Genomic DNA, 576,716 nt, shown 5'->3' with positions numbered 1-576,716 from the left:
GTCCACACGATTGATTCTCCCGACTGAATACAGTGTTTAACAGTAATAATAAATGTAAAGATCTCTTACAGCAAGTCAGCCAACAAATGGGAGGCCCTTACTTTACTGTATAGATTTATGTGTGAAGGTGAAGGGATCTTAAAGGCAACAGATACACGTCTATACAGACAAGACATTACACAAAGTTAGCGGCTAGCAGCATTCATCATCTATTCATAGAGGAAGAGATGACAACTTATTATCTTGTTAAAAGGTGTAAATGGAGAATGGTAGGAGACAAACAGAGAGAGGAGGAGGTGGATATGGACAGAAGGAGGAGGGAGGAAGATAGGTTTCGATAAAGGGAACAGTGCAGATGGACAAAGAGAGGAGCAAAGAGATGGATTGAGAGTTGGATGCAGGAGAAGATAGGAGATGGACATGGAGAGAGGTGAAGAAGGAGGCTGACAGAGAGGGGGATGGGGACAAATGGATGTGTGTGTATAGAAAGAAACATTCCACATGGGAAAAATATATTAAAAACAGAGATTCTATGACTTACCAAACGGGAAAGCGCTGGTAGATAGGCACAATAAAAAACACACAAACACACACACAAAATTTCGAGCTGTCGCAACCCCCGGTTGCTTCGTCAGGAAAGATGGAAAGAGGGAAGGAGAGGGAAAGATGAAAGAATGTGGGTTTTAAGGAAGAGGGTAAGGAGTCATTCCAATATATGAATATAATAGAGGGAAACATTCCACGCAGGAAAAATATATCTAAAAACAAAGATGTTGTGACTTACCATACGAAAGCGCTGGCAGGTCGATAGACACACAAACAAACACAATCATACACACAAAATTCCAGCTTTCGCAACCAACGGTTGCTTCATCAGGAAAGAGGGAAGGAGAGGGAAAGACGAAAGGATGTGGGTTTTAAGGGAGAGGGTAAAGAGTCATTCCAATCCCGGGAGCGGAAAGACTTACCTTAGGGGGAAAAAAGGACAGGTATACACTCGCACACACACCCATATCCAACCACACAAGGCTTGTGTCTGTGTATGTGTGGTTGGATATGGATGTGTGTGCAAGTGTATACCTGTCCTTTTTCCCCCTAAGGGGGGATATATTTTTCCTGCATGGAATGTTTCCCTATATATATATATATATATATATATATATATATATATATATATATATATATATATATACTGTCCTACACCCGTACTCTCTGCTGGAAATATCACTTTGCCACGAAGAAAAATGATCCTAATCCTACTCCTAATGATCCAACTCTCCAAGACACTATCCAAATTGAACCCTGCCTGGAACAGTTCCATCCTCCGTCACAGCGGGACCCACCTCCGCTTCCTCAAAATCACCCTCTCCAAACTTTCCAGGAATTTCTGACTTCCAGCCTTGCCTCTCAATCCTTCTTAAAAAACCTTAATCCTACTCCCAACATCACCACTGCTGAAGCCAAGGCTATCCGTGATCTGAAGGCTGACCGATCCATCGTCATTCTTCCGGCGGACAAGGGTTCCACGACCGTGGTACTTGATCGTCGGGAGTATGTGGCTGAGGGACTGCGTCAGCTTTCAGACAACACTACATACAAAGTTTGCCAAGGTAATCCCATTCCTGATGTCCAGGCGGAGCTTCAAGGAATCCTCAGAACCTTAGGCCCCCTACAAAACCTTTCACCTGACTCCATCAACCTCCTGACCCCACCAACACCCCGCACCCCTACCTTCTACCTTCTTCCTAAAATTCACAAACCCAATCATCCCGGCCGTCCCATTGTAGCTGGTTACCAAGCCCCCACAGAACGTATCTCTGCCTACATAGATCAACACCTTCAACCCATTACATGCAGTCTCCCATCCTTCATCAAAGACACCAACCACTTTCTCGAACGTCTGGAATCCTTACCTAGTCTGTAACCCCCAGACACCATCCTTGTAACCATTGATGCCACATCCTTATACACAAATATTCCGCACGTCCAGGGCCTCGCTGCGATGGAGCACTTCCATTCACGCTGATCACCTGCCACCCTACCTAAAACCTCTTTCCTCATTACCTTAGCCAGCTTCATCCTGACCCACAACTTCTTCACTTTCGAAGGCCAGACATGCCAACAATTAAAGGGAACAGTCATGGGTACCAGGATGGCCCCCTCGTACGTTAACCTATTCATGGGTCACTTAGAGGAAGCCTCCTTGGTTACCCAGGCCTGCCAACCCAAAGTTTGGTACAGATTTATTGATGACATCTTCATGATCTGGACTCACAGTGAAGAAAAACTCCAGAATTTCCTCTCCAACCTCAACTCCTTTGGTTCCATCAGATTCACCTGGTCCTACTCCAAATCCCATGCCACTTTCCTTGTCGTTGACCTCCACCTGTCCAATGGCCAGCTTCACACGTCCGTCCACATCAAACCCACCAACAAGCAACAGTACCTCCATTATGACAGCTGCCACCCATTCCACATCAAATGGTCCCTTCCCTACAGCCTAGGTCTTTGTGGCAAACGAATCTGCTCCAGTCCAGAATCCCTGAACCATTACACCAACAACCTGAAAACAGCTTTTGCATCCTGCAACTACCCTCCCGACCTGGTACAGAAGCAAATAACCAGACCCACTTCCTCATCTCCTCAAACCCAGAACCTCCCACAGTAGAACCCCAAAAGTGCCCCACTTGTGACAGGAAACTTTCCGGGACGGGATCAGACTCTGAATGTGGCTCTCCAGCAGGGATACGACTTCCTCAAATCCTGCCCTGAAATGAGATCCATCCTTCATGAAATCCTCCCCACTCTACCAAGAGTGTCTTTCTGCCATCCACCTAACCTTCGTAACCTCTTAGTTCGTCCCTATGAAACCCCCAAACCACCTTCCCTACCCTCTGGCTCCTACCCTTGTAACCGCCGCCGGTGTAAAACCTGTCCCATGCACCCTCCCACCACCACCTACTCCAGTCCTGTAACCCGGAAGGTGTACACGATCAAAAGCAGAGCCACGTGTGAAAGCACCCACGTGATTTACCAATTGACCTGCCTACACTGTGAAGCTTTCTATGTGGGAATGACCAGCAACAAACTGTCCATTCGCATGAATGGACACAGGCAGACAGTGTTTGTTGGTAATGAGGATCACCCTGTGGCTAAACATGCCTTTGTGCACGGCCAGCACATCTTGGCACAGTGTTACACCGTCCGGGTTATCTGGATACTTCCCACTAACACCAACCTGTCAGAACTCCAGAGATGGGAACTTCCCCTTCAGTATATCCTCTCTTCTCGTTATCCGCCAGGCCTCAATCTCCGCTAATTTCAATTTGCCGCCGCTCATACCTCACCTGTCTTTCAACAACATCTTTGCCTCTGTACTTCCGCCTCGACTGACATCTCTGCCCAAACTCTTTGCCTTTACAAATGTCTGCTTGTGTCTGTGTATGTGCGGATGGATATGTGTGTGTGTGCGAGTGTATACCTGTCCTTTTTTCCCCCTAAGGTAAGTCTTTCCGCTCCCGGGATTGGAATGACTCCTTACCCTCTCCCTTAAAACCCACATCCTTTCATCTTTCCCTCTCCTTCCCTCTTTCCTGACGAAGCAACCGGGGTTTGCGAAAGCTCGAAATTTTGTGTGTGTGTTTGTGTGTTTTTTATTGTGCCTATCTACCAGTGCTTTCCCGTTTGATAAGTCATGGAATCTCTGTTTTTAATATATATATATATATATATATATATATATATATATATATATATATATATATATATTGACTTTCATTTTCACAAAGAGAAGCACACATCTTTTGGATGGCAACTGCTTCTTGCATCAGTATGAAACATCCACAGAGCAAGCTACATGTTACCTAGACACAGACAAAAACTTAGTGAAGAAACTGCACATTATAAGCGCATGAAATTTTTAAATAAAGTCTGGAAGAAGAAATGTGTCACACATATTTAAAAAAAAAAAAAGCTGAATGCGGCATAGAACATATCACAAAAGCAAGTGCTACTTCAGTTTAGAAGGTCTGTTGAGCTACAGTCTTGTAAAACTATACTGGTATCTGTCTAAAGAAGTAACATCATATGTATTATAGCCACAGATTTTTTTTAAAAAATTGATAATCTTATAAAGTAATACATGCATCGAGAAGAAACAAAATACGTATTATTAACTTAGATTAATTGTAGTAGTCTGTGTATGGTGTCAGAAATGACAAGTCACTTATGTCAGGATCCTCTACTGTATGAGGCATTTTATGAGTTAATAGAAATTTGATTTGATTTAACTGATACTGCCTGTTTTGCTCTGTTGGAATAAGATATGGACTTTCAGTGAAAAAACATTCATAAATTGAGGGTTACTCATTGAACAATAGAGAAGTGCATTGTGAATTACTATGAGAGACATCTTCACTTACATCTATACTGTACTCCACAAACCACTCTGAAGGACAGTGCTGAGGGTACAACCCATTGTACCAGTTATAAGACTTATTTCACAGTCTATTTATGTTTGGAACATTGAAAGAAGGATTGTTTAAATGCCTCTGTGGTAGCTGTAATTAATCTAATCTTGTCTACATAATCCCTCTGTGAGCAATATGTAGGAGGTTGTAATATATTCCTTCATCATTTAAAGCTCTTGAGACTTCTTATGTAGGCTTTTTCAGGATAGCTTGCATCTGTCTTCAAGAGTCTTCCAGTTCAGTTTCTTCAGAACCTCTGTGACACTCTCCTGTGGGTCAAACAAACCTGTGATCATCCATTCTGCCCTTCTCTCTAGACATTCAAATAGTCCTATTTGGTACAGGTACCACAGACTTGAGCAGTATTTTAGAACATGTCACCTAAGTGCTTTGTAAGCAATTTCTTTTGTAGACTGATTGCATTTCCCCAATATTCAGCCAGTAAACCAAAGTCAATCACCTACTTTACCCACAACTGAGCATGGTGATGACTCAGAAAGATAGTGTTACGACTCAAAAATGAAGATTTTACAGCAGAACCATTTATAGTTTTTAACTGCAGCTGGTAAATAAATGAGTCACGTGACAGCAATGAAAATAGGAACAAATATTCTTTATTGATCCAAAAATTTATCATTGTTTTAATGTTGTCAACATTTTGTTTTATATAACTTTAATGTGGAATTTTTTGAGTTGTAAAACATTTTCATTTACATACCTAAATGAAACTTATGAGACATAACTGCATTCATTAGTATTTTATTCTGTCTTCCTCAGTGGTTCTTAGTTTCGTTTGTTTTACAATAAGTTTATATAAAAGAAGAAAACGTTTATTTGTGTATGACATTATATTAGTAACATAAAAAACCTTAGTACATGTAATGAATAATGAATGCAACGAGGTAAAGAGCATTGTCTTCAAAGTAAACACCATAAAACGAAGTTATCTTCTCGAATACTATTAACTTTCAAATTCTCATAGAACTGGGCATGAACACTTGGAATTGCACCATTTTTACACAGAACAAACAAATATTTCTTCTTCTTGCATCTATTCATTGTGATAAACAAAATTCTGCATTAAGTATGGTTTTTGAAGGTTTGCCTCTCTCTCCTCATTGACTGTTAATCTTTGTGAAATCACCGTGTTCATAAGAGTGTTGTGTAAAGGATAGTACAATGATCCTCTTTTCTGATTCCATGATCTTGATGTCACACCAGTTTACATTTCACCATTTGTATACTTGGAAAAATTATTACCCACTTGTTGTGCTAAATCTTTCAGATATGTTACATCTGGAATACATATTCTATTGGCTCTGTAAGTACTGCCGTTTTTATTTTCCAGTTTTAGTACTGGTTCTCACTGGGTTTTCACTAATATATGTCCTCCTTTAAGAACTCTCTGTTTTTCTATTTCAATGGTGGAATGCATAGTCATTTTCATTCTGTGTGTGGCCTGTGATAAAAAAAAAATTATGAGCTATAACATTAATACATATTACTTAAACATATTACTTAAACAAATTAAAAGTAATGAAGCAATGAATCTGTTTTTGTTTTCCCAGCACAATTATCTGAAAACAAAAGAACTTGTTGCAATATTGAAGTGGACAAAGATTTTAGTAATTTACATAGGCTTGTATCAATCTCATTTGAACCTGTTTGGTCAAACTCTGATGCCAAAGTAACAGTATCACAAGCTGTTTAGAATATCATATACTGTAAAATTGTAACATGACAGCTTCTTTTCACAAGGTGAGGGGAGAAAAACCTGAAGATCAAAACAGCTCAGAGTTTTATTTGGATCCCATTCCACTAATTCAGTATCTGCAGTCCTTGCATCTCTTGATATTTGTTTTTTTCTAAGTACCTCTCATAACTTTCTTGAAGTTTTAGTTTTTGAAGGCTGGTGCTATTTTTATGTGCATTAGATATGCTACATTAGTTCCTTTTAGGACTACGAATTGCTAAATTAAGTGAATGAAATACTGATATGTATGAATGATTTTGGTAAGCTGTAAACATTTCTGCAAATAGTAATCATCATAAATGCAATACACTTCACTAATATTCAGGCTTCCATCTAAATACTACTTTTTGGAATCCCTTCTGCAGTAGTGAAACTCTATGTAACTAAAAGAGAGTATATGTTCTCTTGCATGCTTAAGAGCCAGCTCATCTACTTTATTATTATTTACACATTTCCCTGTTAGTTCTCCCTCTATTGAACCAATGTTTCAGATTTAACAGTTCTTTAGAAATTTGATACATATTATTATATTTTGGTGGTTCATTTAAATGAGTCCATTACACCATTACTGTATCAAACAACAATTTACTCCACTGACAATTACATTTCACACTCCTGGTAACTACAACATAGTTCAGTCACAATGTTCATTAACTTAGGCATCAATATCATTTATAAGTAATTAAGCGTCAAAACTCATGAGCTTTGTGGTGAACAGAGCACCTATTCTTACATACAGAAGATACATAATTATGGCTTAAGCTAAACAATGAGAGTGCTCTGATATAGTTGTGACCCACTCACATTCAGACAAAGGACTGCCCATTTTAGGTGATGTCCAACTACTTAAAAATTGGTGTAAGAACAAATAGTAGCTTGGAAAAGTACATTATGCTTTGAAATGTGGCTATATTGTAATTTACTGTTTTTAATAATCTATGAGAATCAGCAGAATTTTGGCTTACAAAAAATGTTTGTGGATGCAAATTTGTAAAAATACATCAACATTATTTTTCTTCTGCTTTGTGATTCCATTCATTTACATGAATAAGTGTCATATTACAAATCAAAGTGGATGTCATAAAATTACTGATTAGTAAGTTAATTAAGTAATGTTGTGTCTCAGATGATATAAAAAAATGAAGGTCCAAAAGAAAGTTGTCAAAGTCTGGAAACTAACAGCAGATTAAACAAACTCTGTGATGCAAAATAGTACTGACTCAGCTCTTTAAGTTTATTAATCAAGACAATCAGCTTTTGATAATGTACAGAAAACTGAGAATGCTTAACTTTTAAATGGTGTAGGCAACTTATCACAAATTTTGTGATCAGCTCACAAAGTTTTATATGTCTCAAAATAGAGTAACAACATCAGTTAGCTGAAATATATAATTAACAGTGTCCTAATGAAAACTAATTATACAAATGGAATTGGATCACTTGAAATGAGAAAGTGAATAATAAATCCTAGATAAATTAGGTCTAAACAAAAGCTTGAGATTTCCAAGTAAATGTCACATATGAACAGGTTAATGTATTGAAAATAAAATGAAATTTAATGATACAACAATTTAGCTATTTTTGGGAGTATAAAAGTGTAGCTGATGGAAAGAATCTGACCGCTTTGTCTCAAGTACGAATTTACCACATTTGTGTGTGAACACCTCTCTCCACTGAGTAATTTCCCAGGCTTTGCATTATTAGAGTTCTCAGAAAACTTTGTCAATGGTTGGTTCAGCTGCTTAATGAGTGACATTATTTATATATTAGAGTGAGGTACATTTACAATTATGTACCAGTGTCATCCACAACTGCAAACAAAGGTATAATCAAACAATACCCTCATGAAGTGTTTTACCAGGAGATTGAATATTGTTGACTCTCTGTCATTTATAAACAGCATGTTTGAAGATGACACAATGGCATTATTTAAACATGCAGTAACTTTTGTTTACTTTTATTTGATAACCAGTATTCTGAACAGACTGATGGTGTTGACATGAGCAGTCCTCTCTCACCCATGGTAGCTAATTTATTTATGGAGGTCTTGAAGAAAAAGCACTCAACTCTGAAGTTTTAAAACCTACAGTGTTCTGAAAATGTACTGATTATGCCTTCACAATTTGGCCCCATGGAAACAACAAATTGATCCAGTTTCTTAAAGATCTAAACTTCATTCATGAAAATATGAAAATGAGAATGCAATGGTAAATAAATGGCTGTCTACCATTTCCGGATGTATTAGTTTGCCAAAAGGAAGTTGGGCTTTTAGGGCATAAACATTTGCTGTAAGCCACCCATGCCAATTTACACTTGCAAGCATCTAGCTGCACCATCCTTCACCAACTAAGTGTTCTTAACACTTTAGAACAAGGGGCTCTGGCACTGTCAGCCTACAAAGTGAACTGGTACTTGGAAGAAATATTCCACTAGAACTGGTATACAAAACATCAAATTAAGAGAGGTCTTTAACCAAAAGCACCAGATCAATGAAAAGAATATGTAGAAGAAAGGAGTATAAAATCCAAAGTCTTACTGTCGTATGTGGGTACTGCTTCTTCAAAAACTACAAGAATAATGAAGAAGCATAAAGTGGATGTGGTCTTCCTTGCACCAACCAAGACAGCAGCTATTCTGGGATTTGTGAACTTCAGAACGATGGTTATATACAAAATTCCTTATGAGTGTGGTTAAAGGCTCATAGGAAAAACAATACATTCCATAAAAGAATGTTGTGTTGGGCAAAAGCGATGCACTCACCTACTACAACCCAGCAAATCTGCAGTGGCTGAACATTGCATTTCCACTGGCCATTCTATGGATTATGGGGAAATTAAGGTACTGGCCACTGCCTCTTCCTACTGGGATTCAGTGGTCAACTAAGCAATAGAAATACAATTAACAGACCACCTGATCAACTGAGACAAGGGTTTCTACCTTGACAAATCATGGAAATGTCTCAAATATTGTTCTAAGTGTTCATTGTCTAGCATTCCAACATAAGCCATCCATAATTAGCAACAAAATGCTTCATCACCACTGTGAATTTCTTGACTCTGAAGTTGCTTTGTTTTACTTTTAAACCCATAAAGCTTCATCTGTGACTGCTGCTCTTTTTACCAACAGTGTTGTCTCTTATGCACATACATTTACTCCACAGTGCAAAGTGTCTCAAAAATCTTACAAGCAACTCACCTTGAGAATGGCTGGAAGATTGTCAGCTGAAATATAAGTACAAGAGTTGATAATATCCTGGATATACACTCAAAAGTTGATGGAATATCTGTAGCTTTGTCTACAGCAGTAACTTATTTATCAGTTTACTCTACTGTCTGTTCAGTTTTCTCATGAATGTGTGGTTGTGAAACTCTCCCAAATGATTATTTAGGATGGTTTTATGAATCATAATTGCTCACAACACCTCTAAAAATGGAGGGGGTGGGAGGGACTGATTTTGAAAACTTCAGCTTAGGCTTCTATCAGACAGCCCACAGCATCAAATTACTCACCTATGTTTAATACCTGTGTACGTGTGTAAGTGTTGGATTTGCACATTGTAGAGCTTGCTCTGAAGCTTCCCTATCAGGAGCAAGATGTATTGCTGCATCTCAAACCATTTGATCTGCATAGGATTCCTTATAAAATTTGTCACAAATATTACAATAATGACTAAAAGTATTTCTGATGCCCATGCCCTGTATGACTGTTTTGGCTACATTTGGCAAAGGTAAAACTCCACATGAGCAGCAATAATGTGAGTATGTTTACGGTGATAGATAGAAGGTAATTCACATATCTGATCAAGAGGAAGACTGACACAGTAGCTGATTCACACCAGATGAAATTGACAACAAAAAAGGAGCCTTGCACAAGTTTACATGTGTTATCATAAATTCCCAGAAATGTTGTTGTGGGCATTTTTCGTAAGTGTCCCAGTCTTCTGCTGCATCACCATAGACAGGTAATCTGTTGCAACAGCCCAACAGGTGTCTCAGCCACACATAGGTAATCATCATATGTGACAACAACAGTCTGTGTCACATTAGCAACAGCCTCGTTTTCTGTAGCCTTCATGCCCATAATCATTCGTTCAACATGAATGGACTGCGTGCCCCAAGTACTGGGTAATGTGTAATAGGTGCCATAGAAAGGAATACATTGCTTTTGTGTGTAACTTTCTTCTGAAGCTGAGTGATGATGAAACAAACATGAATGTGAACAGTGTGTCAGGAGTGATGGTGTCTCCAAACAAATTATACAGTGAAGTGTGTGTGTGTGTTTAACATACCATTAAGACTGCAGGTGTTCATGAGTGCAGCAGCAGCACTGATGAATTCTCAGACTTTTGTGAATATGGATTCTCCCTCTCTGTCCCCAGTGTCATGGAGGCTGGTAAGTTATAACAAACAATAAATTACCATTCTTGAACAGTATTCTGCACCTGTGATGTACAAGGCTGTGGTTTGTTCAATGACACTCCTAGCAGAGGACAATTTTATACTGATAATCTATTTGGTTTGGATGCTTTTAACCTTTTTGGGTTCTTCATTGATGATGAAGTGCATCAGGTTTGTATCAAGTTCTTTATTGACAGCTGGATGCTCTCTATGCAAAATTTTCCTCTTTAGTTTCTCCAAGACTGGGTTTTACGTCACAATTTTGTGTTTATATTATGATGAAACAATTTGCCTGCCCATTTCTTCTGGGCCTGTCCAGTACCAGTAACTTTACGGGATCAGGGAAAAGCAGAAATTATCTTCAAACTTTTGATGTTGTTTGACCTATTTCTTCCAGTAATGGACAAAACACCATTGGTGACAGTAAAAAAAAACCTGTAGGTAAATTACACATCTGTGGTGATTGTTAAAAATCATGAATGCACAGTTGATCACTGATATTTGCCCTTCACCATTTTCTGAGGAGCTGTTAGCAAAATTATCGGGGGCCATTATTTTTCAAAGATTGACTTAGCAGATCCATATTTACAGCTGCTGCTGTATGAGGGATCTAAACAAATTCTAATTATCAGTACACCATTTGATCTAATCAATACCAGCATTTGCTTTTTGGTGTGGCAAGTGTAGCATCTATTTTTCAACAGTTTTTATAGGATTTATTGCATCACTTCCAGGCTGCATCTACTATTTAGATGACATGGTAATGTCTGGTGCCTCTGCAGAAGAACAATTGCAGAACTTTCATGCTCTATTTTCTGTTTTACAGTCTGCAGGGTTAAAGTGCAGTTTGGACAAGACAAAATTTTTTAACCGTCTATTATTTATTTGGGTATTGAAGTGTTGTGAGCTGGTATTAAAAACTATTACATCAGTATATTGATGCTATTGTACTTTGCCATGCCCCATATCCACCAAGAAATTACAGGCATTTTGGCATTCAAATTGTTGAAATCCGAATCCAGTCAGCCCTTTGTTTCCTCACTTTTCAGCCAGTTTTCTCCTTGTGTTAGTCATGCATATATCCCAGATCAGCTGTGCTGCCTTCCTTACTGGTAAGTATGCAGATGGATCAAAATTCCCTATTGTATATGCCTACAAACCATTAAATTCAATGTAACAGCATTATTCTCAGATGTAGAAATAAGTTTTAGCGATTTTCAATCGACTAAAAAAATCATGTTTTGTCTTTCTTTGTGATATAGAGTTTCACTGTTATGTTGACCGACTGATCGGTGTATACATGACACAATATTCCATTCATAACTGGAGGTACATCCAGCTCTACTGAACTGCACTAGGAATATAAGTTTATACTGACCTCTGTTCCACTGGTGTCTGCACTTAGTGATTTCCTGTGGTCAAAATAATATTAAAAATAGTGTGTCTGATTTTAAAAAAAGTGCAAGTCATCGAAGTGGTCCCAACCTTTAATTAAATGTTGTTAAATGTTGACTTTTTCTGATTCCTTATTCATTTTTATACTATTTTCATTTCTCAGGATGTGTACTGAAAATTATTTTAGGTGTGTACATGAAGACCATATTTCATACTATCTCTTAAAACACAGTTTTAACACTGCACTTCATTCTATCAATTTATTATATCTTCAGAGAATTATCCATTCATATTTGTTGATTCTTGATTTTCATGACTGCTTTGATCAATGAGAATGCCACATCACAACAGTATTTCAGTTTTGGAGAAGAAAAAAAAAATCTGCTTACACAACATGATACAAAAATGGAATATAATATCTATAATAATTTTCATTGCAGCATTGTTGCAATTGCTTTTAATAAGCACATTTTAGCACAAATATGAATACCTCATAAATTCCGAAACTTGTATCAATTACATCAGATTCGTGTTCATGTTGCTGTTTAACAAAAGTTATGTTTGAAAAATATGTTGAGGTTTGTGACCATAAAGCTAGATAGTAAAAAACCAATTTAAATCTACAATCAGTCAAAATTACCTTTAAAGGGAGCAGTGTTTTTTCATAGTTTTATATCTCTTTATCAGGTACACTTTTATTTATTTACTGAACCTAGTCAGATTAAGGTCTACAGGTACTCACTTAGAATTTACTTTTTTTACTAACTAAAGAACACTGCAACTTTAGAACATGAAAAAGCATAAACACATGCAAAACAAAACACATGCAGCAACTAACACACAAGTGACCAGCGGAGACTTGTTCCCCAGCCTATATAGTCATTAGTTCTAACAGGGGGCACAGCTGGCAGGCTGCAGAAGCAACTGCTGTTGTACTAGCATGCCAGGTGGCCTCTAGCAGCTGAATCAAGCACAAACTTCACACACAATTATGATGCAGTGCATCTGCACGAATTCATTCCCAAGGCTGCTACAGAGCTGGCCAGGCTGACAAAGATGTACAGAGGCTGCTTGATGGGTGGCACACTGTGAGTAGGCTGCAACAGCTTGTGCTATTTCTCCATCAATGCCTGGCCAAAAATCTTGTCTGTGTGCCAATGTTTTTGTACATTACACACCTTGGTCCACATGTAATAAACGCATAACTTCATGCTAAAGGGCAGACAGGAATACAACCCAGGGAGTGGTGTCCTCTATAGCTGAAAGCAAAACTCCATACCAAAAAGAAAGAATAATAACAGAGCAAAATAATGTCTTAAAGGATCAGAAGCATGGACTGGAGGTTTCTCCAGCCAGCTGTATTGCACAAAACAAACAACTTTATTTAGAACAGGATGAGCAGCTACAATTTTAGTGCTAGTAATGGGAAAACCATCGAGATCATTTTACACTCCCAGGTCTAAATTAAAACATAGCAATTCCTCTTTATCAAACTCTAAATCCAGACCAATCAGTAAGCATTATTTGCATGTTGCAGCATAGGTCAAAAATGTATCTCATAATGGTATCATGACAGGAGAAGTGCCCACAACTGTAACTTTGTCTGGCAAGGATACCAGAGGCTTGAAAAGAGACACCAGTGGTTTGTGATCTATGATCAGATGAAACTTAGAGCCTATAGAAAACATGATTTTTTTAGACCATTGAAAATTGCTAAAACTTATTTCTCTGTCTGAGAATAATGCTGTTACATTGAATTTAATGCTTAGAGTCATAGATAATATGGCATTCTGATCCACCTGCAGACTTACGAGTAAGGAAGGCAGCAGGGCTGATCTGGGATGCGTCCAAGGCTAACACAAGGAGAAAAGTGGCTGAAAAGTGACCAAACAAGGGGCTGACTGGAATATAGATTTCAACAATTTGAATGTCTGGTCATAGGCAAGTGACCATTGGAAAAGAACATCTTTATGTAATAATGCACAGAGTGATTGTGCCACAGTAGCAGTGTCTGGTATGAATTTCTGGTAGTATGCAATTTTGCCTAAAATGCCTGTAATTCCTTGGTGGATTTGGGGCATGACAAAGTAGCAGTAGTATCAATATGCTGATGTAACAGTTTAATACCAGCACACAACACTTCAATACCCAATTAAATAATAGGCAGTTGAAAAATTAATTATCTCTTGTCCAAACTGCACTTTACCCTGCAGACTGTAAAACAGAAAGTAGAGCATGTAGGTTCTGCAAGTGTTCCTCTGAAGAGGCACCAGACATTACTATGTCATCTAAATAGTGGATGCAGCCTGGAAATGATGCAATAAATTCTCTAAAAATTGTTGAAAAATAGATGGTACACTTTCTGCACCAAAAAGCAAATGCTGGTATTAATTAAGGCCAAATGGTGCACTGATAACTGGAAGGTATTTAGATTCCTCATATAGTAGCAGCAGCAGCTGTACATATACATGTGTTGAGTCAATCTTTGAAAAATAATGGCCCCCCCGATTTTTTTGCTAAAAGCTCCTCAGAAAACGGTGAAGGGCAGATATCAGTGATTGACTGTGCATTAATGATTTTTTTTTTTTTGCAGTCACCACTGACGTATGATTTACCTACAGGTTTTTTTACTGTCACCATTGGTGTTGACCGTTATTGGAAGAAATAGGTTGAACAACATCAAAGGATTGAAGATGATTTCTGCTTTTACTTGATCCAATAAAGTTACTGGTACTGGACAGGCCCAGAAGAAATGGGCAGACAGATTGTTTCATCATAATATAAATGCAAAATTGTGATGTAAAACTCAGTCTTGGAGAAACTAAAGAGGAATATAGAGCATCCAACTGTTAATATATAACTTGATCACAAACCTAATGCACGTCATCATCAATGAAGAACCCAAAAAGTTTAAAAGCATCCAAACGAAACAGATTATCAGTCTAAGCATTGCCCACTGCTAGGAGTGTCAATGAACAAACCACAGCCCTGTAAGTCACAGATGCAGAATACTGTCCAAGAATGGGAATTTATTGTTTGTTATAACTTACCAGCCTCCATGACACCGAGCGAGGTGGCGCAGTGGTTAGCACACTGGACTCGCATTCGGGAGGATGACGGTTCAATCCCGTCTCCGGCCATCCTGATTTAGGTTTTCCGTGATTTCCCTAAATTGCTTCAGGCAAATGCCGGGATGGATCCTTTGAAAGGGCACGGCCGATTTCCTTCCCCATCCTTCCCTAACCCGAGCTTGCGCTCCGTCTCTAATGACCTCGTTGTCGACGGGACAATAAACACTAAATCTCCTCCTCCTCCTCCATGACACTGGAGCCAGAGAGGGAGAATACATATTCACAAAAGTCTGAGAATTCACCAATGTTGATGCTGCATTCATGAACACTTGCAGTCTTAATGGTATGTTAAACACACACACACTTCACTGTATAATTTGTTTGGAGTCACCATCATTCCTGACACACTGTTCACATTCACGTTCGTTTCATCATCACTCAGCTTCGGAAGAAAGTTACACACAAAAACGATGTATTTCTTTTTGTGGCACCTATTACACATTAGCCAGCACTTGGGGCATGCCATAAATCCTTGCTGAAAGAAAAATTATGGGCATGAAGGGAACAGAGCACAAGGCTGTTGCTAATGTGACACAGACTGTTGTTGTCACATATGAAGATTACCTATGCGTGGCTGAGACACCTGTTGGGCTGTTGCAACAGATTCCCTGTTTCCTTGTGAACTGACTGATGGCTGGAAGTGGTGGGAGGAACTGATTTGAAAACTTATGACTCACCTATGTTTAATACTTCTGTAAGTCTGTAAGTGTAGGGTTTGTACACTGTAGAGCTTACTCTCAAGCTTCCCTGTCAGGAGCAAGATGTATGGCTTATGAAATTTGTCACAAAAATTACAATAATGACTAAGCCCATGTAGTTCTGCTGCCCATGTCCTGTATGGCTGTTTTGGCTACATTTGGCAAAGGTAAACCTTCACATGAGCTTTCAATAATGTATGTTTACAGTGATTGATAGATGGTAAGTCACACATCTGATGAAAAGAAAAACTGACACAACAGCTGATACACACAAGGTGAAATCCACAACAAAAAAAGAGCCTTGCACAAATATACATGTTTTGCCACAAATGCCCGGAAATGTTGTTGTGGGTCAATTTTGTAAATGTCTCAGTCTTTTGCTGCATCACCATAAACAGGATTCAGAGGCAGGTATGCTGGTGGTGGGAGTGCACCTGGGCCAATTTAGTCATTAAAAATAGCAAATGTCAGCTTCTGCTATTGCTCGATAAGAGAGTTAAGCATGCATCCATGGAGATTATTATCAAAGGACCAATGACTGAAGTAGAACACAGTGAGTTAAATACCTTATTTTTCATCAAAGTGTTTTAGCCCAAGAACACAGTAACTTCATTACATGAAAAAACAGAAACACATGAGAGACAAAGTATGTATAACAGACAACAGCTAAGTATCCGGCAGAGCCTTGCACTCTGACCTGTATAATCATTATGTCTAACAGGGAGCACAGCTGCCAGGCTGCACATGCAGCTACTGTTGTAGTAGGAGGCTGAGTGGCCTCTACTGGCTGAATCAAGCACAAATTTCATGCGTGAACTAGGAAGTGTCGCACACACAAATTTGTTAGTTACAGCACTTTTGGTCTACATTCTATCTCAAAAACAAATGTGTGAGTGTTGTATGAAAGCAGGAAACCATAGCACATCACAAGTAGAAAACTCTCATTGGATAAATATCCATGCTAAAGAAATGGCACATTTATGACCAAAGGGATACTTAACAAGGGGTATGGCTGTCCAGCTGCTAAGGTTTTTATACATTTTGCAGAAACGTTGTGACCAATTATGATTCATAAAACATAATAATTACTTTCATGTAAAAAAGTTGACATGTGTACAACAAAGCTCAAATCAAAAAAATCTGTGTAATACTACTTTCATATTAAAATTATCTCAATGTGGATACATAAGCCTGTGATTACTGACAACACTATGGGAAAAAATTATAGTGAAAACAATAAACTTCTAAAACTTATGATGAGTTAATTGGTGCTTGAGAAAGAGATATTTTCTTTTTTAATTTTGTGAATTTTCTGAAGTTGGCAGTGGTATAATATTGTGCCATAACAAATGAAAACCATACAGAAAATAAAATTTATTGTGAATTGACATTAATGAAATGAACATTTTATTTATGAAAGACATTAAAAACAAAAATCTGAACCTCTTCACAGGAAAAAAATCATACATTTGGACAACACAAGATAGCCCTGAGCAGAAGATAAGTCTGCTGATTTGTTTTATTATTTGGACTCATTTGTATCATTCTTCAGACTACTTGAAATGAATGCTGTGGAAAAGCAAATTTCACAGTTGTGTCATACAAGAGTGCATTGAAAAGTTGTCAGTCTTCCAGCCATTCTCAAGATGAGTTGCCTGTAAGATTTTTGAGGCACTTTGCACTGTGGAGTAAATGTATGTGCATAAGAGACCACACTGTTGGTAAAAAGAGCAGCAGTCACAGATGAAACTTTATGGGTTTAAAAGTAAAACAAAGCAAGTGCAGAGTCAAGAAATTCACAGTGGTTATGAAGCATTTTGTTGATAATTATGGATGGCTTATGTTGGAATGCTAGACAATGAACACTTAGAACAATATTTGAGACATTTCCATGATTTGTCAAGGTAGAAACCCTTGTCTCAGTTGATCAGGTGGTCTGTTAATTGTATTTCTATTGCTTGGTTGACCACTGAATCCCAGTAGGAAGAGGCAGTGGCCAGTACCTTAATTTCCCCATAATCCATAGAATGGCCAGTGGAAATGCAATGTTCAGCCACTGCAGATTTGCTGGGTTGTAGTAGGTGAGTGCATCGCTTTTGCCCAACACAACATTCTTTTATGGAATGTATTGTTTTTCCTATGAGCCTTTAACCACACTCATAAGGAATTTTGTATATACCCACCGTTCTGAAGTTCACAAATCCCAGAATAGCTGCTGTCTTGGTTGGTGCATGGAAGACCACATCCACTTTATGCTTCTTCATTATTCTTGTAGTTTTTGAAGAAGCAGTACCCACATACGATAGTAATACTTTGGATTTTATACTCCTTTCTTCTACATATTCTTTTCATTGATCTGGTGCTTTTGGTTAAAGACCTCTCTTAATTTGATGTTTTGTATACCAGTTCTAGTGGAATATTTCTTCCAAGTACCAGTTCACCTTGTAGGCTGACAGTGCCAGAGCCCCTTGTTCTAAAGTGTTAAGAACACTTAGTTGGTGAAGGATGGTGCAGTTAGATGCTTGCAAGTGTAAATTGGCATGGGTGGCTTACAGCAAATGTTTATGCCCTAAAAGCCCAACTTCCTTTTGGCAAACTAATACATCCGGAAATGGTAGACAGCCATTTATTTACCATTGCATTCTCAATTTGATATTTTCAGGAATGAAGTTTAGATCTTTAAGAAACTGGATCAATTTGTTGTTTCCATGGGGCCAAATTGTGAAGGCATAATCAGTACATTTTCAGAACACTGTAGGTTTTAAAACTTCAGAGTTGAGTGCTTTTTCTTCAAGACCTCCATAAATAAATTAGCTACCATGGGTGAGAGAGGACTGCTCATGTCAACACCATCAGTCTGTTCAGAATACTGGTTATCAAATAAAAGTAAACAAAAGTTACTGCATGTTTAAATAATGCCATTGTGTCATTTTCAGACTTGCTGGTAATAAATGACAGAGAGTCAACAATATTCAATCTGCTGGTAAAACACTTGGTGTGTGTGTATGTGTGTGTGTGTGTGTGTGTGTGTGTGTGTGTGTGTAGAAATCTCATAGAAAAATTCTTTCCTGTGTGGCCAATATACCTGTTCTGACACAACTGTATTTTATTGCACTCAATAGAATACAAGGATCCTCTTTGAAGATTTCATAGTTCCTTGACCTACTGCCCTAATTTTTTGTTATGAAAAATGCTGGAGCTAATGGTGACTGACATCAGTTTCTTTCCAATCCTTTCTGATATGTGGCCATGATATGGAATTTTATAAAACTTGTTCTTTTTCTTCTCTACTGGCTTCAGAGGGATTCCATTACATGATCCCTCACGCTTCACTAATATTTTTTATTCAGTTTCTCAATCATAGCCATTATGTGTGACAGTATACTTGATTATACTGATCTCTCTTTCATATGCCTCTGATGTGAGGGGAACATAATTTAATCTATTGAAGAGGGACTGCAAGGCAGCAGTTTTATATTTATTTGGTTGGATCAGTGCTACATTCAGAACTAAATCAGTAAGATACTTTTTTATATAGATGTCAATCTCTACCTTTCCACAATTTAAGGTGATCTTTAACACAAAATATGGCAATGTCCCATTAATCTGATGCTGAACTTAAAGATCACCTTAAATAGTGGCAAGATAAAGTTTGATATCTATAGGAAAAAGTCTGCTATTGATTTAGTTCTGAATGTATCGCTGGCCCACCCATTTAAATATAAAACTGCTGCCTTCTAGTCCCTCCAGTCTCTCCTAAACAGAGTAAATAATGTTTCCCTTACATCAGAGGCATATGAAAGGGAGCTCAGTATAATCAAGTATATTGCTACACATAATGGGTATACAGGTTCAATGACTGAGAAACTGAATAAAGAAGTACTAGTGAAGCATGGAATGGAATAACTCTGAAGCCAGTAAAGAAAAAGAGAGGAACAAGTGATTCCATATTCCATACCATGGATGCATGTCAGAGAGGACTAGAAAGAAACTGATGTCAACCAAAATAGTTCTTGCATTTTTCATACAAAAAAATTTGGGCAGTAAGTTAAGGAACCACGAAGTCTTCAAAAACGATCCTTTCTCCTATCCTAGATGATGATGTTTGGTTTGTGGAACGCTCTACTGCACAGTTATCAGTGCAAGTACAAATTCCCTGCGTTTTCTCAGTCCAGTCTCACCACTTTCATGAATGATGATGAAATCATGAGGACAACACAAACACCCAGTCATCTTGAGGCAGATGAAAATCGAACCCTGGACCCCATGCTTGGGAAGCGAGAACGCGATCGCGAGACCATGAGCTGTGGACTCCTATCCTGGAATGTACTGTATTGAGTGTGATAAAAGCCAGTCATGTAAGAGCAGAGATATTGGCCAGACAGGCAGGAATTTTTATATGAGATTTAAGTAAAGTAAAGATCTGGCCATCAGCTCTGACATTGCATTTGATTGACTACCAGAATCAACTGCAGCAGGTTAGTGATGACTTAACTGTCTTACACACTGCACATAAAGGTTAGATATGCAATCTTCTATAAGAAATTTAAATCTTAGGAAGTCCTCATTCTTAGCCCCTTGATACAATTAATGAATGCTCAACTGTGTCACAAAAATATTTTAGTTAATTATGGTATTATCCAAGCATGTTAAGGTGTCCACATAATGTAGTACTTTCCCTTGCTTTTTTTTTTTAATGTATGGGCCCTTTTCCTGTTACTTCCCTCTTTTCCAATTTTCGCAGTTGCAAAGCTCATGTCTGCTTAGTACCACAGCTATGCTTGGGTCATGTGTAGCTTCAGTACTCATGGCTAGTATTTACTATTACATAGTTTTTCTATCTGTGTTCCTGCTCATGCAGCACTGGGAAATGGTTTTTATGGAATTGATGTAAGTAATTCCATGCAATATGTGCTTCCTACCCCATTCTTTATTGCAGTTTACATGTTTCATTGGTTTGGTAACTTCCGTTCTTCAATCATTATGTCCAGTTTTTTGTTTTTTTAAGTCCCTTGTATCCATCTTTCATGAAACCTTTGGTTCCATGGCAGTGAGGATGACCTCAGATGTTAAGTGATTTTATTTGTAAGTAACAGCTTGTTATCTCTTTTATGGTAATTCATTTTAATTTGTAAATTTCAGCCACATAGTTCCTTAAGTGATGATTCAGACTTGAGGATCCCCTTCCATTCCCATGTAACAGAATATTTTCATTATTACTGTTTACACCACATGATGGGACTTCAAGTGTTCCAAAAATCATGTCTGCCATGTACATAATAAAAGAGTCTGTATTAAGGAATAGTTACGCAGCTTCTTCATTTTACAAAATTGTGACCACTGTTGTTGCTTCCCTTGTTGTAGCAGTGGAAAGCAGTGCTCCAAATGAGAGTTCTGTGCACAGGAAAAGCACCACATCATCTTTCCAAATGAGGCCTGGTTGTGCATACAGCATCATGATGGATGCGTCTTTGTGTGTGAGGAGGCTCCAAGGAGAGTGGCACCTGGAGAGATGGTACAGGCTGCTACTGCGTATACAGAACAATCACCTCTAGTTCACACAACTCAATGCATATGCCCTTCAACTATTCCTCTCAACAGAATATCTGTTGGATCTCTCACTCACTGAAAACACTTGGACATGGATTGCTTAGCGACTGGAATGGCACCAGTTGCCAGTCACTGCAATTGGTGAACTGTGGTATATAGTTGAAGCAGCATGAAATGACATACAGTAGAATACCAGTTATCTGGTAGACTGGGAACTGGATCCCTAAATTTTTCATCTTTTACCTGGGATGAAATACTTAATTTGAGTTATCTGCTTTATAGAGCTGATTTGTTGCTGTTGCTGATGCTGTAGAAAGGAAAAACTGGTACAACAAAAACTGACCCAGTGGGTAATAATGTCCACACATGGCAGACATGATTTTTGAGTTTCAACATAGTTTATTTCTCTGTTGAAGTCATCCAGCAATAAGGCAAAGCATCATACGCCTGTACAAGTAGGCACAGTGTGTGCCTTCAAGAAACAATAGCATATTTACAAATCAGATCGGCATAGAGGCCACCTTGAAACTTTGAGCAAAACTGAGTGCACCACAATGGTTCTACATGGGCTTTATATACATTTTGCTACAATGATGCGATTGTTAAAAAGAGGAAATAAAAGAAATACAATGAATTTTGACAGATATCACTACAGTAAATGACACTGTATGAATTGTTAAATGAAATGAGATTACATAGTATATGAATTTTGTTACAGATCAATCTTATTCACAATGAAAATAGTCAGACATATAGATATAACAATACACATTACATTTTAGTGAAATGTTCATAAAATATTGGATATAATTTCCCCCTAGCATGTTGCCTAGCTTTCATAAAAATTTACTTCATTTCAGTAATAACAGTCTTTCAAAAATGGGCCTGGAAAACAGGCTAATGAAGCCTGGTTTCAAACATTCCTCACAGTTACAGTATCTACTTGAAGATGCAGATTTATTTCATCACAACAGTTCCCAAAGTATAGTATTATTTATTTTGTCCATATTTGGTGATTCTTAGGATTGCTATTGACAAGTTATTACTTTTTCTATTAATTACTGTGAGAGAGAATGTATTGGAAGTGCAAAGGTCCTAGCTGTTATGTTTCAACCCAATCCACATAGTATGACGTCTGGATGATTGGATAAAACATGAAAACAGACGATTTCCTTTTTTTAAAAAAAAAAAAAGCTAAATTTATACATACATACATACTACTGAATTATTAATTTGGTGACTGCAAAACAATGTTTAGATTTTGTACAGTGCTGCACTTACAAACAGAGCCAGTTCCCGAATTACTGGTCAGAGCCAGTTGGTTTGCTGTCTTCAGTCATTTTCATGGAGCCAAGTCTTGCATCCACTTGATGGTGAGCAACTGCATATGGTCACACTCAAGCTGCCATTCAATCCATGTTAGCACAGTGTTAAGATGTGCAAATGACTTAGCAGCTGATGGTCTCAAACTGGTTCAGTGACAATATCATTCTCCTGGTCATCAGTTTCTTTTCTCACCTTTTGAATGATTTTATGTTCACTGAGAATCTGGAATCAAGGGTCCAAAAAATCCCAAGTAAACCACTCGTCTATATCCTCTGCACTGCAATCAGGACATTCAAGAATGTTCAGAAGTATCTTTCTTATGTCTTTAAATGATATTTTTTCTGTGTTGCTATTCTTTCTTCTTGTTCTTTTTTCACTTCTTCTTTTGATCTTCCTGTTTCTTGTTGAAATGCCTTTCAATTTATTCCAAAGTCTTTTTAATGAGGTTGTCTTCAGCAAATTCCTTGCATCCACAATGATCTCAGAGCAGTCTTTCAAATTCAGTTTTAGGTGATGAGCTACAATGCCCACTTCAGTTCCTTTCTGTCAAAATCCTCATCAACAGCTGTCTTCTGTACTGTCATTTCATAGTTTCAATAGCCAATTGGCCCAATGGCTGCAGCAAACATGTTATGTTTTTTGGAAGGAAGAGTGTTTTGAAACATCGATCTTCGGTATCAGAAAGGATTTCTGTAGGGTTGGTGACTGCATTGCCCACAATGAACATCACCTTACTACCTTCTTTTCCAATGTAATTATGGTATTTTTTTTATATCCAGGTAGGAAAATTGAATAATATCCTTCACAGACAAAGTAGCTGTCACCCAGGTCTTTGGTCAGTTCTGGTAAAAGATGAGAAGTTCAACATTTTTGAAACTCTGAGATTTTTTTTCTGTTTTCCTATCAAAAGAAGGGGTATTAAGTGGTTTCTTGTAGAGTTAGCACAGTTCAGCACTGTAATATGGTCTTTACTAACCTTATGGCCGGGAGCACTAGTTTCACTTTTAGAAGCTAAAGCTATTTCAGGTACAGACTTCCATCTCATCTGTGCCATATAAAAATTCAGGGTCATAAGATCCTGCTCCAATTTTGAATTTTCAATAAAATTTTCTGCTGCTTTTGGATCTGCTCACTGATTTTCACCGCATAAATCCAACTCTCAGATACTGAGCCTTGCCTTGAAATACTGTAGCCAGCCATTGCTCACTTTAAATGAGGACAAACATTTGATTATCTATGATAAAAGTTTTGCTTATTCACAGTCAGTCCTAAAAAAGGGTTTCCCAGTGTTTCCTGCTGAAAAAACCACTTGAATATGGCCTCTTAAAGCTCTTTATTTTCCACTGTTTCCATTGCTCTTTGACAAAATCCTGTCTTCATTGTCAAGGAAAGACAGAAAGTTCAAAACTGAGGACTTGTTTTTCTTTATATCTGAAATTTCTGATGTTTCCATGGTAAACATCTCAGAAAAATGCTTACCATTCATATCTTTGCTTATATGTTCAAGGACGTTTATTTTGTGTTCCAATGAAAGAAACAGTACCTTGCCTTTTAGAAGACTTGCTGCACAGTACATTAAAACACATGCGCAAAACAAAACAAATATGACTCAGATGTAGGGCACACTGAATGAAGGGCCACCATACACACAGAAATGCACATATTGTATTCATTGTTCACTAGAATATTTTCTTTTTGTTAATACATTTACTGCAGAATAATTATAGAATGATACAGAAGCATACAGTGTATTTATTGTATAATGTAACAACTATCAAACAAAACCAACCATTTTATTCATAAAGTACAAATTTCTCTTTCCTCTAAGTGATCTGGATATCTGGTGATCTGAATTGCTGGAATAACCATAACTGGAGATCTACTGTACTCATGTCTGGCATCCAAGCTCAGTCAAATCTGAAGCTGAGACAAAATGGTGCCATCATTGCTACCAGAGTCGACAACTCCGTCCACTAAATTTTGCACCCTGTATACCCACAAATCACATACAAAATTAATAATGTATTGTTCCTACTATTTTTGTACACACAATAAGTAAAATCGTGTAATATTCTGTTCTTCCTAATATTTCAGTTGTAATGACCAGCAGGGGTCAGCAACAACTATTAGCAGCAGCAGCAACAGGATCAGCCAAAGTACTTGATATTGATATGGCTAGATGGCTTGTGAACAAAACTAATGTAAATTTCTAAATGTATAAGCTCACAAGAAAGGTATGATGTAAGTGACTGTCAATCTCATAATTTTCTGGCCAGAAGGTGAGAGTGAAACTAACTGAAATATTGTGCCTTTTGAATGAGTTCATATGGCTAAAATGTTGAGAACATTGTACGAGAACCAGAAAAGGAATTGTTTGCATCAGCACTTGTAAATAGGAGCAGTATAAACAAATTCAGGGGAAATGTGCACGTCTCAGAATCTGGTGTCAGTTCCACTCTTAATCCAGCATCTAATAATAGCAGTAGCTCCAATAGAATCAGCAGTAGGAAATTCAGTATTCAAAGGTTCATCAAAAGTGTATTCTTTCACTTTCACATTTGGATGTAATAGGGCCCATTAGAGTAAGAAGACTCCCACATCGCATTCTAGATGGTGGCAGTCAGTTTAGTTTTATCAGTAGATCATAGACTGATAATTTAAAATTAGAAGTCATTGCAAATCATCCACTGCCTATCAATGCATTTGAGTCTTCATTTGCTACATCACACTTTTGCTGTCTTGTCTGACTGATACTGAGAAGAATGTGGAGCCATGCTCACAATGAGATTACTCCATTTGAGAGTTTTCATTCTTTTTTGTGGCATGTGCCGATGCCTCAACAATTCAAAATGAAACACATTGCTAATCATTAACCGGCCAACATGGCAGAAGGAAAAGGTGATTTTCCCACAAAGTTACTAATTGAAGCACATTGTTACTGGAGAAATGCAGACTGATACACATCTTTCAGTCTCTAGCTCTACTGTCTGCAAAATTTGGATGGATCTTTAGAGGAAGCTGCTTAAGGATTTCTGCAGACTGAACCATCGTTAACTTCATCAACCTGCCATGCAATCAAGCATTGGGCAACACAGTCAGAAACTACTAGGATTTAGAGGCAGTAGGGATATGTGACAATCCAAATAACATGATGAATGTGAAAGATGTAGAACTTTGAGGAATTTCACACTTCCTATTCTGTTTAGGGCCAATGAAGAGTAATCTGTCTTCCATAAAAAAAACTGAAGTCATTCTTCCAAATAACCTCAGTAATGCCAAGAAATGATTTCCTACATTGCAGAAATGTTTAGGGAAGAATGAAGCCTCTTTTTATTAAATGTGAGACTCACATGTCAAACTACATCCAAAATCAACACACCAATATGGTCTCACCACACAATTGAGCCACACTTTTTACTTACCTCTCCAAACAGTAAGGAGGGAGAAACATGGGAGCACCAAATAGCAAATCATATTCAATGCATCTTCACACATTTGCCTTTAGTTATTGATGTCTTAGAAACCAAAACTAACCTACTTCCTGAAGTAGTCACAGTACTTATGCATTTTTAAATGTGACATTTTGCCAATGTCGTAAATATTACCCAAGCATGTTTACAGTTGGTTCTCCATCTGACCAACAGAGACCTAGCTAGATTCTTCTGGTGTAATGATCAAGGGCACAAAGTAAATGAAGCATGTGGCAGTCAAAGTATGACTATGTACCACTATAAAAGACTTCCCTTTCGGTTAAACCATAGTCCATTGTTGCTTTCAGTGGTTCTAAGAGAATTGGAAAGCATGTACTCATCACAATTTCCTACCAAAGTTTCTTGTCAGACCACTACTTTGCAGCAGCACTGCAAATGAGAAAGAAGTGATAACTCTTTGTTATGAACTGGCTCCACTCATGAATCAAATAAAACTGCCTATATATGATGTGGGCAACAATCTCTCAGCAACTAATTGTAAATGGGAAATGGAAGGCTGAGATATCACAAGAATTTCAAACATGTTAAGGGTTCACTGAAACACAGTAGATCACATTTTTTGCATGGATCAACAACAGATTATTGACTAGATATCTGATGACAGGCAATCAGAAAGAACTTACTATAAGCAACCACTACTTTCTACAGCCCCTTGGGCTTCCAGCAGAAATAGAAGTTGAATGTATTTATAGTACTTGTGGTTACAACATCATAAATGAATCCAACTTTCATTTCTGCTGAAACTACTCCATTTAATCTTCCTTTACTGCTTCATGTGTGCTGTAGAAAAGATCAAAAACATTTATTTGTGGAACTCCAGAACATTTTGTCTGATCCTTATGAAACAGCTTTTGAATGGAAGTAACAATTGTAAAATTGCTACAAGTGAAATATCAGGTGCAGTTGTTGAACAGAAAACAGAAAAATTTTATTGTCTTCAGTTAAACGTGCACTCATTGTCCAATAAGGTGACTGCTGTTGAATCTCTCATAGGACCTTTAGCTATAACAGTTGGGTGTTTCATAGAAAACATCTTAACACAGAAGAAGATGGATTGATGCTGCCCTGAGCACTAGACCAAATTCAAGCATTTCAGAACAAGTAAAACCCAGGGTTGACATGTAGTCTGTTTATGAAAGAAAGTTGAAATCTTGGTATATTGCTTTTAACAATAGAAATGTTACAAGAAATTACAGGAATAAAATTTATATGTTAAAGTTGTAGCTCTCTGTTCAGTGAACACATGAGGCTACAATACAGAGGACTTCATTGTTAAGTTAATTTCCATATGTGAGGCTGTTTGTAAATATAGATGTAGGATAACTATTTGTGATGAATTTAATGTGTAGATATATTTCAAATGAAAGGATATGAAATGTCATAACAACCAAACAAGCTGAAATCTGCCAATCTGCCACTGGTGTAGCAGACATAACTGGCACCTGGGATGCAACACTTTATCGGTGCCCCCTCCTCACCATCAATGCCCATAATTCCCAGGGTACAACACTTTACTGCCACCCCCCCCCCCCAAAAAAAAAAATATATATATATACTGGGTGGCCCAAAAAGGATGGTCGGATTTGAACTGCGTAGTACCATTGAAAGGTGAGGAGGGGGGACCACTGCCAGCCGTCTGCAAGTCGGCCATTACACCCAGTTTGCCACGAGATGGCGCAGTGGACGGTCGAGCATCGTGTTTTTGCTGTGGAACAGTTTTTCAGAAATGATGAATCGTTTATTACTGTGCAACGATTGTTTCGACAACGTTTTGGTGTAGTGCGTGATGGACCCATTCCAGATCGCAGATCCATATCACGTTGGGTGACTGCATTCCGGACAACAGGGTCTGTCAAAATTGGTAAATCTACAGGGCGTACACGTACGGCAGTTACTCCACAGAACATTGATTATGTTAGAGCGTCAGTGCTGCAAAGCCCGCGTCGTTCCACTAGGCGTCGTGCTCAAACTTTAGGCCTCAGCCGTAGTTCGTTGCAGCGTATTTTAAGCCGTGAGTTACAGTTTCACCCATACAAAATTATGATCACGCAAAAGCTGTATGATCGTGATTTTGAGCAGCGAAGACGATTTTGTGAATCATTGCTTGACATTTTGTACTCTAATAATGATGTTGTGCTTCTTATGTCAGATGAAGCCCATTTCCATTTAGACGGCTATGTCAATAAACAAAACTGCAGGTATTGGGCAGCAGATAATCCCAGAGAATTGCACCAAAAGCCTCTTCATAGTGCTAAGGTAACAGTCTGGTGTGGAATTTCAAGATTGGGGATTGTTGGTCCTTATTTTTTTGAGGAGAACAACGCTACAGTCACAGTGAACTCGAAACGTTACGTTAACATGCTACGTAGCTTTTTGGTGCCGAAACTGCGAGAGTTACATGTAAATCGAGATCGAATTTGGTTTCAACAGGACGGGGCCACGGCCCACACAGCCAATGACTCCATGTGTGTTTTAAGGCGGATGTTCCCCCACCACATCATCTCGCGTTTTGGAGATGTCCACTGGCCCGCGAGATCACCTGACCTCTCAGCCTGTGATTTTTTTCTTTGGGGATACCTAAAGTCAAAAGTCTACGTACAGAAGCCCCGAAACTTAATTGATCTGAAGGAGGCAATCAGTGCGGAAATTATGGCAATTCAAGAAGAAACAGTAGTGAAAGTGATGGAAAATTTCGAGGAAAGACTTGTGGAATGCATCACCGAGGAAGGACACCATCTTCCGGAAGTCATTTTCCGTACATGATTTTTTGTGGTTAGTTCTTGTAATTGGGTGCCTGGGAGCATTTAGTTACGTAATTGAATAAAATTAATTTGTAAAACTGATGGAGTTATAGTTATTTAAAATGTGACCATCCTTTTTGGGCCACCCTGTATATATATATATATATATATATATATATATATATATATATATATATATATATATATATATATATATATATATATATATAAAGAAAGAAAGTGATGAGACTTACCAAACAAAAGCGCTGGAAGGTCGATAGACACACAAACAAACACAAACATACACACATCTTGTTTGTCTTCGAGACTTTCTGTTTGGTGCCCCTCACAAGCAGCACCCAGGGCATGATAACCCCCCCCCCCCTCCACACCCCACCCCACTGCATAGCAATGCCACTGAAATCTCCATATGCCACATGGGGTGACATATTGAGACATCTAAGGACATGAATGTAGTGTCCAGCTTGGTCATGTGTATGCATGACACCTAAAAAAATTCTAAGTTGTATCCTCAGCAGGCAAAGTAATCCATACAATCTTTTTCAATGTCTGATGTCTGATACTCATCAAATTCCTTGAGTATAGAAAAACCATTGACAGTGATGTGTACTGTGACATACATGATGCCAGCGGTCTTCGACTCCGGCTTGTTAGCCCTGAAGTGCTTCAGTTTTCGCCGCACAGCAGTACAAGTAACCACTACACACTGATACTGAACTTTAATGCAAGTACTGTAAATAGAGGGGAGCATAGTTTTCGTAATCTGCCACAACAGGATGCCTTTTTGAATGTGCAAGCTCCACGTGTGTATCACTCCGCGCTGGTTGCATACTATGTGAATGACATTCGCCAGCCTGTTACTCCAAGTGTTCATCAGTGTAGTAATTTGAGCACATCAGGTTCCACCAAGCTCATCAGTGACTCTGTGATGGACAATTTTGCTGCAGATGTGGAGGACCAACTGCATAGTAACCCGTCGAACAACCGCCGTGACCACTTTGACCTTCCGCCGCAACAACCGGTCCTGCTTCGCTTCCACGCCGGGCTTCCTGCTAACGGATTTCACTTCCCCTCCAGCTACTATGAACACAGCCAGCATGTCTGCTTCCTCTCTACCGCCCACATGACGCAGAGTTAACTTTCACTTGCCTACTCCTGCGTCCGCGAGTCGCTGCCCGCATTCTTCGACCGCCAGTTCGTTGAATCTACCGAAACTTCCGGCATTTAAACCTGCTCCCATCGAGTTTTCCCCTACCTCACCCACCGCTGAAGGGACCATCCTCTCTAGCCACCCTCGGCCTTCTTCCTCTGCTCATGATTCGAGTAAACTCACGGCCCCGTCAACGAGCCTACACTCATTCCGGGGTTTTCCGCCTCCCAGCTCCCACAGCACAGGCCCCAGCTCCCAGCAAACCGCGCCACTCTTCTAACCAGTGCAGCCCACAGGTTACTGCCACACCCACTCAGATCTCACCATCTGACACTCACCCCTCTACTCGCAGCACACCGCCCTCACCTTGCTACGGTTTCCCCACCCCACCGGCTCGGCATACCTCTCCATTAGCAGGCGACACTTACGAGCTGTCTACCCATGTTCATCTTAATGAAATTTGTGATTTATCTGTTGTCGCTAGTGGTGATACCGCATTAGTGCTGCTTGCGTGTGATGATTCGTGTGACTCGTTAGGTGGTGTGTCACAACGTGTAGTCAAGCGTTTCTAGATCTCTCTATGTGCTACATGTGGCAACCTTACATTAGGCCAAGTGGAAAGGTGATCATTAGGTTCCCTGCCGACGACACCCTTCCACACCAGTGCTCCCACACCGGCCGACGACTACGACCGCCGACGTCGCTTCAAGACTTCAGCATCAGCATTCCAGGATTTGCTCCACACTCTCCTCCTACACGGCCCGTGGCATTAGACACGGAGGAACTCACTGTAACCCACTTAAACTCACGCCAACCACGCCACCCCCCCCTCCCACCTTCGTACGTACTCCATACTGCAGGGGGGGGGGGGGGGGGGGTTAAGTGGCGTCGATCCATGGATCGATAGGCCAGAACATCATATGTGTATTATGTCTTTGAGTTGATCTTTGTTTTGTATACTTCTGGGACCTCAGTTCCGGCATAGTCTTCGACCTGTACGTTTGTCGTGTAATAAAATATTGATGATTGGAAGAGAGAACTGTGGTCATTACCTTACCACCATGCTATCTCCTTCAAGATTATAAGGTTAATATTGACAAACCTAGAACCAGAGCAATAGAGTTTAGCTGAAAATCATACAGTGCAGAGGGAATTAGGTTAGGAAATGAGAGTTTTGTTATTTAGTCAGTAAAGTAGCTGAAGTAGAGAGGATATAAAATGGAGACTGGTAATAGTAAGAAAAGTGTTTCTGAAATTTGTTGGCACTGAATATGTTTCAGCAGTAGGAAGTCTTTCCTGAATGTAACTGCCTGGCACATAGTCTTATACAGAAATGAAAAGTAGATGACAAACAGTACTGATAAGAAAAGACCTCAAGCTCCTGAAATGCGGTGCTAAAGAAGAACACAGACAATTAGAAGGGTAGATTGGATAACTGATGAAGACTCACTGAAATGAACTGGGGGACATGAAATTTATGGCACAACCAGACTAATAGGAAGGATTGGTTGATATAACAACAAAAATAATTAATTTTTGGCAATAATTTTAATAATAATTTTTTGACAATAATTTCTTTCTCATTCTGTCCAGTAAGTCTCCACTGACTGGGGTTCTGGGTGACTTTTCTGAACTCTACCCCTTTCCTAAACCTTCCACTTCCTTTCCTTTCACTCCTCATCCTTTCCCTTCAACCCTTCTGCTGGAAGAAGGAGCCACTGGCTCCAGTAGCTTGCATAAGTTATAACTTTTCTTGTATGCGTTTTCTTCTGCCACTGCATGGTGAGAAGTGATTGGTTGATAGAACACACTCTGAGGTATAAAGAAATTATGAATTTGTTGATGGAGGAAGGTGTGGGGGATAAAATTGTAGAGGGAGAACAAGGCTTAATTGGAGTAAGCAGGTTTAATTTGGATGCAGGTTGCAGTAGTTATGCAGAGATGATGAGTCTTTAATAGTAAGTCTAGGAAAGAGACCTGCACCACACCAGATTGAAAACATATCTCATTAGCTACATGTTCTCCAAATTCCCTGACTGTGAAGATTCAAGGATGGACCAGTTATTGTGTTGTCCTCATCGTCATTTCATCCTCACGCGTGTCGCCCAACGTGCTGTCAACTGAAATAAGACTCGCACCTGGTGGCCGAACTTCGCCGGATGGGGCCTCCTGGCCGGCAATGCCAAATGCTCATTTCATTTTTTTAGTTGATTTATTCCACATTATGGAAGTTTTTATTTCTTGGTGGGATATTTATATATACTTCTGCTGAACTCTCCTTTCTTTTAAAAATCTAAGATTGATCATGACAACTCAATTAATTCCCAATCAATTACTTCAGAAGGAAGGCACTGGGTTTATCATAACCTAAATTTTTACATGCTAAAAGTTGTTTATGGTATAACATAATGGAGACTTTTGACCAGTACATAAAATTGATTGAAACTATCCATAATTTTCTGTACTTATCACTTTATCAGCAATTACTTTTATCAGATTTCTTTGTGGGTTCAATTTATGTATTTGTTTCCTCTTTTGGACATAATCCCCACATTTACTAACATGTGTTGGACATCAGAACCACCTCTTATTCTCACTGACAAAGCTCAAACTTAAAATGGACCTGTGGAGCTGCAACCAATGAAAACCCACTTCCCCTATATAAGCATATGCACTGGAGTTGTGGATTTGAAAATCTGCTGACAAGGGCTTGCTTTTTATAAGCTAAACAGTGAAGTACACGAACAGTAGAAAATGTTGGATGGAATAACAACAATATGAAACCAATAGATCGCTACTCACCACACAGAGGAGTCTTTGAGTGGCAGACAGGTACATAGAGAAGAGACAGTTAGATATTATCAGCTGCTGGATTAAGTCATCTGTCAGACACAAATAAAAGACACACACACATTCGCACAGGCTTGGCTCACATACATATGGCCATTTGTCTCCAGGCACTTACCACTTAGCATGTGGGATGAGCAAGGCCATGTGTGTGTGTGTGTGTGTGTGTGTTTTGTATATATCTGACAAAGGAATTAGTCCTAGGTGGTAGTAACTAGCAGTATTTTTTTCAGTGTGCTTGTTTGTCAGTCATTGCTCCCTCTATGTGGTGAGCAGCAATTTGTCCATCTCATATTGTTGTTAAACAACTAAATATAGGCAGAGCTCAAATAATCACATTAATGAATGCCTCACTTCATGTATATGGTACAATTTTTGTGAGCAGCCATTCTATATTTTCTTCCTTACTCCATAAGCACCATCAAGTGCAAAATCAATTTACAGTGTTTGTGTATACTGATCATGTTTCAAATGTTAACATTTACAGAAACTTAATATTACATAGAATTCACAATGTGTGGCATTATATGAGTAAGTTGTTATGCCAACCAGTTCTACAAATGAATTCATCAGTAAAGTAAAGGGTGTTGACTACCAATAATTCATTCAGGCTCCTCTTAAACTGCACTTTATAACTAAATATACTGCACAAAGGAAAAATACCATACTTGGAGGGTGGCATGTGATTCCTAATCCAGCTTCAATACAAAATTTTATCTAGCAAAATCATATCTGGCGCATTTTTAAAATGTATGTATGAAAAGGAGGAGCTGGCAATACTGTTACATATGCAGCACATTGGAATCCACAAGGAATGTGTATTACCCCATACCACAGTATCAGCCATGGTAGCTCACTGAGTAGACTGCTGGGACATCAAACTCACATCCACCATGGAGCTACGGGTTGAATCCTTGTTATGTTCAATTTTTACTTTTAAGACATTCATTCCTTAGTTCTCATGTTTTTTCAACATACAAGGGTTGACTGAAAAGTAATGCCTCCACCTTCATAACTCTTCAACAGCTGGCACCATTGATGTGTGGCAGGTACTGGCTTGTTCTGTAACCTCTTCTCTATAGCTCCAGTTGGCGGGAAGCTTAGCATTTAATGGTTGTGATGTTACAGTGTAAAGTATGGAACCCTGCACAGATGATCGATCAATGCAATTTAAGCAATGTGCAGTCGTTGAATTTTTGACAGCAGAAGGTATTACCCCAAAAGAGATTCATCAGAGAATGAAAGCAGTTTTTGGTGATTGTGCTGATGTGAGTCTATGGAATATCAACACAAAGACTCACCACAGAAAAAGAAATTTAAGATGCAGCCCTGAGTTGGAAAAATCATGGCCACAGTGTTCTGGGACGCAGATAGTGTTATCCATGTTGATTTCCTTTATTGTAGAACAACAATAAATTCAGAGTGTTACATCTCAACATGGCAAACTCTGAAATGATGGTTAACAAGGATTCAAAAGGAAAAGGGAAATGTTTTCCTGCAGCATGACAATGCCAAACCACACACTTCACGCGCCACCACAGCAGCACTTCAGAGACTGAATCTCACCACCGTACGGCATCCTCCATGCAGTCCAGATTTAGCACCATCTGACTTTCATCTATTCCCAATAATGAAACACGAACTACCAGGACACCATTATGCTTCTGATAAATACGTTGAGAGATCTGTGAGGCTGTGGTTCTGGAAGCAGAGTGTCGACATCTTCTGTGACGACTTCAGAAAATTTGTTCATCATTGGCAGAAATGTATCCAAGTGGCTGGTGATTATGTGGAAAAGTGAATATTGGTAATTAAAGATCACAGTCTAAGGTTTATTTTTGCATTTGATTTATTAAAATATTCCCATCCAAACCCAATTAACGAAGGTGGAGGCACTAATTTTCATTCAACCCTCATATAAATATGTACTAAGGAAAGTTAGTCAGCAAAAATCTCGAAATTTCTTGACTGATTTACTTGACATTTTTATGCAGTAGTGTAATAAACATTCACACATAGGATTGCCGTACATCCTGATTTATAGGGAATGTCCTAGTTTTTCAGTCTTTGTCCTGGTGTCCCAAAAAGACTTCAGAATGTTAAATATCCTGATTTTCAAGCAAGATAGTTATTGTTTACTGGTTCAGTACATTAATATGTATTAATAGATAACTTATAACAAACTGACAGTGCCTTACTCTCATATCACATCTATTTTATTTGATAACAGTTGACAACTCTCTATAACAACCATTATTCACTTGTTCATATTGTGGAGTAACTTGAGTCTCTAAACTTATTTACCACTGTAGTGCCAGTGTGCATTATTACAGTATGTGAGTTGTCATTGCTTTGTGATGCAAAAAGTTAAATGTAAGTGTTCTTTCCATGATGAATATGCAGAAATAACACCTTTCATAAAAAGAGGCAACACAAATGGAGAAGCATTCTGCAAACTTTGCTCCTGTTATTTTTCAATTGAGCATACTGGGAAGTCCAACATAATTCATCATATTAAGACCCAAAAGCACAAAAGAAGTTTTCAGTGAGAGGCATCCAATTCAAAACTCACAACTTTTGTTATAAAATCAGATGCAAGAGAGGAAATACTCATTATTACAACTAAACTGACCACAACATATAAAGCTGTAAAACATTTAAGTCACTTGATTGCACACTATAATTGTGTTTAGTTATGTATACCAGTTCTGTGATTACTAGCAAGCAATGTCACAAGAACAATAGCCGAAGCAATAATCAAACATATTCTTGCTCCTCATTCTGTATATATTTGGCTTCAGACTTTAAGGGGGGGAAAAACCTTCCATTTTACAGAGTAGCTGTTGATGTTGGCAATCATAAGGCCTTGAAATTATTTCCTTCAGTTGTGTAGTATTTTCATGCAAATAAAGAGAAAAAAACTAAACTAATGAAGCTTAATCCTGCACAAAATGAAACATTCGGCACTATATCAGTGCTCACAGATATTAAAATTAATTTAAATAAATTGTTTAACAGTTTTCAGCAACAACTGCGATGTCAGTTTTGGGAGGCTGAATGATAGAGGTGAAGACAACATGTTCAGTTGCTTAAAACTGAAACTTGGGCAGAACTTTGCAGGAGTGAGCTGTTCAGCAAACATTTTGCATTGCATTGTTTCAACTGCTGCAGAGATTTTCTCTGTTGATAGCAAAGAATTTCCTGGTTTTGAAAAATTTCAAAGGATAATTGGAAGTCAGTAATACCTGGCCAGAACAAAAGACTGTGATTTTTCATAAATATAGAGTTCAGCATTCTGAAGTTACAATTGTTAAGGATATGACAATATATGTTCTAATGTTGAATGAATTTTTTCATTAATGGGAGGTCAATGGACTGAGGAACAGAATTGTTATGTATCAAAATTGAGAGCATATTCCAGTCTACTTATAACTTTGAAATGAGCTGTGAAGAGTTTTATAATTATGCAACTAACTACACCAATCCCCTAAAAGCACTCAGATCATTTGAGAAGTATAACTGATCCATTAAATAATCTGTGTAAAAGTTGTGTGTGTAAGTAACTTATGTAACTTACACTATACTTTGTTCTTTTCAAATATATTTATACAAGTATTATGATCAATAGTGATGGATAAGTTAGTTTTTCCAGGCATTTGAAGCCGTTCCTCACACTCATCTTATGATTCGATTTCTGTGGATTTTAGGGTACCAATGTTTATGGGACTCTATTCAGACAGCAGCTACTATATATTTTTTAACTAATTTATGGCTTTTCTGTCAAAACTGACTGCGAGAAAGAAAATGCTGTGAAAATGTGCAGGTCTTTTTTTTTTTTCAGAGTCAGTTTCAACCACAGTCTCTGTGGTTTTAATTACAATATCAGTGCATTTAAGCAATGGATAAATTGTTTCTCACATTTGTAATCTTTCTCCTTATATGTAAATATGAACAAAAATTTATATACACATACACATCTATGTACTGTTTTGTTTTCTTCCCCACAATCTGTTTTAGCAGAAAACAGGAAAGTTGTATTTGTGGCTTATTGGCTTATGATTAAAATAGTACTATGAAATCTGTATAATCCAAAACTTTTTAATCCAGTCTATTTGCAGGTTAACACTACCATAAGTAAAATACTGTCCTCAAATCTTACAGACACAGCAGTTAGGGAGGTCTCTCATATCCTGTGTACCAATGATCCCAATCAATTTACCTATTCATGTTAAGTGACTTAAATTCCCAATCAAGGTTTCATTGGCAATAACAACAGTCAAGTCTCAAGGCAACTTTGCAAACATTTCAACTTTAGTGGAGTACATAACTGCCTTGAAAGAATCATACATTTCTTTTGGTGGTTGTACATACACCACATAAAAATAGGCAAGTTTTGATTGTTTCACATTAACTTCTCCATGTTTTAATGCTATTGACTTGTAAATTTATTTGTTAGGAAATAACTTACAAAAATTTAACATGTATGGCTCATAAAATTAAATAAAAGTTACTTTTTATCAGCTTATATTGCACAAAGATTTAAAAATGGAATAAATCCTCATCATCATTTGGAAGGCCAGGAACAGAAAAAACTGCAAGTGAATGGCCTTGAATATAACTGCATTTTCTACATGCTTTCAAGCATATTTGCAGTAGGAACTAAACTTTAGCATGAGATGCTGCTCTTCACACAATAGGTGGTAAAAAGCAAATATCCATTCAATATGTAAGCAATGAGCCTATTCCAGTTTTTACATTATAAGATTCATCTTACTGAAAAGTTTTTTGCAGCCAGAATTTGAACACAGAATGGTTAAATATGAGAGCTCAAACTCTGGCAGGGCTGGGAATTATCTCTTACCAAATAAAATTTTTATGTTAAGTAGATCCCCCAAAGTATGTCCACTTCTGACCAGTCCTAAAAATTTTCATCTATTTTCGAAATAGGAAGGTTCCAGTAGTCATCACTAATTTGTTGTAGGAGATTATCATCATCAACAAAAGAGATTATTCTCGGCAATTTTTACATAACAGGTCTAAGAGGTTTTTCCCTTTCTTTGTTTGAAAGAGCCCTTTTAGTCATAAAAACTGCAAGCAATGGTAATAAATCATCATCGAAGTTATACTTATTCTTCATCTCTGATGATCCCATCAGCATAAAATCCCTACATCTGTGGTAAAAGACTTTCAAGACATTCCACTCATGATATATTTCTGGTTCCTGGAAGTGCCTTTGAAACTTAAATTTCTTAATACATTTAGGCTGTCAGAAAGAAAATTAGACCTTCTGTTTGGGTCAATGTCAATCAGTTTATTGATTGTTTTTAATTGGATGTTGTCAGCCCCCAGTAGCTGAATGGTCAGCGTGACAGATTGTCAATCCTCTGGGCCCAGGTTTGATTTCCGACTGGGTCAGGTAATTTTCTCCTCCCTGGGACTGGGTGTTGTGCTGTCCTCATCATCATCCTATCATCCTCATCGATTGCAGTTTGCCGAAATGGTGTCAAATTGAAAGACCAGCACCTGGTGAATGGCCTGCCCGGTGTGGGGGAGGGGGTGGGGGGTGTGTGGGGGGGGGCAGCCATACGATTAAAAATAAATTGGATGTTTTCATTGTTATAGTTTATTGATTATGATATACTGCAGGTCCATGTAACAAAGGAACATTTCCACATAACCATCCACCTTCTTTTAATGTAAATCAATGATTACAACTTTACCACTCTGGAAATACATATTTAAATATTTGAATTTCAGTAAAATATAAGAAAGCTTCTCTTTACTACAACCTCTGGGTAATCTACAACACTGAGAGGATGATAATATTCTGCCAAGGGTCCCGCCAATTTAATTTCTGCAATGCGTGCTTGATTATTTAAAGAGGTATCAGTGATAGCTGATTTTACAGATGTACTCAAAATTGTCTGCTGTTTAATTTGTTTTACATAAGTTCCACGGTTTTTAATGCAGTCCCCTTAAATGCAAAAGTCAGGTTACAGACTCTACAGCTTGCCCTTTCTTAGATTGATTGATTGGCACACAACCAACCTTTAAATTCATGATTAGTTTCCCAGAGTTTTCTTCATCTTTATTTTCACCTCTTATATTTAAGTATGCTCACTGTAGATTCCTTGGGAGTACTAGGACCACTGTCACTATCTTCTGTTTCCATTGACACTATTTTGTAATCCTTAACACCTTGTTAACCAATCACCGCCAGTCACTGTGCTGACATGAGGCAACGTGTTACTGTAATCCTTTTCACTTATGTTTGAGCACTACATGGTGCAACAAAATCAATATGATGAATACCTCAGGGGATTCATCTCTGGGAATAAACTGCTTTGTGTTATGCAACTGCTGTTTAATACAACTTAGGAATTCCACGACTGTACAGACTGGCATGTATGCTTTCAAAATCACATTTGTGAAAAAAACTGTCCAAAATTAAATAAACTATAAAAATAATAAGAAAGATGAAATCTTAATAACAGTAAGCCTTTCATAAGATCGTACAATACATGTATGCTCTGAAGGGTGGCTCATATGTTCATATACCATTTCCAATTATTGCACATGTACAACCCATACTGCACTATTGGCGGCACCGGCTCTAGGTCAGAGAGAAGCGCAAAAGGAGATGGACAAAAACAGTGGGGAGGAGGAGGTAGAGAATGATGGGGGCGGGGAGAGAAAATGAACAGATAGAGGAAGGAGAAGGAGATTAGAATGTATATCTGATTCCCATTCATATTTTTCAAATGTGAAGCATTGCCATGTTCACTAGCATCTTTATAACAGTGATCTACAGTTGAATGAAGCTAACTACTACTACTACTACCACTACTGCTACTACTACTAGTGCTACTACTACTACTACTACTACTACTATTACTATTATGATTATCTTGACAAACTGGATAAAGAGAAATCTCTCTCCCTTTTTTTTTCACTGCACAGCCAAACTGTCTTCTTCTGTTAGTTTGTCACCATAACCAGACCCTTTCATTTCATATTTGTTGGCTTCTCCAGTTGACAATAAAACTGTGAATATACACACAAAGAAATGTGAAGTCACTGCAGGTAACATGACATTCCTCTTGACCCAAGAAATTATATGTATGGCGCAAATGGGCCAAAATATGGAAATCTGAAGTGATGCCGATGAAACATAAAAATATAGTTTTTGACTACATCACTAAGTACCATAATGGTTAGCAGCTGATGTTATGTCACTTGCCACTACTGTGTTGCCACATTGGTTGCTGGCTGCCACTCAGTTATTGGTGACACACAAATACACAGCTGGTCACTTCACAAATGCTGTTAATGTGTAACGCAGAACAATGTTGGAATGATGTTCTGTCGATAGTTGATTTGAAGTGGCCAGTGGCTGAACTGGGGTAGATGGCGCATTTTGTAGTCCTGAATTTAAACTTATGTCCCAATCTAACCACAATCTCATGATGTTCAATGTATCTGAGAAAATGGTGGTCAGCAATCAGTGGTAAAAGTAAAAGCTAACCTCTATAAGCAAACCTCTATAAGCTAACCTCTATAAGCAAAATCGAGAAAGAATAATTTCAGCTTCAGTGCTAAAAAACAAACCTTAATTTCCTGCTGTCATTCATTGGTTACCAGAAACTAACCTCACACTGGCTACACAAACTGCTATTTACCAACTGAGGAACAGTACTGGTTGGCACTTGGTTGAAGATTATAGGTGCTACTAGCAGATTCCAAATGGAAAAAGAATGATAGGAAGAAAAGTAAGAACAAATAAAAAAACCAATATGAAATTAAAATGACATGGCAACATATTTGCAATGTTAAACAAATACATTTAAATCATTAATTGAATAAAATAATAATTAAGTTCTTTTGATTAGCTTTAGAAACTAAAAAAAATTGGCATGTTTCATAGTTTCTAAACTATGACTTCCTACATGACACTGAGTGCTCTGACTGGAGGAAACAAGCTCCACCCTGTGAAGTGTCAACTGACAAGTAATTTTAATCAGAGTATAGAGTTACTCATATCCGAAAACTATAGGGTGGAAATAATTGTAGAGCAGCTATTCACAGAGATCTAGAATGGGCTGTAATTATTGTATGGCAGCAAAACTTGGTAGGTGTGGTAATGTGTTAATATGGAACTGATTTATACTGGAAAAAATTAGTTCCAATTTTGGCTACCAGGTGCAAATCTGGGGCTGTGAATGCAGGAAAGACTTATAAAAATGTTACCATATCTAATGGGTTAGTAACGAGATGTGGGCAGATAAGGTCAAACAAGTGAGAAAAGCATAATTCTGATTTTATTATAAACCGCCACTTACACAATTTGTTCAAATGGTTCAAATGGCTCTGAGCATTAAGGTACTTCTAAGGTCATCAGTCCCCTACAACTTAGAACTACTTAAACCTAACTAACCTAAGGACATCACACACATCCATGCCCGAGGCAGGATTCGAACCTGCGAACGTAGCGGTCGCATGGTTCCAGACTGCAGCGCCTAGAACTGCTCGGCCACTCTGGCTGGCACAATATGTTCAATTTGTCAATCAGAGATGTCAGTGAGATGCTGCAGCTATAAAACAGCCTGATCAACAGTTTCTTGCCGCAGTTCCAGTGGAATCTGAGCAACATCTTCCTTTAAGGTAGAGACTGAATGTGTCACTGGTAAACACGTTCTTTTAGATATCCCAAGAGCCAAATGCCACATGGATTCAAATCAGGTGATCTGGAACACCTGTAGAAATTACACGGTTGTGAAACCTGAATTAAGCAGATCTCTCACTGGACGAGCAAAATGAGTTGCTATTTCATCTTGCATGAAAACTTTGGTATTCACACAGTTACGCTTTTGCTAGACTGTAGGACTTACCTAAGTGCAGATACAGGTTCAGATCACTATTTAGTATGATGAAGAGTAGGCTAAAGTTTAAGAGACTACTCAGGAAGAATCAATAAGAAAAAAGTGGGACACGGAAGTACTAAGGAATGAAGAGATATATTATACTTGAAGCTCTCTAGACCTATAGATACTGTGATAAGGAGTAGATCAATAGGTAATTCACTTGAAGAGGAACAGAGGTCTCTAAGAACGGCAATCACAGAAGTTCGAAAGAAAACCATAGGTACAAAGAAGGTAACTGCAAAGAAACCATGGGTAACAGAAGAAATACCTTAATTGATCGATGAAAGAAGCAAGTACAAAAATGTTAAGGGAAATTCAGGAATAGAGAAATACAAGTCACTCACAAATTAAACAAATAGGAGGTGCAGAGAAGCTAAGCCAAATGGCTGCACGAAGAATGTGAAGAAATCGAAAAAGAATTATTGTCGGAAGGTCTGAGTCAGCGTACAGGCAACTCAAAACAACTTTCGGTGAAACTGAAAGCAAGGGTGGTAACATTAAGAGCGCAATGGAATTCCACTGTTAAAAGGCAGAGGAGAGAGCGGATAGGCTAGGTGGAAAGAGAACATTGAAGGCTTCTATTAGGGGAACACTTGTCTGATGTGGTAGAAGAAGAAACAGCAGTCGATAGAAAATAGTTTTTGGATCCAGTACTAGAACCAGAATTTAAAAGAGGTCTGGAAGATTTAAGATCAAATAAAGCGGAAGGGATAGTTAACATTCCATTGGAATTTCTGAAATCGTTGGGGGTAAGTGACAACAGAACGACTATTCAAATTAGTGTGTAGAATGTATGAGTCTGGTGATATACCATCTGACTTTCGGAAAAAAAGCACCCACACGATTCGAAATACTGCAAGAGCTGACAAGTACGAGGATTATCGCATAAGCATTTAACAGCCCATGCATTCGAGTTGCTAACAAGAAAATATACAGAGGAATGGAAAAGAAAATTGAGGATGCATTACATGACGATAAGTTTGGTTTTGGGAAAGGTAAAAAAGACACTAGAGAGACTGTTCAGATGTTGTGACTGATAATGGTAGCAAGGCTACACAAAAATCAGGAATCGTTCATAGGATCTGTCGACCTGGAAAAAGCGTTCAACAATGTAAAATGTTCGAAATTCTAAGAAAAATGGGAGTAAGCGATAGGGACAGACGGGTAATATACAACGTACAAGAGGAAAGAGGGAATAATACGTGTGGAAGACCAAGAATGAAGTGCTCGGATTAAAAAGGATGTAAGACAGAAATGCAGTCTTTCGCCCCTACTATTTAATCTATACATAAAAGATGCAATGATGAAAATAAAAGAAAGGTTCAAGAGTGCAATTAAAAGTCAATGTGAGAGGATATCAACGATAATATTTTATGATGATATTGATATCCTGGGTGAAAGTGAAGAAGAATTATATGATCTGCTGAATGGAATGAACAGTCTAATGAGTACAGAATATGGAGAAGTAGCAGAAATGAGAACAGCGAGAAACTTAACATGAGGATTCATGGCCAGGATGTAGATTAAGTTAACGGCTTCTGCTACTTAGACGGCAAATTAACCAATGAGTGACGGAGAAAGGATGACATCAAAAGCAGACTAGCATTGGCAAAAAGGGTATTCCTGGCCAAGAGAAGTCCACTAGTGTTAAACATAGGCCTTAATTTGAGGAAGAAATTTCTGAGTATGTATGTTTGGCGCATCGCGTTGTATGGTAGTGGAACATGGACTGTGAGAAGACCGGAAAAAAAGAGAACCGAAGCTTTTGAGATGTGGTGCTACAGACGAATGTTGAAAATCAGGTGAACTGATAAGGTAAGGAATGGGAAGATTCTGCGGAGAATCGGAGAGACAGGATGATAGGGCACCTGTTAAAGATGTCAGGGAATAACTTCTGTGGTACTAGACGGAGCTGTAAAGGGTAAAAACTGTAGAGGAAGGCAGAGATTGAAATATAGCCAGCAAATAATTGAGGATGAGGATTGCAAGGGATCATTATAAAACAAAAGAGAGAGGGTGAGTGTTTGTGAGTGAGTGTGTGAGAGAGAGAGACTAGAGACGCTATTCCAAAGCAGGAATCACATGCTATAGTAAAAGGTATTGATAACATGGGGACGTCACGGTACACCTGGGAGGCCCTCAGCGTGTATCCTCTTCAAAGAAGAACAGACCAAGAATAAAGGTGCTGGTGAATCTATGCCACTCAGTCACATACGGCGAGTGCAACATGCGGTTTAACAGTATAGCAAATTCGGAAGTACTGTGTAGTTACACCCTGTAGCGTAAAACATCCCTCATTACTCCATAGCATATTGCCCAGTCATATGTTATCAACTTCGAGCAAATTCAGAATGTTGCTACGAATCATGCCCGTTGCGGCAACATCTGGATTTTGTACAGGTACTAGTGTAAAGTAGACCACAAAACTTTATGTACTGGTGACCATGGGATGGACAATTCTCGTGACTCTGCGTGAGTACTAACCCTATCCGGACCACATGCTGCAATATCAGTTGGAGGAAGAACAACCTCGTCAATAACTTCCGCCAGGACACGACGCTTACCTCTTCCAGACCCCACACCAAGCTCAGTCGCGTTTTCGAATTTTATTATCATCTTCTTTAAACCATTTAATGACATGGGGCCTCTTCTCAGACCTTTCAGTGGGCGATGTTCTCTCAATGCAGCACATAAAACAGTTTCACTAACAGTGCACAGTCTCTCTTCTCGACAGTCATACTATTCACTCACGTTGTCGCTTGTCAAATGACAGCATGGATGTCATACCGTCATACATACAGTATAGAGAAATTTTTGGCGGAACTCGAAGTAATTCTTTTCCCAGCAAAAATCCGTTCTACATCAGTCAATTACCATATCTACCAAGCTTCGCAGCCGACCGCTGTGGCCGAGCGGTTCTAGGCGCTTCAGTCATGCAAAATACTTTTGAATACGTTTTCTGAAAATTGTCTTGAGCAGCTAGCTCGGGAGCCCACACTCAATGGAAATATCTCGGACCTTGTAGCCACAAATAGGCCGGACCTTATCGACAATGTCAGTATAGAAACGGGCATTAGCGTTCCTGATGTCATTATATCAACTTTGATTACGAAAGTTAATAAATCAGTCAAAGAAGGCTAGGAGATTGAGTCTGCTAGATAGAGCAGATAAGCAGTTATTAACATCTTGCTTATACAGTGAATTTGTATCACTTAGTACCAGCAAGTGGGTGTAGAGGAATTAAGGGCAAAGTTTAAGCACACTGTAAATCGTGGTCTGGAGAGTTACGTGCCTGGTAAGAAGATAGATGATGGAAAAGACCTACCTTGGTTTAATAACGAAATTCGTTAAATACTGAGAAAGCAGAGGCTGTTGCACTGTAGGCTCAAAAGGAGACGCACAAACGACGACAACCGAAGGTTAGTAGAGATTCGTGCCTCTGTGGAAAGATCTATGCGCTAAGCATACAAAAACTACCACTGTCACACCTTAGCAAAAGATCTGGCAGAGAACCCGAGAAAATTCTGGTCGTACGTAAAATCAGACAGCAGGTTTAAGGCATCCATTCAGTCCCTTGTTGACCAATCTGGTGTGGCAGTTGAAGCTAGCAAAACGAAAGCAGAAGTTTTAAATTTCACGTTCAAGAAATTGTTCACGCGGGAGAACCGTGCAAACATACCGTCATTTGACCATCGGACAGACTCCCGTATGGACGACATAGAAATAAGCATACCTGGCGTGGAGAAGCAACTTAAAGACTTGAAAACAAATCAGTCACCAGGTCCGGATGAATCCCAATTCGATTTTACAAACCGTAATCTGCATTGGCTCCTTAACTAGCAACTAGCTCGCATTTATCGTGAATCTCTGGCCCAGCACAAAGTCCCAAGCAACTGAAATAAAAAAAAAAACCGCAGGTGACTGCAGTATATAAGAAATTTAAAAGAACGGACAAGCAAAACTACAGACCAATATCCATAACTTCTGTTTACTGCAAAAAATGTTCAAATGTGTGTGAAATCTTATGGGACTTAACTGCTAAGGTCATGAGTCCCTAAGCTTACACACTACTTAACCTAAATTATCCTAAGGACAAACACGCACACCCATGCCCGCGGGACGACTCGAACCTCCGCCGGGACCAGCCGCACAGTCTATTGTTTGCTGCAGAACACATTCTCAGTTAATATTAAAAACTTTCTTGAGGCTAAGCAGCTTATGTCCATGAATCAGCGTGGTTTTAGAAAGCATCGCTCGTGTGAAACTCAGTTTGCCCTTTTTTGACATGATATGTTGAGAACTGTGGATGAAGGGCAACAGGCAGATCCGGTATTTCTAGATTTCCGGAAAGCATTTGAGACGGTGCCCAATTAACGAATGTACGAGCATATGAAATAAGTTGGCAGATATGTCAGTGGCTCGAAGACTTCTTAATTAATAGAACCCAGTATGTTGTTCTCGATAGCGAGTGTTCATCAGACACAATGGTATCGTCAGAACTGCCCCAAGGAAGTGTGACAGGACTGCTGTTGTTCTCGGTATACACAAAAGATTTGGCGGACAGGGTGGGCAGCAGTCTGCAGTTGTTTGCTGATGATGATATGGTGTACGGTAAGCTGTCAAAGTTAACTGACTGTGGAAAGATACAAGACGACTTAGACAAAATTTCCAGTTGATGTGATGAATGGCAGCTAGCGCTAAACATGGAAAAATGTAAGTTAGATGAGTACAGAGAAGAAATCTGTAATGTTCGGATATAGTATTACTAGTGTTCAGCTTTACACAGTCAGGTCGTTTACATATCTGGGCGTAACGTTGCAAAGCGACATGAGGTGGAATGAGCGTGTGCAAACTGTGGCAGGGAAGGTAAATTGCCGACTTAGATTTTTTGGGAGAATTTTAGGAAAGAGTGGTTCACTTGTAAAGGAGACCACATATAGGACGCTTGGCTACTGCTCGAGTGTTTGGGATCCATACCAGGTCGGATTGAAGGAAGACATCGCAGCAATTCAGAGGAGGGCTGCTACATTTGTTATCGGTATGTCAGAACAAAACGCAAGTGTTACGGAGATGCTTCGGGAGCTCAGATGGGAATCCCTGTGGCTTGGGAGGGCGCGTCGCCTCGGAGGTGTGCGGCGCGAGTCGGCCGGCCGCTCTGCTCCGTGGACCGCGGCTGTGCGGCGAGGACCCGGAACGATGTCCACCTTGACAGGTCGCCATGTCTTGCCGTATCTCGAGGCTAACGACTCCCTCCTCTCGGCCTTTTTATTGGTGGACTAAACTTGCAGAACCGCCCAATGACTGATCGACGTTTTATGACCACGCCTCCCAGTGCACGGTGGAAATTTCCTCTCTTGTGTGGGCTGGTGTGTGACTCGAGAACCATTTCACCGTCAAGTCTGCTCCCAGCGTTGGTCGTACACTATATGTTTTCCTGCATTTCTAATTTGTTGTGAAAGCAGCCACACAACACATCCTTATAATGGCTCTCTCTGCATTAGGCCCGGACTGTCTCAAGTTCATGATTCATCGAAGAACCTACTGGCGTTCGTGTTTTACAAGGGGTGTCCATCCTGTCCAGAAAACATATTTTTAAGCAGGCTGACTTCTTTCGCAGTTATTTTAGCTCCACATGCCTATCTTTGCGAATTCTTGGCGCTTTTGTGTTTGATGGGTTCCTGAATTGTTGACACGTTATTGCTCTCTAAGGCGGGTGAAATGGCTGCTGCCAGACCAGAAGAATCCAGATGTCTTCACGTGTGCATTTTTGAAGCTCCATCTTCTTGAATACGGGGTCCATCAGTTTTCGGCAGCCTTCTCATTGTCCGCCAGCCATCACGAGGTGTCCATTCTTAAGCGAGGCGAGGGCATCCGCCCTGCTCCACCCTGAGCGTTTCTGATCTGCGCTGATGTCCACATCTTGGATGCTCACCGCGGAGGGTGCCCTCTCTCCTTGTCTTGGCCCACTGGCTCTTTCAGCGGGCGCAAGTGGTCCCCGGTGGAGGTAACGCAGTATGTTTCAAATTCAATTAATCATTTTATTAACACTATTTTCCTCGTGTTTAATTTAATAAAATCCTTGAAATGCCGCACATATGCCACTGCAGACGTCAGAAAATGATATATAGCAGCTAAAAAAATGCAAAACAATCACTAATGTAAATGTCTCTGGTTGCCAATAATCAGAATGTTACTGCTATCGTTTCTTCAAGTTATGTTGGACGTCAGTGATCACTGTTCTGCTTTTAAAATCCCTCCTCAGTTGTAATGAGAATTCTGCAAAAAGCGTCAATCTACATATGTGCAATCCTTTTGAGTAGTGCTAAGGAAAACTGGAGCTGCAATTCAGTCTGTAGTGTACTACCTCCAAGCATTTAACGTCACGCACATTTTCCGACACATTAGCACAGCAAACTTCTGGGGAGATCTTTGATACCGTGTATCTCTAAAACTGCGTATTTTCGCAATGCGCAAGCATAAATACGAAAACCACCAAATGTGGAATGTTAACTTTGAAAACACCGAAGTCAGTGTGTCGGTTGCACGGTTATGTCGTGTTTTCTTCCGTTCGCTCCTGTGTAAATGCCTGTGGCAACGCAACTAGTCACACATTATGAAAAAAATAATGAACTTCTTTGCTTTGACTTAGAGACCTTCTTTGGAATTCTTTCAGTTTTACCGCCTTGTGTCTGTGTAATCAGCTGGCGTAATGTATATATTTTTGTGTGTTATACGAGGTGCGGCTAGAAAAAAACCGGACTGATGCTGGAAAAAACATTTATTTACAATTATTTACAATTTCATGTTATCTCCTTCAATGTACTCTCCTCCTCGGTCTCTACACCGCTCCATACAAATTTTCCACTGTTCATAGCAATGCTGCAGATCATTTTCGTTAAGTCCATACATTACTTCCGTCGCTTTTTCTTTTACAGCTTCAACAGTCTCAAATCTAGTTCCTTTCAAAGCTGACTTGACTTTAGGGAAAAGAAAAAAGTCACAGGGGGCCAAATCAGGTGAGTAGGGTGGATTATCTAAGATGGGAATGTTGTGTTTTGCCAAAAACGTCTTCACTGACAACGCACTGTGAGCTGGGGCATTGTCTTGGTGAAGGATCCATGACTTTTTTCTCCACAAATCGTTCCGTTTTCTCCGTACTCGCTCACGTATGGTAGCCAGGACGCTAATGTAGTAATGCTGATTCACTGTTTGTCCCTCTGGTACCCAATCAATGTGCACAATCCCTTTGATGTCAAAAAAAACAATCATCATTGCCTTGAATTTCGATTTTGACATTCGTGCTTTTTTTTGTCGTGGAGAACCAGGAGTTTTCCAATGCATCGATTGGCGTTTAGTTTCGGGATCGTAAGTAAAAAACCACGATTCATCGCAAGTAATAACATTTTGTAAGAAGGTGGGATCACTTTCAATGTTTTCCAGGATGTCAGAACAAATCATTCTTCGGCGTTCCTTCTGTTCAATTGTGAGACACTTTGGAACCATTTTTGAACACACTTTGTTCATGTTGAAACTTTCATGAAGAATCTGCCTAACACTTTCCTTGTCAACTCCTGTTAACTCAGACACTGCTCTGATTGTTAAACGGCGATCTTGTCGAACAAGTTTACCGATTTTTTCAATGTTTGCATCAGTTTTTGCTGACAATGGTCTGCCAGTGCGAGTGTCCTCACTGGTGTCTTCGCGGCCATCTTTAAATCGTTTAAACCACTCAAACACTTGTGTTCGCGATAAACAATTATCGCCGTACACTTGTTGTAACATTACAAACGTTTCACTTGCAGATTTTCCTAGTTTGAAACAAAATTTGATGTTAACACGCTGTTCTTTCTGTACACTCAACATTTTCCGACGCACAGACAAAACGTCAACTACTTAAAACAGACGCCACGGGCAGACTGAGTGCAGGAGGCAGATGAAACTCGAGCAGTAGGCGGAGCGAGAGTCACGTGACAGGCCACGCGACTTTCAGCCTTATTGCATTCGTTTTATTGTTTCACCAGTACTAGTCCGGTTTTTTTCTAGCCACACCTCGTATGCATGTTTTTCATAATTTAAAGAAGTTCGTGGTACTAACACTGCTCGTATTTAGCAGAGGATTGTCATTCCCACAAGTAGTGACCCAGACGAGCACCACGGCAGATGACAAACACATCGAAAGTGAGTTTACTTCACCGGCTACTATGCATGCTGCCTCTTCATGACAGTATCAGAGGAAGCCACTATCTTGCACAGACGATGTTAAATTTCAGGTAAGAGCCGAGCACATTGCGTAACATACAACTTACGGACAATTCGCTAGCAAGCTACAGCTCGTCTTCCGCGTTCCGTGGAGAGTTCTTCGCCCCGACGTGCATGCCAGATAACCAGATCGATAGTTCCGGATCCTAAAACGTTGTTTTGAAGCCTACACTATCACGGATGACAAACTGCAACTCATCCTGACAATCAGAGCCTTTGATTCTCAGACCTTGTTCCCACATGACTATTCACTGATACAGGGATGGATGCTACATAGTAGCGAACCCTTGTGCGTAGTTTGCGCAAACGCGCATTCGCTCATGTTCGCTTGTGATTTCTTCGGTACAAAGGGCTTCATAAGTGCCATGATGTAAGTGCAGAGCGCACCACTAGGAGCCAGGCGTCTCAAAACACGTCGTGTAATAGAGCGATGGGTGGTGTTTTTGTGTCATTGACTTCGTTAAATGTGAGTTAATTATGATAGTTTGCTAACGATTTCGTACCAATTCCCGTGACACTGGCTGCTTATGTGATGCGAAGAAAACAGGGTGCCAGGACCATAAGCAGGGAATATGGAGCCTGTGCAGGAATCATTCGCTGGAAGACCGAAGAAATCGACGACACATCGAAGCAGAGATCTTCAGATACCATTGTCAGATAACTGGTGCATTCTACGCAAGTATTCGCATGTAAAATAGTACCGCTTGCAGCTGATGCACGCGTAGACTCCTCGGAACAATGAGCTTCTGACTACCGCAATAATTTGCAGGAGCGTCTGGAGGAAGACTGTTTTCCACAGAAGTTTGTTCTCAGTGAAGAAACTTCGTGTCATCTGTCTGGAAAGGTGAATCGTCATAAAGTGCATGTTTGGGGCACTGAACATCCACACGCGATTGTGGAACACATTGGTGATTCACCTAAAGTTAACGTGTTTTTATGCCATATCTTCTTCACAAGTTTATGGACCATTTTTGTGTGTGGAGAGAGCAGTAACTCATTTAGTGAACCTGGACCTGCTGCAGCGATGGCTTACGCCACAATTACAGTAAGACGCTGGCATCTTCCTTCCCCAACAAGATGGTACTTCACCACGTTTTCTATCAAGCGTTCATGATTACCTCAATGCCAGACTGCCTCGGCGTTGGATTGGATGTGCCTTCTTTCATCATGGCTCTCCTCTTCTTCAGTGATCCCATGGTCGCCTACGTTAACTCCATGTCATTTGTTCTTATGGGGTTATGTCAAATATGGTGGGTTCCTGCCTCCAGTGTCACTTAATTCCGAAGAGTTGCAAGAACAGATAACTAAGGCGATTGCTGATATCAACCATGACTTGTTGGAACGTGTATAGCAAGAGTTAGGCTACCGGTATCGTATTCACGTTTGTCGCATTGGAAACAATGCCCATAATGAGAGGCTGTGAACTGAGTTTAGGATAGATGTTATATTCACTTATATGTGTGTATTTCGTGTCGGTATTCTTGCAGCTTCCTTTGAAACACTGAAGGTACATTTAATAAGCTTGTATAAGTCTGCGAATGGTAATAGACGTGAGATGGCACAGCTGTATCAAAACGTGTTTACGTATAGAAGAGAGCCTAGTTATTTAACCTTTTCTGGTGTGTATCGTCGCATTACTGCTACAAGATCCTTAAAACCACGAGTGGTGGAACGAGAGAGAGTAAGATTCGTGGGTACACCTGATAAGGAAGAACATCCTAGCATGTTATGCTTCTCATAGTGCCGCATGTAGCGTATTTCATGAACATTTCATGTATCTGCACCATTTCCAACATGTGTAACAGCTTCCTTCTGTCGATTACCAAATTAAGAAATGCTTTCGTCCGTTGGTTTGTTGAACATACAACCAGTCAGCCGTTTTTAGCTTCAGTTTTGCATGCAGATAAAGCAAACATACGGACGAGATGGAATAGCTATTTTCCCAACCTCAATACTCAAGGAACAATGCGGTCTACACACGACCACAAGTTCCAAATTAACCTGAGAGAAAATTGTAGGCCACTGGCAGATTGTATGCTGTTCCAGAACGTCCTACAGGTGCTTTCTGCACGGATGCTATGCAGTACACGCTTCTAGACTTCGCTGTAATACGTGTACCCGTGAATAGGGGGAAGCGTGTGATTTATGTGTGGGACGATTCCAACATTGTTCGAGGGCGTGAATGGTACCTTCCAAGACAGATGGATACATGCAGAGGAGCACTTGCCCCGTTTGCACGTCTTCTAGACGCAAGCGCTTTGGATTGTTATCTGTGGGGCCACTTAAAACTGTTGGGCTATGCAACTGACGTTACAAAACAGAGATTCTTCAATAACGTGTCTTGGAAGTTTCTGAAACCATTTCACGCTGTCCTGAGATGTTTCGAAGGACGGGATATTTCTTGATAATATTATGTAAACTGAAGGTGGTGGAATTGGGGGAGGGGGGGGGGGGGGGTGAGTAAGAAATAAAGGGAAGGAACTAATGATATCACCTTCCTCGGGACTTTATGTGGAATTAGGGGCGACAAGTGAAAATGTGTGCTAGACTGGGACTCGAACCTGGGGGACAGGGCTGCAGATAGGTGGCGCTAGGCGAGAATGTGAGTCGGCCGGGGAGCGTGCTGAGATAGTCCGCGAATTTGCTATAGCACTGTGTTCGGATGGAGCAATGTTTGACTCAACTGCCTAGCAAGCAGGAGATCGTGGGTTCGATTACTGCTCCGGCACAGATTTTTACTCGTCACTTCTCATTCCGCTTAGAGTCCGGATGCAGCTGATATCCTCAGCGCTCTCCTTTTCTTCAGGATCGCCCTCCTGTACCTTCAATTTAAATAATATGTATGACAGCTGCGGAATCTGAGTCGTTTCCGTTCTTTCGGACATGTCCGAAAGAACAGACATGACATTCACAGTAACAGGTAACATAGGTAAAGTGTTATCATTCTGTAAAGTAGATAGCTTAAAAATACTCGTGCAGCCGTACTAGAGTATTGCTCAAGTAAGTAGTATCTGTACGAAACAGGACAAACGAGAGATATTGAACGCATAGGAAGAGGCGCAGTACGACTGGTCACAGTTTTGTTTCATCCACAAAAGTTCGTCACGGATATGAGAAACTTGAACTGGCAGACGTTTGAAGATAGCAACCATCGCTCGAAAGCCTACTTACATGGTTTTAAGAATCAGTTCAATCTAGGAATGTATGGCAATCCCCTACGTATCCCTTCCATTGGGACAGTAGAAACAGGATTAGACTAATTACAACACACATAGAAGCACTTAAACAGTCGTGCTTCCTGCGCTCCCCGCGAGAGTGTAACGGAAAGAAACTTTAATTTTTCCGTAGCTCCGAAACATAGTAACGTATATGGCGTTAAACGATTTAAATATTGTGAATTTGTGTATGATGAATATTAAAAGATATAACTTACACAGGCGATGGCACCAAAGAGCAGGCACTGAAACTGTACTGTGAGACAACCGTTGTTCGTTTCGTAGTTTTAATCTCTCTAGACTAATTAAACGCACTGGTTTCAGTGCTTAAAATTAACGCTTCCCACGTGCGTACGAGGAGAATTTTAAAGAAGTAAGACAGAAGCAACCACTGCTAAATATCTGGTCCCGATAAAAATCGGTCACCAGTGACAGAGAACGGTAAACAGTAATATCGATGCAAAGACTCGTAAATAATTAATGTCTCATGTGACGGTGTGTGTGCAATGCGTCACACGATAGCTATGACAGACCTCTCTTTGTGGGGTATGTAAACCATGGCTACAACTGGCGGTTTGCTCTGACGCACGTTACGAGTGAGCGCTGACACGTGGCAATGTAATAACACAAAAGCACAAAGAGATCATGAGTTTCGGAGAGATTGTTATCATTGGAAAATCAGTAGTAAGGTGACTTGCGTGCAACATTATCATTATTCAGCCACTCGACATTATTATTCGAACGTTTTTTAATGCAGAAGTACGTTAAGCTGTCCGTCACAAAAGTGTCAGCACCTGGAGGAGCATCTTTAAAACCAGGAAGGTAAGATGAAACTGATAGTGACAGACAGTTAACTGGAGTGACTTAGAAATTAGTGAAGTGACATTGTGAAGACCGTGTTTTCGTTTCTCCCAGCCGAAAAGTCTCTTGAAATGAAGTACAGAGTGCAGCCCAGTCCAAATGAGATATTAGTCCAGTACAAAAATTCAATTCCGATCTATTAACATATGCTGCAGTGTTGCCACGCACCTATGTATGGGCAGCTGACCTTGTAGATATTTGTTATCCACTGGAAATTTTTATCTGTACAACTCATTTCACGACCTGCTCAAGACAAGTTAAAATTTTACAAACTGTAATTCATTGAGAATAATTTTCTGTTCAGTTTTGTTCGTACTTTAGTTTTCCCGGCATACTCTGGCAAAAAGTAACTTCTTTGTGGGATGAGTGTGTGATATACTAATGTCTTTTAAAAGCAGTATACGAGGTATGTTCAAAAAGTTACGAAACATTCGTAATTTCGCGCTAATGGTGTGTCAGAGCGAAATGCAGTTAGCATCCCTGTACACGCCTGTGTTTATTGCATAATTGCCGGACGTTACGTTGTTGTGTGTCTATTAGTTATTCTTCAGTGCTAATTGAGTAGACCGTTGTGTTACACAGTTTGCGAATTTCGAGTTGGCCAAGTTAAAGCAGCAACGCGTCTGCATTAAATTTTGCGTGAAACTCAAGAAAACCTTTACAGAGACACACCGAATGACGCAGAAAGCCTACGGTGATGAGTGCTTAAGGCGTACTCGAGGTATCGAATGGTTCACACAATTTGGAAATAGCCAGACGGAAGTTAAAGATGACCCTCGTTCAGGACGCCCTTCGATGTCTACCGACGACGCTCAGGTCAGGAACGCCAAAGAAATTGTGCGTGCCAATCAAAGACTGACTGACCGAGAGATTGCAGAAGAATGTAATATTTCAGTTGGATCATGTTAAGAAATACCGACACAGCATCTTGGAATGCATCGTGTTGCCGCCAAGTTCGCCCCACGGCTCAGGAGTCAAGACCAGAAGGATCTTCACCTCGCAATCTGTGAAGAGCTTTTGGATCTCGCAAATGAGAACGGGATGTTCCTTTAGAGAATCATATGGCCTCTATTTTTATTTCCAAAGTTGAAAATCCCATTGAAAGGACGAAGATTTGCAACGATAGACGTGATGAAAGAAAATTCGCAGACGGCGCTCTGCGCGATGCAGCAAGAGTGGTACCAAGACTGCTTCCGGAAGTGGAAACGGCGTTAGGAGCGGTGTATCAATTCTGGGGAAGAGTATTTCGAAGGAGACCATACACTATATGTAAAAGGTAATCTTAGAAAAATTTTATGGACGAAGTTTCGGAATTTTTTTAAGAGACCTCGTATGTACCCAAATTTTTTACCAATTATTGGGGTTCTAGTTACCAATGGTAGTGGCGGTGTATCATTTCAAAGACAGTCCACACTGTTACCAGTTTTCCTACTCCCGTCCACTCTCTCCGTATGACATGAGGCGCTGTCCCCAGATTCCCCCTCCTCCAATTCTCCGACGTTGCCCTATGTATAACATAGCACGAAGTTCAAAATTTGTTGCGAAATTCAAACACTGAGGGGATATTCTGTATTCCTATTGTGTGTGTGCGTGTGGGGGGGGGGGGTAGCCAGATTTCTCCTCCCCCTTCCTCACATCTGTGGGCCAATTATGTGGCTTAGAAAATGGCAGGAAGACAAAACAGTTGGATGGGACATTGTCCTTTTTGTTGGGTATTAAGCTCGTTAAATACAGTGTCATAACTCAAAAAAAGTGGCGTTATTCAGGAGCAGAATTTTAAGTTTTTAAAGGACTACAGTTTCAAGACCAAAATATTTAAAAGCATCAAGTTTGACCATTCGACAAAATAAGTCACTTTAATAATTATGAGAGTATCAAACTTATTTTATTTGTTTCCAAAATTATATTATGAGACCCAAAGTGCCTCAGACGCACACTTATGTAATAGTTGCTAGAAACATTATCCTCAAAGCACCAAACAAATCAAAATCCGACATTTTTTACTCGAATTGGGATCATATTAGTTGTAGTTACGTCACTGGTGTCCATGACTCCCTACGCACTGAAATATTTCCATCATGTGCAACAAAATCTAGGCGTCAGCTGTGGACTGTCATCGGTAATATGAAGATAATTTCATTACTTACTAACATATCACTGAGTGTATGAAGGTATGTAATAGTGTAAGCCTTTGGGATAAAAGTCTGTGCCAATAAATCCTGAACGTCTTCTTTCTTCTTAGAAAGAAAGGCTGGTTTCGGAGCCACTTCTTACATTGTCTTTCTTTTCTTAGTTACGCTTACTTCTTGCAGATCTCCTCTCTGATGCAGAAATTATTAAAAACTAGCAAACCGTGCAATGCTTCGCAATTGCTATATATGTATGGAAATTGCATGTACGTCCTAAATTCCTTGTCCATCCCTCCCTCTCTCTCTCTTTGCCCATCTTCTAATCCCCCTCTCTCTCCATACATCACCTCCTCCCCCCCCCCCATCTCTATGTCCATAATCACCTCCCCTCTTTCTGTCCATCTCCTCTTCACCCCCGTCCCCCCTGTCTATGTCCATTTCCGTCTAAATGTTCATTAGAGTATCATGTAAAAATTTTAAGTAAATCGGTCGAAACATTTCGAGATTTATGGTAATCAGGCTTACTCTTTGTACGTTAGATGTATATGTATACATTATGTATATTACAAAAATATGCAGGTATAGCATTTGTCAATCCAGACGTCCGTTAGACTGTCATGTAAAAATTTGTAGTAAATAAGTGACTATCTTTTACTGAATTTTTTTATGAAAACATGTCACAGCAGAGCTGTCAAACTGAACGCAAGTTGTTTTTATTTTCTTTTTCGCACCAAAAATACAATTACCATCCACAATTACGGCATCAAAAAAGGTCAACCGAATCACTCGAGCCGTTCTCAAGCAATGATCTTCCACAACTGATTTTAATTCCGACTTTTCCGGTGGATTTTCCAAAAATTTTCTTTTATACAAACCTTGTCCTGACAATTACACACAAAACAAAGACAAAAATCAACCAAATCTGTCGATCCGTTCTTAACTGATGATATTTCGTACATACGGTGCAATTTATGTTAATTTCCGACTTTTACGCTGGAGTTTCCAAAAATTTTCTTTCATACAAGTCTTGTCCTGACGATAACTAACGCAATAAAAAAAAATCAACTAACGGTCAAGTCGTAGTCAGGTGATGATCTCTCATATATGCGACAACTGATTTTTATTTATATAGATAAGGAATAGGAAGAGTCACTGGTATTTTGACAACTTTTACATCTGTCAGTTTCAAAGGTTTCATATTAAGAGGACCGACCACTATGTATTTTAAATCATAAAAGTCCTCATGTCATAAAAGTCCTCATGTCATAATTCGTGCACATGGTAAGGTTCGCCCTGTATTTTTGCAGATCGTACAGTAGCAACAAACCCTTCAGAGATATAAATTGGTCCACCTCTAAACTGGCTCTTCGCTTGTCTCTTAATCAGAGAATGAGCTGAATCTCCTTCATTCTGAGTGCGCCCTTTTATAAGACATTTGTGGGAAATGGATATTATTCCAAGATAACGAACTGCATAAAAATACAGGCCCAACATAAATTTATTTCCTTGTTGGCTAGCAAAATTATCAGAATAGATGACTTCACCACTGGTTGTGTTAGCTGTCTATTTTGAATACATTATTACACATGAACATTACTGATTCACTCCACGATGACCATTTGACTCGTCCTAAGCAAAGTAATCACGCGCGTTTATCTTGAGGTCATAAATAAGTAAGTTTAAGACATTTATTTTGGATTTATAATTAAATGAGGAAACATCTGCCTTTGGCAACTGTACAGGGTGGTCATAAACAGTTTGATACGATGCGCCGTTTCCGAGTTAATTACCAATGAAGTTATCCAATCTAACCGTTGCGCGTGCAAATTCAAGCGGCCCGCCAGATTCAATTAGGGTCAGTAGTTCTCAAAGTATAAATGATAGCGGACGAGACAGCTCAGCCTTTGGCTCGGACTCTATCCTTACTACCATCCCATATTCAATTTTTGTATCGTTTTGTTGTTCGGTTTTAGGAAACGAAAAGAAGAACACGTTTGGCGACACCGTCTCAGGTGGGGCGCTAGAATTCGCACACGCAATGGCCTGATTGGCTAACTGAAGCGCTAATTAACTCAAAAACGGTGCAACGTATCACATTTATTTATTAACAATCATTACTCAGCATAACCTAACCTGTAACACTCTCACAAGCTTTTCAGAAAGTTTCTGACCACTCTGTAAAAAAAAAAGTTAGTACACCTGGAAAGACGACATTGATTTTGATCCGCTGCCGGCATATTTCTGGGAGATAGTAGCTGTACTGATAATGGTTTCAACGTCGTCCGCCAACAGATAGTGTAGTGACATAGCTACCAGAGCGCCATTTGTGTCAACCATACATAAGAAACTATCAGCCTCGATTGCTGTAATGAAACCAACCTTTACCTAGGTTTCAGCCCAGATAATTGAGCCTTCTTCAGAAGATATACCTGAATCTATAATTTGTCTAAGAGGGCATGGTCTAGAAATAAAAGTAAAACAGCCTAGACCGTATCCTCTTAGACAAATTATATATTCTGGTATATCTTCTGAAGAAGGCTCAATTATTTGGGCTGAAACCTAGGTAAAGGTTGGTTTCATTACCGCAATCGAGGCTGATAGTTTGTTATACATTAGATTATCACGATTGCTGACTGTGCTGCAATGTTGAAAGTACAAAAATTTGTGTCTACCCTCTAATAGAGAATGCTCACGACCAGAAGGCTCAGAGTGGCGCAAAACGCGTGAAACAAGCAGACAACCATGACACAGAGACGCATTCATGCTTCCTACCGCCAACTGAGCAAGTTTGAAAGGGTCAAATTTAGGTCTTCCGACTGACGGTACGGTCCTTTTAGAGAACTGGGCAACGAGTTGGAAGTGCTGCGTTAGTTGGGCAACGATGCTGCTATCAGCGGTCACTTGAACATTCTCACACCAGCAGGCCAAGCTTCTGGACATATTATAATAGCAGTTCATACAGCTACAACACTGCAGATAAGAGGGCTTGTGAGACTAGACGTGTCAACACGAACTGTTGTGAAGCGGTTATTAGTAGTGGGACTATAGGCATACACACTTCAAGCCCGTCTTCCACTCACACCACAGTATCGACACGCACAGCGCGATTGGTGCTGTCAGAGGACCACTTGGAGGATTGAATGGCTCGCCGTGGTGGTCAGCGATGAAAGCTGATTCTGGTTGCGCACAACTGATGGTCGTTTGCGTGTACGACGTAGACCTGGTGAGAGCTATCTCCTGGTGTGTATTCGTCCCACACTAGCCCCACCCCGGGTCTTATGGTCTGGTGAGCGACAGGCCACAACTCTCGTTTACCTATGGTGTTTCTGTAGGAGACGCTAGTCAGTGTTCGGTACGTGCAGAATGTTGTTAGACCCGTTATTTTGCCGTTCTTCCAACAGGAAGGTGACATGCTGTTCCAGCAGGACAGTACTTACCCACATGCTGCCTATGAAACTTAACGGTCTTTACAAGACGTGCAGCAACTTCCCTGGCTACCATGATCTCCGGACTTGTCTCCAATCAAGCACATGTGGGATATGATGGGACGAGACCCATGCAGTTCGTCAACCAACAACTCCTACAGAACTACGTGAACACGCCGAGGAGGCGTGGCATAACGTATCCCAGGACAGTATTCGTCTTCTGTAGGATCGACTGGGTGAGTCAGCGCCTGCATTGCCACACATGGAGGCTACACCACGTACCAGTATGGGTCGATACTTGGTACCTCAGAACCGCCTGTGCTGCTGATCTATAAATGAAATGATTTAATGTACTCCATATGCATTCTAGCAACAATAAATCTTGAGTAAATTAGAATCCTCTAAAAGAGTGTACAATTTTTTTTTTTCGAGCAGTGTAGTTGAAGATCACCTACTGCGTCTGTACTATCAAAGTTTTCTTTATCTGTGTTCTGCTATGGACAAATTCTTCTCAAAAAAATGTTAGTCATATTGCTCTTTTAGGTGATCCTTTCTTGATCATGAGAGTTCACGTAGGCAACGCATGTTGCACATAGAGCTTTCTTTGGCACAAAGAAAGCTAAATTGTGTTTTGCATGACATTCTGCATAGCTTTCATGTGGTTCCTTTTTTATTCCGCTGATGGCAATGTAATTCAGGTGAATATTAACAAGTGATTTGCTTCCACGTATAAAATGAAGTATTAGCCCGAGAGTAACGGCTTTCAGTTTTAGGTAGAGCTTCAGTATGCTACCGTATACCTGCACGTATACCTGGATCCAAAAGGTTTTTGTTTGCCATATTGTCCTCTTTGATCTAGCTCAAGAAAGGTTTATTACTTATCTCCGGAACTTTTCGGGTTGGCCAATCATTGATATCTAAAGCATTTTTTTTTTTTTTGGTTTCTTTTTAAGTTTTACAAACGCAAGCCCTTTCACCACTCAAGAAATAATAAAATGCAATCTTAAGTTGCTGTGGAGATCTGCTGCCTCCAGTACGACTATACCTAGGACCAATAGCCGGCCGGGGTGGCCGAGCGGTTCTAGGCGCTACAGTCTGGAACCGCGCGATAGCTACGGTCGCAGGTTCGAATCCTGCCTCAGACATGGATGTGTGTGATGTCCTTAGGTTAGTTAGGTTTAAGTAGTTCTAAGTTCCAGGGGACTGATAACCTCAGAAGTTAAGTCCCATAGTGCTCAGAGCCATTTGAACCATTTTTGAATAGGCAACACTGAATTCGCAATGAATTGTCTCTAGAGTTGTGTATCACGTACTGACCAGTATGCGGACAATAGTTGCAGTCAACGCACTTAACTGAACTCCGGTTAGCATCAAAGCTTGCAATTTTCTTTGCATCCTGCTTTCATGTCCCTCTTTGTGTGTGAGTTTCGTATGCCTGTCCAGTATTTCTTGCTTTACTCAAAGTGTTGCACTTGCACCTCGCAACATTTCTTTGCCGTTTCATATCTTTCTTTGAAGAGCTCTCCAACGTGCAGGTCGATGTATCCTGCGTGACAGTTATTGAACTATTGCTACTGACAGAGAACAATGAAGCACCATTTGTTAACTGGAGATAATTCAGTTGGCGTACTGATTCTATCCGGAGCTTCCGAAAGCTTCCAGCTCTGTCAGAATCAGCTATGTCGGAACTGTCGGCACTACCATTTCCAGCAGAATACGTTTTGTCGTAAAATAAGCAGTCGCAGTCTTTAGAAGACGCTGATGATGGTGATGAATAACTAGAAGATGAAGAACTGGTGGGAGACCACTTATGGCAGGAGAACTTGAACAACTTGCATAAGCTTCAGGAATACGAATTGGAAAACTCGAATTTCCTGAATCAAAATTGCGAAAAGAGCGACTGAGCTACTAATTACTTTCAAAAATTCACTAATTTATAGTTCTGACACTGTGAAAACTGCATTACAACTGTGATGACTATGCTTATTAAGAACAATGTATATCTGGTTCCTTAAAAGATGATGAAACTGCAGCCTCACTTTCCTTCAAACACTGCTTTGTCCTATGCGGTTCCTTCGCTACTGTCTCTTTTGCTTCATTCAGCATAATATCAAAAAGGTCTAGCTGAACCAGCACTTTACCACGAGAAGATATCGTGGTCTGCAGAGATCGGGGAATAATGAAGTGTTTCAGTGTAAAAAATAAATAACCTTGGTCTGTCTCAGTACTGATTCAACCGGTTCTAGCAAAAATAGCATAATTAAAAATAATCGAATGGTATCGTTGAGTTTCTTCCCAGAGGTGAAACGGCAAGGGCTGTGCGATACTGTGTAACACTGAGAAAATTTCGGTGCGCAGTTCAAAACAAAAGTTGTAGTATGCTCAGTCAGGGTATTTTATTGCTTCATGACAACGCACATCCCCTTTCTCCTGGTGTCACTGAAAACCGTATGCCCGCCGTAAAGCTCTGATCTCGAACCTTGTGGCTACCACTTGTTCTTCAACATGAAGTGTGATTTTGAAGGAAGATTCTTTGACAGCGATGACACAGAAAACGATGTTCAGCACTGGTTGTCCTTACTGGTGGCATACTTCTATGAAGAAGGCTTAAAAAAGTTTCTTTTCTACTGTGGCAAATATCTGAACAACATTGGCAACTATGTAGAAAATTAGTTTTAAAATGCTCTTTCGTATGAAAACAAATTTTGATATGAAAAAAATTATGAGCTTTTTTTTACAGAAGGGTACTTATCTTCCATACGTGCCTCATATATAAATATATAATAAAATAATATTTTCAGCAAAATTGTGTTACTTTCCCTACGCCATCCTGTCATTCAAACGTGAGTTAATCGGTTGATCAATAGGGTGTATTATGAAGCATCAACTGAGAACAGCCTCAGCCTCTGAGGCAAAATAAAAAGAAACTGCACAGTCGAATGTGAGTATTATTAAGCAATGAAAGCTTAACAAAATCCCAAATCTTTTCGAAGGTAAATAACATACTATTTACATAAGTCTTGCATTACAACCAGACGTACCGGATTGTTATAATTAAAGTACATCTATTCACGGAGGTTCATTGTGGGGCAGCGAAACTTGATAGACATGCTAATGCATTAATGCGAAACCGATTTACGCTATCAGAAACAATGGCTCGTAACAGGCTACATTTTGTTGCAATTTGCTTATATTGTAGTTGATTTGCTGTAAGTCCTTTCCTTGTTTCACTGTGTGATAGTTTCGAAGTGCGCCATGTTTGGCGGCATGAAATCTGACGTACTTTTACTCTTATATTTTATAATGTTGTATTAGTATAGACTGCTCAGGACTTGTTAGGATTGTATTTTACCAATGAATTTTCTAAACTGTATTTGTATTACATTACAGAACCCCAATCCCTAGATGCATGCCACCACTAGTGCCATCAGGACTATTTTACAAGGTGGCTGTAGGTACCCCTTAATATCCGTTTAACTTTTAACATACAATGATGTTCATGTGTGGATGCTATTTATATATTTCCAGGCTTATATATTTTGTGCCATGTAACTGACATGCAAAACTGGTTGTAATGCAAGACTAATGTACATGGTATCTTACCTACCTTCGAATAGATTGGGAGATGTTAATCTTTCATTGCTATGTAGCGTGACGTTCATTGTAGTTTGTTCTCCGTGATTATTTGATAATGTACAAGCAGTCCGAAACTTACTGCACAGCTTAAGACGCTTCCTCTATCAGTTGTTATAATAACAGAAAAGTTGCAGACGTATTAAAGTACCAGCTCGCTGGAGATGCAGACATAAATTGATATTAGATGTTGACAAATTACTCTTTTTCATAAATGTTTTTCTTGCTATTGCCTCTCTGCATTGTATGTCCTCACATTTCCAGCCATCATTAGTTATTTTTCTGACCCAATAACAAAAGTCATCTACTACTTTCAGTGTATGAGTCTCTAATTTTATTCCTTCTGAGTGTCCGGATTTAATTCGAATATATTTCATTACCTTTGTTTTATTTTTGTTGATTATAATCTTATGATCGCTAAGACTATCCATTCCGTTCAACACCTCTTCCCAGTCCGTTGCCGTCTCTGTGCTGTGATACACCGTAATTTACGAGACTTACATAGAATTAGATCGTTGTATTTCAATGCGATTTCACTTTGCATTCAAGTTGCTTTCAGGAATATATTATAGTTAATATCAATATAGATTTTTCTTTTAGACAATGTAAGGTAATAGCCACAGAACATTGTTTATTTGCTTGCTGTAGTATCAACGGGTAACACTTGTTTCACACTTCCTGCATACGTGACATCATTTTGACGTCACGCACAGTATGGACGACAGCACAATAGGTTATCGATCTTGTGACATGGGAGAATATCAATGTTATTGCTCTTCGTTTTATTAGACTGTGGTTTCACTGGTAGCAATTTAAGCTGTACTCTTAGGTTCCTGCCTAACCGCACACTCGGAAGTAGCCACAGATTTGGAAACAAATTGCAAAAATTTTATGAAGAGAAAGAATACGAATTTTGTTGCAGCATATAAAACTGCACTCTTAGGTTCCCGCTAACCACACCTACGGAAATCACCGTATATTCGTAAATAAATAGTTAAATATTTGTGACAGGGAAGAATATGAATGTTATTGCTCACCAATTCACTCGCAGCAATTTAAACTGTTGTCTTAGGTTCTTGCGCAACCACATACTCGGAAATCGGCACATATTCGTAAATAAAGAGCCAAATATTTATTAAAAGGCAACATATAACTATTATTGTTACTACTACAGTCGCAGCAATTAAAGCTGTCCTATAACGACACATTCGGGAATCGCCACATACTCGGAAATAAACAGCGAAATATTTGTGGCAAAGAGGAATATGAATGTTACTGCTCCTCATTACACTTACATCAATTTATAGTGTCCTCTTAGATTTCTGCATAATCATACACTCGGAAGTCACCACGTATTAGGAAATAAAGAAACAAATATTTGTAAGAGGGAAGAATATCAATTTCATTGCTGCTCGTTTAAGTTGTAGCAAATTAAGCTACCCTATTAAGTTCCTGATTAACAACAACACAGAAATCGCTATTTATTTCATCCTTCGCTTTCTACGCTGACCGAAATCTAAGTAACGCTGAATATTGCAGAATATATTTGCATTGCATTGATAAGAAAGTCCCAAAATGTGTTAACAACACTGGCAAAAACAAAAAGAAAAATATTTGCTTGTGATGAGATCCGAACTTACATCCAGCGACTGGTGTCTACCACGTTATCCTTTACACTAGCCCTTATTCGTGTGACATTTGAAACTTATCGATGTGTTATTAAGTGACATTAATGATAATGGTGACGTGTTTATGATACATAATATAAATGATACAGTACGCTTCGCCGTAGATAGAGTATGCCAATATGTCAATTAACTGCCAGACTTAAAAATTGTTCACGGACATGTTGGAATGTTTAATGCGACATGAACTTGATGTGGGCGTTGAAGTGGATGACTGTAGCTGCATGTCAGCATGGACAAATACATGCCGAATTTAATGCGCGGGAAAGACAAATATTGGATAAAACTTTCTGTATTTCGATCGGGTTTAATGACAAAAGAATAACTATGTATTAATACGTTTGTGTATATGAAACTAATAAAATTAATATTGTTTTGCAAAAGTTACAATGAATGTGTAATTTCCAATCATGCATATTCTTCATGTGTATTACTTTCATATATGAAACATAACTCCACATTATTTCAGTGTGGGAGGGTTGCATAAAACTGGTCTGACTTAAAGCATAAAACCCTGAGAATGGATGCATTTTATCACACAAGCTTTGTGAACTTTTAGTACACTCAAACTTCTGCTGCACCACTTCATTAGCAGTAAGAGAAATGCATAAGCGAGAACTCATATGTGTTATTGCGAAAAGTGTAGACAAAATGCATGTATCTGAAACGAAATAACGTTACCCATAAAGAAAAATTGTTTCCCTGCAGGTGTGCATTCTCAGTGCTTGTATAAAAGTGGAAAGGATTTATATGTACTGTTTAGACTTAATGCAGCATACACCGTGCAATGATTGTATTTTAAAATGAGCAAAGTGAGTGTAATGCACTAACATATTTTTCTTGTATATTGCTGTGTTTAGCGGTCTCATACACACACGATGAATGTGGGGGAAAATAAGAACAGAGACAGAATTATTTTAATAATATAAATAAATTTTGTTTCTTTTTCATTGTTCTGTCCATACATTTATTTTTTTACAAAAAAATTGTCTGCAATAAATATTCATTGTAATGTACAACAATACTTGCATTTTCAAATATCAGACTGAATTACTATTGAAAAATAAAATTATAATTTTAGAATGTTTTTGCAAACATTCAACTCATGTAGTGTTTATGTAACAACAAAAAAATCAGAAAATATGAAATGTCTATAGATGTATTCAGATTTGTGAATACACGTTTTATATGTAAAAATGTGAAAGCAAAGCGAGCACACGCAAAGTCTACACAGTAGATTTATCAAAATACTCACTCACATACCTTATATTTATCAATATATTTGTATACCTAATTAGCTACATATAACATTACACTTCGAAAAAATTGTAATGACACTATGTTTTCTATAACTGATATTTAGAAGATAGTTGATCTGTGTGAGCAGCAGCAGGAAACTGAATCTATGATCTATACAAAAAATGTCTGCTGCACACATTTATAGACGTTGTTAGTGAAAGCTTAAACAGCATGTGCTGTAAAATCAGAAAATTGCAGTTACTAAGTGTGAAAACTACGGCCATAGTCAGCTCACACAGTGTTTGTGCAAAAAAATTAGACAAATGCCTATTCCACGTGCAAAAATATATAAAATATCTGTACGGGATGTCCAAAAAATGTTGCGACAAACTTTGAGGGGCGGTAGAGGGTATCTTGAGGAATACGTCAAGAATAGAAACTCATGTCCGGAAACGTCATCCAATGACGCTATAGGGCATCGAAGTTATAGGAGGCAACACCTGCCACTAGGCCACTTTTGAGCAGCAAACGTGACCTGGTACGCTGACGGAACGTCTCATAACGTTGTTTGTTATTCGGTGACTGCGACTGCTTGTCATGATCGCCAGTTTAGAAGACGGAGCTAGCTAGCTGCTGTGTAGAAAGGTCTTGTTTGTCTCCTGTGAATGTGATGCTTTGTTGCCTCAGTGGCTGACGATTTCAGACACGGTTTCCAGTCATAATTTATTCTTAACCTGGAACCCTCTGAATTCTCCAATGTTTTTCGGTATACAGAAGAAAAATAAACTATGGCTGGAAACCCAAGAGCGAAACTGTCATCTACCAAGGCAACAGAGCGTCACATTCATAATACAAGAGACCTGTCTGCACAGCAGCCACCTCCATCTTCTCTTCTGGCGATTGTGGCAATCAGTCGTGAACACCGAGTAACAAGTAACATTGTGAGATGTGAGACATTGCGACTATGGTCCACAAGAGACCAAAGTCACGTTTGCTGATTAGTGGTAGGCGTTGACACCTATATCTCTGACGCTCTGTAGTCTCATTGGATAACGTTTTTGGACACGAATTGCTATCCTCGAACTTTGGTGGAACATTTCTAGGACACCCTGTAGATACATCCATATTTACATCCGTACACACTATGCTGGTTCATATTATTTTGCTAACACACACTCAAACATACACGAAGTACATTCAGCCTATCACTCACGCACTCATGTGAATAGTGTGAGTATGGAAGGGTTTCAGTTCCATCATCACAAATGAACCACTTATTGTCGTGTGCTGGACCGAGACTCGAACTCGGGACCTTTGCCTTTCGCGGGCAAGTGCTCTACCGACTGAGCTACCCAAGCACGACTCAGGCCCCGTCCTCACAGCTTTAATTCCGCCAGTACCTCGTCTCCGCAGTGAGATCGCGTCCGCATTGTTATTTTGTGCCAGGAAGGGCTCTCAACAAGGGAAGTGTCCAGGCGTCTCGGAGTGAACCAAAGCGATGTTGTTCGGACATAGAGGAGATACAGAGAGACAGGAACTGTCGATAAGATGCCTCGCTCAGGCCGCCCAAGAGCCACTACTGCAGTGGATGACCGCTACCTACGAATTATGGCTGGGCGGAACCCTGACAGCAACGCCACCATGTTGAATAATGCTTTTCGTGCTGCCACACGCCGTCGCGTAACGACTCAAACTGCGCGCAATAGGCTGCACGATGCGCAACTTTCTCCCTACGTCCATGGCGAGGTACATCTTTGCAACAACGACACCATGAAGCATGGTACAGATGGGCCTAACAACATGCCGAATGGACCGCTCAGGATTGGCATCACGTTCCCTTCCTCGATGAGTGACGCATATGCCTTCAACTAGACAATCGTCGGAGACGTGTTTGGAGTCAACCCAGTTAGGCTGAACGCCTTAGACACACTGTCCAGCGAGTGCAACAAGGTGGAGGTTCCCTGCTGTGTTGGGGTGGCATTATGTGGGGCCGACGTACGCCGCTGGTGGTCATGGAAGGTGCTGTTAATGGCTGTATGATACGCGAATGCCATCCTCCGACCGACAGTGCAACCATATCGGCAGCATACTGGCGAAACATTCGTCTTCATGGACGAACAGTTCACTTCCGCATCGTGCACATCTTGTTAATGACTTCCCTCAGGATAACGACATCGCCTGACTAGAGTGGTCAGCATGTTCTCCAAAAATGAACCCTATGGAACATGCGTGGGATAGATTGAAAAGGGCTGTTTATTGACGACGTGACCCACCAACCACTCCGACGGATCTACGCCGAATCGCTGTTGAGGAGTGGGACAATTGGACCAACATTGCCTTGATGAACTTGTGAATAGTATGCCATGACGAATACAGGCATGAGGAGGTGTTAGGGGGTATTAGAGGTACCGGTGTGTACAGAAATCTGGACCACCACCTCTGAAGGTCTCTCTGTATAGTGGTATAACATGCAGTGTGTGGTTGTCATGAACAATAAAAAGGGCGGAAATGATACTTATGTTGAACTCTGTTCCAATTTTCTGTACTGGTTCCGGAACTCTCGGGACCGAGGCGACGCAAAACTTTTTTTCATGTGTGTACAGTCATGTGTGGAATGTAACGTGAATAACCAGATGTTTCGTAGTACGAAACTGCCAGTTGCATATTATTTCAATCGGAATGCCTTTCTATACATTTTACACGTGCCCCTCGCTTGTAGAACAGCAACATGACAACAGTCAAAAGTTCGAGTTAAATATGTGGGTCCTTAAGCATGGTGTCCCACGAAAACACAGGTGCGGTGTAATAAAAAGCAGAGTCCATCGTACGTTGCTGGGCATTGTATGGGATTTCTATGGGAATACCATCTTTGTCATAACGAGCTGAAATCTTAAATAATCACGATATGTAACTCATTTGTGGTGTATGTCCTTCTAATATACAGATTCAGCAAGTTTCTGAAGTGTGGTCTGCATAAATATTAATGAATGCAGGAATCGCTACATAATATTTTCAGTAACTCTCTTAGAAAATAAAATGTAATTCTCCCTATTCACAGGTAGGCACTAACCTGATCATTACGTGGTACTAAACATATCAACTGCTCAGTGATAAAATGAGCATCATATTAACTCAAATTATCGAAGAAATTATGGAATTATGTAATGAGGTTATTGATAATTTAGATTGTATGAGTTGTGGACTGCCCACGAAACTTATCAGTCAGATAGCAGTGATCGCTGGAATTTGACAACAGCTGGTTACTCATAGGAGAGTTAACGGTGTTGTTATACTGATCCTAAGCTTCCTGCAATTTAATTAGAGAAACCTTGGTGTGACAAAACTCACCAATGTACTCTGCAAGTGCTTTAAGCTCAGAGATCAACCATTTCACAGTATTCTCCCCAATACATGATCGATAAAAATTGCGAATCAAATCTCTCACAAAATATGCTGCAGAGAAGGATACTTCTTGTTTTTCAAGAATTTCGCTAGAAGCGATGGGGTTATTGTTACAGTCCGCTACAGGAGCGAGAAGACATTGAAAATCTGCATAAGCTACATAAGGTTCTCACTCCGTATGCTGACCTTTAAGATCTAGGTATCTCCACACACTGACCAGCTCATGAGTAGACCAGTCTCTCAGATACTAAGTCAATTGATCATTATTGTAAAATGATTATGATGAAGCAGTAATGCTGTCAGGCAGCATTAGATGTTACTAGCAAATCAGCATATTTTCCACAATGACCTGCATGTGGGAGGTAATTAGATCAGACTGACAATTTTATGCTGTATTCCATTTGTAGACTCATCTTCTTTCGGGCTGTATATGAGTACATGAATTGAACATTGGGGTTTTGCTTCAAATTTTGAAATGTTCTGAAGATTTCCGGGAAAGCCAATACCAGCAAAATTGTTATGTTCATCAAACTGTGCATGTTTTGTATAGCTGAACACTCAGAGTTTTGCTGAATATTTCTCACGCACGCTAGAAGGGACCAAGGGAAACATTCAATCTCAGTAAGCTTCCAATTAATAACGGCCTTTTCATTGGCTACATCACCTGGAAGAGTAATCTGAAGAACCTCCACATAAAATATCTTAAACATGTGAGTGAACATCGAGCCACAGGATATGAACTAGTGCTTTTCTGAACATTCTTTTTTGGAATTCAGAAAATGGAACCTGGATCCTTGTTAGAACTGACTTCTCGAACCATTCAGCAAGCAGCACATCGCAGATCGAGCTACTTAATTGAATAATCAACATGGGCATCCAATATCTCCAAACGCCACCGTTATTACTGAAAATGGTAGTGCTATGACATCATGCTTGTGTAACAGAGCAACATCCCGGTTTCTAGCAGAGTAGGCTCAGGAGGTGCTGCTAGTTGACTGAATACAGTTACATATTAATATGCCTCGAGAGACAGTAGCAGGTGGCTGTGCTGGCCAGAACAGGCATCTGGGGTATTTGAAAACTGGAATAGGCTTCACTGTAATAGTACATTTATTAAAAACGGCAACCGATTTTAATCAAATAGCAACCATTTTGATACCATATGCATTGAAATGTAAGTACGATATCGTTTTAGAGGAGAATCTAATAATAACAGTTAATGTAAGACACATAAAATATGAACAGAGTCAAAATAAGTTACACCCATGATGGTAGGTGGTGGCGGTGAACACAGTAGGTATCGTGGACACATTAAAGTCACCTGCAGCTTTGGTTAGCGGCGCTGTCGGTTAAGTGCTGGATGCTCTGCCCATCGCCTACTGCACCACGTCAGTAACAGACAATCAGACATACAGTAAGTATTAAGCGTTATTACAAATAATGTACAGATAAAACAGCTGTACGAAGAGTAAGAAAAACGTTTCATGGCAACACATAAATATCTACTGCATAAAGCAGTTTGTCGAATTACATTCAAAGAGATACACATATTGCCCTCTATGTGCATTTGAAGGAAACTGATATATCATAGTCAAAGGGAAGACAGATATATGTGACGTCATTGGTTGCCATGGAAAAGGAGTTTAAGGTATCGACCGAGCAGTTCAGGGCTGAAGAAGATGACGAACATGCGACTGCAATTGGGAGCTGCAGAGGGTCAGTATGCCAGCAAGAAAAGCAGGTGATGTGCTTGAAAACCGCTGAAGAACGTTGTGAACTAACCATTATGATGAATGGCGACAGAAGCGCATATAATATTAAGTACAGAACAGTAAATTAGATAGAAATCAGCAGTGCTATCATGGCGGGCGACAGAAGCGTATGTAATTTTAGGTGTAATATAGTATTTTACGTAAAGTTTAGTAATGTCGATCAGTAGAGTACCGTAAAAGCACTAGGTAGACATAAACCCTAAAGTCAGGAGTTATAAAATATCCTATCAAACATTCCGAAAAGGACTGTGTCATTATAAATCATGAAACTAAATTTATATGCAGGATGAAAATAGCCGGAAAGCATTTGAAAAGTAGAATAAAAATATAACAAAATGAAAATAACAAGTATAACATTAAAAATAATATGTTGTCGAGATTTAAAATTTAGAAAGCAACAGCATTCTATGGTAAGACATGGAACTGATCGAAAAAATACCTTTCTCTGAAGTCTAGCTGCTCGTTCAATATGGGGAGGGACTTATTTTTATAATGAGCATAAATTTCTATCTCGTCGGAGGTTTTCAGTAAGTCCTTTTGGTGCATTGCGAAGGATTTCTTATTATTCGTAATGGATCCTTTGGAACGGTTATGATGTGTTAAATGTTGGCCAAACACTGATTTACCATGAGAAGTGCCTAGTGTACGTCCTTGAAGATGGATGTTAAAGTTTAGAGCTGTTTGTCCAATATATTGTGGATGACAGTCAACACATGATGTTTTGGGAACAGCAGAACCCAGATAATTGCTATTGCATTTATCAGTTGGGACCTTTCGCCTATTTGTTAAACATTGTTGATAATAAAGGCAATATTATATTCCATATTTTTAAACAATTAGTTTATTTTATCAAATACCACACATGTGTAGGTAATGTTAGTAAATTTACTTATATTGGACAAACAGGTCGAAACCTTAATATCCGTTTTAAGGGATATACGTAAGGAACTTCTCATAGTAAATCACTATTTGGCCTACATTTAACACATCACAACTATTCTGAAAGATCCATTATGAATTATTTGAAAATTCTCCACAATACACGAAAACGACTTAGTGAACACCTTGGAAAAAATAGAAATTTGTGCTAATTAATAAAATAAACCTTTGTCCTCATTGTATGAGCACTTAGACTTCAGGGAAAGATATTTTTTCGATCTCTCTGATGACTTACTATAGACGCTCTTGCTCTCTTGTTTTTAAATCCAAACAACCTATTATTTTATCCTTTATAGTTCTAGTTTTAGTTGTAGTATATTTTTATTCTGCCTGCTTGTCAAATGCTTTTCAGGTATTTTATCCTCTAGGTAATTTTAGTTTAATGAATGATAATGATACATTTCATGTTTTATATATTTGACCAGGCATTTTACAACGTCTGACATTTTTTATTTATTTAATAAAATTGCAGCCAAATAGCCATATACAGTTACTTTGCTTAATATTTTACATTTACATTTTACATTTTTGCATATTCATTTATCGATTTCACTCTTTTACTGCACAGTTCTATGTGATATCGTTCACAGGCTTCGTTACACAGTTCACATACACATGTTGCAGTTGGGTCATGATAAGTTTTGTTCTTGCAGATTAGATGATGAAAGCCGTGAATAGAAAGTCTAGTTACGACATGTCGCTGTTCGAAGTTTGGCGCTGTCCATGAGCGGTTCGTCATTGCTTCGGTGCCATAAAACTCCGGCCATATTTTTTCTCGTTTGTCCTCCATGATCTTCAGTTGCTTTCTGGAAGCCCTGGTGTGTGGCATCATATATCGAAGTCTGATGTCTTCAATTAGGAATGTCTCTCTCGTTAGCAGGTACACTAGTCTAGATCTTGTTGTCTTTGAGAGACCTAGTGCAGTAAAAGAGTGAAATCGATAAATGAATATGCAAAAATGTAAAATGTAAATGTAAAATATTAAGCAAAGTAACTGTATATGGCTATTTGGCTGATGTTGTTTAGAAGAAGCCTGACTGCCGTAAGTGTTGATCTTCCAGATCTGAAACCCATTTGTCGTTCTGGGAGATGACTGTCCACAGAGGCTTGGATTTTTTGTGTTATTATTTTTGAAAACATCTTGAATTGAGTATTTTCCAGGGCTATGCCTCTGTACTTGTTTGGGTCCATTGGGTCTCCTCTACCTTTGTAGAGAACTTTTATTGTCGAGTGTCTCCATTGTGTCGGAATTCTTCCAAGTTCCAGGCATTTGTTAAACAGTTTGGTCCATATGTGTTGGAGGGCCTCTTTTGTATCTTTTTAGATAGGTCGATTTTACCTTTTCTAGTGTTTCTAGATTTTTTTCTGTCAGGTGGTCCCATATAACCTCCATCCCATAGGCCAGGATTGGCAAGATTTTTGTGTTGAATAATTTCGTGGCTGTTTCTAGACTGAGTAGGCGGATGTTTTTGATGTCCTGTATTGCTATTATTGCTTGGGCTGCACGTTCTGTTGTATGTTTTGTGAAGCATTTGGCTGTTGGTTGCAATGTCACTCCTAGGTATTTAAAGTCTGATGAGATTTTTATTTTTTGTCCTCTGATACTGATTTCCGCATTCTTGGGTGTTTTGCCTCCTTTTCTGAAAATTACCATTTCTGTCTTTGTTATGTTTATGTGTAGTTTGTGTTCACTGCACCATCTGTCTATTTTCTCAATGATTCTCTGCAGCTTCTGTATATCTGTTGAACCTACGGCTATGTCGTCAGCGTATGCATATACATACACATCTTCTTCATTTTCTCCAATTCGGAGTACTTCTTCAGTGGCAAGAATGTACAGCAAAGGGCTCATTGGGTCACCCTGTAAGACTCCGTTCGATTGCAGAATGGGGTTCGAAAAAGAGAGGTTGTCTGATATTGTAATTAAGTTGTATTCGAGGATTGATTTGATTATTCTTGCCCATACACTATCTTCTCCCATTGTGTTTTCCAGTTTTCGGACTATGAGCTCTCTTTCCAATAGGTCAAAGGCTTTGGTAAAGTCTATGAACACTGTGTAGAACATTTGTTTCTTTTGTAGTGCATCATCGATGTTGTTTAGAAGAAGCCTGATACTGATTTCCGCATTCTTGGGTGTTTTGCCTCCTTTTCTGAAAATCAGGTCCTGCTGCTTTCTTATTCTTCAGTGCTTTTATTACTTCTTTCACATCATCTTCATTTAGGGGATCCCATGTATTGTCTTTTTCCTTAGTTTGATGTTGTTTCTCTTTCTTTGGGGGTGTTTTGAGTCCTCGTTTGTTCAGTATCTTACTGAAGTGGTCTTCCCATTCCTTCAGGTCTATATTTGGTGTATGAGCCATTTTTCTTGGTCTTGCTGCTATGTATGGGTCTTTCTCTGCTTCATCCGCTTCTCTCTTTGCCTCACTTTCTATGTATTCTTTTCTCTTCTCTTCTATTAGTTTTTTGTAGATTCTCCTCTCTTCTGCGTACAGTTTGTATGTTTCCTCGTCATGCTGGTTTCTTAGTCTGTGGAGGATTCTTAGAACAGTGTTCCTTTTGCTGTAGCATTCAGCATCGAACCATCTTTTGGCCACCCTTGTTTTGGGGGTTGTTTGTATCACTGAATTTTTTAGGACGTCTTCTATTTGGTCTGTTGCTTTTTCGAGGTCTCCTTCCTCTATGAAAGTTTCTATTTCTGTTAATTGTTCTTGCTCGTTCGTTAATTTTTCTATATCAATTTTTCTTTGTGTGATTTGGTGGGTCTTTCTTGCTGGCGGTGACGTGACGATATTTATTTTTATCTTCATTGGAATGTGCTTTCGTATAGGAGTAATGGAGTCATGCCATATTGGTTGAATACTTCCTTCTATGTCTCCTCTTGTTAATGCGATATCAATGGTGCTCTTCCCATTGTGGCATATGTATGTAGGTATCTGTCTATCGTTAAGTAGGGTGAAACCATCTTCTTCTAGGGTTTCAACGACTAGTTTTGTTTTATAGTTTTCTGTGTCTATTCTGCAGTTGAGATCGCCTGCAATAATGGTGGGTTTGCTGTCGCATTGTTTGATGAGTGTGACTATTTCGTCAATTATTTCTACAGCATTTGTGTGCGGTTTAAAATAGGCTGCAATTATATTTATGTTTGCCGCTTCTATTAGCATACTATTTTCTTGTTTTGTGATTTTTTTGGTGGGCGTCATCCAGGGTTTCAGTAGGATAGATATTCCTCCCATGGGTCGTCCTCTTTCTCCCTTCTTTGCCCTTAGGTGATAATTATAGAAATCTTTATGTTGCCAGCTGTCTATCAGGAAGGTTTCTGTTAGAATTGCAAGGTCCGAGTTTTGCAGAATGTCTGTTGGTGCTAGGTTAAGAGCACTTTTTACTCCCTCTGTATTCCACAAGACTGCTTTTATTTCTTGCTCTTCTGGTTTTCTTCTGAGTTTAGTTGAGCTCTGCTCCCTCTTCCATTGATCGTCTTGGGAAACGAAATCGACGTACTTTTATGTTTTCTGGCCAGAATTCTGGTTCTTGTGTGATTTGTAGCTTTTCGAACGGAATGCCCACTTTGAAAGCTTTTTTGTCGCCCAGTGTGCGCAGTTCTTCACATTCTAGTTGTCCCAGTATTCCGTTCTTGTTAAGGTATTTCACTACTGTAGCAGTTGTGGTGGTTCTCTTTAAGTTACCGATGTATAGCCACGCTGTCGTTTCTGCTGCTTGCATTTCTTCGTCTTTTTTGATACCCATTATGGTTTTATAATTACTCTTGTTTCTTCTGTACCAGCTCCTCCCTGCCACAGTTCTCCAAGTCGGTTCCTCTAGTTCATTAACCTGATTTCGGGTTTTATTTTGTTGCTCATGTGCATTGATTTGGACTTGTAACTGATTTTGTTGCTGGAGCAGAGGATTTCTGTATATTGTCGTTCCCTCTGGTTTAACTTTGTTGTTGTATTTAGTTTGTATGTTGTTTCCATCAGTTTTGGTATTCTCTGCGTCTAGGTGGCTTTCTTTTTCTAGAGTTTTCTTTATTTGCTCTTGTATTAATATCCCTAGTTGGTTTTTTAGGAAATCAGTTATCTCCTCCACTTTATGCCTCAGTTCTCCCATTTCCGTCTTATTTCCGTCTTTTTTTGCTTTTTCCAGAAAGCTACCCACACCGATGTCTCCGTTGAAGTTCTTCTCAGATCCCGTAGGTGTCTCTTCCGTCTGTCTCTGTCTGCTATGTGCTGTTTCCTGCGTTTCGCCAATAGATGTCGCTAGGTGACTAGCAGTCCACTGTCCGCTATGTGCTGTTTCCTGTGTTTCGCCAATAGATGTCGCTACGTGCCCAGTAGGCCACTGTACGGTATGTGCTGTTTCCTGAGTTTCTCCAATAGATGTAGCTAGTTGTCCACCAGTGCAGCTGTCTTCTCCCGCGCTTGTCTCTTGTTGGATGTTCCTAACCTCTCTTGTAGGATTCCTATTCTCCACCTTATTTGCGTTTCTTTCGTTTTTCAAAGATTCTAAACATTTTCTTATTTCACTGACCGCCTCTAGTAAGTTGTTCTTCATTTCCTTCTTCATATATCCTCCTTCTTCTGCCACTTTTCTGATCATCATAAGAGCGTTCTCAATACGATACACTGCACTGTCCGCCATCTTTCTCGTTTTCAATGGAACAGATTTAAGATGTGCCAATGTGAAACACGGGAAATCGGTGTACTGACAGCTGATTTCAGTTGGCCCTTGTCTCGATTCTCCTGTATATCTATTTAAATGTAATTTGAGAAATTGTTTTATATGGCAGATATTTATAGGATGTTATGTAACATTTTTCTTAATCTTTGTACAGTTGTTTTACCTGCACATAATTTGTGATATTACTTATTACGTACTATATGTCTGGTTGGCTGTTTCTGTTGTAATGCTATAAGCAGTGGGTATAACATCCATATCTTAACACGTAAGTCCTCTACCCTAAGCAGCAATTGGAGTTCACATATCCACGATGCCCCCTTCTGTCAGTATAGGTATAATTTATTTTAATCTTGGCCACGTTTTACATATATTACATTAACTCTTTTTATTAGATTCTCTTCTACATCTATATCGTACCTAGTTTTTGGTGCATATAGTCTTAAGTCTATCTGACCGAAAGCAGTTGTCGTATAATTCTTAATATTGCATAACCAACGTCGACAACAGTCATTATATGCTGCAGTAGAGTGTGTCACTCAATACTGGCAGATACGTCATCCCCGGTATTCCATTGCAGATGGTGGAAGTTGATGGATGCAATGGATAAGAAGCAACCTTATAAAACAAGTTAATGAAGAAAATACAAAGTATTTATTTTATATATTTAGTCTTCACATGTGAAACTGAAGTTTGAAACTGATAGTATTATTTATAACTGCAATATACGAAAAAGAATCCTTAGATTTGGAATGAAAAATACATAAGTTAAAAAAGTGCATTCAACTATTTACCACCTTTCACTATTCGTTACTGCCACTGTTCCAATCTCATTTTGGCTAGCATCCTGCTTACCGACATTCTGAAGTGCTTTAGTGTATGCTTAGGTCCCTCCTCACCCATAATTTTACACAGAAAAGCCTGTTTCGCTACGAAATGTTGCTTTAGTCAGCTGCTGCAGCATCTCCTGTGTTTAAACAACACAACCTGCAACATATAGAATTAATACTTTGGTATTATATGAACCATTTTAGGAGTGTATGTTGTAACATATGGAATGAATTATTAGAAAACGACCCCACACATACCTACATATAGTATACAAATACAAGAGTTTACAGGAAAGAAAAAAATATTACTGGTACTTATAAGGAACACTTTTCCTCTCAACATTATTCCCATCAGCAACTGCTTCCTGAGAAGAGGTAATCGCCACAGAAACCCCATCATTGTCGTTAAGCACATCAGCTATAACATATATGGAACTATAACATATATGGAATGGAATATTATACAATGAACACACACACACAAACACACACACACACAAACAAACAAACACACACATGAAATAGGGCAAAATGTTATCAGCACTTAGATGAAATAAAACCTTCCTAAACAGTCTGCGCACTCAAAATCACTTGTGGTAAAGAGACAAAAAGCTTGTTCTCATCCAGCATTGCCACTGTTGACACAACCTCACAGGGGGAAAGGACATATATTCTTATCGTCCTTATCATCATCATCAACAGCAAATACATTTGCTCCTGTAATATCCAAAATGTAATTCAAATACTTACAATTCAAGTCCTGCCATGATCTCTTTAATCTGCTATCTCTACAACTTGCTGACATTTGTCTTTTTACTATCGCAGGATGGATGTTTGACTGGCTGCCTGACAAATGAGACTGGAAACACCTCCAGCAGCTTGATTATACATGATCATGGGATGTCATACAATTTCCTTGATACCATCCCTGCTGACATAGCTTCCATGAGCCAAGGTATGTTTGTTTATTGAGGTGTATGACACTGAATAAAAGTTCACATATATTATTAAAATCTTGTATTCATTAATAATAGCTGTACATTTTTTCATTGACTTTCATAAATTACACATCTAATAACGACATGAATAATTTATTCACCATCCAACGTAATAATAACAATACGTTTTAGTATGAATTCCAAAAATTTATCTCTTTCTTCAAAGTGCATGCGGCTGAGTGGTTAGTCTTCAAAGTTTCTTACTTACGCATTTTTATAGATGACTCTCATCTTAGTCATTTTTAGTGATCTTTCTCATACACAATTGTGTTTGCATTATAAAAGGCCTAAAGCATTTTTAACATATCAGTTTAGTTTATACCCATATCATTTAAGTGTAAGCCATGACAGTTTTCAATCAGCTACATGGCAGTTCTATAAGTCTTGGTGTCTTTAGGGTCTCAGAACAACTTTGTTAGTGCAATAGTCATATTACAAGTTGCAATAATGTATTCAACACTTTTGGATGCTATGAAATCAACGGATTTAATCATGAATTCAAATTTTTTTGCTAAACCTGTGCATGTCTGCAATGATGTTAACGCCTCGAGCTTCGATTTTTAAATGGTTCTGAAGTCCTTTCTATGCAACTCTTTATACTATACTGATGATTGGCGAATGATTAACCATCCTGTTACGCAAAATTAGTGCAGATGTGGCTGTATTATCAGGAAAATTCTCTTTGGATTCACATTCAACATGTAGATCAACAGGACCCTGAAACCGAATAACATATTTGGAAGACACTCTGGGATGACTTCCTTTTTTTGCCACTAAAGTACAGCACTGGATGGTGGGCGTGCTCTACCGAGCAGAAGGTATCGACCACTGAGTGTGGAACCAGATCATTGAAAGGAGAAGCGACAGTCGAGTATAAAGAGTTATGTCACAGTCTAATAAATACAGTCATAACACTCTCTGGGGTGAAAGTCGTTACAGTTTCATAGCTGGAGCGACACTAGCACTCCAAGTGGTCAGCAAGCAGACGGTTATGCACAACATAAGGGCAATGTTTGTTTTTAATTATTTTATATTCAATTAACGAAATAGTTGTTATGTTTTTGTGTTCCATCCATCAGTAAGGTTCCAAGAGAAATGAATTATCATGAAATATACGTAAAAACAGTCGAACCACGCTGATTCAATGACATAAGCTACAACTCATTCATGAAGAAATACTTTCGGATATGTCAATATTTGCAGCTTATTCTGCTGACGGAGAGAGAATATAAACACATTCCATGCATGAGAAGCATATATTTCCGTTGTTGCTTATTGTTATTATCATAGGCACTTCCTTGACACTTAAAAATTTTTATCGAATCGAATGATTCGCCCTTTTTTACACTTCCCTCGAGTTTCTAATACATGAATATTTTTGTAAATGTATTCACGTTTGCTTCAAAAGCAAATGTGTTGAAGATTCTTGTCATTTGTGACTCAGATTTAGCAACAATTGTGGAACTGCTTTCTCCTGTGTTCGGAAACGGTTTTATTGCTTCTAAAGATTTATTGTCATGTCTGTGAGGGTTTTCCCTTAAGTTAAGTTGTGGTTGCTTATTTGATACGTTAAATTATGTAGATATTACAGCCCATACAAGTTTCCTACGTTCCATTTTCGCTGATTTCACTGAAAGTGCAGTGAGCAATATTGTGCTTTGTTAGGTATGTATATGACGCCTTTCTGTAAAAGGACAGGTCTTCTGGTGTTGACTAGCAACCTTTTGTTAGTAAAGGAAAGTGACATAATTAATTAAATGTCTGTGTTACAAGAGAATCGTAAATAAACTATCCTGTAATGCACCAATTTGTATCTATCAGGCTACTTAGGAAATTAAATAATCACAGATGTGACATAATTTCTTAGTTATTGTCGATTTTATGGCACTATGTACACTCTCTATTGTAAACACTATGTTAGAAATCAATATACACATTTTACGAAAGTTGAGTCATTCAATTTTTTTAAAGTGATGATAGCTACTTGTTACTGTAATCAGGTGTGTACCAGTTTTAATCAAACAAAGTTATTTCCATTCATGTGTTCCTTTCCCAGTTTAGACTTTTTACAATTTCTGATTACAGTGATTGCATCCATCATGGAACAAAGATGTTTTACATAAATTTGAACTTTCCAGATTATGAAGATCCTGGTTAAACTTCAATAATACTAATCTTGAATAATTAGTTTATAACAATGTTATCGGTGAACCTGACAAACAGCGACTGTGAATAGAAAATTATTTTTTTTTCTGTGTTCTGTCCTCAGTGATTTTAGACATTACAAGTTTTTATTTTCTCTTTACTATGTCAATTATCCATTTAAATATCTGTTTGACGTTGTTTCCAACAGGATTTATATTGAGATTATTGTAGCCTGCTTAGATAGAGACGTTAATGAACATTGGAGTAACAGAACTAGGAGTCTGAATTGTGCACCATACAGTTCAGTTGAGTTTCACTGCTACCAAACGCCAAGCAATTCCGTTACCTAATGACTGTTCTTGAGTATTATTGGTTGACAAATAGTTTAAAGCAATGTTAGAGTCAAATAACAATGGAAACCTTAGAAGTGGGCGGCTGTCTGCAAATAATGGCACACATAAGGCAAATGATGCAGCAGCTTATCGCAGGAAACAGGAGCCTAACTAAGAAGATAGAGATAGGAAGCTAAATCTCAACAAGAATGTGGACAATATAATGCAGAAAATTGAAAAGAAAAACTGATCAAATACTGGATAAAATGATAAAGGAAATAGATAATTAAATAAATGAAGACAGAGTGAACAATGAATTTGTAGTACAAAATGGTAATGCTTACCTATATGAACTAGAAGAAAGTAAAACACCAATTAATACAAACAGAGGGCATAAAACTGTTTCAGATATATGGAACAAGAAAAGTACAAAACTAGATGTATTAGAAGCCACTGTTTAAACTGAAGAAAAAGATGATATGGATCTTAAGGGACACACCAAAGCAGAGGAAACCATATGTATGGAGGACACTGATACAGTGATTTAGTTGTTGCAAATGGCAAAACTTTTTGTGACCATATGCGAAGCAAAGTTTCAAGTAATGATAGAAAATTAGAGACCTTTATGTCAATTGTTAACTACATTCCACTTAATGTAGATTGGCATCCTGTTCAAAGTACCAGAATTTTAAAGAAACTTAGCCAAACATTAGTAAAGAAAATGTATTTCAACAAATATGAGGAACTGGCACATTTATATATTAAAATTATGCATAGGGAAAATGGGAAAAGTGCCATGATGATGATTTTATCTTTTAATCACAACTGTGTGTTTAATTCTACTGATATTGAAAATTCTCAAATTATTTGTAATTATTTTTCCAAATATTTGAGAACATCAGAAACTTCAGACATAGTTTAAGATAATATGTTGACATGCAATTTTCTAAATAAATGTGAGAAGGAAAATTTTCTATTTTGTTTAAATTTATTTTTCTAGAGATAATAGATGTATCTTATGCAAACAGACTTATGTTGTTACCAGAAACAGATGATGGTGAAGGCAGTGATGATGTCAGTGAGTATTAGCATGTGAGAACTCATGAGCATTCATGTTATTTTGTGAATAGTTTGCTTGGGAAGCAAAGGACTCTGAGCCATGTAGCACCATTTTCCTGTTCTTCATTTTTTGTTGCTGGATCATTACTTTCCCTATTCTGCATATCTTTCCAAGTTATACTATTTTGTCAGTCGCTCCTCTCCCTTATCTGTAGTATGTTTACAGACTGTAAAAGGTTTTAAGTGTAATTCCATACTGTAATGTCTTACGTGTTATGGGAGTACTGTGAGAGTAGACTGGAGTCATGTTGAAAATGCTTGGGATGAAAGTTGAAGGGTTTGAATATGTGCTGGATGCTTATGAATTGAATATGAATATGCTGTGTTGAGAGTTTTTTAATAATGAGGAGCTGGTGAATTTATTTAGATGGTGCTAATGATGACAATGTAGGCTGATGTGAAGTATATGTTATATTAAAGTATTATTATGATAAAGATAATTATGTTGTTGATGACAATGTCAGTGTTAGAATTCTTAATTCTGAGTTGCGGTTGTTCATATCCATTTCTTGCAGTGAGAAAGATAACTTTATGATGTTCTAATAGTGGGTCTGATAATTGTGAAGTATGTATATAATACAAGAAAGAATTATGCAGGTGAGAACATGTTGTTGAGATAAGAAGGATTAATGAAAATGGTTAACTATGAAAATGTTTAGTAGACTAATATTGTTGCTGACTATAAGTAAGTCTTGATTTCTCAAAAGTGTTATGAATAATTTAAAGAGGAAAAGGTATGAGAAAGTATTTTCTAAGTTTATTTAATATTTCTTATGCAGTCAAATGCCAGTTCATTTTTTTTTTTAACTTTTCTTCCGTGTCTCATTGTGTATGACAACTTTTGATGAAATCTGCAGTGAGGTCGTCAAATTACAGTGACCCTTAAGTGACAAATAATTAATGTATTATTTCAGTTGGTAAGTCATTGCACAACTATTTTAAAATTAATTAAAGGATGGTAAGTGGTGTATATTTTCTTGAGACGATGTAAGAAGATAACTATATGAACATTCAGGTTAATGTAAATAATAACTTACGCAATTATCAGAGTACATTAACATGGCTCTGGTGAATAATGTTATTTTTTGCATTAATTTGTATGTATTTGTATTTAATAAGTCATAGAAACTTCCAACTCAACATTTTTATGTAATGGCAAATGTAATTTTCTTCTTGTCAAATACTCATTTGCATTTGTATTTCGTCTGTCTGGAAACCTGACAAATTATCATTTTTATGCAGCTATCAACGTAAGTTTCTTCTTGTAAAATTTGTATTATTGTTATTCTTTGGGGGCAACATTCTCAATTTCACTTGGACTTAATATACACCTGCCATCTTTACTGCCTTCATAATATGATTTGCAAAAACGTGCATATGTATCAAACTGCAGATAGCAAAGGTTCAGATCATAACCCTGTTGTAGATTATAACACAGATAAAATTCACAATTAAGGTACACTTTCAGTTTTGTTAATTTACTTTTGTCAAATACGATAGAATTAATTTTCAGGTTTGTGTTCTGTTAGTCTGCAAGTATGGTACTTTGGCTAAAATCCATGTTTTAATAACCTATTTCTGTAGCATGGTTGTAGGCAATAGAGGGTAGCCTATGAACAGAACATTAAAGGTAATTGGGTACCTAAAACAATTGTCATCAACAATTTTAAGTATTGCTCATCACTCACTGAAGTATGTGGCAGTTTCCAAACAGTTTTGTTAAACATGATTTTACAGAATTGCACATCGTTATTCACTTCTTGTTTGTATTCGTTTTTAATAGTATTCCTGCACTTAAACACTTGAACTCGGGTATAGCTAGCATTTATGTTTCATTAGAGATCCATCCAACATTTTCCATTTCATTTAGGTAGGGTTTTGACGCTGAAACATGAGCTGTTAAGTTTGATGTACTTACTACATCACGTGTGTGATCAATTTCTACCCAATTCAGCTCTTATCACATTTGTGGAAATGAGTATGCAAAGACACTACTTGTGGAATGAGATGCAGAACCCAATATGGAGAAACAACTGTAAATTGTATGAATGAATTTATCATTGAGGTAGGAATTAGTTGCAATATTACACTTAATATCAATAATGTTTTTTGGTAATACATCACTGTCTGATCTGACTTGTAAAATCTTTCAGCTGACATCAGCTGCTGATCCTTTGACAAGTCTAAAAGTTTTCCTATCGAGCCTTTCTTTCCAAAGTAAATAGTTTCATGTATTGTTCGTATTTCCATTTTAAGTGTATTGAGATTTGTATATAATGGTTATTTGGAATAGGTGTTTAAATCAACAGTTTTATATCCTCCATAAGGTATCTGTATCACCTCATGATATTTTTGATGTAGTTTACAGTTTGTCGATTTGATATTTAGAACTGAGTTGCACATATCAAGCCCTATTAACGAAAAAGACCACAATCCTTTGCTTGAGTCTGTCAGAGGAAAATAATTTGCATTAGGAACTGATGATCACCCTTTTAACATAAGAGTGTCTGACACTACACACACTTAATTTTCAACTTATTAATGGACGTATAGTGATTTCTATTTTATATTTAATCCATCACTGCAGTCATCATAAGAAACTTTAGGCATACATTATGTTTCCACACATGTATCAAAGTTTTGATAGCAATGAAATTTATAGAAAAAGCAGTTGTTGGCTAAGCAATACTGTAATTCTTCAGGTGGTTGTAAATCTCCAAATGCATCAAAGTAATATACATTAATTCATTTTTCTTAGCAACCCAGTGCATCCCAGAATCTCTTTCATCATCCACTAAATTCAGAATTCCACATTATTACGTATTCTGTTTAGTTATGGGCCATGTGCTGTATGTAAACACTCTGCAGAATCTTGATAATTGATTTTTTTGACTTTTTTAAGCAGATCTGTATTTGTGAGCGGTGTATCTGGCAGAATAGTCAGGAGCTTCTTCTTTAAAAAACTATGAACAATCCCAGTAAAGCCAGTGTGGTTTTAAACTTAGTCCTCTCATGATAGCTACAACTTCTGTGAGTGGATTATGTCTTTTGGCTTTGTAAAGCTGTTCTAGTGGAGCTTTAGCATTTTTAACTATCTGAGTGATTACTGAAGCTCACCTGAAACGGTCCCTATGGCTGAAAGTAACACTGGTGTTGTGAATAAAAGAAACTCTCGTGATGTTTTAGGTACTGGTTAGATCTCTGGGTGTTTTAACTAACTTTTTCCTTAGTTTCTGCTTTACAACTCAGCATCAAAGATGATTGACAATGAGTACGATGCATAACTCATCAAAAAATATTTCAGCACCGAATTTGACTTTGGCGCACTGCTAATGCTGCAGTATAGTGTCTAGAGCCAGTATCCCTTCTGCTGCATATCTCCTTGGCCTTTTTGGCTAAAATTTGATCTGCTACATGACACTCTTTTGTATCTTTAGTTTCAGCATATGCAATATAACATCTCTTCTGTCCGATAAGTTAATTCATTAATCACCTCATGCCAACTGATTTTGTAGCTATGTTCTCGAACCGCAACAGTTATATATTGGAATATGGAGTGCCACTGACACTTTGTCAATTAAATTATCGTTTCCATATATGATGTGCTTCGCTTCTGTGGATCACCGCAATTTGTTGTTTTACATGCCTCATCATGTGTAACACCCTTGATATCAATCCAGCTATTTTACTATGATGGAAACGGAAGCCACTTAACCAATAGCCTTTTACCTTGTCATTGAATGATACGCTCTATGAGAAACACATCCAGTTCACTAGTTTTCTGTAGTTTGTCTGGGTAGAAACTGCTAGCTATTTTACTTCCACTGCAGTCTTTCAAGCTACATGACTGTAGTTCTGTTAATTTCACCTCCCAAACGGTAAGTATCACTGTTGACCAGTTTGGCAAGTATGACTCCTCAAATACAGCCTAGTGTTTGCAAATGTGAAATGAAATCAGCAACATTAAATTTCAGTTTGCATTAATCTATCATATCAATATAACTACACACAGCATTTAAAAGCTTATTATCATTAAGTTCAGTAGGTTTCGTATTTAATTGTCCAACGTATTTACTCAATACTGTTGATATACCTTGCTTATCTTAAGTTACTTGTATTCACACATGTACCACAGCACTGGTTATGCCGCTACAATGACACTATCTCGTAACATCGCATCTTTTTGGTACTCTTAGCTGTATGTGCTTTTCCCTAATATCCTGGGAATTAGCAGATATGTACGTGTCGTATTATTTTTATTGCCTTGTTTTCATATTTGTTCGAGTTTGCACAACTTCTTAAACTTCATTGCTCTTTTCATTCACCAACGAAGACCCACAGTATTTCATTTCAACAATATTGTTGTTATTCCATCCTGGACTTTCCATTTTTTGAGTATTTCAGTTCAGTTTTATCCCAACTATATTCTACAGCATTGCGAATATTATGATTGCTACACCAGTATTTCTTTCCAATATGGTTCAGTTCATTGTAATAGTGGCCTGTCCTTTAATGCAGGAAGTGAAACCATCCAAATCCCCCCTCCCCCCTCCCCCCCCCAGAAAAAGAAAAGAAATAGAAAGTAGTTCAGAGGCATTATAGCGATAATTATTTATCTTACAGGTTTTTTTTTTATGTGGTGCTAAAACATTTCCAATCCCTGGGTGTGTTGTGTGTGGCGAAACAATCAGTATTGCTGCTATGTTTCCCAGTAAACTGAAAGACATTTGCCAACAGAACGTTCCTCTCTCTTTACTAAAGATGTGAATTATTTTCGTTGGTTTTTGGAACAAAATAAAAAAAACAAGTGAAGTTTATGGCTACGTTGATATGTGTTTCACGAAAAGTACAGGTCGCCAGCTATGGGGTAGTCGAAGTTATCGTGAAGGCCAAAAAACCATGCACAGCAGCAGAAACACAAGAGCAGATATTTTGTTAATGCCAGAGTATAAGGAAATTGTCAAAATAGTCTTTGGTTTGGAAAATGCTACCGAAATTTTTCTTCTCACTCAATTAGCCGCCGGGCTAGTGACATATCCAGCGACATCAAAGACATTTTGAAGGAGAAAGTAAAGAGTAGTCCTAAGTTCTCACCTCAGATCGACGAGTCCACCGATATTGGCTGTCACGGAGGACTTCTTTCCTATATAGATTATGTTGATGGGGATGCAATTCCAAGTGATTTCTTTTTTTGCAAGAAACTACCTAAACGAGCAGTTGGTGAAGATATATTTCATGCAACTCATTAATAGTTGGTAATGAGTCATGAATATTTGGTAATGAACTAACTTTGGAGGACTGCGTTTGTGTGTGTACTGATGGAGCTGCGTCTATAACAGACTGAGTTAATGAAGTTGTGAGTAAAGTACATGACGTAAATCCCAACCTACAAACAGATTATTGTCTCATTCACAGCGAAGCCATTGTTGCTAAGTCTTTACTATTTCCTGTGGAAATTGTGATGGGTGAAGTAGTAAAATCTGTGAATTGAATCGAATCGTGGCCACTAAATTTATGGCTTTTTAACGTTTTGTGTCAAAAAAGGGGTCATAGCACACTAAATTTCTGCTAAGTACAGAAGTACGATGGTTATGTCGAGGTAAAGTGTTAACGTGAATGTTTGAACTTGAAGATGAGGTACTTGCATTTTTAACTATTGAGTGACATGAGTATGTGGATTTATTTACGTATGATGAACGGGTGTCTAAGTTGGCATATCTTTCAGATATCTTCACTTAAATGAAGCAAATGTAAAAATGCAAGGTAAAGGAAAATATTTCGATTACTATGGATAATATTCAAGGATTTGTTATTAATACGTTAAATTTGTGGATGCATAAAATTTAAAACGGATTGTGTGAGATGTTTCCAAGTATATGATCCTTACTGACGGTAACAATTAAAGAACATGCAGCAGAATTTAAAAAAAAATATTCGAGACAGTACTGAAGATTTCGACTAGGTTCGTGATCCATTTGCGGATTCAAACATCTTCCGAGTAATTTAAATTTACCATTACGAGAAGAAGTGGCACATTTGAAAGCTGACAGAAAATTGAAATCAAAATTTTTCTAAGTGCTTGTGTATACATTGCAGTTGTCAATAAGCAGTGAATACCCGGCTGCCTTCGAGATGGCAGTTATTGTGTTATTACCATTTTAAACTACATATTTTTGTGAACTGTACTTCTCGACGTTGACTAAAATTTCAAAGAGAGAGAGAGAGAGTCAGATCCATCGATGAAGAAATGAGGGTTGCTTTAGCAACGATTCAGCCGCATGTGTGCAGCTAAGAAGGCTCAAGTACACATTGAAGATGCAAAATAGAGTTATTTACTTCAAAATTCATGTTAGAAATGTCTGTTTTCTACAGTGCTTAATTGTAATAAGTTGATAGTTAATGCTTGAGTCTGTTCCTGTTTTATAGTAATAATAATAATAACTGATTGCTTAATGACGTAATAATTAGTAATTATATTAAGAATCACTCGATTTTGGGGAAACAGATATTCTGGTGCGCAGTGCTGAGTCTAGGACCTTCTGCATGTACCATGAATAATAAAAGTTTACAGAGCACTGGTTTAGAGAGTAACTAAGGCTTCGTTCCGTCGAAAAGGTTAACTTTTGTTCGTGACCACAATAGCGGTTTTTCGTTGTACATTGAGTAGGACCTATCCGCAAAGCTTTCTTCTAGTGTCAGGACATTGTGGATGGGGCGATTTAAAACTACGTGACACAAGTCTTCGACTTCAGAAAGCTTTTATCGCACGTCCCTTACCGCCATTAATCATCTACATGGTGATGTGGCTGGTTACCAGCCCGGAAAATGTCACACACAGGCCAGAGCTCGTGGAACAGCGAACGACTGATCAGTCACACTAACTTGCACCAAGTGAGTTATAACAACCGCTTCAAATCATTTATGTTATGTATATCTACCAGTTAACAATTTAGTTGTAGAATCTTATTGTCTTGCAAATCTAATCAACTTTGCATCAGCGGAAATATAATTTTTTCGGATGGCTATCTAAAATAGATACATTATTAACAAAAATGATCGAGCACTTTGTCGTGTGACTAACAAAAGAACGACCTAACCCTACATGTCGAAACCGAACTTGAAATTTTTCACACAGGAAGGATACCGCGAAAGAAATGCACTATCAGACTTTTAGCTTCTAAGCAGCATTGCAAATATTTTTTACAAAATGGCGAAGTTACTCATATTACCTGCATAAAGAGCCGCTTATAACAACGGTTCGTACAGTCCTTTCAGCCTAGCGCGTGAATCGACGAGTAAGCAGATGCAGCAGTGACAATACGACGTGGTGCTGCGTAGTTCAAATTGCACAAACGCGAATTTTAAGCACGTAACCCATACCAAGAAGCCTCAAATGACAAATTTTTGATAACATAATTTCATATCGACAGCTATAGTGTTGCAGATGTAATCGTAACAGTAGGGACGGACAAAGGAAAGAAAATCGACTCAATGTATTATGTTTCATTACAGAAGACTTCTATCAATCGGGACTTTTATATGTTGACATGAAATATTTTGTGACAATTCCTGTAACACAGATCTTACGATAATTTCTAAATAATGTGTGTTTTATTAACAATGAAACAGTTCCTTGTTTATTCCCTGTAGCCATCACAAGAAAGTGGAGTGTCTATTGGATGAAGAAATCAAACATTATCCGTACATCAGGAATACCTGATAAAAGGACAGGTAATACATTCAGGAACTTCCCATTAATTACTAGTTTTGTTTAGACAAAACTGAGATGAAGCAAGGAATGTTTGTGGCCATTGTTCTGCATATTGTGCTGCGTACCAGCATACTTGGTCAAATGCGTAAAACGTGGAGATGCGGACTGACATTGCACAGATGTCTGAAGTTTAGCAATAATGTCCAGCTGTAAAAGTTGAAATGACAAAGTGCTGTCGAAAGTTATGTTGTCTGACAATTTTCTGAAAAAATGCTTTGCTCTATATGACAAGCTCTTTATCGAGAGGCTGTATCACGCTATTAGTTCCAGGTGGAATCCGAATTAATTAACAGTCTTTTGTCGTTTTCCTAAAGACAAAAGTATTGTCATATATGAAGATGGTATCTGTTCTTTCGTACATGTCCGAAAGAGCAGATACCGTTGGTGATCTTGCAGCTCTCGAAGAATGAAATCACAGTGAAATCAGACCTTTAGCTGCTTACAGACTTTGATAAATATGAATGAGGACAGCAGAAAATGTGTGTCCCGACCGGGACTCGAACACGGGATCCCCTGTTTAATGGCAGGTGCTGTATCCGCCTGAGCCACCGAAGACACAGAGGATAGTGCGACTGCAGGGACTTATCTCTGGAACGCTCCCCGTGCGACCCACGTTCCCAACTTACCCGTCCACAGACTACATCTGTAGTGCCCCTGCCCACTATACTCATTACTCGCGGCAGTCAGTCTACCGATTCCCGTAAGGGTTCGGGCAATGTGAGTGCAACCGCACTGAAGAAGATCATTGGCCGAAAGAACAGATACCACTGGTGATCGTGGAGTTCTCGAAGAATGAAAGTTGGAAATGTGGGTCACACGGGGAGCATGCCAGAGACGAGTCCCTGGAGTCGCACTATCCTCTGTGTCCTCGGTGCCTCGGACGGATGGAGTGTCTATCATGTAAGCAGGAGATCTCGGGTTCTAGTCCCAGTCCTTGCATACATTTTCAACTGTGCCCATTGATATTTATCAGCGCCTGCAAGATCATATAGATACGGCTTACTGGCCAATGATCTTCTTCAGTGCGGATGCACTCACATTGCCCGAACCCTTACGGGAATCGGTAGACTGACTGCTGCGAGCAATGAGTATAGTGGGCAGGGGTACTACAGATGTAGTGTGTGGACGGGTAAGTTGGGAACGTGGGTCGCACGGGGAGCGTGCCAGAGATAAGTCCCTGCAGTCGCACTATCCTCTGTGTCCTTGGTGGCTCAGACGGATAGACCTAAAGATAGTCATCTACATTACTGGAAGCCTTTGCGTTTTGTTTTCGCAAAGGCTTCCAGTAATTTAGAAGACTGTCTTTAGGGCTATGTCACTACAATAAGCAGTTTCATAATCTTGTTGTAACGACTTATTATTTATGACTAAAAAAAGATAGACCGTCTGCCATTCAAGCTGGAGATCCTGGATTCAAGACCCGGTCGGGGCACATATTTTCAACTGTCTCCGTTGATATTTAAAGATCTGAGTTCACTGTAAATCCAAGGTATTGTCATGTCCAGGCCAAGAGACCGACAAAAGCAACGAACTGTTTTGTGCAATTGATAAGAAGAAGTTTCGGATGTAATACTGGAACTTATTCTCTCCCATTTTCGCAGATTTTTCTATGTCGAATACAGGATTTTTGAGACTAAACAAACGTCTTTTTTTATTTTTGGTCCTAATTTGCCTTGAGGTTCTTTATCACAAGCATTGTTATATACGAATGTGGTGTAGCATTCATCAGCTGCAAAGCAACTCTGTCTTTCTTCACTAAAAATGATAAACTGCGGTCTATACACAGTTCTTGCCCAAAACCGGACTGAATGGCTTTACACACAAGATTTTAGGGGCTAGCAAGAAGCTTCTTTTTAACGTCAGCTGTGAATTTCTTTATAACATCACCTATCAATGACACCTCGTCTACAAGTTCACTTGAAGTAAACTTCGTAATTTTGCGACTATCTTTTCCGTATAATTTTCTGCATCTGTTTAACCAGTTCGAAGAAGTCAGGAAAGCAGTCATGTCATCTCATTTGCAAATCAGAGGGCTCAGTCTCATAGATCTGTCTTTAGAATAGCTTTCTTCCACACTTTTGAAAGCTCCATTTCGGCTTATATTTCGTAGTCCTTGTAACACTTCCTTCCGTTTATACAATTCACATACGAAATGTAACCGGCTTTGCACACTCCTTAACTATAAGCTATTTCAACTTCTGTCATTTAACCAAAAAATTTACAGCCTCTTTTTTCTCACTGAAAGCTATTACTGTAATGTTTTCTTTGGGCTAGGAATGTACTGCATTTTTGTTCAGAACTTAAATAGTACATCAATCATCGTTCCAACTACAGTTAAAGGCATCGACATAGTTATTTGCTGTTTCTTCTAATGTTTTCACAATGTTTAACGAAATGTCAGCATCATTCAAATGAATATCCAAGAAATTAAGTACTATGTAACGCAATGTAGGTCTTCATCACTTTCTTCAAATATCATCTTTGCAGGTTGGAAGCATTAACTGGATTCAACATTACTGTGAAAGTCTAGAACCTGCACAAAGGTAGATACTATTTGGAAGCAAATACGGAGAGAACACAATGAAAATTAATTCAGTTTTATCTCCATTGTCAACACTTAGCGATATCACAAAGGCCTCTGCTAATGTCATGTATTATGGATATTAAATGACTAGCAAATTTGAGCGAATGGTTACTGTGAACAGTTGTGTCAGAGAATCTATGAATGGTAACTGAAATTCTCTTTACAAATTACGAACGCATTATGCCTTGTTATCTGTTTACCGATACGTCGTCAACCAAAGCTATGAACCTGCCCTGTTACACGTGCTCTGTCCTTTACAGCTACGCTACGGGTGTACATGAAACAACAAATTTGGCAATTTTCAATTTTAAAAAAGAAAAATTCTTACAGTTTGTCTTAGAAGCAAAAATTTTGACATGGTGTTTCTTTCGGTGTATTCTCCATGTACAAAAAAATTCAGGGCAGGTTTCGACCACTCGAATTTGGACCATTCCCTTGTAGGAATGAACTTTTCTGCAAGTTATCATCACTTCAGTAAAATAATGGTATGCAGTTATTTCTCGGGAGACACCACCTAGGTTGATCGGCCACTTGGTGCTAGTCTTTATCTTTCACGCCTCTCTGGCGAGGTGCACGTCTTTGTGATGGAGATGAGTTGAAAGTATTTGGATAACACAAGCACTCAGTCCTTGAGAGAAGAATATTTCCGACCTGACCAGGAATCGAATCTGGGACCCGTTCGACGCAAACAAACAACCATTTTTTCGTCCCCCCCCCCCTCCTCCTCCTCTCAGAGCCCACTCTTGCTCTCACCAAATGTGGCTTCATTGGCTAGGCATCGGTGCCAATATTAGTATATTTATGTTTCCTCAAATTGATGTAATGATATGGAATCTCCACAAGAGACGGTTTCAATCTCTTGCCGTTAAAATTATGAAATAAGGAAAGCTGTCGTTTTTCCAGCTTCACAAAGTAATTAAACTTCTCTAATAGAGAATAATCAACTAAAAGTATGCAGAAACAAGACTATATAAAATAAAATGTGTTTTCCACACCTGAAAGGAAAATGAAGTACTTTCGCGGGACATGTAGAAGAATGTGGCTGTATTGGCACTAACGTAATTTATTTCTTCCTGTTACCTTCTGTAACTGATGATCAAGAAGTAGTATGAGACTCATCTTCTAAATGAATAAAAGTCATTTGTCTTGTTTTGGGAAATTTATGAAAATGAGAATCCATTTATTTCATTGGACTAAAATAAAGTTTTCCTTTGAGTAGATATAATATTTCAACAGAAATATACAATAACAAACTACAGAGGCATCAGAACTGGGAATTCACAAGTGCAGAGGTGTCGCTTTCTTTCGAATAATTACTTGATGTTTTCCTTGAATACTATTTCTTTACACTCAGTTATACCACTTACATGAAACAGCATTAACAATTTAAGATACATTTTTGTCTCTCTTTCGTTATCAATAGTGAAGCAACTTAAATCAATAAAAGGAAGTCTTCCGGTCCAGACTTTATACAAATTACGTTTCTTTCAGAGTATGCTGATACAATACTTCCAAGCTTAACGATCATATACAACTGCTGGCTTGACCAAAGACCCCTATCAAAAGACTGGAAAATTGTACAGGTGACACTAATATTTAAGAAAGGTAGTAGGAGTAATCCACTAAATTATAGGCCTATATCATTAACGTCGATATGCTGCAGTATTATGGAATATACAGGGTGTTACAAAAAAGTATGGCCAAACTTTCAGGAAACATTCCTCACACACAAAGATAGAAAATATGTTATGTGGACATTTGTCCGGAAACGCTTACTTTCCATGTTAGAGCTCATTTTATTACTTCTCTTCAAATCACATTAATTATGGAATGGAAACACACAGCAACAGAACGTACCAGCGTGACTTCAAACACTTTGCTGCAAGAAACGTTCAAAATGTCCTCCGTTAGCGAGGATACATGCAGCCACCCTCCGTCGCACGGAATCCCTGATGCGCTGATGCAGCCCTGGAGAATGACGTATTGTATCACAGCCGTCCACAATACGAGCACGAAGAGTCTCTACATATGGTACCGGGGTTGCGTAGAGAAGAGCTTTCAAATGCCCCCATAAATGAAAGTCAAGAGGGTTGAGGTCGGGAGAGCGTGGAGGCCATGGAATTGGTCCGCCTCTACCAATCCATCGGTCACCGAATCTGTTGTTGAGAAGCGTACGAACACTTCGACTGAAATGTGCAGGAGCTCCATCGTGCAAGAACCACATGTTGTGTCGTACTTGTAAAGGCACCCGTTCTAGTAGCACAGGTAGAGTATCCCTTATGAAATCATGGCGGTGAATTGAAGAAGTACAGTACATACTGACGAAACTAAAATGAGGGACATTAAGCCTTTCCGGACACATGTCCACATAACATCTTTTCTTTAGTTGTGTGTGAGGAATGTTTCCTGAAAGTTTGGCCGTACCTTTTTGTAACACCCTGTATAATGTGTTCATACATTATGAATTACCACGAAGGGAACGGTCTGTTTACACACAAACAGGGATTCAGTAGATATCGCTCTTATGAAACACAACTAGTTCTTTACTCACACGAAGTGTTAAATGTTATCGACAAGGGACTTCACATCGATTCCGTATTCCTAGATTTCCAGAAGGCTTTTGACACTGTGCCACAGAAGTGGCTTGTAGTCGTATTGCGTGCTTATGGAATATCGTCTTAGTTATGTAACTGGATTCGTTATTTACCGTCAGAGAGGTCACAGTTTGTAATAATTCGCGGAAAGTCATCGACTTAAACTGAAGTCGTTCCTGGCGTTCCCCAAGGTAGTGTTATAGGTCCTCGCATGTTCCTTATCTATATAAACGCTTTAGGAGACAACCTGAGCAGCCGTCTTAGGTTGTTTGCAGATGATGCTTGTCATGACATCACTGTATCAAAAATAGGCGATTTCTGTGACGTTTTTCTTTACAATCTAAAATAAAGAGCAATACTAATTCTGATGATGCAGTTTTATTCCCTGCACTTTTGTCTTTAAGAAATCATTTTTGTGTCACTCGCTGTAACCGATGCACCTGGTGGAAGGAACCCTTGCAGCCGGAACACTGGTCATCGACAAGAATTCCCGAAGTCCTCGTATCGGGCTTGTAACAAAATAATTTTGCGTGAGGCATTTTCAATATGTTTTCTATCAGCACACATAGGGTAATTGAAAAATATTAAGTTGTTACAAAATGGAAATGTGTAGAAATAAACGTCATTTTCGTCGCCCATAAAGTCGAGACAAAGCATGCATCGAAAATAAACATTTGAAGATATCCCAAAACAGTTACATATGCTGATTCAGAATTTAATTTAGGAATCTGGCATCAAATCCCAATCAAAATCGTATGTACTGTCCTCAAGTTACACTCAGGTGACAAAAGCCGAGAGATAGCGTCATGCACATATACAGATGACGGTAGTATCGCGTACGGTGTAGAAGGCCATTGGTAATGTCACCTTTGCTACAGGTACTATGTTTACCAACAATAAAGTGAAGCTGAAAGGAAGTGAAGCTGCTGTAGATGGACCTTACGTTTCGTAGGAGCAACACTTAATCTTAGTATTAACACAGTCGATACTTTTTTCACATGGTAGCGGTTGGTTGGCTGTTGCCATTTTTCGGTTAGGAAATATTTCTGTCATTTCTACTCAGGTGATTCATGTGAAAAGGTTTCCGACGGTATTATGTGCACACAGTGGGGATTAACAGGCATTGAACGCGGGATGTTAGTTTGGCAACGCAGATCGCTCGACTTGAATCCCATTCATCATTTACGGGGCATAATCGAGAGAAAATCCTGCACCGACAACACTTTCACAATTATGGAGACAGCATGGCTCAATATTTCTGAAGGGGAGTTCCAACGACTTATTCGGTCCATAACACGTCCAAGTTGTTGCACAGTGCTGGGCAGAAGAAGGTACGGCCCGGTATTAGGAAGTATGCCACGACTTCTGTCTACTCAGCGTCTGTTTGCCGCCAATTCAAAAAATATGTTTTCGAGAAAAAAGTTTAAAAGGTTTGGTTTCCTTTTTTTGTATTCAAGTTAAACTTACCTTTAGTCAGCCATGCCTGGCTGTATAGCAATTCGTCCAGATCCAAATGGACGTCCTTCACCACTCTTCTTCGTTGCCATGGTGGTCCTGGGGGCCTCTTTGATAGCCTCTGTCATCCGCTGCTCTGCTTGCTCGATACGCTTTTCGTCTGTTTTTGTGCAGATGTTGTAATCAGCTGGTCCGATCTCTAGTTTGAGAATGTTCAGAATTTCCGTAATAAGAGGGCTGTCCAGAAAGTAAGTTACGATCGGTCGCGAAACGGAAACCACAGTGAAAACCAGAAACATTTTATTTGCAACAGTTAGGTACACCTTCCACCTACTTCTCTACATAGTCGCCGCTCCAACTTCGAGTTTTGTCGTAGTGTTGTATCAACTTTCCAATATCCTCGTCATAGAAAGCAGCCGCCTGTGCTTTCGGCCAGGTCTGCAGCTCGTTGTCTGTCGAAAAATTTTGTCTTCATGGCCAGCGGTTTTTGTGAGCAGAAATGAGACTCAGGGGGAGCCAATTACGGACTGTATTGTGGGTGATCAAACACTTCTCATCGGAAACGCTGCAGGAGCGTCTTCATTGCCCCTACAGTGTGCGGCCGAGAATTGGCTTGAAGAAGGAACTGCTCGACAGTTGTGTTATGTGCGCTGCATGACACAGGCGAAATCTCTAACCGGGCCCTCATGCTTGGCGGGAGACGAGATTCCCTACGCGTCTTTACGTGCTCACTGTTCACTCAAAACTGAAAAGAGCGTCGCGACACGTTGGCGGGCATACTAGAGACACTGACCAACACATCTGTGCGAAGCTTTATCGGATTTTCCCAGTGGTTTCCATTTCGCGACCGATCGTAACTTACTTTCTGGACAGCCCTCGTACCTGTCAGATCGTTGTTAAAGTTATGTGCTGCGACATAGGTGGCGATGTCGACTTTTTTTTTTGCCGCTGTGAATGATTTTCGGAGACACTTTTTCATTAATCGCCTTGTAACTCGATAACGGAGTTACTGGCGAACTCGAGATGAGCATCACAATAAAGCAGACATCCTAGAGGACATTTTAAGCAAAAAACCAAAAATCGATTTTTTGAAATTTTCAAAGAGACCTTTTTCCTTAATCACACTAACAATAAGTGTAATTCCATAGGGACGTGTCTATCGTGAGATATCGTCACTCTAGCTTTCTAGGGGCATTATGAATCCCATAGCCAGTATAGTATGTACTATAAGTGTAATTCCATAGGGACGTGTCTATCGTGAGATATCGTCACTCTAGCTTTCTAGGGGCATTATGAATCCCATAGCCAGTATAGTATGTACAATAAGTGTAATTCCATAGGTACGTGTCTATCGTGAGATATCGTCACTCATGCTTTCTAGGGGCATTATGAATCCCATAGCCAGTATAGTATGTACAATAAGTGTAATTCCATAGGGACGTGTCTATCGTGAGATATCGTCATTCTAGCTTTCTAGGGGCATTATGAATCCCATAGCCAGTATAGTATGTACAATAAGTGTAATTCCATAGGGACGTGTCTATCGTGAGATATCGTCATTCTAGCTTTCTAGGGGCATTATGAATCCCATAGCCAGTATAGTATGTACGATTAGTTCGTCACCAATCTAGCCATCGTCATGTTTAAATTTTCGAATGCTACGTGCGGAAGTTATAATAATTCCAAGTCATTCCGAGTTCTTGAAGCTTATAAAAAGAGAGTTCAAAGCGATATCCAATTGAAAAGCGAAACACCATTATAGGCAATCTTAAGTTCCTCAGGCATCATTTGTAAATGTCTAAGCATTAGGAAGCGCAGAGTTCCGATCGAAAGCTCAATGCATTCGGTCTGTTCCATTTAAGTCCCACGTTTTAATTGCAGAACGCTGTCACAGCACACACGAAACGATGATTTTCAGCGATACGCAAACGCACAGCGACAGCACCCATGCGCGAGAGACAGATACCACACGACCGCTCACTGCCGAGCCTACCACGAGTTCGATCTGCAGTGCTGTAGGCCACCACAGAAGATGCGTGAATAAATCACATTGCGGCACACGCCGTAAACCTGAGACTTCCTTCTCGAAGAAGATTGCTCTGAAGACAGTTAAAGGTATTTTGCTTGTGTCCTTTGACACCATTCACATAAATTTCGAGGCGCACCTTATTGTAAAGCCATCCTCACATTCCGCGTAATCGCCTCGCGTTTCTATAAACTTGTCTACTTGACGTGAGTGGTCAAATAGGCAATAATCATATGAAAGCAGAGCAATCTATTGCTGCACCTGAAAGTAAGCTCAGGGCAAACGTCTGCTGCGAATTCTTATTCGCCCAGAATCACAATCCTACTGAAATCTTTGCTATTGTTATTAGTTAATACTAATTACAGTTTAGGATTATTGATAGTACCAGGACTTTACAAAACAACCAGTTAAATTTTCCTCCTCAATTGCACTAAAGTAGCTTCTCTGAACTGCTTTTCTCTAATTAATTCCAAAGGCAAATTGGACTATCGTGGCTGAAACTAAAAGATTCTGGTATCTGGTGTAGTACCGAGCGCGCCGACTACGAGGGTGCGAAGGGAATCGAGCACCCACATACATAAACTTGTGCGTGTGCCACACCTACAAAATTTTGATTTTGATAAATACAAAATAAAACAAATATTTCTCACTTGCCTTTATCAAAAATTAATTAATATCAACACACTGAGATGGAAGTTAAATCTTGTAACCTCTAAAATATATGTTTGTTTCAAAGGCAGCCAAGCGCTCCCCCCCCCCCCCCCCCCTCCCCCCGTTCCTTGCCTTTCTCTGGCCCAGTCGAAGACACTCGCCAGAATAACAGTCGCTCTGTGTTGTGAATGAAACCCCATATTTTCGGCTTGCGTTCAAGTTTCCTTACAAGTGACACGCTACAATACGCCCACTCCATTCGTCAGCAATTGTTTCAAAATAAATGCTTGCCATATTGGTCAGTGATATAGAATAATCCGAGATACAAGTAATACGATTGCTTCAGACTACCTAAATAGTTATTTTTTTAAAAAACATAACAGCGGTGTAGTCTAAGATTTCAGAGAAATTGCTTTCGCATAATCTGGATTGTTATCATTTCGTTTGTTGAGATAGTTGCTTTGAAGGACGCGAGAGCTTATAATGTAGACTTCAGCGGTGTTAATGGAATAATAGCTAGTACAAAGAAGAGGGTATACTGACGGGATGCGTGGAACACAAGCTTTTCGCCGGGCAAAAAGTTTCGCAGTTTTTAGACGTTGCGCGATTACTGAGCGCGTGTGGAAAGTTTCGAATTCATCCCAGTTTCCTAGTCGCTATGGATAAATTCGTCATACGTTTCTCGTCATCATCACAAGTGGATACTACTAACATCGACAATAGCGAAAAGCAATTCAGCCAAACAATAAAGAATCCTAAATATGTCTTCTGCCAGTTTCTGTAGTACATCAGCGGGAAATTCAAGAAACGTTAGGCGGGTCATACGATGAAGGATGGAAAAACACATTTCCTTGGATTTTTTACGACAGTTGGACAAAGTGTTCTGTAGTGCGCGTAAAAACGCTTTTGATTCCAGTATAACGCTTCCGTCTGCAACTGCTACTTCTGAGGACAGGGATTCGGGTAGTGCATTTGTTCTAAATGGATTTTCCCAGTGTCAAAAGGGAACTGAACGTGTCAGATTTCATGAAAAATGTACACTTCAACGTTCGTTACGTACAGCTTTGGCAGCTACGAAATAAAGTACCAATGTGATTCCTTATTTCAACCTATAAACTAGAAGATATGTAAAAATGCACACAAGGCGATTTGAAAGATAACAACGTTCCTCCATTTTTTAAGTCAGCAAGAAATAGCAATTCGTGGTCACACCGATGAAGCATCAAATATTCATCAGTTTCTGCTGCTTAGAGCTCCTGACTTGAAATCTTGGCTGCAGCGAACTTCATATAAGTGTTATTTTGTCTAAAACTGACATGGTGAGACCATGGCTGTGTACAATTAATGTAGGTTAATTCTTACAGATAATAAAACAGCAACCAGCCACTATTAACAGACAGACAACTGTACAATCTACACTTGCAACTTAGCAATAGCCTTTCCAGCATACAGTTATCCTACATATTGCAATACATTGACGACATCATTTCTAAAGAACATCAGAAAATAACTTGTAGGCATAACAAAAAACTTGATGGTATGAAAAGCAAAAAAGATAGCTTCAGTGCCAAAAATCCCCAGGCTAACCTACATCAGTTCCATTCATTAATAGTGGCTGGTTGCTGTTTACTTCTCTGTAAGAATTAACCTACATCATATAAGTGGGTTTCTCACGTTATAATGAATGAAATTGTTTCGTTAGTACCCAGCGATGCACAGCAAAACATTGTGAAATCTATTAAGGATGCACTGTATTTTTCTCTTATTGTGGATGAGACTTCCGACGTATCAGTGAAGGAGCAACTATCCATATGTTTCAGATATCTCGACAAAAATCTTCAAGTTGAAGAAGTTTTTATGGGATTCTATATAGTAGCTTCCGCAAGATCTAGGGCATTATTTGAAGTCATCCAGGATGTCATAAGAAGTTTATCCCTCGACATACTGTTGTGTTTATGCTATGATGTGCGAGCAATGTCAGTGGACATTTAACAGCATTACAAAGTAGGATAACTCGATTTGAGCCAAGAGCTATATTTGTTCATTATTCGGTGGATTATTTGAATTGGTAGTACGAGATGCGGTGCAAAGTATTAATTATGTGAAAGTCTTCCTGGTGATTCGTAGTGAAATAACATCATTTGTAAGACATTCGTCAAAGAGGCTAGCGGTGTTTCAGTCGCTACGGGAAGACGGAAGATAACGAGGATGGTGTTACAAGACACGTTCACAGACTGACTTTGTGACCATTCTGTCCTACGACGAGGTGTGTCAGGATACAATCACTAATATCGTTGGGAAGTAATTATGACGTTCTCTTGAAATTATTGGAAGATGTCAGAAGAAGAAAGTGAAGCCATTGGGAAAGCTAATGGATATCTATCAAACCTGCGTCAATTCAAATTTCTTATTTCCCTGAAATTGATGATTTTTAGTTTTGTGTAGGATTGAGACACTTCATTCTTCTTTTCAGGTGAAGTCGTTGTAATACTGAAAAATCAAAACATTGGTGGGAATTTCGCCTGCAAGTTTAGCTTCACAGAGGGATATATTTCTTGAGTGTGGAATGAAATGATTAGGAAAGTGGAGGAACTTAACACTTTTGAACCAGTTTTGTCTAGAAAAAGGAAGATGCCAAAATGCTACGACTAAGGTAGTGATTCTCGTACGTATCAAAAGCCGAAGGAAATGTGCAGACAAATATATTTTGAAATAATTGATCTGGCTATGGATTCACCAAATCGTAGATTTGTCTCAAATGTTTAGGAACTGTTGATCGAATCCTGCAGTTCTATGGGGCAGATCTTGATAAAGATAAACTAAAAATTGCGTAGGGACATGTATCTAGATCTGTGCACATCGAAGAAAGAGGAAGTGGCCAGTTTGTCAGACATTACAAATATTTTAAGCAGATAAAACTGTTCCCATGCGTCAAATGCTCATAGAATTTGTGAAGGTTGTTCGGATGATTTTAACTATATCTATTACTTCTTGTACCTCTGAGTGGTCGTTTTCAGCACTTAGACGATTGAAAACGTTTTTGCCGTCAACAGTGACACAAAAAAAACTGAATAATTTGGCAATTTTGCATGTTCATAGAAAATGACTAAAAATATTGATATTGCCTAAATTGCAAACAAATTCATATTTACAAATGACCTAAGAAGGTTCAAAATGGTTCAAATGGCTCTGAGCACTATGGAACCTAACACCTGAGGTCATCAGTCCCATAGAACTTAGAACTACATAAACCTAACTAACCTAAGGACATCACACACATCTATGCCCGAGGCAGGATTCGAACCTGCGACCGTAGCGGTCACGCGGTTCCAAACTGAAGCGCCTTGAACCGCATGGCCACTCCGGCCGGCACGCAGGCACCATCTAAGAAGGAAAGTGTTTTATACTGAAAGTTAATATGTCATGATTATTATTCAGCATGTCAAGTGAGTTATTTTGTAGTTTTGTTCACAAATAAATCTTTGCATAGTTTTTTCTCCAGTAAATTAAAACTTTCAATTTATGGAGATTTTTTCATTTTAATTTCTATGAACGTGTTATTTTTTTTAGTACGTGTCGATAACATTGTTGCCTCTTGCAATCACTGTGCATGTGAGTTGTTTACACTACCTGATGCTGATCTAACTGGCATTTTGTTAGTGAATTATAGGTTGAAAACAGACAGTTTAATACACAAAGTATCGACTACTGTTACGATTACAGATTTTGAGAATATTCGTTTCGTTAACTTATCCTTGTAAAACAAACTACTAGCGTGACAGCCCTTGTGGGTCAGTACCTGTCGGAGAGGCCTCTGTGTGGGCGAAAACGTGGTCAGTGAGTCGCTTTGGTCCCACGGTTGCTCCAGTACTCGTTTCAGACTGGGTATACCTCGGAAACGTACGGTCTGTGCAGGTGTGCAGGCGTGTAACTTCAGGGCCTATAATGTGGGCCGGCCTGATGCTTTTGCGGCCCGAAGAAAGTAAAAGATTGTTGTTATTTTATTCAGAACTAAAATTTAGATAAATAGTAAAGTCAAACGCATAGAAATGGTGAGGTCACGATGGTTCCGTAGAATTAGTCAACGCTAAAATGAGTTTATCATAGAGTATGTAAACAGTGCTTGTCGTTGCCGACTCTCGTACCACTTTAATTGCAGCATTTTCCTCGGACCGCACAGAAGTGCAGCACAGTTAGTTACTACAAAACAATTACATCAACGAAAACGTTTACCAAACCATCACATTTAGTTAGAAAATTATCCACTCTTCATGTTCAGAATACACGAGAGTGCATAATGAAGATTTTTCTGACCATTTAACTGTTGTCATATCTTTATTCGGCAACACTATCAATTATCCAATAAGAAGTAGTGGTGTAATAACGGGCAGTCAACTCTAGCACAACGGTTATAGAAGTATGCAGTGTCACAGGTGAGTGCTATTCTGAAGTGAAAAGTTATAACAGCAATTATCAAAGTGATAAAGAAAACGCAACAAATTCGCAGTAAATGTAATTAGGCCTGTTAATATCGCAGACTACTCAAATGATCGCTCAGATTATCAGTTGGATGTAAATGATGAAAGTAAAAAGTTCTTTATTCGACAAAATACTTCAGCTTGGAGGGAAGTGGTTCGAGATTGGAGGTGGCTCACCAAAAGTACAGTGTGACGTGAAACTATATGCACGTTTGAAGTCATGCGTTGTATTCAGTTCGTGATGTAAAAAAAAAAAAAAAAAAAAAAAAAAAAAAAAAAAAAAAAAAAAACTGGGACATAGGGAAAACATAGGAAAATCCAACAGGAGAAACCTTTTACCAACCATCAAACTTCTCGCAAAGTACAATCGGGTATTACGCGAGCTAATAAATAAACCAAAATAGGCCTATACGCAAAAATACCTTAGCCCTTCCATTCAAAATGTCCTATCCCGTGCAGCTGAAAAAGAAATTATTAATTACAATAACGCTGCCTCGTTATTTTCTGTTATTACACATGAAACATAGAACATTACAAAATAGATCCGTGCACTCAGATATTTAGATACGTTACAGTGGGAAGCCTTGTGAGGTGAAGATAAATGAAAGCTGTTTAATTTTTCGTGAAATAAAAGATCAAGGAAAGGAAATATTAAGTGCAGAAGATGAAAAGGGTTTTTCAACAAAATATTGTGGTCAAGGTTATGACGGTTGTGCCACTATATCAGTCATACACAGAGCTATTAGAACGAGACCCGGCAGGATAGCCGACAGTGCTAAAGCGCTGCTTCCTGGCCTCGGGTAGGCGCGCCGGCCCCGGATCGAATCCGCCCGTCGGATTTAACGACGACGGCCGGTGTGCCAGCCAGCCTGGATATTGTTTTCAGGCTGTTTTCCACATCCTACTAGGTGAATACCGGGCTGGCTCCCACGTCCCGCCTCAGTTACACGACTCGCAGACATTTGAAACACATCCACACTATTTCAGCATTTACACTAGACGCGGACAGCTGGGGTACAAACATTCCGTCCCAGGGGGATACGGGGTGGTGGCAGGAAGGGCACCCGGCCACACAAACACACACACACACACACACACACACACACACACACACAAAAAGAATTGAGATAAAGGCAATAGCAAACGAAAACGAAACACAGAGCTATTAGAACGAGAATTCAACAAAGACATAAGACTTCAAAATATGTGCAATGTGCAGTGCACGCTTTAAGTCTAGCACTTGACGATGTTACATGTGGAATTCAAGAAGCTAGGTCCTCTTCCAATGCAGTAGAACGTTGTATCTTTTCATCAGTCATAGAACTAAAAGATGGGAACTTTTGCTATCTTCTTGTATCTTAAAAAAAACTTCCAGATACCAGTCTGTAAAAGCCCTTCGTTATCCTCACGTCTATTAGACTACTTAAGGCTCTGTGAAAAAGAAAAATATTGACATCTGAGTAAAGGGAAGAAAGAGAACAAGCTGTTGTTTTGAAAAACCAACTAGAGAAATGTGAATTCATTTTTCTGATAGTGCTGCAATCAAAAGTTTGCTATTTGGCACCTCAAATTATGCAGTCGGAAAATGTAGAGCTTTATAAAGCGCATCCTTTCGTTCAGATGCCGCTGATAATTTATCTTGCTATCGACACAGTTTTTAAGAAGCAATGTCACTGTCTACATCTTCGGCAAATGAATGGGACATTGCAATGGCTGTTTGGACATCATTTTAGCCAACCAAACAGTCAAATTTGAGAGTATGAATAATCTTAACCATTGCTTCAAAATTATTTTCCCAAAATTTATAAATTCTGCTTCCGAAGAAGAGGTTAACAATGGAGTAGTAATTCTTCGAAATGAATATGAGGAGGATTTATACAGTAAATTCCCAGACCCAAAAAGCTTTGAAAGAAGGAATAGCCTCATTAACCTCGGCAGTTGATTAACAATACTATTAGTAACAGAGAATTCAGTTATCATCATAGTGTTCCAGAGTAATGCACAAAATTTTACTTGTTTTTAACTATTCCTGGTGCTGTTTCTTCGACAGAACGCTTATTTTTGAGGCTCATACTTACCTATGGAATTCTATGACCCAGGACAGAGTCAGTGAACTGAGCCCCCACAGTGTCCAAACTGATGTGTTGACGCCAGTGAAATAATCAGTACCTTCCATCACAGAAAGTACGCCGCATGACCCAGTTTCACTAGAGTTAAAGGTGAGTACAGTGAGCTTTACCGATTGAGCAAGGGCTGTCTCAACGTATGCGTATACTACCGGTATACTGTACTTTATCACAGCACATGTCTTTATGATACATGCAGTATTCATAAAAGATTACGAATGAAAGGTAATCATTTTAAAAAATATCGAGACTCCCCAGAAAACATGTAACACATTCCACCATTGATACGCACCTACAGAAATTTTTGGGAAGTCAGCGACCTTGTATAGTATTGTTTGTGTATATGCATTGAAGTGCAATGGTAGTACTGATACGTGTGAGTAATAAAAGTAATGAAAATCATTAGGCGTTTGATATAATTTTCTCGCATGTGAAGGAATTATGAGAGGCCTTTGTTTATTTTATTTCATTTTTTTTTACGGATTCTGATGAAGGAATTTACTTTGCGGGATATGACAATGTGTGAAATACAACGTTTAATTACAATATCAAGTGGATGGATTTTTCTGTTTACAGTTGGTTGTTATTACCCTTCCTGAAGTTCAGCCAGTAACATTGGCCAAAATTATCCTGCTTGCTGATCACTTAATTTTAGACCTTGAAACGTCCCCTTAGAAAAATTATACATGACTTTGTTTAAACTGACACACAGTATTTTTAGCGCAACGCAATCTGACTTTCAAAAATCCCTACAAAAGAATGGCCCTGACTAACATTAACCTATACCTTTCACAAATCACTTACCTCACAAAAATCTTCGTTACTCAAGCTACTGCAATACAGCGAGCGCCACTACTGCCAGCTAAATAAAAGATTCAAACTACTGAAGGCACTAACTACTGATAGGCATAGTTAGCAAATGAAAGATTTTGATAGAGAACAAACAATGTATTTACCTTACTAGTGTTCAAAAGTCATAATATATGTAGCAGTTTATGACATCCATTCTTACAAATGTACTGTTTCCGATGGACACACGTCCAGATCATCCGCTCTCAAAATTCCACCATCTCTCTCCCCACATCCACCACTGCTGGAGGCTCACCTCCAACTGCGCAACGTTACGCGCTGTTAACATCCAGCTGCCCAACACTACAATAGCCAACAACAATGAAAACCAGCCACAGACTGCACACAGCACAGCCAGTGATTTTCATACAGAGCGCTACGTGGCGTTACCAATATAAAAACCTAAACAGCCTACTTACAGAGCCTCCATGCTCCCCACAAAAAAATTTACAAATTGTTTTGGGCAGTGGCCAATACAGGTGTAAGTAGGCTGTTTAGGTTTTCTTATTGGTAACGCCACACAGCTCCATGTATGAAAATCACTGACTGTGCTGTGTGCAGTCTGTGGCTAGTTTGCATTGCTGTCTGCCATTGTGGTGTTGGGCACCTGGATGTTAACAGCGCGTAACGTTGCGCAGTTGGAGGTAAGCCGCCAGCAGTGGTGGATGTGGGGAAGTGAGATGGCGGATTTTTGAGAGCGGATGATCTGGACGTGTGTCCATCAGAAACAGTACATTTGTAAGAATGGATGTCATGAACTGCTATATATATATTATGACTTTTGAACACTAGTAAGGTAAATACATTGTTTGTTCTCTATCAAAATCTTTCATTTGCTAACTATGCCCATCAGTAGTTAGTGCCTTCAGTAGTTTGAATCTTTTATTTAGCTGGCAGTAGTGGCGCTCGCTGTATTGCAGTAGCTTGAGTAACGAAGATTTTTGTGAGGTAAGTGATTTGTGAAAGGTATAGGTTAATGTTAGTCAGGGCCATTCTTTTGTAGGGATTTTTGAAAGTCAGATTGCGTTGCGCTAAAAATACTGTGTGTCAGTTTAAACAAAGTCATGTATAATTTTTCTAAGGGGACGTTTCAACCTACATAGGGGATGGCTTAACAAAGTATCATGCCTCAGTCCTATTCCCATCGCATCCCCCGCAGATGTAGTTGTAAAATGGCACAGTGAATAGCCCGTCAAAAACTGAACATAGATCAAGCACAAAAACTGAGAAAAGGTATACTGAAATGTAAAAGATGAAGCAGAATATAAACAGTGAACGTTCGAACTTCAAGCTGTGCAACACTGAGAGGACAGCAAGAATAATGGCGTCGTGGTTGTGTGGCCATGGTGTGGTACTGCAAAGGGAAAGATCCATGTTCAAATCTCCCTCGTATCCAACATCTGTGAACTGTCTGTCCGGTCATTGATGTGTCTGTCCTCTTTGTGTAGCCTTGGCAATTGTCATACTGTACATTGGTTATAAAATATGAGTCATGTGGTTAAAATATGTCACCGTCGCGAGTAAATGTGTTGAATAGTAAGAGCAGGCGAGATGCTACAAACACTTCTCATAGAAATGAAAAGAACAAATAAACGGGTGTGAACTATTTTACAACAAAGGTATTCAAGAGCCAAAACCTCCAAAACGGGACGCAAAAGTCGTAACATGTGGTACTTTTGTGGAACAAATAGAAGGTACGCACAGTACGTTTGGAGGTTGCAAACGGACAGACACAAATTTGAATACAGTGAACAGAGACGTCGATGACAGCACGCACAACTCATAATTTAGAGAAAGAAATGAGGCACGAGGAAGATTTAATAGGGATCTCCTTCTTCGCCGTCCAACACCAGGCTTTCATTATCCATGGCGCCGTGGCTATTCATTCGCTCGATGTTGCATTATCTTGAGCTTGGACCGTTTACTGTTTATATTTTGCTTCTTTTTTCACAGTTTGGTAAATATTATTCCTGTTTTCACGCTTGATACGTGTTCAGTTTTTGACAGGCTATCCACTAGAACATCTTACCACTAAATCTGAGGGGGCTGCGATGGGGTGATTCCCTTGCCAGTTATGAGATAAAAAAACGCTAGTTACGAGGACACACCGAAGTCACTGCGAATGTACTTGTCAAAAGTAGACATTCTTGGCAATATCATCTCGTAAATACATACAAGTGTCATTTCTAAAGTTCTTCACACTATAAAATACAGTTGAAGAAAATAATTTATTTAAAAAAATACCTTTACAGACTTTCAATATAATTTCCACTTTTGATTATAACAGCTTTCCAACGTTTTGGCAACTGCTGTGTTCCGGTTAGGGCACCTCCATTGTTGAGCTGTCAAATTACTCAGGTCGCACCACTGGAAGCTTCATCAAGTGAATCAAAATGTTTTCACGGAAGGTGTTGCTTCCTTTTGGGAAACAAATGTACATCTACATGGATACTCTGCAAATCACATTTAAGTGCCTGGCAGAGGCTTCATCGAACCACCTTCACAATTCTCTATTATTCCAATTTCGTATTGGGCGCGGAAAGAGCTAACACCTATATCTTTCCGTACGACCTCTGATTCCCCTACTTACAGAGCCTCCATGCTCCCCACAAAAAAATTTACAAATTGTTTTGGGCAGTGGCCAATACAGGTGTAAGTAGGCTGTTTAGGTTTTCTTATTGGTAACGCCACACAGCTCCATGTATGAAAATCACTGACTGTGCTGTGTGCAGTCTGTGGCTAGTTTGCATTGCTGTCTGCCATTGTGGTGTTGGGCACCTGGATGTTAACAGCGCGTAACGTTGCGCAGTTGGAGGTAAGCCGCCAGCAGTGGTGGATGTGGGGAAGTGAGATGGCGGATTTTTGAGAGCGGATGATCTGGACGTGTGTCCATCAGAAACAGTACATTTGTAAGAATGGATGTCATGAACTGCTATATATATATTATGACTTTTGAACACTAGTAAGGTAAATACATTGTTTGTTCTCTATCAAAATCTTTCATTTGCTAACTATGCCCATCAGTAGTTAGTGCCTTCAGTAGTTTGAATCTTTTATTTAGCTGGCAGTAGTGGCGCTCGCTGTATTGCAGTAGCTTGAGTAACGAAGATTTTTGTGAGGTAAGTGATTTGTGAAAGGTATAGGTTAATGTTAGTCAGGGCCATTCTTTTGTAGGGATTTTTGAAAGTCAGATTGCGTTGCGCTAAAAATACTGTGTGTCAGTTTAAACAAAGTCATGTATAATTTTTCTAAGGGGACGTTTCAACCTACATAGGGGATGGCTTAACAAAGTATCATGCCTCAGTCCTATTCCCATCGCATCCCCCGCAGATGTAGTTGTAAAATGGCACAGTGAATAGCCCGTCAAAAACTGAACATAGATCAAGCACAAAAACTGAGAAAAGGTATACTGAAATGTAAAAGATGAAGCAGAATATAAACAGTGAACGTTCGAACTTCAAGCTGTGCAACACTGAGAGGACAGCAAGAATAATGGCGTCGTGGTTGTGTGGCCATGGTGTGGTACTGCAAAGGGAAAGATCCATGTTCAAATCTCCCTCGTATCCAACATCTGTGAACTGTCTGTCCGGTCATTGATGTGTCTGTCCTCTTTGTGTAGCCTTGGCAATTGTCATACTGTACATTGGTTATAAAATATGAGTCATGTGGTTAAAATATGTCACCGTCGCGAGTAAATGTGTTGAATAGTAAGAGCAGGCGAGATGCTACAAACACTTCTCATAGAAATGAAAAGAACAAATAAACGGGTGTGAACTATTTTACAACAAAGGTATTCAAGAGCCAAAACCTCCAAAACGGGACGCAAAAGTCGTAACATGTGGTACTTTTGTGGAACAAATAGAAGGTACGCACAGTACGTTTGGAGGTTGCAAACGGACAGACACAAATTTGAATACAGTGAACAGAGACGTCGATGACAGCACGCACAACTCATAATTTAGAGAAAGAAATGAGGCACGAGGAAGATTTAATAGGGATCTCCTTCTTCGCCGTCCAACACCAGGCTTTCATTATCCATGGCGCCGTGGCTATTCATTCGCTCGATGTTGCATTATCTTGAGCTTGGACCGTTTACTGTTTATATTTTGCTTCTTTTTTCACAGTTTGGTAAATATTATTCCTGTTTTCACGCTTGATACGTGTTCAGTTTTTGACAGGCTATCCACTAGAACATCTTACCACTAAATCTGAGGGGGCTGCGATGGGGTGATTCCCTTGCCAGTTATGAGATAAAAAAACGCTAGTTACGAGGACACACCGAAGTCACTGCGAATGTACTTGTCAAAAGTAGACATTCTTGGCAATATCATCTCGTAAATACATACAAGTGTCATTTCTAAAGTTCTTCACACTATAAAATACAGTTGAAGAAAATAATTTATTTAAAAAAATACCTTTACAGACTTTCAATATAATTTCCACTTTTGATTATAACAGCTTTCCAACGTTTTGGCAACTGCTGTGTTCCGGTTAGGGCACCTCCATTGTTGAGCTGTCAAATTACTCAGGTCGCACCACTGGAAGCTTCATCAAGTGAATCAAAATGTTTTCACGGAAGGTGTTGCTTCCTTTTGGGAAACAAATGTACATCTACATGGATACTCTGCAAATCACATTTAAGTGCCTGGCAGAGGCTTCATCGAACCACCTTCACAATTCTCTATTATTCCAATTTCGTATTGGGCGCGGAAAGAGCTAACACCTATATCTTTCCGTACGACCTCTGATTCCCCTAATTTTATCATGGTGATCGTTTCTCCCTATGTAGGTCGGTGTCAACAAAATATTTTCGAATTCGGAGGAGAAACTTGGTGACTGGATTTCGTGAGAAGATTGCGCCGCAACGAGAAACGTCTTTGTTTAAATGGTGTCCACCCCAAATCCTATATCATTTCAGTGACCCTCACTCCCTTATTTCGCGATGAAACGAAACGTCCTGCCCTTCTTTCAACTTTTTCGATAGACTCCGTCAATCCTATCTGGTAAGGATCCCACACCACGCAGCAGTATTCTAAAAGAGGACGGACAAGCGCAGTGTAGACAGTCTCCTTAGCAGATCTATTACATTTTCTAAGTGCCTTCCAATAAAGCGCAGTCTTTGGTTAGCCTTCCCCGCAATATGTTCCTTCCAACTAAAGTTGTTCTTAAGTGTAATTCAAAGGTATTTACTTGAATTTACGGCCTTTAGATTTGACTGATTTACTGTGCAAGCGAAGTTTGACGGATTCGTTTTAGCACTCGTGTAGATGACCTCACACTTGTCGTTATTTAGGGTCAATTGCCTATTTTCGCACCATACAGATATCTTTTGTTTTGATCTTCTTATGACTTTAAGAGTCGATAAACGGCAGAGTCATCTGCAAAAAACCTAAGACGGCTGCTCAGATTGTCTCCCAAATCGTTATATAGATAAGGAACAGCAAATGGCCTATAACACTACCTTGGGGAACGCCAGATATCACTTCTGTTTTACTTGATTACTTTCCGTCAATTACTACGAATTGTGATCTCTGACAGGAAATCACGAATCCAGTCACATAACTGAGACGATATTCCATAAGCAAGCAATTTCACTACAGGCCGCTTGTGTGGTACTGTGTCAAATGCCTTCCGGAATCCAGAAATACGGAATCTATATGAAAGCCCTTACCAATAACACTCAAAACGTCATGCGAGTAAAGAGCTATTTGGATCTGATGGGCTCTTGTAAGGACTGTATGGTAGGTGAGGAAGCACTTCCCACCTCTATTTGTCGAGCGTTTCTCTCAGTGCTAGGGCAACATACTTTCTTGCATTATCGTGCAAAACGAGGATACCAGTTGCAGGCATGTAAGGCCTTCTCGACGAATTTTCGGGTGTAAAACAATATGCAGAAACAGCTTGTAGTACGCGCTTGTTACAGATATCGCATGGGACATTATATCTGTAGCTATCACTCCATTCATGTGATACGGAAAAATCATCAATAACACCCTTGGCTGTTGGTGGCGGAGTTTTTTCGGGGGTGTGTAGAGTCGAAACGTTTCCATTGAGACGACTGAGACTTCAGTTCTAGCTCAAAATCTCGTGTCCACGTTTCAACAAATGCAACAATCCTTTTCGGAAACTGTTCACCTTATTTTCGATATCGTTGAAGCAATTCTTCTGCAATTCTTTTACGACCTGCTTTCTGCTGTTCACTCAGATCATGCGGAGCCCATCTGGTAGCCACTCTTCTGATCTTTAACTTCTCAGTAGATTCTGTAAACCGAAGTGATCGACATTCTGGCCTCGTATGCAGTTTCCTCACATGTTTTTTGTCGATCCCCTCTCAAAATGTCATTTGAGCTGCTGTGTGTTGCAGTTGATGGCCTTCCACTTCTTAGATATTTCTCAGTACTAACCCGACCTTCATAGAACCGAACAGACCACCATGACGCTGTGCTACGACCCACTACACTAATCCCACACACCTATGTCAAATGGTTGTAAATTCCGCTGGCGATTTTCCATTGAGGGATTCGATTTTATGTAGGAAGGCTGGTCACTACGTGTTACCCGACCGGACTTGGATTCGGCTGTCATTTTAAAACTGAATTACCGCACAGCCAGGCGAACCAGCAAACACATATTCGATCGTCGCACCTAAAGTCTCACTTACAAGTGACAGGAATTTCATTTCGATCATGCCACCATGTCTGTCATGCAAGAACAGTGTGCAGGACTTTTGGAATTATCGTCGTACATAGGAAAGTTGTTGTGTTAGTTACTGTATAAACTGTTGTTCATCACTGAGGAAAGTACATAAAAATAATTAATTGTGCGTAGGAAATTGAGGTATTTTAAGTAAAATTGTGGTCTTGTGTAACATCCTCGAGTCTTTGCTCTATGTAACTAATGTATTCTCGACTTACGATACGAACGTAGCACATGCCATTTAAGTCTGTGTGCGTCACCTCCTACTATCACACTCTTCTTAGATGTATTGCCTTCTTACCTCCAAAACTGCCATTGGTACATGCAGGTGCAGAAAAACAACATACAAGGCAATGGGCAGGATGCAGACGGGCACAACGCTCGTCGCACTAATGGTCGTCGGATGTTCTGCTCAAATCGTCTTCAAAGGCGGCGAGAACGACACTGAGGGACCTTCGGAGTGTGTGGCGGACATCGCAGCGCGGTACTTCCCCAGAGGGCGCAGCGTGGTCGTCAGCTGGCTGGGGGAATCCCCACTCGCAACAGCGCACACTTTTAAGGGCATCGTGCAGCGGCTCCAGGCACACGCTTCCTGGCCGCTAATAGTGCGTTCCGGACTTCATCCTATGGTCAGTGCTACGTTACAACAGCAGCCAGGTGCTTACGTGCTTGTAGGGCACCTCCAGGACTCCAGGTATCGTGTCCATGGCTCTATCGATGTCGTGCAATTGCTATGAGCACCTTTTTACTTCCAAGTGAAAATTTACTTTATTGAAAGTTACCTTAAATGGTATTTGACACCTCATGGTGTAATTGAACACAGAGAATTTTCGTACTCGTCTTAGTTTCCTTGTCACATGAATAAAAGCAGTACCTTCTGTCACCCTATGAAACAAATGCAAAAGAATTACCACAAAGTCAAACATTTTTGTTTTGTAATCTCGATCCCACCAGTGTTATATTATACTGACCTATGTTCAAATTCTGTCTTGTACTCACTGTATGCAGGTGTAGAAAAGCTACACAGCCAAAATCGGCAACGTGATAGCACAGGTCCAAACGTAACGAACATAGAAACATACAGCCGAAAAGCACATATGTTGTACGACGGTGTAGAAATTACACTGCTCGTCATTGAAACTGCAGTATCATGAAGGTGGAATGCAACAAACCTCAAATTGGCCTATACTGCAAACTCTTTGCTTTCCATATTTTCAGAGATGGTAGTATAGACCGAAACAAAAAAGTCCAATAAACATGGGCCCTATGGTGCATATCTTAAGAGCTATGAGCACTTGTTCGTCTTCGCTACTGTGCTCGTTGCTCTTAAGGTATGTAAGATATATATTTTACAGCCCATGTTTACTTAACCACTTTCTCTTTTATTTGATCAGTATTACATTCTCCCAAAATATGGAAAGCAAAGGGCTTGCAGTAGAAGTGGTCTGTTTCACAGTATCAAAGATAAAGCGCTCAGACTTCTTAAGGTATGAATTTTAGAGCCCATGGACTTATTTGCTTACAATGATCATTCCTGTCATATTCCCGAATATTGACCATTCTTCCCAGAAAATCCCGTGTAAGGAAAACGGATTTGTCATTCAGACACAGCGTTTGAAAGTCGATTTTTGTGAGAATGTCGTGCTATGGCTCACGTAAGATAGATATATATATCTCACCTCGTGTCAGGAATTGACAGAAGGAGAATTGTGGCTTATTGGCACTTCAACTTATCGTTTGTATTGGCCGGCATCCTTCGACTGTCATTCGAAGATGGAACTGGTTGGTTCAGGAAGACCATACTCAACGTAATGCAGGTTCTCGACAGCCATACACGCTTAGCGCCCGAGAGAACGGACACAGATTCACTTGCCGTGTAGGATCATACAGCCATTATGCACTGTGGGCCAAGAAACAGCCTTGTTTGCGACAAGACAGTGTGACGACGTCTGGACCACCGCGGACAGAGAGCGCAGTAATCGCCTCTCACCTCCCTTGACATGGCAACAGAGAAAGCTGCAGCGACAGCGGTGCACAAAACAATAACACTGGATCTAGAAGTGGCACCGTGTCGTCTCTTCAGGCGAGCCCCTGTTTATAAAGGAGGAGTTACATATGTAGTATATTAAGGCTGGTAGCTGTTCCCTATCTTCGAGATCTCTGTGAGTTAATCTTTCAACAAAAATGCGAAACTGCATGTTGCCAGTATGTCCTGCCCTACGTGGATGTCGTTTGTGCTCGACTGTTGCCCTGGAGAGCACATTCACCAGATATTTCATCCACTGAAAATAACTGACCACAGGTTGCCAAGAGACGGCCATTCTATCACTCACCAGCCAATGCGACAGATGAACGCTGTAATGGAATGACGTACCCGAATCTGTCATACGAGCTCTATGCTATTCGATGCCCATCCTGTTAGAGCTATTGTGCTGCCAGAGGTGGTAGTTTTGTGGCTACTCCCAAATCACCAACAAATTTTATCATGTATTTATTCTGCTATATACGGACAACAGATAAAGTTTGGTTTTTCCATTCTTCCTGGTGTTGAAGATTTAATGGCTAAAATGTGGTAAGTGTATATTGAGCAACTCCTCAAATACGGGGGCGGGGGGGGGAGGGGTTATAAGTGCAGCTACTCACTGAGGTCCAGTGAGGGCTGTAAGTGTCGTATGGCAGCGAGACTTGGCAGACATGCTAAGGCGTTAAGGTGGAAGCGATTTCTGCCAGAAAAAGAAATTAGTTTCAATTTTGGCTATCAGGTGCAAATCCGGTGCAGTACAGCAACTATTCGACGTTTCTGGTGCTCATATTTAACAAACTGCGGATAAAATAATAAAATCAATATTAGGCATTTCCCACTTGTTTCATTTTTCTGCCCGCATCCCGTTCTTAATCCACTACATATGGAAACATTTATGAATGTCTTTTTTGCATTCACAGCGCCAGATTTGTACCTGGCGCCAAATTTGGAACTAATTTTTTCCAGCGTAGATCGGTTCTGCATTAACACATTAGAATATCTACCGAGTTTTGCTGTCATACGATAATTACAGACCACAACAATCTCTGTGAGCAGTTACACTTTAGGCGTTGAGATCAAAAGAGGGACATGTCACACAACTGTAGTTTTGTGATATGTTGAAAAAACTGTGTAATCATGAATAGTATTATTCATAAACCTTATAGTTACTCCAATATGCTCATCAGGAAGAATACAATCTTGTACCAAAATCTGTAATCATAGAATAAACGCGAATAAAATAAAATGCCATAGAAAATTACTGATATATCCCCTTTTTGATTTAAACAAACGAATTTTATCATAAGTAATATGTATCTAAAAAAATAGCATAACATCAAGCAAAATATTCCTTCTAATCATTTCAACATGTTCATACAAATTTCTACTATTTGTAAAAAAATTCATAACTAAACCATACATATCAAAATAGATAATCCAGTGGGAGACAATATCATTTCTAGTGAGATGGCTTGTAACATGGGAGAGTGAGATCCACATTTTTTATTTATTAAACAACCCTATTTATTTTGACAGACACATATGTTCATAAACTTGTCACTCTTGATCACTGTCCCAAACTTCACTTCCAGATGCATTGTCTTCTGCTCCAGCAGTCACTCTATTAATGGCGCATTTCTTTAGAATATTATCAAAATATCCATGAATCTGCAAAGGGATAACTTCAATCATGCTTGAAATATCCTGTAGTTTCTGAGGTTCCAGAGAAGTAACATAAATATGCTTTAGGCACATTGGGAAAATGAAGGACTATTCCATTCTTAACCAGAGGAAATTCGTATTCCACTATTCGACTGCTGCTGGGTGAAAAAAGAGACGCAATATGACTGAACAGGTTTTGTTTATTGTATCCCGCTGCAGTGCTGCCATCATGCCTCAATTTCTTTCATGCAGTATAGCAACTTATCTCTATGGCAAGGACTCTTTCTTCAAGAAACGAAATTTCAACACTGGTTTAGACAGGGGAAAAATCACTGAACGTGTCCCATTTTAGAACCAACAGATGTGGAATTGTGCGAAAGTAACTACAGAAATAATTCATATAGCAGAAAAATGATGACAAGTCCCCTTTTCTACCTCAACACCTCATCTGTAAACCAAAAGGATGGCTCTCAGCACTATGGGACTTAACTTCTGGGGTCATCAGTCCACTAGAACTTAGAACTACTTAAACCTAACTGACCTAAGGACATCACACACATCCATGGCCGAGGCAGGATTCGAACCTGTGACCGTAGCGGTCGCGCGGTTCCAGACTGAAGCGCCTAGAACTGCTCGGCCACACCAGCCGGCCATCTGTAGCCACCTGGTACCTTTTTAAAAGCTAGGAAATATAAGAAGGGTCTGTTGCAGAACGTTAACTGCTTATTCACTTTGATGAGTGCTGCGGCGTAAACAGAGGGGCAATGGAGTATTTCTTTGGCGGGCAGTAACAGGAGAACAGCAGAAAGCCGAGTGGGGGAAGAAGTACGGGTCCTTGACGCGGGCGGGATGCTGGAGGTGCGGGCTCTGTTCGTGGTGGCGCTGCTGGGCTCCAGCGGCGACTTGTGGCTGGAGGAGACCGCGAGGACCGTGCTGGAGAGACTGCGGGCCAACGGCGCACTGCAGGTTGCCATGCTGGCGGGACGGCAACAGCAGCAGCAGCAGCAGCAGCAGCTGGCCGTATATATCTGGAGGCCGTACCAGGACGGCGCCTGCCACCGCAGCGTGCACGCCGCCACCCTCGTAGACAGGTAGGTCTTGCTGAGGGTCTGCTTGATAAAGATCACTTTTCTCTGGAGCGAGTGCAAGAGAACTAGTTCGATGCTCCTTAGATCAATTTTAATGCTGGAAGTAAGGGGTGGGGGTGAAGGGAAGAGGGGGGGAGGGTGTAAGTTCTTTCGTGCTTTCGTTGGTCATCAGTCCCCTAGAACTTAGAACTACTTAAACCTAACTAACCTAAGGACATCACACACATCCATGCCCGAGGCAGGATTCGAACCTGCGACCGTAGTAGTCCCGCGGTTCCGGACTGCAGCGCCTAGAACTGCACGGCCACCGTGGCCGGCGTTGCCTAAGGGACAAAATAAGCAATGTACTGCACCGTGCGCAGTGGTTAGACACTGGACTCGCATTCTGGAGGACGACGGTTCAATCCCGCGTCCGGCCATCCTGATTTAGGTTTTCCGTGATTTCCCTAAATCGCTCCAGGCAAATGCCGGGATGGTTCCTTTCAAAGGGCACGGCCGACTTCCTTCCCCGTCCTTCCCTAATCCGATGAGACCGATGACCTCGCTGTCTGGTCTCCTTCCCCGAAACAACCAACCAACCAACTGCACCGTGAAATTAAACATGAACGTTTATTAACATGCTGAGATTAATTGTCTGCACCACTAAATTACTATATCAATATAAATAAGAATCGCCAGCCTCGTTTTGAAACGGGAGTGTTAAACTTCACAGTTCCATACTTTTTTTTTTGCACGTTTCATTCCCTTCTCTGAGGGAGAAGGGCGGGCTGCTCTATGGCGTGCGTTATGCCCTTTTCAGCCATAGGGTATGGTTTTATTCTGTTTTGGCACAATTTATTTTGCTCGCTGGGGGTGCATGGGGGGGGGGGGGTATTCTCCCAATTGGGAATTTATTTGCAGGAGTATTTTGAGGACAGTTCCGGTATTCAGCTTAGCGGCCAAGGAAAATCTGCAAAACCCGGCCAGAACTGCTTGTGTTTGTCTACTCTTATTTGCCGTCCTGTCAGCGTTGACGCTGGCGTTCACGGCGGGCAGGAGCGGCTTCGGGCCTTCTGTTGCGGTCCACCTCTTTCCTTCTTTCTCGCTCTTCCCGTTCTCTTCTGAATTGCTCTTCACGGGCTTCCGCCTTCCTTCTTATGAGCTCCCGACCTTGCAGGAAGTTCCTTTGGTGCTCATCACGCTCAGCCACGTTCGGGATCGTGTCGTCCAGGATCTCGCTGTGTACCAGGCAGTCTGTGTAATTGACGAATTCCTTGGTTTGGAGCTTTGCGTCCTTACGCGTTGACTGCGCTGTGTTGTCTGCTGCCGCGGCCTGCGTGGCTCGGCTCGGCTTATTGTCATCTTTTTTGGCCAAGCCGTTTGGGTGGCTTGGTCACGACCCGGGTGGGCTTCTTCCGTGGCAGGCCCATCGTCCTTGCGCTGCTCGCAGGTCTGCATCGACTGCGTCTCCTTGTGTGGATTGCGGCGGAGGGATTCTCGGAGAGTGAGGCAGACGGTCTCCATCTCCGCATGGAGAACCATGCGGAATCTGGTTTCCGCCTCCCTGAGGGCTGAGTCGACGTCGGAACCAGCTGTCGCCGTCTGCCCCCACGTGGGCGGGGGCCGCCGTCCTCTCTCCTCCAGGTGTCGCAGTTGTTTCCGCGTTGTTGCCTCTCTCTTTCGTGGTCGCCTCTGCCCTCCCGTTGTTTGCAGCGGCAACGGAGTGTTGCCGTCTTCTTCTTCGTCTTCTTCTGCGGCGTCTCCTCTTGCCCTGGGGCGCCGTTTTCGGTGCTTTGGAGGGATTTTGGCCATTGAAGGCCTGGCATCCGCGCCAGTTGGCGACGTGCTCACCGCCGCAGCGGGCGCAGGTCGGTTGGTCGTCTCTGGTGCTGGTACATGTGCGGCTGTCGTGTTGGCCTCCGCACTTGACGCACCTCGCGGCTTTGAGGCAGTGCTTCGCCACGTGCCCTTCTTCCTGACACTGGAAGCACTGGGGCTTCGTGTCCAGGTGGGTGGGAGAGAGTTTCCGGCTCCACGTGAAAGCCCAGCAACTTTCGGACGCCGAATACGTCGCCGCCGTTGTCTGCCGCTGGTGTGGCGACGATAAACAGCAGCGGTTTCTTCCTGTTGCTCTTGTTATGCAACATGACGGTTGCGTTAACGAAGCCTTGGCGGCGCAGTCCTTCTCTGACTGCATACTCCGTCAGAATCCAAGGCAGTCCCCTTAGGAGCGCCTCGGTTACTTGCTTGCGACGAATCTTGGGGTCCATCGCTCTCCTCTGCGGGGCGTCCACTATATGGGCGGCCACAAGGTCCTTCAGGGCCCTGTAGTCGTTCCAGTTCGCGGACTGGAACTTGATAGTGGTGTCGGAGTCGACCGACTCACCAACAACCTCCTTCACGCAGCGCTGCCCCATCTCGTCAAAGATTTCCAACCACTCGACCTCCCTGCACTTGATGTACAGGGCAGGAGCCTCCGAGCTGCCGCCTCTCGCGACATCTCTTCCTACGCTGCTCATTTTACGACAACTTGCTTTCCTTGCTGTTAGAACAGCAGCACGACAATTTGCCACCCCGCTCGCAGTGCGATCTTCACAGCCAACTCTCCCACAGTAGCAGAGAACGCGTGCTACGCTGACCCGCACGCTACGGCTGCCACAACTCGACTGAATCTAAATCCCTAAACACGAGGGGTGATCAACAAAGACTGAGACAGATTTTTTTTTCATAGGTGTTTATTACACCATGTCAGTATTTACATGACCTTTTTCAAAGTACTCCCCTCCTACTTGAATGCACTTTTTGTAGCATCTCTGCCAGTCCTCGAACTCATAGTGCATGCCATTCTTTGTCGCTTGCTTGAGAATCACTTCACTTTTCTTGAGCACTTCTTCAGAGTTCTGAAATAGAATCCCCCAAAGCTTTGCCTTTAATGACGAAAATAAAAAAAAAAAAATACAGTGTTCAAGATGGGTTCTATAATGCTGCTGTAGCACAGGTAATGCTGAAATGAGCCAGAAAGTGCATGACTTGATTTGTCACGTGAGGCTGCACATTGTCTCAGAAAGTTCTGATCGTTTACTTGCAATGTACTTCCTCATTCTAGGAAATGTTGACCTATAATATGTTGCTGTTAACTGTAGTTTGAGGGGGAAAACATGCTGGTAAAACATACCATAACAGTTAAAAATTGTGGTGATTGTCACTTTCCCTGCAGATGGAGCAAGTTTTGCCCTTTCTGGAGTTGGAGAAACTCGCGTTACCGCACTATGCTGGCTCGCTTCCTTCAGAATCATAATGATGTAGCCATAACTCATCACCGGTGACAATCGATTTCAAAAACGCATCCCCTCAAACAGCAAACACGCAGTACCTCGCGGCTTGTCTCTATTTGCACAGCCTCTTGTTCGGGATTCAACAGTCGTGGCACCCAACTGGCACAAACGCGACTTGTATGGAGGTGATCATGCATAATTCCAAAGAGACTGCTGTATGAAATTCTGAACTCTTCGCTGAGACTGCGTAATGACATCCGTCCATCCTCATGGATAATCACAGCAACTGTGTTGGTATTGACTTCAGTTACAGCAGAAACCGAAGCACCAGGCCCATCTCGCTTAACACAGACAAGATGGCTTTCTTTGAACACCTTGAACCACCTAAACACCGTTTCACGAGGTAGTACACCTTCGCCGAACGCTTGCTGAAGCTTTTCGTAAGTTTCGGTGGCCGTCTGGTTTAAATAAGCACAGAATTTTATTGCACCGTACTGCTCCTCTCTGGCGTCTCCTCCATTGTTTGGTATGCGAAATTCAAAGAGTATTTATAAAAGAGAGCATTACTACCAACCTACCAAGACGGTAGATCTGCCACCTATCAACACTACACACAATAACCTGCTCTTTTTAAATATTAATTACACATATAGGAAACTATCTCAAAAACTACAGGAAAAAATTCAATCTCAGTCTTTGTTGATCAGCCGCCGTACCTTCTGGAAAGCTTCCGACTATTCGACTGGAATCTGTTCACCGCTAATAGGTCAGTACACCACCGTTAACTGGCTACTAGTAATTGGCGTTGATAATTGACATAACCATAAAAAGAAGGCCGGCCGAAGTGGCCGTGCGGTTAAAGGCGCTGCAGTCTGGAACCGCAAGACCGCTACGGTCGCAGGTTCGAATCCTGCCTCGGGCATGGATGTTTGTGATGTCCTTAGGTTAGTTAGGTTTAACTAGTTCTAAGTTCTAGGGGACTAATGACCTCAGCAGTTGAGTCCCATAGTGCTCAGAGCCATTTGAGCCATAAAAAGAAACACAGTTCAAAGTCGACAAGGAAAACTTCACTCAAAAACCCTGCGATTAAATATACATTAACCCTAGCCAAGACCGTATCTTTTATCCAACACCATCTCCACTGGCTGATGGCTCCACGCTCTGCTCTGAGGCTTCGTTTGACCGAATAAGTCCATGTTCACCTGTTTACAAGACTCGCTGAGAAAAACGAGATAGTACCTAAGCAGAATTCGACGCGCACACAAGAGAACGCACCTTCAAATAGTTTGTGAGCTTTCCGTACCAGAAAAGTAATCCCGTTGATCGCAGTGGATCAATAACTCTCGACTTTCAAAATGACCACTGTAAAACACAAACTCCGCGCCAGAGTGCACATGACTTGCCGCTTGAGCCCCACGAGGGCTGCTGGTCGATTCCCCGGTTTACGCGAGCTTCTCAAAACACCATGAAATTATTTAACATGTACATCTTTCAGCCAATCAGAATTAGGAGCCTAATGTAGGTTTTCTCATTGGCCGTTTCCTGCTTCTCCTTACAGACCTTCTGTAACGTGATATCCTTGGCAGCACTTACAGAATTTTTTCTGCAACGAGTTGGAAAAAACCGGCCGTTATTGGGGAAATTTCATCCCCTTATGGACAGCCTAGTTTGCTCCTTCCACTACTCATTTAGGTGGATTAGGAAATCCCGGCCTATCACCTTCAGCCAAACAAAAAGCCGTTTTCCACTGCAAGCAGAAATTGTCAGAGCGAAATAGTAAGGCCAGAGAACAATGCGTTAGGGGGGGTTACTTAGTTATTCTCATCTGTCAATGAGAAAGTTCAAACGAGGGCAATTTGGATTTCATTGTAGAATCAACAGAGGACCGTGCTGATACATTAAACTGCCAGGGAAAAAATAGTACACCATTTTAGAGGTTTCCAACTCACTTTAGATTTATTAAGTTTCCTTTAATTTACGTCTATGGTCACAAACGTTTTTGTTAACAGAGTACCGGTTTCGGTCTTTAATGACCATCATCAGATCTGCAGCAAAAATGGGGAAAACTTAAATACACTCGCAGATTGTCTACAGCTTAAAAACAATACATATACCATAATGAAAAGTAGTACTGACAAAATTTACATTTGTGCGCTTTAAATATGAAAAGGGATACCTGTTTCATAAAAACAAAGTCCTAATATACTGCAGCCATAGTGGCATCGTCAAATGTTAAATGCGGAATCAGCACCAGCATCGTCAAATACATATAAATAACATCATATGCACGAGTCATGTTGTCAGTAGCACTATTGTTTAAGACAAACTGCCGTACAGTAGCCACAAAATGTTTGTGTTGTAAGTTCACCAGATGTTGCTAATATCGGCATACACTAGTTTTCAATAATTAATTGAAATAGCGAAAATAAAGGGGGATACAATAGTTGACGTTTTTAATGAGCTTATAACGTATAAAAAGCATTACAGTAATAAAAAGCAATGAAATAAGAACACGACAAAAGTAAGATTGTTAAAAAGAGGAAGAGTTAAGAAACAGTGGTTGACATGTGCTATAGTGCCAATATGCTAGATGATGACATAAACATTAAACATAGTTGATGGTGCACCGGGTAGTATTAAACAACCGTAAAACAAATCGCTAAAGGAGCCATAAATAAAAGAAAACATAGTGCTGCACATTTGACGATGCAGTACATTAGGACTTTGTTTTTATGAAACAGATATGCCTTTTCATATTTAAAGCGCACAAATGTAAATTTTGTCAGTACTACTTTTCATTATGGTCTATTTATTGTTTTTAAGCTGTACACAATTTGCGAGTGTATTTATGTTTTTCCCATTTTTGCTGCAGATCTGATGATGGTCATTAAAGACCGAAACCGGTAATCTGATAACAAAAAAAAGTTTGTGACCATAGACGTAAATTAAAGGAAACTTATTACATATACGGGTCACTGTGTTTTCGCGACAATGTCGCAGCTTGTGATGTTTAGATTTATTGTTGCAACAATGTGTATGGAGTACATGAAATGATTACATTTAAGGATCAATAGCACAAGCGGTGCTGAACCAACCCGATCGACCCATGCCGAAACACCCATGTTAATACTTGGTGTAGCCTTGACTGGCGGCAAAGCAGGCGCTGACTATGGCATCCAGTTGATAGTACAGATGGCGAATACTGTTCTGGGATACGTAATGCCACGCAAGGTCCACCTCTTCGCGTAGGCTTGGAAGAGTTGTTGGTTGACGAGTGGCACGACTCTCCCCTCGTCACATCGTATCCCATATCTGCTCGATGTAGACAAGTCTCGACATCGTGCTTGCCAGGGTAGAAGTTGCATGTCTTGCAGAACACGTATTCACGGGAATTGTGTGGGGAAACACTATCCTGCTGGAACAACGCATCACCTTCCTGTTGCAAGAACGGCAGAAGAACGTGTCTAACAACGTTCTGCGCGTTTCGAGCGCTGGTTAGCTTTTCCTGCAGAAACACCAAAGGTGAACGAGAGTTGTAGCTTGTCGCACCCCAGACAATAAGGCCTGTGGTGGGGCCGTGCGTCTTGGACGAACGCACTCCACATGTCTACGTCGTACGTGAAAACGACCATCACTTGCGTGCAGGCAGAACCTGCTTTCATCGCTGAAGACCACGGGGCGCCATCCCATCTTCCAAGTGATCTTCCCACAGCACCAGTTGAGCCGTGCACGTCGATGCTGTGGTGTGAGTGGACGACGGGATAGAGGTGTGCGTGCTCGTAGTTCAGCTGCTAATAACCGGTTCGCAACACTTCGTGTTGACACGTCTGGGCCCTCGAGCCCTCTTATCCGTGCTGCGGTAGCTGTACGATCTGCCATTACTGCTCTTACAATACTACGATCTTGACGGACGTTTGTGCTGCGTGGACGTCTAGAACCTCGCCTACAGGTGTGAGAATGTCCACCTGACCACTAACACAAATCGTTGCACAAATGACGCAGCAGGTCCAACTTGTGTGGCATTTCTCCTAAAGGACCGTCCCGCTGGTTGGAAGATCACAATTTGAACCCTTTAAAACGCTCTCGGTTGGCTGTGGGAAGCTCTAGCGCGTCTCTGTGGCATGCCTGCCCATTTGCTTCACACTGAGCCTTCTTGCTGTGAGCATTCGCTGTTAAAGGGTAGACACAGATGGCACCCTGACATCTATCTATCTGTTAGCGGACGCCTTTGACACCATTGTCAGTACATCTGTTATCCACCAGGTGGCATATGCCACCATCTGATCAAAATCGACGTCGTCTTTCCACGTGTTATAATTTTTTCCAGCATTGTATTTGATTCCACAGAAACGACACTACATTTCAACAGAATAAAGACAAACGGGGGAAACCACTTTTCGAAATCAGAAAACAGCTCCTATCTGTCGGATGGTAGCACATGACTGTTTCACTGCTGGCTAGATGGAACGGATATTGTTTTTAAAAGTAGTTATAAGATGACATCAACTAGAGGAAAACAAGCGTAATGGAATCTAGTCGAACTAAATCAGTCGATGCTGAGAGGCTTAGTTTTGGAAATGAGACAATAAAACCAATATATGAGTTTTGCTACTTGAACAACAAAACAACTGATGATGCTCGAAATATAGATGATATAAAATGCAATCCGACATTATGAATGAGAGCATTTATGAAAGAGAATTTTGTTGACAAAGAACATAAATTTAATTCTTATCAAATCTTTTCTGAAAGTATTTGTGTGCAGTGTGTCCTTATATGGAACTGAAAAGTGGGTGATAAACAGATCAGACAAGAAGAGACTAGAAGGTTTTGAAGTGGAGTGTTACGGAAGAAACCTGAAGATTAGAGGGGTAGGTCGAATAACTAATGAGAAGATACTGAATCCAAAGGGGAAAAACTACGTTTATGGCACAACCTGACTAAAAGAAATGATTGGTTTGATAGGACACATCCTGAGGCATCATGGAATATTTAATTTGGCAATGGAGTGAAATGTAAGTGGTATAACTTGTAGACAAAGACTTGATGCAACAAGCAGGAACAGATGGATGCAGCTTGCAGTACGTACGCCGAGAAGAAACAGCTTGGGCAAGATAGACTAGCGTAGAGAGTAGCATGAAATCAGTCTTAAGATTGAAGACAACAACAACAGGTTATAATAGTTAGAAAAACACAAGTCAGTTTCTACCTCTAATACAGACATCATAGCGTACTTGGGAATTAATTGGATGATTGAACAATAACACAGAACACATAACACATCGTTGCTGAATGGGGATCAAGCTTGACAAGTAAAATAAGAGTCCGAAAAACAAAATGTATAGATATAAGGAGAAGAATATCCTCTTTGTCTAGAGGGTGCACAGAATAATTACGAGGGAAGGGGAGCATTACCGTCTGAAAATTTCGTTGGTAGGGTTTAGGACGTGGTGGGCAAACCCTGGCGTGCATTCCATGCAACAGAATTCAGCGGAGCACATGAGGGATGGATCTGAAAACATTTTGATTTAATGCCGATTCTCAGTATTTCGGAGTACTATGGGCGTGTGTCCAGTACTGTGTTGACACGAATTCACGTCTGCAGGACGTACGCCTGTGGCGCCACTAAAGACTAATGAAAAAAATGCACGCAACCTTAATGTTAGTCAAATCAGATTCGTCCCCTCGTTACCGCCGTCCTGGGGGAGTGGAGTAAGAGTCCTCCCCTCCACCAAGAGAACTGCCAGAACTGCCGAGTCGTATGAAATGGTACCCTTGACTCTTTCTGTAGGGACAGCAAGGCTGGACCTACTTCTTGAGGTTGTAAGATAACGAAAAAATAAAAGTAGACCAGACGGATACGGAGGCGTATTTTTTAGGGGACCTGACGTCACTCTATTTTAACACGTGTTCCAACATTCCAGGGGTATGTTTTAGGTAGGCGACTCACATGTGCTGCTTAAGTTCCACAATATTCGTCTGAAGGAGAGGGATAATCGCTTGTTCTTTTACGTCCGCACACACGAATAAATCTCACAGAGCCGGGTTTGACAAATGTGGTGCCCAAGATGAGAGTGTCTGGTCACCATTCGCCCGCGTCCAGTTCATCACTATAATAGTTGATGGTTCAAAAACGCTCTGACCACTCTGTGTATGTGAGGTGGCGCACTATCCTGCGGTATTGTTGGAAGGTCATTTTCATCATTCACCAGGGATAACAACACACCCAGATAGGAAAACGTGACAGTGTCAGTTAAGGGAAGTACAGACTGTAAACATTCGTCTTCACAACAGCACGTATCACATTGAGTTTGGGAGAGACGCGCTCATGCTCCATGTAACAATGGGGGTTCTCTGCTGCCAAACTGTGTATGTTTTCTTTATTCACCGTTCCACTCACGAGGAAGTTTGTTTTGTCGAGAAAACCATCTTCTTTAAGGTGTTCTTCAAGTGCGCTGCTAAGCTTCGAATGTAAGCTTTTGTAATTACCCGTCAGAGCTGGCCGCAGTTGTAGTCGATAAAGCTGCACCTTCTGACTCCTTTGTAGCACGCCAAAATGTGGTTTGTGGTATATTAAGTTCCCTGCTGCCTCTCGTAGTCTATTTCGTACTGCTGCAGGCATAAGTTTCCCTGATCCGATTCACTATCCATTCAGAGACAGCGGGTCGACCACTCCTTTGTCTTTTTCATGAGCAACCCGAGTCGTCAGATTTGGAGCACCATGAGCGAATACAGTTTTTAGAAGACGAGTCCTTCCGTGCATCATTCGAAAATGTAGATGGGAATGTTAACGGATGTTGATAATATTCATGAGCACAAAATGCTTTCTCCTTACCGCTGGTCGCCAGTTTGTAGACACCTCTATAACTGCCATCTGACGCTAAATGAGACCTTACTATTCATAATTGCCATTAGACCTTCTTAAGTCAAGATGTCTATGTTGGGGTGGTTGTATGTAAAGCTATTTGTCTGTGATACTTTAACAGGCAATTGACAGGTAACCACTACTAGGCAGCTTTTACCCAGGGGCAGCGCTTTCCTGCAGCAAGACATGAATGCCGCACAGAAAATGTCTTCGAACCGAAGACCACTTGGATTGTGGAAGACGTATTAATTTTCAAGAAACCCGAGTACTGCTCTGCAACCATGGATATAGCAGCGGAAAATAGGGAAAAACTGAAATAAACAAGCGCCCGAAAAACGAGAATGGCTAATACCTGCCGGCGCCGTGGCTACTACCTTTCTCAGTCCAGTGGGCTGCGTATGTTTGTCCGCCAGTGGCTTTTCAAGAAAAAAAGAAAAAGAAGATTATCTAACTGAAACTTTCCACTTGTAGAACAACGTCACTTAATACAGAGTAACAGAGCCCCTTGCAAAATTGCAAGCCTGCATATTACCCAGCACACTAATCAAGTACACCTGCTGGTCCAATGTGTCCCATTGTTCAGTAATAATCTCGTGTAACTCCTACAGATTTGGTGGCGAGTCGGGACATAGTCGCACAGCTCTTTTCAGTTGATCCCAGGCAGGAAGATTCATGTTGTGGGAATAAGCTGGCCAATCCAGATGCGTAATGAAATCTTTGACGATGCATCCACAATGAACTCTTGAGGTGTTATCCATAAACTTCAGTTCTTCTCATAAATACTAACGCTGCTGTTCAATTATGGTTGGACGATGTTATCCCTGTATTTTGGAGCGTTGATTGTGCCCTTGGTGGACAAAATGACATCCATGCCCCCATATGACAGCGCCTCTGAATATCACTAATTCACCATCTTGCTGTATTCGATTGATGGGATGTCTCTGGTCTGAAGCATTACAGGGTTCCCTCTGCACAGATTGACGACTGTCATATGGTGCCAGACACACGTGGCTCTCGTCTGTGAAGAGAAATTCGCACAAAATTTTCACAGTCCATTGTTGGTGATGATGTGCCCATCTGTACCGTTCACCATCGTGTCTAAATTTAAGCGTCAGGCGCTTCCATAGCTGTCTAGAATATAAAAAAAATGTGTGGAGTCTGTTTTGTACAGTTTTATTGGGCATCTATCTCCCAGTGACCCTCACAAAATCATTGTTTATTGTTGTGAAAGTCTGGTCGGGGTTCTGATGCGTTAGAGGTTACAGATACAACACATCTACTACAGCTGTTGCCCTAGAAGGACCAGTATGGGGCAGGTTACGAACACTACTTGTGTTTTGAAAGTGATTCTAAATCTGCCTCACATTTCTCTGCTTCACTTCTCTTGTTATCGGTACTCGCTGACATAAAGCTACGGTCACTGCGTAATCAAACGTTACAACGATTGGCTTGACACTGCAGAATGTCCATACACTGTTTCCAAAAGCCACACGCTGTTTTCAAAGGAAGATGCACATATTACTGCCTCACTGACATTCAGTGCAATAAGTATAGTTGAAATAGAATGGCCTACAGACACGGTTCCTTACATATTTAGAAAATTTGGAAGTTGTCTGTCACATTCACAACTTTGTGTATTGCATTTCTTTTGTATGTTCATAAATCGCAAACTGTCAAGAACAATCTGTACCGAGGGGTCTGTAGGATGTGACCCCTATGGATGCAGGATGACAATGCATGGAGTGCGGCGGTGAGGCCCCCCCAGCACAACTTGCACAATTATTGTTTCGTTCTACAACTGAATCATCTTCACCATGGCAGCAACAACTGGAGCATAAGTCACACACAGGATTGGAACATGCTGATCCCTCCATCATCACCATGCAGTGGTGTCCCAACTATTCGTTTCAAGCTTGCAGCTCGTTACTTCCTGCGGAGTTGGTGTGTTGAAAGTCGTTCTTGCATATCATTTACGTTTGTTACTCCACTGTGCGTGGTTGGCAGAATGATATTATGCTCAAATCACAATGAGGGCATACTGCTGAATTGGTGATTCAGACATCTCATTCGAGCTATGTGTAGCAATGGCCTTGTTTTGCTTCACACTATTTGCAGGATCGACTCCTCTGTCTGACATTCCAATGCAGACACTGTGCACACCCTGCTTTATCTTGGGTTGGCACTGGTAAGATAGATATTTCAAAGATTTCACTTTGACCCAGGATATCGTTCTGTGACAAAACACTCCCCTCTCCATTAGTAAATTTGCCTCGAATTTTTCTCAAGCCATTTCTGAATTAATCTCATGACACATTTTTGTACTAACAGGTGTACATTACTCAGGTTTCGTTATTTTAATACTCGTGAGAGTTGAACTACAAGGCTCTTGTTTCTGTCTTTATTCTGTAACATTATTATCTATGTTCATTTAATTGAATTCGTCTGGTTAATCCTACAGTGTCTCTGTTTATTCCTTATATGCCAGTAAAAATTCACAGTTTCATTATATTACACTTCTTTTCCTCAGTTGTACTATCAAGCCACTGCACTGGTAGCTGAGGTATCAGTAACTCAAGGGATGGACAAAAAATGGTTCAAATGGCTCTGAGCACTATGGGACTTAACATCTATGGTGATCAGTCCCCTAGAACTTAGAACTACTGAAGCCTAACTAACCTAAGGACATCACACAACAGCCAGTCATCACGAGGCAGAGAAAATCCCTAACCCCGCCGGGAATCGAACCTGGGAACCCGGGCGTGGGAAGCGAGAACGCTACCGCACGACCACGAGCTGCCGAGTGAAGGGATGGACAGTTTTACGTTTAAACCAAAGGTAGAGCACACCGCTGTTAGCAGTGGCAATACTGGTACTTGGAATACTTATAGCTGTGATGCTATAATATTGTTTATTTCGGTATTGCTCAATATTCTGGAACATTTGATCAGCTGAAATTCGTCCTTTCTCCAATGTAGATAATTGATTGGGGTTCAAGGTGTTGTTCACGTAAGTCTGGTTATTCGCTGCTAATATTTCCAATCATTTTCCCGGACACTAAAAAGTCGGGTGAGATAACTTGATTGTGGATGTACTGATGATATTACCTGGAAGGTGAAACTACACTCCTGCTAGATCACAGTTTGTAGCATTTATCAATATAAGACTGTTCTGCAAATCTACTTTTGTCACGCCTTTTGATTTTCCCTTTTTTTAACAGTTATGATTACGGGTTTCAGTGAGAAATCTGAATAAATCCATAGCTCTCTCATTCTTTGGAAATGAGGTTGTGGTTAAAGCACTTCCCTTTGGAACACTCCCGTTTCCATTTTTCCTAAGAACAGTAATGTTTCACATGTCCGTGCTTTAATTTGTACCACTCTGGCTGGACAAACTGTAATGCTTTCTCTCAGACATTCTCACAAGTCTTCTGGTGGCATGAGAACACAATCTTCCATCTACTCTAAGTTTATCGACACTCCCTGCATTCGTACTTGTATTCAATTGCCTATCCCACCTTACTTGCTATGAGTGAACAGTGAAACATTAGCATCGTGCGTTCTTGCCCACTATCGGAAATTTGATTGATAATTACAACTTTGCCTTATCAGTACTATCATCGACAGTTGCTGTGTGAAAGCACAGTGCCAATTCCTTCTTAGTTAATTCAATTGTAGTTCTGCTGGAAATTCGTTTCGTGCATGGCGTAATTCTGGTAAGAACTGTTGCGGAAGCACCACTACAGCAATCATTGGACTACGTATAGCGTGGTAGATTGTTTCTTGCATCGTTAGTACATCAATTCTTACGTCGCTTATGCTATCTGCCAATGCCTGCAGCAGCCTCGTCACTGTTATCCTTCTGTCTAGTGAACTCAACCAATTCTGTACTCTATCTTAGAGGTCACTCACTGTCTGCACAGTGTTCCTCGTGTATTGTACTAGTTCTGTGGTTAACTCATGAAACATTTTGGTATTGTTTAACACACTCTGTTGCAAGTTCAACAGCTGCACAGTATGCCATTACACTCTGGTTTTACCTGCGTCTGTCCTGCCTTGTTTCTCAAGTTTTGTACGTCTTCACTATCCACTGTACCAAACACTGTTTTCAGTAACATTTCTATTGCGTCTAACCAGCCTCTTCTCCTTCACGCAGGTGATTTTGTTTACACCTGTTACATCTGTGAGCTGTGCTCTTAATTTCCTATGTGAGATTCTCAAATCTTCGTACTCATCCTTCATTTCTGCTGAACTTTCTCTATCTGTTCATCCTTTTGTATTTCCAAGAATGCATCTTGTAATCTGCGAACCCAATTCCTCACTTCCCATACGTCGAAAGTTAACCTCAGTGCCCTCCGACGGATAGTTAGTAACACATCCAGCTGTATGGAGAATAATGATCCAGAATTTAGAGGCTAGATCTGAACTCTGTTAAGCACTCCTCCCCTGACAAAGTAGTAACATTAGTTCTCCGGGATGTGCCTGTCAGTACACCACCTAAGAGAAAGGAGAATTTATCAGTTCCCTTCCTCGTTCAAACACCCGTATACGCGAATAAACAACTGTAACAACTTCTTCTATGCAATTCCACAACGTCCAGAATAAATTAATAAATGTATTCATAGAAACACTTAACAAAATGAAAAGGCCAAATGTGTACATAACCCCAGAAACAACATAAAGACCTAATCACAAACTACTTATCACGTGATCTGAGTGCATAAGAATCACTGCGTGTGTCCTGATCATCATTAGTTAAACATTTCTTAGATGTTTTCTTGGGCACTGGTATGGCTGATGGAACTTTTGGCAATGCATACACAGATCCTTTGAGATGGATCGACACTACATGCATGAAAAATAGACGTTTTCGTTGATAATTGTACATTTACTGCTGAAACCATTTCAATAACTTGGTATGGACCATGGTGCTTGGTTAAAAGCTTCTTAATTCTACCTTTAGATGCATGCAGGTTTGTTACTAGCACCCAATGACCAATTCTGTACTGTGGCAGTTTCACTACATGTTGCCCTACCTGTTCCTCGTGTTCTAAGGCTTTCATCTTGCCTCGCTACACCCTTTGCCAAACTGCACGTAAACATTTTTCAAATTTCTTTACTGTCTCAGTACTAGCTCCAGGTATAGGCTTTATCGTGTTGAAAGTAGACGATATCTTTCTGCCATAGCCCATCTTTATAGCGAAAGACTGGTGTTTGTATGGACTTCGGAGTTGTATGCCGAGACTGTGAATTTAAGGTACGTGTCTGAATAATTGTACTGGCTGTTTACATAACGAATTAACATTTCAGAAATAGTTTATGCACACTTCTGTTCGCCCAATTGCTTGCACATGAAAAGGGATTGTTTGGAATTTTCGAGTGTGAAGCAGATGACAACTGTTCATTAAATTTGATACGAAATTTGCACCCTGATGAGTAAGTAAGATATCTGATTCACCAAACTTGAGTACCCAACTGTTCATAATCGCTTGTGCTATTGTATTGGCTTGTTGATCAGGAATTGCTATCGCAGATATGAATTGCGAGAAATGGTCTACACTCCTGGAAATTGAAATAAGAACACCGTGAATTCATTGTCCCAGGAAGGGGAAACTTTATTGACACATTCCTGGGGTCAGATACATCACATGATCACACTGACAGAACCACAGGCACATAGACACAGGCAACAGAGCATGCACAATGTCGGCACTAGTACAGTGTATATCCACCTTTCGCAGCAATGCAGGCTGCTATTCTCCCATGGAGACGATCGTAGAGATGCTGGATGTAGTCCTGTGGAACGGCTTGCCATGCCATTTCCACCTGGCGCCTCAGTTGGACCAGCGTTCGTGCTGGACGTGCAGACCGCGTGAGACGACGCTTCATCCAGTCCCAAACATGCTCAATGGGGGACAGATCCGGAGATCTTGCTGGCCAGGGTAGTTGACTTACACCTTCTAGAGCACGTTGGGTGGCACGGGATACATGCGGACGTGCAAGTTCCCTTACCGGTCTAGGAATGGTAGAACGATGGGTTCGATGACGGTTTGGATGTACCGTGCACTATTCAGTGTCCCCTCGACGATCACCAGTGGTGTACGGCCAGTGTAGGAGATCGCTCCCCACACCATGATGCCGGGTGTTGGCCCTGTGTGCCTCGGTCGTATGCAGTCCTGATTGTGGCGCTCACCTGCACGGCGCCAAACACGCATACGACCATCATTGGCACCAAGGCAGAAGCGACTCTCATCGCTGAAGACAACACGTCTCCATTCGTCCCTCCATTCACGCCTGTCGCGACACCATTGGAGGCGGGCTGCACGATGTTGGGGCGTGAGCGGAAGACGGCCTAACGGTGTGCGGGACCGTAGCCCAGCTTCATGGAGACGGTTGCGAATGGTCCTCGCCGATACCCCAGGAACAACAGTGTCCCTAATTTGCTGGGAAGTGGCGGTGCGGTCCCCTACGGCACTGCGTAGGATCCTACGGTCTTGGCGTGCATCCGTGCGTCGCTGCGGTCCGGTCCCAGGTCGACGGGCACGTGCACCTTCCGCCGACCACTGGCGACAACATCGATGTACTGTGGAGACCTCACGCCCCACGTGTTGAGCAATTCGGCGGTACGTCCACCCGGCCTCCCGCATGCCCACTATACGCCCTCGCTCAAAGTCCGTCAACTGCACATACGGTTCACGTCCACGCTGTCGCGGCATGCTACCAGTGTTAAAGACTGCGATGGAGCTCCGTATGCCACGGCAAACTGGCTGACACTGACGGCGGCGGTGCACAAATGCTGCGCAGCTAGCGCCATTCGACGGCCAACACCGCGGTTCCTGGTGTGTCCGCTGTGCCGTGCGTGTGATCATTGCTTGTACGGCCCTCTCGCAGTGTCCGGAGCAAGTATGGTGGGTCTGACACACCGGTGTCAATGTGTTCTTTTTTCCATTTCCAGGAGTGTATTATTGTCATTATGTACTTGTTCCCTGCTAATGGTCTATTAAACGGCCTTAAAATATGTAGACCATCCATTTTGATAGGGTTAGATGTCTCTGACAATCTTTGTACCGGAATTTTATGATGACTAAGGGCAGTCCTCTACACACAAGATACCCAGTTCTTCACTTACTGTTCAACATCGGGTCTCCCATTTTCCACCAGAATTTCTCAGCGACTCATCTATCTGTTGTTCTCCAACAGTCATGAGCTGCTAATATGTGGTCAACTGTTTGTCTTAAAGCTGTGTCCCAGAACGTTGCTGGAAACACATGTGCACTTTCTCGATTCTAACAAGGGAACCTCCCCATCGCACCCCCCTCAGATTTAGTTATACATTGACACAGTGGATAGGCCTTGAAAAACTGAACACAGATCAATCAAGAAAACAGGAAGAAGTTGTGTGGAACTATGAAAAAATAAACAAAATATACAAACTGAGTAGTCCAAGTGTAACATATCCAACATTTAGGACTATATAACACGAAGAGCGCTGTGGTCCCGTGGTTAGAGTGAGCAACTGCGAAACGAGAGGTCCTTGGTTCGAGTCCTCCCTCGAGCAAAAATATTACTTACTTTATTTTCGCAAAGTTACGACCTGACCGTTCATTCATTGACGTCTCTGTTCACTGTAATAAGTTTAGTGTCTGTGTTTTGCGACCGCACCACAAAACCGTGCGATTAGTAGACGAAAGGACGTGCCTCTCCAATAGCAACCGAAAACATTTGATCGCAAATTCATAGGTCAACCGATTCCTCCACAGGAAAACACGCCTGAAATATTCTATACGACACTGGTGACGGCATGTGCGTCACATTACAGGAATATGTTGTCGACCCACCTAACTTGCACACTTGGCGAATGGGTAAACAGATTCTTCTACCTTGCCCGACTTAGGTTTTCTTGTGGATGTGATAATCACTCCCAAAAAAGTGATGAAAACATTGAGTTTGTCGCATAAACGGCAACAAATGAATGCAACAGTTTCACAGTCGCACAGTTTTCCCTGTGCTCTGTCAAAACAAACGTTTTTAACGTTTTCAAGTTTTTCCGTGTGTAGACCGTCAAATCCTGCATGTGTCCAAGCAAATCTGAACATGTCCTGGAATTTTGGAGAGCAAAGTTGATCATGCCTGAGTGCATGAACTTTGATAATTGTCTGAAAATAAAAAATTAAAACTTTTCACTCGAGGGAGGGTTGAACCAGGGACCTTCCGTTCCGTAGCTGCTCACGGCAACCACGGGACCACAGTGAACAGGTACCTTAATGTGACATATCTTGCACACGGACTACTCAGTTTGTATATTTTGCTTATTTTTTTCATAGTTCCATACACTTCTTCCTGTTTTCTCGATTGATCTGTGTTCAGTTTTTCATGGCCTATCCCTGTGCCAACTTATAACTAAATCTGAGGGGGGTGGGATGGGGAGGTTCCCTTGTAAGAGTAAGCCAACATCTGTCACGAACTGTGGCTGCTGCCTGGATGCCTGACAGTCTACATCAGACACTTGTGGCTTTCACCACTCAGCCACACTTTTGCCTAGAGCTTGCAGCATTCCGGTTATGCTGCTTAAAGTATCCACATTCGTATGTTTCCTACCCAGATTATGAACAACCTCACAGTCGAATTCATTCAGTTTGAATGGCATCTTGCCAGTTTAATGGAAGGATCTTTTAACCCCAACAGCCATTTTAGCAACGTATGATCTGTCACTAACTCAAATTGAAGACATGCGATGAAAAACTGGCTAACCCTCAAATGTAAAACCTTAGAGTTAAGTATCGCCATCCGTTGCTGGGTACGTCAACTATCAAAATTGGCATTTATGTCACCCTAAATATCATACGTGATATTTAGCGGCGAGACGTCGATATTGATAGTTCCCATACCCAGCAACAGATGGCAACAGTTATCTCTAAGCTTCTATATTTGAGGGTTAGCCCGTTTTTCGGCACATATCTTCAATTTATGATCATATAAACAGCAGCAAAAGTACACTACTGGACGTTAAAATTGCTACACCACGAAGAAGACGTGCTACAGACGCGAAATTTAACCGACAGGAAGAAGATGCTGTGATATGAAAATGATAAGCTTTTCAGAGCGTTCACACAAGGATGGCGCCGGTGGCGACACCTGCAACGTGCTGACATGAGGAAAGTTTCCAACCGATTTCTCATACACAAACAGCAGTTGACCGGCGTTGCCTGGTGAAACGTTGTTGTGATGCCTCCTGTAAGGAGGAGAAATGCGAACCATCACGTTTCCGACTTTAATAAAGGTCGAATTGTAGCCTATCGCAATTGCGGTTTATCGTATCGCGATATTGCTGCTCGCATTGGTCGAGATCCAATGACTGTTAGCAGAATATGGACTCGGTGGATTCAAGAGGGTAATACGGAACGCAGTGCTAGATCCCAACGGCCTCGTATCGCTAACAGTCGAGATGACAGGCATCTTATCCGCATGGCTGTAACGGACCGTGCAGCCATGTCTCGATCCCTGAGTCAACAGATGGGGACGTTTACAAGACAACAACCATCTGCACGAACAGTTCGATGACGTTTGTAGCAGCATGGACTATCAGCTCGGAGACCATGGCTGCGGTTACCCTTGACGCTGCATCACAGACAGTAGCGCCTGCGATGGTGTACTCAACGACGAACCTGGGTGCACGAATGGCAAAACGTCATTTTTTCGGATGAATCCAGGTTCTGTTTACAGCATCATGATGGTCGCATCCACGTTTGGCGACATCGCGGTGAACGCACATTGGAAGCGTGTATTCGTCGTCGCCTTACTGGCGTATCACCTGGCGTGATGGTATGGGGTGCCATTGGTTACTCGTCTCGGTCACCTGTTGTTCGCATTGCCGGCACTTTGAACAGTGGACGTTACATTTCAGATGTGTTACGACCCGTGGCTCTATCCTTCATTCGATCCCTGCGAAACCCTACATTTCAGCAGGATAATGCACGACCGCATGTTGCAGGTCCTGTACGGGTCTTTCTGGATACAGAAAATGTTCGACTGCTGCCCTGGCCAGCACATTCTCCAGATCTCTCACCAGCTGAATACGTCTGGTCAATGGTGACCGAGCAACTGGCTCGTCACAATACGCCAGTCACTACTCTTGATGAACTGTGGTATCGTGTTGAAGCTGCATGGGCAGCTGTACCTGTACACGCCATCCAAGCTCTGTTTGACTCAATGCCCAGGCGTATCAAGGTCGCTATTACGGCCAGAGGTGGTTGTTCTGGGTACTGATTTCTCAGGATGTATGCACCCAAATTGCGTTAAAATGTAATCAAATGTCAGTTCTAGTATAATATATTTGTCCAATGAATACCAGTTTATCATCTTCATCTCTTCTTGGTGTAGCAATTTTAATGGCCAGTAGTGTAGATAATTCCATAAATAACCGCCAACATTTCCTTTTGTGTACTGGAGTAGTTCTTTTCTTCCCTGTTTAGTTTGCCTTGACATGTAAGGTACTGGATGGTCGTACCATACACGTTTTGACTGAAAATACAGCCTAGCACGCTGTTGCTAGCATCATATGACAAGAAGAACTCTTTCTCAAACTCAGGAAATAGCAGTACTAGATGTGGTAGCAGTACTGTTTCAGTGTTTGGTACTCTGTCGAACACACAGATTTTGCCCCTTTCCTTAATAAACAATAGAACAGTTTGCAATTTCTGCAAAATTACTGATGGATTTTCTATAATAGTTACGTAGGCTTACCAATCATTGGCGTTAATTCATTGTTTGTGATGTCAAGAAATCACAGACCAATGGCATGGGTATTGGTTTTTACACCCTTACACTAATAATATATCTGAGGTAATTCCCTTCTGTGTGTGCAAAATGATATTTATCTATGCTTAGTGTCTGATGCGCTTTTATAGCCTGTTGAACACTGCTTCTAAATGTTTCACGTGTTCTTCCATAATTTTTGATAATACTGTGATGTCATCCAAGTATCCCGTACACTTCTTAGATTTTAATCCATGAAGTACACCATCTAGCAGTTTCTGAAAAGTATCTGGTGGATTCCAGATGGCATTCTGAGAGCCTAATGATGACCTGATGATATTATGAAGAGAGGTTTTGGTCTAACTTCTGGGATTACTTCTAGCTTGTGCTATCTATTCCTCAGGTCTATCACTGAAAAATACTTGCTCTGGTTTAAGCTGTTCAATGTCAAAGTAATATTTGAGTAGGACATGCATCAGGGACAATTTTAGCAGCCAGATATTGGTATTCACAGCACAATCTGTACTTTTTGGTACCATCCAGTGATTTCTTCAAGACACTGATTACAGCCACACTCCATGGGCTATCACTATGTTGTGTCATTTCTACCACCAGTTGTTGATCAATGAATTCTTCCATTAATGGCTGCAGATGCTTTGACACACGGTATGGCTTCGTATAGACTGGAGTGTTATCACCCATAGGGTATATGACGTTGTGTTACAAGTGTTGCTGGTTAAAGATCAATTGTATTAACAAATCCTTGAATTGTAACGGGAAAGATTATATCACTATCTTGTAAGTCAGTGATTAAGCCCTTTGGCAGGCTAACCTTGTCAATGCCAAAATTACTTTGGTTAACAAGAACCAAACACTCATTGTCCACATTAGTAATGTCCACCACGCTTCTGCACACAAAAAAAATGACTTTTGCCCAATTTCTTATTATTCTCTAGTGGTTCTACAACAGACAATACTTTTTGCGATAAGTCAGTACCTGCAGTAACCCAAACTAACTATCTTGTACCCGATAGTGCGTTATAATGCGAATTAATGCTTAGCATACAGTTTAACTGGCAACACTTTGATGATTGGTGCGCCTTGTGACACTGCATTACTTTCGGTTGTTACTCCCAGCAGAAACAAAATTCCACCGATCTCAGCCGTATACTGTAAAATATCGATTTTAGCATGAGGTTTATCAAAAAAATAAAGTACAAGAATTGCAGAATATCCTTCACCAATGTGTGAAAACACTTGTATGTACTCACGAAACTCTTAGCTTGTGTCTACACATTTCTATTATTTCAGAGGTTAAGACCTGATGCTCACTACATCCCTTAGTAGCAATACTGATTTCCTCTACATGGTGAACCAAATCTGATTGTCCATCCTGGCTCTATGTGACATGTCAGTGAGAATACCGTATGGAGTGGCGTCCTCATGCAAGATGACTCCGTCGGCCTCTCCACTCTGCCTCATATATATGTTTGTGCATTAAGATTTCGGATTCTATCCGAGAAAGATTCCACTGATCCACTGTGTTTCTGTCCCAGACTACTAAGATTATTCCTGAAGAATCTCATACTATTCTGTTTCCAGTAGCAATGACATAGGCCAATAGCTGATTGCTCGAATGTCTTTGCCTTACTGTTTTGTGATAATGATGTATGTCTTAGCACTAGCCATTAACCATATATTGTCCACACGTAGACATGTCTCGTCTGCCCAACTACTCAATTTGGCAGTAGCTACAATATCGTCAATAAACACAGTTGCATCTTCTGTTGTTTTCCCAGAAAAGTTACTATCAGGTTGTCTGCTAACGAATCCACTGGAGGAGGGGTTACATTCATCAGTGATTTCGCTTCCCCAGATCTCGTTTGTATCTGCTGTCTAATAGCTTGCAATACTTACACATGTTTACTTAAGTCCTCATTGTATTCTTTTTGTTGAGAATATACTGCCAATAATCTTGTTACCCGTTCTGATAATGCGGTAACAGCTTGACTTGTAGGACTTGAATGTGTGTCTGGAATACTGTGTAATCTACAATTACGTTACAATAAAAGAAAAAATGGGAAGAATTGCACATACAGTACAAACAAAAAATAAATGAAATTAGTTGTTACGCCGTATCAAAATAGTCCCATGCCGAAGGACCAAATCGTCTACAAAAGTCACACACGGCCTTAGTGCATAGCAAATTGTACCCTAACAAATTACGAAATTTACACCTCAGTGGCGTTAATTACGTGTCCCTGCAATTTCCTCTAAATTGTGACACTTCTTCTGTCTCCTGTGGTTCAAGAAACGACACTTCCAAAGTGCTATGGCCGCAACCAAATAAACGCAAAAAGAAAGCAAACACAAAAAGTTCACTCACCCCACTGAATTGCGTTCGACTGCAAGTCTGGGCAGGTGACAGCTGCTGATGCTGCAGTTATAATTCCACTATCACTGAAGTCCTGAGGTGACAAACAATTCTGAAGGAGGGGGCGGTGGCATGAGATCCCTACAGATGCAGGATGGCGAAGCATGGTTTGCATGGTGAAGGCCTGTCGGTTGCCCAGGGGCGCTAATGAGACGGCATTAACGATTTATTGTTTCGTTCTACAAATGGATCGTCATCTCTGCAGCAGTGTCAATTGCAGCAGAAGTGACACGCGAAAGTGAAACACGCTCATGCATCAACCTCAGCAGTCTCAAGGCTGACAGCGAGGTCAGGATCGCCAGCACGGCAGAAGCGGCGCCATGGCGCCGGCCCGGCCGGTGGTGGGCGTTGTCCATTACGAGGTGCTAGCCAGCAGCTCAACAACAAAGTTGATTAGGACACACTCATGAACATCTAAAATGCTACCCCAGGAAGCTCCCACCAGCTCTCCAAAGTTTTGTTGTGGCCCTTCCAATAGAGAAAGGCGATGAACGCTGTTATCCACTCACAGATGCAAAGTGGAGACAGCAGCAACTAGCATGTCTCCCCAGAACAATGACAGTTCGACAGTGCGCCAGACACTAACAGTTTCCCACAAGTGAACAGGTGGCAGAACGCTCCAAGTCTTCACATCAGCAGAGGAGAAGCAGATGGCAGCTCACAACTGTGGGCCACTCTGGCCACTGTCCCACTGGTTCATTGGCTCACTGCAACTGATTGGAGGAAGGCTTCAGAAGCTGGAGTATTTGTAGATGTCTGTTGGGGGCAATGACGTTATCCATTGGTGAGGAGACCGAATGTGGCCTGATTTTCTGGGATCATCATCAATCCCACCATATCACAGTGCCTCAACCTTTCGTTTCAGGCTTTCAACTCGTTACTTCCTGCAGTGTCAGTGATCTGTGTCTCGTTGTTGCGTATGATGTATATGCTGTTACTCCACTGTGTGTGGTTGGCAGAATGGCATCATACTCCCTTCACGGTGAGTTCATACTGCTGAAATGGCAATTCAGACGTCTCACTCGAGCGATGTGTAGCACTGGCCTGATTTGTGTTCATGCTATTGTCAGTGTTGGCTCTCATCCCTGTTTCACATTCCAATGTAGGCGTGTGCATGATCCTTTCTTGGCTTGGCTCAGTGTTGACCAGGGAGAGATATCAAAAATTTTAGATTCCTTCAGGATATCTTCTTGCGACCTAACTATCGATATCTGAAAAGAGTACGGGCAAGCACTTTGCTGGGACGGATGCAGAGGCTAGTGGGTAGCAAGTATGCCATATGGTTCCTGGAGAATGTTGTGTCTGAAATGGCAAAGTAGAGGCTAGCTGGGGACTGAGGCGTAGCTCAGACACGTTTGGAAAGGCGAATTATATTTATGTAAAATTTGAGTACAGTTGAAGTTGAAGTCTGCTGTTCATCACAGACATTATGCTAGAAATATATGACTATTTTCTGGTTCTCATTGCACAGGTTGGCATGGCGATATTAACGTATTTTCAGAACTTTTGTGAGTATTTTCTGTATGGAGATGTTACGTTAGTGGCTTTGTAAGACGCGTGACTTTTAAAGTACGGTGCAGAATCTGTTTTCCATCAATCCATTCGAATATTAGGGCATTTGAACTCATATTCTCGTTTAATGAGTTTCTTTTTGCATTTTCAGATGCACGTAGATCGTATTTTGTTCAATTATTCCACGAGCTACTCTTTGTACCACACATTAGATGCACAACTGTTGTGTATTTCCCTGTGGCATTACCATTCTTTGAATATTTCTCTAGTCAAAGACTACTCAAATAATCATTTATGACCCATTGCCTTTATTTTCAAATTATGATGACTTTCTGGCCTATCTGGCATTGCAGGTTGCGTAAAACCCATTGGTAGAGGCAGTTGACTCATCCTGTATACGTATTTAAATAAGAACAGTGAGTAATATGCTTCGTCTGTTTTGTATTCATGACATTGCAGAACAGAAGGTAAATTCGCAGTTTGAGTTTACAGAAAGTACTGACAGCTCATCACTCTGTATACGAGGGGCGTTCAACAAGTAATACAATACATTATTTTTCTGAGAGCAGTTGGGTTTCATTCAGGATTCCAATACAGCATACTATTTCCCACTCTATTGGCTACAAAAGCTCACTTTTCAGAATAATCTCCATTCAATGCGACGGCCTTACCCCACCTTACTGGGAGGTCCTGTATGCCCACGTGGCACCACTCCACTGGTCGGCGTCGGAGCAGACGTCTTTCTGCATCAGTAACCTCACCATCGTCAACATACTGCTTCCCGCAGAGTGCGTCCTTCATTGAGCCAAACAGATGGGAGTTGCAAGGTGTGAGATGCGGGCTGTAGGACGGATGAGGAAGAACAGGCCAGTGAAGTTTGGTAAGGTTCTCTCAGGTACATGGACTTGTGTCAGGCCTTGCATTGTCATGGATATGGAGAAGTTCATTTGCATTTTTGTGGGGATGAAAAGGCTCAAGTCGTTGCTTCAATTTCCTAAGGATAGCACAATACGGTTCTGAGTTGATTGTTGCACCATGAAGAAGGACATGAAACAGAATAATCCTTTCAGTCCCAGAACACTGTTGCATGACTTTACCGGCTGAGGAAAGTGGTGTGTCGCCATTCCACGGATTGCTGTTTTGTTTCCAGTTCGAATGATGTACCCGCGTTTCATCGTTTGTGACGACATTCGAAAAAATATTGTCACGATCAGCATCGGAACGTGCATGCAATTCTGTACAGATGATCCTTTGTTGCTCTTTATGGTCTTCTGTTACGCAGCGAGGAACTCACCGGGCACACGCCTTTGAGTACCCCAATTGATGGACGAGTGTATCACCACTACCAACAGAGACGTCCATTTGTTCAGGGAGGTTTTTGATTGTGGTCCGTCGATCACCCCGAGTGAGAGTGTCGAGACTTTTCAACACTGCAGGAGTCACAGTCGTGTGCAGCCAACTGGCATGAATGCGATCGGACAGGTTTATGCGACGTTGTTGCGATGGCGATGACGACAGACACCTCGCACAATGCTCAACATGTTTTGATCACTGCCAAGTGTCCGTAGACATTCTGCAAGCGCCTATGACTATCTGCAATGCTCTTCGATGACACCTCTCCGCCTGCAACGCACCTCCATTACAGACACCATTTTGCATTTTGAAGGCTACTGATGGCGTTGCCATCTGTCGGAACTTTATGAAACTATGGGTCCTGAAGCGGGAATATTCCACGACGTCCCACAACAAATTCTACATTTGTTCGATCAGAACTGGCACGGAAAAATAAACGTGCTGCATAATTAGTGAACACCCTTGTAGGTTGAGGAGCGATGTGTGCATTGCATAGACAGGTGATGCAGTGATGTAAGACTTTTCTTGAGGAGATGCGAAACTTTTCGTTGACTTCACAAGCACTTCTGGGTCAGACAAAGAACTATTCGACTTTCTCTGCACTTGCCTTCCACGAATGCCAAATTTGTAAAAATCTGATTTTCTTCACTCAAGGAATAACCATTTGAGGAGAGCTGAATGTGAGCGTGAGCCGGCCTGGGTGGCCGAGCGGCTCTAGGCGCTACAATCTGGAACCGCGCGACTGCTACGGTCGCAGGTTCGAATTCTGCCTCGGGCTTGGATGTGTGTGATGTCCTTAGGTTAGTTAGGTTTAAGTAGTTCTAGGGAACTGATGAGCTGAGAAGTTAAGTCCCGTAGTGCTCAGAGTCATTTGAACTATTTTTTTGTGAACGTGAATTACTTCGTTAGTGCCGGCCGCTGTGGCCGAGCGGTTCTAGGCACTTCAGTCCGGAACCACGTGGCTACTACGGTTGCAGGTTCGAATCCTGCCTCGGGCTTGGATGTGTGTGATGTCCTTAGGTTAGTCAGGTTTAAGTAGTTCTAAGTCTACGGGACTGATGACCTCAGATGTTAAGTCCCATAGTGCTTAGAGCCATTTGAACCATTTACTTCGTTAGTGTAAAAAACTGCGGCATAAAGCAACACGAAAAGCAACAGGTGCCGACCAACTGTGCAGGTGGGTCCCTCCAGAAGGCTTTCAGTCGGGTGCAGATCTGTTCGCGGAGAAGCTGCCGCAGGACATGGGTGGCTGTCCGATCGTAGTGTCGACGTTCCTGTGGCCTCCGTTCCTCATGACGGAGTCGCCCGCGGACCCGTCGGACGACGGGCTGGAGGCGCGGCTTTTGCAGACGATGGCGTCGTGGCTGGGCGCGACCGTCCGCACGGTGGCGCCGCCCGCGGGCGAGGACGTGTGGGGCGACCTGCAGCCGGACGGCCGCTGGACGGGCTGCCTGGGCAACGTGCAGCGCGGCGGCGCCGACGTCCTGGCCGGCGGCTTCTGGCTGATGGCCGAGCGCGCGCACTACTTCGACTGGCTGCACCCGCACTTCCACGACGCCGCCTACTGGTACCTGCCGATGCCCGCGCGGGCGACCAGCTCGTGGCCGCCGATGGGCATTGCCTCCGTCGCCGTCGTGGTCGCCGCCCTGCTGCCGCTGGCCGCTGTGCTGTACAAGGTCAGGAAGCGTCTCTGCCTAACACTGACGTGAGCAACGTGTAAACTTCCCCCAGTTATCGACACAATGATTTTTTTTTCATCAGTTTCACTCCCTTACCTCGTCGGTGGTGACTGGCCACGGCATAAATTGTGGCTCTTTGAACGCAAAAGTTCAGTACAGTGCTGATTAACATCCACTCGAAGGCAGAAAAGGAATTATCCGAAGGGACGGAAATCGGTAGATGTAACGTACATGTACAGGAAAACAAATTACAGAAGAATTGGATGATTTCTTCAAGAGAAAGAGCATCACAAATTGAGTGAGTCAATAACGTGTTGATCTACCTCCTGATGGATATCATGCCACATACTGCCCAGCTGGCGCGTTAGATTGCCAAAAACCCGATATGGTTAGAGGACCCTGCCTATAATACTGCAAACGTTCCCACAGACTAAAGGCCGCAATACTAAATGTCTTTTTCCAAAGCTGTTTCACAGAGGAAGACTGCACTGTAGTTTCTTCTCTAGATTGTCGCACAGATGACAAAATGGTAGATATCGAAATAGACGACAGAGGGATAGAAAAACAATTAAAATCTCTCAAAAGATGAAAGGCCGCTGGACCTGATGCGATACCAGTTCGATTTTACACAGAGTGCGCGAAGGGACTTGCCCCCCTTCTTGCAGCGGTGTACCGTAGGTCTCTAGAAGAGCGTAGTGTTCCAAAAGATTGGAAAAGGGCACAGGTCATCCCCGTTTTCAAGAAGGGACGTCGAACAGATGTGCAGAACTGTCGACCTATATCTCCAACGTCCATCAGTTGTAGTATAATGACGTTTCTGGAGACTAGAAATCTACTCGGTAGGAATCAGCATGGGTTTCGAAAAAGACGATCGTGTGAAACCCAGCTCGCACTATTCGTCCACGAGACTCAGAGAGCCAAAGACACGGGTTCGCAGGTAGATGCCGTGTTTCTTGACTTCCTCAAGGCTTTCGATACAGTTCCCGACAGTCGTTTAATGAACAAAGTAAAAACATATGGACTATCAGACCACTTGTGTGATTGGATTGAAGAGTTCCTAGATAACAAAACGCAGCATATCATTCTCAATGGAGAGAAGTCTTCCGAAGTAAGAGTGATTTCAGGTGTGCCGCAGGGGAGTGTCGTAGGACCGTTGTTATTCACAATATATATATATATATATATATATATATATATATATATATATATATATATATATATATGACCTTGTGGATAACATTGGAAGTTCACTGAGGCCATTTCCGGATGATGCTGTAGTATATCGAGAGGTTGTAACAATGGAAAATTGTACTGAAATGCAGGAGGATCTGCAACGAATTGATGCATGGTGCAGGGAATGGCAATTGAATCTCAATGTAGACAAGTGCAATGTGCTGCAAATACATAGAAAGAAAGATCCTTTATCATTTGGCAACAATATAGCAGGTCAGCAACTGGAAGCAGTTAATTCCATAAATTATCTGGGAGTAGCATTAGGAGTGATTTAAAATCGAATGACCATATAAAATTAATCGTCGGGAAAGCAGATGCCAGACTGAGATTCATTGGAAGAATCCTAAGGAAATGCAATCCGAAAACAAAGGAAGTAGGTTACAGTACACTTGTTCGCCCACTGCTTGAATACTGCTCACTGTTGTGGGATCCGTACCAGATAAGGTTGATAGAAGAGATAGAGAAGATCCAATGGAGAGCAGCGCGGTTCGTTACAGGATCATTTAGTAATCGCGAAAGCGTTACGGAGATGATAGATAAACTCCAGTGGAAGACTCTGCAAGAGAGACGCTCAGTAGCTCGGTACGGGCTTTTGTTGTAGTTTCGATAACATACCTTCACCGAGTAGTCAAGGAGTATGTTGCTCCCTCCTGCGTATATCTCGCAAAGAGACTATGAGGATAAAATCAGAGCCGGCTGGAGTGGCCGTGTGGTTCTAGGCGCTACAGTCTGGAACCGAGCGACAGCTACGGTCGCAGGTTCGAATCCTGCCTCGGGCATGGATGTGTGTGATGTCCTTAGGTTAGTCAGGTTTAATTAGTTCTAAGTTCTAGGCGACTGATGACCTCAGAAGTTAAGTCGCATAGTGCTCAGAGCCATTTGAACCATAAAATCAGAGAGATTAGAGCTCACACAGAGGCATACCGACAATCTTTCTTTCCACGGACAATACGACACTGGAATAGAAGGGAGAACCGATAGAGGTACACACCATCAGGTGGCTTGCGGAGTATAGATGTAGATATAGATGTAGACTTGGGGAGAGATCCGGCGAGCCTCAAATGTAATCCCTGTATGGGTGCCACGAAGGGAAACAAAACGGGGCGTAGAATATCGTCGATGTACCAATATGCTGTAATGGTGTCGCGGATGACAACCAAAGGGGTCCTACTATGAAATGAAATGGCATTCCATATCGTCACTCTTGGCTGTCGGGCCAACAGTTAGTTTGCTGTCTAAGGAGTCTCCAGACACATCTTCGCCCTGGAATTACTTGAGACCCAGTGACCAGCGAAGACGTATCTGGAGACACTCTGGAGAGCGGTGGGACACCACCCTGACTCTCGATCGCCATTTCGTCCATCACCAAGGACTGTGGTCTGGGCTGCTGTTTCTTTTCATAGCAGGACCTTCTTGGTTGCCATCCACGGCACCACTGTAGCACAGCGGTACATGGACGATATTCTACGTCTCGTTTTGTTTCCCTTCTTCGCAAGCCAATTCAGCAAGATAATGTCCACCTGCACATGGTGAGAGTTTCTACTGCTTGTCTTCGTGCTTACCAAACCCTACGTTGGCCAGCAAGGTCGGCGGATACGTCCCCAATTGTGAACGTTTGGAGCATTATGGGCACGGTCCTCCAATCAGCTAAGATTTTTGACAATCTAACGAGCCAGTTGGACAGAATTTGCCACGATATCCCTCAGGAAGACATCCAACAACTCTATCAGTCAATACCAAGCCGGATAACTGGTTGCATTAGGACCAGAAGTGGACCAACATGTTCCTGATTTGCTCAATTTGTGACGGTCTTTCTCGTGAATAAATCATCCAATTTTTCTGAAACTGTCATCAATTATTTGCCTTTACATGTACATCATATCTACCGATTTACGTCCCGCTCGGATAATTACTACGTAGTGCGTCCCTTTTTGTCTTAGAGCGTATTTCTAAAATGCGAAATATATTTTCATTATTTTACCAAATACACTACCTGACCTAAAGTGAGGCTCCCAGAAGGAGACGATATAACAAAATTAAACTTTATAGGTGAAGAGGATGTAATTTCAATGATTTGAGAACTGAGTCAAATATACAAATAACTTGGCAGTATGTGCCCTCATATGTATTGACATTGCACGTCCCTACAGCCCAGTGAATGCACTGATTGTATTTCGAAGGCCGTCATAAAGTCATCGTATCCTCTCCTTAGACAAGCTGGCCCACATCTCTTTTATCTGGTCTTCGGATTCTAGAATGGAATTGACCACTGAGCTCATCCCACACTCTTTCTGTCGTACGTAGATTTGGGATCTTTCTGGCCACAGGAGGACTTCAGCGTAATGCAGACATTTCATAGAGACACGTGCAGGATGAGGACAAGCAACGGCCTGTTGAAAAATGGCACCATTATACTACCGCATGGGATGTGACATGTGAGGACACATTGTGGCCTGTACGTACGGTTATGCCATCTGGGTTCCTTCAATCACTGCTAGCCGTGACCTGAAGTCCTGCACGATGGTTCCCCACGCCATGACGCCACCGCTCTGCCTCTCCAAAACATTGGAAGAACAGTCACCGGCATAATCATTGACAGTTGCGTCCCGCATAGTGCAGGCCAGCGATTCATTGCTGAATACAATGCGGTACCACTCATCAGCAGTCCATGCTTCCCTGTCACGGCACCATTCGAAACGCAGCCATTTGTGTCGTGCTGCAGGAAACATAAAATTTTGCAAAGAGTCCATTATTTGTTTTAGGGTGGCGGAAGCGTATTTGAAGTCATTACTATGTGCTTGGTGCACAATACGGAAATTCTTCCTTGTGGTGGTTAGACGTTATCGACTGGAATCTTGACGACTAGTATTCCTGCACTCACGCTTCCCACGCAGTCCTGTATCGGGTCACTGACACATCTGATATACCACACAATTCTTGATATCGCACGATTCGACAAGCCAGTCTTACGATCTACCATGAGCCCTCTTTCAAGCTCTGTCAGGTGCTGTTATTGCTGCCTCACAAAAGTACACAGGGCTCTATGTCATTCGCAATGATAACACCTGACGCTGTCCACGCCGCTTATAAACCCCACCAGCCCACGTAATAATAATAAACGCGAACACCTGTAATGCACTCCGGTGGCAGTTCTACCTGTCACAGGGAAATGCAACTCTAATCGTTTACATACCTGCCGATGGTTTATATGTGTACGAAATTACATTGATATTTGCGCATGTCTTCTGGGTGCTTTACACTTTTTTGCCAAGCAATTTAACATGGCATTGAGAACTCTCTTAATGTGAATTTCAGTTCATATTGGCAATAAGGCATTGCCATCCAATAAATGCGTTCCTCTAGTGGTGCTAATTTCACATATCCCGTGAAAGAATCTCTGTTTCTGCTCTTGGAAAATCATAGATGGCAACATGAGTGACAATGAAAATTGGAGTCACGTTTGGAGACCCGCTCAAATATCACGATGCTTAAGGTGACTCCTCGCCAAAGGTAGGGAACCCCGGATCGAGCCCCAGCCTGGTGCAAACTTCCAGCTGTCTTTTCACAATCAAAACTCTACAAAATCTCTGCCGACAGGAAACTAGGTGATATAAAAGTGGCTTAACGGTGACATCATAAACGTCGTACAAAATCTCTGTCGAATGAAATATCAGTGTTTCTGATACAATAGAAATACTCAACCGAGTACCTTCTGAAATGGAAGAATCGACACCGGAAAAGTAGAATTTATGGGCGAAAAGTTGAACGATTCTTTGGTGGTGTAAGATGTGAGGTACTACAGTTAACTAGGCGAAAGGAAATACAAATGTCTAAAAAATGAGATTCACAAGAATTGCAAAATGAGAATAAGGAGTGCTAGAGGGCCAATGTAAGTTTATAGAAGTACATATGCATAACTAGGGGAAAATTAAAAGAGAAGCAGCAGTACGATTATTAAGTGCTTGGATGGAAAACCAGTACTAAGCAAAGGCGAAAAACTTGAAAGCTTGAAGGAATATATCGAGAGGCCATACAAGGGAAATTAATTTGAAAGTAAATATTATAGATAATGCCTAGGCCGTAGACGAAGATATGATGGGAGATATGATACTGCGAGAGGAATTTTTACATAGCACTGAAACACCTAAGCTGAAACAAGACGCTTGGAGTAGACAACATTTCCCCAAAACTGCTGATGTCCTTGGAGAGCCATCCAGGTTTAACCTATCCCATCTGGTGTGCAAGATATATGGGACAGCGGAAATAGCCTCAGACTGAAAGAAGAATCTAATAATTCCTATTCCAAAGGATGCTGGTGCTGACAAGCTTGAATATTGGGTTCAAATGGCTCTGAGCACTATGGGACTTAACAGCTATGGTCATCAGTCCCCTAGAACTTAGAACTACTTAAACCTAACTACCCTAAGGACAGCACACAACACTCAGCCATCACGAGGCAGAGAAAATCCCTGACCCCGCCGGGAATCGAACCCGGGAACCCGGGCGTGGGAAGCGAGAACGCTACCGCACGGCCACGAGATGCGGGCGCTTGAATATTACCGAACTATCGGTTTGATAAGTCATGGGTGGAAAACATTGACATGAATTATTTACAAATTAATGGGAAAACTGGCAGAAGACGACCGAGGGGAACATCCTTTTGATCTACGACTTCTCTCAGGATATATGTTAAGAAACTGTAGGCTACGTTTATAGCATTTGTAGACTTATAGAAAGATTTGGACAATGCTAACTGGAAGACATCCTTTAGATTTCTGAATGTACCAGGGATAGAAAAAAGGGAGCGAAAGATTATTTACAACTTCTACAAAAACCAGACAGCAGTTATAAGAGTCGAGGGAAGTGAAAGGGAAGCTGTGGTTGAGAAGAGAGAGAGAGAGAGACAGGGTTGTAGCTGAACCCTGATGTTATTCAATCTGTACAGTGAGCAAGCAATAAAAGAAGCCAAAGAAAAATTTCGAGCAGGATTTAAGCTCAGAGAGAAGAAATAAAAATTTTGAGGTTTACCGACGACATTGTAATTCCGTCAGAGACAGCAAAAGACTTGGATGTGTAGCTGAACGGAGCGGTCAGTGTCTTGAATGGACGTTGTACGATAAACATCAACAAAAGCAAAACAAAGGTAACGGAATCTAGTCGAATTAAATCAGGTGCTGCTGAGGGTATGAGATTAGGAAATGAGACACTTAAAGTAGATGATGGTTTTTGCTATTTGAGCAGCAGAATAACTGATGGTGGCCGAAGTAGAGAGGATATAAAATACAGCTTGTCAATGGTAAGCAAAGCATTTCTGAAGAAGAAAATTCGTTAACCTCGAATATAAATTTAAGCGTTAGGAAATCTTTTCGGAAGGCATTTGTCTAGAGTGAAGCCTTGTACGTAAGTGAAACATGGACGTTATGCAGTCCAGACAAGAAGAGAATAGAAGCTTTTGAAATGTTGCCCTACAGAAGAATTCTGAAGGTAAGATGAGTAAATCGCGTAATTAGTGAGGAGATAATTTACAGAATTGAGGAGAAAAGAAATTTTTAGCAAAACTTGACTAAAAGAAAGGATCGATTGATAGGACACTTTTTGAGACATCAATGAATCTTCACTTTAGAATGGGAGGGAAATGTAAGGGTGGGGGTGGAGACCAGTCTTGAAACTGAAGCGCACAACAACAATGAGAGATGCCTAACAGCTCTACAAGTTGGATAACGACAATAGCGTTTTCAGTTCTCTACTTCAGCTCCTCCAGTGTGTGGGGATTATCTGAATAGAAGTGACCGTCAAATTTGCCACACAGGTAAAAATCAGCAACTCATTACCTCCAGTGGCCTTTACTCTTGTAGCAGCCAAAAAATTCTGCAGCTCTTTGGCCTTATTGTGAGAAGTGATAGAGATAATGTAGATAAAATAATCAAGGAAGGAAAGATCGAGGGCACGAGATCAAAGGGGATACAGCGACCAGGTGGATAGATGAAATCAAGATCTTCAGCCTACTTCAGTAGGCTCTATGTGAAGGTGGTAACCACCGGAGATAGAGACGCTTGGCTCGTGGGGTCACGATGCTCAGCAGTGAGTACATCGACTTGTGATATTAACTTGTGCTTGGTAATGGTGGTCGAGCTCTGTAGCTGTGGATTAAATTACTTGAAGAAATATTGCAACCAGTCACAGTTTCTACAGCTGTATTGATGTAAAGAGCTGTTTCGAGTGTTCCTACGTCATCAGTTGACCCCACAGTTTCATACCTTCGTCAGTTCAACGTTTCTATCGAATGCATTTTCATCGCTGCAGCTGACCTGCACAAAAACAATTTCTGTCCGTTGCTGTATTTCCTAAAGTACTTAAAAGAATGTATTTAGACAACAGTCTGAATCGATAAGGCGTCGTAATCAACTACCACTATTTGATCGTGTGTCGCCCTCGAGTTTATGACCGCTTGAACTGTGCTGGTCACATTTTCAGTCGGGTGTCGAAACGTCTGTGCACGAATGGCAGCCCATTCTTACTGGAGAGCCGAAACCAGAAAAGGTGGTTATGATGGAGCCTGGGTCTGCAGTGAAGTCTACGTTCTAAGGGGTTCCATTGGGTCCAGGTCGGAACACTGGGCAGTCCAGTCCATTTCAGAAATGTTGTTGCACACATACTATTTACTCACAGACACTGTTTTATGACACGATGAATTGGTATTCTAATACGAATTATCATCGTATACACACTGTTTCTCTACCGAAGACAGTACAAAATATCGTAAAATGTGTTCATATATTTTCGCATTGGAGGGCAGCGTGGAGGGTAAAAATCGTAGAGGGAGACCAAGAGATCAATACACTAAGCAGATTCAGAAGGATGTAGGTTGCAGTAGGTACTGGGAGATGAAGAAGCTTGCACAGGATAGAGTAGCATGGAGAGCTGCATCAAACCAGTCTCAGGACTGAAGACCACAACAACAACAACATATTTTCGCAGCCCAACACCATACACGAGGTCCTCCTATTTTAATACATATGACGGCAGGTAACGGTCTCCAGGCATTGGTGAAACCCAGACACTTCCATCGGAATCCCACAGGGTATAGCGTGATTCATCACTCCAAATCGCTCGCTGCTACTCATCCACTAACTAATGGTGTCGCTCCTTATACCAACTGAAGTTTTGAGTAGCACTGACAACAGAAGTGTGTGGCTTGGAGCCGCTCGACCATTGCCCCGTATTCTCTTCAACTCCACATGCACATTCATTGTGCTAACTAGACTGCTGGTAGCGCTCTGGAACTCACGAGTGTCCTGTTCCTCTGATCCGTGCATTTTTATGTAACCACTCTCCGCAGTGCACGACAGCCCTGTAAATCAGTACATGAGATCTACCTGGATTTGGTTTAGATGTGGTTGTTCGTTTGCGTTGCCATTTCACAAGCATATAGGCAACATTCCAGTTGGTCAGCTTTAGAATGGCTGAAATGTCCCTGACGGACTGTTACCTGGGTGACATCCAATGAATAGTCCAAGTTCGATCCATCTTGCTATTAGTGCTCCTTTACTGACAGCAGAATCCTTTTCTTTTGTCTTAGATTGAAATACAACGTCACCGGTGGATCACGGTCGTACTGTATTGGTGGAAGGTAAAATTGTTCTATCCTACAATGATGTCATTCCAAGGACATCATTGGAGTGTACGTTGTAGGTGTGGTGGTGGGACCTGAAGTACCATACCATTCTCCGACAGTGGAAGTTCAAGTTGCAGGCAATAGGTAACACACCTGCATTACGTAGCGAAATTGGTGGTTTATAATAGTCGACATATATCGAGTGATCATTTCAAAACTGACATTTCATTAGTGGTCGTAGCAGGGCTATCGTTAGCCATGTTCAGAATCTGATTCGTCAAGGATGGTGAGAGGAACAGGGTGGCTTTGCTTGTGCTGGGAAGTCGTGTTGCCAATGTTTTGTAAGCTAGCGACCATGCCACACAGGATATTCACTTTGTCATAGAGGCACCTTGCGCCTTCTCTCGAATGGACGTCTTCAGAGTAACCATGTCCGTTTCCTCGTCGAGGGTAACTACCCTCATGATGGGAGGGGTACGCAGGCTCCACCGAAGACCTTATTCTTCAAGCGCTGGAGGGTCTGCATCCGAGACGCACTAATCGTGACCTACGCAGTGGAGCCATAAGTGAGGGAAGGGTGTACAACCACCTGGTACAGTCGGAGCTTGGTTTCTAGGTTCAGTTCCCTGCTGTTGAACGTTGGGTACTACGCTTTTATTATTTTCTGTCCTTTTTGATTGACGTATTCTGTATGTCGATGGAAGAGCAATTTTTTATCCTTCCAGACACCTAGATATTTGGTATAAGGGGACCATGGGACCTGGACGCTTGAAATAGAGATGTTGTGGTGAAGGATTGGATGCCGTTTTATAAAGTAGACTGCTGTAGTTTTGGTGGCGCCGAGGGCAATCTCGTGTGAACGACACCAGGTCACTATCGCGTCCATCTGCCTCTGGAGATGAGCAGTGAGCTGGTCCATGTTGCAGGAGATCGTATAGAGCGCCATACCCTCGGCATATTGCACCAGGTGGCAGTGTGGCGTGACTGGCATACCATTAAAATAAATATTTAAAGGGACGGGAGACTACACAGAGCCTTGAGAGGTACCCATCGGCATGTTACGTAAGTTTGAGCGTTTTCCTTGCAGATTGTCGTGCCAAATCTTGTCATACGCGTTTTGCAGGTCCAGGGAAACCGCTGGCGTCGACTTAGCGGATTTCAAGCCCTTGCAACATGTTCTGTGACCCTAAGAACTTGGAGTTCGGCCGACAGGTGGGAGGCGAATCCCAACTGTTCCAAACGGATTGGCCCAGCCACCACCAGACGCTGGAAAATGCAGTGGATGATCAAAGATTCTAGAACCTTTGCCATTTTATTCTGAAGGCTAATGGGCCTGTTGTTAGTAGGGACCATAGGATCCTTCGAGAGCTTGGGGATGGCAATAATTTGGATGCTTCTACTGTGGGGGAAAAAGGCCGGTTGTGAGACGTGGTTCATGATGCTGGTAAATAAGACCAACGGCTTGCGTGGAAGCCAGCAGAGGTGTTCGCTTAAGATGCCGTTCTAACCTGGAGCCGAATGCCAACACTTTTGCTGAAGGATACGTTGAATTTCCACTGGGGATGTAAGGTGAGGGGCAGTCAGAGGTGGTTTTTGTCTGAAAGCAGCAGTGGCTGCCAGAACATCGCATTCATCCTGGAGTTCATCAGGCATTAGGCCCTGGATGATCAATTCGGCCAGAGTTTCTACCACACAGAGAGCATAATAAGTTAAGCCATCCACTGTGTGGTTGGGATAGTTGGTCTTCACTGCAGAGCGCCATAGGGCTCGGACAACAGCCCATTCGGATTTATGTTGGAGTAGAAAGACGGACATATTGTCCGAACCGTGCGGCCACTACGGTTGCAGGTTTGAATCCTGCCTCGGGCATGGATGTGTGTGATGTCCTTAGGTTAGTTAGGTTTAAGTAGTTCTAAGTTCTAGGGGACTGATGACCTCAGAAGTTAAGTCCCATAGAGCTCAGAGCCATTTGAACCAATTTTTGTCCTCCCATTGTTCTGTTTTCCAGTCGACGAGGCGGTGGCAGAATTCACATTGAAGATGCTTCACATTATGCTTATCTCATGGATCACGAAATTGCTTCCACCGCCTGTGTTTGTGGTATTTCTGGATTTTGAGTTCTCGTAACAGGGGAGGCAAATCATCCATGGGGTTAACGCCCTTGGGACAGTAGAAGTAGAGGCGTTCATCGCCTTCTGGATTTTTGTGGTTAGGTAATCAACAGGACTAACCAGATCGGCAGGCATTGTCAGGTCGAGATGTTGCCGTGGTGTTGTTGATGATCCTTGAAAATTTGTCCCAATCTGTGATAGTCAAGGTAGAATGGATGTCTAAAGATAGAGCAACGTCGGTACGGTGCAGGAGCATGGGGTCGTGGTCAGAGGCCAGTTCATGGAGTGTTCCAACGAAAACTGTACTGCAACGTTCTTGAAAATGTCCACATACAGAACGTCTGGCTGGCAATCAGAATGGACTGGTATATTGGTGAGAGTGTGTGGGCCATAGACCAACAGCGCCGGAAGATCTTCCAAGTCAAGGAGGAGTCTGCCCTTAGGAGCAAAGCGAGAATGCCAAGCGGATGCTTGGCATTGAGATCGGCTCCAACAATGAGTTTGTCAAATGATGTCAAGGTATGGATGTCCACTTCACGAAGTGGTACGTTAGGGCTCAAATACGCCACAGCAAAAGTAATAGCACCAAGGTGGGTAGAAGCAGTGACCACTGTAGCCTGACCACTGTATCCTTTATATAGTCCTCATGGTGGTCGTAGAGGAAGGTGTTCAGTTCAGTATTCATACCTTTAATGCCATTAGCATTAAAAATACAGACACCTAGCTGAGCCCATCAACAAGGGCGATGGCCTTGGTGAACCTGTCCTCTGACTGATGGATGTTTTGAGCTGTTTCACAAATGACAGCCCTGATGTGGGACTGGTTGAACAGAGAGATGATCTGGAGAATCTCTCTCATGTCATCCCAGAAAGAAGCATCGGTCTCCACCAGTGAGACTATATCCCAGGTGGGGTGCTTGAACCTGTGGGAATCAGGAGCGTGTGCAGTGGCTGGTGAAGGTGCTGCAGTTGAGGGCAGTGGCACTTCAACATGTGGGCGTGAGGAGGCTGCAGACAGTCTTTCAGTTTGGTAGGCGTTGGCACTCATAACAGAAGACAGATGAGCAGGAGGAGACTGAGCTGCAGCGGCACATGTGGTCATAGGGGATGTAGCCAAAGGGACTTCCTGTGTTGCAGATGCATGAGGTGCCTGAGCGTCAGTGGTAGGATGGTCGTCGGGTTTACCCCTTAAGATGGGGAAAAGAGTGCGGCCCCAAGATGGCAGGGATAGCTGATTCGTCCTTGGTTTCCTTCTTGGAGGGTGGGAAGACCTCATAGCCTTCTGGTACATAGGGCATCCCTTACAGGAAGCCAGATGATGGGGATCGTGGGAGGTGCCCAAACAGCAGGCACATGTGGAGTTTGCAGTCCTCTGATGCATGTGAGCCTGAACACTTGACACACCGAAAAGGCGGTGAGCAGTAATTGCTGGTGTGTCGAAAAACGTTGACACCATGTAGGGGCCATTGTGGCCTTCATGTGTAGCAATACGCACCTTGGTGCACAGTAGATACCTGATTTGGTAAATGTCTTCAACGTCCTGTCTCCTTGTAAAGGAGACAACTTGGGTGGGCATAGGGATTAATTTCCGGTTCTCAGCGTCTCTCTTATTGTATTTGTGGACCAAAGGATCCAGGAATTTGAGACGGAGTAATTCATCCCTAAAGTCTGCTTCTATAACTTCGCAGGGAAGGTCTTTGATAACGATATTTGTTATTCTGTCTCCAGAAGCCTGATGAGTGTAGTAGTCCATAGCCCTTGACTTCACAAAGTTGTGGACATGGAGATAATCGTCCTTTGTGTCAAACAGATAGTTGATATAGTCTTCCTGGTAAAATGCCCGCAGTTGGCCCACAATAAGGCGCTGCAGTTCAGTATTTAGTTTAATGTACCTCATGGGATTTTGAAGCACGATACGTGAACTTCTCCTTCTTTGGTGGTGGTGGCGGTGGATTCCGAGAAGTGGGGTCGGGAGGGGGACCTATGTCCTGGTCCATGGCACCAACAGGTGCGGCTGCTCCAGCTTCGGAGGCATCTGAATCTCAATCATGGTCACTGCGATGGGCGCGAGTGGAAGACCATTTAGATTTTCGACCATGGGGAGACACAGGGTCGGAATCCCCAGAAGGCCCTTTTGGCTGACGGGGTGGTTTAGATGAGGCAGCACCTGTCGAGGCATCCACGTGGCGGTGAGTTGTATCAATGATGGCGGCCGACATGACCGTCACTGCATGAGAGGTCTATCAGCAGGCGGCCATGGGAATCGTCGGATGATGAAGAGGAAGATCGGTCCCTCAAGCAAGGCTGTGGACAGGGTTCATGTGAATCGGTATCACTGTGGGTGGTTATTAGTGACTTGTAGTGAGAGACACGATGAGCTCGGTCCTTAGCCCGTTGGGTGGTGTCGGTATCGGCGCTTGCAGCAGCTTGCCAGCACGGACGCCGAGCAGGTGGTGTCACATTGCCGCGCAAAGGGGCGGCGGAAGAATTTCCTAGCCGCGGATTCCTGTCCTTGGCCCTATTCATGCTTTGCCTCGGCCCGACTGATGTAGGCAGGGCGCTGGCAGGCAAACTACACTAACGCTGTCGCTCTATAATTGCCCAGTACAACGGGACGCATACGAAAAAACAAAATTGCCTTAGAAGGCGAACGAAAAATCAACGTTAACTCAGACACTACGACTAAATAACGCTAAGAAACACTAGTGACCTTAACGAACAATGTGCACGTGCTCGCAAGTAAACACTGTCAGGGTTCCAACTTGACTGGTTGGAAGAGAATCGTCCCCACCTCCTGATATACATGGTGAAAATTATTTAAACCGACAAACTCTGGGAGGTTGTAGGGGACATCAAAACAAATATTTTTCCCAAATGTCATTTTCTCCTATGAGGAGTATTTTCACCGGTAGAGGAAGATTTCTCTAGCGGCAAATTAATTAAACCAACAAACACTTTTCTATTTTTTTGTGACCAAGACATAACACATTAACACAACCCAATTTCAGTTACCGTAATTTTCAAAAATGCCTCCACTGACACGTAAACAAAGGTTATACCGTCGGATCATGTTCTGTCTAACACGAGCAAAAACTCCAGGAGTATCCTGAATTGTTCCTGCTGCTGCTACTATCCAGGCAACCAGATCCTCTTCTGATGCAACAGGAGTTACGTAAACAATGTTGCGCATCTCTCCCCACACAAAAAGTCCAGAGGGACATATCTGGGGATAGAGGAGGCCATAGTACAGGACCATCTCTGCCAATCCACTTTTCTGGGAACCGTCGGTCCAGGAATCGGCGCACACGACGACTGAAATGTGCCGGCACCCCGTCATGTTGGAACCACATGCGTTGTCTTGTAGGGAGCGTGACGTCTTCCAGCAGTTCTGGCAATGCTCCGGCGAGAAAATTGTAATAGTGCCTGCCATTTAATTGCCTAGGTAGCAAATACGGCCCAATTAAAGTCTTCAACAACACCGACCCATGCATTAACGAAGAACCGCACATGATGAGCGCTAGTAACTGTGGCATGTGGGTTATTCTCACTCCAAACATGCGAATTGTGCATGTTGAAGACTCCATCACGCCCGAACGTTGCTTCATCGGTAAACAACACAGAGGATGGAATGTAGGATGCATTTCACACTGTTCCAGGTACCACTGCGAATACTGTGCTCTGGGTGGATAGTCAACTGGTTCAAGGTTGTGGACACGCTGTAAGTGAAATGGATGTAACAATTGCTCTCGAAGGACTGTTCTTACATTCGTATGATTCGTCCCCATGTTACGTGCAATTGCACGAGTGCTGATTGAAGGATCCCGCTCCAGATGCTGCAAGACAGTTTCCTCAAATTGCAGCGTTCTTAACTCGCGACGGCGCCCCAGTCCAGGTAATTTGCTAAATGACCCGTTCTCACGCAGACGTTGGTACACAGCAGCAAAGGTCGTATGATGCGGGATACGGCGATTAGGATATTGTTGTTGATAAACCCGCTGTGCAGCTCGTCCGTTGTGGTGCGCTACGTAGTACGCACCAACCGTATCAGTGTACTCAACCCATGTGTATCGTTCCATTAGTAAACACAGACAATGCACTACTACACTGCTGGACAGCAGTTGCCTACAACTGAAGATCGTAATACGGCCTCTAACAACTGAAGAGCGTAATACGGCCTCCATCGGTTTAAATAATCCTCATAGGAAAAAATGACATTAGGGAAAAATATTTGTTTTGATGTCCCCTACAACCTCCCAGAGTTTGTCGGTTTAAATACTTTTCACCCTGTATATTGGCAAGTCCACATCTCGTGGCATCTAGTAGTCAATTACATACTACATATGGATGACTGGATACGTTTGATCAGATAGAGTATCGTACGTAGACTAAAACCGTCAAACTGCTTCGGTTACCTACAGTTGTTATTTTTTCCCATATCTGTGGTTGTGATGTAATGCGAGAGCAGCTGCTGATACGAGGTAAAGCTGCAGATTGGTGACGATGCCGGCGACCGCGACAGGTGGAGGTGTGGTTGCGGCGCGGCGGGCCCCGCTATGGCTGGAGGATGTGCGCCGCGCATGCGCTGCACCTGTTCAGTGGCATCGTGGTGAGACGGTGCTGGGCGCACACCGCCACCGAGCTGTCGCTGTCGCCGTGGCTGCTGGTGCCCGCGGTGCTCAGCCCCGCCTACACCTCCTCCCTGTTCGACATCATCTACAACCCGCCGCAAGAGCCCAAGATCACTTCCATCGACCAGCTGGCTTCATCGTCTCTCGCGATAGGTAAGTTTTCTCAAATTATACACCATTTTGTAGCAAATGCCGAGGTACAGTTCTAAGGTAGAGGTATTCTTACCGAGAAGGATGCATGCTGTGATGAATGTACGCAAGGGCACATTGTGTATCAGGACAACGATCACTGTGAATGTTTCATTCGTACAGTTTTTGGAGCTTCCGTGGAGTCACACGTGAAATCACACTCCGGCCGCATTCTAGATCCGCGAACTCTTGGCGGAGTGCACCGCTCAAACCAAATTAAGTTACGTACTGCTCCTTGAATTAATGGGAAAAGTTTACTTGCGGACCCGGATTAATTGTCTGCACTGACGAACTACCAAATCAATGTAAATAAGGTCCGCCAGCCTCGATTTTGCCCGTGAAAATGGCTACATTTACAGATCAAAGGTCAGTAACTAACAACCCCGTAGCTATCTAACTACACTACTGGCCATTAAAATTGCTACACCATGAAGAAATGCTGATGATAAACGGGTAATCATTCGACAAATATATTATACTAGAACTGAAATGTGATCACATTTTCACGCAATTTGGGTGCATACATCCTGAGAAATCAGTACCCAGAAAAACCACCTCTGGCCGTAATAACGGCCTTCATACGCCTGGGCATTACGTCAAACAGAGCTTGGATGGCGTGTACAGGTACAGCTGCCCACGCAGCTTCAACACGATACCACAGTTCATCGAGAATAGTGACTGGCGTATTGTGACGAGCCACCATTGATCAGACGTTTTCAATTGGTGAGAGATCTGGAGAATGTGCTGGCCAGGGCAGCAGCTGAACATTTTCTGTATCCAGAAATGCCCGTACAGGACTTGCAATATGCGGTCGTGCATTATCCTGCTGAAATGTAGGGTTTCGCAGGGATCGAATGAAGGGTAGAGTCACGGGTCGTAACACATCTGAAATGTAACGTCCAATGTTGAAAGTGCCGTCCATGCGAACAACACGTGACCGAGATGTGTAACCAGTGGCACCCCATACCATCACGCTGGGTGATACGCCAGTATGGCGATGACGAATACACGCTTCCAATGTGCGTTCACCGCGATGTGCCAAACACGGATGCGACCATCATGATGCTGTGAACGGAACCTGGATTCATCCGAAAAAAATGACGTTTTGCCATCGTGCATCCAGGTTCGTCGTTGAGTGCACCATCGCAGGCGCTCCTGGCTGTGATGCAGCGTCAAGGGAAACCGCAGTCGTGGTCTCCGAGTCCATGCTGCTGCAAACTTCGTCGAACTGTTCGTGCAGATGGTTGTTGTCTTGCAAACGTCCCCATCTCTTGACTCAGGGATCGAGACGTGGCTGCATGATCGGTTACAGCCATGCGGATAAGATGCCTGTCATCTCGACTGCTAGTGATACGGGGCCGTTGGGATCCAGCACGGCGTTCCTTATTACCCTCCAGAACCCACCGATTCCATATTCTGCTAACAGTCATTGGATCTCGACCAACGCGAGCAGCAATGTCGCGATACGATAAACCGCAATCGCGATAGGCTACAATCCGACCTTTATCAAAGTCCGAAACGTTACGGTACCCATTTCTCCTCCTTACACGAGGCATCACAACAACGTTTCGCCAGGCAACGCCGGTCAACTGCTGTTTCTGTGTGAGAAATCGGTTGGAAACTTTCCTCATGTCAGCACGTTGTGGGTGTCGCCACTGGCGCCAACCTTGTGTGAATGCTCTGAAAAACTAATCATTTGCATATCACAGCATCTTCTTCCTGTCTGTTAAATTTCGCGTCTGTAGCACGTCTTCTTCGTGGTGTAGCAATTTTAATTGCCAGTAGTGTACTTATATCAAATACGATAATTCGTCACCTGTAATGTTCAGCAGTATGATGTAAGGCAAGGAACATTGTATTATACTTCTGAGCAACACAGGCGCTGCAATATCGTATTTATCCTCAGACACCTACCATCCGACTTTCATTTAAAGTGTCTCCTCTGTACGGGAATATACATAATGGATGCACGAGTACAGGTTGTAGACACATGGTTGATAACATATGGAAGCTAGGGTCTGGCTGTGAAGCGGGCTCAGGTAGCCTAATGATAAGGCGACCGTTTGCGATAAGCCAGAAATCTGGATTCGAGTCCCTTTCCGGTGCAAATTTTCACTGTCGTAATTCCATATACACCTCATGGTTGTCCATATTCGCAACTGCGCACAGCTCATGACTTCAGGAAATGTTGCGCGATCCGACTGTTCTACTGGAATATGTTCATCACTAAGAGTTCAGTACACCGCGTTCAACTGGCTTTCAGTAACTGCCGTCGATAATCAACGTAACAAGAAAACAGGTGCACATTTTGAAGCCAGTAGGGAAACACCACACTCAGGTCTGCACAGCAACAAATGAAATTTATTGGCATGAGTGAACCCTCACCACGTTGGTCACCTTTATTTAACACGAGCTAGCTAATAGCTCCTAGCTCTACACTAAGGTCTCTTTCGACCGAAAGCTCTCTAATCCACAAAGCTGTTGCGCATGCTAACGCACTTTCGAGAGCTTCATAAGCTTTCCGTACCGGTAAAGTATGTCGTTGATCACGCCAGTACTCCGAAATGACCACTACTTTACAACACATAGTCTGCCCCAGATGGATCGCAACTTGAAGCTTCAACACCACGAGGACTGTCATTTAGGCCTTTAGGCAGTGAGAGTCAGGAGTAGAATGTTGGCATTCTCATTGGCCACTTCCGGCTCCTGTTACACCGCTTCTGTAAGGTGCTGCCACCTGCCAGGTCTCTTAGTAGTTTCCTGCAACGTTGGAAGCTACCAGCCGTCATACGGATATCACTCGCCCTGGAGACGGCCTCGTATGCTCCGATAGTTACCCATTTAGGAGAATTAGGGAAACACCCAGTCCATTACCTCCAGACTGGAGGAAACTTCATTCACTGCCATATGCAATAGCCACCGAAAAGAGCAAGCAGGTGCGGTCCAGAAATTATATGTTATAATTGTATATGTGCAATCCAGGCAGCAGGTCGCACCTCTATGTTCCTTCTTTGGCTTTAGTATACACCAGTAACGGTATCTAGATAAACCAATTTACGTAAACTATTTTTAAAAATTTTACAAAAGCTTTTAATTGTCTTGATCGCAAAAGATGCATTACAGTCTTTAGAACTTAAAAAGACAATCACAAACAGAAAATTCTTTCTTTCTTTCTTTCTTGGGCCTGTGTCCCGTTCCAGCGTGGGTTCTGCTTTGTTATGACGGATTTGGCAGTGTTAACTGCAGAGGGTGGCCGGATGCCCTTCCTGCCGCCGCCCTGAACCCCCGGGGCAGAAGTGATGTACCCCAGCTGTCTGCGTCTAGTGTAGGTCACGAAATAATGCGAACGTTTTCAAACGTCTGTGAGTCGTGTGGCTGAGGCGGAACTTGGGGACCAGCCTATTCACCTAGCGGGATGTGGAAAACCGCCTTAAAACCACATCCAGGCTGGCCGACATACCGGCCCTCGTCGTTAATCCGCCTGGCGGATACGATCCGGGGCCGGCGCGCCTACCCGAGTCCAGGAAGCAGCACATTAGCGCTCTCGGCCACCCTGGCGGGTCTAATCACAAACAGAAAATTGCCTCAGGTTAACCTAACTTAAACAGATTTCAAGGTCACGCATACTTTAAGGTGATGAACATTATTACTGATGACATCCCACTCATGGTGCGAACTTACAGACAACAGCAGCTACTATGAAGAAAATGACACGCTGCTTCTTATGCCTTAGACGTAACCACAACGCAAATAAGTGTTACGAATGGGGAAAGGCGTCCTGTGCGACGTGTAAGAACAGCACAACATTGCATCTGTAGTAGCCAGCTCAGGGCAGTGAACAAGATTGAAACGACTACTTTTAACTTCACATATCTAGATGCTGATCGTGTGAGTATCAGAAGACCAACCAGTAAGACTAAACTAATGCATGCCGTCTTAGACACAGGAAGTCAATCAAGTTTTCTGCACCATTTACTGATCTAATCTCTCCAACTCAATGTCACTGGAAACTAAAATCGGTAGTTGACGACATGTGAGTTATTCTACTCTTTAATCTCCTCATGGAGGAAGGTTCATTTTGATATGATGAGATGCTCCAGCACCCACATATCAGTTACAGCTTTCGAAAGCAGCAACAGATAATCACATCCACTGACAGTACCACGACATGTGGGAGGTAGGGACTTAAGGGAGGGTATATGGGTAGCATATCCGAGAGGAGACACTGAAGATCTAGAAGTCCTGACTGGAGCTGATTACTACTGAAAAACTGTGACCGTAGAGCAAGCAATTAAAGTATCAACGTCATTGATTCTTCTTCCCACAACTTCCGGGTACACTCTTTGTGAAAACAGAAATGGTACTACAGTTAACAAGACGACCGTCTACTTTATCAGAGTAGCTCCAATGAGATGACATATAAGTCAGTGTGCCGTTGTGGGACTTGAAGACAAGTTGAATAACAGAGGATCAAGAGCGAGCATTGACACCCACATACTACCCTGTCTCGCAAAAGTTCTGAGAGTTATACCACACGGAGAACAGTCGAAGGCTTTTACGCCTGCCTCGGTAGTAGGATATACTTTTCTCTAGCAACCCCACCACTGCTGAAGTACGTGTTCATTCCTCACAAAACAAGTTGCAACGGACTGAAGAACTGAAGCTCATTTATCATGAGGCCAATTCAAACAACAATGAGAGAGATCAGGTAGAAGTTGCACCTCAGAACTACGCAGTTGAAAACATATACCTGCACGCATCACAGTCAAGAAATGCATAAGTAGAAGCATTAAATACAGGATCGTGTTTAGTGCCTCATCACACAACTCTGCATCTTTGACTGACACCCTCTAAACAGAACCTGATTTACTGGCGGACATACTCGCAATATTGTGAGATTCCGCAAACTTCCGACAGGATTTGCGTGTGATGAGGCGAAGCCTTCTAACAGCTGACCTTGAACGAAGAGGACAGATCTCACTAGGTTCTTTTAGTATCGTTTTGAGCAAACTGAGAATGGTGCCTACACGACCATGGATAATGTGATAATGTCTTCATGTCTACCGACAATCATGCACACACACAAACACCTGGTGCAGAGGGCAGCACAGTCAACAGTTTTCTGTAAGACGCAAACAGATGGTGTGAAAGTCTCTTATTCCCCAACAAAGCCGGGTTCACACATGCAACTACAGTGACGCCACAGCTCGTTGCATGCTGTAGTTGCACAGTGAGTTACCGTTCACACAGAGTGCAACAAATACTACCTAGACCTTGTTTCACAGTTTTCAGTATCGCTTCAGCTTAAATCATATGGGCGGATATCAACGTTATATTGTATGTTATGGCTGTGAATAGAGTTATAACAAGGACAACGAAACGCAGATGTTGGATACGAAAATAGATTTGACATAGTAATAAAATGGTGGAAGAAAAGCGTTATAAATTAAATAATTCCAGGGGTCGAAAATGCTATCTGCAATGGCAAACCAACTAACAGCTGGGAAGTAACTAATTTTATTGTATCCGTTAATGTAGCCATTCGAACAGGATAGCTGCAATTTTTAGTTTCGGAGCAGCCACATCACACTTGGGGGCTATTTTCTGCATACAATCTACAATTTATACAATGCTTGGTTTCTCAGACTATGAGGTTTGCACAAATCGCTTGTTTGGGTATGGTACATATTAAGTTTACTTATTTATCCATCCAAAAACTTTCCAAGATTGAGGGATATGTCATTCATTTGCAAATACTGTCTACACACACACATGCACTTGCTGCTACAGAAAATTTAACAGTAATGACAGGTTGTTCTTGTAGTTCCAGAAGCTGCGAATGTGTGCCTGCAGACATGTTTTACTGAATGAAAACGAAAACGCTCTGAAAGTTAATGGAGTATAGCAGCAGTTATTTCACGATAACTGCTACAGAATGCTGGTATTTCGAAGTACAGCCACCATGGAGCAGCCAAATAATGTTATTCAGTAGTGGGGGAAGGCTAGTTACGTCACGAAGTACAACCGAGTTGAACTCTTTGTGGCGTGACAAAAATGGCGACTCTTGAGTAACGCTGCAGAAAGCTGGGTATTAACACATGCGACTGTAGTGCCGCTGGATTATGCCACTACCTGTGCCATTTTAGTTGCGTGTGTGAACGCAGCTTTACGTGGCTCGCTATTTAGCAACATGTTACAAACAGGAGGACCATCAGACCTGTTAATCACAGATTTTAATATGTTTTACATGTCCCGAGTACTTTGCTAGCGGCTTTTGATTCGACGGCACCTAGGTTCCTAGTTAATTTATGTTGAAGTTTTATGTCTACCTTCTATACCAATAACTTTAACCATTTCCCGAAAACCCAAGTGTAGTGCAACGACTAAATTTCATGGCTACAACGCTGGCGGTATTGTCCATGTCATTTTTTATTTTCCTTCAGTATACGTCACGCAAAATTATTCAAAAACAGTTATTTCCGCCCTACTAATTTCATCAATGAAACAATCATTGCAGCAAACTTTTTTGAATTGTTCAAGTGGTTCAAATGGCTCTGAGCACTATGGGACTTAATATCTGAGGTCATCAGTCCCCTAAAACTTAGAACTACTTAAACCTAACTAACCTAAGGACATCACACACATCCATGCCCGAGGCAGGATTCGAACCTGCGACCGTAGCGGTCGCGCGATTCCAGACTGAAGCGCCTATAACCGCTCGGTCACTGCGACCGGCTTTTGAAATGTGTATTCCGTTTGTTACGAAACAGATTATACAATCCCCTTACTCGCTATCGCTTGCATCGGCTACTGTGCTAGGACAGAATTCTGTATGGTATTCGCCCTAGAAGCAGCCGAACCACAAATTCGCAGTGCACCACGCACATTTAATTAAAGTTGCTGCCTTGCAGACACAAGGGTTTTTCAGAAGCGATACCAGAAAACACAATTCGTTTGGATTCAAAAAGATTCTTCTCTCTCTGGTCAACTTCGATGTGAACCACGAGTATTTGATCATCCCTGTGAAAGTAGATACACTAATTTGATACGAAACTAAAGAATGTATATTTTTATGGAATCTCTCCTCGAAGCGATTTCTCTGTTACTATTTAGCAAGTCAGGAACATTTCGAATTTTTTTCGTGAAAATTTAACCTGCCTGTAAAAATAAACATGACAATGTTGGCAAAATAGAGTACGCTTGACTGAGACAATATTTATGGTGTAGGCACATGCTTTCCTCTCATCTAAAAGTACTTGGTTGTAAAGTGTCTGATCAGTGCACCTTCTTCAAGAAGCAGTATTGAAAAGAAAATTTGCTTGCCACACGTATGGAGGAATGGCACATCCTAAAAGCTCTTTGTACAGGACTTTCTTGAACTTCCCTGATTTTATGAAAGTGACACTAATAATTTTTTTTTAATTTATGAGCTAGCTCGTCAATTTTTTTTGAACAATCCGACCAATTTTACCGGAAGTTTCTTGCGTACATAGAAAACCGTAAGAGAATATATTTCCTGACGCAGTTATAGTATATTGTGCTGTGAAGGTATGACTAATCTTGTTCAGATGCTTTTCTGCACAGGAGTGGTTTTCGCTTCTTGTCCCGCAAGGGTTCTATTGTACGTCGATTGGTATTAGAATCTGTTTTGATAGGTATTAATTTCATTAACGAGATAAAAATTGGGGATGACTACTTTCGTCCGGATCTGAAATGACACGTATTATTTAATGATATTCTGCACGATGAAACTGAAAAAGATTCACATGCAGAATGTTGACCTCTAACGCCAGCGTTGTGGCCATGAACCTAAGCAGCTGCACTACCCTTGCTTGTTCGGTATATGATTAACGCTAGAGTTATAAGAGATAAGCACAAAACGGTCAGGTCTTTCTATTAATTATCTAAGAAGGAGAGGTTTCCAGGGGTGGGATGGAATTTTTGAAACCATCTGCAGGTATATGGTGATGAACTTAAGGGTCCCACATATCACGCCCCGCAGCCACTCGCCCTGGCCAGCCCTCGTTTGCGAGCTACAGACGAAAAAATTTAATAATTTTTCGTGAAGTTCTAGACCATTAAATTTGAGGAGTTGCCTGCAGAGGTGATGTAGCGTGTTCGTTAGCATCTGAAGCTGTTGATCTGAAGACCTTACGCTCAGATGTTGTTGGGTGCTTTTAATTTTTGTATTTGTAATTAGCTGTCAAAATAACTTTGATCATTATTTTTATACAATCAATGGGTTTCTTTGTAAATTTCTTTACTTTTCTCATTTCTAATCCCTATCACGTTATTTTAATCATAGTATTAACTTTTTAATTTGCTCTAATCCTTTCTCCCTATCATTCTGTTTGGATTTGGAATCTTTGTGCATCTGATTTTAATTATTTTTACTTATCTACCGCGACATTTCATGTCTGAAAATTCCAGTCTATCAGTTAAAAATCAAAAGACGAAATAATCTATTTATATTGGCTCGGCAGTGGTGTCAAAAATATATTTTTTCATCACTTACAAGATGTACATTTTTCTGGATAGCAATCGTCACACAACTATTGGAACACAAATTTCTGTTGCTCTACCACCAAAATGACGCAGATGAAGATTTAAACGAAAGAAGGGATTACAAATAAATGCGCAAAGTGAAGAACAGAAATAATGAATTCAATAACATGGGAGAAAATATAAGATGATCAAATTGAAGAAATGAAATCGAAATTAATAGAAAGGTTTATTGAAAATCACAAACAGAAAGATTCCAAACAAAAAAGAAGAGGTGAGAAGTAAAAATAAAAGTAAATGTAAAAGCTGTATTGACATCTTCAACTTTTGTAGTCCTGTCTTCCTCAGTTGCGTGTAATATTACGGTATATTGATAATTTTTACTTATGCACCGTGTGACAGCAACTGAATAAAACAAAATTTTAGTGCCATACGCGTTTCGCCTTTATTTTCTGCAAGGCATCATCAGTGGCAGGTTGCGTGGACAATTTCTTACATATTACGCTCCTGTTGCATTTTTTGGTGTTGTTCTTCTTCTTATGAATGCCAGTTCGAGGTTTTTTCCCACATTCCACAGCACTATGCAACAGGAGCGTAATATGTAAGAAATTGTCCACGCAACCTGCCACTGATGATGCCTTGCAGAAAATAAAGGCGAAACACGTATGGCACTAAAATTGTGTTTTATTCAGTTGCTGTCAGACAGTCCATAAGTAAAAATTATTAATATACCGTAAATGTAAAAGGTTTACAATGATTAGAATTACGTGATAAAGGGTTAGAAATTTAAAAATACAAAATTTAAACCAATTACTTGAATAAAAATTTTTGAAACACGTAATGAGATTCGAACCGCTCTTGTGCACATCGGAGTCATACACTAAATATTATCCTACATCAACACTACGTGTAGAATTGTCAATTTTAAGGCTCTAGAATATTATACAAAATAATGAAATATTTTTTTCCTCCGTTAGTCGGTAGCGAAGGCCCACCAGGGTGAAAGGCTACAGGGTGAGATACCTGGGACCCTAACATACATCTCTTTATGCTCTAAATCTGTCCGAACAGGCCTCTGAATGCTCAACGGTACCGACTGACCGCCGTGTCATCCTCAGCCGATAGGCGTCACTGGATGCGGATACAGAGTAGCAGCTGGCCAGCACACCACTCTCCCGGCCGTTGTCAGTTTTCGAGACCGGAGCCGCTGCTTCTCAGACCTGTAACTCCTCAATTGGCCTCGCAAGGACTGAGTGCACCCCGGTTACCAACAGCTCTCGTCAGACCCGGACGGTCACCCATGAGAGTGCTAGCCAAGCCCGACAGCGCTTGACTTCGATGATCTGACGGGAACCGTTGTTATCGGTGCGGCAAGACCGTTGGCTTATATCACGGATGGTTTGAAAAACTCAGTCCCGTTGAGGCGTAGCGCCGTATAACGATCCTGCCTTGGAGTCAGTTAAGTGGGAGATGTGTCTCAGAGCTGGATAGTGACAAGTGGTGACACGAGACTGGACACGCACGTAGTTTATGTATCAGCCGATAGAGGACAATATTGGATAGGGGGACTGTGATTTTAGTTTCTATTGTGCCCACTAGAGTGCACTAAAGTAATAAAATGTTTTTCATAAACTGTGCTAGTATTTTCATAAAGTGTTATTAAGCCTTTTTCTGTATGTAGAATGTTATAAATGTGTTTTAGCACTATGAATGATGCGTGAGTGTGGTTTAAGGTTAATATGAAGATAATTGTTTAACGAGTTATGTATTAGGATTTAGTGTGGGAAGATTTCGAAGAAGTATGGATATGGACAAAGGTGATTTTTGTAGAACAGATTTGTAAAGTAAATGTATGGTAAAGGGAAAGTTAATTCAAGTACAAATAACAATAGTAAATAACTTCATGCATAAGCAAAACTTCAGTATATTAGATAATTACGTCGGTAAAAAGTGCAGTCATTAGGTTTACTATTTTGCGAATGGTTATTGATGAAAAGCGCGGACTGACGCGGGAGAATGTTGTTTTGCTATTGGCTGTTAAGTAAACTGACCAATGGTACAGCAATATACTTCGCGCGCCTTTCCCTGCTGGTAGAGAAGACTTGGAGTATTCTAGAGAAGAGTGGGAGCCTAGCCATGAAACAGTTCGGACGTGGGTAGTAGTAGTTCCGATGGAAATGAGAGGTTGCCAGATCTAGCAGTGTTTCATACATCAAAAGTTTTGTAAAGTGACGGCATAATTATTCCGATGTGTGTGTAGAAATTTCAGAATATTTAAGTGAATTTTGTGACGAGAAAAGACATATACTGCGCGTGGCGTATTGAGCAGGTCGGTGGCTAAAAACTGTGACTGCATTTGGTACAGACTTAATAGCATTCTCAATCAAAAACAATCAGTATTTTTGTAGCTATTACGTTTCCGGGGAATGCAACACCATAAACTTGCTAACTCGAGTGAAAGGGATTGTGAGTGACTGTGTTATGACTAGTACAGGCTTGGCAGTGATACTTGTTCACCTAAGTTTCAGAATATATTAATTGAGGACAAAATTTCCAAACTTCCATTTGTGTGAAAACTTTCTCTCGAAACGTAGATTAGTGACTTAAATTGCAGCCTGGTTCACGTCGAACTACAGTAGGTTTCACTCGGCTTTCCTACTGATGATCTGCTGAGACAATGTCCACAGGTAGATGCAGGTCCGTCGTAAAGGGACGGAACGAACCGAGCCGCCGCACCGTCCCTGGGGACCTCTCCTTGTAAGACTCATCAAAATCCGTGATTAACGGATCTGACGGTCCCCTCGTAGAGCGAAACCGATACTTTTTTTCTGGAGAGATGACAGCTGGGTGTTTTGTCGGCGGCAGGGTCCCGGCAGCGGCTGCTGGACCTGTACGACGTGGAGGGGGAGCCGCTGTGGCGCGGGTCGCGCGGCCGGCCGCCCGTGCTGTGCGCGGACCGGCTGACGCAGTGCGTGCGCCGGCTGACGGCGACGCGCGACCTGGCGCTGCTCTGCTCCGAGACCGTGGAGTACCAGGCACCGCGCGCGGCCGCCGCCGCCTACTACCGCCTGCAGCGGCCCGTCGCCACCTACCCCATCGTGTTGTACGTGGCCAGGGGCAGCGCGCTGCGCGACCGCCTCGCGCCTCTGGTGAGCCGCGTGCTGCAGGCGGGGCTGCAGCGGCACTGGGCCGCGGCCGTAGCCTACGGCGGGGCGGCGGCGCGCCAGGCCAGGCACGACGAGGTGGCCGTCTGGCACCTGCAGCACCTCGTGGGCATTTTCTGGATCTGCGGGCTGCTGCAAGCGACCGCCGCCGCCGTGCTGCTGGCCGAACTAGCGCTGCACCGGGCGCACAGCCACTGGCCCGAGACGACGGCCGGACCGTTCTGGTCTCTTCCGAGGTTTCTCCTTCCTATTCTGAAAAAAACTACCAAAAACTCTCAAGGAGATCTGTGAACCCTAAAATGAGCAACAAAACTATTAACATTTGATGCCACTAACTACTCTGTCTGACGAAAACGTGAAGCCCGTACAAAGTGAAGAGGAAATGAAATAAAATTTCTTTTTTTTTTCTTTATTGTTATTTAATTCCCCTGGCGTGCATGGGCAGGGGAGCGCTGTCAGCGGCACAATCCGCCGCTCTTCAGTCGAGCGATATGACAACTAAGACAAGAATAAAACGTTACATGTAACGCGATAAAAAAGGGGGACATGAAGCAGAGAAAGGGGAGATAATGGAGGTAAAAATACACAGACATGGAGACGTTCATGGGGGACAATTAAAAAAGGTGGACATAAAGTTAAAAAAAACACAGTTGGCGATTCTTAAAACACAAAGAAGACGCCGGCCGGGGTAGCTGAGCGGTTCTAGGCGCTACAGTCTAGAACCGAGCGACCGCTACGGTCGCAGGTTCCAATCCTGCCTCGGGCTTGGATGTGTGTGGTGTCCTTAGGTTAGTTAGGTTTAAGTAGTTCTAAGTTCTAGGGGACTCAGAAGTTTAGGCCTATAGTGCTCTGAGCCATTTTTGAAGAAAGAAGACACTGAAGGCACACACACATGTTAAAACTCGCCCACAGTATTAAAAACACTCCAGAACAGCACATTTGGCTGGCTCTGAGCACTATGGGACTTAACATCTGTGGTCATCAGTCCCCTAGAACTTAGAACTACTTAAACCTAACTAACCTAAGGACATCACACACATCCATGCCCGAGGCAGGATTCGAACCTGCGACCGTAGCAGTCGCGCGGTTCCGGACTGAGCGCCTAGAACCGCTAGACCACCGCGGCCAACAGCACATTTAAAACCCACTTGGAGCACACACCATGAATAATAAAACTGCCAGGTGGTACCTGCCGAGGGAGAGGCGGGAAAGGACGGAAAAGGAGGGGAGAGCAAGGGGTAGCAGGGGAGGTGGCGGGATGAACTGAGTAGGGGCGTCAGCAGGTACAATAAGAGGCAGGAGACTGGTGGGGCAGGAGATGAAGAGAGAAGACTAGGTAGGAGGGAGTGCAGAGACACTGAAGGGGAGCTCAGGAGAGGGGGCGGGTGTAGGAGGGGAAACCCACTCAGGAGAAGGGAGGGGGAGGAGAGGGAACCCTGAGGAGGAGGCAGGAGGAAGATGGAGTTAGAGTTGGTAGGAAGGGTAGATGTCAGGGCGAAGCTCATCATCCGGTAGGGGTAGATGGTGGAAGTTGCGTTGGGAAAGGAGGCGGAGGGTGTGGAGATGGAGAGAGGGTGGGACACAACGGTAAAGGCGCGGCAACGGGCTGGGAGTGGAGAGGAAGAGAGACACCAGGGGGTGAGGGGAATGAGTGCAGCGGACAATAGGCCTATATAGTATGCGGATGTGTTCAAGGATAAGGAGAAGGTGGGAGAAGGGGATGAGGTCGTAGAGGATGTGCATGGGGGACGGAAGGCGGATGTGGATAAAATCTCACAGGTTGAAAGAATATGTGATGTCAAATTTTCAAAGAACTTGCGAGTATGAGCCGATTTATCAGTATCATGTCATACCCCTTTGGCGTGGTTGCATGCTCGATTTCGGTTGTGAAGTGAGTCATATAGCCATTCTACCCTCTCCTGACGTAAGCTGGCCCACATCATTTGTATGTAACTGGTCCTTCATACCCTGGATTCTGGAAATGGGAGAGAGTTGACTCGCCATAAATGAAATGCATCTCAGGCGTTTCGCGGTACGTGTAGCTACCCATATTACTCCCAAAGTTTCCACGGCCTGAATGGCGGCGGTCTCTGTTCATTACGACCGTGTTTGTATAGCAACGCCCTCTCGTGACCATAGAGCCCTCTCGCCGCGTTTGATACCTCAGGTTCCGATATTATCACTGATTCTTGCTGTATGCCAGATGCACCATGTTATTTTGCAAACGTTTTCTGAATCACTCTCGCGCATTTATGACATATCTATGTTGTCCTTTCTTCTTCTCTTTCCCTGCAGTCGTCGATTTTGGTTTTAAGGTACTGTGCCTTCTTTATCACGCAAAAATTTACACACAAATATTCATCAGAGTATGTTCTTTATGTGATATCGTAACATGTTACGATTTCACGTACAGATAATTTGAGTGATGGTTTGTATGTGTTTTATGATTTCACGTAAAGAAATCTGAGTTATGGATTTCTTCCTAATGAAAGAGGCCTGCATGCGCGCACCCCCCCCCCCCCCCTCACCCCCTGCGCCCCCCCCCCCGCCCCCCGCCACGCACAGAAAGAGAGAGAGAGAGCTCAAACAACCACCCAAACCACTTGAAAATAGGAATAAATTCCTGAAAGTCGCCATGCTATGCTTGAAGAAATGCAGCTGGTGTAATATTTCCTTATGTAAAGATAAAAAGAAACACTTTCCTGGTGTTCAACAACTATTATTTACCTACGCTCAGACTAGTTTTCATCTTCTTAGGTCATCATCAAATGACAACCAAATGTCATAACCGTAGAAAAATAACGTGAACTTACTAATAATGCGCAAACAACGTAAGTTTCGAGCCCCGATTTAAAATTTTCTTGGCCTAATATGAGGGCTATTTGGAAAGTAAGGTTTGGTTGGGCAGAAAATGGAAACCATAGTGGAAATCCAATGAAGCATTGCAAGGATGTGTTGGGCAGGATTTATAGTATGCCTGTTGATTGCGTCACGTCGCTCATTTCAGTTATGAGCGCACAATAAGCACGTAAAGATGCCTAGCTGAACAGTCTCTCCCTTGAGGGATGAAGACGTATGAGAGATTTCTCTTATTTCACGCGCCATATACAACGTAGCTGTCATGCATTTCCTTCTCCATGACAATCCTCGGCTGCACTCTGCAGGGTCAGTGGAGATGCTTCCTCAATGCTTTCGATGGGAAGCGTTTGATCACCCACAATATAGCCCCTAATTGGCTGCCTCTGAGTTTTATCTCTATGGCTATGAAGACAACATTTGGGCACAGGCAACGAGCTTTAGACCAGCGTAAAGAATTGGCGGAAAGTTACGACAAATGTATAAGTCGTAGCGGTGACTATGTAGAGAATTAGCTGGAAGGTGTATATAACTGTTGCAAATAAAACATTTTTGATTTTCACAACTGATCGGACCTTACTTTCCGAATAGCACTGGTATGACATTGGATGTTGCCGGAGTTAGTTCTAACGTTTCATCCCGACATCTTGCTAGTATTATGAAAAAAGTGAACGTAATCCATGTTAGTGTAGAATTCCTCTTACCTGTAGACAGAAATAACGTGACTTCTGAATAAGAAGGTCGACTCCTCTACATCATATTTCCTTGTTTATTATAAGGGACGATCAAAAAGTTTCCGTTTGAGAGCGCTGATGCGGCGCATATACAACGTAGCGCGTCCCCCATTTATATAAATACCGATATGTAGGCAAGGGATTAGTTTGGCATTCGTGTCTTTCCGACGTGCGTGCGCTAAATGCGGAAACGCAAGCAATGGAGACATTATTACCAAATGCGTCCAAACAGGCCCATCGTGTTGCTTTTCTTTTCTTGGGTGCCGAAGGACAAACACCAGTAGACATCCAGCGAAGAATGAAGAATGTGTATGAGGCAGAATGCCTGTCGAAAACGACAAGGGATGCTGCTGCTTGTTGATAAGGCACGTCTCCTTATAAGCAGATGTCGTAACGCAGGAGTTACGCCAACTCAAGTGGGAGAAATTCGAGATCCCACCCTATAATCCTGATCTCTCCCATGCCAGTTCTCACGCCTTCGGTCCCTTAAAAAAGGCTCTGAAGGGTCGACGTTTCATGTCGGACGAGAATATGCAGCAGGCACAGCCGGCCGCGGTGGTCTCACTGTTCTAGGCGCTCAGTCCGGAACCGCGCGACTGCTACGGTCGCAGGTTCGAATCCTGCCTCGGGCATGGATGTGTGTGATGTCCTTGGGTTGGTTGGGTTTAAGTAGTTCTAAGTTCTAGGGGACTGATGACCACAGATGTTGAGTCCCATAGTTCTCAGAGCCATTTGAACCATTTGAGCAGCAGGCACTTACGGATTTCTCCACGCAGAAGGACACGGTGTTTCAGCAAACGTGTATCTTCAGCAAGGTGCGTTGTTGGGATGATTTCCTCAATGCTCACGGCGATTTGGCCAGATTGGCGAACAGATTCTGGACTGTACGGACTTCGAAATGAAACTTTTCATCGCTCCTTATAATTTAATTCTGATTGTTCTTCAAATGTGAGAGCTCTCGACTCACATGCGGTAAATAATGAAGAAGGTTATGAGGTCATGGGCGAATTTTTATTTTCGTTGTTGGAGCTGCAAGGAAAGCTTAATAAATGCTGGCTTAACGCAACACCACGAAGAGACTGTATTTTACGCAAGTGTCAAACAACTGACTGACAATTCAGGAATAAGCGACCATGCATTAACCAAGTACAGCCACAAGATGTGGACGGATTTATAAATGAGAAGGCTTAAATAAGAGTAACGTTGCGTGAAGTCTGCTGATCGATTTTCTGGCACTCAGCGGTAAATGTATGTGAGGGGGAGGGAGAAGGTGGGGGGGGGGGAGGGGGGAACTTCACTGAATCGATGAAAACTGAAGTTACTGCTACAGCGCAGACAACGGCACATTCGTAACTAAGTTTCACGTGGTATCTTTCCGGGAGCTGAGCTGAATATCATGGTAAATTAATGTGACAGCCAAGAATTACACTTTGCTATAGAAAGACACTTGAAAATCTGTAAATGTCTTCTATCATGATTTTTGACGAGATTTCGATGAGGAAGTGAGAAGTTCCCTATTCGTTTGACTCGATCGAGTTCTTGAACAAATCCTGTTTCGTAAACCCGATTTCTTGATGCTAACAGAGATCCCAACCTGGGAAAGACCGTGTCTCTCCTCACATTACCTTGAATTCTCTTTCTCGGTGTGAATCTCCTCGTTTGTCGCTCGTTGCTGAGCATAAAGTCGGTTGACTGCCAGGACGACTTTCATCTGGTAAGAACCACTAACTCAAGGCGCCAGCAACCATCTAAAGTTTTATTTCACCCAGCTCCTATGGGAACACCGTTTTAACGTCAACAGCTACACTCAAAGAAAAGAAAAAAAAAATAACACTCCTGGAAGGAATTATCAGAATGGGACGAGAATCGGTAGATATGATGTACATGTACAGACGGACTTATTATTACAATTTCAGAGAAACTGGATGATTTATTCAAGAGAAAGAACTTCACAATCTGAGCCCGTCAATTACGCGTTGGTCCGCCTCTGGCTCTTATGCAAGTAGTTCTTCGGCTTAGCATTGATTGATAGAATTGCTGGATGACGTCCTGAGGGATAGCTTGCCAACTGGCTGGCGCTTTAGATCGTCAAAATCCCGAGCTGGCTGCAGGACCGTGCCCGTGACGCTCCAAGAGATCCGATGACCTAGCTGGCCAAGGTAGGGTTTGGCAGGCACGAAGACAAGTAGTAGAAACTCCCATCGTGTGCGGGCGGATATTATCTATCTGAAATGTGGTCCCAGTATGATTTGCCACGAAGGCCAACAAACCGTGACGTAAAATATCGTTGGCGTATCATTATGCTGTAAGAGTGTCGCAGATGACAACCAAAGAGGTTCTGCTATGAAGTGAAATGGCACCACAGACCATCAGTCATGGCTGCCGGGCCGAGCGGTGGATGACAGTCAGATTCGTATCCCATCGGTGTCCGTGGTGTTGTTATCCCATCGCTGTCTGCGGTGTCTCGAGGCAGGTCATCGGAACTCAGTTTGAAGCGGGATTCATCACTGAAGACAAATCTACTCCAGTCAATGAGATTCCTGGCCGAAGACGTGTATGTATTTTTCCCAGATAGAGCTTATATCTTACATTGTGTCTTCCAACTCAGTAGAATAGGTGAAAGATAAGGCTGAGGCAGTTGCCCGCAAAAGGCAAAGGTTCCAGGTTCGAGTTCCAGTGTGGCACGTAGTTTTATTCTGAAGTTTCATTCCTTTAGCTGCAGAACAGGAATAAAAGGCAGACATTCCAAGTCGTCGGTGCTGACACTCGCTCAGAGTGGTAACGGTCCGTCCCCCGTCCTCACGTGATGCCATGGCACAGCGCCGAGTTGCAGTCCCATCCGAGATCAGAATCCACGAGCTACTGGCGATGTGGCAAGAGCGAGCCAAATCATTCTGCGAATCGCACTACTGATGGCACGGAAATGGTTAGCGGCAGCCCTGGTCATTTCCCGCCACTTCTAAGCTTGTACTCCTAATACGGCTTGTAGTCTTCTCACTCACGAGACAGGGCTAAAGTGAGCATTACTATATTACGAATAGAAAATGCCCTGCAAAACTGTAACTGTCCTGAGAAAGATTTCAACTAAATCCGAACTCTAAACTGGAAAACTTACATGTCTAGCAGTCAACGCACCACCTCCGACTGGCTCCTTGCAACGTCCGCACAAATTTAGATACAGGATCAATGCTCAAGATACATATCAAAACTAAAACATGTCGAATTCCTCGGAGACAAACACAGTTTGCCTACGGTTGTTACTCTGTTCCAAGTCTATCTCTTCGACGATTTTTTAAAAATCTGCTGCAAATAGTTACACTCGATAACTGATTTCGATTACATTCAGTGTTCATCTTCAGATCTAAAAATGAAATAAAATAAAGTAAAAAATTAATAAATATGAATTTCTGTAGATAACACTGAAAATTTAAAATTCAATTATTTTAAAATTGCAGCTGAATAACCATATAACATAGGTTAATAATATCTAAAATTTAAAATTCTTAAAATTTGAACTGGTTAATCACGAGCCGTGAAAAGCCAAAATTCTTTAAAAAGAACTTAGTCAAAGCTGTAAAATGAAGGGAACATCACGACAGTACACTCGTAACAACATTCCACGGCGTCTACCATTTCATAAACGCTATATGCATCATACAAATCTATGCTTTACAGGTAATGGGTAGGGAAAGGAGGAAAGTGGGATGGTGAAAGGAACACCAATGGTATTCTGCGGCACTAACCTGTAATAAAAACGGTCTAAAAGACGTAATACAGTTATTGTAAAACAAAGAAGCAGTTTATATTATGCATCTTGTTAAAATGTTGAATTAAAACTGGAGAGTTGCTGCTAACTTGGCTCCCAGAGATCGTCGTCAAAATTCTTGAAGTACACCGAAGTGTCGAAGCCACACTGGACATTAAGTATTTTACATGGTTCTTTCAGGTGATTTCCAGATATTACAAGTTCTTCGATAATGACCTCCTCTTAGTATCTAATAACGCCGCAATAAATTCCAGAGCTTCCGCCCAACGAATCATATACAATATTTTAAGGAAACGTTGTAACCAGTACACATGTTCGACTGCTAAATGGTAACATAACTCAGAACCTTCAGTGGACGATCAAAAATTTAATTGCACTTAAACACAGTTACTTTGCCAAAGTGAGAACTGTTACATACTGGTCGATTCCGAAGCTTGTTTATTCGTTTATTCATATTACGTTTTGAAGAAATGTGTTGCATCATTTCGCACGACGAGGCGCAAAGCAGGGCTGTCTCCTTCTGATGCGAAACTATGGCGTGGCTGCTTGTAGGACGGTCTTGCGGAGGAATGCTTCCGCCGAGACGAAGAAAGGAAACACTCCTCATAAAAGAACAGCCTCTACTAAATGAGGCAGTTTAGAATTAGGTAAGAAAATAGTGTGCGTCTTTAAAATGTATTTTAAGGCATGTTTTCATAAGAAACGGCGTTTTACTGTTGCCAGAGGCATATAATTAATGAGAAAGCAGTCATATAAAGAATACATAAGAAAAATTACGTTGCTAAACAAAGGACTGGGCGAGTTAAAAAGTGAGAGTGTCACACTGCCTTTTGAGGTTTTTGTGAGGCAGATGCCCACACAGTGCGTTTCAACGGCCGCTCGACGGTTCACTGGCGAACAGCAACCATAATACATACCTTCCCACGCACAGTATGTGAGTCTGAATCGCTGTGCAGACATTGTTGGTTTTATAGCTATCGGTCATGTATTTACGGAAACCTCAGCCGCGCGGATTGGCCGCGCAGTTTGAGAATCCGCCCTGTCACGGATTGCGCGACCCCTCCTGCCGGAGGTTCGAGTCCTCCCTAGGGCATGAGTGTGTGTGTTGTTCTTAGCATAAGTTAGTTTAAGTAGCGTGTAAATCTAGGGACCGATGACCTCAGCAGTTTGGCCCCTTAGGAATTCACACACATTTGAATACACATTTGGAAACTGCAACAACGCTAGATTTTCGTCTAGCAGCTCATGTTAACCACAAAAGATTACGATAGCCAACTGGCTATGATAAGTAATGGATCTCAGTAGCTGTAAATTGGAATTTGAAAAAGCGTTCGAGTAGTGTAGTAGTTACTGCTGTATCTAAGTTCCGATAAATTTAACAGGAGCGATTGTTTGACACCAAGCTTACCCTGGTCTGTTCTGTGGCAGCTCACGTTAACCACAAAAGATTACGAAAGCCAACTGGCTACGATCAGTAATGGATCTCAGTAGTTGTAAATTGGCATTTGAAAAAGCGTTCGAGTTGTGCAGTAGTTACTGCTGTATCTAAGTTCCGATAAATTTGACAAGAGCGATTGTTTGACACCAAGCTTACCCTGGTCTGTTCTGTGGCTGCAATGACGTCGTTTACGAGGAACCAGAAAGGGTACACCATTCTGTCGATGGCGATGGCTTCCTCGCTTTGGTTCTAGAAAAAATGTACAGGAAGAATTGTCAAAAGATTAAAGATAAAAACTTAAGATAACTAAGTTCTGCAAATAGTGTTAAAGTAATTTTAAGTCTGAAACTCCACCATCCCTTTCTTGTCCCCACGTAATTCTTCTGAATGATCTCTGATAGAAGGAAGTGTACTTCAAGGGCATTCTTGCATTTGCAGTGGATCAGACTGGCGAAACGTAGAGACTGTGTGTTGATGTTCAGAGCAGCGCAGCAGCTCAAGACAAGTGCTCGTATACGCATGGGTTTACCACCAGCGTTTGTTTGTCCCCTGAGGGAGCACAATATCTGAGTCGCAACACTCACCCTCAGAAAAAGGGGAAAAATTGTTGCCGCGGTAGCTCACCAGCAAATTCTTTTCAGTTTTCCATGTGGCAAGACTAACTTTGTCACTGTAGATCGTCAGCTTCCGACTTCAGTAACATGGAACAGTCTCGATCACGGCCATTCCACAGGCCCCCATGCACCTTCTAAATCCATGAGGGCTGCTCCCAGATTTCATGAATCCTAAACAACTCTAAACATCGTTTTGACATTCAGACATTTCACTCAGTCAGTCCTGTGGTTCCGAAGGTTTGGCTCGTGAGTAAAATGCATGTATTCACATTGACCATCCCCCTTCTACCTCCAGTGTCTGGTAACTATTCCCTCCTGCTAGGGAGTATCACATTATTAATTCTCGCTAAATGATAATGAACGAATACCTGATAGCACGAGAGCCCACGACCAAAACCATGTCTCATCCATTTAAGGCCAAAACCGTATTAAGGACCCTGAATCTGATTAGTTGCGCAGTAACAACCAAAAAATGTCACAGCTTCACGAAGGTCCACTGCTACGTCAAAAAAAAAAAAATTGGCTGATGGTATTATCACAATTCGTGTGATATTAAAAATTTACATAGATTTCGTCGTTTTATCACGAAAACATTTGTTCTCAGACATTTTGCGCGCAATATTTGATCTTAGTGAAGTTTCAAAAATGTTAACAAATTTTACCGAACAGTATTATAGCCACTCGGTTTAATTTACTTCCAAACATTTTAAATGGCTGTCAAGTTACCAAATTCTGCTTTCAGATATTTTTCATGTCGCTTAAACTTACAAAACGAGAACAACGTCCGGCGCTTCTTACACTCCAATGTTGGGAACTGATGTTTACTTGTTACGCTCTTGCCCATCTACTCATATATCACGACTGTAACAAGTTAGGTCTTCGGATTTCGAAAAATAATTGAAAAATATAAAATTGAAAGGCTTTCTGGCCAAATTTTTTATTAATAACTGGTCACAATATGACTTGGCGCAGATCATCAGCAACAAAGTGATCCATATTAATCATGAATATTGGGTTGAAGATGGTACTGTTAATCAAACAGTTAATGAAAATCTAATTTATCAAGAACAAAAGAAGGCTGGTGCCAAGTTTGTTTACAATCTTTGTCAAAGTAATCAGTGATGGCGAGTTCTACTCGATGTTTTGACACTAAAATTTTAATTATCATGCTTGGGAATTTGTAAAAATTTCCGTATAGATTTGGATGGATGCTGGCGTTGATAATTCCCGCCGTGGCATTGATGTCTCACGTCTGTATGAAACAATGGGTTCGTCTCTAGCAAAATCTTTACCTGCTTGTCATGCTGCGACCGACTCCGATTACAACCATCATTCTATTTCAACGGAAAAAGAAAAGCTACTGATTGTGCAGAAAAATTCTACACGCTATAAAAAATTTTTCACAGACTTGGGCAGACGTGCTTCTGATACTAGAAATTTATTGAACGTTTTAGAAGAAATCATGCGCAGAATACGCAAAGAAAAAAGAAATTAACGACGTCGATTTGGCCAGATTCAAGCGTTTTTACAAATACATGTAAAATATCAATATTCTTCTACAACTCTTAATTAGGATTTATCTAATTACGACGCGCGAAATCTACCGCCGCGTAAAACAGAACTGGAACAGCATTTGTTAAGAACAAAATATATTGCGCAAATACGGAACAACTCTCATACAAAAATCTGACAGATGTAAATCCCACAGATTCCGGATGGTATGACAATGAGGGACATTACGATTTTTCGTGGTTCTCCGACAACCAACTACCAGAAATAAGAAACGTGATTTTAGACAAAGAATCAACAGCCACAAAAGCTATAGTTGACACGAGTGTTACTATAACATTTTTTAAAAATAAATGAATGATTTTGGCTAACTAAATTGGTCTTCCAGAAGAAGTCCTTGAAGATCTTGGTAGCCGCCTGAAGGGTGATTTTGATTAAGATAATAATAGTGATGAGTCCAACAGTGATTAAAAACGTTAACATTTTTCACTTTAAATCAAGTACATTTTTCAAACTTTAACCCACTTTCATTTTGTACAATTTATTTTAAAAATCCTGCAACTTCATTTCGCTTAAGGCCTTTCTTATTCATTTCAGAATTTGAATGTTGCAGCACAGAATTTCAGCCATTTCCGTACAATTTTTAATGATTTATTTGATATCATTTTTTCTACACATATGTAAGTTATTTTATCATGTACAACAGTTAACTATCGGTAAAAATTTTTAACAGCGTTATAACGGTCTCAAAATGGAAGATTCTCAGATATTCTTCTGAAAAATAATTTTCAGCGTTATTTGACCCAAATCTACTAGTTGGACAGATTTTCAGACGGTTTGCAATGATTCTCTTTTTTAATTTCATTTTCTATTTTTTCGAATGGTTCTTCGGGTTTGCGCTACGCTACTGGCGTCTCAAAAATATATTTTCGTAATCAGAGAACTATCATTCTACTACATTCCTAAAATCAGACTTATTGCTATGATGCAGCTCGGTAGAATTTGCTGACATTCTTGGAAATGCAGTCATATCAGGTTTGACGCGAAAAATTTCTGCAATTGGTATTTTTTGATCAAGGGTGATCGAATCTTTCGATTTTATACGGTTTTGGTCGTACTGCTGTAAATCGAAAATTTTGGTAGAGGGCTCTCGTACTACGGTGTCACCAGAAAGTCTCTAACATCGAAGGGAGCCTAGCAGATTCTAACCACAACATTCAACATGCATCTCTGCCTGCATCTATAGTCCACAAAACATCTTACGGTATGTAGAAGAAAGTACTTGTAGCACCAACATCTTTTAACCCAATTCCCTGTCCGAATGACTATCGGTAAGCCTATAGGTTAGCTCTGATTTCTCTGATTCTCTCATTTTGTCGTTGTACGAGATGTATGTTGGTGGAACTAACATGTTGCTCGATTCTCGCTGGAACATTTCTGACGGAAATTCAGCAGTAAACCGCTCTGTGATGCACAACGGCTCTCCCCTAGCGTCTGCCACTATAATTTGTTGAGCATCTCCTTAACGCCCTTGCGAACGAAGGGATCCTGTGACAAAACGTGCCAGTCTTCATTGATTCTTCTCTATTTCTTCTATAATTCGAACCTCATGAAGGCCCCAGACTGATGAGGAACACTCGAGAAACATTCAAGAATCGGTCGAGCAAATGTTTCGTAAGCCACTTCTTTCGTTGATGAATTATATTTCCTTCGGTTTCATTCTGAAACTGCTAATTTCTACTTTTTTTTGCTGTCATCCCACTTTACGTCGTTCCGGATAGCAACTCACATAATACAGTTGGCGATAGAAGCTCTCTGACAGCTCTTGCACCTGTTGCGGGCTTTCAACTGCGGAGCACAATTGGCTGTAGGAAAAAAACTGTAGTCGCCTATGCTGCTGCGACAACATTGAGGCGTTGCCATAGAGACGTATACAAAATGGCGTTACGTGATTGGTTGCGGTAGATGCGCGAAGAAACCGCTCCAAGCCCACTGCAGCTGTTGGGGATTTTCTGTGGCCAATTCTGCTGTAGGTATTTTACAGTAGCTTGTCGCCAGTAGTGTACTAGACCAGTAGTGACTTTCTTCGTATATTTAAGCGCAGTGCGCCACATTGTAAATCGGCTCAACAGCCCACTATGGGCGAACGAAGTAATAACAGCCCAACAGCTCCCCGATGCAGACAAATGAGAACGAACCTGACCACACGTCTCGCCGAAACGCCGCCGGTCACTGGATCTCACGTGGTTGACATCGCGAGACTATAGGTCTAGACTCAACATCAGATCAGTGACCCTACTAAATTACTGGTCCCATAAAGGCTCCTCCGGACACTCGTTACTGACTGATACCAATAATCAAACAAGCCTAAACGTAAATGTGAGTCACCCCCGCCTCTCATAGTATGAGTTCAGAGCTACGTATCTGTTTAATTTTCAAACATCTAACATTATTAAGACACAAATTAAGTTTCCCAGAGAATACGTTTCAGTTTTTCTGGTCTTATACTCAGCAGGACGTCCATCATCTAAATGCATCCTAGTCAACTCGCATTTCGAATCACGAGGACTGTTTATCTCGAAAAGCTTTATTTTATGAAACTAACACTTATCTATTAACATCACCGTGAAGTTAAATGTGTATCAGGTCTACTGTTGGGGTACTGTACCATGACTGTCAAGCATGCCTTACGCAATATCCTAAAGTCTGTGCAACAAAAATTGCTAAGAACTAATTTTTTATTGTTTAACTTACCACAGACATCGAAAACTTACCCTGTATATTATAGGGTGACAATTATTGAACTATATGAAATAAAATCGTCATAACTTTTGAACGGTTCGCGTTAGGACGTTCAAACTGCGCGGTTGGCCGCGTGGCATGACGGGAATTAGTATGCTCTGTATGGTTTGGTTAGGTGACGAAGCCTACTTTCATTTGGACGGGTTCGTCAATAACCAAAATTGGCGCATTTGCGGGATTGAGAATTCGCATTTTGCGACCGAGAAGTCTTTTCATCTTCAACGGGTGACTGTGTGGTGTGCAATACCCAGTCACGGAATAACCGTCGCGATATTCCTTGATTTCTCGGTGACTACCGAAAGGTACGTGAAGGTTTTGGAAGACGATTTCTTCACCATTATCCCAAGTGACCCTGATTTCGACAAGATGTGGTTCATGCAAGATGGAGCTCGACCCCACGAAGCAGGAGAGTGTTTGATGTGCAGGAGGAGCACTTTGGGAACTGCATTCTGGTTCTGGGGTACCCAGGGGCCATTGGTATGGGTCTCTATTGGCCGCCATAGTCTCCGGATCTGAACACATGCGACTCCTTTTTATGGGGCTATATTAAAGACTTGGTGTACAGCAATAACCCCAAAACAATTGCTGAACTGAAGACAGCCATCCAGGAGGTCATCGATGTTCCGATACTTCAGCAGGTCACGTCCAATTTCGCTATTCGTCTGCGCCACATCATCGCCAATGGTGGAAGGCATATCCAACATGTCATAACCTAAATTCCAATATCTGTAGTGACGTTTACATGTTGATAAAGTGTGTGCTAGCCGTAGTTTGTTACTAATTTACTTCTTTTCATATGGTTCATTTATTGTTACCCCGTAAATACGGGGTAGATGAAATAAAACTGCCCTGTCAAATATTTCGTGCACCTCAAGATAGCAAATCCAACTTACATCATACCGCCCAGGCTGCCTGTCTTAAGGAGCATGAAATATTTTACAAGCCAGCTTTATTTTGCCCAACTTTAACAGGGTGTTCTGAAATTCCCCTTACAAATTTCTAGGACTTGCAAAGCGGACTGAATAGACAATACTTTAAACAAGAACCCATGACTATAGCCCTTTGAAAACGTGTCTGCTAGGAGGTATGCAACAGGGTAGTTATGGTGAGGGGTGATTACGACGGGTCGACTGATGTCATTTGACATCACTCTCTGACATGGTTCTATGTGCAGTCACGTGCCTGTGAGTGTCAGGGCAACATGATTGAGCACACGTTTGCAGAATACACTGACATGATCCTTCTGGCGAGGCTCACGGTAATGGGCCGCGCAGGGGCGCCACGCGGTCTCAGGCGCCTTGCCACGGTTCGCGCGGCTCCCCCCGTCGGAGGTTCGAGTCCTCCCTCGGGCATGGGTGTGTGTGCTACCCTTAGCGTAAGTTAGTTCAAGTTAAATTAAGCAGTAGGACGGATGACCTCAAGAGTTTGGTCCTATAAGAATTCACACACATTTCTATAATTTGACGGTAATGGAAGAGCTGCTAGTCGCCTTCGTCAAGATCGTAACCCACGACGTCGACTCGATCGCGTACCATTTCGCCATAATTACGCATCGAGAAAGGGTTACCTCACCGTCAGCAAGCGTGACTGTGGTGCTCCAAGGGCTTGCGGCACACCGAATTCTAAGAGACCATACTGTAAACAACAGAACAACAGTGTTTGTGAACACTTTTTAAGTTTCCTTTTAGTTTCTTTGGTTAAAAGTGAGTGGAACTGTAGAACAAATGATGTACTGGGTCACACCTAATAAATTATTTGTGAAAGCGGTCGCGTTACCAACGTATTTTCAAATGGTTGCAGCACGGTAACGGTACGTTTCCGGACATGGGTTCCAGTTCATAAAGTTATGCACCCAGTCCCCTCGACAAGTACTAGAAGATTATAATGGGGTTTTCCGAAGAACCTGTATATGATACCGTTCCCGTGCGTTTGCCAACCACGTCGGAAACCACATCTACCACCGTTCTTTCAAGATTCACGGACTGTGTGAATAGCACTCCATATTATGAAGAGACATAATTTTCTGCCACTAAACTTTCGTACCCTAGGCATACGTAGTATTAAGTTGATCTTATTTTCATTTCTGTGTCGTTGTACGAAACCTCAAGAGTATGGCTGTCTACAGCAGAGGGGGATGTTATGAACAAATGCTCAGTTTCTTTGTCATACTCATCCTTTTCACGATGACAGATCACCAACAGTCACAGACAGTTCTGTCCCATCTGTTTTATACACAGATGTAGTAATGAAAAAGAAAGATTCATTGGGTTCTACGGCCATAAGTGAGGTGTATCTGCTACCTCTCTTGCTACTGCCTCAACTAGGGAGAAGAGATTCTTTTCCTTGATAGCTAAACGTTTGTAAGCCGAGTAACTGAAACATTGAAATACATTTGGAAACATACATACATACATATATTAATCCGTATTCCATAGATCATGAATACGACATTTCGTAATGATGTGGAACGTGTCACTTTAACGTAAGTTTTCATTGCACAAAATAATTAATTAATTTTTTTACAGTTACTACTTCATAAGAATTCATCTATTGAGTAGAAGGAGTTGTCATTCAGAAATTCTTTTAATTTGGTTTTAAATGTTGGTTGGCTATCTGTCAGACTTTTAATACTATTTGGCAAATGACAGAAGATTTTTGTGGCAGGATAATTCACCCCTTTCTGTGCCAAAGTGAGATTTAATCCAAAATAGTGAATACCATCCTTTCTTCTAGTGTTGTAGCTATGCACATCGCTGTTGTTTTTGATTTGAGATGAGTTTAATGACAAATTTCATAAGTGAATATATGTATTGCGAAGGTACTGTGAATATCCCGACTTCCTTTAAAAAATGTTTGCAACGTGATCTGGGTGGGCTCCAGCTATTACTCTGATGACACACTTCTGTGCAATGAATATTTTCTCTCTTAATGACGAATTTCCCCAAAATAAGATGTCATATGAGAGCAGTGAATGAAAATAGGCATAGCAAGCTAATTTACTGATACGTTTATCATCAAAATTTGCAACAACCCTAATAGCATAAGTAGCTGAATCTAACCATTTCAGCAGATTATCGATGTGTTTCTTCCAGTTCAATTTCTCATCAATGCACACACCCAGAAATTTTGAATATTCTACCTTAGCAACAGACTTCCGTTCATAGTCTATATTTATCAATGGTGTTATGTCATTTACTGCACAGAATTGATAAACTGTGTTTTCTCAAGATTTAGTGAGAGTCCAATTGCAGAGAACCACCTAATAATTTTCTGAAAGACATTATTTGCTATTTCCTCAGCTGATTCTTGCTTCTTGGGTGTGATTACTATACTTGTATCATCAGCAAAAAGAACTACCTTCGCATATTCATGAATATAGAGTGGCAAGTCGTTAATATATATGATGAACAATAAGGGACCCAAGACTGAACCCTGTGGAACACCATTCTTGATACTTCCCCAGTTAAAGGACTCCGCTGGTTTTTTGTAGACTATCTGTACTGTTAATTTTAACCTCCTGCATTTAAGTATGACTCAAACCATTTGTGCACTGTTCCACTCATACCACAATACTTAAGCTTATCTAGAAGAATTTCATGATTCACACAATCAAAAGCCTTTGAGAGATCACAAAATATCCCAATGGGTAATGTTCAGTTATTCACTGCATTTAATATTTGATCAATGAAAGCATATATAGCATTTTCTGTTGAAAAGCCTTTCTGAAAACCAAACTGACATTTTGTTAGTACTTCATTTTTACAAGTATGTGATTCTACTCTTGAATATATTACTCTTTCAAGAATTTTTGATAAAGCTGTCAGAAGTGAGACTGGGCGGTAGTTGTTAGCATCAGATCTATACCCTTCTTTATGCAATGGTTTAACATTAGCATATTTCAGTCTATCTGGAAAAATTCACTGTTTCAGTGAGCTACTACATATGTGGCTGAGAATCCTCCTTATTTGTTGGGAGTAAGCTCTTAGTACTCTGTTGTAAATGCCATCAATTCGATGTGAACTTTTACTTTCGAGTGAATTTATTATTTTCCTAATTTCGGTAGGAGAGGTGGGTTGAATTTCAATTTTATCAAATTGCGTAGGTACTGCCTCTTCCATATACTGCCTTGAATTTTCTAATGAATAGCTTGAACCTATTTTCACTACAACACTTAAAAAATGATTATTAAAAATGTTTTCTACTTCTGACTTCTTGTTAACAAACTTTTCATTGTGTTTCATAGACATACAGTCTTCCTGTGCTCTCGGTTGCCCTGTTTCCCTTTTCACAATATTCCAAATTGTTTTAATTTTATTATCATATGTGCTAATCTCAGACATAATGCATATATTTCTGGACTTTTTAATTATTTTTCTTAATACAGTGCAGTAGTTTTTATACTGTTTCATTGTTTTGGGATCACAACTCCTCCTAGGTATAAGATACATTTCCCTTTCCTGTTTATAAGATATTTGTATCTCTTTAGTAAGCCATGGCTTTTTACATGGTTTCTTACAATTATATTTCACTGTTTTCTTAGGGAAACTGTTTTCAAAGGTACCATGAAATAGGTTAAATTTTTAATTAGCATCATGTTCCCTGTACACCTCATCCCAGTCCAACTGTTGCAAGCATTCCCTAATATTTTGAAGTGTTAAATCGTTAATGGAACGCACTGTTTTGGATGACTGTTTTGCATTCCTGCATGGAGCTATATCATACACTGTAACTAGCTGTGCATCATGATCAGACAGACCATTCTTATCAGGAAAAGTTTTTACTTGATTAAATTTATCTTGGTCTATGAAAACATTATCTATCAGTGTGTTGCTTTCCTGTACCACCCGAGTAGGAAGATCAATAACTGATGTCAAATTGAAAGAACCAAGTAATACTTCAGGACCAAGCTTTCTTTCTGATTCTTTCAGAAAATCTACGTTGAAATCCCCACCAACAATAATTTTCTTTCCTTTGTCTGACAGGTAGCACAACAAAGAACCCAAGTTTTTAAAAAATATTTGAAAATTTCCCAATGGGGAGCTATACACGGCAACAATTATAAAAGTGCCTTTATTTAGTTTTAAGCTCACGTTGTCATTTTTCTATGTGTTGCTCTACGCAAAAATTTTTAGTTTCCAAATTTTTCACACTATGACTGATTTTAACATCTTCTTCTCAACAAATCGATCGTTGTTTAGTATTTGAGGCACATAACGTACGCCATCTTCATTGTAGAGTATCTCAACACAAAGTCGTTACCCACTTCTCCTTAACGAATGTATCTTTCACAGAAAAAAATCTGGTTAAGAGGATGTACCACGTGAAAGGAATGTCGATAGTGCTTCGTCAGTTTAACGAAACGTCGAAGATGCAAAACAATATTTCATAAACAATCACTAAGATATGAAAAAAAGTACTACTCAACATGCTGATGTATTGAATAAATAGTACTTACTATTTAGCAGTGATTTTATTTTCTTACTAAGTTCCACAGTTACTTGTCGAAGGAGGAATGACCTAATGCAAACTGTCCTCTGGTTCTCCCGTTTAACGTCAATTCTTCTAAATTCTATTATCTTCTGAGCTCCAGGAGAATCGAAAGGAGAATATATATTTCTTTTAAATTTGATTGAATGTACAAGTTATTCCTTACTTTATTCACCATCTAGGAGTTTATTTCTGCAACTGCTTCTCTCTAAGTAAGTTCAGTGTACTGCATGTCTCTGCGCAATTATATCGAAACCCAACAAAGTAAAAAAGTAAATAAATCTGAAAATGTACCGTTGTTGCATAAAATTTTCAACAGAAATAATTCAGATCTGTCAAATAATTAAATGTTGGGGGAATCAGTACCGCTTTGTTAACAGAAAATTAATGACTGAATAAAACGTTCAGTGCAGGAAGTTCTATTAATGTGTTATTTTACCTATTCTGGAATTTGTGAACTTGGTGAGTAACGCAGCTACCCATAAATACTTTTAAAATGCATTTATTTCAGACCAAAAACCGGTTTGGGTTAGTCATGCCCATTTTCAGATGGCTAACGTTTCCATTTACATAAATGTTTTCAATAGCAGCATGTCGTCCGCTCCAGAATTGCACAAACGTTAGCGCCACTTTTATGTTGTTTCGATGGTAAAACATGCTACTATGTCTGCATTTATTTATATATATGGAGGAACAGTTGTACGCCCTTACATATTTTCCACTAGACATCGCTTCGTCTTGCCATGGTCCCTATGACTTTACAGGTCAATGTACAAGCAAAGGCACATATATTCAAAGCAAATCGCTGTGGTACGCAAAACATATTTCTAAATATTGTCCATGTCAGTTTGGGCTTCACACGCGGGCATTACACTCGATGTTTTTATTCAAAAAACAAAGAACATCCACCAAGGAAGCATATCATTGATTTCTTATTGAGCAGAGATCTAAACTAAAGGAAGAAATTATGATGAAGGTGCAACATGTTAAAAATAGGAAAAAAAATTTACTCCAAGAATAAATTTATTATTTAAGAAAGTAATTCAGTCTTCGAGTAAAAGCTTTTTTCCTTTTTAACACGTTGTACCTTCAACATATTCCCTTTACTTATTTTATATCTTTGCTCAGTAAGAAATCAATTATATCTTTTATCAGTGGATGCTCCTTACTTTGTAAATAAAAACATCGAGTGTAAAGCACATGTGTAAAGCTCAAACTGACGTGAAAGACATTTGGAAGTGTGTTTTACGTGCCACAGCTATGTGTTTAGAATACGTGTGCTGTTTACAGGCCACAGATTGTACATTGGCCTAGAAGGGCATAGGGACCATGAAGAGACGAAGCGCCGTCCACAGTAACGTGTGTAAGTATATACAACTATTCCACGTTATATCTAAATAAATACAGATATGTTAGCATGTTTTGCCTTTGAAACAACATGAAAGTGGCACTAAATATTAAAATATTTTTGGGCAGAGAACTGATGACATTCTTCTGATGAAAACATTTATGTAAATGGAAACGTCAGGCATATAAATGTGGGGAATGAATGCTCGAAACTACATATGGCTCTGAAATAAAAAGATCTTAAAAGTATTTGTGGCTGGTTGCGTCATTCACCAATAAGTTCTGTTACAACCACACATTTGATCCTAAATCAGTGATAAGTTTTGCCAGTAAGCTTTCGCCTTGTCTTCCAAAGTGTTACTTCAATTGTTAGTGAGTGACGAGGAGCAGAAAAAATTGATTAACGGAATGACATCGTTGCGATTTCGATGACGTCACAGCATAATGCGAGAGTTTCCGTCACGTATTTTTATCTCATATGAATATATGAGATGTGATAGCATAATCAAACTGATGCCTAAAATGAAGATAACAAAACATATCAAAAACATTTTCAAACTAACAACGCACAAAGAAACCATGTCCTGTTTTAGAACTAAACACTTAAACTAAAGAATGATTCCAACTTTTATAGTTTACGACTTAAAGCAATTTTGACGTCTAATGGCACTGACCGAGGTGACAGAAGGAGCGGACAGTCTCCTCAGGAAAGTAGTCGAAAATCAAACCGACAGCGATGGTGAATATTGTTTATCAGATACCGGAGGATGCCTAGATTGGTTATCGCAAGGATTGCATTTCATTTTATCATGCACTTTCTACGTTTTCTTAGGTCTGTTTTCAGTCAGTTTCCGTCATTTGGTAACTTTGAGCAGGTGTTACACTATCTTATAATATTATAAACTACAACATGAGGCAGTGTGTTTTCCACTGAGAGTAAAAAATGCAGCAGTAGCTACAGTGGTTACTTCCGAGGAATAGGGTGTGGTCAGTGAGGGTAACGCCACTGCCTGAAGCTAAAATGGGCTCATCGATTGCCCGTCCCTGGCGAAATATTTTGGGTGGGCCGGGAAGCCTGTTCAGATGCGTATTGATCCGACTTTGGAACGAACCACGGGATACCGTTACACGTAACCAAAGCTTGAGTACTATTGGAAACCGGTCCTGGAAGTCTCTTTAAGGGGCATCCGCTATTATGCGACGTGTGAGTGATGGAGGTATCCAGACGAAGAGCTTACCGCCCTGCATTGATTTGTTGTAACCTGTCCTTGGCAGTGAAAAAATACGGAAAACATACACTTGTACTGCATAAATACCTGATGCCATCTCTGACTATTAAAATTTGTACTGATATAAGATCTCCAATTTTAAAATAATTTAAAGTTAAGTAGTGAATACTCTTAACAGTTCCTAAACGTTTAAAATTGTAAGGTGGTGTTATTGCCCATTGCCATCCTTTTCAAACCGCCGAACATCCTTTTTTCAGCATATCAAGTGAAATTCGTAACAGTCACAAAAAAATTTTTTTAGGAAAATGTTGCCTCTCACTGTTTTTACGGTCTAATGGTCAATGGTTTCAACTACCAACCTAAAGTTCTCTGATTCAAGCTTTTGAAAAAAGGACTCGTTAAGGCTATAATTCAGGTTTAAGGCGTCTGACGCAATCTGTCAATGACCTTTTCAAGGGGAAAAAGGCGAAGTGGAGAAGAATACAGGGGTTCATGGCACAGGCTTGCTCTTAGGTTGCCAAACTATTCTTAAAGCAGGAATGATCAACGACATGCGTACACAGAAGACAATAGAAGCAACGAATTAAAGGTGGCAAAAATACAGTCACAGGATGTACTCTTCTAACATAAACTCATATTCATCACAAAATAAAAAAAAGTAAATTACAGCGGCAAATTAGTTCTCGGCTGCTCAGGAGTAGATTATCAGGAAGTGGATGAATACTATACGAATCCAAGTGTGGAACGTTGAAAGACTGAATATAGTAGTAACACTGGAAAATCTCAAATGATAAAAAGACTAGCGAAATTAAGATTTGGTAGGGTCAGTGAAGTGAAATGAAAGTAGGACAATAACTTCTAATGAAGAGGAAGTGAGAGTTGCTACGAACAACGTAATGACCACATTATTCTTCAAAGGTTTTAAACGAAGCCAACGTTACCAGCACGTTTAGAGATTTACAAATGCACATCGCAGACCATCTATCCTGAATCGGATATTTAGGAAACACATAGTCACATGGAATTGCAGGGATATACACTCCTGGAAATTGAAATAAGAACACCGTGAATTCATTGTCCCAGGAAGGGGAAACTTTATTGACACATTCCTGAGGTCAGATACATCACATGATCACACTGACAGAACCACAGGCACATAGACACAGGCAACAGAGCATGCACAATGTCGGCACTAGTACAGTGTATATCCACCTTTCGCAGCAATGCAGGCTGCTATTCTCCCATGGAGACGATCGTAGAGATGCTGGATGTAGTCCTGTGGAACGGCTTGCCATGCCATTTCCACCTGGCGCCTCAGTTGGACCAGCGTTCGTGCTGGACGTGCAGACCGCGTGAGACGACGCTTCATCCAGTCCCAAACATGCTCAATGGGGGACAGATCCGGAGATCTTGCTGGCCAGGGTAGTTGACTTACACCTTCTAGAGCACGTTGGGTGGCACGGGATACATGCGGACGTGCATTGTCCTGTTGGAACAGCAAGTTCCCTTGCCGGTCTAGGAATGGTAGAACGATTGGTTCGATGACGGTTTGGATGTACCGTGCACTATTCAGTGTCCCCTCGACGATCACCAGTGGTGTACGGCCAGTGTAAGAGATCGCTCCCCACACCATGATGCCGGGTGTTGGCCCTGTGTGCCTCGGTCGTATGCAGTCCTGATTGTGGCGCTCACCTGCACGGCGCCAAACACGCATACGACCATCATTGGCACCAAGGCAGAAGCGACTCTCATCGCTGAAGACGACACGTCTCCATTCGTCCCTCCATTCATGCCTGTCGCGACACCACTGGAGGCGGGCTGCACGATGTTGGGGCGTGAGCGGAAGACGGCCTAACGGTGTGCGGGACCGTAGCCCAGCTTCATGGAGACGGTTGCGAATGGTCCTCGCCGATACCCCAGGAGCAACAGTGTCCCTAATTTGCTGGGAAGTGGCGGTGCGGTCCCCTACGGCACTGCGTAGGATCCTACGGTCTTGGCGTGCATCCGTGCGTCGCTGCGGTCCGGTCCCAGGTCGACGGGCACGTGCACCTTCCGCCGACCACTGGCGACAACATCGATGTACTGTGGAGACCTCACGCCCCACGTGTTGAGCAATTCGGCGGTACGTCCACCCGGCCTCCCGCATGCCCACTATACGCCCTCGCTCAAAGTCCGTCAACTGCACATACGGTTCACGTCCACGCTGTCGCGGCATGCTACCAATGTTAAAGACTGCGATGGAGCTCCGTATGCCACGGCAAACTGGCTGACACTGACGGCGGCGGTGTACAAATGCTGCGCAGCTAGCGCCATTCGACGGCCAACACCGCGGTTCCTGGTGTGTCCGCTGTGCCGTGCGTGTGATCATTGCTTGTACAGCCCTCTCGCAGTGTCCGGAGCAAGTATGGTGGGTCTGACACACCGGTGTCAATGTGTTCTTTTTTCCATTTCCAGGAGTGTATGTAGCTTAGAAATGACATCAAAGCAAAGAACCAAATCGGAATTGAAGGGAAGTATGTGTAAGGAAATACAATAAGAAGGGCTAGTACAATGATTTGTCACTGGATATGGAGCAAGTAAATTCATTTTTTTCCGAAATAGGAGTGCTCATCTGCAGTGAGGGTAGCAAACCTATTTCGAGCGCAAAGGAAAGCGTAGGTTTACATCAAGTGAAGAAAGGAGCAATAAGTTTATGTGGAGGAAATAGACGATACAGTAACGAAATTGAATAAAGAACTGAATTATTTCATGTAAAAGAATCATTACGACTCATTGAATTACCAACGGACTTCCCATAACTTGTGTCATGTGTAGGAAATAGAAGGTCACTTTGAATTTGTGCGCAGCAGAACTTATGCAATAAAGGACTACCCTCCAAACAGATACGGCAGTATTGCGTAAATCTGTTTATCTGTATTGCTAGACGCCTAAACCGGTCACCTGATCAGTCGGTCCCAGCTGAAGGCTTGCTGTGTAACGTCTTGCACGAGCAACACCAATTTTTCAGGATTTCCTATAGTTTTTCAACGAATTTAAAATTTTAAAACACTCTCTTAATATAATAATCTTAATATAATAATTCCAATTCCAAAGAAAGCAGGTTTGACAGATGTGAAACTTACCGAACTATCAGTTTAATAAGTCACAGCTGCAAAATACTAACACGAATTCTTTACAGACGAATGGAAAAACTGGTAGAAGCCGACCTCGGGGAAGATCAGTTTGGATTCCGTAGAAATATTGGAACACGTGAGGCAATACTGACCTTACGACTTATCTTAGAAGAAAGATTAAGGAAAGGCAAACCTACGTTTCTAGCATTTGTAGACTTAGAGAAAGCTTTTGACAACGTTGACTGGAATACTCTCTTTCAAATTCTAAAGGTGGTAGGGGTAAAATACAGGGAGCGAAAGGCTATTTACAATTTGTACAGAAACCAGATGGCAGTTATAAGAGTCGAGGGACATAAAAGGGAAGCAGTGGTTGGGAAGGGGGTGAGACAGGGTTGTAGCCTCTCCCCGATGCTATTCAATCTGTATACTGAGCAAGCAATGAAGGAAATACAAGAAATATTCGGAGTAGGTATTAAAATCCATGCAGAAGAAATAAAAACTTTAAGGTTCGCCGATGACATGTAGTTCTGTCAGAGACAGCAAAGGACTTGGAAGAGCAGTTGAACGGAATGGAAAGTGTCTTGAAAGGAGGATATAAGACGAACGTCAACAAAAGCAAAACGAGGATAATGGAATGTAGTCGAATTAAGTCGGGTGATACTGAGGGAATTAAATTAGGAAATGAGACACTTAAACTAGTAAAGGAGTTTTGCTATTTGGGGAGCAAAATAACTGATTATGTTCTAAGCAGAGAAGATATAAAATGTAGACTGGCAATAGCAAGGAAAGCGTTTCTGAAGAAGAGAAATTTGTTAACGCCGAGTATAGATTTAAGTGTCAGGAAGTCGTTTCTGAAAGTATTTGTATGGAGTGTAGCCATGTATGGAAGTGAAACATGGACGATAAATAGTTTGGACAAGAAGAGAATAGAAGCTTTCGAAATGTGGTGCTACAGAAGAATGCTGAAGATTAGATGGGTAGATCACATAACTAATGAGGAGGTATTGAATAGAATTCTGGAGGAGTTTGTGGCACAACTTGACAAGAAGAAGGGCCGATTGGTAGGACATATTCTAAAGCATCAAGGGATCACCCATTTTCCATTGGAGGGCAGCGTGAAGGGTAAAAATCGTAGAGGGAGACCAAGTGACGAACACACTAAGCAGATTCAGAAGGATGTAGGTGCAGTAAGTACTGGGAGATGAAGAAGCTTGCACAGGATAGGGTAGCACAGAGAGCTACATCAAACCAGTCTCAGAACTGAAGACCACAACAACAACAACATCTTAATCTACGCATTAAGAAGTCCAATCTTACCTTAAAAGTTTAACGCAGTAATAAACTACAATGAAGAGCCAAAACATTATAACCATCGTCCACCGCGAGGCTTCATTCCTCCTGGTGGTGTTGCGGCCTCGTGACGCTCCAAGGAAGAGAGACGAATGGGCAGTCATTAGAGCGATACGGGCCGCAAATGCAGAAATTTACTGATATAATCGGTTTTGACAAAGGGCACATTGTTGTGGTGCTGCCTCTGGAAACGAGAATCTCTGAAACGGCCAAGCTGGTCACTTGTTGGCATACTACTGTCGCGAGAGTCTACGGAAAGTGGTCGAAGGATGGTGAAGTAACGAGTAGGTCGTGTTGTATTGGACGACAACGTCTCATCACAAAACACAGAAGTCGGAGGATCCCCCGTAGTGTAATCCAGGCTAGGCAGCGTTCTGTGGCAGATATGACAGGGTACAGTCTTTCGGAGCACTCCGTTCGAAGACCATAGTTGAGCATTGTTGAGCCCCTATGCGTTTCTGTATTGACACAACGACGTCGTCGGTTATGACTGCAACGGGCATGACATCACCGAGTTTTCACCGTGGATTCGCCTTTCGAATGAATCGCATTTCCTTTTGCGCCAGGTAGATGGTTGGGTCGTTATACGCCGTCATCCTGGCGAATGGCCGCACGAAAAATGCACAGCGTCACAGATCCACGCCGGTGAGGGCAGAATTATCCTGTGGAACACATTGAGTTGGGCTTCCATGGGATCTGTAGTGGTAATCGAAGGAATCATGACAGCAGTGAACTACTTGAACATTACTGCAGACCGACTACATCGCTTCATACTTGAAGTCTCCCAGTATGGTGATGAGCCGATGACATCTTCCAGCAGGTAAGTGTCTGTGTTGAAAGGTCAGAATCCTGTTACAGTGGTTTGAGGGGTATGACAGTGAACTCACATTGATGTCTTGGACAGCAAATGTGCTTGATCTGCACCCATTGGAACACATATCGGGCACCAGCTGCGTGCCGGGAATCACCATTCGGTAATTTGCGGGAATTGCTTGACCTGTGGGTAGAAAACTAGTGCAGCATACTTCTGGAATCCTGTCAAGGAATTCTACAATCCATGCTAAGCAGAATATCTGTTTACTGTGTTTGAAACGAGGAACAACAAGCTATTAAATAGGTGGTCACAATGTTTTCTTTCTTTCTTTTTTTATTTTTTCATCGGTGTATTAAGGTTACAATCTGTGTACCCTATGTGCCTCGAGGCAATGCAATTCACGTCGAGCAAAATATCATGTTATATTCATCCAGTATTTGAGAACGAGAACACTTAGCGCTTACCAAGAAGCTTTACAAATAATTTCAAACCTTTTAGAAACTTTTACTCGCTGACAGCACCACAAAATAATCAATGGAAAAAGTCTATGTCTGCCATGTTTTCGCTATTCATGGATGCGGCACGACGTTTTAATTTATTACTTGTTTACTACTAGCTCTAGTGTGTTTTTTGTGAAATCTTATGGGACTTAACTGCTAAGGTCATCAGTCCCTAAGCTTACACACTACTTAACCTAAATTATCCTAAGGACAAACACACGCGCTCATGTCCGATGGAGGACTCGAACCTCCGCCGAGACCAGGCGCACAGTCCATACTAGCTCTATTCGCATTAGATTTTTGCACACAATATCCACATGTACTACTGAATTTTCCTGCAAAATTGTATCATTTACGATACATAGTTCAGAAGATATACCGTCATAAAGAGTGAGATGAGTGAAAAACTAGATTTTTCTAAAACGGAAGTGGTTTATATGTGGAAGTTCGAGTTTTTAATGATCTGCGGTCGGGCTGGGAGTTACTGGTGCAGCCTAAGAGGGGATAAATAAGCTCGCTGGTCTAAGTTTCAGTCACTCCTTTCAAAGAGCACAGTGGTCGCCGTGTAACGCTACAGGCAGTGCAGAGCAGGAATCAGGCAGTCATTCGACCATCAACCACCGACGAAAGTCATAGCAGTGAAGTATGCGCCTCTGTTAGCTGCATGTAATAAATTCAGTAAGATGTGGAGACGTGACAGAATGGTAGAAATGAGCTGGAAGCGCCCATGACAACACCGGGAATGAAGTTGCCCAATTTGTTGCTGATTCAACGCGGACTCTCCAATGTGTCTAAGAAGAATGTTGTACCATTCACAGCCATGTAAAATGGAGTGAGATTAGCGCTCGTAAGGAGATCCTAAATGACTGGGACCAGAGACGACTTTTGTGCCATGTCAATGACAGTCGGTTGCACATGCGACAGGAATTGTTGCTGTCAGTGAATGTAAGTCCATCTCAACCAGTTTCCGAGTGCACATTGCAAAGGGAACTGCATACAAAGGTCATATGAGGAGGTTAACACGCAAAGTCGAACATGTACACAATTTACAAAAAATGAGATATGAAATCGAATGGTACACACAGGATAAGCAGAATCTACACACGTTGTGCAATTTAAGTGAAATCCAAAATGTGCTAAGATACAGGCCTGTGAAGAGACGCTGACTCCAGTCACGTGATTTCTGTTCCACTCAGGACAAGACGTTCCTGTACAGAGCAGCTGTTAGCATCAGTTTGTGCTTATGTGCTGTCTCATAATCAAATTGACTAACATCATTAATTATTATTACGAGCACACAGTTACTTTTCTGCTAATCACATTTTCGCTAAAGCTGAGAAATTTGTTCGAAAAAGGCCAACAGTTGTAACAAAATGGAAATATAATAAGGTCTACCAATCAGTGGGTAGAATAAGAAACCTTGGTGAAGATTGGAGATTGATAACGGGAAATCCCTGTGTAAAGGCCTACGAACTTTAGATGACGTAAGTGATTTGAAACGAATTTTTATTTGCAGAACGCAGATATGGGAAACACTCATAATGATATGAAGCCAACTGCACTCTACAGGTCTCACCTGAATGCATAAGAGCCGAAGTTTCTTTAGAAACGCGGATGGACCATTACGAAACTCTTTTCTTAACAACGAGCTGAAGCATTTCTCAGCCTCCCTACCTCAGATGACAAGAAGGAAGATGTTGACTGTATTCTATTTTCGTGGAGGACTAATAAAATTGAGAAGAGTTAAGTTGGTTTATACGGTTGACGATATGCGGTACGCATGTTGCTCAGTGCAGAAATGGAGAAGATTGTTCGTACTTGTTTAGAAGATGTTTCTGGTTTATACGTTTAAGTGTTAACAGTTACCTCAAAGAACCGTTCTAATAATTGGTAATCCCATTACTACATCACTGTATTCCCTTACGGTGATTTGAAGTATTTTAAATAATTCTGAAGTACCAATAAAATAAAAACTATCGGTAAAATGCTGAATATCAACATTACAGATGCCATTTATTACTTTTTCCTTGATGTCAGATACTGAATTGTTATAAGTACGTATATGATATAGCATAGCAAGCATTACACAATAATACACAAGTTATTTTCAAAAAACAACATATTTGCTTTTGAAAATCATTCAAAGCCGAACATGTCCAAATGGTTTAAGCAAATGAGAAAATGTTCATATTTAAATATACTTTTTAAAGCAGTATTTCCATTGTAGATTTGATTTACATACATCAAATGTTTTTGCGCAAAACTAAAGGCTTTTGCATTGCAACATATTACTTTCATCTACAACTGTGCCTGAAATAAATGTTATGTTGATTGTGAAAAACCGCATTTAATCGACAAGTCTGTATTTGCGTGTCGCCTCGTTTGTACTCAGGTACATTGCTCTCAGCGCCACAACAAGATGCATGTCTTCAGCGGCGCAAATAATACAGAAACTCGACGGCAGCTGGAGACGTGGTTTTGCTTTTTCAAATGGAGCAAGACGTCTAGTACGCAGACGACCCAATTTGAGGCGTTTTACGGCATTATGTAGAGGTTGTAGTCCAGACCGGAGGTGGTTCCGCGATGTTTCGGGGGAGCTTTTCGTGCAGTTAGTTGGCCACGCTAGTCAATCGTATTGTGAATTTGAACCTGGATGTTTATTCCATCATTCTCGTTGTTTCTCGTAGATTTTTCATGATCAATATGTAGCGGACACTCCCATCATTCAAGATGACAACAGGTGAGTTCACAGGGCTACATGCATAAGATTCAGGTTTAATGGACACTAAGGCATTCTATAGAAACTCGAGTGGCCCGCTAAAACACCGGACCTAAATCCCATAGAAAAGTCTTGGAATATTTGAAACAGCTGGTAAAATGTAGCAATTCGGCAGTTCTACGGTATCTAATCATCAGTTAATGGCTACAACTGGATATGGCATACTTGAAGAAACTTGTGTAGTCTCATCCACGCCCAACTGCACTGAACAACATGCACATGCACATGCACATATCGTTATTAAGTACTGACGCTTTCTTACACGGTATTAGCGTGATGACTGCTGGGGGTGACTAATTTCTTTTTTTTTTTCGGTGTGCTTGACATCTATTGAAACATTACTTTGCTATCTTGAATTGCTGACTAAAATATCTAAATGATAATTGGATCTTTTTGAAGCGTGAATGTAACAGATAAGCTTTCTGACCTAATGATGAAGGGAAGAATAAAGAATACTTCAGCTACCTCGGTCAGTAATTAAGAAATTCGTGTTTCAGCACTTTTGAAAGTTCGAGACATTCGGTGAAAGGGTTGTTTTAAATAAGTCATCATTAAAGTACTACTAGAGCATTTTAAAAAGCTGCATCTATGAAAATTGGCATTTTACTTCTCATTTAAGAACAAAAAATACGTGTTACATTGTTTCTGGACATTCAGTCCCTAAGGGGTTAAAAAGGGGATGAAAACCTTATGAAAATATTTCGTTATGAAAGCATTTTTAAAGTTAAATTTATGAAAATCTGGATGTGGTATTTTTGTCAGAAATGGAAAGCTCAACCACTAAATGAATAATTTACTATCAAAAATAGTCTTGATCACAGTTTATTTATCGGGGTGACCGGTTTCGACCACTGCTGTGGTCATCTTTATACCAATGAGTAAGAACCTCCCTCTGGTGGTAAATCAATTGATTTACCACCAGGAGGAGGTTCTTACTCATAGTAAATATTTGTAATAACATTGATCACTGTTCATTCCCACAATGTATTCAAAAGTAACTGAGGGAATAAAATACTGCACGAAATTTTTTTGTTTGAGATACAATTTTTTATTAAAAAACTACTAAAGTAAATTTAATGCTGTATCTATGAAAATTCGACTTGACTTTGCGGTTGGACATAAAAAAATACATCCTTCAATGTTTTTGAAAATATTTCGTTACATCAAAATATTTTTGAAGCTAAACCTATAAAAGTTAGTATTTGGCTTCAAAAGAAATGTGTGTTATAAGATGAAAGTTTCTATGGAAATATCACTATAGACACTCAAAACGCAGGATTAACAAGGATCTCCGACTCCGGCGACCAGTATTGCTTTTTGGTCAGAAGTACATTCGAGAAAAGAGTAATTTGTGAATAACATAAAAATTAAGTTAAAGAAATAAAAAACACGAAAAAATCTGTACACTCGATACATTCCACACGAGCGAAGTAGCGGGTACGGACCGGAATTTTTATGTGACTTTCAAACAATAAGCATACAATCTTTCATCTTTATAGAACATGACCTCCAATTCCGGTATACTCATCGATGTATTCAGATATCACAGTAATTTGCTCTTACGTAGGTTCTTATGTTCCATGAGTCGTTCACTTCCAAGTCGTGTTTCAGCTTTTCCACAGATTATTTTACATAAACCAAAAACCCCCCAACCAAGATCCTCTTCATGCTTGGTTTGTGAGGCTCCTATACTAAGTAACTTGTCATTCGTCATTAATGAGCAAGAAGTTGCCAAAATATGATATTTTCCGAATAAGTACACAACGTTCTTTTCGAACTTGCTTTAGAATACTCTTTCGCTATGTCGTTATGAAGTGCACGTTTATTGTTCACATCATTTCTTTCTAAATGTCAAATTATTGAAGGATTTTTGTCCTACCTAAGGTGGGAAACTACATGGCATTAACTGATAAAGTAAAAGAACAAAAATGTTTTTGAGCCTCTATCATTCCTGATTTGCAACAGAGAGTACTGTATTACGTTTTATGTTATAATTAATAACGTTAGACCGAGTTTCGAAACTCTGGTCAACAACTGATGGAGGTGCATAGATCTGTAACCTGTGAACAGAAACTAAAGTATCGTTGGTAGTTTCCCCATATGAGATCGTGGTCCCCCTGCATTACACATGATGCAATATAAGGTGAACAAACTACAAGGCAGAGATGGTTGACTCTGAAAACTAGACGATACATAGCACTGTATTTACAGTCAGGCAGTCTGCAGACTATGAAATTGTTAAATGACAATGTAACTATTAAATGAATGAAGAACGATGCACAGGAGACTATGCAATGAAGAGAAGGGGATGATGAAAAGAGTGCGGCTCAGACGGTGCTGAAAGCCGTAGTAAGGCAAGATTGATAAAAGTTTAATGTTCAAGGGATTATTTAAGACAATGTGCTCTTGCTTGTACAATTCATACCTATTAGTTAGAGGAGAATGTGCCTCTACGACGGTGATGAAGTCACAGATTCCAGCTGCAGTAATCAAAAACTTGTTCGCCTAATGAAGAATAAATGCTGCCCTCAGATGCAGCCTGCCTTAATTATAGGCCTATAATTATAATTTTTTGTTGCGACTGCCTTGGTGTTTCGTACTTTCCTGCTAAATCCCTATTTTCCTTGTGGTAACTGTGCTGCAAGAAAAAAAATTCTTGTGTGTAGCTCAGTAATATATCCAACAACAAATCATGAAAAAAATTCTGTTTTTAAACTGTTTGTTGTAAATGTTGTCAAGATGACAGTAAAGAAAATAATAAATAATTTTTAGTTTACCACTTTTATTTCCTACGTAATTAAGCTCTTTACATGTTTCTCGTCTTCCCTACCTCAAAAGAATCCTTCTTTGCAACCGTTAAAACTCGGTTACAGTAAAGTGCCGCCAGAAAATCCCTCCCAGCAGAGGAGGTATTTGTAACAAGCAGAATTTTGGTTTTCAAGTTACTGGTGGACATCCATTTATTTAAAAATTATTTCATTGTAATGGTGTTTGTGAATACTACATTGTATATTGTGAATAGTGGCGTGAAATTCTACTATATAAGTAATACAAAATGTGCTTTGTATCATTCTTGAGCCGACTTTTTCACGCTGTATAACATACACTATCCCACCGACTCTACCACTGTCAGTCCCTTAAACATCCATAGAGCATTAGTTTTGTATAACTGACTATCGAGCAGCTGCGTGCTGTAATCAAATTTTCTACATAAACATACGTGGATCATGGAGGGACTGGATATGTTACAGGAAAATATGTTTTGAGTGTCTGTCGTCTTTAGTGGTTTCTGAAGAGTGGTGACGAACATGTTACCGATCATTCCTGTTTCAGATACTCGTATGTTCAACAGGCGACGTGTCAGATGTGCAGGCCAGGGAATCATGGCACTCGACTTTCTGCGAACAAGGTTATAACTTTAGTTGCCACGTGTGTTTAGGTCTGCCCTGCTGCAATAAGGCAAGTGGAGCTGCCTGAGGGAAGAGAAATACCTCGTTATCTAAAACTGAAGTAGCGGTAGCATCCCAACAGACGGCGTTGAACTGTCTACGCAAGCACGTCTACACTCATTAAAGAACTCCAGTGTCCAAGCTGCAGTGTGGACAAAACTGTACAATCTGCTAGCGCGATTTGAACGATATGGTGTTATTTTGGTCTTATAGTCACGTTGTGTAAATCACCAATCACTCGTCGCTGTTTCCAGCACACTTATATGCAGTTCTTTGTAATATTCGATCCCCCTCACCCCATACAGGCAGGGGGAGGGGTGTTCAGTCAATGAGTTTAAAATACCCAACACCGAAAGACATATAAAAAAAAATTTACATACGTTATTAAAAACGTTAAAGAGATGAGTTCATGGTGATGTTAAAAGGGAAAATAAACTTCACTAACTGATTTTTGAATTACAAAGAAGAAGATAACAACAAATATCTAATTAAAAAGGGTGCCTAAATATGAATATCTTAATATGAAGCACTGCATTTGCACTTAAATTGGAGGGTTTGAACTGGTAAAGGATAGGAAAGGAAGGTTAAGGCGTAGCGTCGTAGGGTGTTGGATAAACAAATGGGTCCAGTTTGTGGTGATTCAGGTGGGTGCAAGGGTGGATGGTATATGCATAAACGGAGTAAGTGACTGCGGTATGGGCCAGACAATTGAATTAAGAGGAAAGATATAAATAGATAAAGGAGTGGGGAGCTCAGCTGTGGGGTGGACTTGGGAGGGAAGATCTAGAATTGGTAGGAAGAATAAGTGTCGGGTGAATTTCATTGTCTGGAAGAGGGAGTTGGTTCAACCTTCGTTGGGAGGGCATTTGAAGAGTGTGTGAGTTTAGTATATGTGGGATGCGTCAATAGGGGCAACAGCGTGCCAGACTAGGAAACTGGGGGCGAAACAATGGTATTGTAGGCATCAACTTGCGAATGGTGAAGAATTTTCCGATTTGCTCACCGTGGGTGAGGTGCGGTTTGAATTTTATCATGTGGAAAAAGATAATTGTGGTAGAAGGTAGACAGATACGGCTGTAAGACGTGTGCTTGCTTGGTGTTCAAGAATTCGGAAGAAATGACAAAAACTATTTAGACCATATTGGTACAGGAGAGGCTAGGACGAATCAAGATTTTTTTTTAGATATCCACTGGTCATGCACTATCCAATAATTGAATGCAAATATTCTGTTGTATCAGCACGCCATATACGAAAAGAAACGTCACGAAATTAAAAGCAGATATCCCGCAGACGGATCGTTTCGCCATTTCATCTCACTCATAGCAGTGTTCGGTGACAGTGATGAAAAATACTGGCACTTGCTTCAAGTTTGCTCTTCGACAGCTCTACAGAGACAACTCTTGGAATAACACTATTGTCGAAGGTCACTCAAGAGAGGACGAAGCCAGGTCTACTTTTACGCCATCTCTCAGCAGCAAACTGTTCCTAGGACTGCTCCAAGTTGGGACTCATCCTGACCATTTTTTCTGTGATATTGAATACATAAATTTATTTAATAATACGTAAGCCTATATTCTATTGATTTCGAAAAGGTTTTGCAATTAATAAAATAGGCTGAAGAACGAACGCGCCTAATCGATTAGTATACGAATCATCTCCATTTTATGTGTAGCGTTGTTTTTGTCGTTTAGACTTCAGAATAACTTCAACAGAGAATAACTGAACAGCGCTCGTACAAGAGTAGCGTTGAATATAAACTAAATTAGAAAAAAAACTTCATCTAACTTCATGAAAAGAAGGAAATGTACAGCAGCAGAAATTAATACATTATGGGATGGAATCGTTTGTGCATGGCACACGGAAATGGGGAATTAATATCAGAAACAAATTAGCAGAATATGAAATTTACGCGTTCTCCTACATTTAATTATTTTCATTTGGATGCATTATGCTACCATTACTGATGAACTATAAAAGATGACTTCCATTCTGATAGCTACGCAACTCACATTGCTAATGGATATTTATTTGCAAAGATATTCACCAATATTATGTCACTTTGAGAATAACTGCCACTATGATTGTCTGAAGATGCTCTTGTAAACCAGAAATCAGGTAACAACAAAACAAGTGATTAGGACTTTCTTACCTTGTGTTTTTTATTGTTAAAAACGACATTGTTATAGGACTCAACGATAGAAAAAGCCAATAACGCTGGAAAAAAATGCCGTGATATATTAGGTTGGTGCACAGGGGCGTTGAGGTTTTGTTTTGCATATTGGTATTCCGGTTGCTATGGATTTACTTATCGATTGTCGCTTTTTATTTGTAGTTTCTGTCGCTGTCTAAGTTCAAGTACCGCATTTTGTCATTTAGAGACAGTGAATGGAGCTGTGGAGGCTAGAAAATGGAATGCCAAACGGAGAAATCGGAATATTTCCGATATATTATCCTGTCTGAGTTCAACAAAAGGGTGACAGCAGAGGAGGCAATCAGAAACACTTGCACCGTGTCCATGGATAATGCCACTAGACAGAGAACGGTAAGAAATTGCTTTTCTCGTTTCAGGAGGATCTCTTTGACATTATTAACAAACCACGTTCAGAAAGACCGGTTCGGGGTTTGATGAAGATCGTTTAAACGCATTAATCCACAATGATCCACGTCATCGTGCTCGAGAACTGGCAAACGTGATGAACTATGATCACTCCACCATCGTGCGAAATCTGCATGCAATGGGGAGGTCTAAGCCAAGACCACAAAACTGAGAGGCCGGCCGTATGTGCTTCACTGCTTGGTCGTCATCAGTTGTCTCGAGAACAACACTGACCTTTTCATCCCGGTATCGTTACTGGTGACAAGAAATGGTGTCTTTATCCTAATATAAGCAAAAGAAAGGAATGGTTGGGCTCAAACAAAACAGCAACTCTCCGTACAAAGAGCTGCACCAATCCACGAAAGATAACGTTACGCATCTGGTGGAACAGTGGCCGTGTGGTGCACTACGAATTGCTTCCCCGTGGTGTAACCAACACTCCTGGTATTTATTGTCTACAAATTAGATGTCTTGCACACGCATTCAAGAACAACGACTAGAGACTACATGAAGAGATGCTACTTCACAATAGGCCCGCCCGCATTCTGCTAAGACGGACAAAAAACAATATACAGGAGTTGGTTTGGGAAGTCATTCCGCACCCACCTTATTCATCTAATGTTGCGCCCTCAGATTTTCACCTTTCCCGCTTTCTCTCGAACAGCCTTCAAGGAACTTGCTTTCCTGATGAAAATGCGCACCGAACCTGGCTCGACGAGTACTTGGTCTCAAAACCATGTGATTTCGACAATGGCGGAATCGAAAAGTTATCCCATCGTAGGCAGATTGTTGTAAATAGTGAAGGAGAGTATATTACTGGTGACTTAAGTATCTGTTATGTGTATCTGTTCTCAAACGCTGTGTACAATAATATGCCATGGGCCTTGACTATTCTATTCACCTAAAAACTAAGATTCTCTTCAATAAAAGGGTGTATATTAGAAATAATAAATAGCGACAGGGAGATGAGTGGAGAGGAAAGGACACCGTTGAACATGTCTTGTTTACTGAAGAGTAATTGGAATGGATTCAGGTGGAACATATAACCAAACCAACAGAAGGCGCTTTCATGAGATTCTTTGCTGCACTCATCGTTATAGGAAACGGCCTAAACAATGGTGTAACAGAACACGGCGAGATGAAAAAAAAAAAAAAATAGGCTGCAGATGGATGCTTAAAGCTGAAGATCATAATAAGCAGTTGAAGGCAAGGCATGTGAATACGTGTTGTTCAAGAGTTAGAACGAATGATGGAAGAACTTAGACCACCTCGATACAGGTGCGGACAGGATGAATCAAAAATTTTTAGGTACTTCCTGCTTCAGCGCTATCCAGTAACTGAAGACAGATATTACTGTTGTATCAGAATGCCATATGGGAAAAGAAATGTCACGACATAACAAATAGATTTCCCGGGGACGGATCATTTCGCCCATTCGAACTTGACATAAGTCGGTAATGTGCACTGGCCGAGGTGGTGTATAAGGCTGTGTGTATGAATTTCACTCACTTCTGCTATGAGTAAAGGAAGCGAACTGCACGGATCGATCATTGGCTTTCGGCATCAACAGGAAGTATTTCTGAACCCTCGCTTGCTTCTGTGACGACAGTATTGAGTGAGTGGATTGAAGACACCATTGCTCATAACCGTCATGGAAACTGCAGTGTGTCAATGGTGTTTAAGATGAATGCCGACTACAAGCATACCCAAAGCGTAACCAACATCCCACTTTACAACATCCCACCGTCCAGGCAATCTAAGCAACTATCAGATTCGTATCCACTACAACTAGTCAACAAACATTAAATGATCAAAAGTTTTTTTCTGGCACTCAAATTTCAAGAATCGTAATCTAAATGAACATCTACGGAGGTCCTTGATGGTCGTTATTCTTCAATGTGATTGTGTCGCACATCATCTAAATTCAAATCTTTACTAAGAAATTCAGAGCGCGTGGGTCTGGTACCATAACGTCATGAGTTCCACTACTAAAAACTGTTGTGAAACATTGAGACAGAGGAGCGTTACAGGTAAGTATCAGTTCCACCCAGAGGACCGCTACCTAGAGAGTGTTTGTTGAGATTACAACAAATCATCAAATAAAACTATGTCAATAAAATCTAGGACTATAACAACAAACAGTTCATACACAGCAATCTGCTATGGTCACATATCTTATAAATGAAAGGGAACAAGAGGCTGTAACGTGTCAAAATTAATTTTTAACAGTTTCTTGTCGTTATGTAAATAACGTGGTCGTTTCAATCTTACATATTATGACAGCAGCGAAATGTCTTGAAGCAGATAAAGGATGTAGAAATGCTTCATTTCTTGTAACTGAAGTCAGTGTGTGTGTGTGTGTGTGTGTATGTTTTAGAAAACTAGTATTGTAACCAGCTGTACAAGTGTTCATTCAGAAGCGGCAAAGAGCATCTATGTCGCGGTGACTGACAGCAGCAACGCACGCTAGAGATCATTCTGGGCGAGCTGCCGGCTATACAACAAAACAACAGCCACAAGAAATTATATACTGATTATTAAATAATAATGGTAGCACCCTACGTTTGTCTAGATTTATGGTTTTGTGGAAAGAAGCAGTTAGTCACTATCGAGGAGCCGAGGATTACGTGAGCTTGAGTCGGTAGGACGACTGTTGTGTTACTGCATGTGGGCCGGAACACTTTTACGTGTGTCTTTATCGATACTTTGCTATGAGAATTCGGTATCAACTATAAAGACAGTTGGAGATTTTCGGAGAATTTTTTTTTGAATGGTTTCGGAAGCTTAATGTGTGGATTTCGATTTTTAAACGAAAGATTATATGATGCAATAACGGTACTAGGGCAAAGTCAGTGGAACTGTTTAATGCCTAGTGTAGGGACAAACGGACCAAAAGTGAATTTTGATTACCAGTGTATTTAGCCCGCACTCATTGTTAGTGACGCAATTATAGAGATTCCCTTGCCCTAGCTGAACCATTAGAAGACGGAAAATCCAACTGCTGCCATTATTCCAGTATAGCTGATGAGTGACATTCAGTTAGGTTTGTAGTGGGTACGCGAGAAGCCAAGACAAATGTAATTTCAACCGCACAGGCTTTATTACTTACAACGTTTGCGTTTGTTTATTGGGAAAAAAGCAAAGAAGATGGACCCATTATTCTCCTACAGCACATCCTTCAAGGAAATGGAAGAGTTTCTTTGATTCAGTGATCATTGCTAAAGGATTATCTGCATTGGTCCCAAGGAGTATTCAGGCTGATTAGGGTAACTAAGGAGGCCTGAACCATATTCAGATGGTGGTGTCCACGCCTACATGTTTAAAATCTTTTGCGTCCACTGTAATGTACGAGAGCTGTTCGGAATGTAAGGTTCGACCAGGATCGAAATGGAAACCACTCTGAAAATGCAATGCTGCTTTGCACAGATGTGTTGGGCAGCGTCTCTAGTACGTTCATCGAGCGTGTTACTTCGCTCCTTTCAGTTCTGAGCGCTCAGTGAGCAAATAAAGCTGCCTAGAGAACAATGTCTCTGGCCAAGTATGAGGGCCTGGTGAGAGATTTCGCGTGATGTTATGCAGACCACACAACATAACGGTTATGCGTTTCCTTCCTCATAACCCCCGACCGCACTCTGCAGTAGTAGTGAAGATACTCCTGCAACATTTTCGATGGGAAGCGTTTGATCATCGACAATACAGCCCGTAACTGGCTCCCCCCTGCGTTTCATCTCTACTCACATGAGCCGTTGGCTATGAAGACAACGAGCTGCAAACCAGCATAGAGAAATAGCGAAAACCATAGGCGTCTGCCTTCTATGATGAAGATATTGCAAAGTTGGTACAACGTGTAGTGATCCAGCTACACGTGGCTAACAAAATTAAGGCCTAACCTGCTGTGGTATCCAGCTCAGTTATGAATCAAGCCATATATAGTGATAGTGACTCAGCCCTGCCATTAAATTTTCGCCGAACTATCGTAAAAGTCTGAGTCAATCCGGCTCGTTGCAAATCTGATGGCGTGTGGAAAAAACACTCTCTCATTTCTATAACAAATGTTTGACTGTTTTGCCTAACATTAAGACAGTTAAGTACGGTACAATTGCATGCAGGTGTGGTTATGATGATGTGATAATAGGAGATTTACTTCTAAGTGAACACACAGTTGTTATTATGTTTACTCGCATCTGCATATATTCCGCCAGTAGGGAGTAAGCAGCTCTGCTGTCATTGGCTGTTGCACTCAGCCTAATGGCGGACGCCACAATTCGAACAAATACAATGCCTGAATAATTGCGCATTAAATTCACTCATAGAAATTACGGTGCACGTATGTTTCACACTCACCAATAGATTCTTAAAATATCAGGCAGTGGCAGTAGCGCTAAAATTATGAATGAAAGAAGTAGGCAAAGGATTGGGAACAACAACACTAATGGAGGTCAACAAAGTTTACATTAATAACAAGATATCGTTAATATGATATTTATTTTAAAAAAGAACCAAATTAAAGATTATTTTCTTTGAACAAATTACAAATAAAGAATTTACAATTTTAATAATTGTTTTAGTCTTTGGGGAAAGCTAAAGCAGCTATCCTTATTTGCAGGCGGCGAGATGTACTGTCGCCGGCAACTTATCGTTGCAGACGGTGTGTTGAAGTCAGCTCCATCATGTGTAGATACCGCAGATGAATTATCTCATGTGGAATTTTACTTTCCACTCGGTGATGATTTCATCAGTGGTGTATTGTAGGCTACTGGATAGTTAAACGTTGTTACAGTTGTTATCAACATTCAGCTTCGCAAGAGCGATTTATTATGTCTCTCATGCACAACGCTGAAGTAACACAGTTCAATAGAGCTTTTTAAAGTTATTTCGATCGCGGAATTATAGTGTGTTCATTTACCATGTGAAAAACGCGACAGCGAACTAGCCACTGCTGGCGATATCATGCACACACATAATAAACAGTTTCTATATTTCTGTGGCACGATTAACGGTTCATGCACACGGTATTCAGTGACGGCGCGAATATGCATTTGAATTATAAAGCATTTAAAATGCACACGGTACAGTCACAGCGAACACAATTCTTTCCAGAACACCGTAACTACCATGTCGCTCGGTCCATAGTTATATTGTCGTAGTCACGCGATACATTTCGTGCACTTTAAACGTTTTTACATTCCATTAAAGGGAGGAACAGAAATGTATCTCTTTGTTAATCAGTTTCGTCCGCACCGATTGTTTCACAACACGACATAGTTAGCACACTTTTAACCTCCTTCCGCCTCCTCGGTACAAACATGCGTGTCACACACGCTCTACTCACACTGTTCGATCCTCACAATCGATATTCTGATCACTTTCACTCTGCTTGTACATTATCTCAGTATACATTTAACTTTACAAAGTAATCCCAACCAACATTAATGCAATAAATGGTAAATGAAGAAACAAAATATTTTACATATTCTATAGACAAGAAAACTAATTACTAAGGTCCAAAAGTGAAATATTATCAGGTGCATATTATTATTTTCAATTACGTTATAGAACAAAATAAACACTAGGCTATTTCACCAGAAATTCATGTACAAATACGAAAAAAAGAAAGAAAGCAAGAAATAAAACAGAGAAAAACCTCTTATATAGGTTGCAACTAGTGATGCCTTCACAAACGCTACGAAAAATGGTAAGCTCGGAGCGGTGACTATGTAGAGAAATATCTGGAAGGTGTAGCTAATAAAACGTTTCTGATATTCACAGTGGGTTCAATTTTGTGACCGATAGGAACTTACTTTCCGAATATCACCAGAAATTCGGAAGGAAGACGGTCCAAATCCGCGTTCATCCAGCCAAACGTAGGTTTTCCGTAATTTCCCAAAATCACCTAGAACTGGTGTTGGGATGGTTGCTTTCAAAGGGCACTGCTGATTTGCTTCCCAATTCTTACCTAATGACAACTCGCATTCCTTCTATAAAGATCTCGTTGTTGACAGAATGTTCAACTATAATATTCCTTCACTCCCTCTTTTGTAAACAGTAGCATGAAGTAATGTGTCTTTCCTAGTCTGCGCAGTTGCCAGTTATTTATGTTACTGAGCCGTTGTGTCTCGTAATGAAAGAAAAATGATTTCGAAAATAAAAATGAAAGAACTGTCAAATACTTTTTAGAAATGATATGCCTAGAAGTAAGAAATAAAATAGATTTGAGGAACATTTGACGTGCTTTTCAATAATGCTTGAAATCATTCACAGCAAATGAGGGCCGACTGAGAATTTAAAGGTCAATGTTTAACTTAAAATTTAGAATTTTAAAGAGTACTTGAGGGTATTTACTCTCTATGATCCTGAGCGTCGTTCAAAGGTAAATCAAATGCTTCTGTAACGTATTCTAAAAACTGCTTGACATTTTAAATTTAAGTTGACTGCTTGTACGTCAAGTTTTGAGTACTTTTTGAAACAATATTGTAACTGGCAGCAATGCAAGTCATGGGCTTGCGATATACACGTGTACAGATGACGGTAGCATCGCGTATACAAGGTATAAAAGGATATAAAAGGACAGTGCATTGGTGGAGTTGTCATTTGTACTCAAGCGTTACGCATGAAATGGTTTCCGACGTGATTATGGCTGCACGACTGGTATTAACAGACTTTGAGCGCGGAATGGTAGCTGGAGTTAGACACATGGGACATTAATTTTCGGATATCATAAGGGAATTCAGTATTCCGAGATTCACAGTGTAAAGAGAGTGCCGAGGATACCACATTTCAGGCATCACCTCTCACCACGGACATCATAGAGGCCGACGGCCTTCCCTTAACGACCGACAGCAACGGCGTTTTCGTAGAGTCAGTGCTAACAGACAAGCAACACTGCGAGAAATAGCCACAGAAATGACTATGGGACGTACGAGAAACGTATCCATTGGGATATTGACGCGTAATTTGCTGTTAATGGGCTACGGCAATAGGCGACCAACGCAAGTGACTTCTCTAACAGAATGACATCGCCTGCAGCGCCTCTCCTGGGCTTTTTATGGTATCAGTTGGATCCTAGACGGCTTGAAAACCGTGGTCTGGTCAGATGAGACCCGAATTCAGTCGGTAAGAGTTGATGGTAGGCTTCGAGAGTGGCACAGACCCCACGAAGCCATGGATCCAAGTTATCAACAAGGCACTGTGCAAGCTGATAGTGGCTCCATAATGGTGTGGGCTGTGTTTATTGCGTCCTCAGGACCAACTGAACCAATAACTGACTGGAAATGGTTATGTTGGGCAACTTGGAAACCATCTGCAGCCATTCATGGACTTCATGATCTCAAACTATGATGTCATGTCACCAGTCCACAATTGTTCGCGATTGGTTGGAGGAACTTTCTGGAAAATTAGAGCGAATGGTTTGGCCACCCAGATCGTCAACATCAATCCTATCGAACATTTATGGGATATAATCGAGTGGTCAGTTCGTGCACAACATACTGCATAGGTAACAATTTCGCAATTATGGATGGCTGTAGAGGCAGCATGGCTCAATATTTCTACAGGGGGCTTTCAGCGACTCGTTGAGTCCATGCCACTTCGAGTTGCTGCACTACGCCGGGCAAAGGTCAGACACGATGTTAGGATGTTTCCCATGGCTTTCGTCACCTCATTGTATTATGCGTTTTGTCCCTTTTTTGTGTAATGGGTGGATTACGACACACTGTCTTACTTTTGGGATTTTTTACTCCAGCTAACTACGAGTATTATTTCTTTCCTTTCTCAGACGTTATGTCTGGTTAAAAATGGAAAGTAACGCGGACCTTGATCAAGCATGACTTTCTTTTAACTGTACGGTATATGCTACATTGCATTTTGAACTTTCGGGTAATTGAACATGTATCAATAATTACAGATTTCTGTAGTTGTATATATATGTTTGGATGTAGCTGTATTGCGTTGATGTACTGGTGGATATTGTGTGGTATGACTCCTGTAGTTGATAGTATAATTGGTATAATGTCAGCTTTATCCTGATGCCACATGTCCTTGACTTCCTCAGCCAGTTGGATGTATTTTTCAATTTTTTCTCCTGTTTTCTTCTGTATATTTGTTGTATTGGGTATGGATATTTCGATTAGTTGTGTTAATTTCTTCTTTTTATTGGTGAGTATGATTTCACGTTTGTTATGTGGTGTTGTTTTATCTGTTATAATGGTTCTGTTCCAGTATAATTTGTATTCATCATTCTCCAGTATATTTTGTGGTGCATACTTGTATGTGGGAACATGTTGTTTTATTAGTTTATGTTGTATGACAAGTTGTTGATGTATTATTTTTGCTACATTGTCATGTCTTCTGTATTTGCTAGTATTGTACATCCGCTTGTGATGTGATCTACTGTTTCTATTTGTTGTTTGCAAAGTCTGCATTTATCTGTTGTGGTATTGGGATCTTTAATAATATGCTTGCTGTAATATCTGGTGTTTATTGTTTGATCCTGTATTGCAATCATGAATCCTTCCGTCTCACTGCATATATTGCCTTTTCTTAGCCATGTGTTGGATGCGTCTTGATCGATGTGTCGCTGTGTTAGATGATACGGGTGCTTGCCATGTAGTGTTTTCTTTTTCAAATTTACTTTCTTCAAATCTGTTGATGTTATGTGATCTAAAGGGTTGTAGAAGTGGTTATGAAACTGCAGTGGTGTACGCAATGTATTTATATGAGTGATTGCTTTGTGTATTTTGCTAGTTTCTGCTCGTTCTATAAAGAATTTTCTTAAATTGTCTACCTGTCCATAATGTAGGTTTTTTATGTCGAAAAATCCCCTTCCTCCTTCCTTTCTGCTTAATGTGAATCTTTCTGTAGCTGAATGTATGTGATGTATTCTATATTTGTGGCATTGTGATCGTGTAAGTGTATTGAGTGCTTCTAGGTCTGTGTTACTCCATTTCACTACTCCAGATGAGTAGGTTAATACTGGTATAGCATAAGTAATTCTAGCTTTTGTCTTGTTTCTTGCTGTCAATTCTGTTTTCAGTATTTTTGTTAGTCTTTGGCTATATTTTTCTTTTAGTTCTTCTTTAATATTTGTATTATCTATTCCCAATTTTTGTCTGTATCCTAGATATTTATAGGCATCTGTTTTTTCCATCGCTTCTATGCAGTCGCTGTGGTTATCCAATATGTAATCTTCTTGTTCAGTGTGTTTTCCCTTGACTGTGCTATTTTTTTTTTTTACATTTGCCTGTTCCAAAAGCCATATTTATATCATTGCTGAATACTTCTGTTATCTTTAGTAATTGGTTGAGTTGTTGATATGTTGCTGCCAGTAGTTTTAGATCATCTATGTATAGCAAATGTGTGATTTTGTGTTGGTATGTTCCATTAATATTATATTCATAATTTGTATTATTTAGCATGTTGGATAGTGGGTTCAGAGCAAGGCAGAACCAGAAAGGTCTTAATGAGTCTCCTTGGCGTATTCCACGCTTAATCTGTATTGGCTGTGATGTGATATTATTTGAATTTGTTTGGATATTAAGTGTGGTTTTCCAATTTTTCATTACTATGTTTAGGAACTATCAATTTAGGATCTACTTTGTATGCTTCCAATATTTGTAATAACCATGAGTGGGGTACACTATCAAAAGGTTTTCGGTAATCAATGTATGCGTAGAGTAGCGACCTTTGTTTAGTTTTAGCTTGATATGTCACCTCTGCATCTATTATCAGTTGCTATTTACATCCTCGTGCTCCTTTGCAGCTGCCTTTTTGTTCTTCACTTATAATTTTGTTCTGTGTTGTATGTGTCATTAACTGAAGTTAGTATTTTGTATATTGTTGGTAGGCATGTTATGGGGCGATATTTTGCTGGGTTTGCTGTGTCTGCTTGATCTTTAGGTTTCAGATAAGTTATTCCTTGTGTAAGTGTATCAGGGAATGTGTATGGGTCTGCAATGTAGCTGTTAAATAATTTAGTTAGATGTGAATGTGTTGAGGTGAACTTCTTTAGGCAGAAATTTGCTATTTTATTATTATTATTATTATTATTACTATGTTTGTATAATCAAGAGTATGTACATGAAGAGAAAGCAATGGTCTCAAATTATGCTGCAACTTGACTTTGATATTTATTTTACTTTTTCAACATGAAAGACGTAATTTCACAATTTCAGCACCAATGTGACTTTTTGCGAGCAAATAACTAGGCTTTGAAGAGATTGACTTTTTGACACTTCATTTACATAGCTAGTAGGAGCTGTTCGTGAAATATTTATGTTTTCCGTGAAATCACTAGTAAAGTTTTTCTTAACTGGTTATTTTCAAGCATTTAGACCCTTTTTGTTAGAAAACTTACCTCAAGATGATCAATTTTATATCCCATATGTCTAATTTTGCACATCACTTTTGGCTATGAAAATTCCGACAACATGCATTTTTTGGTTTCTAGGGATTCTTGTTTTCGTTGAGCTCTAACATTTGACCAGAAACAAACGAAGAAGAAGCTGTTATCGTCTTACATACCCTTTCTGTTACAAAACTTGTCTCAAGCTGGTTAATTTGATATCCCATATGTCCAATTTTGGACATTTCGTTTGGCTATGCAAATTCGGACAAAATGCATTTTTTGGTTTCTAGGGATACTGTTTTTCGTTGAGCTCTAATATTTGACCAGAAAGAAACGAAGAAGAAGCTGTTATCGTCTTCCAGCTTCCCTTAAGGAAATGGAAAAACCTCATTAGTCAGTCCTGAGACTGGTTTGCTGCAACTCTCCATGCTACTCTATACTGTGCAAGCCTCTTCATCTCACAGTACCTACTGCAACCTACATCCTTCTGAATCTACACTCCTGGAAATGGAAAAAAGAACACATTGACACCGGTGTGTCAGACCCACCATACTTGCTCCGGACACTGCGAGAGGGCTGTACAAGCAATGATCACACGCACGGCACAGCGGACACACCAGGAACCGCGGTGTTGGCCGTCGAATGGCGCTAGCTGCGCAGCATTTGTGCACCGCCGCCGTCAGTGTCAGCCAGTTTGCCGTGGCATACGGAGCTCCATCGCAGTCTTTTAACACTGGTAGCATGCCGCGACAGCGTGGACGTGAACCGTATGTGCAGTTGACGGACTTTGAGCGAGGGCGTATAGTGGGCATGCGGGAGACCGGGTGGACGTACCGCCGAATTGCTCAACACGTGGGGCGTGAGGTCTCCACAGTACATCGATGTTGTCGCCAGTGGTCGGCGGAAGGTGCACGTGCCCGTCGACCTGGGACCGGACCGCAGTGACGCACGGATGCACGCCAAGACCGTAGGATCCTACGCAGTGTCGTAGGGGACCACACCGCCACATCCCAGCAAATTAGGGACACTGTTGCTCCTGAGGTATCGGCGAGGACCATTCGCAACCGTCTCCATGAAGCTGGGCTACGGTCACGCACACCGTTAGGCCGTCTTCCGCTCACGCCCCAACATCATGCAGCCCGCCTCCAGTGGTGGCGCGACAGGCGTGAATGGAGGGACGAATGAAGACGTGTCGTCTTCAGCGATGAGAGTCGCTTCTGCCTTGGTGCCAATGATGGTCGTATGCGTGTTTGGCGCCGTGCAGGTGAGCGCCACAATCAGGACTGCATACGACCGAGGCACACAGGGCCAACACCCGGCATCATGGTGTGGGGAGCGATCTCCTACACTGGCCGTACACCACTGGTGATCGTCGAGGGGACACTGAATAGTGCACGGTACATCCAAACCGTCATCGAACCCATCGTTCTACCATTCCTAGACCGGCAAGGGAACTTGCTGTTCCAACAGGACAATGCACGTCCGCATGTATCCCGTGCCACCCAACGTGCTCTAGAAGGTGTAAGTCAACTACCCTGGCCAGCAAGATCTCCGGATCTGTCCCCCAGTGAGCATGTTTGGGACTGGATGAAGCGTCGTCTCACGCGGTCTGCACGTCCACCACGAACGCTGGTCCAACTGAGGCGCCAGGTGGAAATGGCATGGCAAGCCGTTCCACAGGACTACATCCAGCATCTCTACGATCGTCTCCATGGGAGAATAGCAGCCTGCATTGCTGCGAAAGGTGGATATACACTGTACTAGTGCCGACATTGTGCGTGCTCTGTTGCCTGTGTCTATGTGCCTGTGGTTCTGTCAGTGTGATCATGTGATGTATCTGACCCCAGGAATGTGTCAATAAAGTTCCCCCTTCCTGGGACAATGAATTCACGGTGTTCTTATTTCAATTTCCAGGAGTGTATTTAGTGTATTCATCTCTTGGTGTCCGTCTACGATTTTTACCCTACACGCAGCCCTCCCATACTAAATTGGTGATCCCTTGATGCCTCAGAACATATCCTACCAACCGATCCCTTCTTCTATTCAAGTTGTGCCACAAACTTCTCTTCTCCCCAATCCAATATCGTTGTATTGTAGTAAAATGCACTGATAATCGTTCAAAGTTCATTTGCATTGGTGCGAAGGAGGATACATGCTGCGTTCCCCAGCGCTAGTGGGTTCATGACACCCCGCGTCCACTGTGGCGTAGCTGGCCGCCGAGTGCCCTCAGCTCCGAGGCGGCCCTGTGGTGGCGCCCCAGCCCAGAGGAGGTGCCGGGAGGGCTCCGAGCCCCGACGGGTGGCGCTCGTGCGCCGTCGCCCGCGACGTCGGCGTCGTCGGCGCCGGCGGCGGGCGGCGCGCACTGCCCGGCGCGTCTCGGAGTGGGCCGGATCGGTTCGGTCCGGGAGAGGAGAGGAGAGACGAGGAGCAGCGGCCAGAGCTCGGCACAGATCAGCACGCCCCCGGATGGCGCCCAAAATAACGCGAGCGCTCGCCAGAGTGCCGCTAGGCACCAGTGCTCGCCGCGGCCTCGCCATGAAACCCTACGCCTTCGTCACCATCAACAAGCAGTATGGGTGAGTTGCGCGCACCGCGCACCGCCACCGCGGCAGCTGCACCGGGCCGGGAGGTCGCGGCGATACGTTTTTTGGCCTCGGTGCGGCGGGCCCCCCTGTAATACAAAGCGCTGGCGCCGCTCGCCGCGATCCCCTCCCACGCCGATGAGAAAGCGGCCAGCAGGCACCAGGCCACACGACAGCCGCTAATACCATCGCTTACTGTCGCCTCGCTACCGGGGGACACGTGCTCGTATTACAAAATCCGACGATAAAAACGGCAGCTCTGATTCCATCGCAGTGTGCCTTTGGCGGTGCTGGTTACTCGTTCTCAGAGCAAACCACTATACACCGGATGACTTCTATAACGACGGTTTTATTTCGTGAATGGTGTTGCGTGTTCGACAATATTTTGATACAAACAAGTCGGCAGTTTAGAGAGGGAGTGATTACGTACTCAAAATTCGAATTTTGTGAGGTGTAACAATATGAGCGTGGTGTACGCTTATGCAGATGCTTATGCTCGATGCTCTGCGAAGTAATCATCGACCATCCACAGCAAATTTTACCAAGCATATTATTTCGCCATTTTCTGCATTCTGAAAATTTGTGAAAAATATGCTGGTGCAGTTTAAAAGAAAATACTGCATCTTCGTGGAGCAAAACGGGAATCCCCTTCCTTACGAGAGGTTTTCGAAAAGTTTCTATATGTTTGTTTACAAACTATCTGTAATTTAACTGAAAATATTGTCCATACACTACACCCCAAGATTCTTTCCTACTCTACAAACGGAACAACTTAGGGGCGTCCACAAATGTGAACATCTGTCTTCAGTACAAGATGTAATGGCCAACCTTACACAGACACACAAAAAGGAGTAGTAGTGAGACAGTAAGATACGTTTCTTCACTTGTGCAGCCCTAGCATCTGTAGCTGCTGTACTAATACTTTATTACCTGTATTCTATGTCTATGAACTTGTTGTAATGAACTGCTTCGTCCTCGTACCCTTTTCATTTTTTATTTAATAAAATTTTCGTCAGTGGTTCCAATATCCTGGCAACTTTCACAAAACGCTTATAGCGAAAATAAAGTGCATTTTAGAAGTAGCGTCTATGGTACATGAATGATCATATATTTTATGAGGTTTAAACATTGGTGTTTCAAATAACTTACAGTTACGAACTGTATATAATTTTAACCAGTTCAGATGACATAGCAGAAGACTAATAAGATTCAAAGCAAAGGTTTCGTTATCACTTATCTCTTTTACGAGAATTCTCTCCTATCCATTTTCAAGTTATACGTCGCAATTGAATTTCCTCGCCAACCCAGTCGTATATCTGTTATAAATTACTTTATATTCAAGTGTTTCAGTAGCGTTGTATTTCCGTCAAGAATGCTAGCTAGCTTGGCTCTAATTTGAGGGCCAACGTTTTATTTTAGATAGCGGCTGGTTCGTGTGCCATTCTCTTAAACTTAGACTTAAAATAATTTTGGGTTGACGTGTATATATTCATAGCGCATAGTTATAGTTTATACATAAAATCTTGGACATATTTAATGCGCGATATGTGATGCGTTGGCTCATAAACAGTTTTGATTGCAATGATTGGTTACGAGATATGTTCACATTACGTTAGAAGGATCATACGAACATCCTTTCATATGGTCCAACAGAGAAGAACAGAATAAATGATATGATTTGGTAGATTCTGACACGAGGGAATCACGTGGCACACACCAAGGCTGAAACTGAACTGTTATCCAAGGAATCACTGACAGAGGTTTATGTAATATGGAATGTTAGTTTTCTTAATAATGATTCCTCCAGTCGAAACTTACTTAATGAGAATCGTAAGCAATGATGGGTTTTGAAGGTACTTTTCGTAGTTTCGAACATTTTATGTTGAAGAACGTTTACGACCTTTTACAAATTTAAAAATGTGATTTACAATGGACAAAACCTGTATTGGGCATAGTTACATTTTTGTAAGTGAAATGCTGCTCTTATCAAGTTCTGTAATCGATTACATTCTTTTCAATTCAGTTAAAATACTCAAAAAAAGATTGTTATTGCTTGATTTGCTTATGAGCTTCTCCAAACCCTCTTGTTAGTCTTCTTATTTACCGTAATGAACTTTCGAATTTACATGTTGAATATGTCGTCCGCGTGGGTCATTGTGTTATCTGAGTTAAATACATTTATACACGTTTTACATGTGTTGTACATAAATATATAAAAAACTGAAAACAACCCACATATCAGTCCATCCCTGTCGAAGTAATTCTTTCAATATTTTGCGACGCGTCTGAATAAATAAAAGCCTCCTTCCCCTGGCCCTTTCCCTTTCCGTCTTTACTGTTTCTAATTTCTGCCTATGGAACCTCAGATGCCAAAAAAGTACTATAAGATTTTCATTGAACTTGAGAGGGTGAAGGCTGTAATGATTTTCTCTGGAGAATAAGACTTGATACATCCGCTATTTTACCATCATACATATTTCGAATGAAAACACACATGGATCAAACAATTCAGCGTACAGTAGCTCTAGTATAAACTGCCTTGCTTTCTTTGCTGCTCGACGTGATTGCAGAGAAGTATTGGGTTGGTACTTCTTGCTGAGTGTGGTTCTGAAATTTGAATGGGAATAGTGAGGGGGGGGGGAATGGGAGGGGTGAGGGGAGAAGGGAGTGGAGGAGGGCAGCGTATGATGTAAACGTCTGCGAACAGAAATATACTTTGTTTTAGTCAGTCAAGAGAGACAACTGTTATGCTGTAATGTTAAGGTTATTTTGCGCGCACAAGTAGTGTGGCTTTGTGTCGTACTGTGTAGAAATGTCTGCCGATGGACTTGTTAGGCGTGAACTGTGTTAGGACTATGCTAGTTCCATACGGTTCTATGTAATTGCACTTCGTGATTCTAGACGTTACAGTGTCATTTCATTCAAAACATATGTGGCGTTTCGGCCACTGTTGGCGAATCTCTACACTGGTTCTATTTGTATTTCCAAATGAAAAAAAAGAAAACTAGAAGCCAGCTGCAACAATGAAAATAACGGTTAAGAAGACTTTTGTATCACTGATCAGTGCGGACTCATTTTTTAAAATGGCGTCAATGAGGCTATGAATAAGTTTATACAAACATGCAGCAAGCTTCATAAATTGCAGCTATCCATTCTCGAGCAGTACGGTAATTTTGCATGCCTTCCGTTACTATAAAGCGAGTGGAAGACGAAACGCTTTAGTTTTACTCTGCGGTGGTTTCAGCAGCCTGTACACGGTAATTCACATACACGAAGGTTTCAAACATACTCATTATATTATTGTAGTGTTTAGAGAAACGCTATTAAGTATAAACCTGCTTCATTGCACTTTACCAATTTTGTTCCATATCCTGACAATGTGCATTCACATGGTGTCATTCCAAATCTTGAATTGGTTACGACAGTGAGATATTTAGCTGTTCTCTGTCTCATTTGGCAGCAGTAAACCTTTTTTATGATACTGCCATTCACTTTGCATATAACTTTCAAAATATATCCATGTTGCTCCTTCTGAGACAGCAAAGACTATCTACACTCCAGTAGACTATACTTGTTCCACTGGCCAATGATCTGGGAATGTTTTCCTGTCTGTATTATATGACGTTAGTCCTTATTCCACTGTTCGGTTCTCATCTCTTGACAAATGGTATAACATTTAACTGGTTAACAAAGCGCTCCTCGTGATATTACACTGAAATAAAATGGTCACATGGCATTCGTGACCGGGCGTCCCCACATGGGGAAGTTTGCCCATTGAGTTGCAAGTCTTTTCAGTTGACGCCAAACTGGGCAACTTACGTGTCAATGGTGATCAAATGATAATGAAGACAATACAAAACCCACTCTGCGAGAGGAAAAAAATCTCCGATTTGGCCGGGAATCGAACCCGGGCCTGCTGCACGACAGTCATACGCGCTAACACTTCTTGTTTTCCTTAATCTCATTTTGTTCGTAATTGATCGTTGTATTTGTACGGGCGGACATCCTGTGACACTTGTTGAAGTTCATCGTTGAAATATTAACTCAGTTCTTTTTTATTACGGAGAGCAGCTAACCCTCTCACCGAACACGCTGAGCTACACTCAGCTAAGAGGGCAGGCGATGTTACAATCATCGTCATAAACAGAGCTGCGCCTAGAAAGACAAGGCCAATTGCAGTTATTGTTGGCAGGCGGGTAGATGGTACTACACATGTGGGATTTATTACACTTTCAACTTTGAAGGACCAATATTTATTGTGCTACATGACCACAAAATGTTCATTTTATAATGTCGGATCCTCATAATTGTGGATAAAAGTGTCCAGATACCGCGGCTGGGAGATGTACAGTTATCGGATACAGTCCTGTCGTAATCCATCCCATACCGCGTGCACCTGAGCGCGCAGTTTCAACAGAAAGGTCGGTAGGGTTGAGGTCCTGATGGCGCCCTCCATGGCACCCCACACATTCTCAGTCGGGGAGAGATCGGGAGATGCGGCTGGCCGTGGCATGGTATCCATATCTGCTAGGCGGGCACGGAAGGGGGCAGCAGTATGAGAAAGAGCATTGTTCTACTGAAATAGGGAGTGATTATGGGCGTTCACGAACGGCGGAACCACTGGTTACACCGTACTGTTGTGGCAGAGCCCGTTAGGAATACTAACTGTGAACGAGCACCATCGAATGTCGTTTCCTATACCATCATCCAAGGCTGACGGAACGTGTGGTGGGACCACAAACCGCTCTTCGTGGCGGTCTCTACTGTGTCTTGAGACACAGACGCGTAGCCGTCGCCTCCAAGGCAGAAGCAGGACTCGTCACTAAAGCTGACCCGCTGCCAAGCCTGCAGTGCCCCATGTCCGTCGTTGCCGACACCAGGCGAGTCGCTAGCGATACTGCTGGGGTGTGTGTGTCAGGCGTAGTCCCAGCAAGTCTTGCTTCATGCAAGAGTCTGCCAATGATACTAGCACTCGGGATATGTAGCACTCGGGATGTAGCATAGAAGGCAGGGCGACGCGCTGAATGGGCCCTATCGTTACCGCTGGGTCTGTTCGCGCGTGGCTGAAAATCCTCGGTTCTCCCCCTTGTGATGCATATCGGACGCCCGGATTCTACATGTTGTGCACGCTTGCCTGCCTGTATTCATTGCCACGCAGAGCGGTCAATAATGGTGTCCGTACCACCGGATGGCCCTCCCACAGCCCAACGATGCGGCCCCTCTCGGATTCGTCTAGCTGGGCAACTCGTTGTCGAAATGTCGCTTGGGCACAGCGCACGTTCAGGTGATGCTCTAGTGACGCTACCCTCTATAGCACTGGCCGTTTGGGATCTGTCTCTTATATCAACCGATGCACACGTTATTATGCCCCTACTTGCACGCCCCTTTCGCAGTGGATCGGTCGACTTGAAATACTGATTATGAGACAGCAGTGGTTCCAGTGAGTTGTTGAAGCATTTTTTTTTAAATATAGTAAGAGGGGTAGGGATTTCATGATGATTTTATTTGAAAGTGGCAGTTGTTAGATTATGATGTTATGTTGTGGCCATGTAGCGCAATACTCAGGAGTACATTAAGGCACACGATATTCAGTTAAGAAGTTGAAGCGTACTATGAAAGTCTCTTTTTCCGCAGTTAGTATTAACATGAGTCACTATTTCACTTCTGGAAAAACAGCGTATCACTACTGACTTCCTTCACATGACATATGAAGTTATTCTCTTGCATGCTGTAATTCTGCCTGGAGTCCAAAGCTCTTTCAGTGTTACTCACGTCTACAATGTACTCTCTGTAATGTACTAATGCGACGGTACACTAATTGCGGTGAGAATTTGCTGTCGTATCATGTGATTCCACAATTTCTGCAATAAACAATGATCAGCTTCGTAGAAGCGGTTCCATGAAGAACCTCTGCCTTAAAAACGGCAAGTAAGAAGCGATGGCAACAGTAATTGTTTTCACGTGAAAGTGGAATACTTCGAGCTTAAACCCTGATGATAGTCATTCCATTAACTATAAAGGAAATAATTTTTGTTTGTTCATATGAAGCCACCAGTACAGGCGCGACATTTAACACGGTACCAACAGGTACTTGGGCTACTGACAACGCCGGCTCGGGGGTGGATTTTCTTTCTCCATATTTTTTTCGATTACAAAAGGACAGAACTTCCCACACGACAATGCAGAAATGCTTAGAGCAACTAGTTGAGTAGAACAACGAGGAAAATTTCGATACTAAAACTAAACCTGACGATACAGATGTTTCTGACTATTGTACCATGCTATTATTTATTACACTTTCAACTTTGAACGACAGTTGGTTTATTGCGCTTCATGGTCACAAAATGTACGTGTAATAATGCCGGACCCCCATAGTTGTGAATACAAGCGTCCAGACATCGTGGCATGGAGTTACTAATTAATTCCACAACTATGGGACCTGTACAAGTCTTGAGTACGAGTTAGCGGTACTAACTGCTGTTACTCACTAATCGTGGTCCTATTGTTACACTAACTAGGAGCACGTTCTTATTTTCACAGAATTAAATGTATTGTACGGATCACTGGATAGGAAAGAAAGACGGGGAGCTGTGTCATTTGAAAGACCTCTGAGGCTGCAAGATAAGAGTCATGGAGAAAAAAACTAGTGACCACAAGAATGGCAGATAGAAAGTTAGGATTTTCTGATAGTGAGAATGAACAACATAGTATTAATTTAACACTGTGGAAGCCGCAGAGGTTTGATTTCAAATGACCGCCTTTTAAAACAAGAGGACACATGAACGAGATGCGAGAGTTGTTAAATCGGCCACCCACCCGCAGAGCTTTTCATCTGCTTTCATTTGTTTTTACTTTAGTGACAAGAATTTATCATCAAGAAGAAAAACATGAGTAGATTTCCTAACAAGGATGCCGGAACGCTGTGGCACTAGATAACGCTGAATCACAAAATCCAAATTCTCCTTGGCAGTCGACAGTGTCCGTAAAATGTACTTACAAAATTTATGAAACAGAGAGTCGCATTAAAAACAAGAGAGAGAGAGAGAACAGTGACAAAACAAGAGCATGTCTCTACAGCAGCCAAACAGTTAATATAGGACATCGTGAATTACCCCTTGTTTCTGTACATGCTTGGTAGTGACTTGGCGTGCGTTTCAAGGCAGAAAATAAATACCATTCACTGACTTTTTGTTTATATACAAACAGCTGTATTTTGATCTTATTTTAATTGCAATAGATTTGGAAGCCAGAAAGCTCCATATTCAGGTACATAATGTGGGAATCAATGTACAGCACATTCGATGTATAGTATATATCATATGAAAATGAGACAGCTCATCGATTCCACATTTATTCCATCTAAAAGTATGAAAACACTGAAACTGATAGGACAATTGATTGAGCTGTGATGTTTTCAGACTTCATCATTACCTCCACTATAAAATTATTAGTAGGTTATTTTGTATCGGTTTATTAAATAGGTCTTTTGACAGTCGTTCTCAATCCAGACAAACAGCTGCACAGAGATAAGGAAGAGCCTTTGTTGCGGCAGCCGGTTTATAATTTCCCTCCTACACAACCTCTATAATTTAGATCCACAACGAATCAAAGAGTCCATGCAGTACATATGTTCGCTTTCGACGAACCATCACAGTAGCATTATATTAAAGTTCTTTATGAAAACATGTCTACACTAAAGATACAAATGAAAAAAATAGACACATATTTACAGTACATCTGTGTGTTAGGTGTATTCCTCAGACCGCTAACGAAAAAAATTCCTGTAGTAGTTGGTGCTAGAGCTGTACCGTTTTTAGATTGAAGTCAGCTGATAGGTATACCTGCTTAAAGGAAGTCTCTCTAACTAAGGGCTCACCTTCAGAGGACGTCATGTTTCCAAGTAGAGAAGGAATTAGCAAGTTTCATCAAAATATAAGAGATGTTAGAGATAAAGTTGGTGAACTGCTTATAGATGTTGACTGAAATTATTGGTATATCAAAGCACCACTTAAATAATTTGACAAATGAGAGGCTTCCTTTACCAGAATACAGATTAGCTGGCTGTTTTTCAAGGAGTTCCTTGCGGGGTGGGGGAGTGGCTATGTACGTAAAAAACAGTATTCCATTTGAGTCCATAGACGTAGCACGGCACTGCACTGAACAGATATTTGAGCAGGGGACCAGTAGCACAGCCATAGACAATATTTTTATTTACTTTTCATTACTAGATGGGCATTCTGTTAGTAAAAGGGTGAATAGCTTTTCAGACCATATGCACAAATTTTAACACCAAAAGGCTTATGTACTCAAACCAATGTCACATTTAATTACAAACTATGTAGGAAAGTTAATCCAACAGCAATAGAGAGTTTTTTAAACCTTGTCAAGGAACAAGAGTGGCAATATGTTTATAGTGCCAATAACATAGATGATAAATATAATGTTTTCCTGAACACATTTCTCATGCTCTTTGAGAGTTGCTTTCCATTAGAACGTTCTAAACGGGGTACTAGCATTAATAGGCAGCCCGGGTGGGCTGACTAGTGGGATAAGGATATCATGTAAAACAAAGTGGAAATTATATCAATATGTTAGAAGTAGTCACAATCAAGGTACAGTAGCCCATTATAAACAGTATTGTAAGGTGCTTAAAAATGTTACTGGGAAGGCAAAGTGTATGTGGTATGCAACTAGAATAGCTAATTCACAGGATAAAATTAAAACCATGTGGTCTGTTGTGAAGAAAGTGTCTGGTCAGCAGCACAAGGTCGACAATATAAAGTCAGTTCGCAGTAAAAATATTTCTTTTACTGATAAATCAGATATATGTACAGTATTTAAAAATTTAGTTTCTACAGGGAATCATATAACGTTCTTGGCAAATGCCTTTCCGAGATGATGTCTGAAACATTCCTCTGTGATACAGATAAGAGGGAGATTGGTTCAAATGGCTCTGAGCACTATGGGACTCAACATCTTAGGTCATAAGTCCCCTATAACTTAGAACTACTTAAACCTAACTAACCTAAGGACATCACACACACCCATGCCCGAGGCAGGATTCGAACCTGCGACCGTAGCAGTCCCGCGGTTCCGGACTGCAGCGCCAGAACCGCTAGACCACCGCGGCCGGCAGAGGGAGATTGAGTCAATAATTAAATCACTGAAGACTAAGGATTCTCATGGCTATGATGGAGTGCCTAGCAGAATATTCAAGTACTGAGCTGCACTTGTTAGCCCTGTATTTAGCCATATTTGTAATTTTTCCTTTACGAGCGGTCAGTTTTCTGAACGATTAAAGTACTCAGTAGTAAAGCCGCTTTGTAAAAAGGAAGAAAGGGATAATGTAGACAATTTGAGACCTAATTATATGCCATCAGTGTTTGCAAAAGTTATTGAAAAGGCTACATGTGTAAGGATAGTTGATCAATTTATATCACACGATTTGATACCAAATGTACAGTTCGGCTTTAGAAGTCGTTTAACAACTGTAAATGATATTTTCTCTTTTCTCTGTGGGGTACTGGATGGTTTAAGCGAAAGGTTTCGAACGCTAGGCATATTTTTTTTTATGTAACTAAGGCTTAGATTGTGTCGATCACAAAATATTGCTCCAGAAGTTGGACCATTACGGAATATGGGGAGTAGCTCACACTTGGTTCACCTCTTACTTTAGCAACAGACAGCAAAAGGTCATTATTCACAGTGTTGAGAATGGCTGTGATGTGGGGTCTAAGTTGGGTATAGTCAAATGGGGGGGGGGGGTGCCCCAGGTATCAGTGTTGGGGCCACTTCTGTACCTTATTTATATAAATGAAGTGCCCTCTAGTATTATGGGTAACTCTAAAATATTTCTGTTTGCTGATGACACTATCTTGGAAGTAAGGGATGTTGTGTGCAACATTGGCTCGGTTTCAAATACTGCAGATCATGACCTAAGTTAATGACTTGTAGGAAATAAACTAACGTTAAATCACAGTAAGACTCAGTTTTTACAGTTTCTAACACACAATTCAAAAAAACATGACGTTTTAATTTCACAGAATGGGCATGTGATTAGTGAAACTGAACAGTTCAAATTTACAGGGGTTCAGATAGATAGTAAGCTGTCCTGGAAAGCCCACGTTCGTGCTCTTGTTTAAAGACTTAATGTTGCCATTTTTGCTATTCGAACCGTATCTGAAGTGAGTGATAGTTCGACAAGAAAATTAGTCTACTTTGCTTATTTTCATTTGTTTATGTCATATGGTTTTATATTTTGGACTAACTCTTCCCATTCTAAAAGGATATTTTTGACTCAGAAACGGGTTGTTTGGGCAATAAGTGGTGTAAGTTCACGAACCTCTTGTCGACCCCTGTTCACGGGTCTGGGTATTTTGACATTAGCCTCTCAGTATATATATTCCTTACTGTAATTTCTTGTTAACAGTATTAGCTTATTCCCAAGAATAAGCAGCTTTCACTCAGTTAATACTCGGCAGAAATAAAACCTGCATTTGGTTCGGGCTTTGTAAACTCTTGTGTAGAAAGGTGTGCAGTATACTGCTGCATCCATTTTCAATAAGCTACCACTCGAATTCAAAAATCTTAGCAGTAATCCACGCGCCTTCAAATAGAAAATGAAGAGTTACCTCATGGGTCATTCCTTCTATTCTGTTTAGGAGTTCCTTGAAAAATTAAGCTGATTCTTGTTGTATTGTTGATTGCGTTTACTTAAACTTATGGCTTAACTTTTTTCGGTTTCATAAATATTTTATTTTTATCTGTTATTACTTTTATGTTTTAATTTCATGTACTGACACGTTCCATGACCTTGGAGATTCACTCCTCAATTTGGTCCTACGGAACTTGACGTGTAAATAAATAAAAATAAAATACGGGAAGGTCCGTACGTCCATCGTGATTAATGTCCATATCAGGACCCCGCCACCAAGTTCATCACATTGTACAGGCAACGATCATCTCTCCAGACAAATGTGCAGTGAAATTTATACACTAAAGTGAAGCAGAATTCATCTGCCGAATCCATCTCCCTACATTCACTCATGAACCGATCTCTAAGTTGCTGCATTACAATCCCAACATCTCGGAAGCTTCATTATGACACACAGGACAGCACTTCTGTTCATCTGTCGAATGGATTAGGTAACGGTGGTAGAAATCTCTTCCAGAGAAAGATAACGACGTCCACGCATAGGATTTTTCTAACTACGGGAACAAGTTGAAATCTGGTGGACTCATGTTCCGGTTGTACGGAGGATGCGGCAACACTTCCCATCCGTTTTCGCTCAGTTTTTGGGCTACAACACTGCCGATATGCGGGAAAGCATTGTTGTGAAGAATGAGTGGCCCAGCCTCGAGCAACTGAGGTCGGGTTTTGTACATTTGTCTCCACAGGTTTTGCATGAAGTTAGAATAATACACTGCTGTGACACATGTCCCACATGTGACTATCTGTCATGATGATTCCTTGGTGATCAAAAGCAAAAATCATCATTTGCTTGAGCCTTGATTCATTGTGTCGAATTTTTTTGGATGTGGAGAATCTGAAGCTCTCCAGTCATTGGACTCTGATTCCAACTCCGGTTCAAAGTGTCTAATCCACTTTTCATCAATAGCAACAACGCGACACAAGAGTGCTTGACCTTCACGGTCAAATCGTTGTTTGAGCAAGGTTGCAATGTCCAGGCGTTTCTGCTTCTCTTCAGCAGCCAAACAGTATGGGACCCAACTCGGTGAAATTTTTCTCCTCTTCAAAGCAGTTGTCAAAATAAAGAATACTGATGTTGAGGGAATTCCCGTGCTTCAGAGAGTTCTCCATAAATCACACTCCGATCTTCTTCAGGAGCATCTACCACAAGTTTCGCCCTCCTTTCATCTATTGACCTTTTTGGCCTTCCGGGTCTTGGATTATAGTCTATGCTCACACGGCCACAACGAAAACGATTAACCCAACGTTAAACTGTACAAAGATCCACTGTAAACTCTTCACAGACTTCACTTAATTTGGATTCCTGTCAGGTTTTTGCCGCGTAAAGTTTCGATTTTAATGTACGACCTCTGGTCTTCAACAATCTCAGTACCCGAGAATCCCTGCAGGGACCATTTCTACCTCTCCCCAATTTTTTGTTAGAGTATAGAGCAAAAAACAAAAACACGAGCTTCTTCGTCAAGCTGCCAATAACATCTGACGTAATTTTCACTCTTGTTTCACCAAAAAATCCACAGCAATACCAACGTGAGCATTATTTACGAAATGTCCCTCGTACCACTCAACGTACTCGTGTTTATACTGGTGTCAGGAGAATACGCTGTGCAGAACACCTGTGCACAGAACATCTGCTTCTAGCCTCTGGTAGACAATCTGTTAGGATACGTTAATTGCAGAGGTGACGTTAAGTACTGCAGATAATTGTCTTGCAGACGTTGTTGGTTGCCGTCATGAAATTAAGGGCAGGCATTCTTGTGGAGGTAGTTGCCCGCGACGAACGTTTGCTGTGAGTCAAAACTGCCTCCAGAGCCTTAAAATGTAACGCCGAGGGACACGCAATGCTCCTGAGACTGCGTGTGCATTGGATCTGTTCCAAAGCGTGCGAGGAGTTTACTCCGCCCAACACAGTCCACATGGCATCTTTGCGGCATTATGTTGCAAACTTCAGCATGAGACAACACTTTGCTGACAACACAAGTGCAAACAGGGTTGCGACATCACAGATCTGATGCACTGATTTGTCTTTGAATAACTTACTTATTGGAAGCAGGAAGTAGTTTCTTACATACGGATAACGTAATTTCGATTTCTGAGAACATACGTATGCTCATTCAGTTTACAGTGACCACTCCCATTTTCTCTTTTCATTTTCTTATTTTCTCTGATTTTCCTCAACTTTTGGAAACTAGTATGTTTAACTCAGAGATACCTTACACATTCGTAAATATTATGAATCTAATAATCTCAAAAATATGGAATGCTTGTCGAAGGCAATGAAGGGTTTTCCAACTGATAAGAAATTGATGTTATAGGATTATCAAACAGTGAAGGCAGTGGTTATGATAGCAAAGGTATGAGTAACATGAAGGAAATCATTAATGTACACAACCGGAAACGGAAGGAAGCGATTAGAGGAAGCGTCTGTGGGAAAGCTATCACATACCGAGGAGATGAAGCTTATGTGTTAAGTAGAATTTCTTGTCACAGAATTGAGATGGTGGGTATTATGAATGATGTGGAAAAAGCAAACATCGGATTCATTTTTTCATCTTCCTTAGAACAGGTTTAATATTGCCCACCTTAGTTTCCTATCCTCTCCTGCTCTTTTCGTATCAGCTTACTTACTACACTAACAACAACGTGTTGTATGAATATTACATCTTTCTCTTCTATACCGTGGCCGTGTGTGCTCATTTGATATAGCGTCATTTTTATAGATATTTATTACGTAGTTTGCGTGTCGTTCTGGGTTTCAGTATTGTCAAGAGCATCTAGATAACGCAGTACTTTAAGGGGACAGTTGAGCAGTGAGGTAGTTGCGTTGTGTGTATCGGTGGGATTGGTCTTATATGCAACTGTGTCTGTGTAGATACTGAATGAACACTTAGATCGCCGAATTTATTCGGTGTTGATTGCAGATAAGTGTTGTGATGAAGATTCAGGTCAGGGTACCTAGTGGATGTAAACTGAGCACAGTGAGCTTAATTAAAGTGCAGTTACAGTAATAGGGAGACGCCAGTACGATCAGAAAGATGTATTGCATTAATATGGGAATTAATAAGCTGAAAATTGAAATTGAAATTGAAATTTAGAGGTCAGTAACTTTATTTTTAAACATTTAAGATGAAGAAAAGTTATGAGTGTCCGAAGTGTGGTTACAGAACCGGAATTAAAGGAACAGAATGGATGCAATAACAACAGCGGTGCACATGAAGTAAAGTGTCAATAAAAAATCTCCTAGTGATAAAAGTCCTTGATTTTCAGTTACGTATATACAGCTGTGGAGAATAATAATATAGCACTCTATGGCTTTAAGGGGTTAAATATCTGAAGGAGGCGTTACCTATTGAGTTAAGACCACAATTTTATAATAAAGTAGAATAAAGAATGGGTGAGAGTATGCTTGCATTGTTTTGTATATTCTAGTATTTGATCCTCCTCGAAATTTCTGCCCTTTACTGATCTTCACAGTGTTAATTATCCCTGGTATTTCCACAAATTTTGCTTTTATCTGTCCCTTCTTCAGGCAAGGCCTCACAAGTACTTCATTTGTCCTTCATATTCGCTCTTCATTTCATAATCATCTCACACTGTTTAATTTTCACCATCATTCTGTAGTGCCAAACCTGAATTGTTTCCCACCCCTTTTTCTCATGTTTAGCTCCTGACGTAAAATTGCAGAAATTTCATTGTCAGTTATCTGTTTACATTAGAAACCAGTAAATGTGATCCGTTAAAGGTGTATCGAAATAGTGGTCCAGCAGTACACCGGAAGACGTGGTGGAGAGCCCTTTTGACCAGGTTTTGTGGAGACTGTAGCAGGATTCTATTGCTCGAACTTATTATGGTCAGTGGGTCACCACTTCTAGATCGGTAGAGGTCGGTAGTAGTACTTCGAGTAGCCATTTTCCAGTTCGGCCGCTACCAGCGTTACAGATCTAACAACAACAAATCGCTGTGTAGCATTGTTGAGGCAGTCGTCTCGCATTTCGCTGCCGTGCTTGTCTGTTTCAGACTGCACGATTTAGCAATTGCAGGTCAAAAAATGGTTCAAATGGCTCTGAGTACTATGGGACTTAACATCTGAGGACATCAGTCCCCTAGAACTTAGAACTACCTAAACCTAACTAACCCAAGAACATCACACACACCCATGCCGGAGGCAGGATTCGAACCTGCGACCGTAGCAGTCGCGCGGTTCCGAACTGAAGCACCTAGAACCGCTCGGCCACCGCGGTCGGCAATTGTAGATTCATTTGGGATGTTACAAAGACCATTTGAAACAAATTTATTAGAAAACAAAGTAAAGCGAGGGAAGTAGTTAAGGTAGTTAACAATGCCGTCGATTTCTGCTTGTGAGAACTAATGCGTAATTTGTAGCAGTTAGTAGTACTGTGGAAAACGATCGTCTCAATAACAAACTTGAACGGAATACTTAAGCGTTAGTAACTTTCTTGTGTCTCTTCTATTTTCGAACTAATGCTCGGTACAGACCGCATAACACTGGTGTAGCAGCAACAGCAGCAGCAGCAGGAGGAGCGAGGCAGCAAAGCGGAGCCAACGCCCCCGGCGACGGCCTACTGCTCTTGGTAGTCTACGCGCCAAGCGGAGAAAGCTTTTTGTGGTTTGTGCGACACCCTCAGTAAGCGACCAACAAAAGTTCAAAACTTACAGACATGTTGTGGGTGGAAGGAGCAGATGAGTATGCTGAAGACTGAAGAAGGCGTAATGATCAGCTGTTTCCTAGGGAATGGAGGGACTGTAATCATCACAGGCTCGATGAACCACAAACTACTGCTTTACACTGAGCTGACCAAAGTCATGGCACAGCGATATGCAGATCTACGGATGACAGTAGTACTGCGTACACAAGGTATCAAATGACAGTGCACTGGCAGGGTTGTCGTCTGTGTGCAGGTCATTTCATGATAAGGTAGGGAGCAGGCTGGCGTGGCGTGGAATGCTGAGCCGCAATTTCAGGATACAGTAAAAAAAACATTTGACAAAACACACTGGTAACAACACAGTTACAGAATAATACACTCCTGGAAATGGAAAAAAGAACACATTGACACCGGTGTGTCAGACCCACCATACTTGCTCCGGACACTGCGAGAGGGCTGTACAAGCAATGATCACACGCACGGCACAGCGGACACACCAGGAACCGCGGTGTTGGCCGTCGAATGGCGCTAGCTGCGCAGCATTTGTGCACCGCCGCCGTCAGTGTCAGCCAGTTTGCCGTGGCTTACGGAGCTCCATCGCAGTCTTTAACACTGGTAGCATGCCGCGACAGCGTGGACGTGAACCGTATGTGCAGTTGACGGACTTTGAGCGAGGGCGTATAGTGGGCATGCGGGAGGCCGGGTGGACGTACCGCCGAAATGCTCAACACGTGGGGCGTGAGGTCTCCACAGTACATCGATGTTGTCGCCAGTGGTCGGCGGAAGGTGCACGTGCCCGTCGACCTGGGACCGGACCGCAGCCACGCACGGATGCACGCCAAGACCGTAGGATCCTACGCAGTGCCGTAGGGGACCGCACCGCCACTTCCCAGCAAATTAGGGACACTGTTGCTCCTGGGGTATCGGCGAGGACCATTCGCAACCGTCTCCATGAAGCTGGGCTACGGTCCCGCACACCGTTAGGCCGTCTTCCGCTCACGCGCCAACATCGTGCAGCCCGCCTCCAGTGGTGTCGCGACAGGCGTGAATGGAGGGACGAATGGAGACGTGTCGTCTTCAGCGATGAGAGTCGCTTCTGCCTTGGTGCCAATGATGGTCGTACGCGTGTTTGGCGCCGTGCAGGTGAGCGCCACAATCAGGACTGCATACGACCGAGGCACACAGGGCCAACACCCGGCATCATGGTGTGGGGAGCGATCTCCTACACTGGCCGTACACCACTGGTGATCGTCGAGGGGACACTGAATAGTGCACGGTACATCCAAACCGTCATCGAACCCATCGTTCTACCATTCCTAGACCGGCAAGGGACCTTGCTGTTCCAACAGGACAATGCACGTCCGCATGTATCCCGTGCCACCCAACGTGCTCTAGAAGGTGTAAGTCAACTACCCTGGCCAGCAAGATCTCCGGATCTGTCCCCCATTGAGCATGTTTGGGACTGGATGAAGCGTCGTCTCACGCGGTCTGCACGTCCAGCACGAACGCTGGTCCAACTGAGGCGCCAGGTGGAAATGGCATGGCAAGCCGTTCCACAGGATTACATCCAGCATCTCTACGATCGTCTCCATGGGAGAATAGCAGCCTGCATTGCTGTGAAAGGTGGATGTACACTGTACTAGTGCCGACATTGTGCATGCTCTGTTGCCTGTGTCTATGTGCCTGTGGTTCTGTCAGTGTGATCATGTGATGTATCTGACCCCAGGAATGTGTCAATAAAGTTTCCCCTTCCTGGGACAATGAATTCACGGTGTTCTTATTTCAATTTCCAGGAGTGTACTATCATAAGCAACCGGTGGAATACTCATGGCTACAGAATTAAATAAAACAAAATTAAAAAAAAATTACCACCAATATAAGCAAATAATTCAAACAATTCTTGACGGTGTGCAAGATAAACAACCTAACGGCGCAAAACTTTAATGAAAACTGTATTACTGCTACACTGAATTGAATCCAAAATTACAAAGAAACTCTTAACTACTGGTGTAAGTTGAATGAACGAATTCTGACCAAGGCAACATGATAGTTTCTTACGAATGTCAATACGGTAACATAGTTTATTCCAAGCTAAAAGATTTCAAACTGTTCTATGTAAATTGTCTTAATAGCAAAAGTCTCTATCACAGTTGAGCAAATTGAGCAACCTGATTAAAACCCAAAGAACCTGAAGCTTACAGAGAAAAGCATAACAACAAATATCGGGTGATCATTACTTACTGCCGTAGCCTCAAAAGAGTAAACACAAATTTGATCACTATTGATGGTTGACTTTCAGCATCGGCCGCGAGTCTGAATTTCGTGCACGAGACTCGACCGGAAACAACAACCAGCATGGACTCTACACGACAGCAGCTTCTATGACACACACAAAATCAACATTAATATACAGTTCTCTTAAACACATCACCATAACGGTAAAATACAGGATCGTCAAGGTAGAAAACAAATGGAGGTAAGGTTCGGATTACAATTTCATAATATTGCGTAATAAACTTCAGCTCTAGTAGCTGTCAATTCTGCCGTTGAGACACCTTGAATCAAGTTAACATTCGTAAAAGGTAATATGCAGAGCCACTCAGGACTCTGACTTCGTAAAGAACGAAAACCAGTACGCAGTTTTAACTACCAAGAATACCGCCCTTTGGCGGCACAAGGTTTTCAACGGGTAACAACATCCCACAAGCGGACAGAGGCACACCAAAATCCAACTTAAGCTGAAATTAATCTTTAGCTCGCAGGCGAGGAATTCACTGACAGATCGTGAAACTAGCAATTCATTCACATAAGATACAAATTCGCCGAATGTCGGTCTCAGCTGACAGCAATCAAGAACTGATAGCAGAATCAACCAGGGCACAAGTCAGTTAATTCCACTTGCGATTAACAGTGATGCAAACTCAACTCTCAAGCCATTTAGAAGAACACCCTTGTAACAAACAGAGTGGCCACACGGAACAATCACGGTTTGAAAACTGATCCACAAGATAAATAGATCGCCATTTGAAAATTAATCCAGGGAGTTGCCGTAGATGTATAAGCCAGGAAAAACTCCGGGGGTCTCTTCACAGCACAAAGGGGGAACTGCTCCTCAACAGAGCCCATATTTACTGCTCACTGCAGCCACACTCCAGTTCCGCTCGCCAACAGCCACAGCAATGATAACACCAGTGCTACATAGCAGTACACAACGCGCCAATTGATCCCCTGCGATGCCCTGTGCAGACACGCTTCGTACTCCTCCTCCCACTGAGCGCCGGGCCCCGCATATCAAGGGGGCGCTCGCCAACCAGCGCACGGCGAAGCATATCGTTCAGACAGAAAAAACTTCGCGAAAGAAAGAGCATCGCAGGAGGTCACTACACATCCCTGTAAAAAGCGGCATGACAAGAATTAACACACGCGGAATGGTAGTTGGAGCTTGACGCCTGAGGATTTCCATTTCGGAAATCGTTTGGGATTCAATATACCGGGATCCACAGTGTTAAGGGTGTACGGAGAATACCATATCTGAGACATTACCTATCACCATGGACAACGCAGAGGGTGACGGCCTTCACTTAACGACCGAGAGCAACGGCGTCTGCGTAGAGTTCTCAGTGCTAACAGACAAGCAATACTGCGTGAAGTAACCACAAATATCGATTTGAAACCCACGACAAACGCTCCCGTTAGGACAGTGCGGTGAAATTTGGCGTTAATGGGCTGTGGCAGCAGAAGACGGACGCGAGTACCTTTGCTAACAGCACGACATGACCTGCAGCAGCTCTCCTTGGCTCGTGACCATATCGGTTGGACCCTAGACGACTGGAAAACTGTGGCCTGGTCTGATGAATACCGATTTAAATTGGGAAGAGCTGCCCTCGAGTGTAGTGCAGATCCCTTGTAGCCATGGACCCAGGTTGTCAACAAAGCATTGTGCAGTCTAATGGTCTCTCAATAATGTTTTGGGCTATGTTTACATGCAATGGACTTGGTCCTCTGGTCCACCTGTACCAATCATTGACTGGAAATGGTTATGTTCGACTGCCTGATGACCATTTGCAGCCATTCATGGATTTCATATTCCCAAACAACGATGGAATTTTTATGGCTGATAATGATCCATGTCACAAGGCCACAATTGTTCGCTATTGGTTTGAAGAACATCCTGGACAATTCGAGTGAATGATTTGGCCACCCAGATCGCCCGAGATGAATCACATAGAACATGTATGGGACATAATCGAGAGGTTAGTTCGTGCGCAAAATCCTGGTCTGGCAACACTTTCGCAATTATGTACAGCTATAGAGGTAACATGACTCAATATTTCTGCAGGACCTTCAACGACCGATCGAGGCCATGCCATGTAGAGTTCTGCACTACGTCAGGCAAGAGGAGGTCAGACACAATGTTAGGAGGTATCCCATGACTTTTGTTACCTCAGTGTAACTGTGGGCAGGGAGAACGATAGCCGCATATACAGTATGACAATTAATAAATGATCACATTTATATTTAGTGTAATTTTACGTGTGTTAATCTTTCAGCTACAAAACTGAAAAAAGTAATGCACACGAAAATACAGGAAAATACCAAACATTGTCTATTTTCTGAAAATTATTCATTGAAAATATCGTCCGTTGAATATTATGAAATCCTGACTGCGAACTAACACTTCATCCATATGTTTTGCAATTGTTACATTTCATAGCAATTGAGTTCTATTTCTTGCAGCTGCTTTGCGTTCCTGTAAGTTGTTTAGTTTATTGAAACATACTTTAGACTTTACATAACTCCATAGAAACCTGGAGCAGTTGAGTATGAGGTCTAGAAGGCTATTCAGTGTCATCAAAGCTCGAAATTTCCTTGTTTCAAGACTTAGGAGGCTTGTTCAACCGTCTTGCTGAAAGAACATATCCCTGAAGTTGGAGACATTCATGCACGAAGCTGTAGCCCTGGAATAAAAAATTCTCTAAGTATTTGTCTGTAGGTACCACCATTAACAGTCTTTGTAACACCATTGACGTTTCCAAAAAAATATGAGCGTATTATCTATAATCTTGATATTGCACACCATACAGTAAGTTGTATATTGATGAACCTATGCCGGTTTTGCCTGGTCCATAACGTCACATTCTATTCGTGTAAGGCAATAAACGGAAGTAACTCAAATCCAGTCACAGAGTTAAATAGCGACAAATGACTTTAAAAGTCATCTGGCTTCAACTTGTTGGATACCTGAAGTTTATATGGAAACATGTTCAGATATTTTCTCAGGTTGTTTCTTACCGTTTCTCTATTGACATCAGTTTCTTGTGACAACCTTTTTGCAAATTTCTTTGGGCTGTTTGTGATAGCAGCTTTCATCCTTTCAACGTTTCCTTCATCGTGCACAGATCATTGCTACTGGTTCTATGCGATTCAACATATCGCAGATCTGACTTTCGAGAAGGTCATACACGCCTACCAGACGTAGCGCCAAACATTTTTTCAGCAGCGGTAAGTGAGTAATGGCTAGCAACATAAAATTCCACTATTGCTGCTCGCTGTTGTGCACTCCAGCATTCCATGTTACACCTATACAGTTCACAAGTCTTGATCTTTATTTACACCTGAAAAGAAACAGAAAGAAATAGTACAGTGGCACCAAATTAATAATGTAAACGTGGTCATTAATTAATTGTCATCCTGTATATCAATAACACTTACAATCCGGAAATATTAAGTGCATCATGTCAACAGTTTCGAAAAATTTTAAGCGTTTCATCACATTCGTTAACTGAGATACTCCATTTTTTTTTGTAAACCGAACACTTCGACTAACAGAAGCAGAAATTTATTTAATCGGCAGAATTAGAGCCTGCTTTTCCTGAGCGTTGGTGGTATTTTAGTCAAATCTGCCAAGTCAATGGTACGAGCGGAGCTGGTAAGGCAGCATGGATCGGTTTGGTCAACGGGAAGGTAAAAGACTTTACAGGTGTTTTTATTTATAGTAGCGATAATGAATACCAAATAAAGTGAAGAATTTACACTAACGTTTATGCTTAAAAGAAGTAGCTAAAGGTGGCATTGGGTACTGAGAACGAGCAGTTGATCTAGATGAGGTGAAATGGTTTTATGTTCAGTGAAGAAAGCACTTGCGCAGCCAGAATCCGATATTTTGTGTCGTAACCTGAAACAAATGACGGAGGGCACAGTCACCAACGGCGTCAGATATTGTTTCCAAAATTTTCAATAAGTCGGTAGCAGATATCACAGTGTAGAGCGAACATTATGGCTACAAGTAACTTGATTCAGATCAATGGACAAATCCAGAATCGTCTTAAACAGCAAGACACACACATAATTAGTTCCAGAATCAATATCCAGGTCCAGAAAAGTGAGATAACTTGTAATCGGCTATCAGTGTAACACGGGCTTCAGTGGAGAGATACGATCTGCCCATACAGCTGTGTGGCGGGATATTTATTTCCTCTACCTGGCCAACTGTCATGTGACATATTTCGCTGGTCTCTGAGTCGCGTCTGTCGCAAGCGGAAGCGGAACTATCTGCTAGATAGATATTATTGCAGCCGCTCTCTCAGTAGCTCCATATTGCTGGCGAAATATTTGACCATTCGTCAGAATCAGCAAATTGGCGTAGTGGTAAGCCTCTGGGCTCATATCTAGCAGCTAGCTTAACACACATCTGATAACTACTATTCAAAAATTCAATTTTTTTCCTACACAGTTTGAGATGCATGCCTAAAATATTCCTTCAACAGGAAGCTTCGATGGAACTTTAACGGAAATGGTGAGAGCTGTTGCATTTTACATCCAATTACGGTCTAAAAAATGCGCAATTCGTTGTAGGACATCGTAAGATGTTCCAGATTCGGCCCCTATTAGTTTCATGAAGTCCGATAGGTAGCCATCACAAAGGTGTCTGCAATGGAACAGCGTTCCAAGCAGAGAGCTGTCTTTCAGTTTCTTTTGGCGGAAAATCATAACATCACAGATATTCAAAGGCACTTACAGAACGTTTACGAAGACCTTGTAGTGAACTAAAGCACGGTTAGTCGTTGGGCGAGGCGTCTGTCGTTGGGCGAGGTGTCTGCCATCACCGCAACAAGGTCGCGCAAACCTGTCCGATATACCACGTGCCGGTCGGCCACACACACTTGTGAGTCGTGAAATGTTGAAACGTGCGGACACTCTCATTCGAGGTCATCGACACAACACAATCAAACACCTCGATGCACAACTAGGCGCCTCTGTTGATACCGCTGACACACTCGTCCACTAGTTGGGGTTCTCAGAGGTGTGTACCCGCTAGGTTTCTCGCCGCCTAACAGAAAACCATAAAGAGCAACGGAGGACCAGCTGTGTGGAATTGCTTGCACGTTGCGCGCCTGATCATGACTTCTGTTGTCGAACATTGTCACAGGCGATGAAACTTTGGTTCATCACTTCGAACAGGAAACAAAACGGCAATCCGTGGCGTGGCGGTACACCACCTCCTCTCCGAAGAAAAAGTTCAAAGCTGCATCCTCAACCGGTAAAGCCATGTCGATGGTCTTTGGAGACTCTGAAGGGGTTATTCTGTTTGATGTCCTCCCTCATGGTGCAACGATCAACTCTGAAGTGTATTGTGCTACCCTAAGGAAACTGAAGAAACGACTTCAGTGTGTTCGTCGCCACAAAAATGGAAACGAACTTCTCCTTCTCCACGACAACGCGACACCTTACACATATCTGTGCACCCGAGAGGAGCTCACAAAACTTCATGGGACTGTTCTTCCTCATCTGCCGTACTGACTGAACTTTGCAACTTCCGACGTCCATCTGTTTGGGCCAAAGAATGATGTACCCGCGGGGAACAGTATATGTGTTATGAGGATGTTATTGATGCAGTAGACCTTTGGATTCGACGTCGACCAATAGAGTGGTATCATGCGCTCCCAGTAAGGTGGCGTAACACAGTCATACCGAACGGAGATTATGTTGGAAAAAAGGATCCAGTAGACAAAAAAAATGGGGAATACTATGATGGAATTCTGAACAAAACCAACATGCTTTCAGAAAAAAAAAATGTGTTGTGTTACTTAGCGAATGCCCCTCGTACGTTACCACTAATTCTCTAGTTACGTCATGTTCCGTAGATCATTTTCCCGATTATTTTATCAATATGATGTGGAACAAGTCAGATTACAAGATATATATACAGACACATGAATAGTGCTAATGTTAATAGAACTGAAAATTTTAGTTCTACACATGCAACTACATTTAGAGATACTTTTTTTACCATTCCTGAAACATAAACTCGTCCATGGAGTAGAAGGAGTTGTCCAAAAGAAATGATTTTAAGCTAGATTCAAAACTTGATCTGCTACCTGACAGACATTTTATGTTGTTGGGCAAATGATCAAATATTTTTGTTGCTGAATAATGTACTCCTTTTTGAACAACTGACAGTTTCAAGAACGGATAGATAAGGTCATGTTTCCCCTCTAGCGTTGTACGTACGAACATTACTGTTCTTGGCGAATTGAGATGGATTATTTGTAACGAATTTCATTAGCGAATATAGTACTCTGTTGGTGCAATTAAAATACCCAACTCCTTCAAAAGGTGCTGTACACTACATACTGACTCAGAAGAGGACAGTTACTTCTGAGCTTAGCTGGCTACCATTTGACACACTTGAGTATGCCTCACGGACCACCCCAAAGCTTCAAAATGCTACTGGATCCACTCCTATTATCCCACACGAAACAGAAGCTCTCTGACAATGCTGAGTGGCTGATGTCCACAGGACGGGGCCTACAATAGAGTTTTCGTATCATTTCAGATATACACTTCTGTCCAAATTCAAACCAAAAAATCGTTATTTCGCTGTCCAGTGTCCAATTCACGATATAATCGTACAAACTGTCAACCAGATGTCCGCACGATCGTGTTCTGCACGGAAGATGGCATTCCGGTCAATGGACAACCATGCCAGCGATAATGTCAGGCCACCTATGAAACGAGGTAGTTTATGCCGTGTAGTCCCACATCCACAGTCGCTGTGTTCACAGTCACAGACGGTGCAGTATAGCACAGGGAAGATGCCTACCAGTTTCTCTGCGGTGGAGAGCCGTATAAAGAAAGGAAGCGGGACAGTCGCAAACTGGTGTGGCCCGATGGCTTAATGTAAATAGTTCTATTGTTTCTCGGGTGTGGCGACAGTTTTAGAGGTAGAAACTGTATCCCGAAGACCAGGGCAACACCGACCATGTGCAACTTCAGAAACAGGACCGGTATTTGGCTGTAAGGGCACGACAGTACCGCCTTAGTGCGCGGCAACTGGCGTGTGAACTCGCAGCATCCACTGGACGTGTTGTATCGAGGAAAACGGTGTTCAGAAGGCTTCAGCAGACCGACCTGCTGTATGTCTACCTCTGAAGCGTCTTCAGAAATGGGAACGTCTAGAGTGGAGTCATCAACAAGCCACCTGGACGGTCGAACTGAGGGCCAATGTTGTTTTCACAGATGAGTTCCGATTTAGTCTGGAGAGTGATTCTCGATAGATTCGCATCTGGAGGGAACGTGGAACATGATTTCGGGACTCAAACATTGTGGAAAGAGATCGATATGGAGGAGGATTCCTAGTGCTGTGTTTACCACTCGAAATTGTACGTGTAAATCGTGAGGGGATCTAGGGAGCTCATCTGCAGTTGATGCGAGATGCTGTGGGCCCAGACTTCGTATTGATGGACGATAATGCTCGACCTCATGGAGCACGAGTGGTTTATGTTTCTTGGAAACGGAAGATATTGCACGCGTGGCGGTGCCTGCTCGCTCTCCCGATCTCAGTCCCATAGAGCGTGTCTGGAAAGCACTGGGGTGACGGATCGCATCACGTCAGCATCCACCAACCTCTCTCCAAGACTCGCAAGCAGCGCTGCAGGAAGAATGGGCGTTATTGCCCCACCATGAGATTGATGGTATCATTCAAAGCATGCCCTGTCGATTGTCAGAACTGTATTGCTACCAGAGTTGGTCACACCCCGTAGTGAGGGCAGTGACCAGTTGGAATGTGTGTGTAAATTCATTAGGTTGGAAAGAACGAAGAACATTTCTGTCTACCGTTAAGCGTGTTGCAGTTATTTACGTTCTGTATTCTTTATATTGTTCTTTCTTTACTATCACCTGATCGTACTGTTTTGTAGCAAGCTAAACGAAACCTTACAAGATTTCCGTTTGTTGCTTTAATTTTGGACACCAGTGTAGATACGAAAACACTCGTAAAATTTCAGCCTAAAATACAGATTCTGTTTCAAGCCAGTTCATTTACTATCGGGACAAGGTCACTGATAATTTATTGAAACTGTTTCTTGTGACCTCACGAACATCGAAGCTCTTGTAAAAACGCTATTCGGAAGCAAACCGTCGTATAAACATACGCTGCATTCTCTATAGTTTGCAAGGAATAACTGCTTGAAACTGTCAGACATGGGTGTAATAGGAGCGATAGTAAATTAACAAACCGTTATAATTTTTATTTTGCTGTCAACTTCCCTCTACACAGACATTTTCATAAATTCCACCACGAACCTCAATACATGTTGCAGCATAATGCAAACAGTTTCTCTGTTTCTGACCTTTGAGATGTGGACACTCTTCGTTAACTTGTGCACAGGCATTTCAAACACGAGTAACAAATTTCTCATTTTTTGCCACGTTTTACCTATAGACGTCGGCTTCTAATCCCATCAAAAATAATCTAAAGGAGAAAGGTGTTGATATTTGTGACTATGTATCAATTCCGGCTCGGTCGATTCAGATCTCAGGATGCTTTTCATGGAGGTCCTGGTCGAACAATGTCCAGGGGTTCCATCCTCTTGCAAATTAGTTCAAGTTCATTCAAGAATCATTAAAGATTACTTAAGAATCTGAAATAAATGATGATACTGGATTCCGTTAACACGTTCATTGACTCGACAGTAGCTCATTCAATCAATTATTATAATATGTCGACTGAGACGTGTGAACAATACTCCCCATGGAAAACTAACTTTTCACTTGGCCACGTGTGAGAGCTGTAGCTGTTGTCGACTGAAACGACAGAAATATTGACACTTCACTAATGTAGAATACCCATAATGTTATCTCCTTCCTTGGCCACACAGATGCGTCATGTTCCAGACTACTCCGTGTTGACTGTCCAGTTGTGCAAAATTCTTCTACAGCTTCTCTGTAAGCTCCGATCTAGAAATAGGATCCTATCCCGCAATAAGTGTTCACAAATAAATTAGAGTTAGATATAACTATATTCTCAAATTAAATGTCGAAATTAACCACTGGGGCAACCGCGTAGTCTAAATGCTCTTTACATCGATCTTATGCAGACGATGCCGACGTCGATGTTGATGTAGTGATGTTGTTGTATGATGGGGAGAGACATGTGATCACCAGACTCTCTTTAAATGGATCGCACTGAATCATCACAACGGCATCCTAGCTGTGAGCGGAATCCCCCTCAACTGACGACAATGTCTGTTGCTACACAGAGAGCCAGTTACGTAACAAATAGCACATCAGGTATCTAATGTAAGCGTTTCTCATGTACTCGCGATCTTCATCATTCCACCGACCGCACTCAATAGGCACCCAGAGATGAATCCTCTTCAGAGCAGACTGCATATCTCCAGGAACTGACTGTTGGGTTAAAGTTAATCTACCCCTTACAGTTACAAATAGCAAGATGCTAACATGCACGCAGCGACTTAACTTACAGAAAAATGTACATGCTTTCATGTAATATAAAGAAACACAGTATATACAGTGTGAACCACGTAAAAAGTGCTATTGATGTGCGGTTTTCACAGAATAGATTGGTAGTCCGATGTTCGTGTTGTTAGCCAATTCACAAATTGTAGTAGTACGTAGAAAGTGTATTTTTTGTGCATACATACAGTCTTTTAAATGGAACAGTTCCTATCGGCATTAAAAAACTAGAAGTATGTTAAATTAGTACATCAATGGTTATTGTTGCAGGATCCTAGTGCGAGTCGTTTGCGAGATATTGTATTTTGAGAAGTTCTCACACAGACACTTGTACAATACCTGTGGTAGCACACGCTAAAGAACAACACAGGTGAATACACTAGTTATATGGATTCTGACTAGCAACGAGGCAGCTGACCACCACAGGTTGTGTTCAAAATTACCGCCGGCAGCGGCAATATGCGCTTTCAGTCTGGTACGGAACGACTGCTGCACACGTACAAGCATTTCAGCGGAGATGTCCGAGCAGGCTGCTGCAATATGTAGTTGCATATCATCGGGTGTAGTTGCCAAGTCCTTGCAGACACTTCTTTCAAATTTCAACATAGAAAGAAGTCCACAGGCGTCAAATTCATGGAACGGGACGGCCAAAATACAGGTCCTCTGCGTCCATTCCAACGATTTGGAAACAATTCCTGAAGATATGTAGTAATATTTCTTGCACCATGGGCTGGACAGCCTTCGTTTTGATACCACAGGTTCCTCCATGTCTGCAGAGAAACGTCTTCTAACATCCGTGGAACATATCCTATTAGCAGGCTGCGATACTTGTGGGCGTTCAATGTTCCGTCTACGAAATACGGGCCTATGATCTGAACGGTCCACTATCCCACACTACACGTTTACTCCCCATGGACGTTGACGTTCCATCTGACGAAGCCAACGCGCACTGTCAACAGATCAATCGTACATGTTTCGGCTTTTTATCTGGCCATGATTGGTAAATGTGGCTTCATCACTAAACAAGATACTTGATACACCTGGAGTTTCCTATCTCAATGCGCATTTACAGAACTTAACACGATTCTCATAATCGTTTCCATGCAGCTCTTGATGGAGAGAAACGTGTTAGGGATGGAAACTGTGTCGATGACTCATACCAGTTCCTCGTACAATTGCGCGGAACCTAACGAGCCAACAACTGCAACAACAGCAAGAACATTAACTTCCTCCTCGTCTGTCGTCACTTGTTTCCTTCAGTTACTTCGACTAAGTATTACACTACCACTTTCACATAACTGGTTGCAGAGGTTGATAAATAACTGCCGAGTTGACTGACGTCTATTGCGATATCTTGCCGCATACACCGTACATAACGAACATCATTCTTCCTACACTCTCCGTACACCATGAGCATGTCGGCTTTTTCTTCATTGCTATAACCCGTCGTTCAATCACAACCTATTGCATGGACTTTCACACACTAACTCACTAGCAAGTGTACTCAAGGAACGCAAAAACACACTCACTGTAAGCGAACATAACAACATCGTACCTAGCAACTACGGAGGTTGGATGGCACAAACGAGTGTCTGTGTAGAAACTTTTCAAAGTAAACGACTCGCACTAGAATCCCGCAACAAACACCGGTGACATCCTAATGTACACTACTTCTAGTTTTTTAATGTCAATACGCAAGTGTATGTTTGCACAAAAATTACACTTTGTAAGTATTATTACAATCTGTCGATTGGCTAACTATACGAGCCTCTGACTACCATTCCATTCTGTGAAAGTCGCACATCAATAGCACTCTTTATTTCCGCAACATTTGCGGTGCAAGTTTTAGGTGATTCAGTCTATACACATTACGTGTTTCTTACAAACATTGTTTCAATTGAGTTTACAATCGGTAGTATTATCATTACACAATCAAATGCTCAGGTAAACCTATATAGGATACCTGTGATTTGGTGTTACAGGTGTAACTGTCAAGCAGGTATGATTTTGAGTTCGTGTTTGAAGTCAGTTTTATTATTTATAAGATTCTCTACATCACACGATGCGTGAAACAAGATTTTTATGGATTTATATCCCTCTGCTTTCTGTGAGACTCTAAGACTGAGTAATGGATAGTGCAACCAATTTATTCTTCTAATTTTATATTTATTACTGTTGTTTGATTGTTGATAGAAAAAGTGAACATTATACATGAAACTTACTAGACGGTTTTGTGTAACAAATATTTGCTTCCCCAAGAAACAGTTGCCCTAGAGTATGATGTCATTAGACATTAGTGAACGCAATTTTTTTTAAAAAATTAGTTATTTACTTGGCATCTTATTTCCAAAATAATGCAGCGTATGTATATACGACGCTTTCCATCGTACCTTCCGTTAATGAGCGCCAGTTTTCATAAGAAACACCTTGTTTCGTGAATGCTCCAAGACTCACGCAGTTGGCGAGACGCGTTCCCTGTTCATTGAGACGTCAGAACTTTAACATTTGTTGCGTTACTCACGCCAGTACTGGCCAGAAAAGCGGAGGTTTGTTACGGACGTAGATCTGTCAGCCAACTTTTAAACGCAATCTTAAGTGTCGTTAGCCAACACTAAACGTAAGTCACCGTACTGGAAACAGAATATGTACTTTCCGTAACGTCAATCTAAATTTTCGGTGTTACGTCTGTCTGCGTCTTTCACTATGATGACGCTTCCGCTCATTTGAAGAGCGTAACCGGTAAATAAAAAATACTAAGTGCGACTTGTGGCTGTTTCCAAAATCTTAATTTTAATCTTCGCTCCCCCTGCAAGCAATGCCTACTCTTGCTATTTTGACATTGTTTCCTTTCTGACTTCCAAACAAGTAAAATTGTACTTCCTCCCCTAAGTGAAGTTGATTTTTTCACTCTGAAAACAATTTTCACTTAAAAACTGTTTCTATCTACACAGAACGAAATGAAAAGTCTTGCACCAGTCTAATACACTACTGGCCATTAAAATTGCTACACCAAGAAGAAATGCAGATGATAAGCGGGTATTCATTGGACAAATATATTATACTAGAACTGACATGTAATTACATTTTCACGCAATTTTGGTGCATAGGTCCTGAGATCAGTACCCAGAGCAACCACCTTTGGCCGTAATAACGGCCTTATTACGCCTGGGCATTGAGTCAAACAAAGCTTGGATGGCGTGTACAGGTACAGCTGCCCATGCAGCTTCAACACGATACCACAGTTCATCAAGAGTATTGACTAGCGTATTGCGACGAGCCAGTTGCTCGGCCACCATTGACCAGACGATTTCAATTGGTGAGTGATCTGGAGAATGTGCTGGCCAGGGCAGCAGTCGAACATTTTCTGTATCCATAAAGGCCCGTACAGGACCTCCAACATGCGGTCGAGCATTATCCTGCTGAAATGTAGGGTTTCGTCAGGATCGAATGAAGGGTAGAGCCACGGGTCGTAACAATGGCTCTGAGCACTATGGGACTTAACATCTATGGTCATCAGTCCCCTAGAACTTAGAACTACTTAAACCTAACTAACCTAAGGACATCACGCAACACCCATTCAGGGTCGTAACACATCTGAAATGTAACGTCCACTGTTCAAAGTGCCGTCAACGCGAACAAGAGGTGACCGAGACGTGTAACCAATGGCACCCCATACCCTCACGCCAGGTGATACGCCAGTATGGCTATGACGAATACACGCTTCCAATGTGCGTTCACTACGATGTCGCCAAACACAGATGCGACCATCATGATGCTGTAAACAGAACCTGGATTCATCCGAAAAAAATGACGTTTTGCCATTCGTGCACCCAGGTTCGTCGTTGAGTACTCCATCGCAGGCTCTCCTGTCTGTGATGCAGCGTCAAGGGTAACCGCAGCCATGGTCTCCGAGTTGATAGTCCATGCTGCTGCAAACGTCTTCGAACTGTTCGTGCAGATGGTTTTTGTCTTGCAAACGTCCCCATCTGTTGATTCAGGGATCGAGACTTGGCTGCACGATACGTTACAGCCATGCGGATAAGATGCCTGTCATCTCGACTGCTAGTGATACAGGCCGTTGGGATGAAGCACGGCGTTCGGTATTACCCTCCTGAACCCACCGATTCCATATTCTGCTAATAGTCATTGAATATCGACCAACGCGAGCAGCAATGTCGCGATACGATAAACCGCAATCGCGATAGGCTACAATCCGACCTTTATCAAAATCGGAAACGTGATGGTACCCATTTCTCCTCCTTACACGAGGCATCACAGCAACGTTTCACCAGGCAACGCCGGTCAACTGCTGTTTGTGTATGAGAAATCGGTTAGAAACTTTCCTCATGTCAGCACTTTGTAGGTGTCGCCACCGGCGCCAACCTTGTGCGAATGCTCTGAAAAGCTAATCATTTGCATATCACAGCATCTTCTTCCTGTCGCTTACATTTCGCGTCTGTAGCATGTCATCTTCGTGCTGCAGCAATTTTAATAGCGAGTAGTGTACTTAACAAATTCCGTGGGTATGTTCATAGCATAACAGATACTAAATAACAAAGCTTTCATTCCATTGGAATTGATGTCCATCATCAAAATTTGAATGAGGCTGGACTGCTGGAATTGCTGAATGCCATACGAAATATTTTGCTGCAGTTCTATAAGACTATGAGGGTTGTTGCAAATAAACGCTAGACATGAGGGCTCCCCACGCAATGTAATCGCACACTACATATCAGGTGACCTGGGGGCCAGGTAGGGGCACCGACCACACTGACATCTACTAACAACTCTGTGTGGCGAGAAGATTTTGTAAACGGTCTCCAAGGTCGGCCGGCTGTAGGGGCAGTTGCTCCATCTTGTTGAAAGTAGTTGTAGGTCTTTTCCTCTTCCGTCAGTGCTGCCACTCGTCCGGGACACTTTTATTTGCCTCACCCTGTCTAACTGTACATAGGAGCTCACAAAAAAATTTTCCCCAATCATACCTCCATTCTAAACATTATACAAATAATATACTTGCAATAGATTTATTTAACTGTGTAGCTTACCCACAACTGCAGTAATTAATCAGAATCTTGAAATGCTATATATCGGCTTAACTTATAATTTATGTAATCATGACTTCTATCTTCTTATTTAAACTATCAACATGATTGAGACAAACCTAGCGCTCTACTTTTACAGCTGGCCAAAGATCTTATTATACGGGTTCTACGTATGCCAAATTTTTGAGTATCGATATGCTCTGACCAATATTTCGATGACGTCATATTGCACTAAAATTATATAAACCATTAAATGAGTTACAAAAATTCAAATGGCTCTGAGCACTATGGGACTTAACATCTGAGGTCATCAGTTCCCTAGAACTTAGAACTACTTAAACCTAACTAACCTAAGGACATCACACACACCCATGCCAGAGGCAGGATTCGAACCTGCCACCGTAGCCGTCGCGCGGTTCCTATGTAGTCATAACTTCTCATGTGACTATTGTTGTTTCTTTCTAAAGAATGAGTAATTAATGTAACCTCTAAATCCTGTGAGGATTTATCGAATTCTAAACCAGTAGACACCCTGCACATGTTGCTGGTTAGATTATGTCGACTGTCAAGACGCTCTGGAATATTTAGAGAGAGTGATATATGTTATTTGGGTAGTTGAAGCAATAGGTAAGGCATTAGGGTGTTTGCAAGCTTGCTGATTATTTACACCGAAGACAGAAGTGCATGATTAGTTATATGACAATTTATACCAAAATTTAATATTCGACGATATTGATTAATTATTCCCCTTGTGGAATGCAAAGTTAAATACAGCTGTTACATCTATATTCTTTGTATATTCAAATGTTTGTGTATAATTGAAGAAAAATGTTTTATGAAGCACTATGAAGAGTTATTTTATGCGCTTATTATACAGTTGTTTACCTTCGCTACAGATAACTTGTGGGTGGTCAGATTGTGACAGAAATCTATTGTCAAAATAAAAATAATTAGAGATGTGCTCTGAGTGATGCAGATCTTAACTTTTATTAAAGCTGTTCAATACGTTTGTTTTATTCTTAGCTTTTATCAAGTATGGGTTCAACTGTACTCAAGATTTGGCAGATTTATTATTTAACTTTGCAACCCGATGCCCTTTGTTTTGCCGCGGTCGTCAGTTACTAAGCGAAGGATGCCGTGTGCGTCCATGCTGTGAATTGCGTACAAAGTGTACTATCAGCATGACGGTTTTATTTATTACTTCCTTACAACTAAGTCTCTTTGCTACACATTTTGCGGACAATACCCATGTATAGTACTGAAACTACCTGCAAAATTATCTCATTGTAGGACACATAGCACGGGAGATGTGACTTTTATACATGGGAGTTCGATTCTTTAAAGATGGGGTTCCCAAACCTATATATTCTTACGAAATATTTCACCTTGTTTGTTTTGAAGCTTAATCCGAATTTTGAAAATAAGAAAAACTTGAATCTTGCAGTGATAACTAGAATTTTAAAACATAACTAATAAAAAAGAAATCGTAAGAGAATGTGAAATTAACAATTAGTATCGGCGGACTGTCGACAAAAAACGGCATGTTATTGTTTTTCGCGGAGCACTTATTCATTTCTCTCAGAACATCCGTTTCCGCGGAACACGGTTTGGGAAACCCAGAATCAAACAATGAGGGGTCGAGGCTTCCTGGTATTTTTTTGTAGGCGGTGTTGAACAAGTTTGACCTGCTCGTGTAGCGTAACGTAAAGTGCACTAGCTTGCGAGACAGTAAGGTGAGCTATAAGTGAATAGAATCCCCACGGCGGATTGTCGACAGCGGCTGGTGCACCGGCCAGCCTCCTAGCGCTTCTTAGGTGGTTTCCCACACTCGTTTAGACAAATGCTGGCCTGCTCCTCAAATTTCCGCTTCCAAACACTTAAAATACGACCACACACAGAACAAAGCAGCGAAAATGTAGCAAGCGATTAAAGTTTTTCCTTTCATCGTTTTGTGGGAAGTACGGCCGAGGAAAACTTTTGTAAAATTTCGAAATTACGTGCTAAGTTTATTGGAAGCCGCTAAGTGTTCTCGTTCTCTGGTACCGGATGAGTGGGGCTATAAACAAACGGACACTGTCCGAGCAAGCCTTGAAAGCCCAACGATAACGACCGGCCGCCTTGTCATCCTCAGCCCTTAGGCGTTACCGGATGCGGATGGCCATGTAGTCAGCACACCTGCTCTCCCCGGGGGTTTTCAGTTTCCATCTACATCTACATCTGTATGGATACTATGCAAATCACATTTAAGTGCCTGGCAGATCATCGAACCACATTCACAATTCTCTATTATTCCAATCTCGTATAGCGCGCGGAAATAATGAACACCTATATCTTCCCGTACGAGCTCTGATTTCTCTTATTTTATCTTGGTGATCGTTCCTCCCTATGTGAGTCGGTGTCAACAAAATATTTTCGCATTCAGAGGAGAAACTTGGTGATTGGAATTTCATGGGTGTTGTGTGATGTCCTTAGGTTAGTTAGGTTTAAGTAGTTCTAAGTTCTAGGGGACTGATGAGCATGGATGTTAAGTCCCATAGTGCTCAGAGCCATTTTTTGTAGGCAGTCTCCTTAGTAGGTCTGTTACATTTTCTAAGTGTCTTGCCAATAAAACGCAGTCTTTGGTTAGCCTTCCCCGCAACATTTTCTGTGTATACCTTCCAATTTAAGTTGGTCGCAATAGTAATACTTATGCATTTCGTTGAATTTAGGGGTTTTAGATTAGACTGATATATCGTGTAACCGAAGTTTCACGAGTTCCTTTTAGCACTCATGTGGATGACCTGACACTTTCCTTTATTTAAGGTCAACTGCCACTTTTCGCACCATTCCGATATTTCTTCTAAACCGTTTTACAGTTTGTTTTGATCTTCTGATGACTTCATTAGTCGATAAACGACAGCGTCATCTGCAAACAACCGAAGACGGCTGCTGAGGTTGTCTCCCAAATCGTTTATATAGATAAGGAACAGCAAACGGCCTATAACACTACCTTGGGGAACGTCAGAAATCACTTCTGTTTTATTCGATGACTTTCCGTCAATTACTACGAACTGTGACCTCTCTGACAGGAAATCACAGATCCAGTTACATAACTGAGACGATATTCCATAAGCACACAATTTCACTACGAGTCGCTTGTGTGGTACAGCGTCAAAAGCCTTCCGGAAATCCATAAATACGGAATCGATCTGAAATCACTTGTCAATAGCACTCAACACTTCATGTGAATAAAGAGATAATTGCGTTTCAAAGGAATGATGTTTGTTGTGTGTGTCAATGGACAGTTTTCTTCGAGGTAATTCATGATGTTCGAACACAATATGTGTTCCAAAATCCTGCTGCGTATCGACGTTAACGATATGGGCCTGTAATTTAGTGGATTACTCGTACTTCCTTTCTTGAATATTGGTGTGACCTGTGCAACTTTCCAGTCTTTGGGTACGGATCTTTCGTCGCGCGAACAGTTGTATATGATTGTTAAGTATGGAGCTAATGCATCAAATGGTTCAAATGGCTCTGAGCACTATGGGACTTAACTTCTGAGGTCATCAGTCTCCTAGAACTTAGAACTACTTAAACCTAACTAACCTAGGGACATCACATACATCCATGCCCGAGGCTCGATTCGAACCTGCGACCGAAGCGGTCGCGCGGTTCGAGACTGTAGCGCCTAGAACCGCTCGGCCAATCCGGCCGGCACTAATGCATCAGCATACTCCGAAAGGAACCTAACTGGTATACAGTCTGGGCCAGAAGACTTGCTTTTGTTAAGTAATTTAAGTTGCATCATTACTCCGAGTATATTTACTTCTACGTCACTCAATGTTGGTAACTGTTCTCGATTCGAATTATGGAAGATTTACTTCGTCTTCTTTTGTGAAGGCATTTCGTAAGGCTGTACTTAGTAACTCTGCTTTGGCAACACTGTCTTCGATAGTATCTCCATTGCTATCGTGGACAGAAGCCATTGAATGTTTCTTGTCGTTAACATACTTTACATACGACCAGAATCTCTTTGGATTTTCTGCCAGGTTTCGAGACAAAGTTTCGTTATGGAAACTGTTATAGGCACCTCGCATTGAAGTCCGCGCTAAATTTCGAGCTTTCGTAACCAGTGCCGCTACTTCTCAATCAAATAGCTCCATAAGTGGCCTCTACATGTACATCTACATGATTACTCTGCAATTCACATTTAAGTGCTTGGCAGAGGGTTCATCGAACCACAATCATACTATCTCCCTAGCATTCCACTCCCGAACAGCGCGCGGGAAAAACGAACACCTAAACCTTTCTGTTCGAGCTCTGATTTCCCTTATTTTATTTTGATGATCATTCATACCTATGTAGGTTGAGCTCAACAAAATATTTTCGCATTCGGAAGAGAAAGTTGGTGACTGAAATTTCGTAAACAGCACCAAAATTTTCAAATGTGTGTGAAATCTTATCAGACTTACCTGCTAAGGTCATCAGTCGCTAAGCTTACACACTACTTAACCTAAATTATCCTAAGGACAAACACACACACCCATGCCCGAAGGCCGAATGCAATCAGCTTGCCAATAGCACTCGGCAGACCCAGATGGTGACCCATCCAAGTGCTAGCCAAGCCCGACAGCGCTTAACTTTGGCGATCTGACGGGAACCGATGTTACCACCGTGGCAAGGCCGTTGGCAAACGATAAGGCTATAGTCTGGGTAATTTGGGCGCAATGAGTTACACTGCCTCAAGGCATTTGCACAGTTTCCAACTGTAACTTCTTACGCAATGTGTGCTGTTGAGCCGCGCGGGATTAGCCGAGCGGTCTTAGACGCTGCAGTCATGGACTGTGCGGCTGGTCCCGGCGGAGGTTCGAGTGCTCCCTCGGGCATGGGTGTGTGTGTTTGTCCTTGGGATAATTTAGGTTAAGTAGTGTGGAAGCTTAGGGACTGATGACCTTAGCAGTTAAGTCCCATCAGATTTAACACTTATTTGAACATTTTGGTGCTGTTGAACCTTTAACATAAGGTTACATCCCTCAATGAGTAGATCATGACAGAATTTGGAATTTTTAAATGCGGTCACGAACTGTAAGAAATACTGAGAAACAAATTTTTTGTTGCCCCTCGGAGCAGGTAATAGTCAACCTGCGACTGGGGCCGTGCCCTGGGGTAGCCGTTTACTAATGTAGATCTTTGATAAAATAAAGATTAATAATGTAGATCTTTGATAAAATAAAGAAGGGACAAAACCGTGAAATTCGCAACTGTCGCCGGCCGGGGTGGCCGAGCGGTTCGAGGCGCAAGACCGCCACGGTCGCAGGTTCGAATCCTGCCTCGAGCATGGATGTGTGTGATGTCCTTAGGTTAGTTAGTTAGGTTTAAGTAGTTCTAAGTTCTAGGGGACTGATGACCTCAGAAGTTAAGTCCCATAGTGCTCAGAGCCATTTGAACCAATGATCCGCTACTGTCATCTGGGCGAATGAGGCGAGACGAGGTTAGCTTCCGATTGCGGCATAGGCCGTCACCGAGGAACCGCGAACCGCAGTTATGAAGCGCAACCAATGAGGGCAGGCAGGCAGGCAGGCGGCGCGTCCCCCACTGTGCTGCGGCTACCCCGCGGCGCCACGAGCTGGCCGTGTGTCGGCCCGTGCTCCTGTGTGGCTGTGCGGCTGGCGGGCTGCCAGCAGTAGCGGCGCAGAGCTCGACCGCGCCACTCCACGCAGCACCGGGCCGGCAGCGGCGCGCCTCTGCGCGGGATGCCGCCGCCTCAGCCGCAGCGGCGCCCAGGTCTGACAACACACCGCACACGGGCTTCTGCTACTCGCTCGTCCCTGCATGGCCACGCCGTAGTTGTCGCACGCGCGTAGCAGCTACTATAGAGACGCCTCTCATCAGTCTCTCCCAGAGGACTACAGAATTCGATAAACTGTTGTAAAATGTTCCTTCTCACTGCCGTAATTCCTTGTAGAAATGCAATATCTCATCCTATTTGCGGAGATCTTCCAAGAGGGTTTGTCGCTTCATTTTTTTTTTTTCAGTCATCACTCTTCTGACTGTTTTGATGTATCATCCTCTTCGCCGGCCGTTGTGGCTGAGCGGTTCTAGGCGCTTCAGACTGGAACCGCGCGACCGCTACGGTCGCAGTTGCGGATCCTGCCTCGGACATGGATGTGTGTGATGTCCTTAGGTTAGCTAGGTTTAAGTAGTTCTAAGTTCTATGGGACTGATGACCTCAGATGTTAAGTCCCATACTGCTCAGAGCCATTTTACCATCCTCTTCATCTCAGAGTAGCACCTGCAACCTACGTCCTCAGTTATTCGCTGGATGTATTTCAATCTCTGTCTTTCTCTACAGTTTTTACCCTCTGCTGGTCCCTCTGTCGTAACATCCTGTTCCTTCTTCTTGTCAGTGTTTTCCATACATACCTTTCCTCGCCGGTTCACACATGGCTCTGAGCACTATGGGACTCAACTTCTGAGGTCATCAGTCCCCTAGAACTTAGAACTACTTAAACCTAACTAACCTAAGGACATCACACACATCCATGCCCGAGGCAGGATTCGAACCTGCGACCGCAGCGGTCGCGCGGTTCCATACTGTAGCACCTAGAACCGCTCGGCCACTCCCGCCGGCTTTCCTAGCCGGTTCTGTCGAGAATATCCTCATTGCTTACCTCATCAATCCACCTAATTTCCAACATTCTTGTGTAGAACCACATTCTCTCCTGTTCCGGTTTTTCCACAGTCCATATTTCACTACCACACAATGCTGTGGTCCAAACATACATTGTTACAAATTTCTACCTCAAATTAAGGCCTATGCTTGATACCAGCAGAAGTGTGTTGGCCAGGAATGTCCTCTTTGCCACAGCTATTCTGCTTTTTATGTCCTCCTTGCTCCGTTCGTCATGTGTTATTTTGCTGCCTAGGCAGAAGAATTTCTTAAATTCATCTACGTCATGATCACCAAACTGATTTTAGGTTTCTTCCAGTTCTCATTTCTGCCTCTTCTCGTTACATTCATCTCTCTTCGATTTACTCTCACTACATATTTGTACACATTACACTGATCAGCAGATCATGTAATTGTTCTTCACTTTCACTCAGGGTCACAATGTCGGCACCGAACCGTATCATTGACATCCTTTCACCCTGAATTTTAATCTCATTCCTGAACCACACTATTATTTCCGTCATGCTTCTTCGAATAAAACGTTGAACAGTAGGGTGGAAAGACTACATCCGTGCCTTACATCCATTTTAATGACAGAACTTACTTCTTGGTCTTCCAACACTATTGTTCCCTCTTGGCTCTTGTACATATTGTATACTTCTTGTTTTCCCTATAGCTTACCCCCATTTCAAACATCTTGCGCCATTGTACGTTGTCGAACCCTTTTACTAGGTCGAAAAATACTTTGAATGTGCACTGAATTTTCTTTCCTCCCATTATCGACCGCCACGTCAGAATTGCCTCTCAGGTGCCAACTGTAACGTCAGAATTGACGCTCTGGCGCCTAAAACATGCGCAATTTTATTTTTTCGCCTCTATGAAAGCCCTAATCAATCGATTCAGCAGCGAGCAAAGTTGTGAATCCGACGTCCACATGATTTACAACCTCCCATCAGGATGTCCTCCGAAGATGTGCACGAAACTTTGGGATTCCCCAAGAAATTCATTCGACGACGGCACAATAGCCCGGAATATTTTCATACGTGTGCATGTACGTGAGAACGCTGGAGATTTTGTGGTAAACACGTTCATATTCTGTATGCCAGTGTGGCAGCTCACGTGTCGAGCGAGGCGCTGCTCTGTTTGTAATGAGGCGACGCCCTGTGGGGCTGTGCGGGACACAGCAGCAGCACGCCCACACCGGTTAGCGTTTATCCCACGTGTGCTGCTCCTGCTGTACTGTCGCTGTCCCGCTGGCTCAGAATGTTGTCAGAGACGACTGACACAAAAATGTCGGTGATGCTGTGCAAAATCAACTATTGAGTGAGACGAGCCTCTGCACTCAACTTAGTTTAAATAACCAGTGAAATCACGGCCCGCCCATGTCGACACTTAACACCAAGAGATAATTCACCACTGGTGAGTCCATATATCCGCCCAAATTAAACTGTTACTCATCAAAATAAAATAAAAAATGCAATTGGAAGCCTGAATATACTACAGTTGTTGGCACTTAAATAGAAGTTACATGAGATAAAAAAGGCATTGTTTTCTATTATTTCGATATAAGTTACACAAAACAAAAAAGCGCTTTGTTTCCTATTATTCTTGTGGAGTGCTGTTGACACACGCAATCCCACCTCGGGTGTTTCGTGTTTTAAGGTTTCCATACCTCAATCTTTAAAAACGGAACCTTTGTAGCATCACTTCATTGTCCGTCTGTCTGTCTGTCAATCTCGCTGCTAAAATCCCTTTTTCTGGGGAACAATTAGACTTATCAAGTTGAAGTTTATATCACTCACTAAGGTCTGCGGTCCTTTGGTGGTATAAAACATTGAAGCTTCGAAATCAATACAATCAAGAAATACTGCTCTTTATGTCACATGTTTTGATATTCGCTAACCCGCTCATCGAAACCTATAGGGAACTACCCGTTGAACTAGAATCATGAAATCTAACAAGAAGAAAGGTGTCAGAGTACAATCAAAGGAAAAAAAATTGCAGAATTGCTAATTTTTTATTACATTACACGAAAAAACTTTTTTGTCATTTGCTATAAGACTGTCTGTCCCTCCACCTGTTAAGATCCCTTATTCTCAGAAACGGATAGACGTATCAGTTTGAAAGTTACGTCACTTACTTACGTCTACAGCCCCCTGGTGGTGAAAAAAAGTTAAATATGTCAATGTAATCAAAAGATACGTCCATTTCCTCACATATTTTGACACTCGATAACTCACTCATTAAAATATATAGGATACTTCCCTTTGACCTAGAATCACGAAATTTGGCAAGAAGCAAGGTTTCACAATACAAGTAAAGGATAGAAATCAGAAAATTATTAATTTTTAATTAAAGCAGTATTTCTTTTTTCATTTCATACCCTATTTCAAATTTAATTTAAAAGATTCTCGAAAGTCTTGGAATCCCTGGCATCGATATCTTGAGAGTATCAGTGTCTATAACTGACAAATATCGTCACTGTTCTCGATTCCCGAAATGGCTGAGCTCTCATATTCATACTTATGTTTGTACGGAACCCTCAGTGCGCCAGAGCTATTTACATGTCGCCATTTTTTTCCCAACGAGATAAATTCTTTACCTCCTTTTCAAACTTTGTATACAATTTTTTCCGAGGGTCTGGCCTTTCTTGTGCAATCTTTCGATAACTCCGTTTTCTTGTAGTGGAGCTTGTCTAGCACGAATTTCACTTTAATTCGTGTTAAACAGTGATCTAAATCTATGGTTTCGTCTTGTATTTCTTTCTGTTGAAATGGGAAGATGGCGCCATGACCGATCTGGTGCTCACCGATTTCTTGTATGGGAGATTGCTCGTCTTCCGTTGTCGGAGATGATCTCAAGCAAGTTGACATAATTCTTATGTTGTTTTATTGATACATTTCGATAAATCACTGCCTTTGTCTAATGAATGTTAGCTATGGACATGGATGGCCATGGACTGGATTCTTCGTTCTTCCTCTTTGCCAGTTCGTGCGTTTAAGTCTCTGTAAAATTGTAACTTATTCTAGGGGTATGTTGCCCCAGAATTTTCATGTTTAGTCCGGAATTTTTCAGTCATTTTATGTTGTCAACATTGAGAAGCGTATCGGTATTAATCAGTCAGTGTGTACGGTTTGTTAGCACATTGAATACGCTTAGTACTGAAATAGCAGTTTGTGGGTGAGAATTTCTCTAACAGAATTTACTGCATTTTTGTGCACAATAAAGGCCATGCCGACATATGGAGCACCATTGTCGATTCATTTATCGGCTATCGTCTTGAAATTACCTTGTATTGTATTGTATTGTATTGTATGTTAACCGGAGGCCTAGAAACGACGGAGAGGCTCCGTCCCCGCCGCAGCCGCAGTAGTCCACAACCACACGACGACTACCGCAGTCAACTTCACCCCTCCGCCGCCCCACACCGAACCCAGGGTTATTGTTCGGTTCGGCCCCCGGGTGACCCCCCCCCCCTCCCCCCGGGAACGTATCACACCGGACGAGTATAGCTCCTGTGTTTGCGTGGTAGAGTAATGGTGGTGTAATCGTACGTGGAGAACTTGTTTGCGCAGCAATCGCCGACGTAGTGTAGCTGAGGCGGAATAAGGCGAACCAGCCCGCATCCGCCGAGGCAGATGGAAAACCGCCTAAAAACCATCCACAGACTGGCTGGCTCACCGGACCTCGACTAAAGTCCGCCGGGCGGATTCGTGCCGCCGACCAGGCGCTCCTTGCGTTAGACCGCACGGCCAACCGGGCGAGCTGAAATTACTTTAGTTTCCGTAGTCTATCGCCTGGCTCATCCAGAAATCCATTGCCGATACATGAGGAGGCGTCAGATGCGAGGTTTCCAACTTCACGTGATATACATACAATTTTTAATGTAGTTCTTTAAAATACTTTGCCGATTTTTTCACTGCCCACGTTTCAATTTCGCATATTTTTGGACTTCAGACAGACAGTACTGAATTTTTCTTCCTCAATTCTAGAGCATGATTGAAGCCCACTAGTATAATATTTGTTAGAGAAGTTTTGTTCTTTTCTAATAGTCAGCTATTTAAGTCTGCAAGCCGGCCGCTGTGGTCGAGCGGTCCTAGGTGCTTCAGTCCGGAACCACGCGGCCGGTACGGTCGCAGGTTCGAATCCAGTCTCGGGCATGGATGTGTGTGATGTCCTTAGGTTTAGTAGCTCTTAGTCTAGGGGACTGATGATCTCAGATGTTAAGTCCCTTAGTGCTTAGAGCCATTGAACCATTTTAAGTCTGCATTTTTTTATGAATGAAAAGGCAGAGCGTGAATGCTCTGCTGCATAATACTCTCAGAAGACGTGTTCCTTCACAGATCTTCCACAAATCGTGGACGAATGAATCCATAAGTATCTTCCTTACAACGCCCCATGCTGATAGAGTAAGCTCTTTCCATTTCCGCTTCACGAACGTATGTCCACTGAAAGTTTTCATTCTAGTCCGTTTGTTCTTGATGCCTCCTATCTTTGCTTTAACGATTCCTGATCCAAATTATGTAGTAATAAGCCTGATTATTCCAAGAAATAGTTCTAAATTTTCCTCCTTTCAGCCTGAGGGTAATGTCCTCTCCAACCTTAACATAAATAGCTCTTACGTTCGTAATTTTATTTATGTTTGAAACTATCCCTCCATTTCGATTGTTGTTGTTGTTGTGGTCTTCAGTCCTGAGACTGGTTTGATGCAGCTCTCCATGCTACTCTATCCTGTGCAAGCTTCTTCATCTCCCAGTACCTACTGCAACCTACATCCTTCTAAATCTGCTTAGTGTATTCATCTCTTGGTCTCCCCCTACGATTTTTACCCTCCACGATGCCCTCCAATACTAAATTGGTGATCCCTTGATGCCTCAGAACATGTCCTACCAACCGATCCCTTCTTCTGGTCAAGTTGTGCCACAAACTCCTCTTCTCCCCAATCCTATTCAGTACCTCCTCATTAGTTATGTGATCTACCCATCTAATCTTCAGCATTCTTCCGGAGCACCACATTTCGGAAGCTTCTATTCTCTTCTTGTCCAAAGTATTTACCGTCCATGTTTCACTTCCATACATGGCTACACTCCATACAAATACTTTCAGAAATGACTTCCTGACACTTAAATCTATACTCGATGTTAACAAATTTCTCTTCTTCAGAAACGCTTTCCTTGCCATTGCCAGTCTACATTTTATATCCTCTCTACTTCGACCATCATCGGTTATTTTGCTCCCCAAATAGCAAAACTGCTTTACTACTTTAAGTGTCTCATTTCCTAATCTAATACCCTCAACATCACCCGACTTAATTCGACTACATTCCATTATTCTCGTTTTGCTTTTGTTGACGTTCGTCTTATATCCTCCCTTCAAGACACCATCCATTCCGTTCACTGCTCTTCCAATTCCTTTGCTGTCTCTGACAGAATTACAATGTCATCGGCGAACCTCAAAGTTTTTATTTCTTCCCCATGGATTTTAATACCTACTCCGAATTTTTCTTTTGTTTCCTTTACTGCTTGCTCAATATACAGATTGAATAACATCGGGGAGAGGCTACAACCCTGTCTTACTCCCTTCCCAACCGCTGCTTCCCTTTCATGTCCCTCGACTCTTATAACTGCCATCTGGTTTCTGTACAAATTGTAAATAGCCTTTCGCTCCCTGTATTTTACCCCTGCCACCTTTAGAATTTGAAAGAGAGTATTCCATTCAACATTGTCAAAAGCTTTCTCTAAGTCTACAAATGCTGGAAACGTAGGTTTGCCTTTCCTTAATCTTTCTTCTAAGGTAAGTCGTAAGGTCAGTATTGCCTCACGTGTTCCAGTATTTCTACGGAATTCAAACTGATCTTCCCCGAGGCCGGCTTCTACTAGTTTTTCCATTCGTCTGTAAAGAATTCGTGTTAGTATTTTGCAGCTGTGGCTTATTAAACTGATTGTCCGGTAATTTTCACATCTGTCAACACCTGCTTTCTTTGGGATTGGAATTATTATATTCTTCTTGAAGTCTGAGGGTATTTCACCTGTTTCATACATCTTGCTCACCAGATGGTAGAGTTTTGTCAGGACTGGCTCTCCCAAGGCTGTCAGTAGTTCCAATGGAATGTTGTCTACTCCGGGGGCCTTGTTTCGACTCAGGTCTTTCAGTGCTCTGTCAAACTCTTCACGCAGTATCGTATCTCACATTTCATCTTCATCTACATCCTCTTCCATTTCCATAATATTGTCCTCAAGTACATCGCCCTTGTATAGACCCTCTATATACTCCTTCCACCTTTCTGCTTTCCCTTCTTTGCTTGGAACTGAGTTTCCATCTGAGCCCTTGATTTTCATACAAGTGGTTCTCTTATCTCCAAAGGTCTCTTTAATTTTCCTGTAGGCAGTATCTATCTTACCCCTAGTGAGAAAAGCCTCTACATCCTTACATTTGTCCTCTAGCCATCCCTGCTTAGCCATTTTGCACTTCCTGTCGATCTCATTTTTGAGACGTTTCTATTCCTTTTTGCCTGCTTCATTTACTGCATTTTTATATTTTCTCCTTTCATCAATTAAATTCAATATTTCTTCTGTCACCCAAGGATTTCTACTAGCCCTCGTCTTTTTACCTATTTGATCCTCTGCTGCCTTCACTACTTCATCCCTCAAAGCTACCCATTCCTCTTCTACTGTATTTCTTTCCCCCATTCCTGTCAATTTTTCCCTTGTGCTCTCCCTGAAACTCTGTACAACCTCTGGTTCTTTCAGTTTATCCAGGTCCCATCTCCTTAAATTCCCACCTTTTTGCAGTTTCTTCAGTTTTAATCTACAGGTCATAACCAATAGATTATGGTCAGAGTCCACATCTGCCCCTGGAAATGTCTTACAATTTAAAACCTGGTTCCTAAATCTCTGTCTTACCATTATATAATCTATCTGATACCTTTTAGTATCTACAGGGTTCTTCCATGTATACAACCTTCTATCATGATTCTTAAACCAAGTGCTAGCTATGATTAAGTTGTGCTCTGTGCAAAATTCTACCAGGCGCGGCTTCCTTTTTCATTTCTTAGCCCCAATCCATATTCACCTACTACGTTTCCTTCTCTCCCTTTTCCTACACTCGAATTCCAGTCACCCATGACTATTAAATTTTCGTCTCCCTTCACTATCTGAATAATTTCTTTTATTTCATCATACATTTCTTCAATTTCTTCGTCATCTGCAGAGCTAGTTGGCATATAAACTTGTACTACTGTAGTAGGTGTGGGCTTCGTATCTATCTTGGCCACAATAATGCGTTCACTATGCTGTTTGTAGTAGCTTACCCGCATTCCTATTTTCCTATTCATTATTAAACCTACTCCTGCATTACCCCTATTTGACTTTGTGTTGATAACCCTGTAGTCACCTGACCAAAAGTCTTGTTCCTCCTGCCACCGAACTTCACTAATTCCCACTATATCTAACTTTAACCTATCCATTTCCCTTTTTAAATTTTCTAACCTACCTGCCCGATTAAGGGATCTGACATTCCACGCTCCGATCCGTAGAACGCCAGTTTTCTTTCTCCTGATAACGACATCCTCTTGAGTAGTCCCCGCCCGGAGATCCGAATGGGGGACTATTTTACCTCCGGAATATTTTACCCAAGAGGACGCCATCATCATTTAATCATACAGTAAAGCTGCATGCCCTCGGGAAAAATTACGGCCGTAGTTTCCCCTTGCTTTCAGCCGTTCGCAGTACCAGCACAGCAAGGCCGTTTTGGTTATTGTTACAAGGCCAGATCAGTCAATCATCCAGACTGTTGCCCTTGCAACTACTGAAAAGGCTGCTGCCCCTCTTCAGGAACCACACGTTTGTCTGGCCTCTCAACAGATACCCCTCCGTTGTGGTTGTACCTACGGTACGGCTATCTGTATCGCTGAGGCACGCAAGCCTCCCCACCAACAGCAAGGTCCATGGTTCATGGGGAGGCCATTTCGATACTCAACAGAAATGATACATTTCACTTAATGTGACTTGTAACTGTTAACCTCTATAATTCACACTTGGCGTCTAGATATTTTAATTTACTATACAAACCCTAGTACTTTGTCACTGCTGTCCTCTGAGCTCTTAAAATAACATTTCGTGTGCTATTGCTAAAGGTTTTCCGTAGGTCGTTAACTACTAAAGGTCCTAGGTTTTTTTAATGTTACTAGTCATTATTATTCGAAATGATAGCTTGAAAGGGATTGTAAAAATGTTTTTGTTGAGGTAAGTTATTATATGACTTACGTGTACAGAAACAGCAATTCAGTAAGTTTGTTGTGTCACATTCACAAAACGTCGATGTGTGAACGGTTAGACACACCGCACAGGTCCAACGTTAAGTCCAGTTCGGCGCACACTCGTCCCAAAATGTCCGCATCGGTATCAGTCACAGCTGCTCTCATACGTCCTCGTAAGTTAGCGATTTGTCGAGATGTTGAGAACAATGTCTATGATGTAACTCCAAGAAATCAAGAATATCACTGTGGAATTCTGGAACACACTCCTGTTGAAAAATTAAATCTTCACTGCCCTCTTGCAATTGCGACACGAATCACAGCTGAAGCATGTCGAGGTATGAATGTTCAGACATGTTAGACAACAGTGTGGAAATTCTCTGCTCCCCTTATTCGCACTTTGTGCTGCTTTACTGTGCAGTTCAGGTGAAAGGTAACCTTGTCGCTGAAAATCAACCTAAGAATGAAACCGTCTTCTTTTATTAAGTGCTGCACATGAATGAAAAACTCTTTCCACAAACGTTTGCCGCCGTGTGTAATGATTTGCAGTAACTGAATCCGATATGGTTTCATTTCCAAGCAGTTTTTCAACACGGCTATGGAATTCCTAGTTCGTGTCTGACACAAGACTTTGACTTTTGTGAACTTCTGAGGAATGTGTCCCTGATGCAGTCAAACTATTCAGCTGTTGATGACCGCCCACTGTTTTTGTCTTTACGAAGACACGAATACATCCTGTTTTTTAACCTTCTGTGCCCATTCGTAAATGGATTGTCTGATAGGTGGACCATTGTTAAATGTCTTGTGATCCTGAATTTTTTGACACTCTATGGCTGCGGACTCGCTCTTTCAGCTCTTTCAGAAATCCGATGGACTGATAGCCATGATTCTGGAGAGCACTGTAACAAAAAAAAGAAAGAACAGCAGTGTTCACCATCCTTGTTCACTTTAGTCCACAATACATGCAACTTTGTGGTGTAGCCGACTACGATGAGAAGCTTAATCCAATTCCGGCGCGTACCTCATTTGCCTTAAATTACGGCAAGGTGGCGCGAGGTTATCAACCTACTGATAAACCCTCACTCCATGATGCTTTTGTGATATTTTCTACAATAGTCCGTAGCAACAGCAGGTGGTTAGACTGTCATATGTAGTTTAATGCCTCGCTTGCACATTATAATTTATAGACGATCGATTTGAAATGGCAAGCATCTATTATTAGGTTTGGAATAGTGATGAAACCGACACATCGTCGATACTTGAAACTTGATAACGGATACGTCCCATCCCGTGTCGGTCGTCAATAAACTGTGATGTTCAACTAAGACTTTAAACTATGTACTAGGCAAATTGTGACGCCACATCCACCCCTTTTATCCTACTGAATACGTAGAACACGTTCAGAGCGTGCCACAGCAAGATGATTTGTAGTTTCCGTAACCTGAAGCCTGAGTATTCATTTCCAACAGAAGCACCAAGATACAGCTTGACTTGTCGTTTTTATTAGTATTTTCATCACACAATTCCTTATCATTGCCTGAGAACAACATTACTCATCTTCGGATATTCACATGGAGCACACTAAAGATTAAAAAGATTAGTAAAAAAAAGTTTAAAAAGATGAGCCTGCCAGGAAAAGACAACAGTCCTCGCAAGTTTACACTAGAGAATTCGAGCAGAAGTGGCGCTGGTGTGCAGTGCCTGTTGCCAACAACAATTGCTTCCTGCAATTTTTGATACAAATTAATATTCCCCGGGTGCTATATTATGACTACGTAGATTAAGGTACGTATCTTAGAAAGCTTTAATGATCAAGAGCTGTTAATTTTTATTCCTCCTGTACTTGCTGGCGCAACAATGGAGGTGAAAATTTGTTCCATCAGCAGGATTCGATCCTGCTCTGGCGCAGAGCAAAGGCTTGATGCACACCTTTTCGGCCGGCCGCGGTGGTCTCGCGGTTCTAGGCGCGCATTCCGGAACCGTGAGGCTGCTACGGTCGCAGGTTCGAATCCTGCCTCGGGCATGGATGTGTGTGATGTCCTTAGGTTAGTTAGGTTTAAGTAGTTCTAAGTTCTAGGGGACTAATGACCTGAGAAGTTGAGTCCCATAGTGCTCAGAGCCATTTGAACCACACCTTTTCGATTTCGACTAAGATGGCGAATCTTACGTAACATCCTTTACGAAACTAAAGTTACGATCTTTGTTTGTCGATAACTGTTTTATGTCCAAAACAAGTATACGAAGTACTGTGAAATGTGTTTTCCAGGTAAGAAAAATTTTCTGGTTACACACACACGTCCTAAACGTTTAAGGGAGATGTGGTGAGTACCATTCAGCAAATGTGTCAGGAAATCACAAGAACTAAATACAGGCGATACGACAACCTTGGCGACACGCACTACGTAAACAGGCGCGTCTTGAGCCTCTGCTGATTCGCACCTATGCCGGACACACAGTGTGCAGCTGGTCATACGGGGCAAAAGGTGACTGCAAGTGTCTCACGCATCGTTTTCTAAATTTTCATTTTTCCACACTACATACAACTGCCGAAGTATGCAGTACTTTTCTTGTTCAGGTTAATACGTTAAGGAAATTAAAATGCCCCATTTTTTATTTTCGCAACAATTTAAGAAAACCATTTTTGTACAAATAGTTTTATTGTTTTTCAAAGTATTCGCTTTTAAAAGGTCATTTTGTTTTAACTGAACAGCATTCAGAAGCTTTTCGTGGTGATGAAAAATCGTTTTCCAAGCACTTTTTCTTTGGTGTTGAGGAACAGAAAGAAGCTATTAGCCGATGACTCAGATGAAGATGGACAATGAGACATTAATTCAAAGTTTTTGTCCGACAAATAATAAGCTGCATTATGTATATTCCGACAGCTAACAGTGTTATGAACAATGATACTTCGTTTTCTGTTATTTTCTCGAATCCATTGATGACGCGTGGCAATCAAAGGAATAGTCGCGTCCTATGCAGAGTAACCGAAGAAACAAGACAGCTTTTTTTAGAACTGCTTCGCAAACAAACGACTTTCGTTGGTTTAGATTCATGTCGGAACACCAAAGCAGTGCCCTACAGTTGATAGCCGCTTAGATTTGAGTTTTTTGAGCGAGTTCATACACCAATAAACAAGAGCCTAATTTGGAGTTTCAGCCAATTTGTGTAGAAACCTAAACGTAGGCCGCAAAATCGATTATACAGCAGTCTTTGATATGTCTAACGACGCCCTTGTCTATCTGTTACGTACTGAGAAAACCGGTGTCGAGTCTAGGCGCCTGCATGTAGGCAAACACTAGACACCTCTCCATTCCGGCACGCCTACTAGCAAGCGGCCAGGACGCTCTCACATTTTCAAATCACTCAAAAAACGTGGGTGAATGGCACTGGCACTATTGTCTTAGAGAAACCTTTTAGCGTTTTATTGAGGCATGTGTCAATGTAGCATACTTTTATGATCACGTCACAGGAGGGCGCAAAACAGAAGGGCTGAAAATGGGTAAAGATACTTTGCTGCTTCAGATCGCGCCCATACTTCGTCAAATAGTTTTTAACAGTCCCTTGTAGATCCCTACTGTACACCAGATCACAAACTGTGGTCGCACTGCAGTCCAGAGAGGTACCATCGATTTCATTGGAATAGCTAACCCACAATGTCCTCAGAAAAGGCTTCAAGCGTCCGTGGAGTGTCAGCAGTATCAAGGAGTGTTGAGAACATCGTCCTGTTGCTCATCGCACTGCGAACTGTCGTTTTCGACCGCGTTATGTGTGGGATCAACGTTTCAAAGGAAGAGCTGGCTTCATTGGCTCTCTTCATGCCACACTCTGAGGCCTCTTCGTGTCGATGCTGAGCGGCGTTTTCTCGGACACACGTAAGAAAACTGCGTGACTTCAACGATCAGCGTCGCGGTTTTAATCTCCGTCTAGAAGGCGTCAAAAGAAGGTTTAAAATGAGAGTAAGAGTGGGTGCGATGATGTTCCCGTCGTGTGACACGTTGACGGTGGCGTTGGGCAGAATTGTTGTGAAATTTGGTGCCAACGTGACACCATTAACGTACCTACAGTTCACATGATCTTCTGAGCTGTGGCCTTTTCTTCGCGCGTGTCGACACCTTTCTGCCTGAAGCGTCGTCGAGCCCGAGAGTGAGCTCGGGGGCGCCACACTTTTGCTCCATTACAAAGGAAGGACATAGGCTCCTTTGAGCCCAGTTTCAAACTTATACGTTCGAATGGGAAATAATCGTGGGGTTTCTCAAAAAGTAATTCTTTAATTGTGTTGCGTATTAGATGGGAAAATCGCAACACAAAAAATAATAAATTTAGAGTAATGAAATTTCCGGAAAATATTTGTCTAGGTAACATATTTAAATGAGTGACATTGCAAGATCAGAGGTTAATGTAAGTGTGAGATAAGTTACTGCAAACGTGAAACGATAGTGTAATCGCCAGAATGTTTAATGCAAGCATGCAAACTTGCATACATGTGTTGCATAGCTGACGGATGTCAGTTTCTGGGATAGAGTTCCGTGTCTGTTGCACTTGGTCGGTCAATACAGGGTCGGCTAATGCTGATTGTGGATGACGCTGGAGTTGTCGTCTAGTGAGGTCCCATATGTGCTCTACTGGAAACAAATCTGGTGATGGAGAAAGCCAAGGCAACATGTCGATACTCTGTAGAGCATGTTGGGTTACAACAGGGTATGTGGGTGAGCGTTGTCCTGTTGGAAAACAGCCCCTAAAATGCTATCATGAATTGCAGGTCAATAGGTCGACTCACCAGACTGACGTACAAATTTGCAGTCGCTGTGCGTGGGATAACCACGAGTGCGCTCCTGTTGTCAGACAGAATCGTACCGAAGATCGTAACTCCAGTTGTAGATCCTGTCAACTAGCCTCGTTCTATCCAACACACTGCCATCTCTGACGCCGAGGCAGAAGCAACTTTTTCTCAGAACACGCAACAGACGTCCACTCCGTCCTCCAGAAGGCTCTCACTTAACACCACTGAAGTCGAAAATGACGGTAGTTCGATTCAGTAGAATACACGCTGCAAGGGGTCTGGCTCGAAGCTGTCCTTAAACTGACCAATTTGAAACAGTTCGTTGTGTCACTCTGTGGTGCCAACTGCTGCTCAAATTGCTGCTGCAGTTGCAGTACCATGCGCCAGAGGCATACGCCGAACGCGGTGGTCTTCCCTCTCGGTAGTACCCCGTGGCCTTCCGGAGCCACAATCCCCTGACCACTGCTGCCAGGAGTCATGTACAGTGGCTACATCTGGATCAAGTCTTTCCACAATATCGCAGAAGGAACATCGAACTTCTCGTAGCCCTATTACACGACCTCGTTCAAACTGAGTGACGTGTTGACAACGGCATCTCTATCGCCTTAAAGGCATTCTTGATCAACATCGACCTACCACGTCCAATCTCAATAGTAATTAACGTTCAGAACCATTGTAGCATGTATTTAAACCAAATCTGATTTGTATCTTCGTAGTGGCACTGCTGGCGCCACTCTTTGCGACTAGCTCTAAATTTGAATAAACATTATCTTTCAGTTGAAGAAGCACACCTACCAATTTTCGTTCATATTACACAGCTCCTTAGCTCTTTGTCGGTGATGAGATGTGTGTGTGTGTTTGTGTGTGTGTGTGTGTGTGTGTGTGTGTGTGTGTGTGTGTGTGCGTTCCTGGAGGAATGGTCAGTACTCAAGGATACCTTAAGGGTTATGACGACTACTTCATCTTCGTTACTGTGAAACAAATCACTTCTGCTGCAAGCTGTTTGTTTACCATAGTTTGGGAGGAGGAAAATTGTCTAGTAAATATGGGCTCCAAAATGTATTCCTTACGGTTCAACAGCAGTTTTTCAGTGAGAGGGATGTGTTTCACACTAGCGAAGATGAACAAGTCCTCACAGCTATAAGGTATTCACTTTACAGCCATCATATTCGTACCACAACTTCCTTTCAGTCTGCAGGGGAATGTCTTCTAGCACCCGTGAAATACTGTCTATAAGGACGCTATCAGTGTTCTGTCTATGAAACACGTGCCTATGAGCTGATCGTTCTCACGTTTACAGTCCACGGATGCTGACATTTCAAATGACAAGGCCAACGGGGATTGTCAGCAAACCAATAGTACGTGTTTCGGTGGTTTACCTGGTCATTATTGCTAAATGTGGCTTCATAGCTAAAAAAGATACATGAGACATCTGGAGTATCCTGTCTTAATCCCCTTGTACAGAAGTTAACACGATGCTCATAATCGTTTCCATGCAGCTCTAGATGGAGAGAGATGTGGTAGGATGGAATCTATGACGATGGAGAATGCGTAGGACATTTGACTGAGTCATGCCACTTCCTCGTGTGAATGCGCGGGAGATAACGTATGGGTCAACTGCAATAGTAGCAAGACTCATCTTGAATATTAGTAAACCTCTTCAACTGTATTTAGTACTTTATTATTGGATCACTACCGGTTTCGTGGCACTTAAATCCCCATCTTCAGGTGAACATCTCTATAACAACAAACCCAGAAGGAATAAAAACCCTGAGATATACAATGGTATGGTAAATTATTTTAAGATTTTAAAAGATTTAAAAACTCTGAATAACATATATGAAAATATTAAAATCTTAGTATTCACGTAACTAAAATATTAGAGCTTTAAACCTCGGAACTTTTTAACCAAAATACGTCGTCCGTCAGCACAAAACACCGCTATAAGGCGGTATGTCATAGATTAAACCCGCCGGATTCCAATATAGTGGATGGCTCCTAAACAAATCATACCTTAGTAATCCACTGGTAGGGTGAAAATAAATGGAAAACTATTAAGACCCAATTTTGGGCCGGAATGAAACCCCAAGAAGCGATTACCACAAAATAGAGGGACATTCTATCTGGATAAAAACTGTCATGCAAACAGCTATTGACTGAAAAGCAGAACCTGAAAACAGCACTTACCGCTTCTGCGGTCTATATGCAATCGCAAACAAGGGACGCAGCCGCGAGTTGTCATACTGGCGGCAGGAAAGTAAACGGTTTGCCCTTAGTTAGCTCGCGCATGCGCTAATGATGCGCTTTGGGGGATACACAAATGGTAAATGAGAACAAGGAATGTTGGGTTAATAAGTACAAAAACTTTTTGGAAAACCATCTGTAGAATATGATACTGACAGTTGACATCACTATGGTATGATTTGTTTAGGACCTATCCACTGTATTAGAATCCGGCTGTTTTATTTTATGACATACCGCCTTTTAGCGGTGTTTTGCTCTGACGTACGACGTATTTTGGGGAAACATTTCCGAGCTTTTCATCTCTAATGTTTTACTTATGTGAGTACTAACATTTTAATATTCTAAGAGAAAATAAAGTTCAAACACAAAAGAAATAATATACATAGTACGTGCAACATATCTGACGTCAATACGTTGCTCAAAGTATCGAAGGTTAGTATCGAGAGATGATATGAAGTGGAACGATCGGATGACATCAGCTATAGGGAGGCGAACTTAAAACTTCTTGGGACAATAACAGCTAAGTATAAAGCAGCTGTAAGAGATGTGCTGCACAAAAGTTTTGTGCGACCCATGCTTGAATATTGTATGAGAGTTTGAGATCCGTTGCCAAGTTGTACTGAGGGCAGAGCTGCAAGGATTCTCGACGTGCTGCTAAGATTATTTCCGGCCACTTTACTCAATACAACAGTCCTACGCAGCCTCCCAGCAAATTTACGATCACACCCAGAAAGGTAATTTCATTTCATGAAACGCTGCTGTATAAATTTAGTGAACGAGATTTAGAGGTAAGCTACACAATAATTATATACGCATCCTTGTAAATGTCGATAACATGAGGGTTTGGAAACGTGGCGTAGTATGCAAACAGTCACAATTCCCTAGTTCCATTCACGATCAGCATGTGCCAGCAAGGCAACGATTAACACCGGCACGAAGCACCTTCCGATATACCTTATTCGTGAACTACTCGCTGTCTCTAGGCGAGGTGGCTAGTGGGATTTGCTGAATTGATAAGAGTCGAAATGCGTTGACTGGTTGTCAGCGCAACCCAATATCTGGCAGCTTTAGCTAGCAGATAACGTTATGTACCACGCCTCTAACAAATTAAGAAACGGAATAATTTCTAACTCAGTTACTCGCACCATTTCAGCGATGTCAACTCTGAGTTTCACCTCTGGTTACGTCGTTGTGCTGTTTGCTAATTAACGTTGGCAACAACTCGAAAGCATTCAATACTTGTCGATGTCATTTGTCTTTTATCGTTTGAGTTACTCCCAGCAGATAATATTCCGAGAGTGTTCTCGAATCGTGCGAATAGTACAGTTACTTGCGAAATGAATAGTTGCTGTGTATAAAATTTACAGACATTAAGCTATTTTAGCTGCAGAGTTAATATCGATACGAAACGTTATGCTAGTAAACATATAGATTTCAAATTTTACAAACATTCCACCAGATAAACCTAAATCACTGTCAATCATCTAGGCGTTGAGAAAAAAATGTGTACTGACAAGTAACTGAGTGAACGTGAACGAAATACGTGTTTGTATGTAGCTAAAATAGGTAATCCCATACTCAGAGTTTTCGGCTTTGAATGATGAGTGAGAACAACATTTGTGTTAAGATAAGTCGGTAGTTAAAAACCCAAATTCTATAACATTAATTTCGCAAAACTACTTCAGACAAACCAATAAAATTAACTATAATTTCAAACAAAATTAAGTCGTAAATATTGATTGATCCACCTCCAGCGTCAAAAATCATTCAATAATCCTCAATGTTACATACGCAAAATTTAAAAAAGAAGTGTCCTAATGAAAGTAATGGAGACGTTTGGATAAGAATAAGTATATTACACATTACTTTCTTGATTCATTTGAATGTTATTACTCAATTATAAGACCTGCAGCCATGCGTAAATGGTCGGAGGGCAATCGTTCAGGGGGTTGAACGTTGGTTACATGTTGGCGATTTTCAAGGTATGTTGACTGAGCGGAAACGCCTCACTCTGTGACTTCGCCCCCACCCCTCCCCCTCCTCCTTTTTGCCCTGGCACCAAGACTTTACTACTGGGGTTCGTTTATCTGTTTCTGTTTACGTTACGCCAGAATAAATAAGCCTGTGTAGAGCTACGGAATAGAATTGGATGGGATCTTTGTGAAATCATATTGGATAAGACGTACAGTATGTCGATTAAATTTGTGTATGGTCCTGCAATCCTGAAAGTTACCTAAGAACAGCACAATTGCATACAGTACTTATATGGATTCTCACCAGTAACGAGACAATTGACCATCACAGGTTGTGTTCAAAATGACCACCAGCAGCGGCAATACATGCTCCCAGTCTTGTATGGAACGACTGCTGCACATGTGCTAGAATTTCAACGAAGCTTCCGAGCAAGCTACTGTAATACGTCGTTGCATATCACTGGGTGTAGTTGGTGTGTCCTTGTAGACAGCGTCTTTCGGCTTTCACCACAGAAAAAAGTCTACAGGCATCAAACCCGGAGAACGGGTCGGCCAAGGTAGAGCTCCTCCGCGTCCAATCCAACAATTTGGAAGCAATTCGTGAAGACATGCTGTAGTACTTCGTGCACTATGGGCTGGACGGCCATCACGTTCCTCCTAGTCTGCAGAGAAACGTCTTCTAGTATCGGTGGAAAATGGACCACAATTGCGAAAGTGTTGCCGATGCAGGATTTTGTGCACGAACTGACCTCTCGATTATGTCCCATAAATATTCGATGGTATTTATATCGGACGATCCAGGTGGCCAAATCATTCGCTCAAATTGGCCAGAATGTTCTTCGAACCAGTGACATGGCCCCATGTTCGCCGCCCGTCCGAAAGTGATTTCTGGGTTTATTTCACGCGGTGTTGTTTGTTACTACGCAAACGGTGCTGCTCACGGCCGTTAAAGGAAGGCCGTCGGCCATTGCGTGGGAGTTATGCCTGAAATTTGGTATTCTCGGCACAGTCTTGACACTATGGATCTCGGAAAACTAAATACCCTAACAATTTTCAAAACCGAATGCCCCAACCGTTTAGCTCCAACTACCATTCCGCGTTGAAAGCCTGTTAATTCCTGCCGTGCGGCGACAATCACGTCGGAAATGTTTTCACATGAATCACCTGAGTGCAAATGACAGCTCCGCCAACGCACTGCCCTTTTATACCTTTGATTACGCGATACTTCCGCCATATGTATATGCACATCTCACTATCTCATGAATTTTGCCACCTGAGTGTAGATAGAGCTGATATTTATTAGACTACTTTTGCTTCTAATGGTCTTTCGTTTAGTATACGTGAATACTGACCATTCCTCCTGGGACACCTTGTACATGACATGCTTTTTCATATAATAAGCTGCCATATCTTGTAACATTCTAAAATGATCCTTGGACGAATAAATTAATATCACTAAAGGTGAACGGAAGCTATAAAGGAAGGTGACTCGGCAAGGTGTACGGCGTCCGCCATACAGCATTAAAATGACATCGAAGACTTAACGCAAAACCATAAATTTTCCCTCTGAATTATATTTTATAGTTTATAAAAGTTTAAGTAGGCCTGGAAACATATTTATTTCCAGCATAAATCGTGGGTGTGTGCTGCTCGGGGAACTGACGTGTGTCCCAGGAAATGAAAACCTATTTTCACCGATGAAACATTTGGTAGTAAGAACTATAGTCACGACAGTGACATAGTGAAAGAAATTACTTACTCAGTGGCTGAAAGGCTCGAATTACCGTTCCACATAACTGATTTAGATTTTCCATGATTTTACTAAATTAATGGAAAGTACGATCAAAATGGTTCCCTAAACACGGTCACACACATGTCCTTTCTCCATTATCTTATATCTCCGTTTCTAATTTTGATGTCTACGTCTGAGTTCACATTCTTGGTCAGGTGCTTAAAAACTAGCTTTAGAAAACAATACTTTCACACGATAACATGATGACGAAAGGTAAACAACCCAGAAAATAAATGTTTTGAGGTCACACAAAGCTCTAATACATGTTAAGACATATTGTCAGTCTTCTGGTATAAATACAATTCAGAAGTTATCGATTTATCTAATAGTGTATAATCAAACACAACGACATTTGACACAGAAAGAAACTGAATATATAAGTTGAGGGTAAGTATACAATCAGGACGGGCTAAAATTGTGTAAATTGGTTCTTAAATATGTGATTGTTTGCTGTACGTAAAAGCCCTGCAGTTTTCTACTGGTACACGTTACTAATGTAGTGTCTTTCCGTTCCGTTAAGAAATTAAGATGGTCAAATGTGAACTCTGTGATGACACTTCGTAATGATACATTATGAGAGAAAAATCTAATCACTAAAATTATGTGATTGAAGGTATTACTTCTCAACCAAACAACGAACTTTTTTTATAATTGTACTAAATACATCGAAGCTTCCAGAATCTGTATGAAATGCTAAAATGGTCACTGAGAAAAATTATAGACGCTAATTCTTGTCTCTCGTTGCAGAGAGTTTGCGTTGTCAACATGTAAGTTGGGATCCATTATAAGTGGCTGACTTAATACATATTTTACCATAAGTTGTTGAGTTCATTATTTAAAGAAAACAACCATTCTGTCTTCTCATAATATACATAATTTGAATTGCATTTTTAATACCTTTCAGTGGCCAAATATGGTGGCGAATTGTTCGGTGGACAACGAAAGGACGCTATTTGTGTTCTTTCCTTAACTGCTTCTCTGCTGGAACTTAGAAGCCCCTGAGATATTTTATCCGATCACTTCCCTTGTTATACGTAACGTTTTTTTTCCGTGAGAGTTGTGTGTGTTTGATTGATCTCCGCCTTCGAACAATGACGCCTGCCAGCATCTTCAGGGCATGATGAAGCCCCTATTTTGAGAGCAATGATATAATGATGGTCCCATGAAGGTAATGATTAGGTTAGTGTTTTATCTTATGAATTGCTAATTTGTGTCACCAATTTGAGAAACTTTCAGTTGAACAAAATCTCACTGAGAGGGAGGAAACGCCACATTGTCTCCATTCGTTTACATAAGTATAATAATTCAACTGTCATAGCGATTTGCAAGAGTCAGAATACGTTCTGAGCTCAATCAAGGCAGTTATGTCGACAGCGGCGTGATGTATGCTGCGAACGCGCCACTACGGAACGCGGTGAACGGTTTACTCCGCCAGGTAACTCCATTGTTAGTTTGATAAAGGGTCCTCACTTCATGGTTACTTTACTTCTTACGTCCTTCACACATTTTGTATATAAATCATGTGCAGGGCGTCTTTTCCTCGTGCAAAATGCCGCCTGAACAGCATGCGATCTCGCAAAAGGACGCCGTGGCCCGGCGCCTGAGGCGAGAATCGATTTGTGAAGACCACCAGGTAAGGACCTTTGACCGCACTGGGTCAAGGCCCTCGGCGGCACCCAGAAAATACCACCCACATTTGGCAGTGACGAGGAAACATTGAGACAGCAGATAAGCCGCCGTACTAACGCCGTTACAAACGTCTTCCTACCGAGAGCTGTCGGCGACGCGCCTGCGTCACACAACACACAGCGTTTCCACCGTGCTGCTGTGTCGCCTCTTCAGCGAGATGTGACGCACACTTTGCCGGTTTTTCACCTGAACGCTTACATGTATTGTTAAGTCTGTGTAATTTCGGACGTGTGTGACCGCTCAATGTCATTCAAAACTATCACGACGACACTCCTCGATGGACGTTAGCACTCGTGGTGTCACTCGCCTTCATACTTGGCAGTGGACGTTTGAAAATTCGTGACGCTAGCTCAATGGTCGTCAATTGATTTAAATGTTATTCCCGGCTGACTCTTAATTCAATTACTGCCACGGGGGTGAGGAGAAAGAACACATCCTGGTGATACCATCATTATGCGTATTTAGATGTTCGATTAATCTGAATGGTTTGCAATGTGCCAGCGATTCTATTCGAACTCTATGCTGATGTACCGACAAGGAGCATTTTCGGAGATGCAAGTACGTAATGGATGTTCAGTTTCTCAATATAGTTCGTCGCACTCATACATTATACATCCACTGTAAGAACAATTTCATGCAATTACATTTTTGGTGTCCCACAATATTGGTTGGCTAAATATTATGTCGATACGTTGTATAGAACTTCCACAGATATTGTTTATCATGTAGTCAAGACTACGTAGTGAAGCCACAATCGTGGATAAAAGTGAAATGTAGTTTGTTTATTAACACCTTTCTTTTCACTAACTAAATATGAATCGGGATTGGAGGTGATCCTATCCTTCTTTTCAGTATTAGAATGGCCGATATCGTGTTCTGAATAACGCGTGTCATATAATGTCCAAATATCGACACGACCCAGGCTCTCAATTCGGCACTTGAATGTCTATTCTTCGCTCTCGAAATGTTCGATGTGATTGTCTTTCACACGCAGGGGTCAATTTAACGGTGTATGCACTGTTTTTAGTATTTTAGGTCCCCGTTAATTAATATCTGGTAGTTAATAAGCGAACTTTTTATGCTGGCGCGTTGTTTGTATCAGTTACCCCCGCAACCGTCCAAGGATAAGATTCTCTTAATGTTCCGCGCACACGCGTTTCACAATTTCATAAAATGCAGAATTACGTAAACTATAGCTTTCCGTTGCGTACAACTTTCGTGGGTTCCACCACCATAATAGTTTCCCAAGAGTATTTTTACCAGCTAACACAAAGTTCGAATTACGTTGTCGGAATCATTTTCACTTCACCCGACAATAAACGTCTCTGATCACTTCGTCACACGTAATGTATTTTAAACGTGCTTGAAGAGTCTTTAAATAATCTCCTTAACGAGTTTCGCAGTCGCCTACCACTTTTTCTTCGACTAGCCCGATCGCGATAACTGAAGGTAGAGAGCTCAATAATGTGTTACATGTTCTTTTATATGTATTAAAAAAACAAACGCGCCCCTATATCTTTCTGTCCCGCTTGGTCTTTGCTACTTCGCTTTTTATTACTTTTCATTATATTGCTTCTTAGTAATACTGTACAGTTATTAAAGTTTCGTATTACTTTCCCCTTTTTAATTCTTCCAAAATATAGTCTATTTATCCACGATTTTAATTAATATGATGCCAATTTGCACGCCTGCCCGTAAAGTACCGTTATACGAGTCAGACGTGTCTTTTTTTTCTTTTTTTCTTAATTGTTACTTCTCTGCGACCCTTTAGCACTTACTAAACGAAGCCGTGACGAAAAGCTCTGCTCTTCTTAGGATTTTCTCTACTTACTGTATCAATCCTATCGGAGCAATACACAAGTGCCCGTCGAAAGAATGTTAAGCGCGCTAAATTTTTCGAACTTGAACGATACTTCCTGAGGATTCTTCCACGAATCTCACTCTTGCATCTGTATTACCTTCTTAGTTTAGAGTGCTCGTTCCATTTTGAGTGATTCAATGCGCTGACTCCCAGATAACTGTCTGTTTCCTGACTGTTTCCATTGACTGATCGATAATCGTATAATCAAACACTTTTTAACGTGATTTTCCGTCTATTGAGGCGCAGAACGTTAGATTTTTTTAAATGTTGAGCCAGTCTCTGCACCAAGAATCGATACCCTGGAGATATCCCCGCTTTTCACTACAATTTTCGAAGGTTACAACTTCTCTATATGCATCAGCATCATTCACAAAAAGCCTCATGAAGCTCCGAAGTTATTCGCTTTGTATTTGTGTAGCCTACGCTGCAAAAATCAATGGTCCTACCATTCTCCTTCGGGGTTTGCTCGTGCCTGCTTTGTCACCAGAAGATTTATCTCGTTTAATAACGATCTGCTCGGTTCTGTTTGCTGGAAATTCTTCAGTCACTCACAAATCTGATCTGACATTCTATACACTCGTACTCTGTCGATTAGGTGACAATGCGAAACTGTATGGAGCGCTTTCGGAAGTTATACCTGGGCCAGTAGTACTGCCTTCTCGCCTTCTGGGTCTGAACGAATAGGATGAGCTCGGTTCCACGCGATCTTGTTTGCGGAATCCATCTTGTTTCCTACGCACGAGACATTCGGTCTCCAGATAGGTGATAATATGCAAGCATAAAACGTGCTCTAAAATTCTACAGCAGACTGACGTCATCGATATGAGACTATAATTTTGTGCATATGTTCCATATGTTTCTAAAAACAGGAACGTATTACGCTTGCTGCAGCTCCGGAAAACGTGAACTTCAATACAAAAATAAAATATTGCCACTGAAAAGTGATTGTGAGTTTGTAAGCATTAACTCTTTCAAAAGGGAAATTTATGGTTTGTTCATTGTGGTCTCCAAGCCTAGGCTTTACTATTTCTGTCTGTAATATTGTTGCTTAGAGTTAATTATTATTTGAATTATGAGGTTTTTGCTTAGCAAGATTGTTGTGACTTTCAAGTTGAGAGAGAGACTATGAAATTAAATAGTTCTTTCCTTACTTTTCAACAACGAAATGCATGTTAATAATGAAATTATGGATGTTAGGGACTGTATTACGGTCTTCTTCGGTATATAGAATGCGTATGTAAAATATAAAAACACAAAACAGATAAACTTAATTTTATCGCGTATTTTAAATTTAAGAAATAATATTAACTGCTTCAGTCAGTTTTTAGTAATATTTATTAGCACCACGCGTTTTGGCAACATTCCAACCATCATCAGGTGCGTTGTAGTACTGTCATATACATGTAACTGTAATGCACCTGATAATGGCAGCATACTGCCGAAACTCGTGTTAATAAATATTACTAAAAATTGACTTATTTCATAAACAATACAAATTTTGCTCTATTGGTATTTATCTGCGATTTACAATATTTGACTTACAAGGCCGTCATTGGCAAAGCTTCCCCTTGTTAAGGTAGAAATCAGATTCGTGGGGCACTCTCGGTCTGCCACTGTTCTGGCCCAGCACACGCTTCCTCCGAGTTGCGCTAATCTGCGCAGTGATTAGACCTGCAGCGCTAACTGCACGCTCAAACTCCGCACGGCAACTGCAGATCACAGCCGTGCTACTGTTTGAACAGGTGGGAAATTGCACTGTGCTCTGATTGTAAGTGAAGCTGCCTGAGCTCCCCATTTATGCCACAAACTGTGCACAGTGCTGAAGCACGAACTTATTATATTGCTGAAGATGCTTAAAGTCAGTCTTTGCTATTACTAGAATATGATGTTTATATCGCCATACCTGTTTCTTTTTACTGGTATAAAACATCAATAAAACCAAGACTTCATAAAGAACAATTTTTACAGAAGCTTTAAATGGTATCTCAGTCGCCATATCCCAACAGGCCTTCATTTCAGACAACCAGACGGAAAGATATTCTACAATGATGTAGACAACTGTCACCCTCTAGGCAGTTACTTTGAGAATCTCTTTAACTATGATTCACCTTATACATTCCATCGTTAGCTCAAGAAAACATCAAGCAACCAAAATCTCAACCACCGACTAAAATAGAAGTGATAAAAATCAGGTAGTCCTTGAAAAACAAAAACAAAAAAAAGTCATGTTGGGAAGACTGCGGTAGCAGTTCGGAAAAAAGGCATGTAAGCAAGCTGACGGAGATACTACAAAACGTTTGGGAGACTGAAACAGTATCTTGTTTATTGATTGACTTGACTGAGGGGACCAAACAGCGATGCCATTGGTCCCATCAGATGAGGTAAGGATGGGGAACGAAACCACCGTGCGCCCTTTCAAAGGAACCAGTGCTACCGAAAGTACGCTCCACCACGCGACATTAGGTGTGGCTTGCGGAGTATGATGTAGATGTGAACCATCTCGGCATTTGCCTGAAGCGATTTAAGGAAATCACGAAAAACCTAAATCGGCATGGCCAGACGCTGGTTTGGACCGTCGTCCTCCCAAATGTAAGTTCAGTGTGCCAACCACTGCGCCACCTCGCTCGGTAGTACCTTGTGATTAGGCTTCTGCTTTGATTCATCGCTCGCTCAAGAAATTAGACTTGACGGTCATCAGTAATTATCGAGGAATCTCGCTGATACCTGTCACGTACAAGATTTTCACCGAGGCCATATTACACAGAACGAATTCCAACTTAACACACAACTAGGAGACTCCTAGGGACGAATCAGCAAAGTAAGGTCTTGTAGTGAAGGGATGCCTGAAATCACTGCTGCAATAAATAATGATGTCTGACAAGAAGTGTATAGGCGTGTTTGTTGATTTTAAGAAGGTGTATGTTTCGACTGACAGGCCATAATCTCATGAATAACCTGCAGGAATTACTGGTAGCCAGAAGACCCATAATCGTATCCAGTAAACTTTAAACCCCAGATCACGAGTAAACTTCAGAGGAACACTTTTAATAAGCTTTGAAATCAAGGCAGGAATAAGAGAGGGAGATGGTCTTTCGCCTCTCCTGTGTAATTCTGCACCGGAAAAGGTAATAACAGAGTGGTTAAAGGAGAACTGGTAGCTATCTACTCAATATTTGTTATACTCGTAGGTAGATTCTGGAACGAATAAAATCTCTGTAGTCCAGATTCCAAGGAAGGGGGATAGGGTGTGCCCCCTCTTGCGGACGCCCATGGTTCTGCTGGAACCGATTTAAATTGAAACCTGCTGAATAATGCACAACTTTCTGTACAATGCTAAAAAGAGGAGCGTTATCCGATTGCTATGCTTTTTGCGTCTAGTGTTCACTGAATGAACGCAGTTTCTCCTGAAGGAGTCGATACTGTCGACGTGTAACGAAACAGGAATCATCTCAAATGATAATCTTACTATTTATGACCGTCTTCAAGCAACACAACTGGAGAGACACTGATACGTCTCCCTTGATGTATACCCAGTACCTCACGTACATAAGTTTGGAGGAACCTGAAACCAAGAACATTTAACGTTTCCCAGGATTAGTTAAATATTATGCCAACACAGATTGAAGTAATTACTGATCTTTACCACACTCATAAGCAAGTCTTTAGCCTGGCTCAGAAAAACATAGCATGACGAATACTGATATCTGAATAACCACAAATCATTAGACATCTACCAAAATCTAAACTTTTCCACTTCCTAAGTACTTCGCCAGTGGGAACACACCGGCCATAATGAGATTGGCTGCTGCCTGCTAGCTGTGTTCAAATGATTCAAATGGCTCTGAGCACTATGCGACTTAACTTCTGAGGTCATCAGTCACCTAGAACTTAGAACTAATTAAACCTAACTAACCTAAGGACATCGCACACACCCATGCCCGTGGCAGGATTGGAACCTGCGACCGTAGCGGCCTCGCGGTTCCAAACTGTAGCGCCTAGATACGCACGGCCACTCCGGCCGGCGCTAGCTGTGTGTCATACACTGCACACGGGAATAACAAACACAAAATTGAACACAAAACCAAATCAACAGGAAAATGCAGAATATAATACTTGCAGACAACACAAATCTACATGTACATGCAATTAAACAGAATGAAATATTAAGACTGAGAACTTAAGTATCACTGCTAATAATAGTAGCCTATTCATTTGCAATGATGAGGATTGAGCCGAAATCGGCAAAGAAGTAACATCCACAGTAGAAAATTATCTTAAGTACGAAATTAGTTTTGAATTCAGAAAGTTCCTTTAAAAAGCTGTTCAAAATTGAGTGGATTTTCAGTGACGTCAGCAACACCGATAATGAGAAACTAACACAGCTTTAACACAAAAACAATTTTTATACAAAATTATTTTCAGTAATAATTGGTGTGGGCTGAGCTTTCCTGGAATATATGAAGTATTCACTTAACTCGTGGTGTCAGCGTGTCGGCGTCCACGTTGTTGGTCTACAGTGTGTGAGCATACAGTCCAGCAATTATCGCCGCCATGCTAGTCCTCTGGACGGTAACCGTTCGTTGGTGTCTGCGGCAGGAACGTGCGACGTTTGTAGAACCCTCTCGATTAAAGTATCTATAACTGATTATGTAGATAAGATACACTTCCTTCAATTAACGTGTAGCATATCCCGAAGTCATAGCTTTTGCTTACCGCTTTTAGTCACAGTTTTGAATTTGGTGTTTCCCATTCAGTCAAGAATCGGAAAATTTCAAAATAACATAGTCTAAAATAAGAAAATACATTTCTGCGTTGACAATATGATTTAACAATCCGCGGTATGCGCCAAACTGTCAATAATGTTCACAATGGATACCATCTGCTCAGAGTAATCATGCGGAGATCAGCACATTTACCAATGCTATAAATATCAACTCACGACGAGAAAGTGCATTAACGTATTTCTGATTTAATTTGACAATTCGCGGTATGCATTACACACTTCGTGCTGCTCACACTAGATACCGTACACGCAAGGCATTTAGTCGGCTTGGCAACCTGTACATCGTAATTTCAACACTAATGTTCTGAATGTCAGTTCAGAATGAGAAGCAATGCGACACGTCTCATTGTACACGTATATGACCGACAAAACAGTTTTGTAACATCGACCGAGAGCTCAGCAGCACCGCATTTACGCGACACGACAGTCAACTCCCTTCTCGCTCTACTGACTCCTTTATTGGTTGATGTTCCTCTATCGATCTCTTGATATATTTCTGCAGCTCTTAGCATTACACAGATTACATGATTTACAATTTCATATAAAACCATAATTTCACCTTATCATGTACATGGACAATAAGTTTAATATTTTGTTGATAAACGTGCAAGCTCACAAAGTCAGAAAAAATAAAAAGAGCAATTCCATTACGTATACAGAATCATAGATACACAAAGAAACAAGATTACAAAAGCCATACTATATATAATCTTCCGACGTACTAAGAAAAGAAAGCAGGAGACAAGAAAAGAAGGAAGCAGAGAGGAAAGAAAAAATATATCGTATCGTATTATTTTCACAAACGGCACGCTGAATTTATGTCTAGGGAGTTAGAATTCCGAGAAACTTGAACATTGGTCTACCCGAAGTTCGTGAACTGACACCCAGATCAGTCTGATAGCAATTTTCTGCTCTAAGAATATTCTTGGTGAATGCCCAGATTTGCACAAAAATATAACACCGTACGAGATAACAGAGTGAAACTGGGAAAAGTAAGTGACCTTTCGCGTTTTCGTGTCTGAGACGGTGGGATTAATCTTACATTGAAGATAGCAGCAGTCTGATCTTGAACATCCTACTTCTCAGAAAGGTTTCCACCTACCCTCATCGCTAAAAATTTAAAAACGTCGACTTCATTGGCTGTTTGACCACATTGGGACAACAAAGTTTCGCTGTTACTTGAGTTCCGAGTCAGAATCTTAATGCAATGCGTTTTGTTGCAGCTAAGCGTTAATCTCGTATAGTAAGGCACGTGGTGGATAGGGTGGCAACTGTGTATAAAGAGCAGGCTGATATTCAGAATGTCCACGGAGCTTCTACAGGGCATTTGTGCCTCGTTACCTCTCTGCATGACAGTAAAAATGTAGCTGTGATGAGCCGGCCGGGGTGACCGAGCGGTTCTAGGCGCTACAGTCTGGAACCGAGGGCCCGCTGCGGTCGCAGGTTCGAATCCTGCCTCGGGCATGGATGTGTGTGATGTCCTTAGGTTAGTTCGGTTTAATTAGTGACTAAGTTCTAGGCGACTGATGACCTCAGAAGTTAAGTCGCATGGTGCTCAGAGCCATTTTTTTGTAGCTGTGATGAAGAAACAACGCGAAATACTCCAAAGATGATTCTATAAATAGCAACTAAGACCCAGTGGAAGTCCATTCTATAATAAGAGACTTCTTGAGCTGTCAGACTGTGGTCAGTGCTGTATCCAGCAGGTGGTGCAATCACTGCACCTCCTAATACTACCGGCTGGCAGTCACACAGAATAAAATGCCACCACTCTCCAGATTGGACGCTAGACGGATGCGTGGTCGCCAGCTTCACCCTGCTGGTGTCATGTGAGATTTACTGCTGACGAGTGCAAAATAATTTTGACCAAATTTGACTAGAATATAATAAAAAGAACTGCATTTCACGTTAGTTTCGCCACTTATTGTCATACTGTTTTAACTAGCAACCACAAACATACTACTTTACAAAGAATACCCGCTTAGAAAGATAGTAATGACCAATCAGGCCAATTTGAGTGTCTTCACTAGTGACGAAAAATTACTTCACTGCGAAGCAGGAATAGCTGCAAAACGTCAGTGCTGATTTCCTCTGGGAAGTTGCTGGAGGGCAATAGAGTGCCCGTTGTTACTCGTAGTACTCTTGCATTTCCAACGCTTGTCCGCCCCCGGTAGCTTAGTGGTCAGCGCGACAGAATGTCAATCCTAAGGGCTCGGGTTCGATTCCCGGCTGCGTCGGAGATTTTCTCCGCTCAGGGACTGGGTGTTGCGTTGTCCTACCCATCATCATTTCATCCCCATTGACGCGCAAGTCGCCGAAGTGGCGTCAAATCGAAAGACTTGCACACCGCGAACATTTCCAACGCAAATCTTTGTTAGGCATTGCCCATAAAGCTATCATTTATATTAATTTTGAAGAGGTAATAGTTAACATAAGTCGAAATGTCTCACGTAGAATGTTTAACTTGCGAAATTGTTGTGTGGTGGAGGACAGGGCACAGGTTATATTTACAAACATGCAATTTCAGTAATTGATAGTACCGTAAGTTTGGGTTCATATCGATTCTTTTTCTGCTCACAGATTAGGTTTTTAGTAAATAATACGTCAAAGAACTGAAAAATATTTGAGTGTCAAAAGTAATCATCACAGGAATGCAGTGTGTGATGTTGGGAAGAACTCTGTTAACAATTCGTAAAATTGTTGTTTATTAAAACCTAAAGCTCCATCATCAGGTGCACCCTACATGGTAAAAAGCAAAGTACAGTGTCATCGCATTTTGTGGAAATTAAAATTAATGAAGGAACATCTAAATACATTCACAACATTAAAAGACCATAGGCATACCCATCGCTCCTAGTTAAAATTTACTATTCAATGAATATTGTCAATACTATGGCGTGCGGAAGGTAAAGGTGATGTGCTCCATTCTCTAAAATTTTCCCGCGTATAAAAAGAAAACAGAATATATTGTATAGTGAGCGGACGATAAAAGTTTTCAAAGAAGAATCTGGACTAGAAAAAAATGGCACTGCTAACATAATTAATGGCGACGCTATTCAGATTACTATGTGGAAAGCATCAGGTGTCAGTGCGTTACCAGTGCAACGGCAGGGCAGCTCGATGCAGGGCAAAGCAAAAACGGCCCGCACGAACGCCAAAGGGAGGCTAGATGGCTAGCGGGATGAAAGCTATCGATGTGGACAGTGTGACGCCACACACTCAAGAGTTGGAGCGCTGGGTCGCTGCTACCTTTACAAGCGAGAATAACATAGAATTTTATTACGGATTAACATCTAATGACACAATCAATCACAATTAGCCAAAATGCTATGGCGCTTTAATTCCTGTTGGTTGTTCAATGTGAACTGTGCGTTTTTGTTTTTATATCTAAAAATTTCTGCTTCCTCTAACATATTCATAATATGGCTTTTTTCCTTTTTAGAAAGTATTTTTAAATTTTCTGAACGGCTTGTGATGCTGTGTCCCACTTTGCATAACTGCGCTGTTAATGCAGAGCGTGGGTTACTTAAGTTAAGTGTTCCTGAAATCTTATTCTAAATGACCTATCGATTTGTCCTATATATTTCTTAGGGCTTCAGCTCATTGCAAGTAATGCAGTGTACATCAGCTTCATTATATTTATTTACCACAGCTTTTTGTTTGTGCCTGAGTTTACTGCTTAGGCTTTTGTAATGAAATATTTGATAAAACACTCCATCAGGAGTTGGATTTTCAGAAAGACTGAAACATGTATTTTTTTTTTATTTCCAACCAAAAAGACAAATACCAATTTGCATAGATCTAGCTTTAAAAATTCTTCCGTAGTTCTTTAATAATGATATATTTTCAGAAAAAATTCTCCGACTATTTTATCCTCTTCATCTACGTCTACATCTACATACATACACAGGGGCTAAATCTCAAAAAATGCTGGAACATGTGTTTCTTTATTTCTAACCGAGAAACCAAATACCGGGCTTCGTAGGTCTAGCTTCAAAATTGCCTTAATAGCGAGGTATTTTCAAGAGACCATTCATCTCCTATTTCATCCCCTTAGGGACGGAATTTAGGAAAATCTCTTCTTATACGACGCCTACGGTATAGAATCAACACCTTCTGTAAATTTCAAGTTTCTGTCCATAGTGGTTTGTACTGGGCGGTGATGAGTCAGTGAATCAGTCAGTCTAGACACTGGCTTTTATAGAGATAATAACACAGACATTATTAATAAAAGGGTATTATTAAATATATACCACACTAAAACCAATGTACAGTAGGTGCTGTTATCAGTTAGAAATAGAGTTTGATTAGTTTTCAATGTTTTAGGACGTTTAAATAAAGTGCAGTTTATTTACTGTAACAATGCATTAAACTTCTTGTTTGGAATATCTTTCAATAGGATATTCTAGTTAAGTAATATGCCTCCATCATTTTTAATAATTGTTATTAAAATTTCTTGCAATATTTGCTGATAGGAAGTATTAAGAGAGTCAGGGGGACGGAGGAAGCATTCCCCATTCTGCTCAGTGTCTAGCACCCAGATTTAGATTTTTCGTGATTTTCCTTTAATCGTCTAAACAAACGCCAGGATAGTTCGTTTTTAAAGGACTTAGCCGATTTCCTTCCTCATCCTTATCCCGTCCAAGTCTTTACTTAGTCTATAATGACCTCATAGCCAACTGGACGCCAAATTCTAAGGTTCCTTGTTTATTATGGTTGTATATTTTTGTGCCGGCAGAAGTATCGGACATCTAGATTGCTAAAGTTCTTCAACATGAAGGTAATTGACTTGCAAGACGAACACTCAAGACCAATTCTACGCTTAGCCTCTGTGTTGAGTCTGTGGGGTCGCCACTTGTTAATCTTGCAGTGGTCACCCTGCAGTCAACACCATCTCATGCTGTAGTTCTCTTTGCAATGTAATGCAACTTTTCAATCGACTGGAAACTATGGCTATTTCGGTTGTGGACAAATAAGGATCTGGTGGCACGAGCTCAGTTGGGTAACTATTATGTTGCGGCAGGGGACGCATGACCTGGCCACCGGTTCCATGAGGGCGCTGTTTTGTGACGGTGGAAACAAGGACTGAAAGAAGGTGGGAGAAAAAGGGAAGCGATTGCAGCGATTAAAAATGGGAAGAGAAAGTATATTTAGATACTGAAGGAGCAACTTAGTACATAAATAGAGGTGGTAATCTAATCATCATAAGGGACTGGAATGCGGTGTGCGTATAAGAAGAGAGAAGGAGAGTTATTGGAGGATAGACGCGTGGCAGTAGAAATGAGAGAGGAGAAAGACTGATTTCTGCAATTTCAGATATTTATAGCAAATATATAGTTCCAAAATTACAAGAGGGGCCGAGAGGTGGTAAGATTATAGCTGGATTACGTATTGGACAGACAGAGATTCCGTAATTAGGTATTGGATTGTAGGGCGTACCCAGGGGCAGATATACATTCAGGTCAAACGATGAAGAGCAGAATTAAGTCTAAAAGAATCGCTCAGAAGAATCAGTGGGGGAAAAAGTGGGTTACTGAAGTGCTAAGGAATAACAAGATGCGTTTGAAGTTCTGTAAGGCTGTAGCTTCTTCGATAATGAGTACCGCCATAGACATCTCAGGTGAAGAGGAATAGACATCCCTAAAAATGGCAGTCACTGAAGCTGCCGGCCGCGGTGGTCTAGCGGTTCTAGGCGCCTCGGGCATGGATGTGTGTGATGTCCTTAGGTTAGTTAGATTTAAGTAGTTCTAGGGGACTGATGACCACAGATGTTAAGTCCCATAGTGCTCAGAGCCATTTGAACCATTTGAACCACTGCAGCTGAACAGAAACACAGGAACAAAGAAAGTAATTGTGGAGAAACCTTGCGTAAAAGAAGATCTAGTACAAGAGGTCAATGGAAGAAGAAAGTACATAAATTTTCTGGATAAGATAGGGATACAGCAATATGCCACTTAGGAATGAAATACACTGTCAGAAGTGTACGGACACGTATGAATATGGAGAGCGTCCACCCTTCGTCTTTATGACAGCCAGAACTCTTACTAAGGACATTTTAAATGAGGTGTCCGAATGTTTGTGGAGAACTGGCAGCTCATTTTTCCTCAAGCTTCGAAATTGGAGAAAGTAGTGAGGTTAGACAGTGGGGTCTGGAGCGAAGCTGACTTTCTAACTCAACCCAAAGCTAATCCATTGGGTTCAAGTCGGGACTCTGAGCGGGCCAGGCCTTTTAAGGAACGTTATTGTCCACAGACTACTGCCTCACAAATGTTGCCTTATGACATGATGCTTTGTCATAATGAAGCAATTATCGTCTTCGAACTGTTCCTCTACTATAACCAATATACAGTATAATTTTATAAAATGTATTCGTGTCGTTTCTTAACTAACTTTTAATTAATTAACAATAAGGGGACCACATCCTAGCAACGGAAAGCACCCCCATACGGTACTACACCTTCTCCTTACTTCACTGTAGGCACTACACGTGATGGAGGTAACTTACGTCAGACATTCGCCAAACCCAAACACTTCCTTCGGAATCGCACAGGGTGTAACTGAATCATCACTCCAGGTCACTGATTTCCAGTCATCCACTGTCCAGCAGCGTCGCTCTCTGCACGATCTCAACTGCCGCTTAGTAATGCGGCTTACGTGGATCTGCTCGACATTTTAACTCCCCACGCACAGTCACTGGGCCAGATACACTGTTGGTAACACAAGTGATCGTTTCTGATGATTTAATGCGACTTTTTTTACAAAGTTTTTACAACGTCAGTACATGACGTCTGCCTAGTCTTGGTTTAGCCGTGATTGATCCACTTCAGAATCACGTCAAATGGTTCAAATGGCTCTGAACACGATGGAACTTAACTTCTAACGTCATCAGTCCCCTAGAACTTAGAACTACTTAAACCTAACTAACCTAAGGACATCGCACACATCCATGCCCGCGGCAGGATTCGAACCTGCTTCCGTAGCGGTCGCGCGGTTCCAGACTGAAGCGCCTAGAACCGCTCGGCCACCCGGCCGGCCAGAATCACGTCAACACCAGCAGACTTGAACAGCTTTAGAAGGGTTGAAATGAACCTGATGGACCTATTAATCAGGATGACATCCAACAACTAGCCATGTTCCAAGTCACTGAGCTCTACTGACCTACGCCGGCTAGTGTGGCCGAGTGGTTCTAGGTGCTTCAGTTTGGAACCACGCGGCCTCTACGGTCACAGGTTCGAATCCTGCCTCGGGAATGGATGTGTGTGATGTCCTTAGGTTAGTTAGGTTTAAGCAGTTTTAAGTTCTAGGGGACTGATGACCTCAGATGTTAAGTCCCATAGTGCTCACAGCCATTTGAACCAATCTACTGACCTACTCATTCTGCAGTAACTGCTTCTCTACTGACAACAGAGTACTTCCCGCCTCATTTTATACTAATGAGTCCTCCTCTTGTGACATCTAGTGATCAGTACCGCATAACATAGGTGTGTCTGGATACGTTTCATTTGATAGTGTAAATAGAAAGTGCAGGAGAGTCATGGAGAAATGACTGCATGAGAACATGTGAACAAATCGAAAGGGAAATAGCTGTCAGAAGGAATGAGATGGCATTTAGAAATATCTCAACAACCTTCGCTGAAATTAAAAACAAGGGCGGCAACATTAAGAGTGAAGTGGGAACTTCACTGTTAAATGTAGAGGAGAGGGCGGATGGATTGAAAGAGTACACTAAAGGCCTCTATTAAAACTAAGAAGTATTTAATGACATGACAACACGAAACGAAAGTCGATATGGAAGACAAAGGGGATCGATTATTAGAGTAAGAATTTAACACATCTGTGGAAGACTTGACATCAAGTAAGGCAGAAGTGATGGGTAAAATTCTTTCGAAATTTCCAAAATCACTGGGGGAAGTGGCAACAAACGAGTGTTCAGGTTGGTGTGTAGAATATATCACGCTCACACCGTACCATCAGACTTTCAGGAAAGTATCATTCTTTCAATTCCGACGAGAGCAAGTGCTGGTAAGTGTGACAACTATCGCACAATCAGCTTCAATCTCCTGCATCCAAGCTGCTTACAAGAAATACAGAAGAATAGGAAAGAAATCTGACGATTTGTTAGATGACGATCAGGTTTTAGGAAAGGTAAAGGCAATCTTGACTTTGTGCTTTAAAATGGAATAGAGACTCGACAAAAATCAAAACCGGTTCATCTGTCGACCTAGAAAAAGCGTTCGATAGGGTAAAATGGTGCAAGATATTCGAAATTAGTGTAAGTTACAGCGAAAGACGGGTGATATACAATACGTATAAGAATTAAGAGTGAACAATGAAAATGAGACCAAGAGCGAAGTGCTCATATGAAAAATTGTGTTAGACAGGGATGCAGTCAATCTCCCCCAGCGGCGCCTTAACGCTTCGCGCGACTTCCCCCATCGGAGGTTCGAGTCCGCCCTCAGGGATGGGTGTGTGTGTTGTACTTAGCGTTATGTTAGTTTAAGTTAGATTAAGAGGTGTGTAGGCTTAGGTACCGATGACCTCAGCAGTTTGGCCCCGTGGGAATTCACACACATTTGAAAATTTTTTGAATATCTCCTACAGTGCAACGGACACATCGAAGAAGCAATGACGAAAATAAACAAACTTTCACGTTTAGGATTACAATTTAGGGTGAAAGGTTATCAATGATAAGATTCGCTCATGACATTGCTATCCTCAGTGGAAGTGAGGGTGAACTGCAGGATCTGTTGGATGGAAAGAAAATTTTAATGATCACACGTTATGAATCGAGAGCAAACTGGAGAATGACAACGCAATTAGGAATATCAGACGTGATATTAGCAATAAACTTGTTGACCACGAAATACACTAAGTTAAAAAATTTTGCTACCTAGCAACGAAAATAACTCACGACGGACGAATCAAGGGGACATAAAAAGCAGAGTGGTACTGGCGAAGATGGGATTCCTGTCCAAGAAGAGTACCATTGTCAAACAAGGTCCTTAATTTGAGAATGAAATTTCCGAGAAGGTTCGATCGTAGCTCAGTGTTGTATAGTCGTGACTCACAGGCTGTGAGAAAACCGGAAAAGAGAATCGAAGAGCTTGAGATTTTTGCTGTAGAAAGATGTTGAACATTATATGAACCAATACGATAAGCTGGAGCACATTAAACAAATCATTGAGGAGACAGGTGCAGTGCTGCTCTGAGATGAACAGGTTGGCACAAGAGGTTAATTCGTGGCGGGCTGCGTCAAAACGGTCAGAAGAATGGTGACTTATCAAGATGCGAAGCGAATGGAGATGTTTGAAAGGAAATCAGGAGATTGAGACTTGACTGTTTTTAAAAATAGTTCTATGAAACCTACTTGTCCTTGGTATGGAGACATTCTCTCTTGTTTCTGTCTAATACACTGCGCAACACAATAAAAGGGTCTCTCTTTAGATACCCCGTAAACGTCTCCCACTGCGACGCAGAAGTTTGAAATGTGGTTCAAAGGTGCCTACGATCTTCCTCTCGAATGATGCAAAAGCGTGACGCCCTGCGACGTCACACTGGGGATCGGCGAACTTCAAACATCAAGATGTCAACACACGCAAAAAAAGGGTACAAGCTCAGAAGTTCAAGTGAAGTGTAGGGTGAGTTAAAGTTGTTACAGTGGCACCACATTTCAGCAAAATTCTGTCCAATGCCACCGTGAACGTCTCACACTATAAGGAGGTCGTCACACCCTATTTTTCCCGCATTTCACCCCTTCTCTTCATGTCTCTGCCATGGTGGTCAGATAAACAACGCCCAGCGATGAAATCAAGCTGAGGAAAACATCTCAGACACTCTGCCATTCAATATCTACACGAGAAGCCTTATTGAGAGGCATAAAGGATGTAAAGGAAACAATCACTTCCCTTGAGAGATTGATTCCCATACTCTTCACAGTCGAAAACGACAGTTCGCAGCCGGCCGGCGTGGCCGAGCGGTTAGAAGTTAGTCCCATAGTGCTCAGAGCCATTTGAACCGTTTTTTTTTCTTTGACAGTTCGCAGTTCTATGAACAACAAGACACTGCTGACACACCACGAACGACTCAACACTTTTCTAAGGATATCGTGGACCTGCTACCCCTCTGAACGTGATTGCTCCCCTCTGCAGTGCAGCACAACCGGAAGTTTTGCTAGGGACCATTCAAACCATTCCATGGAATTTGAACGTGTTACGAAGAATCAAAGACCGTTCATGCTTTTTCAGCCCTCCTGTTACACCCCCTTCTGTGGCGTGCTCACGGGAAGGGCGCTGGGCAAAGGTGTCATCGACACATGTACGAATACAACAGCAAAGAGTCCCTCTAAAAACCATGTAGATCGGTTACACCCGCAGCCCACCTGCACAAGTTTGTTGGGCACCTTAAAAATGTCCCTGTACAGAGACAGCTATTCACTGAATCCTAGGAACCGGTGTGACGGTCATCTATTTAGACACACCATAGCTGGTTGGCGCTACGTTGCTCAACTAAGAGCTTGCTGACCACATGCGAGGTCTGAGAGGTGTCGAAAGGGATTCCTGTCACGTCAGTGCCTTCATTGTTGCCGAACTGGGCGTCTTAGAGGGACCGTTTCCCATTTCATTCGCATTTGTGTGAATGTCGCAATCCCTCTCCACCAGTGTTCAGTGGGGTAACAGGCCCAGGATATCCTTAGAGAAGGGCTGAAGCGGCAGAGCAGTGTCAGCGGTGTCAACGTCAAGAACCGCATCCTGTTGCTCATCGCGCTGTGAGCTATCGTGTACGACTGTGAAATGTGTCGGAATAAACGCCCAAAATAAGGGGTGGTTTCATTTGTGCCTTTCCGTATAGACTGTGGGCACCGGTGTGTTTGATACGATCTCCTATGACATCCATAAGAAAACTGCTTGATTTCCACGCCGGGTGTCGCGATTCTGAGAGTTTCAGACGTGTCAACAAAAGGGGTTAAACGTGTGTGAGAGGTAGTGTAACGAACTTGCTATCGAGTGACACATCCACGGTGGCGATGCGCAGAACTGTGGTGAAATTTGGTGCCAACTCTTGAGCGGTGATGTTTTTTTCCACATGTGTCAACACCTTGCGATTTGAAGCGTCGTCGAACCCGAGGGTACTGTTACAGGGCGCCACGCTTTTGTACCAATACAGAAGAAGGTTGAAGACACCTTTGAGCGAAATTTCAAACTTCTGAAACTCATTGGGAGTTAATCACAGAGTTTAGAAAAAGTGATCCCCTAATTGCGTTGCGCAGTATAGATGCAGTCGTTCTCGTTATGCCAAAGCGAGCCAAAGCAATGAGTGTGTAAGGAGTACGTGATGCGCTTGTTATTGTGTTTGTTATGGCTTGACATTAAACGACATTGAAACAATTAAAAAAGTATCACATTATAGTTTCAGCCAACGTGACTTTGCTGTGTGTGCGGTTATTGTTGAATATGAACCTTTTACTTCATTGTAAAATTGTGTCAATCTCAGTAAACGAGTAATCAGGCTAGGTAGCGCTGAGACAGACACCTGGTTCCCTAGCTATGTCACTGCATATGGTGCGGACCAAATTAGTATCTTAAAAGGAATATGCAGTCAGTTATCACGTGGATGAGGTACAGAACAATTTACGTAAAAATTATTCAGGTTCAGGAACGCTGCGCACCAGACAACATCATAGGCGAATCCTTTATAATATTTCGGTTCAGCAATACAGATAGGCCTAAACTTGGTGACTTCACTGGTTGCTCAGTGGCATTCGGTGGATTTGTTCCAAAGATTCGTCTACAAATTGCGTTTACAGATGTTAAATGTTGAGGGCACCAGAGCAGATGAGACGCACTCGATCTATGAAATTCTTTAATTGTTATGCCCCCTGAGAGACGATCAACATATTTAACATTTTTACCAGCTCAATGAGAAATTGTTTTCTAGTCAGGATTCCCTTCTCCAATTGAACGAGATGTCGTTCTACTGGGCACCTGTACACCTTGGAAATAAGTTTACAGTTGAAGCAGTCAAGGATACATACACGGAGGACACACGAGACACACTACGGCACACTGCACCATCGCTTTACAAGCACGCACCTCATTCGTGAGTCACAGTATCTTGAGCCAGTGGGAAGAATGGAACATGGAAGTGAAGGACATCTCTACAATTCACCAACGAAATTCCTCTCTCCGGTTACTGAAGCGAGGGGAATTATTGTTAATACGCCACAGATAGATTATTGTCCTAAGATGCAAGTCACACGAATTCCTCGCAAGGGGAAATATCATCCCATATCCCCATCTTAATCCAGTGAACAGTGTAGTTGGCCGCCAAATTGTAATTGAATGTGGACAAAATACGAGGGGCGTTCAGAAAGTAAGCTCCGATCGGTCGCGAAATGGAAACGACTATGAAAATCCGATAAAGCTTTGCACAGATGTGTTGGGTAGTGTCTCTAGTATAACCCCAGTTAGCATCACGTCGCTCTTCTCATTTCTGAGCTCGCAGTGAGTGCGTAAAGATGTCTAGAAAATAGTGTCTGCCGCCAAGTACGAGGGCCTGGTGAGAAATTTCGCCTGAAGCTATGCAGCTAACATTACATAACTGTCGTGCTGTTTCTTCTTCAAGACAATTCTCAGCCGCATTCTGCAGGGGCAATGAAGATGCTCCTGCATCGTTTTCAAATGTAAATGTGAGATTACCCACAATACAGTCCGCAATTGTCTCCCCCTGAGTTTCATCTCTGGTCACATGAACCGCTGTCTTTGAAGACAACATTTTGACACAGACAACGAGGTGTAGGCCAGCGTGGAGAATTGGCGGAAAGCACTGGCGGCTGCCTTCTATGATGAGGCTATTGAAAAGTTGGTACAACGCTATGACAAAAGTCTAAGTCAGAACGGCGACTACGTAGAGAAGTAGCTGAAAGGTGTAGCTAATTGTTACAAGTAAAACATTTCTGATGTTCACTGTGGTTTCAATTTGGCAATCAATCGGAGCTTACTTTCTGAACAGGCCTCGTATTAGTCTCTCTCAAAGGACAGCACGCAAATACCGTGAAACACCGCTTCTAATCTCGCTAACAGTTTGTGTCCGACGAGGAAGAGAGAACACAAGTTTCTTCAAGTGTTCCACATCTAACTGAAGCCTCTAGAATGTCGTTAGCTATTTTTTGCCCCGTCACCCTCAGTTGCGTCTAATGTTATGTTGATAACTACACTCCTGGAAATGGAAAAAAGAACACATTGACACCGGTGTGTCAGACCCACCATACTTGCTCCGGACACTGCGAGAGGGCTGTACAAGCAATGATCACACGCACGGCACAGCGGACACACCAGGAACCGCGGTGTTGGCCGTCGAATGGCGCTAGCTGCGCAGCATTTGTGCACCGCCGCCGTCAGTGTCAGCCAGTTTGCCGTGGCATACGGAGCTCCATCGCAGTCTTTAACACTGGTAGCATGCCGCGACAGCGTGGACGTGAACCGTATGTGCAGTTGACGGACTTTGAGCGAGGGCGTATAGTGGGCATGCGGGAGGCCGGGTGGACGTACCGCCGAATTGCTCAACACGTGGGGCGTGAGGTCTCCACAGTACATCGATGTTGTCGCCAGTGGTCGGCGGAAGGTGCACGTGCCCGTAGACCTGGGACCGGACCGCAGCGACGCACGGATGCACGCCAAGACCGTAGGATCCTACGCAGTGCCGTAGGGGACCGCACCGCCACTTCCCAGCAAATTAGGGACACTGTTGCTCCTGGGGTATCGACGAGGACCATTCGCAACCGTCTCCATGAAGCTGGGCTACGGTCCCGCACACCGTTAGGCCGTCTTCCGCTCACGCCCCAACATCGTGCAGCCCGCCTCCAGTGGTGTCGCGACAGGCCTGAATGGAGGGACGAATGGAGACGTGTCGTCTTCAGCGATGAGAGTCGCTTCTGCCTTGGTGCCAATGATGGTCGTATGCGTGTTTGGCGCCGTGCAGGTGAGCGCCACAATCAGGACTGCATACGACCGAGGCACACAGGGCCAACACCCGGCATCATGGTGTGGGGAGCGATCTCCTACACTGGCCGTACACCACTGGTGATCGTCGAGGGGACACTGAATAGTGCACGGTACATCCAAACCGTCATCGAACCCATCGTTCTACCATTCCTAGACCGGCAAGGGAAATGCTGTTCCAACAGGACAATGCACGTCCGCATGTATCCCGTGCCACCCAACGTGCTCTAGAAGGTGTAAGTCAACTACCCTGGCCAGCAAGATCTCTGGATCTGTCCCCCATTGAGCATGTTTGGGACTGGATGAAGCGTCGTCTCACGCGGTCTGCACGTCCAGCACGAACGCTGGTCCAACTGAGGCGCCAGGTGGAAATGGCATGGCAAGCCGTTCCACAGGACTACATCCAGCATCTCTACGATCGTCTCCATGGGAGAATAGCAGCCTGCATTGCTGCGAAAGGTGGATATACACTGTACTAGTGCCGACATTGTGCATGCTCTGTTGCCTGTGTCTATGTGCCTGTGGTTCTGTCAGTGTGATCATGTGATGTATCTGACCCCAGGAATTTGTCAATAAAGTTTCCCCTTCCTGGGACAATGAATTCACGGTGTTCTTATTTCAATTTCCAGGAGTGTATTACTTTAGATGCGTCTAGTCCAAATGATAAAATATAATTTTTCTTGCCATACGTGTTTCGCCTTTATTATTTGCAAGGCGTCTTCAGTGGCGTGTTTAAACTGTTGTGATTCACATTTTGAATATTATACAGGTATACTGAGATTATAAACAGTCAAGGCACTTTCAGTTATCTGTGATGTATTGATAGTGGGAATTTCTCCTACAAATTACGTTGTCGCTTGTCTACATGTGTTCTTTTAGCTGTTCTGCAGCTGTTCTTCTTCTGCTTATTGCCATACGAAATTTCGTTTCGCAGGAAATAAACATTTGCTTACTTCGTAACATTTTTTGGATGGTGTCGCCGGGGGGAATTACTAACCGTTGAATGTTGAATGTGTATTTATGATGTCAGTGATGTATCTCTCTCTCTGTGTGTGTGTGTGTGTGTGTGTTTGTGTGAATTTGTATTTCTTTTAACATGGTTGTGAGTACAAAAGGATTTTTGATTACTTTTTCACTGCTTTTATTAAGTTTAACAGAGAGTACGGGTTGATGTGTGTCTGGTCGCTTGTCACTTTTCTGTTCTCTAGTATAGTTTTATGGATGTGATATTGCTCCTGTACCTCGTAGATAATTAGATGCCACAGAACTCACAAATTGGGAGAATGTTGATGGCTACGTTTTATCTCTTGTTTCAAATATTATTCTATGAGTCGGGTTTAGATAGAGTGTGTTCGTCATACCAGAACCGTATGTGTGCAGTCCTGTAAACATGGTTGTTGTCGTATTGGAAGACGAGAGTGTCCACAGCATATTCATCGTTAAAATGTAGAAGAAAGAACAACACTTGGCCACCGACAATTTGAAATAAGCTTCTGGCTGATGTTAACGGACGCGATACAGGAAATACCCTTAAACATCACTATGGCCTCCACACTTTAGAGATTAAGCGGCTCATTGGGCTATCGGTAATCTCGATGGCTTGCGTTATTTGAAAACATGAGGACTCGCGAGTCTTCCAGTCACACTACATGCCTCCAGCCAGTTATTGCCCAGTTTCTGTTTTATCTGACCCACTGAAGACGTAGTCTGCAGCTCGTGGTCGTGCGGTAGCGTTCTCGCTTCCCGCGCCCGGATTCCCGGGTTCGATTCCCGGCGGGGTCAGGGATTTTCTCTGCCTCGTGATGACTGGGTGTTGTGTGATGTCCTTAGGTTAGTTAGGTTTAAGTAGTTCTAAGTTCTATGGGACTGATGACCATAGATGTTAAGTCCCATAGTGCTCAGAGCCATTTGAACCATTTGAAGACGTACTGCTCTCTGTGCCACTGTGAGCGATAGCCTTATAAGAGGCTTCTGACTTCGAATGTCCAGTGCAGTGCATTCATTTCCCTTCGGTATGATCGCTCAGAAACTGGTTGAGGTCGGCCTGCACTCATTTAGAGCACCAATTCCCGTCAGGTTTGTAACCGATTGTCATTGACATTGGTTATACCCGTCTCTGGTCCCAGGTGGTTAAGATCCATTTACGAAGAACGTTCTTACGCCACGTTACATGGCTCCGAGTGGTACACTATTCCTCTTAGATGCCTTGCCAACAAGTCGGGCAACTTCATTCACGGAGTGATCACAGGTACGGCCCAACACGATAGCTTCTTCCCGCCATTCTGTTGCGTCTTCAGGTCGAAGCATCTGCCTGCGCTGATTCCACACAACTCACTGATATACACACCGCTGAATGAGCTACGATATCTGTGGTCACCTGAGATTCTGGTACGAGTCTTACACCGTCCGCAGCGCTCCGAAGCGACTACTGATCTCTTTTAAGAGAATTTCTACTATTACGAACGGTGATCTTATCACACAAGCAATTTATAAACTGCTACATGCTCTATTTTTTGGTTGATAGTGAGACAAATGAGGACTTATTTCATCATCATATGCACTGAGGGAAAAAAGTCATAACATCAAATTAAAAAAAAATTCTTGTAGAGTAATGAAATTTCTGGAATACATTTGTGTAGGTAACATATTTAAGCGATTAACATTACAATATCAAAAGTTAATATAAGGGCTAGATAAGCCATTACAAATATGAAATGCTGGTGCATTAATAACCAGTGTAACCAGCAGAACGTTGAATGCAAGAAGACAAATGGGCAATAATTTCTGTTGTACAGGGGTCAGATGTCAGTTTCTGAGATGATGTCCCATGCCTGTGCCACTTGTTCGATCAGTACAAGAATCTTTAACGCTGAATGTGGATGACGTTGGAGTTGTCGTCCAATGATGTCCCATATGTGCTCGATTGAAGACAGATCTAGTGGTCGAGCAGGCCAAGGCAACATGTCGACACACTGCAGAGCATTTTGGGTTACAACAGCGGTATGCGGGTGAGCGTTATCCTGTTGCAAAACGCCTCCTGGAATGCTGCTCGAGAATGGCATCACAACAGGTCGAATCACAAGACAAATATAGTCAGGGTGCATGGGACGAGCACGAGAATGCTTCTGCTGTTATACGAATCGCACCCCAGACCACAATTCTCCGTTCCAGGGTGTCTCATATGCAGACAGATTGGTTCGACGCCCTCAACTGACCTCGTTCTAATCAGCACACAGCCATCACTGGCACCAAGGAAGAACCAACTTGCATCAGAAAACACAACAGACCTCCACCCGGCTCTCCAATGAGTTCTCGCTTGACACCACTGGTGTCGCAAATGGTGGTGCTTTGGGGTCAATAGACTGCACAACGCAGGTGTCCGTTTTGGAGCTGTCCTTGAAATAACCGATTTGCAATAGTTTGTTGTGTCACTGTAGTGCCATCTGCTGCTCAAATTGCTGCTGCAGATGCAGTATCATGCGCAAGCCGGAGAGGCCGAGCGGTTCTAGGCGCTTCAGTCTGGAACCGCGCGACCGCTACGGTCGCAGGTTCGAAATGTGTGTGAAATCTTATGGGACTTAACTGCTATGGTCATCAGTCCCTAAGCTTACACACTACTTACCTAAATTATCCTAGGGTCAAGCACACACACCCATGCCCGAGGGAGGACTCGAACCTCCGCCAGGACCAGCCGCACAGTCCATGACTCGCAGGTTTGAATCCTGCCTCGGGCATGGATGTGTGTGATGTCCTTAGGTTAGTTAGGTTTAAGTAGTTCTAACTTCTAGGGGACTGATGACGTTAGAAGTTAAGTCCCATAGTGCTAAGAGCCATTTGAACCATTTTTGCAGTATCATGCGCCAGAGCAATATCTCTCAATAGTGCCACATGACCGTCCGCGGGCCGGTATTGTTGCGACAGTACATTTTCGTGACCACTGCCGCCAACAATCATGTACAGTGGCTACATTCCTGATAAGTCTTTCCACAAAATTGTAAAAGGAATAACCAGCTTCTCGTAGTCCTATTAGACGACCTCATTCAAACTCAGTGAGGTGTTGACAATGGCATCACTGTATCATTAAAGGCATTCTTGACTAACACCAACTCACCGCATTTGATCTCAAAGGTAATAACGCTCAGGACCGCTACAGCATCGTTATCCGACTGGCACGAAATCTGAGTAGACATCACCTTTCAGATGCAGAATCTCGCCTACCAATTTTCGTTTCTGTCGCACACTTCCTTGGCGTTGCGATTTATTTAACGTCAGTGTACATTAAATAGCATCGGAGAAGGTGGCTTGTTTTATGAAATTTCGCTTTGCCCCGACTCAAACGTTCTTCCTGCGGTATTGCTGCCTGCGTACTCGGTCTTCACAATTTTATTGAGGCTATAAATATGCCGGATAAAGACTGAGAGTCGCCGGCAGATGTGACAGCTGAGTGTCGCCGCCCCACGTGTCGCGCTATACTGTAGCGCGTCTGTGAATCCCGGCTCGGCAGTTGGCACGGCGACGCAATTGTTCCAAATAGCGGGCAGGCTGCCTCCGCTGGCGCGCCGCTCGGTGGTCCATAATAAAGCAACCGGGCCCAGGCTGGGCCTAAACGCACACTTCCGGGGTAGCGAGCGCAGTCACAGCCCAGCGGCGCTGCGACTCACTCGTTACGGTAAGCCCGCTCACATGCGCGCACGCCCACTATCATCTGCACGGGAACAAGCGCTTCCAAGTCTTCTACTTTTCTCTTGTCTCACCTCACTATGCCCGCAATTGACGAGAGGCGTTCAATAAGTAATGCAACACTTTTGTGGCTCTGCCAGTTTTGGTTGAAAAAATGCGGAATTTGTTGTGGAACATCGTGGAATCTTCCCGCTTCAGCCCCTATAGTTTCATGAAGTTCCGATAGCTGACGGCGCTCAACGTAGCCTTCAAATTAGCGCCTATAAAGGAGGTGCATTCCAAGCAGAGAACTGTCATTATGTTTCTGTTTGGGGAAAACCAGAACATCGTAGATATTCACAGGCCCTTGCAGAATGTGTACGGAGAGATCACAGTGAACAAAAGCACGGAGAATCGTCGGGTGAGGCGTCTATCACCACTGCAACGACGTCGCACAGACCTGCGCAATCTCCCACGTGCCGGCCGCCCGCACACAGCTGTGATTCATGCACTGATGGAACGTGCGGACATTCTCATTTGAGGTGAGAGATGCATCACAATTAAACACTTCGCTAAACAATTGGACGTTTCTGTTTGTGGTGCTGAAACACTATTCCACCAGTTGGAGTACTCGAAGGTGACACCTAGGTTCTTCGCCGAGCAACAGAAGGCCATAAAGAGCAAAAATGTCCATCTGTGCAGTATTTCTTGCACATTACCAGGCTGATCGTGACCTTTTTTTTGTCGAAGATCGTCACAAATGATGAAACACGAGTTCGTCGCTTCGAACCAGAAATAAAACGAAAATCCATGGAATGGTGCAGCCCCAGCATTACCATTTCTCGTAAGTAAAAGTTCAAGGCTGCGCCCTCAGCCGGTAAACTCATGGCGACGGTCTCCCGAGACTCTGATGTCCTCACTCATGGTGCAACTATCAACTCCGAACTGTATTGTGCTGCCCTGAGGAAACTGAAGAAACAATTTCAGCTTGTTCGTCGCCATAAAAATGGAAACGAACTTCTACTTCTCCAGGACAACGCAAGGCCTCCCACTATGCTGCGCCCTCGACAGGGCGTCACAAAGCTTCTTTGGACTGTTCTTCCTCATCCATCCTACAGCACGGATCTCGCACCTCCCGACTTCCACCTGTTTGGCCCGATGAAGGATGCACTCCACGAGAAATAGTACACGGATAATGAGGAGGTTACTGATGCAGCAAGACGTTGGCTCAGACGTCACCCAGTATGCAGGCATATTGCCCTCACAGTAAGGTGGCGTAAGGTCGTCGCAATGAACGGAGATAATGTTGAAAAAGGCGGTATTGCAGCCAAAAGAGAGGCAAATAATATGCTGTATTCGAATCCTGAATAAAATGAAATTGCTTTCAGAAAAAAAGTGTTCCATTACTTATTGAACCGCCCTCGAATACGTTCCATTTATATAATAACGTAAAAAGCACCTTGTGGTCATTTGGAGCAATTGTTCAATGATGGACCGTTGGAAACGTTTCCTCGACAATAAGAGCGGTGCGTTGTCCGTGGCGATTGCTGGAAGAGGTGGGTGCTGGTGACAAAGAAGTGAGAGGGGAAGGATGGTGGGAGGAGGAATCGGTCATGTATGAATTATATCAACGTGTTAGAAAAGGTGGTTGAAAGGGCACTGTCATGTAAGAGAAAATAAAGTTACCGACACCCTTGAAAAGAAGACAGTGCGCAGTGGTACCCAGAAATAAGACCAGCTTCCATATGTACGAGGGACATTCAACAAACGGTTCAAATGGCTCTGAGCACTATGGGACTCAACATCTTAGGTCATAAGTCCCCTAGAACTTAGAACTACTTAAACCTAACTAACCTAAGGACATCACACACATCCATGCCCGAGGCAGGATTCGAACCTGCGACCGTAGCAGTCCCGCGGTTCCGGACTGCAGCGCCAGAACCGCACGGCCACCGCGGCCGGCGGACATTCAACAATTAACGCGACAAATAACTGTCGAAAAAATGTCTATTTTTACAAAATGAGACATTCACTATTTCTCAGCTTAATCCTCACCAATTTCAATACATTTGTCTGAAGCTCATTGTTGCTGACGAACATTTGTCCGTCCAATGCCGTTTTGAGTGGAGCAAACAAAAGAAAATCAGAGTGAGCAAAACCTGAAATGTCGGTAGGATGAGACAATATCTCTCAACAAACTTTTTCAATTTTTGCTTTGGTCAGCTGGGAAGAGTGAGAGCGAACAACGTCGTGTAGCAACATGACGTCTTTATTGCACACCAGTCTTCCAAATAATCACAAAAGACCACACCTTTGGCACTCGAAAAGACGGTCAACATGACTTCCCGCTAATGCTTCAGTTCTGAATTTCTTTCGGACAGGGGAGCTGGTGTGTTTCCATTCTCTGTCTTGTCTTTCGGACTGTGGTCCTAAATGGTAAAGCCAAGTTCCATCATACTTTAAAATCTTTTTCATAAAGGATTCACCTTCTTTTTCATAGCGTTTTTAAAACTCTTTTTCACATTTTAAGTCTTTTTTCCATGTGTTGTTCCGTTAACTCTTTAGGAACTCACCCTGCACTTATTTTGCTGTGCTTGAGCACTTACTGCAGCTGTTTTCGCTGTATCTTCAACTGTAACACGTCAGTCTACACGAATAATGCCGTAAAGGTTTCAAGCGAAGGAGTAGACACTTCAATTGGCCGGCCAGAGACGTTGCTCGTCAGTCACACAGGTTTGACCGTTAACTGTTCTACCCACTTGTAAAAACTTCCTCGGTTCATACAACTTAGCCGGCCGAGCGGTTCTAGGCGCTTCACTCTTGAACCACCCGACCGCAGGTTAGAATCCTGCCTCGGGCGTGGATGTATGTGATGTCCTTAAGTTAGTTAGGTTTAAGTAGTTCTAAGTTCTAGGGGACTGATGACCTCAGATGTTAAGTTCCATAGTGCTCAGAACCATTTGAATCATTTTCCATACAACTTACACCATATTGTAAAATCATTCGAGGAAAGTTTTTAGCTGGTTTTCACACTCAGGAAAGAAAAAAATTGATCATTGGACGTTGTTTGACTCTCATCGAAACTTTAAGCAGACACGCCATCTTCAAATGCAATATTGAGTTTATAAACAAAACAATAGTTATTTGTCAGGTATTCTCAGTCCCTCCCAATGACGCCAAGATAAATTTGTGAAAGTACAAAGATGCTTCCACAAACTGTTTCATTTCTACATCAATTTCTCTCTTTAATTACTGAATGTCTGTCGTACCACCTGAGCGTCACGAGAAATTGCAACAGCTTGTAGGCATGTCAGCTGGCGCCGACGCTACAGTCAGAACTACTAACAATGGTACGACTGAGTTTGCCGCTAGGACTTGGCTACTGGTGTTGTGTATGTGCACATAGTACTTTCCTCCTACTTTCCCCTCGGCTCTCTGACGGGATATGTCAATTTAACTTGAATCTTACTTGGCAGCGACGCCAAAATGACGTGTACTTACCATCTCGTCTGTCGACTGCTTTCGAGTTTCCTGGTCACATGGAGTTTTACGGAAATAATGCATGTTTGAAGGGGGAAGTGGCATTGGATGAGCCATGCGAGGTTTTACTCGAAGCCGACTCTGTTGTGACGAGGTCCTTCTCCAAACGATAAAGGCGCTGTTGATCGTGTTGATGCAACGCCAGCACATAGGCAACGTTTTTGTAAAGAAGTTAGTACCACGTGACACGTTAATGACACATCGCCTGTAAAAGCTTTCAAGAGACTCCAAGATGAAAGGCAAGTGTCAAAGGGTGCAGGAGTTCACGCGTTTCACCTCAACGCCAATTCAGATACACGTTTAGTTAATACGTGGATAAATCCTAAAGTCTTATGTTGTCGTATTAGAATTAATTACACTATGATTGTTGATTCGTTCGCGGTACAAAATCCATTCAATAAATATGTTCCAGTTATATTTACAGTATATTACGTTCCTTCTGTACCTAAGTTACGAAATGCAGCATTGGTACACGTACTCAGAAACAGTGAGTGTAACATTGAAAAAAGGGTGAAACTGCTTTGGCGAAAAAAGAAAAAAGGCAGTTTGTTCCAAAATATACCTATCAGTCCCACTGAAAACACTTAAGTTGTCACACGACTCCATTGCTTTCTCTATATTGATTAATGAATATTTGCAGGTACATACACCACCAAGTCATTTATAGCATTCACTACCTCGTTATCTCCGAGATTATTGCAGTTAATGTGGATGTGAGACTACCATTCTCGCAGTTTGTTCGTCTACATTCCCTGGCATGTTCACAAAATCGAACAAACTCATTCCTAAGGAAGAGATCTCTTATATCTATACCAACGAACCCAGCAATGCCTCGAAATCGCTAAATATGTATGGGGACTGTATATACGTTCTCATTTGGGGTATCCTTGAGAATTCAGTCAGGACACAAATTTAGGATTCTCGTTTCTGATTCGCCAACTTTTGAAGGTATTGGACTCGAAATTATCAATCATATAAAATAGGGATGGAAAAGATTCCTTCGTTTTCGATTTTGGATTTATTGTTTTGAAGGATTTTCAATTTACTGTGCAGGAAACATTTACAAAACATCAAAATATACAACATTTTTTTTATTAGATACCTTGTGGTACATGTGTGAACGGTTTTTTTGAACTACCAGTTCGTGAAAGAACAACATACAGCTGACCACACTAAAAATTTGTCTTCTTGTCGAAATTCTCTGGTCCGCAGCTCGTGGTCGTGCGGTAGCGTTCTCCCTTCCCGCGCCCGGGTTCCCGGGTTCGATTCCCGGCGGGATCAGGGATTGTCTCTGCCTCGTGATGACTGGGTGTTGTGTGATGTCCTTAGGTTAGTTAGGTTTAAGTAGTTCTAAGTTCTAGGGGACTGATGACCATAGATGTTAAGTCCCATAGTGCTCAGAGCCATTTTAACCATTTTTTTTTAATTCTCTGATATTGCAGTTAAAACTGAGAGTGAGGAAGAAAGCAAAACAACGACTATTCAAAGCACATCTATACAATTATTGTTTAATATGTATATACAATGATTTAACAGTGTAGAGCACAGCTTTTGTTTTGGGTTACTGTATTATAAGAGGTAATGAAAGGGAACTACAACTGACCACGGTAATAACACACTGACCGGAAACCATATAAGCGTGTGTCTGTCCAAATGTTTATTAAGAGTACAGTACTGTGTAAAAATTTTAAGAAAATTAGGCAAGAACTTTTCAAGATTTTTGGGAACAACTTTCCCCTTTATATATTGCGATAGATGTGTATAATATCGTTCTAGGCGCGCAGTCCGGAACCGCGCGACTGCTACGGTCGCAAGTTCGAATCCTGCCTCGGGCATGGGTGTGTGTGATGTCCTTAGGTTAGTTAGGTTTAAGTAGTTCTAAGTTCTAGGGGACTTATGACCTAAGATGTTGAGTCCCATAGTGCTCAGAGCCATTTGAACCATTTTTTATAATATCAAATATTGAAAAACATACATCTATTAAAGTAATAAGGAAGTCCCGGAAGCTTTTACAAACGCGAGGCTGTATCAAAAAATATCTTAATGTAGCAAGACACATACCTACTTCGTTCGGATTTGTCATTGCACGCCTTTACAGACTACTGTACAACTTCTGATTTTCACGTTACGCTTTCATCTTAGGAACTCCTGAAGGCTTTTTCCGCCGGTAAGTCATTAACTAACTCTAAATATAACAAATCGTACCAAGAGCGACGCTTGTGTGACAGCATATGTTTATATGATGCAATTAAACATCGAAATCCAATATGGCGTCTCCATACTTCGTCAATTGTCGACAGCTGTAGAGTTTCGTGGTCGACCCAAGTGTTACGGAGGACAAGTCATTTTAACGCTACTTCCCTGTAAGCTTCGAGGTGTACTGTCCTCCCTCTTAGCTGAGTGTTCAGCTTGTCTTACTGCCATGTAGCGGGCCAAGGTTTGATTCCCGTCTGGGTCGGAGATTTTCTCTGCCCGGGAACTGGATGTTATGTTGGCTTTATTATCGTTTCATCATCGTCTACACGTAAGTTGCCCAATGTGGCGTCAGCTGATAAGACTTGCATCTCGGCGGCCGAAACTGACAATGTCCGTATTATTGGCCATCAATGCCACACAACCATTTCATTTTTTTTTTTTTTTTGTAGTGACGTTAGCTTTTCCGCCGTCTGACAGCAGAGATCTATCGACGCGATCATAGTAGTACTACTCCATCATATGCGGCTGCAAATTAGAGCCTACTGGGGTAGCAAACTGCGTCTCAGTACTACATAAAAATAGTATCGAGATTCCATCACGACTGTGGTACAGCTCTGACGTGTTTGTCACAGAAAATTACTCGTGTCAGAGTTCCACCTCCTCTCCAGCCGAGAAAGGTTTACAAAGTGCCTTCTTCGATTACGATGGACTGAATTATCCCTGAGCATGTGTAGCGCTGAAGATGCTACTAACGATTGTCATCATCGGCTGTCCTCTGTGATCACAAGAAATAACTTGTTTATTACATAGTGAAGAGTGGACTGTTGTTACCCACCAGTGTGAAAACTGTTAAGTATTGTCAATTACCCACAGAACACACACAATAAATGCACCATCAAAATTTTAATTTATTTTGTTAGTCAAAATCTTTCTCATTTGTTTGCAAGAGCAAAGCCACAACAGACTGCAATTTTTTTTTCATATGTGGAAGGAAGGAATTATTGTGGTAAGTCAGTAGGGTACATCTAATCAAGTACTGCAGTCTAGTCCTGAACTGACAATTCCCTGCTTTAGTAATTGCTGTAGTCGGTAGCATAAGGCTTATAACCAGAAATAAGTTGATTATCCTTAATAATGTACAGACCGAAACTTTTTGTCTACTTGCTAAATGGCAAACTATTCGGAGACACTAATCTGCAGTGACGTGGAACATCTATGTTACCAGTCCAGAGTTCACCACGCAAGTTGTATAGAAATCACTTCCGGCAACTATATCACATAAGTCCTCTGGAAAAACCACAACTGTAGTTAGTAACTAGGAGCAAATATTGAATACTGTATAACACGCAAGAGAGTATGTCCCTTACATTTGTATCACCATAATGTTCGAGCTTTGAAAATAACTGAGACATACATGGCAGAGTATTCCTCATTGTACCTCGTTTAAGTGATTTTCCAGTTCCATTCAGGGCTAGAGCATGGAAAAAGCATGCTCATGTATCTCTCTGAGGGCTGCGATCGATTTGATCTTATCTAAGTGATTCCTAATGGACCAGTACAAAGGTAGCTGCAAGGAATTTCCAGATTTATCACTAAAAATATAGCCAAACCTTATAAGTAAATGTTCTGGAGGTAACCAGTGTCTCCATATGCTGGTTATTTGTGCATTTCTGTGACACTTTCCAGTGACTTGAACAAATAGCTGGTATCCGTGCTGCTGTCCAGTATACCCTGATAGTCTAACCGCACGCTGGTATCTCGCTATGCCAACAGGAAGATCAGGGTGTACAACTAAATTACGTCTATTCCTTTCGTAGATAAACTGTTATACTACACTGTATCATACTATCAGCTTGAAGCTACTTGATAGCCATTGCCAATGATGCATAACGCTAAGATATCACTTAATGAAAGAAATCGGCAATTTATAGATCTAGATTTTCTTTCTTCCCTCTTTAGAATTTTTGGATCTGACTATTGTACAGTGATGCAAATATTGTATTACCGACATGGCTCGTAGAAAAAAGCGTGCCATAGAAGGAATATTTCATCTTACAAGCATTGGGCAAAGAACAGAAAAGTGGAAACATTATTTTCAAAATGTACCTCTGACTTGCTACAGTAACAAGTCGCTTCCACAGAGAAAAAACTTGTGTCCAAAGCTATTGTAAAGGACTAGAGTCTCTGAGCATCATAGTTCAGTTGGATTTTCTTATTGATCGTCGCTGTTTTAAGTTCCGGTGGGTGAAGAAAATGAATACCGCCAACTCTGCGAGTAGCAATAAAGGTAATGTGATGTCAGTTTCATTGAGAAGTGCACTTACTAAGAGGAACAACCAAAATTTTGGTACTATTGACAATTCGGGTAAAAAAATTCGTATGTTTCATTTTCTCTAGGTTTCGAATGGCATTTGTTTGAAATATGCTTCTTAAGTTCTGAGGTGAGCGCAACATAAATCTCTAGAATTATCAAGCGATGAAATGCTAGTAATTTTATTACAAATGAGCACTGACGTGACAAAACTGATTCGTGACATCGTCATCTGGACTCGTAGCTTCACATGCTATTTAGAGAGATATTTTCGATCTTAGTTTTCCGTTAATGTGATCGACAACAATCAAATAACAGTTTTTAATATAAACAAACGGTCCTGTGGAGATAGGTCATGTACATATATTTCCTGAAAACTGTAGTGACTTTCTTGGGATACGTTTTCCTCTTATTCCATTGGAATTAAGTGTACAAATGTGTGTTTGTGTGTGTGTGTGTGTGTGTGCGTGAGAGAGAGAGAGAGAGAGAGAGAGGGGGGGGGGACGGAAGACTAAAAGCAAATTTAATAGAAGCAAATACAATGTCAGAGAAGCGGTAATTCCCTTTAGGGACTTTTCAGTTCTAAAAGTAGACATTTAGATGAGCACATAAAAACTCGAGAGATTTAAAGTTATTGTAGTTGGCGATGGTATCCTTCAAAACGTTAAACAACTCCTGTTGAATAAATCATTTGTGCTTCCTGGATGACTTAAGAGAATTTTTCTAATTATAACATTCAGATTGTTACAACACTGTCTTTAGTGGGAATTGCGTACAAGATTTAGTGCTGCTTTCCACGATAGCTTTCTTGCTTAGCATTCTGAATTAGTGATATGCATTAAATGCTAAATAGCAAATTCTGTCGACTGACTTATAATAACATTTTTGTTGAACAGTTGAAAGTTAATCGCAAGTGATTCGATGCGTATGAGGGAACGTTGTTGAGATGCCAAAACGATGAAAACGCAGGTTTACGAACTGTTTTATGCCAATTTAAACGTAGAAGTCGGCGAACATGGATTTCTAATTCGTGGAAGTATTTCGGTTTTTAATTTACCTGTGAATTAAGGGCCATCTTGTCGTGTGTTGCATCACAGTTATACTTACATCTGAATTTGTCCTCCGAACGTACTGTTTTTCAAGAACTAAAAACAAAGATAACAACTTAACTTCAAAGAATATGGCATCGAGTACAGGCAGGCCTGTTGCTACAGAGAGTATATGACAGTTTATTACACATTATAAAAATACATTTTCAGCAAAGATTTCTATGTTTACTTACTGGACATGTGATATAGTTCTGATTATTTTTCACATATGTGTGTGATTTTAACGAGATTCTAAGTTGATAAGCACCGCGAAATATCACCTCCAGTGGCTTGATTAAGAGCTTATTTACATCATTTTTGAGCTGCAGAATTTGTATGTTGAAACTGAGACGTCTCGGATCATGAAATCAGCATAAATACCTTCGAGAATTCAGTCTCTGGTTTTTCACGGCCATCCTAAAAACAAATTTTGTAACGCAAAATGGGAATGCTGTGAATAAATAAAATTGTAATCAAGAGGCTGGATGCGATAGTCCGTTGTACCTATCACTTCTGGATGGTAAACAAAGAGTCTTTCAGCATTTTGTCATTTGTCGATTTGAGGTGATTCGTTATGAACATACAGTCCCTTCGTTAATAAACGCCGAAAATCTGTGTCTTCCTATTTATTAGTTAGTCAATTCCATGTTCTGTAGATCATATTCACGATTATAGTTATGGCATGGAACATGTCAGCTGAACAAAAAATTAGAAATATAATTATATACAGAGTCAGACATCCTGTTTCCATAGGCAGATTGTCAAAGAATCTTGTAGCTGTGTATTTCACTCCTTCTTGTGAAAAGTTGCATTCACTTGGGGGATGTGTAGATTAGTTTTATTTGGTTGTTTTTTTGTGTATCTATTACTCTCAACCTGCAATGGTTTGTGGCTAATAAATCTCTCCAGTGAATGAATATAACATGTTAACCCTACAATAATACTAATTACTTTCCTCTCTGATATGAATACCTTTTACCTAGATGTGGAGTTACCCAGAACATTTTCCCGTAGAACATGAATGATTATTAATATGTAAAATACGTTAATTTACTGATTTACATGTTCCCGAATTGGCAATTATTTTTATTCAAAAAATAGCTGAAGCATAATGTCTTCGCAGATCAATTTTATGTTGGTTTTTCTTGAGTTTGAGTTTTCGTCATTATTCGCTCCCAAGAACTTAAAAATTTCTACCCTGTTTATTATTATTATCAAATGTTCTTCTTTATTTTGCGCTACGTTATTAGGAAGTGGGGTGTTTCCAGCAGCACAAAACTGGAGGAGCTATCTTTTTTTTTCAGAGTTTAATGCTAACATATTTGTGCAAAACCAGTTAATAGCTTCAACAGACGAAGAACCGCAACAGCTGTTAAATAATTATCCTGTATTAAAACGATCTGTTTCACAGCTCACAGTTACGTCCTCCAGTACATATCTGAGCAGAAAAATGGGGAAGAAATATAATAAACAATATTATCTACACCTCAAGTTAAAAAAGGGTGTAATAAATAACGGAATAGAAGTACTTCCACGTCTGGGGCTACACAGCATATAAAGTGTTTTGCAACTTCATCAAAAACATCATTTACTATTTTCCCTGTTGTTAGTTTTTTGTCCAGCTTGACAATAATGCTTATATCATCTTCCAAAATGACATATGCTAACTCCTGGGGCAGATAGAATGGTAGCTCATTATCATAGAGCAAGTATAGACTTGAGCGTGTTCCGAATATTTCGGTGATAGGAAGCATAAGTCGACGTTATATCACATACGCGGGACGGTATTCCAGACACGTTTTATTTAAGTTCGTAGTGATGTTACAGCGATGAAATACAGATCGACAAAATCCCAGACATTTCGCATCAGCGACGTGCTAGAGACTAAGAGGACCATGGGAGACCCGCATCTGGTTGTTGTTACGAGCTCTACCAATGGTCACTGACATAAAAGGCGTTGGGAATGGTATCTAACGCCTGTGACATCCAGTGGCTTACCAGACAGTCCCATCATAATATATACACTGTCCAGTCACATTAATGTGACTGCATGTCAAAAACCTGAGTTATTCAGCACTGACCGAGGTGAGACGTGCAGGAAGAGATTTCAGTGAGGCTGTGGAAGGTACAAACTGAGTTATGGGAGCCATGCTGACCCTAGTGCCGCACCCAGCTGCCCTAGGTTTCTCGGGTAAGGACGCGAACTACTCGATCGAGGTGGTTCCGCAAATTCTCGATTGGGTTTAAATCCTGGAAGTTTGTTGGCCAGTGAGTCTGGTTAAGTCATTCTGATGCTCTTCGAAATCACGCACGTACAGTGCGAGCTGTGTAACATATTGCTTTGTCCCAGCCAAGGAATGCTCCAAAAATATTCCTCAGACCATAATGCTCCCTCCTCCAGCCTGGACAATTGCTGTAGGGTGTCTGCTTTCAGACGTTTCACGCCGTACGCGACAACGGCCATCTGTCATCTGAAAAGGCCACCTGTCACCAGTCAGTGGACGTCCAGGTACGGTACTGGCGTGCAAATTCCAGCCTTCGTTGCCGATGAACAACAGCCAGCTAAGTGTATGAACCAGGCGTCTGCTGCCGAGGCCCGTACGCAGCAACGTCCGCTGAACGGTAGTTGAGGAGACGCTGCTGGGATCCTCTTCCTTCATCTGGGCGGTCAGCTGCTCGTACGTTGCACCTCTGCCCTTCTCATCTATGGCCCGTGACGCACCACGATCGCCTTGGCGCCAGTTTTGCACAGCGCCATTTTGCCGTGCATGGTATATTTTAACCACGAAGGCAAACGAACAGTTTACAAACTTTGCCGTTTCGGAAATGCTTTCACTCTTGGCCCGAAAGCCGATGATCATTCTCTTTTGCTCGTTAGATACAGGGTGATCAAAAAGTCAGTATAAATTTGAAAACTTAATAAACCACGGAATAATGTAGATAGATAGGTAAAAATTGACACACATGCTTGGAATGACATGGGGTTTTATTACAACCAAAACAAAACAAAGTTCACAAAATGTCCGACAGATGGCACTGGACAGCAAACCTGCTATCGTGACCCGCTGGGCGTCATCCCCACCCTGGCTGATAAATACCTGCTGGAGGGAACGATGTTTATGCAGGATGGCGCTCCACCCCATATTGCTAGACGCGTGAAAGATCTCTTGCCCTCGTCGTTTGGTGATTATCGTGTGCCCAGCCTCCACTTTCGTCATGCTTGGCCTCCCAGGTCCCGAGATTATTGGCTTTTCGGTTACATGAAGTCGCAAGTATATCGTGATCGACCGACATCTCTACGGATGCTGAAGGACAACATCCGACGCCAATGCCTCACCATAACTCCGGATATGCTTTACAGTGCTGTTCACAACATTATTCCTCGACTACAGCTATTGTTGACGAATGATGGTGGTCATATTGAGCATTTCCTGTAAAGAACATCATCTTTGCTTTGTCTTACTTTGTTATGCTAATTATTGCCATTCCGATCAGATGAAGCGCCAACTGTTGGACATTTTTTGAACGTTTGTATTTTTTTGGTTCTAATAAAACCCCTTGTCGTTCCAAGCATGTGTGTCAATTTGTACCTCTCTATCTACATTATTCCGTGATTTATTCAGTTTTCAAATTTATACTCACATTTTCATCACCCGGTAAATCACTTCGTTTCCGCAAACGATGATGACTGCGTTGTTTACGCTTTCCAACAAGACGCCCGCGAAACGCAAAGGCAAAAGTCCCAGGTTCGTGTCTCGGTCCGGCACACAGTTTGAATCTGCCAGGAAGTTTCACACTTTGTATACTCTCCATTGCTACTGCTGCCACCAGCCACCTGTGAGTGGTTACTGCACAACGACGTCGAGCGTAAGTGTTGGTCACATTAATGTAACTGAACAGAGTAGTTTTGTATTGTTCACCGTAGGAGATGACGTTAAGCTCTGCAGCGCTTCCCATGGACTTGTTTGTGCAGCAATGGTAGAGCCGAAACAGTGCCCCATCATAGTACTTCAGGTAGTAACACCCATGCAAAAGAATACGTCTGCCATAGAATGCTGACATCGCATGTAGTTGCTCACAGCTTAGGTTCAAATGGCTCTGAGCACTATGGGACTCAACTGCTGAGGTCATTAGTCCCCTAGAACTTAGAACTAGTTAAACCTAACTAACCTAAGGACATCACACACATCCATGCCCGAGGCAGGATTCGAACCTGCGACCGTAGCGGTCTCGCGGTTCCCGACTGCAGCGCCAGAACCGCGCGGCCACTTCGGCCGGCCCACAGCTTAGGCTACGACAGGTTCAGTTTTCTACGATTCCGTACTTTCCAAACTAAAACTCTGAGCAGGCCATGAAAGCCCAACGGTACCGACCAGCCGGTGTGTCATCCTCAGCCCACAGGCGTCACTGGATGCAGATATGGAAGGGCATGTGGTCAACACACCGCTCTCCCGGCTGTATGTCAGTTTACGAGACCGGAGCCGCTATTTCTCAATCAAGTAGCTCTTTTGTTTGCTTCACAAGGTCTGGTTCACCCCGCTTGCCAACAGCGCACGGCAGACCGGATGGTTATCCATCCAAGAGCTAGCCCAGCCTGACAGCACTTTACAGCTACAGTCACCGTAATCCAGTTCGCCTTTATAAAGCTTTTTGCGGAAACCAAAACAGTGCATCAAAACAATTGTTCAGTTCCTAGTGCTGTGAAATGTGGGAAAAAACCGAAAGTGTCATTTATAAGAAGAGGAACGGAACAAAATATGGAACAGAAGTGTAATATGTAGAAAATCGTTCACACAACCTGCCACTGAAGATTCCTTACACAGAATAAAGGCGAAACGCATATGGCACGAAAATTGTGTTTCATTCGGTTGTAGTCAGACGGTCCAAAAAGTAAAAATTATCAATATACCGTAATATTACACGCAACTGAAGAAGATAGGAACACAAAAAGTTGAAAATGTGATGGAATATTATGCCGCGTACTGAAATGGTTCAAATGGTTCTGAACACTATGGGACTTAACATCTGAGGTCATCAGTCCCCTAGAACTTAGAACTACTTAAACCTAACTAACCTAGGGATATCACACACATCCATGCCCGAGGCAGGATTCGAACCTACGACCGTAGCGGTCGCGTGGTTCCAGACTGAAGCGCCTAGAACCGCTCGGCCAGAACGACCGGCTATGCCGTGTACTAATGAGTTATTTTATCTATACCATCAACTGCAACAAAGTACCGTTTCCCGAAATTGTAGTTCTTTACAAATCCAAGTTGTTTGAGAAATTTATTTGTCTACATTTTCAGTACTTTTTATTGATTTATTTCCATTATTAACACTCCAATTCCCATCAAGTTCGAAGCAGAAAAAATTCAAAAAACAGAAAATTACTGCAGAATGCGTCTCGGAATCGAACACAGGTTCTTTACTTCGCGGCCATATGCCTTGGTCGCTACTCCAGCTGCGCTTTCGTTGAACTGCGTATACCTCGGGTGCACACAAGCGACAGTCGAAGCAGTATCTTTCCTCTTTTTCTAAAACATGCGTTTACGGACCCTATATATAATGATGGAGAATGTTCAATTTTCGAAATTCTTCCAGTCCTTATGTGGCGTAACAGCAAACCAGTACTTAACAGTATTGGTTAAAAACAGTCTTGGTTGCAATTTTATTTTTTTTTTATTTTTCAACGACGCGTTTCGTCTTATTTAGGCATCTTCAAGTTATCTTTTCTAGATGGACGCGAGAGGCACCAAGCTCTGCATAACGCGTTCGCGTTCCTGTGAACGCGTTCCCGTTCCTGTGAACGGGAACGCGTTATGCAGATCTTGGTGCCTCTCGCGTCCGTCTAGAAAAGATAACCTGAAGATGCCTAAATAAGGCGAAACGCGTCGTTGAAAAATAGAAAAACAAAAATTGCAACCAAGACTGTTTTTAACCAATACTGTTCAATTTTCAATTATCTGTCGATCCCCTCGATTGCGCGTCATAAGCTTTGGGGGTAATTTTTATAAAAAAAAGATGGTTTGGGCCAAAATATCTCATAGTCTTTTATTTTATCTGCCAAATACGAGCCAAATCGGTTGACCGTATCTGAGACGCGTATACGGCCCGAATAAAAAATTCGTGCGGTATGGTATCCTTTGTAGTATGCTGTTTGGTACCCTGTCTTCATTTATCCATTCACGTGATCAAACCACGTCAGCTGTTTTTGTTACATGTCATTACAGATATCTCTATCCATTTTCGGCCTTTATCGTATTACATCATTTCTTATCCCATCCATCCTTGTACAGTTTGAGTTTCGTCTTAAATATTCCACCTCAGTTTTTGCTAACGTCCTAGACTTCTGCTTCGTACAAAACTATGTTCTGGATTACAGTCTTATACATTCTCTTCTTCGTTGTTCTTCTTATCTTTTTGTTCCACAGGACAGAGTTCATTGCACTTGTTACAGTTCATTCCTTATTAATCATTAAGTTATTTCAACATTACTTTTGTCTAGTTTATTAAATGATGCTCCAAAATATTTTGCCTTTTCCATCACCAAACCTCCAGACTTTTACCGTTCCAACGATCAAGTATTCACACTTCCTGATTTTCATCTTCAGACGAACTTATTGTGTCCGTCTTTAAGTTTTCTTACCATATAGCTCAGATTATCTTAATCTTCATCTAGAACAATGTGGTCATCTGCAGAGTACAAGCTAAATATCTTCTTGTTCTCTGCTGTCACTCTCATAAACTGGCGTTTTCTATGCCAATCGGCAAGACTGCTTCTAATTCCATCTTAAAGAAGGTCGATGACAGCACACATCGCTGTTGCAGACCCTTATTCAAGTCGAGTCCTTCTGTCCAGTTATTTCCTATCCTTCTTCTAGCTGTGTTATTTTCCTATAATTCCATAATAGCCTTTGGCAATCTTTGGGGTTGGGTTGGGTTGTTTGGGAGAAGAGACCAAACAGCCAGGTCATCGGTCTCATCGGATCAGGGAAGGATGGGGAATAAGCCGGCCGTGCCCTTTGAAAGGAACCATTTGCCTGGAGCGATTTAGGGAAATCACGGGAAACCTAAATCCGGATGGCAATCTTCGATCTAAGTCTCCGTCTTTCAACTTTTCTCACAGTTTGTTGGTGAGTACATTATTACATGTTCACTCTAGGTCAGGCACTGAAACATTTGTCTCCAGTCCAAGTTTTCTGCATTTTTCACACATTAGCTTCAATGTGAAGACGTCGATTACCGCCCTTCTTGCTCGGAATCCTGCTGGCTCTTCTTGCTGCTTGTGACTTCTTTTTTTCTCTACCATATCTTTCACTACCTTCAAATATATTTTACCAACTCAAGGTATCACTGCCAATACCCTATAATTACTTTTCTCCTTATGTGACACTTTCTTATGCGCCAGTCTTATATAACATGTTTCCCAAGCCAATGGAACATCTTCTCTATTTAATACTCTTTCAGACAAGCATTTTAGCATCTCCAATAATTTCGGTGGACCAAATTTCACCAGCTGTGGATATATTGACCACATCTGGTGCCTTATTGATCTTACAAGTCTTACAGCCTGATGATGAACTTTTACATCCAAACGCCGTAACCCCTCCTTTTGCATACTCACCTTACATCTGTCTGAATGTTCAATCCGATTTAACTGGAATAAATCGTCAAAATACGTAGTTCATTTACCATGGCTATTATTATTATGATTTAGTTTATCACTAGCTGGTACTCACACTGACACGATTGTTCTCCATGCTTCAGCACTACGGGCCCCACCAGTCATCCTCTCATATACCCACATCTATCCTTTTTAACACTTCTCTTTTTACGTCTCTATTTACTGTCCTACATTTATCTCTAATTTGGTGGTCATTCACATTTAGGAACGTCGAATAAGCTTCTATTTTCCTTTAAATCATCTCTGCTATTTCTACATCCCACCAAAGTGGTTTCATCTTCTTCTCACATTCTCCAAGGGCGTCTTTCGTTGCTTCATCTATGGACTTCTTTGTAGATTCATATCCCTCTTCTAAAGTTTTCTCTGCACTCACCAATTTGTTTGCCAGACGTTGTTCGTATAAGTACTTTGTACTACCTTCCCTTAAACTGACCATGTTATACTTCATGATCTCTGGCTGGTCAGCATATTGTGATCTCTTCTGTTTGCCAATATTCCTGTAAAAATAGAGGATATAAATTTTACACTCCATTCGATAATGGTCGCTTCCAAGGGTAGAGACATTTCCGAAACGGCTACGTTTGTTAACTGTTCGCGTGCCCCCATGTTAAAGCGTACCATGCATGGCAAAATGGCGCTATCCAAAACCAAGATCAACGCAGCTGTGGCGCACCATAGGCCATAGACGACACGAGTGAACAACGGCCATGGATATGTGCACGGGCGAATAGACGTCCAACTGTTGAGCAACTGACCGCCGAGATGAATCAAGAGGCTAACGACAGTGTTTTCTCAACGACCATTCAGAGGATGTTGCTGCATCTGGGCCTTAGCAGTAGGCACCTGGTTCATGCACCCATGCTGACAGCTGTTCGTTTGCGACGAAGGCAATTGGACATCACTGAGTGGTGACAGGTGGCCTTTGTAAATGAATCACGTTTTGTGATTCATCGGACAGATGGCAGTTGGCATGTATGGCGTAAAACGTCTGAGAGCACCCTAAACCAGGAAGGAGCGACCTGGTCTGGGTGATGTTTTCGTGGCATTCCCATAATTTTTAAAGCCACAATGGATCAACATAAGCACGTATCTATTCTAGCGGACCATGTCCACATCTGCATGAAGTTTGTTTTGAATCGCTGCAGTGGCATCTACCAGCAGGACAATGGAACTTGTCTCGCAGCTCGCAGTGTACGTACGTGGTTCTAAGAGCACCAAGAGGAGTTTACAGTACACCCCTGGCCACCAAATTCCCCGTAATTTAAACTTACTCGAGAAACTATGGGACCACCTCGAGCGACCTGTTCACGCTGTACATTCTGAACCGAGAAACCTAGCGGAGCTGACCACGGCTCTTACACCCGTATCTGTTTATGTTTTTTATTATAAGATACCCAACATATAAATTTTGTGCCGCTCAGCTTGGTACTCCATCAACAGCTTGCAATGGTTGGTCTTTAAACCGGCACTGATTATTTCTCTTGTTCTGTAGTCCTGACGTTCTATTTGGGATATGTGCTCACTTTTTCTACTGTACTTGCTCTGTAGTTGCAAAGGTCACACCAATATTCAAGAAAGGTAGTAGGAGTAATCCACTAAATTAAGATATCATTAACGGCGATATGCAGCAGGATTTTTGAACATATATTGTGTTCGAACATTGTGGATTACCTCGAAGAAAACGGCCTACTGACACAGAATCAGCACCGATTTAGAAAACATCGTTCTTGTGAAACACAACTAGCTCATTACTCGCAGGGAGTGTTGAGTGCTATTGACAATGAATTTCAAATTGATTGCGTATTTCTGGATTTCCGGAAGGCTTTTGACACCGTATCACACAAGCAGCTTATAGTGAAATTGCGTGCTTATGGAATATCGTCTGAGTTCTGTGACTGGATTCGTGGTTTCCTCTCTGAGAAGTCACAGTTTGTCGTATCTGACGGAAAGTCATCGAGTAAAACAGATGAGATTTCTGCTGTTCCCCAAGGTAGCGTTATAGGCCCTTTGCTGTTCCTTATATATATAAACGATGTGGGAGACAATCTGAGCAGCCGTCTTAGATTGTTTGCAGATGACTCTGTCGTTATCGCCCAGTAAAGTCATCAGAAGATCAAAACAAATTGCAAAACGATTTAGAGAAGATATCTGAATGGTGCCAAAATTGGCAGTTGACCCTAAATAACGAAAAATGTGAGGTCATCCACATGAGTGCTAAAAGGAATCCGTTAAACGTCGGTTACACGATAAATCAGTCAAATCTAAAGGCCTAGGAATTACAAATGCGAACAACTGAAATTGGAAGGAAAATATAGAAAATGTTGTTTGGAACGCAAACCAACGACTGCGTTTTATTGGCAGGACACTTAGAAACTGTAACAGATCTACTAAAGAGACTTCCTATACTACGCTTGTTGGTCCTCTTTTAGAATACTGCTGCGCGGTGTAGGATCCTTACCAGATAGAATTGACAGAGCACATCGAAAAAGTTCAAAGAAGGTCAGCACGTTTTGTATTATCGCGAAATAGGGGAGAGAGTGTCATTGAAATGGTACAGGTTTTGGGATGGGCATCATTAAAACAAAGGCGTTTTTCGTTTTTTTTTTTTTTTTAGAGATGGGGTCCCTCCACGCCCGCACCAACGTGGTGACCAAACCAAAAGTTCTACTGTCACCTCCGTAAACATGTTAGTTATCTAGTAAGTGGATCACAGGATGCTGGGCTGTGATGTTGTCCGTGCGTCTGGGTAAGGCTACGCATTAACACGGTCCATCAGGTGATACATAGTGGACGAAACGCGAGTGAGGGTAGCGATTTGAAGAGCAGAGGGAAAAAAGTGCCATGGCTCGTGCCGTGGGAAAAAAACCTCTGCGACAGTGGGATGGGTAGTAAGAGCAATAGTGGCTTACTAGCTGAGATAGCTCATGCAAGGTTGGATTTGTTACTATAGGTACCATGCATCATTACCGTGACAAGCGATGGCGATGTGTCCCAGTTGCTGCAGCTGCGACATTCCTGGAACAATCAAGATCGTTATACAGTAGTGGGAGATCGGCCATAGATCATCTCACTGTGTGGGGGATGTGTGGAGCTTGTTTGCATGCAGTGTACGGTACGGCTTCCCTGTGTGGTGCCAGTTATTCGGCAGTGTATTTCAGCTGGATATCCAGTAAATGCGTCTGATTAACAGGGGCTCGCCTGTGCCGTTATGTTTGCGTGTGCTTGGCCATAGATGTTATGTCCTTGCAAGTATGTCTTTTGGTCTTTTATGTTTCCATCTATGGTTGTGGTCGTAGTTCCCCAGATTCAGAATAAACGGATTCTGCGAATGTCTGGAGTTTCTGTATAGTCTTGTGGTGAGTTTGTGGATTACCTCCGTGAGAGTCTCAAGTCGGTATTCCCGGTGAAGGTCCGCGATGCGTGTGTATCGTGGAGCATTGCTTATGATTTTGAGTACTTTGTTTTGTATGAGCTGCAGACGGCGCAGGCGTGTAGGCGCAGCGTATCCCCAGACGGGAGCTGCATACGTCATCAGGGGTCGGATAAGTGTCATGTACATGGACCTCGACACCCTTCTGTTCAGTGTGCTACGCCTGTTGAGCATAGGATAGAGCTGTTTGAGCCTCGCGCTAGCTCGGTTGGTCATGTGTTGTATGTGGTCCCCCCAGAGTAATTTCCGGTCCAGCCAGGTATTTGACTTTCTCGCGGAAACGTACTGGGCGTGCATGTAGAGTTATTGGTCTGCAGTAGCGGTGTTTGCGCAGCTGCTTCGGTCTTTTAGTGAACAGAACGGCTTCGCACTTGTCGACGTTTACTCTAACACGCCATTTCTCCAACCAAGGCTCGGCCACTCTGAGTGCAGTCTGTAGGCGTGACGTAGTGTTTGATGGTTTCCAATCTTGCGCAAGGATGGCTGTGTCATCCGCGTAGATAGCCATCATTGTGTTGTGTGTGGTTGGGAGATCGTTTATGTAGAGGTTAAACAGTAGGGGCCCTAGGATGCTTCCCTGGGGTACTCCCGCGTGTATACCGTGTCGTGTTGATTGTTTTCCCTGCACGTCAGTGTTGAAACTCCTGTCTGTGAGGTATGAGTGTATTAGACGCAGCAGCCCGTCGGGGAATCCCGCGTCGCTGAGTTTGCGGGTGAGGCCGTTGTGCCATAGACGGTCGAAAGCCTTTTCGATGTCCAGGAACACTGCCCCTGTAGCTTTGTTTATGTTGAAGCCATGTGTTATGTGTTCAACGACCCGTAGGAGTTGTTGTGTTGTGGAGTGGTGATTCCTGAAGCCGAATTGCTCCGGTCTCAGGATGTCATTTGTTATGCAGTGCCTAGTGATGCGTTTGAGAATCACCTTCTCAACAATCTTACTGAGCGAGCTCAGAACGCTGATGGGTCGGTAATTTTGTGGGAGGCTGTGGTCTTTCCCCGGCTTCCTGAACATCAGGACCTTGGCCGTCTTCCAAAAGGCGGGGAAGTGTTGGTGTTTTAGTATGGCATTCGTTATGTGTGTTAGGTACTCAGTTGCTTTATCCGTGAACTCCTGGAGGACACGGTTTTGAATGCCATCATGACCAGGGGCTTTCCTAGCAGCGGAATGCATTATAGCCCAGGCGGCTGTGCTAGCATGTCGAATGTCGTCGCGCGATGGTTGGGCTAGAATGCGTGTAACCTCTTGGTCAGTAGCAAGTGTGAACATTGGATCTGATGGTACCAGGTTCGGCGTGAATGACGCTGCGAGTGTTCGGGCCATTAGTTCTGCTTTCTCTTCCGCTGAGTATGCGGGTCCGTCAGGCCCTTGAAGCGTTGGGGTGTATATTTTCTCCCTGGTGAAGTGTCGGGCTAGTTGCCAAACGCCAGGTCGTGTGGTGTCCAGCCCTTCGAGTTTTTGGTTCCACTGTTGTGTTCTATGTGTTTGTATTTTATCGTGTATGATGCCCTGTAGTCTGTTAATGTGCCGTTTGAAGTACGGGCGCCTGGTGCACTGCCATTGCCTCCTGAGGCGATTACGCCCGTAGTCCAACATTTTGCGTTGTTCAGTGTGCTGCAGTGTTTCCTCAATGTATAGTATTACAGGTTGGTGATTTGAGGGCAGATCGTTTTCAACGGCGACGTTGAGTGTCGCTGTTATGCCCTTGATGAGGGCCATGTCTATCACGTCTGGCCTGTGTCCCCTCTGATAGGGAATGTGGGTCGGTTCAGTCGGCGCTAGTATAATGTAGTTTCTGCCTAGTGAATGTTCGTACAGATTTTTGCCGTTGGGATTTCGTATGCGTGAATTCCATTCTGGGTGTTTTGCGTTCAGATCTCCAGCGACTATTACTCGCGGTGAAATGTTGAGCAATGTGCTGATATCGCGTGTTGATATGCCTACAGGGCTGTTGTATGCCGATATCAGTGTGGTGTAGGCTCCGTTGAACTTGACTCTGACGGCCGTAGCCTCAATTTTTTCCAGTTCAGGGAGCTCTATGTTTGTGTGCTCAATGTCTTTGTGTATGACGATTGCAGTTCCACCTGCCACGGCGTTTTTCGTTGCGGAGGAATCACCAACTTACTCCCCCGAATACGGGAATATTTTGTTGACGCCAACCTACATAGGGAGAAACGATCACCATGATAAAATAAGGGAAATCAGAGCTCGTACGGGAAGATATAGGAGTTCGTTCTTTCCGCGCGCTATACGCGATTGGAATAACAGAGAATTGTGAAGGTGGCTTGATGATGGCCAGGCACTTAAATGTGGTTTGCAGAGTATCCATGTAGATATAGGTGTATTGTGGTAACGACGAAAAGCGGTCTCAGCAGGTGTGGCGTGTGTGCGGCAGGGAGGCGGGCGTGGCCATGGCGATCCCCGCGCTGGCGGTGTCGGTCAGCTACCTGCTGCTGACGGCGCTGCTGGCCGCCGTACTGCGCCGAGTCGTCTTCCGCCTCTTCGAGCAGCCGCTGCTCCGCCGGCTCGCGCTCGAGGCCGTCGCTGCCGCCGAGCTCTGCGGCAGCTGCTTCGAACTCATCATCGGTGCGTACTCCCTTATCTGCCTTCTTCTGGTTTAGATGGAAACTCCCGATATTCCAAAAAATTCCACGTGTTTAACGACTTCAAACGTTTGATTACTTTACAAATGAATTAACCTGTTAAAAGCTTTATACATGTAGTGTCAGTTCTTTGACAGGTCAGAAAGAAGGAGGACATTATCTTCCCGCAGTCCCTATAAATTAAGATACAAAGAAATGACTGAAATTAGCTGCTGGTGGGCATTGTTTAAATCAATGGGGAAAACTGAAGATTTGTGCCAGACTGGGGATCGAAATCCGGGTCTCCTGGTGATTAGGCAGATGTGCTGACAACTGCCCCTTCTGGACACTGTGGTCATCGTGCCCACATGGACTCTACTAGCATGCCTCCCATCAGACCCAACTTCTCAACTTATCTACACACTACTGATGTGGAACCCTTGCCCATTATCCTCATTAGTCGCAGCATTTCGCCGATTCTCGCATCTGCACCGAAGTGATCAGTTGGTCGTTCTCCCCTTAATTATAAGTGTTGTGTCTGTCACTGCAGTGCAGATGTACACCACGCTCGAACTCTTACGAGAATCCGCGAAGTGCCGCGATTAATGCGGATAACGCAGAATGTCATTCTCAATGGTGAGAAGTCTTCCGAAGTGAGAGTGATTTCAATGTGCCGCAGGGGAGTGTCGTAGGACCGTTGCTATTCACAATATATATAAATAACCTTGTGGATAACATCGGGAGTTCATTGAGGCTTTTTGTGGATGATGCTGTAGTATATCGAGAGGTTGTGACAATGGAAAATTGTACTGAGATGCAGGAGAATCCGCAACGAATTGACGCATGGTGCAGGGAATGGCAATTGAATCTCAATGTAGACAAGTGTAATGTGCTGCGAATACATAGAAAGAAAGATCCTTTATCATTTAGCTAGAATATAGCAGGTCAGCAACTGGAAGCAGTTAATTCCATAAATTACCTGGGAGTAGGCATTAGGAGTGATTTAAAATGGAATGATCATATAAAATTAATCGTCGGTAAAGCAAGTGCCAGACTGACATTCATTGGAAGAATCCTAAGGAAATGCAGTTCGAAAACAAAGGAAGTGGGTTACAATACACTTGTTCGTCCACTGCTTAAATACTGTTCACCGGTGTGGGATCCGTACTAGATATTGTTGATAGAAGAGATAGAGAAGATCCAACGGAGAGCAGCGCGCTTCGTTACAGGATCATTTAGTAATCGCGAAAGCGTTACGGAGATAACAGATAAACTCCAGAGGAAGACTCTGCAAGAGAGACGCTCACTAGCTCGGTACGGGCTTTCGTTGAAGTTTCGCGAACATACCTTCACCGAGGAGTCAAGCAATATATTGCTCCCACCTACGTATATCTCGCGAGGGGACCATGAGAATAAAATCAGAGAGATTCGAGCCCACACGGAGGCATACCGACAATCTTTCTTTCCATGAACAGTACGAGACTAGAATAGAAGGGAGAACCGATAGAGTTACTCAATGTGCCCTCCGCCACACACCGTCAGGTGGCTTGCGGAGTATGGATGTAGATGTAGATGTAGATGTAGATAACGGGCAAAGGGCACTACATTAGCAGTTTGTGGATAAACTGAGTATTTGGGTCTGACAAGAGGCGTGCCAGGATACTTGACGCGGTTGTTTTGACCACTGTGTCTGGATGGCGCAGTGGTCAGCACATGTGCCTAGTGAACAGGAAACCTGGGTTTGAATCCCAGTCCAGCAAAAATTTACAACTATCCTAATTGATTTAATGAGTGCCCACTAGCAACTAAAGTCAGTTACTTTTTTTTGTCTTAAATCCTTTACGTTAAACATGTAAACGAAAGAAAGTTTAGAAAAGGTTTGAAATTATGTTTAAAGTTTGTTGGAAGTCGCTACTTGCTCTCATTATAGAACACTGGATGAATATAGTCTGGGTAATTTGCGCTCCATTTTAACCAGAAACAAGTTTTGACCCATCTCATTGTTTACGACATGGTATCTCCTGAACTGTGTGTCGTACAATCATACGAGGTGTATGACAGAAGTAATGAGACTGATTTTTTATCTACTAAAGCTTTTATTCTTTTCAAACAACAAATTGTCCCCTTCAAAGTAGTTCCCTTCGGCAGATACACACAGGCGGAGACGTTGTTCCCAATCTTGGTAGCAGCGCTGAGAGATTTTAACTAGTACGGTCTTTAACATGTCAGTCACGTACTTTTGAATGTTCTCCATAGTTCCGAAATGAGGTGCTTTTAAGACTTTTTCAATTTAGCGAAAAGGAAAAAGTTACAAGCACTCAGACCAGGTGAATAGGGGACTGCAGATAAACAGGCATACCTCTCGAGGTCAATAATTACATGATGGAAGCGGCAATGTGACACTGGGAAGTGTCATGATGCAGCGCCTACTTGGCAAAAAACTTTCGCATTTGATGTGTGCTGGAAGTGTTTAAATTTAATTCGTCACCCATCATTCTTATTAGTAAATGACGGTTTGATCTCACAAGAACGCACACTTTGCACATTTTCGTTGGATTTTGAAGCTGAAGATCTCCCTGGCTGGCTCTGAGTACTATGGGACTTAACATCTGAGGTCATCAGTCCCCTAGAACTTAGAACTTCTTAAACCTAACTAACCTAAGGACATCACACACATCCATGCCCGAGGCAGGATTCGAACATGTGACCGTAGCGGTAACGTGGTTCCAGACTGAAGCACCTAGAACCGCTTGGTCACAGCAGCCGGCGAAGATCTCCCTGAGCGAGGTTCATCGTCAGTGTGTTCTCGGGCTTCCAAAATTATTTGTGCCTGTGAAAATCTTCCGATTATATACTACAGTAGTAGAAATGGAAGACTGGTCAGCTTTGAAAGAAGCCCTTTCCACTTCATCTACTAAATGAGAAAGCTGTTTTCTCTGTAACCTCCTCCAATGGTTCCATAGATTAGTACCAATTATTATTCTTGCCACGTTCAGGTCTATTACATTTCGTTAGGGCCTTACGTTACCAGTAGGACTAGCAACATGCTTTGCGAATAACATCTAAACTCGGTTACTATTTGTATGTGTTGTCACCATTGTCCCACTAATTATGCCTTTCAACATTGAGTCTGGTAACCGCATGCTGTTTAGTACTATCTCTACGCATTATTATTATTATTATTATTATTATTCTATCTATTGGACTGTGGAAACATCACGTCTATTACCGTTAGGGTTCAAATGGCTCTTAGCACTATGGGACTCAACTTCTGAGGTCATCAGTCCCCTAGAACTTAGAACTACTTAAGCCTAACTAACCTAAGGACATCACACACATCCATGCCCGAGGCAGGATTCGAACCTGCGACCGTAGCGTTCACGCGGCTCCAAACTGAAGCGCCTAGAACCGCACGGTCACACCGGCCGGCTACCGTTGGGGGAACAATGTAATTTTAAACCGAACGATTCATAATTAGCTATGTCGCGATGAATCATGCAGAACAATATCTGTCAGAGGGGTAATGCTCGTTAGGTGGAACAGTGCGAGGGACTGACGGCGTGTGCCGGCCGGGGTGGCCGAGCGGTTCTAGGCGCTACAGTCTGGATGCGGTCGCAGGTTCGCATCCTGCTTCGGGCATGGATGTGTGTGATGTCCTTAGGTTAGTTAGGCTTAAGTAGTTCTAAGTTCTGGGGGACTGATGACCTCAGAAGTTAAGTCCCATAGTGCTCAGAGCCATTTGAACCATTTGTCTCGCAACACACGGTCGTTAACGTGCTGCACGGGCTTGGGCTGCACCCCTATCGTTATACTTTCACGCAACACCTACATCCTGCATCAGGGGATGCAATTCTGTGAACAACAATAGGAAGCCAACGATGACTTCGTGAACACCATAATATGGTCGGATGAAGCAGAATTGGCTCGTGAGGGTTTCTTCAATATGCACAATGTGAAGTTAACCCGCATCTCACCTATGTCCGTGGATATCAAGTTCGCTTTGGTTTCAACGTGTGGGTCGGAATATTAGGCGACAGATGTTTGGCCCCTACATGTTGCCTGACGGGTTGACTGCACATAGGTATCATACAGTTCTCTCAAACTATCTGCCTGATGCGCTGGAAGATGTCCCACTACATGTTTGGCAGAGGATATGGTTCCAACATAATGGTGCAGCTCCACACCCTGGAATTAATGTGCGACAGTATTTGGACAGAACATTTCCAGGGAAATGGCTCGGACGTGGAGGTCCAGTTGTAGGGCCACCGCGTTCACCTGACCAAACCCCCTGGATTTATTCCTGTGGGGACACCTGATGGAGCACGTGTTCTCTTCTCCGCCGACGAATGTGGAAGAGTTGGTAGCGCGTGTTCATGCTGCTCTTGTTACTGGGGACGCAGCTTTGCTGTGAAGAGTCCAGAGCTGTATGATCCGGCAGGTTGCGCACTGTTTGGACGTGCAGGGAGGTCGGTTTGAGCATCCGTTGTTCTGAGGGTAACATATTCTGTTGTGAAGGTCATGTGGTCATTAATATAGACATTATTATTGTCACTGGTTGCTAATGTGCGACATCTGAGCGGTCATATTACATGCAGTACAAATAACAAATAGATGTTGTGTTATTGTACTGTGCTATCATCTTCAGCATCTTGAAATTGATATTTTTTTAGTTATTCTGTCCTATGATAGGTCATTTGTTTCAACTGTCTATTTCTTATTTGTCTAACCATGTATCTGTCATGTTACAGAATGTTGCAAATTTAGGATACATGTGACCTAATAAACGGTGTATACTAAAGTATGAAATATCAGAATGAAATTAGGGAATAAAAAAATGCGCCCCAACCCAGGATCGAACCCTCGACCTCCAACATTCCTGCATGCTAACCCAAAACTGTATCCACTGCATTACCTGCACAGCGTAACTGACATCAGCTGACAGAGGTTTTAATGCATGTGGTTACAGTGTTGCCAGATTGCCACTTTTTAATGTCCTTATTCTGCCGAATGTACTCGCCAGACGAAATGTGTGTTTGTGTGTGTGTGTGTGTGTGTGTGTGTGTGTGTGTGTGTGTGTGCATGTTTGAACAGCTGAACAGCAGTAATTGAATATTATTTCTTTTTAGTTACACCGTGTTAAAATGCCAACATGAAGTTACATATTATATTGCACAAGCTGAAACATCCATTGCTAGACAACAGATCCTTATTTTCTCTTCTTGGTTATGCACTATGTCCTTCAAATAACTTAATCAATATTAGTATTAAAAAAACGGTAGTATAAACAACTCATGCTGCGGCTCACCTTTTCTTGCAGCTGTGGAGAAGTCTTTATTGCCGCACTCAGCAACATATATATTTATTTACAATAAATACATAGTATGTTGTCTGTATGTCAAATATGCTCGTTTCTTAGAAGATCGGAAGCGCTAACAGATGATGTATCATATGCATTTATAGCATATCTGGTGCTTTTCTTACTTCTGTTACAAACAATTTCACAGACAAATGTTAATAACTTCATTGATAAATATGGAATAAACATTGTAATATTTTTATAGGTAACGTCTCTTTATTGCAGTTTCACAGCTGTCTTCTTTAGATTTGCTGTCACCCTGTTGGGAGCTAGAGGTTTTTGAATATATATATATATATATATATATATATATATTCTGTCAGAACCGCTCACTGGCCAACCAGATACCTCTCGCCTCTCTCGCCGAGGGTGTTATCGGTTTGGCCTGGCCAGTGTGGTCACATATCGGTTAAACCATAATCTATAAAAGATCTACTGCACGTAACGTCACACTCATATACTGGGTTACTACCCGTTTAATGGCGATTCCCTGCATTTGTACTTAGCTGCTATTAAGACATCACTATCAGTGATCATAAGGATGTGATAATATCTCTGACTTCGGGTATGACATGGAAGGTTGAGAAATATAGGAAAACATTTTTTCTTATCAAGAGTGGCAGGATACAAATTGTTGAGTATATAAGTAGTCAACATCAGATCTTCATTGCTGTTGTCGATGATTTGGAGCACAGATGGAAAAATTTAAAAGCATCTTTCAATATGGATTAGACAAGTATGTTCCGAGCAAGGTCTTAAGTGATGGGAAGGACCCAGCGTGATTTATTTGCCGCGTTAGAAAAATGCTAAGCAAATAAAGGGTGTGTCATCACAGGTTCGGCAGGAGTCCGAATCTAGCTGACAACAAATAGTGAACGGAGTGGAAATAATCATTAAGTCCCGGTTTACAGTGAACCGACGTAACAGAGCCCGACGGCGAGCTGCCGCGGCGCTGTTTCGCGATCATGAATAGCGGGGCAGGGAGCAGCCCGACAGTTAACAGCTCGCGTAACTGCGTGGACGGCAAACGCTTAGGCCGCCCGATCGCCAGTCTTTCTCAAACGATTTTAAAGAAACTACTCGGTAGAAAAAAAAATTATTCTCGCGCATTTCAGAGCTTTATTCGTCGTCTTCATAATGAACTGTTTATCATTTCGTTAATCGTCATAGTTATTGCGATATTTCAAAATTAAGCAAGCTACGCGAGACAATCAAATAGTTTTCAGTGAAAAATGAAGGTCGGTATGAATTTTCGTTTTGTGCACGTTAGGTCACATGTTGCTGCGTAACAAGTGTAGTTAACATGTTGAACAATTCTTTGAACAAATAAGATTTTGCCAAATGATAGTGTGCAAAGAGGAATGTATGCAGTCTTATGGTAACTGCGTGTAACTTCCTTATCTAGCACAATATACAAGAAGCTTCAGATTTTTTTTCCGTGGAACAATTTAATTTTTTAGGGGTCACCGACAGCTGGTGAAATGCGGTTCCTAGAAACCACAAAAAGCTTTCGAGACATGGTTTTCTCATTCACAATATGATTCATAACCATTGTAAGAATTGCGGTGTCAACTGCCAAAGTGTTGTGAGACTGCCTCCAGTCACAGTACTTGATTTTATAAATACTATAAATGAATTATACAATATACAGAACTTTCCAAATGTAGTTGGTGATGTTGACAGAAAATACATTCGTCTAAAACGCTGTGGAAATTCTGGTACAATCCACAAAACATTTTCAGCCAATCATCCTACAAGCAGTTGCAGATCGTCAAAGGAAATCCCTTATGATCGATGGTGAGTGACATGGGAAGGAAAGAGAAGGTGGCATATTTCATTCTTCTAGTGTATTTCGCTTGATGCAAGAAGGGGAGCTTAATATATTGCCAGACTCACCATTATTAAAGCCGTCAGGTGGTTGCCTTTTGTATTCATTGGAGATGAGGCACATCCATTGTTAAAGCATTTCATCAACTCTTAAAGTCGATGGGTTTTAAGTCCAGGGAAGGAATATGTCGACAAACGCTCCTCCAGACGACAACGATTAATTGAATGTGCTTTTGGATTAACGAGCACTAATTGGAGCATATTTCAAAAGCCAATACAAATATTATCAGAATACTGTGAAATATACATGTTCGCCACAACCTTGTCATAGCCGTAGAAGGATTCCTGAGTGTCGATGAGCAATATGCAGCAGAAACGGAGTTCTAAGCAACGCACTTATCAGACAGGCGAAACTTTAACAGAGCTCCAAAGTAAACTCTCCAAATGAGACGGTTTTTGAACGTTTTTCTCACGTAGTAAAACACGATTTTCATGTATTTATCAGCTATGTTCCATCTACTATATTATCCCCCTTCGTTTCAAGAAAACGAAAGAAATTAGAGATTAAGAAAATGTATTCTGTACTCGTAGGCTGTAATATTGCTGCCACCTCATCAGATAACTTGTCCAAAATCAATCGGTCGTGATGATATTTTTCCAGCTGGTTCCATAGAGGACACCGAGTAAAAACAGCTGCTATTGAGGGTTCGGCTGATGTTGTTCTCTGAACAGCACAACGAAAGAACCAGAGGCGCCAGCAGCAGTAGTGATTCTGTTACAAACAGTACAGACTCTGCTACCCTCAGCAGCAGCCGAATACTGCCGGTGTTGCCCAGCCGCAGCCAGAGTCACAGGAACGCTCTGGTCGCCGCTCTCGGAACCAAACATGTCTGACTCGCTCAGCTCCGCTCCGTACCACTCTGCTCCCCGCCACGCCGCTTGCAGCGCCGCTATAATCACGTGTATTGAGCAGCACTGGTTTGCTCCGCCAACGTTACTCTGCTCGCAGCGCCACACCGCTCTGATTGTGCCACGCCACGCCACTACAGGGTGTTACAAAAAGGTACGGCCAAACTTTCAGGAAACATTCCTCACACACAAATAAATAAAAGATGTTATGCGGACATGTGTCCGGAAACGCTTAATTTACAAGTTAGAGCTCATTTTAGTTTCGTCAGTATGTACTGTACTTCCTCGATTCACCGCCAGTTGGCCCAATTGAAGGAAGGCAATGTTGACTTCGGTGCTTGTGTTGACATGCGACTCATTGCTCTACAGTACTAGCATCAAGCACATCAGTACGTAGCATCAACAGGTTAGTGTTCATCACGGACGTGGTTTTGCAGTCAGTGCAATATTTACAAATGCGGAGTTGGCAGATGCCCATTTGATGTATGGATTAGCACGGGGCAATAGCCGTAGCGCGGTACGTTTGTACCGAGACAGATTTCCAGAACGAAGGTGTCCCGACAGGAAGACGTTCGAAGCAATTGATCGGCGTCTTAGGGAGCACGGAACATTCCAGCCTATGACTCGCGACTGGGGAAGACCTAGAACGACGAGGACACCTGCAATGGACGAGGCAATTCTTCGTGCAGTTGACGATAACCCTAATGTCAGCGTCAGAGAAGTTGCTGCTGTACAAGGTAAAGTTGATCACGTCACTGTATGGAGAGTGCTACGGGAGAACCAGTTGTTTCCGTACCATGTACAGCGTGTGCAGCCACTATCAGCAGCTGATTGGCCTCAATCCTCATTTCAGTGCAAATGTTCTCTTTACGGATGAGGCTTCAGTCCAACGTGATCAAATTGTAAATTTTCACAATCAACATGTGTGGGCTGACGAGAATCCGCACGCAATTGTGCAATCACGTCATCAACACAGATTTTCTGTGAACGTTTGGGCAGGCATTGTTGGTGATGTCTTGATTGGGCCCCATGTTCTTCCACCTACGTTCAATGGAGCACGTTATCATGATTTCATACGGGATACTCTACCTGTGCTGCTAGAGCATGTGCCTTTACAAGTACGACACAACATGTGGTTCATGCACGATGGAGCTGCTGCACATTTCAGTCGAAGTGTTCGTACGCTTCTCAACAACAGATTCGGTTACCGATGGATTGGTAGAGGCGGACCAATTCCATGGCCTCCACGCTCTCCTGACCTCAACCCTCTTGACTTTCATTTAAGGGGACATTTGAAAGCTCTTGTCTACGCAACCCCGGTACCACATATAGAGACTCTTCGTGCTCGTATTGTGGACGGCTGTTATACAATACGCCATTCTCCAGGGCTGCATCAGCGCATCAGGGATTCCATGCGACGGAGGGTGGATGCATGTAACCTCGCTAACGGAGGACATTTTGAACATTTCCTATAACAAAGTGTTTGAAGTCACGCTGGTACATTCTGTTGTGTGTTTCCATTCCATGATTAATGTGATTTGAAGAGAAGTAATAAAATGAGCTCTAACATGGAAAGTAATCGTTTCCGGACACATGTACACATAACATATTTTCTTTCTTTGTGTGTGAGGAATGTTTCCTGAAAGTTTGGACGTACCTTTTTGTAACACCCTGTGTAACCACAGCAATGAGACAAGCGTTCAATGACGTTGACTGTATAATTTTGCCAAAAGATCTGACTAAGAAGCGTAAGAGATTTTGGTCATTCGTAAAATCAGTAATCGGATCGAAATAATTTATTCACTCATCCAGTAACCATACTGGCACCGAAACGGAAGATGACAGAGAGAATGCCGAGCTGAGTTCAATCTTTCATAACTGTTTTATTGCGGAAGATCGTAATACGGTCCCATCATCGTATAAACGTCGAAATGGCAATAATTGAGATACGTGATTGCAGACCAGACAAGCAATTAAAATCGCGTAGTAATGAAAAGGTGTCTGGACTAGGTGAGGTACCTACAAGATTCAACAGAGATTACTGGAAAGAACATGCTCCCCTTCCAACAGCAAATTAGGATATCTGGCGTCTGGATAAAAGGGCAAGTCATTCCTGTTTTCATGAAGGGTCATAGGACAGATGTACAGAATTATAGCCGATAATCTGTTGTACAATTATGGAACATGTTTTGTACCTATGTATTATGACGCTTCTGCATAACTGAAATCTCCTCTACAAACATTAACATGGATTTCACAAGGAGAGGTCTTGGCGAAACTCAGTTGGCTTTGTTCCTCCATCAGATCCACAGTGCTGTAGACATCAGTGCTCGTTCCTTGACTTCAGGAAGACTTTTGACACTGTCCCGCATTGCCATTTAGCGAACAAAATACGATATTACCGAATATCGGACCAGCTTTCCGACTGGATCCGACTTCCTTGCAAATAGAACTCAACACACCGCTCTTAACGGAACAAAATCGACAGATATAAATGTAGATTCATGAGTACCTCAAGGAAGTCTGACAGAACCATTACCGTTCACAATATATATAAAAGATCTAGTAAAAAATGCCGGAAAGTGCATAAGGCTTTTCGCAGATGATGCGGCTGTGTGTAAGAAAACGGCAACGCCAGGAGATAGTATCGGTTCGCAGAATGACATGCAGAGGATTGATGTATGGTGCAGGTTCCGTCACTTGACCCTGAACGTCAGTAAATGTAACATATTGCGCATAGGTAGTAGAAAAAATCCAGTATTCTACAACTACACTGTTGATGACAAATTGTGGGAAGCAACTTCTGTCGCAAAATATCTAGGAGCAACCAGCCGGAGCGACGTTAAGTGGAATGACCATGCAAAATAAACAGTAGAAAAAGCATTTGCCAGACTGAGATTCATAGAACAAATCTTGAGGAAATGTAGCTCATCCACGAAAGAAGTGTCTTACAAAGATTCTTGAATGTTGTTCGTCACTCTGGGACCCTCACCGGGGAGCACTAGTAGAAGATATGAAGAAAATCAGATGTAGAGTTGGAGTGGGTTGATTTGGGGGGGAGGAGACCAAACAGCGAGGTCATTGGTTCAAATGGCTCTGAGCACTATGGGACTCAACTGCTGTGGTCATAAGTCCCCTAGAACTTAGAACTACTTAAACCTAACTAACCTAAGGACATCACACACATCCATGCCCGAGGCAGGATTCGAACCTGCGACCGTAGCAGTCGCACGGTTCCGGACTGCGCGCCTAGAACCGCGAGACCACCGCGGCCGGCGAGGTCATTGGTCTCATCGGATTAGGGTAGAAAGTCGGCCGTGCCCTTTTCAAAGGAACCATCCTGGCATTTGCCTGAAGAGATTTAGGGAAATCACGGAAAACCTAAATCAGGATGGGCGGACTCGGGATTGAACCGTCGTCCTCCCGAATGCGAGTCCAGTGTGCTAACCACTGCGTCAAACGTAGAGTACCGCGGTTCGACACGGGATCTTTTAGTCGGCGCAAAAGCAGTACACAGATGTTGAACAAACTCTAGTGGCAGAGGCTACAAGAGAGGCGTTCTGGATCACAGAGAGGTTTATTGTCGAAATTCCGTGAGTGTACGTTCCGGGAAGAATAGGACAATATATTACTTCCTTCCTTATACCTTTCGCAAAATGACCACAACGAGAAAATTCGAGAAGGCACAGCTAATACAGAGGTTTTAAAGACGATGATTCTTCCCATACTCCGTTCGCGAATGGAACAGGGACGGGGGGAACAGTTAGTAGAGTCAAAAGTACCCTCCGCCACACACCGTCAGCTGGCATGTGGATTATTGGTGCTAACGCAGATGCAGACATCTCATCCCACGATACATGGCTGAACAAAATCGTGGCCAACCGTTAACTTACATCGAGTAATAGACACTGTAGAGATGAGCTTAATACGAGGGTTGGAACTTTAATAGATGCTACTATTTATTTACAGCTCGTACAAAATAATAAGTGTCTCAGAGTTTTACTGACCTTCAAAGTAGTCACCAGCATTGTGTATAACCCGTTGCAAGCGATGTGGAAATCGTAAGATACTCTTAGCAGTACCAGTTGAGTCGACAGTTCGAGTGGCGCGGTCTATTGGCCGACGAATTTGTAGTAGCTCTGAAGGGAATGCCGGGAAGTGTTTCCTTCAGTTTAGAAATCGAGTTGAACTCACGACGGCTTAAGTGAGGGGAGTGCAGTAGGTGGTGCAGCAGGTAGCAGCCCCATGAGTGCCGGCCGCGGTGGTCTCGCGGTTCTAGGCGCGCAGTCCGGAACCCTGCCTCGGGCATGGATATGTGTGATGTCCTTAGGTTAGTTAGGTTTAAGTAGTTCTAAGTTCTAGGGGACTAATGACCACAGCAGTTGAGTCCCATAGTGCTCAGAGCCATTTGAAAAAAGCCCCATGAGTCAAACAAATCAGTAACAGCTTGCACTGTACGTGCTTGAGCATTGTCCTGCAAAATGATGGTCAGGTCCTCCAGAACGTGTCATCACTTCTGTCTCTGTGCTGTTCATTTTTGGAACACAGCCTACGACCAGCTTAGAGTCAGAAATGACGACACTTTCTGCAGGACCTGACCATCATTTTTCAGGATAATGCTCAAGCACCTACAGTGCAAGCTGTTACTGATTTGTTTGACTGATGGGGTTGCTAAGTGCTACACCACCTACTGCACTCCCCTCACTTAAGCCGTCGTGAGTTCAACTCGATTTCTAAACTGAAGGAAACACTTCACGGCATTCACTTCAGAACTGCTAAAAATTCGTCGGGAAATAGCCCGCGCCCGTCGAACTGTCAACACAACTGGCACTGCTAAAAGAATCCTACGACTTCCACATCGCTGGCAGCGGGTTGTACACAATGCTGGTGACTACTTTGAAAGTCAGTAAGACTTTGAAACACTTATCTATTTTGTACGAGCTGTAAATAAATAGTTGCCACTATTAAAGCTCCAACCCTCGTATGTAGGATGCGTTTGTTTTTTGTGATGTGGCGCGCGCGCGCACGTACATGTGTGTGTGTGTGTGTGTGTGTGCGCGTATGTGTGTGTATCTGTCTGAGGGACAGAGAGAGAGGGAAAGAGAGAGAAAGACGGGAGCAGGTTTAACTTTTCTGTGCCGTTAAAAAGCAATAGTATTGCGTAGTGTAGAAAGGACAGGATAACTCCTACCTAGCATGGTTAACGCATAACTTTGTTCCAAATTACCTCGTTTTACTTACGAGTGGATATACTTTTAAGTTCAGCTGTGAATCATTTTATCTGTTTCTGACATCGGTGAAAAAAGAGAAGAATAACATGCTTAGTTATTTTACTGTGCTCGCCGTTATCTCACTTCATGGGCACTATTTTTGTTACACGCTCGCGTTGTAACATATTTAACTGGCACGTCTCCCACATGTACCTTTTCTCAAATGTTCGGAGACGTGTGGTACTAATAACTTCGTGATTTAGTAGCACAGTTTTGCCTGTTTCATTCGGAATGGGTGACCAACCATTGACCTGAGTTGGAGAGGCAACTGACTTGGAACCTGGAACAGAGAAGTAAACATAAGTATCCCTCATTAGACTTCATACGAATAAAATGAATTCCAGAATCTAGAAACTTGTGGTTTAATGAATTAAGTTCAAAGAAGAACAGTGAATTTCAACTCTACGAAATGAAAAACGTTCGAGGTTTCATATACGGAATTATCAAATACTGTTGTGAGAGGCAGAGGTTATTGTAATTTTATGAAGGCATTAAATTAAAAAAAAAAGATTGGTAGCATGTGTTTCAAAACATGTCCGCCGCTTAGAAATGTTACGCCTCTAAGGATGACATATCAGAACACACAAACGGCAAGCATGGAAAGGCAGTGGCTAAGTCAAACGGCTGACGAAAGTGATATAAACAGCCGCAGGAATAACCTGGTCGGAGTAAACAGCCTGCCAGGAGGCGGCACGTTGTAGTTTCAGCGCAAATAGCTATGCTGATTCGCCTCCTATCTCTGTCGTAAAGCCGTCGCTAGTTCATAGTCAAATTACAACATATGAAGGGAACGTAATGTCATGGCCAAAGACTGTAAAAAGCCACAGACGAGTCACCACAAGTTTGTCGTCACTTCAGTGCCTTCTGTTTATAAAACCAAACTACTATCAACAAAAATAAATATGTTTTCTATTGTTTCGTCAGTAGAAGTTATCACTGTCGTACGCTGACTTTGGTTATCGTTACATCATCGTCGTACGAAGACTTAAAGGACAGATATTGAGGTAAATGATCACAAAATAGAAATTCAACTACGATCTCTCAACACAGAACATGGAAATAAACCTGATGAGATACGAGTACTTATACAGTTTCTGTACAGATTTTGCGTCAGATCTAGCTCCCACTCTAGCAGCAGTATATTGTATATCGCTGGAGCAACGAAGCATTCCAATAGAAAGCGACAGGACCTCCAAGCTATTTCCGTTTTCTAGTACGCTTTTTCTAGCAGATGCGCTTAGCTGCAGGCCTGTACCACCTTCGATATCCAAAAAGATCGTAAACTGAGGCGTAAAACATGTTTCATAGTTCTACAATGACTGAAATCACCGTTCTTGTATATTTTCATCATCTGTCATGATGTTTTATGTCTTTTCATAGGGTTTTTCTGTCTGTAAGGATTACGTTGGATTTTTACGTCTTCCGTTTCAGTTTTGCTTCCTTCAGTGCTGATGATAAAACTCGGTGCTTTTTAGTTATCCCTTCTCCTCTATGAATATGTTGAACATGTACAGGGATAGTGCGCAACCTTGTCTCATTTCCCTTCTACAATGGTATTGAATGTATATCTTCCTGTTCACACTCCATCTTCTTTCTAGAATACGATACTGCAGTATCTGTGATGTTCAGAAGTACTGTGCGATGTTCCTTCGAATATACATGCATGTCCTAAGGAACAGGCACTGCTGCGAGAGCAGCCGTTATGAAATACATGAAATGGATTCACTTTTGCCAATATGGGCAACCATCAGCTGAATAATGAAATGACGACAATGAAATTCTGCCGTTGCCAACATATGGAAGTATCGGTCTGGCCGTGAGTCGGGTAGGGATAGCCTAACGGTAAGGCGACCGCTCGCGATAGGCAGCAAATCCGGCTTCGAATCCCCGTGCGGCACAGATATTCACTGTCGTCATTCCATTATATAGCTGATTATTAGCCATATTAGCAACTATGAATACATTTCATGTCTTTCTGGAATAGTCCTTTGCTAGGAGAGCTTCTCTAGTTCCCTTTCCTGATGTGAAAGCAAACTGATCCTGAAACGCACCATGGGAGGTGGTGCAGTGGTCAGCACACTGAACTCGCATTCAGGAGGACGACGGTTCGAACCAAACTCCGTCCATTCTGATTTGGATTGTCGTGACTTCCCTCAATCGCTTCAGGCAAATGCTGGGATGGTTCCTCTGAACGGGCACAGCCGACTTACTTCCCCAGCCTTCCGTAATCCGATAGGACCGATGACCTCGATGTTGGGTCCCATCCCCCAAATCAACGAACCTGAAATGTATGTTGTTCAGTTTTCGCTTTAGTCCTCTTCTTGACAACAATGAGCAATATTTTCGATGCGTGCGATAGCAGTGTTAGTGTTCTATAGTTAGAACAGTCGGAGACATTTCCTTTATTCGGTAAGATGATTTTACTATTTTTAGTAAAGACTTCCGGGATTTCGCCATAGTAATGGCTTCTAAAAATGGTATACAGTTTATATTCATTTTTTTTTCTCTTTTTCCCGTCGTTTTGCAGCCACATAGACTGTCTAACATCCAGTGGGTACCTCTTTCAGAACAACCAGCTGAATGGTGGTCAGAAAGTGTGCGTACGAATGTCCATTTAGAAAGCCTGAGATGAAGTAAGGTCCCACAATGTAATTTCTCTATGATTCCACACCATACGTTTTCCCTCCACGATCGTTGATGTTGCATTTCACGAAGACAGTGTGGATTTTTGCCTGCCAAGTAGTGCACGTTATACAAATTTACGTTAGCGTGTTTAACAAACGTCGCTTCATCAGTAAAGAGCAAACGATGGAAAAACGTTGGGTCTCTCAGTTGTTGAAGAGCAAATCAACAAAATTCTGTACGACGTCCTAAATCACCGTTGTCGAGTACCTGATGTAATGACAGGTGATAAGGATGGAAATTCCGTCAATACAGGATGCGAATGATACTCGTCTGGTTGATTCCACATTTCTTGCCAATATATCTCTCGTACCACTGTGCAGATTCATTGGCATCGTAGGCAGAACAGCTTCTTCGTGTTCTCTGCCAGTTGCAGTCTTCTTTATTGTCCGCTTTTTGACGTTCAAGCAGCCTGTCCGCACTAGCATCTTAATACTTCGTGTAATTACCTAGAGCGTCGGACATTGGCGATCCAGATACATAGCCCTATACCGCTGTACTGTTTTTGCGACATTTTTTTACATTCTCTATATAAGAGTAGTATATGCAACTTCTCCTCATTGGTGTACCTGTCAGCACGCAACGAATACTGAAGTAGAAATGAGCGGCCTGCACTGCACACAAGTACAGAGGGAAATGTGCCAACATTTTGACACAGCGTAGCACAACAGCTGTGTCTGGCGGTGTTTGCACCGTTAATGCCGACTTCGACCACTGTACTCTCACACTCTGGGTAATTTCTGGAACTTTTTTACGACAGGTTTCAGCGTCAACATCAACAAACGCTGTATCACTGTAATTGTCTTCTCAAGAGCTAACGAATTCAGTTATAATAAAAATACGGTTCCATTTTTTAAAAAACGTTCTTATTTCAGTATCTCAGTTGATATCAGCGCTAAAAACATTAACCAAATAAAAAAAATTGTGCCCTCGACGCTGCAAAGTTTGCCGAAAACCGCGTTCGATATGTGTAACCGTTCATGGTCACATCTGTATAATGAAATTTGGGAACTGTTGGTTTTGAAGGAGGATACTGTGAGCACAAACTTCTGAGAAGCACTGTTGAAGTACATAATTAAATATATAATAGACTAAACGAGTGACTGGCAAACAGTGGCCTATATTATTTATCAGACATGTCGATTCAGTGGCCATGCCTACAACACACGCCTGTATCGGAACATGTGTCAACTCGATGGCTACACCGCCTGAGGAACTCTAACTACACATCTGTATCGATGCTCAGTCTGGGTGGATAATTTGAATCACTGCCAGATACAAAGATTATCGCTTCACTGGCGCATACGTTAACTTGATATGTGACCCATTAAATGTGTCTGCGACATGGGTTGTCAGTGACTTTCCATGGCCCTCCAGCAACCTCTGTTAATACTTTGTGGACTCACAAACAAACTATGTGAAGGGATAACCCACAGCAACGTAGATTCTCTGCCACAACATTGAGAGTCCCTGGATGCAGCATGATGGGACTTCATACCATCCTGAATCGAAAAGATCATGTTATATAATCCTAATAATTTATGTGCATTGTTGATATAAAACTATGACGTAGGGTTAATTAAAGACAAATTTATGATTCTCAGTGTTGTGGTTTTGACAAAAGTTATTTTATACATATAAATGTATAAATTTAAAGCAGAAGTTGTGCATGTTCTACAGCAATGGTTCAGATAGCTCTGAGCACTATGGTACTTAACATCTGAGGTCATCAGTCCCCTAGAACTTAGAACTACTTAAACCTAACTAACCTAAGGACATCACACAAATCCATGCCCAAGGCAGGATTCGAACCTGCGACCGTAGCGGTCGCGCGGTTCCAGACTGAAGCGCCTAGAACCGCTCGGCCACTTCGGTCGGCTCTAGAGCAATAATTTATTTCTTAAATTGGTATCGACATACGAAGTGTTCATCAGACAATACAGTAGTTGAAAAATCTATGTGCCTCCAGGCTTTCCCGGCGTACTCCAACGATAAAATCTTCTCAGTGAAAAAAAAAATAAATAATGAAATGATTCTATGGCATTGATGACAGGGAGTCCTCACCCACGGAAGTTCGGTCACCGAGCTACAAGTCTTTTAGTCAGCGCTACATTAGGCCACTTGCGTCTCAGTGGTGATGAAATGATGATGAGGATACAATTCGCCGGCCGGGGTGGCCGAGCGGTTCTAGGAGCTACAGTCTGCAGCCGCGAGACCGCTACGGTCGCAGGTTGGAATCCTGCCTCGGGCATGGATGTGTGTGATGTCCTTAGCTTAGTTAGGTTTAAGTAGTTCTAAGTTATAGGGGGCTGATGACCTCAGAAGTTAAGTCCCATAGTGCTCAGAGCCATTTGTTACAGTTCCTGAGCGGAGAATACCTCAAACCAGGCTGGGAATCAAACCTGGGCCCACTGTATGGCAGTCAGACATATTGACCGCTCATCTAAGGGAACAGACTTCTCAAGTTATCAACAAAGTGGTGGCGTCGTCTTATCGCAATATTTCCATACGACAAGAATTTTCCATTATAAAGGCGGTGGCGTCCGCGCACAGAATGGACAGACACCGAGACTCGACGCTCGCATCAGGACCATGCTGCGTTGTCCTACCACCGGCAGCCCCCCGTTCCCCCACCACCGGCGCGGCGCGCTCTTCCGGAAGCGCGGGGGTAGGCAAGCACACGGAAGAAGCCAGCGACCCAACGGCTATGTAATTATGCAAAAGGCAGCACCAAGCCAAGACTTGGGTTAAACCAAGACCCGACACTCCGAGGGCAACATACTCTGAAGCGGTTTCTCCACAAAGAAGCCACGAAAGTGTAGCCCTGTCACTACAACATCAACCACAACCACAAGAACAACACCAGTAAGACAAAAGAACAACGACCAGGTCCCCATCTGAGAAAGCTCTAGGGAACCCGTAACACAAGCTGCAACAGAGAGTGCAAACCTCTCCCAGCCAGTCCCCCCCCCCCCCGACCCCCTCGGATCAGCTGTTAGGTATGATGGTCCAGACCATGAACCTTGTCATGGAGATGATGAAGTAGTTCAGGAGGCAAAAGGCAAAATATGCAGATCCTCACTGCCCTTCAGGCAGCAGTCTAGCAGTCACTCCCCTCTGCAATTTCACTAGTAACAGGTAACAGCAAAACCCTATCATGGATAGACTACCAAATATCCATGGCCTGACAATGTGCGCCTTTAACGCAGACGGCATTGTTAATCAAGTGATCGAATTCAGAGAATTCATGAAGGAATTTTCAGTCGACATATGCATGACGGCGGAAACCCAACTCAAGTCGGCAAACAAAGTGACAATTCACAATTACAACAGTTACCGTGCAGATACGCCAACACAATGCGAAGGAGTGGTCATATACACAAAAAGAGGGATCCCTCACCACCAGGTATACATACCAGCTACCAATAAAATCGAAGCAGTGGCAGTAGAATTAACCACTGCCACCGGACCCCTAACAGTAGTTGTAATCGACCGAACCCCAAATCGATGAGGGAGATACAGCAGGTTAAGGCCTAATTGAGGGCAAACTCCTAATCGGAGGCGACTTCAGTGCCAAGCACCCAGACTGGAACTCTACAATAACCTCCAGAGCAGGTTCCAAACAGCAACAACTAGCACGAAACCACCACTTTGAAACATGGGGTCCTGTCGAGCCCATTCACTTTCCTAAAAATGGAGTTAGGCCCGACGTATTAGACATAGCTCTCACTAGGAGGATCACAGGGTTTGTGGCTGCGAGGACAGTTAACAGAATGTCCTCCGACCACAATCCAATCATCTTCGAGGTCGATGTGGGAGAATGGGTAGCACTCCCGAGGCACCAGTCATCCCACAAACGCAGAGACTGGGAGCGATACCGAGAAACTGTCACCTCGGATATCGCTCGCGCTCCGCCACCTACTGCTGAAACAGTAGAACAAGCGCTACAAGACCTAACAGGCACCATCCTGCAGGTAGCGGAAGGGGCCAACCCCCACAAAGCGACGGGCCGCCCTCGCAAATACAGGTCCCGGAACATTTGCTAGCTCAAATTCGACACAAAAATAGAGTAGCAAAGCAGTGGAAGGTCACAAGAGATCAGGCCACCAGGAGGCTGCTCCGTCGTCTACAGAGAGAGCTGAAGGCAGCGCTCAATGAGCACAGAAACCAGCAATGGCAAAATCGCCTCTCAGCCCTCAAAATGGACGATCACACAATCTGGCAAGCTACCAGACAATCACTAACAAACGCGCTAGAATTCCGCCCCTGCACGGCGAGCAGGGGATGGTCTACAGCCAAGCTGATAAGACCAACGTCCTCGCCGATACCTTCGAGAAGCAATTCCAGGCGGCAGAACCCCAAGACGACGAGAATTAAAAGGTAGTTCACCGTCAACTTGCTGTCTTCCTCAATACTGAGGAAGACCCAAAAGACGAACCCCCACTTTTCATCCCCAAAGACGTAACAAAAGTAATTAGGTCCCTTCCAACAAAGAAGGCGCCAGGACACGGCATTGTCATCAATCAGTTAGTTAAAAACCTCCCCCACTCTGCGATCACACACCTCGCGAAAGTCTTCAACGAGATTACTCGTTCCCGCGAGTTATCAGCTTTCTGGAAACACAGGGAAGTGGTCGTGATACACAAACCAGTGAAAGACCCTCTATTCCCGCAACACTACAGGCCGATTAGCCTCTTGCCAATCTCAGCAAGATCTACGAGCGCCTCCTGCTAATACCCATACAGGAACATATTGCCAGAGAGCAACTTCTTCCATATTTCCAATTCGGATTCCAGAAGAACCACTCTGTCCCACAACAGATCATGAGAGTGGTTGAAGCAGCCACAGAGGGTTTCCACCACAGAGACTACTGCGAGATAGTGCTACTAGACATAGCCAAAGCCTTCGACTCAGAGCTACTCTATAAGTTATACACACAAGGATTCCCTCGGAGCATAGTTAAGCAAATTAAAAGCTATCTCATGGATAGAGCTTTCTCTGTTAAAGTAAAAACAGCCACCTCCACCAAAAGGCGTATTCGTGCTGGGGTGCCACAGGGAATGGTATAGTTTGTACACTGGGAACACACCAACGACCCCCTGGTGCACACCGCACAATATGCAGACGACACAGCCTTCTACACACGTAATGCGTACAAGGAATGGTCATCCGTAGGCTACATAGGGTTTCAAATGACAAAGACACTTGGGCCCTTCGCTGGCGTATCACCATCAACTCTGAGAAGATGCAGGCTATGCTGATCACCCGGAGGCTCGGAAGGCGCGGACCTCCTCAACGCCTCCCCCTGCCCCCTCCACCTTCACCTAAACGGAACCCAACACCTCTGGTGCAGAACCGCCAAGTATCTTTGCGTAACCTTGGACTCTCGTCTTACGTAGAAACCCCACGCACACGAGGTCCACAGAAAGGTCTGTGCTAGAATGTCCATCCTATACCCAGTCCTCAACACAACCAGCTCCCTTCCGTGTCCTGTAGGAGTGAATGTATATCAGGCCCTTATACAGTTAGTAATGGAGTATGCATGCCCTGTCTGAGGATGCGCAACTTGACAAACTCCAGAGGCTGCGGAACTGCCCCCTCAGGAGGGCACTGCATTTACCACTGGGATTCCCCACCGACGACTTGTACGCTGCAGCTGAAATCCCCCTCCGAACAATAACTGGCAAGGGCCTTCTATGAGAGCTCTTCCAGATCAGGAAATGTCCTCATCCTCTCCCTAGGTCGGTATGACTTGTCCCGCAACAAGCACGAACGCCCAGTGACGATATTCGACGACTAAGTTCAAATGGTTCAAATGGCTCTGAGCACTATGGGACTCAACTGCTGTGGACATAAGTCCCCTAGAACTTAGAACTACTTAAACCTAACTAACCTAAGGACAGCACACAACACCCAGCCATCACGAGGCAGAGAAAATCCCTGACCCCGCCGGGAATCGAACCCGGGAACCCGGGCGTGGGAAGCGAGAACGCTACCGCACGACCACGAGATGCGGGCTACGACTAAGTCGATGGGAAAATCCCTATATCCAATCCCTAATCATGTTCCCTCCCCCACAATATCAAAAAATCTCGTCAACCTCAGGCAAGTACCAGACACATACAGAACATTCACTACATTACGCAGACACCCAAAAATCACAGAAAATAATCACACACACAAGTAAACACAAAGAGTAAAGGCCTAAAGGCTACAAACTCCCCAACACACTTCTCCAAAGAGGGGAAAGTAACAGATGAGAGTGAGAGAGCACTAAGACACTTTGCCTCAAGATGATGGCTACGGAACGGATCGAAACATTGCGGCAAGACGTCGTCACAAATCACCTGATCACATGAGAAAATTTTATCAATGTACGAAACCTGCTGACATCCACATTCTTCTATAAATGTTTTATACGTAAAAAGCGTTCATCGTTCGGATAAGGCGCAATCCAGAAAACTAGTTCGTCATTATCTGCACCGAGTGCTTGTAAGCTTTCCACAGTACTTTTAGCGGTAATGTTCTATAGTGTGGTTAAAAGTCTGTGTGGTACATCGGTGGTATTCTCTAGTATTGCAAACCCTATACAGTGCAGTACTCACACATCTAGAAGCACTAGTTCATCATAGTTGAATAGCAGCGGCACCAGCTGTCTGTGCTGTCAGACTTCACACGAGATGATGATTATGCCGTTTTGGCTCTCTCAGTTCTCCCTCCCAGTCTACCTTGTGCTCATACCCGTGTTGCACCAACCATGCAGCTTCTTCTTAGGCAGTCTCTTCGTTGTCTCTTCGCCTTCAGCCACTTCGGAGGTGGGCTTTGTTCATGATTTTATCCCAGACATTCACAAGAGAAATGTGGCTGGCAAATATCTATGGGCACTGGAAGCCAACTGACGAGAACTGATCTGATGGTATGATTTCTCATATTCAAAGCTGCCCCTCATCCAAGCCCAATACGAGAACTTTCCAGCCACAATAGTGTGCAGCATTCCGCAGCAGAAAATCGAGAGCAAGGACTCATCTATGAGATTCCTTCAAGCTTCTTGGTGAAGCTCCCACAAATTTCTGTAACTGGCTCGAATATATGTATATCTTTCACCGCCCTTCCTCATCGTAAAAAATGCAACTACAACTGTGTAAGTGATAAAAATAGCCTGTCTACAAGATGTTTCTAAAGCTACAATAAAACTGATTTCCCTTTCCTTATGTTAGTGGATATGCAAGAAAATAGTCACATTAACCCTCAAATTTTATTTATGCCCTCTATGCTGGTGCTAACAGATTCACAATTTCGTAACAGCCACCTATCATCGGCGAAGCGTCATGTACTGCCTCAGCCAACAAATTTTAATGATGTCTGTGAAATTAAATTCTGTTATATACAACTTAAATCTCTAAATGTGTTTACGTAAGCTTAACCGTTGTTCTTGAGTTATGACCTTATTTCCCTTTTCTTGTTAATATGTAACACCTACAATACCGCTGACGTGGGAGGAGGGGTGGTATGTTGGAGGTATACAACTAACACATTTAAGTACTTTAGAACTTGTTAATTTATGATTATTTATCGTGAAAAATCAAGATGAAATTATTTGTAGCGTTATACGTGAGATTTTATTAATAACTTTGTATATAAGTAATTGTAAATCTATGCAATTATGTGAAATTTGGATTTGAATTCGGGAAACTAATGTATCAATATCAGGTTATATCGAAGTGATTGCAATTCTCATGGTGTTCTCAAGGTATTAATTTGAGATTTTGGTTCCATTTTTACTCTTTGTGTGCTTTACTCGTGAATATAACTGTTCAAAAACATGTGTGGTTCCAAACAAAGATGGTATATGACTGTGCAGCAAGGGATATTTGTCTCTGGTCAGGGATGATCTGTAAAAGTTCAACAAAGGTACTTGATCATTTTTTTCCTTTTAGTTGGATGTCAGATTACAGCTCTGTATTCCATCTGAAAATCTTCTGTCGAAGTATCTATACTGTTTGCAAAAGATATTGCGTGAATACAATAATTTTGATTATTTTTTAGAAAATCGATTTTCAGGTTATTGCATCAAATCGAAAAATATGGCTGCATATTTCATCCCATCATTAGGATTATGTTTGACCATCGGGTTGAAATGAAAAGGTTGTTTGCAATTTCTTGTGCTTGCTATAATTTCAGTTTCGTTTGGAACACGTTTATTGTTTGAAACATTGTACTGATAAGTAGGTTACTACTTTGAAGACGCCTGTTTAAGTTATCTAAATAAGCAGTCGACTCTACCAAGAGCTCTAAATAAGCCTCCCAATTAGCGACGTCCAGTTCTGTCACATATTTTGCTTTTGTTATCATGAACAATTTGATTTCATTAATTATGTTATAAAGTCTTTCTACTAGCTGTCTTAGACTGAGTGACCTTACTTCTTTAAAGTATACGATGTAACTATACCGAGCATCCGAAGTGTGAGAAATTCCTGTAATTGGCGTCAGTTCAGTCCTTGGCCCTTATAAAATACAGTCTTCACGAAGATTTGCACAACGTGATATATTTTCTTGGTGCATTGTGCAATGGTATATTATCAAATGAGAGTTTCTGACAGCAATGGCTTCGTCTTTTATTAATTTTACTAGCTCCTCTTTTTTACCTATGATAGCCGGGACACCATCAATAACTACGCCAGATATACTGGCAAGAGACAAAGGTAACCGCTTTAACTTTTGTTTCACTGCTTCCTGTAAATTTCTTTTAATGGTACTAATGAAACCATTTATTCGGTAACATAACATTCATCATTAATACTTCTAATAAATATGAAAAATTTGGCCCTATTAGTAGCGTCGGTACTTTCATCCATCGTCATTGAATAAAATCTAAAACACTCGTTTTACTTTTCAGATCCGTCTCAATAGGTTTCCCAAGTTCATCAGTTCTCTTGACAATAGTTTGATTAGTCAAACTGATTACAGAAATATCTCCTTTCTTGTCAGGGCAAATTATATCTGCCACACTTTCTAATCATTCTTTAATAAATTCAGAACTACCGTGAAAAAGGTTCCTTATCATAATTGCATCGAAATAACAAAGAACTTCCTTGTATCTCCATAAATTAGTTTTATTATACGGCTCTAACCCTCTAATTTGGCAGTTGCAACTGAAGTAGCCGTAAGATAACAGACCAGCGAGTCTGGTGTATTTGCCGGTTGCAAGAAAGAGTCTTGTGGGCTCAAGTAGGGCACGGGCGGAAATTTTAAGAACAGGATGGACCAATGAGAGAATAGCATCGAGTGGCAGGAGTTTCAAATTGAAAATACTCAATTTTCAATAAATGGAATTTTATGGATTTTTTATTATTATTTTCTCGCTCGATGCTCACTTCTTGAGCCGCACCGATAATTTCTTTGGGCGGCATGCAGCCCGCGGGCCGCGGATTGGACACCTATGGTTTACGGCAACCTTGATTTTCATCCACAGACTTCTTTAATTCCGAAGAAGCGGCTATTATACGAACATCCGAAGAAAATTTGCTACTTTCGAAGTTCTAAATACTGAATCGATGCCTGAGAGGAAGGTGAAGGTGAAGTGTGAAGTTATTCACATGAGTACTAAAAGAAATCAGCTAAATTTCGATTACGCGATAAGCCCCACAAATCTGAAGGCTGTAAATTCAACTAAATACTTAGGGACTACAATTATAAATAACCTAAACTGGATCGATCACATAGATAATATTGTGGATAGAGCAAACCAAAGACTACGATTCATTGGCAGAACATTTAGAAGGTGCAACAGGTCCAGTTAAGAGAATCCTTACACCACGCTTATCCGCCATATTCTGGAGTATTTCTGTGTGGTGTGGGATCCGCATCAGGTGGGACTGACGGATGACATCGAAAAAGTACAAAGAAGAGCAGCTCGTTTTGTATTATTATGAAATAGGGGAGATAGTGTCACAGACATGATACATGAATTGGAGTGGCAGTCATTAAAACAAAGGCATTTTCCGTTGCGACGGCATCTTGTCATGAAATTTCAATCACCAGTTTTCTCCTCTGATTGCGAAAACATTCTGTTGGCACATACCTACATAGGGAGGAATAATCATCATCATAAAGTAAGAGAAAGCAGGGCTCGCACAGAAAATTTTAAGTGCTCGCTTTTCCCGCGAGAGTGGAAAGGTAGAGAGACAGCTTGAAGGTAGTTCATTGAACCCGCTGCCAGGCACTTTATTGTGAATAGCAGAGTAATCACGTAGATGTAGATGTTGTAGATGTGAAAGGCAGTTTAATTTTCGCAAGTGATATGTTACTGGCTTCAGGAAATGTTAATGTCGGGAAAAATTTGGTCCATTCGTATGTTACATCTTGTCCAAGGTGCATTCATTTTCTGAGCGCATGAAACAGGCCGTAGTGGCGTCGGAGTGATGTGCAACACGGCCGCTTGTTTTGTTAGCAGGGTCGGGCTGCGTGGCGTGGCGAGGCGTGGCCGTGGGCCAGCGCGGCCGGCTGTCTATATATACGGTAGAGCGGCTGGGCGGCCAGGCCGGCGCTCACTACTGGCTGGCGGACGCTGCGCTGTACGGGCACGCACAGCGACCTGATCCCCCGCGCTTCCTCACAACCACAAAGTCTGCGCCGACTGCTGCTCTGCTTGCATAATACGTTGACGGAGGTGGGAGGCGTTACGCCAAGAAGCACCAGTTCGATGTTCGTCAAACTTTGCGGACATGTTCATCACATAACGGGTGTTGAACTATTAGAGTTTCAAGCCGTCATCAGCGTCGGTGTATGGTGCGAGCCCAAACGTCACAAACAGTTGTACTCGTTGTGGCATGGAGGCAAACTGTCACCGAATTCCAGAATGAGATTTTCACTCTGCAGAGCGGAGTGTGCGCTGATATGAAACTTCCTGGCAGATTAAAACTGTGTGCCGGACCGAGACTCGAACTCAAGACCTTTGCCTTTAGCGGGCAAGTGCTCTACCATCTGAGCTACCCAAGCACTACTCACGCCCCGTCCTCACAGCCTTACTTCTGCCAGTACCTCGTCACCTACCTGACTGAACTTAAGGTCATCATTAAGGAAAAAGTGAGTTAAGGGTAAATAGAGCAGTGACAACTTTTTTATGGTCTATATCACCAAGTCCTCCAGCAGGAGAGCTTCTGTAAAGTTTGGAAGGTAGAAGACGAGGTACTGGCAGAAGTAAGGCTTTGAGGGCGAGGCGTGAGTCGTGCTTGGGTAGCTCAGATGGTAGAGCACTTGCCCGCGAAAGGCAAAAGTCCCGAGTTCGAGTCTCAGTCCGGCACACAGTTTTAATCTGCCAGGAAGTGTCACCGAATTTCTTGCCGTGCCTGAAACTTGGGCTATGCCAGCCCATGATGGTTGTTGGCTGGAGGGTGGTATGAAGGTATACGTCCTAATACCAGACCCTATCTACGGTAAGCCTGGCGGAAGAGTGCTCCACTAGCGCGAGCGCTCCGGCCGCGCCTCTGGCTAGCGCTCTGAACGCAGTGTTGAGTGGGGCTGAGGGGTAGCGAGGAACGTGAAGTGGCTGCAGCCAGACGCCTCTGGGGCATCTCAGTCGGCTTGTTACAGTTTGCCAAAAGTACCAATTCTGTTTAATTAGTGTTAGGAATACCATGGCGTCCACGCACTTGTGAAAAAATAAAATGTGGGGATGCCATATCATTCAGCGCTGAACGGGAGTCGCTTTACTTTTCATATAGTCTGAAGGCTCTGCAAAGTATTTAATAATAATAATAGCCGGCCGGGGTGGCCGAACTGTTTTAGGCGCTACAGTCTGGAACCGCGCTACCGCTACGGTCGCAGGTTCGAATCCTGCCTCGTGCATGGACGTGTGTGATGTCCTTAGGTTGGTTAGATTTAATTAGTTCTAAGTTCTAGGGGACTGATGACCTTAGAAGTTAAATCCGATAGTGCTCAGTGCCATTTTGAACCAAAGTGTTTAATATGCCATCGCCCTATCCTGAGCTGAAAAAATTTCACTGAAACATCATTACAACACCAGCCACAAACACGATATCATGCACTTGTCTTCTGACGAATAAGAGCGTATTTTGGCTGAACTTAAGGTCATCATTAAGGAAAAAAGTGAGTTAAGGGAAAATAGAGCAGTGACAACATTTTTATGGTCTATATCACCAATTATTTAATTTCATTAAATCTTTTAATGCAAGGGGAGAATAATTGGTAATAGATACGGCGGACAAGATTGATGTTATCAAACAAACATCAATCCTATGGAAAAATCACCTTCAAATTCGTGACCTGAAGCATTTCCCGAAACCGAAAGCAGACATTTGCGAGACAAACAAGACTGATTATGTTTCAACAATTGAAACATTTCATAATTGGTTCTGAAAGAGACTCCCGGACTTTGTACATTGAAGACTGGCTTCAATTTATTTATCAATCTGTTCTCGCTTTTGGCTGCTGATAGCTGATAGCCGTCTTATGTTGCAGCCAGCTCAATGACTTGTTTGTCCAACCCAGGAATTTACAAGACTCTCATAAAATGTTACCAGAACAGCAATATCCTCGATTACAGAGGCAAGTCGCTAACGTTATTTCAGTGTTTGGTTCAACGCATGTGTGCGAACGGTTTTTTATCTGTTATGAAATCGAGAAAGTAAACTAACTTTTAAGTTTAATAGATTTTAATGTGCGTAACACCACGTGTTTGTATCACGAACCATAGTTCCAAATGTATTACATTCTAAAATTGAAATGTGTATAAATTTGTAAACACCAGAAGTTAATATTAAATGACTGTGTGTAAATGTTTTTGTAGTCCCGATTACCGTATTAGCACTGTCTAACGTAGTTACTGAACCAAGTAGTTATTGCTTTGGCGTAAAAATAAAAAATAGAGAATAAACACTTGTGATAAAATCTTCCTCATAAACGTATGCTATAGTATTCCCCTTGAACTGTTTCGCAAAAACGGTTTCCGAAGTTTCCCGCGTGTAGAGCCTTTAGCAAAGAGCCGTCTACTCACACACTTGCTCGGAATAGCGCAGTGATGGGGGGAAAGCCGGAGCGGTGAGCGGAGTCGACTGCGCTCGCAGAGCGCGTGCGCCCTCCGGAACCACAAATCTTGGCGAGGGCTGATCTATGAGTTGTAAATCAGGGGACCTGGCAGGTCAGTAATGGATCTCTACATTCCTCGAGGCACTTTTACTCCGATCTTTAGTAAGGAGTCATGCATTATCCTGCTGGAATATGTCAACTAGAACCCTGATGAAGGTACGACGACAGGATTTGCCATTATTGACTGAACTGGCGGACACTCAGTCTCCCTTCATCAGTTACCTAATATGTCCTGTTGTTACACCTTATAACTCCCATACCATGATTCCATGGGTTGTAGTAGTATGGCTCTCGAGAATCGCTGCACACAGTGACTTTTAACGCGGTCGTCTACCGATACTTTGACGTCGGCCTGTCCACCACGAACAGAAACGTGACTCATCGCTGAACACCACAGAAGGCCACTCAGTGTTTCAGTTGGTTCTGGCTCTCTACTATGCAAGTTTGTGTAGCCTATGGTATGGCGTCAGCGGTAAACGGCTCATCGTAACTCGAGACCTCGACCTGCTTCCAGTAATCTGGTTCTTGCTGACACACTGTCTGTAACTTCTGCTCAGATTTTGTTTGTTGTTGCCCACCTACTTCTCAGAAGCCATTCAATCAATCCTCCCATAATCACGTGGTGTAATATTTCTGGAAAGACCCTCGCCTACTTTTGTTGCCACACCATTGTCTACAGTCCATCCCGAAATCACTCGCTCTGTAGTCTTTGCACTATAGTCTGTGAGATGTGTCAGTACGATTCGATCTTTCCCTTAGTCAAAAGATGGCGAAAACCTGCAGTGCATGTCCTCTAGACATGCCGTCTGTGTCCATTTGAAAATTACCTAACTGGACACTCCCTATAGTCATATATATAGAGTAAGCACACAATTTTTCTTCTTAAACAATAGCTTTTTCTGTACTGAAAATAAGCTCCATAAGGATGTATCCCACAGGCATGGAAATACTGGAGCTCTAGTTTGGTAGCGTGCGCTCAAGGTATTCATAACTTGACACCTTTCATTTCTCTCATGTATTGCAGTCAGGTAATAGCGTCACCTGTACACGATACCATGCAAGTGAAAGTCGCTATATCCTCAATTACTGTCGCTTTAATAAATTAGAAGTTCATGTAATTGGGAAGCTGTGTCCATAATGTAACAATATACACACTCACTATTTAAGCAACAAAATCCAAACTGTTAACTGGTGAGTTCCTCGGGAAATGTTCTTACCAACTCACCTACCATAGCCCATGTCAAAGCTATATCAAAGCACTTACCCGATCAGAAGTGCATATCTCCTGCTTTTCAGACTCTCATCGAGCCATGTAGTGCATTAGGTTAAATCAATGGCACGAGCTTTGCTTCTCCGTAAGAGCATTGTTTGCGAGAAGGAAAAGATTCCTTTTAGGTCTCTGTCCGGCACATGGCTTGCATCAGTGTTGAAGTTTTATTGCAACACACACTCTGCAGCAGAAAGAAAGATTAGTATTGTGACACAGCAGTGTGAACAATCTCATATAGTAACGAAAAGCAACGAAAAGCAGCAAGACCAGATCCATGAAAGAATTTTTAGCTTTTCCAAACAATCCTACAAGCATTTTCGTAATTCTGTTTCTACTGGTCAGCCACTAAGGAGAAATGTTCGTTCTTTAATATTTTGTAGGTCTATGGTTCAATAGGTACAGATTCAGTGCTTGATCTCATAAAGCAGTTCACCTACAAAGTAGTAAAATTACCCTTTTTCTCATCTTGAGATGTTCAGAACCATGTAAATTTCGTACAATGTCAGAGAAAGGCATAAAAATTGCAACAAAAAGCTATAAATGCGTAAGAAAAGCAGTAAAGACCAAATTTCAGATTACAATTTTAAAAAGCTGTATACATTTGTATGGACAGTCTCCGTAAGAAATTTCAACGGTTTGGCCCAGAGTTTCCCTGGCAAAAGGTAACTATTTAACAAATTCGGACTCCACCCCAGATATTTGTCATTCATGGACGACGCTCTAAAGACTGGGCAGTCTAAACACATATCATATTCCTTCTTCAGACAATTTACTACGCAACTAACATTAAGGACAAAATCAGCCACCAATTTTTTCATGAGTATGTGGCTTTGTGCCTGCTACAGGCATTCCACGTGGACTACAGGCAGATTTAATCTTGGTGTTGGCTGCGTGGTGTGCTCAAAAGGCTCAGCTGATTTTGAATTTTGCATGAAAGACAATGATCCTGATTCGCTTTACGCTGCTGCACATCGGTTCACTCGATAAAGAGAGATAATTTCAGCGATCCACACACTCTCTGGTATTCTCCTTGAAATTGGTACTGAGAGCAAAGTCGTCTCCACACCCAACTCGTACGCGAGGTTAGTTTCCTTTCGGATAGATTTCACAGATCGTCGTCGAATACCAATTTCTTATTTTACTATTGTTAACTAATTTATATAAAGAGAAAAGTCATTTGAAGTCTAAAAATGCGGAAGTGAACCAGCTAGGTAAACAAAGACCAACCTAACAGTGAATCGGGAAAATTTTTCTAATTTTTCAGTGTACGCTAGCGGAAAATAGACTTTTTAATTTTAATCATTTGTACAATGTTACTTTCGATCACGATACCGCTAACAAAAAGTTGTTTGTGATTTTAATCATATGATATTTGGTCGGACGGACACTTTGCCGAACCCCTCTTGCCTGTCCTGTGAAAGTCACTAGAAAAGAATAATACGCTAAGGGAAATTACCTAATTCCTGATGCCTATCCCGTAGATATGACTAGTTCTTATCATCGGACGATTACGCGTTAATGGTCACCTCCAAACTATAAGCATTAGGGATTCGGCAAGTTGTCCGTGCGACCTGTGATTCAAAAGACAATTATATTTTGCTAGTGGTATTGCGATCTAAGTATACTGTTTGTCACATGTTCAGTCAGTAAACCGTGATTTTCTACGTGGAGTAGGTTGCTCATTATAGTACTGACAGCCCCTCTGTTGACGAGTGTCTCTCTACTCTCCCATGTATCCTCGTGATTTTAATGCATGGACGTGATCAAACTCATTGTAACCGGAGATAAGGAACCACCCGTTCTTTGTTACTTCTTTGCAGCGAGCTCCACACACTAGTTGTGTTGAAATGGTATGGAATCCAGTTAAAACTCACCGAACGTCCACACCGCTGCAGCTTATCCGCATTTGACGTTATATTCATAAGATGAGCAACTTAAGGGAACGCAGCTGGATGACGTCTTCGGAAGCTGCCAATTTTCCGACAAGTGAACTTCCCGCCATTTTCAATGAACGAACGAAACGAGGAAGCGGTGTGCAATTAAATTTAAGTCCTCGGTAGAACATAACTACCCTGTCCAAGAAATAGAGACTATTTATGAGTTTACTAGAAAATTTAATCTCGACTGCTTCCATCGTAACACTGTCCTAAAGAGCCTGAAGTGCAAACCAAATTTCTGTATCATTGTGATCCGTAGGACGATCGGTACCAAAGCAGTGCCCTGGAATAGAACATTTGCTCGGCTGTTCCAAACGTCTGTGCCGCTTATGCTCAATATACCACTTCTCTACGGTCCTAATCGTCTGACCGCTCTATGAAATGTCATAAGTGCTTGCGTTGGATACAGTAGATACACGCCTTACGCAGACCAAGATAACCCTTTACAGACCTAGATGGTGGTCTAAGAAACACACTTCACCCCGCGTTTCCGCAGAATGCGACCAGTCCTGTTGGTAATGCTACCTGCATAAGACGAAAATGCCGTTTACTTAAAGTGGCACCATATTGTATATTTCGTTGTACAGCGTTTGGTCTTTGCATTTGTGGCTTGAAAATCACACCTGTCGAAATACCGGTTGTTGTCGAAGACGTCACCTAACTGTATTTCCATAAGTTGTTTGAGTATTTTATACAGCGGGAGTAAATTTTCAAGATGAGAATAGTTGTCTATACGCACTGCTGCGAGGTGACAGCAAGCGTATCCAATTGAATATGATCGAAAATCTAGTTCAGTGTAAGCAACTTGCTTGAAAGGCTTTGCCTCTGCGGTAAACACTGACGTGCTCTGATGGAAGGAGTGAAACCGTTCTGCTTGGGGAACTACCTACATACATAGATTACTTAATTTTTGACCCGTCAGTGAATATTTCAATTTCATATGACAACTGAACTTTGACAGCCGACACAAATAAATATACAAAAAAAGAACTATCACATCTGGAACACAAGGATGCTAGGCCAACATCTCTATCGTAAAACTCGGCCAATATCGGAAAAGATGTATAAAAGTAAGAAAACATGGGCGCCTGTCAGCTTTGATACTGTTGATGACCTAGACTTGACTCACTCGTAGCAGACTTACTCCAGTTGCTGAAGTGGTTTTCGATTGCTGCAGTGAGAGCTTTAGTGGATGTACACTGAGGTGAGAAAGATTATTGAATAGCGATATTCACGTATATATATTGCGGTAGTATAGCGTACATGAAGGATAAAATGTAAGTGCTTTGGCGGAGCTGTCATTTGTACTCATGTGACTTAATGTGAAAAGGTTTCCGACGTGATTATGGCCACACGAGGGGAATTAACTGACGCTGAACGTGGAATGGTAGTTGGAGCTAGACGCATGGGGCATTCCATTTCTGAAATCGTTAAGGAATTCAATATTCCTAGTCACACAGTGTCAAGAGTGTGGCGAGAATACAAAGTCTCAGACTTTACCTCTCACCCTGAACAACGCAGTGGGGGACGGTCTTCACTTAACGACCGAGAGCAACGGCGTTTGCATAGAGTTGTCAGTGCTAACAGACAAGCAACACATAACCATAGAAATCAACGTGAAGCGTATGGCGAACGTATCCGTTAGAACAGTGAGGAAAAATTTCTGGTTAATGGGCTACGGCAGCAGACGACCGACGCGAGTGCCTTTGCTACCAGCACGACATCGTCTGTGGCGCCTCGCCTTGCCTCTTGACCATCTTGGTTGGACCCTAGACTGCTGGAAAACCATAGCCTGGTCAGATGACTTCCGATTTCAGCTGGTAGGACTTGATGGCCTCTTAGAGTGTGGCGCAGACCTCACAAAGCCATGAATCCAAGTTGTGAAGAAGGCTCTGTGGTAGCTGGTGCCATGACTCCATAATGGTGTGGGCTGTCTTTACATCGAATGGACTGGATCCTCTGTTCCAACTGAAACGATCATTGACTGGAAATGCTTATGTTCTGCCACTTGCAGACCATTTCCAATCAAGGACTTCATGTCCCCGAGCAACAATTCTGGACTGTTAGAGCGAATGATTTAGCCACTCAGATCCCCCGACATGATTCCATCGAACATTTATGGGACATAATTGAGAATTCAGTTCGTGCCAAAATCTTGAACTGCCAACACTCACATAATTACAGACAGCTATAGAGGCAGCATGGCTCAATATTTCTGGAGGGGACTTCAACGACTTGCTGAGTCCGTGCCACGTGGAATTGCTGCACTACGCCGGGCAAAAGGGAGAAGGAGATCCGACACGATATTGGGAGGTATCCCATAGGTTTTGTCATTTCACTGTAGAAGTTTCACGGTATGTTTGCCCATTACCTCTTTTTGAAATTTGTGGAAGATTTTCTGTGATAATAACTGAAAGTCAATGCTTATCGCGTAACAAGAGACGCCATTATACCAGCACTAACAGCGTATTAATAATGATGCTTGTGGGATATACAGGGCAGTTAGTTTGGAGAACTTTGCAGGTCTATAGCGATATTTGTCCCTCCTTTCAGTATCACCATCAACTCGAATATATGGCACTAAATGTGTATGATTTCAGAATCTGCCAGGAAGTTTCATGTATGATTTTGTTTTCTGTACCATTTGGAATATTTGCTTTTGGTTACAGGACTTATAATAAAAATACGCAAATTAGTCGGTTCATTTGATATGAAAGATATGTGAGGGCTAATGCGGCGTTCGTGTATTGAATTTGCAAGAATGGTCAGCGCACGATTTTCACACGAAACTGAGGCCTGATTGGCTTTGGGTGTTGCTGTTGCAGTGGCCGACAACTACGGCGTATGGGCGTACGCTGCGTTCCTGTTCCTGCTGACGGTGTGGTGGTCGTCGAGTTGGGGAGAGGCGACCGCGTGTCCGTACACCCACCTCGAGGACGTGCTGCGGGGCTGCTCCGACGTGCTCACCGCCCTGCTCATGACCGGCGCAGAGCTCGCCGGGGGAGTCTTCGTCTTCAGGCAAGACTGTCACCTCACATCACTTTACCTTCCTGCGAATCATTGTACGGCGTTAGCACCCTGGCGTTTTGACTGACTGCGTTGTGCACTGCCACGTACACAAGGAGAGGCGGGCTGCAGAATGGTGCAGCAACTGCCCTAGCAGGAAAGCTGGACAGGAGCAGAAATGTTCCTCTAAACATACGAAGACTCCTTACAAATAATGCGACAAGAAATAAGAGTCCCGCCAGTACAATAGCAACAAGAATGAGACACTCTGAACTAAGACTGATGAACCTGGCATGGAATTGGAGCAATTGTATTTACTATCCAAACTTATTCTGAATCTATGCTCAGCCCTACTAGAGACATTATAGGTTACCAGAAGTGACGAGGCTGAGAACTAAATTCTGCTCACGATATGCACCCAACTCACCCACAAATTTAGTCATATATTCTTCCGACTATGCTCTGCGAATACAATAAGTAAATATTTGCCCTTGTCCTTGGTTCAAAAGCCGGCCGGGGTGGCCGCGCGGATCTAGGCGCTACAGTCTGGAACCGCGCGACCGCTACGGTCGCAGGTTCGAATCCTGCCTCGGGCATGGATGTGTGTGATGCCCTTAGGTTAGTTAGGTTTAAGTAGTTCTAAGTTCTAGGGGACTGATGACCTCAGAAGTTAAGTCCCATAGTGCTCAGAGCCATTTGAACCATTTTTTGAACCAAAAAAATGGCACTGAGCGCTATGGGACTTAACGTCTGAGGTCATCAGTCCCCTAGAACTTAGAACTACTTGAACCTAACTAACCTAAGGGCATCCTTACAACATATGTCCTTGTTACTATCTACATAAGAGCCTCCGTATTCAGTAGAATTCAACACCGAGAGTTTCCCATAAGTTTCCCTCGGTTACCACGCGAATGCCAGGACAGGAAATTTCGTCACACATTTTCCCAGTGGGAAACGCTTTACCCTACTCACGGTGGTTGGCTCAAAAGAAATGAGTCCCGCAATGGCTTTCTTTGTCCTCTTGGATAGGAAAAAAAGATGAAAAAAGAAAGGAAAAAGCCCCCTCCCTGTTTCATTGTAGGAAAATCAAAATACATTAATATTATACATATGCAATAATATTACATCTTACAAAATACTTATTGTAAGAGTCTCAGCTGCGTGTTTTCACAAATGTTAACTTGTTTGGATAATTTAATGAACACCCTCTCCTTCGTTAAATGATATAACTTGTCACCATTTGTGACAATTTGCAGCTGGGACTGGTAACAATAAAGATCTAAAGAAATATATAATTTCGGCGCAACTCACGACAGTATGTCGTCATTATCTGCATCTTAAATATTACTGTAAGTCAGTGTTAATCAATTACAGGCTTATTTATTTACGTAACATATCAAGATTGGGGCGAGGTTGCCCTCTGTTACATCTAACCACGCATTCTACATATGCTTCATGTTACATTCTTTAAGACAAGTATTTTATAAGCTACTTGTAGTGTGAATTTAATGCGTGCAAACTACTATGACATAAATAATACAACAATAAAGACAAGTTTTACAGGCAGGCAGATTTAAACTATGAGCGCTAGAAACAATGGCCATCTGGGGGGGGGGGGGTAAAAAGCGTAAGGAAGGGGAACGAGATCAAAACTATGATCATGTTTATTAATAATATTTTTAAAATGCTATTTTGTACAAAACGAGAGACCATGAAGTCTTTTTCAACTGTTCGTCGTATGCACCGCAAAGTAGTTCACAGCTCACTTATAGCTGCGAAACCGTGAGCGAGTGCTAAATTAATCATCCCACAGAAAGGGAAATCTCTGTCCAGTTCTCTGATGGATGGGATTTGGGTTGTCTGTGGGAACAGAACTCCTCAAACGAAGATGTCTGTACAGTGTGCCAAGATGGGTTGTATATAAACGAGTATACAATGATTGTCGCTCCTAAGAGTCGTGAGCTGCCTTTTTTTTATGTTTCTAAATATGTTTTCAGTTTCACTTCGTGATGTGGACATGGACTCAGCTCATAGAAGACTGCTTGTGGTGAGCTTCATACGACACCCAATGTAAACATTATACATCATTTTCGTTCTTGTTATAAACAAAATAGTGTCTAAATTGTGAATACATGTCTCAAATCATTAGAGCAACTGCTTAGCTTGGTGTTGTATTGAGATCAAGAAAATTCTTTGACAGTAACAACATATAAAAACCTGTGTTTCCAGCAACTATTGCATACGGCTGCCGTGCCACGCGTTGTGACGGGACTGAGAAGATACCGCAGCCATGCTCAGTCGCATAATTTTTGTATTTTGCTGCAATTGCCAATAAATACCTTTGGGTTTAGTATCGCACCACGCTAACTAGAAGTTATACTATCGACTACACACGAAGATTTCTGTTTAGACATTTTTTAACAATAAGAACTAAAATGACTTCTCTTTAATACTGGGAATCGCGTGGAAATACCGTCGGAAGATTTTTTTCTCAGAAACGTCAAAGAGAAGGTCAGCAATGGTTCGTCGGAGAGGCGCCCTATATTGCAGAACTGTTATGTGTGGTACATAATGTGTTATAATGTATATGCCAAGTTGCGGCTTGCATTCACTTACTGCACCAAAGCTCCAGCAACAAAAGTAAGTCATTTCTCTCTCTCTCTCCCTCCCTCCCTCCCTCTCTCTCTCTCTCTCCCTCTCTCTCTCCCTCTTTGATTTCCAGCAGATTATCATTAACTATCCATGAAATTTATCTGCTCATTCTAAAAGCTGCCAGCAAGTAAGTCATTTTCGCCCTGTTGCACAACTACTCAAGGACTCACTATTTTTGATGGCTGGGAATGACTACATCAGTACGTCTACGAGCGAAAAGTGAAGGTTGCTGCGTGCAATTCAGGGTCTCTGTTTCGGTTCCTGTTGAGAAATAAAAACTATAGTACTCGAAGAAAGATAATACAAACCATCTTCCATCAGGTCCGTAAAAGCAAGGGGGGATCTCTAACAGCATCAAAACTTGTGTTGTGGCCGAGAGAAACACGCCAAAATTGTGCGCCAGGTAGCAAGAAGTAAATTAACTTCATTTATATTCAAGCAGTATTACGTATTATTCAGATGACATCTCCCAGTCTGCAACGACGAGGATTTTTCCAAACAGTTAGGTCTTTATACTTGCTATTAATAGTTGGAAAGGAACTAAAGATGACTGGAACATGTTAGCAGTTGTATCGTGGCTGTTTTAAAATGTTTGTTTGGACAGAATTTGCTGTGAACCCTCACAACCAATTTATAGGTAAGCTCCAAAGTGTTTATGTCATCATTTGGAATATCATTTAAAACCTCTTCTAAATATAATATATATCGCTCGCATGTGTGACTAAGGAAATATTAAAGTTGAATTTCTGCACATTTGGCAGTCACCTGATGGGATTCAGTCAACAGGGTAGCATTGCTTTTTAGCCTCTTGAAGGATAATGTAAAATGGACATACCTTCTTACCAGATGTTCGGATTATTTCGTATTGTTTTCTTGTCAGTGAGGTTCCCGCAAAGATTGACTAGGTTTGTATACGTTAAAGTCGTCTTTTAGCTTGTAAGTCTTTACGATTCCGACCTAATGGTAGTCTGTATCTAGCTCCTCATGCCGGAGATGAAGTAATACCTTAACCACTACGGAACCCTCAACATTTCCAGATTCTCTAACTTTCATTTAACTGGCGTACGTTAATTCTGTGGCTCCAAAATTATTTTTCATTAATTGTGTCTTAACGCGTTTCACTGCTTTCGCTTTACTCTACGAACAACTTTGCTGGCCTACCAACACCAATTTAGCAGGATGGAATTTTAATGGTACTCTGCAGCCAGTTATGCTTATTTTTTAAGAAGTCTGTGTGAAACAAGACTTTATTTCTATAACTGTGACTTTATGTAAGACATTTTACGTTTAAAACCTTTCTTTTCTTCATCAGGGAAGGTGGAATCTGATAATATATCACTTTTCACAAAGTCCAGACTTTCTACAAACTCTTTTTCAGAACATCTCTTCATAAGGTCAGATAGGCATTTTCTTGTCATGACTTTGACTTTCTCATGGCCTAGGATAAATGCAATATGCTTACAGAATTCATTTTGGAGATGAGATTTTACTATAGCTGACAACTCATTAACGTAAAACAGTGGTTCAAAATCAACGTGAGGTATTCAGCGGATATTTTTTTTAAATTTCCAGTAGAGAAATAATTTTTCTATCACACTGTATTAATAAATACGCAGGGAAATACGCTGAACTATAACAAAAAAATATTACTAATAAAATTAGTAAATAATATGAACGAAAATAATTATAAATAACGGCACATACCTAATCTTCGAAACCATATTACTTTTCACAACACTTCAAGAAAACACACACTTCAAAATGTTTAGAAACGCAGAGTGAATTCAAGTCAGTAGAGAAGCTTCAGATGCACTGCTAGCGGGAGGTAAATACAGACAAGCTCTACCGCCTAACAACGCACACTAAGCAAATAACACTGCTTCGGCAATGCCCCATCTGTCAGACTATAGCAGTAAGTTACACGTTCCGGGAATTACTCGCATTTGAAAAGTGGACTTTTGACCACCTTTTAGGGCAAAATGCCCCTACGTGCGTCTGTGCGACAGTATCGGTGGAGAGCTGTAGGGCTAAGATTGGTGGTCCAGGAACAGGTCCCAGTGAGTCGGAAGCTCGTAGCAAGTCGTAGGTAGACATGGCGACTGCGGAGAGATGGGCCCTCGGACGGACTCATGATGCTGCCGGTGAAGCAGGAAGCGACGGTGACATGCTTTCAGGCGGGCCCAGTAGGTGAGGCCGACGTCGATCCCAATGTGTAGAACTCGATCGAGACGCGGAGAAACAGCTCGAACGGGATCCGGAGTGAACGCGTCGTCGGTCGGTATGGAAAACTCGAAAGGACGACGGAGTCAGTTGCCGGTGCAGAGGACTCGGACAGGACGCGGAGTGAAGGAAGATTCAGAAGCACTCTGGTGAAGTTGGCACCCTACTTTCGAGGAATACATATTCTTTTCAGAGTTCTTCATACATATCCCATAGTTCCAGAGTTCTCTGTAGAAATTTTTAATAGTTCTGTTGAATTCTGCGAAAAAAGGCTACGATCATATTTCGGAATAGCTGGATGCCTGTAAAGTTGGCAACGGGTTTTCTAAAGATATGCATTTTTTCAGAGTTCCTTCACTAGCTGTGAAGTTGACACCCACCTTTCAAAAATGTACATTTCTTTCGGAGATCTGGGTAGATATGCCATAGTTGTAGAGTTCTCTGAACAAAATTTAAATACACTCCTGGAAATGGAAAAAAGAACACATTGACACCGGTGTGTCAGACCCACCATACTTGCTCCGGACACTGCGAGAGGGCTGTACAAACAATGATCACACGCACGGCACAGCGGACACACCAGGAACCGCGGTGTTGGCCGTCGAATGGCGCTAGCTGCGCAGCATTTGTGCACCGCCGCCGTCAGTGTCAGCCAGTTTGCCGTGGCATACGGAGCTCCATCGCAGTCTTTAACACTGGTAGCATGCCGCGACAGCGTGGACGTGAACCGTATGTGCAGTTGACGGACTTTGAGCGAGGGCGTATAGTGGGCATGCGGGAGGCCGGGTGGACGTACCGCCGAATTGCTCAACACGTGGGGCGTGAGGTCTCCACAGTACATCGATGTTGTCGCCAGTGGTCGGCGGAAGGTGCACGTGTCCGTCGACCTGGGGATGCACGCCAAGACCGTAGGATCCTACGCAGTGCCGTAGGGGACCGCACCGCCACTTCCCAGCAAATTAGGGACACTGTTGCTCCTGGGGTATCGGCGAGGACCATTCGCAACCGTCTCCATGAAGCTGGGCTACGGTCCCGCACACCGTTAGGCCGTCTTCCGCTCACGCCCCAACATCGTGCAGCCCGCCTCCAGTGGTGTCGCGACAGGCGTGAATGGAGGGACGAATGGAGACGTGTCGTCTTCAGCGATGAGAGTCGCTTCTGCCTTGGTGCCAATGATGGTCGTATGCGTGTTTGGCGCCGTGCAGGTGAGCGCCACAATTAGGACTGCATACGACCGAGGCACACAGGGCCAACACCCAGCATCATGGTGTGGGGAGCGATCTCCTACACTGGCCGTACACCACTGGTGATCGTCGAGGGGACACTGAATAGTGCACGGTACATCCAAACCGTCATCGAACCCATCGTTCTACCATTCCTAGACCGGCAAGGGAACTTGCTGTTCCAACAGGACAATGCACGTCCGCATGTATCCCGTGCCACCCAACGTGCTCTAGAAGGTGTAAGTCAACTACCCTGGCCAGCAAGATCTCCGGATCTGTCCCCCATTGAGCATGTTTGGGACTGGATGAAGCGTCGTCTCACGCGGTCTGCACGTCCAGCACGAACGCTGGTCCAACTGAGGCGCCAGGTGGAAATGGCATGGCAAGCCGTTCCACAGGACTACATCCAGCATCTCTACGATCGTCTCCATGGGAGAATAGCAGCCTGCATTGCTGCGAAAGGTGGATATACACTGTACTAGTGCCGACATTGTGCATGCTCTGTTGCCTGTGTCTATGTGCCTGTGGTTCTGTCAGTGTGATCATGTGATGTATCTGACCCCAGGAATGTGTCAATAAAGTTTCCCCTTCCTGGGACAATGAATTCACGGTGTTCTTATTTCAATTTCCAGGAGTGTAGTTCTGCAGAATTTCGCGAAAAAAATTGTGATCACATTTCTGAAGACCTCCCCAAGTGTTCTACACAAAACCTCAATGGTATCTTTTTTGTGGAGGTAATAGTTTACGAGATAGCTGCTATAAAGAGGAACAATTCCCACTACAGAAAATATACGGAATCACACTAGAGTCCTGATGACAGTACCGATCACACTTGTGGAGAGAACCCCAAGAGCTTTATCGAAAAACGGAATGTAATTTCTTGCAATTATATTTATAATTGTAATAATGTGGGATCCACTTCACCAACATACAGATTTTCGATCGGAAGCTGAGCGTCGCTGCCATAGTTGTGATCGGTGCATATTGGTACAAGTGGGCACACATAGTGTCGACTGCCGTTATACATCCGATTGCTGACAGCTTCAGCAGTCTAACGATAGTTATCGTTTATGGTCCACTTATTGCGTTGTATTACAACTACTTTAATTTAATTTGATACTCTTTGCTGCACTTATTGCGTTGTATTATAACTACTTTAATTTAATTTGATACTCTTTGCTGCAATGAAGTACCTGAACTGAAGATAGCTGTCTCTGTAATGTGCTACCACGAACTCCTGTTACCTCAGTGTTCGGTACATATTGGGATTTTCCAACATTTAGCAAGACATATGTCATTTCTTTCACAGACGAGTTCAGATGCGTCATGCAATTCAAGTACGTTTTTTACCTTCAAGCGTTCGTCGTCGGGGTTGGAAAACAGGGACAGGGGTAGGATCTTGTTCGCTTGGTGGAGGTAAAACAATAACTCACTCACGGAGTTACATCGATTAATTTACGTCACTTTAAAAGATATATGCTTATTGGAACACCACCTATCAATAATCGAAAATCATCTCCTCGATGAGAAGGTGGGTGCTGTCTTGGGCTCCGCTTACGGTATTGCAGCTGCCGGAGAGTGTCACTTGGTGAAGAAAACACTGTGCCAGGTTTCTAAATTGGAAGTGTGTGTGTGTGTGAGAGAGAGAGAGAGAGAGAGAGAGAGACTTAGCTCTAGGAAATGTTCGCTGAATAATGAACACTAGAAATTAACTATGGCAGAATTTTTCGTGGACTTCACTTCATAGTTTTGAGCTCCGTATTTTCCTTTTTTTTTTTTTTTAAACACTTTCTTTAGGAACAGACTTTTGCATTGCCTGCTGAAGTACTCTTTCACGTGATAGACGGCATGACTTTGACAGACACTACAAGGCACAAAATCAGCCTAATAAGGAAGAAATTAAGCTTGTACTTGGGTCTGGTGTACGGGAAGAATATATGACTTAGAAAAAAGATGAAGCCAGATAAAGACAAGTTATATTTGCTAAAGTAAGTTGTGAAGAGTTGGCTATGCCATAAGTGAGATATGAATCTTCTTTAGCATTAGTAAAATAAGAAAAACTGGGGAAGTTACAGTTAATACTTAGTCTCCAAATATTTGCACACCACCTTAGTAATAAGCGTATTGAAATGAAAGCGAAAAAAAACTGATATATCAAGGTAGCCAGTTACAAACGAAGCCAGGAACTCTCTCGGACGTATCTCAACAACTGTACTTCCTTTTCTCTAGCTGCGGATGAATCAACAGTCATACGCAATGATGCCCAATTTACTGCTTTTATGACTGGAATTTATGTTATTTTTAATGCACTCGAAGATCTTACCTGTCTCAAGACACTGCATGCTAAAACAAGAAGATCAGAAAAATCTAAAAACTAAAGTTATGCCTGAAAAAATTTAAAATTAGGTTATAGTTAAGTCATCAATACATAAGCAGCATGTTATCCCACCGGTTCTGAAATGTGTGGATAAACCTAGAACTACGGCTTTAACTACAGGATAATTCTGAGGCTACTGTGAATTATTGGATTTTAAATATGGTGAACTTGTTCTGTATTATAAGGCACAGTATTTTTAAAAGGAAGCTTCTTAATACATTTTGGAACCTGAAAAATTCTGTTTTGATTTCTTAGAACAGGAAGAAACATCACATAAAGAAACCCCTATGACATGACAATTAGCAATTAGACTTGGCAATTTTAGTTAAATTAGGTGCCATCTCAAAGCGTAAAAAAAACCAGAAGACAAAACCATCAGTTCATTTAAAATTATATTAAAACTAATCATACCTCAATTATGAAAAGAGAATTTGAGTCAATTTCCACACCTGAAAGAGCAGAGTGAATGTGCTTCGGATAACAACAATATGACCAAATATACGAAAACGTAAATATTGAAAGCTTGTTTGAAAGTCGTTTCGTTTTCACAAGTTTTACATCCATTTTCAGTTAATGAATAAAATGTAATGCAGACGCCTAGTGACACAGAAACATACCGGGTTCGTTTAAAAATAATTTCACGGTCAGAAACGAAATCTGGTAATCTTTCTCCCATAAAAATGATCCCACCATAATTAATTTGTGGCGTTCATTACGCAGTGAACATTTTCTAGAGCTAAGAACACTTGCACAAAGCTAACACAGTTATATAAATCTATGCCTCTTTGAGATGACATACAAATGATCAGCTTTTCATCCATGACATTTATGAAAGGTAAAACAACGTTACGGATAAAAGAATTGAATACACGTTGAAGCGTCAAATAAACTGGTAGAGGCACGCGCATTTAAATACAGAAATATGTAAACAGGCAGAATACGGCGCTGCTGTCGGCAACGCCTATATAAGACAACAAGCGTCTGGTGCAGTTTTTGATAGGTTACTGCTGTTACAGTGGCAGATTATCAAAATTTAAGTGACTTTGAACGTGCTATTATAGTCGGCGCACGAGCGATGAGGAACAGCATTTCAAGAGGCAGCGTTGAAGTGGGGATTTTCCCGAACGACCATTTCACGAGTGTACCGTGAATATCGGGAATCCAGTAAAACATCAAATTTTCCGTCATCGCTGCGGCAGGAAAAAGATCCTGCAACAACGGGACCAACGACGACTGAAGAGAATCGTTCAACGTGACAGAAATGTAACCCTTTCGCAAACTGCTGCAGCTTTCAATGCTGGGCCATCAACGTGCGTCAGCGTGCGAACCATTCAACGAAACATCATCAATATGGGCTTTCGGAGCCGAAGGCCCACTCGTGTACCCTTGATGACTGCACAACACAAAGCTTTACGCCTCGGCTGAGCCCGTCAACACTTGATGACTGGAAAAATGTTGCGTGGTCGGAAGAGTCTCATTTCAAATAGTGTCGAGCGGATGGACGTGTACGGGTATGGAGACCATCTCATGAATCCACGTACGCTGCTTGTCAGCAGGGGACTGTTCAAGCTGGTTGAGGCTCTGTAATGGTTTGGGACGTGTGCAGTATGAGTGATATGGGATCCCTGATACCTCTAGGTACGACTCTGACAGATGACTCGTACGTAAGCATCCTGTCTCATCGTCTGTATCTGTTGTGGTTCGCAGGAGACCCAACACCAGGTTACTAGAGGAGGCCGAAAGGCACGCGTTTTAGCTCACGCAGGCTGGCGTGAGGTCTGGAACAGGACAAGGAAATTAGAATTTATTAAAACGGACGTAGCTGGTGGAATACTTAACTTTAATCCATTAATGATAAGCGTCGGTCTTGACGGTACATTATTACAGTATCAATAGTAACTGGTACTGGTGCCTTGCCAGGTCGTAGCAAATGACTTAGCTGAAGGCTATGCTAACTATCGTCTCGGCAAATGAGAGCGTATTTTGTCAGTGAACCATCGCTAGCAAAGTCGGTTGTACAACTGGGGCGAGTGCTAGGAAATCTCTCTAGACCTTCCGTGTGGCGGCGCTCTGTCTGCAATCACTGATAGTGGCGACACGCGGGTCCGACGTATACTAACGGACCGCGGCCGATTTAAAGGCTACCACCTAGCAAGTGTGGTGTCTGGCGGTGACACCGCATTCCTCCCCCGCAAATCGGCGTACGGTTGTGTTATAAGGCTTCCGCTCGCCGTGGGGAGGACCCCATGTTGACGTATGCGACGAGGTGGGGAGCCTAACAACAGGCGAGGCTGTGCCACCAGCACCCTGCCATTCGGACCGCGGGGAGCTAGGAAACGCCTGAAAACCTGCTCCAAGGTGCACACCAACATGCGGTGTATGCGCCCGGAGAGAGACAGGAGGGGTCGAAGGGTCGACCTCCATCGGGCCGGGGCACCCGACGGGCGAAGACGACATATGGTCCGGAGCGGGCAAGAGTTCCATGTCGCAGGACATCCGGTCACGGGAAGCGATCGGCAGCGCGTGACCCAGGGAGGCGCCCGGCGGTTGCAGCGACGCGTCCACTGCGGGCGTCGCCGGCGGGAGAACAGGCGGCGGCGGCGGCGCGTCGCCATGGGGCAAAATGGAAGGCAGCGTCGGTAACACCTGGGGCTGTGGCGAGCCAGTAGATGGGTCCCCAGGGCGCTGACCGAACGGCACCGTCGCTGAAAGCAGACGGCGAGCGGCAGATCCCATGCGACGACAGAGGCGCAGCTGGTTGAGATGCCGGCGCACCTCACCTGAGGCCCCCAAAACCAGATACAGGGTTATTACAAATGATTGAAGCGATTTCACAGCTCTACAATAACTTTATTATTTGAGATATTTTCACAATGTTTTGCACACACATACAAAAACTCAAAAAGTTTTTTTAGGCATTCACAAATGTTCGATATGTGCCCCTTTAGTGATTCGGCACACATCAAGCCGATAATCAAGTTCCTCCCACACTCGGCGCAGCATGTCCCCATCAATGAGTTCGAAAGCATCGTTGATGCGAGCTCGCAGTTCTGGCACGTTTCTTGGTAGAGGAGGTTTAAACTCTGAATCTTTCACATAACCCCACAGAAAGAAATCGCATGGGGTTAAGTCGGGAGAGCGTCGACGCCATGACATGAATTGCAGATCATGATCTCCACCACGACCGATCCATCGGTTTTCCAGTCTCCTGTTTAAGAAATGCCGAACATCATGATTGAAGTGCGGTGGAGCACCGTCCTGTTGAAAGATGAAGTCGGCGCTGTCGGTCTCCAGTTGTAGCATGAGCCAGTTTTCCAGCATGTCCAGATTCACGTGTCCTGTAACGTTTTTTTCGCAGAAGAAAAAGGGGCCGTAAACTTCAAGCCGTGAGATTGCACAAAACACGTTAACTTTTGGTGAATTGCGAATTTGCTGCATGAATGCGTTAGGATTCTCTACCGCCCAGGTTCGCACATTGTGTCTGTTCACTTCACCATTAAGAAAAAATGTTGCTTCATCACTGAAAACAAGTTTCGCACCGAACGCATCCTCTTCCATGAGCTGTTGCAACCGCGCCGAAAATTCAAAGCGTTTGACTTTGTCATCGGGTGTCAGGACTTGTAGCAATTGTAAACGGTAAGGCTTCTGCTTTAGCCTTTTCCATAAGATTTTCCAAACCGTCGGCTGTGGTACGTTTAGCTCCTGCTTGCTTTATTCGTCGACTTCCGCGGGCTACGCATGAAACTTGCCCGCACGCGTTCAACCGTTTCTTCGCTCACTGCAGGCCGACCCGTTGATTTCCCCTTACAGAGGGATCCGGAAGCTTTAAACTGCGCATACCATCGCCGAATAGAGTTAGCAGTTGGTGGATCTTTGTTGAACTTCGTCCTGAAGTGTCGTTGCACTGTTATGACTGACTGATATGAGTGCATTTCAAGCACGACATATGCTTTCTCGGCTCCTGTCGCCATTTTGTCTCACTGCGCTCTCGAGCGCTCTGGCAGCAGAAACCTGAAGTGCGGCTTCAGCCAAACAAAACTTTATGAGTTTTTCTACGTATCTGTAGCGTGTCGTGATCATATGTCAATGAATGGAGCTACAGTGAATTTATGAAATCGCTTCAATCATTTGTAATAGCCCTGTACATAGCGCGTCCGAGGCAGTGAAGAATGCGCCCTTCGAGACAACGCCGTGAACCTCGGTAGTGACGATAGTAGACAACGTCGCCTGGAGCAAAAGCAGGTGTCGGCCTCTGCACAGGAACCTGATGCGGCGGATGTAGCAAAGACATCAAGGTTCGATGATGACGACCGTGGAGCAACTCAGCCGGCGAGCGACCATCTTGGGGCTGAGAGCGATATGAGGACAAAAAGAGCAATAACGCGTCCTCCCGAGAATACGACTCTTAACTTCAACATCTGTGACTTGGAAGTCCGGACCAATCGTTCAGCGGCACCGTTAGACTTTGGCGAAAACGGCGCGGACGTCAGATGTTGAATACCATTGGCCTTGCAGAATGACAAATTCTGCGGACATGAATTGTGGGCCATTGTCGGAAACAATAGTCTGTGGAAGACCTTCAATGCAAAAGATAGCAGATAACGCTTGGATGGTGGCAGATAACGTCGTGGAAGACATCTGGACAACAAAAGGAAAATTACTGAAGGAATCTACCACAAGCAACCATCGAGCATTACAGAATGGACCAGCAAAATCGATGTGTAAGCGTTGCCAAGGGGAAGTGGCTTTCGGCCATGCAAAGAATTTCCGCGGTGGTGCTGATTGTTGTTCGACACACACCATGCAAGAAGAGCACATATTCGTAATCGCGGCATCGATTCCGAACCAAGTACAGTGCTGACGAACAAGTTGTTTCGTTCTCACTATACCCCAATGTCCTTGGTGGAGAAGCTGTAAGACAGAGGACTGTAACGAACGTGGGACCACGACCCTGGACTCATCATTATCAGAACGCAACAGCAAAACACCAAGTCGAACAAAAAGTCTCTCCTTGTGAGCAAAAATGGGCGAACCAACAGATCCCCGATCCGTGACTTTGACAAGGGCCATTGCGTAGCAACAAAACGCAGAACGGTAGCAAGGACAGAGTCGGCAGCTGTAGCAGTAGCTACACGACGAAAATCAATCGGAAACGATTCGACCACTTCATCGGTTTCCGCAGCAATGAACATACAAGCAAGTTCGGAGGAATCGAATGCTCTATCCTCAGCAACAGGCAAACGGGACAACGCATCGGCGTTTCCGTGCGTAGCAGTGGACCGATACAAGATATCGTAGCGGTACTGCGAGAGGAAAAAATACCAGCGAGTGAATTTCTGCGCTGTACGTGGAGGTACAGGCTTGGTCGGATGAAAAAGCGATGTCAAAGGTTTGTGGTCTGTGATGATGGTAAAGTGACGACCATACAAGAAATCATGAAACTTTGTAACACCAAATACGAGAGCCAATGCTTCTTTCTCGATCTGTGAATAATTTCTTTGCGCAGGCGAGAGCAATTTGGACGCAAAGGCAATAGGGCGATCGTGCGATCCATCTATGTGCGCAAGCACAGCACTGATCCCGAAATCTGATGCATCCACCATCAACAAAAGGGACTTCTGGGGATCGAATGGCGTAAGGCAAGTATTGGAAAGCAACGCCGATTTCAACTGGCGAAAGGCGCGTTCGCATTACGTCGTCCAGACGAACGGAACACCTTTACGGCGTAAACGATGAAGCGGAGCTGAAATGGAAGAGGCGTGCGGCACATAGTTATGATAATAGTTGATTTTTCCCAGCACACTCTGTAGCTGCTTCAAATTCTGCGGCGAAGGCAAGTCTTGTTCACTGATAGGACCTGATTTACAATAGACAAGTTAAACAACTGATGCCCAGAGAGAAGCCTGCACACATTCAATTACACCTTGTGATTCCAAATCGTGTAATGTTTTTGCGACCTCATCACGCAATGCGTGGGGAACATTGCGCGCTCTGAAAAATTTCGGTTGCGCGTGTACTTTCAGTTCCAAATGTGCTTTATAGTTCTTAGCGCAACCAAGGCCCGGTGCAAAAATGTCTGCAAATTCTTCACATAGACGAGAAACACTGTCTGAAGGCACAGTCTGGTTCACTGATAGGACCTGATTTACGATAGACAAGTTAAACAACTGAAATAAACCGAAACCAAACAAGTTCACTGCAGAAGAAGAACGAAGGACGTAAAATGACACAAGTTTTGTTTGTCCTTTGTATGTTGCAATAAGGCTGCACTGTCCTAACACAGGGATTTCTTGACCTGAATAGCTAGTTAACTTAACAGTTGCGGCACGCAACGGAGGTGTGCCCAGCAGTTTGTAAGTGTCTCGATTGATCAGTGAAACTGCAGCCCCGGTATTGAGCTGGAATGGTATCACTTTGCCGTTAATGTCCAAGTCCACAAAAAGTTTATTGCCCTGCTGATGACAAGAGTGACTGTCTCGTGCAACGTGAACTGACACTGGTACAAAATCACTTGCGACTTGACGGGAGTTTCGGCAACATCGACGCACACTATTTGTGCGATGAACACAGTCACAGTTAGAGAGAGTGGCACTGGGCAGAGTGGAATGAACTACATGAATTTCCATGGGCGAAGTTTCACGAGCATGAGTATCCTTGGTTCGAATTCGGCGCGAAGCAAAGTGCCTGGAATGATGTTGAGTTTCCGATCTGAGCTTTTTCTGGCAAACACTTTGAACATGTCCTTTTTTATTACAGTAAAAGCAAATAGCTTGGCGAGATGGGCAATTCTCACGCGAATGTCTAGTTGCACACCGCAGGCGTGATTTTAGCACTGCATTTGCTTGCCTGCACAGCACACTCGGCTGAGAGCCTGGCGGCAGCGGCGCGGCCGGGCGCGAGGGCTGTTTACTGCTCCGTGCAGCTCGCCCGGTTAACCTGCCACGGCTGGTGAAGTTTCAAATGATTCCTGAGCAAAGTCAAGTGTGTCCTGCCGATCCAATATGTCCATCACTTGTTGAAGGGAGGGATTGATTAGTTTCAAAATCTGTTCCCTGATACGAACATCAGAAATGTACTGTGCAATTGCATCACGTACCACAGTATCTGAATAAGGGAGTCCACATTGACACTCAAAAGCACAATCCCTAGTAAGGCCTTGCAAAGTTGCAACCCACTCCCTATTAGTCTGACCTGCCGTACGTTTTGTACGAAAGAAGGTATACCTTTTCGCAACTACATTGACTGATTCTTTGAAATATGCATCTAATGCAGACAAAATTTCGTCGTAGGACAGAGTTGCTACGTCGCGTCAGGGAAATAATTTGACTATCACACAGTACGTTTTCACCCCTACTGAGGACAACAAAAAAGGCTGCCGCTCGTTACCTTGAATTCTGTAGGCGGCGAGATGGAATCCAAATTGGCGTGACCACTCCGTCCAGCTTTCCAGTGCAGCATCAAAAGGTCGAAAAGTTGGTGCAACAGCGTGTTGTTGCTGCGTTAGCGGTGGAGCGGCGCTGCCGCATCGTTTTGCATTGCCCGTTGACCCTGGACGAGCTGTCCAAGGGCATCCAGTAAGGCCTGCGTCTGCTGATTCTGTAAGCGATAAAATTCGGACAGTAAATCTGGAGATTGTGGCGAAGCCATTACACAAGTAATTCAGGGCAATATTGATAAGAACGCAGAGGCCTCATCGCCAAATGTTGTGGGTTGGCAGGAGAGCCAACACCGGGTTACTAGAGGAGGCCGAAAGGCACGCGTTTCAGCTCACGTAGGCTGGCGTGAGGTCTGGAACAGGACAAGGAAATTAGAATTTAGAAAAACGGACGTAGCTGGTGGAATACTTAACTTTAATCCGTTAATGATGAGCGTCGGTCTTGACGGTACATTATTACAGTATCAATAGTAACTGGTACTGGCGCCTTGCTAGGTTGTAGCAAATGACGTAGCTGAAGGCTATGCTAACTATCGTCTCGGCAAATGAGAGCGTATTTTGTTAGTGAACCATCGCTAGCAAAGTCGGTTGTACAACTGGGGCGAGTGCTAGGAAATCTCTCTAGACCTGCCGTGTGGCGGCGCTCGATCTGCAATCACATAGTGGCGACACGCGGGTCCGACATATACTAACGGACCGCGGCCGATTTAAAGGCTACCACCTAGCAAGTGTGGTGTCTGGCGGTGACACCACAGTATCCATTCGTGTCCATTGTGCATTCCGACGGACTTGGGCAATTCCAGCAGAACAATGCGAGATCCCACACGTCCATATTTGGTATAGAGTGGCTCGAGGAACACTCTTCTGAGCTTAAACACTTCCGCTGGCCACCCAACTCCCCAGACATGAACATTATTGAACATATCTAGGATGCCTTACAACGTGCTGTTCAGAAGAGATCTCCAACCCCTCGTAATCTTACGGATTTAGGGACAGTCGTGCACGATTCATGGTGTCAGTTCCCTCCAGCACTACTTCAGACGTTAGTCGAGTCCATTCCACGTCGTGCTGCGGCACTTCTGCGTACTCGCGGGGGCTCTACACGATATTTGGCAGGTGTTCCAGCTTCTTTGGCTCTTCCGGTGCAGTCAAATGAAAAAGAAACCCCCGCCACAACGGGACAATTCAATGGTTTCATTCAAAAGTAATCACCAAAAGCGGTAAGACATTCATCCCATCGGGTGATGAGACGATCAGTTCCTGTTTCGTAAAACGCGGTCGGCCCCTGACGGTTTCGCAAATGCACCGACTCATGCACTTCCTCGTCTGACTGAAATCGACGTCCATGCATGTCTTCCTTCAGGTCGTCAAAGATAAGAAAATCATATCACACGGTGACAGATCCGCGCTGTACGGAGGATGTTGCAGTGTTTCCCAATAAAATTGGTGAAGTTTATTACTTCGTTCGATAAGCCGTGTGGAGACGTGTATTATTGTGCAACAGGATGATTCTGTCTGACAACAGCATTCCTGGGAGTTTTGACTTTATGGTGTGTTGTAGTTTCTGCGAGGTGTCTTCATAGCTCTGCTCATTGATTGTGGTTCCACGTTCGAGGAACTCGACGAGCAGAGGGCACCTGTAGATGAAGACGGTTATCATGTCCTTATAGGAACTTGTGTGAACAGTTTGGATGTCTCTGGCGGGGGATATGTGGGATATTTCCAGTGTTGAGTTTCCCATTTGCCATCGAACTCGAAATGGTGGTACCACGTTTCGTGCCCTGTGGCGATACAGTACAGAGAGGCATGCCCCTTCTCGTGATTACAGACGACTGAGACTTGTAGACATTCTGTCCATCTTTCGTTCCTCCTTCAGGTGATGCGGCGCCCACTGCGCACAAATTCTGCAGTAATGCAAGTGGTCTTTGATTATGGCAGGCTCGGTGCCACGGCTAAAGCCGACCTGAACACGAATTTCGTCCGTGATTCGTCGATCTCCCCGGATAACTCCAGCAATCTGATCCATCACATCACGGATGATGGATCGATGGGTGCAGATCGTCTTGCGGTGATGTGCACCATTCTCGAAATCTCCTCTGGCACTCGTGCACACACGTTCGGAACATTTAGTTCTATCCGTACATAGCGGACATGCGTCGATGAACTTCGCAAACTCCAGCGCAGTCGTACCGGTGCCTCTTTCGATTACCTTAAGGAATCGAGGCTGACATGGAAAATTTTCATGCAAAAGAATAAGGAGCTTTTCTATATGCCATACATGTTACCACATGTCACATTAAAACAATTTCAATTTATGTTTACGTTAGAATATTAAATGCATTTTAACAAGAAATATGAGGAATTTCTGAGTACAAAACGGATTATATAGGGAGAGTGCTGGACGATTTAGTAAGATTAATTTGCCCATTGTACTATGTATCTCGTAATTATGAGAGAAATGAAGCTTTAAGAGCCGGCCGGACTGGCCGAGCGGATCTAGGCGCCTCAGTCTCGAACCGCGCGACCGCTACGGTCGCAGGTTCGAATCCTGCCTCGGGCATGGATGTGTGTGATGTCCTTAGGTTAGTTAGGTTTAAGTAGTTCTAAGTTCTAGGGGACTGATGACCTCAGAAGTTAAGTCCCATAATGCTCAGAGCCATTTGAACCATTTTTTGAAGCTTCAAGAAATTTAATTTTGACGTCATGGAAGATGCCGAATCTCACCAAGCCCTCTCAAACAGTTTTGGTGCGACGTAATCAGTACTTTCGCTAAAGGATTTCCTTGAATCAGACAACGTCCTTAGAAGTAGATATTTTTCTTAACTCAAAGAACTCCCATACTGGGGATCCGGTGAGTGGTGCAGCCAACTTGTTGTGCACAGCTGATGTGTCAGCACTTCGACGTGCGTAATATCGATTTCGGTAGTCTCGATGTTTTCATACAAATGTCGTCTTGTTTGAAACGCATTTTATTCCTCCTACTCCTCCAAGAATTATGACATTAAGCAATGTACAAAAATGTCTACCTATATTTTTATTGTGAAGATTTTTGCGTGAAAAAGAGAGCCACATTCACATATTTCGAAACAGAATACCTTGGCATTGTCATATACTGCTTGTTCTTAGGTGGGGCTTGTCGTGTCCTGGTATTCAAAGATCGTTTCTCTTACCTTCTCCAGCTAAAAGAAATATCGCTTTATCATTTATAAGGATTTAATCTGCAAGATCATATACCACAGCACTCACGCTATTAGGATGTACCGTGAATATCAGAAATCTGGTAAAATATCAAATCACCGACGTCGCTGCTGCTGGAAAAAGATCCTGCAAGAACGGGACCAACGACGACTGAAGAGAATCGTTCAACGTGACAGAAATGCAACCCTTCCGCAAATTGCTGCAGATTTCAATGCCGGGCCATCAACAAGTGTCAGCGTGCGAACCATTCAAAGAAATATCATTGATATGGGCTTTCGGAGCCAAAGGCCCACTCAAGTACCCTTGATGACTGCACGACACAAAGCTTTACTCCTCGACTCGGCCCGTCGACACCGACATTGGACTGTTGATGACTGGGAACATGTTGCCTGGTCGGACAAGTCTCATTTCAAATTGTGTCGAGTGGATGAACGTGTACGGGTATGAATCCATGCACCCTGCATGTTAACAGGTGACTGTTCAAGCTGGAGGAGGTTCTGTAATGGTGTGGGTGGGACGTGTGGGACGGGTGCAGTTGGAGTGATATGGGACCCCTGATTCGTCTACATACGACTCTGACAGGCGACACGTAAGTAAGCTTCCTGTCTGATCACCTGCTTCCATTGTTTATTCAAACGGACTTGAGCAATTCCAGCAGGACAACGCGACACCTCACAGGTCCAGAATTGATACAGAGTGGCTCCAGAAGCACTCTTCTGAGTTTAAACACTTCCGCTGGCCATCGAACTCCCCAGACATGAACATTATTGAGCATATCTGCGATGCCTTGCAACGTGCTTTTCGTACTCTTACGGATTTATGGACAGCCCTGCAGCGTTCATGGTGTCACTTCCCTCTAGCACTACTTCAGACCTCAGTCAAGTCGTTTACACGTCGTGTTGCTCCACTTCTGTGTGCTCGCGGGGACCGTACACAATAACAGGCAGATGTACCAGTTTCTTTCGTTCTTCAGTATATTCTTCGAATAGTGACAATATTGACGTGCATTCAGGCTCAGCGAGCTATGCTTGCTACGCGTTGGAAAGGCCGCTATTCTCTTCAACTAAAACGCAAGTTTACCACTAGGCGGAATAGATGACTAAATAGTAACTTCAGTAATTCAACATTTCATTTCCGATCTTTCGAGGATCGTGTATATTTGTTTTCTGTTGATGAAAATATAGCCTTGTTAACTCGTCCAATAAGTTATGGTCACTCTGCATATTAATTTGCTTCAGTAAATCTGTATGCATCTCTGATTCGGCAGTGCTGCCTTAGCGTTTGCCTATTGGTGTTGCAGGTACGTCCAGTACCTGTGGGACCTGGAACTCGCGGAGACGCACGTGGGCAAAGCATGGGAGGAGTGCAGCGCGGACCTTCAGGTAACACTATATCCTCAGCTCACTTTACCTTAAATATAGCTGCTACTACCGATACTGCAAACTCACTTAAACGAATTCCAATTCCTGAGTGGTTCACAAAATCCAGACTCTGTACGCCAAACAAAGGATGCACGACACAGGAATTATCCGAACGGGATAGAGCCTCGGTAGATGTGAAGTCCATGTACAGACAAACAAATTATTACGATTTCACAATAACTGAATGATTTATTGAAGAGAAAGTGCTCTACAAATTAGGAAAATCTGTAACGCCTTGGTCCATCTCTAGTCCTTACGCAAGCATTTATTCGGCTTAGCAGTGATTAACGATTGTTGGATGGCCTTCTGACGGATATCCCGTATAATTCTGTCCAACTGGCGCGTTAGATCGACAAAATCCCGAGCTGGGTGGCGGGCCCTGTCCATAAGGCTCCAAACGTTCTCAAATGGGGTGGGACCCGGCAACCTTGCTGGCAAAGGCAGGGTTTGGCTAGCATGACCACTAGCAGCAGAAACTCACGCCGTGTGCTGACGCCCAGGAAAGCTTCCCATGTAAGGCGACGGAAATCCTGGACGTACTGTAGTGCGATAAGGGTGCTATTTATCGAGGCTCAGTTCGAAGCGGGACGGATTACTGAAGATAATTCTACTCCATTCAATGGGATTCCAGGCCGAAGACGTGTCTGGAGACGTCCCAGATAGCGGTGGGATACCAACCCGACTGTCACCCGTCACACAGCCCAACAACCAGCAGTGATAGTCTGGGGTGTCATTTCATTTCATAGCAGGACCCATTTGGTTGTCATCCGCGTCTCCCTTTCAGCACAGCGATACAACGATATTCGACTCCCCAATTTGTTACTCTTCATTGCAATCCTAAGAATCTGAAATACATCAGTCAATACCAAGCCGAATAACAGGTGATGGTAGTGTTCCCCCATGCTACTCAAAACGGGTCGATCGCTGTTGCAGAAGCAACAAAAAAAGCATGCCAAATTTAAAAGAACGCAAAATCCCAAAGATTGTCAAAGTTGTGCCGAAGTTCGAAATATAGCGCGTGCTTCAATGCGAGATGCTTTTCATACTTTCCACATCGAAACTCTGTCTAGGAATCTGCCAGAAAACCTAAAGACATTCTGCTCATACATACAGCACACCAGTGGCAAGGCGCAATCAATATCTTCATCGCGTGACAACAACGGTGAAGTCACTTAAGTTAGTGCCACTAAATCAGAGTTATTAAACACTGTTTTCCGAAACTCCTTCACCAAAGAAGACGAAGTAAATATTCCTGAATTCCAATCAAGAACAACTGCCAAGATGAGAAACATAGAAGTAGATATCCTCGGTGCCGCAAGGCAGCATAAATCACTTAATAAAAGCAAGGCCTCCGGTCCAGATTGTATACCAGTCAGGTTCGTCTCAGAGCATGCTTATACAATAGCTCCATATTTAGCAATTATATACAACCCCTCTCGCTCACAGAAAGATCAGTACCTAAAAACTGGAAAATTGCTCAAGTCGCACCAATACTCAAAAAGGGAAGTAGGAGTAATCACCGAGCGAGGTGGCGCAGTGGTTAGACACTGGACTCGCATTCGGGAGGACGACGGTTCAATCCCGCGTCCGGCCATCCTGATTTAGGTTTTCCGTGATTTCCCTAAATCGCCCCAGGCAAATGCCGCGATGGTTCCTTTCAAAGGGCACGGCCGACTTCCTTCCCCATCCTTCCCTAATCCGATGAGACCGATGACCTCGCTGTCTGGTCTCCTTTCCCAAACCAACCAACCAACCAACCTAGGAGTAATCCGCTGAATTACAGGCCCGTATCTCAAACGTCGATTTGCAGTAGGATTTTGGAATATATACTGTTTTAGAACATTATACATTACCTCGAACAAAACCATTTATTGACACATAGTCAGCACGGATTCAGAAAATATCGTTCTTGTGAAACACAACTATCTCTTTATACTCATGAAGTAAAGAGTGCTATCGACAGGGGATGCCAAATTGATTCCACATTTTTAGATTTCCAAAAGGCTTTCGACACCGGTCCTCACAAGCGTCTTCTAATCAAATTGTGTGGCTATGGAATATCGCCTCAGCTGTGCGACTGGATTCGTGTTTTCCTGCCAGAAAGGTCACAGTTCGTAGTAATAGACGGAAAGTCATCGAGTAAAACAGAAGTAACATCCGGCGTTCCCCAAGGAAGTGTTATAGGCCCTATTTTGTTCCTGTTCTATATTAACGACATAGCAGAGAATCTGAGTAGCCCTCTTAGATTGTTTCCATAAGATGCCGTCATTTACCGTTTCGTAAAGTCATCAGATGGCCAAAACAAATTGAAAAATGATGTAGATTATATGTCTGTTTGGCGCAAAAAGTGGCAATTGACCCTGAATAAGGAAAACTGTGAAGTTATTCACGTGAGTACTAAAAGAAATCCGCTAAATTTCTGCAACGCATCTACTAATAAACAGCCTGCTTACACCACGCATGTCCGCCCTATTCTGGAGTATCGCTGTGCGGTGTGGGATCCGCATCAGGTGGGGCTGACGGATGACATCGAAAAAGTTCAAAGAAGGCAGTCATTTTGTATCATCGCGAAATAGGGGAGATAGTGCCACAGACATGATACGTGAATTGGAGTGGCAATCATTGAAACAAAGACGTTTTTCGTTGCGACGGTATCTTCTCATGAAATTTCAATCACCAGTTTTCTCCTCCGATAGCGAAATCATTCTGTTGACACTTACGTACATAGAGAGAAATGATCATTGCCATAAAATAAGAGAAATCAGGGCTCGTACAGAAAAATTTAAGTGCTCGTTTCTCCCGCGCGCCGTTCGAGTGTGGAATGGTAGAGAGACAACTTGAAGGTGGTTCATTGAACCCTCTGCCAGACACTTTATTGTGAATAGCAGAGTAATCACGTAGATGTAGATTCAGATGTAGAAGAATAATTGTTGTATAAGGGGCAGAGGTGGACCAAAGCGTTATTGACTTGCTCAATTAGTGAAGCTGTTTCTCTTAAATGAATCATCCAATTTTTCCAGAAATTGTAGTCTCTTGTTTGTGTGTACATGTAAACCATAGCTACCGACTTCCGGGCCATTCAGATAATTTTTTCGTAGTGCGTTTCTTTCTTGCTTTGTCTTATAATTAGAGCGTATATGAGCTATAGTTTATGTCTCAGTGTCTATTATTTTAAGAGTAAGTCAGAAACTGTTATTCAGGCTTTGGAAGACGTACCGTATTACAACAGTCTTGATATTGGTTGAATTAACCGCATTTTCACAGACGCGATGGATCACGTCAGGCGCAACAACTTTTTTTAGAGACAAAAATGTTCGCTGACACGTTATTGAATTTGTCGGCCCTGGGACGACGAGATTAAATGGAACTAGCTGCGTCTACTAACCAGCTGCGCTGCATCTCCATAGTGGTTTGCAACAATAAAACCTTAAGGATGAATGTCTCTAAGTCGAGAAAGATATTTTCCAAGCGCGGCCCATCCTTTTTGACGTTGGGCAAGTGACTGGATTGTAGGCGACACACATTACATACAAATGCCACAAAGTGCCCATGTCCTGCCGCCTCTCAAGGACATAACTAATAATTTAAAGGCGCCTAATGTTGCCGGGAAGCGCCAGCGAACATTTTGTCTCTAACAGAAGTTGTTCCTCATGGCGTGGTCTATTATTCCTAGACAGTTGACGCAAGGATTTTGATAGATCATTTATGGGAAGGTAAAAGGCCAAACTCATACCAAGAGAACACGCTGGTGGAATCTATAACACCTTTACAATCAGTGATCTTGTGTGTGTGGATTCATCTTTTATTTCCGGAAAGAAGTCTTCATGAAAAAATTCCTCGGCGGAAAAGTGATTAACGTTTCCCTCTACTACTCTAACTTTATTGTTTATCAGCCTCTCTTTCCTTTATACGCTCTACGGCACATCGTCTGTGTACGAGAATGTGCCGAATCAAAGTCTCGCAACCTTAGAAAATAACTTAAATGAGAAACTAATTGACCTTTGAAATATTCATATATACGCAAGAGCTATAAATCGTTAGGGAGAAATGTGTTTACATGTAGTCACGACATGTTAGTATCGAGTCAAACATTTGTTAATAGGTAGGGCGTTATCCTTCACTTACTCCTTCGAGTTAGACTCCGGCGTGTACTGTGTAACGTCTTCTAATTTGATAACGACTGTGCAATGAGGCTTCTTCGAGGCTATACACAGAATGACATTCAGAGAAAGTTACATAACATATTCTAAATTGAAAGTTGTTGGATCTTCAATAGATCTCGTGTCAAGAGAATAGCGAGTTCATCTCTTGCTGACAAAACAGTGCAACTTTGATGAACTGTAGTCGTCACACGAGAAACAGATAGATGTGATGAGGGCAGTGACATTTGACTTTGCGGAATATGTAAGAAGAAGGCCTGAAGAGAATCCCTGAAGCAACAGCACGTCATCGGAACGTAGCACCGAGGAACAAAGCTCAATGATTAAGACACTAGGCTCCACGCTGTGGAAGAGTGGCTATTCAAAACCCCGTCCTCCAAACTCTACTCAGTTTTAACATAGTTTCCCGAAATCGATCAAGCCGAATGGGGGCACAGTTTCTTTTAAGGACAAGGTCGACTTTATCTACCTCGTTGCCTGATACGAACTTGTGCTTCGGTTCTAGAGAGCTCGATGCCTGTTGGACATTAATTACTTATCTTTCTTGCTTCCTAGACGACAACTGGGAAAAGGTAGCTTGTCTCCCACGTATGATGATTTCAGAGAGTACAAGCGGATGGTAATGGTAGGTTTCGGGTCTGCTACTGACCACTTGGAGCCAGATTTCCAGGTGTCACCAAGATTATGTATAACAGAGTAGTGTTTCTATAATGATGAACATTACTTGCATTTTTAATATAGTTCAACCAACCCTGAGTAGAAACTTCTTTATTTTCTTACTGAGTCGCTATTCTTCGTATATGTAACTTCATATCGACGTGGGGACGCCATTTCTTACTGTATATTGCTGGACCATGAATGAATCATTCAGTTGTATTGAAAGGTCTTGCTTTATTTGCTATTGATTTTGGCGTTACAATGCATGATCTTCAGGCAATCCTCTGATAAACCAGGTACTCATGCGAATAACTGTTGACCCCTATAAAACACCTCGATTGGACTGTGCCATCTGTCGGGGTGTATCATGGCGGTTACCATGCTTACAACATGATTTTTTCTGCACGCGGATAAGGGGTGTGCTGCCAGGGGTGAGTAGCTGGACGTATTCGGTGCAGGCCCTGCTGAGTACCGGGATCGGAGATTAAGAAGAAACGATATCGTAAAATGCATATTTTCAGTATGGCTGAAGAGAAAGGAGCTCTAGCCTCGTGTCGCCCACGGCCTAAAAAAAACAGCAAGTGTGTACAGAGTACTGTACGCGTGAAGTCTGAGGCCCGGACTACCTCGGCACTACTTGATACGTCTCGACCGTACTCGGTCCTTCTCGGAACTGCTCGGTACAGCGCGACGTTCCATTTAGCAGTGCGATGCGACATTGTTTCTTGCGGAATTTGACGCCGCATTTTCTGGTCGGCACAACTTTTTACAGTTCGGCAGAATCTTGGTATCAGCGCTGTTTTGCCGCACGGGGTAGCCGCGTGGACTAGGGCGCCTTGTCACGGTCCACATGCTGCTCCCCCCCCCCCCCACCTCCACCCTCGTCGGAGATTCGAGTCCTCCCTCGGACATGGGTGTGTGTGTTGTCCATAGCGTAAGTTTAAGTTAGATTATGTAGTGTGTAGGTTTAGGGACCGATGACCTCTGCAGTTTGGTCCCATAAGACCTTACCACAAATTTCCAATTTTTTCAGCGCTGTTTATCCTTCCCTATTTGTTGATGGTATAACGTAATTTTGCAGGTCCAGTGACTATTTACACAAAAAGTAAGAGTCTAGGGACCTGTCGTCACAATTATAATTCTCTGTATGTAACATTCAGTCGCATAATCGAAGCTTATCGCAAATTTGCCGTGGAATTGCATAACGAAACCATGCAGAAAGATGTTAAATACTTAGTTGATAACTAAAGAGCAAAATATTACAATGATCGACAGACAGTTCGTACGGGATTCATTGTTTTGTACATCAAGAAGCACTTTGTGCTAAATTTGGAGGCATGAAGCACGTAAGAGAATTGGTGATAGAAATAAATTTTGAAGTTATATGCATTATTATGCAGTCAATTGCAACAGTTTTTGATGGAAACGAATGAAAAGTATGGAGGCGTTACACATTACCGCAAAATACATTGATAAGTCAAGGGGCATCCCTGGAACGATATTTAGAATTAAGACCTGAAATTGTTGAATTTCGACGGGGATTGATCAATATAACGTCTGGAATAGGTGGCAGACCTCGCATTTAAAGTGGACTTTACTGTTCACCGCCCACTGATGCATGGCAAGCTAACTGGTGTAAATAGGCGAAATTCTCTGCGTCTGTCTGTATGCCGATGGTTTGCACCAGGTATAATTTTTTATTAGATCTTCAGCAAGTCAAAAATAATTAAATAATACTTAAAATTGTGGAGAGCTCCAGTTTCCCCCTCTCCCTCTTCCAGCTCAGACAGCATGGCATAGTAGTGGGGGAAGTGTGCACTCAGGTGACAGAACTCCACACAAACGAAAGGGCTCTGCACGTGTGCAGAATTCTTGGCCTTACCTGACTTAGACATTCAGCATGTGATTTGCACTGGGCTAGAAAGTAATCAGATGTGGTAAAATAGACTTTCGAGAATTCTTAGAGACTTTATACAATACTGGCCATTAAAATTGCTACACCACGAAGATGGCGTGCTATAGACGCGAAATTTAACCGACAGGAAGAAGATGCTGTGATATGCAAATGATTAGCTTTTCAGAGCATTCACACAAGGTCGGCGTCGGTGGCGACACCTACGACGTGCTGACATGAAGAAAGTTTCCAACCGATTACTCATACACAAACAGCAGTTGACCGGCTTTCCCTGGTGAAACGTTGTTGTGATGCCTTGTGCAAGGAGGATAAATGCGTACCATCACGTTTCCGACTTTGATAACGGTCGGGTTGTAGCCTATCGCGATTGCGGTTTATCGTATCGCGACATTGCTGCTCGCGTTGGTCGAGATCCAATCACTGTTAGCAGAATATGGAATCGGTGGGTTTAGGAGGGTAATACGGAACGCCGTGCTGGATCCCAACGGCCTCGTATCACTAGCAGTCGAGATGACAGGCATCTTATCCGCTTGCCGGATCGTGCAGCCACGTCTCTTATCACTGAGTCAACAGATGGGGACGTTTGCAAGACAACCATCTGCGCGATCAGTTCGACGACGTTTGCAGCAGCATGGACTATCAGCTCGGAGACCGTGGCTGCGGTTACCCTTGATGCTGCATCACAGACAGGAGCGCCTGCGATGGTGTACTCAACGACGAACCTGGGTGCACCAATGGCAAAACTTCATTTTTTTCTGATGAATCCAGATTCTGTTTACAGCATCATGATGGTCGCACCCGTGTTTGGCGACATCGCGGTGAACGCACGTTGGAAGCGTGTATTCGTCCTCGCCATACTGGCGTAACACCCGGCGTGATGGTATGGGGTGCCATTGGTTACACGTCTCGGTCACCTCTTGTTCGCATTGACGGCACTTTGAACAGTGGACGTTACATTTCATATGCGTTACGACCCGTGGCTCTACCTTTCATTCGATCCCTGCGAAGCCCTACACTTCAGCACGATAATGCACGACCACATGCTACAGTTCCTGTACAGGCCTTTCTGGATACAGAAAATGTTCGACTGCTGCCCTGGCCAACACATTTTCCAGATCTCTCACCAATTGAAAATGTCTGGTTAATGGTGGCCGAGCAACTGGCTCGTCACAATACGCCAGTCACTACTCTTGATGAACTGTGGTATCGTGTTGAAGCTGCATGGGCAGCTGTACCTGTACACGTCATCCAAGCTCTGTTTGACTCAATGCCCAGGCGTATCAAGGCCGTTATTACGACCAGAGGTGGTTGTTCTGGGTACTGATTTCCCAGGATCTAAGCACCCAAATTGCGCGAAAATGTAACCACATGTCAGTTCTAGTATAATATATTTGTCCAGTGAATACCCGTTTATCATCTGCATTTCTTCTTGGTGTAGCAATTTTAATGGCCAGTAGTGTAGTTCTAGTGTTGTAGAAGTCCAGCTGACGCTGTGCAATAGTTAGGATGGATTGTATTAATGTTTTATAGGTATAATGGACTGTGGAGAGATGCAGTAATGATATATATCGGTCTGATGCAGCTTTCTTTAGGATAGGCAGAAGGTGAGGGTTCTGTCAAGGGTTCGTCCTGTGTGTTACACTTTATTAATTTATTTACTTCTTCGGCTTTTACAAAGGCTTTCATCACATAATGTATTAACTAAAATATTCTAATACCTCTATACTGAGTTACATAGATCACACTGATGCACTTCAAGCACATGTAAATGATTCATTTTTGGATTTCCCCGCACTCATACTCATGGTTGTCCGACAGGCACCATTTATTCATCAGTGTCTTGCACATACCTTGTCCTGATGCGGTGCAAAGTTGTCCAGAGATTCCTCGGGAGGTTGAATCCATCCATCTTCTTTTTGGGGTAGTCCACCAAGTATAGGTTCATATGCCGACTTGCAGCCCGTAGCTATCTTCGAGTCGAAGCCTTATTGTTCTTAGGCGATATTCCATAAAGATGATCTGGATTTAAATCTATTTAGAGGCGCTAGGTCTTGCTGTATAGGGAGTTCAGAGTTCTCTAGGATTTTTCTGCATGATTTTGTGGCTAATTGTGATTGCTTAGTTTGAGGGGACTCTATGTTTGCTAGGACGGGGAGCCAGGCACATGGGTGGCCCGGCGTGTTCCAGAGATTATCCACATCGTCTGCTTTTGTTGGATGTCCACTTTAGATAGGTGTGCGCTTCTCATTCAAACTGGCGATCAGTATTCAGCCACATTCCACAACCCCATATCGTTACAGATAGTTGCAATAGGATAGCGTTACGGGATTTTAGTTTCCATTTTGTATCTTCTAGATGTCAGCTATACGTTAGAATGCGACCTAATTTCGCTCTCATGTATTTAGGCTCATCCCCATGCCAAATGCTTTGACCGTTGATAGAAAGTTGTGTTTTTCTATCTGAGTCTCTGTTGTTAAGGTGCATTATGGTACTGGTCGTTTTGATACGATTTGAATGCAGATGCCACTTGGAGTGGTGGGTGTTCAGTACTGCCAGGTCCGCATTCAATATTTTGTCGAGGTTGTTAAAATTTTTACTGTGATATGAGATGGCCAGGTTTCCACATACTCCACACGTGCCAGTGATAAAAAAAGTCTCTCACAAAATTTCGTCTGACGAGTATATCCGGCAGAAAAAGAACGTTAAAGAAAGGCAGGCTGGAAACACGGTAACAACACGTGCGGTAACTACCTCTGACAGCAAATTTGAGTATTGCTGCACAGTTGGCGCCATGGATAGAGTTTTGGGTTAGCATGCAGGAGGTCAAGGGTTCAATTCTGAGTTGGGTTGCATTTTTTTTATTTGCTAATTTCATTCTCGCATTTCATACTGTAATATACATCGTTTCTTATGTCACATGTACCCTAAATTTACAATATTTTGTAACGCTGAACACAACAAATACGTGGCTAGACAAATAATAAATAGACAGTTGAAACAGTTAATGGGACCATGGTGATAACACATACAAATAGTAACCGAGTTTGGACATTATTCTAAAGCACGTTGCTAGTCGTATTGGTAATTTAAGATCCTAACGAAATGTAATGGACCTGAACGAGGCAAGGATAATAGTTGGTACTAATCTATGTGACCATTAGAGGAGGGTACGAAGAATACAGGTTTCGCTTCTAGTAGAGGAAGTGGTGCAAATAAATTCAGGCCCACGACATGAAAAGGGCATCTTTCAGAGCTGACCAATGTTCCATTTCTACGATTGTCGCATGTAAGTGCAAATGTTTTCCAGAGGACGTGCTGCAATCGCTGTTGACGATTAAGATGTCAGATACCGTACCACTTGGACTACATTTACTAAATAAAAAACATATTTTTGAACCGAGGATCGAACCCTCGACCTCCTGCATGCTAACCCAAAACTCTATCCACTGCACCAACTGTATAGTACAATCTTACGTGTTGACAGAGCTAGTTGCTATACATGTGGTTACAGTGTTGCCAGATTTCCATTCTTTAACGTCCTTTTTCTGCCGGATGTACTCGCCGGACGAAATTTTGCGACAGACATTTTTTTTTTTTTTATCGCTGTCATGTGAGGAGTCGTGCTGCGAAGCCCGAGTGCGCGAATTTCGCTTCATCCTTTATAGACTGAAAAGAACGGACGCTAATGTATTAATGATTGGTATGAAACGGCTATAAGTAATGAGATAAATACCATGGTGGTGGAGCAGCGAGGGACGCAACTTGTGGGAGTTTATGTACGGATTTGCGATCTATCTCTCCACAGGGATCATAACAGCGGCTTGCAAACGACAATACAAACAATCACATTTGACGTTTATAGCTTGATAGCTCACACGAATTCATAGATGGGCACTGCTCGTGCGAAGATAGCCCGTGTCTTCAGGGCCTCCAACGCGGAGGGTCCTAGTCTGTCGCCAGCTGTGGAGAAACAACTCGAGAGCGAAGGTAAGCGTGGCGATGACGAGTCCGAAGAGCAGCGCCTTGAAGGCAGACTTCAGGTGCAGCAGCTGCAGGGGCTGGGGATGGCTGCCGGGCCGGCAGCGCCTGCTGGTCCGCAGCCCCTCCTCGTACTCCATGTCGGACGACCACTTCGGTACCTGCGCAACCGCACACTGCGCTGACAACACTCTTAAAAAACGTAGGCTTCGCGGTCGTCGTCGATGAAGTTAAAAGTTCTGAGGTTTTCGTATCGCATTGTTCCATCCAGAATTTTGGGTCTGGTGCTTCGGTCTTCTTGCTGACACCTTCTTCTGGGAACTGACTGCATAATGTGGCGCACTGTCAGATTTTCAGCATTTATCACCGTGATTATTCGTGGCTGTATATTCAACTACGTTTCCGTTCTTGGAGGAAGCTTTACCGGTGTATTACTGGCTGCAGTGGCGGGACGTGAGGGGCACCCTGTTTGTGTTTATGGATTACACTGGGTGTTATGAAATTCCTGTATTCCCGTTACAAACTACTAGGACTAGGACGGGAGTGTACATAATATTTTGAATAGTAACCAATGTCCAGAAATTTCATCTCCACTGGTGTGAAACACATCTCCTGTATTGAACAAGTGCTCATAGCTCTTAAGGTGTGCATTTTAGAGCCCATGTTCACTAGAAACTTTTTTCTTGTTTTGGCGCATACTTCCACCTCTGAAAGTTGCCTACGCTACGATCTTAGCGACAACAGTACCGGTACATGTCTTCCACTGACAGAGGTATCAGAACAGTTTTCGTTTATAACTTTAAACTCGTTCATTTCTGGAATAGCGACCCTTACCTCAATTTGATGCATTCATCCTTCTCCATCGTCCTTGAAAGTTTGTACCATAATCACGGAATCACCCTGAATATACATGCGGCGGCGCCTGTAACTTCGACGCCCTCTAGCATCGCTGGATGACCTTTCTGGACATGGGTTCCTATTCAAAACATTAAGTACTCACTCCCATCTACGAGTCTTAAAAGTTTCTAACGGGGATTTCCGAACACACTGTATTGGCCCGCGCACTGACGACCAGTAACAAACTCACTGGCAGAATAAAGCCTTCGTCACGATAAAAATTCTTCGGGCGTATAGCAATCTCGACTGCCTCTCTGACTTTTCATTTGCATTGCTACGGTGATTTTGCTAAAAAGCTAATTTAAGCAAACTCTTTATCCTTACTACAGGTTTCGTTTTGTTCAGCTGCGCCTGACATGCCGGGCTGCCTGGATCCAACGTGCCGTCACTGCCGTATTAAACGTCCATTAACTGCCAGATCCATCCGCCAGTGTATACTTTATCACACTTTTATCATAGTGAAACATCCGCCCATTTTATAGGCTTTGCTAACGAAAATGTTTTAGCAAAACCACCATACAATGCAAACGAAAACTCAGAGAGATGGTGGAGGTTACGGAGCACCTTAAGAATTTCATCGTGACGACGGATTTAGGCTTCCGAGGCTTAGTGATCGTCGCAGCTACGAGGGCGCCACAGGCGTACGCAAACAAGGCGCCGATCATGGTGCGCCCTCCAGCCAGCAGTACACTGGTGAACACTTCCTCCAATCATGAAAACCCCACTGAACAGCCGCGCATGAACATTTACAGCGTTAAACGCTGGAAACACTGTCCTAACATTTGTGAAATGCAGATAGTTTGCCCACCTGCTGTCTAAATCCTTTACCGTAATCCTCACCTGCAGATCCCTCAGCCGCCCCACTCGAACTTATGCATTACCTGGATCTCCGCCTCCCCTAAATTCTGTAAGTCCCTGGAAATCCTGGAAAGACATGCACTCCGACTCGCCTTCTGTATCCGCCTAACATGCCCAACTCGCACCCTGTATCAACGCATCCACTTCCAGAAGATTTTCCTCTTCTTGGAACTCATTCGGACCCCATATATTAAACGCCAAACCTAGGCATGGCTCCCAATATCCTACCCAACAATCACCAGTCGAAGTATACTGCTGCAGCACTAGATCCATGTCACATCCTCCATCTACCTCTATATCTTATACACCCTCTTCCAGGAAACCTTAACCCACTCCCACTACCCAATAATAAAATCCTTCCCGAGATATACCATTATCTCCAGCTCTAGTCACAATACTTCGCCTCACACCATTCATCCACCCTCCTCCCTCTTTCTACTTCCAACTCGATGATTTGTAGATGCTGTCTGAAGTTCCACAGGATCCCATAGGTATTTCATCATCCCACGACCCCCATCATGGTTATAAACATTTCAATGCAATATCAGCTTAGCCATTGTACCACATTAATATTATATTTTCGTCAGTGATTATATATCAAATATACACACATCAAAAAAAGTATTGCATCTCCCCGATTCCCAGAACTCCTGAAGACAGACGTTGGTGTGAGTATTGTATAATAGACACAGTCCCTATGACTGTTCAGAGATGTCACTAAACCCGCCCAAAGATGTAAACAACCATCAATGAGCACCGCCTATTAGACGGAGGAGGTCCGACAGCCGATCAGTTCCAGTCATTCCACCAGGAAGGAGGTACACGGCTCGTGTTGTCTGTAGTTTTACCTTGCCTAGATGGTGAATGCTGCGGTTAGATCGCGTTCGTATTGTTACTTTGTGCCAGGAAGGGCTCTCAACAAGGGAAGTGTCCACACGTCTCGGAGGGAATCAAAGCGATGTTGTTCGGACATGGAGGAGATTCAGAGAGATAGGAACTGTCGATGTCATGCCTCGCTCATGCCACCCAAGGGCTACTACTGCAGTGGATGACCGCTACCTACGGATTATGGCTCGGAGAAACCCCGACAGCAACGCGACCATATTGAATAATCCATTATGCCCAACTCCGACGTCCATGGCGAGGTCCATCTTGGCAACCGCGATACCATGCAGCACGGTACAGATGGGCCAAACAACATGCTCATGACTGGCATCACGTTCTCTTCACCGATGAGTGTCGCATATGTCTTCAACCACACAATCATCGGAGACGTGTTTGGAGGCAACCCGATCAGGCTGAACGCCTTAGACACACTGTCCAGCGAGTGCAGCAAGGTGGGGTTTCCCTGCTGTTTTGGGGTGGCATTACGTGGGGCCGCTGGTGGTCATGGAAAGCGCCTAAACGGCTGTACTATACGTGAATGCCATCCTCCAACCGACAGTTCAACCATATCGGCAGTATACTGGCTAGGCATTCGTCTTCATGGACGAAGATGCGCGCCCCTATCGTGCAAATCTTGTGTCTGACTTCCCTCAGGATAACGACATCGCTCGACTAGAGTGGCCAGTATGTTCTCCAGACATGAACCCTATCGAACATGCCTGTGATAGATTGAAAAAGGCTATTTATAGACGACGTGATCCATCAACCACTGTGAGGGATCTACGCCAAATCGCCGTTGAGGAGTGGGACAATCAGGACTAACAGTGCCTTGATGAACTTGTGGATAGTATGCCACGACGAATACAGGCATGCATCAATGCCAAGAGAACGTGCTACTGGGTATTAGAGGTACCGGTGTGTACAGCAATCTGGACCGCCACCTCTGATGGTCTCGCTGTATGGTGGTAAAACATGCAATGTGTGGTTTTCATGAGCAATATAAAGGGCGGAAATGATGTTAATGTCGGAAATGATGTTAATGTCGGAAATGATGTTAATGTCGGAAATGATGTTTATGTTGATCTCTATTCCAATTTTCTGTACAGGTTGCGCAACTCTCGGGTCGAGGTGATAAAAAACATTTTTTGACGTGTGTACTATAAAATCATTCAAAAACTTTAAAACTCGTAAAAATTTTAAATTAATGTGGTTTTTTGATAACGTTATTTATTGTTATCTGTTTTTATGTATTGAAACCTTCTTTAAAATGGGTATAGCCTTTGGCAGATGTGCAGTTTTATCCGTTGCCTGCCCCTTCATGAGGAACTGGAATAACAATGTGCAGCCACTTACGAGGAGAAGGTCACAGCAAGAAGGTTGAAACGCTGGATCCGAAGACTCTGAGCAGAACAACGCTGTACCAAACCCACGACCTTTTAGCTTAATTGCAGCACTCTGATTTACAGAAATGAGCAAACAGCTCTCTGCCATTTTAAGTAAATTTTACGAGGCACTAGTGTCCAAAAGTTAAACGTATACGAGATAGGAGAGCAATTGTTCTGGAAAGGGGTTAGAACACTTACAGAACTAGATAAATCTTTTTAACAATTTCTCTGAATACGATGCAGAATTATACGCCATCTTTACGACAGTGGAGCAGATGAGATTTGTTTAGACTGCAGTACTCCTCTGCTGCGACTCCCTGAGAGCGCTTCACTCCAGCAGATGAAAAGTAAACTGGAATATCCAGGACACACTTCTCCATCTACAAACACTAGGTAGGAGGTGTAAGTCTGCTGCAGTCTGCAAGCTATCCTCCCATAATTGTTAACCAAACAAATGATGTAGACTAACCACTTTGGAGTTTGAAGTACAGGAGAGAGGTTTCGGTGCATTGAAGTATCGAGTTGCACGTGACGTGCGAATGACATTTTGCTTAGAGTGAAAGAAAAGAATCCTCGTTCAGTGGTTCGCAAACTGGGCTCGGATTCGGGAGGCCGACGGTTCAGATCGCCATCCGGCCATCCTGAGCTAGGTTCCGTGATTTTCCTGAATCTATTAAGGCAAATTCCGGGTTGGTACCTTTGAAAGAACACGGTCGATTTCGTTTCCCATCCTTCCTTAATCCGACATCGTTGTCAAAGGGGCGTTAAACATTAATCTTTCTTGTTGACTCCCTACACAGGTATACAGCCGGATTTCACCGTCCTGAGGACGGGATATTTCGACGGTGCAACTGGTCACCATCTTCATGTGAGATTGCAGGTACAAAATCACACCGGAACTGAGGAAACATCAGATACGGCGGCTCCTTCATACCTTCGGGAAGAGGCCGTTGCGCGTGCGCAAGGAGCGAAAGGACTACCCTAAGAAAAGCGTTGAATCACAAATTAATATACAGCCGGTCGAAAACCAGACCGTTGTTGTTTTATATCTGATAAAATAGGACTCCACATCTTGCTTGAAGGGAAACCTTTATTTTTAGTAAAAATGTCATCGGATAATCGTATTTTGATGGATTCCTTAAGTACACTAATGGGAAGCCGGAACAATAATTTTCGTCTCTTTAAATGACATATTATGTCCTTGATTGAGACAATGTTCAGCGACGGCAGATTTTGCGGACTTGAACAAACGTGTGTGACGTTGATGTTCCACATATCGGTCTTGAACCATACGATAATCTTTCCAATATAAACATTTCCGTAATTACAAGAAATTTTATTTACACCAGGCTTCCTCAATCCCAAATCATCTTTAACATATCCAAGAAGAACTCTAGTCTTGGCCAAAGGCAAAAGGATACGTTTAATATCCTATTTTCTGAGGGTTCTTAAAATTTTCGAAGAAATACTCCCCGCAAAGGGAAAAAAAGCAACTGACCTACAAGTGTCCATTGTTGGTTCGCATGCTAGTCCAAACTGAAAAGCACAAACAATTTGATGATCAGTACGTCTATTTTGTCTGAAAACAATCTTAAGATAATCCTGTTCCTGAGTGAATCTTTCCATGGAAGATTTTGAAGATACCGCACTCAGGACTTGTTCTCTCTTAAGCCCACATGTTTCTTGAGACACGTGGGTGATATTTTTATCGTTTGGCCATATAGAATGGAAGCTACTCTTCAGTTTTTGGACCATTTTAACTGCATTCATACATGCATCAAATTTTCAATGGAAATTGAAGAAGATGGAAAGTTGTCTTGTTTGGCTGTTTTAGTATTAAAAAATGAAAATGGGGCTTTACGACACAGTGTATAGCGTAAACCTAAGCATTCGGACGGCTACTTTCATGCTACTAGTTGTCACCTACCGCACCAACGCACTGGAGTTCTACGTACGCTCGTCAAGAGAGTTTATGCTATTTCGGATTCTCATAGTTTGACGCAGGAACTGGATTATCTTAAGGTTGTTTTCAGACAAAATGGATGTACTGACCGTCAAATTGTTCATGTTTTTCAGCTTGGACTACAGTTTGTGGGTAATATTTCTTCGAAAATTTCAAGAATGGTTGTCGCCGGCTGCATATTAATTTGTCATTCATCGCTTTTTTTAGTTTGTACCGCAGGTGATGCTGATAGTCTTCGCTTCGCAGAAGGCAGCCCTTTCGCTTCTCGCGCATGCGCAGCGGCCTGTTCCCGGGTATAAAGGAGCCACCGTATCTGATGCTTCCTCAGTTCCAGAGTGACCGTGCACCTGCAATCTCACCTGAAGATGGCGGACAGTTGGACCTTCGACACAACGCGTCATCAGGACCATGAAATCCGGCTGCATACGCTTGAAGAGCATCAACATTAGTTACACAGGGAAAATCTACCTAATCACTAATCTTCCTTCGCAGAAAAGAAATGTCCTTACCAGGCCAGCGGATGTTGTTCGGTGTATGATGGCGTTGATGGGCTCTCGCAGCGGGTGGTCCTTGGTTACGTAGATGGTAGTGCTCAAGGGTAAGAAGTTGGCGCTGGAGATGTGGATTTGGAAGCAGTATTGGTCGTTCTCGTAGAAGCTGGCGACACGGCGTGACGTCAGCACGGCGTAGTCTTCGGCCACCACCCTCTCGAGCAGCTGCGGTGTCGATGTAGAGATGCTGCACCGACTGAGTACGTTCCACAGGCGCGGGTCGTCGGCCTCCACGATGAGGGACTCCATGACCGACTGGAAGGCGAAACCGCGCGCACTCGCCAGCACCTCGTCCAAGGTGTCCACCTGGAGAATCCCGCTGATTAGCCCACATTTCTGGCACAGTCTTCACGAAGACATGCCCCAGACCATAACGCTCTGCCAACAGTATTATTATTATTTATTACTACGAGAGAGAACTGGAAAGTAGCGCACAATAATATTTTTCCCCTGGTATTGCAACTGGAATGTTGCAATTTCACGACGATATTATTTGAAATTTGCGCTACAGAGGGTATTTTATTTTCACATGCAACTACAGCTAAGGAAGCCTGAACTACGAAACAAACATGGCGTGCATGTTACAGACGTCAACTTGTGAAGAGCAGTGACGTGCAGTTCGATATTTATAGGCCAAAGCGCGTAAACCGAGTAATATTCACAGAGACATGAGTGGCGTGTATAAAGGAGGACTGTGTGGGTCATAGAAGTGTCTCCAGATGGTATCTATTCTTCAGGAGGGCCCTGTAAACCTTAGTGATTCGGCACACTCCGGGCGGCCACTAACAGCTTCAACCTCACAGACTATCGGAGCCTTTGAGGCAGCATTTTTGGACGACCGGCGTGTACAACTGCGAACCTTATTGCAACCCTTCAACAGTTCCTTTGATGGGATGTGCGATATTGTTCGTGACAAGTTGAAATTCGTAAGGTTAGTGCTCGCTGAGTGACTGAGAACCTGTCAGAAAACCACAAGGACCAGAGAATGATGACAAGCATGGATGACTTAACGCTTAGAAAGAAGGGCATCACTTTCTGAAAGGCATCGTCACTGGTGATGAGTCGTGGGCGTACCACAACGCGCCTGAAACCAAGCAACTCTCTATGGAGTGGAAACATGCTGATTTCTCAGTACGAAAAAAATTCGGAGTGACTCAGTCTGCTAGGAAAGTGCTTGTGACAGTGTTCATCTACATCTACATCCACGTCTACATCCACATAGACACTCAGCAAGCCACCGTAAGGTGCTTTGCGGAGGGTACCGTGTACCACTGCATGTCACCTCCTGTTCCACTCGCAAACAGAGCGAGGGAAAAACGACTCTCTGTACGCCTCCGTATGAGCCCTAATTTCTCGTATCTTCGTGGTCCTTACGCGCGATGTATGTTGGCGGGAACAGAATCGTTCAGTAGTCAGTTTCAAATGCCGGTTCTCTAAATTTTCTCAATAGTGTTTCCCGAAAAGAACGCCGCCTTCCCTCCAGGGATTCTCATTTGAGTTACCGAAGCATCTGCATAACAGTCAAGTTATTGGTGGAGTAAACGGGACCACTGTGAATGCTACAGCCTGTATTAAGACTTCGGTTAAGTTGCCTCGTGCCCTTCACGACAATCGCCACAACTTTACTGCTGACGGTGTCAAACTTCTTGACAGTGCTCGCACCCATTTTGTTGTCCCTGTTCGCAAGAAAATCGCCAGATTTGCGTGTGGCTTTCATCTTTCTGGTCCTGTGGAAAAATTCGTGCTGGCCAACGCTTTCCGACAGGTGCAGGAGTGAAATCAATAGTCCGTAGATGGCAATACTCTATCCAAAAGGCCGGCCGCGGTGGTCTCGCGGTTCTAGGCGCGCAGTCCGGAACCGTGCGACTGCTACGGTCGCAGGTTCGAATCCTGCCTCGGGCATGGATGTTTGTGATCCTTAGGTTAGTTAGGTTTAAGTAGTTCTAAGTTCTAGGGGACTAATGACCACAGCAGTTGAGTCCCATAGTGCTCAGAGCCATTTGAACCATTTGAATCTATCCAAAAGGACTTCTAGGAATGAAACATATTCAAATTGGTACGACGATGGGAGAAATGTGTTGAGAACGTTGGTTACTGTGTAGAAAACTAGGTGAGCGATATAAGTTCATTTTTGACTTTTTTGTTTTGTTACCTGTTAACTTTTTGTTAGTAAAATTATTGTGCGTTACTTTCCGATCTTCCTTCGTACTCCCCAAGCAATAGTCGAGAAATGTTTAATCATCACGCCCATGATCATCAGTCTCAAGAAGTACAAAATGTAGTTTAAGATCACACTGTCTTGCCAACTAGTTATAGTCCAACTACGCCGTATCACACATATTCAAGACTCTTCTGATAAGTCTTCACGAAGACGTTCCCTAGGCAATAACACTGTCCCTATTTATTTTTTCCGAACTGTAAGTAGGAAAAGTTTTATCTTCCAACGTACTCCGTCACGCCGATTATCATCCGTTCTATGAAACAGAAAATTTTGTATAAGAATGCTATCCGTTGCTAACTACTTACTGCAGTGGTCGTTAAACTGCGCCCGATGGTCGTAGGCAGACCAGTGAAGTATTCATGCGCCCCGCATTTCACAGTCGTATTGTATAGTAATATTCGTCAACCAAACAACCTGTAGAATCAAGAAAAGCCAACCAACGTTAAGAGCTTCTTAAGAATGTAGGTTGCTGCTCAGAAACAAACAAATATACCTATAGAGTGTAATCTTACCAGCCCACATATCACTATTAAATGATGATTTATTATGAGACAGTGACATTTAAAGATGTGCTTAATTTTGACATTTGTGAATTCGGTTGTGAACTAAGCAAAGTTGGCTGCTTACCTCAGGGAAAGAAGGGTAAACAGCGCGGCCACTACGGGATAAGAGGATGTAAGATAGAGGAATGTTTTATTGTTTGTCGTCCAGTGCTGACAACTCACGGGCGTGCGCGACTGGTACCGATCAGCTATTATCGTATAAATTTTTACACGGAAGTAATGTGGATTTGTGAATGCGCATTACAAAGGCGGTCGCCTTCAAATACAATACTTATTGTGGCAAAGAATATGAAAGTAAATTATGGCTGTTGTAATACAAAGTAATGAACAGAAGAAAAATCACACTGAAAATATTTAGTAAACATTTTCTGTAGTGTCTCACACTGCATAATGCATTTAAATATAGGTACAATGTACACAATTTTATCTTCGCTGAACATTTACTTGTTGGTGATCACTCTCCGAGGAATTTGGAGGATATCGTAATTGCACGCAAAGAGGTAAAAGGGTGGATATTAGATTTATGGGAACAACTTGAAATTTTTCAAACACTTAAGGAGCAAAGGCGGCAATAGTTTAAGCGATCAACTCCAGCTTTCAAGTAGACTTTCCCTGAAGGCTTTAAGCCGCTACTTCTGGCCGCATAGCGAAGTTAATCTCTCGCTGTTGGCCTCTGCGTGATGTTTGTTTTCCTTTGAATTCTATTTCCATTTATAAACCCTACTTCAATTTTATAATTTCATATAGCATAATTTTCCATTCGTAACTACTTTCTCTACTTTATTATTTCTTTTTAATCTGCTTACATCTTTTTTAAGTAGCTTGCTCTTTTAGGTTATGCACGTTCTGCTCAATGTGATTTTACGTAATTTTTTTTTATTCACACTGTATTCCTGTTTCGTATGCGCCAACCCAATAGCTACATGGAGCACGATGTATCTGATGTCACTACATTGTTTTCGTCTTTCCTCATTAGTAATGGTGACGGGACGAACTCAGCCTCTCATAATTGCTAGAAAAGCTAAAATGAGAATTTTAATGGGGCAAAAATTAGGTGGGTGCATCAATTTCTCCTTGGGGTTCTGTAAACCACGGCGCTGAGCGCCCTAAAGAAACAATGAGGAGAACGACTACGACGACGATGTTTTGTAAACGTGGCCCAGGACGTACACCTTTGGAAGGAATGGCTTCCTGCATCGTTGCAAATTCGCTGATTTTTGATGACGTTCATGGTTCATTCGAGTGTCTTAGACAACCATTTATACGAGGATGTATATTTTACTTGTCAGATCCTATAACACTTCTAAAACACCATACATGAGACAGTATGAACATCTCAGCACACCCGTTATTAGTCCTTGTTGTCCACCAACTGCAAGTCTGAAATATTTTTGTCATATAAAAAAACAGTAGCGTTTCTAAACTTTTTTATGATAGTGGAATTTGAATTGTTGAAGTTTAGCGCAGGATCGGTTCTGGAATCTGAATTTTGTCATTCTAGAGCGATGATCACCAAAATTTTTACTCAAGAGCGAATACTGACATTGTGGTGCGGCACCTTGGACCGCTTATCTATCATTCTTATTATAAATTGGTAACTACGTAAATCAGCATGTAATGAGGCCCCAATGTAGCTACAGTAAGGGTGCGATAAGTTGTCCACCGGCCACCCAGGTACGAATTGTTAAAGTCCACATCGTTTAGAATTCTTCGTGTCGACTGTTCTTTGCTTCAGATTCCTGACAAGCTGAGCTACCACAAGGTTGTGATACTGCTATAGCCAGATGAGATGTTGTTGTGTTAACTGTGTGAGCGAATGATTAATTGATTAACAGCAATAATTGAACTTTTAGTTAAATGCATTATGCAATATGATACACGATCACAAATGTTTAGCAAATGTTTTGAATGTCATTTTTCTTCCACTCATAGGGTTGTATTGCAGTAGCCTTAATTTAATCTGATATTCTTTGTGACAGATATTTATCGCATTTGAGATGAATTTTTCTATAATGAGCATTCAGGAATCCATGTTGCTTCCGTTTCAAACTTATGCCATAGCAGCTGATCGATAGGAGACATATTCGCCCATGAACTATCAGCACTGGAAGACAAACAGTAAAAGACCCCTTCTTACACCCTTGAAACTTGGAGTGGCCACATTACTTCCTCTTCTAACCCTGAGGTAGGCGGCAACGTCTCATTTTGCCATGGCCGAATTTACGAACCTCAGATAAAATTAATCACACCTTAAAATATTGCTGCCATCGGCCTTGCTGCAGTGGTAACAGCAGTTCTCGTCGGATCACCGAAGTTAAGCACCGTTGGGCAAGGCTAGCAATTGAATGGGCGACCTTCTGTGTCTGCCGAGCGCTATTGGCAAGTGGGGGGGGGGGGAGGGGGGGGGGGGGCTCTCAGCCCTTGTGAGGCCGACAGAGGAGCTACTTGATTAAGAAGTAGCTGCTCCGGTCTCGAAAACTGACAATGCCCGGAAGAGCGGTGTGCTGACCACATGCCCCTCCATATCCGCATCCAGTGACGCCTATCGTCTGAGGTTGACACGGCGGTCGGTCGGTACTGTTTGGCCTTCCGAGACCTGTTCGGGCCGAGATTAAAATATTACGTCTATGTAAGACTTTTTGCTTATTATTGAGCAGGAAACAGGAAAGTTACGTTATTAAGAAGCTCTTGATGTTAGTTTGACTTTTTGGATTCGAATGTTGCTAAGATACATATTATGTTAAACTACGGCTAACGGCCACGTCTCAGATCAATTGACTGTCCAGGTCGACTTCATGAATCGACTTTTACCTTCTCGTCGCTGATAACAGGAAAGGGAAGGGGAAACTGGATGGGATAATAGCAGGAAATTTAAGGGGGAGGCACTGCCATGAATGGTAAAATACCAGTGGTTACAGGTGTTGGAGCAGCACCTTTTTTAGGATAGGTAAGACAGAAAGATGTCAATTTCTACTAGAGGTCAGAATTGAAACAAATCTTCAATTTAGGAAAGAAATTAAATAGCACAATTCTAGCACATTAAATCACCAATCACAGCTGTCAATTATAAATTTTCACCAATCACCAGAAATTTTATCTCCACCAAGTTGTATCTCAGTCCTAGGTAATTGCATTGATGAATTAAAGTCACCCAACCGAGTTGACATAATCTACCTCTCTGAACACCACGTGACCACTGGTATAGGAACTAGGCCTAATTTACAATGAGAAACTCAGACAGAAGAGTACTGCAAATGTTAGAATAAGGAAAGGTTCTCATAAAAGTATAATTAAAAATAATGTAAGTATATTTCATCAAAATATTGGAAGTTTAAAGAATAAAATAGATGAGCTTCTGGTTTGTTTAGAAGATTTAGAAGCTGAGGATGAAATAGATAAACTATGCCTGTCTGAGCATCACATTGTTACTGATATGGATAAGGTAAATGTAAGTGGATATAAGCTCTCTGCACATGTAATGAGAGAAAATATGGAGAAAGGAGGAGTTGCCATATATGTCAAAAGTTATCATTGTGCAAAAAGTATAGAAACAAAAAAGTTTTGTGTAGAGAAACATATAGAAGCATGTGCCTGTGAGCTTAAATTAAATAAAGGCACATTTATAATTGTAACTGTACATAGGTCCCCATCAGGAAATTTTCATCTATTTCTGAAAAATTTGGACTCCTTGTTGTGCTATCTGTCAGACAGGGGGAAGCAAATTATTATTTGAGGGGACTTCAATGTAGAGTCTCTGAAAGAGGGTAATAGGAAAAATGACCTTGAAGTATTACTCGGTTCTTTCAATTTGACACCCGTTATTGAGTTTCCTACTCGGGTGGTAAAGGATAGCAGCTCACTGATAAATAACTTCTTTATAGACCAAGATAAGTTTAGCCAGATAAATGCTCAGCCTGTTGAGAATGGTCTTTCTGATCATGGTGCACAGCTAGTTACAATATATGACATAGCTCCATTCAGCAATACTAAACAGTCCTCCAAAGTAGTACGTTCAGTCAACGATTTAACAATTGCAAATTTCAGGGAAAGCCTACAGCAGTTAGACTGGGATGAGGTGTACCGTGAACCTGATGCCAATTTAAAATATAATTTATTTCATGACATTTTTGTAAATGCATTTGAAAACTGCTTCCCCAAGAAAATAGTTAAATATACTCGTAAGAAACCTTGTAACAAACCATGGCTTACTAAGGGTATAAAAATATCTTGTAACCGGAAAAGGGAAATGTATCTGACAGCAAGAAAGAGTAGTGACCCAGAAACTATCAAACATTATAAAAACTACTGTGTTATATTAAGAAAAGTTATTAAAAAATCCAGAAGTATGTGTATCATGTCTGAAATCAGCAACTCTGATAATAAAATTAAAACAATTTGGAATATTATTAAAAGAGAAACAGGTCAACCAAGAGCACAGGAAGACAGTAGTACCATCAAAGTGAATGAAAACTTTATGAACAAAAATTCAGAAGTTGAAAATATTTTTAATAATCATTTTCTAAATGTTGTGGATATAGTAGGATCCAGGTGTTCATTAGAAGATACTAGGCTGTTAATGGAAGAGGCCATACCTATGCAATTTGATACAATTGAAATCTCACGCACTTCTCCCTCTGAAATTAGGAAAATAATAAACTTACTTAAAAGCAAAAACTCACATGGAATTGATGGCATTTCCAGCAAAATACTAAAAGCTTGTGCTCAACAGATAAGTAAGATTCTCAGCCACCTGTGTAACAGCTCTCTGGAACAGGGCATTTTCCCTGATAGACTGAAATATGCTATTGTTATACCTTTGCATAAAAAGGGGGATAGATCTGATGTCAACAATTACCGTCCAATCTCCCTTCTAACAGCTTTATCCAAATTTTTTAAGAAAGTAATGTATTCAAGAGTAGCTTCACATATCTGTAAAAATGAAGTACTAACAAAATGTCAGTTTGGTTTCCAGAAAGGTTTTTCAACAGAAAATGCCATATATGCTTTCACCAATCAAATTTTGAATGATCTGAATAACCGAACACCACCCATTGGGATTTTTTGTGATCTCTCAAAGGCTTTTGATTGTGTAAATCATGAAATTCTGCTAGACAAGCTCAAGTATTGTGACATGAGTGGGACAGTGCACAAATGGTTTAATTCGTACCTAACTGGAAGAGTGCAGAAAGTTGAAGTAAGTATTTCCAGAATGAGATTTTCACTCTGCAGCGGAGTGTGCGCTGATATGAAACTTCCTGGCAGATTAAAACTGTGTGCCCGACCGAGACTCGAACTCGGGCACAGGTCCCGAGTTCGAGTTTCGGTCAGGCACGCAGTTTTAATCTGCCAGGAAGTTTGAAATAAGTAGTTCTCATAATATGTAAAGATCAGCACATTCCTCAAACTGGGGAACTATCAAGAATGGGGTTCCACAAGGGTCAGACTTGGGTCCTTTGTTGTTCTTAATATATATTAATGATTTGCCATTCTATATTCATGAAGAGGCAAAGTTAGTTCTCTTTGGTAATGATACAAGTATAGTAATCACACCTGACAAACAAGAATTAACTGATGAAATTATCAATACTGTCTTTCAGAAAATTACTAAGTGGTTCCTTGTAAATGGACTCTCACTGAATTTTGATAAGACACAGTAAATACAGTTCCGTACAGTGAATGGTATGACGCCATTAATAAATATAGACCTTAATCAGAAGCATATAGCTAAGGTAGAATGTTCCAAATTTTTAGGTGTGTACATTGATGAGAGATTAAATTGGAAGAAACACATTGATGATCTGCTGAAACGTTTGAGTTCAGCTACTTATGCAATAAGGGTCATTGCAAATTTTGGCGATAAACATCTTAGTAAATTAGCTTACTACGCCTATTTTCACTCATTGCTTTCATATGGCATCATATTTTGGGGTAACTCATCACTAAGGAATAAAGTATTTATTGCACAAAAGCGTGTAATCAGAATAATAGCTGGAGTCCACCCAAGATCATCCTGCAGACATTTATTTAAGGATCTAGGGATATTCACAGTAGCTTCTCAGTATGTATACTCTCTTATGAAATTTGTTATTAGCAACCAAACCCAATTCAAAAGTAATAGCAGTGTGCATAACTACAATACTAGGAGAAAGGATGATCTTCACTATTCAAGATTAAATCTAACTTTGGCACAGAAAGGGGTGAATTATACTGGCACTAAAGTCTTTGGTCACTTACCAAATAGTATCAAAAGTCTGACAGATAACCAACAAGTATTTAAGAAGAAATTAAAAGAATTTCTGAATGACAACTCCTTCTACTCCTTAGAGGAATTTTTAGATATAAATTAAGAAAAAAAACAAAAAATCTTAAAAAATAAAAGAAATAAAAAACACAAAAAAATAAAAAAGTTGTTATATTAACTTAAGTATGTTGTTAAATCAACTTAATTATGTCATGTATTGGAAAATTTCACTCGTTCCACATCATTACGAAATATCGTATTCATGATCCATGGAACTAGTATTAGTCTAATCTAATCTAATCTACTCTGTCGCTGTTGACATCGAGATTCCAATCACAATCACCATCACTCTTGCTGAAGTGAGACATTGTATGAAAGAGATTTGATACTTTTTGCAGTCAAGAGCATTTGTTGTTAATAATGTCTCATTGCCATGGAAAAATTAGTAGCAACGGCCTACAGTTATTGACATCCATAGCGCTCCTGGGTCCTGGTATGTAGTCATCTTCCTTAAAATTAAGCCCTGCTGATGTTATCCCCCAAAAGGGCAAACATGTGACAGTTTAACACAAATCACAAAGTTTATTTTAATTTGCATTATGTTTAAAAGATCCGTGGATAGCGTACATTAAAATCTGGAGACTTATGAAGCCTCGAAATAAAGGTACTCATAACGCTGTGCGCGTTTATGTCCTTGAAAACAGGATTGCTTTCAGCCTTCCTGACCATTGACTCTTTCACTCATTCCCTGAGAATATATTCAGGCGTTCATTTTATTGTCCTACAGCAAATGATGTAAACTGTATATGTTCCATTTCTACCGTGTTTTTAATAAAACATTTCATTAAAAATTTTAGGTATAAGTCACCTGTAGACGGGCGGGTCCCGCAGCGTAAATCCGAGTGTATCTTCAGCACGTACCTGTTTCTCGTAGCCAGGGTCGATGAGCATTCCCACGATGGCGCATCTGTAAACGGATCCCATTATGAAGCAACCCAACAGCCACGCACCGTAGAACCGACGGAGGCGCCGAGGTGGTGCCATCGGCACGTGCATCATCACCGCCCACGTCGTCATCAAACTGCGGACACGTTAGGCGTCACAGTTCATAAGTCGTTGCTACTCTTCAGTTGTTCTTTTGTGAGGTCTGTGATACAGGCTGTTTCTGTGTGTACAATAAGAGGTCACTTCTCTTTTCTTTCATTTTCTTTCTGATTCGCTATATGGTCCTCGTAATAATACTGTGCGTAACTAGTAGTTTCCTAAATTCGATACGTAAAAGCAGGTTGTTTGACTGTCCACGGGAATTGTGTGTGTCTCAATGGCGAGAAGTCATATACGTATTGTGGAATATTATACGGCTATCATCGGTTCAGGAAACGGCATCAAAGTTGAGACTGCGTTTGTAACAGATGCAGTCGGTACAACAATCATAACGAATAAAGCAACTAGCTCTTAAATTCTTTCAATATGTTCTCTTCATTCGATGTGGTGGGTAGGATATCTCGTATTGTAGTCGCACATGCGTCTCGCACGCAATCTCTTTACATGATGCTACACACTTCTCACAAATGTCCCTAAAAATCGAATGTACATAGTGCGTTTGTACTAATATCGGGCTTTGCGATGATTCACTGAACGAGACGGTCCAGTAGTTGCAGACATTGGAGTCTCATTCTGGAAGAGAGAGGCTCAAATTCTACTCCAGACATACAGATTAAGACAGATTCTTGAATATTGCTCGTCCCTCTAGTATCCTTCCCAAGTAATATAAGTAATGACTTTTTTTGCAGCCTCTACTTTGTTGCGAAATGGAAACTACAGAGGAAAACAAAAACGTTTTATTTGAAACCTTTAGCTACACCTTCCAGCTACATAGTCGCCTCTCTGACTTATACATTTATCGTAGTGTGGTACCACGTTTCCAATACTCCCTCCATAGCAAGCGGTAACCTCTGATTTCCGCCAGTTCCCTACACTGGTCTGCAGCTCGTTGTCTATGCCAAAATGATATCCTCATAACAAGCGGATAATTCGAGTGAAGAGATGAAAATCAGAGTGTGTGTGAGATGTATGGTGGGTGATCAAACAATTCCTGTCGGAAACGGTGCAGGAGCTTCTTCGTTGTGCCTGCAGTATGAGGCCGACAGCTCTCATAAATAAGGAAACGCATGACAGTTATGTTATATTGGCTCTACGAAATGAGACATAATTTCTCAACAGGACTTAACACTTGGCGGAAGAAATCATTTTGTAGGCATCTGTGCGCTCAGAACTAAAAAGTATATTCCAAAAGCCGGCCACTATGGCCGAGTGGTTCCAGGCGCTGCTGCTGCTACGGTTGCAGGTTCGAAACCTGTCTCGGTCATGGATGTGTGTGATGTCCTTAGGTTAGTTAGGTTTAAGTAGTTCTAAGTTTAGGAGACTGAAGACCTCAGATGTTAAGTCCCATACTGCTTGAGCCATGTGAACCATTTATATTCCAAAAAGATTCGGTCAGTCTATTATTTCCTCCAACAAAAGTCTCGTGAAATGACCAAGACGAGAAACAGAGGTTTACCGATAGTCGTTCATCCCACGTAATCAGAGAGACGGCGCTGGACCCAGGTGTTGGAGGTTTGCGGTCCAGATGCCCGTCCAACCATCCTGATTCCGGCTTTCTATGGTTTCCTTGAATCGCTTAACTTAAGTTCCGGGATTATTCGTCTGATAAAGTATGGTCGATTTCCTTTTCTATCCTTCCCTCAATTAAGTACGTGTTGCGTCTCTAATGACTTCATCGTCGACGGGACATTAAGCCGTTCCATCCTTCTTCACGCACATATAGGCATCTTCCATCCGCAAGGGGCGGGGTAGGGGAAGAGGGAGGCAAGAGGGGGCTCTCCCCCCCCCCCTCCTGGAGTCTTGGGCACAGACTATTAATCCACAACAGGCTTCTAATTTATTTGTAGAAATGATTTAAACCACAGATTTAACGTTTACCCATAGTCATCTCCTTGCGTGCTGGTCGTCGGTTTCTCTGTACGCAAAGAACCCAAAAAATTGTAACTTCAAAAAACATTTTTTTGGTCTTCAGTCACGACAGTCAATATTAAAAATATTTGCAAGAGTGAAAATGACGAGTTACATCGATTAATTTGATCAGATGTGAAGTTTTGTAAGCAAATTGTTGTAGATGATACAATAGTTTTTTTAAGTTTATGTCTCCTTCCTTCACTCTGTAGGGATTTAATCATTTTTGTTGGTTATATTTGCTGGTAACGACAGTATTTTCACTGTCGATGCTTTTACTTTCCTGTTTCTATTGCATCCTCCTTTTTTGAATTTCCAATGCAATCCATTATTACTGATTTATGAACACAAATCTTTTGTGAAAAATTTCTAACTATAATTCCTACCTTAGTTGATACGCTTGATGAAAGCGCCCTTCCATGCGAACAATCAGTCAAATACGCAACACAGGCGCTTAGTATTTACATGTTTATACTTGTTACAATATCAGATTGGGGATATGACAGAATATTCAAAATGAAATCCCTGTTTTGACTAGTGATCCATAGTTGTGATAGGTGATCGAAAGCTTTTGACCCGCAGTGTACCCTCTATCTCACAACATTAGATGGCTTGTGGAGTGTAGATGCAGGTGAGACACACTTCGGGGAACTTGCATTAAATTTGACTCCATTATGCTTCTTTTAATTTTATCAATATATTGACGACGTGTTTATGGTCTGACCACATGGCATTGAAGCTCCTGAGCAGTTCATTTAAAACACGAACAGCAAACGCCGAAAACTCCAGTTCACTATCGAGACAGAGCGACGAGGAAAATTACCATTTTTAAATGTTTTGGTACAACAAAAGTCGGATGAACGTCTCGATCACTCCGTGTAATGCAAGCAATCATACACTGGTTTGTATCAAGTGGGCAGAGTTTCCATTATCCAGTACAGAAGAATGCCATTTTGAATACATTGATATACAGAGCTGTAACTGTTTCAGAGGAGGAGCGCTTGGAACCGAAATAATCATTTGAAAAAATGAATCACTCGAAAAGAGCGGCTACATTTCACGTGATATAAAGTCGACGCTCTCCAAGAAATGGAAACGTGAAAATATTGAACAATCACATGATAAGCCACCAATTACATTCCCTCTTTTTTATGGTGCTACATCTAGCAAAATAGGCAGATTCCTGGGGTAAAAGAATAGATTCTATCTTTCCCGACCGCCTAATAAGGTAAAGGTGAACCTGCGCCCGGTTAAGGACAGTCTCGGCATTTCATCACGGGTTTCTTTAGAAAGTGCTAGAGTGTTATGGAGAGACTAATAAAACTCCAGTGGTAAACGCTGCAAGGAAGGCATTGTCTAGTTTGAAATTCGCAGAGAGTATATTTCTAAAGCTGGCCACTGTAGCCGAGTGGTTCCAAGCGCTTCAGTCTGGAACCGCGCGACCGCTACGGTCGCAGGTTCGAATCCTGCCTCGGGCATGGATGTGTGTGCTGTCCTTAGGTTAGTTATGTTTAAGTAGTTCTAAGTCTAGGGGACTGACGACCTCAGATGTTAAGTCCAATAGTGCTCAGAGCCATTTGAACATCGGTCACTCCATCGGTCCATTTTTACGGCGCTGTCCAGAACAGGAGGAGCACATTAAAAATCGGGAAGTCAGCAGTTGCTGGGCGCAGCCTTGCAAGTAAACACAAAATACTGTTTGATGGAACAAAATTTTTGTCCCAGACTTTTACATATTGTATTTCTGTTATTAACGAGGCTGTAGAAGTAAGAATGTGCGAGAACAGCTCCAGACAAGATAGCGGATGCAATCTGAGTGGTACGTGGAAGCGATCTCTCGGCTCTGAGGAGAAGCAAAGAAATCTACCGCATTTTATTTTTCTTTCTTTTACGCTCCCACGGTGGCGGCAACAGCTCAGACGTTGGCACCATTTATGGCAGCATGACATAAAAGACGATCAATCACATAAAAAGTAACTGGACGCCCCTATGTAACGCGGAAATGACCACTAGATGTCACTAGAGGCGGGCATGTCACTACAAAAGAAAGCGGATAGCATTCTGTTGTCACCAGAGAAGCAGTAACAGCAGGAGATCTCAGTGGCTTCAAACATGGACTAGTCATTGGATGTCATATGAGTAACAAATACAGGGTGTTGCAATTCTCGTTACAAGCTCCTAGGGCTATTAGAGGGGAGTGAGTACATAATATTTTGAATAGGAATCCATATTCGGAAACGTAGGCGGTTTCAATTCAGATGTCCAACACGTTCACGTGTGCTGCACTAGAAACTGATGAGACACCGGATGAGATGGAGAGTGTGTACCAGAACATGTTTCGTTGTTACAGTGTCTGTAACAACGTTGGTGGTCGCCATATCGAGCCGCCGTTGTAATGCATTTGTACTGTTCTGTACGTACAGTATGCTGGGCTCTTTTTTGTTTGCGAATAATGTAAACATGTCAAGTTTAAGTGTTAACACAATGGATGTTTCGTTATGTTTCCTTTCGAACTGTTGCCTAATAATTGTGCTGTAACGCACCTAATTCAGTTCCTCAAGCAGAAGAGGGTAAGTTAAACATCTGAATTGAAACTGTCGTAGAACGGAAACGGTACGTTTCCGGACATGGGTCCCTATTCTAAATATTATGTACTTACTCCCCTCTACAAGTCCTAGGAGCTCGTAACGGTAATGTTCCCTGTGTATTAGGGACCTTCTAGCCCATCTAAGGTTGCCCATGTCGACTGTCATTGATGGTACTGTGAAGTGGAAACGCAAAGGAACAACCACAGCTAAAGCGAAACAAGGCAGATCTCATGTACTTACGGACAGGGAACTGTCGAGTGTTATGGAGGGTGGTTGTAACAAAATTGCATGGAATCAGCGGAAGGAATGATTGTTGATTGGTTGGTTGGTTGTTGATTTGGAGAGGCGACCAAACAGCGAGATTACCGGTCAATGACTCGTGAGTTACGAAGTGCTACCAAAACTCCACCTAGCACAATGACTTTGTACAGGGAGTTAAGAAGATTGGGGTACAATGGTCGAGAAGCTGTCCATAAGCCACGCATTTCTGTGGTCAATGCTAAGACACGTTTGAGGTAGTGATGCCAGTGGACTGTGGATAACTGGAAACGAGTGGTTTTGAGTAATGAATTACGCTGTACCCAGTGGCAATCAGATGGAAGGGTTTGGGTTCGGTCAATGCCTGGTGAACGGTACATGCTATCGTGGTTGTGGCAACGGTGAAGTAGAAAGGAGGTGGTGTAATGGTATAGGAGGTATTTTGGTCTTATGTTTGTGATCCCCTCATTGCGCCTAAGGAATCTCTAACCACGGAAGGATATGAACACATCCTACAGCATTGTGTACTGCGTATTACAGAGGAACAATTGAGAGATGATGGCTGTTTTTGTCAGCATGAAAACTGACCCTGTCATAAAGCAGCTTCTGTGAGGCAGTGGTTTGTGCATTATAACGTTTCTGAAATGGACTGTCCAGCCCAGAGGCCCAACAAAAACCCTACAGATCACCTTCGATATCAATTACAACGTTGACTTTGCTCCACGACCACCTTCTGTAGTTTCGCCTCTTGAGGAAGGATGAGTTGCCATTCCTCCGCAGGCATTCAGACACCTCACTAAAAGTGTCCCCAGCAGAGGTCAAGCTGTCATAAAGATGAAGGATGGACTAGAGCTTAATTGCGGCAGGAACGCGCTGGAACGGCATTCTGGCATCTCCCAGGGAATGTTTCTTGACTCACCGGAACAAGTTGGCACCGGAGATTTAAAATAGTACACGCGTATTACAGAGATGTTCGTGTTCAAATGTGTCGCATATTTGTACTAATGAATAGCTTTAATACAACTCAATGAATAGAAGACAAATGACATTTGAAGCAGTTACTAAACATCTAACTCCGTGTTTTATGTCAAATGTTATTTTGTTTTTCCAAACTTGCCGGGAAGTCGGAATTTTACGTGACTCAGATGGGTCAGGAACATCTTCATCGTCGTTCGTCGTTAAATGCTTTATTAATTAATACTAGACACACTTCACTGAGCTGCTACAATGCAGTTGTTTGAACTTTGTGGCTGGCAGCAGTTAAAAGCACTTCTTCACACTCACGGAGACTAACGACTTGGCACGACATGTGTCGAGCAGAATTAGGGAGCAAAGTGACGCTGTTATGGGGACGGCAGTATCACCTGTTGTTTATTTTAAATCCTATGGTTTTAATGTACTGAGTATCAGAAATTATTTTTAAAAACAAGAATTTAAGTACAATATTTTGTAAAAAATTATTTCTCAGTCTGTCTTATAACAAGTTTTCATAAATCGGACCTTATTAATGTTATGGCTGGGGGAGGGGAGAAGGAGTTGGATGGTTGAAAAGGCATCCAAAATTTTGGAAATTAAACACTGGGGTGGACTTACCACATATTAATGTCCACTATTTGGTGTCCAGATACTTTTCATCAGATAGATATATATGGTGATTCATCTGCCCATACCATGGGGTTTTATGCAACCCGCAACGCTTTCATGAACCATGTGCGAAATTTTCGTATTCTCTCACTCGTTACATGTAAACCAGTAGCCCTAAAGAAGAAATGAACATGGCCTTTTTGTGGGAAGTTTAATGTTAAATTTTGTCCTAAGATACGTTTTCGCTAAAAGCGATGGTTTTCGAGTTGTACAAGAAAACCGCATTTCCAGATCACTTGTGTACTTTTTTCTTGAATAATTCCAAAACCATGGCCTCTAGTGAAAATGAATCCTAGGACAAAATTGAACAACATTAAATCTCCGACAGAAGGGTCGTGTTTATTCTTTCTATAGGACCAACACATTACGGGAAAAAAATTGGTACGCCTAGAAAGACGACATTGATTTTGATCTGATGATGGCACATGTCCCCTTGGGAATAGTGGATGTAGTAGTAAAGGTTTCATCATTGTCCCTAGTGGCATAACTACCAGGACGCTACCTTTGTCTATCCATCAACAGGAAACGCTCACAGCCCGAAGGCTCACTGCGGTGCAGACGTGTGAAGCAAGCAGGCACCCTGCCGCAGAGACACACTAGTGCTCCCTACAGCCGACTGAGCGAATTTGAAAAGCGTCAAATAGTGGCCTTCCGAGTGGTGGGATGGTCCTTTCGGAGAACTGCCACACTAGTTGGACCTGCTGCTAATGGTGGGATGGTCCTTTTGGAGAACTGCCACACTAGTTGGACCTGCTGCTGCGGTGCAATGACACTGGTATCAGTGATCACGTGAACATTCTCATACCCATAGACGAGGATCTGGACGTCCACGTAGCATAGACGCCCACCACAATCGTCATGTTATAAGGGCAAGCAGTGACAGATCGTGCAGCCACCACATCACAGAAAGAGGGCTTGTCAGCCCAGACGTGTCGACACGAAGTGTTAACAAACGGTTATTAGCAGTGGGACTACCTCTAGCCTGTCTTCCACTTACGCCTCAGCATCGCCTTGCACGGCTCGATTTGTGCTGTCAGAGGGTCACTTGGAAGATGGAATGGCGCGCCGTAGTCCTCAGAGATGAAAGCAGATTCCGCCTGCACTGAAGTGATTGTCGTTTGCGCGTACGATGCAGACATGGCGAGCACTGTCTCGTAGAGTGCATTCGTCCAAAACACTCTGAACCCACCCCACGCCTTATAATCTGCGGTGCTATAGGCTACAATTCTCGTTCACGTCTAGTGTTTCGAAAATGGTTCAAATGGCTGTGAGCACTATGGGACTTAACTTCTGAGGTAATGAGTCCCCTAGAACTTAGAACTTCTTAAACCTAACTAACGTAAGGACATCACACGCATCCATACCCGAGGCGGGATTCTAACCCGCGACCGTAGCGGTCGCGCGGTTCCAGACTGTAGCGCCTAGAACCGCTCGGCCACTCCGGCCGGTTCTAGTGTTTCTCGAGGCGACGCTAACCAGCACTCTGTACGTGCAGAATGTTGTTAGACCCATTCTTTGACCGTTCTTGCAGTTGCAAATTGATGAATTGTTCCAACAGGATAATGCTCTCCCATACCTTGCTTGTGCTCTGCAAGAAGTGCAGCAACTTCCCTCTCCAGTGCGATCTCCAGACTTGTCTGCAATCGAGCACTTGTGGAATATGATGGCACAAGAAGTGGTTGGTGCAACTCTTCAACCAACAACTGTTACAGAACTATGTGAGCAAGTGGAGCAGGCGTGGTAAAACGTATCCTTGGACAGTATTCGCCATCTGTAAAATCGACTGGATGCCAGAGTCAGTGCCTGCATTGCCGCCCATGGGGGCTACACCACATAATATTAAGGGTGTTTCAGCATGGATGGATACCTGGTACCTCAGAATCGTCTATGCTGCTGATCTGTAAATGTAATCATTTCCTGTATCCGTATGGAACAATAAATCCTGAGTGAATTGGTAACCTCTAAAATGGCGTACTAATTCTTTTCTGGTTACAATGAAATGAACACCCTTAGCTGCTTACAGGCGTTGACATACGTCAACAAGGACAGATGAAAATGTGTGCCCCGACTGGGATTCGAACCCGGGATCTCCTGCTTACATGGCAGACGCTTTATCAATCTGAGCCACCGAGGACACAGAGCTTAGCGCGACTGCAGGGATTTATCTCTGGCACGCCTCCCGCGAAACCCACATTCTCAACGTATTGTCCCGCACTACATTCGTAGTGCCCCCGCCCATTATAATTACTCGCGGTGCGTTGCCGATTCCGTAAGAGAACAGATACCATCTTAGTGAATATCTCTTTTCTGGTTGTATGTAGCTAGTGAAAGAACATGAAAATCTTGTGCGGGGTATTTGAAGGCATTGCGGGTTGCGGGAAACCCTTTGGTAGGGCCAGCTGAATCACTCTTTATTAGGCAACCACAGCAACTGCCAGATATTCAGGCGTTCTATACGAAGACGATGGTGACACTCGTCGAAGCTCGATGTTTTATTCTGAAGTGACGCCCAAGAAGGTGAGTGGTGCAACGTACCATCTGAGGAGACAATTGTCGTTGCCGGAGTAGCGCAGGAAGAGTGCGGCGAGCACGGAGGCGGCTACGACGCAGCCCCAGCAAGGGGGCGGCATGGCTTCGGTGACGACGCACCAGCGCTGCCTCGCCCGGGCGTGTCGCACCACCCACACTACGGCGTCCATGACGTGCGGGAAGGTGGCGTCGAGCGCGGACAGGCGGCCGTGCACCAGCAGGAAGGCGCCGAGCGCCGCGTCGGCCCGGCCCGCAGCCACGGCTCCCAGCGCGCCGCTGCTAGAGCCGCTCGGCAGCGCGTGACCGCGGCCGCCCACCTCCTCTGCAGGCGACAGCGCCACCCCAGCACCCAGGCCCCGCTGCACCATCTCCAGCATCTGGCGCCAAAGTTACCGCTCTACTCAGTCTAGATCTGCTCTCCACAAGCCAGAAACAAAGTGAGGGAGCCTACGGTTTGACGTCCGGTAGGCGTCGAGGTCCTTAGAGAAAAACAGCAAACTCCCATTGTGGAAGAATGGGGAAAGAAGTCGGCCGTGCACCATAAGTGGATTAGGGAAATCTCGGAAAACATAAATTTGGTAAGCCAAACGGGAATTACACTACTGGCCATTAAAATTGCTACACCACGAAGGTGACGTGCTACAGACGTGAAATTTAACCGACAGGAAGAAGATGCTGCGATATGCAAATGATTAGCTTTTCAGAACATTCACAGAAGGTTGGCGCCGGTGGCGACACCTACAACGTGCTGATATGAGGAAAGTTTCCAACCGATTTCTCATACACAAACAGCAGTTGACCGGCGGTGCCTGGTGAAACGTTGTTGTGATGCCTCGTATAAGGAGGAGAAATGGGTACCATCACGTTTCCGACTTTGGTAAAGGTCGGATTGTAGCCTATCGGGATTGCGGTTCATCGTACATCGGCATTGCTGCTCGCGTTGGTCGAGATCCAATGACTGTTAGCAGAATATGGAATCGGTGGGTTCAGGAGGGTAATACGGAACGCCGTGCTGGATCCCGACAGCCTCGTATCACTAGCAGTCGAGATGACAGGCATCTGCATGGCTGTAACGGATCGTGCAGCCACGTCTCGACCCCTGAGTCAACAGACGGGGACGTTTGCAAGACAACAACCATCTACACGAACAGTTTGACGACGTTTGCAGCAGCATGGACTATCAGCTCGGAGACCGCGGCTGCGGTTACCCTTGACGCTGCATCACAGACAGGAGCGCCTGCGATGGTGTACTCAACGACGAACCTGGGTGCACCAATGGCAAAACGTCATTTTTTCTGATGAATCCAGATTCTGTTTACAGCATCATGATGGTCGCATCCGTGTTTGGCGACATCGCGGTGAACGCACATTGGAAGCGTGTATTCGTCATCGCCATACTGGCGTATCACCCTGCGTGATAGTATGGGGTGCCATTGGTTACACGTCTCGGTCACCTCTTGTTCGCATTGACGGCACTTTGAACAGTGGACGTTACATTTCAGATGTGTTACGACCCGTGGCTCTACCCCTCATTCGATCCCTGCGAAACCCTAAATTTCAGCAGGATAATGCACGACCGCATGTTGCAGGTCCTGTACGGGCCTTTCTGGATACAGAAAATATTCAACTGCTGCCCTGGCCAGCACATTCTCCAGATCTCTCAGTAACTGAAAACGTCTGGTCAATGGTGGCCGAGCAACTGGCTCGTCACAATACGCCAGTCACTACTCTTGATGAACTGTGGTATCGTGTTGAAGCTGCATGGGCAGCTGTACCTATACACGCCATCCAAGCTCTGTTTGACTCAATGCCCAGCCGTATCAAGGCCGTTATTACGGCCAGAGGTGGTTGTTCTGGGTACTGATTTCTCAGGATCTATGCACACAAATTGCGTGAAAATATAATCACATGTCAGTTCTAGTATAATATATTTGTCCAGTGAATACCCGTTTATCATCTGCATTTCTTCTTGGTGTAGCAATTTTAATGGCCAGTAGTGTACATAAGACGAATACGAATAAAGTGTCTCACCACTGGGAGACCTCGTTCGTTGTGCATGATGATGACACAGACACTAAATTGAGCTGACAAAAGGCAAGGGATACCTCGTAATATCGTGTTGGACTTCCTTTTACTCGGTGTAGTGCAGCCACTCGAGATGGTATGGACTCAACAAGTCGTTCAAAATCCTCTACAAAAGTATTGAGCTATGTTGTCTCTATAGTCGTCCATAACAGCAAAAGTGTTACTGGTGCAGGATGTTGTACACGAATTGACCTCTCTATTATGTCACATATATGTTCGATGGGATTCATGTCGGTGACTTTGGTGGCCAAATCATTCGCTCAGATGTCCAGAATGTTCTTCAAACCAAGTGCCAACCATTGTGGCCCAGTGACATGGCGCATTGTCATCCACAAAAATTCCATCGTTGTTTGGGAACATGAAATCTACGTATTGTTGCAGATGGTTTCCAAGTAATCGAGCATAACCATTTCTAGTTAAATATCGACAAAAGGATCCAGTTCATTCCATGTAAACACAGCTGAAACCACTATGGTGCAACCACCTAGCTGTATAGTGTCTTGTTGACAACTTGGGTCCATGGCTTCGTGGGTTCTGCGTCACACTGCAACCTTACCAGCAGCTCTTACCAACTGAAATCGGGACTCATCTGTCCAGGCCAAAGTTTTGCAGTAGTCTATGATCCAACCGATATGGTCATGCCGTCAGGAGAGGCGCTGCAGGCTATGTCGTGCTGTTAGCACTTGCATCGGTCGTCTGCTGCCATAAACGCCAAATCCCGCCACACTGCCCTAACGGACACATCCGTCGCACGTCCGACATTGATGTCTGTGTTTATTTGTTTGTTTCACGCAGTGTTGCTTGTCTGTTAGCGCTGAGAACTCTATGCAAAAGCTGCTGCTCTCTGTCATTAAGTGAAGGCCGTCGACCACCGCGTTGTCCGTGGTGCTTGGGAAAAAGTAAGGCCTGAAATATGGTATTCTTGACACTGTGGATATCAGTTTGGTTTTCAGAAAGGTCTTCTAACAGAAAATGCTTTATATGCTTTCAATGATCAAATATGAATTGCTCTGAATAACCGAACCTCACCCATTGGGATAGTTTTTGATCTCTCAAAGAGAGATGCGTGAATCATGGAATTCGTTGTGGCATGAGTGGGACAGTGCACAAGTGCACAAACCGTTTAATTCATATTTAACTGTAAGAATGCAGAAGGCTTAAATTAACAGTACAGATAGTCTGCTAAAATCAGCAGAGTCCTCTGACTGGTGAGGTATCAAGAGTGGTGACCCACAGGGTACAGTCCTAGATCCCTTATTGATCTTAATATATATTAATGACTTTCCACTCAGTATTCATGAAGATGAAAAGCTAGGTATTTTTGCTGATGATACATGTATAGTAATCACACCCAGAAACAAGAATTAGGTGAGGAAATTGTAAGCAATGTTCTTCAGAAAATTATTAAGTGGTTCTCTGCAAATGGACTCTCACTAAATTTTGAGAAAACACAGTATGTACAGTTATGTACAGTAAATGATAACCGTTGATAAATATAGACTTTGAACGGAAGTCTGTTACTAAAGCAGAATATTCAAAATTTCTGGGTGCATGCACTGATGAGAAATTGAATTGGAAGAAACACTTCGATGATCTGCTGAAACGGTTAGATTCAGCTACGTATGCTATTTGGGTTATTGCAAATTTTGGTGATAAACAGATCAGTAAATTAGCCTACTGTGCCTATTTTCATTCACTGCTATCATATGGCATAATATTTAGGGGTAATTCATCATTAAGAGACAAAGTATTCATTGCACAAAAGCGTGCAATCAAACAATAGCTTGAACCCACCAAAGATCATCTTGCAGACATTTATTTAAAGAACTCTGGATATTCACAATATCTTAGCAACACATATATTCACTTATGGAATTTCTTATTAATAACCCATCCCAATTCAAAAACAATAGCGAACTGCATAGTTACAACACTAGAAGAAAAGATGATCTTCACTATTCTGTGTTGAATCTCACTTTGTCACAGAAAAGGATGAATCATGCTGCCACAAAAATCTTTGGTCGTTCGTCAAATAGCATTGAAAGTCTGACAGATATCCAAACAACATTTAAAAACAAATTGAAATAACTTCTGAATGACAACCGCTTCTACTCAATAGGTGAATTTTTAGATGTCAGTGACTGTAAAAAAAGTAAAAAACTATAATAAATTTATGTTGTGTAGTGAAAACTTATGGTTAACTGACACGTTCCACGTCTTTACGAAATGTCGTATTCATGATATATGCAACAAATATTAATGGAATGGAATGGATAAATGCCACAAGTCACAGGAAGAGAAACACCTTAGTTCCCACAGAAGCAACATGGTTTAGTCATGCATTAATAAGCCTCACCAAGCCCGTTTGTATGGTCAATACCTCCTACCACTGTCAAGAGCTATAGACTGCCATCTACAACCACTGTATTTGAAACAGCCAAAACTCTTTAATTTGCGATGAAAAAAATAGTTTGTCTGTGACTCACATCTAATGTCTCTAGAGGACTGGAACAGTTTTTCTGTGAGGAACAACACAAAATCCCGTGACCACCATTCATCGTTTTTATACCATTTACCTAGAAAAACAGGTTATTTTGAATAATGAAAGTAGCTCTACACCACATTATGCGATTGTTCATATTATTCTGTCCAACCCCTGTGGACAGATCATATTCGAGATGAGCTATTTTGTAATAATGATATATTAAAAAGTATCTTTTTGCAGTGTTAATAAGTTTAGCAACTGCACTTCAGTTCCTCTCGTTGTGTACTTACCTTGAAGTCCAAGCCATCGTAAATAATCGTCCTCCCGTCTCGAGACCTCTTTTGGATGATGTACGGAGGTTCCTCCTTAGCGAAGACCTTCAGCGGGCAACCGTGTAGGTCCATGAGCATTTCGTTTGGAAACAGATCAGAATTACTCACAAAGTGGTTAGGATTTCCAGAGGACCAAGTACCCAGTTGCCTACTAGATACTGTAGAACAACCGCTATTTGGATCATAAATTACAGGAGAGTGTACCCTCATTGTGAATTCCCCGTGTCGGTAACTAGGCTCTAGCACAATGGCGTTAACAACATTCTTTTCCCAAAGCACTCTGAAGATGTCTGAGAAACGCGTGGGAGGAGCGTCCTGTGGAAGCACCAACACGAATTTTGCCCTTGCATTCCAGTGTGAGGAGGAATGTAGTTGCCTCATCGCCTGGATCGTGTCCATTATGGCGTGATTGTAAAGAAGAATGACATAAGCCTGTGGTGTCGACTCACCCCTGAAGCGCTCCGTCTCATTTCCGTCACTGGCTCTGACAATCATGATCGGGTGCGGAAACGGGAAGATCGAAACATGCCTGTAGTCTGATGCAATTAGAACAACCAAACTGGAAGGGTATGTTAGAATTGCTCTGACGCCGATCCATAGCGACTCGTCCGTATTGGACACGTAGAGGGAGGCTACCGCTACTGTCGCAAAATAGAGAACGGTGACAGTTGCGAGAATCATTGTCATACCTCCTTCTGACTACTGCGATAAACGACCAACCAAATGGAAGTCAAAATAAGTCTGAGTAGTGATGCTGTTACTACACCAAAATATAGCAAACCCGTGACGACCCAACGTTAGACCATGATATCTTCGATATTTACAAAAATTATGAACTACTGCCCTAGACTTTCAGTAGCAGCTGTCACAACTTACAACCAGTTGACTATTTAAAGAAATGAGAAGTCAACATTACAGCATTCTCAAGTTGAAAATGGCGTTCAGACTCAAGCTCCAAGACGTTTCTGACTGTTGGAACACAGACTTTACTGTTCCAAAGTAATACATTAGGCTCTTTTGTCAGCCAAATGCGTCAGTTTTTTAACCGTCCGGTCAATGGCAATACTACATTAACTTTAATTTTCCATCAGTTTTTGTTGCCACAAAGTGAACCGATAAATTGTAGCCTGGGTGACGCACAATTTTTCCACAGGGACTACTCGACGTCAGTCTGTCCGTACGAGAAAGATGCAATCCACGGTCAGGCGATAAAACACGGCTTTTATCCATTGTCTTAATTGCAGAGGGGAGAAGTGTACCTCCATATCACGATTTCAAGAGTGCTTTGAACACATGTATTCCCCTGTGTACGTGCATTCTACGCGGAATTGTGTAGGACGCTTTACAGTCGACAATGAAGGAGTAATTGCTTCAGTAGCTGCTACTATCATGAAGTCAAATGCACGACTTTGTGTCTATCAAATTCAGTCTCGTTGTCTTGAATGATTCAAATATCTTACTTCACAACAGAGTGTTGAAAGCGTACCGCAACCATATAGTAATATATAACTATAATATTAATCAAGAAAACATCACAAATATCACGATGACTTCAAAAGTTATAAACTTCGTCAAATTGCAGAACGTATGACGTGGTATGAATAATGCACGAAAACACAGCTCCAGGGTGGTGTTAAAATTACGAGCGTGTTTCGAATATACGACGTAGAGGCATTAGTTCAATGCAGCACAGACAACTTCAACACAGAGTGCCATTCCCACTAGCAGCAAGACAATTCAAAAAACTAAAATTGCAACGTGAAGAAAATGTTGAGTGTACATCACAGCGTACCACGACATACACACTCTCCTTTGTTTAGGGCTGAGCACTGCACATGTGACTGGTCGCCTCATTTATGTATCACTTTCATGAAGCCTGCGACATTCCACATTCGATGTACGAACTCATGTGCTTCACGACTTGGTGTAAGGCTTTAAGAGTTAACGCCACTTTGGTCGCTTGTACTCAAGTGCCTTAAGTGCAACTATCCCTTGTAAGTAAAGGAATTAATTTGTGTTTTATGGCACTGTTGTTGATGATGATCATGATTATGAGAGAAGAAAGAGTCGAAAGAAAGAGTCGTAAGAAAGAGTCGTGTGGAGTTGTTGGCTAGAGGACTCCAGGAGACAGATTCAGTCTCATATTTGACAGATTTAATTCCTTCTTTATACGCTAAGTGTGAGAAATGTATCTTAGGTACATAAGTTAAGTGTAGGTGACTGTTGTGAGTGCGTTTTTAAGTTATAGCGTCGTGTTTCTGTTGCTGACGGCAGTGAGAGAAGAAAGCAGGAGGCTGAATTCCGCTGCCAGCTTATAGCATACTCCCCACTGATAGCACAAATGGGGTCGCCGAACTTATCGTCTCCATATCAAGCACGGATCACCATCAACAGCGTCACGTAAAGTCTGGCTTTGAGGAACTGTACGTCATCACTTGTCCTCCCTTGACTGGAGATTAAATTGTTTTCAATATCAGCATTTGAAATGGCTGCATCTGGGTCAAGAGCCACAGCAGAAGCGTACGTTGTTGACGGCGGCTACGGTGACGTGTTCGGAATTAGATGATAACAAGCTTCCATTGGTGATAGCAGAGGCAGCCCTTAGCTTCGATGGATTCGCAAACCTGTTTCTATGAGTAATTACAGCAGGTATCAGTCACTGACAAGCATAGAAGATTTCTGGCTGTCGTACCCAAGGCTAGAAATTGTTTTCACTGTTTCTGAACGACCTGGTCCCGTACCTTTCAATAAGACGTGTCAATAATCTACCAGGGATCCTCCATCGATATCATTCTACAACGCTTATTTTCCCAGTTGCCTCTAATCGCAGCAACTGCCTCCGACACGCAATAACACAGTTGTCTGATACCTAAAAATGGCGCCAGCTGATTACGGCGCCGTTGGTTTGAATAACGGAAGTTTTGTGAAGCACTGCCGTGCAATAAAGGTACTCGCCTTCCACGTCATTTACTTAGTTTTCCCAAGTTATTGCTGTTTTAATGATAATTCATTGTTTTATTGATCTTATTGTATTTCCTTCTTTCTTTAAGTGTACCTTTAAGGAGTGTACTTATGATTAAATTTATACAAGTCTGGAAACAGGTCTGTCGTCCAATATTCGATGAGTTTGTCAGACTCCACAGTTACATTTGTTTCCTCCATGTGTCGTATATAATAATTCCTTCCCCGTTCTATGGCACAGGCAGTCTCATTTAGGTTTCTTCACGGATTCACTACATTACTTGAGCCAAATAGGAGGCTGGTTCTGCGAATAAATCCAAAGCCAATCTCCTTCTTTTGTGGTCTTGATCCGCCTCCTCCCTCTGCGAAACGGGACTGAAAAAGTACACTTGGTTGATGCTGTGTTTGTCAGTAACATTATCAGATCCTTTCTGAAGCAGGGCGTGTTCGGAGAAGAAAATTTTCAATTGTGATTCCTATTTCATGTCCATTCGGTAAATGATTTGTTGTGTTCTTGCGATATAGAGATGTACACCACATTCAGAAAAAGCCGTGTTCCTTGGCATAAATGAAATTTACATAACACTAAAGTAAGATCTAAACAGTTCTTTCATTGTATATAATATTGACTAACAAAGTTAGCATTAGTTTTGTGTTGTGACTAACACGCATGACAGATTAGCACTGATAAGTAATTCGCAGCATTCATCATAGGTTGCGATTGAAACACAGTGCAAGATTAAGGCAAAGTCAGACAAATCTCCGTCAATACATGATCAGAGATTTGAGTACCTTGGGCAACAGCTGTTAATCTTACGTTGAAATGACGTCACTAACACATTTAGAATAAAATGTGTAGACAAATAGTGGATTAGAAGTAAAAAATAACACTCACTAATTAATATTTTTAGCTATTCTTACCCCTGCATACTGAAATCAATTTTGCATATGACAAGGAACACATACCAACAATTTTTTGCTGCAAAACGTACATCGATTTTTGATTGCCAAATCGTTAGTACTGGTCTATGTATTAACACACAGTTTGGTCAGCAGGCGTGTCTTTGTAAGTTAGGACCCAGTCGCTTCTCGAAATTATCTGTAACAGCATTTGAGCTGTACTTCATTCTTACCACAAGCACGGCACACAAAGTCACGGATAATACGTAGCAGAGTACGCTTCTAATTAACTTGTTATGACTGGACGGTAAACGCTGGACGAAAAGATACATTATCTAATTAGTATCACACCGTATGTTTTTCCTAATAGCGAAAACATATAAGCCGCCATTGTGGCTTCCTGACCACATGAATTATTTTAGATTAATTTCGTAAGTTGTCTTGTAGAAAAACTGTAAACCGAAGATTCCCAAGTCTTGTTTACACAATTCTCTGTTCTCCTCTGCCTTATGCTGCGCTAAAAATGTCTCATCGAATTAAACCCAGTGTTACGTCAACTCTCGACAGAATACCACAATCGATTTTTTCGATCTCATCCGATCAAAATCCTTTACGCACATAATACTTCTTGGTCTAGTTCCAATCAGGCCAAGTGGTAACGTACACAGCAAGCGCACTTTACGTTGTCCCCTCAGCTTCTTAGTACTCAACTGGCAGAAGCTTTAAGACTCTGGGCTGGTAGTGCTCCTGCCTCTGATCATGGCTAACCTTTACCATCAAAATATCAGCCCGCTGAAGAGCATTTTCGGCCAATGGTTGATGCTGTGTTAGCTTCGAATCGTATGTCAGAGTGAATGATGAAGAGAAAAAAAATTATCGTTCGTTACTTCTTCATATCTCTTTAACTTTTGTACATTCTCGGTACGCACCACATATTCAACGTTTCAGAAAAGGCATTTGAAAGCAATCCAAAAGTCCATCCAGAAAGGAATATTAGAATTCAGCTTGACACCAAAAATACTAAGCGATAAAGTGCTAAGGAAATAAATACTAAAATGAAGGATATGTTTGTGCAAGGTTTCCGGATAATTATTTCTGTAATGAAATGAGTAATGGAAGATGCTAATATTAATGCAAACGATGATGCCGTTTTTGGAGCTATAATTCCTCTCCAGAAATTGACACTGATTCCAGAAGGTTCGAACCTATGAAATGCATCTTGCTTTGTGTGCTGAAGAGATTTGTCAGTAAATAAACAGAAGACCCCAGAGTAATCCCGTGTTCCCTGACTCCGGGAAGCCTTCGGTACAGTTACGCCCCATTACGCAGTATGCAATACGCGCGCTTGTAGGATACCTGAACATGTGTATGATTAGACTGAATACTTCCCAGCAAAACCTCAGTTGCCGCCTCAATGGAAAGATTTCATAAGAAGCGAAAGTTGCATCAGGCATACCTCGAGGTAGGGTGACGGGGCCGTCACTGTTCACAAGGGACTCTCGTACAGACGATCCGTCAGATGGCGTCTGTCACTTTATCAAACTACTCGAGGGCAACGCCGTAATGCACTGAAACATACAGTACAGTCATTAGACAATTATTGCAGTATGCAAGGATCGTGAAGACGATTAGCACGCAATGGTGATACTGACAAACGACATTAAGCATAAATATTCGTATTGCAGTGTGCGTAAGCAGACGAAATTCCGTCATCGTCTAACTGCACGATGACTGATCAGACGCAGCCATCAAATACACACTTGACAAAGAAAGTGAAGCACCCAAAAGAGAACTTCGGGTGCCAGTGTAACTTTGTACAAGTACACGCCGTCAACGAGTATACAAATGATTAGAGCTGCATTATTGTGTGACAGATAAAACTGTCACCACAGCGGTTGTTCGTGTTTAGTGTTGTTGCCATGCCTGTATTAAGGAGTGAGAACAGAGTGAGACGTTGAGTGATCACAGTGCAGGACGCGGCGATGCCGCGTTTCGTGTCAGACAGCGCTAACAGCACATGACATAGTTTGAAAGGGGTCTCATTGTTGGTCTCCAATTGGCTCGCTGGTCGAATAGTGCAATTTATGGACATTTGGTTTGGTCATGAGTCCCCTAGACTTAGTGCTACTTAAACCTAACTAACCTAAGGAGACCACTCACATCCGTACCTGAGTCAGGATTCGAACTTACAACCGTAGCAGCAGCATCGCGGTTCCGGACTGAAGCGCCTAGAACAGCTCGGCCACAGCGGCCGGCATGACCGAGAAGCATATATAGCTGATGAGTGGCGTCGCAATGTGTTCAGTTGTGAATTGCGGTTCTGCGCTTACCTGGATGACCATTCTACATCTACATCCATACTCCGCAAGCCACCTGACGGTGTGTGGCGGAGGGTACGCTGAGTACCTCTATCTGTTCTCCCTTCTATTCCAGTCTCGTATTGTTCGTGGAAAGAAGAATTGTCGGTATGCTTCTGTGTGGGCTCTAATCTCTCCGATTTTATCCTCATGATCTCTTCGGGAGATATACGTAGGAGGGAGCAATATACTACTTGACTCTTCGGTGAAGGTATGTTCTCGAAACTTTAACAAAAGCCCGTACCGAGCTACTGAGCGTCTCTTCTGCAGAGTCTTCCACTGGAGTTTATCTATCATCTTCGTAACGCTTTCGCGATTACTAAATGATCCTGTAACGAAGCGCGCTGCTCTCCGTTGGATCTTCTCTATCTCTTCTATCAACCCTATCTGGTACGGATCCCACACTGCTGAGCAGTTTTCAAGCAGTGGGCGAACAAGCGTACTGTAAACTACTTCCTTTGTTTTCGGATTGCATTTCCTTAGGATTCTTCCAATGAATCTCAGTCTGGCATCTGCTTTACCGACGATCAACTTTATATGATCATTCCATTTTAAATCACTCCTAATGCCTACTCCCAGATAATTTATGGAATTAACTGCTTCCAGTTGCTGACCTGCTATTTTGTAGCTAAATGATAAGGGATCTATCTTTCTATGTATTCGCAGCACATTACACTTGTCTACATTGAGATTCAATCGCCATTCCCTGCATCATGCGTCAATTCGCTGCAGATCCTCCTGCATTTCAGTACAATTTTCCATTGTTACAACCTCTCGATAGACCACAGCATCATCTGCAAAATGCCTCAGTGAACTTCCGATGTCATCCACAAGGTCATTTATGTATATTGTGAATAGCAACGGTCCTATGACACTCCCCTGCGGCACACCTGAAATCACTCTTACTTCGGAAGACTTCTCTCCATTGAGAATGACATGCTGCGTTCTGTTATCTAGGAACTCTTCAATCCAATCACACAATTGGTCTGATAGTCCATATGCTCTTACTTTGTTCATTAAACGACTGTGGGGAACTGTATCGAACGCCTTTGTAGGCGATTATGACGGCGGACTGTGGAGAGGTAGCATTCTTCCATTTTTTTTTTTGGAGAGGCACAATAGTGTTACTCCTGATGTCATGCATGTATGGGGCCTTCGGGTGTGACTTCAAGCCACGCTTGGTAGCGATCACACCACGCTTCATGACGGACATCCTGTGTGCGAATGCTTTTCCTCGTCAGCTGACAGTATCGTGACGCACTTTTTGGACAGAGCAATGTTCGTCCATGCATGTCTTTGTATGAACTGTCTGCGTCATGTTGGGATAATCTCGTGGCCAGGAAGATCCCCAGATCTGTCTCTGATAGAACAAGTGTGGGGCCAACTCGGACGTTAACCTTCTTCCAGTGCCTCCATCCAGGATATCAAGGACCAGTACTACATTTGTGGGCCAGCTTCCCTCAGTAGAGGATACAACGGATCGAATCAGTGCATGCATACGTTACAGAGCGTATGCAATGTAATATCCATAAGTGGGTTCATACTGCCAAGTACTTGGTAACTTTGACTCGATATTGTAATCACTGAAATATCATATACCATCTCAAACCCTGAAGATTTACTCTTTGTTTTGGCAGGCAGTGAGGGAATGATTCAATGTAGAATATCTAGCTAAGCTTAGCCGTGAAAAAGGAAGATTTCGGCCTGAGATTTGTCGGTAGGATACGACGGAAATGTAAAATACACTCAATTATCTTCTTTGAATCTTCTCTATCTCTTTCGTGGTACCAATTTCGTATCAGTGGTCCAGAAAGCTCAAGAATCTGTCGAACAAGAGCAACATTCTATTCCGTGTATTTTACATTTCTGTCGTATTCTACCGACAAATCTCATGCCGAAATCTTACGGTTTGCTCTTATGTTTCAGTCAGCGTAAAAGCGTCAGTTAATTTCTTAATAAATTACTGTGGTAGATACTACAAGGTAAACGTTGTGCATCTCAGTGAGCCTTACTCTCAAAAGCCCGAGAGAACGCGTGCCAAATCGAGTCAAGAAAATATTAGTGCATCCAACAAACACCTAGCGTAATGGTCACAGCGTAAAAATGAGGACATACTGAGCTATATGGAGGCTACCTACATCTTCGCTGACGTGTGCCGTCCTTGGCTGAAAGAGAAGAGGAAGAAAATTATAGTGTGGCGCTATCTGTTCTCCACTGCGCCCTTTATGTTCTTTTCACAACTCCAATTATAGAAGTAGAATTTGAAGAGCCTTTAACGCAAATTAGTAATGATATTGGTTCCAGGAAGTGTTCAGAATCGAAAAATCCGACGCAAGATGAGAAGAGAGGCACACATTAAACCAACTGAATTACTGATGTCTGGTATGAAAACGCCTTCCATGTAGGGATTAATTCGACTTGACAGTTCGAGCTGTATGAACTACTCTACCATACTATGAAATAAATTACTTGCCACCTGACGTTTTAGGTCCGAAGTCGCTACAAGTGCAGTTTTCAGGCAGTCGCCACAACGCTCCGCTCTCCTCGCCAGTAAGAAATCGTTTTCCAGTCTCGGTCATCTGTAACAATAACGCAAAATCGTGTAGGGTATGTGGCTTTGAGATCGTAGTTATGCCAATTTTTTTAAACGCGAGAATTTTTCCCGTCTGAGAAATAGTTTCAGACTTATCACAGCCGGCAGCGGTGGTCTCGCGGTTAAGGCGCTCAGTCCGGAACCGCGTGACTGCTACGGTCGCAGGTTCGAATCCTGCCTCGGGCATGGATGTGTGTGATGTCCTTAGGTTAGTTAGGTTTAAGTAGTTCTAAGTTCTAGGGGACTGATGACCACAGAAGTTAAGTCCCATAGTGCTCAGAGCCATTTGAACCATTTGAACTTATCACACAACATTTTAAAAACTACTTACCTCTCTCAAAAACGTCCTCTCATTGACTACCAAAATACCACCCTTGGCACTGGATCTTTCCAACGTGTCGTATCGCATTGCGTTTCTGTCATTAATCTTCGAACAACAGAGCTCTCTTGCGAGTGGAGACTAACACCCACAAAATTTAAAGTTCATATCTCTTACAAAAATAACAGTAAAAATTCTGACAACCACGGCTTTCTTATTTAAGCATGTCAAAAATCTGTTATTAATTTTAATTATGGCCGGAGTTATATTTTATCGTGAAATAGGCGAAATTTTCACGTCTGCCACAAAGATTTGCGTAGTGGAAGTGACAACGCAGTGAGTGAGAGGCGCTAATGCCAGGCGGTGTACTGCTGGCAGCAGCGGTCCAGCTCTCTCGCCGTCAAATGCCAACTACTGTCAATGGAACACGAAACTGAAGTAGGTATTTCACGACAAGGCGGTCTCAACGTCATAACACTAGTTTGGCCGTGGCCGGATTGAGCGAGATATGTCACACCTGCCTTCCAAACACATTGCTTACATTGATGGTGTGCTTTTGGCAGTTCTGCCCATTTGTCGTTTCCATTTTATGTACAGCTAGGCCGAGCACCCGGAGGCACACTATCATTCAATAGCGATGAGGAAAGCTGAGCGATTAGCTTATTTACACAGTTACAAGACGAGGCACAATCTCATCTTAATATAATTTTATTCTCATATACGAAACTCATTTAGAATTAAATTTCATGTACAGCGCAAACCACGCAATAACCATATAAGTACCGGCAACTGACAGTCAAAATTGGATAAATATAGTTAGATATAAGAAGTAATAAATCTGAAAAAGAAGTTGGAATTCGATTCTGCACCTTAAAAATATATCTACCTCAAAGGAAGATTGGGATTTAATGTCATTCTCCAGGAGAAGGAAATGAGTCGTTTTCTACTCATAGAAATCGTCTCAGCATTCACCTTAGTTGATCTAGGGAAAGTATGGAAAATGTAAACATGGTTGGGAGTGGTGGAGCAGTGAAGGCAATAGCCAAGATGATGGTCTTATATCAAGGTGAGGCACTCACTTCTGGGGAATCCCCCCTCATCCGTCACCACCTGCCGGACAGCTGCGTAAGGTACATTCATGGTCAGGATATAACGTAATACCTGTAAAGTGTCTCCCTCTTGCACCATCCACACCTGTAGGGCAGGGTGTAACTTGATACCCCAGTCACAGCTTTCACGTAACTGTGAAACATAAAATAACGGGTACACTAAGGTCGCCCTCCGCCTCCTCCCATTCCCTCCATCCATTCTCTCTAGACCAATTGGAATTAAGCTCCCCTCTTCTGTATTACTATTCAAATTATTTAAGATACGTCATCTGTGCAATTGCATGATTTATGATGTAACACACTTTGACATGACAACAGGCTTCTGGGGTGTTGCTGAGTTACTATAATGTAATGACACCATAAATATTCTAAAAAACGACGAAAATATCAACATTATATATGATCCTTTCACATGCCACTGTGTGACTGGGTTATTGCTGAATTACTATAACGTAATGACATCATAAATATTTTCAAAAACAGCAGGAAAGATTAACACAGTATATGCCATAACATTTTCACATTTCAGTGTCTGACTGGGGTGCAGCTGATTAATGACATCATGGCGTATTTTGGAAAATTGTGGAAAATGTCAATGTAAAATATGACATAAGACACTTAGACATTGCAGTGTGTGAATGGGCTGTAGTGAATTAATATAAATTAATGATGGCATGATGTCTTTTTTTGTAAGCATTCCAAATTATAACCACCTCTGACTGCTATAATTTATTACATTTTTCCAAATACTCACTTCTCAATATCGTCAAGCAATGGTGTATATAATACAAGACTGAACAGTTAAATCAGTGTGGTGTTTAAACAATACACTAATGTCACATGTTAAACAATTACCAAACTATGTTATTTTAACAAATGTACCCACATCCCACATTAAAAAAATAGCAAACTGCAACAAATACATACCAAATCCACAAGAAACTTGCCTCTGCATTGTAACTATGTCAAAAACAATGACTTAACTATAAAGTTCCATTAGCGAAAATGATACTATAGAGCTATAGTACATTAGTAAATAATGGCAAGAAAATCCCCTCACAACACATCACTAAATATAACACATAAATAATAAACAGCTTCCCCCCTGTCATAGGATGGGAATAGGATAGAGATGCATTTTACTTAAAAAAAAGTGAGTTGGAAACCAACACGTAATGATCTCCACACTTATCTTGCCATAGGACACCAATGTGTGATGATACTTACGCAGCTTTCAAGATGAGGCGATGTAGCTCACTGCATCTGACAGCATTGGGCTGTCACAGCAATGCAAGGTAACACCATTTCAAAATAAGGAAGACGAAATTTGCTGTATATCTCACAGACAGTAGTGTACGGGAGATAGATTTATAGTTGTCCAGAGAAACGATCAGGGTTTATCTTGCTTCTGCACCAGCAATTATACTGTGGTTAGCATAGCATCAGTATCAGGGCCGGCCTTAGCCATCCAGGTGCCCCGGGCGAGTCGTCCAGTTGGCGCCCTTTACTGTATAAATAGCGAACCTGGCAGTGCTTTGCAACACGGTATTTGACTGTTTTCTAGAAATCGTCTTAAGTGGTTAATGGCGTCATCTTATGATCATAACATGGTTTTTTCCATCGTAAATTTGAGTATTTTATTTTTTTAAATGGAAATGAAATCCAAATAATCTGAAAGCCCGCTAAGACGCTCCATGTGAGTCTTGTGTAGCCTGTGACGTCAGTCCAGCATGCTGCTGTCGCTGCCGTAACAGTCAGTATAGCAGTGATATATTGTTTGGGCATTCACGTTTTGGGAAATTGTCTAAAAATATTGCGTGGTACTGCACTGTACATCTACAACAACTCCAGAAAATTGTTTTTGCGTATTCCAAACAAAGAAAAGATGCGTAAAATGTGGTTGAAACAGGCTCGTATATCCCAAATATTTCTTTTCTTTTCTGAAGCACCCCTGTACTAAAGCGAACAAAATAAAACAAAAATTATTCAAATCGGTCAAGCCATTTCTTTGTTTTGGTGAGACTAACACACAACAATTGATTTTTATATGTAGGAGGTAATATGTATAACGAAAAAACACTAATTTTGAATTGGGTACCATATTTTTATTGAATTTAATATAACTGTAAGCCATAAACCTATATTTTCTGTCAATCATCTGAACACAAAACATATTACGCCTAATGAAAAACAATTACAAACGACTAAAATTTTACTTTTCTCGCTTTTCTGTCGGCAAAGTCTCTGATCAGATTAGCAAAGTCCAGGTTTTCTGCAACTTCATTTTCAATGGATAGTGAGGCCAAACTGGTTAGTCTTGTTTGAGACATTGTAGACCGCAAGTACGTTTTTATCAACTTCAGTTTGGAAAAACTGCGTTCGCCGCTTGCGACAGTCACTGGTATTGTTAGCAAAATACGTAACGTTATCCAGATGTTGGGATATAACTCTTGAAGATTATGCTTTTTTATGAAGTTTAAGGCTTCAATAGGCGTTGCCTGGCTGTCTTCGAGATAGTGTTGCAGGCCTAAAATTTCGTCGCACGGCAAATTTCCATCAATATCTGACTTCATGTTGACAGTTGAATTTTCTTGTAATTTAGAACAGCATTGTATTAGTTCTTCTTTATTTTGATTTTTTTTAATGTCAAACAAGAAACTCCACGTCGCAGAAAATTCTTGCATCTGTTCAAATCTTTCTTTCATGGATATGTGCACGGTGTCCAACACTGCGTTGAAAAACTCTACTTTAAACTTCTTTTTTGGGTCAGTTATTTGATCATCAACAGCCTCTTCACCTGGCCTGCGTTTAATACGTCTTAATCGCATTTGTGGTTTAAATAATGGCTGCGTATCAAGATCCGAAGCCAGTTCAGTTGCTGTTACAATAGCTTGTTCGAAACCTGTTTGTCTATATGTTTCCAAATAAGAGCATCATTTGTCAAGGATTCCCATAAACTCGACAAAGTTGATTGTGGATGACTGACTTGCTTTACTCACAACGTTAATTTGAAACAGAACATCATACCATGTCACTAGAGAAACAATGAAGCTGAAGTCTTTTAATTGTCCTCCTAGTGTTGTCGCTTCGTGTGACACCGCAGCATCGCTTTGTTCAGTAGCATCGGCCAAGGAAACCAAAGCGTCATGCATTTCGCATAATTGATAACGAACCGCTTTGACGCTATCAATTCGAGCTTCCCAGCGTGTGTCACTTACATTTTTCAGGGTGTATATCTTCAAATGGTCGGTCAAAACTTTCCATCTATTTACCGATCCAGCAAATAGATTAAACATTTTTTGTAACATTCCGAACAGTGTCACGGATTTTACTGATGATTTTGCCGCATCACACAATACCAAATTATAACTATGGCATCCACATGGCACAAAAAAGCTAGTGGATTTAAGTTCTTAATTCTGTTCTGGACGCCTTTATTTTTCCCCTTCATGTTCGCGCCGTTATCGTAGCCCTGTCCTCTGCAGTCATTAATGTTAAGGTCAAGATCACTCAATGTTTTTAAAATGCTTTCTGTGAGGCCTTCACCGGTTGTATCATCTATTTGCAGAAATGAGATGAAATGTTCTTTTACACTTACGCCATCCTCTGTTATGTCGGCGTATCTTAAAGTTATCGAAAGTTGTTCTTTGTGGCTTATATCTGGAGTACAGTCAGCTATGATTGCATAATACTTTGAACCCTTTATGCGGGATACGATTGTAGACATAACGTGTGATGCCATGAGTTCTATTAATTCATTTTGTATATTTTTGCCGCAATAATGGTCAGCCAAATCACCATTCAATGCCAGTCTGACGTGCTCTTCCATGATTGGATCAAACTTTGCCAATAACTGTACAAGACCTAAGAATTTTCCATTATTTGGGGTAAATAATTTATCTGATAACCCTCTGAATGCCATATTATTTTCAGCCAAATACAAAGTAATGTGCATCAATCTTTAAAGCACATTGCTCCATCGTAAACTTTCTTTAGAAATTAGCTTTTGTTCTTCCTTGTCAATAGTTAATCCAGCTTTAAACCTGATTTCAGCTTCAGTCCATTGAGTAAATGCTTTTTTGTGGTTAGGACTATTTTCATGCAGTTTCAGAGCTTCACTTAAATGTTTCCAATTTCTGAAACCCACAGTGGTAGTCAAATTAGTAGTTGACTTTAAATCAAACAGTCGACAACAAAAGCAAAAGACACTGTCGTTTGATACAGAATAAACTAGCCACCGTCGTCTGATAGTTTCTTCGTTTGATAGTTTTCTTGTGTAATGAGTTGAAGAGAAATGACGCCCATTTTCATCTTTTGGAAAGTTATTTAGACATACTTGTGAGGGTCCACATATTATAATGCGATCTATATCTCTAGCATTAAGTACTTTTGGCCACATACCTACATCAGAAACATTGTATTCTTTTATTGCAAGAACGTTGATACTTTCATCGACCACAGATGTCATGTGTTGATTTTGACTTGGAGAAATATCAGAGGATTCATGCAAAGATGTACTGCGCTGGTCAATTTGATCACCTTCAATAGGTGATTTTATATTTTTTGTGTATAATTGTTCACAGTCTGAAGAAATATTTGCTGATACATGGACTTTTGATTCAATATCTGAAGTATTTGCCTTAGAATTTCCTTTAAGGTACTTATAAATATTCATGTGCTTTTTAGTTTCTTCAAGAACTTTTTCTTTTTCAGCTTTTCTTTTCCGATTTTCTGAACCAGAAAGCTTTTTTTAATCATTTCCTTCTCTTCTGGCATGATTTAATAATTTGACAAATTATTGCTTGGACACTGCTCTATTTCGCGACCACAATATTCGATCTATAACAAATAAAGAAATTCACCTATCAGTAGACGTAACTAGAAAAAAACCTGAACTGAAAGATAAAAATGTTTTTCGCACCTACCACAAAATTAAAATGTTGACACAGTCACGACACTCGTTTCACTCACAATTATTCAGCCACGAAAACATGACCGCTGTCTCCGACTCTTACTGACAATTACTGACATGCGGGTGCAAATCGTAGCGCTGCCAACATATGCAGTCTAACAAACATTGTGTGGCGCTGTATTATTTCAGTAAGTTAGGGGAGAATTCTCTATGAATGCAGTGCACGCATTGCATGATCTATTAATTAATGTACATGAGTCATTAAGTCACAAATATTCGATATAAATACATTCGTATTAATTAAATCATAATGTAATGTATATTTCACAGTCTGTATTTTCTTTTATTTGGAGCGACCGGTAGTTTCTGTTGTAAACGAGAGATGGTGCGGCTGCATGGGCTCTTCCTTGTTGCAGTTCTTGAAACAAATAAGAGAGGCGCTTTGGTAGAGCCCGTGCTAGCCCGCGTCAAACATGGATGGTTGCAGACAATACGAAGATTGCATTCAGCATGATTTCTCTTCTGCTACCCCGAATTCATCGCGCATTCGTGAGATTAGCGACGTATGTTGAATGAGACTGAATAATATTTTAGTTTCGCGAAATGGGTGATTGTAAATTGTAATTTTTTTTTTTTTTTTTTTTTTTTTTTACATGCGTTTAGTACGTGGCGCCCCTTGGGCCCCGGCGCCCTGGGCGACCGCCCGAGTCGCCCCACCCTAAAGCCGGCGCTGATCAGTATGATATAAGATTTAGATTAGAGTAGAGCATATCCTCCCTCCACGGTACTGAACAAAGTCGTCCACTAAGTTGTATGAAAATGCACAGTGCATTGTACATATGATTGTTAGGAACTTAAACGGCATCTGAAATATTATTCCATGGGTTTAAAAACAATCAACGATGGTTCTAAAGATCGATTTTCGGTAAACCTAGATATTAGCCCCAATTTTCCGGATTTTCCCATTGCAGTCATGTCACAAGATGTATGTGGGAGGAAGTAAGATATTGCAGTAAGACATGACGATTTGTTGCTGGCTATGGTCCATAACTGGCCAGTCTACCACAGCTAATTTAGTAACTAACAACCCCTTAACCAAACTCACTCCATCAACACTGAAATTTCCACACTAATGGGGCTCACTCTCTTACCATCTATATCTTGTACATGTACGAACCTTACATTTAAAACATATTGATGCATCTAACATACAGCTCTTCTCCAGTGGTTCAATGTAGTTGTGTCCCCATACCAACGTGAAGTAATTTCCTAGTGCTTTTGCTTTGTAATACCACAAGAATAAAGCCTTATGGATTTTGTCCAGAGTTTAGTTGCATCATCCTAGAGTACAGAAAACCATGAATGTATATTTGACTGTACTGTAGAGAATGGATTGAGAAAATATGTTTCCACAACTTTATTATAGCACTTATTTTAATACTTGTATCATCTTTATTGGAATCTGCATTAACAGAGCCGCTAATGTCTGAGGCAGCTTGAGCAGCTTGACCTACCGCACAGCGATGTGATATGAGTGAGACTCACATGTACCACATCTTTGACCATTTCCAATGAATTGCAAATTTGTTTCTCTAATTCAGTGTAAACTATGCAGAACCCCCAAAAAACCAGTTTATCTTAAATTTCCCTCATGTCCAAAGTATCATGTAAAGTAATATGCACATAGTAAATAGCATCAAACCTTTTTTTCTTTTATTTTTTGCAAGATCAACAATATGTGATCATCCTCACCCAAATCAGTAGTTTTATGTCAAAATCAGACAGCTTTATATATTTCAAAAGTAGTGAATTCTTCACCACCGACACTGCTGGAAAGAATACCGAAAAAAAAACTGGCTTCCAGTGCTTCTCCGCTATATCTATCATACTTAATAGGTGACAGCATTAGAGTTATTGTGTATCACAGAGAAGTTTATTGTTGTAAAAATGGGAGTGAGTGTACTGGGTGAAATATATATCTTCCTCTCACATATGGCTCATGAAAGGAGCACAATGAGGAATTACAGATATTTACCACCAGCAATTTCTTCTGCACGAGTGGGGTAGCATGAGTCTTAATGTACTCTCCACCACCTACCATGAGGGTGTATGTGGATGTTAAAAACTTTCTCAGTACTGATCTTGTAGAAGCACTAGAATGATTTCAGACACGTGTTTTATTTTGTATGCTGTTTAAGTTTCTAAAAATCATATGTAGATTGCATAGTGCACCATCAGGAACTAAAGGGGATGACTTTGTGCAGTACCCATGGAGGGGGGGGGGGGGGGGGAATGCTCTACTCCAGTCTAAATGTGATATCATGCAGATACTGTACTAAGTACAGTAAAATCACTGGAACAAAAGCAAGATTCCTCTGATCGTTGCTCTGGAGAACTATAACTCTATTTCCCCCTTCACTACTGTCTATGAGATATACAGCAAATTCTGTCTTCCTTATTTCAAAATATTCTTTAAGATGATATTACATTGTAACTAAATGTACATCTTGTTATTCCATAATCTTAAGAAAACATACTGATGTATCTTATAGACTTCGTGGTTACTTCAGCAAATGGAAGAGATATATGCTACTCTACACTAAATCCGATATCGAAGTCATTCCACTCTTAAATGGCGTGTAGAAAAAATTAATAATGTGCTAAATCTTTACATATCTCACTGTTCTGCTTGCCATGTTGTTAAGCGATACATACCTCATACTTTTAAAGCTACTTTTTGTCCCATCTGTCTCACTTTTATCTTATTCCTATGGACTCTATGAGAGATATATGATGGCTGTTGTAGAACTATTGCAGAGCCTACGTCAGATGCACGTTTCCTTAAATTACCCTGCAGATTTTCTTGAGTAGGGTGTTGACACTCTTCCATAGAATCCTATTTTACTGCAGAGCTAAGAAACAGGGATTACGTATGCATATGTATGAACAACTATCGAACTGAACTGCGAAACAGGCAAACGCTCACATATCCTACACGCATCTCACACCCTCATCAGTTGTGTTTTGCATTCCTTAACTATGGCCTGCATTTGGTCTAGAAGACACTCCCAATATAAATGTCCACTAGTAGGTCTCTAGATACTAACATTGGTCAGTGTAAGGTATTTTACTGAGAAATTTTCGGTTATAAATGAGGAATACATATATGGGGATGCTATATAAGGAGGCTGGAATCGGGGAGCTGACATGTATGGATTAACGTTTTGCTATTCTTCGTGTTTCTAATGTCCCTGTTAATTTATAGCGATAGACAGATTTTGGACTGTTGTAATGAATGACTATGTAAAATTTCGCTTTACAGACATTTTGTTCCTAATAGGGAAACCATGTTTTTCTTCCTCGAGGTAACGACATTTACCATTACACCAATGTGTGGAGTCGTCTTGCTGTTGACATGTGATACACGATAAGTAGTATTGTCATTGAACAGCCCGTAACCTACAGTGACCATAGATTAGCGTTGCATATGCCAACAAAACAAATTTAATGATTCCACCACAGTTCTTAGTGGTTTTTTGCTGTCATGCAGAAATCATACAAACCCGCCAATTTTGTAGTTGTAGGATCATTCTTAGGAAAATACAAATGAGTACAACACTGATGGTTGATTCCCCACTTGTGATGTAATTATTATAAAAAAAGGCTCACTACTGAAAATATGCTGGGGAATTAGAGAGATGCAATAAAAAAATTAGACCATTTTTCAGACTGTCTGCATTTGCCTTTGCTGCTGGCTGCTTCTGATAGCACACCAATCTTGTCACAAGTGCCTGGAATGCTTCTTGGCTATTACCCATGTGACAGAGAGAGAGAGAGAGAGAGAGAGAGAGAGAGCCTATTACACAGCTCTCTCTCATTTATCAGATGTGGGGGATGCTTTCAGCAGTTGCTTTTTGGTTAAGGCATGTTGAGTCCTGTTGAAAGCAGCTACCTGCATGGGTTGTCTCCGGCATACGTGGAGATACTTACCCAGCTTTCAAGATGAGACGAGATGGTTCACTGTATCTGGCAACATTGGGCTGTCACAGCAGCAATAGCTCCTGAGCCACAGCACAGCAGTGTGCTATGGCAAGATAAGCATGGAGACCATTACGTGTGGGTCTCCATGTAGAGTTTGTTTTACTTTGGATTGTAAATAAAGTCCATGTCTACGCTATTCCCATCCTATAGCAGCGGTGGTGGTGGTTACTGTTAACATTGTAAATTTGGCGATGTGTTGTGAGTGCACTTTTTTGTCATTATTTACAAGTCTACAACATTTCTGTAGTGTCATATTCCTCTACAGAAACCTTATAGTCAGGTCATTGTTTTTAACACAGTAATTAACTGTAAATAGCAATGGGAGGTAGTCATAATTTGGCTTAATGTCATGACTTCATTAATTTATATTCATTCACCATTGGCCCAGTCACACTCTGAAACGTCAAAGTGTCTTATATCAGATATTATGTTAATATTTTCCTCCATTTTGCAGAATGTCATGATGCTGGGGCGAGTTCCTTGTATCCATGACATGTATTTGTTGCAGTGGCCAGTTTATTTAATGTGCATTTGTTAAAACATCATACTTTGCTAATTTCTCACATGTGATATTGGTGTATTTGTTTAAATATCTCAGTGTGCTAATTGTTCAGTCTCATATTTATGCGTATCTTTGATTGATAACCTTGACACATGTGTTTTCGGAAAAAAAGTAATTAACTGTAAATAGCAATGGGAGGTAATCATAATTTGGCTTAATGTCATGTCTTCAGTAATTTATATTCATTCACCATTGGCCCAGTCACACTCTGAAATGTCAAAAGTATCTTATATCAGATAAGCAACTTATATATTCCAGATGCAACTATACTGGCTTCATTTGCTGCAGAAAACATGTAATACACAACTGAATTTGAAGAAACAATCACGATAATATAACAAGACTTAGACGCTTACCAGAAAATAGAACCAGGAAAATACGATATACTGTGCCTGTGGAGATACATGAATGACATCTCTGCTTTGTAGATGCACCAGAAAAGAAGATATAACAACTGCATATAGAGTTAATCAAATTACACAGAAATATAAAATTCACTTTAGAGAAGGACCAATCAGGTCAAATAAACTTGCTAGTTATATCCATCACAACGAAAAATAACCACCCACTCAGCAGCTACATGTAAAACACCACAACAGACACAATACTGCACCAATCATCTAGTCACCCACACTCCCAAAAAAGAGGCAGCTCTGAGAGATATGCTCCCCACACTAAATATAGTACCACTTGACAAAAACAACTATAAGGAGCTGGACATTATAATTCAGATAGCAGGAAAAAAAATGCTAAATCTCTAAATATGAAATTGTATAAGAACACCCAGAGAAACATAAAAATAAAATAAAAAATCACGCAAGTTCAGGCATCAACAACATCCACAACAAACACACTCACCAACAATTCCATGATGCAGCTCATTCTAATTTTTAACTAATTGTATGTTTGTAATTCATGTTGACATTGTATCAGTTTAACAGGCAATGGGTGTTTGAGCTGAAGGAAAGTAGCATCAAAACATAACAAAAGTTATCAGTATCTAACTGTGTAGTAATGTTGCATAATGTCCAGTTTGTGGTCCAAAGTTTAAAATGACACAGAGATAATAATTTTTCTGTCTCAAATGCTTTTTATTCATTCTTTCACAACACATTTTACATCTTTTCAAAATGCCACAAGTAAATATCAAAACATAAAATTTAGAGCTCCACATCAATTACAAAGAGTTCCTAGGTGTTAACTCAAGTCATGTCAAAAGCAGTAAGTATGAGTCTGACCAGAACTAAACATGAGTGGAAATTAGTCTGATGCAAAAGTTAGAACTCAACATCAATTGCAAAGAGTTTCTCTGTGTTAATCCAAGCCATGTCAAAAGCTGTAAGTATGAGTCTGACCAGAACTGAACACGAGTGGAAATTAGTCTGATGCAATTGGTGCCAATCAGATCTCATAAGTACTTTGTTCAGCCAATGGCCTTGCCACAGTGGTAACACTGGTTCCTGTCAGATCACCTAAGTTAAGTGTGGGCTAGCACTTAAATGGGTTACCATCTTGTCTGCCGAGCACTGTTGGCAAGCGAGGTTCACTCAGCCCTTGTGAGGCAAACTTAAGAGCTACTTGACTGAGAAGTAGCAGCTCCAATCTCGTAAACTGACAAATGGCCAGAAGAGCAGTGTGCTGACCACATGCCTCTCCATATCTGCATCCAGTGACATCAGTGGGCTGAGCATGACACAGCAGGTGGTCAGTACCATTGGGTCTTCATGGCCTGTTTGGGCAGTGTTTAGTTTTTTAAGTACTTTGTTCCAGAACATTCCATAAGTCAAAATAATATTAAGATAACTTCTGTTTTTTGAATTATATATTAGATTTAGTTTACAGAATGTCTCTTGAAGATACATAATTATGTGAAGATTTTTACCAATAATATCTGATAACAAAGATTACAAAAGTACCAAATATAAAAATTGGAAACTTCCTATTATGTTGCAATATTGATCACATAATGACAGTCAAATAAATAAAAATATAAGTAGGAACATTTGCATTGTCTGCATTTTGAATGATAAAAATAGTAAAAATAATGTCGATTTGTTTTCAGAGCACTTCCTGTTAATTATTTGCCAACCACTTTTCTTTGTGCAAAATTAAATTGTGAGAATATATTGATACATACATGGAAAATTATATTTCCTGGAAAACTGCACACGGCAACTGGAAAACTCTATGAATATGCACAGTTATGGAACATATAATTTACTTACGAAAGTCAATTGAAATCTGGCTTGAATTTTGGTATCATATAGTTTGTTAACTGAACTAAAGTTCTGTCAGATCCTGATTTATTACAGTCACCACTACACAACAAGGCACAACACAGAAATTCAACAGACAAGCTGGTACACACTCACATAGAGAGACAAACTGACGTACATAATTGGGGACATTCTCAAGAAACAATGATTAAAAACAGCATACCAACTCAACACAGAAATGCCTCAAGAAGGAAGACAACACCAACATTTACCAAAAATCTGGCATTTACCAACTCTAGTTAGAGCAGACCAGCAGCACTTTTGACATAAGGTATCAAAAACATACAAGAGCATGGAAATATGATCTAAAAGACATGGTGTGTGTGAAAATGTAAATTTTGTTGGTGATTTGAGTGCACATTTTCATAAATAAAGTGTGATCTTGAAAAAAATCCACACATTGATCATGCCAAAAGTCGACAAACAATTCTTGGTGTTGTAGTTCTCAGGGGCACCCTGGGATGTTCTGTGTGTCGTGCATCTCTGTGAGTTGTGGCCCATGAATTGCACACAGATCATACACAATTGTACTGTAGTAAAGCAATAATACACACCTGACAGTCAGTTAAAAACTATAAATACACCCTCACATAAATCCACACACACCAGTCAAAAAGAGCAATGGCAAATGATCTCCTTTCCACCATAAATAAACAAAAAAGGAACACAATCCACCCATCAAAACGAAGTGCACAAAATGGAGAGATTGCAGTAGTTTTCACAACACAAAAATGTGAATATATTTAATGTTAGTGAAAGTGTTGTGTGCTAAAATTTACCACATATATGGAAGAATCTGAAGAATGATGTAAGAAACAAAAAACTGAGAGTAATAAATACTATTTATAGTACAAAGTTAAAGCATGAAAACTGTTCATGATACTAGCAAAACAAAATTGTGAGAAAAAACTATCTTGTTACAGTGACCACTGCAGATGCTTTAAAATGACATGAAATACATTTAGTCTTAACTAGACTTTCTTACAGTTGCAAAAGATTGTATTTAACCTATGTAACTTACGTTTACTAATTTGTAAAGAGGGCATTACAGTGTACGCTCAGCAAGTAAGCAGCATTACATGTGATACATGTTTATTGTTTTCTATGTCAAGTAAATTATGCATTCCAGGTACCCATGTTCACTGGTGCTGCAATAGAGGGTGCAGCAACCTGTGCCTGTCGACTTGTCTCACGTGCGTTGAACGAAAGGGAGACACCGCTAGCCAATGTACTCGATGCATTCTTTTCGACAGCTGTAGTTGTTGCAGGTAATCAAATACATCACCTTCTGTTGCTATTCCATTTTTGCTGAGAATCAATTCCATTTTGTCCTTTGATAAAAAAGACTGCTATCTTCAAGCGACACTGTATGAGCTGCTATTAAATTAAATCATATACCAACTACAAAATTTTAAAAAGCAAATAAGATAAATAGAATGGGCTCATATACCCTCTTGATGACAACTAATAAAGTTCTTGAAGGTTAAGCAATGCTTATAATTTGGAAAACCAGTACTGATGGCTGGAGAAGATTCTGTTGATGATTTTTCTCTTAAACACTTTGTTCAATGCTGCTAAGGCAGAGGATGAAGCAGCAGCCAACTGACAACTTTTTATGGTACCTTGGAGTTTATTGCAGAGTTAAGTTTATCTTCCTCCTCCCCTCCCCCCCCCCCCCCTGCACACCCCCACTCCTCCCCCATGAACTGTTCACATTGCCAAGATGGGGTGGCTTGGGTAGCTGTACCACATTTGCAATCACAATGGAAGGGTATCTGTGAACAGATCAAACAAACCTGTGGTCACTGAATAAGTGTGGCAGATTTTTCAGTAGTTTCAGGGATGTTCAGGATGGTTGTCTGATCTGGCTTTGTAACATTAGCCATTGTTATGTTAGTATGATGAACATCTGAAACCTAGGTGAAACTACAGACGTCATTTTCCCCAAGGCCCTGCATTCTTAACTGTATGGCTTAATGGTGATAGCATTCTCTAGAGTGATCCCCATCTGGATCTCTAATAGAAGCTGCTCAGGATGGTGTCCTCATCAGGAAAAACACAACTGGCATTTTATGGTTCAGAGTATGGAGTTTTAGATCCCCTAATTGGGTAAGTAGGCTATAGAATTTAAAACAGGAAAGAGATAAATTGAAATTAGATACAGTAAGAATTAAGTAAGTGCAATGACAGGAAGAGCAGGACTTGTGGTACAGGGTTACAAATACAGAATCAACCAGGGATAATGCTGAAGTAGATCTAATAATGAATAAGAAATTAGAAATATGAGTAAGCTACTATGATCAGTGTCATTAATACATTGTAGCAGCCATGATAGACATGGAACCAACATCCACCACCTAGTACAAGTTTATGCAAATAGACTGAAAAAAGTATGTAAGACAAAACTAATTATTCAGATAGTAAATTGGACAGAACTTTAATTTTGATTTGGCACTGGCGTTTGGTACTAGTAAAGGAAAAGAAGAAAAATAGTAGGAGAACATGGATTGGTGAATGTGAATAGCAGGAGAAACCAGCTGGTAGAATTTTACTGAAAGCGTAATTTAATCATTGCAAACACTAGGTTTCAGTATCAGGAAAGAGTGTTGTACATGTCGAAGAGATCTGGAAACACTGAAAAGTTTCAGATACATTATACACTGCTCTGCAAAATTTGACAATGAGATAGATAAAGCAACATAGCATATTAACTATCACTGGAAACAAATGAAAGTGGGGGACCATGTTGCTAGAGGTCTCTCAGTAAAGTGTGTGTCAATCAACAAGCAGTTCCAATGCACTATGATGGTGTTCACAACATCATTTGGACAGCTTCACACAGAGAAGAATCACTGGGAAACTGGAAGAAGAATGAGGCATGATATGTATGGCTCAAAAGTATGGTATTGCTCACAGAATTGTTTCAAGTGCATAGGGAGTGTTCCAAACCGTAGGTGCTGTTGCTCAAAGGAGAGAATATGGTTGAACATGGTCAGCTACAGTGGCTTATGATTGGTACATTGTGCAACAGACAACAAGGAACCCTTGTCAAATGTACTGCACCCTCCACAGTGGCACAGTGATTTCGTGGGGGACTCACTTTGTCAATGACCAATACATTGTGATGTCCATACAATGATGGCACCATTTTTGATGGTGCCAAGAGCAGAGGAGTGGGATCATGTGCTCTACTCAGATGTAAGCAGATTCAGTAGTGATTCTTGGTCTACTCTCATATGGCAAGAGGTGGAAACATATAATGCACCCAGGAAAATTGTCAAACATGATAGTTTTGGTGGTCCAAGTGTTATGGTGTGGTGGACATAATGTTGCATGACCTTATTCTTGAACATGTAACACTCAGCAGTCAACATTATTTTGACTCTGAACTTCTTCTCCATGTGCATCCATTCAGGGCTGCATTCGGCCCTGGCTCCATTTCTATGGATGGCAATGACATCAGGTGTCAGTGCAAGTGGAGGAGCTCCTTGGACTGAGAAGATATTCGGTGAATGGATTGGCCTGCATGTTTGCATGATGTAATTCCCATGGATGGGATGCATCTATGGGATGCAATTGGGAAGTGCATTGCAACATGTCCAAATGGAGCAATAATCAGCCAGCAGTTGTCAATCATGCTGCTGGTGAAATGGAATGCATTACCAATGTTGTGGCCAACATGGGAGCACTTTGCAAACTATGCATTGCTGTCTGTGTTTTTAATGTCCAGGGGACCATCATATCAATCACAGAGACTACAGTACAGTTCACGAAATTTATTTCCAGTTGCACATATGAACAACCATCCAATGTATAAGGGAATGACAACAATGAAAAGTTGTGCCAGACTGGGATTCAAACCCCGCTTTCTCACTTAACTTAAGCAGTCACCTTAACCACTTTGGCTATCAGTGCATGACTCATGGCCAGACCAAAACTTCCATATGTCATCGTTCCTGCATCACAACCTGTGCTTTTACACATGCTGTGTAATTCCCATATAGTGGAGGACTTTTTAACTCAAAGTCACTGCCTGGTATCAGGTATATTGCAGTATATGTGTGGTTAAGAAGAATAACCCAATGTTCATTCGAACATGCATGATATGAGACGTGGTGAGTGGCATATAGGATCTGCCCCAAGATGGATTTGACATGTTACAGGTGAGGCCATCCTCTAAAGGAATTGCAAATTTCTTTTATCCTCCTTGTTTACGAACAGTGGCAAACTTCTCATGCTGTAATGAGTTCATCTTAGGTAATTGATAATGGTTATACAGAACAGCATATTGGCTCACAACTTAATATCACACCACTGTATAGTAGATCAGGATATCAACAATAGTTCTCCATAAAATATTTATGCATGAAAACTCTAGAAGGAATTACATTACAAGGAAGAATGGGGAAGAGATGGATGCAATATATCTGTACTCACTCCTATTCACCAAGTTTGCCAGTTGCAATATTTATAGGCACCAGTATGATCTGTTTCATAAAATTAACTGTTAAAGACGTCACAAAAATCATTAGCTCAATGAAAACCAATTAGTTTTATAAGTAAGATCATATTTCAATCAAGTTATTACAATCTGATGCTGACTTGATAATAGCTCTCTCGATTTACTGTTTCAAATATTTGTTGAAGTGTATTTTATGAAAGGCTGAAATTTGTGGCACTCATTTGCAAAAGGGAAGGTGAACAAGTCACTTCCAATTATAGACCCATCTCCCTTGGCCCATCCCAGTACTTACAAAGATTAAATTATTGTTAGAATGACAAATTGATATCATGTGCCTCAGATTAATGTGCTTTGCTTAAACTATATGCGGTGATTATCTTTTTCTTTGTGTATGTGGCTGTGTATGCGCCCGAGTCCATGAAGATGTACTGCATTCACTGTTTTAATAATCTAACTACATCTCAAAGGTCTTTCATCAATAGTTACAGGCATCTGTAATACATTACTGATACATGAAAATCTGAAGGATTTTTCAGGGTTGCAGACAAATAACAAACCCTTTTCAATATCTGTTCCTTGCAAAGAAACAAAAGGCGGAGTGAATAAAAAAAGTAAAATATAGTTATACAAAAAAATGAGGAAAGACACACACCCACTCAGAAAACTGCACCGCTTTAAGATGTATTGCTCATTTTTTAGACTCTCTTTCTCTCCATTTTACACACACACACACACACACACACACACACACGCACACACACACTTTTCTTCATTTTTATTTGTTGTTTCCTTTACCACAATTTTTAACTGGAACAGTTTTGTTTAGCACATCTGTGTGTTTATTTGTATGTATGTGTAGTTAGACTGAAGTCTTTATCCAACAAGTACCTTGAGGGCCACTACCTATGCTGAAAAGAACAGACATACCAGTATGATAAAAGATATGACTGGCCATTATACTATCTGTAAATTTCTGCTTGTAGCAAGATCAAGAGCAAGTGAAGATGGAAGAAGATTCGGAGATGAAGTTAACCAATATAAAAAAATTCACAACTGCAGTTCATTTAAATTTATTGGTTTACAACACCCATATTAAAAGGCAAGGCATGTCAGTCTCAGAAAATATTCAGAGCCTTAAAAAGATAAAACATTTATTCTCATAATGTTGATATAAAACCTCAGACTAACACTCTGTGAATAATATTATAATACTTTTTTTTTTAAATGGAACCATTATAACCTTAATTGTTTGCATTAGTCCTCCATCTACATCAGATCAATTTATTTCATCAAAAGTTGCATCAATATCTCACATAATTAATACTAAGCAATGTAAAAAATTAAACAATGGGTCTTAGTATGATTTCCTTATTTTTGAAATTCACAATGAAGACACAAACTTGCTGAATATTTGTGACAAGCTAAAACTGTGTGCCAGACCAAGATACCTTCCGAAGTATCTGCCTGTCCTGGACAGCATCCTACCAACTGTGCTACCTGAGGACTGACCACTGATTGATTCAACGCTTCACCTTGTCACTAGTTCCTCTTTACAACTTCCAAATTAGCTGAAGCCCTGAGAAGATTCATGAGCCATACTGAAGGATCTGAGTTGGTAGTGTATTGCCCATGTAAGGAAAGTATAAAGTTTGAGTTTTGTTCCAGCAAATAGTTTCAATTGTCACAAATATTCATTTCAATCTATACTCTACTAAAGAGTAAATACACACTATCTCAAAAAATTGTTGGTTTTCAGCATTCAACTACACAGGTGGCTATTTCAACCCAGTGTTGGCCTCATCACTTAAATATGACTGCCCTGGAAATACATACGAAGAGCACATAATTGTTTACTGGGTAGGATCCTGCCTTGGAGCCGCAGCTTCGGTAAACCTCTACAATCACCCTACTGTGCAACAACTTCTGTTCACTGGAACCAAGAAGAAGGAAGAATGAATAAAAAGGCACGCCTCCTGTGGTTATTAATTAATACAGGACTATTCCACGTAAACAGGCATCATATGTCACTCCGAATAACTTTTGTTACAATTACTTGTCACTTCTCAGTATCAGTAAAATTGTTTTACTGTAGTTTTCCAGAGATACTGCTGTGCATACAGCAAACACAGTTTAAGAAAATAAGATTTCTGGAATGTCAGCAAGAAAATTCCCTTTCCTTTGAAGTCATAGCAATGACTTCAGCTTTATAAGAAAAAAGTTGAGGTAACCCTTTGTAGTGAGTGCAAAAATGTTGACTTATAATTTTCGAACGATGCCTGAAAAACGGGACACGAATGATGAGAATCTGTGAATGATGACAATGAGATACTTTCACTGCCAACCAATGACAACTGCCTATTTTGTACGTTGAAATATACAAAGCAGTATTCGCACAATAATGTTATACCAAAGAGGTACTGAGACATTCAGCACAGCTGTACTAATGGACACAACTGAGCATTAGTTCTGTTCTGCCATCCAGCCATTTTTTCTATGAAGTATTATGTACAGCATTGCTCCAATGCACACAAACTAAGCACAATGAACTATCTTTAAATCTGAAAACTTCGTTCATCCTAGTAAGGCATTTAGCAGTGCACCATAACAAAATAAGTACAACCCTTGCCAGTTTTTACTTTTTTATGTAGTAGATAACAGTGGTGTTTCTATTCACAGTTAATGTGGTCTTCACAAAGTTAAATTGCCAATAATTCCTCAATGCATTGATATGCATTATAATAAATAACACAATTACAACTTAGATGCCACATTTTAATACAATTTCTTACTGCCAACTTAGATGCAAGATACAACTGTGCATTTCTGAAACAAAAAATTCTGGTTACAGATCATTAACTTCATTTCAAGTGCACTGTCAACATAATATAAGCACATTTTTATTTTTTGAGAGATATCATTTTGGATTAATAACATATGTGGCAAAAGTAAAGAGTTGTGTGCCAAAAGCATTGGAGATTTTACCCATCAATTGCATATGCTGTACAGTTGTTGCAATTACTTTATATAAGAGTTCTATTTATTTTCTGCACATTGTACTTGCCAATTGTAAAGACCATGTTATTTTTTAAAACCCTAATAAAGAAAGAAAAACTTGTTTACCATATTATTAATATCCAACAACATGCTTGGCTCTTCTACAATATAAAAAATGGTTCAAAATTCTAAGGTAAAAAAATGTGGTAAGTATGAATTTGGCACTTTACCAAATAAATATGTTTGTAAGTACTTGCAAAAATGGCTCATGGTCTAAAAGGTTGTATTAATGCAAATTTATCTTCCTTCTGATTAAATGTGAACAGTAGCAGTATATGGTACAGATATAGCAGCACCAAAGAATCAGTGCACTTTCTTTCATGTGACAGGTTTAAGAAGTATCAATAAATCACCAAGAAAGTTACAATCTTTGAACTTCCATATGAAACAATTACAGGATGAAGCACAATGCAAGGAAGTGAATTACAGCTCCATAAGCTTACAGAGGAATGCTGAAGATTAGGTGAGTAGATAGGATAATTAATGAAGAGATACTGAATCAAAGTAGGAGGAAAAGAAACTTGTGGCATAATGAGACTAAAGAAGAGATATGTTGCTAGGACTTATGCTGAGGCATAGGGAAATAGTTAATTTCAGTCTTTGGACTGAAGACCACAACAACAAAGACAAATGCATCTGTAAAGGGTTTGCTTTAATTCAGTCAATATTAAATATTGTTTTCATGAGTTCATATACATTGAAATGTCAATTAACAGTAAGAAAAATACACATTAGTCACTCTTTTACTCAGTTCAGCTATGAGAAGTGCACACAGTATGAAATGCCTGTAATTATAGCTACCAGTGTTTCAAATGCTGTTTAAGGATTTGTTAAAAATCATGAGCACAGACATTAGTAATGCATCAAGCCTTGCAGCCATTTGCTTCCTTCCGTGGAAGTACATGTAAAATTTAAGCCAAAATCTTCCTCAAAAGGCATGCAATGTTGTAAGCATACTTACCTCAATAGTTTACCTGATTTGAACAACTGGAGAACTCTGCACTTAATATTAAACTGCATCTACTGATAATGACATTTATCACTCCAGTTATTGTGTAACTTCAAATGAAAGTGATACCCACTGTGGTTTTTGTAACATTCTTTAGACAATTCTTAATTTTTGTTAACATATACTCTTAGTATAAATAGAATCACTCAATTTAAGTGATGATGAAATACATATAGACACATCAAAAAGTTTTGCAACACCTCAGTTCAGAGAGTTCCAGAACCTGTACAGAAAATTGGAATAGAGATCAACATAACCATCATTTCCACCTATTTTATTGCCCATGAAAATTACACATTGCATGTTGTACCACCATACCACGAGACCTTCAGAGGTGGTGGTCCAGATTGCTGTACACACCGGTACCTCTAATACCCAATACCACGTCCGTTTGGCATTGATGCATGCCTGTATTTGTCATGGCATACTATCCACAAGTTCATCAAGGCACTGTTGGTCCAGGTTGTCCCACTCCTCAATGGTGATTTGGCGTAGATCCCTCAGAGTGGTTGGTGGGTCACGTTGTCCATAAGCAGCCCTTTTCAATCCATCCCAGGCATGTTCAACAGGGTTCATGTCTGAATAACATGCTGCCCACTCTAGTCGAGCGATGTCATTATCCTGAAGGAAGTCATTCACAAGATGTGCATGATGGGGGTGCGGTTTTAGTTCATGAGGACGAATGCCTTGCCAATATGGCTGCACTAAGTGATGGAGGATAGCATTCACATATCATACAGTCATTATAGAACCTTCCATGACCACCACCAGCATATGTCGGCCGCACATAATGCCACCCCAAAACAGCAGGGAACTTCCACCTTGCTTCACTTCCTGGACAGTGTGTCAAAGATATTCAGCCTGACCGGGTCGCTTCCAAATATATCTGAATCAATTGTCTGGTTGAAGGCATATGCAACACCCATCAGTGAAGAGAACGTGATGCCAATCCTGAGCGGTTCATTCGGCATGTTGTTGGGCCCATCTACAGTGGGCTGCATGGTGTTGTGGCTGCAAAGATGGACCTCACCATGGACGTCACGAGTGAAGTTGTGCATCATGCAACCTATTGCACACAGTCTGAGTCATAACACAACATCCTGTGGCTGCACGAAAAGCATTATTCAACATGGTGGCGTTGCTGTCAGGGTTCCTCCAAGCCATAATCTGTAGGTAGCGATTGTCCACTGCAGTAGTAGCCCTTGGCCACCTGAGTGAGGCATGTCATCGACAGCTCCTGTCTCTCTGTATCTCCTCCATGTCCAAACAACATAACTTTGGTGTACTCCAAGAAGTCTGGACACTTCCCTTGTTAACAGCCCTTCCTGGCATGAAGTAACAATGCGGACATGATCAAACTGTGGCATTGACCATCTAGGCATGGTTGAGCTGCAGACAACACAAGCCGTGTACCTCCTTCCTTGGGGAATGACTGGAACTGATTGGCTGTCGGACCCCTCCATCTAACAGGCACTGCCCATGCATGCTTCTTTACATCTTTGGGAGGTTTTAACGGCTCTCTGAACAGTCAAAGGGACTGTGTCTGTGATACAATATCCACAGTAATCATCTGTCTTCAGGAGTTCTGGGAACTGGGGTGATGCAAAACTTTTTTTGATGTTTGTATATGCACACCAGCTAATCACAAAGCTTCAATTGCTCAGTCAATATAGTGATAATGTTCCTATCATTTGACTGTGACATCAACAAAAATCTGAATGCAGTGTAACTGCTGTGAGAAATGACTATGAGAACCTTCAAATGGAGATAGTTCTGGATACTTATGTATGTCCACAAAAAAAGGATAATTTGGTTACAGCAAGAGCAAGGAGTGACAAAATAAGAATGATTTCCTGTTCACACATCTAAACATTGGAAATTAAAATGAAACATAAGGTAGATCAAAATTAATGTACCTTTCCATAACATGTTAGTGTGCATACAATGCTAGAAGTTAAGAAATTAGTAGTCCTAAAATTATACATCAGACTTTTGACATTGCTCATTCTGGTAGTGACATTATAAGTTAAGGACAAGTTATACACATATGAGAATCAACTTGACGTTACTGATTGTTTTTGGGTAAAATATTTCATCCTGACACATAATACCTTTGAAATGATCCAGGTACATACTGACTTCTGGAATGTACTAGGAAACATCCGAAGGCAATAGCATCTCCCATTTACATGCTCACACAGCCACAGTCTGCAGACCTGTGTTCACAATTGTAGAGCCAAGTGAAAAATTCATAATGATGAGTGCATACTTCTATATTGCATAAATTATGACTTGCCAAAGTAATGAGAGTTTCTTGTTACTATAGTTGTTAAACTAATTGCATCAACTATGTACTTATGTACTTCTCAAATTTTTGGATGTATGCATTTCAGATGCTGCAATTTCTTTGATGTCATGTTAAAAGCAATACATTAAGCACTGATCTGAAAAAGTATTATTGTTTTGTTAAAACAATTTTTATTATTATACTAAAACATGTTTTTATGATTATTATCATTAAAATTGTGGGAACTTCAGGCTTGTTAAAAGTGGAAGTAATGGATATATACTTTTTGGGTGGGGGGGTGGGGGGGGGGGAGGGGGAGCAGAGGAGCAAATAAGGTAATGTGGTATGTGTTGTCCTTACAACACAACTGAAACCTGGATCTGTGCCTGCTGCATATAGCACATATAATTTGCTTCTGACGAAGTAACCCTTGCCATTGAACTACATCCCAGCCAAATGATAACTGTGGCAGCACCACTGAATATTCAACGCATTCATCAGATGACTGAGAATGACCAAAGGAATCATTTGTGAGCCTTGAGAGATTACTTATTTTCTATTTCAGTGTGTTCCATACTGAGCATGGGAAACTGCATTTTGAAAAATTCAGTGTTCACTGGGAACAAGAGAATCTAACCATTCATTCACACACCCTGTTCTATATATCTCAACATGAAGAAAGGCCTTTAGGTCTGTAGAATGAGTCAAGTTATATATTACAACAGGTAGAAACAGTTACTGCTGGCTACTTCTATAAAGTGTACTAACAACATATGATTAGTGCTGTTCTACTTACACTGACAATTATGGTAATTACTTCTAGATAACTTTATGTAAATACATAGGAGAGAAATAGCTACTTTCCAAAAAGCAACTGATTTTCCTATGCTAATTATATGCTGTTTTCATCTATCACTTATATAAAAGTTTTTATATTACTTTACAAAGGTATCTAGCTATTGAAAAATTCAGGTTCCATCTGAATACAAATATTAGTAATGCGAAATTTTATATTCCTGAGTCCAAGTTTTCATTAAATTTTAGAAGTGGGTAATGATGTGTTTTTGTACTTTGCATTTGAATATTTGAGGATTTTCAATTCCCTGCCTAGTCTCCACCAACAACCTGTTGTAGACTTGTGCACCAGAATATAAAACTGGATTCCAAACCCTTGAGAGGTACGTGTACTCTAGAGGAATTTATTTCTACTTCTGGTATTGTGGTTGTGAATTTCTGAGTTTGTTGATCAGAGAATATGCATACTGGAATGCAACTATAAAAATCCCTAGGTCCCTGAAGAGGAATCTGCAATATGTTTTATTACCAGCTTCACACAATGTTCTTACTGCACACTTCTGTAGACTAACCTTAACTGTAATGTGCCAGAAGATTATACCATAGGACCCACAGGACAGAACTGAATTAAAGTATGCAAAATGTGATAGCAATTTTGTCTGCAGATCAGTGCAATGATAAGGCTTTCTCAGTACAGTGCATGCAGAAATGAGCCTTATCATTAGTGTGTGCACATGCTACCATCACCTCACCTTATAATACATATGGATTCACAGGAACTTCCAATATGGATATTTATCCTGTGTATAACCATTTATCTCTACTTATAGTATCCGTAAGTTGTTTTAATTTGTTCAGAATTACATAATATGAGTTATACTAATATTAAGGGTTCACCTGTTCACTGTGAACCTGGTTAAGCCTGTTCATTATCCTTCTGAGCATGTCTACCATGAGTGAATGTGTTTTGGTCCTTCATTAACACACATTATAGTTTCTGATGAGCCCTCCAACATTCCAAATAAATCATTAATGTAGACCAAGACCAGGAGTGGACCAAGCACTGAACACAACAATATTTAATTTTATTCCTGTCCAGTCATTTGCTAATGTGATCCTCTGGTTTCTAATGTTAAGATATCAGTCCAGCCATGTAAGAGGGCAATATTTAATGTCCTATCATTTTAGTTTCCCTAGCAGAATTTCATGATTATATTATCAAGGACCTTGGTAAGATCACAAAAAAGATGAAAAGGCTAATGTTTATTGTTTACTTCTACTAGAACTGAGTTCATAAGATCATATATTGCCTTCTCAGTAGGGAAGCCCTTATGGAAGCCAAACTGAGCTGCTGTTAAAAGGTTCTCAGAAAACTACTTTATCAAAACTTTTCAAGAAGGCAGCAAGGATGGAAATTGGTCCATAGTTAGAGGTCACGTTGATATCTTCACCTCAAGCCAGCACAAAATTTTATTACTTTTGGGGTGAGGAGCCTGATGTACCCTCCCACATATAGTAAAATATGTAGTCAACCAGTGTTATTAATTAAAATCTTCACATACAATCACACCCGTGTCATTTCTATGAAGTCTTATTAGTATCCTCTCTCATTGCTTGCTGAAGTTTAAAATATTTCCTGATGGGGACATACAGACAGTCTGGACTCCTACTGCGTATGCTGCCAGATTTATTACAGAAGCATAACACCCATAGAGCAATACACACAGTGGCCTATGGCCTGGGATTTTATTCCACCTCTGGTATTTAGCCACTCCCCTTTCCTCATATTACACCAACAGTAATGTAATAATAATTTACATCCATCTAAGTGGATCTATTCAATTACTGTGACTTTCAGATGATGTTTTATTAAGCATAGCATACCTGAAAAAAAAGTTTTGGTTTTTCAGTGACATACATAGATATAAGGAGCTCATTTTTCTTACTGAACAAGCATCTTGTATGGTAATGGAAAAGTCTAAATGCATTACGATTGTTACCATTTGTACTGTGCAATTTGCCATTTGTTCTTTCTCCACTGATTGTTGCAACTGTCCCTAGTTATCTGGCAGCTTTATCTTTCGTAAAAAGTTGCCCTAAAGAGACCCAACCAGTATACTGGAAATTACAGTGACTGGCAAACAGTGTTCTGCTGACACTGAAAACTTCTGGAAATCAGCTGTGAAAATATACTACAGGAAAAATTCATATGTAGACGATGCCATGCCTGCTGCTACCATGTGAATAGTCTGGCATACTCTCCAAACCATAATATAAAATGTATTCTAAAAATACAATTAATTTAAGGAAAATTTCACAAATCATATTAAGACAGAAGGAGTATGTAGTACTTTTAAAATACTTCAAATAATCAGCTTCCTGTCATATTTTCTACAGAATTCTTTAAATGATTTCATACTGCAGTCATCTGTCATTTTCACTTATTTGTCCCACTATCATATGATTCTGATCCTGGACCATTTTCAAGTATTTAAAACAGAAGCATCATATACAGGAAGTATTAGCATAAGTTAATAATTAAACACAAAGAATGTCAGATCTCAAGATATGTACAGTGGTACATTATGCCATACAGGTTCCTGCTCCTGTGATTAATTAGTGTTCATCACTGTTGTACATATGACTATATGTATTTGTCATAAATTTGGAAATATTAGCTACGTTATTATGAGAGTTCATCAGTATTAATCAGTTGTTGCAAGAACCTTATGCTAAGTACACACAGCCATACAATGTTTATGTATTCAGCATATATAGATGGTGCTATTTTGTCATACAGATTTAAAATCTTGTCACCCAAGCGCACATATGCATATTTTCACACCATGATAAAAGGCTGGAAATGTTCTAGACAATTTTACTACAGTACTACAAAAAAATGTTGCGGACATGAAACATAACAAATCATGGCAGTCTTATTTTAATTTTCATTCTTTTTTCATTACATGGCTATAAAAGCACAGGTTTAAACATTTATATGCCTGAATGGTGGATTGTATAGCTTGGCTTTATTTTAAATTAATTAATCTTACTGCTTTTATATCCACATTGAGAATAACACACATTTTGTACCAGTACCTTCTATGCTAGTCGAATCATCGACTATGTATACCTATTGTGATGTAGCAAGCTGGGATCTTTTTACTTCCTCTTGTTTTGCCATCTGCCTCCTTAAATTCATTTAATTTCATTTTTGCCTAATTACCATTAACATGCATGAGTATAATCTGCATTTCCAAAAAAAAAAAAAGAGAAAGGGTGGCCCTCAGTCTTAAAGAACATCACATCAGATCTAATTTTGTGCTTAGTTTTGTGTATGTAATTAATTTCCTGATTCATTGTGACCATCCCTAGTTAACTTTATATGATGGTAGTATCTGTTCCCGAAAGAACAGTTACCGTTGATAACCGTGCAGCTTTGCTAGAAATGATAATCAAACCCGGGATCTTCTGCCTACACGGCACACGCTCTGTCCATCTGAGCCACCGAGGGCACAGAGGATAGTGCACCTGCAGGGACTTATCCCTTGCACGCTCCCCGTGAGACCCACATTCCCAACATGTCCACACCACTACATTCGTAGTGCGCCTAATAGATATTCGCCCATCATACTCATTACTTGTGGCAAATTAATCTACCAAGTCCCATACAAGTTCAGGCATAGTGTGTGCATTCGCACAAGAAGGTCAATGGCCGGGAAGCCATATTTTAATTATAAATGACGGTAGTATCTGTTCCCGAAAGAACAGTTACCATTGATGACCATGCAGCTTTGCTAGAAATGAAATGATAATTAAATGGACACCCTAGCTGCAGACAGGTGTTGATGTACTTTATTGGGGACATGTTGAAAATGTGTGCCTCCACTGGGACTCGAACCCAGGATCTCCTGCATACATGGCAGATGCTCTATCCATCTGAGCCACCGAGGGCAAGAACTGCAGAACAGGTTTTTACTGCTCATAGATGTTCAACAGAAAATTATTGTAGCAGTATGCTCATGTTTGCCTGCACTATTTACCAATAGTGAACTGGCCATATAACTGTGCAATATTGGGGGGTTGTGGACAGTGAAAATAAAGAACTGTGAAAAGCAACTGTGCAACTGTCAGCTACATCATTTACAGTAGTCAGTGCTGAACATCCACCTCCCATTTTACAGACAGTATGTCGACACCGAGGACTATCAATGAAGAAATAAAGCAGGCGAACACCACACTATGTGTACTTAGCATAAGGTCTGTGCTACAGCTAATTATAGTGACATACTCCCATAATAACTGAGCTAATATTTCCTATTTGTGACAGTCAGATATAGTCATAAGCACAACAATTAACACTAATTAAATATAAACAGAAGCAAAAACCTTTATGACATAATGTATCACTGACAGTGTGAAGTAAGTTATCATCTTCCTAGCTTATCTTGAGAACTGAGATACTTCTTGTTTAATTCTAACGGATGCAAATATATTGCTATTTGAAATCAATTAAGATTATACATAAATTACAGAATGAAATACCAACTTTTGAGTTACTTTATTCCTGAGGGGTGTAAATGACTAAAGGAGGCTATCTAAAATGACGCCCATGTTTGCTGCACACTCTTAACAAACTCTTCACTGACCCATTCATTGCTGATAGGCAGCTATTTGTAGTACCCTCATACTAAGAAGTTTTGCTGACAGGAAGCAGTGGCATGCTCAGTCGATTGACACAATGCTGCATCGATGTGACATTCCCACATGTCCACATAATGTGTGGGATGGTTTCAGGTCATCTGTGTTGTCAGCCCTATGCCTTTGAGAACCTAGGTCCTTTGAGACACTAGGTGGATCACTGTGTCCCAAAATGCCTTGGCATTGTGGTGTGCTGTCCACACTGCAATGATAGACTGAAATGGACTGTGTGTCAAAACCATCATAGACAAACTGGAACTTGCTCTGTAATTACTACTTTAACTGGTACTGAAACTTTCATGTAAGGAGCTTCATCCCTTCAATATCTGAATAACAATCACAGTTATTACACACATTATAGCAGTCAGTACATTTACAAATTTTCAATGGAAAATTAAATGTTCATATAATTCTTTGTATATTTACATATTCTGTATAAAAAATGAAAAATCTGGGAGGATAATTTTAGTTAGACATTATGTATTTCTACACAAAAAATTGAGAACTTCCTGTTTTAAATAATGAATTACCAATATTAGTTTTATAGACAAAATAATTTTAGGTTTCAGTTGTTTTTCTTTACAGATAATCTACGACTAATGCAGAAACAGTATGACTAATGCAATACACAGAAATGTTTTCAAAGTCATGTTTATGGTCATAAACACATGAATTATTTTTATATCAAATAAGCAACCACCATGTTCTGCATTGTTTTCTAGAAAGTTCTATGATAAAAAAATTTTGCTGGAAGATTGTATTAAATAATTAGACTGACATTAAAATGAATAAATAGACTGAGTTGAAACAACTTTATTTGAAATTTTGATTTCTACATTTTCATTATTTGGAATATGACATGAGGTGATGAACTGCGTTGCCTACAAGTCATTAAATTATTTTAAAAGCTCTTAAATAGCATGTAAAATTGTGAAAGTAAGAGATGTGAACACACAAAACAGATAAACATAATAAAAATATTACATGTTGAATACTCATAGTTGTGGGTACTGTATAGTTCAATTGAAAAGTGCATCACCTGCGAGTACTCCAACAAGGATCTGGTATCAGGTAAATCATCACACAGCCCTCCTAACTTTGCAGTTATATCTCAGGGGCAACACATTTGGCACACCCCTCTGTGGTCACCTCAATCTGTTGAGTAAATCCGGAAGCTCTGCAGTTACACGTTCAACAGAATGCTTCATCAAGCAGCTTCTCATATTGCAACAAAATTATCAAAGTTGACCTTAAGAACCAGAGGATGAAAGCATGAGTTGAACATTTAGCACACAGCGTGACTTTATGGAAAGCACATTGTCAGGTTTAACTTTTAACCATAACACTACAAGCAGGTCTTTATGGTGTGGAGCAGTTTTTAACCAGAAAAGAGATTACCAATAACAATCTCAGAATAAGTTTCTTATGACTGTTCTGCGGCATTCAGAGTGTTGTGTTGGTGAAGTCTTTACCAATCAGGATGACTTCCAATGGAGAAAAAAAAAACAGGCTGAAGCAGTAGTCAAATTATTTCTATTCTTCATGACAAACATCAACATAGGGTGGCTATCGCATAACTAAATACTCCCCCATGTTATGACTTTCATTAACAACTAGACTGGACATTTCTGTTGGTAGATACTCGAGCACCTACCATATTGCCTGACCTTGCACCATGGGACATCTGTCAGATTATCAAGTAGGAAAAAGCTTTGAGTGATTGACACCATCAGTGATACTTGTAGATTTCATCACTTGTATGTTGTCTAGTTCAATTGAGCACCATATCACCTACCCCCACATGGATCTGCCTTCATGTATATCATTAAGTAGCTCTCCTAACTTAGCAGTTATATCACAGGGACAACACATCATGCACACCCCTGTGTGATCCCCCCAACCTATTATGCCTCTATAGTAAGAGTTGTGTGTTCTCTTTGTTAAGCATTTTTTATCTTTAAGATACAATTTTATGAATGAAAATTGTACACCAAAGAATCCTAAGTTATCCATTTTAGCAATAAGGATGTAACTTTACTGTAATGTGATAGACCAACATCTGCTCTTTGACTAGGGCTGTAGTTGTGCTGTGATGATTTAGAAACTTTGGTTAATGAGTGTCAGATAACTCATGTTTTCTTGTGTATTCATAGTACTGGTCTATAACGATGGGCACACAGGGATAACTTCTTGTATCTTTCTCACATAGTAGTGTACTGTGAAGAGCTTTGTCATTTACTCCAGAAGTGATTCTGCATCAACATAAGAAGAGTGTCTCTGTAGAACTTCGGAGGTTTGAAGGGAATCAAGTGGCAACAAATTTTGAGTCATTCCATTTGGCAGGGATGCAGGGAACCAGTTTTGATTTCCAGCCTGGTAACAGCCATCTCATAAATATTCATCGTAGGTTATATTTCATGAAGAGTACAAAAAATGTCATCACCACTCATGAAAGAGCTTATTGAGGAGGAACTGCTTTGTTAGTTGGTTAATAGTGAAATCATGAGCTGTCAACTTATAACTGAGGAGGTTTGTGTGTCCTATAATACAGAAAATTGCAAGCATTCACACAACTATTGTGCCTTGATAAGAAGAGCCAATTCACTAATCGCTTGCATCCTTAACCTCTCTTGACACTTACGACCTGCCCTGAAAGGAACACATTTGGTTCAGAGCTTTTCTGTAACTCCTGTGTGTAAAAACTCCATGCAATTTCTGCACCATCACTTAAGATGTTAAGTTCTTGATTTATTTGCTACCCTTTGGAAACAAAATATTTCCATTGACCAGTTTGGTACATAGGACTTGTCAAATGCAATTTTCATTTCAAAATATGTACCAAACCACCTATGTTGATCTTCTGCTTGCATGGATCCACAATCTTAATACAATTGTATAATGTATTTAGAAGCCCTTTACCATGAACATCGATAGGTCTAATCTTCATTGCATGATGGGTGGTACAATTATACTCGTCAATGATTTGCCATAGACTGTTTAGTCTTTTGTATGATCCTTGACGATTAAATTGCATCCATATAGGGTTTTTGATTGTCCTGTTCAACAACTCAGCAATACTAGCTTTCAAATGAGAGACTTTTGAGTTATGGTTTATTCCTTATTGTTCCATTATCACTCTGAAATTCCTATTGTAAAAGTCCCTCCCTTGCTCAGTCTGAAGGTTGTCCATACACCAGTTCATTTCGGTCTGCAGCAATTATTCAGAAACCTACTTCCTACCTTGATCTTCACAGATAGGGCCCAAGTGAATTTAGAATATGTATCTATGATCATTACTTAAAACCTTTATTTGATCATGAATGTTTTCACATATCAATGATCAATGAGATCAGCCTGCCTTACATCATCCAGACTTTTTATTATCATATGTCTGTCAGGGAATGTTTTCCATGCTAGCCTGTGGAGCTCATGAACAGCCATCTTCATAATTACTCAGTAATGTATCTTTCACAAAGCTCTGAGATGGCTGATCCTTATTTTCTGCAGTAGGTGATGCTGTAAGTAGTCATAATTAACAGAGAAAGCAACAGGTTTCATCAAGCCTGGGGCAACACTGTCTCAAATAATGAAGTACATTCATTTGGAGGAAACTGGTAAGTTGTTATTGGAGGATTATGTTGTACTATTTGGTGGCTCAAATGATGTGTACTGGAATGAAACTTCAGTAGCCTGTCAAGAAAAAAAGAAGTGCTTGGGGTATCTGGTACACACAAAGTGTGAACAAAGAGGTCAGCACTGCAAATGAACAGCTCTCGAAACATATGCAGTCAGTTTGCAAATGTGAATGTTCTCGACATCAATAGTACTGGCCAAAGGTTCCATACCACACATTACCTCCATTTGAATGGCCTTGGGAAAAAGTTCATAACTCAAAAAATGGTCAAAACAATCACATGTAATTCTCTCATGGCAGATGCAAGAGAACTCATAAAAAAATGTTGTATCTCCCACTGTAAAAAAAGAGAAATATTGACTGTTTGCCACTGTAGCATATTCTTGTTGAAGTTAAAACTCAAAGAAGGCCTTTTTTTAGACTATAGTACAGGGAAAGTTACAGAGTAAATGTATCCTTTAATAATAATTTAGCACATGTCAAATCTAACATTAAGAAACCTATCTGAAGTGCAAAAGATTACCTGAATAGCTTAAAAATATTTCACCAAAATGTACCAAGCCTATCAAATAAAGAAGACAAATTACTGCCTTCTCTTCAAGAAACAGCTGACACTAATGACATTATTGCTGAAGTGCTCTGCCTATCTGAACATCACCTGGAAGCAACAGAAAACAATCAAATACATGTGAATAGCAATAGAATTGTTTCTCAGTACTGCAGGACCAACTCATGCAAGGTGAGGTGGCAATTTACATGCACAATATTCTCATGTCACAAGCTGCAGCTGTAGCTCAGTACTGTACTAAACAACATTTTGAATGCTGTGTTGCCATATTAGAACTGGAAACTCAGTTCCTCATAATAACTGGAATTCACAGGGAAGATGTGGGAAACATTAATAAGTTCCTCTCACAGCTAGAATTAGTTCTTAAAAAACTGTATAGGAATAACAGTCAGATTGTAGTATGCGGTAATTTTAAACTTAATTGTGTTTCAAATTCTGGCAGACATAAACAAATGGAATCATTGGTCTATTCCTAGACCCTACAAATTACAATCACGTAAAAACACAAGCCATCATAAATGGTATGTCTGATCACAATACTCGATTAACAAACTTAAAACTCACCTGTAAAAAATTATGGAATCTACTAGCTTGTTTAGAAATAGTTTACATCATGAACAATGGGAGGAAGTGTACCAGGCACATACAATTAATGAAAAATTCAATTCATTCCTGGATTATTGCTCATGCATTTTGAAGCCTGCTCCCCCCATAGACAGATTAAAATGAAATCAATTTGTTGTGGAAGGGAAGAGCGGAGAACAGCTGGCATCAGAATATCATGTGCTAAGAAGAGAGACCTGTATACAAAACAAAGTATTAGTACAAATCTAGCAATGAAATTACACTACAAAAAATGCTGTAAAATTCTAACATGTGTAATCAGGAAGGCCAAACAAATTCATTATGCTGAAAAAATCAGCAAGTCAAACAATAAAGTAAAAACCATATGGAAAATTATAAAAAAAAGTGAGACAAATAGGAAAATAAGTCTGAACAAGCAGGGACTCCACAGTCGTTGGTGGTGGATTAGACAAGAATAATCAAAGAGAATAGAAGCTTTCGAAATGTGGTGCTACAGAAGGATGCTGAAGATTAGATGGGTAGATCACATAACTAATGAGGAAGTACTGAATAGAATTGGGGAGAAGAGAAATTTGTGGTACAACTTGATTAGAAGAAGGGATCAATTGATAGGCCACATTCTGAGGCATAAAGGGATCACCAATTTAGTATTGGAGGGCAGCGTGGAGGGTAAAAATTGTAGAGGGAGACCAAGAGATGAATACACTAACAGATTCAGAAGGATGTAGGTTGCAGTAGGTACTGGGAGATGAAGAAGCTTGCACAGGATAGAGAAGCATGGAGAGCTGCATCAAACCAGTCTCTGGACTGAAGACCACAACAACAACAATCAAAAAGTTGCAGCCTCTGAATTTAATAACTTTTTTCTCATTGCAGCTGAAATAACAGTGAACCATAATAAACAGTCTCCCACAGAAGACACAGAGCTACTAAATCACATACAAATCACACCAAATACAGGACTTAATTTCAAAAACACAACTCCTAAAGAAATTTTAAAAAATCATGAAATTATTTAAAAGCTCTGGATCTTCTGGATATGATGGAAAATCAAATATGATACTAAAATCATGTGCACACTTAAGCAGTCACATATTATGCTATTTATGTAACCAGTCAATGAAAAATAGGACATTTCAAGACAGACTGAAACATTCAATAGTGATGCCCATCCACGAAAGTGGGGCAAGGAATGTACCATCCAATTATCGGCCCATCTCTTTGCTGTCAGTGTTCTCAATGGTGCTTGAAAGAGTAGTTTATTATAGGATTTATGGCCATATGACACAAAATGGCTTACTGACATCTACACAGTCTGGCTTTTGTAAGGGATTTTTCCACAGAGAGAGCTATATTTAGTCTAACAGGTGAAACTCTAGGTGAATTAAATCTCAGAAGGTACCCAGTGGGGATCTTTTGTGACCTTCCTAAAGCTTGCCAACTTCTAGATCATAACACGTTGCTAAGAAAACTTCCACATTATGGCATCAAAGACAAACCTTTGACAAGGCTAGAATCTCATGTAGATGGCAGGAAGCAAAGTATTGTTTCAATGGTGGCAGGTGTAACAGTAAACTCAGACTGGGGAAATGTAAAATGCAGAGTCCTCCAGGGCTTGATCATTGGCACTGCATTTCCTGATCTACCTCAATGATCCATCATTTACAATTAATGACAGAGCAAAAATAGTCATGTTTGTGGGTGATACGAGTATTCTGATCTAGGTTCCCAACTCTGCAACGCAGGATACTGCCCTGACACTCACTAACCAGGTACACAAATGGTTCACAGCAAATAGCCTAACCCTAAATTTTTCATAAACTAACATTATACAGTTTCATAGAGTAAATAAAAAACTTCAGGTTCCTGAAATGAAGATCAACAACCAAAAAATTTATGAAACCGCACATACAAATTTCTTAGGCATCCAGACATACAACCAGCTAAGATAAACAGCCCAAATTGACCAGATGGTCAAAAAATTCAGCATTGCATGTTTTGCCCTGAGAACTATTTCTCACCCTGTTAACAGAGAAAAATTGCTTTTTAATATTTTGCATTATTTTCATTCTGTGAGCTCCTATGGAATTATCTTCTGGGGAAATGCTACAGGGGTTGAAAGAGTCTTCGAGCTACAAAAACAAGCAGTGAGGTTGATATATGGGGTCTCTAACAGAGTCTCTTTAAGACTCTCAGGATATTTACTGTTGCAAATCAATACATATACTCTTTGATGATGTTTGTAGCCAGCAACAAGGAATTATTCCAGAAAAACTGTAATATTCACAAGCATAACACAAAACAGAGGAAAAATTTCCACTAAGGATCTGCAACTCTGATAAAAGTCCATAGGGAAGTAACTGAGTCAGTAATAAAAGTATATAACAAACTTCCCATCAGTATACAAAAGGAAATTGATAACATACAGTTATTCAAAAAGAAACTAAAAACATTTGTCAGAGAACAAACTTATTATACAATGAATGAATTCCTAGAGTAATAAGAGATCTTTTTTAGTAAAAATACAGGAAAGCAAATCTTTATTTCATGAAAACAAAATTGTGTACTTTTATCATAAATTGTAATGATAAAATGTAAATTTATTCACACCATAGGTTAAAATGTATACTACCATTTATTCTACACTATTAAGTATTCAGTTGAAGTTACTCATGTGATGAAGATATAAATATTGTATTTTAATGTAAATCATAATGTCAAAATGTAAATTTCATTATTTATTTTTGGCAATGGAATAAAAACGTGTATCTCAATTCATTCTGCTATTTAAAGCATTCATTTGAACTTATATCAGTAAAATGCAGGTTGTAATATTGTCCGCAATCTATCATACATAGAAAATAAGTATTTGTATAATATATAAAATACTCACATAATTTTGAATTATTTCATTTGACTTGTCCTATAGTACTAATACATTCTTCATACAATATGTAATCAACAGGACCAAATAAAAAATCAAATCAAATCATTCTGATTTCATTCAGGTCAGTGTAGTATATATATACTCCAGAGGTAGATTGTTTGGTCATTTATGCTGAACTTCAGCCTCTTTGCCTGCACTATGTGCTGCTGCCAACATTAGTGTACTCACATTCCAGTATTTGTGAGTCTTTGAGGCTTTTATTTGTCCTTTCGAGGTCTTACCCTTCCAAATGCATAACGTTTCACCATATGCATACTTTCAGAAAATACTTTGTGACATTCAAAGTTTTTATGAGTAATTGCTCTACTAAACCAGATGTTCTTTCAAATTTCTTATTCCCAACTCATATTGCTTTCTCAGTTAAATGTATCGGGGGATTACCTGACACTGTATGTTCTGTCTAACTCAGTATTACTGCGACAGTTAATGAATTTAGTAACAGCAATACTCCCTCTTCTTCTCCTTCCTCCTTCTGGTTTAAACATTTCCGAAAGTGGCCGATCTGCTGTAACTGCTATAATTTTAACAATTCTAATTCCTGTACAATAGCCCTCTTGCACTTCTAAAACTACATGCTAACTTTGTGGACAACTTTCTGAGACTACTGGTGGTCATGGGAGTCAAGTGCTCTAGGTATCATCTTGATATATCCATGCATGTAAATTAGTTCTGTGCTGACTCCTTCAATTTTCTCATTGACATATAATGTACAATGCTTCATTGCAGCGTTCAACACATCACCACCCCCTCAGTAAGACTTTCCAGTTCCATTAATTTAGCACTGACTGTTTCTAATTTTCTGTCAATGTGTAGGTGGATGTTCTCTGCATCCCGTGAGTGAGTGTACAACACTTGTACAAGTCTTTTGAGTTGACGCCACTTCAGCGACTTGTGTGTCAATGGGAATGAGATGATGATGAAAACACAACACCCAGTCACTGAGCGGAGGAAATCTCTGACCCAGCTGGGAATCAAACCCGGGCCCTTTGGCACGATATTCCATCACGCTGACCACTCAGCTACTGGCTCAGGCTACAGTATACTGAAACAATAACAATTTGGAACACTGCCATTTATGTGGAATCTCTTCAAATTCAATTTCCTAGTTGTATGTGCAACAACAAAGTCATATTCCAAGTTATTCCAGCAGTCGCCACATATTGGCTGGCAAAGCTTATAGGTGACACTGTAGTGGGTGGTGGTGGGATCACTCACAGAAAAATTCCTGTAGTAGTTGGTGTTAGAGCTGCAACCTGTTTAGATTGAAGTCAGCTGATAGGTATACGTGCTTAAAGGAAGTCCTTCTAACTAAGGTCTCACCTTCAGAGGACATCATGTTTCCAAGTAGAGGAGGAATTAGCAGATTTCATCAAAATATAAGAGGTGTTAGAGATAATTACTGGTATATTGCAGCACCACTTGACAAATAAGAGGCTTCTTTTACCAGGATACAGATTACAAGGCTGTTTCTTAAGGAGCTTCTTGTGGGGTGGGGGAGTGGCCATGTACATAAAAAACAGTATTCCATTTGATTACATAGATGTATCAGGGCACATCACTGAACACATATTTGAATGTTGTGCAGGGGCAGTTGAATTTAGTGAAACAAAACTTCTAATTGTTGTTGTCCATAGGTCACCTAACTCTGACTTCAGAGCATTTCTGCTCAAGCTAGAGAGGGTTGTTGTTTCACTTTATAGGGATTAACAGAAATTTGTTATATGTGGTGATTTCAATATAAATTTTGTATATGGTGGTGCAAGAAAAAGGATCTTGGTAGATCTCCTAAATTGATATGATCTAATGCATACTGTGTTTTTTTTTTTTTTTCCAACTAGGGTACAGAGGAACAGCAGCACAGTCATAGACAATATTTTTATTCATTCTTCATTACTAGATGGGCATCTTGTTAGTAAAAGTCAGCTAGAAGCAAAAATATTTTTATTACTGATAAATCAGATATATGTACAGTATTTAACAGACAATGATGCACAAATTTTAACACTAAATGGCTTTTGTACTCAAACAAATGTCACATATCATTACAAACTATGTAGGAAAGTTATTCCAACAGCAATAGAGAGTTTTTTAAACCTCATAAAGGAACAAGAGCAGCAGGATGTTTATAGTACAGATAACATAGTAGACAAATATAATGCTTTCCTTAACACATTACTCATGCTCTTTGAGAGTTGCTTTCCATTAGAACATTTTAACCGGGTTATAGCAGTGAAAGGCAGCCCAAGTGGCTGACTAGTGGGATAAGGATATCTTGTAGAAAACATTGAGAACTATATCAAAAATGTTAGAAGTAGTCACAATCAAGCTACAGTAGCCCATTACAAACGGTATCGTAAGGTGCTTAAAAATGTTATTAGCAAGGCAAAGAGTATGTGGTATGCAAACAGAATAGCTAATTCAGAGGATAATATTAAAACCATGTGGTCAGTTGTGAAGGAAGTGTCTGGTCAGCAGCACAAGGTCGATGATATAAAGCCAGTTGAAGCAAAAATATCTTTGCTACTGATAAATCAGATATATGTACAGTATTTAACAATCATTTTCTGAACACTGCTGGAGAATTAAATAAAAACTTAGTTTCTACTGGGAATCATACAACTACCTTGGCAAATGCCTTTCCGAGATTGATGTCTGAAATACTCCTCTGTTATACTGACAAGGGGGAGATTGAGTCACTAATTAAATCATTGAAGACTAAGGACTCTCATGGATAGGATGGAGTGCCTAACAATATATCGAAGTAGCGTGTTGCGCATGTTAGCCCTGTATTTAGCAATATTTGTAATTTTTCCTTTAGGAATGGGTGGTTTCCTAAACGATTAAAGTACTCAGTAGCAAAGCCACTTTATAAAAAGGGAGAAATGGATAATGCGGACAATTTTAGACCTATTTCTATGCCATCAGTGTTTGCTAAAGTTATTGAAAAGGCTGTGTATGTAAGGATAAGTGATCATTTTATACCACATAATTTGCTATCAAATGTACAGTTCGGCTTTAGAAGTTATTTAATAACTGAAAATGCTATATTCTCTTTTCTCTGTGAGACACTGGATGCGTTAAACAAAAAGTTTCAAATGCCAGGCATATTTTTTTATTTAACTAAGGCGTTTGATTGTGTTGATCACAAAGTACTGCTTCAGAAGCTGGACCATTACGGAATACAGGGACTATCTCATAATTGTTTCACCTCTTACTTTAACAGCAGACAGCAAAAGGTCGTTATTCACAATGTTGAGAATGGCTGTGATGTGGGGTCTGAGTGGGGTACAGTCAAGTGAGGGGGGGGGGGGGTGTTTGCCCCAGGTATCAGTGTTGGGGCCACTCCTGTTCCTTATTTATTATTTATATAAATGATATGCCCTGTAGTATTTCGGGTAACTCTAAAATATTTCTGTTCCCTGATGACACTAGCTTGGTAGTAAAGGATGTTGTGTGCAACATTGGCTCGGTTTCTAATAGTGCAGTTCATGAGATAAGTTCATGGGTTGTAGAAAATAAACTAATGCTAAATCTCAGTAAGACTCAGTTTTTACAGTTTCTAACACACAATTCAACAAAACCTGACGTTTTAATTTCACAGAATGAGCATATGATTAGTGAAATTGAACAGTTCAAATTTCTAGGTGTTGAGATAGATAGTAAGCTGTCATGGAAACCCACATTCAGGAACTTGTTCAAAGACTTAATGCTGCCATTTTCACTATTGGAATGGTATCTGAAGCTAGTGATCGTTCGACACAAAAATAAGTCTACTTTTCTTATTTTCATTCACTTATGTCATATGGTATTATAGTTTGTGTAACTCTTCCCATTATAAAAGGATATTTTTTTCTCATAAACAGGTGGTTCGGATAATAAGTGGTGTAAGTTCACGAGCCTCTTGTCGACCCCTGTTCACGATTCTGGGTATTTGACATTGGCCTCTCAATATATATATTCCTTATTGTCATTTCTTGTTAACAATATTAGCTTATTCCCAAGAATAAGGAGCTTTTACTCAGTTAATACTCGGCAAAAATCAAACCTGCATTTCGATCACATTTCCTTAACTCTTGTGTAGAAAGATGTGCAGTATATTGCTGCATCCATTTTCAGTAAGCTACCACAAGAATTCAAAAATCTTATTAATAGTCCACACACTTTCAAACTGAAACTGAAGTTTCCTCATGGGTCGCTCCTTCTACTCTGTCAAGGAGTTCCTTGAAAAATTAAGCTGATTCTTGTTGTATTGTTGATTGTGTTTACTTAAACTTATGGCTTGACTCTTTTTGGATTCATAAAAATTTTACTTTTATCTGTTATTGCTTTTATGTTGTAACTTCATGTACTGGCACATTCCATGACCTCGGAGATGTGTTCCTCAGTTTGATTCTATGGAACTTAATGTGTACATAAATAAATAAACATTTCAGGTCCTACATGTGCTTGATAAATATGCTTTAAATTCAGACTGTCCTGTTTGAAAGCAATAATAAGGTTTGCATGACCCATCCCAACTGCTTCGGGATGCTTGATGCTTATATCTGGCTCAAATGAAATGTATTGACTCGCACATGGTGGCCAAGGCAAAAATGTCCCTAAATCTCACACTGATTTTCCACTGCATCATCATCAAATATGACTATGCTGTTTTGCTTTAAGTTTCAAGGCTGCGGAATATCACTGCTTTTGCTGAATATCTGGTATGTTACTCCCTCAATGTCATGCACAATCTCCTGTAATAGCTGATATTTTGGCTAAAGCAGGGATTTTGAAAAAACATACACATGCTCAAAGTGGACTGTCTCAGGATGTGCTAACAGTGTTAGAAAAAGATTAGACTTCCCGCAGTCTGAAGATCTGACAGTTAAAGAACATATGTTATAGGGAAATAATAACACATTCCTCTTCTTCTACTGGTTGCAGCATCATTTCTTACCATAGGACACTTACCTTGAGGTCGTTTCATCCACACAGTCATGATGGGAACTGTTCATTTAAATTAGGATGCAGGGTGTTTTAGAGGGAAACAGATAACACACATGGAGTTCTTAAACTTTATAAATTCTTGCATATAGCTGGATATAGAAACAAACTTAAATAAGATCATAATTCTGCACCCACGTCTGGTGAAGCTGAATCATACGAGGGTTGTTTTTTAAGTAAGGGCCGTTCGTGCGTATAGTCCCGTAGTTCGCGCGGACGCCGCAACAAGTCACCGCGCCACTTGTCGGCATCCTTCCCGTTCACACTGATGCAAGTTGCAGCTCTGTAGCTGACGTGTACGCATCGCTGTGCTACTTTATAATTTTTACGATTATTGAATCGCCCGCCGCGTGTGAGATACGGTCAGTGATACGTTACTGCGAGAAGCTTATCAGCTGCAGAAATTCATTGTCAGTTAATAGAAGTTTATGGCTTGAATGCAATGAGTGAAGGTAAAGTGCGTCAATGGGTTAGAGAGTTTAAAAATGGCCGTCAAAACGTCCATGACGAAGACGCTCAGGCCGGCCCTCTGTGATCACTGATGATTTGGTGGCTGCAGTCGAAACAAAGATTCGTGAGGACAGAAGATTCACAATTTCCACTCTTTCTTTGGAATTTCCACAAGTTTCAAGATCGGTTTTGTACAAAATTGTGCCTGAAAACCTAAACTTTAAGAAACTGTGTTCTCGGTGGGTACCCAGACTCCTCACAGAGGACCACAAAGGGAAGAGATTTGCCACTTCATTGGACTTTTTGATTCGTTACGAGGAAGAAGGCGATGACTTGTTGAGTCAAATTGTCAGTGGAGATGAAACATAGGTATCCCATATCACTCCCGAAAACAAGCGACAATTGATGGAATGGCGACACACAACCTCACCCGTCAAGGTCAAAGCCAAACAGACGTTGTCAAAGCGCAAGATTATGGCAATTGTGTTCTGGGACCGGTGCGGTGTTTTGCTAGTGGATTTTATGCCATGAGGAACGACAATCAACTCAGATGCCTACTGTGCAACTCTGAAGAAGCTCCACAGAGCATTTCAAAACAAAAGGCGCGGCATGCTAACAAAAGGAGTTTTGCTCCTGCACGATAACGCTAGGCCTCACACCTCTCAAAAGACTCGGGATTTGATTGATTCTTTTGGCTGGGAAGTTTTGGACCATGCACCATACAGCCCCGACCTTGCTCCTAGCGATTTTCACCTTTTCCGGTACCTGAAACACCATCTTGGCGGGCAGCGCTTCAATGACGACGATGAAGTGAAAGCGGCCATGAACTCTTGGCTGTCGGAGCAGGCGGCCAAATTCTTTGAAGAGGGCATTAAAAACTTAGTTGTATGGTATGACAAGTGCTTAAATAAACAAGACAACTACGTAGAAAAATAGGTAAAAGTGTGTAGAATCAGAAAATAAAAGTTTTTTTACAAAAGTATGTGTATCTTTTTTTAAAAATAAAAATGGCCCTTACTTAAAAAACAAATCTCGTACATCTCGATGTTCACAATGCCCGATAAGCATTGTGGAGTGGCACAATGGATTCTTCTGATGGGTGGAGAATTTAGCAGGTTAACTCCAACAGATTATGCCACAATGTCTCATAGAATCAGTGGACATATGGCTGCACTCTGTTATTAAAACTTTTAACTGTCCTGGGGAAGTCCCCTATAGAAAGTGTATGACTGTCCAGTATCACTGGTGCAGAATAAACATTTCCATACAACAAGGCTGAAATCTGCATTGACAAGTCAATGCCATTCATACATAGGTAATATTACTTTGATATCACTAAATCAAAGGTTTTCAAATACTGGGTGGAACTCCTAATTTGATTTCTTACTGACATACCTTACAGCCACTGGTGTTCAAATAGTATGTTTGGATGAATAGTAGTACTTCCACATTACATGACTATTGCTGGAATGATCTCACCTTGCCTACACGGCAAGGAATTATTAGTTAAGCATATATATATATTTTTTTTTTTCCTATTCGTAACCATCAATGCTATTATTTACACTATCTCATAACAGGGAGCATTGATATATGCCTCAACATCTTTAACCTTTGACAGTTCTCTCACAACTGGGTGAACCATTTATCAATCACTGTAAATATATAAACAATTTGTGACCTCTACTGCTTGTTCATCACTGTTATTATTATTACTAAATTTAGGGGTTGGGGTTGTTTGGGGGAGGAGACCAGACAGCGACGTCATCGGTCTCATCGGATTAGGAAAGGACAGGGAAGGAAGTTGGCCATGCCCTTTCAAACGAACCATCCCGGCATTTGCCTGGAGTGATTTAGGGAAATCACAGAAAATCTAAATCAGAATGGCCGGAAACAGGATTGAACAGTCATCCTACTGAATATGAGTCCAGTGTGCTAGCCACTGTGCCACCTCGCTGAGTTTACATTTAGGGGTACCCATGTCTATGCCTAAGTGATTGAAACATTTAGGAAAATATTATAGGTGGTTTGTGTGTCCTGTAGTTACAGCTGTGACTGTTGAGATGACATATGCTGTGTACTGAATATTATACTGCATGGCTGATAAGTGCCTCAGTGTCAAGAGGTGGCACATTCACACAATGCACCATGCTTGGCACTGTACATTTGAAGTCATTGTCACACCGTTACAACCTGGATCTATCAGTAGGCAAGGCACACCCTCCTTACAACCTGCAACTGACTGAGTTTAAAATAAAATAAACACTTTATGCCGGGATATATCTATTTACAGTTTTTTTACAATATTCCTTCTGAGTGTGGATTATTCCTGTTGCTGTGAACACGTCCATTTCCTGGTCTAGTAGTAGTTCCACTAGTGCTGTAATAGTAACAAAAAGCCCTAAGTATAATCTCATACAAACATAGTGGATGAATGTTTTCTGCAATTGCTGGTGCTTCTTGCACTGTGGGAGACTGAGGAGACATTTTAAGATGGATATACAATCCAAACGCATGTAGCATTGTGTGCTGGTGAACCCAATTTTGTAATGCATCTTTTTGCCATTCTGTTGCATTGCCATTGCTTGTTGAACAGTATTCCTCCTGTTTTCAGTCATACATTCCTCCACTATTATGCTTTTTCATTCTTGATGAAGAAGGCTTTGTATTCATTTCCCTGACAGATGTTTAAAAAAGATAGAAGTGCCAAATTCTTATTTGCTTAATGCAAGTGTCTCACAAACTGTACATTCTCCAAAATACAGTTTCTTTATAACACAGTGACAAGAAAACTGTATTAATGCAATCAACTGACAGAATGATGAGGAGCAGGTGCACGAGGGCACCCAGTCCAGGGAGTGGGTATGAGGGAGGGGGGGGGGGGGCGCTTGATGGCAGGAAAGTGCTGATGCTGATGTCAGTTGTCTGTGAAATATAACAGTCACAAGTGCTATAACAGTCACAAGTGCTTGCGAAATTTCATATCCAAGTGCAGCCATCAGTCTGACAGTAGGAGGCGTGACTGTTCAGCACACATTTAACAGTGGCCACACTGCAGAAATGGGGAGGTAACTTTACACAAGGTACACATGACATAAATTGTCATGTATCTGTCCAAAGTAATGTGGCAACAGATATTCCTGTCAGAGTAGAAACACAGCAATTGCACTGGAAACACATAGTCGGTCCCTTTGTCAGTGCATCGGCTAAAGCCGGCCATGTGACCACTGATCTGAAACCTTGATTGGTTGGTTGGTTGATTCAGGGGAGCGGGCCAAACATCTAGGTCATCAGTCCCATCAGTTTGGGGAAAGATGGTTAAGGAAGTCAGCCGTGTCCTTTCAGAGGAATGATCCCGGCACTTGCCTGAAGTGATTCAGGGACCTCACGGAAAACCTAAATCAGGAAGGCTGGACGTGGGTTTTGAACCATCGTCCTCGCGGATGTGATTCCAGAGTACTAACCACTGCGCCACGTTGCTTGGTTGAAACATCGGTCATACTGCATGATACATGATTTGAAACCTCAGTCATAGCGCATTATGTACTGTAGGCAGGTAGCGGATATACATATCAAAGTAAAGCTCTCATCATGATATAACAAATGAGGCCATGCTGAAAATTGTAGCATAATTAGATTAGCATATACAGAATGACAAAGACCTACCTCTCATCATATTTTTTTAAAATTAATACTTTTATTATATTAATTCCACACAATTGAGAGATGGCTCAAAAACAGCTAATTTAATATACCTAGAACACTAATCCAGCATCAAAAACTTCCAGTTAAGGTTAATTACGGGAAATACAGAAGAGTCCGATCTTACCCGTCGGCTTTGACCCATGACGTCACAAATACCGCGGAAACGACCATAAACAACAATTCCAATATGGCGGATATAAAAACATCGAATACGTATTGTAAACACTGAAATACACAAGTTTCACAAAAAGCCTAATGACTGTAACGGGACAAGCGTGGGAAATTGGGGGTTTTTGGGTGGGGAGAAACTAAATATGTCGTTATGCGGTGGGGGGAGTCTGCAGTGCCCCCCCCCATCCCCCCACAGGCTTCATTAGTGTCAAATCAATATTTTCGAATCATAGGCGGCCGCTGCCGCGGCCGCATTCCAAAAAAAAAACTCCCAACCTAACCTCAAGTGGGCTACGCTACAGATCAATATGTTCATCAAATTGCTTCATATTACGTATACATGTTCTTTAAACAAGAGTACATCAAACCATGTATTAGGTTTTCCGCGCCGTAATGACGTCACACACCACAACACGCTTACGTCACGGGTCAAAGCCGACGAGTAAGATCGGACCTTTCTGTTGACCCTAATTACGACGTTATTGAAACATTTCTGTATCTTGTACGTAATTTTGGTAAAAAAACGCCGTAAATGCAAACTACAGATAAGAATACCCCGGGTCTAGTGCAGCAGGGGATACAACCCGTCGGCTTTGAACAATGACGTCATTCCTTAGTCATAGATCGTAATGTCTTCACTTCGAGGCATAGATAATAAAGCAGTTCTGTGTTCTAATAAGCACTATCATTAAAATAATTGAATGTTAATCTAAAAGCGATCGCTTGATATTCGGTGCATCATTAAATGTGTGATTTAATTAACTTAATTGTTTGTTTTTTATTCGTCCGGTACTTAATATTTTTCGTAATGATATTGAGGTAATGTGGATTGTGTTTTTTGGCTTTTTTTAAAAAAAAATCTCACGAGATAGAATAAACTGATCCTACTTTATTCAGCAATCAATAAAAAAAACTAAACTAAACCATAACAGCTTTTGCTGTTATCTTTCCATTTCGTTTTTCTACTGATTGCTTAATAAAGTAGGATCAGTTTATTCTATCTCGTGAGATTTTTTTTTTAAAGCCAAAAAACACTTATCAGCTACTGAAGGCAGCTACAACACTATGAAGAATCGCTTCTCGGCTTCTGACAAGATATTGCTTAATAAAGTAGGATCAGTTTATTCTATCTCGTGAGATTTTTTTTTAAAGCCAAAAAACACTATTGCTTAATAAAGTAGGATCAGTTTATTCTATCTCGTGAGATTTTTTTTTAAAAAAGCCAAAAAACTCTTATTACGTACTGAAGGGAGCTAGAACTCTAAGAAGAATCGCTTCTCGGCTTTTGACAAGATATTGCTTAATAAAGTAGGATCAGTTTATTCAATCTCGTGAGATTTTTTTTAAAAAAGGCAAAAAACAGTTATTAGGTACCGAAGGAAGCTGCTTAATAAAGTAGGATCAGTTTATTCTATCTCATGAGATTTTTTTTTAAGTCAAAAAACACTTATTACGTACTGAAGGGAGCTAGAACATTAAGAACAATCGCTTCTCGGCTTTTGACAAGATATTGCTTAATAAAGTAGGATCAGTTTATTCTATCTCGTGAGATTTTTTTTTAAAAAAAGTCAAAAAACACTTATGCTTTTGACAAGATCAATGTTTATCTCTCTCGCATTCCTTTGTTTCTCAACATTCTCCTCAGCTCTTTCATCTCTGTAATACATGCTCTCTGGCGACTTGTGACTTCATTGTTCAAAGCCGACGGGTTGTATCACCACCACCATCTTTAGGTGGTGGTGGTTGTATCCCCTGCTGCACTAGTCCTAATACCCCTGTAGCACAAGAAAGTGGATATTAAGACAAGTTGATGGAGATGCCGCAGCCTATGGTGCTCCTCAATCTGACTCGAAAAATCCGCATTGAGCAATACCAACACACGCGATCACAGTTCAGTCACCGAATTAGCGCCCACTCCCAATAACACTGGCCACTAAAAGCTGATGATCTAGCCTTTCTCAGAATGTGCGAATGTAATAGCTTTACACTAATTTTAAGCAAGCTGTCTTTGTGTGTACATCTTGGAATAAGTATTTCAAAGATTTATAAACACATGAGATTCACACTCATCCGAGGTAAATAATAGTAAAAGCCAAGATGGCTGTATTGAGAAAATGCATAGTAAAGTTTGAATAAAATCGCATAAATAAGTCATTTCAGTTACATGCAATGTGATATTTTTTCCAGATAAATCATAGTTTTCAAATATAGCTACAGTAACTACATATTTTTAAAATAATAAATTCTACCCAACATTTTATTCTTGAAAGTTCGTAGCTACTTAACATCGTTTACTTGGATACTGTGTGCACTTAATATGGTTACCACTGTTCACTTTCTGGGTGAATTAAAGAAATTTTACTGCGATATCTCTCAAAAATGCAAATTTAAAAGGTCCGAATTGTTTCAGTTTTTGATAGGTACTAAGATTTACATTGACTGTTTTTGCAATAATAAAGTACAACAATAACATTCATGATTCAGTGCGGTATAAAATTACTGTTACAGCAGCACAAACAGCGTTAAGGATGACAGTTAAGGGTTCTACCGTCACCCTGTTACGTAAAGTAATGCAAACTATGGTAAGGGCCACAAAATTGTTTACTGACTTAAACAAATACTCAGTTTTGCCTCATTAGCTACATTTTTCAGGCGCATTAGCGTTCAGGAACATATTCAAGAGCTTTATCTGAGTCGTAGTTGCCTAAACCATGGTCAGATCTGTATAAATTGTCCCTGAAAAGCATTTTTCTGGTACGAACACTTGCTTTGCTACTGTCGGCAGGTTTTTTTGCACTTCAACGCTTACATGCACAAGTTCTGACGATGTTGTCAGTAGTGAGAATGTGAAATTAGACACAGAGCTGCTGTCTCCCGGTTTATCGTGGAACTCGCAACTGACAAAAATAAACCGTGTCACTTACTGTGTTATATACGCAATAACTACGCTTCTCACTGACTACCGGTACTCCTTGATCTATTTACAGCCGTAGTCTTCTGTTGTGTGAAATATTGTTGATTAATAACAATAATATTAATGTTATTTCGTGTAGCTCAGTGGTCTGTTGGAAGTCTTTGAATTGGACGCCACTTCTGAGACCCTAGTTCAACCGTGGATTCCAAATCAAGTGTTGTTTCTGCTGAATATGCACATCATTGACAGGTGAATGCTACGTTAAGACGCAAACTGAAAAATTCATGGTCCTACCGGAATTCGACAGCTCAACTTTTCAGTTTCCAGGCACACGCTTTACGCCGTTTTCCCATCCTATCTTTCTGTTCGGATTTTTTTTTTTACATTATGTTTACATGGTGTTTCCAAAACAGGATTTCGTAAACCGATTTCACAATACCGTTGCTGGTTTGTCATTTAAACATTCCAAAACTTTTCTGGAAAACTTTTTCTCGCTGCCGCTTTTCTACTTCCACAATCGATTATCGCTTTCATATAATGCACAACCGTTTTTAAAACGTGCTTGGATTGTCAGGTTACGTCTTTCTTCCTTTTTTTCTTTTCTTTTTTTTTCTTCAAAATACTCGATTAATATGGATGTGTGGGGAGACTTACTGTGAAGTGAAGAAGAAACAGAAATGTTAGAGTGAGCCTCCGAAATGTCTCCCTCCAAACAATAACAAATAACGACTATGCTGATTAAACTATAAACGGAACAGCTGTTTTCCAGGCGCCTCGCCGAACCAGGCTAGCAAATCCGCTTCGGACCTTAACATGTAAACAAGAGAGCGAAAAATGGTGTCAGAAATTCGGCTTTCGGAGGATGTATCGCATGTAAACGCATGTTTGCTGTTTATCAGTGATCTGTACGGGGACGGCTCTCTCGGGGTCAATGGAGTAACGGTCGCGCTGTTGCAGAAATTCTGCTAGAGCGTAATCGTTCAGCGAGGAGAAAAGAAAAAGAGTTATTGGACATCTGCGTTGAGAAATAAAAAGAAATTGCGAGGATGTATCTCAATTAAATTAGGAAGGCTAAAGTAACAGTAGTGGTTTTAACCAGAAGTAATGGTATGTCAAGGAAGGTGGAATAAAAGTGCAGAAAGGCATCGGAAGGTTAGTTGAAATGTGAAAAGAATAAAAGGCAGACCTCGCAATTAAAAATAGCAAGGACGGATTGTATAAATTAATGCAGGGTATATTACAATCTAAGAATGAAAGGACGTATCAAGAGGAAAAAAGACAACTTTCGTGACAACTAGCGCTTGGTGCACTACAGGGTGCCGACTTAAATATCTCAAGCGTTACCGAATGTTAGATGGTCATGAATACAGGGAGATCCCTATTTCGGTGTAATACAATGAAATTTGTGCTATGAGAGCCGAAGATCAAACAAATAGCATTTTGAGACCAAATCAGAAGAAAATGTTTCTGTTAGCGCACATGTAGCATGGCAGTCGGTAAACCTGGTAGCAGCGGGTACTCGTTTACCCGGTTTTTGGTTCAAAAGGCTCTGAGCACTATGGGACTTAACATCTGTGGTCATCAGTCCCCTAGAACTTAGAACTACTTAAACCTAACTAACCTAAGGACATCACACACATACATGCCCGAGGCAGGATTCGAACCTGCGACCGTAGCAGTCGCGCGGTTCCGGACTGAGCGCCTAGAACCGCGAGACCACCGCAGCCGGCTCCGTTTTTTGATAAGTAATAATAATTTACAAAATAATGGCCACAACTTTTTGGCGTTTATTTTGTTATGAATTTACCTGCTATCGAATATATTTCCAAATTATGAACAGCAACAAAAAAAGGTGTACAGACAGCAGAGATGAAGTTCATGACATATGCAAGGGGCTGTAACAAAATGGGTAAAATAAGAAATGAACCGACAGGATCTATTCCGTTTATGACAAAATAGAAAAGAATAGAATGAAATTGAAGGATCATGTTGATAGAATGATAGAAAATAGATTGCCGAAAAAGACTGAAAAGGGAGAACTAGGTAGACCTCGTAAGAGGTGCTTGGATGGGTGACAGAGACTGGAATAGGTGATTACAACACAGAACCTTGGAAATGAGCGTTTGGCGTCATTGGCCGGGAGGCCCCTTGCGGGACAGATCCGGCCGTCTTGGTGCAGGTCTCATTACATTCGACGCCACACTGGGCGACCTGCCCGCCGGATGGGGATGAAATGATGATGAAGACAGCACAACACCCAGTCCCTGAGCGGAGAAAATTCCCAACCCACCCGGGGATCGAACCCGGGCCCGTAGGACAGCAATCAGTCACGCTGACCACTTAGCTTTTTTTTTTTTAATCGCATTTTGTTCGTTTTCGTTTGTTGCAACTGCTCGGGGCGGACGTTGCAAGACACCCGCTTCAGTTCGTCGTTGATCCATTAACTCAGTCTTTTTATTACAGAGGGCAGCTAGCCCTCTGACATAACACGCTGAACTACCGTGCTATCGGGGCGGAGGAGTCCTTCGAAGATGATGATGGTAATAAAGGCCACTGTTCTCAGTTTACAGTGGTATCCAGGTACCGGGAGGTGATAATAAGCCACAAAGACAATAATATATTCAATAATCAAAATAGTAGTTCTGTCTTATGCCAGTGATTTTCAACAACTTAACGATTCTTAAGTTCCTAAGAATTTAAGACGTCATTTCTTTTTTTCCCTGTTTTTTGTTAGCCTGATGTAGTAAGCAAAAATAAGATGTGTCTGAACGAGACAATATGGAAGTCTAGTCGAAGAGAAGGAATATGAAAGTCTAGTCGAAGATAAGGAATGGGGACCTAATTCTTATTTCCCAATCAATACAAAAGCATGTAGCTCGACTGCGGAGTAATCTACAATAGCGTTTGTTACTTTTTCGTAAAGTAAATTTTCCTTCCAATTTGAACGAAAATATCTTCCAATTAATTATCTTAATTGCTACGGTAATCAGCGAACTGCGACTCCTGTGAAAACATGCCACGCTCTCTTGCACTTGTCTAACTTCCTATGCAGAGCAAGGTTTTTCACGGTGGAGAAAGCGTACAGTTAAAAGGATGAAATGTATTACACTTTCAAAGCGAACCGAACGAGATGACAAAATGCGTCTTTAGTCGTACAGAATATCGTATATATTAATCGTTACCGCCGTTATCGGTAGTTTTGGCAGTCTTAGGTTAATTTATATCTAATTAAATATTCGTCGTAAACTTTTACGTTTCCTTTAAAAATTCTTAACAGTACAATAATGAGTAAACAACATTTCGTTTAGATACTCGGCTTTTGCAAAAGGGACTGTCGGAAAACAAAAGTTTTACAAGACAATCGAGAATAGCTGAGTCTACGAAATGAAATAGTATATTTTGCATTCTGTAGGTCATTACACTGTTTTAGAAACATTGCGAACCCACATGACAAATTTAAACTATGAGCGAGACTATTAATGGAAACCAGAGCTTTGCCTGAATACTCAGCCTTCCCAAATGATATCACTGCTCTTCCCATAATTTCAACTCAGCATATGTTTTCTCATGCCAAACTCCACTCACAGTTGTTGTTGGATTAGCGCCTCTGGAACATGAAATAATATGGAATTCGTTCATATTAATCGGCTAATATTTCTGGATTGAAACTTCTGCTCTTTGGCAAAGTGTATGTCAACGATGATCTGACGTCAACTAAACATAGTCTTCGTGTACGCCATCGTAGACCCAACTAATTTCTTCCAGAGGCCCTAGACCTGAAGCGGGCGTGAGTACCTGCATGGCGTTAAGAGCTGTAGAAGACAAACTTGTACCTAGCGACAAGCTACAGAAATGAGATTAAGTACAACAAAGCGGCAGTCTTCGGCTGACGACCTCACGTGTTAGTTATTAGGCCATGTCGGCATTGGTTTCATGAGGAGCAAATATACGAGGACATCGAGCAATTAACTTTCACCAGTTCATTCCCAGATACAGCCAATAGTAACATGCATACCACGCCATCACTGTGTCACCGCAGCCCTGAGTAATTACAGACTTACCGAGACTAATACGAGCGGAGATGAGACTAAGTCCTCGCGCAGGCGGCCAGCGAGTCAGCTGTGGCAGCAATGTGCTGATGGCATGCACTTCTACTGACACAAGCAGTTCATCAGCACTCCCAGATAATGGCAGCTTGCGCGCTTGATTGCACGAGTCGCTGCATGCATGCTTCCAGCCCTTACAATACCGACATTTTATACTTGACGTTATTGAGATTGCATAACTGCAGAATTAGTTAAAAATGGGGGACAGAAGTTGGTGGAAGTAGTTCACAAAGAGATAACTGAAGTATGGAACTCAGAGATGATACCTGAAGAGTGGCAGGAGTCGATTCTGATCCCAATTTTTAAGAAAGGTGACAAAATGGATTGTAGTAATTATATGGGATATCGCTATTACCAGTATGTTCCAAAATTTTCTCGAATATTCTGCTAAGCAGGCTTACACCATATGCAGATGAAATTGTGGGGGATTACCAAGCTGGCTTGCTGAGGAACAGATCAACTATAGACCAAATATTCACCCTGCGTCAAATTTTGGAAAAGAAATGGGAATACAATAAACCCGTTCATAATCTTTTCATAGATTTTACAAAAGCATATGATTCAGTATTGCAGTCAAAATTGTACAGAATTCTTTAGGAACTTGGAATACCAAAGAAGTATGTTAGACTTATAGAAGCGAGTTTGAAAAACACAAAAGGTAGAGTACGCGTGGGGAAATTGGAGTCAGAAGAATTTGTAATAAAGAACGGACTTAAGCAGGGAGACGCCCTGTCTCCGCTACTTTTTAATTTAGTCCTAGAATATATTGTACGAATGGCAGCAGATAATTCAGAGGGTGTGGAGTTAAATGGAAATATTAAGATATTAGGGTATGCAGATGATCTAAACATCATTAGCGATAGGAAAGAATCTGTAACAGCAAATGCGAATGCGTTAATCAAGGCTAGTGAAAATGTACGTCTAAGGATAAGTGAACACAAAACTAAATACCTGGTTACTACTAGAATGCCAACAGCAGTAGATCAGGAAATGTTAAGAGTTGGAGACATGCAGTTTGAAAAAGTGAACACATTTAAGTATCTAGGCGTGGATATCACTTCGAGAAATGAGATTGAATCCGAACTGAAGAAGAGATTACGGGCGGGAAATGCGTGCTACTTCTCACTGAATAGATTACTTTCATCACGGATATTGTCTAGGAATTTAAAGATTAGAATATACAAAACTATTATTCTACCAGTTATGCTGTAAGGGTGTGAGACTTGGTCTCTCACTGTGCAAAATGAAAAGCCGTTTCGAGTATTTGAAAACAAAATTTTGAGGAAAATTTTCAGCGCAAAAAGGGATGACATTAGCGGAGAAAGGCGAAAACTGCATAACGAAGAGGTTCACGAACTCTATTCAAGCCCTGACATAATCAGTGCTATTAAACCACGTAGGCTGTGATGGGCGGGTCACGTAGCTCGAATGGATGAGGGCAGGGCAGCGCGCAGAGTACTGGTAGGGCACCCAGAGGGAAAACGTCCTGTGCGGAGATCGAGGCGTAGATGGGAGGACAGTGTGAAGGTTGATTTGAGGAGCCTAGGTATTGAAGGTGAATGGAAGGAAATAGCCCAAGACAGGGACCGATGGCGAAAATAGGTTGCTGCGGTAATGGACTCTCCAATTCGGTATGACCAGTGAGTAAGTAAATAAGTAAGTTATTGTGATTACATGAATGTTTCAAACGAATACTCTTATTCAATAAGTATGTGTTAAGGTGTTAGCCATAATATCTCTGTATATAGAAGGCAATGTCCCAACAGACCGACACCATGGCTCATCACCGCCCAGCGCAAAGCACTAAGGACAGAAACTTAAATTTTGGAGAGGGTGCCGGTCGTATATTGTAGGCGTCTTTTAAGGAGGGATTTTTCGAAATTCCACATTTAAGAGGATGAAATAAGCGATGAAAGCGTCTTCGAAAAATCTCGCTATTAGGATAATTTTGAAGCTCGACCCACGTAAATTGGTATTTGGCTTATCAGTTAGAATAAAGAAATACGTATTTCAGCATTTTTGGAAATTCAACCACGTTTTTCTTTTTTAAATAAATCTTTACTTTTTTAATAAATCTTTGTTAAAGAACTACTGAAGTGTTTTTGAAGCTACATCTATGAAACTGCTACTTGACTTCTCGGTTAGAAATAAAAAAAAACGTGTTTCAGTGTTTTTGGAAATTCAGCACTAAAGGAGTAAAACAGGGGATGAAAAGTTTCATAAAATTATTTCGTTATGAAAGCGTTTTGAAAGCTAAATCTATGAAAAATCAATCTAATAGGGGGGGGGGGGGAGGGGGGGGGGGGGGGGGGGGGGGGTGACATGGAGCCTGAAAATTTTAGTGAAAATATTTCGTTATACTAAAATAATTTAAAACTAAATCTGTGAAAAATTCGTATTTCACCTCTTGGTTCGATATAAAAGAAATATGTGTTAGGGGAGGACAGTTTCTATGGATATGATTTACCATAAGTACACATTGGAATGATAAACAAAATTCTAGGACTGCAGTGACCAGAATCCCTTTTAATTAGTGTGAAAAGTTTAGACGGCGTTGGAATTTGTAAACCAACATGAAACTTATAAAAATTGGATTACAGAAAAACAAAATAAATATGTGCAGACTACACAGGCTACACAAGCAAAGCATTTGAAATTAAATAAGCTATTTCTGCTTGGAGTATTCAGCTGCCCTTCCTCAAGTCATTTAGCCTCGTAATTCAGTCGGCATCCACACAGTTACATCATGACAAGCTTGGTTGTGGTAATGTCACTGTTGGTGCAGACACTATACTTCAGCAACTTCATTCTCGGTATCCCTTACGCGAGAATGAATTGCCACGTATAGGCGCAAATATTGTTAGCATAAAAAATATTTTTAGAAAAGTGTTGAGCAGAGCACAGGTGTGGCTTTCAAACGGTTTTCCCCACGCGTTGAGGCGAATGCTCGGTTAAGCTCCCATCTAGGTGTTAGAAACATGATTAGGAGGCAGTGAAATGTGGCAATTGGTAGAACAGATTTGACACTTTTTTCGCGTGGAATTCGCGAAATTCCTCCCCTTCGATCAAATGATACTGTAGAGCCAGAAAGGGATTCCAACCAAAGAAACTAGTGCCGCGTCCTTGGTTTGGAAACCTCGTCAGGTACAGACACAGTAGCAGGACTTGGTCAGGAAGGAAAAATGTAAGCAGTTCTTTTGATTTTCGAAGAAGTCTGTTTATGGAAAAACAACTGTAGCAGCAGCTCCTAGATTTCAGCCCAGCTGGACAAGTTTCTGCCACTGCGCAGTGTTTCATGCAAGTAGGTTACCAAGCTCCTCTTGCCTCGTAAATATTGTTATTCTTTTATAAATTTGTATTTATGCCGGACTGATGGTCACATTTTGACTTGTCACTTTGTATAAAATTTGTTCTCATTTAGAATGATAAATGGCTGGTGTATGCAGGGTGTTTCAGAAGTGATGGTGAAGAATTCACATCTGGAAAGTACCGGCCATAAGTAGTTAAAAAGCTCCAATAAACATGGGTCGCTAATCAACCGTTGACGAGGTACTGCATTAATTCGAGTTGGGAACCAACTGTAAACGCCACAGGATTCCGCGGTATTTACGTTGGTGTCTCAAGTTTTGCGATAGACTATCAGTTTACGCATGCGCAACTATTTCCCTTTCCCCATTCTGTGCACTGAGCCGTACCGGCCTCACAATCAGTTACGAACGTAAAGGCTCCATGGACAGAGGTTACACCAATGAAGATTACGCTGACATCAGTGGCCAGTGGCGCATACAAATGGGATGTGCGCTGCCCCCGCCCCCTCCCCGCCCCCCCCCCCCCCCACCCCGTGCGGGGCCGCCCGCATTGCCACCCGCGCCGCCCCCGCCAGTCAGCACGGACGCTATTCGTTCGTTTCTTTCGTCAGTCGACTCGGCTGAATCCAATTATCGAGTAGTTGTACTTTCCTATGTAGCACCCGCGTACGCATCATCGTGTTTGATACATTTCTGTCTGGCACATAGATAGCTAACACATACCTACGAGAAAAGTCGTTGCCATTCTAGTGATCTCTATATGTTACTCTGTCTGGCATTTGTTCGAGAAAAGTCGCGAATATTTTACTGGTTTCTTGTATAGAGAAGCTTCGATACGTAGCGTTATAAATACGGACTATTCGCCGAATAGGAAGCTAGTTTACATTCAGAAGCAGAAATATTAAGACTGAAAAATGAATGATATGGCGCGTGACGCTATCCTGTGATCTTGTTTAGAGCGCGCGCTATAATCGATTATAGTTCGGTGCGGGTGGCGCCCCGATGGTGATTTGCTATTACATCGTTGGCGTGTGTTAGCGGTAGCCGGCGGAAAGCGAGGGGTAGTCGGTTTCCGGGTATTGCACGGAACGTGAAGTTCGCTCTGCCTGACCTGCTGGTGACAAGCGCTAAGGTTGTTGTGCCTCGCAAAATGAGCAGAGTGGTCTGGGGCGGAGGCGACTGCCGCTGTGCTGGCCGTGCGGTGGTGATTAATTGGAGTCGGCGTACTTGTTCTGCCTGCCTGTCTGATGTGGAGGTCCGGTGGGATCCTGTGATACTCTGGCCCGGAGACAACTAGTTGCTGAATTTTGGAGTCGTCTGCCAGGTTAGGGTTTGGGTTCGGTTGGCTCGTCAGATTTTCTGCTGGAAGCTCCAGCAGCGGTTTCTGAACTTCATTCTGATGTGGGACGGCGTTGTTGGAAGTTTTTTCTGCGTGTGTGTGGCACGTTACGATATTTGTTGGTACTAATTTATTTGCTCAACTGGAGTATCTTTTCGTTATCCCACTGAGTGGGTCGTTGCCCACCCGGTCTCCTCAGCGTTACCTTTGGTGGTGCCTGTTTGTTCCTTTCTGAAGGAATTCACATAGGTGGTTCCTGTTACCTGCCGGAAGTTGCGTTCATGTATGGTATATTTGGCATTTGATGTGTTAGGTGAAGACTGCCTAAGAAAGGCGGCATTGGACAGTATATGCATAGTGAATTACTGCTGCTTAGTATATGTGGTCTTCTGGGACCAGAACAACACGATCTCTTCAATTTGGTTTGTGTAAAAGCATTTAGTGGTATGTTCTGTATTTTTATCTCACTGGGTTTTTATTAACTTGGTGGAATAGTCGCGTTTGGTGTCGTTAAGGCACTTCTAAGTCTGTGGTTTGACTATTCATGTGCGCCTGGCTTTTACTGTTTTGTTTTAAGAGGCGAGAATTGTTTATTAGGATTTGTGTGTGTTGGCTTCCGGCACTTGTTAAGAGCGCCCGAGTTAACGGCGCCGTGCTTATCATGTGCTGTCGGGATTTATATTGTTATTTGACATTTGAATTTTATCTTGTGTTGATATTATCTGTCGTGTGTTACAGAACATAACCAAGGTGCGTAAGTGAGGGGCAGTTGCGGGAGGCATGGCGGGGAGCTCTCAGTGGTTTATTTCGGGGACCGTTTCTAGTGGGAAGGCTCCGAAGTGCTGAGAGCTCGCTTGTCTGTGATTGAGTTGGGAGTTGCCCTCGCCCTTTGATTGTATCAAATTACTATTTTGTTATTTTATTTATTGGTTGCCCTTCTTTGATTTTATGGTGCCAAGTGCCATTATTTTTCTCAAAGTTTTTTATAGGCCTATAAATGATTTTAAATTGTAAAGCCAAGTAAACTTACTATTGGATCTTGGCCTGTGTAGTAAAATCTTTTAAAGCACCATTGTAATTTGTTCTTGCAGAAGAAATTTCTTTTATTTTATTGTGCCAAATTGCCATTATTATTATTATTATTATTTAGTTTATTACTGCTCTTAATGATTTCCTATTCTATGGTGCCAAGTGTCATTATCATTCTTAAAGGTTTTGTAAATGATCTTAAGTTGTTCTGCCAAGTTAACTTATTATTGAATTTTGTCCCATGGGTAAACTCTAAAAGCACTATTGTAAAAGGTTCTTTGATTTTATGGTGGCAAGCCGCCGTTATTGTTTTTTTTAAAGCTTATTCTTTTAACCATTTGTTAAGTTCTGTAAGTTATATGAATTTGTTGTTATTTAAAAGAGTTTAGTATTGGCAAATTAATAAATTGTGTACAGAGTCTGCTGTTTGGATATTACTGTGTGGAAATCCTTGGATAGTTGTCCTATAAGCACACACATTCCAAATGAATAAGTAAAAAGTCCTAGTTGTGGCAAGTGCAGGTGTGAAGATTAGTCAAGAGTGAGAGTGATCAGCTGATTGTGAGGTAGCTCAAGGTATCTTTAGCGCCTTTAGCGTCCTTGAGGTTTTTCTGTATCCACCACTGGCTGACATGCACTTCAAGTATGGCAAAGCGACGGGCAGTGCCGTTGAGGCTGCACGATTGCATGAAGAAGCCTTTCCTCTCCGCAAGCAGCCCGAGGAGCGTACATTTAGTACGTATAGCAGGTTACATTAGCGCCTTAGAGAAACCGGGAATTGCACACACCATTTACGGGAAGGTCGACCCTGATCCAAAACACCCGATGTTGAGGGAAGGGTTTTACGCATTCTACACGAACGTCCGAGTACTTCAACAAAGAGTATTGCTACCCAAGGGTGTATCCTGAGTCATAGCAGTAAGTGGCGGATATTACATCAGTAAGTACTCTACCCCATGAGTGAATTATTGGCCACCACTTCTGAAACACCCTCCGTAACTTCAAAAGATTTTTAAGCAGCTCAGGTGGTAAGCTACGACAAAGTTATCTTACTGTCTGTTTTAACCCCTTGACTACAATTGGGGCCTATGTGTCCCACAATAGGTTATTAGACAACTGCTCCGTATTATTGCTATTTATCAATGTTCCACTCGTAAAGGGAATCCACCAGTGGTTAGTAGAATTCTTATAATTACGGACTGCACCTGTATATCGCGCTCTTGTTGAGTTTCGTTGTTAACCCTTGTCTCCGTATTGTCACATGGAATTACACTCCTGGAAATGGGAAAAAGAACACATTGACACCGGTGTGTCAGACCCACCATACTTGCTCCGGACACTGCGAGAGGGCTGTACAAGCAATGATCACACGCACGGCACAGCGGACACACCAGGAACCGCGGTGTTGGCCGTCGAATGGCGGTAGCTGCGCAGCATTTGTGCACCGCCACCGTCAGTGTCAGCCAGTTTGCCGTGGCATACGGAGTTCCATCGCAGTCTTTAACACTGGTAGCATGCCGCGACAGCGTGGACGTGAACCGTATGTGCAGTTGACGGACTTTGAGCGAGGGCGTATAGTGGGCATGCGGGAGGCCGGGTGGACGTACCGCCGAATTGCTCAACACGTGGGGCGTGAGGTCTCCACAGTAGATCGATGTTGTCGCCAGTGGTCGGCGGAAGGTGCACGTGCCCGTCGACCTGGGACCGGACCGCAGCGACGCACGGATGCACGCCAAGACCGTAGGATCCTACGCAGTGCCGTAGGGGACCGCACCGCCACTTCCCAGCAAATTAGGGACACTGTTGCTCCTGGGGTATCGGCGAGGACCATTCGCAACCGTCTCCATGAAGCTGGGCTACGGTCCCGCACACCGTTAGGCCGTCTTCCGCTCACGCCCCAACATCGTGCAGCCCGCCTCCAGTGGTGTCGCGACAGGCGTGAATGGAGGGACGAATGGAGACGTGTCGTCTTCAGCGATGAGAGTCGCTTCTGCCTTGGTGCCAATGATGGTCGTATGCGTGTTTGGCGCCGTGCAGGTGAGCGCCACAATCAGGACTGCATACGACCGAGGCACACAGGGCCTACACCCGGCATCATGGTGTGGGGAGCGATCTCCTACACTGGCCGTACACCACTGGTGATCGTCGAGGGGACACTGAATAGTGCACGGTACATCCAAACCGTCATCGAACCCATCGTTCTACCATTCCTAGACCGGCAAGGGAACTTGCTGTTCCAACAGGACAATGCACGTCCGCATGTATCCCGTGCCACCCAACGTGCTCTAGAAGGTGTAAGTCAACTACCCTGGCCAGCAAGATCTCCGGATCTGTCCCCCATTGAGCATGTTTGGGACTGGATGAAGCGTCGTCTCACGCGGTCTGCACGTCCGGCACGAACGCTGGTCCAACTGAGGCGCCAGGTGGAAATGGCATGGCAAGCCGTTCCACAGGACTACATCCAGCATCTCTACGATCGTCTCCATGGGAGGATAGCAGCCTGCATTGCTGCGAAAGGTGGATATACACTGTACTAGTGCCGACATTGTGCATGCTCTGTTACCTGTGTCTATGTGCCTGTGGTTCTGTCAATGTGATCATGTGATGTATCTGACCCCAGGAATGTGTCAATAAAGTTTCCCCTTCCTGGGACAATGAATTCACGGTGTTCTTATTTCAATTTCCAGGAGTGTAGTTGCCGGCCTGAGTGGCCGTGCGGTTCTAGGCGCTACAGTCTGGAGCCGAGGGACCGCTACAGTGGCAGGTTCGAATCCTGCCTCCGGCATGGATGTGTGTGATGTCCTTAAGTTAGTTAGGTTTAAGTAGTTCTAAGTTCTACGGGACTGATGACGCCAGAAGTTAAGTCCCATAGTGCTCAGAGCCATTTGAACCATTTTGACATTAGTTCCCACATAAAGATAGGTAATCCAACTACCAGATTCGCAGGGCGGGCTGCCTTCGCGCCTTCCTGGACACATCGTGTCAACGACTTGCACAAGCGAAATGGCGCTTGCCATATCACAAACGAAGCCCATACTGAACATCTGTATTGCGAATTACGAACTTTGAGAGATGGTCTGTCCACTGATGTGTGTTCGTTTTCAGCACTTTTTGCGCAGTCTTCTTCTGAAACCCTGGAGGTACTCACGAGTAATCATGTATGTGGTATCCCCATAATCAACTCAAAATCCCAGCCCCTATGGAAAACGACACAACACAAAAACTCTTTTTATATTACTATTCCTGACTAAGACATTAATTGAAATAATTATACATAATTTTTTTGAAATATAAACAGCCCCAGTATGTGGCTAAGCCATGTCTCCGCAATATCCTTTCATCCAGGAGTGCTAGTTCTGCAAGGTTCACAGGAGAGCTTCTGTGAAGTTTGGAAGGTAGGAGACGAGGTACTGGCGGAATTAAAACTGTGAGGACGGGGCGTGAGTCGTGCTTGGGTAGCTCAGTTGGTAGAGCACTTGCCCGCAAAAGGCAAAGGTCCCGAGTTCGAGTCTCGGTCCGGCACACCGTTTTAATCTGCCAGGAAGTTTCATATCAGCGCACACTTCGCTGTAGAGTGGAAATTTCATTCTATAAACATCCCCCAGGCTGTGGCTAAGCCATGTCTCCGCAATATCCTTTCTTCCAGGAGTGCTAGTTCTACAAGGTTCGCAGGTTCTGTGAAGTTTGGAAGGTAGGAGACGAGGTACTGGTGGAATTGAAGCTGTGAGCACAGGGCGTGAGTCGTGCTTGGGTAGCTCAGTTGGTAGAGCATTTGCCCGCAAAAGGCAAAGGTCCCGAGTTCGAGTCTCCGTCCGGCACACCGTTTTAATCTGTCTGGTAGTTTCATATCAGCGCACACTCCGCTGTAGAGTGGAAAATTCATTATATTAGTGTAAACTTAAATTGAATTACAGGCATGTAATTTGAATAGTACATGAGTTATTGGACGTCAAAGTGGCCAATTACTATTGATCACGTCAGGCCCTAAGTACTCCACAGTAGCAGCATGCTTATAAATACATTTATTTATCTGTGTCTCTGTTTATATCCCATATATACCACTCATGGAGAAATTGGTCAAATAGTTACTGAGTTTTAGAAAGTGCAGAGGGATTAGGCTACTGGCCTACTTTTGCTTCTATTTCTTTGTTATATGTTTATTTAATCTGTTTATGTATTTAATAATGTATGTTAGACCGTGTTTATGGAACAGCCGTAGGAATATTTATTTAATTTCTAGTTATTTAAATGTAAATCCAGTATTTCTTATGTGTTTCAATACGTTTGTGAGTGTGCGTTGGCTTGGAGACAGGGTGGGAGCACTCTAGCCAATCACAGCGCCCGCTACTACGATAGGCGACTACCGAAGTCAATGGAGAGACCGTATGGAAGTGGGGGAGGATCATCTGGTCACACAGGACATGAGGGAGTGCTGGACGGGAAGGTGTAACGGACGGTCGCAGGAAATACTTGGAGAGAGTTGAGCAGTTTGCGCGTGACGCGGGAGATAGAAATATTTCGTAGTGCTGACTTGTCCACTTGTGACATTTCCGTGGCTTCTGCAGTGAAGACGTAGTATGCGTTTAGAAGTGAGTATCTCACGAGCTATGTTGTTGTTCATAACTAATCACGTCAAGTAGGAATGTATTGTTTCCTTGTTATTCAACTTATATTTTATTTAATTGCTGGACCATCGACACCAATACGTGTTTTGCAGTAATAAACGGGATTCTTAAAGGTACTTCTTCTATGGGAATCATCATTTAAAGTCGTTAAAAATAATATCTGCAGATTTTATTTAATTGCAATCCTTCATTTATACATATCTATGTTACATTCAAAATTCTCAATTGCCGAGCGATAGGAACCATCGCCCCCCCCCCCCCCCCCCCATGACCCATGGACCTTGCCGTTGGTGGGGAGGCTTGCGTGCCTCAGCGATACAGGTGGCCGTACCGTAGGTGCAACCACAACGGAGGGGTATCTGTTGAGAGGCCAGACAAACATGTGGTTCCTGAAGAGGGGCAGCAGCCTTTTCAGTAGTTGCAGGGGCAACAGTCTGGATGATTGACTGATCTGGCCTTGTAACATTAACCAAAACGGCCTTGCTGTTCTGGTACTGCGAACGGCTGAAAGCAAGGGGAAACTACAGCCGTAATTTTTCCCGAGGACATGCAGCTTTACTGTATGATTAAATGATGATGGCGTCCTCTTGGGTAAAATATTCCGGAGGTAAAATAGTCCCCCATTCGGATCTCCGGGCGGGGACTACTCAAGAGGACGTCGTTATCAGGAGAAAGAAAACTGGCGTTCTACGGATCGGAGCGTGGAATGTCAGATCCCTTAATCGGGCAGGTAGGTTAGAAAATTTGAAAAGGGAAATGGATAGGTTAAAGTTAGATATAGTGGGAATTAGTGAAGTTCGGTGGCAGGAGGAACAAGACTTTTGGTCAGGTGATTACAGGGTTATAAATACTAAATCAAATAGGGGTAATGCAGGAGTAGGTTTAATAATGAATAAAAAATAGGAGTGCGGGTTAGCTACTAAAACAGCATAGTGAACGCATTATTGTGGCCAAGATAGACACGAAGCCCACGCCTACTACATTAGTACAAGTTTATATGCCAAATAGCTCTGCAGATGATGAAGAAATTGATGAAATATATGACGAGATAAAAGAAATTATTCAGGTAGTGAAGGGAGACGAAAATTTAATGGTCATGGGTGACTGGAATTCGAGTGTAGGAAAAGGGAGAGAAGGAAAAATAGTAGGTGAATATGGATTGGGGGGAAGAAATGTAAGAGGAAGCCGCCTTGTAGAATTTTGCACAGAGCATAACTTAATCATAGCTAACAATTGGTTCAAGAATCATAAAAGAAGGTTGTATACCTGGAAGAATCCTGGAGATACTAAAAGGTATCGCCGGCCGCGGTGGTCTAGCGGTTCTGGCGCTGCAGTCCGGAACCGCGGGACTGCTACGGTCGCAGGTTCGAATCCTGCCTCGGGCATGGATGTGTGTGATGTCCTTAGGTTAGTTAGGTTTAAGTAGTTCTAAGTTCTAGGGGACTTATGACCTAAGATGTTGAGTCCCATAGTGCTCAGAGCCATTTGAACCATTTTGAACTAAAAGTTATCAGATAGATTATATAATGGTAAGACAGAGATTTAGGAACCAGGTTTTAAATTGTAAGACATTTCCAGGGGCAGATGTGGATTCTGACCACAATCTATTGGCTATGAACTGCAGATTGAAACTGAAGAAACTGCAAAAAGGTGGGAATTTAAGGAGAAGGGACCTGGATAAACTGAAAAAACCAGAGGTTGTAGAGAGTTTCAGGAAGAGCATAAGGGAACAATTGACAGGAATGGGGGAAAGAAATACAGTAGAAGAAGAATGGGTAGCTCTGAGGGATGAAGTAGTGAAGGCAGCAGAGGATCAAGTAGGTAAAAAGACGAGGGCTAATAGAAATCCTTGGGTAACAAAAGAAATATTGAATTTAATTGATGAAAGGAGAAAATATAAAAATGCAGTAAATGAAGCAGGCAAAAAGGAATACAAACGTCTCAAAAATGAGATCGACAGGAAGTGCAAAATGGCTAAGCAGGGATGGCTAGAGGACAAATGTAAGGATGTAGAGGCTTGTCTCACTAGGGGTAAGATAGATACTGCCTACAGGAAAATTAAAGAGGCCTTTGGAGAGAAGAGAACCACTTGTATGAATATCAAGAGCTCAGATGGCAACCCAGTTCTAAGCAAAGAAGGGAAGGTAGAAAGGTGGAAGGAGTATATAGAGGGTTTATACAAGGGCGATGTACTTGAGGACAATATTATGGAAATGGAAGAGGATGTAGATGAAGATGAAATGGGAGATAAGATACTGCGTGAAGAGTTTGACAGAGCACTGAAAGACCTGAGTCGAAACAAGGCCCCGGGAGTGGACAACATTCCATTAGAACTACTGATGGCCTTGGGAGAACCAGTCATGACAAAACTCTACCATCTGGTGAGCAAGAGTATGAGACAGGCGAAATACCCACAGACTTCAAGAAGAATATAATAATTCCAATCCCAAAGAAATCAGGTGTTGACAGATGTGAAAATTACCGAACTATCAGTTCTTTACAGACGAATGGAAAAACTGGTAGAAGCGGACCTCGGGGAAGATCAGTTTGGATTCCGTAGAAATGTTGGAACACGTGAGGCAATACTAACCTTACGACTTATCTTAGAAGAAAGATTAGGAAAAGGCAAACCTACGTTTCTAGCATTTGTAGACTTAGAGAAAGCTTTTGACAACGTTAACTGGAATACTCTCTTTCAAATTCTGAAGTTGGCAGGGGTAAAATACAGGGTGCGAAAGGCTATTTACAATTTGTACAGAAACCAGATGGCAGTTATAAGAGTCGAGGGGCATGAAAGGGAAGCAGTGGTTGGGAAAGGAGTGAGACAGGGTTGTAGCCTCTCCCCGATGTTATTCAATCTGTATATTGAGCAAGCAGTAAAGGAAACAAAAGAAAAATTCGGAGTAGGTATTAAAATTCATGGAGAAGAAGTAAAAACTTTGAGGTTCGCCGATGACATTGTAATTCTGTCAGAGACAGCAAAGGACTTGGAAGAGCAGTTGAACGGAATGGACAGTGTCTTGAAAGGAGGATATAAGATGAACATCAACAAAAGCAAAACGAGGATAATGGAATGTAGTCAAATTAAATCGGGTGATGCTGAGGGGATTAGATTAGGAAATGAGACACTTAAAGTAGTAAAGGTGTTTTGCTATTTAGGGAGTAAAATAACTGATGATGGTCGAAGTAGAGAGGATATCAAATGTAGACTGGCAATGGCAAGGAAATCGTTTCTGAAGAAGAGAAATTTGTTAACATCGAGTATAGATTTAAGTGTCAGGAAGTCGTTTCTGTAAGTATTTGTATGGAGTGTAGCCATGTATGGAAGTGAAACATGGACGATAACCAGTTTGGACAAGAAGAGAATAGAAGCTTTCGAAATGTGGTGCTACAGAAGAATGCTGAAGATAAGGTGGGTAGATCACGTAACTAATGAGGAGGTATTGAATAGGATTGGGGAGAAGAGGAGTTTGTGGCACAACTTGACTAGAAGAAGGGATCGGTTGGTAGGACATGTTTTGAGGCATCAAGGGATCACAAATTTAGCATTGGAGGGCAGCGTGGAGGGTAAAAATCGTAGAGGGAGACCAAGAGATGAATACACTAAGCAGATTCAGAAGGATGTAGGTTGCAGTAGGTACTGGGAGATGAAGAAGCTTGCACAGGATAGAGTAGCATGGAGAGCTGCATCAAACCAGTCTCAGGACTGAAGACCACAACAACAACAACAGGAACCTTCGACCAATCGATTCATGTGTATATTCATATTGTTTACTGTAGACTCAGCAGTATTTGGCTTGTAATGCGGCAACTACGTATCCCAGCCCCTAGACAACAAAACCAGCCAAAACTTTCAATATTTCAACTCTTTTCAACTCTGCGTCTGAGGATACACAGTTGAGGGTACATAGTTGAGGGCACATAGACACCACTGTGTCCTTTTTCTGACTTCTAAACTCCTGATCCTAACGCCTTATTTCAGATTCGAGGAATTCTGATGTTATTCAGGACTTTTTATTAGAATCGATGTGCACTGTCAGATTTTTTACATGCTTAAAACACCTAGAATTTTTTGATTTACCGGTCACGAGCATTTTTGTCTTCTCAGTTCCATCTGTATTAGCAAAAACCAGAACTGTTTTTCGTATTTTAGATAACTTCCCCCCAACACATTTTTCGTCCTTGAATTTCAGAATTTTTCCAAAGAAAACTCCGCACTGGCTGTATCAATGATTTTTATTAAATCTGCGACCGGTTTTAGAATTTTGTCAGGTGTCAATTTAAAGAAAACGTCGGTCTCGTCTGCATTAAAGATTTCACTGTCTGCATATCCTTCACGCGTTGTAGGTCACACGATAGCAAACCATTGTTGGATTATTTCAGTTTTCACATTGTTGGATTCACCAAGCTCTGCCAAAAGTAATGCCATGACGTTGCTTGAATCTGTCAGTCCAGCCACTGCTGCACACTATTCCCTGTCTTTTAATTTCTTGGTAAATTCTTCTGCTTTCACCATAACGAGAGGTCCACAAATAGATAAATTGATGCTTCTATGCTGTGTAAACCAATCAAGCAGCGCTTCATCCACGTCGCTCCGTTCATCTTTTCATCTTTTTAGATCCATTTTGTGCAAAAACCGAACAATTTTATACCAGTTCTTCCAAACCGTTTGGGCTGTGGACTTTACGAGCACAAATTGACGACGCACGTCAACCCATTTAACTCCATTCTCGATTTCATCAATCATTTTCACTTTTTCTTCCACCGTTAAAACTTTTCCTTTACCGACCATGTTGTTCTAAAATTTGTTGCACTTTCTAACAAATTGTTATGGAAAGTGGCATCACGAGTTCTGTGGTTGTTACCACTACTGTAGTATGAATGCGCTTGGGTAACAATGAGGTGAGGAGTCTATACTACGCCTGTTGTTGATGGAAGGGCAGAAAGAAGAATATGCCAGATCGTCATGTTGCAACAATAGATTTTCTTGAATAATAAACTGATTATTGGAAAATCTTGTTGCTACCTGAGGCTGAAAACAACATTATGTACGAAGTACATGCATATACATTTTTTGTTTTAAGCAAGGATGACAAGTATGTTCCTTACAAGGAATATGGCCGTACCACAGAAATCACGGCGTTATAGACGAGTTGTCGTTGTAACCGATGTCTTTATAAGGAAGTACAACTGTAGAATGAAATTTTCACTCTGCAGCGGAGTGTGCGCTGATATGGAACTTCCTGGCAGATTAAAACTGTGTGACGGACCGAGACTCGAACTCGGGACCTTTCCCCGTCGCGGACAAGTGCTCTACCATCTGAGCTACCCAAGCACGACTCACTCCCCGTCCTCACAGCTTTACTTCTGCCCGTATCTCGTCTCCTACCTTCCAAACTTCACAGAAGCTCAGATGGTAGAGCACTTGCCCGCAAAAGGCAAAGGTCCCGAGTTCGAGTCTCGGTCCGGCACACCGTTTTAATCTGCCAGGAAGTTTCATATCAGCGCACACTCCGCTGTAGAGTGGAAATTTCATTCTAGAAACAGCCCCCAGGCTGTGGCTAAGCCATGTCTCCGCAATATCCTTTCTTCCAGGAGTGCTAGTTCTGCAAGGTTCGCAGGAGAGCTTCTGTGAAGTTTGGAAGGTAAGAGACGAGGTACTGGCGGAATTAAAGCTGTGAGGACGGGGCGTGAGTCGTGCTTGGGTAGCTCAGATGGTAGAGCACTTGCCCGCGAAAGGCAAAGTTCCCCAATTCGAGTCTCGGTCCGGCACACAGTTTTAATCTGCCAGGAAGTTTCAAGTACAGCTGTAATTGCAACGGCGTGGTTATGAGCCTAGTTGGTACAAATCTATTTCAAATGTTAAATTTTCTTGTAAATCCTCATAAAATTGGGTTCAAGTTTCACACATGCCCCTTGGTTGAGGAAAGGTACAGGTATAATGATGCTCGCATTTTTTTGCTAGTGTAAGACATCTACCGCGCCAGTATAGTCGAAGATAGGAAAGTCAAACAGGCTCCACGACCATCTGACCTCAACCCTCTGGATTTTTCTGTCTGGAGTCACCTGAAATCTGAAGAGTACAGCACCCTGAGCCTCTCGATTGTGCCGTTGTGTGCCCGTTTTTGACCTCCACGGTGCGTCAGCGGCGCCTCGGTAGTTTGAAAATAGGCTGCAAGAAGTGAGGGGTCAGAGTAAGGACCACGGCGTAAAGGAAGTGGCCGAGGAGCGGTGTGCTGTTAGTTGGAGGCACCGTGAGCCAGTTGGGGCAGGCGGATGTGTTGTGGACTGCCAGCTGTGTTGTATGCAAGGAACGTGACGATGATTGACTTACGTCCACTGTTTGTGCCTGCTGGGCTATGTCTCAGAAAGTCAGCTTATGAAGCACATCACCTACCAGGTGCGAGCGGCCGGTTCATCTTCTAAAAAAAACTGGTAAGCAATTTGAAACTCTGTTTTACGTTGCAGACTGTCGTTGCCTTGATGTGGAGGTGCTGTCTGAACCTTGGCGCAGCGAATTAAAACTTTGATATGAATCTTTCTGTCGTTAAATGGTGACAGTTATTGTTGTGCACTGGGCAGCAAGGCGTTCTACCAGGAAAGATCAGAAGATGTGCTTCTTCTAAATTCTACCATAACCAAGTAAATTGGTGACTTTAAATTACTGTTTGTATAATTGTTGTTGTGGTACAAACTGTAATGGTCGTGCTATTGTGGTTTTTTAAAAATGTCTTCAAATTTAGAAATCTTTCCTTGTTAATCGTATACGTAGCTTTAAGTAAGCATATTGACTAATCTTTCTGGTCGCTTGTTACATCGTGTGTTCATAGTTGTCAGTAAACAATGACCCGAGTATGAGTAGGTGTTAAGTTGGACTTCTATGGGTCTATTGTTTGTCCTTACTGTCATTAGTTGTAAGCCAAATAATTCTAATTGCTTATTTGAAGTAGCAGAATCCTGAAAACTGGCCCAATTTTTAATTTTAATTTTGGTTCTAGATGGCGTTGTATGTAGAGCACTTATTTAAGCCCTTCAGTCCCTGGCGTGTTATGAGATGATCTCTTGAATTTTTGAAGTATCTTTAGTTTCATTTTTTACAAATTTCGGTAGTGCTCTGTCTGGTCTGGCCAATTGTTAACAAGCACTGCTGCACAGACCCGGCCATTGTTTCTCGTGCAGCTGCGTCATGTCGCACATGACTATCGCTGTGGCTTAATATGGAGCACTGTCCAACTAAACAATTTGCTTAAACATTCTATTATTATTGTATCTTGTTTAGTGTTGTCAGCTTTAATTATTGAGATTTTTACTAAGCCGCTTCACTAAGTTATATGTTAAGAATTAAACTTTTCATTTGCTGATGCAGTTAGCAACAGCAGAAGGGTAACATTCGTTCTAGTGCATTTTCATAGTGTCAGTTCTATACATTCAGGGAATAATTTGATCGATCTATGACCCCTCCCACTCCCATTAACCTATTGTTATGTTAATTGACTTATGACTCCCTGCAGATAATCTGTCTTTCTGAAATGCCCCACCTCTCCCCCTCGCCCTTCACCATCCCCACCTATCTGGGAAATCCCCTCACTGATACAAGCAAGCCTTTAATATCAAATTAATTGACTAATGAATTAAACCGATAAATTAACTAACCTCTCCCTCTAAGGTAAATACCCCAATCCTCCCCTGCCATCCTACCACTCCCCATCCCCCAACTGGAAAATGAAGGGAAAAGGACTCAGCCTATGCTGGAAAGGAAGGATATCTGAGAGGAAATACAAATCAATATCAATTACATAGCAAAGGATATTCTGTTTATTTATAAAATTCAGTTTGCAGGGGTTGGATCTCCATTTTATTTTATGGCAAATGCTCATCATTCTCTGCTGTATTGGGGAATGCAGGTCTTGTAAACTACATCGAAAAGAAGTAATTAAGTCGCTCGCTTTTTTTTCCAATCACACAAGGAACACTGTCACGAAATTGATGTCAACACGACTCACTGCACGTAAGTACACTGTTAAAATTGTAGAAACTCAAATACGATGGCAGATACATAAAACTGTTGAAAATATGACAAAAGACGTTGAGGGATGAGGGTACTTACATGCTCGCCTGGGTGTATGAAAATCATGCCATTTTTCCACTGGTGGAATTGACAAATGATGGTGCATACCATCTGTGCTCCATGGATTTAGGTCCTACAGAATATTCCATTGTGCCACATGCGGTTATGCACTGTAAGCCATAAAAATGAAAGATGCAGTGTTCAAAGACGTGGAGGTCTGAAAACCACTTAAGAAACAATGATTATGTAGCTGGGTGGAAGATGATCAGACAGTATGAGGAATCTATGCTCTAGCTCTCTTCGGAAAATGAAACACTGAAGCATCTGCTACACCTTCACTGGGGAAGAGGAGAGTAAATGTACAGGTCATCACTTTCGTACAGCTGTTTGGAAATGCTCCACAATGCCAGAAACGCTTCCAGTTTCCATGTGTTGTGATGTCCTCCACATTTCTGTTAATAAGAAATACCGCCTCTGTCTTTTATTTCAACCATCCTGTGTGTTGTGAGAGCAACGTGCTTTACACCATGTGATGGCCAGCTTCCTGTGAGAGCCAATAGATCGAAACATGTTAATGTTGATTTAGCACCTGTCACAGACCTTGAAGTAATCATACTGCTTGGATGTGTTACATCAGAAAAACCATGTACTAGACTGCTTATGAAAGAACAAAATAGGAACCCTCGCTCATGATTGATAGATTGTGGGATATGGTTCTCCTACAGTACGGGCGAAGAAATTTTGCATTAGTCTGTGCAAGTGACTTTGATCACTGGCCACCTTCTCCAATAGATCAACACCTGTATATTTAGTAGGATCCTACGTATGCACGATGTCAGCATACAGACGGTATTTGAGTTTGATGTGTCAGAAGACAGCTACGTGGTAGTATCTTATCGAGTTCTCTACCAGGTGACATTAGTGAAGTTTTTATAATTTTTCTCTGTTGGATGGTACAAAATAACGAGGAGGTGCAGAATGTTTAGGTGACAGACAGGAATGCGTCCTGAGAGACACAGATCTCCTTTGGACTACATTGCCTGTATGTAGTTTGGAAATGCACTACGACAGAGTAGCTAAATCCTCATCCTTCTTCCAGTTCACGTATGATGTGAAGTCTTTCTGATTTTCCTGATAAGAAACACCACCGTAACTGCTCACACTGTCTTTTCTACTACCTCGTGTTGCAGGATAAAGGTTCGTTTGGCGCTGGTCTTACACATTGTGCATACCGGCCGAGCTATGACATATTTCCATTTTCAATGAGTGGTCAAAACTCTGTCCTCTTACATTAACCCAGCTCATGCTGTTTCTCCATGAGAAGCAGAAGATTGTAGACATAGTGCTCTCTGACTTCTGCTCAGTCACTGACTTAAACTGGAGGATGAGGGAGAGATCGAGGAACAGTTACAAGATGTAGAGAGACTGTCTAAAACCGTGATGGAGTTTTGTTGTAAGAGGTTCTTAGCAGATAGGTTCGAAAAAGATGACTCATTGAGAGATATGAGAGTGCCACGAATATGATTCACCTGTGAATGAAATTATTAAAAGACATCTCCATAGGATCCAACGCAACTGTGTGGTTGTATGGATAGACTTGATTCCAAATCACACACAGAGTTTCTATCAGAAAGCATAACATTATATGTTTGAAAAGCCAAGGTATTGATCATAGGATTTTGAACATTTCTAACGAATTCAATCTAGCATTGGATTTTTTAAGAGATTCCTCACATAGAACACCATCTACTGTATGTTATCATTCTCAGTCAACCATCATCCTCTCTGGCCTATATCCCTGTGGATATATTGCAGAACCTCTGTTACACTGTCTACATGGCATCAAGGTAGAATGCATTACAAATACTGTTCGTTAGCATGAAAAATAACTAGCAGTGGCATGAGGGAATTGCAAATATCGGCTAATATCACATTCCTTAGCTAGATCACCTTCTAAATCTGATGAGAATGGTGATTTTATCACGAGGCTACTCCACTGGCGACGTGCACCCAGCGATCACCGAGTGTATTCAAAGTCACGATGTTTGTATGGAAGGCCACTTTAATCAGAATCAACGTCATATCTCGATTTATAGAAAATGGAAATTTGTGGTAAGGACTATGGGACCAAACTGCTGAGGTCAAGAGCCACGTGAAACCGTGGCAAGACGCCTTAGACTGCACGGCTATCGATTTATAGAGCATGTATTGTTTTTAACATGGATAACGTTAGCAATACTTGTGTGTGCCTGTAGAATCAAGACCGATTTTTATGCAAGGTGTCAGTAACATAGTCGTTTTGATCGTGTTTTCAATTGCTGGTCGGTTACAAGATGATTACGCCTCTCTAAGTCACACTGGTACCATTCGCAAGGACAACAAATGGAGCATGTCCATCCACCATGGAATTTTCGCACAATATTTTTCGGTTCCACCTGCATTCAGTTATTTGTGAGGTATTATACTTAGTTGGGGATGTGTGATATTTCGCTGTAATCAGCAGGCTTATAAAATATGTGTTGGGGTATAAGTTACTGTGGTTAGTATTCTGATATGTGCAAAGAAAATGGCTATGTCCGGTCATAAGCGACGTATGGATTTGGCATAGAAAATTGCTATTTCAATGCATCGATAGCTGTAAGGGAGATGAAAGGTTTTACATGGAAAATTGTGTCCAGTCATGAGAAGGATATAGATTTGTGTGTGCAACTGACATTGCCAGAGCCACACCCATCAAGAGGAGGTATTTCCAATATTTTGCTCATTGTCCAATGCCACCAGATTAGAGCTGTAATCATAATATTTAATTGTAATTACACTGATAAATATGTAGCTAGTTTCCTGGGACGACACTAATTGATTTGCTGGGCGCACGCCAGAGGTAGCTGGTGCCCAGAACAAATTGACATTTCTGGCTTAAGGCTGTTGTGAGTGGTGGGTATAGGCTAATAAAAATTCCAGCTCGCTGGCTAGTCGGTTCTTTCCCACAGTCCCAATTTCGGATGTGTGAATAGTGAATTAATATGTGCATTCACTTCTGTGACTGTCATCACAATGGCTGTTTTCTCTGGCTTCTGAGCGTTGACACTGTAGGTGTATGAGTGGGTCAGGCATGCTTCGTTTCGACATCTGGGGGGAGGTGAGTGGACTGTACATACGAGTTTTTTAAGCAGTCACAGGCATCTAGCCATAACAACTACTAGGACTGTGGTTTAGTGCTTCTCAGTGCATTGCAGTGCAATTTGTCTTGTAGTGCTATTTGTTGTTGTTACTATACTATCACGTGGTAGTCCCTCTTCTCCTCCTTCATCCTAGTGTAGCTGACACAACAAACTTTGGAATTCTATAGGACTTTATAAAATACACTTAACACACCTGTAGCGGTCAGGAGTTCCACAACTGTGATGTTATAAATTCAAGCCGAAATTTGAAATTCCAGCAATCATTTTATGCCACACGCTCCTAACCGAGATGTGAAATCTGCGGTTGGTCAATTTATTGTTTCCAGTAGTGATACAGAGAGTTGACGCATCAATCGAACCCTCAGCAAATAGTTTAAGGACATAGTATGCATTTGAACTGAAATTTGAAATTCTCAGCTACCTCCAAAGTAATCTATGTCATATCAAATGACCTAACTGTGGCATTATCTGCCAATAGGAGGCAAGGGCAAAGGAAAAAAGATAAAAATCCAGTAGTGTCTGGAAACCACGCATATGTGGGATTGAATCTTGCCACATATACCAATTGTAGTATTCACCAGTTGGATGCAAGGAAAAAATTCCCTCACACAAAGGGTGTCAATTTAATTCAAAGGGTATATATTTAATTAATTAATTATTCAATCAGTCTGATAGAGTGAGGGAACATTTCTGAGACATCCACAGCTGGATGGTTTGTCAGGTACCAATATCAAAGAATTGTGTCCATCTAATGGGTTATCTGATTGGAAGCAACCAGAGAGTGAGGGGGGGGGGGAGGGAGAGAAGGGAATTGGAGGGAGGAGAGGTGAGGGTGTTTCCCAGGGTCCTCTGACAGTGGTAATGTGACATAACTCAATCAGCAACTGCACAGCTGGGCGATTACATAGAGCAGCTGTTTCTACGTGGAAGGTGCGTGTTTGGGAGCAGATTGTTCAGGTGCTGTAACGTGTTGAGGTGGAAAAAACACCACGGTGAACAAAGAGGACCGGGATTGTGGCTATTGCCTTGCTGCCGGACAGTCATAAAAGTAATGAGCGCAGTATTTTGAAACACTGTGGTCTTCTGGTTTGGACAGGTTGGTCGAAATTCTCCCAAGGAGTGGCATGCAACAGGAAATAGCCACTTGGGATATGGTAATACCGTGAGACAGCTGCCAATGATAGTGGTCATGGGTACAAGTGGGCACAGTGCGACCTCTTCGACACTGGAGCATGGTGCTGCCCAGCAAAGCAGTCGTTGCATGAGTGCGCATTGTACTGCCTGGCATGTCTGGCTTGCAGTCGGTGTGAAGATGGGATTGAACAATTTTCAACAGTGTAATTATGTGTGGTGAGTTATGTTGATGTCGATATCATGACAGTATTCCTCCTATGATTGGAAAAAAGCGATCGATTTAATTACTTCTTTTCGTTGTATTTTACAAGATCCGCATCACCCAAAGTATCAGAGAATGATGAGCTTCTGCCACAAATTAAAAGGGTGATCCAACCCTTGTAAACTGAATTTTATAAATAAACAGTGTATCCTTTGCTACGTAATTGACATTGGTCTGAATTTTCTATCATGAGATTCCTCCTCTCTAGCATAGCCTGAGTCCTTTCCCGCTAATTTCTAGATGTTGGAGAGGAGAGGAGTGATGGTGGAGAGGAGGCCTGGGGGATTTACCAGAAGGGAGGGGTTAATTAATTTACCTATTAATTAATTAGTTAATTAATTTGTTATCAAAGATGTGCACGTACTGGAGAGGGGGATTTACTAGAGAGGTGGCAGACATGGAGGGGGAGGGGCGGGTGTTTCTCAGAAAGACAGATTATCCACAAGGAGTAATAAATCAACTCCAACAAGATCGTAAATCAATTAACAGAACAATAGGTTAATGAGGGGGGGAGAGGTCATAAATCGATCAAGTTTGCCCTTGAATGTATGCAACCTGCACTAACAAAATGCACCAGAATGAAGGTCACCCTACTACTAGCAACTGATTTATACCAAAGTTTTTAAGATTCTGAATTTTGTTTCCTTTTATGTTGTTAAATTCATTGACTTAACATCTGTAAATAATTTTGAATTTCAGGTAGAAGCTTTTACCATTTATGATAAATAATCCAAAGAATTACTGTGAGATTTTCGTGCAATAATTCATGACTGTCACCTCACTGACTAAGCTACAGTAGTCTAATGTCTTTACACATTTTGCTAAATGTCTTATTATATAAAGTGTTGTATTTGTTCGAACTGTCAATGAAGCTGCTGTTGCTATCCCTGTGTGCTCACCGTTCCACCCCACCCCACTGCCGAGTGTGCTGAATACTAATGCTGTTTGTTAAGGGAATGCGCTTATTTGTCACAGTCCCACTGATACTACCGAAGAACTAGAGTAGTGAGTGGCACAGTCTTGTAAACATTCACGTGATGATTCTGGGTGTTGAATGAAGACGTAACTCCCTGTAGAGATAAGTGCAAGTTGCATGTTTACGACACGTCGAAATCCTCCTTTTTAACAGATAGAGTGTACAGTAAACTGTAACATGTTTTGACATGGTATTGCTTTTATTGATAAGATAGACTACAGATGACATTTGAATCCAATTATACAGGTACCTAATAGAAAAATCTACATTGAGTTAATGTTATACAAACTGGAACAACATTTCATACTGAAGTCAGCAGTGGCTCATAATCACACGTTTGCAGTTACCTCACAAACAGCTCTTCGTGGAGCCATTTTTATTGGAAAGTTTTTGCTTCTGTTATCGTATTTTTTTCACGTAAGTCAATTTTCGCTATTAATTACGATGCACCCTGCATAGTACACTATCTGACCACAAATATCCGGACGTCGTAATGTAATGTGAAGTTGGCTGTTAGATATTATTAGAGCCGGTTGCACCCGTATAAAAGTAGGCGAGGAATACTGTGTTGTTAACAGAGAAGCAGAAACGGCAGAAAGGATCGCCCAGGAGACATCACTGACTTCAAATATGGGCTAGTCATTGTATGTCACCTGAGTAAGACGCCCGTCAGGGATATTTCAACTCTTCTAATGCTGCCCAAGACGACTGTTAGTGACCTGACTGTGAAGCAGGAACGTGAAGAAACAAAATAAATCACGACCATCCAGATCTCGTGTACTGACGGCCAGGGACTGCCGAGTATTGCGGGTGGCGTTGTTGTAACTTGCATGAAATCAGCTCAAGTAGTCACCCTTGAGTCCCAAAGAGCTACCAGCAGTTGAGCTGACAGTTAAAAATAATGGGACATAATGTTCGAGCGACTCCTGAAAAGTTAAACATTCATGTAGTCAGGGTAAGCGAGACACGAGGTGGTATAAAGAGCTACGCCACAGAACGGTGTGTAACTGGAAACGAGTAACTTGGAGTTAGGAACCACACTACACTCTGATAATCCGCTCGAAGCATTTGGATTTGGCAAATACCTGGAGAACGTTACCTGACAGTACGTCTAGTGCCAACTATGACGTACCGTGGTGCTAGTATGGTGGTATGGCGATGTTTCTCACTTATTGCACTTAAAAAAACGTTAAATATGGAAGCATACGAACACACAGGGTGATTCAAAAAGAAAGAACAGATTTGAGTTGTTTATTACAAACTATAAAAGACGAAAACACTTTGTACATGTCACTGAATAGAGGGGGCGTCAGAGTTTTGACACAACTGCACTGTTATTTGCTTGTAGCAAGGTCCCGATTGCCAACGGCCTTGCCGCTGTGGTAATACCGGTTCCCGTCAGATCACCGCAGTTCAGCGCGGTCAGGCTGAGCTAGCAGTTGGATGCGTGACCATCCGGCCTGCCGAGCGCTGTTGGCAAGCGGGGTGAACTCAGCCCTTGTGAGGCGAACTGAGAAGCTACTTGATTGAGAAGTAGCGACTCCGGACTCGGAAACTGACATACGGCCGGGAGAGCGGTGTGCTGACCATATGCACCTTCATATCCGCGTCCACAATGACGCCTGTAGGCTGAGGATGACACGACGGCCGGTCGGTACCGTTGGGCCTTCACGGCCCGTGGAGTTTTTTTTTTTTTTTTTTTTTTTTTTTTTTTTTTTTTTTTTTTTTTTCGGCGATCGGTTACACCACAAGAGAAACCATTTTGTGTTCTGGAATTTGCGTGAAGGTAATCCATTGTTCAAGAACAACGTGCATTCCGTGTCGATTCAGCAAGAAGAGTAGCCTTTGCACAAGCATATTTATGAGCTGCATAAAAGAACTTCATCGAAGTCCATTGTATATGCAAATGGAAGGTCGGCCGCGCACGTCTGACGACAACGTCGAGCATATCCGAGATGCGTTCACACAGACCAGGCAGGATAGGAACTTTAGCTTCCTCAAACAAGATTGTAGAGCGCTCTGAAACAACGCCTGGATATGCAGCCTAACAAGTTGCAGTTATTACAGCAAATGCGTCCTGGCGACCATAACAGAAGGTACGAAGTTTGTGTTTCAGTTCTTCAGGATATGGCAGAGAACACTTTTACCGAACGACTCATCTTTTCAGGCGAATCGGTGTTTCCTGCAGCGGGTAAAGTAAATCGCTATAATGTAAGAATTTGGGGGTCACAAAATCCTGGCGTCGTCGTCGAACACGAAATACACTACTGGCCATTAAAATTGATACACCACGAAGATGACGTGCTACAGACGCGAAATTTAACCGACAGGAAGAAGATACTGTTCTATGCAAGTGATTAGTTTTGCAGAGCATTCACACAAGGTTGGCGCCGGTGGCGACACCTACAACGTGCTGACATGAGGAAAGTTTCCAACCGATTTCTCATACACAAACAGCAATTGACCGGCGTTGCCTGGTGAAACGTTGTTGTGATGCCTCGTGTAAGGAGGAGAAATATGTACCATCACGTTTCCGACTTTGATAATGGTCGTATTGTAGCCTATCGCGATTGCGGTTTATCGTATCGCGACATTGCTGCTCACGTTGGTCGAGATCCAATGACTGTTAGCAGAATATGGAATCGGTGGGTTCAGGAGGGTAATACGGAACGCCGTGCTGGATCTCAATGGCCTCGTATCACTAGCGGTCCAGATGACAGGCATCTTATCCACGTGGCTGTAACGGATCGTGCAGTCACGTCTCGATCCATGAGTCAACAGATGGGGACGTCTGCAAGACAACAACCATCTGCACGAACAGTTTGACGACGTTTGCAGCAGCATGGACTATCAGCTCGGAGACCATGGCTATGGTTACCCTTGAAGCTACACATCACAGATAGGAGCGCCTGCGATGGTGTACTCAACGACAAACCTGGGTGCACGAATGGCAAAACGTCATTTTTTTGGATGAATCCAGGTTCTGTTTACAGCATCATGATGGTCGCATCCGTGTTTGGCGACATCGCGGTGAACGCACATTGGAAGCGTGTATTCGTCATCGCCATACTGGCGTATCACCCGGCGTGATGGTGTGGGGTGCCATTGGTTGCACGTCTCGGTCACCTCTTGTTCGCAATGACGACACTTTGAACAGTGGACGTTATATTCCAGATGTGTTACGACCCGTAACTCTACCCTTCATTCGATCTCCGCGAAACCCTACATTTCAGCAGGATAATGCACGACCTCATGTTGGAGGTTCTGTACGGGCCTTTCTGGATACAGAAAATGTTCGACTGCTGCCCTGGCCAGCAGATTCTCCAGATCTCTCACCAATTGAAAACGTCTGGTCAATGGTGGCCGAGCAATTGTCTCGTCACAATACGCCAGTCGCTACTCTTGATGAACTGTGGTATCGTGTTGAAGCTGCATGGGCAGCTGTACCTTTACACGCCATCTAAACTCTGTTTGACTCAATGCCCAGGCGTATCAAGGCCGTTATTACGGCCAGAGGTGGTTGTTCAGGATACTGATTTCTCAGGATCTATGCACCCAAATTGCGTGAAAATGTAATCACATGTCAGTTCTATTATAATATATTTGTCCAGTGAATACCCGTTTATCATCTGCATTTCTTCTTGGTGTAGCAATTTTAATTGCCAGTAGTGTAGATTCACCGAAAGTGATTGTGTTTTATGCCATTTCTGTTCACAAAGTAAATGGACCTTTCTTTTTTTGCAGAGCAAACTGAGACAGAAATGTCACACCTGGACATGCTTCAGAATTGACTGTTTCCCCAAATTCACGAATATTCCAATGTTTTCATTTTTATGCATAACAGCGTTTCACCTCACTTTCACCTTGAGGTGCAACGTTACCTTAACAACCTTACCTCACAACGCTGGATTGGAAGTGCTGGACAACAAGATCTTGTGCATTGCATTTGACCTCCTAGGTCACCAGACCTCACACCTTGCAGTATTTTCCGTCGGGGTACGTAAGAGAGTCTTTGTCCCACCCAAGGCAGCTACTCTTCAGCTGAACTGAGTTTTGAAGCTGTCGATTTATTAAACTGGGACCTGTAGATGCGTGTGTGGAATAAAAAGGACTACCGTTTCGATGTTTCTCGAGCAACGGATCGTGTTCTTGCTGAGTGCATGGCATTGTGTCTGTGTGAACATAAAACTTTGAAGCTCACCCTGTCTAGTGACATGCGAAATGTATTTCTTTCACAGTTCGATTGTAATAAACAAGTGAAAAGTGTTATTTCTTTCTTAATATCAATGATTTTTACACTCCTGTGTCCCGCGTTCAGTAGAGCAACAGCTCAGGGAGATCATTCATTATATCAGCATGACAGTAAACGTGAGGCAATGATTTGGACAATAATATTCCTAAAACCGACTTGACTGCCTAGAGCCTCGATCTGAACGCAGTGGAACACCTCTGAGATGCGTTAGAAAGTCTACTTCATGCCAGACCCCAGCGTGCAGCACCACTACTTTCTGTTGTTTCGGCTCGTGAGGAACAATGAGCTGCCATTGCTCCACAGACACTCGGGCACATCACTGAAAGTGTCACCAAAACAGCTGCAGCCATGAGAAGGGTGGAGGATGGACACAGCTCATATTAATGTCCAGTAACGCTAAAATGACCGTCACAGAAATAGACACCTCAAGGTCACAACCGCCGCCTGTGATCCACAGGCGCTAAGCCCTGTGATTCGCCTGCCTCATAGTTTTGTTGCCACACTGTTGATACTGCAGTAGGCCAACGCAGTTCTACGCGTATACATAAAACATGGTGTGTACTAGAGTCATCTTGTTAACAGCGCTACTATTCAAAACAATAGCAGCGCTGTCAACAAGATTTCCCTAGTATATACCATATTTTATATACGTGCGAACATGCTGAGCTGATTTTGTCTTTATGATTTGATGATGCCACTATCGATCCATTTTATTAGAAAGTGTTTTTAAAACAAATCTTTTTGAGGACCTAACAATTTCGTCATAATAGATGCAAATAAAGAAATTTATTCACACTTTCTGAATCTCTGTTCTACTTGTGACCATGTTGCAGCTTGTAAACAGATTTGTGGTTGGCTTATGTCGGCCGCATATGCAAGAGCTTTCCAAATGCAGGAGCCGTTCCCAAGAGCGCCGCCCGGCGCCAGTGAGATGAACGCGTTGTCTCCACCCTCAGCCTTCGCCGCCAGGCGTGTGCGGCCAGCTCTCCAGCGAAGGCGGCTGCGGCCGCGGCCAGCCCCAGCACCAGCAGCGCCAGCGCGGCGTCCAGGTGGCGCCTCTGCAGCGGCTGCGGGGAACCCCCGTCTGCTGCAGGCACCGTGGTACGGTTGTGCTGCAGCCGCGCCGCAAACTCGATGTCTGATGACCACTTGGGTACCTGCACACACACACATACCACCGTTCCCAACAGTGTGCTCCTTTCTACGTCTGCTGCATCAGGTGCCACGTTTGCATGTACCAGTTCGATTTTACACAGAGTACGCGAAGGAACTTGCCCCCCTTGTTGCAGCGGTGTACCGTAGGTCTCTAGAAGAGCGTAGCGTTCCAAAGGATTGGAAAACGGCACAGGTCATCCCTGTTTTCAATAAGGGACGTCTAACAGATGTCTAACGTCAATCAGTTGTAGGATTTTGGAACACGTATTATGTTCGAGTATAATGACTTTTCTGGAGACTAGAAATCTACTCTGTAGGAATCAGCATGGGTTTCGAAAAAGACGATCGTATGAAACCCAGCTCGCGCTATTCGTCCACGAGACTCAGAGGGCCGTAGACACGGGTTCCCAGGTAGATGACGTGTTTCTTGACTTCTGCAAAGCGTTCGATACAGTTCCCCACAGTAGTTTAATGAACAAAGTAAGAGCATATGGACTATCAGACCAATTGTGTGATTGGATTGAAGAGTTCCTAGATAACAGAGCGCAGCATGTCATTCTCAATGGAGAGAAGTCATCCGAGGTAAGAGTGATTTCAGGTGTGCTGCAGGGGAGTGTCGTAGGACCGTTGCTATTCACGATAAATGACCTTGTGGATAACATCGGAAGTTCACTGAGGCTTTTTGCGGATGATGTTGTAATATATCGAGATGTTGTAACAATGGAAAATTGTAGTGAAATGCAGGAGGATCTGCAACGAATTGACGCATGGTGCAGGGAATGGCAATTGAATCTCAATGTAGACAAGTGTAATGTGCTGCGAATACATATATCCTTTATCATTTAGCTACAATATAGCAGGTCAGCAACTGGAATCAGTTAAATCCATAAATTATCTGGGAGTACGCATTAGGAGCGATTTAAAATGGAATGATCATATAAAGTTGATCGTCGTTAAAGCAAATGCCAGACTGAGATTCATTGGAAGAATCCTAAGGAAATGCAATCCGAAAATAAAGGAAGTAGGTTACAGTACGCCCACTGCTTGATTACTGCTCAGCAGTGTGGGATCCGTACCAGATAGGGTTGATAGAAGAGATAGAGAAGATCCAACGGAGAGCAGCGCGCTTCGTTACAGGATCATTTAGTAATCGTTTAGTAAAGCGTTACGGAGATGATACATAAACTCCAGTGGAAGACTCTGCAGGAGAGACGCTCAGTAGCTCCGTACGAGCTTTTATTGCAGTTTCGAGAACACACCCACACCGAGGAGTCAAGCAGTATATTGCTCCCTCCTACGTATATCTCGCGAAGAGAACATGAGGATGAAATCCAAGAGATTAGAGCCCACACAGAGGCATACCGACAATCTTTCTTTCCACGAACAATACGAGACTGGAATAGAAGGGAGAACCGATAGAGGTACTCAAAGTACCCGCCGCCACACACCGTCAGGTGGCTTTCGGAGTATGGATGTAGATGTAACTTAGACACAACTACTCAAAAAGTGGAAAAGAACCCATCTTAAGGTGCACACATATAAAGCCAGCAAAGGCCAAAGAACGACAGCTGATCGCTTCGTTGACCACGATTTGCTTAGTGTGTACAGACGAAAAATCAGAGCCAAGGAAGTCGTTGACCTTGGTAGAGGTGTAAGTAACGTGCACTCAAGTGGTGTTTATGAAATGGGTGGAGCCCTCAGCTATATCCTGATGGCGAAAAGGGCCACACGCAAATGGAAATGCTATCCGACATTAAAATCAAAGTAAAAGATTGGGTCGCCACGAACTCTAGCCACACTACAAACAAGAGGTTTGACTGAGTTGGAAAATTAATTAATCTATTCATAAGAAAAAAACTCATAAAGGAAAATTCATTGTAACGTCACTCAAAAAAATGGAATGTAATTATTAATACACGACTGGCCATTAAAATTGATACACCACGAAGATGACGTGCTACAGACGCGAAATTTATCCGACAGGAAGACGATGCTGTGATATGCTAATGATTAGCTTTTCAGAGCATTCACACAAGGTTGGCGCCGGTGGCGACACCTACAACGTGCTGACATGAGGAAAGTTTCCAACCGATTTCTCATACACAAACAGCAGTTGACCGGCGTTGCCTGGAGAAACGTTGTTGTGATGACTCGTGTAAGAAGGAGAAATGCGTACCATTACGTTTCCGACTTTGATAAAGGTCGGATTGTAGCCTATCGCGATTGCGGTTTATCGTATCGCGACATTGCTGCTCGCGTTGGTCGACATCCAATGACTGTTAGCAGAATATGGAATCGGTGGGTTCAGGAGGGTAATACGGAACGCAGTGCTGGATACCAAAGGCCTCGTATCACTAGCAGTCGAGATGACAGGCATCTTATCCGCATGTCTGTAACGGATCGTGCAGTCACGTCTCGATCCATGAGTCAACAGATGGGGACGTCTGCAAGACAACAACCATCTGCACGAACAGTTCGACGACGTTTGCAACAGCATGGACTATCAGCTCGTAGACCATGGCTGCGGTTACCCTTGACGCTGCATCACAGACAGGAGTGCCTGCGATGGTGTACTCAACGACGAACCTGGGTGCACGAATGGCAAAACTTCATTTTTTTGGATGAATCCTGGTTCTGTTTACAGCATCATGGTGGTCTCATCCGTGTTTGGTGACATCGCGGTGAACGCACATTGGAAGCGTGTATTCGTCATCGCCATACTCGCGTATCACCCGGCGTGATTGTATGAGGTGCCATTGGTTACTCGTCTCGGTCACCTCTTGTTCGCATTTACGGCACTTTGAACAGTGGACGTTACATTTCAGATGTGTTACGACCCGTGGCTCTACCCTTCATTCGATCCCCGCGAAACCCTACATTTCAGCAGGATAATGCACGACCACATGTTGCAGGTCCTGTACGGGTCTTTCTGGATATAGAAAATGTTCGACTGCTGCCCTGGCCAACACATTTTCCAGATCTCTCAGTAATTGAAAACGTCTGGTCAATGGTGGCCGAGCAACTGGCTCGTCTCAATACGCCAGTCACTACTCTTGATGAACTGTGGTATCGTGTTGAAGCTGCATGGGCAGCTGTACCTGTACATGCCATCCAAGCTTTGTTTGACTCAATGCCCAGGCATATCAAGGCCGTTATTACGGTCAGAGGTGGTTGTTCTGGGTACTGATTTCTCAGGATCTATGCTCCCAAATTGCGTGAAAATGTGAGCACATGTCAGTTCTAATATAATATATTTGTCCACTAAATACCCGTTTAACATCTGAATTTCTTCTTGGTGTAGCAATTTTAATGGCCAATAGTGTATGATCCAGATAGGATCTGTGATGAGGGTGAAGAAACTGCATTACACCTAATCTTCGATTGCATGGCACTGGAGAGCAGAAGATACAGAATCTTCAGGACAACTAGACCTGAAGAAATTGCGTCGAACAAAAAATTGGCAAAGGGACTCCTTGCAGTATTCAAGGGCATTGCTTGGCTTTACTAGATATACAGGGAGCGATACTACACAATAAACTCAGTTTTGGTGCGGGCAGTGGTGGGTTAGACCTACTAAGCTGTTTTAGCTTCCCTGTTAAAATAAAATCAAAATCAAATCAAATCAATATGATCCAGGTATTGTTCACATGAATCAAATATTAAAATAAAGTAAAAACTGTGTGAACATTGTGAATAAGAGCAGCTTGCAGTAACATTCCTGAAAACAAGATATATTCTAAAGAATTTGTTTTAAATAAAAAGGGAACACTAATTATTGGACGTGCGCGCAAGCAAACGCTGTGGATGGGCTAACAAGGAAACGACAAGGTAAATGGCGTATTTAAAGGAGACATAACATCGGTATACTGGATAGGACTTGAAACAAAATTATTTATTTCTTAAGACATTGATGTAAGACATCTATATAACTGCTGTTGCCTGATAATTAAATACGATTGCTTGTGAAACACTATGTATCATGATAAATGTAATGTACGATTCACAACAGCATCTCTTAATTTAGAATCGCTGTCGTAATTAGAGGGGGATCGGAAATGTTTGATACTCGCAATCAGACCCACATTCACTCAAAGAACTGCAAGGGCGGCCCCAACAGCAACATGCAACGAAGCTAGGTGGTTTGTTCCGCTATGTTGAGAAATGATTAAATGAAAGAGTACATCTGAATATCACGGTTGCATTTAAAGCTGAACCTCGGTTTGGAAAAACCGCCTCAACGAGGGCCGCAGATACAATCTTACGCGCTTAACATGAACCACAAACCACAAATATAACTGAATAATCCGGACAGGATATATTTAATATTCCAAAATCAGAGCAATAACTAACTCTAGGAATGAGACAGGCGGCCACGGGAAAGTTAGGTTCACAGTTAACTCATGTGGCCGCGCGGTTCGCGGAAACACACTTTCTACATACCGTGGCCAAATTGTAGCAACATCAAACCACGCAGCCGCGAACAATTAACATTTTACAGAGGACACATTTGAACAGACAAAGGGTAATGGCAGAGGGCCAACAAACTCTAATATTAACCCACGCGGATGGTTTCCAACGGACATATAGTAATGAAACAAGGAAATTTCACAAAGAGGCAAAAATTATCAAGATTCGGAAAAGATTAGAATGTATATACACGCAGTCGCAGGTACGCAAACATTCACACTGAACCGAGGGCGCCCTTCCTACGTGAGATAGCTTCAACATACGCAACACCTTTGTGCTACGTTCTTCTTACGGAGCAAAGTCCGCATTAGAAATCAAACTGAAAGTCTGCAAAAGCCTTGCATTCCTTGCTGTGACCCAGCAAAACGATCAAAACGATCTTTATAAGACAAAACGCGAGGCCAAAAGCTAAAATCCTCAAACATTCACACTGAACCGAGGGCGCACTTCCTACGTGAGATAGCTTCAACATACGCAACACCTTTGTGCTACGTTCTTCTTACGGAGCAAAGTCCGCATTAGAAATCAAACTGAAAGTCTGCAAAAGCCTTGCATTCCTTGCTGTGACCCAGCAAAACGATCAAAACGATCTTTATAAGACAAAACGCGAGGCCAAAAGCTAAAATCCTCAAACATTCACACTGAACCGAGGGCGCACTTCCTACGTGAGATAGCTTCAACATACGCAACACCTTTGTGCTACGTTCTTCTTACGGAGCAAAGTCCGCATTAGAAATCAAACTGAAAGTCTGCAAAAGCCTTGCATTCCTTGCTGTGACCCAGCAAAACGATCAAAACGATCTTTATAAGACAAAACGCGAGGCCAAAGCTAAAATCTCCCCTCTCGCTATGAGACAACGCGCCACGCCATTAAATCGACTCACCTTTCCTCGAAGAGATCTTGGATGCAGACCCTCGGAGAGGCGGCAGCAGACTGCCCATCTCACACTAAAACTTCTCCCACACAACCCCGTGGCCAGCAAAGCCCAAGGCTGAGGCTTCCGCCAGCAACCTAACACCGGTAACTTCCACACAAAGGGAACAAATCTCTCTGCCTACCTGAAAACTACAAAGGTTTGCCATTCTGTTGGACTAACACTGATTCTCTATACCAGACTAAACCACCGTACAGCAAAATGAAACACTCCCACATTCATTCACTCACCCAAGCCAGAGAGTTTTGGAATAGGAGAACAAGGGATACACATGTTATGGAATCATGGTCGTGAGTTGGGTTGCATTTAAAAACATGGAAGACTTATAATGGGGTTACAGACGCATTTGCAAGTCTGAAAATAACCAACATAACAGCCATACGATGCTTGCAAATTGTAAAAGAAATAGGCTACGGCTAGATTGAATCATAGGTCAGTCTTCTCTGCTACGAAATTTAGCAACGAAAACACCCGAATTGTTCTGTAGGATGCAAAGTGCACTGGAAAGCAAATAAAATGATTGTGAAAGAGGACTATAGGCCCCTTTCAGCGGTTCCGTCTGCTGGCGGTAACATCAAAGCGTTGGTGGTTGGTTGGCCTTTGGACCTCTCTCCTAGTGTGGACGCCAGGTCAAATGTTCTTTGGTTCCTTACCGATCTGCTGTGCCTCTTGAAAGGGCTTGTATTTATTGTATTTAAAAATGCTGAAATATGAATGCAACATTAAAGCTGACAGAGTTTCATCACATACGATTATGTTTATGGGACCCTTCAACCTACGATTATAAAAACAAATTGAAAGGGTTAGTCCCGTCAAGGGAAATACGCGAGCTGTTAGATAATAATACGATGATGTAATAAAGAAAATGGGGTCTTTATTGACGTCTTTTCGTCGTGTGCAATAAAGAGAAACTCGAGGTGCTTGTGAGGATGCCTAAAAGAGGTGCCACCTTTGGAAACTTTGGGGCCTACATAATTCAACTCTGATTCGAAATTTTTAGCTTTCACTCTGAAATAAATTATTAAATAGCCCATATCCTAAATCCTCTTTTTCCCTCATGACAGTGGCCAGTGAAATTGTGATTAAAACGCTACTTCACAACAATTACAAAACGGGAGCAGCGTCGGCAAGTTATCAGAGCCAACTGCGAATCCACATGGGCGAATCCCTTGGACGAGGCCGAACACCAATGCGTTGGCGACCAACATTCGGCCGAATCCACTGGCTGTCATCCGTTGACCTTCGTTCGTCCATCCTTAAGAAGAACTGATCGAGGTGGTTCAGTGCTTCCGCAAGTGTGTGTGTGTGTAAGAGAGAGAGAGAGAGAGAGAGAGAGAGAGAGAAAGAGAGAGAGAGAGAGTATGGATTTGGTATCACAGCGCCTCCGATGCATGTGTGTGCTGGGTCAGCTGCAAAACAACCCATTCGTTGTGTGAACAGTTCAAGGTATCGAAACGAGGCTTTCGGGAACTTATACTATGCAAAGGGGGGCACGTAATTTTGTTATATGTTTATTCTACGTAACGCTTGTTGTGTCGATTCCCTAAGGTCTCGACACAATGAGTGGCTAGGTGCACGCGAAACTAACGCAGACGGGCGTAAATTCTGAAACAGGAGACTGGATGAAAACTATAAAGAAAAGAAGAGAGATTTTAATATACTTAACTTTAATGTAGTCTTGTTCTTGTTGAAATACATCTCTTGCATAGTAGTAAGCAATTAGCAATGATACACATGGCGCCTTGCTAGGTAGAAGCGATGGACTAGCTGAAGGCTATTTAATCTGTCTCTCGGCAAATGAGAGGAAGACGTGATACGTCTTGTCGCAATCTATGTCGTCCGTACAACTGGGGCGAGGTCAAGTCCGTGTCTTCTGACCTGCCCTGTGGTGGCGCTACGTTTGCGAATACACAGTGGCGACACGCGGGTCCGACATGTACTACAGGACCGCGGCCGATTTAAGTTACCACCTAGCAAGTGTGGTGTCTAGCGGTGACACCACATTCCTCCCCCGCAAATCGGCGAACGGTCGTGAGATAAGGCTTCCGCCCGCCGTGGGGAGGACCCCATGTTGACGTATGCGATGAGGTGGGGAGCCTAACAACAGGCGAGGCTGTGCCACCCGCACCCGGCCATTCGGTCCGAGGGGAGCTAGGAAACGCCTGCAAACCTAGTCCAGGGTGCACGTCAACATGAGGTGTTTGCGCACGTAATGATATAAGAGGAGCCGCGGGGTCGACCTCCATGTGGTCGGAGCACCCGACGGGCGAAGACGACATCTGGTCCGGAGCGGGCAAGAGGTCCATGGCGGAGGACGGCTGGTCACGGGAAGCAAGCGGCGGCGCGTGACCCAGGGAGGCGCGAGGCGGCTGCAGCGAAGCGTCCGCTGCTGGCGGCGCCGGCGGCGGCTGCGGCGGCGCGACGCCATGAGGCAAAATGGAAGGCATCGTCGGTAACACCTGGGGATGAGGCGAGCCAGTAGATGGGTCCCCAGGGCGCTGACCTGACGGCTCCGTCGCTGAAAGCAGACGGGGAGCGGCAGAACCCAGGCGACGACAGAGGCGCAGCTGATTGAGATGCCGACGCACCTCACCAGAGGCCCCCAAAACCAAATACATCGCGCGGCCGAGGCAGCGAAGAATGCGCCCTGCGAGCCAACGCTGTGAACCGCGATAGTTGCGATAATAGACAACGTCGCCAGGAGCAAAAGCAGGAGTCTGCCGCTGCACAGGAACCTGATGTGGCGGATGCAGCAAAGACATCAGAGTTCGATGAGGACGACCATGGAGCAACTCAGCCGGCGAGCGACCATCGCGGGGCTGAGAGCGATATGAGGACAAAAAGAGCAACAAAGCGTCCTCCCGAGAATGCGACTCTTTCAACTTCAACATCTGCGACTTGAAAGTCCGGACCAATCGTTCAGCGGCACCGTTTGACTGAGGCGAAAACGGCGCGGATGTCAGATGTTGAATACCATTGGCCTTGCAGAACGACTGAAATTCTGCGGACATGAATTGTGGGCCATTGTCGGAAACAATAGTCTGCGGAAGACCTTCAATGCAAAAGATAGCAGACAAGGCTTGGATGGCGGCAGAAGACGTCGTGGAAGACATCCGGACAACAAAAGGAAAATTACTGAAAGCATCGACCACAACCAACCATCGAGCATTCCAGAATGGACCAGCAAAATCGATGTGCAAGCGTTGCCAAGGGGAAGTGGCTTTCGGCCATGCAAAGAATTTCCGCGGCGGTGCGGATTGTTGTTCGGCACACGCCACGCAAGAGGAGCACATATTCGCAATCGCAGCATCGATTCCGAACCAAGTACAGTGCTGTCGAGCAAGTTGTTTCGTTCGCACTATACCCCAATGTCCTTGGTGAAGAAGCTTTAAGACAGAGGACTGTAACGAACGTGGGACCACGACTCGGTATCGATCATTATCGGAACGCAACAACAAAACACCACGTCGGACAAAAAGTCTCTCCTTGTGAGCAAAAAAACGGCGAACCAAAGGATCCTCGATCCGTGACTTTGACAAGGGCCATTGCGTAGCAACAAAACGCAAAACGGGAGCAAGGACAGGGTCAGCAGCTGTGGCAGTAGCTACACGACGAAAATCAATCGGAAACGATGCGACCACGGCATCGGCTTCCGAATCAATGAACATGCAAGCAAGTTCGGAAGGATCGAATGCATTATCCTCAGCAACAGGCAAACGGGACAACGCATCAGCGTTGCCGTGCTTAGCAGTGGACCGATACAAGATATCGTAGCGGTACTGCGAGAGAAAAAGTGACCAGCGAATGAATTTCTGCGCTGTACGTGGAGGTACAGGCTTGTTCGGATGAAAAAGCGATGTCAAAGGCTTGTGGTCCGTGTTGATGGTAAAGTGACGACCATACAAGAAATCATGGAACTTTGTGACACCAAACACAAGAGCCAAAGCTTCCTTCTCTATTTGTGAATAATTTCTTTGCGCAGATGAGAGCAATTTGGACGCAAAGGCAATAGGGCGATCATGCGAGCCATCCTTGTGCGCAAGCACAGCACCGATCCCGAAATCCGAGGCATCTACCATCAACAAAAGGGGTTTTCGGGGATCGAATGGCGTAAGGCAAGTATTTGAAAGTAACGCCGATTTCAACTGGCGAAAGGCGCGTTCGCATTCCGTTGTCCAGACGAACGGAACACCTTTACGGCGTAAGCGATGAAGCGGAGCTGAAATAGAAGAAGCATTGCGCACAAACCGATGATAATAATTTACCTTACCCAGCACACTCTGTAGCTGTTTTAAGTTCTGCGGTGACGGCAAGTCCTGAATGGCTCGAAGGTGCTCTGGACTCGGATGTATACCTTGGGCGTTAAGGACATGGCCCAGGTACGGTAAGTCCCGAGCAAAGAACACACATTTGTCCTTCCTCAAGCGAAGACCATTTTGTCGCAATACCTGAAATAATGTTCGGAGATTTTGCAAATGTTCTGCTTCTGTCTTTCCTGAGATTACAATATCGTCCAGATAGTTCGCAGCCGTAGGGACCGACGCACAAATAGTTTGTAAATATTGCTGAAATAAAGCAGGGGCGGATGCACACCCGAATGGCAGTCTTTTGAAGCGATACAAGCCAAGATGCGTGTTAACCACTAAGACGCGCTGGGATTCTTCGTCCACAGGTATTTGCAAGTACGCATCTGCTAGGTCCAATTTTGAAAAATATTTTCCCGGGCACAGTTTGTCAAAAAGATCTTCCGGACGGGGCAAAGGAAAAGTAGCAGTCACAAGTTGTGGATTCACAGTGGCCTTGAAGTCCACGCAAAGTCTCAATTTTCCGGAAGGTTTTGGCAAAATGACTAAGGGTGAGGCCCAGAGAGAAGCCTGCACACGTTCAATGACACCTTGAGATTCTAATTCGGCTAATGTTCTTGCGACCTCATCACGCAATGCGTGGGGAACATTGCGCGCTCTGAAAAATTTTGGTTGCGCGTTATCTTTCAGTTCCAAATGCGCTTCATAGTTCTTAGCGCAACCAAGGCCCGGTGCAAAAATGTCTGCAAATTCTTCACAAAGACTAGAAACACTGGCGGAAGGCACAGTCTGATTCACTGATAGGACCTGATTTACAATAGACATATTAAACAATTGAAACAAATCTAAGCCAAACAAGTTCACTGCACTAGAGGAACGAAGAACATAAAATGACACAAGTTTTGTCTGTCCCTTGTATGTGGCAAGAAGGCTGCACTGTCCTAACACAGGTATATGCTGTCCTGAGTAACTAGTTAACGTAACATTTGCGGCACGCAATGGCGGGGCGCCCAGTTGTTTGTACGTGTCGTGATTGAGCAATGAAACAGCAGCTCCGGTATCGAGCTGGAATGGGATCACTTTTCCTACAAAGTCTAAGTCCACAAAAAGTTTATTGTCTTGTTGACGACAAGAGCGACTGTCTCGTGCAATTTGAACTGATACAGGTCCAGAAGCACGTGCAACTTTACGGGCTTTCCGGCGACGTCGACGCACACGTTGGGTGGGACGAACACAGTCACTGTTAGCTAAAGTGTCACTGGACGGGTGGGAATGAACTACATGGATGTCCATGGGCGAAGGTCCACGAGCCTGATTGTCCTGGGTGCGATTCCGGCGCGAAGCAAAGGGCCTGGAATTTGTGTGATTGTCTGATCTTAACTTTTTCTGGCAAACACTTTGTACATGTCCTTTCTTGTGACAGTAAAAGCAAATAGCTTGGCGTGACGGGCAATTTTCACGCGAATGTCTAGTGGCACACCGCGGGCAAGATTTCACTGCATTTGCTTGCTTACGCGGCGCACGTGGTTGCAAGCGAGGCGGCCGCTGCGAAGTCGGGCGCGAGGGCCGCTTAGCGTCCCGTGCAGCGGGCCCGGCGGGCCGATTAATGTGACACACTGCTGGCGAAGTTTCAAATGATTCCTGAGCAAAGTCAAGTGTGTCTTGCCTGTCCAATATGTCTATCACTTGGTGCAGGGAGGGATTAACTAGCTTCAAAATCTGTTCCCTTATGCGAACATCAGAAACGTTCTGTGCAATTGCATCACGCACCATAGTATCTGAATATGGGAGGCCACATTCACAGGCAAACGCGCAGTCTCTAGTAAGTCCTTGCAAAGTTGCAACCCACTCCCTATTAGTCTGACCGGCCGTACGTTTTGTACGAAAAAACGTATACCGTTTGGCAACTACATTTACTGTTTCTTTGAAATAGGCATCTAAAGCCGACAAAATTTCCTCGTAGGTCAGAGTTGCTACGTCGCGTCGGGGAAACAATTTCACTATCACCCGGTAGGTAGACACACCGACACAAGAAAGCAAAAACGGCTGCCGCTCTTTACCTTGAATTCCATAAGCAGTGAGGTGGAAGGTGAACTGATCGGCCCACTCAGTCCAGCTTTCGGTTGTGGCCTCAAAGGGCCTAAATGGCGGTGCGACAGCGTTGTGTGGCTGCGGTAGCGAAGAAGCGGCTGCCGCTGCATCGGTTTGCAGCGCACGTTGACCCTGGACGAGCTGTCCAAGGGCTTCCAATAACGCCTGCGTCTGCTGATTCTGCAAGCGAAAAAATTCGGACAGTACATCTGGAGAATGCGGCGAAGCCATGACACCAGCAAATTAGAGCAAATATAACACAAAGACTGCAACGTGGGCGCGGCACCACTCCTCGGCGCCAAAATATTGTTGTGTCGATTCCCTAAGGTCTCGACACAATGAGTGGCTAGGTGCACGCGAAACTAACGCAGACGGGCGTAAATTCTGAAACAGGAGACTGGATGAAAACTATAAAGAAAAGAAGAGAGATTTTAATATACTTAACTTTAATGTAGTCTTGTTCTTGTTGAAATACATCTCTTGCATAGTAGTAAGCAATTAGCAATGATACACATGGCGCCTTGCTAGGTAGAAGCGATGGACTAGCTGAAGGCTATTTAATCTGTCTCTCGGCAAATGAGAGGAAGACGTGATACGTCTTGTCGCAATCTATGTCGTCCGTACAACTGGGGCGAGGTCAAGTCCGTGTCTTCTGACCTGCCCTGTGGTGGCGCTACGTTTGCGAATACACAGTGGCGACACGCGGGTCCGACATGTACTACAGGACCGCGGCCGATTTAAGTTACCACCTAGCAAGTGTGGTGTCTAGCGGTGACACCACAACGCTGTACCAGACAATATAGTTAAGAAAGTATATTTTTTAACACAGTTATTCGCAAAAATATCTGAGAAAAGGGCTAAAATTGAAAGGCAAGGTGGATGGAACCTGTTATTACGGCGTAAACACCGTCACGTGGATCACTCATCACAGGCCTCGTCGTTGTATGAACCCTTTCGACGGCTTACTTGTTTCCACAAAAGCAGTTCAGTTTAAGATGAGCACATGCAACCATTTGAAATGGTTTTCGTAACCCCAATATGATAGGCTAGTAGCGAGCATACAGTTCCATTTAGAACAATAGTTGGTGACCCTGACTATATAAATGGTGCCACAGGAGGAATGATCAATATTCAGGGATATGACAAGAACAATCATTCGAAACAAAGAATTCTAGTAACTGTGGGCTATAAAATGCGAACATTAGGAGCGATGAGTATCTTCACTACTATGAAGTACATTACCTCTCTGAACAATGCGTTTTGGAGCGCATGTTTACTAGACAATTTTTTCTTGTTACGGCCCATACTGTGTCTTCTCAAAATATGGAAAGCTTCAACTTGCAACAGAAGAGATTTGTTTCAGACTATCGAAGTTGCAGCTCTAATAGCTCTTAAGGTATCTATATTGCAGCCCATGTTTGCTAGACTTTTTCGCTTCGAATGATCGTTGCTGTCATAAAATATTGACCATTCCTCCTGCAACATACAATATATGCAGTATAAAGTAGGGCTAAGAGGTAACTCGTTTCATCCTAGTAGTGTAGGCATATCTTCCTGCTGCATGTAACGATGGAGCCTGGCACATGAGCCTCGTATGGTGATATTTACAGAGCAACATCCCGTTTCCACCACTTGACCTTCACATTTCGTCGATACATCTGTGTACAGTTTCAACGCCAACATCATTTATCATTATATCACTATACTCGTCATTTCTATAGCCGTCCAGCGTCACTAAAAAGTATATCATTCCACTTGAGGAAAAAAATTCTTGCTTCAATAACTCGACTGATGCAAGAGTTAAACTGCATGCCCCTCTGTGTACTATTATTTGATGAAAACCTCATTTCGATATCTCGAAACGTTCACCAAATAGTTTCTCATTTATTTTTGTAATTTTACATGGAATTATATTATAGATGAGCAATTCTTCTGTATATTAACATCTGGTTGGTGTGGAACGATGTTTCGGTAAATACCTTAATTGGCATGTTCGGGCCAGAAGGTGGAAGTAAGAAACGTCCTGAAGTGTCACTACACATCGACCAACTGGCTAATATCCCGACAACAATTCATCAGTGAAATTCACCTTGAGAGCCTACACTGACATTTAATATTTCAAATGTTTTCAGTTCTAGGTATGTGTAACAGAAGCAACGATACGCTCCGCGATTTAGAACGGACCTCATGACTAGTTGGTCATTTACTGTAGCTTCTACATTTGTAGCTGAGTGGCAGTTAAAATTTCTGTGAATTTCACCGTTGCATTTGAGACAACACAAATGTTTGGCGCGAAAAGAAACACTTTGGCTACTAAAATATTTGTACAGTGGGCTGCAGACGGCAACTGTGTCGCGCAAAACGAAAGATCATGACCGACATTTTTGTGATTCATTTGAGAACTTCGTTGTAGTAGAAAAGTGTTGTTTCTGGCCCATTTAATTTAATTTACCCTGACCCCTGATAAGATTATAGCTTACTTAATTGGTATTTTATGTAATTACACTCTGTCTACTCCCCTCTCACTCATTATATGTACGTATCTGCAAGAGCAACAGCAGCAGTAGCAGGAGGCGCACACACACACACACACATACACACAATTTTTTTATTGACACACACAATGTGTAGATAGAAAAGTGTTAACACATTCACAAATACCTATGACAAGCAATTCATACTACTACTATTCTGCATGCGCACGTACAAACATTTCCATCTCTATTCAAAAATAAATAAATAAATGCCTCATCTACACACACATGCATTAAATCACATTCAACTGAGTGTTGTGAGAATGGTAGGGTTCCAGTCCCATCATCACAGATGAATCTCTTGTCATCATGACGCGACAGTCTGTCAATAATCTGGACCCCCCCCCCCCCCATTTACTGGATCATAGGCGTAAAAGTAAACATCGACATGAGCTACATGGCTGATCAGCTTACCGGAACCTCTTTCCTACATGTTGGAAAATCAGCCCAGTTTGACGCCCGAGAAGAAATTGCTGAACCACTCTGCGATCGAATCACCCCACTACACCACGCTGCTTTTTCCTCAAATGTGGACAATCTTTGTCTTTCCAGACCATCAGTGCTACCTTTTTTGGGGATGGTGGAGGCAGACATCAGTGAGATGGGTGAAGTGGCAAAGAGGTTGGTGAGGGTGGCGGCCGTCACTGGGATGGCCTGGGGTGTGGCTGCCAGCGGGGTGGACCTTCCTGTGGAGAGGGTGCTTAAACCAGTCGCCAGAGGGGTGTGGCTGATGTGTGATCCCAGCACCTTCCAATAATGATCCAACGTTTCAGAAAAAACAATAGAAACAGTATGCAGTCATTGGTAATAATTTCTGATTACTTATACATAAACTGACTGTCGTTCTCATTGATGAAATATGCTTCTAGTAGCCCATCATCAGCGGGCATGTGAACCTCTAGAAACATATCCAGTAGCATGGGCGTTGATGAAGGCAGTGGCAGAGGAGGTGTGTGGCACTGACCGAGGAATGAGCACGGTATAACACTGTCGATTCTGAACGACATCGCCTTACCAGCGGCACAAAGAAAATATTATTACAGACTAATGAATGAGATACTAATACTACTAATGTATCGGCATTTGCCATAGATCGTCATCAGTAGCAGCTGGGTTAAGATCCCAGAGCATATCTAGAACGAAAGAAGAACACATAAGAATCACAGAAAACAAAACGAAGCAACAAAAAATAGTGCTTTACTATACAAAACGTATATGCTTGCTTTAATCCTCTTCCTCTGTCTAGTCATTTTAGATCCACAATCTTCGTAAATACACTGCTGGCCACCGTAAATGCAACACCAAGAAAGACAAGAGGTAGCACAACAAAATTTATGTTGTAGATAACATGTTGACCAAGTATCAAATGATTACGTTTACAGACGTCTGTGACATGTGGTTCCTGCCAGAATCAGTAGCCAGAGTAGCCGCCATTGTTGGAGATCGCCGCTGCCACACGTCTCGGCATTGAGTCAAAGAGACGTTGGATGTGTTCCTGGGGTACAGCAGCCCAAGCAGTTTCCACACGTTGCCAAAGATCATCTGGTGTGGCAGCTGGGGATGTAATCTGGGTCACTCGTTGAGCAACCATGGATCACATGTTTTCTATCGGTGAAAGATCCGGAGAGCGAGCCGGCCAGGGAAGCAATTCAATCTGGTTATTGACGAAGAACCTTTTGGACAATGCGTGCCACATGTGGTCGCGCATTATCCTGTTGAAATATGGCTGTGGCCGAGCCCTGAAGGTAAGGAAGGACAACTGGCTCCAGCACCCATACCATAATACCCGGTGCAAGACCAGTGTGGCGGTGCATAATGCAGCTGTCCAGTATCCTCTCTCCACGGTGTCTCCACACTCGAATCCGACCATCGTGGTGCTGCAGACAGAAGCGTGCCTCGTCAGTAAAGACAACGTCATTCCATTCTGCCGTCCACATCCGTCTGTCATCACACCATTGGCGACGGAGACGTCTGTGGTTCTGCGTCAATGGTAGACGAAGCAATGGACGTCTTGCGGACAGACCACTCTGCTGTAAACGGCGTCGAATGGTACGCGCAGACACTGGATGATGCGTTACAGACGCAATGTGCTGTGCTATGGTTCGGGATGTCACTGAGCGATCCGTCACTGCCATGCGCACAATTTGCCTATCAGCACGTGTAGTGGTGCACCGAGGTGAATGCGATCGACCACGTCGGTCCGTCGTACCCTCCTGCATCCAACGGTCACATATCCACATTACAGTTGTTTGGTTTCGTCCAACACGACTAGCGATTTCTCTGTATGATAATCCACAATCTCGGTAAGCCACTATCCTTCCTCTGTCGAACTCGGATACTTGATCAAACGATGTTCGCTGTTGTCTACGAGGCATAACTGATTGTCTTGTGAAACAACCACAAGGTAAACACACGTGCCGAACGTACACTCGTCGAAATCGCCAAGCCTTAAATGGTGCTATGAGGTGGCGCCACAGGCGCGCGTGATGTGCGTCTGCGCTGAAATTCTAATCAGTTGCATATCTCATCGCTGCAAACCCATGGTGTAAATTTCACTTGATTCGGATGCTTCCTTCAGGGTGTTGCATTTACGGTGGCCAGCAGTGTAACTACAGCAGTGTGGTGTCATTGTTATTTCCAGCCGATGTGCATGACTGCTTACTGCAGTCATTATCGTCAGTTATTACCATCTGAAAATTTCATTTCAACCTCTGTGCGACTGGAGACAGATCACACTTCTCAGAACTATTTATAAGCTTCATCCTATCAGCCTTGCGGTGGGCACTGATAAAGATTTCAAGTACCGGCACGATTCTCCTTTCTCACATGCAGTACTGCCACTAAAATTACTTACCAAAAACTTGCTGCGACAGGTTGCACATGTTGGTACATTCTCAGTACTACTGCTGTCATTACTTACCAGCCAAGGAAGCGAAGTGCGTTCATTTCTCAAACGAAGCAGTCCATACATTAAATGACTTGGACTACACTGAGTAGAGAGATGTACGAAATAGAATATGTTGACTGCAAGCATCTGCGGACCACCAACGTTTTGAGCGATGTACAGCAGAGACTTCTAAAATCAGTTCATCAGTTCTTGAAGACGAGCATAGAAGTCGTGTAAAAACTTACCTGACAAGCAAACCTGCTGTAAGAAATTAGGTTGGGAGTTTTTTAAGGTTTTATTTACTGCTCAAAAATTGTAACAGTATTTGCGCATTATGTGAAGGACATATAAAACTGCGCTTTTGCTCTTCTCCACCACCATACACTTGCTTAGGATGTTTAATTGACGCACAGTTGAATTATTGGAAATTCGAGATATTAGAGTTCTAGTTCCAGCCATTTGGACCATCTTCTCGCGCCATTTGATGTACATGATGCTGTCTCTTAGGTCGAAATTTTGGGGTGATGTTAGCATATCCTCGTAACAAATCCTTGTTTGATCTCAGCTTTTCCCATTATGAAATCGGGTCAACAACACTGCAGCCTTCTGAGTCTTAGCACATTTTATCGCTCTGGACAGTTGTGTGGAAACTTTTTAAAAGACATCCTGCGTCTATAAATGCGACTAAAGCCACATCTCAAAACACAAAACATCCGCACTCGTAGAGAAATCCCTGCACATCAGCCACAATGTTTGCGTGCTGGGGATTCATCGTGAATTGCCGCACATTTGAGCACATATCTACCTATATATGGCTTGCTGTACAAAGCCTGTCAAGGTGAATTATTGTCAAATTCAGTTCGAATATAAATAGGACCCATTTTAATTTTTTTTTCATTTTATGTAGAGCAGTCTACCACAACAACTGAGGCCAAGTTCTTTAATGGCTCTAGGATGAGCATACATTCAGATTCATCATTCGCTCATACTAAGAAGAGTGAAACCTTGAGTACATTTCTTATAGTACAATCTATTTGTCATTACATCGGACAAGCTCCAATTTACTATCGTATGGAAAATATTCATTATTCAGAAACACTTTCGCATAGATTATTTTGTAGTTCTCGAACACACTTGAATCCTTTTTCAGATTTCCTCTCTGTCTTTCTGCAGTGCTAAAAATATGTAACGAGGGATTTCTAATCGCACAGCTGGTTTAATAGGCCAAGCCTGTTTTCATTAGGTCGATAGATATGGTTACTAATACAGCTCTCATGACCAGAAATTTAATGGGAGTGTAATATTCGCATTCAACACTCGATGAAACTTCAGTGTCTCTTCATCTCAAACAGAAATATGTGGCATTTTTCATACTACTTTATCCAGCACAAGTTTGTTCTCTTGTGCTGCCTGTAATAATGTATTATTGTCAGTTGCAGATCATGCTACGATAAGCCCCCGCTTTGCATGCACAATAACTTTCTTCACATCCTCAAAAAAGCCCATTAGCATCTTGAATAGGATGCACACACTAAAGCGATAGTTGATTGATCCATCTATGAACCATCCTTCATCCAATAAACCATTCAGGTCAGGCTCTAATATAGAGATTTATGTTTTAAAGGTTGAAGTGATACCAACAGTCCTGGTGCGTTTGTTCCATTGAGTTCGTAACGTATTCCCTGAAGAAGGTAGTGAGGACATCGTGCGTAAGCTGTGATGATGCGTAGGTGTTCGATTCTTCTTAAAAAATCTTCCTTTCAGGATAGGAAACTGTTGCTTGAAAGTTTTGAGGTATCCTGGTGCTGTATGAGAATCTGTGTCTCGTCATTATTACTAAATGAAGCTGCAGCAAATGTTTTGTGGGCAACAAACTCTTGTTGAGTTATTCGCTCATCTTAGTAAACTGGTAACATTAGATTGAGTGATGACATGGGGATGTTTCAGTCCTATCGATTTAAGGAACTTTTAATCTTATGGTGTTATCACATTGTGCATCTGTTGTGAAATGAGTTACTAATGGCTGGGTGGTATGCTTTTATATCTTACGCACATAATGATGTTTTCTTCAAGTGGCGGCACACCACGATTTTCTCATTGCAAAAATCAGTTAAATTCCTGCCTGCTCCACGACATTCAGCTCGAAATGGTCTAATACCTGAGCAGTCACTTGCAGGTTTATGAGACTAGCCAGAACTGATTTCATATCTTGGATTCACTGTAGAAAAGAAAAACCGCAAATCGTGAGGATCAGTCTACGCTTGAGATTGGAATTCGTTGGTACATTGCACTCATTGCGAATCATGCTGGATGGAAATAAGTCGACTACTTGTTCCGACGTGCAACTTTTATCGGGATTCTTCTCCAAAACACGTATGAAAACTATTACTTTTCCTGTTGATCCTTGCTGGCTGAAGTCTATTGCATGTTTAGTAGTTTTTATTACTGCTTTAAACATATTAACCCTGTGGCGCATAGTGTCCACTACAGTGGCAGCTGTTAATGGTCGCTTCTTTGGCATTTTCAGTCAGTCCTGAGGCTGAAAATGCACACAGTTCACTGCAGTGGGCACTCCCTACTGGTGTTGTGTCCTGCATGCATTTGCAGCCTCATGACTCATTGAAACAGCCAGAGAATTGACCATTAAAAGTTGTCCACTGCAGTGAAATTCATGCACCACAGGGTTAACGTTTGCGCATGTCTCAAACCCCTTTACAGACTGCTTTATAAGCGTATTTAAATCGTTATTATTGTGTGTGCCAGGTGTATTTCCACAACTTTACTGCCTCCTAAATGTAGTTTGTTGCAATATTAGGACTGCTGTTAAGGGTTTCGAATCCAATCAATGCAATATTCCATTCACCAATGCCTATATCTATTGGTAATTCACATTTAATACTGACAAACGCCCTTTCACAGTCAGAGTGTACAACATCGCATCTTTGTCATGACTGATGCAGTGATGTGAGTAGCATTCATTTTCCTGCGTTTGCCAGGATAAATATGAGGCACAGATGACCACAGAAATATGAACTGAATTCTTGACAGCGCTTGTTGCTGATGAAGTAGCACTATTATTCTTCTTCTGGTTTTTAATCACCATACGATTCTTGTTCTTAACATAAGCAACCTAGTGGGTACCAGATCCACCAACGACATCTAAATTCACGATACCTCTCACTTTATTAGATTTCAAGATCGTCTTTGGCATCTTATAAACATACAACAAAATCTCGGAATGTTGAGTTTTTTGACGAATTTAAGTAGATCTGTATTAGCGAGGGGTCTGGCTGAACTCAGAGTTTTTTAAATAAATTCTCCAAGACCTTTGCTGTACGGTTTTAAGTATAGTGCGATATTGATTCTATAGCTTCATAACGTCTCTTTGCTTCTTTCAGCTATTCTTCTTTGCTTCTTACGTTCTTCACAGTGCAAATTATGGCCACAACTATGCCCGCCAGCCAGTCAACTGCAGACAGTCCTGCAAGCGCTGGGATAATTCCACCAGAAGTCTTGGGTATAGGTCGAATTTTGGGCATTTTAACACAGCACCTTATTCCACCCTTCTGCCACTTCATGATACTTTTAGCCGTATATACAGCTGTCTGAATACTGTTTTTTCCATGTTTTTTTCTTCTGCTTTAGTGCACGGTGGGCTGCATCCATAAGGTGATTGAAGTTTATTCCGTCACCAAATTTAAGTCTGGCATGCATTTCCTTATCAAATGTGAAAGTAGCAATGCACTGCTCCATATCAATACCCCAAACGTATTTCATTAGCTTTAGCAGATAAAATTCTGTCTGCAGTATGTCATTCTGTGAACTTTTATGAGCAGCACAGGCTATATCATGCTCCTTCCACGCATGCTCCTTCCACGCATCATCCAGTATCATACCTTTGACACCACAAACCAAATGTGCACTTCTACTGCGAGTTTATCCAGAATACTGCCGCTCCCTCCAATGATAATGTGCTTCCTGCCATGCGTGGTATGATACCACACTGTTTGATGTTGTGCACATTGTCATGTACCATATCTCTAGCATTCACCCAACAGTTGCATGAAAAAGGTAATCCAAGCCAATTTACCACAGCCTTGTTCCCTCAATGTCTTACGACACGTTCTGTGAGATAGCCGTCTGGTTCATAACTTCTCTGTAACTCTTCTGTGTAAAAGCTCCAAGCTGTTTCACGTCCACTGTCATCCTTTAAAAACGGAAGCTCTTGGATTTGTACGTAGCACTTTCGAAACTGTAAATATCTCCAGTGCACAGTGAGATAGATATGTTTTTGTCGAATGCTGCCTTGTATTTTCAAATACGCAGCAAATCACCTACATTATATTTCTGCTTTGGAGTGTAGCCATGTATGGATGTGAAACATGGACGGTAAATAGTTTAGACAAGAAGAGAATAGAAGCTTTCGAAATGTGGTGCTACAGAAGAATGCTGAAGATTAGATGGGTAAATCACGTAACTAAAGAGGAGGTGCTGAATAGAATTGGGGAGAAGAGGAATTTGTGGCACAACTTGATTAGAAGAAGGGATCGTTTGATAGGACACGTTCTGAGGCATCAAGGGATCACCAATTTAGTGTTGGAGGGAAGCGTAGAGGATACAAATCGTAGAGGGAGACCAAAAGATGAATACACTAAGCAGATTCAGAAGGATGTAGGGTGCAGTAGTTATTGGAAGATGAAGAAGCTTGCACAGTATAGAGTAGCATGGAGAGCTGCATCAAACCAGTCGCTGGACTGAAGACCAGAACAACAACATACACCAGATTCATAAGAACATTATCACATAGATCAATAGGACGCACCTTTACCATTCTGTGTTGAGCACAGTTATACTGATCGATTATTTGTGGGAGAATATCTAACCATGAGCTATCAAGATCGAATTGTTTCCACAAATGTGCTTTTATCGTTCTGTTCAAATGCTCCACAATACTTGCTTTCAGATGTGAAAATGTTGAGTGGTGCTTTATTCCATAACAATCTATTACAGTCTTTAAATATTTATTGTAGAATTCACCACCATCATCAGTTTGCAGGTTATGCAGGCATTAGTTCATTTCCGTCTGCAACAGCTGTTCAAAAACCTATGTAACCTAACAAATAATATTTGCTTTAACAGACAGATACCATGCGAGTTTGGAATATGTATCTATAACCATTAATATAAAACTTCCTGGCAGATTAAAAAAATGGTTCAAATGGCTCTGAGCACTATGGGACTTAACATCTGAGGTCATCAGTCCCCTAGAACTTAGAACTACTTAAACCTAACTAACCTAAGGACGTCACACACATCCATGCCCGAGGCAGGATTCGAACCTGCGACCGTAGCGGTCGCGCGGTTCCAGACTGAAGCGCCTTTAACCGCGTGGCCACACTGGCCGGCGGCAGATTAAAACTGTGTGCCCGACCGAGACTTGAACTGGAGACGAGGTACTGGCAGAAGTAAAGCTGTGAGTACCGGGCGTCAGTCGTGCTTCGGTAGCTCAGTTGGTAGAGCACTTGCCCGCGAAAGGCAAAGGTCCCGAGTTCGAGTCTCGGTCGGGCACACAGTTTTAATCTGCCAGGAAGTTTCATATCAGCGCACACTCCGCTGCAGAGTGAAAATCTCATTCTGGAACCATTAATATACTTTTGAAACAACCATTCACCCTTAAATACTGTCTCATATCAACATGATCCACCTTCCATAAATCGTCCTAACCTTTTGTTATAACACATCTACATGAGAATGTTTAGTGTGCTGTCTTATGTAATTCATGAACAATCGCCACCACTTTTTTTATTGTACCCGATGATGCATCTTTCCTATAACTCTGAAATTACTGGAGTAATTTCATTCAAGTAGACCATACTTCCCATACTAGCTGGTGCTGAAAGCATATACATACTTTCTACTATTTCATTTGGGTCATCATCGTATATATAATCCAGAGGTATATTGGTCATTTCTTATGCTGTCTGACTTCATTAATTAGATACTGTAAATTGACAATACTTTTTTTTTAATAATGAGAACCTCCTGTAAATTTCTTTTATACCAGCCATCATTCACTTTCTTGTTTTGTCTATAAACAGAAACCAATACTACGTGTAATTTCAGCAACCTGCGCAGATATTTATACGTTCATTGAATGTTATGTCAGTCCCTATATGCACAGGTAAATATGCTTTAAATTCATGTTATCCTGCTTGAAAGCGATGATGAAGTTAGCATTACCACTAACTGGCAGCTTTGGAATCCAGTAATACATCTTCCTTTAAAAAAGTCTACTTTCACATGTCGGCCAAAGTAGAAATATCTACCTGATTATGATTCTCGATTGTGATGTCATCAAATATAAACACTGTGTTAGGTTTTACCTTTTCTGGTGGTAGAACATCACTGCTTTCGCTGAATGGCTGGTATGAAACTCCATCAATACAGCGTAAAATCTTCTGTAGTAGTGGTATTTTGATTGAATAGTGTTTTTGAAAATATATATACACACACGCTTGAATAGAATCCTCCCGGGATATTTTATCAGTGGCAGAATTAGATTAATTTTTCCGCACCCTGAACCACCAAAAATTAAAATCTGGATTCGTCAGGAAATAACAATCCATTCTTCTTTTTCAGGCTCCCAGCATCACCACAGGACCAGTCTCTTACTACAAGCTCCTGACGACAGCAGTGCTTCGTCCACTCAGTCATGATGACGACTGTGCATTTATAATATTCTACTGGACTTTTTTATAGATACATATGTGAAGTACGTGCTTTTCTTCTATTATAAACTTCCTGGATTCCTAAATGTACTTAAATACGAACTGAACTCCATGTCAATATCTGCCACAGTTGTATTATATATAGTTCCATCCACTAATAAGCTGCAGGTGTCATATCGTTGAGTAACCATTTCCTCATATAGGCTGTAGGGCGTTTGCAGCACTACTTGCTCTAAGTGATCCATAATTTCTCATAGAGACTGTAAACAGTTGGCTGTCAGCTGAGTCTAGCTATTGCTGGATCGCATAACTAGCATATGTTATGGCGGTAAAGGTAGGTTCTTGTATGTACATGCACTCGCTGTCATTATAGATTTTTATTGTTTGCTGTAGCTGTATGGTTTTCCAACTCAGCTGAGGGTGCTTGTGAACTTCTACGGAACATTGATGCTGTCTGCAGTGAGTTATCAAACAGGTGATTCCACTCGTCTCTGGAAAGTATTACTTTGATGTCACTATATTTGGGGTTTGGGGTTTTCGAATACCGCTATTGGAAAGACCTCAAAGTCTTAAAACATTCTGATACGGACTGGCACTGATTTCACCACACCAGTAATAAAAAAGAATTATAAGTCTCTCTTTTTTCCTCTGACTACATTTATAACGTCCATCACTGCTAATACTACACCAGTCACTTTCTTGTTGCTAAATAGTGCAATGGAGTGATGTATTGAAGTTCACTCAGTCACATGACAGTGACTGAACTGTTGGTAGCTGCCTATATAGATTCTTTTTCCGCTAGCAGTGTTGCTACTTTCGAGGTGTATAAATATAAACACACAATGAGCACAGTAGCAAAGAATAGCATCGCCACGTTTCTGGATACTAAGACCAGGCATTCGCTCTTACAGCTGACTTGTGTGCAGGTAGTGAATGTATTATTGGTGTTGTGAGTGTTCATTGATGTATACAAAGAACTTTCAAAAAGACTACAATGCCTAAACGCTGTAGATCATTTTCTATTCCCAACGCAGCTTATATCACGATTGTGTGATATCTCACACAGATTTCATTTGCTGCTGCAAGTGTTCAGAAATGATTGTGTTGTTCCTAAAAATGAGACCAGTTGCAAGCATCATAATGCAAATGACTGATGTCAAATCGATGGGCCACCACTCATGAGAATGAGTTGTGTTGGCTGTATAAAAGAAGATTAACAATAATTTTTTTCTTGTTACACATGTTTTTTATTCTTTAAAATGTATGTGATCAGCATAGTTCAAATCAGTCTTTCCACCTGCATTTGAACCTAGCCGTACAACAATTGAGCTATAATGACCACATACAGCCCTATATTTTAGTGCATGTTTAAATGCAACAGCAATGTAGAGTTTTTCGAAGAAGTGTGCTACACCAACCGTATCTCTCACTGGGCAGCTGCATGCCTCAGGCATCTGTGGGGACCACATATCGTGAGAGAAAAAAAAAATATCATGGAGCACTCTACAAAAACAGTTGTCTCGGTATATCTTGTTTGATACAGCAGCAGCTATGCGTGAACAACAACCCTGTCGTAAGTCTGTGCTTTGAATCAAGGCCTGAAAATTATATTAGGGGAAGTGGCTATCTCTGTAACTGGTTTATAACCCAAGGTGATGTCCCTGATAGCTCCAGACAGCAATTATTATTATCATCACAGCATTATGTAATGAAGCTGAAGGAAAAATAATTAGATGGTCAGTCTGGGAGCTCAATTATAAGAATTTTTTACTCTTCTGGGGAGTGCAGCATTAATTTCTGCGTACAGGTATGTATTCTGGGAGCGTATTCTCTCCCTAAAAGACAGAATGTATCCTCAGTACTGCAAATAGCATCATCATCATAATCATCACTCTTAAATCGTGCTGTGGGACAACTAAAGAGTTATAGAAAACATTGAATGCTTAGCACTACGAGGTGAGAATGATACATTTCAAATACTTACAGTTGCCACCTTCCATCACCATCATTGTCAAGCTGTGTCACCTAATGCACCTACCTGTCATTCTGCTGCACAGCCATTATTTTCTGAACAATATTCCGCCGTTCTGCAGTCTCCTCCACTATCACACCCTTCCAGTCCCGATGTAGAAAGCTGTGGTCACATTTCTCTGCTACATGTTTACATCAAACAGACTCATTAAATTCCTTCTTTTTCAGTGCAGGCTTCTCTCAACTGAACACATGATGTACAGATGCTGAACAAAAAACAGTTATAACAGCAACAATATATTTGGCAATCTCAATATTTGTCAGTTACTTACATTCTTTTCGCTAATTCTCACTGGTTGCTGCTGCTGATGCAGGTGGACAATGTCTGACTATGCCACTGCTCACCCAGCCAATAGTACGAACAGCTACTCGATGCAGAGTACCAGGGCCATCGGAGCACTAAGCCTCCAATTGGCCGAAAGGCACCAGTACACACCGCTATTCGACTCCTCAAAACACTTGGCCAAGGGGGAGGGAAGGGAGGAGTGGGGGAGGGAGGGTTGGAGTGAGTGAGTGAGTGAGGGAGAGAGGGAGTGAGAGGGGAGTAGATAGAGAGTGCAATTACGTAACAGACCAATTAGAGACCAATCAATTAAGTTCCAGTTTTACCAGAGGTCAGGGATCACGTTATAAATTAGATGAAAATGGGCCAGAAAGAACACTGTCCTACTACTCTTGGTGCTTAAAAAATAACTGGCAGAACTTAATTACTAAAGTATTTGATACCAATTTTTCAGTTATGTTGCGTTGCAGATATACCTAAACATTTGTTCGATTGTAATCTGGCAGAATGTAACTAATCACTAGTGAACTAAAACGAAATCGACGCATTGTCGTAGGGCAAGGTGAATCTTCGAATATCTATAATGTTTGCTATCACAGTAAAGTAAAGCTGTCGACAACATGAAGGAAGATCTCTCAGTATTGTGCTATGATAACAAAACCCTTGGAAGACGATGTGCCCCGTCGTTCCACTGACCTTTGAACTGACTCACCCAGTTAGTTTCAGCAGGACTTAAAGTTGAACTAGGCTTGCGAACCACCGTACTTTCCTAGAGAAATGCTCGAAGCAACGGACCACTACTCAGAAAGTCAAATGTGTGTGTTAGGAGCTCAGTATCTACACGCTCAGAATGTACTTCTTGCTCCGTTCAGAGCATGGTGATAGGAATAATTCCCTTTACTGTCTCATGCCGCGCTTGATACAAAACGGTGTTTCTTTGTACATCTCTTCTTTGTAAGTGTGTTCCTGCCTCATTTTTCCCTTTCAGTGTATGATAATGTGAGCTACAGTCTAACACCCGCGTTTAATCAATGGCTGTGTAGCAAATATCACATTGCCTTTGTGAATGCTCTGGTCAACAAAAAGTCTCCAGGAGCAGAGACAGTACGTTTAGTTTTTTGATGCTACAGCCACTAGATTCCGTGACTTACCAGGCCGGCGGAAGCAATAGAGAAGACAATATCGTTGATTCGGTCGCGCAGCGGATGGTCCTTAGTGATATACGTGGTGCTGCCGTAGGTGACGAAGTTGAAAGAACACACGTGGATGCGTGAGCGCCCTGCTGTGTCCCTGGGGGCGTAGCTCTGGTAGTAGCTGGCGACACGGCGTGACGATATGAAGGCGTAGTCGTGCTTGACCACCCAGTCCACCATCTGAGCCGAGAGAATGGCGTACTCGCGCTGCAGCGCCTGCAGTCGCCAGTCGTCACCCTCCAGGAAGTAATCAATCACACTCTGGAATCCAAAGCTCTTTTTACTCGCCAGGATCTCGTCCATTGTGTCCACCTGAAAAGATATAAATACACCGCTGAGCACTTACGTTTCGTCTTACATCGTAATATCCATTTATAGCTAATGAACCCGAACTCCAATAAAATTTATGAGGTTGTGCAGCGATATTTTCTGAGAATTTTGGTACAGGTGTCGTTTCATACCGGTCATTATTCACGAAAAAAAGCAAAACCGCCACTAAAGAAATTACACAGTGCGACAATCAAATCTGCCGCAGAACAAAAATATGTAGTTCTTACGGAGTTTAGTGCTCGCTATCACCCATACTTTCTTCTGGAAATGCGATTTTATCTGCGCTCGGCTGCGTTATTTATGTTGTAGTGGCGCTTATCATATTCTGTTGTTTTAGGAATATTATTGCCTAGTGGTAAGACCAGAGAGAGGAAGGGGAGATAGCCACTTGGGGTAGGTCAAGGGAAGTTGCAGTTGCATCAGTCAGTCGACTATCGACCACTGACTATCTCACTATGAGATCACACAGAATCGATTCTTGACGTGTGTATATCTGCTAACGTAAAGAATATTGTTTGTGCGTATTCACGTGTTTCTTATACTCAACAATGTCTACGAAGCGTGCTAATTCACCAAATCTTGTCTGTTAGGAGCGTGGCGACCTTACGACTAAGTATCAAAGACATTCCATTTCACCAGTCGTCAAAAAGGCATACGAGTTGTATTTTGAATCAAAGGTAGGTAAAAGTAAGTGTTGGTACCACAGACCTATTGCTCACATTAGTCCCGCTATTTAAAAGGCAATTGCATCTATGCCATTTGCCGTACCACAGCTGTGGAGAGAACCGAGAGACCACATTACATATTGCCTTTTTGCTAGCGAAAGTAATCAAGTAAATCAAAACACACAGTTTCTTATCCAAATTTGGAATCTGCAATTCGCGAAGTTCTGCATCCAGATTCTCTCCTAATTTCAAAACCACCAAAGGCATGGACAATGGAAAATGAAACAGACGATGATAGTGACAAACCAACCAATCATGAGAATCATAAAATTTTTGAATACACGCTATCTGCAGCATGGCTGGAACTACAGCCATTGTCGTAGGAAGAACTGAACTATCTAGTGAGAGACATAAATCTTTCAAAGAGGCACGCAGAATTACTTGAGTCTCGTCTTCAAGAAAAGACCTGTTACAGCTAAGCTCTAATATTACATTCCGTGAACGACAGCTTGGTCTTTGCTTAAAAAATCTGCGATGGTGCCTGCTTATAAATTCTTCAAAGAGTACTCTCAAGGCTGTTCTCTTACATAATGGAAACCAGAAACCTTCCATACCGGTCGCCCATTCCGTTCAGTTACAGGAAACGTTCGAGAACATGAGGATACTCTTGGAGTATACTAGCTATTCGAATCATAAACGGAAAATCCGTGATGGTCTCAAAGTTCCGGAACTACTTCTGGGAACGCAGAATCGTTACATAAAATATTGCTGAATCTTGTATCACTGGGACAGTAGGGGAAGCAAAGACCACTGTATGCTCAAAGAGTGGCCTCTGAGAGAAATTTTCAAAAATGGCTCTGAGCACTATGGGACTCAACTGCTGAGGTTATTAGTCCCCTAGAACTTAGAACTAGTTAAACCTAACTAACCTAAGGACATCACAAACATCCATGCCCGAGGCAGGATTCGAACCTGCGACCGTAGCGGTCTTGCGGTTCCAGACTGCAGCGCCTTTAACCGCACGGCCACTTCGGCCGGCAGAGAAATTTTCAATTCTTGTGAAAAACATCTGTCACGTGAACCCCTTGTTGATAAAGACAGTGTGCTGCTACCACCACTCCATCTGAAATAGGCTTTGTGAAGAATTTTATGAAAGCAATGGACAAAGACGGCCAGGGTTTTCAGTATTTACTATCTAAATTTCCTGCTACTAGTACTGCAAAAATTAAAGAAGATATTTTCATCGGGCCACAGATCCGTGACTTGATGAAAGATATTACCTTTGAACTGTTGCTGACAGATTCTGAGAAGTCAGTTTGGCTTTCTTTTGAAAATGTATACTACAATTTCATGGGAAAAGTAATGTCCGACAATTACAGGGAACCCATGGGAAACAGGCTGAACTGATACAAGGGTATGGGATGAAACATGTCTCTAAAATTGTTCCTGATCTATATTAACGACATAGGAGACAATCTCAGTAGCCGTCTTAGATTGTTTGCAGATGACGCTGTCATTTACCGTCTTGTAAAGTCATCAGATAACCAAAATGGAGTTGCAAAATGATTTAGATAAGACATCTGTATGGTGCGGAAAGTGACAATTGACCCTGAATAAAGAAAAGTGTAAAGTTATTCACATGAGTACTAAAAGAAATCCGCTAAATTTCGATCACGCAGTAAGTCACACAAATCTGAAGGCTGTAAATTCAACTAAATACTGTGTCCTGTGACATGAAACACCTGATATGTCAGATAACCTGCAGGCTGACACATTTGAGGTACGCGATTTATTCTAGACCTGGGCAGTCTATAATGTGAAGTGGACCTCGCAGATGCAGTGCGCTGTGCTGATAATGCACGACGTGAGCTGGACACCATCAGTCTATGAAATGAACAAGATATGAACACTACGCTGCAGTTTATGGCGTGATACACGCACTGTAAAAGCATGAAGAGAGTTAGACACCACTACCACCATTGCGTGAAACGAAAGCTATAGGGATTGGACAGAAATACGGAAACACTGAGACCTGCATGTTTGACCATAGAAGGAGATGCTGCTGTGTTTGATCGCAGACGGCGCCTGTGCAATGTCCTCAATAGATTACAATTACCAGTCGTGGTCAGAACAGTGTCCTGTGTAGTTGTGAGTGCGTTACGTCCGAGCGAAGTGGATTCTAACACGGGAAAATTAACGGTGCTCGTATGACGGGTGCTTCCGTAACCAAGGTAGCCGAACTGTTTGGCGTTCCTAGAGGCACCTTAACGAAGATTTATACGTCATTCAGAAAAAGCGGAAAAACATCTTCCGATAAGTCACAATGTGGAAGAAAGTATGCATTTAGTTATCGTGAAGGAAGGCCATTAAAGAGAATTGAGACCTAAGATAAGAGGAGGGCAGGGACAAAAGTCACTGCAGAACTGAATGCCGCACTCGCGACCACTATCAGCACCAAAACAACACGAAGGGAGCTTAAATAGCAGGGAACTGCATGGAGCTGAAATTCCAAAACCACTGATCAGTGATGCAAATGCCCGTAACTGGACGACGTAGTGCCGCAGCGATAAAACCTGGACTATGGAGCAACAGAATAAAGTCATTTGGTCGAGATGAGTTTTGTTTCACTTTGGTCCCAATTTCAGGCGGAGTTCTCGTTCCGAGAGTGAAACATGGCAGGGGTTCGGTGATGATTTGGGCAACCGTATCGTGGTATTCGGATGCCTCCATGGCCACTCAGGAAGGTCGCATTACTGTCAAGGACGATGTCACCATTTTGGCTGACCATTCCATGTGGTGAGTCTGTGTTCCAAGACTACAGGGCCCGTGTTCAGCTTACATCGTCCAAGTCTGGTTTTGTGAGCACGGGGGTCAACTGTTGCATCTTCTCTGGCCACCACGGTCATCAGTTCTCAATATTACTGGCCTTAGTAGTCTGCTTTGGAGAGAACGTTGTGGCTTCGCTATCGATCTCCATCATCGTTACCTGAACTTTCCTTTATTTTGCAAGAATAATGATATTGAAGATTGTACAGGACCTGAATTTATCCATTCCGAGACGACTGGAAGCGGTATTGAATGCCAACGGTTTTCCCACATCGTATTTGGCCTGCTTAGAAATGCGTTGTGCTTTTGGTGTTTCCATATTTTTGCTCACCCTCGTCTTTCGATAGAGCTGATCAAGCGACACCTATGGCCAGTTGGATCTTTAAAATCGCTTAAGACATTTACAAGCTTTCCAGGATTAGCTAAGGGTATTGCTTTTGTAACTCCTTTAATTATTTTGGATAAGGACCTAAGCTTCAATGTTAGAAAATGGGATGTTTCCAATGGAAAAGTGAGAATCAGTTCCTCGTAGTAAAAGTAGACTTTGCCGTCCAGAGTGTACGGACAACACTAAATCACGAAAGTCGGTTGCAGGTTGTAATGGTCCGCCTAGTCGTAGATATTGCTAATTGCTATAATCGCACTATTTCACTCCAATTTACGGAGCTTGTTAGCACTTGATGTTAGGTTGGCGCCATTACAATGTATTGTAGTAATCGCTGCTGCTTGCTGGATCGCTGCTGTGTCTCGATGCTGATGCTGGCTCTAAATCTGGTTGTCTAGGGTAAACACATGAGGTCCCGTGTTTTTCATGTGCTTTTGATGATAAAGGACGAGCGAAACCAACACATATGTAAACATCAAACATTTATTACTTTGGTGGCCATATTAATTCCACTGTCCACCAAAGACCATAACACAACACAAAGTAGTACTTCCTTTACATGTTCTTTGCATTGTTTTTCCATCCCAAACAATAACACAGAAACACACTTCACCAAAGTGACATTCCGACTGCCCCCTGACTGCCTCCGACTGCCTGTATTTATAACATTGCCAAAGAACTACTAAAAAGAGATATAGTTTATAAGTCACATGTACATCTGTTATCATAATTTGTGCAGAAAAGTTATTAATTTGCATCGAGTGACATAATTTAACATGTTATTAAAATGACAGACAGATTTGTTGACTTGACAGAATAATTCTTTGTTACAAAAAGGTCGTTTTTTAGAAGTTTGTCAATTGACTTCTCTAATTTGCATAAATAAGTAAGTAACATGAATTATTAAGAATTACATTGGTTTTCGTCTAAAATAGGATTGATTACGTGAATACTGAGTAAAAACGCTCCTAGTGAACAAATAGGTTTCACTGGGTGATTTTTATTTAAGGAGATCCAAAATACCTATGTTGGCCACTATTTTTCGTACTTCATATTAATTATTTAAGATGAACTTAGTGTTTTTACATGATGACATTTGCTGTATCAGTGATCAAGTGATATTAACTTTTGTGTGGGTCAGTTATTCAGTATAATTTAATGGGTTGACTGTTTATGGAGACATGTTATGCAATCACTGTTAACATACACAATAACTTTTCTATAATCATAAATACTCATTAAACTGGTTGAATTTGGAAGGGATCGCATACTTCATTAAAGTAAAGCCTGTAATATGTTCCGTTACAATACCCCCCTCGGGTAATATCATTTACAGAATGTTAATGATATTAGCCGACTAGGACAAATGTGTCAATTACTATGCATAATGTGTATGTATACAACAACCGTTACACCATTTCAAAATGACTTTTTCCTGTAAATATTTTAGTTGTGTTGTTTCAAATGCACTTTGTGTTATGGCTCTCAGTATGACAGCATCATAAAAATATTTAGTAATATATGAAAGTAAAAAAAAATGTTAATCTTTGCTCCCAGTGAGCCACATGGAAAATGATCAAAAACAGACACAAATATATCACATGTGATTTTAAGATATGTAAAAAATATATGTAAATTATTTCAAAGTCAGCTCTCATTAAGTCACAGAATAATCAAGATAATAGAAGGAACATAAATATATTACATAGATGGACAGGTCAGATGTCCATAGGAAAATATTGCAACTGTCTGCTCGTTTTGAGCCACATAAAGGAAATGAAAACAAAGTACATAATTATAAGTATGGACATGATATATAAACACAAACACTAGAGAAGTCACATGTATGAATGCATTTGAAAAAAAAAAAGGAAATATTTAAAAAACTTGTCTCCCATTGAGACACATAGTCAAGACAGTACAATAACATATTAATACTAAAATTGGACACTTAAATTGGTCACAACATAACACAAACATCAAACTTGCTGAACATCTGATTAGCTGTAGAAAATTGTACACAAATCTTATGCCTAAGAAAAGAATAGTAACAAAATGATGAGTCTTGCACAACAAGTTTTTTTACATTGTCTTTTATTTGGTGCATTTATGTCCCATATTCAACAATACAAAAAGAAAGTAATAAATGTTTGTCACCTTCTTGCCCATTGCAAGTAAAGAAGATTTCTCAAAATTTAATATTCAATAGTGACAATAAAAATATAAAAACATTCTCTCAGAGATCTGGAACTTTTCCAGGGTCTGTAGCATGAGTGGTAGTTGCTATTTGACACACCCAGTAAAAACTTTGCTGATAACATGCTTTATGGAAACTGGGGAAGTAATTGTATTCAAACAGGGAAATGTGCTTAATCATGTTTATATGGTTTCAATTCAGTGATGTTTCTTAATCCAAATAACCTTCTTGATCTGGGAAAGATAAGTCTATACGCATTAGGATGTGGGCTTTCTTTTATTTCAAATGGACAAATGTCAATGTTTACTTTAACATATGGATAACCTAGCTCAACATCTTTGTCTATTTCAGTATTTTCAAACAATAGATCATTTTCAATTTCTTTAGTTTCTAAGTCTAATGTCTCTTTCCTACACTTCGACACATCCCTCTCTGTTTGCAAAGCATTGACATTTAAACATAAACCTTTGTTTTCATCTGTTCCTCTTAACACTGTGTTGCCACTCAACAAATTATTGTTTTCACCCCATTTTTTATAAAGTCCGCTACGGATTCTTATCCACCATATAGGATACAAGGTTGCACTTACCTTTGCTAATTCTTTCCAAAAGGCATCTTTCTTTATACAGTTTCCATAGTTGTTCCACAAAACTTCTAAAAACTTTTCCCCTTTTTCTTGAAAACACACATTTACATTCCATCCCTTTATATTTTCTTTAATATTATTATTATTGTCATTCTCATAGATTAGTGTTTCATAGTTCCCAATAGGCAATAGCTTGTCCTCAGATACACATTCCCTAGTCTGCATTTCACTTAAATTAACCTCATTATTACCCATGTTTGTCACATCACTTACCTTTACCACATCATCACTTTTCAATTCTACAAATACTTTTATTTCTTCCTCCACACTCTCATCAATAACATCACTTGATTTAGGATCATTATTTAAATGTCCCTCCATTACTTCTTCCTCCTTCTCCACAACAACCCCATCTTCAGTTTCCCCCCTATGTATCTGAATCTCAGCAATTGAGTCTTTGGCTCCATTAAACACTTCCTCATCCCCCTTCTTATCAAATAAACCCCCCAAAATAGATTCTATTTGTGGTGTGTCTGACTTGTTATTCACACCAGTATCATTTTCAGCCCAACTATGGAACTCTGCAATACCTTCAACTTCTGCACTTTCACTAACTACCTGTGCTTGAACACAGTTTTTATTAACTGTATCACTTTTACTCATAGTATCCCAAACCTTTTATTAAATTCTAATTTATTCATTCTAACTACATCAGTATTTTCATGGTATTTACTCTTTACATTGTATTCTCTCCTTTTCCAGTTTCGGTTATGTGTTGTCCTGTCATAATATTGTCTAGCCCCAAAACTACGGACATCTAGTGGGACTGTCCACCGTTTCCCGGCTGGTTTCCTCGGTCTGTCCGTTTGTAGTTGTCGTTTTGTTCACTAGTTTCAAGAAACCCCCTTCTATCTTGTTCTCTTCCCCAATACCTATTTCTATCATTCCTGTTATCTCTCCTCCATCCTCCCTCCTGTGTATTGTTTCTGAAATCATTTTCATATCTCCTATCTCCCCTATTTGGAGCATTATTTCCAGAATTTTCAAAGTCTCTCCTCCCATAATAATCTCTATTTACATTCCTGTTCCACCCCCCATACTGGTTGTTGCCAGAGCCAAAACTTTGGTTACTTTCTCTTTCCAAGGCCCTATCTAATCTATCTACAAATTTCAGGAACTCTTCCATTGAATCGTCTGGTCCATGGACCAATTCCCACTGCAGTCTCTCTGGTAATCTTCTTTTTAAAACATCAATTTGTGTCATAATATCAAAAGAGTTATTCAAGTGAGCAAGTTTTTTCAATTGATCTCTGCAAAATTTTTGCATTCCCCCTACTTTCCCTCTATACACTGGTCCATTTAGAAATTCTGACTTTAATCTGGCTTGTATGGATTGTGACCAAAATTTGCAAATAAATTTAGCTTCAAACTCTTCAAAAGTATTCCAAGAATCATTATTCTCATTTGCCCAGGATAGGGCCTCCCCTTCTAGAAACCGTTTTACTAACTTAATTTTTATGTCATCTGACATTCCTACAACAAACATATCCTTACATTGGTGAATAAAGTCAATAGGGTGCAGATTTTCACCAGGAAAGCATTTCACTTGGATGTGCCCATACATTGTATTTTGATTGTAAATCGTTTGTTTGGACATCAATGCGTCCTCCAATTGTGTATATTTAGTGTGTATATTTTCTACTTTTGTATCTACATTAGTGGTGTACAGGTTGTATTCCTGTTTAAGGTTTTCTGATGTTTTGTCTATTCTCTGATCTAATCTTTTAGGTTCAGTATCTACTCTGTTGTAAATGACAGCAATGCTGTCTGTGTTCGCTTGTATGTTTTCATTTAAACTTTCAACTTTAACTTGAAATTCTTTTCTGAAGTGTATCAACTGTTCGCTAGTGTTCTTACTGAGGGTAGTTTTAATTTCCTCACACTTCTCATTGAGATGAGTACTTAATAGATCAAAATCCAAACTTAACTTATCCAGTCTATCTGTGTTTTCTTCACTTGATTGTTTAAAATCCAAACTTAACTTATTCAGTCTATCTGTGTTTTCTCCAAGTTTCAAACTTACTTGTTCACTTAATTGTTTAAAATCCAAACTTACTTGCTCACTTGATTGTTTAAGTTGCGAGCTTATTTGAGTTGCAAACTCTGCTAGCCACTCTGTTAAGTTTAATTGTTCACCACCCCCTGGTTCAATTTTTACATTTCCTACGATCTCATCCCTCTCAGGTAGAGACATGTTAACAATTAATTATTTTAAATGACAACAACAACAAAATACCTTGCTTTATGTCTATGCTATGATGTCGTGGTCGGTGTTCTTGTTGGCTTTCTTCACTTATATTCGGTTTAATTGAAGCTGAAGTCTTGATTGATGAAATCCATTGACATAATCCAGACGTTAATCTTCCGAGCGGTGTGATGATAGTTTTTCGTAGTCGCACAAACACAATTTATTTATTTATTTTTGACATATTTTCACTGTTGACACACTGCACAAATAAACTTTTTTGGAATGCTAAGCACTTACGAAATTTATCGCTGCACTATTATCATCGATGCACTTAAAGATCCCGGACGAGCCCCCACTTTTGTAATGGTCCGCCTAGTCGTAGATATTGCTAATTGCTATAATCGCACTATTTCACTCCAATTTACGGAGCTTGTTAGCACTTGATGTTAGGTTGGCGCCATTACAATGTATTGTAGTAATCGCTGCTGCTTGCTGGATCGCTGCTGTGTCTCGATGCTGATGCTGGCTCTAAATCTGGTTGTCTAGGGTAAACACATGAGGTCCCGTGTTTTTCATGTGCTTTTGATGATAAAGGACGAGCGAAACCAACACATATGTAAACATCAAACATTTATTACTTTGGTGGCCATATTAATTCCACTGTCCACCAAAGACCATAACACAACACAAAGTAGTACTTCCTTTACATGTTCTTTGCATTGTTTTTCCATCCCAAACAATAACACAGAAACACACTTCACCAAAGTGACATTCCGACTGCCCCCTGACTGCCTCCGACTGCCTGTATTTATAACATTGCCAAAGAACTACTAAAAAGAGATATAGTTTATAAGTCACATGTACATCTGTTATCATAATTTGTGCAGAAAAGTTATTAATTTGCATCGAGTGACATAATTTAACATGTTATTAAAATGACAGACAGATTTGTTGACTTGACAGAATAATTCTTTGTTACAAAAAGGTCGTTTTTTAGAAGTTTGTCAATTGACTTCTCTAATTTGCATAAATAAGTAAGTAACATGAATTATTAAGAATTACATTGGTTTTCGTCTAAAATAGGATTGATTACGTGAATACTGAGTAAAAACGCTCCTAGTGAACAAATAGGTTTCACTGGGTGATTTTTATTTAAGGAGATCCAAAATACCTATGTTGGCCACTATTTTTCGTACTTCATATTAATTATTTAAGATGAACTTAGTGTTTTTACATGATGACATTTGCTGTATCAGTGATCAAGTAATGTTAACTTTTGTGTGGGTCAGTTATTCAGTATAATTTAATGGGTTGACTGTTTATGGAGACATGTTATGCAATCATTGTTAACATACACAATAACTTTTCTATAATCATAAATACTCATTAAACTGGTTGAATTTGGAAGGGATCGCATACTTCATTAAAGTAAAGCCTTTAATATGTTCCGTTACAAGGTCCTCCGCTCAACAATACAGTGTGCGACGAATAAATGACGTTACGTTGCCCCAGGCATTGACAACTGAGTGTTAAGTACAGAAGGGCAGCAAGGAGTCTCGAGTGCTACTCCAAGTCGGTAAAAGCCCGCGAAGCTTGGCAGTTGCAGGACGCATTCAATTCACAATCGCATAATTCATAAAATTCAACCATTATAGCTATAGATTACTCAAAAAACACGAAACTAAACAGGTAAACGAGATGAGGAAGTGCATATAAACGCTTTCATGGTACACAAAATAGTACTTAAGATAATGAAGGTATTTCCAACGCTTATACCTTCATTATCTTAAGTACTATTTTGTGTACCATGAAAGCGTTTGCCGCGCGACCGCTACGGTCGCAGGTTCGAATCCTGCCTCGGGCATTGATGTGTGTGATGTCCTAAGGTTAGTTAGGTTTAAGTAGTTCTAAGTTCTAGGGGACTGATGACCTGATAAGTTAAGTCCCATAATGCTCAGAGCCATTTGAGCCAAAGCAAAAGCGTAACCTCCAATTTGCTCTGAGGAGAATGTTGTTGTTTTCTCCGTCACATTCCCCTCAGGCGTTGTGAAACGAACGATCACGAAAGTGTGAGGTCAATCTTTTTCAAAGGCGAAGTCGAATGAAAAAATGTTTGGAAGCAGTATGATGCGTGGCACCTGCTCTACATTTCGTAACTCCATGCTCCTATCCAATGTACCACCGTTAGCTAATACAAGTTTCAACTGTGTCCTTTAACTTCGATTTATGAAGGCTTTAACCGCCGATGTTCATTATCTCAAATTTTATTGTAACAAATCGTACCAAGAACGAAGTGTTTCTGATAAATATTCAGTGTGCTGTTGACTTGAAACGGAATGCTTTCATAAAATGCAAGTCAGAATACGAAAACAATTCAAATTCGAAAATTATTTAACCACCAATATTACGATTTTCGCCATTTTATTGCAAGGAATAGTAGCAATAACAACGCATTTTAGAAAGGACCTCAATTTGCTGGCGATTTGAAACAGAATTTATTTATATGACATCTTATATAAAACCCAACAAATAGGATCTTCAGCTATAAACTAGAAAATCCAACATGACATCTAAATATCGAACGAGCACGAAAGCTGACAGACAGATCCTGTCGATTTCGATACAGCGTGTGACGACAAAATAACATCGCGTTTGCCTCAGCTCTTGTGAACTGTTTCCCCATTCTGTCACCCGACTAACTTGGTGGTCTCTCGTTTCCTCCAGATGCACAGATTGAAAGTGTCGCCCGCTGAGTGAAGCAAACGACTCCAGTGACTAGCTGCTCACAGGTGATGCACCTGTATCTGAGCTCCAGTCAGCTGTCAAACCAGCTTGAGTCTAGCGCGTTTCGCCGCTGTCTGTATGTTATGTCCCAGAGTCTATCGAAACAGAGATGATAGAAAACTTAATAAACAGGAACATAAGTTTCCATTTAAATAAGGCTTGGGATTCCGCACTCAGTTTATTAAGATCTTGTCAGGTATCTTATCCACTAGAGCTGGAAAACATCGCGAGAATGTGCGGGGTCTGGAAAACAAACGAGAATCAAAGCTGTTAGCGGACAGATCGACTCCAACAATACTTCACAGTCTGGTTGGAGACCAGGCACCGAGTGATCAACAGCACATCCCGCAGCATCTGAAGGCGACGATTGGGTCGGTCGTCGAAACATAAAAATGGAATCTTCAACTTGTCTGAATACCTGAAAGACGTCATGAAAAGGAAAACTACCCGTGACGTCATAGTGACATTCTGCCATGTGTCAGTGATGCCTAAGAACAGCAGGTGGAGGGAGAGCTGCATCATCGCTTGTCCTGAGGCGTATCCAAGAAACTGACGCTCGGGGGACCCACAGGCCTCGCCACTCACAGCTTGCCACGCCTGAAGTGAAGGAAACAAAAACATATACGGGGGTCACTCCAAAAGAAATGCACACTATTTTTGTAAAAATACAGTGTTCGTTCTGCATGTGTGAAAGTTTTACCGTGTGTAGATACATCCTTTCCGCTTGTTTTAAAACTTAGTTCAACCTGTTCCCGTGAGTGGCGCCATCACAGCATGTCTTCAAGATGGCTGCTACACTTGACGTTCGTCAGAAGCAAAGTGCTGTCATAGAATTCCTGTGCTGTGAAAACGAGACAGTGGTAAACATCCACAAGAGGTTGAAAAAGGCGTATGGAGATGCTGCTGTCGACCGCAGTACAGTTAGTCGGTGGACAAGCAGGTTACGTGATGAAAGCGGGCAAGGCAATATTGAGGATTGTCCTCGCAGCGGCAGGCCTCGTACTGCACACACTCCAGACACTGTGCAGAGAGTTAACGAATTGGTGAATGCTGACAGGCGCATCACAGTGAACGAACTGTCACACTACGCTGGGATAGGGGAAGGAAGTGTTTGTAGAAACTGAAAGTGTTGGCGTTAGAAAAGGTTTGTGCCAGGTGGGTTCCCAGGATGTTGACAGTGGCTCACAAAGAAACAAGAAAAACGATATGCAGCGAACTTTTGGAACAGTACGAGAATGGTGGAGATGAATTTCTTGGAAGAATTGTGACAGGTGATGAAACATGGCTCCATCATTTTTCACCAGAGACGAAGAGGCAATCAATGGAGTGGCATCATGCAAATTCACCCAAGAAAAAAAAAATTCAAAAGCACACCTTCTGCTGGAAAAGTTATGGCTACGGTGTTTTTCGATTCCGAAGGACTCTTGTTTGTGGACATCATGCCAAGTGGAACCACCATAAATCCTGATGCATGAGTGACGACACTGAAGAAACTTCAAGCTCGACCGAGTTGTGTTCGACCACATCGGCAAAAGCAGGATGTTTTGCTGCTGCACGACAATGCACGGCCACACGTCAGTCAAAAAACCATGGAAGCGATCACAAAACTCGGATGGACAACATTGAAACACCCGCCTTACAGTCCTGACCTGGCTCCATGTGACCATCATCTCTTTGGGAAACTGAAAGACTCTCTTCGTGAAACAAGGTTCAAGATGATGACTTCCTTGTGCATGCTGCCAGACAGTGGCTCCAACAGGTTGGTCCAGAATTTTACCGTGCGGGTATACAGGCGCTGGTTCCAAGATGGGGTAAGGCAGTTGAGAGGGATGGAAATTATGTGGAGAAACGAAAATATTGTTCCTAAAGGATGTATCTACATACTGTAAGACTATCAAACATGTAGAACAAAAGATGGATTTAAAAAAATAGTGTGCATTTCTTTTGGAGTGACCCTCGTATATACGCTGAGTGTCTCTTCTGTCGGACAAGTCCTACAGAACAGACACCAGGCTCTTTATGTCTATGAGCGCGACGGCTCTTACGCGTACAATTATTTCAGTGTGGATGCACATTGCGTCAGAACTCCCGTAGGAATCAGGATCAGCTGCCAGCAGAAGGAGAATGGGCAGGGACGCTACTTGTGTACGATAAGATGGGAATTTAGGTCGGATGGTAAGCATGCCAGGGTAGCCGAAGCGATCAGAGCTACCGCTTCCGTTAAATTGGAAATGCGGAACGAGTTCCAGTCCGACACAAATTGTCACCTGTCGTCTTTGGATTTATTTCAAAACCCGAATGCGGCTGATGTGGTTAGTTTCTCTTAATTCAAATAAACAGCAGGCCCTCCTCATCGCGTACCTGCCTCTCGTAGCCTGGCTCGACGAGCAGCCCCACGAGGCAGGAGCTGTAGGCGGATCCCAGCAGGAAGCACGCCACCAGCCACGGCGCGTAGAAGCGCCGCCAGCGACGTGGCTCCGCCGACGGCACTTGCATCAGCCCCGCCCACGCAGTCAACAGGCTGCCAACACACACGGGTTCACCACGGTTGTTCATTCGCTGCCAGTCCTCCTCCAATCATCCTCAAATGCATTTCATTTCCTACTATTTTGCTCGTCATCTGAGAAGTGTTGTGAACTCCACTATGTTTACACCTTACACACCCTTTGCAAAATGGTTCAAATGGATCTTAGCACTATGGGACTTAACATCAGAGGTCATCAGTCCCCTAGACTTAGAACTACTTAAATCTAACTAACCTAAGGACACCACACACATCCATGCCCGAGACAGGATTCGAACCTGCGACCGTAGCAGCCGCGCTGTTCCGGACTGAAGCGACTAGAACCGCTCAGCCGCAGCGGCCGGCATGCAACATGGAATAGCCTTTATACAGAGTACGTCGTCACATGCGTCCGTCCTCACCATCAGTCACTCATCTACAACTACGTATACATTAATACCCCGTAAGCCACCTGCTGGTGTGTGGCGGAGGGTACTTCTGTGCCACTAACTGATCCCCCTTAACCTCTTCCATTGGTGAATGGCACGTGGGAGGAATGATTGTCGGTGAACGTGTATATTAGGTCCAAATTATAGAATTTTTCTTCGAGGTTATTTCGCGATATGTATGTGCGAGGAAGTAATGTGCTGTTGGACTCTTCGCGGAAAGCACGCTCTCGAAATTTCAATAGTAAAACGCTTCGCCATGCACATCGCCTGTCTTGTAGCGTCTACCACTGTAGTATGTTGAGCGCCTTTTTAACGCTCTCGGGCCGCGTTTAGTCGACTAAACGGGGCGACACCTTCTCGTACATCACAGCATCCTCACAAACAGTCATGAATTGCTGCTCACCCTGTCCGTCAGATGATTCATGTATGTATAGAGACTAAGAGAGGTCCTGTCATACTTCCGTCGGGACTCTTGGAGATGTCCTTTGCCTAATAAGCACTCGCGCTCGAGGGCAACGTAATGAGTCTATTACTTAAGAGACGTTCGAGCCGCTTACTTAAGATATGTTCGAGCCAGTCACACATCTTGAAACATAATCCGTATGCTTGTACTTTATTAAGTCTGCACTGCGGCGCTATGTCAAACGCCTTCCGGAAATATAGGAACGTGGAATCTATCTGTTGTCTTTGGTCCATGGTTCGTAGGATATCGTGTGGAGCAGGGCAGGTGATTTCTCCACTCTACATGGCGCCGAGTGACTTCCTCTTTTCTCGAATGACGAAATCATGGCGTGACAGGATTTTCCAGGATGACGAAGAGGTGATTTTCGAGGCGAAACGTTTCCTGCACAGCAAATATATTCATAAAATCATGTATTGTAGAGAGAAATATGTCGCGTTGAAGGGTGGATATCTAGAAGGCTGACATCATCATCAAGTATGATGGTGCTAGCTAGATTTTACCAGGCAGATGGTTAAAGCTTTACGACTTGTAATTTATATGCAACAAATTTGCAGCAGCAGTGGCTAAATCTAGCCTGCATAACACTGTGTGTTTGCTGTATTAGTGTTAGTTTCACTGTCATTTAAGCCATCAACAGATCTTTACATGAAAAAACTAACATTTGGACAAGCTATCTGACTGCGTATTTGAATATGAAAAACTACAGGAACAAATTACCCTGTAGCAAGGAATACCTAAGCTATCTGACTGCGTTTTTGAACAAGAATTTTAAAGTGATACAGAATCTGACATGTGCAACGAAATTTCCTGGACTAGAGTACAAGACATGTTGCATTGCGTCAGCGTCTCTGTTCTGGCCCTAAGTTTTACACTCACCTTTTTAGGTGACTGCCTTTTTCCATGTGGTTTATAGCAATGCGCAGCAGGATGCAGTAGCAACGGCTAAAGCTTATTGTTACTAAGAATGAATTTAATAGAAAAGAGTTTGCTGGGGTCCTGTTAATTACTAAATAACTTTTGAGAAGGGACTTCATTAATTAAGTCTATTTAAAACTTCAGAATCATCATGAACAAATATTAATAATGACAATGACAAATGACGTGTCAATAATGGCTGAGCGCCAGATTAACAAATTATTTCAATTTTAAAATTGCATTAACATTTAGTAACCACAGCATATTATTTAGATGTGGAGAATAATAATAATTATTATTATTTGGAGGATAAGGAGGCTTCTTTCACTGACAAGCAAAACATGGGATTATTGTAAACTCTGACTAACAATCACGAGCCTAACCCTGCTATTTCTTTGGCACTATGCTTGCGAATTTTACTTTGAATTCCATCTTGAAGCGTAGTTAAGCCATCTGAACCTCTCGTGGTTATATAAATGAAATAAGGCTTTGAGTGTGGTAAGATCTGGCGTCACCGACGAGAGGGCAACGTTTTCTGTCTCCGAGCTCTCGACCGATACTACTAGTCTACTACTTCCATTCTCGCAGACAGACCTAGTCTCACAACAATGCTTAGAATCGCGTTCCCATGTTTCGCCCTCAGATTATTGCTATCGATATCTGAGCGGTTACACAATGCATAGAATAGCGTTAAGTTAGACGTATTGTTTTATGTAATGGAGAATTCTGACACACTCCTTACAGAGTACCCCTTATAAACATGACTGGAGTTGCAAAGGGTGTGCCGCTTCCTGGACTCGGGTAGGCGCGCCGGCCCCGGATCGAATCCGCCCGGCGGCTTAACGACGGAGGCCGGTGTGCCAGCCAGCCTGGATGTGGTTTTTAGGCGGTTTTCTACATTCCCCTAGGTGAATACCGGGCTGGTCCCCACGTTCCGCCTCAGGTACACGGCTCACAGACATCTGAACACATTCGCACTATTCCATAGATTACACTAGACACAGACAGTTGGGGTACACTCATTCCGTCCCAGGGAGTATGGGGTGGCGGCAGGACGGGCACCCAGCCACCCCTTAAATTAACCTTGCCAATTCCGATTAACCATGCCGACACTGCGTCATTGCGGGAGAAAGGCACAAGCAAAAAAAAAAAATAAATAAATAAATAAAAGAAGTGCATACTTTCTACTACATTTCCTTGGGCTCATGTTGTTAATGTCTTCACTCTATTATCTGGTGAGAACATATATTAATTCATAAATAAAAATCAAGGGTTATTATGTTAAATTCTTAAAGAATCTCATTGTTAAAAAATGTTTCCAGGTAAATGGACATTGTATAAATCTGAATGGAAACCAATAGCATTGGTACAAATAAAAGTAGTGCCAGACACTCGCAATGGCGAACTACTCACAAATAAGCGTCAGCCTGCCAGTTCACTTGCAAAAGTTTGTGGAACTATATTCAGGGACAGTAGGGAACAAGAGATGGAGCCGTATGAAGATGAAAAAAATAACTTTGCTGTGAAATACAGTCATAATAAAAACTGCCTGTTCAAAAGTGTGCATCTATTAAATGAAGATATGCTGCTGGCTAACATTCAGCATCCCGGGTTCGATTCCCGGCGGGGTCAGGGATTTTCTCTGCCTCGTGATGACTGGGTGTTGTGTGACGTCCTTAGGTTAGTTAGGTTTAAGTAGTTCTAAGTTCTAGGGGACTGATGACCATAGCTGTTAAGTCCCATAGTGCTCAGAGCCATAACATTCAGCACCATGCTGCTCCAGCCCACGCGTTGTAGATGCTCCAATCTTCCTTGGCATACGACCACGAGGTGATCGAGAAGTAGTTGTTCAAGCATGTCCCACTCTTAGGCTGTGGCCCTCCAAATGTCATGAAAAAGAAAGGTACCGGTGACAACGTACTGCAAGTTTCAACTGGCCTCAATCATGCTCGGTCGGTTCATGTCAGTATGTTCCACAGGCCATTCCATTCGGTTGATTCCTACCTCCTATACGAAGCTGTACATGGGGCAGGTATGGTGTGCTCGTGCATCATTTCCTTGTACACATCGTTGAAATATAGACTGTAACGCTGGAGTATGGTTTGGAGGATAGTGTCGCAGTAATGTACAGCCCTTAAATTATCCTCGATACCGATTAGAGGTGCGTAAATTCCGTAAGTGATCCCGGCCAAAAACATGATCCTTTGGGACTGGATATCTCCACACTTCTCTAATTACGACACTCGACAACCACCAGACAAATCTTACATTCATCGGTGGAGAGAATCCGACGCCATTTATCCAGGTTCCACTTTAACTGTTACTTTGCGCTCGTTATTCACGCACCACGGTCATAGTGAACGGAGTTGTTTATAATGGATGCCTCCTTGCGAAACTGATCATACGGCGACGGTTGCGTACTGTCTCATTAGACACATCTATCACAGTGCCTCCCAAAAATGCAGCGTCCCATCCCCTTCGCGGTATCTAGGAGTCATTATTTGTGGATAGCAGTCATCAGATGCCGCTGTTAACTGCGAGTGACCACTACGAGACAGCTCCTCAGTGTTCTGTGTCTCATGAAAGCGGTAGGAAGTTAGAATAACTGTGCTGTTTCGTACGCTGATTGTGCTTCTCTAGCTGAAAAGGTTTCTTACTATAGAGTGTCAATGTTTGCTGTGCAGCCTTTAATTTATTGTTCGGGGTATGTTGAGGAACTAAACAGTGTTGCCGCGCGGAGTGGACGCGTGGTTTGAGACGCCATGTCACGGATTGCGCGGCCCCTCCCGCGGAGGTTCGAGTCCTCCCTCGGGCATGTGTGTGTGTGTGTGTGTGTGTGTGTGTGTGTGTGTGTTTGTGTGTGTTTGTGTGTGTGTGTGTGTGTGTGTGCGACAACTAAGTTTAAGTTAGATTAAGTAGTGTGTAAGTCTAGGGACCGATGACCTCAGCAGTTTCGTCCCTTAGGAGTTCACACACATTTGAACACTAAACAGTGTACACAGGCTACTTCGTACGTTTCAGGACAGGAGAGAATGCACGCTACTAAACTGCACTGAGGATTCATGTTTAGTTTTACCTCTAGTACACTGTAGACTTGACGTAAAGATTTCATGAGATCAAAAGAGTGTAGAGAAGCAAGATACCGATAGAAAAACTAGAACTGGTACCAAGCGGTCATGTGACCCTTCACCGTTCACGTAAGTCATGGCAGTGAAGTGGTGCGTACGTGTCAGTAGGTTGTGTGGTATCAGCACAGGGACCAACGTGGGAGGAGACAGAATGACAGAAGGAAGCTATCGTGTTTGGACGTCTCCGTAACTGTACCGTGAAGCTCCCAGATTAGTTGGTGTTTCGAAGTGGACTATCCGACATGTCTACCACGAATTGTGTACCACGAAACGTGGTGTAAGGACAGCCGTCTTAAAAGATCCTTTCCAGATGGACCAGAGCCGAGTACCACGCCTTATCACTGACAATCGGTTTCAAATCCGATAGGAATTGCTAATGCAACTGAAAACAGGTGCACTTCATCCAGTTTCCAAGCGAAATTGTGAAGAGAACTGCGTGAATGGGTATTTGGAGTCGGGTACCTCAAAAAGGGCGATTTACTCACAGTGGCACTGAAGTGTCGAAACAACGCCGGCCCGTGTGGCCGAGCGGTTCTAGGCGCTTCAGTCTGGAACAGCGCGACCGCTGCGGTCGCAGGTTCGAATTCTGCCTCGGGCATGGATGTGTGTGATGTCTTTAGGTTAGTTAGGTTTAAGTAGTTCTAAGTTCTAGGGACTGATGACCACAGATGTTAAGTCCCATAGTGCTCAGAGCCATTTGAACCATTTTGTCGAAACAGCATGTAATTCCACCTTTTACGCAACGACACAAACTCAGCACAATAAGCTGTTGGGTGGTAGGACTGGACCAAAGTAACACATCAGGAAATCACCATCGACAGTTGGACTGAACATTTTATTTGGTACCTTTAAACAAAAGAACTTGACAAATAAAACCATCACATGTTTAAAACTACATGAATTACCATTCAGGTGAAAATAATTTACTTCAATTTTAAACATTCATAAAAACGTGACACTTATGGCCTATTATACATTTACTGAATGAGTTAAATTTTATATACTATAAATTGTAATCAAGCTGAAGAACAATTTATCAAAATTTAACTAATGTACTCTTTCATTACTACAGTGATTGTTATTACCAAAATAATTCAGAGTTCAGGCAACAATCAGATACCACGGCACACAACAGGTTACTTAAATGGTAGGCACCACATAATTTAGCATATAAAATATAAAACTTCATGTGAGCAAACAAGCTCGTGAGATTCAGCAACTACGCTCAGAAAACGGACGCCCGCCCGCTCAACTGTTTCCAATACAAGCTCGGCATGGACCCCAAGACGCGAGCAGCAACGGTCACGAATGGGCACGAGAAAATCCCAGAACTAGTGAATATTTGCAACAGACTGACATCTGCCTTAAATAACTACAAACACAATAACTCATTACAACACATCATCAGTAAAATTAAAACATTAAATTAATTACAGTACCGATCTACTGTTATTGAAGGAATTCTAGTTCCGCCATCAATATAATCCATTTCAGGCTATTAAACACATAATAATAACTGGTAAGAATTTAGGAAATTACTGAGTTCAAAATTATACACGTATCTCTCAGACACACTATTAGTTCAAACAGAAAAGTAACAGTGATGTTATTACATTTCAGAGATAAATATATTCCAGGATATATACACCAATAGCGACTGGCCATCTTACTCCGTGGTGTGATATAAATACAATAACCAGGCGGTAACTAAACAAGGGCCAGCAAACTGCTTTCAATGGCGGTTAAACCTTGACAGTAGGGATCTACAACGGAATGTCTCAGCAATCCAGGCCCTCGTAAATGTTAATGATCACACCACATACACCTTAAAACATTATGTATTAAACCATTTAAAATCAACACGCTGAAGGCCAGACTCAGTAGGAATGGCGACGGCCGCCGAAGAAAATACAGTCAACAGCACAGAACCCAGTTGTGGATTCCGACCACAATTTACAGGACAAGCAAGGCCCTTACTCTCTTGATTGTTCGACGAACCCAGGCGCCGCAGATCCCGATGCCACGAGACATGAAGCAAGCGGAAAAAACACCAATAGCTTCCCAGTAACGTCTCTTTCCACGCCGGAAATATTTGCCACGGCCGTGTCACCCGGGTAACAGCCCCTCGTGTCCTGCTTGCTGGCTGACACGGGACCTTAGCTGTCCACCATAGTTCCCAAAACGCCGTTACTGCTTGACGTCCAAAAGCAAAATTCCTCCCTCTTCCTCAACTTTTCCTCTCGCTCCCGATCGGCCTGGTAGGTGGCGCCAGCGCGCGCTCTGTGCACAACGCCGGAAAGATGATCCACACCGCCGGCGGAAATATCGCTGATCGAGCCACACGGCTCAGGCACATTATGTTGTTCGTCTTCAGTGCGCCAAACAATACAGAAACTAGACACTAGCTGAGTGGAGGCGTGTATTGTGATCCGATGAGTCTAATTTTGCCTCTGTTCAAACGATGGAAAAAATAGAGGGCATCAACAGCTCCATGAGACTCTTAATACATAGTTTGTGAGGGGTTGGAGGTGACTGTTTTTTTCACTCAGACTTGGGCCCATTCATTAAGATAACGTGAACATGAACCAGGATATTTATTTCAACGCTTTTGGTGCTCGTGAGTTGCCCTTAGTCCTACGTCTACATCATGAATGCATTGTGTACATTTCTACCTTCCAAAATATTAAAAGGTGCTATCACAGGCTGCATGGATTGCTTCTTACAAGGGAACCTCCCCATCGCACCCCCCTCAGATTTAGTTATAAGTTGGCACAGTGGATAGGCCTTGAAAAACTGAACACAGATCAGTTGAGAAAACAGGAAGAAGTTGTGTGGAACTGTGAAAAAATAAGCAAAATATACAAACTGAGTAGTCCATGGGCAAGATAGGCAACAACATGGGCAGTGAGAGCTCAGGGCCGCCGTGGTCCTGTGGTAGCGTGAGCAGCTGCAGAATGAGAGGTCCTTGGTTCAAGTCTTCCCTGTAGTGAAAATTTTACTTTCTTTATTTTTGCATAGTTACTATCTGTCCGTTCGTTCATTGACGTCTCTGTTCACTGTAATAAGTTTAGTGTCTGTGTTTTGCGACCGCATCGCAAAACCGTGCGATTAGTAGACGAAAGGATGTGCCTCTCCAGTGGGAACCAAAAACATTTTATCGCAAGGTCATAGGTCAACCGATTCCTCCACAGGAAAACACATCTGATATATTCTATACGACACATGACAGGAATATGTTGTCGACCCACCTAACTTGTACACTTGACGAATGGGCACTCTTTGGTGTGACGTCATAAGCGCGTGACTGCGTGTGAGATCGCTCTCTAAGTTTTCATCTATTTTTAGGTTTCAGATATATATTTTAACTGTTTTTGTGATAATATTTACTATATAAGTGACTTATTAGTGGTTACTTCATTCACCTCCGCATTTCTTGTGTTGTGGCCTGATATTTGTGAGTGTTTCGTATCGAGCAACTTAACCTCTTACCCGTGTTTACATTCCACGCTGACCAGTTGCAGCTGTAGCGGCGCATCGAAAGCTAAGTACTAATTAATTGTTTGTGTATAGTAGTTTATTTAGGAACTTTAGTAGTCTTCAACCGGTGTTCTTGGTGTTTTCCGGTGAAATAACTTCAGAAGAAATTTTTGCGAACTACTTTCAGTTTCGTTACTGTCATTAGACGTTTGATTTTCTTTCTGTGTTAGTATTTTGTTATATTCTCATTTGTTGTTGATTAATACTGTCAATAATAGTAGTTACTTCCCTTGTAGAGCAAGTTTGTGATTATTGTAGTCAGTTTTTAACATCTTCTTATTGTAGTAGAGGAACTTAGATAAAGTTGTTTTCTTGTTTCAATAATTGTAAAATTTTACCATGAGTGAGAAGTGTGGGCTTTGCCGTAGGTTCGTGAGCAGTGGATTGCGGTGTGAGACTTGTTCGAAGTATTTTCACTGGGGGGAATGCAGTGGGGAAGCCAGTGGGCATTCTGGTGAGATCCTCTCCTGGAACTGCAGGTTATGTAGCAAGAGTAAGTTGATAGAGGAGCAGGAGCGTAAGACCTGTGCCCTTCAGGTGCAGTTGAAAAACGCACAGGAGGAGCTAGATAGGATGAGGAGGGAGAAGGAGGTTGGGGAATGGGAGCTGGCTGTTGGCAAGAGATCTGCTGGGAGAAGGAGATTTTCAGATAGTTTTACTATTGGTGTTTGTAATAGATATGACCAACTGTCAGAGTCTAGTAGAGAGGAATCTCTAGTAGCTGTAGATGTAGGAAGTATGCAGCAGACCTCAGCAGTTACGGTGGCTAGGACAGTTGCAAAGTCTAAGAGAAAGAAGAAGGTTCTGCTGTTAGGTAGTTCTCATGGTAGAGGTGTAGGCCAGCAGTTGCAGGAAGTTTTGGGGAGTGAGTACCAGGTCACCAGCATTGTGAAGCCTAATGCAGGATTGGCTCAGGTGACTTTTAACATAGGGGGGTTATGTAGGGATTTTACTAAAGAGGATCAGGTAGTGATTGTGGGTGGGGCTGGTAATAGTATTGATAGGGATGGGGAGTATGACATAGATGGTGACCTGGAAAAGATAGCCACTCAGACTGGCAACACGAATGTGCATTTCGTGGAACTGTTTCAGCGTCACGATCGGCCTCATCTTAATACAGCCGTCAGGCGTAATAACATGAGACTTGGGGGTGCGCTGATGACAGAAGGCATGAGTCACATTTCAGTGGTGTCGGTGGAGTTTATCGGCAGGACGGGTTTCACTAGACATGGCCTACACCTCAACAGGTATGGGAAGGGGAGGTTGGCAAAACTTATAGGTGACAGCATAGGTGGGGGTGGTGGGAGCACTCATGAGAAAATTCCGGTAGTTGTGGGTGTTAGAGCTGTACCTTTTTTAGATTGAAGTCAGCTGATAGGTATTCTTGCTTAAGGGAAGTCTCTCTAACAAAGAAACCACTTTCTACAAAGCTTGGGTATCCGATTAATGAGGGAATTAGTATATTTCATCAAAATATACAAGGTATTAGAGATAAAGTTAGTGAACTGCTTATAGATGTTGACTCTGAAATTATTGGTATATCTGACCACTTCTTAAATAAGGAGATAATTCATAGGCTTCCTTTACCAGGATACAGGTTGGCTGGCAGCTTTTCTAGGAGCTCTTTGCGGTGTGGGGGGGTAGCCATGTATGTGAAAAACGGTATCCCATTTGAGTCAATTGATGTTTCAAAGTACTGCACTGAAAAGGTGTTTGAATGTTGTGCAGGTGTGGTTAAATTTAGTGGAGCTAAACTTCTTACTGTTGTTATTTATAGATCCCCAGACTCCGATTTCACAACATTTTTGCTAAAGCTAGAGGAGGTTCTTGGTTCACTTTATAGGAAATACAAAAAGTTAGTTATATGTGGTGACTTCAATATCAATTGTATAAGTGATTGTGCAAGGAAGAGGATGCTGGTAGACCTCCTTAATTCATATAATCTTATGCAAACCGTATTCTTTCCAACGAGAGTGCAAGGGAACAGTAGAACAACCATAGACAATATTTTTGTTCATTCGTCATTATTAGAAGGGCATTCTGTTAGCAAAAAGGTGAATGGCCTTTCAGATCATGATGCACAAATTTTAAGTCTAAAAGATTTTTGTGCTGCAACACATGTTAAATATAGTTACCAACTTTTTAGGAAAGCTGATCCAGTTGCTGTACAGACTTTTGTAAACCTTATCAAGGAACAAGAGTGGCAAGATGTTTATAGTGCTGATACAGTAGACGATAAATATAATGCTTCCCTCAAGACTTTTCTCGTGCTCTTTGAAAGTTGCTTTCCGTGAGAACGTTCAAAACAGGGTACTAGCACAAACAGGCAGCCTGGGTGGCTGACTAAAGGGATAAGAATATCTTGTAGAACAAAGTGGCAATTATATCAAAACGTTAGAAACAGTCACAATCTAAATGCAGCAGCTCATTACAAACAGTATTGTAAGGTGCTTAAAAAAGTTATTAGGAAGGCAAAAAGTATGTGGTATGCAGATAGAATAGCTAAGTCTCAGGATAAAATTAAAACCATATGGTCAGTCGTAAAGGAAGTGGCTGGTCTGCAGAGACAGGTCGAGGATATAGAATCAGTGCGTAGTGGGGATGTCCGTGTTACTGATAAGTCGCATATATGTACAGTACTTAATAATCACTTTCTGAATATAGCAGGTGAACTAAATAGAAACCTAGTCCCAACAGGGAATCATATAGCGCTCTTAGAAAAAAGTGTTCCGAGACTGTTACCTGAAATGCTCCTCCATGATACTGACAAGAGGGAGATTGAGTTAATAATTAAATCACTAAAGACCAAGAACTCTCATGGATATGACGGGGTATCTAGCAGAATACTGAAGTATTGTTCCACGTATGTTAGCTCAGTACTTAGCCATATCTGTAACTTTTCCTTTAGGAGTGGTCGGTTTCCTGACCAATTAAAGTACTCGGTAGTGAAGCCACTTTATAAAAATGGAGACAGGGATAATGTTGACAATTATAGACCTATTTCTATGCCATCGGTGTTTGCTAAAGTTATCGAGAAGGTTGTATATACAAGGATACTGCAGCATTTAAATTCACATAATTTGCTGTCAAATGTACAGTTTGGTTTTAGAAAGGGCTTAACAACTGAAAATGCTATAGTCTCTTTTCTCTGTGAGGTTTTGGACGGATTAAATAAAAGGTTGCGAACGTTAGGTGTTTTCTTTGATTTAACGAAGGCTTTTGACTGTGTTGACCACAAAATATTACTGCATAAGTTGGAACATTATGGAGTAAGGGGAGTAGCTTACAATTTGTTCGCCTCCTACTTTAAGAACAGAAAGCAGAAGGTAATCCTCCGCAATAATGAGAGTGGTAATGATGTTCAGTCCCAATGGGGCACTGTTAAATGGGGCATTCCCCAAGGGTCGGTGCTGGGGCCACTGCTGTTTCTTATTTATATAAATGATATGCCTTCTAGTATTACAGGTGATTCAAAAATATTTCTGTTTGCTGATGACACCACCTTGGTAGTGAAGGATCTTGTGTGTAATATTGAAACATTATCAAATAATGTAGTTCATGATATAAGTTCGTGGCTTGTGGAAAATAATTTGATGCTAAATCACAGTAAGACTCAGTTTTTACAGTTTCTAACTCACAATTCAACAAGAACTGACATTTTAATCAGACAGAATGGGCATGTTATAAGCGAGACGGAACAGTTCAAGTTCCTAGGCGTATGGATAGATAGTAAGTTGTTGTGGAAAGCCCATGTTCAGGATCTTGTTCAGAAACTAAATGCCGCTTTATTTACCATTAGAACAGTATCTGAAATAAGTGACATTTCAACACGAAAAGTAGTATACTTCGCATATTTTCATACGCTTATGTCATATGGTATTATTTTTTGGGGTAATTCTTCTGATTCAAAAAGGGTATTTTTGGCTCAAAAACGGGCTGTTCGAGCTATGTATGGTGTAAGTTCGAAAACCTCTTGTCGACCCCTATTCAATAGTCTGGGAATTTTGACATTGCCCTCACAGTATGTATTTTCTTTAATGTCGTTTGTTGTTAGCAATATTAGCTTATTCCCAAGAGTTAGCAGCTTTCACTCAGTTAATACTAGGCAGAAATCAAATCTGCATGTGGAATGCACTTCCTTGACTATTGTGCAGAAAGGAGTGCAGTATTCTGCTGCATCCATTTTCAATAAGCTACCACAAGAACTCAAAAACCTTAGCAGTAGCCCAAACACTTTTAAGTCTAAACTGAAGAGTTTCCTCATGGCTCACTCCTTCTATTCTGTCGAGGAGCTCTTGGAAGAGCTAAAAAATTAAGCAAATTCCAGTGTTACATTCTTGATTTTCTTTACTTAAACTAACGACTTGTCGCCTGAATATGTTTCTTATATTTCATTTCATTCTGTTTCTACAATCGTGTTATAATTTCATGTATTGACTCGTTCCATGACCATGGAGACTTCTCCTAAATGTGGTCCCACGGAACAATAAATAAATAAATAAATAAAATAAAAAAAAGATTCTTCTACCTTGCCCGATTTAGGTTTTCTTGTGGATGTGATAATCACTCCCAAAAAAGTGATGGAAACATAAGAGTTTGTCACATAAACTGAAAATAAAAAATTAAATGTTTCAATCGATGGAAGATTTGAACCCAGGACCTCTTGGTCCGCAGCTGATCACGTTACCACGGGACCACGGGACCACGGCGCTCCTGAACTCATAGTGTCCTTGATGTTGCCTATCTGGCCCATGGACTACTCAGTTTGTATTTTTTGCTTATTTTTTCACAGTTCCACACAACTTCTTCCTGTTTTCTCAATTGATCTGTGTTCAGTTTTTCAAGGCCTATCCACTGTGCCAACTTATAACTAAATCTGAGGGGGGTGCGATGGGGAGGTTCCCTTGTTAGTTTAACGAACGCTCATGCACACTATCTTATCTTGAGCGTCCTGCTAAATCATTCGATCAGCACACCATAAACAATATCTGGAAGTATTTTCAATAGCGGATGCGACGTAGCAGTTAACATCCGGGCAGACTGGTAGGGCCAAGGAATCTAATCATTGTTAAGTGGCTTCAGGTGGATACGGCATTGCTGAAGTCACTTGCGACTCCCATCCTCTCCAAATTGGAGCAGTTATCAGGGATCGAGTGCGCCTTCGTAACTGATTGATCAGCATAGATAGCTGCCATGTCGAGGAACCAGGAGCGATTTTCGTTACTGCCAAGGATTTTGGTTTGATGGTGCAGAGTGCACTTAGCCTCTTGATGCGAAATCAGGATCTAGTTTGATCGAGTAGTAGCGGTTCCAACATTCTGGAAAGTCTGCAAAACGACTAGCAGAGCAGTGTGCTGACCACACCCCTCAATGCCTCCTGGTGTGATGTGGATGTGGTAGGCATCCCTTGGGCCTTCACATCTCGGTGGGGAGCTCACCAAGACTAGAGGCGGTGTTACAGAGTACGAGCCTGATGAGCTTATCAGAGCCGGAGTGTTGTGGCAGACCTACCCGGAGGTGACGGACTGGCCGTTCCTCGAAGCCCGCAGCAGCAGCGCTGCGGCCAGGTAGAGGAAGGCGATGCAGCCCCAGCCGGAAAGCGGGAAGACCATAGCGAGGGAGTACCAGCGCGGCCTGGGCCCCGCGCGCCGCACGGTCCACGCCAGGCCGTCCACGACGTGCGGGTACGTGAAGTCCGTGGCGGGCAGCCGCTCCGGCACCAGCGCCATCGCGTTCACCGCCATGTCCGCCCGGCCCGCCACCACCGCTCCCAGCAGGCCAGTCCACGAGCCGTCCCTGAACCGGCCGGAGCCCGTGTCGTCTTCCGGCGGCAGCATCACCACTCTGGCATGCAGTACTCGCTGCACCGTATCCAACAGCTGCTGGAAAACCGCAACACGTCCGCCTGGGTGAAAATCACTTTGGGTTTCACAATCGTGTAAAAACACGAGCAGCAATAAAAACGTAGACCGTAGTGCCATCCTCAGACGAGACATGAAAGCGAGCACGGCCGTGCAGATGCCCCTCTTTTGTGACGTTAGAACTTAGATTTTCACTTAGCTTTCTAAGGTGGGAATGGCATAATCAGACACGGTTTTTGCTCCCACGGGACAAAAATGCCCAGTTAGACACACGATCGCTTTTACCTCAAATGCAGAACTTAGGAGACGCCGTATTGGATTACATCATTTGCAGATGAAACCCATAATAGGTGGTTTTTACATTATAACTTACTATCTATGAATATACACTTTCTGACCGAAAGTATCCAACCCAATAGCGGACATTAACCCTTGCAGTGCAAAGCATGGAGGGGGGGGGGGGGTAATTTATGCCCACCTCTTTAAAATACTGTAATCTAGCAAGTTTCTCTAGATTTTAATTAAAAAAATATTTATTGTTTTTAATGAAGTCTTCTATCAGGTTAAATGTATGTTTTAAATTTTTCGGTTTGATTTGAAACAAAAATTTGAATGTCACTAGCAAATGTCAGTTTCTCTAGTGAACGTCATATTCAATGTTTCCAGCTTCAGGGCCGTACTTACACCTTACTTACATGTCAATATCTCTTTAAAAAGTATCTCG

At 41.9% G+C, this 576,716-nt stretch overlaps 2 protein-coding genes, 1 non-coding gene and 1 pseudogene across 3 annotated transcripts; 2 read left to right on the top strand and 2 right to left on the bottom strand.

Annotated features, from left to right (window-relative positions):
- Positions 1–222,911: 222,911 nt before the first annotated feature.
- LOC126236976 (aquaporin-11) lies at positions 222,912–457,553 on the top strand. Its single transcript, XM_049946694.1, has 6 exons — positions 222,912–223,138; positions 330,645–330,835; positions 366,015–366,207; positions 386,601–386,682; positions 451,088–451,226; positions 456,177–457,553. The coding sequence occupies exons 1-6, from the start codon at positions 223,029–223,031 to the stop codon at positions 456,374–456,376; spliced, it is 915 nt and encodes a 304-aa protein (XP_049802651.1). The 5' UTR covers positions 222,912–223,028; the 3' UTR covers positions 456,377–457,553.
- On the bottom strand, positions 259,873–259,991 carry LOC126238624 (5S ribosomal RNA; annotated as a pseudogene).
- Positions 457,554–499,456: 41,903 nt separating the features above from the next.
- Positions 499,457–499,531, top strand: Trnal-caa (transfer RNA leucine (anticodon CAA)). Its single transcript has one exon. It is a non-coding gene; the product is annotated as a tRNA-Leu (tRNA).
- Positions 499,532–519,364: 19,833 nt separating this feature from the next.
- LOC126235304 (glutamate receptor-like) lies at positions 519,365–575,968 on the bottom strand. The gene is made up of 4 exons (XM_049944028.1): positions 575,643–575,968; positions 561,498–561,657; positions 547,074–547,427; positions 519,365–519,664 (listed from the first exon to the last, which is right to left on the bottom strand). Exons 1-4 carry the CDS (start codon positions 575,966–575,968, stop codon positions 519,365–519,367), a joined length of 1,140 nt encoding a protein of 379 aa, XP_049799985.1.
- Positions 575,969–576,716: the final 748 nt, after the last annotated feature.

The sequence above is a fragment of the Schistocerca nitens genome, chromosome 2 (assembly GCF_023898315.1).
Source record: "Schistocerca nitens isolate TAMUIC-IGC-003100 chromosome 2, iqSchNite1.1, whole genome shotgun sequence".
In the NCBI taxonomy this organism is placed as follows: Eukaryota; Metazoa; Arthropoda; class Insecta; order Orthoptera; family Acrididae; genus Schistocerca; species Schistocerca nitens.
Note: the sequence above shows the minus strand (reverse complement) of the source record. Positions and strands in the feature narration are given on the sequence as shown.

Bases quoted from the DNA above. Each gene is read 5' to 3' on its own strand.
- LOC126236976 (XM_049946694.1), top strand. From the start codon at position 223,029: ATGGCGCCCAAAATAACGCGAGCGCTCGCCAGAGTGCCGCTAGGCACC. The intron at 366,208-386,600 runs GCAAGACTGTCA...TTGGTGTTGCAG, and splicing joins GGGGGAGTCTTCGTCTTCAG to GTACGTCCAGTACCTGTGGG. The intron at 386,683-451,087 runs GTAACACTATAT...TATGCATTCCAG, and splicing joins AGTGCAGCGCGGACCTTCAG to GTACCCATGTTCACTGGTGC.
- LOC126235304 (XM_049944028.1), bottom strand. From the start codon at position 575,968: ATGCTGCCGCCGGAAGACGACACGGGCTCCGGCCGGTTCAGGGACGGC. The intron at 561,658-575,642 runs GTAGGTCTGCCA...GTGTGTTGGCAG, and splicing joins GGCCAGTCCGTCACCTCCGG to CCTGTTGACTGCGTGGGCGG. The intron at 547,428-561,497 runs GTACGCGATGAG...ATATCTTTTCAG, and splicing joins AGCCAGGCTACGAGAGGCAG to GTGGACACAATGGACGAGAT.